Here is a 576,716-nt window from a genome sequence, read left to right on the forward strand (position 1 = left end):
GTTCCCAACCTTTTTGGGACCAGGGACCACTAGGACTTTTTTGTTGGGTGCAAGGTTCAAAATAAAAATTCCGAGGATTTGAAAATAAACTTTAATCATAACTGTTAGCTAAACGCTAAACTTAGAATAATATTTGAATATATATTTTTATGATAGAGAACGTTTAATTGAAAATATTAATTAATTATGGGTTTATAACTTTGTTTCGCGGACCTTAATTTAGTTCTCGCGGACCCCTGGGGGTCCACAGACCCCCGGTTGGGAACCAGTGGTTTAAAGGATTCTCTTTGAGCTAATCCCTTATTTATACTTTATACCTTGTGTTAATTTTATATTAGGTTTTGATTTAATAACGCTGGATAGGATCAGAACAGGTTAATTAAAATAATATTGGGATTCGCTTCGTTAGCAAAAGTTTGTGCAATTCATTTTTAGATGGAAGAGGGAGAGGGGGAAGTCATCTTATTGTTAAATTAGTGATACTACTTGTTTTTCTTTTTATTATTACTATTGTTTTTAGTATTGGATACCGTTTCTGTTGATATGTTAAATGAAGAAAATAAAAAATTATTATAAAAAAAAAAAGGGCAACTGGGGTCTCCTCGCGAACCGGATTTTTTTTTGGGGGGGGAGAAGGGGGATAGAGGGAGGGGAGCCCCAGACGGTGAAGACAGAGTTCTAACAGCGGTTCCTCGGTGAAATAGGCGTCCTCGGGAGGTGGTGAGCTCTCCTTCCCTGGAGATTTTTAAGAAGAGGCTAGATGGCCATCTGTCAGCAATGCTGATTCGATGACCTTAGGCAGATCATGAGAGGCAGGGCATCTTGGCCATCTTCTGGGCATGGAGTAGGGGTCACTGGGGGTGTGGGGGGAGGTAGTTGTGAATTTCCTGCATTTTGCAGGGGGTTGGACTAGATAACCCTGGTGGTCCCTTCCCACTCTATGATTCTGTGACAGCCCGTTCACTCTGCTTCCGCCCATGAAGAGCTGCACTCACCAGTGAGCTATTTGCAAAGCCCACCTCAGCATCTGTACTAGTTCCATTGGCATTCCATACGCAGACCAAACAGGTGAACTGGGAATATGTACCACTGAGGCAGGCCCTTCCACAATGTAAATCACATTCAACGCAGTAGGATTTGCTTCTGAGCTCAGGACTGGGTTGGACAGAAAATCGCGCCATGGTATTAAGACGCCCTACCCCTGCCATGGTGGCCCACCCTAATTGGGAAGAAGGGCAGGGTGTGGACAGAATTGAGCAAGTGCAGAGGAGAGTGAGGAGGAGGATCAGGGGCCTGGAGACCAAGCCCTACCAGGAAAGGCTGAGGGATTTGGGAATGTTCAGTCTGGAAAAGAGGAGGTTGAGGGGGGACATGATAGCGCTCTTTGAGTATTTGAAGGGCCATCACTTAGAAGAGGGCAAGGAGCTGTTCCTGTTGGCAGCAAAGGATAGGGCTCGCAATAATAGGTTTAAATTGCAGGCAGAAAGGTTCCAGATGGATATTAGGGGGACGGTTTTACAGTAAGAGTTGTTCGACAGTGGAATCGGCTGCCTAGGGAGGTGGTGAGCTCCCTCTCACTGGCAGTCTTCAAGCAGCAGCTGGACAAACACTTGTCAGGGATGCTCTAGGCTGATGTTGCATTGAGCCGGGGGTGGACTAGATGGCCTGTATGACCCCTTCCAACTCTATGATTCTGTTATATAAATTTTATAAATATATAACCTGAGGATAGTCTCAGTTAGGCCTTCTTAGTATATATGCACAGGACTGGATTTTTAAAAAAAATATCAAAGCCTTTGTAGCGGGAAGGGTCAAAAGAACCAGCAGCTGCAGTTTGAATTTGGAGAGAGAGATAAGGCTTTTAGCAGGACTGGAAGCAGACTCAGGGGTGGCAGCTAATATCTGGGATCCTATGGTTAGACTGCAGTCTTCCTCCTTTAGTTAGGTTTCCTGCTTGCTTCCAGTATGCTCTCTATTTATTTTTGTAAATATATTTCTTGGTAACAGCTTCACTCATCAGACCAAATCCTACTTGGGGTTCATCGTGTAGGCAGAATAAACCAGCATCTGCCTGCTCTAAGCCTTTTTCAGCAGTGGCTCGTAGTTGGTGCGTTAGCCTTTCTGTGCAGTTCAGGAAGCACCACAAAGATTTAAATGGGAAATGCTGGATATGTCAGAACGCAGATGCAACACTCTATCATATGAGGTGGTCATGCAGGAAGGCAAGAAAATATCGGGTGATGATATATGATAAATGCAAAAAAAAAAATTGAAAATTACGTTTGCATTGAACCCTGTGCACGTGTTAAGTGCCATCAAGTCGCTTCCCACTCATGGCGACCCTATGAATCAATGTCCTCCAAAATGTCCTATCTTTGACAGCCTTGCTCAGGTCTTGCAAATTGAGGGCTGTGGCTTCCTTTATTGAGTCAATCCATCTGTTGTTGGGTCTTCTTCTTTTCCTGATGCCCTCAACTTTTCCTAGCATAGCTCTTTTCTAGTGATTCTTGGACCCTAGAAATAGGTTATTAAATATCTTGCCAAGCAACATTTTGCTATGCCAAAGCTGATCAGAGGGAATCAAACCTCAGTTGGTATTTGCAAGCAAAAGTTTGGCTTTTTTAAAGAGCAGTGCTCGCATCCCCTCATGAGGTAAGATAAGATTTCATTCTTCATATTTTTAAAGGCAGAACATTGTAAGAAACAGCATAGATTATCCTCAAATACCTCTTCACCACAAATACAGTGGAAAGATTAAAATGGAGCATTTCCATAAAACCCAGATAGAATTGCTGAAGGCACTTGCGAAGCTCTTGGAAGGGTGAATGCTCTACTCAATGGAAATTTGCTCAGATTGATGGAATAACTTCCAACAATGTTAATCCTTGCATACCAAGGAGCCGCTTTTAAATTTGCCAAAACAGACCTAAAATTATTGGTTCTTGTAGGCTATCAGGGCTGTGTGACTGTTGTCTTGGTGTTTTCTTTCCTGACGTTTCGCCAGCAGCTGTGGCAGGCATCTTCAGAGGAGTAACACTGAAGGACAGTGTCTCTTAGTGTCAAGTGTGTAGGAAGAGTAATATATAGTCAAAAGGGGGTTGGGTTTGAGCTGAGTCATTGTCCTGCGAAGTATTAAAGGTAACATGCTAATCATTGTCCTGTAAGTATCAAGATAATGTGCTAATGAGGGTGTGGTATGTTAATGTGGAACCATTGTATCCTGAAGTGATCTGTTGACATGTGGAATCCAAAGCTAATCTGCATGGCTATTGTGGACTGTAGTCTTTGTTAGTCTGGAGGTTTTCAGGACAGGAAGCCAAGCCTTATTCATTCTTAAACTCTCTTCTTTTCTGTTAAAGTTGTGCTGATGTTTATGAATTTCAATGGCTTCTCTGTGCAATCTGACAAAATAGTTGGTAGACTTGTCCAGTCTTTCAGTGTCTTGGAATAAGACCCTGTGTCCTGTTTGGATCAGTCCATGTTCAGCCACTGCTGATTTCTCAGGTTGGCCAAGTCTGCAGTATCATACATACCTTGTTTGTATGCTGCGTTGTGTGGTCCCGATGAAAACTTGTCCACAACTGCAAGGTATACGATATACTTCTGCAGAGGTGAGGGGGTCTCTTTTGTCTTTTGCTGATCGTAGCATCTGTTGTATTTTCTTGGTGGGTTTAAACACTGTTTGTAGGTTATGTTTTTTCAAAAGTTTCTCCATCCTATCAGTGACTCCTTTAATAAATGGCAAGAATACCTTTCCTATGGGAGACTGTTTTTCCTGAGTTTTCTGATTTTTGTTTGGTTTAATGGCCCTTCTGATTTCATTTCTGGAATAGCCGTTTGCTAGCAGTGCGTGATTTAGATGATTAATTTCTTCCTTGAGAAACTGTGGTTCACAGATCCGTCTTGCACGGTCCATTAATGTTTTGATTATTCCTCTTTTCTGTCAGGGCTGGTGGTTGGAGTTTTTGTGTAAGTAGCGATCTGTGTGAGTTGGTTTCCAGTAGACCTTGTGACATAACTGAAAATTCGTTTTATGGATGACAAGGGTATCAAGAAATGGGAGTTTACCCTCAATTTCTTTTTCCATGGTAAACAATGTTTGGATGGATATTATTGAGATGGTTTACAAAGTCCATTAATTTTTCTTCACCATGGCTCCAAATAGTAAATGTATCATCCACGAACCAGACTGTAGGTTTGAAAGGTGCCGATTCTAATGCTGTCTTTTCAAAATATTCCATGTAAAAGTTTGTTATTACTGGACTGAGGACTTCCCATAGCTACTCCATCAATCTGTTCATAAAATTCTCTATCCCACAGAAAATAACTTGTTGTCAAGTAATGGTGAAATAAGGCTGTTATATCTTCCGGAAAAATCTGGTTAATCAATGAGATTGTGTCTTTTACTGGAACCTTGGTAAAGAGGGATACAACATCAAAACTGACTAATATATCCTGTGGATTGAGTCTCAACGGACTGATTTTGTTGATGAAATGAGTTGAATCTTTGATGTAAGAAGTGGTTTTTCCGATGTGGGTGGTCAAATATCTAGCTAGTTCATATGTTGGGGAATCAATGGCACTCATGATGGGTCGGAGTGGGACAGAATCCTTATGAATTTTAGGTAGTCCATATAATCGTGGTGGTTGTGCTTCTGTCTTGCATAGTTTTCTGTGAGTGTCTGGATGAAGAGTGGAATTCTTGTTCAGTATGCTAGTTTTCCTGGTAATTTTGCAGGTTGGATCTCGTTTTAGTTTTTTGTATGTGGTAGGGTCCAGAAGTTCCTCAATCTTCTTTTTGTATTCTTCTGTTTTCATGATCACCGTGGCATTGCCTTTGTCAGCTGGTAGAATAATGATTTCTGGATCTGCATTGAGGGTCTTGATGGTGTTTCTCTCCTTGTGTGCTATATTGCTAGCAGGGGGCTTCGCTTTTCGTAGAATTCTTGCTGTCTCTCCTGTTATTTCCTCAGCATCTTCTTCAGGTAGATTACAAATGGCAGCTTCTACATTTGCAATGATGTCTTCCACTGGAATTTGGGTGGGAGTGACTGCAAAGTTTCCTCCCTTGGCTAGGATGGAAGTTTCTTCAGGTGAGAGTTGTCGGTCTGTCAGATTGAAGATAATCCTAAAATTAATCTCCTGCTTTGTTTCTGTAAGGACTGCCATGTTTTTCTTTTGTTCTTTGCTTTGTAAGGGACCTGTGTGTCCCAGTTAGAGCTGGGGTGTTCTCAAAGGGAGAGTCACCATTTTTTGGTGTTCCAATATCCTTCAGTACATCTTGAAACCTGCTTTGCATCCAACACCCCCTAATCCAGCTAAGTTTGTAATACATCCTTCTATTCCATTCTGTGTGTGTGTAAAGTGCCGTCAAGTCGCAGCCAACTTATGGTGACCACTTTTTGAGGTTTTCATGGCAAGAGACTAATAGAGGTGGTTTGCCAGTGCCTTCCTCTGCACAGCAACCCTGGTATTCCTTGGTGGTCTTCCATCCAAATGCTAACCAGGGCTGACCCTGCTTAGCTTCTGAAATCTGACGAGATCAGGCTAGCCTGGGCCATCCAGGTCAGAGCCTATTCCATTTTAAGACTCTATAAATTGTAGGCTAGGGGCTTTTCCATCATGCTCTGAAATCCTTTTCTCTTATGTTGTCCTCTCTTTGTTTTTGTTTGTTTTTATGCTGAACATCCAGCTTCAGGGCCAGTTTATGGCTGAGGCAAGGTAAAACAGTAACCTTGGCTAGCATATTTTGGAAAGTGGCACTTCCTTTCTCATCTTCCCTGCCCTGACCTGGGAGCTAAAGGAATTAACCCTTCTTTTCGCCTCTTCCTCAAGCCCTTCTTAAAACCAGCCAAACAAGCCCCAATGTCCTACAGGGATGCCCAGTCTTTCCTGAGATTCGTCCCCAGGGCAACCAGAATGATGGCCAAACTCTCACGAGAGGAGGGGATCTCATGAGAAAGTGGGAACCCCTTTGGGTCAGTGCAGCTTGCCACACTGGTTTTAGAAAGGCTTGCATGAGTGACAGCACATGGGGTGAAGGAGGGGCAAATGAGGCAGAAGACAGGGCAGTTATGTCCTTTGGTGGCAAATTTCTTACACTGCCACTATCCAAAGCAGGCACATTTGGGCTGAGGGATACATCTAGAGCCATCTGCTTTTGAGGACTTGAGTTGGACACCGTCTCTTCCTGTTTGCAGTGCTGGAGAGTAAACAAAAAAAGGCAGCTCTCAAAAACGGGTGGAGGCCCAGATGCGGCCCTTTCTCCCACTCTGGTGCTCTTAACAGCTCTGAGACCTTGAGCTGTTTAATAATTTTTAGGAGCATTGGCCTGTTAACCAATGCTACATTCTGGCAGGCTGCTGCTCCCAACAAACTTATGGGTAGCTAGATAGCCAGATGAAGTTAGTTCCATGAAATCACGTGGCTTCAGAGACATAATTAAACCACCTCTGATATATACAAAAGATAGTTTTAGGAGGGATTGCAATAGATTCCTGTGGTGGCTAGCATTCTCTGTTTGGTCATCTGCATATCAGGCAAAATACTACTTTATGTTTAAGTATAAGACTAGACCGTTTTCATGTATAATCAAGAGTAGGGAAAGTCACACTAAGATCAGTTATAATCATTTGTATAACTATTTAAGCCCCACCCCTCCAAAATGGGCATACGCCCCTCCTTTGGGCCTGCAGCCAAAGGTTTGACTGATAAAGTCAAACAATACGTGGAATTCAGTCTTCTCCAACTACAGCCCACTCTTGGGCTACTTAACACTAAGTACCCCTGTCTACAAAAATCTCCCTAAAACATTTGTTATCTCACAGTCACAACAGATAACTCTTCCTGTTCATAGACTGAGAGAGTTTCACATTTCATCGCTTTCTCATTTGCCCTCATTAGCATTTTGTTTTGCCAGTGCTTTGCTTCAAAGATTTTTGTGTTTTGTTCAGAACTCCACCAGCCTTCTCCTACACACCCTCCTACCATAGCACTTTATGTCATTTCACATCAAGAGAGTGCCTGGGTGTAATGTGGCTGCCATGTTCCTTGGAAATATTCCCTTACTGCCCACAGACAATAAGAAATAAGGAATATATATATCAGGTGCCTCTCCCACCTGGCCCAGTTTTAAAGGTGTAGGGTTCCCCTCTTCTCTGATCTGTACTCCCCTCCCCATTTATCTCTTGCAAGAGAAACCCTGAGTCTCATTAATACTATTATCCCAACACTACCTCCTGAGGAGGACCCTACACTTCGAAATAAGCTTCTCTGAAATCAGTGGGTGGAAAATGCATAGAAGATGGATGCAAGCGGTACGTGTGGAGGAGCTCTAACTGCTTCTTCTGGAGTGGGGGAATTGAGCAAAGAGGGAGAGGAAGAAAAAGAAGAAGAGTTGTTTTTTATATGCCGACTTTTTCTACTTCTTAAGGGAGAATCAAACCGGCCTTCCCTTCCTCTCCCCACAACAGACACCCTGTGAGGTAGGTGAGGCTGAGAGAGCTCTAACAGAGCTGTGACTAGCCCAAGGTCACCCAGCTGGCTTCGTGTGTAGGAGCAGGGAAACAAATCCAGTTCACCAGATTAGCCTCCGCCGCTCATGCGGAGGAGCGGGGAATCAAACCCGGTTTTCCAGATCAGACTCCACCGCTCCAAACCACCACTTGTAACCACTACACCATGCTGAAAAATTGCTGTTTCATATGCACACAGCATGCATTCCCAACTGTCTCATCCCCTCTGCAAAATACACAGCAGCTCAGAAAAGATGAGAGATTGAGGTAAGCAAACCAGCTACATTTGTATGCCAAACTACCCAGTTAAATTCTGCCACCTCTGGAGTGAGGTGCCTCCTGCTTCTCTTTTTATTTTTATAGCTCTGTTAAAGAGTGTGGCATTTTACAAAGTGGAAAGGTGCCTGCTCTGAAGAGTGTATAATCCGAAATTTAACATAAGAGAGATAATAAATGTGTTCATTTCACACATGCAAGAGAGTGAGATAGGAAGAAGGTGGCAGAACAAAGCGCACCACTGCAGACTGCAGGTATAGAATCATTACCACATTTTGGGATGCTTCCTTATATTCAAAACTCCCTGCAAATAGAAAACCAATACAGCCAGCATATGAGGGGGGGATAGAACAATTGCCCCTGTGGTGGTAGTTTTCTGTTTGCATGGAGTTTTTATATGGAACACTATTCAAATTCATTGCTTGAGGTCTGAAACAGAACAGTCCATTCCTCATCCTCCTCCCCAGTACTCTGCCACATCATTACCAACTCAATCTTTTGCATGTGTGAACCAGGAATTAGTTTCAGTAGAAGGCGGAGTTGTGCCAAAGGAATCACAGAAAAGGTGGGGATAGAGGATGTTATGTATGCATGTTGACAGTAGGCAGGAGAAACCCTGCCGAGCTTGGGGTTCTCCGAGGCTCCTAACAATGTACGCGCCATTGGTCACTAGGGGTCGTTCCCCCCCAATCACGGACCGGGGGGGAGTGGCCGCAGGCAGCCAGAGGAGCATATAAGCGGGGGCCAGTCCACTGTATTGCAGTTCTGTTCTCGTTCACAATAAAGCGGTTGTTGTTGGAACTCCGTCTCCGACCTCGTGTGTCCTCCCCCATGCGGACTTAACAGTGGTGACCAAGGCTGGTAGGCAGTCCGGCTGTCCTGCTGACTCCTTGCTAAAATCACTCTTGCCTCTGCTGCTTTCTCGGTGCCGGTAGGCAGCCCGGCTCACCTTGCGAAATCAGTTTGACACAAGTGGGAGACTCAACACACCGCACCATGGCCGTCAAGGGCACCATGAAAGCTTTCAATACAGCCCACCCCAGCGAGTGGGAAAGCTACACCGACCGCCTCGCGTTTTTTCTGGACGTGAACAATGTTACCAACGTTGGCAAGAAACGCTTCCTGTTCTTCAGCGTGTGCGGCCCTCGGACGTTCCAGCTGGCCCAAACATATTTTAAATGTTGCATTTTGCAGGAGGCATCCAGGCATAAGAGACAGCAAGGGGGAAAGGGTGAAGTCATTTGGGGAAGGAGACATTTAAATAGCTGAGGGTGGTGGAGTGGAAGTAGTGAAGATCACAGGCAAGGACATATCAGGACAGGAAAGTGAAGACATGGGGGGGGGGGCAAGGCCATGGAGGTAAGAGTGAGGCTTGTCTGCTGGATCTGGACAGGGACAGGAAGCCAACAGAGATTTAAGGAGGGGTGCCACATGGTAGATAATGATGCAATTTTAAAAACAGCCTTGCAAGGTGGCCCAATGTTGTTGTTATCCCCAGAGAGATAATATATCCAGTTCATATCCCCACATTATCTCCAGAGAGGCTTGCCTAAAGCCATATTGTGAGTTCATGGATGAAAACTGGGGACCAACCAGATCACAGCTCATTTGCTTAGCCACTACGTTATACCAACGCCATCTTAACAGGGCAAGAGCAGCATATGAAGCCACCCTCTAGCTACCATCCACAGTGAGTTACTGATGGCAAGCATCCACCACTATAAGCATCATATGTCACAGATTACAAAAACACCATAAGTCCAGTGGTCTCTCATTGACATTGACCCTAAATGGATGCCATCTGGTGATGCTTGATGAGCATCACTTTTGTAAAAAAAAATTTTTTACTATTGTAGCCTGTGCCCCAGTACAAGCCTAATATGTTACATTTTCCCCACATACGTCCCCAGGTTGAATCAACGACATGTTCTAGCACTTCCATGCTTCCCAGGCACATTGGGGCCCAATTAACATCATGATCATGGCAATGGAGGGAGAAGGCTTAGACCTACCCCTTGTGCCATTTCCCTGACCTAAAACAGCTGCATTTTTCTGACCTGTTCCATTTTCCTGACCTGACCTGCCCCATTGGAGGCCGCATGTGTACCAATATGGCTATATGTCGGTGGAGCAACTCTCCAGGGCCTGTTCCAGGTAGGGAAAATGATTCAGAGGTAACGTCTAAGGCCCTTCCCTTCACATCCTGTGTTCTTCATCTACATGAGCCCCATGTGCCTAGGCTGCACAGGGGCTCCTAAAACGCATCTGTGATGCAACCAAGGGACATACTGAGGAAAAACAAGATGTATTGTTAGACCCTTCAGTTTACCCCTGGTGCTTACTGAAAAACAAATGCATGTCTACCCAGATGTCCTACTGAGGCCTATAGGGCTTACTTCCAGGCAATTGTTCTCATGTTTGGTCTGCTGCTACTACTTTTGGCTTGAACTAGGGGTCATGCTCTCCCACCCATCCTTTTACAGTCCTGCACCGGCACCCCCATGTCTGCATTACTGAGCTCTATAGGGTTTGTGATACAAATTTCTGTAGGGTTTTTTTTCCCCATGTTTGGGACAGTGGCCTGAAATTTATAGCTGCTGAAACCATCCGACTCGTTGGCACCAAGATGAAACTGAAATTTTGCACACCACTGCAGATCTCTTCCATACAGGCAACAGTACTGAAAGTGAACAGGTAATTTAAGATAGTATCACTGTTTGCTGACATGCCAATGGACTGAACGGTGTTGGCATTCAAAATCTTAATTATTATCATTTACTACTCCTGAGCTCCTGTCCTAGAAACTTCTTTATTCTATTAATTTAAGGTTCACTTGGGTTTTATGTTTAAAGCAATGTTTTCTGCGGCGCGCAGTTTCTCGTGTCATTTCATTTAAAGGCTTGACTTGTAAACAAATTAAAAAAACTTGATTTTTAAAAGGAGGATGATTAAAGCTTCAGTTTAGTTTGTTGATAGGGTTGCCAGGTCCCTCTTCATCACCAGCGGGAGGTTTTCAGGGCGGAGCCTGAGGAGGGCGGGGCTTGGGGAGGGGAGGGACTTCAATGCCATAGAGTCCAATTGCCAAAGCTGACGTTTTCTCCAGATGAACTGATCTCTATCGGCTGGAGATCAGTTGTAATAGCAGGAGATCTCCAGCTAGTACCTGGAGGTTGGCAACCCTATTTGTTGGAGGGACCAATCTCGTCAGATCTCAGAAGGTAAGCAGGGTCAGTACTTCGATGGGAAGTACACCATGGAAGACTCTGCATAGAAAGGCAATGACAAAGCACCTCTGCTTCTCGCACTGCTGTCTTTCATGTGCCTGTACAATCTGGGGGGCTGATTATGTTGGGGTTTGTTAAGAGGCCCAATGAATCGTGACTGCGGTTAGAAAGTATTCAGGTCAAGCACACAATAAAACAGAGTCAAAGACTTGTTTCTTAATCAAACAAAAAATCCTTTACTGTACTAAAATTCAGGAAGGGTAACATGGAGTAAAACAAATAACATCTTCCTATCTAGTTCCCTACAAATCTTGCTAAAGTATTAGCAGGTTCTAAGGCTTAAAATCCCTTTGTCTGTGTCTCAGCCCAAGAGAGCTGAGACCAGGCATCTTGCTTCTGTGAGATTCAAAAGTAACTGACTGTCCTGCCCCAAAGTTTTACACCTTTAACAAAAGAACAGGGTAATAAAACAATTCTGACTCCGTGCCTTCCTGCACGTTTGCAATGGCGATTCTCTAGCCAATAGAATGGTTACATCTGTGTTTTGCATCACCTTGAGACTATCTAAACTATTGATGTAAACAAGTTAACCCTTTAACTGCCCTGACAGAAATGGAACTCGCACTGAATCTCTAACAGATTACTCTTGCACTGCACTTGTGTGCTACAAGGATGAGATCATCACTCTTTATAAGTTGCCACCATGTGGGATGCTGCTTATGTGGATCTATTACACTCCTCAGTCAAGCATGGTCTGAGGACTAGGTAACAGCCTGGGACACCTGCAAGATCCTCACTCTCTTTAATGAGTATTGTTTATTTATAACAGCTAAGGTGCTTCAAAACGGGCATGAAAACACATCCTGCCTCAGCAGCAAGTGGGGAAGGATCCGGTGAGGATGGCGTTCCCACAGTGCCGGCTGCTACTGCCACCTCCACCCCTTCTCCATCCCCTTTTCTCTGCCATGCCTACACAAGAGAACAGGCATGATGAAGATTAAAGCTGCAATCCTAAAGCGGGGGCCGAAGCAGCCAGTAAGCCACCGTAGAGGCTGCATGGCTGTGCCACTCCCAGCCACTGCCTAACTGCCCCCTTCAGGAATGGCCTGCCCAGAGCCCTCCCATGGCCAGAAACCCCCCTTTTTTTTCTCCCCTTTCTTCTCACTGCTGAGCAGCACCATAATGCCTCCCCGAATACAGATCCAATGGACATATGGTTGCCACCCTCCAGGTAATGAACTAAGTACAGGAAAGGCTGATGATATTCAATCAATCAATCACAAGTTTACAAAAACAAGGTGTATTAAGTGCAGTGAATGACATACAACACACAAATCTATATACAATCCTATGTTAACAGTCCGAAAGGGTACAAGTCTCAAAAGTTCCACAGTGAGGTATTTTTCACGGTGGATTTTGCTTCGGTTTTGAATCAGAGCAAACAATAAACCGATTTAAATAGTTTTTTCATGGCAGCGCAGCTTCCCCCCACCCCCCATCCCGAGGCATTTTCAATTTTTCACAGGAGAAACAGCGCACTTCTCTGCGCTGCTTACGTCTGCTCCCGCTCATGACTCACCGCTCCAAATCTGCCTAATCCCGCCCACTCTTCCCATGATCCTGCCTCGCTCCATTTGCCCCCCCTCCAGACTTTCGCACACGCCTCCATCTCGGCCAGGCTGCCCGGCTCCAAGAAGCCGTTATGGCTCTCTTGGGGCTTTTCCATGCCGCCGGCTGGGAAGGAAGTAGGGAAGAGGGCAGGGAGGAAGGAGAATGGCAGCAGCGGCTCCTCTTCCCTCAAGCCAGATTAAGACCCGGGGAGGGAGCCGCGCACCGAACGGGCCAGCCAAGTTGCCGGCTGTTTATGCCTGGGAGGTCTCGCCTTGGATTTGCCGCTCTCTAGATGCACATTTCCCCCATCCGAATTCTCAAAACCCTGCATGGGGCGCTTACTGTTGAGTTCTGAGATTTTGGATGGGGAAAATGTGCATCTGGGAAGGACGAGGGCTGCCCAGGGCCACCGACTGGTTAGCTGCCTCTCCTCTCCAGACAACCCCCCACTCAACAGTCCCTGCCTGAAACCCGGAGGCTCCCTTCCTCCCAATGTGTGTTATCCCTAGGAGGTCTCGCCTTGGATTTGCCGCTCTCTAGATGCACATTTCCCCCATCCGAATTCTCAAAACCCTGCATGGGGTGCTTACTGTTGAGTTCTGAGAATTTGGATGGGGAAAATGCATCTGGAAATGTGCAAACCCAAGGCAAAACCTCCCGTGCATCAATGGCCAAGGAGCACCAGACCTCCTCCTCCGACCCCCACCTGGGAATGGGGGAAACCCCCACCCAGCCTTCCTCTGCGATCCCCCCACTCTTCCTCAACTCGGCGCCCCCCGGCCTGCCTTTCCAGCCCGCCCCCAGGGTTCCCGAGCAGCTGGGCTCCCGGCTGTGGGTAGGGCCTGGCTGGCCAGTGAACTGCAGCGGCTCCCTCGCTCGACTCGCTCCCGACGGCCGGGCGGAGAAGCCGCCACCAGAGAGACCTCTGGCCCTTTTCCGTGCCAGCCCAACTGGGAAGCGGATCCGCTCCGAAAGGACGAGGGCTGCCGCTTTTTTGGGGGGGGGATTAAGCCTTCTGCCTCTCCTCTCCATACAATCTCTTGTAATCTCGACGCAGCGCTTTGGTTTTAGTATGGCACTCAAGCGCAGAGCGATGATGGCCCTTCCGCGCCATCTCTGCAGCTATTTTCTCAAACACATCAATGTTGCGATGCAATTTGAGCAGAGCCCGCTGCATCTTGTGCTCGCCCCATATGGAGAGTAAATTGAGCATTTTTCTTCCCTCCACGAAACACCACGGACACCAGTTGGTTTTTTGCTTCCAGCCATCGAAAAAAAATGCAGCTTCTTCAGGTGAGTTAGGATGAGCGTGCTGGCCCAAGAGGGAATACAAGAAATGGGTCAGCCTCTACCAACACAAAGCACATTCATGGCAGCGAGCGAGGAGCAAACCCTGTTCGCCGTTGGGCAAGGGGGGGGGCAAGTGACCTGGACATGTGATGTGATTGGCTTGAGCACCACAGCAATACAGCGGGACTTTTGAAACAAAGGAAATAACTTGAAATAGGCACACAATGCTGACCACTCCCGTAGCAAGCTACATCTGCTGGCCGCCGCACAAACTGAAAAAAAAGGGGCGGTGTCTTCAACCAAGCATGAAACTCCCCCAGCCAATCGCCGTTTTGGGGGAGGGGTCATTGCCAATCATGGGCGGTGGCAAATGAACCGAAGCAAAACTTCTTCATGGAATTCCGAGCCAAAAAATGCGCTGTAACAAAAAAGTACAGCGCAAAAGAGGTTTCAGTTGATATGGGCATAATGCAGGTTTTGTTGCTCGGTTCAGGAAAACTCGGCGCTCCAATGAACAATCAAAAATTTGGAGCGCCTCAAATCAGATTTTAAACCGCAGCAAAGCTCCGTGAAAAATTCCCCTGAGAGTAATCTTCATAGAAGAATGGCGAGGGAATTTGGTATAAACAGTCCCATACAGGTACAAGTATCCAACAATGAACTGCAACAAATCTTCATAGAAGAGTAGCAAGGGGGACGATCGTTTCTGTTCTTCCTCAGCCCCGTTTAGTCAAAGCCAATTTGTATGCATTCAAAATTCTCATATTATTTCCTTTCTAAACAGCTATGCCAAATAAATCTTGTAGTGTTCCCCTAAGGGATACTCCGTTTCCTTTTTTTTTTTAATATTTTTTTTATTTTCTTCCTATAACATATCAGCATATAAAACAATATCAGTACTAAAAAATAACAACAACAATAATAATAAATTCTAATAATATTGCTAATTTAACAATAAGATGACTTCCCCCTCCCCCCCTTCCATCTAAAAATAAATTGTATAAACTTTTGCTAACGGAACTAATCCCAACATTATGTTAAGTATTATAGTCTTATCCTATCCAACATTTTTAAAACTATACCTAAATATAGCATTAATATAAAATATAGATAAGGGATTAGATCAAAGAGTATCCTTTAAATGAACCCATTGAAAATTGATTTTCACAATACATTCTCCAAGGCTCCCATTCCCCCCAAAACTGAACATTATCATTCTGGTTTATCAGAGCTGTAAGCTTCGCCATTTCAGTCAATTCCAGCATCTTTTTTATCCAGTCTTTTTTGTCTGGTATCTCCAAAGACTTCCATTTAGCTGCATATATCACTCGTGCAGCTGTGGTGGCATATATCAAAAAAGTTTGGTGAGTAAAAATGGTATCTGGTATCATACTTAATAGCATCATTTCAGGTGTTTTAGAAATATTTCGTTGTAAAATCAGCCTTATTTCATTGTATGTCATCTTCCAAAATTTCTTAGCTTTTTCACAAGTCCACCACATATGATGAAAAGATCCTATTTCTTTATTACATTTTCAACAATTTGGCAACATTGAGGGAGATGGTTTTGCTAATTTCTTGGGTGTTAAATACCATTTATACATCATTTTGTATACATTTTCTCTTAGTAATTGCGAAGATACAAGTTTCAAATCTCTCGACCAAAGCCTTTCCCATTTTTGTAACATTATATCATGACCTAACATTTGTGCCCAGCTAATCATGGTAGGTTTTATTCGTTCTTGTTCACAATATAGTTCTAACAGGGATACTCCATTTCCGATGCATAGTTACACAGATGCTTAAAGCCGTTCCCAAAGGGATACAAAGAGTAGTACAGAGGTGTTTATTTTGGTTGCTTAACCTCCAGGTAATAGCTGGAGATCTCCTGCTGTTACAACTGATCTCCAGCCGATAGAGATCAATTCACCTGGAGAAAAATGGCCGCTTTGGCAATTGGACTCTATGGCATTGAGGTCCTTCCCCTCCCCAAATTCCACCCTCCTCAGGCTCCACCCCAAAAACATCCCACTGGTGACAAAGAGGGACCTAGCAACCACAAATGGATAGGGGACCCCCAGGAACAACATGAGGGGAACATGTAAGTCTGAAGTAGGAGGGGAAAGGGCAAAAATTGCTCCCATCTGCAGAAATCCTCCACTGGATGCCACCCATTAATTGTCTTCCTGTCTGAAAGCCACCCCAAATGATGCACACAATTAGAGCACGTCTCACTTTCTGTGAAAATATGTTGACTGAAAAAAAGCACATAAAAGGCATAATACTGATTAAACAGTTGAAGGTGTTTTGTATTTTAACCACAACAAACTTTGTAATAATCCCATTTTATGAAGACTATTTCCATTCTTGTAAACTATGGACCTTGTCTATGATGCAATCCTAAATAGAGTTTATACAGTTCTAACTTCATTGAAGTAAATGGGGTCAGAAGGGTGCAACTCTGCTTAGGACAGCACTTCCAACTTGTGTATTGCTTGGGTCAACATCATCTACAATATTTTAAAAGTACACCACAAACTAAACGTACACCACAAGATTACATAATGCAGAGCAGGTTTAAACTAGTTTATCACAGACTATAATATAGGATATGATTTTGCACTACTAAAGTAGTTTCCTAGTGTGAGAGAAGCAGCTATAATTATTAGTATTCACCCTGTGAGCCGCACAGTGAATACCACAAGTCTAAATGCTACATTAGCGAAAATCCTATTACTCTGGCAGAAAGCATAAGGTAGTCCTGTTTAAATCATTTCCCAATTTTCCAAGTCAGTGAAGCAATGGAGATATGTGTAGTTTGAAGATTAAATTGCCTGCTATGTTTCCATTTGTGATAATACAGAAATTAAGTAATTGTTGGTTGAGTGGTATTTGCATACTACCTATTGTAATGTTTCATTTTCTCTTCAAAAACAATCCATTGCTAGGAGGCTCCCAATATTTCTAGCATTTGTGGGGTTAAAAAAAAGTATGACACGCTGTTAAGGCCTAGAGTATGTTAGCGCTCATATATATATGATCAGCTAACATTGCCCATGCACATGACAAACTGATTTTTATGAGGAACTCAAATGAATTCAGACAAGGGATTCTCAAGCAAATCTTCCCAAGCAAATTTGCTTGCAAAAGTTGTCACTTGATTCTCTCGCATGTCAGGTTCCAAAGCAAATGTAGTTTTGTTTGAAAATTTTAATTCAAATTTAGAAATGTTACATTTTGAGTTTGTCTTCCATTTCATTCCGGCTCTCAGTCTAGGCAATTCCCCCGACAAATCCTCACAGGCAGCCCTGTAGTTTATATGCGTGGTGAGCAATTGCACATGACCAGGTTGCCATGCACACATCAAATTCCTGTGTAAGTAAAACCCCACATCTTCTAAGCTAAGCCAAAGGAAAGGTAGATGTTGGAATCAGCTCTCTCGCATGGGACAGCACAAGGTAGGGGCACCGGCAGAACTTCACTGGCAGTGTATTTCTGGCGCAGGGTTCCCACCGGTGCGAAAGGGGGCATTCCAAAGGGCAGGGATGACTTTAATCAGCTCCCAAAGACCTTTCACCCTGGGAGCACCCCCTTTTGCAGGTGTGAACTTGTGCCTGCTAAAATCATGGCACAGCCCCATGAAACCCTATGGCAGGGGTAGGGAACCTTTTTTTCCGCCAAGGGCCATTTGGATATTTATAACATCATTTGTGGGCCATACAAAATGATCAACTTAAAAAATAGCTGAACAAGCCCCAAGCAGGCAGCTGTCCCAGATGACCCCCCCACCTGCGCGGGCAAACAGGCAGGTATCCAACCAGTGGTGCACTCGCCCACCTGGTGGCACAGGATGGTCTGTTGAACCAGCTGGGCGAAGCCGTCCAGCCACACGCCGGAGTTGCTCCTGCTCCGCATGGTCGGGGCTGGATTCTACAGCCGGCTCCTGCTACCTCCGCCTGCAGGGGTGACATCAGGACACACTGACTAAGAACTCACCCCCCTTCGCACATTCTGGCCCTGCCCCCTTTAACCCCTCCATTGTCGCCACTTCCGCCCCCAGCCCTCTTGTAGTACAGAGGGAATACATTTCTCCATGGCCCATGTGGGTAAGGGTTAACACAGTTTCTTGGGCGGTCCTAGCAGCTCCATAGCTAACAACTCTTCTGCAAGGGGGGGGAAAGGTTCCTTTTCTCGGCAAAAACAAACTCACATCTGCCTTGAATAGAGGCTATTCCTGTCCGTGGGAGGGAGCGGATCACCAGTCTTAGATCCTTCTGAGCTAGAGATCTGCCAGGACCCACGAAGGGCCAGACCAAATGATTTCGCAGGCCTTAAATGGCCCCCGGGCCTGACATTCCCTGCCCCTGCCATATGGAGTGGTTTCATAGGGTTTTCTTTAAAATAGCATTTTTTGCTTCTACGCCTGGCAGCAAGGACATTCCCTAACTCCCACCCTTAGGACTGTGCTGTTAGTCTTCCAGTCTAAGCCCATTCAGTGGACTAACTCTGCATAGGATTGTACTGTAGATAATTGTAGATAATTTGTAAATTGAAGCGCATTTTTATCATGTCTTGGCCACACAGAATTGCAGAGCTGGCAGAGATCCAACCAGGCCATCTAGCCAAAAGTCTTCTAAGAGAGAAGAACATTCATCCACCAACCCTCCAAGAACATCCTACGCACTTTTAGACCATTGCATGCTTTGAGCAGAAAGCAAGTATATACACTACTTGTTTGGCATATGGCTTAAGATGAGTCACACAAGCAAGGCAAGTTGGGTTCTGAAGGCAAATACAATACTTTCAACTTACATCAAGACTTTTCTGAAGAAAGCAACCAGAATTTTTTTTCCATCTAGGTGGAAAGAATATTTTTCTTTTCATTTTTTTTCCTATCAATAGTTCAGCCCCTGGGCATTGCACTAGCTCTGAATGCTGCATAATATATGATGAGATTAACGTTTCTGCAAGGGTTTGACAAAGAAAACAAAGGTAAAAAAGAGAAAAGCATGTAGAACAAAGCCTGGCTGATTGTTTGGTTCTGCATTGCAGAGCCTGAATTGTTCTCCAGTAATTAGCTTGCTTTATATAAAATAAATCCTTGTTACATGCTTACATTTAGAGAGATAAATATTTGTTGTGTCAAGATGGTCAGCTTATTAATGCCTAGTGTAGCATGATGTCCTCATTTTCTAATGAGCTGATTTCTCTTCCAGGCATTAATTTCAGTGTCTCCTTGGAGCCATTTATCAGAACTGTAATTCCCCCCCCCCTTTAAAAATGCCATAGGCATCATTCTATGGCATCCATTTAGCTGGAAAGTCGTATTTTAACACATACCCAATAAAATCAAGAGGTAACTTGCATATGAATCAATCCAAGTATCGGTCCAAGTCTCCATTACACCGATTGGTCATTGCAAGTATCCAGCTTGCTACACCTTCATGAGACATGATGACTGTAATAAACGTACCTAAAGAGACGAAAGAAACTATTTGGTTCCGGATCACAACGCTTACTTTGAACTTCTCTTCCCCCATGTAAAACAAAGTATCTGCATCTGACACCCTGAGATCTTAATATAACAATCTGTCCCTCAATCAGCAGCAAGCTTGTAAAAAGCCAGTTGGCTGTCACCTAAGCAGTTATTTTCTCCGAGCAAACAAGTAAGGAAGGTTTACAGAAGAAGGTGTTTTAAGCCGCAAATATTTATCAGGCAGGTTAGTATTCTTTTTCCATTGGTATGAGCTCTAGTCCTGCAGCCCCCTTAAACAGACTTCAGCAGACAACCAATCCACAAAAGCAGTTTTATTGGGTAGAATCGACAGGTTTCAGAAGCCATATTCAAAAGGACACTAGTAAGGGTCAAAGGCAAGGAACATAGCCTATATGGAAGAGCAAAAGGAGATAACCGGTTACCCAGGCAAACCCCCCCCCCAAGAGGCAGGAAGGAGTACTTGGCGATTCCCACAGTATGGGAATCTATGAAGACTAAACACGGGGCATAGACTGGCCTTGGACAGAATAGCACAACAGCACCTGGAAGCAGCACAATCGCACTACCGCATATCATCCTCATGGCCTGCTCCTGACAATTGGACACAAGCTTTTTGATGACTTATCTGAAAGGGTGGTTTACAGTTACCTATAATGTGTGTGGCCTCTTGTAAATTAAATCTTATCAGACTTCAAGTCTCATTCATGTCCAGGGCAAGTACTGGAAATACATAGATCCATAGGTAGAGAAGTAAATTGCAAAAAGCAGTCATGGAGAAGCAACATGGCAATGAATATGTGTGTGTGTGTGTGTGTGTGTGTGTGTGTATGTGTGTGTGTGTAAAGTGCCATCAAGTCACAGCTGACTTATGGCGACCCCTTATGGGGTTTTCAAGGCAAGAGACGAACAGAGGTGGTTTGCCATTGCCTTCCTCTGCATATCAGCCCTGGTATTCTTTGGTGGTCCCTCATCCAAATACTAACCAGAGCTGACCCTGCTTAGCTTCCAAGATATGATAAGTTCGGGCTATACCAATGGAAGGGGGTAATTGAATTCTTCCACCCATGCTATTTCCACAATTAAAAATCCTCCTGTCTGGTTTTCCCTCCCCATCTGGGAGGGGGGGAAACATGCACTCCTGTTTTGCATGTCTTTTCCCCTCCATTAGATCAAGGCACCTTGGGAGGGGGCATTTCTGATCGAGGAAACTCTATGTGGGGAGAGTTAAATCCCAGTACCACAATCCCATTTTATACAGGGCTTTCCCATTGCTGGTTTTTTTTTTTTTTTTTTTGGTAGCTAAATTACATGTCTGGGGATTTAATCATGGAGCCAGCTACAGATTTCCAGTATCATATATAGTCTGGCCACAATTGTTTAAAAGTTGTAATTATTACTTGGGAAATATATGGGGCAGCTCTGACATGTATGCACAGCGTAACTTACTTTTTGATAGTATAATGTTATGGGGGGGGGGTCCCCTGATTTTCATCTGTTTTATAAATCTGATACAATTGAGACAATCTCTGTAGGCTGGAATTTTTTCAACCAATGTTGAAGCCAACAAAAATGTCCCTCCAATATTCTTTCACAAATTGAAAGATTTGGGTGTTTTTTTTTCATTGTTTGGTTTTTGTATGGGTCAGAGTGGTTCCATTATTAAACTATATGTATTTCCCATCAGCAGCCTTGGCTTCTGGGAAATTCTTTATTAGTAACCTTTGGAGTAAGGACCACGAAGCATTTACCATTGTCCAAAAAAGATTAGTCCTGCCAACTAATGTTAATCTAATCCAAGTGATGATAATTCTCTGTTGTGGATTCCTGCAGCAGCAACAGAATCCTCATGGAAGTTCCCTCTTCATTGTCCTTAGTAATCTCCTCACAACTATCACCACCACCACCCCATTAGTTACTATATTAAAGGTAAAGGTCCCCCGTGCAAGCACCGGGTCATTCCTGACCCATGGGGTGACGTCACATCCCGACATTTCCTAGGCAGACTTTGTTTACGGGGTGGTTTGCCAGTGCCTTCCCCAGTCATCTTCCCTTTACCACCAGCAAGCTGGGCCCTCATTTTACCGACCTTGGAAGGATGGAAGGCTGAGTCAACCTTGAGCTGGCTACCTGAAACCGACTTCCGTTGGGACCGAACTCAGGTCGTGAGCAGAGCTTTTGACTGCAGTACTGCAGCTTACCACTCTGCGCCATGGGGCTCCTAGTTACTATGTTATGGCAGAGGAAATCGCAGGTGCAAGGGGATAACAGCAGTTTCCAGTTTGAAAACCAAGGAGAAAAACATCCTGGTGGATGAGACCTTAGAATCTCTCTGTGCAGCCCAACCTACCTGCTAACAGAAGTGCACTGGAATAGGAAGGTTCAGTTATGCTCTGGCTTTAGCGTAGCTTTCCTGACCCTCGGTTTGATCTTGGCGATGGTAGTCACATCTAGCATGGTGGTCTGAACTGCACCCAAGCTTCTGAGGAGCCCTTCCTTTGGTTGCCCAAGAGATATCTGTGGCATGAGCACCACAGTTGTCCTCAGGAATAAGCATGATAGGACCCTGCTCATGACCCAGCAGAGAGCCCACTGTTGACCAGAGACACTTGGCTAGTAAATGGAATATTACCCCAGAGGCCCATGCAATTCGCAATGGCCTCAGGTGTAAACTCCCAATTTTAGGTAAGAGGCACACTGGAGGGAGTTGAATAGCAACTGCCTGGCTCTCTGGTGGCCTGCCTCTCCAATCCTGAAGAGGTAATGGGGTGGTGAATGTGTGCGTCTGTGTTAAAAGAAGGACAATGATGCAAGGTAGTGCTTAGTAGAAGGCCACTGGAAGGCATCTTGCCCAGGGCATCAAGTTCTGGATCCACCTCTGCAAAATACCTTATACCAGTTTAGCTTGGTGTGCAAGATATGGTCCCTCTTGGCCACAACTACCCAGACTCTTAACCTCCAAGTTAGGCTTCTACAAGGAGCTGCCTTTGAAGAATAGTTGAAGAATATTTCAGCTGATTTAAAATCCAACAATCAGATTGTTAAGCAGAACTCACTTCTCTGAACATTTCTGTCAGTCTTCCAACCTGTCACTGGACACCACTCAGAATACAGCTTTTGACCTATAAAACACTAAAATAGCTTGGAATGTGGCTATCTGATGGCCTGTTTCCTCTCATATAAAACTGACCATTTTTAAGACCTTGTGAAAAGCTGGGTGGTGGTGGAAAGTGCCGTTAAGTCACAGCCGACTCCTGGCGACCCCGTAGGATTTTCAAGGCAAGAGGTGGGTTGCCATTGCCTGCCTCCACATGGGCTGAGAGAGTTCTGCGAGAACTGTGACTGGCCCAAGGTCACTCAGCAGGCTTCATGTGGAGGAGTGGGGAATTGCACCTGGTTGTCCATATTTGAGTCCACCACTCTTAACCACTATACCATGCTGGCTCTCATTGAAGAGCTGTGCTGTCCCTAAATCACATAGACATATGAAATTAGCCCATGGTTAGGGTCTTTTTTGTGGTGGTACCTTGTTAATGGAATATCCTGTAATGGATAACTAGTTACTTAATTATATTTTAAACACCATCTTAAGGTGGTATTATTCTCCAAGACATTTGATGGATAATCAGCTTCCAGTTGCTGATGTTCAGATACAGCAGAATTTTTGTGTTCTATTGTTTTGAGGGATTTTTGTTGTTTTCAATTAAAAAGTGATGTGCTCACTTTAGAAAAAGAAAGTACAATGGCTATAATCCTTTCAGTTTTTTATGTAATCCCACTGAAATCAATAGGATTTCTTGAACAGTTTTGAGGATCATGGCTTGGCTAACAGTTGAGGACTTTCAGCTAAGGAACTGGACATTTTGCTCATAGCCTGTTGGTAATCCTAGCTGTGGCCATTTATGCTCAGGTACTTGCCTAGGGATCCCTGCGGGATGATTTTTCCTACCTTCAAAAGTCACTTCGCCCCCACTATGCACTTGACGCGTATTTTAAGCAACCTGTTTTAGCACAAATTTTAAGTCTGCCTTGATCCTAAAGCGAGGCAAATCGTCACCATTTCCATGCATAGGTTTTAGCTTTGGGTTTCTCTCCCCATGCCTACTATTCTGCTTTTCCTTCCTTCATGCAATCCCTTCCCCTGGAAGCCACTTTGTTTAGTGAGTGGAGTGCGAGAAGGAGAGAATGCTGGAGTTGTATAGGTAAATGTGCTTGCCCAGCTTAAGCAGCATTTGCATATGTCTGGGCACAGAGCTGCTTCCCCCCACCCCCCCAAATGCTGATCTGTCCACTTTAAGAAGTGTTTGCATATCTCTGGGCATGAGCAGCTTCCCCCACACACACCCTCAAACACCAATCTCCACTTTAAGAAGAGTTTACATATCTCTGGGCACAAGCAGCTTCCTCCCACACCCACTCCCAAATGCAGATCTATCTACTTTAAGAAGAGTTTGCATATCTCTGGGCACGAGCAGCTTCCCCTCCCACTCCCAAAAGCTGATCCTCTAAGAAGAGTTTGCATATCTCTGGGCACGGAGCAGCTTTCTCCTCCTCTCCCTCCCAAGAGTCCCAAACACCCCGAAACGCTGATCAGGCCAGGGTTTTTTTTAATGCCCAGCACCATGGCAGGGTTTAGCAGGGCTGCTGACATGATTTTCCATTGGGGTAAAAACAGCCAATAAAAGAGAGTCTGGGGGGAGGGGCTCTGACGAGCCGCATTTTGCCATGAGTTCTTCATTGCAGCAAATTACTCCCGAATGCCAGGAAGTTTTGCGGGGCAAATTGTCCCCATGCATAGGGATTTGAAACCTAGCAGTAGAAAACTGTGCACCGAGAGAGTGGCAAACCAAGCGAAAATTTCCCCTGCATAAATGGCCCGTGAGTAGTCTTCACTAATGCACACATACCGCAGCAATACATATCACAATCACATAGGCTGGAAACATAGAATAAACAAGGCAAGAGAAACATTTAAAAGGTATATGAAACATTGCCAGGGGAAGAATCAATAAAATAGCATCAGACAGACATTTTGAAGATAATGCATATAGAGAGAAGAGACAGATTCCTCAGGAATATTTCTCTTCCCATCTTGAGTCACTCTGGCTTACTCTGACTGTAAAAAATAGTCCTAAGCAATCTCCTTGAAGTATGTAAATCGTTACATTTTAGTACATTTTGTGCATATATATGTATTAGGGTTCAAATGTTGTTTTTACTGTAGGCAACTCTCCAGTCTACATGTCTAGTCCATGCCTATTTTCTTGTACAAAGCAATTCCTCTTAATGATTTTTTTTGGGGGGGAGAGGGGGGGAGAAGCACTTGGATATAACTATCCCCTTCAAGGACTGTCACTGCGATCCACGGTTCATTCAACAAGAATCACATCTACTTTACTTCACTTTACAGAATTTGTATTTAAAGTCAGCCTAGACAATTTCTGCTTCTGCTTCTTTTTTACTATGTTGTACCTGATTCAGTCTAAGGATCTTCAGTCAAGGAAAGTGAGTGAAGGGTGTCAAGAGAGCCACTGTGGTGCTCTAGCTGTGTTAAAGTACAACTGAGGAAACCTAGGTTGAAATTCCCACTCTGCCATAGCTCACTGGGTAGGGTTGCCAACCTCCAGGTACTAGCTGGAGATCTCCTGCTATTACAACTCATCTCCAGTCGATAGATATCAGTTCACCTGGAGAAAATGGCAGCTTTGGCAATTGGACTCTACAGCATCGAAGTCCCTCCCCTCCCCAAACCCCGACCTCCTCAGGCTCTGCCCCAACAACTTCCTACCGGTGGCAAAGAGGGACCTGGGAACCCTATCACTGGGTGATCTTGGGCCACTCACTCTCTCTCAGCCTCACCTACTCCACAGGGTTGTGAGGATAAAGTGAAGAAGGGGAGAACCATCTGTGCTACCCAGAGGAAGGGTGGGATTAAAAAAATTTTTTTAAAAAGGAATATCAAAGCAGAAGCAAGAGAAGCAAAACATGGTTGTTCAAAGGGACATCCACGGCACATGATCAAAAGGCCAGGAAAGCGATAACAAGTGTAAGAAGACTGTGCCACCACAGTATGTATTTTGTGTATTTCAAAATGGAAAATGCATTGTTAAGTTTGCTCTCTCTATTTCAGAAATCCAGTTGTCACTTTGCTGAAGAAATAAAACATTTTACTGACATCAGAAAGCCCTACAATTTTACTTTATCTTCTGCATGATAACCTTATCACTCTGGGAACAAGGAAATTAGTTGTATTCTCCCTAGTCTATGGTTCTTTACCGAACAGGATAACTCAGCTACAGGCATAGTTATCAAGCTTCTCAAGTCTTGCCTGCCTTGAGAATTTAGTGCAAGTCACTGCTCATTTGAGGAACATTTTTTAAAGAATCTTACCTTTACTGTGTGCACTAAAAACATCTGAATATACACATACACACAGTGCGACATGACTCTATCATGCTAAGTATTAATGATTTGAAGATGGGCACATTTCCCTGCTGCAGCTTACCCAACTACATAAAAATGAATAGAAAGGAAATCCTCTGAACATAGTGTCGAGTTGATGGCTGTTATTTTTTCCTCTTGATTATATTTTGGGCCATTGCAGAGATTTGTTAGGGTGATTGTTACAAATGCACAAGTGAAAGGAAGGACCTAGAATATAGATTGTGATCCATAAACCAAATGTGTCTTGAAGATTACCTGCCAGCTCACCAACTGCTCAAGAACTGCCATCTACCTTCTACACATGATCTGACTAGTACCCCAGCTATAGTATAACGGCAAACTCACTTGCGTGAGGACAATTCTAGGAAAGGACAGGGATAGGGGAATGGTTTGTGTGTAGTTGCTAGAATGTACCTTAAGGCAGCCTGGAGCAGCCTTATGAGTTTGTGGAGTATGTTGTCCTTTTTGACATAGTGGGGGGGGGGATCTTGAAGACATATGCACATTGTATGTAAGTAATTGTTTAACTCACTGCATTAACATTGTAGAAGGGGGAGAGGAGGGTTAATCTTTACTTGCAAAATTCCAGATGTGTATTTCCCTATATTTTCTCCTTTCCCAATTGTAGATATTATCTGGCTTAGGATCTTACAGAAATATCTACGTGTACTTGATCTGGCAATTTATTGCTTAAAATTATACAGTTTAAATTGATTGAAGGATACTTTAAAAAAAACCTTAAATCTAAAGTAATGCCAAAGTCATATTTCAGAAGTGAAATTTAAGAAATGTTGAATATTCACGTTATGAAATACTGCTAAAACTTGCATTTGTGTACATCCTTTTCCATTTCTGCAGAAGACCAATGATTTGCAGGGAGATTTTCTTCTTGCACAGAGACAAGATGGAAAACTTTGATGGGAAGAACAGATAATTACAACAGTGGAAATGGCAATGTGAATGGCAATATGAAGATCCAGTGCCCCAACCTTGGCTTTAGGTTGACTCAGTTAACATGTGGACTAGTGTTGCCAACCTCCAGGTGGTGGCTGGAGATCTCCCGGAATTACAACTGATCTCCCGACTACATCAGTCATTTGTTTGTTTAAAATATTTATTCCACTTCTGGAGAAAAGGGCTGCTTTGGAAGGTGGACTGCATGGCATTATACCCTACCCAGGACCCTCCCCTCCCTAAATGCCACCCTCCTAGGCTCCACCCTCAAATCTCCAGGTATTTATAAACCCCGGGGTTGGCAACCCTGCCAGGAACCTAGGAGAAGAGTGGAAACCAAATAATGCCCACATGTTTCTGGGAACATCCCTCGTGTGCAGCCATATCATTTAATATTTTAGGACGGCAGCCACAGGGTAAAACATAGCAAGAATTCGGATACACAGTTGGGTGGTCAGGACTTTGATATCCTGTCGAAGCAGGAGCAGCGTACAGAAAGGACTACAGAATCCACATGGGCAGCATACAGGAAGGACCTGAGACAGCTTTCTCGAGCTGGGTACAGATCATCTGGTGATCAAGGAGCTCAGCAAAGGGCTAAAGATGGCTGAGGCCTTAAGTTGTCCTGATAAAGAAATGGGACCTTCCAGGCCTTGCCTGCCAGGAGACAGCTGCTAAGAATTAAAGGGGGAAAGCTGACTTCTGGAGGCATGCGCTTCAGCAGAGTTTGGGGTTTAATGGCAAAGCATCCCCTTGGGCTTCTGGAGTTCCTCAAAATCTGAATCTGTGGACAGAACTACCTTCATAGAAGCAGCAGATTGAGGCATTTCTGTCCTTTGGGGGTCCTCCTCTATGTAAGTCTCACACTAGGAAACCCATTCCTGAGATAATTCCTGATACCAGGAATGTATCATAAATGTATCATAAATCATAAATCACATTAGCGAATACCATACTAAATAAGCCCTGTAATGTAGCTTCAATAGCTCAATATCCTCTTATATTGACTGGGGGCAACCTTGATTTACAGAGCTTTATTCTCAGTTGAGGTGGCCAGATTTATAATTCCTCCTCTTATAGGTTCTGAGTATATCCCAGGATTCAAGTTATTCTCAGAAATCAAACCAAGTAAAATGATTCAAATACTTCACTATTTAGTTCAAAGTTTGACAAGCTTAGTTAAAATTAAGCAGTCTACAGAATAATGATGAACCAAATCTTATGACTAAATCTTACCCAAAAAAGGAAACAACTATGACTAGATAAATCAAGAATTGTTGATTTCACCGCAAAAGTTCTTTGCAAACTAGCAAAGTAACTCTAGTAAGCTCATAGCTCAGTTAAGGGTATCAATTTGTTAATCCTTAGTGACTAGGTTGCCAGGTCCCTGTTTGCCACCGGTGGGAAGTTTTTAGGCTGGAGCCTGAGGAGGGCGGGGTTTGGGGAGGGGAGGGACTTCAATGCCATAGAGTCCAATTGCCAAAGCAGCCATTTTCTCCGGCTGAACTGATCTCTATTGGCTGGAAATCAGTTGTAATAGCAGGAGATCTCTAGCTAGTACCTGGAGGTTGGCAACCCTATTAGTGACCCATTTATTCCATTGCTAATTTCTGTCCATTAACAGTGTGCAGCTGAAGTTGATGGAGCAAAAAGATGCTATCAACTTTTTGGTTGATGGTATCAAACAAAACGTTTTTACATTTGTAGTCACTTTTGTCATGTGACTACATGACTGTTTGTTTGTTTGTTTAGGGGAGGGAAGTGTGCCGCCTCTCTAAGTAACATTAAAAAGGCAGAGGTTATTCATTAAAAACTCAGCGAGAACATAAAGACATAAAACACTGAGCAGCTTAAAGGTTCTTTGTTAAAAGTTACTATAAAACAGCGTTAAAAGATCAATCCCTTAATTAAAAACCTTGGTAAAAATGGATTGTTCTTTTAAGGAATAAAGCCACAAATTAAGAATACAAGTATTTGAATAGTGTTCTTCTGCTTTTGAATGTGGAGTTCCCATAACTGGCCTTAACTAGCTTTGCAATCTTTATCCAACATTTACCTCCCATGCCTGGTTTTTTCCCATCATTGTGCTAGGCAGTGATATCTTCCGCATGAGCCACCTATCCTGTCTCGTATCTGATGGTTCATATGTGTGAAGATAGTATGATAAAGGTAACACTAGCTGAGCCCCAAGTTCAAGCAATATGTGGGCAAATCAGCTGTGGACCTATATGGTGACTGACTGATGACATCTGAAATCGGTCCTCCATTTGATGGGAGCTGGTTTAACGGTCATTCTGTTTCAGCATCCATTCAAAACATACACCTCACTCTCGCAACAACAGAAAAATAGTAGCATAGTTAGAAGCAAAATAGCTCCTACCAGATTCCAGAGTAGCCCTAGAATACAACTGGGACACAACCAACTAATGGCCATAGTCAACCTGTTATTTTATAAGCTAACAAAGCAGTGGTCAAAGTCAGCGGATAAATTACTAGAGTTGCCAACCTGCAAGTGCAGGCTGGATATCTCCTGGAATTACAACAGATCTTCAGGCTACATAAATCACTTATTAATTAATTAATTAATTAAAACATTCATTCCACCTCTCCTGTAAAAAAATAATAATGGCTGCTTTGGAAAGTGGACTGCATAGCTTTATACCATACTGAGGTCCCTCCCCTCCTTGAATCCCACTTTCCCAGGCTTTACCCTCAAATCTCCTGATATTTCCAAACCTGGAGCTGGGAACCCTATAAATTACCCTGAGAATTCTGTTATCAAGATCCATGAGTCATCAAAGTAGACCAGCCTAACATAGGGTTGCCCACCTCCAGGTACTAGCCGGAGATCTCCTGCTATTACAACTGACCTCCAGCCAATAGAGATCAGTTCACCTGGAGAAAATGGCCACTTTGGCAATTGGACTCTATGGCATTGAAGCCCCTCCCCTCCCCAAACCCCGCCCTCCTCAGGTCCCGCCCCAAAAACCTTCTGCTGGTTGCAAAGAGGGACCTGGCAACCCTATCACAGACAGATATAAAATGTATATAGATGTATTCTGACCCAGCCTAGGAAGCTGAAGAACTGAAAAGCCCTTTGTTAGTATTTGTCTGAATATGCCACACAAAAGGCTGATAAGAATTCCCAACACATAAACTGTTTTATTTCACTCTTACAGTGAAATGGTCAAAGCAGACTGTCAGGGAGGTTTCAGGTTTAAACTTGGCAAGTGAAAAGGCAACAGGAATGAGGGAAATTTTGTATAACTGTATATAATAGATAGTCTGTCACAAAAATGTAGTTGTTTTGTTCTACCAACAGGTGTTTGTAATTGTTGAGAGAGATAAATTGGCTGTCATTCCTTAAATAAATAGGCAAAAGCCTATTTGACACAAAATTTCTAAAGTCAGTGGAGGCAGGAACACATTCACAGACTCCAATTTTCCTTCTTTAACACTTGATAGGGAGCGCCCCCTTTTCCTTGGAGCTGTTTCCCTCAGGGAAGGACAGACTACTGGTTTCACTTCCCTCTCTTATGATCCTCCTCGATCCTACCCTCCTTTTCTACTTTCCCCCATTCTCTGCTGCCAGTCAACAGGCCTGAGGGAAGGGAATGGTGGGGAAATGAGTGGTCCCCCCCCAGGTGATGTAACATCACTTTCAGCGTGAACTGGGTATCAACTCATTGGCCCAATGTTCAACACAGAGTTTCTACATCAAACCATACAGTTTCAGTTGCATGCTGGAGCATCCCACCAGTGCATTAGCGTCACTTCCAATTTGTGCCGGAAGTGATGTTGCAACGCTGGAACAGATAGGTCCCTCCCCCCTCTCCCAGTTTCCCACCGGGTTCCTCTACCTATGCCACCAGAAGTCTTTTTGAAGTCTTTTTTTATTATTGATAATTGCTGCAGTATTACAGCACTAGAGCAAATACTGCCCCTGGTGCTGCGGCAGGGAAAATGGATCATAGAAACATAGAGTTGAAAGGGACTTCCAACCCCCTTCCAACCATCTATTCCAACCCCCTGCACAATGCAGGCAATTCACAACCACCTCCCCGTCCCATATACCCAGTGACCCCCTACTCCATGCACAGAAGATCGGGGGGGGGGAAGTCATCCAGGATCTCTGGCCAATCTGGCTTGGAGGGAAATTGCTTCCTGACCCCCAAAGTGGTGATCAGCTTTTTCCTGAGCACATAAGAGCTAAGCACTGATGCAACCCTTCTTGCCCTCCCTCTCATGATGTGCCTAAGTTCACAGAATCAGCATTAGAATCCTAGAATCATAGAGTTGGAAGGGGCCATACAGGCCACCTAGTCCAACCCCCTGCTTTAATGCAGGATCAGCCTAGAGCAGCAGTAAGGGGAGGCTGGTGCAAGGAAAATGGCGCCAACATGGGTGAAACCTCAGCAAAGTGCACCTTTCCATCCAGAGTCAGTGATAACTTGCTTAGAGTGCACTCTTCCCAAAAAAGTGGTAGCAAAGCAGGTTAAAGGCCAGGGAATGGACAAATGGAGCTGGATCAGAACACAGCATTTTGTGGATGCTCGAAAAGAAGCACTCCAGTTTGGAGTGAAAGCGACACGATTTACACTCATGGGCCCCCAGTCCTTACTTAAGGCTGCTTAGGAGCACAAACTGCTGGACTGGGAACATTACTGTGGGCTGAAGATGAGTCATAGAACAGAATCACTTATTGCGCACTTGAAATAAGGGGAAAAGAGCCAAAAATGCCCTACAGACGTTGGAGAGAAATTCCTCTAGCTTATGTAGTACCACACTCAACGGTTTCAGCAACCAAAATTCAGGCAGGATTGTATGTGTGTGTGTTGTTTTAAAATTATAAATAATGTCTCTGAAAAGCTAAAGAACTTTCCCTGAGGAATGCCAAAAAAAGACACACACATGCATATATGCAAATGAAAGTGTTGAAATAAGACTGACTTTGTCTTGCTAACCTGGCACACAAGCCCGGTGATCAGTAGCTGGCATTTATGAGAACCTGCTGGGAAGGAACTCTAAACTCCACAAATGAGTGTCTCTATGGAAACTAATCAAATGAACAAAAGTATGAAAGAGCAGACTCAGTGGAAACATCTGAGAGGGAGGAACAGTGCAGTAAACACATTTTGTGTGTGTGTTAAAAATGCATGGTTTGAGCTGGAGCGAACGAACCAGAGGTCTGGAAGGTTCAGGAGTAAATTCATGATAATTTCTCACTAGGTCATTACAATCTGAGAGCACCGTGTATTTTTCATGGGGTGGGGGAGAGAATCACAAACTGTGCCTCTTTCTTAGGCAAATCAGAGTACATTGGCACAGAGTACTAATAGCTAGACGTTGGATTTTTGGCAGGATGTTGCGTTCCTGGTGCAACATGGAAATAAAAGGCTTCAAACAAGCAACCTGTTTTGAAAAACATGACAAAATTCTGGGTTTCCCAAATTAAATAATAGTTGCCTTTCCATTTACGGTAAGTCTTTTAGACCTGTTCCTTGAAGCAGTCATAAGGTAAGCTGCCCAGCAGTTCCTGGAGGAATGGTTGCCATATCAAGTATTCCTCAGCAGATCAGCTGAGCACTAATTTGGGTCACAGAGAGGATATCACCGTAACTAAGCCTAAGAACACTTTCCTGGGAGTAAGCCCCATTGAATAGACATGGAAGGGGCTGTGGCTCAGTGGCAAAGCATCTGTTTGGCATGCAGAAGGTCCCAGGTTCAATCCCCGGCATCTCCAGTTAAAGGGACTAGGCAAGAAGGTGATGAGAAAGACCTCTGCCTGAGATCCTGGAGAACTGCTGCCGGTCTTGAGTAAACATTACTGACTTTGATGGACCGAGAGTCTGATTCAGTATAAGGCAGCTTCATGTGTTCATGTGATCTCTGTCTTCTGGAGATCAGTTGTAATTCCCAGAGATCGCTAGGCCTACCTGGAGGTTGGCAAATCTAGATTACATGCAGGTAGGGTTGCCTGGGCCCTGAACTGGATAACTCAAGCTAGGCTAATTTTGTCAGATTCAGATGGGAGACCTCCAAGGAATACCAGAGTTGAGATGCGGAACCACACAATGGTAAACCACCTCTGAATGTCTCTTGCCTTGAAAACCTCATTAGGGGTCACCTTAAGACAGATGTAACTTGACAGCCAAAAAAAAAATAGTTGCCTGGGGGAGAAATGTTCTGTCCTTGTAATAGAGATTTAATATGCAGAAACAGGCAGATAGAGCTTTTTATGGTATGCAGTTAAATAATCCATTGACCCTCTACTAAAAGGACAGGATTTTTTTTCCTCCAGGTAATTGGCACCCCTTGCAGGTACATGTACTGAGACAAAAAAAAAAAAAACACATACATTGCCCTATTTGCACCAAATAGTGACCATGCATGTTAGGAGAATATCAGGTATCACAGTGTCCCATTTCATGAAGTTGGAGTACCAAACTATAATGACTGAAAAGAGTTTACAGTGTAAATCTAACCCCTCATGCAGGTAGGGTTACCAGGTCCCTCCTCCCTACTGGCAAGAGGTTTTGGGGGCAGAGCCTGGGGAGGGCGGGGTTCAGGGAGGGGACAGACTTCAATGCCATAGAGTCCAATTGCCAAAACGGCCATTTTCTTCAGGTGAACTGATCTTGATAGGATGGAGATCAGCTGTAATAGCAGAAGATCTCCAGCTAGTACCTGGAGGTTGGCAACTCTAGTTGCAGGTCCTTCATAGCTAATCCTCGCTCCTCCCACTACTAGTAAAAATGGTAATTAGGGTTGCCAACCTCCAGGTACTAGCTGGAGATCTCCTGCTATTACAACTGATCTCCAGCTGATAGAGATCAGTTCACCCGGACAACATGGCCACTTTGGCAATTGGACTCTATGGCATTGAACTCCCTCCCCTCCCCAAACCGCACCCTCCTCAGGTTCCACCCCAAAAATCTCCAGGTATTTCCCAGCCCAGAGCTGGCAACTCTAATGGTAATAGAGCCAGGTCAGTAGTACTATTCACAGGCCAGTATTACCAGTAACGTTTGTTTCTCCCTTGCTAAACTGATGCTGGTCAAGTCTAACATTTCCAAAATACCCTTTCAGTTTAGCCGGATAAACCTTCTGAACTTCAGTGCAATTAAGCATATGACAAGGCCAAGCGCCCAACTAGACGTTACTCTTTTTAATGAGTCATGTCCTGGTTCCCCCTCTCCCCCCAATCTTTCTCACATTCCCCACAACCAGGTCACAGCTAAGAGGAACTAATTTTTCAAGCACCACAAACTCCTGAATTGGATTGGGACCATGAGGGGAAGGGCTGCAGCCTCTTCTTCCTCCACCACCACCACCCCCCGAACTATTTTCCCATCCAACATGGCCCTGGGGTGTTATTTGCCCTGTTGGGGAGCTGCAGGTAATTGAAAGCATACACAGAATGCCTTTGATTTAGCACAAATGGTACAATCCTATGTATCCCCTCCTCACTCACTTCTAGGGTTGCCAGGTCCCTCGTTGCTATCAATGGGAGGTTTTAGGAGTGGAGCCTGAGGAGGGTGGAGTTTGGGAAGAGGAGGGACTTCAATGCCATAGAGTCCAATTGCTAAAGCGACCATTTTCTCCAGCTGAACTGATCTCTATTGGCTGGAGATCAGATGTACCGGTAATACCAGGAGATCTCCAGCTAGTACCTGGAGGTTGGCAACCCTACTCACTTCTGCTATACTCTCACAAGTCCGTATGTATAGTAGACTGCTTGCTGCTATTGTTGATGGCACCTGGTTTTTATGGGGTTGAAGTGAGGCCCGGAAAAAATGTCCTATAGCTTTAATAAAGATTTAATGTGTGGAAATGGGCAGCTGAAGCTTAAAATGGCATGTAGGTAAATAACATAACCTGGTACATAACATCCTATTAGTAAAGGGGCAGAACATTTTTTTTCTAGGCAGCTGACAACCCTACTGAAAGCCAGCAATTTCCCACTCACGCTAACAGAGAAGCTGCTGCTGCAAGAAAAGTTAACTGTGTGACACATGACTTTGAATTTATTCTCCTGGCTTTTACCTTTTACTAACATAAAATGGCTGCTTCCTCCTGACTTTAAACTAGGAGGGTGAAATGTCCTCAAGTTTTTAAAAAGCTGGATTTTAAAAACCTGTGGTACAAGCTTGGTTATGAATAGGGGATGAGGCTTTAAAATTCATTGAGGCTTTGGAAGCTATAACATTTCTTCAACTGAGAGATTCCCTGACTGGAGCCAGCGTGGTGTAGTGGTTATGAGTAGTGTTTTGGAGCAGTGGACTCTGATCTGGAGAAATGGGTTTGATTCCCCACTCCACCACATGAATGGCGGGGGCTATTCTGGTGAACAGGATTTGTTTCCCCACTCCTACTCACGAAGCCAGCTGAGTGACCTTGGGCTAGTCCCTTTCTCTCAGCCTCACCTACCTCACAGGGTGTCTGTTGTGGGGAGTGGGAGGGGTTGTGATTGTAAGCCGGTTTGAGTCTCCGTTAAGTGGTTGAGAAAGTTGGCATATAAAAACCAACTCTTCTTCTTCTGGTCAGAGTTTTTCTCCCCTCTCTCTCTTACATGGGAAAGAAGAAAGATGGACAAACTTATTAGGGGTGTCACACCAGTAGCTGGAGTCCCCGGCAGCTTTCTGGACAGAATAATGGGTGGAGATGATGTCTGGCAACATTGGATATCACATCTACCCCAAAACCCAGATGTAACTTAAGCTTGTCAGGCGATGCTCTGGCCATCCCCCAAAACTCCATGCTGCTTACCATGTCTGGGCCTTTTCTGCTGCCACTCAGAGGAGCAAGGGCAGGGGAGAGGGACCATCCACTGGGAAGCCTTCCACTATAAGCATGAGAATGGCCTCCCTCGGCTTGGTCCTTCGTTTCTTATGGATAGGGTTCGCGTTTGCCCATTTATGGTGGGTAGGGTTGCCAATCTCCAGGTACTCAGCACAGGAGCGAATAAGTATTACAAAGTGCAAATATTTATATACATTGCTACAATTTATAACATGGAGTCCCCTCTGTATTCTTCGGCATTCTCTCATGACGTCTGAAACATAATCCTAAAGCCTGAAGAGGATACAAGAATTTCCCTTTAAGAATTGAAAGTGATAATCATAGACTTACTCAGTTACTGAATCTGTTGTCTGGTTTGTTCCAGCCAAGTTGTTGTAACATTGTATATAGTAGGATAGTTTGTTGTAATTGTTATATTTATTATATGGTTAGTTGTGACTCCATGTTATAAATTGTAGCAATGTATATAAATATTTGCACTTTGTAATACTAATTCGCTCCTGTGCTGATTTCCAAACCCTTACGGTACACGCACAGTGGTGTCTTTGTTCTTTCCAACCTCCAGGTACTAGCTGGAGATCTCCTGCTATTACAACTGATCTCCAGCCAATAGAGATCCGTTCCCCTGGAGAAAATGGCTGCTTTGGCAATTGGACTCTATGGCATTGAAGTCCCTCCCCTCTCCAAACCCCGCCCTCCTCAGGCTCCGCCCCAAAATCTCCCGCCGGTGGCAAAGAGGGACCTGGCAACACTAATGGCAGGAGTAGCTCTTGCCTGCCATTGCCTAGCTGATCAGCAGGCAAAAACTGGAGCTAAAGGAAGGGACGTGATCTTCCTAGGGAGAAAAAGAAAAATAAGGGCTGGTATACTTACAAGAAGTCTTGACCACAGAGTTACCGATGATTCCTAGAGCTAACCAGAAATGATAAGAATAGCTCTAGCAATCACCAGAAACTCTATGGTCAGAACTGCCTGTAAGTATATGAGGCCTTTTAATTTTTCTCCCAGGACTCTGACCTCCCACAATCCTCCCACTAGTTGCCAGGTACTACCTGACTACCCTAGTTATGGATCCACTGACTCAGAGGGTAAAAACATAAGAGTTTCTGGCAATTCCTAGAACTACTCATTGTCCTTTTTGGTTGTACCTGGAAGTGTCATAGTGACTTTAGTGATGTGACATTATACAAACCCTATGTCCCTCCCACCCTCCTGCTGATTGCCAGGCTGGGCATGGAAACCTTACCAATGATCCAGAGTACTGGTAGGGATGGTGCTGGTTTAAGGGAAGGGGTCATTTGACTCTGTTAAGTAGGGTTGCTAACTCCAGTGTGGGAAATTCCTAGAGATTTGGGAGCTATGCCTGGGGAGGGTGGAGTTTGAAGAGCGCAGGGAGCTTAATGGGGATGTGATGCTATAGAATCCACCCTCTGAAGTTGCCCTTTACTCCAAGGGAACTGATCTCTGTCATCTGCAGATCAGTAGCAATTCTAGGAGAACTCCAGGCCTCACCTGGAGGTAGCAACCCTAGTAGGGAAAGGCTTGCTTGCTTGCAGAGCTAAATTAAACAAAGCAAAGACAAACTGACTCCATAGGTAGGTGGGGAGCTATCCCATACTGTCTCCTAAGGATGGTAAGGGGATAGGCAGGAGGGGACCAGAGGCAGCCTGAATTGGTGGGGCATTGCCTTATTCTCCAGAATGGACCAACCTCCATTACATATGATGCACATGTTCTACAGTCATGGTGAGATACCATAGAGGGAAAATATCACTAGTTCAATGACAGAGCACATGCTTTGTGTGCATGCAGTCTCTAGTTCAATCGCCAGCATCTACCATTGAGGGGCACTGCAAAAGACCACAGCATAGGACCCTAGAGAGCAAATGTTCTCTTCAGGTAGGATACACTGGTCTATGGGCTCATCAGTGTTCACAATGGCCACACAATACTCGTAGCCTGAATATACTGGTCTCACTATACCTTCATTCCAATAAAGTGGTGTGGGGGGAGAATCCAATTATTATTTAAATTCGTAGATAAAGCTATATGGGCCCCACTTATCTGAGTTCCAGGAGCTCATACTTATGGGGATTGGTTCCCTTTGGAAGAGACAGAACACTAGAGACTTATGGTATATTTGTAGTATTTGCTTTATTTATAAATGCAGGTATAGCACAAAGGCATTCTTAAGGGGATCTGCTATTAGGCTTGCCAGGCCTTATAGCTCCACCAGTGGGAGCTTTCTGGGTCCGTGGCTATAGAGCGTGGTGCGTGCACGCACCTGGTGCGATGCGTGCGCGCACCCCGCGCAACGCGCCCATGTCACTTCTGGGTTTTCATAGAGTTTTCTCCAAGATTCCCAGAGTGTCTGCATCACTTTCAGGTTTACTCAAAAGTGACGCATGCACGTGCCCACAGTGCCCACCAGCCATTAGCTGGCCGGTGGGCAGCCCGGTGGATTGGTGGGATTTTACCCACCACCACTGGGCAGTTGGCAACCCTATCTGCTACCCTGCATAGAGAGAGATCCTGCCTCTACCAGGGTGCTTCAGCCAGCTGGATCTGCCTGTTTTTCTCTCTGTCTTGTCTACCATCAAAACTGCATTTACTGTTTCATGGACACACACACTCTTGCCCACTTCCTTCAGCCAACAGGGGAGTCACCTCCTCTGACCCTAATGGGCTGCCAGTGTGGTGGAGTGGTCTAACACTCCAACCTGGGAGACCCAAGTTTGACTCTCCAGTCTGCCATGGAAGCTTGCTGGGTGACCTTGAGCCAGTCACATACTCTCAGCCTAACCTACTTCACAGGGTTGTTGTGAAGAGAAAAGAGGAGAATGATGTGAAGTCTCCATTGGGGAGAAAGGCAGGGTATAAAAGAAGTAAATAAATAATGTGTTTTATAATCTCCATTTAAAACACTGCTTAACATGGGTGGAAGGTATAATAATTTAGCTTCTGCCTAGTGGAGGTTGGTTATGTAACAGAGGTTCCTTTGTGATGGTTTTCATCCAGAATAAATGAGAAGAAACTGTTAACTTGCCTAACAAGGAAAAAACACAACAAACATAAGTCTTTATTGCCATGTCACAGTTAGTCTGTGTGTTACATATCAAAGGAAGCCTAAAATCTGTAATACTTCCTGGATTCAGAGAGCTTTCAAACACATCCTTACAGGAAATGCCGCTTTTGAACTATAAGGCTTCCTCCTTTTTTTCTTTTTTTTTAGGAATTTGGCTGATTAGTGGCACCATCTGGTGGATATAAAGAATAAGCATGCAACCCAACAAAAAAACACCCACACTTGTAAAAAAAAAAAGTTGCATTTTGTTTTGAAGAGGCAATGCATTTCAGAATTATTACTAGATCTCAAATCATGTTCTGGTCATTTCTGTCATTGCAGTGGAAGAGGTATGTCTGTCTAGAAAGCAGTTCCCAACAATCTTTCCCAGTGCTGCAGCACTAAGAAACAGAACCTTAAACTGTAGTGTAGTGGTTGGATGGGGGGGGGGACCGGAAGGGAAGAAGTGAGGAACGTTGGCGTGGCCATGAGGTGACTGAGAGTAGGAAACCAGTTCGGTCAGAAGCCATTAATATCCCCAAGTACTCCCTTTTCTCCTGTATTAGGGAGAAGATCTGAAGTCTTGGGGAGAAGCAATTAAGGAGCTTCCAGCCAGGCAATGGATCCATCTAACTGGTATCGCTCAGAAGGACCTCAGCAGAGGCAAACCTGATGCACCTCATCTCTCCTCCTCTGCCCTAGGCAGCCAGTGAGAACGGCTGCAGTCCTTCTCTGAAGGGAGTAATGTGTCTGCAGCTTGCCAACCAGCCACTCAGTTGACAGCAGTCAGAAGAATGCAGATCTTTTGCTGCCTGAGCAACGGCAGCCATAGCTGCCTCCTGCTTTACTGCTGCCGCTGCCCCCAGAACAGATGGACTCCTTCCCTCCTCACTGCCCCAACAAGCCACACAGGCCCATGAACTCTCGAGAGATGACTTAATCTCATGCGTAGGGCTGCCATCCTCCAGGTGGTAATCATCAATCCAAAAACAGGTTAGTCTGCTGTAACAGATATTGAGAAATCAAAGAAACAGCAATAAAAAAAACAATTGCTTTGCAAACGTGTCAATTTCATTCACCATACAGCATCACTTAGCTGTCAATGATTTGAAACAAAATAGCAGTTGTATAAATATAACAATAATTCATAGAATGACAATACAAAACAGAATATTATTATAACTGATGTAAAGTGCACTAGTTTCAATTGAAATGTCTCGTTTTTAGTCCCTTTTTAAGGAGACCTTTGAGCTTGTGGCTGTTTAACATCTGCTTTCAGCTTGGAAAAGACTTTTTAGCTTGTAGCTTTGTATCTTCTTGTATTGCAAATATTATGCCGTAGTTCCTGTGGTATCCAGAATATTTTCTCGTCAGGGATCTGGTAATTTCACCTGTTTTGATATTAATAATCTTCCTCAGGAACGCTAATACAATAAATTATATTACAAACATTCAAACTAGTCTCTGTGTGTTTTTATGTCCACCAATCAGTATTATTACTATTACACCTTAAGTGTAAATTTACTATATATTAAGTGCTACTTCAATCTAAGAATTTTAAACATTGTCTCATAGCAGTGTTAATATGAAATCCATTCTTATAAAATTATTTTTAAATATTTCATCATGTAAATAATGCTTCAAAACATTTTAATATTTTAACATTTTAACTTCCTTGCATATATCACTTAAATGCCTATTAATACATTTTACTTTTTACTTTCTACTTACACATGGATAGCTCAGTGGTTTGTTCTCATGTCGTACTTTCTATTAACCAATTTGGCCAGAGGTGGAGGATATGTATGTACTAGCCCTCAGATGTGGATCACCTGTTAGGGCGGATTGGTTGTATCACCAAGAGGATCCAGGAATACATTAAAGGGGACTGTCTTTTAAATATAACTGGACAAGTCCCAAGAAGTATTCATGCCATGTGGATGTAAAGATTTAAAAATATGTATGAACTTAGCCTCTTGGCGGAGGAATATTCTGTCAATATCAACTTTTTAAAATCTCTGTCCTTCAAAACGCCAAATGACAAAAAAGGCTATGTCAATGTCACAGTGTCCTTTTTCAATATCTCCAGGTGGTGCTGGAGATCTCCCACTGTTACAACTGATCTCCAGCTGATAGAGATCAGTTCACCTGGATGAAATGGCAGCTTTGGCAGTTGGACTATGGCATTGAACTTCCTCCCCTCTCCAAACCCCGCCCTCCTCAGGCTCCACCCCTAAAATCTCCACGTATTTCCCAACCCAGAGCTGGCAACCCTATAAAGCGTACAATGCTTTGAACATGTGCAGACAGGGTCACTGGGCTGGGGCCGTAGCCGGGGGAGATGGAACCTACTTGCCTTTCTCCATGAGTATTTCCAGGACTGCCACAGCCCCTGACAGCCAGATTCTTTCTTTTTACCCCATACGAATATAGTTGCCAACCTCCAGGTGGCAGTAGGAGATCCACTATTACAACTAATCTCCAGGCTACAGAAATCAGTTAACTTGGTAAAAATGGCCCCCTTGCAAGGTCAGTTCTATGACATTATACCCTAATCAAGTCCCTCCCCTAGCCAAACCCTGCCCTTCTCAGACTTCGCCCCAAAAATATCCAGGTATTTCCCAACCCGGAGCTGGCAACCCTATGCAGGTTAAGCCAGTTTAGTTGCCATGGAAACAGGCAACTTAAAACAGGCAATTTAAGAAAGTTTGGGTAGCCAAACTCTCGCAAGGAGGAGGAATCTCATGTAAGTTCAGGAACGGGCAGACATAGTTTGCACTCCAGCACGGTTTTTACAGAGATATTATGGCCTTGCATAGAATACTGCCACAAAGAATCATTTCAAACAGTCTCTCATGGAGGGGATGTAGCATGTAAATTAGCTAAATTAGCTAAATTTATTTGGCACCTTATATGTAATCCCCCACTTTTTGTCCAGAAACATTTCTCCCTCCATTTTATCCTCACAAAAATGCTGAAAGAAAGGTTAGATAGAAAGTGATTGGTCAAAGGTTACATGGTGAATTACATGACTGAGTAGGGTTGCTAGGTCCCCCTTCTCTACCGGCAGGAGGTTTTTGGGCGGAGCCTGAGGAGGGCGGGGTTTGGGGAGGGGAGGGACTTCAATGCCATAGAGTCCAATTGCCAAAGCGGCCATTTTCTCCAGGGGAACTGATCTCTATCAGCTGGAGCTCAGTTGTAATAGCAGATCTCCAGTAGTACCTGGAGGTTGGCAACCCTATGACTGAGTGAGGAGTTGACCCAAGGTCTCCCCGGTCATACTCCCACATACTAACTGTTGCACCTTAGTGGCATCCTGCAATGAAATAACAACTTGTAGTAGCATAATGGTTTTTCAAACAAATTGCCATGTACATGTCATGGAAGAGCAATGGGCGCGTCTAGCAGGCCAGCACCTGATAGAATTTTGACAGCGAGTTCTATTGCAGCTTGTGGTGTGGTTTCTGGGTCTTGGGACCTTATTGTTTGTAAGCCTTTTCTGCTATCATTAGAAATTGGTTTTATAGCAAATCATATCATATCAAATTCAACCTTTGATAAGTGTTTTGCCTCATCTTTCCCTCTTGTTTATTCAGCCCTGACACCTGGCTTTTCATGTGAGCCTCTCTTTTTTCCCTGTCTGTTCAGAATCCGGAACATTTTTTTCAGAAATCCTAACTGATCCTTTAATGATCACATCAGAGACATCAGTCAATAAGAGAATGCTGACTGATCCCACAATTGTCCCATGCTGAAAATCTCCCTTTGATTTCAAAGGAAGTACTAACATTGAACAACTTCAGGATTATCATCAGGGGCCTATTTCCTCTCAGGCTGAAGGTAGTGTTTTTAATTGAACCTGGTTGTTGAAAACACTTCTGAAGAAACATGTATGCTCTGGTATTCTTTAAAGTTAATTGACAAACAATGTTGAGAAGAACGGTACCACACACTAAAGGTATAATGACACGCGCTACTTTGCTGCCAACGGGTGCTACAACCCCTTTGCCAACCAACTTGCCAGATAGGTTTGCCAACCTCCAGGTACTAGCTGGAGATCTCCTGCTATTACAACCGATCTCCAACCAATAGAGATCAGATCACCTGGAGAAAATGCCCGCTTTGGCAATTGGGCTCTATGGCATCAATGTCCCTCCCCTCTCCAAACCACGCCCTCCTCAGGCTCCACCCCAAAAACCTCCCGCCAGTGGCAAGGCAAAGAGGGACCTGGCAACCCTATGGCCAGAGATGGTGTTAGCATACCCTGAGGTGGGGCAGCTACAAGGGCCCAGCACTTTTGGTGGGGCCCTCTGCCAGTGATTCTCCCCCCTCCATCCACACACATCCCCAGTGCTTGTCTGTATCCATGCTCCCAACTGCCCAGAGTCATTGAGGAAAGAGATGTGGGTGGTGCATAATGGTGGCACTCCCGGTGGCAATGGCAGCAGCACTCCCAGCCACTTACACTGGCCAGTGCTGTCGAGGAAAGGGTGGTGCAGGCAGCTGAGCATGGGCAACAGGAGGGCTTGCAAGTGGGAGACAGATGTGCAGGTTGGGTGGTGGGCATGCAGGTGAAAGTGGGGAAAGGAGGGCATGTGGGGAGCACTGGTGGACTGGTGGTGACCCCTGGGTACTGCCTTCTCAGGTACTGTCTTCCCTTAAACCAGAAACCAGCCCTGCTACCAGCTCTCCTGCATTGGTTAATACATTATCCTCCTGGGATCTTGGTACGATGGTGTACTGATAAAATCAAGGGACAATGTCACCAGGGGCAGGATGAATACAAGCCAGTGACAGATTCACATGTATTCTTAAGGGCTGGTTTTTTTCTCTCTCAACAGTTCTACAGATGTCAGTCCTAGACATCTGCAAATAAATTAGGCTATGAGAAAGTGTCTGGTCCAAGGTCACCCACTAGGGTTGCCAACCTCCAGGTGGCACCGGAGATCTCCCGCTATTACTATTGAACTCCAGATGACCGAGATCAGTTCCCCTAGAGAAAATGGCTGCATTGGAAGGTGGATTCTATGGCATTATACCCTGCTGAGGTCCCTCCCGTCCCCAAACCCCACCCTCCCCAAAATCTCCAGGTATTTCCAAACCCAGAGCTGGCTGCCCTATGACCCACAAAGCTTTGTGGAAATTTGAACCTGGGTCTCCCCGGTCTAAATCCAACACTTTAGGCAGTATACCACACTAAGAGCCCTGACCTGGATTGCCCAGGCTAGCCTGATCTCGTCAGATCTCAGAAGCTAAGCAGGGTCGGCCCTGGTTAGTATTTGGATGGGAGACCACCAAGGAATACCAAGGTTGCTGTGCAGAGGAAGGCACTGGCAAACCACCTCTGTTGGTCTCTTGCCATGAAAACCCCAAAAAGGGGTCGCCATAAGTCGGCTGCGACTTGAAGGCACTTTACACATACACACCACACTAAGATGGTTGCTTAAATACTGAGTACCTGGTGAACACCTAAGCACACAAGACCTGGAGTACGAGCTTCGGCAGAACTAGGGAGACCCAAAGTCAGAGTTAAGGCAGTCAAAGTCAGGAGCCAGTCTATCCAAGGAACAGGAAATGAAAACTGTGGAGACGGAAATGCTGAATGGAACACACTTGGGTTGCCAACCTCCCGGTACTAGCTGGAGATCTCCTGCTATTACAAGCTTTGGCAATTGAACTCTATGGCATTGAAAGCCCTCCCCAAATCCCACCCTCCTCAGGCTCTGCCCCAAAAACCTCCCACCGGTGGCAAAGACAGACCTGGCAAACCTAGAAAGCACCAAGCAGAGATGGAGTTCCCATGCATTCTTGCTCCAATTAAAAAAACAACAACAACCTAGGCCTTACCTGGAAGTATCTATTGTCAGGCCAGACTAGAAGGAACCCTGAAGCCTCATCCTTCAGAGCTACAGTCATGTGTTCATTGCTTCTTGGCAACCGTAGTACAAAACAGTGAAAGCCTTACAATGTTAAACCCAGACAATCCTAGCTGGATTCCAAAATGAAACATTTGCATGTCTGCAGCTGTTTTGTGGCTAGACAGGGTTGGACATATTTTCCCCCTCTTTAATTATATATCTGTGCAACTGCATTGAAAAATCAAGGAAAGGTACAGATCAAGTCGACTGCAGGAACCTAAAGATGTAACTCTAGGATTTTCCAAAAGGGAAGCATCTTTGAGATGATCACAGAGGACAAAGTAATTGTCTCATCAACTGATGCCTGGGTTTCAGGACCACTGTTAAGTACAGGCAGAAAAGTCTGAAAGAGATTTGGCCTGGTATCTTTTAATTGGCCAGTGCCGATGGCACTTTGACAGTAATGAGGGCGGCATTCTTGCTTCCTGTAATGTTCCTTAAGCTATTTTGGTGGGTTACAGACTCTGGTTGACACTGTCAAGAGCTGTGGGAAAGCTCTTATTAAAAACTTTGACAGAAGTATTTGGAATGAAGAGTTTATTTTGACTGTGGAGAAGTAATTGGGTATGTCCGGGTAGTTTGCATTCAGATTTGGCAGGGGGGAGAGGGGATTAAGTGGATTAGCCTCAATCATCTGGGGTATGACATGTCTTGCAGCGTTTGAAGTGTTTTGTTAATGGGAGGACAGGGCTGGTTTTGAAGTTCATATTAATCTAATCTGTTTGATGCAGCAGCTGCAGCGACACACCCAAGTTCTTTGAACGGCCAGGCAATGGAATACGCCACAAAAGAGTCATCTCTGGCCTCCGTGGGGAAGGGGAGCTCTTCTCCAGTCCTGCCATTAGCCCCCCCCCCTTCAATAAAACTGCATACAAGAGCCATCATTTACATACTGTGGAAATATGTCAGGCCAACCCACAAATCTGTTGAGCAGAGTTTGACATGCCTTGGGGTCCAAACCCAGGAAGGAAAAAGAAAAAGGAAATAATATCTTTGAACATGCATGCAGAATGCCAGTGCAACACATCAACAGACATTGCAAACGTCACGTGAGCCCCAGCACCTATTATTTCAAAGAGAATGATAGCTATTCTTAATGAGCTGTTAGTAAATGAAACTTTTTAAAATCCACAACCCCATCAGGGATGTAGTCATAGAATCATAGAGTTGGAAGGGATCACCAGGGTCATCTAGTCCAACCCCCTGCACAATGCAAAAAATGCCAAACTACCTTCCCCCTCACCCCCCCAGTGACCCATACTTCATGCCCAGAAGATGGCCAAGGTGCCCTCCCTCTCATCATCTGCCTAAGATCATTGAATCATCATTGCTAACAGATGGCCATTTAGCCTCTTCTTAAAAACCTCCAGGGAAAGAGAGCTTACCACCTCCCGAGGAAGCCTGTTCCACTGGGGAACCACTCTAACTGTTAGAAAATTCTTCCTAATGTCTAGACGGAAACTCTTTTGATTTAATTTCAACCTGTTGGTTCTGGTCCAACCTTCTGGGGCAACAGAAAACCACTCGGCACCATCCTCTATATGACAGCCCTTCAAGTCTGTGGGCTAAGCAGTAAATGAAAAAGGAATAGAAGGCTGAATGTAATGTGTGTGTTTCTTTTTACCCTACCATAGCAGGTCTGGGGAGAAATTTTTAGCAGGAGCATGCCACATAGAAGGGGGAAAAAATCATCCTCCAGTGTCCTATCCTCTCCATTCCTGGGGTTCTGGGGACAGGGTTGCCAAACCAACCTCCAGGTGGTGGCTATAGATCTCCCGCTATTACAACTGATCTCCAGCCGATAGAGATCAGTTCACCTGGAGAAAATAGCCATTTTGGCAATTGGACTCTATGGCATTGAAGTCCCTCCCCTCTCCAAACCCTGCCTTCCTTAGGCTCCGCCCGGTAATTCCCAACCCGGTGCTGGCAACCCTATCTGGTGGTGACCACGGGTCCCCAGCAATAGGCAAGCCTCCTCAGTGCTCTGAGCTTGGCTTCTGCTCATGGGCCACCTGGGTTTCTGGCCCAGCAGCCATAGCTGGCTACATATCCCCTGGTAGCCCAAGAGTCAGAGACTAAAAGAATGTTGGGGTTTGCCAGGGTTTCAGTCTCCATGGGGATCAACCATCACAACAGCATCCTCCAAGGAGGAATCCTCAGGCCCAACCCCAACACATCTGCACTTGTGCATAAAGGCTGGGAGGCCCTCCTCCCACAAGCCTTGCTGGTGCCCACCTGTTGCAGTTCTCATTCTGAGCTAAAGGTAAAGGTGCCCTGTGTAAGCACCGGGTCATTCCTGACCCTTGGAGTGACATCACATCCCAATGTTTACTAGGCAGACTTTGTTTATGGGGTGGTTTGCCAGTGCCTTCCCCAGTCATCTTCCCTTTACCCCCAGCAAGTTGGGTACTCGTTTTACCGACCTCGGAAGGATGGAAGGCTGAGTCAACCTTGAGCTGGTTACCTGAAACCGACTTCCGAAGGGATCGAACTCAGGTTGTGAGCAGAGCTTTAGACTGCAGTACTGCAGCTTACCACCCTGCGCCACGGGGCTCATTCTGAGCTGGCAGACTCTTAAAGGCTCCTCGCACATGGTGGAATCGCTTCAGCTCTCATCCAGTGACAGCATAAACAGATCTGCTCTCTCTTTAAAGGCAGTGACCTACTGTCAGAGATAACGGAAATGCTTTCGTCAGTGGCACAGTGCTGCCAAGCATGGTACTGCTGTTGTTCTAACAGTTAATTGTAAGTTCTTTGTTTTTTCTGCTGGATCCTTCCAGCTGTCTTTACTCCATTTCTTCTCCCCCAGACTTCCAAATATATTTTTGCAAGTGAGCAATTCAGCTGTGTAATGTTGCCGACTTCTCCTGCAGTCAACTGGATTGTGTACAACAATGCTTCTAACACACATTATCCAGAAACATAACAATGTGAACTGTAAGAACAAAATTTCATTCCACCCTGATACTAATTCAGACTGTCCCCCTTTGACATAAAGGAAGAAGAAAGGATATACCGTTTATAATATGCATGGGGATTACACACCTGTGACTAATCTAAAAAACTGCTAAAGATGTGATTCCCCCCCCCCCTTCTTCATCATCATAAAACTGCAGCTGAAACAACAGTTCTTTGGCAGGAAAATAAACGTAGCCCCAGTGTGGTGCCCCCAGACATTCAAGACAATTACAGCAAAGTACATTCATCAAGGGACTATGACACCCCTACAACATCATTTAAACAGACAGGCTCATGATAACTGATCCAACCAGGGGAGTGCCAGAAAAGTGTGTGGTGCTTAAAAGATGGGAGAGTTTTGCCATCTTCACCGTAACTGAATGAGACGTCTATCAACCTTCAATGGCCATTTAGGATACTAGAAGAAAGTAAATTCTCATGTCCTGCAAAAGTCAGCCAGAGTTTGACCTTTTTTTCCAAGTAGACATACTTCTGGTTTTTTATTAAAGATTTCCATTTAGAAGTGTACATATTCAGAGGTACTAGCATTGAAAAGACTGTTAGTGATCTCATCATACTCCCTCCATATATTTCCCGTCACTCTTTCCATTCGAATTGTAAATCTCTCCAATAAAAATTTATGCATACATTTTGATGACCTAGCACCATTTTTTCCTCTAAACAGTGGGTGCATTAATTTAATGTGATCCTTCATACAAATCCTCAAGTGTCTCTGATTTGAAGTAATGGGAATTAACGCTATATCCATGAATTTACAATCAGCAAGATGGAATCATTTACAAACAGCCTACATAATTCATCTGCTCAAAGAATTCTTCGACATTGCTTTCTGGAAGTTCTTAGACAGATTTGAATGTTACAGATGAATTCACTGTTGAGCAAAATGTCCTATTCAATAATGGAGAGGATTCTTGAGTCCTCTGTTGCACAAGGCATGCACTACAGATTGTGAAGATAATTGAGCGGAACAAAAACCCAATTGTTACAATGCTTTGCTAGGTGTGTTAAATTTGTTGTGGCAGCAAAAAGAACAGAATCTTGTGGCACCTTAAAAGACTAACACATTTGTTGTGGCAGAAGCTTTCATGAGACAGAGTCCATTTTAACAGATTATATATATTCTCCTGGCATACATTTCTCATCACTCTTTCCATTCAAATTTAAATCTACATAGATTGTTTTTTGTTGTCTGACTTATGGTGACTCCATAGAGGTTTCAAGGCATGTCTGGCTTACGGTGACCCCGTAGAGTTTTCAAGGCAGGAGGTGTTCAGAGGTGGTTTGCCATTGCCTGTCTTTGTGTTGTGCCCCTGGTCTTCCTTGGTGGTCTCCCATCCAAATACTTACCAGTGGTGACCCTGCTTAGCTTCCAAGATCTGATGAGATAGGGCTCATCAGGGCTATCCAGGTCAGGGCAGATAACTAGAGAAAAATCTCACAACATACGCACACACACACACACATACATATACCTCAAAATATACATGCATGCGCACAGAAGAATGGTGGGGGAAAGGACAGAAGTCATTACTAATCAAGTGAAAAGGGTACAGTAATCCAACTGATATATAACATTACTACATGGAGAGCATCTGAAAACAAGATCCAGTCCCACAACAGCTTCACTCATCAGAGCAGGGTATTCTGCAGGTGCCAACCAACTGTCTGTATGTGTGCCTTCTCCGTCATGGCCCTCATCCTGTGATGAGGTCAGGAAAGCTCCCACTCTCCTGCCTTTCCCACTCTCATGACAAACTATGCAAAACTGAATTATTCAAGAGGGCTTTTCTATGCCAGCAATAGACTTGCACTGTCCTAAAAGATTCACAAAGTTATTTGGAAAAATTATTAGGGACTTTGGTCTATACTACTGTGTAATGCTTGCTGGCAGAAAATAGTGAAGACTTGAAACAACTACTGCTGAAAGTTAAAAGAGAAAGTGCCAAAGCAGGACTACAGCTGAACATCAAGACGACAAAAGTAATGACTACAGGAGAATTACACAACTTTAAGGTTGACAATGAAGACATTGAAATTGTTCAAGACTTTCTATTCCTTGGCTCCACCATCAACCAAATCATGAGACAACATCATGAGACGACAAGAGTCACTGGAAAAGATAGTCATGCTAGGAAAAGTTGAGGGCAGCCGGAAAAGAGGAAGACCCAACAAGAGATGGATGGACTCAATAAAGGAAGCCACAGCCCTCAATTTGCAAGAGCAAGGCTGTCAAAGATAGGACATTTTGGAGGACTTTCACTCACAGGGTCGCCATGAGTCGGAGGCGACTTGATGGCACTTAACATACACACACACACATAGTTGCTGAAATTAGGATCCTACTATGGAATTTTGTATCGTTGAATGTGTCATGTTAATACTTATGCTTCACTTCAGTTCTGTTTTTTAGACTTCTGGTCAGTTCTACAACCCTAATCCTATTGCATTGTTTATTGAATGTCCCAGCTGTCAATTGTATTGACTCACTCTGTGTAATCCACCTTGAGTCCAAGTGAGAAAGGCGGACTATAAATAATGTAAAATTTAAAAAGTACATATAGACTACAGCCAACTGGTGATGAATGATCAAAGCAAGATAAATAGTGTCTGTAAAACCTGCAAAGAGCGCAATTTCTTTACTCCCAGCTAACTGAGGCCAAGGTCTTCCAAAGTTACATACTTAACTGTTCCGCCCTAAGCATAGTTATACCCTTTTCAAGGCCACTGACTTCAGTGGTCCTAGAAGAATGTAACCCTGCTTAGGATAGCACAGTAGCTGAGGTAAATAAAATATCACAGCAGCTGGGAATTTTCCATGCTGTTGCTTCTTTCTTATGCTCAGATTGTCTGACATTTACCTTTTTAAAGATAGACAGACAAGCAGGGTGTAGAAAGGCAGTGAAGAGACCAGCCTAAACCTTTCTTGCAGTAGAACTGGAGCAACACTTTTTGTGCTGGACAAGAGCCAGAAAGAAGCAGATAGAACACAGCCAAGAATTTTGACCATATTAAAAAGTGATACATATATCCTACCTACTTACAGACATACACCATCAAACTCAATATTTTTCCTGGTAATAACCTTAGCAAAATTCTTCTTTTAAAGAAATTGCTTCATAAATGACTATGATCAATGTTATCAAAGGAAAGTCATACAGAAGTTTGAATTATAGTAAATGGGTGATAAAAGATGAACCCTGACAGTAGGCTTCAAAGGACATCTACATCTACAATTACAAAGCTGAGAATAGATCATTGGATTGACTATGTGGGAAATGTTTACTGCGGCATTTAAAATGATATTGAAAATCCAACTATAACATCAAATTGTGACTAAGATCTTGGAGCAATTGGAAAATGTGATGGCATGTATTCACAATCACTCTTCCAAACACACACAGATCATTGATAAACTTAGTGCAGCAAAGTTTCCGTGCTGTTACTTTAAGGTCCATTTATAAGACTAAAAATTATTTATTGTGTGAGCCACACAGTGGCACTTGGAAAATTCAGTATTAATGCCATTCAAAAAATAAGGCTGCCAACAGGCCCAAACAAAAATGTCCTGTCCCTTTAAAAGAGGCTTAATGTACAGAAATGGGCTGGAAAATAATGTCACCTGATAAATAGCACCCGTTTAAGCTTCCATTAAGCAGAAAGGGAATTTTTTCTCCAGACAGGTTAGCGATGCTATCAAGAAACACCAGAGTATAGTTCTTTTAAAAAAAAATAGTTTAGCGTATGGTGGCTGCATCACCTCAAGTAAAATAGTACCATTCTAATTTTGAGCGGGAAATGCTTACTGTTAAAGACACTTCGAACATGTTGTATTAATTTCATGCTGTTTAGAATCACACTGGAAATTCTGCTCACCCCATGACAGTATAAATGGAAAATGGTAAATCTGCTGTCTCTTTAAAGACAATTACATTCTGATTAAGAATCCCTTCCCACACAGATATACTGCTGGTTCCCCACCTCCCAGGTCCCCCCTTCTTAAGTGATAAAGGCCGAGGATGCAAACTACACATTTGCCTATATCGTGTGCTCAACACTGTGTATAAAAGTAACAGGCAGCAACAGAGTACAGAATCAGATTTTGTTGTGGGGAATAGTATTAAAAGGCATAAAGTATTTCAAGCTGTGGCCAGCTCTTCCACAGGGAAGTGAATGCAAAAGCCAACAGTTCCAAGCACCCTGAAGGGAACTCTGAAATACACAGAACTGAACTATATCAGACTTGCTTAAATCTGGGTCCAGATTTTTCTCCCTTAAGGAAGAGCTGGATGCAGCTTGAAACCTTGGGGCCTGGCCCTGTCACCCTCTGCAATAAATCTGCTGTCGCATTCCATGACTGAGGGCCAAACTGGATGATCCGTGTGACAAATCAGATCAAGGATGCCCCACACCAGCTTGCAAACACACTTGACAACAGGGAAACTAGTGTTCCCAAACATGCCGGGGGACCAATTTAGCTTGGGAGCATGAAGTGGGCGGGGGAAGGAGAGGTTTCAACTTTCCCTCCTGTCCTGTTTTTCCAAGGCAAAACAGCTGGGGTGTCCTTGTTTGCTCCACTATAGGGATCTATATGCTGCAGTCAGTTCACATGCAGACCCACAATAGAGCAAACAGGTCTCCCTCCAGCCATTTTGGCTTGGAAAAACAGCATGGGAGGGAAGGCCGAACTCCCTCCTCCCCCACCCATGCTACGCTCCCAAGCTGAACTAGGCCCTAGCATCCTCGGTGACATTAGTTGCCTATTGTCATACATGTCTGCAAGTCAGACTCATGTTGCACATCTCAGCTAGTTTGGCCCTTACAATTTATTTTCTGCTTCACCTTACTCTAGTGCAGATGTTTTGTTGGACAACATAATGTGTATAGTGCATTGTATTGCCTGTGCTGAAAGAAGCGTATTAAGCAGCTCTGGGTGCCTTGGCAAGGTATCACACCTGTCCTCAGAATCAATGCACAGGGGCCCACTGGAATAGCAGAGGAAGTGAATTTTCACCAAAGTGACGGCAAAAGCTTGCTTAGCTATTTACAGTTTGCCGTTGTGATTGCAAAAGATACTCAGAAGGAACAATTTGGTTTTATTTTTCCATCCAGATCAAATATGTAACATTTTGTTACGTTAGGGTCAAGGTTGGCGTTGGGCAGCCCCTGGGCCAAATCCCACCCCAGAGAGTTGGCTTTTGCCTTTCCTGCATTTGTCAACCCTAGAGAGGAAATAGAGCCATGGATTAGCTGTGAAAAGAAGACTTGACTGGGGAGGTGAAACAAGGGAATTTTGGCCCATCAACCCTGCCCTCATACCAAAGTGGTCCTCCAGTTATTTATTTCGATATTTATAGCACACATTTCTCTCCATGAGAACCCAACATGGCTTACAACACAATTCTTCCCTCCTCCATTTTACTCTAACTATCACAAGCCTATGAGGTAGATTAAACTGAAAGACAGTGGCTGGTCCAAGATTACCTAGCAAGATTCCATGGCAGAGTGGGGATTTGAACTCAGATCCTAGTCCAACACTCTAATCACTACATCACAACTGGTCCAAAGTAGTTGCTTACCATAGCGTTAGGGTACTGTCTTCCTCGGTTTTAACCAGTTTGTTCTGCGTAAACCTTATATGTTGGTAATATTAATTTATAAAGAGGTAACAGAGGAAGGCACTGGCAAACCACCTCTGTTAGTCTCTTGCCATGAAAACCCCAAAAAGGGGTCGCCATAAGTCGGCTGCGACTTGAGGGCACTTTACACACACACGCAACAGAATCATAGGAGTTTTATTTATTTCTGAGCTGTGTTATAGACAGAATCTCACAAAAAGGAAAACCAAAACATATTTTTTAAAAAATATCAAAATTTTCAAGCCACTAACCTCTTTTTCTGAAGAGCCAGAGCAAAAACCCTTATGATGGATGCTTCAGATAAAAGCCAGAATAATAGGTAATTTTATAGCAGTCCCCTTTTGGAGTTAATATAGTTAGATGTTCATCAAGAAGATTATGAATTGAAGAGAGGAGATGTTTTTACAGGGCAAAAATGGTTTCTGGAGAGCAGCATAAAAGCTGTGTGGAGTAAAACCATAAGAGCTCATAATTTTGTCATAAGTGCTCAGTCAAAGGTAGATCAACACGTTTCATTCTGCTAAAAATGGACAGTATGCATCAGCTGCACAGAGCTGGCTTTAAGAGCTTTGTGCACTGCTAACATAATAATAGCATTTTAGCGGGTGGGGGAGGTCACATGGTATGGGCAGGTCCTTGCAGCTGCCTAACAAACAAGAGTTCAGAATGCTCAAAGTCTGAAGTTTGAACCATTAATGCAATTTTGCCTTTCTTTTCAAACGTAAAGAACTGTGAAGATCACCTGCCATTTAAACTTACTTGCATACCAAAAAATGGGCTTATTCTTAAATTAATGGGGCTGATGTTGTTTAAGGCCAACTAGTGTAAAAAAAAGGAATGGAAACCACAAAGGGTACAAGAATATTTATTCCATAAGCCACACAAGAGAATCTCAATGTATTTTGAGTATCAAGGACTTTTCATCAAGAGAAAGGTATCCTTTGCTGACAGTTCAAAGGCTTATTTTTCATGTTTTCATCCTGCCGTTCCTGAAAGGAGCTTAGGACAGCATACATCCTTCTCTCTGTTCCATTTAACCACCACAATAACCCTGCAAGGTGGGCTAGGGGAGGGAGAATGAATAGACCAAGGTTATCCAGTGCACATTCTGATCAAGTGGGGATTTGGATGGGTTATCCCCAGGCCTAGTTCAACGACTCCATGCTGGCTGTCATGATGTGTACCGCTCTCACATAGGGACATCTTTATTTCATGGTGCCGGTCTGAGTAGACAATACTGACTTTGATGGACCAAGGGTCTGATTTAGTATAAGGCAGCTTCGTGTGTTCATGTATTCATGTGCAAATTTTGCATTTGCACAAAATGTGCAGTTAGGCCCTCAGGAATCCTACACAGAGTTACTCATGGTTTACACTGCATTAAATCGACATAGGACTACACTGCAGCCAGGTTAAAGCTCATGTGTATCATTTTAATCAACTGACAAATTGAACAAGATAGTGTTTCAAAGGCCCAATGGTTTAAAAGACTCCAAGCATTTACTGTGGAGCTATTTGCAGATACATGCAAATGAACACAGCATGCATATGAACCAGTGCATATAAAAGACTTGGGCCTTTTAAAACTTTCAGCCAGCTTTATACAGTACCTTACACAAGTAATTAAGAGCCCCGGGGCGCAGAGTGGTAAGCTGCAGTACTGCAGTCCAAGCTCTGCTCACAGCCTGAGTTCGATCCCAACAGAAGTTGGTTTCAGGTAGCCGGCTCAAGGTTGACTCAGCCTTCCATCCTTCTGAGGTCGGTAAAATGAGTACCTAGCTTGATAGGGGTAAAGGGAAGATGACTGGGGAAAGCACTGGCAAACCACCCCATAAACAAAGTCTGCCTAGTAAATGTCGGGATGTGACGTCACCCCATGGGTCAGGAATGACCCGATGTTTGCACAGGGGACCTTTACCTTTTTACACAAGTAGTTGCTTTTCAGCAAGGTCCCCATGGCCGCTACTTTTATTCACGGGGCTGATACTCAGATTACAACTCCTATGTTCTAAGCAGAAAAATAACATACTGTTAAATGTAATGTTCTTTTTCACACACACACACACACACACAACTGCAAATCAGCCAAAGAAATAGCTATCCTTTAGAGTTACTGAACTCTTCATCTGCCTGACTGAAGTTCTTCTTCAATAATAGATGCTGGTGCAATAAACAGAACAATCCTAAGAACATTTCCCTGGCAGTACGTCCCACTGAAGTAGGATTTTGTGTAGGCTGCTTAGGATTGCTCTCTATATCACCTTATCTACTGTGCATGTCTTGCCTTCGAGAACAAGAGCTATTTTTAAAAAAAAAATCCTTTTCTGTTAAAGAACAGGAAAGGTAACAACTGGCTAGAAACTAAACTCCTACTAGTCTAACTTGCTGGCCATCTGTTGCCTGTCTCCTTCTACTGCTTGAGTGCTGCCAGCCCGGCATTATCCGGATTGCAAAGCAGATCCAGCCAATAGAAGGCTCGTGATGCCTGGACTTAGAGGCTCTACCTGAAGGCAAATTATATCAGAGCACGTCCCTCCGGACCATCCTTGCTTTCTCCAACAAACAGTCAAAGTGAAAAAGGTTGGATTTCCCCCTAGATTTGGGACTGCTATTGTTCTCAGCCTAGAATGATATCTGTGTAAACTTAATTCCACACAGACCAAACTATCTTTACAGGCTTGATTTCCTGCCATGGTCATAATTTGTACCAAATACAGTAGATGATCCTCAGAAAGTATCTCTCTGGCTAGTAAAACACTGACTGTCTTGATTCGATAGCCAATCTCACACAGATTTTAGAGCTCGTGGACTCTATTTCTGTGGGGAAAATACATCCAGGTTGCTAACTAACGTAATGTTAAATGCGAAAGAACTGTGTTGTCTCAGTGACAGTAAAAATATTTTAAGCTTTCTAACCATCTTGAATGAAATGTGCAGTCAAGCTGTTTGTTCTTTATCCTGGTATGATAAACCTTAACAATCTGAATTCAGTTCTCTTCAAAGCCTCCCACCCTATACCTCCCCCCCAGGACAGCATCCCCATCTGAGGCACGCCCCTCCCATGCCAGGCCGAGGGAAATCCCTGGAGAGGTGCAAGGGGTTATCAAGTAGCGATGGTGTGTCAATAGCTCCCATTGTTCCTGTTTTCGATTCATTCCATCTGTCATTCAAAGGAAACCCTACCTCTCATTCTTACTTTATTAAAAGGCATTCTCAAAAGATCTCTTTACAGCCCTCAGAATTATCTTTTCAATGGCCCCAAAGTGATCCCACAGCATTATCTTGCAAGCATCTGAGCTGCCAAGCCTGTCCTTAGATGCTTTGCAAAGAATTACCTGTGTCTAGTCAATGGCCATGAAGGGAAACGGGGTGTTTAACGCGCTGTTTTGGCAGCCTGTTGGGGAAAGAGGCCAGGTGTGTCCTGATCTTGGCACAAGCTTCATTTCCTTCTCCTCCTAACACAACTGCTTTTTTCTTGGCCAAGATTCAGGTGGCAAATCCAGGTAAGCATCCTTTGGCACCTAATGGCTAACATCCAAGGCATCACTTTACCGACATCTTTTATTTCCGTTAAATTTCAGATGGTGGCAAAGAAGCATAGGCCTTTGTAATAACGTTGCTGACTTCAGTTACAGAACTTTAGATACAGAAACAGCTTGGAACTTGGAAACCACATGGTTTGTGTCTCTTTACAATCTGTGGGTGCAAACCACAAGCAATTTACTGGGCAACCAGCCTATTGATTTTCATTTAACTGTTTTGGGATAAATGTGTCTTGCAGCCAGCCGGCTTGTGCAAGACAGATGATGCATTTACTTCAAAGGTTTTTGAGCATTCTTTGGGAATGAATTTCATCCTGATCCTTTCCCCGCATACTCGGAATCATCTTTTAAAGCAGAGTTGTCGAACTCATTGTTACAAGGGCCGGATATGACATAAATGTCACTTGGTTGGGCTGGGCCATGCCTCGCCAGCCCAGATAGGGAATGGGTTGTTGTTTTTTTGCCCCAGATGGCTCATGGGCCAGATAAGAGTTCTCAAGGGGCCAGATCTGACCCACGGGCAGTATGTTTGACACCCCTGTTTTAGAGCTTCAGGTGAAAGAAGTAGTGGTGCTGGCAGGACATTTTTTTTGGCACCTTCACATTCAGTTGAGAGAGAAATTAGAAGCCCAGAAATAACTTTTACATTTATTTACTTGCCATGTGAAATAGCCAATGTCAACATTTTAAAAATAACATTTTAATTTTCATCAAATTCTCTTCTGTCCATTCTGGTACCCCTTAAAGCCTGGCACCCCTAGGTGACTGCCTATTTCAGCATATAGTTAGGCCAGCCCTGAGGGCATGCATAAATAACTCCACTTCTAGACCCTCCTCTCCTATTTGATGAACCATCACCCCATATCCCACTGCAGATTCCTTCCTTTCTTTAAGGGTTTCTCCAATGTTCCACGCTATAAGCTGCACACATGTATTTAAGGCCCTTGCTGCAAAGCCTATATGACAACGTATATCTTCTGTTTTGTAACAATACAGTTCAGCAGCTTACGTTTCAGTATCTGGATGTAATATTAGTTTTGCAAATCACCCTTTGGATATTTGTGCAATATATTCTCAGCATGCCCTGTGCATATGAACCTGGAAATCTATCTCATATCAAGTGGGACCAGTCTTGTCTTTTCTGATTGGCTGCAGCTTGCCAAAGGCTTGGGGGGGGATATCAGAAACACTCTGGATACAATTATAAACATGTGAGCTTGGAAATAAGTTGCATAAAATCATTAGAGACCTACTCCCAAGCAAGCTTGTGATACACTCTCATATAAAATAGAACGTGATCTTACTCACTTTTAAAACAGAGTATGGCTGCCAACTAGCCTGGAGAAAAATGTCCTGGTCCTTTAATAAAGGCTTAATGGGATGTTATGTAACAGGTTATGCTATTTATCTCCATCCCTGTGGGGGGGAAAACTTCCACACATTAAGCCTCTATCAAAGGGATGGGACATTTTTCTTTAGGTGTGTTGGCAATCCTAAATCAGAGACATAGAGAAAAATGGAATCACAGACAAACATTTGTCAAGGAAGATGGTTGTTATAGTCATCATCCTCAGTTTAACTGTTTGAAGTTATAAAAGTCAGCAACTTTAAAAAGATTTAGATCTCTTGCAGACCCAATGATGTTACATTTACTAGCCACTCTTAGATGCTCTACAACAGGGGTGGGGAACGTCCGGCCCATGCCCTGGAAACGGCCCATGATGTCATTGGCTGCAGCCCGCTGACTCTCCCATGGAAGCCGCCGTCATTGCCATCGCAGGGCCGCACACATACATGCAGATGGGAAGATGAGAAGTCCGCCTGATTGCTCCCAGCCACTTGTGTGGCTGGGAGCCTGCGTGTGTGTTCCCGGCTTCCCCTCCTGCATCGCTCCCCACCCGGCTGGGAGCATGCGTGTGCATGAGTAAAAAAGACGTTGCATACAGACGTACCAGATCCATTAAGGACATGATAGTTAATAAAATTCCACGTCCCATACAAGTTACCAACTTCCCGATTGGAAATCATACATGTGGAAAATGCTCTTTTTGCAAATATTTACTACCAGTAAAAGAAATTAAAAATCCAGCATCGGGCTACACATTCCACATTAACAGTTTTAATAATTATGATTCGAAAAATCTTATTATAAAAAGTGCATGCCAATTGTGGTATATCGGGAAAACTAATAGACCGATTAAATATCGAATTGGCGACATCGGTCTCGGATTAGAAACCGCGTTTTAGACGCGCCTTTAACGCAACACTTCTTAGAGAAAAATTATGGGGACCAAGACTTGACTTTCTTTGTGCTGTGGCACTATACTAGGCAAAATCAAGACAGAACCGATATAGATTTATTACTCAGGCAACAAGAAAGTAAATATATACATTTATTTTGAACTCTCCACCCATTTGGCCATAACATCGCAATGGCTCTAACTTGTTACTTATGATTCTCACACTTGCACTTTAACTGCAGTCTCATGAGAGCTCACAGGTGCTTCTGATTAATGCATAGAATATATTTTGTTGGCTACCTAACACTCAATACCGAAAAGGACTTGATTGCCCGGTCAACACAGGAGCTTATCACTGAATAGCCAGTGTGTAAGTAAAAAATGATTTAGTATAAAAAAGATTTATTATATGTTTGTATAATTTGACATACTTTAACTTCATTTGCTGTAGGAATAGAATTTTCAGACATTTTTACTAAGCCTTTCTCAATAGTTGCAATGTTGTTCTCCATATATGTAACTATGTCTATGCCATTCATATAGATACATTGTACTAGTGTGATCTATATTTAATATTATAGTGCTTTCTGAAGAAGACCTTGGTGAGGGGTCGAAACAGGGCAATAACCGGACCCCTATAAGCCATGATACCCCACATCTTGACGGCTCGCAGCTACTTACGCTGACGGCTTCCATACACCCCGCATTTCGTTCTTGAGTGTGAAGAACAATGGGGAAATGCCACTTCAAAGGATCGCTAATTTGCTGTTATATGGAACGCCTATCCTGGTGGTGTAACAAAGTTTCTATTGGACTATTGAACTATGTAACAAGCAATCCTAACGGTAAGGTTGCTTTGTAAAATAGAAAAAAAAATGGCTATGCTATGTCATAATTTTGGTTTTTATGCACAGTTGTAAAATACACTTTGATAATATAATTGTTTTTGGCATTACTGCTGGTTTAAGTATGCTAACACACGATACAGCAGACTAACTAGTGTTCTCCACAAACCTCCAGGTGGTGGCTGGAGACCTGGCAACCCTAGTTCCTTCCTCGACTTTCTTTCCTTTCTTCCTTCCCTCCTCTGCATAGCCTCTCCTAGGGTTGCCAACTTCCAGGTGGTGGCTGGAGACCTGGCAACCCTAACCTCTCCCCCCCCCGCCGCCGGGAGATCTATGCCTGGTACTGCCCCCAAATGATGTTAAAAATATGCAAATAGCCCTTGGCAGGAAAAAGGTTCCCCACCTTTGCTCTACAAGGACCGCACTGACATTTTGCTAACACAATTTAGTCCCAATCTGTGTACCCCCAATATGAAACTAGAAAGTAAAACCAGACCAGCAGAAACAGGAAATAATGCAACAATGCTAGCAACCACTCCTAACAACAATGCTGATTCTATGACCTCAGGCAGATCATGAGAGGGAGGGCACCTTGGCCATCTTCTGGGCATGAAGTATGGGTCACTGGGGGTGTGGGGGGAGATAGTTTGGAAGTTCCTGCATTGTGCAGGGGGTTGGCCTAGATGACCCTGGTGGTCACTGTATGGAAGTTCCAGCCTCTGCAGACAAAACAGAGGGGCCTGGACTCAGGCTTTACTACTCTAGCTTTGAGGTTCGTTTCTGGGAGGGTCAGAGCCACGCACAAACTCGCCTCACACCTTTGCTCAAATAAATCAACAGCATTTATTGATTACAGAGAGCATAAGAAAAAAGCAAACTCTCATTCCAACACAGGCAACAGAAAAGAAATTTAAAACAATTAAGTAGCCATGCTAACTACTCACAAGCCAAACTGATCGCATATGGTCCTACTGCCAGTTCCCGTCCTCAAAACAATAACCTGAAAGAAGCCTTTCTCCGTGGGAAAAACCTTCCCTCTTTCACATCATGGGCCTCATTAGTTTCAGGTGTTCCCAATACCCTCCCAGCTGAGATTCCCTGGGGCGTGAATCTCTCAAGGCCACAGTGCCCTTTGAGCCAGCCCAGCTGTTACGATAGCTTCTTTCTTACAGTCACTTCCAATTCTATGATTCTATGTTCTCTGACAACAGCAACTAATCACAGCATTGTGCACCGGCAATGCCCTCTACATACCCATGCAGGAAAGGGGCCAATTTCCACGTCGGTAGAGCAGAAGCACTGTAGTGGCTCTGAGGAACACATCCCACCCTGCCCCCGTTCCCCACAATCACAATAAAGCAAGAGTTCACTCACATCTCTTTGCACAGACTTCCATGGTCCTATAAAAGTACAACAACTGGTGAGAGTTACTCCAAGGCTTGGACATGGCTTGAACCTCCTGCTGGTAATCCAAATACACCCAGCAGCAGCTTGCCAGCACCTGAGCTGATATCATGAAGGCAAGTAAGTTGAGTTACAGTGGCAGGTGGGGAGAAGTTCCTTAGCTGCTAACCATAAGGAGAGTAAAGGCACAGGTGACCTGGTAAACATTAGGCTGGGAAATAGGCTGGGAAACTGGAGTAGGACATAGGGAGGATGTTCCAGTATTATACTTTGAGGAATGGGCTTCCCCTGCCTACCAGGGTGGCCAGCTCCATGGAGGAATGTCCCTTGAATAGAGGCTTAGTGTGTGGGAATGGGCAGGTGAAGCTTTCCATGGTGTGGAGATAAATAACCACCTGGTAAATAACATCCCATTAAGCTTCTGTTAGAGGGAGAGGACATTTTCTTCCTCCAGGAGGTTGGCCACCCTACACGCTATGGAGGCACTTGGTGGCTGCAACCCCTGTCACTGCAGGAGTTCTTTAACACCAGTCCAAAACATATGTTGATTCAGAGGTGAATATCCCATGGGCTTCAGTGAACTTGCTTCCAGGGAAGTGTCTTTAGCATTTCAACTGCAGCCTCTTTAAGTTATAACAAGCCCTGCATGCAAAATCGTTTCAAACCCAAGTCCTGAATTGTGGATCAGGCTGTGTATGTTATTACAGATTTTGCAAAATGCCAGGGAGGGAGGGAGGGAACTCGTCCTAGTGGTGGCAACCAGAACCCCCCCCCCCCGTGCAGTTCCGAAAGATCAGCGCAGAATCAATAAGGTTGTAACTAAGACTGCAATCCTAGGAACTCTTTCTGGGGAATGAACACCGATTTAATTTGGATTTAATTAACTTGGATGTAATGCCAAGTATATGTGTTTAGGATTGCTCCCTAGATTCCTTAAATTCATGAGTCACCAGCTTCCGCAGCAATTTCTACACAATGGATTGATCAAACCAGACTGGCATTGATTTCTTTCCTCCTTTTTGTCACAAACTAACTTCACAAAGAGGGTTTCCTTGCCCCACCCCCCACCCCAAAATTAAGCCTACCAGGTGGAAACCTGGACAGGCTTTTGTTTCAAATTACACTTCTGCTGACGGGAAACAAGTCTCAAGGGCAGCGGTTTAAATCGCCCTGTTTATTTATGCCGCTAATAAATAAACCGTTCTCTTTGCACCGGGCGGTCGTTCTCCACCGTGCCTGTAAAAAACAAGCACGTGGCGCCTGGCTCCAAAACCCAACAAAGTCCAAGAGGTGCGCCAATTTAATTGTGCACGGAGTCCCTGGTTTTAAAAGATACGCGCCACCAGTCCAGTGAGTAACTCTATACGTGGTCGCGAGTCCGGTCCGACGCTGGACCGTCCAGGAAAGCTGCGCTTCCCATTCCGCTTTAGTCGAAAGGGACCTACCACGGGCAGATCGCTACTGCGTCGGCCTCGCTTCTATGTTCTGTAAAATGGGGTTCCTGCTAACCACCCTCAGGCCATTTATGCACGAGAGGTTTTCCCTTGGATCTGCCGCGCTCTCTTCCCCCCCCCCTCTCTCTCTCTGTGTGTGTGTAGTGCCGTCAAGCCGCTTCCCACTCATGGTGACCCTATGAAACAATGTCCTCCAAAATGTCCTATCTTTGACAGCCTTGCTCAGATCTTGCAAATTGAGGGCTGTGGCTTCCTTTATTGAGTCAGTCCATCTCTTGTTGGGTCTTCCTCTTTTCCTGCTGCCCTCAACTTTTCCTAGCATGACTGTCTTTTCCAATGACTCTTGTCGTCTCATGATGTGACCAAAATACGATAGCCTCAGTTTTGTCATTTTAGTTTCTAGGGTCAGTTCAGGCTTGATTTGATGTATAACCCACACATTTTCCCCATCCGAATTCTTAAAACTCAACAATAAGACCCCCATGCAGAGTTTGGAGAATTCGGATGGGGAAAGTGTGCATCTAGAGAGCGGCAGATCCAAGGCAAAACCTCCGGTGCATAAATGGCCTCACAGTGTTGCTGCGCGATAGAAATCTGCGTCGCGAGAACGCTGTAAGAGCGAAAATCACGCGATCGTACCGAACTGGGCACGGTCTGAAAGCGGCTATCCGAGCGCCGGCTTCTGCCAAGCTAAATGCCTCTTAAATGCCATTGATTTCAGATGACTAAGCATGTCCTTAAAACTCCCCTTTTGAATCAAGGGGACTTCAAGGCGCTTCACCTTGGACGGATCACGCGTTCATGTTTTTCCTTTCCAGCTTCTCATATTTGGCTACAATGGCACCCATCCGATTGGAATCTGGTCTGTAATTCTTCGATTTAGATCGGAAGCCCCCCTCCCCTCCCCCGTGTCTACACCATTTACCCTTCTTTACTAAGACACAAAGAAAGATTTGTAAATCCAAGGAGCCGAAAGTTATGCAGTTTGACATGGGGAGGTTCTCACTCTACTACAACTTCAAACGTTCGGAGATCCATACAAACATCAGTACAGACAGGTTGCTAGGAGGGATCCTGGAAGAACCCAGTGGCTCCCAGCGCAGCCCTGAACAGAGTTACACTCTTCCAAGCCTATTGCATTCCATAGACTTAGAAGCGTGCAACTTTGCTTAGGATTGCGCTTTGTAGAAGGGAGACAGTTTAAGAGGAGGGGTTGCCCCCGTTTGCCAAAGAGGAGTTTACCCAAACGATTACAAAAGTTCCTTCTCTTTTGGCGGGCTGGTCCCTTCACCGAGAAACCCCCTCCTGGACAGAGGACCAAAACGGCCCCGCCCTACGCCTAGGCGAGCCAGCAATCAGGTTCGTCCTCTGGGCGCTTCGGGACTTTCCAGGACCCTCCGCGGATCCAAGTGGTCTCAAGATCGCAGCTGGACTGGTGTCGCCCGCAGCTGGGGGGAGCGTCCCCAACACCCCTCCCGCTCTGCGCCGCGGCGGGTTGCAGCGCGGTCCTGGGGGGAAAGCTCGTCCGAAATCCTGGCCTGGCTCGTGGAGGGCCCGGGAAGCTGGCATCTTGCCAGCTCTCAGGACTGGCCGAAGGCGGCGGCAGGCTGCCTTCTCCCTGGAGACCTCTCTGGCTTTCGCTCCCCACCCCGGGAACGGGCAGCGAGCCAAGCAAGGGGCTTGTGCTCTGCCTCCGACACTGTCCTGCTCCTCCAAGACCAGGAAGTGTTTTGCAGGAGACCAGACCGCCGCCCTCGTTCTCTTCTTCGCACACCCTCCCACCCCATCCGTTTAACAGTTCCAGGAAAGCGGACAAGCAACCGCGGAAGTTTCGGGGGCAATGCAGCTGCATCTATCCAGCGGGTACCGGGAGGGGAGAGACCCGCAGTTCTATCTAGAGAACAACCCAGTTGAACCGACGTTTAGTGGTGGTGGAAATGGAAGCTTCCTTATACTGAATCAGACCCTTGGTCCATCAAAGTCAGTATTGTCTAGGCAGACCAGCAGCAGCTCTCCAGGGTCTCAGGCAGAGGTCATTCCCATCACCTACTTGCCTAGTCCCTTTAACTGGAAATGCCTGGGATTGAACCTGGGACCTTCTGCATGCCAAGCAGATACTCTACCACTGAGCTACGGCCCTTCCCCTCAAGTCACAGCAGACTGATGGTGACCCCAGTAGGGGTTTTCAAGGCAAGGGATGTTCGGAGGAGGTTTCCCCCGTTGCCTGCCTCTGCCTAACGACCCTGGCATTCCTTGGTGGTCTTCCATCCAAGTACTAACCAGGGCCCACCCGCTTAGCTTCCAAGATCTGATCAGATTGGGCCAGCCTAGACTCTCCAGGTTAGGGTGGGAACTGCTAAAGTGCTGCAGATTTCATTTGGACAACAAGTTTTAAAAGGCAACACTGTGATCCAGGTTGCCCCTCTCAGTTTAAAGTCAGTGCCCCATCCCTATCCCAAACAAGATGACTTTGGAATATTTAGCCAAAATCTCTGGGATCTCTTGCCTTGTTCTTTAATTTTTCAGCTAAACTTTAGGTCTGATTAGCTCCAACCATCTCCAAACCACTTAGAAAGGCCTTCCACACCTTAATTAATTCAGCTTCTCCTGGAAATGCAACTGCCTGAAAGCGGACTTCTGATACTGCAAGCCAGGCCAAGTTGACTGCAAAGGAAGATTCTCTTATTTCAGTGGGGTTTGACTCCCTAATAAGTGTGTTCAGAAATTCAGCCTGAGCTAAGATTCTGATGCTGAAAGCATTTTCCTAATAAGATATGCAGCTCAACTCTATGCATGCTTACTCAGAAGGAAGACCCACAGAGCTGAATATAAGAATAAATATAATTGCAGTCAATAAAAATCCCTCCCATCTCATTTTCAACACCAATGTGATTCCTTTGTCCTGAGCTCCTAGTCAAATCATAGACATAACTAGTGGAGCAACACAATTTGACCTTGGGGCCAAATAACTACAAGCATGCTAAGAAGTCTGCCTGCAAACAGGAATCCCCATCAAATTTGACTCAGCAAAAAGGAGATATAGAAGTTCATGAAGTGCATTATCTCTTGTTGGCGCCCAAGTGGCTGCAAAGTAGAGCCAGGAAATCCTCTGCAAAAGGCAACACAACAATCCGTGGTCAATCAGTCAACAATCCCCCCCCCACACACACACACACGCAAGAACTTCTTATAAGTCATGGAGGAATAAAACTTGTTTGATTACAAATTGTCACACCATCAGAAAAGAAGCACAAGAAAAGACTAACTAGGCCTGCAACTGTCTTATTGTTTGAACATTTTTTAAAGGTCAGCATGGACTGGGAATTCATTTAAATCAGATCATGAATTCCCTACTAAAATTCTGTTCCCTACAATTTGGACCTAAAAATTCCCCCCAGGAACACAGCCCTGTGAAGCAGTGGGCACCTAATCAGTGCACATATGGTTAAAAAAAAAAGGTAAAGGTCCCCTGTGCAAGCACCAGGTCATTCCTGACCCATGGGGTGACGTCACCTCCCAATGTTTACTAGGCAGACTTTGTTTACAGGTTTGCCATTGCCTTCCCCAGTCATCCTCCCTTTATCCCCAGCAAGCTGGGTCCTCATTTTACCAACCTTGGAAGGATGGAAGGCTGAGTCAACCTTGAGCCGGCTACCTGAAACCAACTTCCCTTGGGATCAAACTCAGGTAGAGCAGAGCTTTGACTGCAGTACTGCAGCTCACCACTCTGTGCCACGGGGCTCATTTGCACATCCGGTACCTACTGGTTTTCCTTCCCCACTGAGTATTCTGTGTGGCAAAGGAGAAGAGGAGCAGTCCCCTATCAGCTTGCTGCACTCAGAATTCAACTCCCCTGGATCTAGTTTGGCATTAAGCCTGGCCTCTGGCCTTCCCATCCCTATCGATCCAGTCAAGGCAGAGGTAGGAAGGAGAGAGGAGCTCTTGAAGGGGTTCTTCCCACATCTCCTCCCCTCTCATAGGGGCTGGGGGGGTGAGATTCTTGAGAAATGTTCACCTAAGTAAACACTTTTTTCAGTTCTTGGTAAGTGGCACTGTAGACAACCCTGACTCAAGTGAGCTGAGCAACACTTCAACCAGCGTCCTGCCAGCTAGCTCCTGGATGAAAGATCTCCTGAGGACTTTGATCTCCATCACATTTGAAGAGGGGTGAGATACAAAGGGTCTTGCCAGCTTTGGATCCAGCCAGTTTTTTCTCACTTAATTCCCCACAAGGCTTTTGGGGAGGGACCCTGGCTCAGTGGTAGAGCATCTGCTAGGCATGCAGAAGGTCCCAGGTTCAATCTCTGGCATCTACAGTTAAAGGGACTAGGCAAGTAAATGATGTGAAAGACCTCTACCTGAGACCCTGGAGAGCCGCTGCTGGTCTCAGTAGACAATACTGACTTTGATGGACTAAGGCAGTATAAGGCAGCTTCATGTGTTAGTGTGTCCATGCTGGTCCCATGATCTCCAGAATAGCCTTTTTTTGGGAATTAGAGGAGACCCAAGGAGGAAAGGTGGTATGGTTTCAACAGACCTTGAAAGCTAAGCAGGGTTAGTATTTGAATGGGAGACCACCAAGGAAGACTCTGCAGAGGAAGGCAATGGCAAACTACCTCTGCTTAATCACTTGCCTTGAAAGCCCACTGCTGGGGTCACCGTAAGTCAGCTGCTACTTGACACACACCAAGGAGACCTCTGGTACTTTTTACCAGCAGAAAAGCTGGTTGGATCCAACCTAAACTGTAAGAATAAATCTATGGCCTTCTTTAATTTCCAAAGGACAGACAAAATCTCAACTCAACCACATTCTATTTCCTGGCATGGTGATGAAATGTTACCTTAAATAACATTCCTTCTCATTCATGTGCTGCAGCTGAAATCCTAAATCTACTTATGTGGAAGTCAGTGTCACTAAAGGTGATTTACTTCTGGCATCACTTCAGTCAAAACAAGTTATGCTCCCTCCTTCACAAAGAGGAAAATGCTTGAGTAAAACCAGGTAGACTGATCAAAACTATCATCACTATGATCACTGATCTTCTGGTTGCCAACAACGGGTGGGGGGGTCCTGTTCCTTTAATACAATCCTACTGAGCAAAAATGGGCAGCTGAACCTTAAAATAGCTGCCGGTATATAATATTGTGTGTGTTAAGTGCCCTTAAGTCACTTCCAATTTATGGTGACCCCTCCAAAACGTCCTATCCTTAACAGCCTTGCTCAGATCTTGCAAACTGAGGGCCTTGGCTTCCTTTATAAAGTCAATCCATCTCGTGTCCCTGCTGCCTTCAACTTTTTCTGGCATTATTGTCTTTTCCAGTGACTCTTGTCTTCTCATAATGTGACCAAAGTACGATAGCCTCATTTGGTTATTTTCACTTCCAGGGAGAGTTCAGCCTTGATTAAGTCTACAACCCACTTCTTTGGTGGTCCATAGTATCCATAATTCTTAAAAAATATATATAATAACATTACTGGGCGGGGTACAAATAAAATCAAATAATTTTACAGAAGCAAGTCAAAGGTGAATTCCCCAAGGAGATTACAAAATAAATGCTGTTATGGGTAGAGGGAAAGAAATTGCAAGGAAATTTCTAAATGGCCCAGACACAAGGCTGCTGTTGCCACTTCCTGTTTGGTGTACTAGTTAGAGTGCTGAACAAGGAGCAGGGAGACGCAGGTTCAAATCCCCACTCCGGCCTGAAGCTTATTGAGTGATCTTAGGTCAGGCACTCTCTCTCTCAGGCTGAGCTACCTCATAAGAACATTAGAAAGGCCCTACTGGATCAGACCAAGGTCCATCAAGTTCAGCAGTCTGTTCCCACAGTGGCCAACCAGGTGCCTCTAGGAAGCCACAAACAAGACGACTGCAGCAGCACCATCCTGCCTGTGTTCCACAGCACCTAAGATAATAGGCATGCTCCTCTGATACTAGAGAGAATAGGTATGCAGCATGAGTAGTATCCATTTTAACTAATAGCCATGAATACCCCTTTCCTCCATGAATATGTCCACTCCACTCCCCTCTTAAAGCCTTCCAAGTTGGCAGCCATCACCACATCCTGGGGCAAGGAGTTCCACAATTTAACTATGCGTTGTGTGAAAAAATACTTCCTTTTATCTGTTTTGAATCTCTCACCCTCCAGCTTCAGCAGATGACCCCACGTTCTAGTATTATGGGAGAGGGGGAAAACTTCTCCCTGTCCACTCTCTCCAAACCATGCATCATTTTATACTCTATCATGTCACCCCTTAGCCGCCTTCTTTCCAAGCTAAACAGCCCTAGGCATCTTAACCGCTCCCCATAGGACAGTTGCTCTGGTCCCCTAATCATTTTGGTTGCTCTTTTCTGCACCTTCTCAAGCTCTGTAATATCCTTTTTTAGGTGCGATAACCAGAACTGTACACAGTATTCCAAGTGTGGTCTCACCATAGATTTGTACATAGATTTGTACCTCCCAGGGCTGTGGTGAGGATAAAATTCAGAAGACGGTAATGGAGTCTGCCACCCCGAACTCCTTAAAGAAAGGGCAAGTACTAAATACATATTTGTGATGATAGTCATAATAGTAGTCAATTGATATGGTGCCCAGGCTGAGAGAAGAAGGTGTTAATGTTTCACTGTCTTACTAGGTGGTCTCCAACCATTCATTCTGATCACCCCCATCCGCAACTTGGAGATAACACTGGCCTACCTTACAAGACTGCCTTGAGCTGTACAATAATATAATGTACGTGAAGCACTCTGAACACCGCAAAGGCTGTATAGCTACCAAGTATTGCGTACTAATAACCGCAGATCGCAGGAGCCAGGACCTCAAATAGAGACGTTTAACAAGCCGCGGATTGTTTCTCTCCGGGCTCCTCCGTTTTTCTGCCGGTGTGATCGGAGCCTTCTTAAGACAACCGCCGGCATTCACGTCCTACCCGGGAGGCTCCCGGTCCTCTCCTCCTGGCCGTTGCGGTAAGGAGGGAAGGGCCCTTTGCACGGCGTCAGAGACACCGTCGGCGTCCGGGCGACTCGGCCCGTAGGCTGTCCCGAGACGCTCCGGCGGGGCTGGGTCCGTGCCCAGCCCCTGCGCGGAGCCGCCGGGGCGAGAAGGCTGGAGCGGGGCGCCGCCGCCAACCCCCGCCACGCCGCCCGGCTCCCGAGGCCGCCGCCGCCGCTTGCGGGGGCTGGCAGGAATCCAGCCGGCTGGGGCGAGAGCGGGGCGGCGTGTGGGCAGGGCCATGCCCCGCTCCCGGAGCAGCAGCCTTCCACCCAGGCCAGGGGAAACCCTCGGGAGCCGGCCGCGGGACTATGTGCGGAGCCCAGCGAGGGGTCGCTGGGGCAGAGCCCTGGGGAGGGCCGGGGGCTGGATGCCCGGGAGGGGGGGGCAGCCGGGCCAGGGCGAAGCGCCTCCAGGAGCGCAGGCGAAGGCAGGGCCAGGCGGGCGAGGGGCCGGGATCCCCGGCAGGCTGCGCTCCGCCCAGGGACGAGGCTCCGGAGGCAGGTGGAGCGGCGGCAGGGGGCTCCTCCCGGCTCCTCCGGGAAGGACCGCGGGGGGCCGCTGCTTGGCGCGGCGACCCTCGGCAGGGAAGCCGGCGGCCGGGGTCGGAAGTGCCCGGCTGGCTCCGGAGGCCACGGTAAGTCCTTACCCGAGACTCCTGCCTTGGCAAGCGGTCCCGGAGCAGCCGCCTGGAAGCCAGGCGCGCTCGGCCCCGGCCCCGCTCCCCGGGGAAGCCTCCGGAGCCGGCCAAGGGTCTATGCACGAAGCCCGGCGAAGGGACCCTCGATGGGAGAAGCGGGTGATGGAAGAGAGAACCGGCCGCGCGCCCCTGCTCGGGCATCGGCAGCAAACCCGGAATGGTTCGCTCTTGGCCATGTTATGCCCCAAGGCGCCTTACCACGAGGCGCTTCATTCCCTCATTCGTTTGCGTTACTTATAGTCCGCCTTTCTCCCTGGGACTCAAGGCGGATTACAGTGGCCATTTATTCGCGGAAGGTTTTGCTTTGGATTTGCCGCTCTCTACGTGCACATTTTCCCCATCCGAATTTTCAAAACTCTGCATGGGGGTTTGTGGTCTAGTTTTGAGAATATGGATGGGAGGGGGGGAGTGCATCTAAAGAGTGGCAAATCCAAGGCAAAACTTCCCGTGCATAAATGGCGACAGAGTTCGTATGATCAATAAACAAAGCAATGGGGTTAGGGTTTTCGAACCAGCCAGGGACCTAGACACAGAACTGAAGCAAAGCATAAACGCATTCAGTGATGCAAAATCCCATAGTAGGATCCTAGTTTCAGCAAGCTGTACACAGTACTATAGGCCACAGCCCCTAATAATTTTCTAAGTAACTTCCTGAATCCTTTAGTACAGCGCAAGCCTATTGCCTGCGAAGAAAAGCCCTCTTGAATCATTCAGTTTTGCATAGTTTGCAGTAAACCAGGAGTGTGGGAGCCTTCCTGACTTCTTTAGGCAGTCTGTTCCACAAGGCGGGGGCCACAGCAGAGAAGGCACCTGTGCCGGCAGTTGTTGATTTTGCCCATTTGCAGGCGGGCACCTGCAGAAGCCCCTGCTGATATGAGCAAAGCTGTCCTTTGGTAGCATGGGGGAGAGGCGGTCTCATAGACATGAGGGTCCAAGGCCATGAAGTCCATGAAATTAAATCAAAAGAGTTTTGGTCTAGACATTAGGAAGAATTTTCTAACAGTTAGAGCGGTTCCTCAGTGGAACAGGCTTCCTTGGGAGGTGGTGAGCTCTCCTTCCCTGGAGGTTTTTAAGCAGAGGCTAGATGGCCATCTGTCAGCAATGCTGATTCTGTGACCTTAGGCAGATGATGAGAGGGAGGGCTCCTTGGCCATCTTCTGGTCACTGGGGGTGTGGAGGGGAGGTAGTTGTGAATTCCCTGCATTGTGCAGGGGGTTGGACTAGATGACCCTGGTGGTCCCTTCCAACTCTTCTAAGGGCTTTGCATGTGGTAGCTAATACCTTAAATTGAGCCGGGTAACTAATGGGCAGCCAGTGAAGTGCCTGCAGGATGGGAGTAATACGCAGGCTCCATCTGTATGTGTGTAAAGTGCCCTCAAGGTGCAGCCAACTTACAGCGACCCCTGGTGGGGCTTTTGAGGCTGGTGATTAAGCAGAGGTGGTTTGCCATGGCCTTCCTCTGCAGAGTCTTCCTTGGTGGTATCCCGTCCAACTACCCGCCCTGCTTCGCTTCCGAGATCTGACCAGACCGGGCCATTCCATGCCGTCTTCCTTCCTGTGCTCCCGATCATAGCCCAGCTCCCCGTTCTTCACCAGCTGCAGTTTCCGAATTGATGTAGAGGGGAGACATCGCTCTCCTGTTCACTGATTTTCCAAGCACAACGACCCTGTGGGGTTGGTTAGGATGAGGGTGAGTGACTGGCCCAAGGTCATCCAGCCTGCTTCCATGGCAGAGGGGGGGATTCGAACTTCGCTCTCCCAGATCCTAATTGAACACCCATGCTGGCTCAAATCCCGCTTCTGCCAGAGGCCCATCAAATGGCCCTGGGAAAACCATGATACCCGCCCCCCAACCCGGTAGATCGAGATGATTAGTTCTGGACTACCTTACAGGGGCGTCGCAGAGATTGCTGCCATGAAGTGTGAGGAAAGCTGTGAATGGTCTAAAACGCCATATAAACAGGAAGTATTATGCATTATCTCCTTTAAAGCTCAAGCTCCTTTTCTTCCAGGGATGAGTCTCTGCCTGTGGGTCTCTTCGCCCCGCCTTCCTCCCAAAGCAGCCCTGCGCTATTATATAGCCTCTTATTGATTCACATCAGACTGAAGGAGAGAGCGGGAGGTAAGCAACTGGCTGAGCCAGTTAATAAAACCGGCAGCAAAAAAACCACAAAAAAACCGTACGTACTATATCAAAGCAATAAAAAGTGAAGGGAAAGCAAACAGTGCACATATTTAGGGGTTGGGGGGGGGGGAATCCGTTCCTGTAAAAAAAGACGCAGGTAGATTCCCGCAGGGGGATTAATACTGCGGCCGAGTTATAATGAAAACGATCTGCTGGGAGAGAAGGGAATTCCTAAAAGAAGACAGGAAAGAAACGTAAAGGTGGAGCTCAGCTTCTGCGACCGGTCCACCTTAAGAGCCGCTTCCCCTTTAAGAGGGAGCCTTTTGTCCCGATGAGCCCGACCGCCTGCAGGGGGCGCTGTAGGTCCGCGTTTCTCCTCCGCGGCGTCTTGGAGGCCAGAGCGCGTTAATTGCACGCGCCGCCGAGCCTGTTGAGCCGAGCTCCGCGGTGACTGTCGGGGGCTGCCTCTTCCAACGCCGGTGGGATCTTGCAGCGCTGCAGAGGAAACGTGGCGCCCAGAAAACGATCGCCGGCGAGGAGTCGCTTGGATTGTGCTCTGCTTTGGCTGCTTTGGCAGGTGGACTGTACGGCATTGTACCCATGAACACATGAAGTTGCCTTCGACTGAATCAGGCCCTGGGTCCATCCAAGTCGGTGTTGTCTACTCAGACCGGCAGCGGCTCTCCAGGGTCTCAGGCAGGGGTCTTTCACATCACCTGCTTGCCCAGTCCCTTTAACTGGAGATGCCGGGGATTGAACCTGGGACCTTCTGCGTGCCAAGCAGACGCTCTGCCGCTGAGCCTCAGCCTCTCCCAGAATCCGTGGTCCTAAACCCGCTTTCGTGGGAGTATTGAAACCAAGTGGCAGTAAATTCTAACGAAGGGTGTGCGTTTGATGTCGGGGTGGGGGTCTGTGGGGTGGCACTGAATCGCAGTCCACGGCTGTGTCTCCTTGTTTCAAAAAGACCTGTTGTAAGAACTACCTCCGTCGGTTCCAGGACATGTAATTCCGTTAAAGCTCTCTGGGTGCCTGGTTTCTCTGCTATCGTCTTTCCAGAGGGTTATCAAAGATACACGCTCAGAAATACCTCATTATTTTAAACAGAGGGGCAGGATACTGCCGAATTTATGCTCCACTTAAGCCCTTGCTTAGGGCAGCGATCTTATCAACACAGATCGAGGGCGATCCTAAAGCGTGCGGTTCTAAGAAGAGCCACACCCTTTGACTTCAATGGATTTAGGATTGTTTAGCATCGCACTGCGAGGCAGCGCTCTTATGCACATCTGGGAGCGAGCGCCGCTTTAACACAATGGCGCTTACTTCCGAGTAGACTTGCACGGGATCTTGCCGTTGTCTTCCGCCTAAATGTGGTCGGGATCTAGCTAGAAACCTCTCCCGTCGAACTCCCGTTCAAATTTGGCTGGAGATTGGTCTCGCAGATCTTGCCTCCTGCGAGTCTATCCAAACCACGCAGCTCGAAAATAAGTTCCGTTGGGACTGATTTCTTGCTTGGGGAGGGGGTTAAAGATACTGGAGTATAAGGGAGGATGGACAGGGGTATTCCTGACGGCAGGCATTCTCCCTCGCTCCACAATATCCAGCTGGAACTGTCCCACCAGCTGGAACTGTCTCTGAAGCGGTTCTGTGGAATGGGCAGAAGAACTCAGCCTTCCTCGGCAGCACATCTGGCCGCTTCTTGTGGGGCTTTACTTCCAAGAAAGGAGTTTTGCACCTGGAGTCTGCGCATCCGAAGCACTCGCATTTAGGTCAATGGCACTTGCTCCCAAGGGCGTTAGCGCCTGAGGGGATCGGGGCCGCTTCCTTGAAAGACCTCTTCCTCTGGAAAGATCGCGCGCGATCCAGAGGTTCAGGTCGCGCTTAGCGACCGTCCACGAGGGATCATCCTTCGACTTCCTGCTCCCGGACTCGTCGGGCTACAGCGGCGCGATGAGTTGTAATGCTCGAGTGCCAACCGCTGGGGGTGGGGTGGGGTGGAGGGAGGTTTCTCCGGGATGTAAGAAAGACGGTTCTTCCAAGACCGGAGAGCAAATTCCCATCTTGGAAGAGTCCCCTTCTCTTTGATTTGGCTCCAGCCCCAAACCTACCTTGAAGGGACTGGCATGAATTCTAAGAAGGGGGCTGCCGACCCGCGCTGTGTTATCGGATACCTTAATGTACTTGGAACATTGCGGGTAAAAGAGCCCGTGGGCTCCAAGAGAAAATCGGGTGGACAACCTTCTCCTCTATTTAAAAGGGGCCGGGGTGGGAGCCTGTTTGTGAAACTGGGGGAGGGGGGATTTCAGGAACGCCCTGAACCCAGAAAGAACAGCAGGGGAGCCTCCTCCCACAGCAATTCATGGCATTTTCACTAATCGTTTTGGAAGGATGAGATGGGGAGAGGATTCGTATGGGACAGTTCTTGGGGGGGGGAGGGGTACTGAAAGTGTTTACTTGGTAAATGGGGGTGGGGAATGGACAAGGCCATTTCCAGCATGGAAAGAAGGCGGCACTGGGAGTGACTGGTGAGAGCAAGCCCCTCTAGACCCGGAGGAAAGAAAACTTTTAAAAGTATATTGGGGGGGGGGGAGGGGGAAGGTAGCAGTTAAAGCATTCTAGAATGCCTACAGGCTAAGTTGCTCCAGGCACCTAAGTCCGAAGAGACCTTCCCAGCCTCTTTTTCAGGTTAAATTCCTGCTTGGATTCATTTCAGTTTCAATCAGTCTGTTAAACCACAGCAAGTGGATCGCCTCTACAGAAAGTTAACCAAAAAGAATTTCCTTCCTTCCCTTCCTTCCTTCCGAGCCAGGTATCGTGTTTTCTAATTTACATAAGATGTTTAGCTTTTCCTAATTCTGACCACCTCTTTTCCTATCCTCAAATAGCTCCTAACAAAAAAAGGGGGTGTGTGGATCCTCGTGGCACCCACAGAATCCCCTTGGACATTCTAAAGAGGGCGGGTGTTCGCTTTGTTCCAGCACTTTAATGCTGAGTTAAATAGCCCTTCTTCGTTTAATTCAGAAAATAATTAGACTACACGATTGTCTGTGTGGGCGGGTAAGAGAAAGAGCTCAGATAGATTCCAATAATCTTAATTTTCTAATGACACGACCCCTATAGATACATATTTTTGGTGAATAATGAGAAGAAAGCAGATTAATTAACAAGAAGGTTCTCCAAATGAAGATGATCTCCGAGGCGCCTTAGAAATATCCGTCAGGTTCGTAATTGCCATTGTACGGCTGAACAGGGGCAAGGAGGCAGCTGGTTTGGAAAATCCCGGATGTGTTTGTTTCCTCTCCTTCAACTCCTTGGAAATGAACAGGTTCCAAATGGAATCCGTTTACAAATATGGTTCCAACACTGGCCACGAATCCCCCCCCCCTGAAGATATGATGTTGACTTGAATCCAAGTTCTGCAGTAAGTTAACAAGAGTCTCAGGATGCACTCCACATTTGGAGAGGGGTGAACTTCCCTGCTCAGAGTAGCACGTTGTTGTTGTTTTGTTGTTTTTTGCACCTCACCTTCCCACTCTTGCAATCCCCAATTTTGTTGAATGCCACCAATTCAGAAGAAATGCTGTACCCCGATTTTAAAAAACGCAGTATCGGCTCTGTCCCTATTTCTTTCTTTGACAGTTCCTTCCTTGGCCCCTCAAAACAAATCGTCTTCTCTTGCCAGAAAGAAGTGAGCTTTGCAAATTACAAAATGTCAGTCAGGCTGAATGGATTTGTCCTTCCAAGCTGCCTAGAAATCACCCTCTAATTACAGTACAGACCAGTTCTGAAAATGTGAGATTCCTGCATTCACTCCAAAATCTGCTCATCCAGAGGGTTTGCTCACGTGGTCAATCAATGTTTTTAAAAAAAATTATTGTCAGCAGTAGGACTTTTACCTCCACCATCTTTTGCACGCAGCAAATCCCCTTTTCAGCTGGTCTTACTTCCATGTAATCTATTTAGGATGTGGATGTGAAAGGGTATGAAGTCCCTGAATTTCAGTATCTTAAACAGTATTTCGGGATCTGGGTGAAAATTTTGGCAGCGGTTTGCAAAGAAAGAAAGGGGGGGAGGACACACTTTTATTTCCATTGTTGCTTTTGGTGCAATTCAACCCAGAATGTTTGCAAAGGAATTTTTTTTTCCCCTGAAGGTCGCTGCTCTCTAAAGAATCATTCCGAGTGAAATGGGATTTTGGAGCGATCCAAGGTTCTAATCTGGCTTGATGTTTTGGTGTATTCACGGTAATGAGTCTTATTCCCTAGAGTCACGAAGCCCCCCAAACGTCAATCACCCAAACCGATTCAGAAATGCCATTGTTCGCCTCCCACGTCATTCTCCTTCCTCTCATTTTCCTTAACAATACCGGAGTCCTCTGATCGCTCATTCGGAATATGGGCATTATCTCGAGAAATGCGCCCAGCGCTTTCGGCTCTAGCTGGGCAGATAATATTCAGGCGGAGGGTTTTCCGCCTCGCGAGGCCGTCGCGGTGTTTCCTACCCTCCCCCTCCCTTACTTCGTCTTCTCGTCTCTGGACTTTATTACAGCCCGGGAGAGCCCCGTGCATATCTCGAAAGGCGAGCGTGTCATAAATCCGTCGGAAAATTAATTTGTCCAGATAGAAGTTACATGCCTGTTTCCGCGATGAAAGCAGATTCCTGCAAAAAGACCTTTCTCGGATTTGTCGCCGGAAAGCTGGCCCGGGAAGCCAGCCTCCCCTTCCCCTGACGCGCTCTCCGGAGAGGATTAGGACGCCAGGGCTTTTCTAAATAACACATGATGTAACCCATGCGTTTGGCAAATATTTAAAGCCTTGGGGAAAGCTGCCCAAAAGCTTCTCTCTCCCCCACCCCTTCGTCAAATGTGAAAAGGGCAACATTCTGGTCAATTTCGGGGAGCTTCGCCCCTGCGATTCTTCCCTTCCTCCATGTCCTTATGTCACCCCTTCACCTCCTCGCGGTTTGCCTCCCCGTTCTCTTCTCCCTTTGCTAGGGCCATTTAAGCCTGGGAAGATTTGCCTTGATTTACCCCTCTTTAGATGCACATTTCCCCCATCTCAATTCTCAAAACTAAAAAATAAGCCCCCCTCCTCAGAGTTCTGAGAATTCTGATGGAGGAAAGTGTGCATCTAGAGAGCAGCAAATCCAAGGCAAAACCTCCCATGCGCAAATGGCCTAGGTGAAAATACCCAAACATCAAAAGCTGTGCGATGCCTTCATTAGAACCAAGTACCAAGTCGCCAAGAAGTGAATTTTCCAATCCCCTACTCTGTGGTCTTTTTAAAAAGTTGGTCCTAATGCTAATAGTAGCATAACAGTGTTCCTAAACAATAGTATACAAATGCTAATGGTAACTCAATCGTATTGCAATCGTAGCAAAATAGTAACATCAACAGTAAGTAAGAGTAGCGTAATCTTAGGGCAGCAAAGAGTCTTTGTAAAATTTAAAGATTAGTACTTGAATTGTGGTAGAGGATTTCTGTACCAAGGCCCATTTCTTCAGATATCTGAAGCAGCATATTCAGTTGACAGAATGCATACACAAGGATACAAACAAAATAAAAGGGAGTAACATAGTAGTAGCACAGTTCTGATGCTTAGAGTGGCATAATTGTAATGGCAGTAGCAGTATAAAAGCAATGCTAATAGCGCATTAATCTAATTAACTGCTGCATTATATTATTTTCCTCTAACACTGTCTTTGATGGGGGGGATTTTCAGCCCTGGATGGCTTTTTCCAAAAGGCCCCCCGGAAGATATTAAGCTTCGTTCTATTGCAACAGAAGTTCCAAATCAGAAATAACTGGGACCTGTTTAAAGTAAACCGTCTATGATCTGGTCTAACAGGGGGCAAGGTTCCACACGTCATCTGCTCTACAGTCGGATTAGAGAATCTACATTGATTTCAATGGGGGTTATTGAAAAGTAATCAGTACAACTCTTTCAGCCTCAGTAAATTTTGAAGAAGAAAAAAACCTTTTGATACAAAAAAGGTAGGAAACTTTTTCAGGCACAAATTACAAAGAGAGAACTTCTGGAATATATCTCCAGATGGCAGGATCCACTCCAGTATGAGACCTTTCTTTAAAGGAAAACCCAGTGTGTGGCTTCTCTCCCTGACTCTAGAATTCTTAATCACACCTAATTATGCTACCATAACTTCAGTTTCACCATAGCAGTTCACAGCAGACCAGAAATTCAACTGACCACGATTAAACCTGGTGGATTCTGGTGCTCCTAAATTCAAAAATAAATGTGACCAGTATCATAATATACCGGAGTAAATAAAAAGCCATAGAGTTTATTTGTTGGGGAATCTACATCCAAACTGGGTCAGTTTCTGGCCACTCTATAGGCACACCACCTGAAATAAATCCTGTAGGCCTGTAGTTATGATCTGAGATGGTCTTTTGTGTATCAGATGCTCATGTTGATTGTGAATGAGAACAGCCAAAGGAAGGAAGGAAGGACGTGAGAAATATTTAACTGGATTCCCCCACTCCCTTTAAAGTCTGAAAATTGGGGTGGAACTATACATGTAAACTTTCATGGGATCTGGAGAGGAGAATTCCTGAAAATGGGAATTAACATCTTGTTGATTTCTCTCCCCCCCCCCCAAATTACAAACAGTTTTTGTCTCTTAATTTCACTAATGCCCTAGATTTTTTTCTAGTTGCCAAGTTCTATTAATGGAAAGTGTGGGTGAGTGGGGGGGGGGGAAGAGATCGGGAAACTGTTTTTCCCTTTTCTTTTCCTAAAGTGAACACCAGGATGCTGAGGCCTAGATTAGCATGAAGTCGATCTCTGCATTTAGTGGCTCTTGTTTTTCCCCTCCCCCCATCTCCCCTTTAAAAAGGTGGGGGCACGATCCATCAAAAGTTAACACACACACACACCCAAGGTACGTTGATGTCAGCATGTCAGTGAAGCGGCAGTTCTAGGCTTAAATCCTGCTGAACGTCCGTGAGATTTACTTTAGAGTAAATATGCAGAGGCTCGGATTGCATGCATCTGCATTTCGGTCGGCCGACCCCGCGCGCTCTCCTTTTGCCTCCATCAGAAGGGGCGAAACCGCCGAAGGGGTGGGGTTTTCCTTCTCCGATTTCCCTCCCGGCTTTGGCGACTGAATCCCGGGCGAGCTCTGCCCGGGCCTCGGCTGGCCCCCTTGCTCGCCAGCCAGCCCCGCAGCGATCGTAGGGACTGACTCGCGAGGAAGCGCGCCTCCGGGCTTCCCCTAAGGCAACGCGACCCTCTCGAGTCGGCGCCTGCCGCTATGCAGCGTCCGAGGAGGGTCTCTGTCCCTCCCGGGGGCTCCTGGAGGCCCGGTTCCCTCCCGGGGGGCTTCCTGCGGCCCCCTTCCTCCCTCCCCTCTGCCCTCCTTGTGCAGGGGGGGGGGAGATTAGCCGGCCGGGGCTCGCCAAGCGGGCGCGGGAGGAAGTGGCCTGGTGCTGGCCATTCCGCGGGGGGACGTGAGCCTGGCGGAGGGAGGCCGGCCTTGTCTCGCCCCGGGCGTCTTCGCGCTTGTTTGCTGCTTCCCGCCGGCCTGCAGCAGCCGAGGCAGTGAACCTGAAGCGCCCCTCGCGGAGCCTCCAGCGCCGCGCTTTGTCCCGCCGGCCCGCCTCGGATCGCCCTGGCAGGTGGATCCAGGGGCCCAAGATCCGCGCGGGGGGGAGCCTTGGCCCCCGATGGGCTCCCCCGGGCGGGGCCGCACCCCTCCTTCCTTCCCCGCCTCCCTTTGGCCAGGATCCTGCGAAGGATGGGCCAGTGGAGGCCGCGCGGGGCCGAGGCTGGTCCTGCTGCTAAGGAGACCGTTGATCGGGCTCGAACCAGCGAGGAAAGGAAGGCGAAATGGAGGAGGAGGAGAAGAGCGGGCCACACACACACACAGGGAGGAGGGAGAAGACCAGGCGCGGCTGGCCCGGGTCTGGTCTCCCTAGAGGCGTTTGCCCCTTTCGGTAGGGGCGACCCTTTCCTCCATCGAGGGGAGGTGGTTGTGAATGTCCTGCATTGTGCAGGGGGATGGACTAGATGACCCTTGTGGTCCCTTCCAGTTCTGTGATTGTATGATTCTCCTCCAATACTCCCTGCCTCCTTCTCCTGGCCGCCCCTTTAGCAAGCCGGGCTCTCTGGCCTTTGGCCTCTCTCGCGCAGGGATGGTAGTCCAGGCACGGGGTACAGCGCCTGGCGCGCTGTGGGGCTGGGCTGGGAGTCACGCGGCCTCCGGGCTGGCAGAGCGGGGCAGACCCGCCAGCTTCCCATTGCAAGAGAGGTTGGGATTCTCCTCGCTCTGCGGCAACCCCAGAGGGGAGGCCCTCCTAGATACGATGTATGGGGAGGGGGGCTGAGGAATTGGGGCTTCCCACGCGGCTACAGTCCGTTGGGATCCCGGCGCACAGGTTCCTGCTCATTGCAATATTATTGCTCGTAAAGCGCTTTCCGAGCGAGGCCCTGCACGATCGTTGCTTCGTTTGAAAACAGCGGATTTTGTTATCGTTGCTCTAAAAACACGACATTTGTAGAGAGGTCTGATCTTCTCGCTTACTGCGGGGAATGAAACGAGGTAGAGGCAGCACTTGGGGGGGGGGTTGTCCGGAGTCGGGATAGGAATATGGCCCTGGGATGTCAGGCTCTTCCAGCTCGGCCTGTTAGGTGTTGGTGGGGTCTCTGTGAGTGTGTGTGTTTTATAACCTAATCACTCAACTTGCTCTTTTATGGCCACCACGAAACAAACGGCAATAATGCTGCAAATTCCAGAGGCATCCCGTGTTAATCTCCTCGCCAGAAAAAGAAAACGGGGGAGGGGAGAGTCGTGACACTTTAAAGACGGGCAGATTAATTGCGGCATAAACTTTTGAGGACTAGACCCCACATCATCAAATACCCGATGTGTCTTAGGTAGGCGGGCACCTTGGTAGAGTAAATAAAAACCTTCACAGCGGGATCAAAAATTCCAGTGGTCCAAATCTGGTGTGTGTGTGTGTGTGTGTGTGTGTGTGTGTGTGTGTGTGTAAAGTGCCGGCAAGACAGCCAATTTATAGCAGCCCGCTATGGTTTTCAAGGCAAGAGACCAACAGAGGTGCTTTGCCATTGCCGACCTCTACATAACGACCCTCGTATATGCTTGGTGGTCTCCCATCCAAGTACTAGCCAGGGCCGACTGGGTGTGTGTTATACTTTACTAGCGTCCGGCTTCGAGACAGGGCCTTCCTCAGTTGTAAACCTGTCCCATGATATGTTTTATCTATGTTGTTTCACAAATAACAACCTTTTTCTTGCATGACCAATTTTATGAGCTGGGGTGAGCCAGTTACAAGTTTGTTCCAGGCCTGAGTTTGGCCCTGTGTACAGTTTGTGAAGAAGAGTTTGTTTTTAAATGCCGACTTTCTCTACCGCTTACACTCTCCTTCCCTCCCTCTCCCCACAACAGACACCTTGTGAGATAGGAGAGGCTGAGAGAGTTCAGAGAGAACTGTGACTAGCCCAGAGTCACCCAGCAGGCTGCACGTGTAGGAGTGGGGAATCAAACCCGGTTCTCCAGATTGGAGTCCCCCACTCCTAATCACTACACCATGCAATAGTATTGCACATTTTTGGGTGTTGTTCATATTGCGGACATTTCTTTGTGGACCCATCGGTTGGTGGAGTGAGTAAGTGAGTGAGTGAGTGAGAGAGAGACAGAGACAGAGACAGAGAGAGCTTCTTGTCTTCAGCCGGTCTCAGTCATCATGTCATCTTGACCAGCACGGAAGGGCCGGTTTCACCCCTTGCCTCTACTCCGGAAAAGAGCAGGCGAAGCGGCAGTGCTTACGCCGAGGCAACTCGGCCGCTCAGTGACCGGGGAAGAAAAACTCTGGCGAGGCCCGCCGGCTCCCCCCACCCCGCTTTGCCCCGGAGGTCAGCAGCTGGTTCGGCTGCCAGGCCTGGCATTCTGATGCTGTCCAGAGCGACTCGAAATCACTTAATGCGGATTAGGGAACACGTTTCTGGACGAGCCGTGGAGCAGGTTGGATTAAGCCCTCCTCTCGCTCCTTCGGGCTGAGGCCGGGGGGTGGGGTGGGGGTCCAGTGGAGCGCAGGCTGGCTGGTAGACCAGCGAGAGACAGCGAGGCGGAGGGAGGGAGCGATGGAGAGGTAGGCAGTCCGCAGGGCCAGCCCGCCCGCCCGCCCTCTGCCATCGCTCCTTCCTTCCTTTCTCTCTCCCTCGTTCTCTCACCCGCGCTGACACCCCCCCCCGCCGCCCTCCGACGGCCGGTTGCAAGCAACGCCGGTCTGCAGCTGAGGTTAGGACGGTGTCAGGCGCTGGGAGCTCCGGGTGGCTTCGTTTTAAATTGGCCTCGCTTAGCTCCTGCGGGGAAAGGTCCCCTCGATCCGCTCTTTTCGCCTGCTGCTTCCCCTGCCCGGGCCAAACAGGATCCCAGGGAAGGGCCCCACGGATCTGGGGTGATGTGGGGAGGGTGGGTTGCAAGGAAGGAGATCAGGAAAGCAGCCACGGTCGGCCCCGTGCCTGGCTGGCCTCAGCTTCCCGCTCCGCAGTCTTCACCCTTAGATAAGTTATCAGGAAAACTCAACCCAAGAGACTACAGTCAGTAGGTTGGGGGGGGGGGGGTTTAGAGGCACAAAAAACCCGAGGCTCACCACGAGAACTTTTTTGTGTGTGAGAGAGGCCTGAGCTGAGTCCTTTCAAAGTATAAAATACCTCTGAGCATGTGCAGAGAGCGTTTCTCTCACCATTGAACGATGGCGTTCCTTCTCCATGCTTCCAGCATATGGAATGGGGGAACAGCCCGCAGGCAAAGGCTGAGAAGGGCACGCAGACTTTAGTCCGGGCATGCTGCATTTTAGAAAGCATTAGAACATCAGAACATAAGAAAAGCCCTGCTGGATCAGACCAAGGCCCATCGAGTCCAGCAGTCTGTTCACACATTGGCCGACCATTCAAATTACCGACTTGGAGCACCAGAAGAATGTCAGGCATAAACCAAGAAAGACCCTTGCTCGGAAGCCCTCTGAAGCTTTAGGGTTTTGTATTCAACCCGGGGCAGAGACTCAGCCGTGAAAAGTAGTCTGAGGGTGTGTGTTAGAGGGCATTGTCTAGGTGGAAAGAATACTGTCTGGTCCTGGACCAAGAAGATCCCTGTGAGCAACTGCGCCCAGGAAGAGGAAAGAGAAGGGACCTTATGGCCTGGCGGGATCTCTTCTAAAGAGAGGGGTGGAGCTTGAACCCAATTAGAAGCCGTCTGCCCTGCTTGGCCGACGGTTCCCTTAACCCCAGATGTGAGGGGGGGGTGCTGACTGTGATATCCTGACTACCAGCCAAGGAACCTGCACTCTGCACTTGCTCAGGGACATATTGGAGGAGTCTGAGCCCTCAGGCCAGTTCCGGGTCGGGGGGAGCTCCCCTGCTTACATATAGTTGACACTTTTCTCCCGCCAGGGTCAGATCAGCTGCCAGGGAACCTTTGGCCAAGTATAGTCAAGCCACACGCCCAGCAGCAGCCAGGAGGAGGCTGCGAAACCATCTGTTTGGCTCCGTCCCAAACAAAGAGCGAGGGGGGGGGGACGGGCAGGCCTCGACCCCCTCCCTCCTCCCGGGGTTTAATCCTCCTTTCTCCCCGGAAAACAGCTCCCAGCAGAGGCCACGAACCGGCGGGGCTGCAGCCTCAAACTGGAACCTTGAAGCTTCCGAGATGCTCGCCCGCCTCTCTCCGCAGAGGTTCCCCGTCCGCAAAGCAACAGCCCTGCGCGTTTCATGGGTGGGGGTGGGGGGCTAGCATGTGGAAGGGGGGCTGGAATCCCCGCCCCCACGGAGGAGACTGCCTCCGATCGCGGCAATTTTTTTTCCCCCTCCAGAGAGATGTCTTCCCCGGGGTTGGATCCGCTGCTGGCCCGGCGGGGCTTGGCTCCGACCGGGGCTGTGCACGCCTCCTCGGCTTCTCCTTTTCCCGATCCGCTGCGGAGGAAGATGAGCCGGGAAGGCTGGGGAAAGCACGCAGGAGCCGGAAGAGGAGCGGCGAGTCTCCGGCAGCCTACCTGGGAGCCAGCGCCGTTGCAATCAATGGGGACTTGCCGCTGAGCGAATGGGATTAGGAGGGAAATGCGGCTCAGGCACACGAGCGCTCCCGCTCTCCTCCCGGGGAGCGGCCGCTCGGGCGGCGGGGCTCCGGCGCTGAAGTGCGGACGCCGGCCACGTTTCAGGGCTTCCTTCCCAGTAAAACGTGTTCGGCACCGGCCTCTCTCTTCGCCGATCCTGAGCCCCTTTTCCGGAAGGCAAAGCTCCGCTGCCCGCAATGGGATTCCCTTTCCGAGCAAATTTGCTTGGCCTTTGGCCAAGGAAGACAGATCCCCCCCCCAACCCCAGCCAGCCTGCTCCCCCCCCTCCGGCCTTTCCCCCCTACAGTGACCTGTCTCATAACCTTCTAATCCAGTGGGGTATTTTCGGGTTGACCTCTTGCTTTTTGGGATTACACCCCCTCCCCCTCCCAAAAAATGTTTTCAGCCTATAAACACTCCTCCAGCTTTTGGAACTGCCTTATATTGAACATGATATCGAGCCTTGCTCTGTAGCAACAAGAGAAAATGTGTGTAAGATAGGTTTCACGTTAAAAGACGCAAACGTTTCCAAGCTATGGAGAGGTGACCCGGGCAAAGCAATGCCTATTCACGTTTGGGTTGCTTTCAAGAAGGGAATGGGGCTGTTTATTGGACACGGCTTGATCTCTTTCCGTGAGATTCATGGAAATATGGATGTTGCATTCTACTTTTTGCTTTTAATTTTTAAGCATATGCCCTCACAGAAAACCAGGGGTTTTAATTTGCTGAAATCCTGGTCCCCACTGCTCCTTGGATGTTTCTATGAATCTAAGCTTTTAATTTTACTAAATGTAATTAATTCTAGATAATGAAAGGAAATTGCACCGAAAAGGCCGGTCTTTAAACCAGGAAGGTGAGCAGAATTTAAAGCTGTAGTGTGGGATCCACCTTCTCAACCACCACTTGTCTAAAAGTGAGCGAGGAAACTGTTCTGGATCCATCCTGGCCTCCCTAAATTCTCTCCGGTTCCTCCTGGCTCGCCACCCTGACCCCAAACGCATGTATTGCAGTTAAACTTTGTTGACCTCAGACGGTGAGATTCGTAAATGAGACTTTAACACACACACACACACACACCAGTTGAGATTTTTTAAACTACCTATGTTAAAATATTGCAGCAACAAGCATTGGTTTCAGAGTCCTGTTGGTTTCAGAGAAGCTTGCTTCGGTGTGATGCGTTTAGTACTCAGATCAAGATATCCTAGATCATCCCATCTGTTACTACTAGTATTAATATCACTACTTCTGCTATTAGGCGTACTACAGGTAAACAGACACTGAATTAAAGGTTAAAGAAAGGATCCCGAGAAAAGATCGGGAAGACAGTACGTCTACACCGGTCTTTTAAAATGTTCACAAAATTCTCCTGACTAAAGGGATCTTCTGTATAAATGTGGCAAGGACTGGAAAGGTTGCAGAGGATCTGCCACTGGAAAAGGACCCTCTCGGGTTTCACTAAGGGGGGGGGCGGAGATCGCAACCTTCCTTGTGTACTCCAAGGCCTGCACATGACGGCGCCCCCCAAACACTGCGGGTGAAAGCGAAAAGCAGCGCTGGCCGCACTCGGCTCGCCCGGAGGCCAGGGGGTTGGTCTCCAGCCGCTCCCTGCTCTCGGAGCCAGGTGGGGCTTCTGAACCACTCCGAGAGAGCATAAATACCTGGACCGGTTATGAACCCCGACTGGGGAAGGGACGGTCTGTGAAAGTCACTCAGAACATCTCGTGAGGATACCCCACTAACAGTGCAATCCTAAAGAGAATTCCTCCAGTCTAAGCCCATTCATTTCAACGGGTTTAGCCTGGAGGAACTCTCTTTAGGATTGCACTGTTAGACGCCCAGACTCCTTTGCGAATCTCTTTTGCAGTGGAAAACCTCTTTTTCATTCCAAGTATGCGCCTGTGTCCTAAGAAAGGTCCCTTCATACAGACTAGGGTGCACCATGCTCTCGGAATATTGTTTTGATATGGCAACAAATTGCAAAGCCCTCCTTTATCTATTGCAACCAAAGAATCTAAGACGTTTGTGGCACTCTAAGGGCTACGTAACTGATGCTGGCATAAGTTTGGGTCAGCCAGAGCCCATTTCCTCAAATGCATGAAGCTTTGCTCTCAGTAGGCAAAGAGGCACAGAGCTATAAACAGCAGAGGGGTGTGTATGAGAGAGAAGAGCTAGTTTTATTACAAAGAGAGGCCGGAAGGCCCAGTTTCCCAAGACATAAGTGGGTCACCTTATATTGCAGCAGAAAGCCGAAAAACAAGATCTAATATTACATGCATACGGTTATAATTTTGAATCCAGAAAGAGAGAAAATTTAAATGTTTATTTTAATGAAAATCCTACCAAGTGTAGGAGGAAGGCTTAGTGCAGGCACGGACTTAAAAGGAAGCCCCCTTGATTTGCCACAAAAGGTTTATCGTCTATATGTTTTTTAAGACATTTCCTCCTAACCAAACCAAGGCCTTTAGGATCACATTCTTTGTTTATTGCGTACATAACTTGATCCAGAGAAACAGCCTTCCACAAGTCACCCAGCTAAACAACTACAAAATACAAGGCAGCAGAAGAAAGTGGAAGAAAGGCAGCAGTCGATGCCATGCCGGGACTCAGATACAAAGGTTTTTCGTTACCTTCAACAACTTGTATCCTAAGACTATTTGTTCTGAGTGGGGCTGCCAATGTCCTATTCTTCTCGGAAGCCCCTGGGATAAGTACTTGTGTATTGTATTTACAACCTGCGGGTTCACACCGTTAATGAGGAAGGTTATTGGTTTGTCTCTGAATATATTTCATATGGCTGGGCTAGCTAATTCTATGCTGTCAGTAAATATACAATTATAGAAGGCCGTTAGGGAACATTCACGCTGGTCTCTTCGAGGCAAAAGGTGGAAAAGCCTGGGCTTTAGAGGCAAGGTCCGATTGGGGAAGGAAGCTCTTACCCTTCCTCCTCTCCTACCTTCTGTCTGGGAGAGCTAAGGCTGATGCCTGAGAAAGCAACAACCCGGTAAATTAAGCAAGAAGCCCCCACACTTTCTATCACTTTCTGGATGCATCTTCCTTCTTTAGAACTGAAGAAAGCAGATCTTCGAGGGTGCAGCAAAACTGGACTCGAAATGGGTTCAATCAACCCATTCATTTCTCAAGGGGAGAATGGAAAGTCTGTGCTTTACATTGTACATGTGATTCTCTTATCTGATTAAAATAGTCTTATCGTCCCCGGCGACCCCAGTGAGTCAAATGTAGTGAGTCGAATATCGTGAGCTGCTTTTCAATTTTGCTCCGAGGGTTTGTGGCGCCAACATGTGCTCCTTTTCGGTACACAAAGAAAAGTTTGGATTTCCCCCATTAGCAATCAATAATGTTAATGTCTCGCTATCTCAATCGGAGACAACTTAAAAGCCATTCTTGTGGGAAACGGACAGTTTCAAACCATCCCAAACAAACCTGGCTAAGTTTGTCAAAGAACTCTGAGACACTAAACTGTAGGTTGTCACGATGCATCTTTGCCTAGTGCTGTATAAGGGAATTAGTTGTTGTTGTTTAAATAACATTTATCTCAAACAGGAGTAGATTTGGCCTCAATAAAACTGAGTAAGGTTGGTCACTAGATCGGAACAGGAAGCCAGTCTATGCTGGGAAGGTTGTGATTTTGCAGTTTCCTAAGGAAGAATTCTGTGCAACTAGAAGGCTGGCCTTAAAAAGAAAAAACAACAACATATATGTACTGGGCACATTTTTAAATTATTCCTTGTCTCTTCTGCCATTTCTCTAAGTTGATTTTCTTGGAACCAAGGCCCACTGTTTACAATGTAGTTTACCTCCAAACCACTGAACAGAGGGTCATGATTTTAGATTCCCAGAGCCCGCAGAACTCAGAAAGATAACGTGCATGAGTTCTTTGAATTTCAGAGCGATATGAACAATGGCTCACTGCCACCAAATTATTCTCAATTGTTTGTAGGGATTTAAAAAAAAAAGATCTCTGGCTGAATTGCTGATCTATAGTAATTAAATAGGTGGTTTTTTTTGTTTTGATTTTTTAAACAGACTCTAGGAGGTAGCCACGGCCAGTGGTGATGCAGAAAAGTTTGCAGCCCAGCTTCCCAGCGATGCTCCAGCTTGGAAGAGATCTTTCTTTGGGCTGGACAGAATTCTAAATAGGGGGCTTTCCCTGCCTGTTTGCTTGAGCATAAAAAGAAAAGAAAAAGGGGGTGGCTGTTTGAAACGCGGGTGCGGGGGGATGTGAACTGACCCCAGCGACAGTTTAAATGGAATAGTTTATCTCTCAGTGTTTCTGAGACGTGCTTTCCAAGAGAAGTTTCTGCCGAATTGTGGGGGGGGGGGGGACACCCAATACAGCTTGATGGAAGCATCCTGTGTTGTGGCAAATGGGGAAATGGTTCTGCACTGCCCCCAGGACCTCCTTGGGGGTGCTATGGGGGAGGGAAATAAAAAGTGGATTTCGTGAATGATTGTTTCCCCGTGACCCCCTAGGGACGGAATTTGCTCGGGAAACCCCGACCCTAAAGCGGTTTCCTGGGAAGGCACGCCTGCTGGTTTCCAAGCACCTTCGAGTGCTCCTCGCTGCCTTGAGAATCGCAGCCGACCGGGGGAACCCATCGGCGAGTAAATAAGCTTAACGCGGCTTGCAGTATTTTCTCTCTCTCCCCCACCCCCAAAGCTGGGGACTCGCAGGCCTGACGCTCGGCCCGGAAGAGCGGAAGCAGCAGCCCCGCGAAGGGGCTTCAAGTCGTCGACGGTCGTCCGGGACCGCGGCAGAAACCGCGAGGAAAGCGAGCGCGTCTCGGCGGCCAGGTGGAAGGGCCCGGCCGAAGCGGTGGGTGGAATTAACATTTCATCGCAGCGAGTGTTTTATAATAGCCAGACGCACGTGCGCCGGGAGAGCTGCTGCTGCTGCTGCACGGCCGGCGGAGTTCAGCAGCTGCTGGGAGCTGGCTGGCTTTCCCTTTTCCTTTGAAAGGCAGCGCGAGCGAAAAGGTCTCGCTTTAGCAGCCTCGCCGAGATCTCGCCCGGGGCCCGTCCTCGCTGGAGTTTTCAGACAACAATCCCCCCCACACACACACAAACACACCTCAATTTCTGACATTATTTCCCCCGTTTTGTTTTTTTAATACTCGATTTTTATAAAACAGCAACCCAAATTTACGAGTGGCAAAGAGCAGGAGGGATTGAATTCTGATTCGAGAGCGTCGCCTTCTCCTAATCACTCTTCACATTATCTCCTGCTTTTTTTCTTTTCCACCGGGTTTTGCTCTCCCCCAAAGGCGTTTTCTGCGAGCCTCCCACCTCTTCTTGAAGGAGCGTTTGTTGCTCGTCGTAACAAAGAAGAGAAATCAAAGACACACGCGGGTTTTCCTCCTTCCCCATTTCATAGTTCTTCGGGTTTCTCTCCCTGAAATCTGAGGTTTCCTTCCTTTGAAATGCAGGAGCCCTGCGCCTTCTGGGGCCTTGGAAAAGACTGGCGGGGACTGAGATATTATTGGTTTAAATCCCCTGGTTTTAGAACTCAGGAAGAGCCTATGCTGAGTTTCGCTCTTAGCCAACCTCTATTTCCCGTGGACGATTGCCAGATTTGGCCAGAATTACTTTCTCCACCATTTGCACATCAATTCTAAACACATTAATGTAAATCTTCTTGATTTCCAGACAACTTAGTCGTAGAGGAAATAAACAGGGTTTACTCCCAGGCAAAACAATTTTTGTTGATTTGTTTTTTTGGCCTGGAGGTGTGGTTTCATCCAACGTCTAAGACTAAATAGTTGCTTCTTTCCCCCACCCCACCCCAAACTTCCAGTCTCAGTGTTTGCTGCCGAAGCGAGCCACCCACCCCAAACAGAATCCACAGACATCCACATGGCACTGTAGAAACATTCCCTGAAAATAACAGACGCCCCTTCAGATCAGTAACTCGAGTCTGCGTGTAATCGGAAGGAAATCGCACCTCTAAGAGAGTAGGCGGAAAAAATGAGCGCATTAATCCGGTTTCTGCTGCGGCTCGGCCATGGCCGACCCCAGCCTTGGCGGTTGCAGGCTGCTTTTCCACAAGGCGGCCATTTACTGCCCTCTGATTGCACCGCTGACCAGGTTAGCCCATAAAGCCATTCACACGCCACAATGGGGATTTTCTCAACAATTAACAAGAAACAACATAATAAAGCCATTGACAAAGGCCCCGCTATTTACTAGAAATTAGGCACTCTTTAAGAGACTGGTGCGTAATTTCACACACTTTACAGCCGCCCAGCGCATTCTCCAACACCAAAGCAAACAACCTGGGTGCACTTTTCGGCTGAAGCTGTCGCCACAACCGGCCAGGCTCCTTCCCCCGCCCCCTCCTCTCTCTTTCTCTCCCCCTCCCCCACATACGTACAAATAAATCTCTGTTTTCTCTGCACCAATTTTAAATGGTAGAGTGGGGACCCGAACGAATATCACCTCCTTCCTATATGGATATATATTTGGCCTCCTAAATGTTCTTTTTTGGGGAGTGGGGGCGCGCAGACTCTGAATTCCCAAACTTGCAAAGTCTAATTTCTCATGTCCTAAAGCCTGCCCGAGAGCCCTGTCCTTTGACCTGGGAACCCTGGCCCAAATCCGAGCTCAGCCAGGGCTGGTCGTGGGTATTCTCTGGGGGAAGGGTAACATGCTCTGAGCCTGGGTGAACCTTGGCACTGGGTAGTAGAAAAGGGCAAGAGTCCAGTAGCACCTTAAAGACTAACAAAAATATTTTCTGGTAGGGTATGAGCTTTCGTGAGCCACAGCTCACTTCTTCAGATACTTCTTCGGGTATCTGAAGAAGTGAGCTGTGGCTCACGAAAGCTCATCCCCTGCCAGAAAATATTTTTGTTAGTCTTTAAGGTGCTACAGGACTCTTGCCCTTTTCTACTACTGCAGGCAGACTAACACAGGGCTACCCACTGTGAATTATCTTCTTGGCACTGGGAATATCGTCCCGGAACTCAAACCAACAGCGGGACCCTATACAGCTTCGTCCTGAAATCGATAGGATCGGCGCAGGAAACCCTGCCTGGAAGGGCTCCTGGCTTCCGTGGGAGCTGACTGCCCGCTTGCTCGCAGGGCTGGAAAAGAAACAGGAGCTTCGCCCTTCAGAGCGGGAGGTTTATTTACCCGGGAGCGTTTCGGTTCAGCAAAGAGTAGAGCTATCGAGAGCCGGCCGGAGGGTGTATTTGGGGGAGAGCTTCGACTTGTGGCAAGATGGGAAAGGGGGGTGGGTGGGATGGGACCGAGGAAGACACAGAAACGCACGGTCGCTTGAGCCTCCTTTCTTCCCTGTTCCAGCCAGGATTCAGCCAGGATCGAACGCACGGTCGTGCGTTCGATCCTGGCTGAATTCTGGCTGGAACAGGGAAGAAAGGAGGCTCAAGCGACCGTGCGTTTTCGCCCAAAGAGGGGGAGAGAAAAAACACACACACACCCCAGAGGGGTCATGCCCTTCCCTTACGGGCGACCCGGAAAACAAAACTGCCGGAGTGGAGCCTAGCCAGGAGGAAGGCGCCGCGGTTTGGGAGCAGCCCGAGAGGGAGGAAGGGAGACAAAAGGGCCGGCTTGGAGAGGCCAGGCCCAAGTAGGCCCGGGGCCTCCGCTCGGTGGCGGGGGGAAGGGGGGGTCCTTCGTCCCCCGGGCTCCCAGCCGCAGAAAGGCCGCCTCCGAGTGGGTCTCCTGCCTTCGGCTAATGAGTCGGCGACGCGTTCGAGGCAAGGGAGAAAGGGAAGAGGAAGAGGAAGGCCGGAGACGCAAGACACATTTACGCACGGGGAGGTTTGCAGCTCTCCAGATGCACATTTTCCCCATCCGAATGCTCAAAACTCTGCACGGGGGGCTTTTTTTTTTTTTGAGTTTGGAGAAATCGGGTGGGGGAAATGTGCATCTGGAGAGCGGCAAACCCAAGGCGAAACCTCCCGTGCGTAAAGGAGAGGCCGAGCAGGGCGGGAAACCACCAGGAGTTTGTTTTCAAGCACGCAAGATGGCGACGGGGGGGGGGAAACAGGTTTTCGGCCACTGCTGCGGACCAAAAGGGGGGGACACCGACCCAAGCCCCCTCCCCAAGGCCTGCTTGCGGCCTCGCACAGATCCACTTCCGGTTTCGTCCTCGCTGGGAAATGCTCGGGCCGAAGGACTGCTCTTTCCCCAACCAGGCACACTTTTGCAAAGGTCGGGGTGTGGGGTGGGGGGAATCCTGCGTTGCTGGCTCCCAGCAAACTCCCCCTACCCCTGTTTACAAACACAGCTGTTGCCGTATATTTGCAACGCACCCTAAAGCCACCAGCAGCGAGGGAAGGTGCAGAAAAGGGAAGGGGGGAGGAGGAGGGGGAGGAGGGAGGTGGTCACGGCATCTGGAAAGGACAGGGCGCCTTGTTTTTGAAACTGTCAATTCTCTCAACCCCTATTGTGAGAGCTTCATGCAAAACATCTCGGGCCTTTTAACGCTGGGGCTTGTGAGGCCGCCTCAGATTGAAAAGGAGAGGGAGAGGGGAGGGGGAAAGCCAGGGCAACGCAAATAATTATATCGGAATAGGCGCACACAAACACACGCACGCACGCACAAATTGCAACATACAGGGTTGTCAATAATTTATATTTTGCATCGTTTTGCCTGCATACAAATCTTTTGAAAGTACTCTAGTTAACAAACAGGACAAAGAGAAATCCTTAACCAACAAAGCCCGTGATCACCGTCAGATGCCCCTTCAATCGTATTTTCTTTAAACACGCTTTTTGCTGGAATCCTTCAGAGGAGATTTGGCCGAGCCTGATGTTTGCAAGGGCGATTTAGCAAGGTAGATTCCCTCCCTTTGTCCTCCCGCTATTGGAAGGGGAAATGGTTCTACGAGCTTCTACTCTTTTAAGGAAAGTTTTTGCCACCCCAACAGATTTGCAGCTGAATCATGAACTCCCCCCTCCCCCACGAGCCATCTTAACCGTAAAAAACCACAGCGAGCAGAGGCGCTTCCTGTGCGCTCTCTGACTTTCCAAAAGGCCATTTTCGAACAACTCTTCTAACACACTCACACGTGTAAAGTGAAACCAAAACATGATCGCATAGCTCTTCTTTCTGCAGGAAGGTAAAATTTATTGGCACCCAAATCCATGTGTGTGTGTGTGTGGGGGGGAGGGGTTCAGAGTTCATTTCAAAAGTCACCAGGAGAATGACTGAACAGCACTTTTCATGGATCAGGCATCACCAGCTTGCCAACCACCAACACACACACACAGTACCTAATGTTTATAATGTACACACACACACATAGCGCTGACATAACGCTGTGGTCAAGTAATGACTGGAAGAAAACAACAATCGCTTTTCAAAGAAAGGGTTGTAAACTGAGTGTTACATCGTTTAAGCCAATAGGCCTGGTTTTACTGAAAGGCATCTACACATGTTCCCTTTTGAATGCTAGATATCTAGTCTAACATTCCCTTTGTCTTCAAGAGACATTTCTCCTCCATATATTTCTTAGTAACCTGGAATTGCAGAGAAACCTCTGGCATACACTTGAAACGCCAGTCACCATTGTCTTGGGTGTTTATTTGGGTTTTGTGGAATGGCAGATTTTTGCTTGTTTGTTTGTTTTGGCCCCAAGCTGTGGTGGTTTATACAATGAGATCTGGAATACTTGGAATACGCAAGTATTGGGGGTGGAATTGGGTATGTCCTCTGCTGGGTACTAAGACGTGTATTATTAGGAAGAGATGGATTGCGAACAAAGACACATATCTAAACTAAACAGCTCCGTAATGGGGACTGCAAACCCCAAACCATGTAATCTTGAGGGTGGCAGTGAATGGGATTGCTCTGAAGAAAGGCAAGCTGTGAAACCACTGTTTCAAAAGTGGATCTAGCCTAGTGGCCTTAGTACACTAAGATTCAATTGGACTGGTAAGAATTGTTAATCGGTACCCCGGGAAACACCTCGCAGGATCTGACACATTCCTCTTTCTCTCTGCATTTTCTTTACAATACAGCAACACTGAATATCTCCTCCCACCAGCAAAATCAAATGCATTTTTTCACTGCTTGCGCTAAAGTGAAGATGGTCTCTTGTGAAAATTATTGGGTTGTTTAGGTTTTTTTTTAAAGGGGAGCCATTTTCACGATGCAGGTTTTGGAGGTGGGGGTAGAAGTAGGCCAAAAAGCTGTTTCGTGGTTGTTTTTTTAAGCCTGAATACTTTTCACGCAGATCTTGTGAACTGCAATGGGTGAATCCCTCTGATCTACAGAAGCCGAGGTTAGAACAAGGCGCCATATTTCTTACTTCTTAAAAGCCACTGAATTTTAAAAGGGGTGTGTGTGTGTGCGTGTGCTTCTAGCTGCCTGAACACACACACACACTATAACAGCTCTCTGAAACACATTGCAAATCTTTCATGCCATTTGCGATTCAAGGGCCAACTGAATCGCCCTGGCCTTGTGAGCCCTGTGGTCAAAGCCAATTGGAAATGGGCAGAGAGAGTCCACTAAGCATGGGGAGGGGAGGAGCGACCTGCCTTGGCAACTTTGCCTCTTCTTCCACGGCTGTTTTAGCAACGAGCTTTTGCAACCAAGCCATGGCTTAGGAAGGAAGAGGGGGAAGGGTGGCTACTCCTGAGGCTGGGAGAGCCTATTTGGATGACACGAGCTTGTAACTGGTGCCTCTCCACACACACACCCAAGTCTCTGGCCAACGGATCTCCCCTCCTTTGGAGAACCATGGCAAGCAGGGCATGCCAGCACCCAATCGATAAGGGCAACCTGTGTTAGACCAAGGGGGGGGGGTTCCGTTAAAACTATAGTCTCTCTAAACATATTTGGCTGCAGGTATTCCTGCAGCAGAATCTTCTACAAAAAGAAGAAAATGCTGTGTGCGTGTGTGTATGACATTAACTAATGTCTATTTGGACCCCACTGACAGACAAAGAGGAGTGAGTGGGGAAGGGTAGGAATAAGGCAGAAATTACAAGAGTTTAAACACACACACAATAGCAAGCAAATTCCGCTAAGGCATGTTGATTCTGAGGTCCAGAGTAAACATTTCATTTTTAAAAAATTTGTTTGTGTCAAAGAGAACCAATATATCCTCCTGGAATCACTCTATGGATGGAATCCATGAAAATGTTTAAATCAGGAGGAGGAATTGGGCTCAAATCAGAACTTTGTGGCAAAGGAAAAGGCAGGAGTTAAATGCTGATTCAGCATTTCCACTAACTCGTTTTTCTCAAACCTTCAGTTTCAAGGTGTATCTAGGGCAATTTTGCCAAGCTTCCTGCCTTCGGCCTCTCTCCTTCTCTCCCAATCAATATTGACCACTATATTGTTTGTTTGTTTTCATCACAGTTGCATAAGAAACACTAATCAACCTCTGGAAGCCTATTCCTTCCACTCGGCCCTCCCCCTCTCTCACGCACACACCCCCAAACCAGGAAACAATGGTTAACCCTGCAATAAGTGTATGAAATCGTTCATTTTTTTTAAACAGTGTTTTAATTGAAAATAAAGCTAAAGCATGCTTTTTCCAACAGTGCAAATTTCCATCATTTTGATTTACTGCTTCCATTATCACAACATATTACACCGGCATGTCTTACCAAAGGCTAGACTCTAGAAGTCGGCCTGTTTCAACTATCTCGAGATTAAGTGCAAATATAGACAATTGCCTCTGATTGTCACGTGCAGTAAAAAAAATGCTCCTGCTACAAAGATGGGGGGGAGTCAAGTTTCCAGAGATAGAGAGAAAAACAGTGACATCTCCTGGGGTTTAAACGCCTGAGTTTGGGTGCTAAAACAGCCACCAAGAGTATGGGGTTGGCCTTAGGGAATATTCCTTCTGCTGAGGCCTCTGTTGTTATTCATCCTGTTGGATTTTTCTTACTGCATTTTATTTTGATTCCCTCCAACGGGACAAGAGAAGTAAGAGTCCTTCCCCCACCCCCACCCCCATCTTTCCAAATCTGGAAGGTTCAAGTTTTGTGGACCTTCCATGACCCTTTCCATATGAGCATGGCTACACCTAATTCCACCACAATTCCAGCGATTTTCAGGCTGCAGTCCCTATGCTCGTTTACTTGGGAGCAGGCCCCAATTGAATTCAGAGGGCTTCCCAAGCCAAGGTGCAGAGGGCTGAGCTGCAAGACAAGCTGGATCGCCTACTGTAGCCAAGACAGGACACCAGTGACCCAACCTGAGGACTTCTGTTGCAAAGGGTGGCTCGTTCCCAGGCTGGCGGGGGTGTTGCTGAGGTTACAGTTTTTGTATCATACCTTTCTTTCTACCTTCCAATATACTTCCACATCTATTGAGTAGGCCCATGAGGCAACTTTCCCAGTGCTGGAAAGACACACCCCGCTACCAGCATTCGATAAATGCGGGAGTGGAATTGCTTTTGTGGGGGGGAAGACAGGGAAATAGAACAGAGGAAAAGACCTTAGACCTGACCACAGACTGCTTCCCCCACCCCAATTATAGTGAATCCTCACTGTGCAAACCTCCTCACTGACCAAACTTGAACGGAATTGAACGTTTAGATTTCCAGGTTCGAAATCTAGTGCATACATATTAATGGCTCATTCGAATTGTTATCATTCAACCTTTTCCAAACATTTATTCGTAGCAGTTGAACTGAGGTACCGGGTGCATTATTAGCATTTTGAGACAGTAAAGTGTTCCAGCTTTAGCAGATTTCACTGAGCTTCTTAAAAAAAAATATTTTCTTAATAAACTCGAGTCTTTCTCCTGAAGTAGTCTGTGGAATGTTAGATCTCCCCTTCCCCTCCCCCCAGTCGTTTTCATGGCAAAGAAAATAGTAATCCGGTTTCTTGTCTTCTTAAAAATAGGATAAATCAGGATTCCCAGCCAGAAAGAAAGAAAAAAATCTTGTGAAATATAGGATCTTGGTGGGAGAAGCCATCCAGGGTAAATTCTCAAAAACGTAAGGAAAAGAAGTACTGGGGCGGGTGCGGTGTAAATAACAAAGTAGTGTTCCCATTTAATCTCACTCATGAATGAAATTTCCTGAATTTGTGGCTGGGTGGAAGAGGTATTGCTGCCCCGCCCAGCTGCCATTTCCAGACAGGATGGGCCTTGGGAGGCGTTTGGGCATCCTTGGCTGTGTTCAAGGTGTAGGCTGGCAACAAATCCCCATCCAGGCCAACCACCAAGGAGGGCGGGCAGGGAAAATTGCCCATGAAGTTAAAGGGCCTCTTCACGGCCGAGGCGACGGCGCTGGCCACCCTTTTGCGCCGGTTGAGAACGGCCAAGTCATCCAGTGCTCCTTCAGGGGCCTCGAGGAGCTTCCCCGGGGGCGGCCGGGGGCTCCGGGCTGTTTTCAGATTTGGTTTCAGCGGGCCTGGGCTGGGGAGGACGGCTCTCTTGCCCAGCACCAAAGTCCGGTAGTTTTTCCTCACCCTGGCTCCAAATTTGTATTCCCCATCCTCGGGTTTGGCAGCGGCTGCGGTGCCTAAAGTGCATGCGGCGAGGGCCTGGCTTGGGGGGGCCGGCGGCAGGGGGCTGGAAGAGGGGCTGGGGGGCTCGTCAGTGCAGGCAGGGTCTTCCTTGGTGGGCAGTCGCGGGTCCTCCCGGGGCGGCTGGCCGGGGCTGGCCGGGGGCGAGGGCCCGCCGTCGGCCTCCAGCTTGGGCTCCTGGGGGGCTTCCCACTTGAGCGGGGCCTGGCCGGGGCTGGGCAGCGGGAGGGCTCCATACTCGGCGTTGGAGCTGCTGTCCTCGACTTTGATCTGGGCAATGGGCACAAGAGGCAAGAGCTGGGCAGGGGGGCCGGGGCATTCGGCAGCCACAGAGGCCGCCACCTCGGGCGGGCTTTGGGAGAAGGAGCAGTCCGAGCAGGGGGACCATCGGCAGTCCGGGCGGGCGGGGGCTTCGGGGGACTCCCTGGGCAAGCCCCCCAGGGCGGCCGCGGGGACCTCCGCTGGCAGCGGAGGAGGAGGGAGGAGAGGCGGGGGGCTGGCGGGGCCGCCTCTCCTGGCCTCCGGCAGGAACCTGGGCTGGGGCGAAGCCTGGCTGAGCTTTGGGCCGGGCGAAGGGAAGGCGGCGGGGTCCAGCGAGGGGGAAGGAGAGCCGCCGGCCGGGAGGGGTTCCTCGCAGCCCCCCCGGGCCAGCCCCGCGAAGCACGCGCCCGGCTTGAGGCAGGCCAGGCCCGGCTCGGGTTTGGGGGCCCAGCGGCTCCAGTCCTCCTCCTCGGGCGCTTCGGCTTTGATGACCCTCGCCGGCTCCTCGCGGCCGGCCCAGTGCGGGTGGTACAGGAGGGCGGCCGGCGCCAGGCCGGGCGGCTTGCAGAAGCTGGTGCGCCTGAAGCGGATGCTCTGCACCGAGACCTGGCTGGAGCCCGAGCTGGAGTCCGACTCGGAGCTGCTCCCCTCGTCGTCTTCTTCTTCTTCGTCGTCGTCGTCCTCATCGGAGCTCAGCTCGCTGGAATCCGAGGCGCAGCTCTCTTCCTCCTCCTCCGAAGAAGCCGAATTGCTGGTGCTGGACAAACTGGAGCAGAAATCGGAGTCGTTGGCCGCGGGGTCCGAGTAGGAGCTGGATTCGGAGTCGCTGCTGTAGCTCTCCGGGAAGGGCGGGTGGGGGTGCGTCGGCAGCCCCGGCGCTAGGAAGCCGCTCAAGCCGGGCAGCCGCGGGGTCGGGGCGCCCTTCAGCTTGCAGGCGCGGGGCAGGAGCAGCAGGCGCCTCCCGCAGCCGCCCGGCGAGCCACCCTCGACGGCCTTCTTCCGCTTGGCCCGGCACCCCAGGGCCAGCGGGCCACCTCTCGCGGCGGCGGCGGAGGCTGCAGCGGCGGCGAGCTTGGGCTGGCTGGCAATGGCGGCCGATGAGTGGTAGTAGTAGTGGGGGTGCTTGGAGCAGAGCAGGCTCCGAAAGTAAGCCGGTTGCGAAGCCAGGGAGACGTAGCGGGGCCCCAGCGGGCCAGTTTCATAGTTTGCCACCCCTTTGCGATGCGACCGGGCCAGTCCCGGCGAGCTCTGCCCGGGGGATTTGCTCCAAATGTGAGGTAGATCCGAGGCCGGTAGGAAAGCGCCCGAGTCCGCCGCCGCCCGCCACGCTTTCCTCTTGGGCGCCGCGGCTCCATTCAAGCCCAGCCAAAGTTTGCCGCCGTCTTTCCAGAAAGCCGCGTAGGGGTCGGGCCCGGGGGAAGCGGGGGCCGGCCCCTGGCTCCGGCGCTTGGTCCTGAGCACCCGCTCGGTCTTGCACGAGGTGTAGAGCGCCTCCACGTCCTCGCGGGAGATGAGGGTGCATTTGGCGGCGTGGAAGGCGATCGAGTTGATGGCTTTGAGCTTCCGCAGCTCCTCCAGGTCGCAGTGGTGCTTCTTGACTTTCAGGTGGTCCATGCGCTTGTGCACCGTCGTGCGCGGGATGTTCTTCAGCAGATCCGTGAAGACCTGCGAGAGGGCGAACATCTGCTTGCCCTGGATCACCAGGTAGCCCAGCCGCACGCCGTCCACCTCCTCGAAGCCCGACTTCAAGTCTCCCATGGCGCGTCTTAAATTATTCCCAGCATTGGGGCCGGGGGAGCATAAAAAGGGAGGCTGGCGGGGCTCCCCAGCCCCACAGGACGGCTAGCAGCAGCAGCAGCAGGGAGGGAGGGGGCGAAAATCTACACCACCCTCCCAATGAGGAGGAGGGAGAGAGGAGAAAAGAAAGCTATAAAAATCCTCAGCCAGGTGCTGGATTGGTCTCAAGGCATTCTGCTGAATGAAAAAAAAAGAACAAAGCCTGTTATTCCTGATCAAACTTTGGGTGGGGGGGAGGAAGAATCAGCAGAGAGAGAAAGAGAGAGAGATGGAGAGCTTGAGATGGAGGAGGGAGGAAACATGCCCTGGAAAACTGCCTGGAGGGGAAATCAGCTCGCTTGGCCCCGATGTTTCAGGACGGGACTGAGGGCTGGCTGGCTGGCTACCTGTGCCCTTTGGCTGGCTGACTGCCTCCCCCCCCCTCGCCCAGCTAGGATGAAGGAATGTGGAGGAAAGGGGGCGACTGGAAGACGAGGAGGAGAGGCGAAGGGCCGCTCTTCCCGCCGCTGCTTTTGCTCCAAATCAAATGACAGAGTGAAGTGAGCTCGTCCGGAGACACCTTCATCAATTAATTCCCCTAAAGCCAACGCTGATTGGACACTCCTGACAGGTGATGCAATAAAAATTGATATTCCACCCCCTTTTCCACCCACCTCCCGTCTCTCCCCCCTCAAAAAAAAATCTCCAGCTAATTAGCATACCCTCCGACTGCCACCTCCCCTCCCAAAGTAAATAATACTGTTAGTATATAAATCTTTCTATTAAACAATCCGGAGCTCGGAGCCAACCGAGAGCTCGCTCTGCAGCGCTGGCGACTGAAGGAAAGGATTTGGAAGCCCTGCGGATGGGGATTTTTTTCCCTTTTTTTAAAAGGAAGGAGGGGAGGGACCCTAAGAAATAAATAGAATTTGGAAACCCGTTCGGGCTGTTTAAGGAGAATAAATGGGGCTAATTTTTCCCACTATGGGAATTCTCGAGACCTAAAGATGATTGTGGTGGGTGGGTTTCGTGGACAGGACCGAGTAACCATTTTAAAAGGGCGGTTTTTCCCCTTGCATTGTGTGCTAAGGGGAATCTTCCTCGTCTGATATTTTCCTTCCCGAGGGTTTAAAGTTTGTTGTTGCTTTTAAAAACTAGTGCTTATTTGTTGCTATTTTGCTGCTAACGACTCGGACAATGAGAGTACTCACGTTCTTTTGATTGGATTCTTCTTTCCTCCTCGCTTATTCGTCTCTCTCTCTCTCTCTCTCTCTTTCTCCCTCTCCAGCCAATAGTTAAGTTGTTGCTACTAAGGTTTCTTTGGGGCTTGTGTGGTTATCCTGAGTTCCAGCCCCGTAATACTGTAACACTTTTAACTGAAATTCTGCCTGAAATATTAGGGGGAGGGGGAGGGGGAAGGGGTTGGAAGGGGGGGGAGAGAGAGATCGGGACGTGGTCTCACGTCAGACCCATAACAAAGCATAGATAAGCCCGAAATGTATCCACTTTTCACTGTTCTCCGTGCAGGCGCACAAGGTGGAGGGTCCCTTCTTTTCCCAGAGTCCACGCCAGGATTGCCCTGCGTGTAGATGACTGCTGGGGGGGGGGGAAGGCGGGGGGAGAGGAGGCAACAGAGTCACGGAAAGGAAGAAAAGGAGGAGGGCAAGAGGGAAGGTTGCCGTGGGTCAGAAGGATGCTTTGCAGAGCCTGGCTTGTTCTGGGGAAGAATTTCTTGTAGCCTGGGCAAGTTCAGCTTCTCGCTGGCTATCTCTCCCTCAAAACACCCCCCATAAGGAGACTTCGAGAGGGGGAAGCATTAGTTACGTGTGTGAGGGGGAGGGTTACCATTCAGACGTTTGGTGTATGGAACCGGTGCGTAAGCAAGGTCTCAGACTACAGATTGCCCGCTCTCTCTGAGCCAAGCAAATGACTCCTCCGCCTCCAACTTTAACCCCTCCCTAGCGGCCTCCGGTTTGGCCCCGCGGCAGAAGGGGAGAATATTCCCCTCCCCACCCCTTCGCAAGGTTTAGCCAAGCAAGGTAACCTTTCCAAAGACATTTTAGGTCTGTTCGGTGAAAAGCTGCCACCAACCCCAGATAATAAAATGGCAAGCCACCCCCCTCCCAGACGCAGAACTAGGAAGGAAGCCCAGTCGAATCCCTCTGCTGTGTGTATGTGAGTTGGGGGGGGGGGGGTCCCAAATTCTTTTATTCAACTGGAGTGTGTGGATGGAAGTGTTAATCGATTTGCAGCTAAAACCCGATCTGAAGCACAAGCCTCGCTGTCTTTCAGTAGCTCCTGCCAAGTATCAAGGATGTAAAGCATCCCTGTGCTCCAGGAAAACCACCGGGAATCCTCAGAGTAAGAAACTGAGGGTGGGCAGCGCGCCTGGGAAGAAAGGAACCTCTTCTCATTCAAGAGCTCCGCGCCTCTCTGCCCCACTGATGCAGACTGGCAGTATAGGGAAAGGCGTTAGTGAGAAAGAAAGTAAGACTGTCTCACTCTTAAGAAAATTAATTTCCAGGGCCGTTTTGCATGACGAGGTAAAATCTGAGCCTCCCCCACCCCAACACACACAGTTTCCCAGGAATTCTGCAGAGAAAGGGGTTGGGGAGGCGAGGTGGAGGAGGAAGGCACCCGGAAATTAAGAAAACCCACTGAATCGACTCTAACTGCAAAGGTTAGGGTTTGAACAGCAAGATATGCTGTTGCTTGTAGCGCCGAGCTATAAACGCGCCCTCTCCAACTTTAAGAAGGCTCCCCCCCCCTCCGCATTTGTGCGTGGGGATCTATATATCTTCTCTCTATCTGTATCCATTGGGATGAGACAGGAGGAAAAGGGAGAGCCTGGACAGGAGTCTCGAGATGTTACAGCCATCCGAAAGGCAGCGGCGAACAATGAATGCCTCCTCACAGCCGTAGCTGAGCTTCGCATCTGGATGGCCTCGTGCGTCTTTCCCTCTTCTCCCCCCCCCCCCCACCAGCGCACAGGAGACATCGCCTCTGATTCTGAAGCTGCGGCAAGCAAAGTTTCGAGGGGAAACAGCTGCTTGGCTTAAGGGGGGGAAGGAGAGAAAGAAAGGAAGGCTTTGGAAATCTTCCCCACCCCCCACTCCTGTTTCCAGGATAGCAGTGGAACCCTATCCCTTTCCTTACTACCTATCATCTATCAATGGAGACGATGGAGCTCCTGTCAGCCCGATCCACAAAGCTGTTAAGCCTAAAGTCTTGGATTCATCCCTCTCTATCTTCTTTATGGAGGCTAAAATCGGGTTAGTTCCTTTAGTTCCTTAGGTTTTCCAAGGTGGCCTAAGAACCCACCGAAGCTGTTGCTCTCCCCCCACCCCAAGCTTTGACCAGGTACAGAGAGCCTAATTTCTCTCTTTGGGGGTTCTTCTGTAACACACACTGCAGAAACCAACAGTCCTCTTGCTCTATGGAGCAGCAGTGCCTCTAACCCTGTCGGTACAGGGCTGACTCTCAAGTAAAATGGGTTGTGGGGATCTCAGCCGTCTCTTTCCCTTTCGCACCTGCACAATGACTGCAGTTGTCAGGCCTTGCCTCTTCGGCAATGGGCTTGAGCAAGCCTCGAGTTCCACCCAGGTCCCAAAGAGAAGCCTTCGCTTTCTTGATCTCAGTCTTCACGGTGATAGTACGGGGGAAGTGAAGGGAGAGGGAGGGACGATGAATGAATGAATGTAAACGCGCTACACCCAAGTGAAACACACGTTCGGAGAGTTACGAATCTTCTACCAAACGCCCCGGCAGTCTTTGGTTTCTTGAAACTTCCTCATCTGGATTGGGAGGGGGGAATGAGGGAGAGAAGGAACCTGCTAGTTTTCTTGTGATTATCCGCCCTCTTTGAGTATCCGGGATCTTCCTTAAGCGCGTTGGTGAGCCGGTGCTCATATTAAAAGGAAAATAAAAGCCAGGGAGGCCCGCGGTTCCAGCATATCCAGATCGGAGACTTGCCAAAAGATTTCCATGCATTCTATAACTTCAGTTATGAATGGGAAAGCTGCCCCCCCCCAGAAAAAAAGAATTGGGGGGGGTCGGAATTAGGGTGTCCAAGTTTTGCCAGTATTTACCGTCTCATAAAGGAAGAGCACAAGGCATTTCTTTGCAGCATTACGGTCATAGAGCCAAACAGCCCGATCCACAAAGCAGTTGATGTAGCCTGATTAGAATTCACGCCAATTTACAGCGCAATCCCAAGAGCACTTTACTGAGAACAAACCCCACTGAAGATTTGAGCGCACTTTCTTAGGACTGCACTGCTAGGCTGACAGCCTAACAAACCCCTTTTGTGGGCATGAGCCTCACTGAGAATTACTTCCAAGATCCTTGGGTTTTCAGGCTACGATGTAAGCAGTTTACGTAGAGGGATTCCTTCGAGGTAGGCCTGGGTGTGTAAATCAACGGGAATAACAAGCTGCCCCTCGCAGACTTGGAGGCTCACGGCCTTGTGCGTCGTGCTGAAAGCCAGGGCCCTCGCAAAGCCGTGAGAGAGTTTGCCTGCCGTCTTCCTTTCCAGGAGAACATATCAGCTGCCCATGGATTCCTAAACCAATAAAACCAGAGCGGAGGACCCTCGCCCTGGCCTGAAATCCTTTCACAGCCGATTCCTCCTAACACTAAAGGACTAGAATGCAAACTGTTTTGGTAGGTGCTGATTTCAAGTGAGCTTCCCTTCCAGTCCATTCATATTCACACCTTTCTTAGTGCTGGTGAAATGGAGCTCATTTTGGAATGGGTGCACAGTCTTCGAACACTGGCTTAACTCAGATGCTGATGTGTGCCCTTCCGCATCCTCTCCCTCACCTACCAAGCCAAACACAGAATATCAGTCAAATGTGCTTTTCCCCCATGAAGTATCCTCAGTCTGTAAATCTACCTGCCTACCTTAGGTAGGATTTCTTTACCTTAGATAATATTTCAGTCTGAAGCAGTCTTGGCCCACGACAAAACCTCATTAGAAAATAACAAAGAAAAATAATATTCCTCACCCACTGCTGTAAAACTATTCCCGTTGATCTCACATTGTATGAGGGCTGCTGCTGCTTTTTTTTCTTTTACCATATGGTATCAAAAAAAACATGTACAGAAAATCCTGGAAATAACTTGCTGTTTTGTGGGAGGGAAAAGGTGTGGGCCTGCGTGTGTTGAAGAGAGGGGCGGTGGTGGTCTGTATTGGAAAACGCCCTCTTACGTTTTGCTTTGATATATTTTCATTGTATTATCATGATGATGTTTAAACAGCTCTGCAATCTAGGCTGACCTCTTCTTTCTGGGGCAAGTCACTCAGAGCACCATTTGCAGCCTTTTAAAGGTTTACTTGTGAAATGCAGCTGCACTTGGAGGCTCTGTTTCACTAACTCCTCCAATTCTCTCCTTCCTGGTGCATTTCCACACTGCCGTGGCTACCTTCTGATTATCTTCTTCTTTATTATTACCTGTTTCCGCTTGGCCTGCCTTAATCTTCCAAGGTTAGCCTGATTATAAACAATGATCTTTATTTCCCCTTCCAGAAGTAGAAACATATCATTTTCCAATCTAAAGTAGATGTTCACTGTTTGCATGCTGGCTGAAGATATCTTACTGTATAACATATCCAAAGTGGTCACGAAGAGGGGGAGGGGACTTGGGGAATAGGACAAAGGGGCCAGAAACCTGTCAAAAAGGGTCACAAAGCCCCCTCGCCCGTTATTTAAATTCAACCAAATGGGACAATAGACCTTAAAAACGCACCGATTTTTAAAAAAATGACAAACATGGCTACCTTTTCAAAATCAGAACAGTACCAGAGACACTTTTCTGACACCCAAAAACCTATAACTGAGCAGCCAGAACACATAGTACTAGACTTCTGAGTGATTTCTTTGTAAACAAAGCAACAATTTATAGTGCTTTCCCCCATTCCAAAGCTCTGTTTTCTCACATGGATCTATCTTCTTCCTATAGTTAAGAAGATGTTTTCCTGAATTATTTCCTCCCCTCCCCCAAAAACCTTACTCAACCTTGTTGTTTTTAAACCTCACTTTTTAAAGAGGAGCTTTTTTGGGGACACAAACTGCATGCCATGTTGCCTACTGACCCATAATCAAAATGCAGTGACCTTCTACCCTTTTTCTGCCCCTTGACCCATCCAGAATTCAATGCAGCCTTTATAAATTTGCAAATCCTTGGACGAAAAGGGGATTTGGGGAGCCTTTGTTCTGCGAGGGTCCTCAAAGTGTGCATTTTTAATTAGACACAAAGGTGCAGCAAACAAAGGCGGAGGAACACGTTTGTGCTGCTTAGGTACAGGTGGGCAAATGCCTTGACCGGACTGCAAAAGATATAGTGCCAAACAAACAAACAAACAAACCCATCCTAACTTTTTTCGGAAAATAGTGCACACACACCCTTCCCATGGACGCAAGCAGCAAAAAGGCAATTGCAAACATAGGAGATCCGAAGGTTATGGGTTGCACCAAATTAGCAATGTGGTACAAATCACTTTCATGACGTAAGGAATGGCCAGGCCACAGTCTTCCAATGTTCCTCATCTCCAAGGACTGTGGGGATCCTGATGACCCGGGAAGGGGGGAGGGGAGAGAGGGGGGAGAGAGGGGGAGAGAGGGGGGAGAGAGGGGGGAGAGAGAGAGAGAGAGAGAGATTTGATCTGAATCTACAGGCACTTTCCCTTATCTCTTTTACTATCAGCCAGTTTAAAGGACACCATAATTACGATTGCGATAAAAGCAAGACAATGCCCGCCTATTTGGCCTGAATAAATAAGGAATGTTTACAACTCTAGAATGTTTCAATGGCAATTAAAGGCTGGCAAAGAAAACCCTCTCCTTCTCTCCTCTTACTTATTTACCCGGTGGGTTTTTTTTTTTGTTTGTTTCTTTTTACAAAATTAGAATCTTTGGTAAAGAGCAGAACAGCCTTTTGGAATGTTGGCAAGAGGAAGTGGAGAACATTACGGGGGAAGGGGCTACAGGAAAGACACCGACTTCAAAGGTCAACAGTATTCCTTCATTTTTTGGTGTGTGCATTTGTTTTATTTCTCCCGCAGCACATGTGCACAGATTTAGCTTTGGGGGGGGGGGAGGAGAGAAAGCGATTCATGGTTACAGTCACCGAACAGACCTAAAGAATCAGACCCACTCCTTGAGGCACCCGGGGGATATTAAAATATGGCAGTGAGGGGCCAGTCCTGCTCTGGTTTCGACCCACGACCGGAATCCAGGGATGCCTAGGAGCTCCCAGAGGGTGTTGGTTGGCAATCAGCGCCTTCCTTCCGAGTATCTGGGAGCCCTGGAAACCGAAGGAGCCTGAAAATCTATCCCATTTGCTAAAACACGAGGATCAATTCAAATATCCATTGTATCAGCAAACCCCATCGTAATCAGATTAAAGCAAGGTTTTGAGCACCAGCGCCTGCAAGGCTGAGCATTAACGAACCAGTGGAATAAAAGAAAGCAGAAAATGGGCTTGTTTCAACATTGCATTCTGAGACCAAAACCAAGCCAACACCGATAATTCGCAACGACAACAGAATCCTTCCCCCTTGCAAACTCTGCTTCTTTCCCCCCAGGCCGATACATGTTTTTCAAGCTACCATAACGTCAACTTTTCAGCGTCTTTTTTTTTTTTTTTACAAGCAGCTCATTTGTTTTTATTTCATGAATCAAAACTCCCCCCCACGTGGGTTAAAATACAACGGTGGCGATTTTTAAACTGCACAGCGGTTTCTCTTTTAACACATTGCTCTTGAGGAAATACCGTAGAGAAAACTTCTCTTTCTTTCCCTATTCCAAAATTAAATTACTAAGAAAGAGTTCCCTATTTCCTTAAGGCGATAGGGGCAAACGGAGTGTCAAAAAAAGAGGGGGGGGGGAATCCGAGAGTACGTGCAGCTCGCTGGTTATTTGCAGGCCCCCTTCCCTTTTGAAAGTTTAGACCTTCAATACCCTCGATTCTACTGGCAGAATTAGGATGGCCTCGGAGGGTCCTAAACGTGACCATTCACTTAGGCGGGGGGGCTACAGCTTGCAACAACGTGCTCGGCAACTTAATCTCGCATCCAAAAGGGCAGGGAGAGCAAAAGAATGGAGCAGAAACTCTCCCGACATTTCTAGTCCCTTTCCGCGGTGGATTGTGTATTTTGCAGTCGATGGGAACGTCTGGATTTTGCAGCAACGAGGAGAGAAGGTAAGTGTTTATCCTCCCAGCCGCTAGTTCACGGGAAACAATGAAAGAACAAAGGGGACCACTTCTCCCTGGCTCTGCGTTTTCTTCCTCCATGTCTCCGCGAGAAGGCACCGGAGGGGGGTGGGGAAGGGAGGAGGAGAATTCGAGTTAACTTTCTGCTTTTAGAAACCGGCTAGCGAGCGGCGGATTTGAGAAAGAAGGGAAGCGCGCGCCGGTTGAAACCCAACAAACCCCTCCGCTCGCCATTCCCAGCAGCCGCCGCAGCTCAGCCCAAAGTTGTTAATTTCACGGTGCTGAAGCGAAAGCGTCTCCGACGCCTTGGTCACCTCGCCTCCCTATCCGAGGGAGCCGTGCTAAGCGGGAGAGAGCAGGGCACGAAGAGGCTGCCGCGGGTCTGGGCCCGGGGAAGAAACTTCCCCGCAATGCTTCGCGGCTCAAGCCCCTGGTGGAGCAGAGAGAGGGCCGGGGGGTGCTGGGCGCGCTCGTGTGCTGGGGAGGCGCGGGGCTCCGGGACGTTCGCACAGTTCGGCTTCTTTTTAGAGCTCGGGGCCCTAAACCTCGCGGGCAAGAAGCTGACCCGACCCCACCCCCCATCCACTCGGGGGAAGCCTGAGTTGGATGGGAGAGCCCCGAAGCCGGGCCCAGGAGCCGGCTCGCTCCCTGCCCCCGCCGAAGCAGCCTCGGGAGAGGAAGGGAAGAGAGGAGCGCGGCCCCATGTTTATAGCCCTCCTGCTCGGCCGCATTGTCCGGGAGCAGCGGGGGTGGGGGGGAGATTGAGACTGCTCGGCGGCCCCCAATTTCGGATTGCGCAAATACGCTGCGTTACATGGCTGCCTGGCAGCGGCCGCTCTTCTCCCCCCACCCCCAAGGAAGGAGGAAGAGAGGGAGGCACTGAAAAGGAGCCGCGCGGAAAGCGCCGCTGCAAACCACCAACAGCACCGCGGCTGAGCCTGGGGCTCCTGTCTGGAATTTCTTCCATTCATTCACCAGGGCGCGGAGGGCGGGGCCTCCAGGCCGCTGACCTTTCACCTCCTGCCTCCTTTCCTTCTCTCCCTCCTTTCTCTCTCCCCCCCGCCGCCTGCGTTTCCTTTTACCGCTCGGCCACTTGCTTACCCACAATCCACTGCGTCGGGCACGCTCGTGCCGAGCTCGAGCCTCTCGTAATCGCCCCTCTCGACCCCGCCCACTTCGCCTCTTCCCCCTGCGCGGCTCCCGGGCTGAAAGCAAGGCCAGTACCTGTCGGAGGATGCAATTCTCTGCACCGACACTGGGGGCAGCCGCTCACAAGGGAGGTTCTGTTCAGCAGCCCGGGTAGCTTCCCTAGGAAGAAATAATAATAATAATAATAATATCATCGCGCTCCAAGCACAACAATTCCGAGCCTAACTTTATTGTCCCGTTTATCTTGGTGGGGCTAATTTTCAAATCAAGTATTCAAGATGGGGGGGGGTTTGGCTGTCTACATTAATTATAGGTAATTATTAATGATAATTTCCGACAGCAATAATTTGAGCACAACTAAAGCTTGTCATAAATCAGGATTATTAACCAACAACAATGGTTAATACGGTCGAAGAAGAAAGGAGACTCCTAAAAGGATAAGCGATTGGAGTTGGGGGTGGGATTGTGGCTCCTTCGTCCAAATTCCGCTACCGATATCAGGAAAAATGTAACTGGAAGGGAATTGTCGTTGGGAATTATTTCTATTATGATGAGTCATGGTACTTCCTACTCAGCATTTCACAGACTTCAGTCATCCCGCCCTCCCTAGTTCCCCCAAAGCCAAGCTTTGAAGCAAAAGGTTCAGAACTCTTTGTTTCTGCTTTTCTTCCTGACTGTGGTGTGTGTGTGGGGGGGAGGGGGTGGCAACCGGCAAAAGCAGGTCAGTGGGTTACTTGCTTCCTCATCCTTCAGCTTTTAGCAATTGTCTGTCCTCGTCCCAAGAAAATGACACCCCTTCACTGCCCCCTCTTGTAAAAAAAGAATATTTTAATTGGGCAGAGAGCGAGAGACCCGTGATTGAGGACGATTTTTATTGTGTACGTTCATCTAAAGGCATGTGGAGACCCCAGGATCTGGCGTGGCCTTTTGCTTCTCAGTCAGATTTTTCCTGCTGGGGAGGCTGGGAACTTGCAACTTTTTCTCTGGATATTTCAGAGCTAAGGCTGATATTTTATAACTTTAGTTAATGCTGCAGCCGCCAAGGCGTCGCTATGTCTTTCCACCCGGTTCTCCAGAGCTTAGGGCATAGCACAGAGCTCTCAGATACACATGCAGAGGGAACAGTATCTGGAATACCTTCAGGTCACTGCCTGATTGGTTTTTTTAAAAAAGTTTTTCTAGCCTAGGAGACCAAAGGACAAAGTGCAGCGTAAGAGCAGCGCTGGGTTGAGTTCTCAGAGGTCCATGGTTGGGGAGGGGGGAGAGAGAGGAGCGGGAGGAAGAGGCACTTCGGGACAGCCTTCCATATCGTAGCTTTCAGAAAAGCGGTGAGAAGTATAAAAGAGACCAGCAAAACAGAGACCCAGTGCATACTGATAAACCCTCCTTGGTAGCGAGGAGATATTACCTTGCAATTTACAGATCTGCTGGATTTTAATGGAAAGCAATTGCAGTATTGTCGCCAATGGCATCACCACACAGCTGGCTTGGGAAATTTTTGCTGGCGACATAATCGATATAAACAAATCCAGGAGATGGGAGGGAGGACAATTCTTTATCACCCTTAATAAAATGGAGCAAAAGCCCGACATTCAGTGGATGGTCAAATCCAGATCAAGGTTTTTGTGTCGGGATGCTCACGTCCACTTCCGCAGGGCGGCAGGAAAATTTGGTGCTGGTTGTTGCCTGTTGAATGTGACTGACAAGTGTTTTTAAAGCAAGGGAAGCCATTCAAATACTCCATTTTAGCTGGTTAGTAGATCTGATTGCTACAAGAGACTTTAAACCAGGGAGTTTTCCCAGAAACAGAATCCAATTCTGACATTGTTAACCAATTTCTCCAAATGTTAAAAATTAAGTTGGCATTTTATTTATTGGAGAGTGTTTGGGCCTATTGGAGAGTGTTTAGGTGGTTTCACCCCTCCCCCAGCATCCTACTTTTGCACCCCAGAGTGTCTATCAGGATACTAATTAAAGCAAAAGATTTTGGTAAAATTGATTAACATTCTGTTCCAAATTGCATCACTTGGAAGTAAATTCCATTAACCTATTTCCACGTGGAAGACTTTACAATTTGAAATGTAGGATTTCCCCCCCCCCCCATTGTTCTGAATGGACCCTGTTGGAGTACTCAGAACAAAAATGGGTTACTAACATTGCAGTACTAAACACAAGAAAACCTGCGCTCTGTTTAGAATGGCACTGTGACTTTAATTCTTTATAGAGTTACTCTAGGGTTACTCTAGTTTGCCCACAGAAATCAATGCAGCTTTAGACTGCGGTCTTTTGGGCCTCAATTTCAAAGTGAACACCAAGCCAGCCAGAGAGCTATTGCTAGTTAAATGATTCTAGGACTGAGTAGCCAGACTGTCCAGCTTAAATCCATCTGTTTAAGACTGAAGTTTTATGCATACTTTCTTGAGCGTTCCAGAAATGCAGTAGGCCTTCCTTCCATGCAGGGCAAAACTTCCTCATAACCGTGTTGTGCATCAGGTTTCCGTTTAAGTGTTTCCAGTTTCCCTTAATTCACATCTCTCCATTTCCACATTCCACGTTTTGGCCCTGCCAATATAGATTACAAACCAACATTTTAGCTGTCAGAAATTTAAGATGGTTAAGAAAAAGAAGATGCAAATGCGTTTTGAGTATTTGTAACAGGTACAAGGTAATTAAAAATGCGTTGAAAAGTAACACTTCCTGATATTTCAATAATAAACAAAACTGTTGTGTGTGTGTAGGGGTGAGAGAGGTAGTTGTAATTTTATCTGACAGTGTTAAAACAAAAGGATTGCTTGCAATGCAATAATGCCAAAAGCATCCTTGCTCACCTTCTCCAAAACATAGTAACAGAATAAAGAGAACCAAAGTGTAGTATCTTTATGTTTAAGTGATAAGTAGTATTGAACCGAATTTGTTTGAGTGTAAAGAGTATGACCATTTATGCATGGGAGGTTTTGCCTTGGATTTGCTGTTCTCTAGATGCGCATTTTCCCCATCCAAATTCTCAAAACTCAAAAATAAGCCCCCATGCAGAGTTTTGAAAAAATGGGGGAAATGTGCATCTAGGGAGCCAAATTCAGGGCAAAACCTCCCGTGCATAAATGGCCTGTGGTAGGTTGGTCCTCTTGGCTTTGTCTACCTCAACATCTAAAAAAAACCCTTTGCGTTTAAAAAAAAAATTGGTTTCTTTGGAATCTACAAGTCTTGTGGGAAAATCCATTTAGTTTTCAGGCAGAGCTAAAAGGGGAGTAAAACACACCGCAACACACACTGAAAACTGAAATGCTTGGATCTCACCCAGTTCAGGAATGAAAAAACAAATGGGTTTTAAACCCTATTTCATCCGCTTTGTTTGAGAGCAAACGTGCCTAGGTCGGGGCCGTAGGTGGTTTGCTGGTTGGGCAGATTGTGCTCCTTGGGGTTAGATGAAACGGAGGAGACTCCACAGCCAGGACTCGCTTTGATCGATGGCCTGTCCCTTCCGCCAGCGATGCAGCTCTGCGTCCAGTGGCCGGTGTGGCTTGGGTGGCAGCGCTCAGTGGAAATGCGGCCTCGTCGTTAACAGCCGAAAGGGGATAATTCACAATGGGTAGCCGTGTTAGTCTGTCTGCAGCAGTAGAAAAGAGCAAGAGTCCAGTAGCACCTTCAGGACTAACAAAAATATTTTCTGGCAGGGTATGAGCTTTCGTGAGCCACAGCTCACACTGTGGCTCACGAAAGCTCATACCCTGCCAGAAAATATTTTTGTTAGTCTTGAAGGTGCTACTGGACTCTTGCTCTTTTCTACTGCAGCCAGAAAATATTTTTGTTAGTCTTGAAGGTGCTACTGGACTCTTGCTCTTTTCTACTACAGCCACAAAATATTTTAGTTAGTCTTGAAGGTGCTACGGGACTCTTGCTCTTTTCTACTACAGCCGAAAGGGGAGAATGGCAGAGGGGCGGCTTTTCCTCTAGTCTAGGCAGTGCTAGAGCGAGAGGAGGACACGCTAATAACGAGCAGGACTGGGGCCAGCTGGCAGGGCAGTGGCAGCAAAGGGGTTTTGCACGGGAGCCCCTCTCAGGTCGGCCTAATTGGAACCCCGGACCTGGGACGGGAGGCGAGGAGCGGCGCTGGCGGGCAGCCAAGCCCATAATCCTCCGCCTCCTTCCTTCCCTCCCTCGCCGGCTCCGAGCCCTTTGCATTGTGCCCGATGAGAGAGGTTGAGGGCGAGCAGGTGAAAGGATGAATTTGTGGGTGTCGCTTACAAAACGAGAGTCAATTGAGAGGCCTGCTTGTGGAGGACTAAGCCGGGCGGCGGGAGGGCTCAGAAGAAGCGGCCCCTCGGAGGGGAGAGAGCTCCGCGGCGGCGAGAGCGGGCCGGGCCGGGCCTAGGCGGGCCGGCTCGGCCCGAGAAGGGAGCCACGAGGGGACGCCGAGAGCGCAAAGGGAGATGGGAGGGCGCCTGACGAGAGCGGAGGAAGGCCGAGATGGGGGGGGGGGAGGAAGGCCGGGAGACGCCGCCGGGGAGCGGAGGGCTCATTCGGGCCGGAAGTGCCGTTGCGAGGAAGGTGGCGGGAAGGCTCGCGCGCGGGCGGCCGCGGCGAGTGAGGGGGGGAGGAAGCGGAGCCGCGGCGCCCGGGCCTCCTCCATTGTCCGCGGGGGGGAAGCCGCCGCGGGTTGATACACCGCCGCCTTGGAGGCGAAGAGGCTCTCTCGCCTTGTCGTGGCGCGCTACGGGGGGAGGGGAGCTTTTGAGTCAGACGCTTCCCCCCCCGCCAGAAAAAAAAAATAACACAACACCACAGCTGTGGAAACGGGGCGCGTTCGTGTTCCCTTTCCCCTCCCCCTCCCCTCCAACGGCTCGCGGGTTCCCGCCAAACAAACTGGGAAGGGAGCGTAGAAGGGAGCTCATTTGTTTCTATTCACTCGAGGGAAGAGGCCGCAGTCGGCTGCGGCTCACGTGGGCCGCGGAAAGCAGAAGACCCCACCGGGGAGAGCGTTGGATGGAGATGAAGGGAAACATCTGTTTGGTGGCGGGTTTTTAGAACAGGGTTTTCAAGAGAGGGGAGGGAAATACCGGCAGGAAACAATTTGGAGGGAGGGAGGGTGGGGGGAACTAAATGCTGAAATAATCAAATTGACTAAATAGGGGAGGGTGGTGGTAAAGAACGCGAGCGTTATTTCTCAAAATGGTGAAAGTTTGTCTTTGCTTCAAATGTTCTCGGGGTGGGGGTGGGGGTGGGGAAATAAAGGCAGCGACTTCTTAACAGACGAAATCGTCTGTTTGGCTTAAAAGGTGGGGTTCCCCTCCAAAAACAACAACAAAGAGTGCTGCTTTGTCCTCTACAAAAATGAAAAGTAAAAAACTATTTTTCTACCATGCGTTTGAATTTTTTTTTTTTGAGGATTTAAATAACAGAATAAAATATATTCATTTGAACTGAGAAAGTGTTAATTGTTTAAAAAGAAAGTGGGGGGAGGGAAGTGTGAGGGACCAGCTTAATCAGAAGGGGGACAGAAGAGGAACAGCATCTACATTTCTAGAAGGGAAAAGCTTGAATATTTTGAAACTGCTTAAATATTTTTGCATAAATGTTTTCTAGGGAAGAAGTATTCTTGGTTCGTTTCACAGTGCTTGAGAGTATTTTAAAATACAGATTGATCTCTACGTATTGTAGTTCCATGTTCTCAGGGGGAAAAGCATTTTACTTGGGTTCTGAACTGCAGTAAAGAAATCGGCATCCAGTATTACTAAACACCAGGTCGCAGAAAATATTTGGTAGCTAGGCCGGACGCTGTGTTTATATCGACATCTTTGTTTTTCCTTTTGTCAGCTTGCTATGCTTAGAGCCTTCTGACAATAATGATGCATCTGAGCAACATTCCTCAAAAGTAATTCAACTGTTTACAATGCGAATAGTTCAAAGAATTAGGGTTTAACATATTTTAGGATTTCTACTTACTTTCCCCCTTGAGGAGCATGCATCCTTATTTATCACCCACTTCAGCAATTTTCAGCATTTTCCTCCAAAGAAAGAAATTCAAACACACTGTTTTGCAAAAGTAGACCTACATAGCAGTGCTTAAAAATTACATTTTGGAAGAAAAATGTTTGAAACAATGCAAACACCATGGCTGTTTTTTTCTTTCATGTCCACATGGTACTCTTATGGGCAATAATGGTAACAGTTCTCCAATATTCCTCCTCCTCTAATGCGTCAGTATTTTTTTTTTTTACATGAGAAGAGTAGCGCCATGTTAAAAACAAATCACATTCCGACTCTGAAGTGCCACCGTGAGACTGACAAAAAGTGATCCGAGGCTTGTGCCCTTAATTCGCTCGGAATGTTAAGCTTCCCAAGATACTCCCCGCCTATGCTGCCGTGTTAGTTTTTCTGTACGTTTGTAGGTGGTTTTTAATAGTAAAAAATCAGTACGCGGTAGCAACAGCGACTGTGTCTTCACGATTGTAACACTTAGATTAAAATAAGGGTCCTGTAGTGGGAATAACACTTTGCTGGAGAAAGTTTTTTTTTTTTTTAAAGGTTGCATTTGGTTGCTTTTATGGATACAATACAACTAGTTAACATATTCTGGGGCGTGATTTTGAAATTGGGAGGTAGTGGCCCCTGCTTGGAGAGAAAACTTTACATACAACAAATAACACGAATCTGTCAGAGTAAAGCTAATCTAAGTTAATATAATCGATATCGGCTGCAACTACACCTTCTGCATTGCGAGTTACTTTCACCTCCAAGCAAAAGTGATATTTTTTCCTAAGCACATTTTAACTGATTATAAATGAGTTCTTAGGACACATGAGTTCTTAGGACACAATCAGATTGAAATAGTTTGTATTTCAGATTCTTGATTGCGAAGGAAACACTTTTCTCATCAGAAAAAAAAACCCACAGCTCTAACTGAAAAAGAGGAAATACAACTTGGGCCTGTGGACAAAAATATGCAGCAATGCAAACTTTGGCTTTTGTGCACAAAATGTATGCAGACATTTCAAGTTTTGTTTTGGGGGGAGGAGAAGGGATGAGTGGAATGACTTGATGCAGAACAAAGTAACAATCCATAGCATTTAAAATCTTTATTGGCTTTTCCCAAAAAAGTGAATATTTAAACAACATTTAACCTGAATCCTAGAATTAACTAACCTAGTTTTTCTCTCTCCCAAGGATTAGTACAGCACTGGTATTAAATATGACTTGTCACGGTTTCACATTTTTGTAATACATAGTCTTTTTCATATAAATGTGAAGTAGCATGTTTTAATAGATAAAAGCTAATTTATAATGTTAAGTGTAAACCTTCACTCTGTTGCTAAAGAAATGTTAACTCACTGCTGAAAAATAAATCCTCACAACAAATTCTTTATTTAGAATAATTTAATTTGAGGTTTGGTATACAAGAAAACCCTTATTTCATGTTTACAGTAAATCTCAGACTAGCATTAACAATTAAATACCAGCATTACCGTAACAGAAGCAGTACTTGAAAAACAACTATTTCATCCATTGGTGTTGCTAGTTAAATGGCATTTGCCTCCTGAGGTGTTTTAAATAACAGATGCTTTAAAAACAACTTCCCAATGAAATTAATGCTTTTAAAACGTAGAATTTAAGGGTGCTTGAAATAATACCAGTTTTTTAAACAGTCAAACCTACATTAATAGGTAATTTTGAGAGCACACAGCTGACACAACCTACATACAAATTGCAAGATGTGTAAATATACTTAAAATCTATAAGTTCTCTGTATATCTTCTGTTGCTGAAATATTTTAACTGCTGATACTTTAGTTTGGAATCCTAAAACACATTTATTTAGGAAACTAAGTTCCATTGAAATAAATTGGAAAGGTGACTTGTTTGGGACTGAGGTGCTGAACACACAACAGGAACTACATGGTTTGTGCATATGCGTGTGCACACAAACACATTTAGTATGGGTTAACAAGCTATATATCTCATAACTGGGCATGGATAGAAATAGTCTGTTGAATCTAAGCCAATATAGCATTTAAAACACATTAATGTGCATGGGTCAAAACACAAGTGTCCCACACACTCCACATTGTGTGGACTGACCATTATGCTTTAATTTCCCAGGATTAAGCAAACAGCATCATTAACATTTATTTTGATTAATACTAGTTTCAAGTTCAGCAGCCAGATGAAGAAGGCATAGAAAATGTAATTGTTTTAAATAAACGCAAATATGAGTTTCCATACTTAATGTCAACAAATAGTATTTTTCAACATTTCTTTCACAGCACATACTTTTTTGCACGTTATAGCTCTTTGTACCCAGGTAAGGACTAAATAAGCAACACAGATTCAATTATAAAAAATCATGACAAAAGTTGCTAAGAATGGCCTTCAGGCAAACATTTATTCCTACCCCAGCTCCTCCAAAACAAACAGCCCTGACACGACTCTTCTATTCCTCTTCACCCCTGCTAATTATTTTCAACGTAGCAGGGGAAAGGGATGTTTATTCAAAGAGTTTATTTTTGATTTACCTCAAATATATATATGTTCCCTTTACCTCAGATGTTTATATCTTGTGAATATTAAGAAAATTGCACCTGATTTAATTGAGAGTATGTATGTGACAAAGATGTGATTAAGCAATACTGAATGTGTTCCTGATTCTGGTTTTAAGAATAATTAGCAAAATATAAAGGAAGGAAAGAGCTGTTTAGGTAATTACAATTTTAAGGTGACACTTTGCTGTTTAAATTGTAACATTCCAGAGACGCAGTAAATCAAAAGTCCCGAAGACATTTTTTTTGCTAGGCATATTTCTTTCTGGTATTAAAAATGGTAAAATCTTTTCAGCAACATTTTAAATAGTTGCTCTATTTTGCCATAATTGTTCCCATTAAGAATAAAGGTACATAAAATAGACAAAACTACAATTATACACATTGCAAAAACCATGTATGTATTGTCTTAGGAACTGACTGAATTTTTACGTATTCTATAGATTAAAGAACACAAATACTTAACTATTTTGAAGTGCAAGATATTTCCCAACCACAGCTTAATTTCCTGTTTTAGTGACTATATTCCTAAACATGCATTTGCATGAACACTGCTATAAACTGCGGTTCTTTAAAAAAAATAATCCCCATATCTTGTCAGCCTTAACAATGACTATATTCATGAAGCACATCCCAACCCTAAACATGAAACTTGAAAGTAATTTCCATTGATTTCAGTCAAACTTGCTTCCAAGTAGTGCGCTTTAGGAATGGGGTGTAAAAGGTTTGCAGCACTTCCATATCATGTGGATGTTAATGGCATACCATGTGTAGTACATTGTAGTAAAGCCATTCTCTTCCTATTTTGCATTTCAATGGTTCCTTCCAAATGCATTGTTTTACAAAACCACCAAGAGGCTATCTACATTTTGCCATCATGTTTTCTGCAATGCTCTAAAGTAGAGATCATGGACTGTTTTTGAGTTCATGTATTTTAATTCCATCAACTGAACTACAACTAAAAATAGGACATTAAAAATAAAGCCAACAGTATAGTGGATTGCAGCTTAATGGAATGTTTGTAACATTAAGTTTATATACAGTGCAGAACTAGTTAATAAGTAGCTTTGTTTCACCCACACGTAGGTGTTTTACAACATTATCATCTTTAGTTTTTGACAGCTCTTGTAGTATTAGCTACAGTTAGCATTGTTTTACACTTAAAGAAAGTCCAAAATTTAATCTAATTGATATAAAATGTAGAAATGTGTGAAAAAATAAAATTACAGAAAACTTGCTAGCAGCAAACTGAAGTACCTTCAGAATTGTTTGCGAGTTGGAAGGAAACATAGACTGCAACTGTATTGCGATACAAATTTTTCGAGGGTATCACTTTGTTCCCTTGGTCATCTTTAATAAAACAGTGGAACCTTTACCATGCTTACTGCCCAGGGACTTAGGATGCTTGCAGGTCTATAATATTAGTGCTGAAAGTACCCACTCCCAATGTCCCTAACATTTACCATCCCATTTCTACGTAAAATCCAAATTCATCAAGGTCTCTGCATAGCTATCTATACTGTGCGTGTGTAAAGCACCATCAAGTCTCAGCCAATGTATGGCAACCCCAGTAGGGTTTTCTATACTAGCCTCCCATAATGCCACCTATTAGAGCCATAACTGGAAAATGTTGCCTCCGTTTACAATGGGGCTAATATGCAGTAGGCTGGTTAGTATCTATTTAGTTTTTCTGTCATGTACTTTTTTGATTTCATTAAAAGGAAAAAATAATATGAATGTCTAAAGAAGAAAATATCAACAACTTAATCCATTAGTCTCTAAGTACCATGGCTCTTGTGTATAAACACGTGTTTAATTTAGGCCACAATTTTATAGTTGCAGTTAACAGAATTTCTATTAATACTTTTTAAAAAATCATAAGCACCAACAATTGGAACGTTTCCACCCAGATCCACAGCTCAAGAGGGCAATCCTATGTACACTTACTGTGGAGTAATCCCATGAATACAGTAGGGCTTTCTTCTGAGTACATATACAAAGAATATGCTGCATATTGAAACACCGATATGTAATTGCATTTAATCCCACTGAAGTCAATAGAACCAAATCAATTGAAATGCAAGTACTGGTTTTACAGGATCTCTACAACTTTAAATGCAATAAAATCTTTTTCAATAATCTGTTAAAATGTGGTTTCCCAAACATCAGCACATTAATAGTTATTTAATATAGCTACAGTTTTCAGACGTTCCTTGTAGGGCTAAAAGACAATAAAGAATGTTATGTATATTGTGTATGGTGGAAATACCACTGTCCTTTCAACATTAGTTTACTTATGCATTCTCTTTTTCTTCCTAAGGCATTAATGTGTAATTTTGTATGACTGCTGTTTTTTGCCATGATAGTTAGATGTTTGTATTTTTGCAAACACTAAGACTTTCAGGGATACTATGTGTGTATGCTTTAGGCATGTTGAGCAGATCACAAACACTCAAACGACCCTGTTATGTTCATCTTAATATGTGGCTAAACCTTCTATAGGAAATGCCACTTACCGCTCCCTTTCCTCGTCCTTCCTCCTCTATCTACAACATTTCACTCCAAACTTTCAAGGACAGAAAAGCCTGACCCAAGATATCCTGCACAGAAACTACAGCCTCTGATATCTCAAAGGGATGATAATTCTGCATCTCCCTCCTCCCCCTTCTATGTAACAGCTTTTCAAACCCATGCCAATCTACAGAAGTGTTACTATTCATTACTTACCGACATCTTAAAACACATCTAACCCATATATGAGCATATTTAGGACAATGCAGATAATTTTATAAAGCAGATTTGAATAACTATCAGCCAAGGTGGCAGCCTTGCAACCAACCTATGCTGCCCAGTCAGTTTGTCATTTAGCATGAGAGCGAAAATACATCAGCTGTATTAGTTTTGATCCCTTCCCTTCACCTCCCCAAAGTACTAGCTGTGGAGGAAGCACAGAAGCAGGAATTTTGCAAAGCTGCACTAAAGCGCAGTCCTAAATCCTTCTAAACCCATTGCTTTAAAGAGATTTAGGAGGGTGTCATTCTGTTTAGGATCGCACTGTCCCTCTACTAACAGTAGCCACAATTAGTTCCTTCTATTAGTCATACCTGTTTACGATCAATATCTGGAAAACTGGGGATTTTCCTTCGTGCTGATGATCTCAGCCATCTCCTTATCCTACTGCTTTTTGAAATATACAAAAGCAAATCAACCATTGATCAAAATCTGGAAAATATGTCCTTATAACCAAATCTAGATTACAGAATATTCAAGACGGGGTATGTTTGCATACGGAGGGGATGAGGCATCTGGTTTGGTTTCCTGATTTGTGCCTACAGCCAATTAAGCCCATTAACATTTGGTAGTTGGTAATATGGATTAAGGTAATGAGTATTAATATATTTAATTATACGTCACATTTATTTCAATAGGATTTGCCCACAATGGTCTCTAGGTTTAAGGAGCAAGAATGCCCTAAATGGAAAGTAAGAAGACTTACAGCAAAAGTGGAAATTTATCAGTTCTGCAGATGTAGGCAATCAGAGAAAAGATGTGTGGTTGTGAAAACCAAGAGGGCCTAAGGTTTAAGAAATGTTATACTTTCTCAGACTAAGGAGATATATGTTGTAAAAGAGAAGGACTTCTAGAGAGAACTTTGGAAAGCTTACGCCACAATACATGGAAATCTATGCCATGGAAGCTTACTGGGTGACCTTGGCTCAGTTGCAGACACTCAGCCTAACCTACCTCACAGAGGTTCTTGTAGGTTATCCGGGCTGTGTAACCGTGGTCTTGGTATTTTCTTTCCTGACGTTTCGCCAGATGGCAGGCATCTTCAGAGGAGTACCACTGAAGGACAGTGTCTCTCAGTATCAAGTGTGTAGGAAGAGTAATATATAGTCAGAAAGGGGTTGGCTTGAGCTACATCACAGAATTGTTGTGAAGATAAAACGGAAGGAGAGGAGAATTATGTAAACCGCTTTTGAGTCACCTTTGGGGAGAAAGGTGGCATATAAACAAATTACAATAAAACATGACCCATGGGAAACTTGAAAATAAAATAATGGCATTTTCACATAAGGAACATCTAGCAACCTCAACTAGAGATTGGGATCCTTAAAAGTGTGTGTATTTTGAAACATGCCATTGAAAACAGCAAATCCCAGAAGATGCGTTTTGGATAGTGGTATAGGAGGGAAAACATCCAGGCCAGTAAAGTGACGAGCAACACAGTGAACAAACAAACCAACGCCCTCAATAAAGACACAGGAATCTGCACTTGCACAGCAGTGCTATAATAATGATTTAGAAATGCAGAGGTAGGGAAGGCACCGCTGGCTGAATTTCTAGGGCTGGGCTAGGCGCTGGTCTTGTTCTCCCAGGCGCCGACTCTGCCCAGCTGTCTCCACTGCCAGGAAGAAAACGTGTGTTCCTCCGTGACCGAGCAAGGCGCGGGAAACGACAGCAGCCCGGCTGCTCTTCAGATTCTCGACAGCCCGAGGGAAAGAAATAAAGAGGGGTTCAAAAGAGAGAGGCAAGGCAGCGCGGTCGCTGTCGGGAGCGGCCCGACCAGCGCCGTCTTTTGACTTAAAACGCCGGTTACAAGTGTTAAGAAGGACCGCGGCTCGGCCGGGCCTAGCTGCGGTACGACAGCCACCGCCAGCCCCCCGAGGCGAAAAGCCCAGCAGCGAGGCCGCGTCTCTTTCCTCCCTTTCCCCCCCGTCTCTGCGCACGCTCCGTGCGTGCATCCGTTAAATACGTTGGGGGAGCGAGTGAGCAGCGCGCGGCGTGGAACTTCGCGGCGGCCCGCGTTCCACTGTCCGCCCATGAGCCACCGCGAGGAAAAAGGAGGCGGCCGCATCGGGGCCTTCTCTGAGGAAAGAGGAGGGGGGGGTGGAGAAGTACAGTGCGCCTGCGTGCAGGCCCTGCTGTGTGGCTGCTGGGCCGCCGCCGCCGCCAATAATCACCATTCCCCCCCTAGTGCTTGAGGCCGAAGGACTCGAGGGGGACGCTTAGGAGCAACTCGGAAGGGACCCCCCCCCTCCGCCGCCTCCGCTTCCAGCCTCCCCAACCAGCGGCCATGGGTCCCACGTCCCTGCTGTGGAGACGGTACTGGCGGCGGCGGTGGCTGAGCGACTGAAGGCGGCGGAGGAGGCGGCGGCGGCGGGGCTCTCGGTGGCGGTTGCCGCGCGTGTGGCGGTCGCTGACGGTGCTTTTAACCCTTAGATGGTCTCTAGCGAGCCGCTGCTGCTGCCTGTGTCACTGGAGGGCGAGTTCTCCAATAGCATGAAGGAGATGATCGGCGGCTGCTGCGTGTGCTCCGACGAGAGGGGCTGGACCGAGAACCCGCTGGTCTACTGCGACGGGCATGGCTGCAGTGTCGCAGTGCATCAAGGTGAGTGCGGAGGGGCGGCCTCGGACAGGCGGGGGGGGGGCAAGGCTGCGACCCCCGCGTGCCCTCACATAACACATAAATGCCGGGGGGGGGGGGTAGGGAGAAGAGAGCCACAAGACGTCTGTTTCCTGCCTGCTCTGGGCTTGGGCTCTCCCCGGAGGGTTCCCGTCCACGTCTCTCCTCTCCCCGCCCTGTTGCAAGAGTACATTTTACTCCTCCCTCCCTTTAGCCTCGCAGCCAGCCCCGTAGGAAGGTTGCCAGTTTCAGGCGTGCCTCTTGGGCCCTTCGGGACTGATCCTCTTGCACTCTTGGGGTGCAGTAGGGGAAAAAAAGGGTGTTTTCGTTATACGCCCTTATCGGCCTCTCTGTGTGTCTGAACCAGCACATTGGCTGCCAGCTTGGAAGGCTTTAAGAGGGGAGTGGACACGTTCATGGAGGAAAGGGGTGTTCATGGCTACTAGTCAAAATGGATACTAGCCATGATGCATACCTATTCTCTCCAGGATCAGAGGAGCGTGCCAAATATATTAGGTGCTGTGGAACACAGGCAGGATGGTGCTGCTGCAGTCGACTTGTTTGGGGGCTTCCTAGAGGCACCTGGTTGGCCACTGTGTGAACAGACCTTGGTCTGATCCAGCATAGCTTTTCTTATGTTCTGAAGTTAACCCAAATCCTCTCTCTCCTAACGTTTTCTCCTTATCCAGCATGTCCCCCAGCCTTAATAGTGAAGGAAAGCAGGGCAGGTAGGGAGTGCTGGGGAAGGACGAATATTTTGCTCAGGCCTGGAGCGCCAGCTGCACGTGCAGTATTCCACTTTGACTTGTCGCCTCTTTACTAAATTTGAGCCACCTTCCGTTTTCACAGCCTTACGTTTCCCTTCTCAGATTTCTGTTCCTTGAATCGAGACTAGGTGCCTGGAAACGTGTTTGTTCAAGGGAGGAGTAGCTGTCATGTGACTGTTCCCTTCCCTCTCCCCAGACGGCTCTTTTCCCAGAATGTCATCTGGCTGGATGTTGCCTGCTAGATGAAGAGACTTCCTGTTTGTGGTAGTGTAGCGGGTGGGGGAGGGGAGGAAAGGGGCACTGTAGAATTACTTAGCCTTTGATGATAGATTTGTTTGGATTAGTGGAGGGGAACAGTTGGCTGGTGCCCAGCTGAGTGGCTGTGTTATTGCTTTGCTGACTGTAATGAGCACAGTGCATATCAGCTTGTCTTGGAGTTCTGTGGGAACAGTGTCTGAGGATATGCATTATGGCATAAAAGCTCTGGGAGACTTACTGGCCGGGCTCCCCTCCCCCTTTAAATGCCATTAGTGGGAGAAATGTCCTGGGTTCCCTTGTGGAGTACATAGTTTATGAATCGTTGGAGAGAACGGTGGTGGTTGGAATGAAGTGTTATTACTCCGTGTGAAATCATACATCTCTTTATCTGTAAAACTTGCTAACCTGGAACTAAGCTGTGCATATTTCCAGATCATGTGCTCATCTTCCTGGAGTTGCAGGCCAGGGTTTGTTTTTGAAGTGCTGATTTTGCAGTTGACTGTATGGGCATTTATAATCAGGTTGATATCTTTAATACAGTATGATGGGGAGGGAAGAAGAAAACGGTGCGTCAAGGTTTCTATGGGTGTGGATGCAATAAACAGAGTGAATAAATGCTGGGGAAATTGTGCAAATTAACCAGTATAAGTCAGATAGTAAAAAAAGAGCTAAGTTGGTGACGAAGAAAAAAGGAAGTGTAAAGTCAGCATAAGGTTTCCATCCATACCAGTTGTATAAATGTTTCTCTGTGTTACTGTATTGGTAGAAGACTTCATCTGAGACAACCAGGGAGTGGAGTCCAAAAGGTATAAGATATGATGCCAACTGTGTCTCTTCTCTTCCCTGTGTGTCTGTCAGATCACTTACTCACACACAAAACACAAACTCCTGCTGTTGTAAATGTACCCCAAATGTCTTGCTGTTTGAGGATTTTTCAGTAGTGAGTAAGCTGAGACGGGTGTCCTATATTTATCTTAAGTTTCAGTGTTGGGTGGAAGTGAGAGACTATGGCATCTGTGCTTTTATTAAATTTCCCACACATGTATCTAACACTACTCATTCTCCTGTTGAGTTGATTATGATAATGAAGTTGGTGTTTATAAAACGTTTGGGATGTAGACTGAGTATTGGAGTTAGGCAATTCTTAGGATACTACTAATGGAGAGAGGAGAATAATGGGGACTACGGAAGGGTGCAAGTACTCTTGAGACTAAAATTGGTTAAGTTGAGCTGGGGGAGTAGAATAAAATACTATATTATGTTTCTAAAAGCTCCTCCCCACACATCATCTATTACAAATTCTGTGTACCAGCAGTCCTGTTTGAAGGTTCTAAGGACTCGAAGAGGCCTTCTAATTCTTCTCTTCTGGGATGGAGGGTAGGCAGCAGTGACAGCAACAGAGATTCATTCCTGTAGTGACCCAGTCTTCCATGACAGCAGTTGAAATAAAGGATTTGAGATAAGGCTCATGTGATGCTGTAAAAGCAGTATGGAATGGCACCTTAACGTCCAAAGAAACCCCCCCACACACACACACACAAACGGTTCTCTTGAACACAGCTTATACCAAAGACCATTGGTCTATCTAGCTCAGTATTTATTACCCTGGCTGACCATGGTGCTCAAAAGAACAGAAAGGTCTTTCTCAATACCTTCTCAGTGGAGATGTCAGGGACTGAACTTTGGACCTTCTCTGCAACTGAGCTGTGGTGTTTTATTAAGTAACTAGAATAATTCAATTGAATATGGTTTTCCTTTTGGGAAATGTATACATGTGAACATGACATGGAAAAAACCCCTTCCATTCCTGAATATCTCCTGCTGAGGTATATCTGCTTCTCTTTGTTCCTGTGAATGCAGGTCAGGATGGGATCTTAGTGTGTCATATTGGTGTGTATAAGGTCTATATGTAAGCAAGGATGAAAGAGGAATGGGTAGAATAGATACTTGGTTTATGAAGACCAGTCACAGGTTATGCCTGTGCATTGAATTTCTCTTACCCTAAACCTTACATAGCTAGTTTCTATCCTGTTTCTGTAGTGTTAGTACGAGAGATTTTGAATTATATCTTGTAAGCTGCCAGCAGTTTTAGAAGCATGCAGACAGCCCTTGTTCTCAAAATTTCTAGAATCTGGGGTGGGTGGGTGATAGCAATATTAGGATATATTTTGGAAATTTTCCTGTTGCACACAGGTTTACCATAACTGCAATTCTGTATTCTTATCAAAAGTGCAACTTTAAGAACATACCTGAGTAAATGCTGCACATAGGAAACCTAATCCCTATTAAAACACATTGAAAAAATTGAAAAGTTCTAGGGAAAAAAGTCATTGTTCCCCAAATCCTCTCTCCACCCCCCATCCTTCACATCTCCAATCATAGTTTGAGTCCTTGTCTATAACACTCTATATATCTACAGCTTTGGTTCTGTGGACACTTGCCTAAAAGTAGGTACAATGGATTCATTGCAGCTTAACTTATAATTAAGAACATAAGAAAAGCCCTGCTGGATCAGACCAAGGCCCATCAAGTCCAGCAGTTTGTTCACACAGTGGCCAACTAGGTGCCTCTTGGAAGCCCCCAAACAAGACAACTGCAGCAGCACCATCCAGCCTGTGTTCCACAGCACCTAAGATAAAAGGCATGCTCCTCTGATCCTGGAGAGAATAGGTATGCATCATGACTAGTAGCCATTTTGACTAGTAGCCATGAATACCCCTTTCCTCCATGAACATGTCCCCTCCCCTCTTAAAGCCTTCCAAGTTGGCAGCCATCACCACATTTTGGGGCAGGGAGTTCCACAATTTAACTATGCGTTGTGTGAAAAAATACTTCCTTTTATCTGTTTTGAATCTCTCACCCTCCAGCTTCAGCAGATGACCCCGTGTTCTAGTATTATGGGAGAGGGAGAAAAACTTCTTGTCCACTCTCTCCAAACCATGCATAATTTTGTAGACCTCTATCATGTCTCCCTTCAGTCGCCTTCTTACCAAGCTAAACAGCCCTAAGTGTTTTAACCGCTCCTCACAGGGCAGTTGCGCTAGTCCCCTAATCATTTTGGTTGCTCTTTTAGGCACCTTCTCAAGCTCTGTAATATCCTTTTTTAGGTGTGATGACCAGAACTGTACACAATATTCAAATTGTGGTCTCACCATAGATTTGTACAATTGGTTACTGAGGTTCGCTGCTGATCTGTTTGCTGATTTGTTATTGAGTGCCAAATTGGACTTCCAGAGATTGCCGCTTCAGTAACTAGTTTCATATTAGAGTGGTTCATAATGTGGTTGAAATCTGGTTTGTGAAACTCTGGGACAGAAGCTTTGTATGCCTATAGTTTCATAGCTCAAAGTTTCATAGCATTCGTTTTAGGATGGTTTGGTTGCATTACTGAATTCTGTTATGCCTGTGACCCGTGGTTTTCAAAGAGACTTATACGCGTGCAACATTTCAGGCTAAATCATGTGAGATCAAATCTTTGAGGTATAAGGTAAACATCAACAGCAAACCTTTGTGTAAGTCTGTTTGAATGGATTGTGCATGTGTCCAAGCACATTATTTCAACCTCCAGGCTACCTAAAGTAAATAATAAGGTTTAAAGTTTCTTCCCCAGCCCAATTTTCTGCTGCCATTGCAATGTTCTTTCTTGGAGTCTGAAATAGCACTTTGGGATTAGCATCTATCTTTTGCCCTTTAAAGACCTAAAAGAGGCTGTCTATGGTACTCTTTCCAATTTGGGCCAAAAGATGTATGTGACTCACTGCCTGGTAGCCTAAAGTAGAATGTTTGTGGGAGATGTAGTGTTTGTGACAGGCAGGTGAGTCCTTGCAGCCTTAGAGTTCTGTATGGATCAGAACACAAATACGGGTGTTCTGAGAAGCACGAGACCCTATAGGAATAGACATGAGTGGATTCAGCAGGGACAAAACCTGAAAACAATCCATTAAAATAGAACCACAGTTGTACTTAGAAGCCAGTTTCATTTAACAAAAAAGTTCTTAGAGCTAGGATAGAGCGTAGCCAAGGTCACGGCTGGGTAGACCAGGATTCCCCAGCGATGGTACCATGGCACCCACCGGTACTGACTTTTGTGCTTGCTGAGCTTTTCAGAAAGTGCGTGGGGCCATTGTAAGTCAAGATTTGTTATTGGCTGCCTTCTTTTAAATGAAAGGGTTTTCCACTGGAGGATTAGGAAGACTAGTAAGCACCTGGGCTTTCCTTAGTGTGTGGTTTCATTCCCCCTTCAGGATTTCCTTCTTTGCAGGTGGTGTGAGGAGGTATTCTATTTGGTTCCCTCTCCTGAGGCAGCTATTTTGGGATGGTGCTCACCATTCTCTTTCAAAATTCCAAAGGTGCCTGCAGGCTCCAAAAGGTTGGGGACCCCTGGCGTAGCCTATCTGAGAGAGCTGAGGAATAACTGGGGGGTTAAGAAGAGAGCTTCTTGTAGGCAAGTGAAGAGGAAAACAGGCTGAGAACTTGTCAGTATCTGGAACATGTAAAGGGACTACTGTTTATTTGAAAGCTTGTGTCTGACTTTATCCATAAGGAAATGTCAAATCAGGAAAGAGCTATGGGTAACTGTGTTCAGGATGGCTTGTAAAGGAGAACAAGCCCTCTGCTGTGCTGGCTGAGTCCTTCAAGCCCCAGTGACTTGGTCATGTTACCCTAGATTTGAGGATGTCTGTTCAGTACCCCACCTCTGGCTGCCCTGTAGTAATGATGAACACATGAATGCCATGTTGCATTACATATAACGAGAACTGAACAGAATTTAAGAGGCTTTCAGTGCAAAACTATTTCCTTTTATTTCTCGCATCAATGCCCAAGTAAGATGCCACAGAAAATTCTATATGATTGTTTAAAATTGTTAGCCTATCTTTAAAAGCTGTTTTATAGATTTTTTGTAATAAAAACAACTTGTCATTAAAATCAAGAGTAATCTTGCCATTGCTTTCAATAAGCTGTAGATTTGTGACGACAATTATTTAGGTGTCAGTTGTGAATACACTTAGACTTAAGTGCCTTTTAAAATCAATAGAACCTTTTATGTAATTACTCAACTGGCTCCCAATTCTAATTTGCATATATGTAAAGTATGCCATAGATTATTTAACCTTCACCCTGTGAGATGCTTTTGTTAATAAACCATAACTTACTTTTGAGTATACTATGTGCTTGTAATGTGATTATTTTGTACTTTTTCTCCCATAATAGCATGCTATGGAATTGTTCAAGTACCCACTGGACCTTGGTTTTGCAGAAAATGCGAATCTCAGGAAAGAGCAGCTAGAGTGGTAAGTTTGAACTAGTGTATAATATGTGTGTGTGTTAATGTTCTAGTAATGTGCAGAACTAAATAGCATGCCTTGAAGTGTCTGATACTAAGTTAGCGTTGGGTGAAATTGTTTGTCTCCTTCACTAGCTAACGATCAACATAAACCTGCCAGAAATCTTTAGCAACTCCCCCCCTTCTTTGTGTCTTCTAGTTTTTAACCTGAAAGTATAGAGAGAGCCAGATGGGGCTATCACTGCTTAGAGGCTGCCCAAGCATCCTGCTGTGTATTCTACAACTCTCCTCTCTACCAAAGAGAGGAAAAGGTTGATTTTGGGACTTATAGGGAAGGGCTAGCCTCTCATCCTCCATCTCTTTTTGCCAGAGGGAGAAGAGTAGTCAGGCACTGGAGAAATGTTGCCATGTTGGAAAACAATGGAATGAAGCTGATTCTTCAGTGCCTTTTGTGGCTGATATGGGTTTTGGCTCAAAAACCTCCTTTTGCCATGAATGTATACTGGATGCTGAAGAGGAAGACCTGGTTTGGACTCCTCTGACTTTGCATACTGTTTGGAGCTCCCTGGTTTTGACATATCTGAACTATTAATTTAAAACTATATTTTGTGAGTAGTGATACTAAATGCTAATTCGTCACTGAAAGTACAGTAAAGAAGAGGACGCTCATGGGAAATTCAGAAATGAAGCTGCTGAAATGCTGAAAATTTTTTTACAAGTTCAAGTGGGAAGTTTGCTGAAAGCCTAAGCTGTTGTTTTGCTTCTATCCGAACATCAGTGGCAGATCAGGCATTAGAATATAATTGCTTGGAGTAACTGATTAAATATTCACCATTTCACTCATTACAACAAGATCTGCCTTTTGTCTTGTACATTTAAGCTTCCCTCATGCTTTCATTCCAAGTTAGAACTTCCTCTATGACTTCTTGTTGTACCAATACCTTCCTGCCGGTATAAGGGTTCTAGTTGAGTCCCTAATTACAGTTTATGGAAGGAGTACAGGTAATGGTTTTTCCTTTAGGCACTTACCTTGGGTCTTGCATACATCCCAACTTTCAACAGGTAGCATATATGGAAATAAGTTAGCTTACCTAGTTGGTTTAATAAATAACAAGCTTGATTTCTTCATTTCTTGTTGAAGTAAGAACCATTGGGCCATTGGAGTAGCTAGACCAGTGGTTTAAACCTTTCGGGCCACCACCCTCTTGGTTCCACAAACTCAACCCCAGTGCCCCCTACCCTATCCAACAACACAGTTGAAGGGGCCCACCTCTAGCACTCCCCTGCTGCCCCCTTGCCTCTTACTGCCCCCCTAGGTAATGCCCCCCCAGGGGGTGGTATTGCCCACTTTGGGAACCACTGAGCCAGAACATTGCTGACTGGTGATTGCTTACACCATCTGACTTGCCACCATGTGGGAATATCTTTCTTTTAGGTGGTAGCGTAACTATGTCATATTTCTAGGGTGCCATCAAATTATAGGTTAGGCTATGTGTTTTAGCTATATCATATTTATGATTTTAAATTCTGTATTATATTTTAAATTTTTATTCATGCTGTATTCATATGTTGTTAGCCGCCCTGAGCCCAGTTTCACTGGGAAAGGGCAGGATATAAGTCAAATAAAATAAATAAATGTAGAATTGCATGACTTTTGCAGGCAATAGCTGTGTTTGGTGATGGTGGCTTAGTGTATGTTCTTAAGGCTGCCTTAACTACCTGGCTTTTTGCTGGCTTCAGGATCTTATTCATGTGATGGCTGGAAATTTCAGTCCTTCTGTATCTGTCTAGCACATTATTCTCTACTGAATCAGAAGTTGCTACAGCATGGACCACCTATTTTTCCGAGCAGTATTCCCTCTTGCTGCTGTTATGACCTTACACAAATGGAACTTTAGCACTTCCTTTCACCAGTGGCTTTTGTGGGTGAATTGTAGTAGTACTCTGTTGGTATCAGCTTTTTTTTTTATGCAGTGTGATTAGATAATGTATAGTGGGTCACTTTTAAGCCATCTTTACAGTGAATTCAAAAACATGTTGAAGTGTATCATACAATAGACAGGAAGTTCTTAAAGGGGCAAATAGCCATTCTCTGGCAAGAGTGATGAATCACTAGGAAGCTGAAGTGTGGCTTGATGGAGCTGAAGGGTAGCGTGCTGCACTCCCATCCCCTCTTCCAGTTAGTGGTGTACAGAACTATATATTCCTGTCCTCAACAAGGGCCAGGGCCTTTTTGGCCCTGGCCCCAGTCTGGTGGAACTCCAGTCTAGTGGGAAATCCCTTCCTACTGGCATCAGGGCTCTACTGACATGCTGGCCTCCTTATCTCCCCCACTTTCTATTATTCTATTAAATATGTGGGGGCACTGGCTGTTCTATTGGGCCTTTCAGCTGTGATTATAGTTAAACAGATGCCATCTGGTCATATTAATTAATAATTACTGTGTGGTTTTAATTCATTTTAATCATAGACGTATTAAGGTTTTATTGTTACTGTTTTGTTATCTGCCCTGAACCCAGCTTGGCTGTGAATGAAGGTGGTCTAGAAGTTTAAATAATACATAAATAAAATACACATTTATACTTTGTGTTTATTAATTATTAGTCCTTGCAAGGAAGTTTTCACTACAGTCACCCCTATTTTATGGGTCACTTAGGTTGTCCTGCCTCTTAGCCTTTGGCAGGAAGTGCTCTGCCAGGTGTGGTCTTGACAGTCGTCTTATGTTACTTTTAGGGAAGCTTTGACAGGTTTCATTTTGAGCTGGAGAGGTTCATTGTGACACACTCTTTAACACTGTGTTTGAGTGTTGCTTTTCTCTCAGACTCTCTGTGGAGAGATGGAAGTTGGCCTTTTGGCTTCCTTGCTTAAGACTCTGCAAGAACAGTTGAATGGGTGATTCCCACAGCTATTTGACCTTGAGAATTAGATGTTAAGAGTGTTACTTTTTTCCAGGGTCAGGGAAGATACCGGGTTCAAATAACTTTGCAGGATATTCCGGTTTAAATTCAATCTTGTGGGGAGAGGATAGGTTTGAGCCTGAGTCTTGCTCCCAAGTTCTCACTGGGGAGAAAAATATTCCAGCGTGCCTGAAGTCTGAAATTTGTGCTACCTAACAGCCTTTTTCCAAAGGGAGGGGGAAAAGCTCTATTTTGAAAATGTAGACTGTTGTTGAGTTGAGCCACTTCATGCTTGGGAGTCCACCCCTGTATTTATGTGCAAAGAAATTTTAACCATGTATTCCTTTTTATTTTTTTTAACATATACCTAGATATTTGTGGCTGAAATGGGATTTTAGCATCATTATGTCCAGTGCACTTTTGCCAGCTGTTATGATTCTTGAAAATGTCTAGGAGTGTGTCCAAGTCTAAGTCCATGTTTAGATAAAATGGGACTGCCTATATGCTGCTTACCTGTCATTTAATCCTCATTGCTCTTAGAGAGTAACTAGCATCGTCTGAATATCTGGCAAATAAATAGGAAGAGCTACCAGCAATCAATGCGCCAAGTAGTTCCTTCTTTTATAATATTTCCCCATTCCATTTCTTCTTCCTTTGCATTCTCAAATCTCTGTGGACATTCTGAATGTTTTCAAATCCTGCATCTTGCTGTAGCTTTGCATTATAGAAGGTTGGGCCTTAGATCCCAAGGCTTTCCTGCCCCCTTGTTGACCACTGCGGAGGCGGTGCTGTGCTACAGAGGGTCACTCTAGTTCTAAGCACTTTTTTTGTCTCATTAGTCATGTGGAAGTCTTTAACCATCAGAGGGATAAGTTCCTTGTCAGATGGCTGCCTCCACAACGGAAAGGGGTGCTGCACTAGTGAAAACAAGGCTTCGGATCCAAGCCACTGTGTAGAGTTTGATGTCTTAGACTAGAATCTGTTCAAGTTTTTTTCTCTTCACAGTGATGCTTCTTTTGAATCAGAAATAATTAACATTTCTTGGGGCAGCATAGTAGTTCAGCTTTCTTGGATAACCAGTTACCAAATGTCCCTAAATGTGATGCATCACTAGGGTCATTAAAGCTTGTCTTGCATGGGAGTACCTGTGATTGCCTGGCTGGTCTGCACTGGAGTGCATATAAATATTGAACTAAAAGACTTTGAAGGTGTGCTCATCTCTTACTTGGGGAATGAGTTTAGAAATAACAATTTTTGCAAAGAACTAGAGAGAAGCAGGACTATGAAAAATGTTTGTGTTGTGATTTAAGGAATAGATACTTGTTGGAGGCTTTCCCTGATGTAAGGTGAGGCACTTCTTTTTACCCCTTCATATAAAAATTGTAAATAATTCTAAAAATTTTAGAATGGCGCATTTTGACTTCTTTCTGAGGTTTGTTTATAACTGTTTTTTTGGCTTCTTGTAGAGATGTGAGTTATGCCCTCACAAGGATGGTGCTTTAAAGAGGACAGACAATGGGGGTAAGTTTGTTTCATTTTTAAAACTTTTCTTTAAACTGAGCTATAACTGGAAGATAATTACTTCTTAAATACAAAATTGTGTCCTTCTACAGTTCAATTTAATTGATTGGTTTTATTTGGGGATGGATGTAACATGGGCGGCAGTTAATAAGAATTTGGGGCCCATATTTCAATCTTCTGATATACTGAAGATTTGAGCCTCCTTTTAGAGCTTATATTTAATCATTTAGGTGTTCATTACTGTAAAATGTATTTATTTTTGCATCATGTATAAGAGTTTGAGAAATCTTATCTTTTTCTTACACATGGAGAATGTGGGCGCTGTATCTATCATGCTAGAAGGCTGCATGTAAATTGTACACTTTAATTTATGCAGAAATCATTCAGTGTTTGTGAACAGTGAAGGTTATTTAATTCCATCTGTAGCTGTGGTTCACTGTTCTCAAGTGGCACACTTAAAATGATGAGCCAAGTACTTGATGTACTACCTATTTCAAAATGGGGTAATTTTTTTGTTAAACTCCAGCTGCAAATTGTACATACCTTATTTTTAGATAACAAATCCTGTTATCTAACCCATACCCACAAATAAAAGCAAATCCCACTTTGTACAGAAATCATACATTAAAAACATAACATCGCATGCAAAATTTAGAGCATTTATGGAAAATATATAATATTTCTCTGTTCATTTACATAACTTATTGTAAATGCAGGATTTTGGTTTTCTCTGATGCAGAATTCCCATAGTTCCAGTGCAGAAGTGTACATCTGCCATGGGGTTTCTACAAAATGTTTTTTGCTGAGTGTTATTTGTGATTTATACCTTCTTAATTTTGGCGGTTTGGGGGAGCTGAAAATGTGCTGTATTAGAAGAAAACAAAAACTGCATAATTTAATGTTCATTTGCATAATCATTTATTAGCATCCTTTTTCTTGGGAGAGAATATGGGCTCTTCTTGAGGCAGAACAGAACCAGCTTTGCATGCATAACTAGTGTAATGGAGGATACATATCAGGGAATGAGTTACTTTTGCCTTAGTGCTGCTTAGTTGATATGGGCTGCTGTTCTAAAACAGACACCTTTTCAAGAGTCATTTCAGCCTCATAATCGGTTGCAGCTGGATTAGTATTTTAAACAATTATGATTAACATTGTGGCTTACTGGCACTGGATTTGTGAATCTACAGGCGGGAAAGTTTCAGGGTAGTGCCTGACCAGGCTGATTGCACTCTTTGGATGGGGGATTTAGCAAGTACTCCATTGTTCTAGATAGATGACTACCTGGTGAACATAAGAACGTAAGAAAGGCCATGCTGGAGCAGACCAAGGTCCATCAAGTCCAGCAATCTGTTCACACAGTGGCCAACCAGGTGCCTCTGCGAAGCCCACAAGCAAGATGACTGCAGCAGCATTATCCTGCCTGTTTTCCACAGCATCGAATATAATAGGCATGCTTTTCTGTTGCTGTAGAGAATAGGTATGCATCATGTCTAGTATTCATTTTGACTAGTAGCCATGGATAGCCCAGTCCTCCATGAACGTGTCCACTCCCCTCTTAAAGTTGGCAGCCGTCTTGGGGCAGGGAGTACAACAGTTAAACTGCATTGTGTGAAGAAATACTTTTATCTGTTTTGAATCTCTCACCCTTCAGCTTCAGCAGACTACCCTGCATTCTAGTATTATGAGAGAGGGAGAAAAGCTTCTCCCTGTCCACTCTCTCCATACCATGCATAATTTTATAGGCCTCTATCATATCCCTCCTTAACCACCTTCTTTCTAAGCTAAACAGCCCAAGGGTTTTAACCGCTCCTCATAGGCCAGTTGCTCTTGCCCCCTGATCTTTTTGGTTGCTCTTTTCTGCACCTTCTCAAGCTCTGCAATATCATTTTTTAGGTGTAGTGACCAGAATTGTATGCAGTATTCCAAGTGTTGTCTCACCACAGATTTGTGCAAGGGCAGTATGACAGCAGCAGTTTTATTCTCTATACCTTGTCTAATTATGGCCAGCATGGAATTTGCCTTTTTCACAGCAGCTGCACACTGGGTTGACATCTTCATTGAGCTACCCACTACCTCCCCCAAATCCCTCTCTTAATCTGTCGTTGCCAGCTCAGATTCCCATCAGTGTATATGTAAAGTTGGGATTTTTTGCCCTAATAGGCATCACTTTACACATTGCTCACATTGAATCACATTTGCCATTTTAATGCCCACTCCATCAGTTTGGAGAGATCCTTTTGGAGCTCTTCACAATGAGTTTTTGATTCAACTACCCTAAATAATTTGGTATCATCTGCAAACTTGGTCATCTTGCTGTTCACCCTCAGCTCCAGGTCATTGATAAACAGGTTGAAAAGCACTGGTCCCAACACACATCCCTGAGGGACCCCACTGCTCACATCCCTCCATTGTGAGAACTGACCATTCATTCCTGATCTCTGCTTCTCATTTTTCAGCCAGCTCTCAATCCATAAGAGGGCTTGTCCTCTGATCACATGACTATGAATTTTGCTTAGCAGTCTTTGGTGAGGGACTTTGTGTATTTTGATTTCTAAAAGGCTTTTGACAATGTCCACAGGCTCATTCCTGTCCACAAGCTTATTGACTCTTTCAAAAAACTAAAAGGTTAGTGAGACAGTACCTACCTTTACAGAAGCCATGTTGGATTTTTCTCAGCAGGGCTTGCCCTTCTATAGGCTTGGCAATTCTATCTTTAATAATGCTTTCCATCAGTTTACCTGGAGCAGACGTTAAGCTAACTTGGCCATTCTCGAGTCCTCTGGTACAAAGGCTGATCTAAGGAACATGTTACATATTATCATTAGAAGTTCAGCAATTTCTCATTTGAGTTCTTTAAGAACTCTAGGATGAATACCATCTGGTCTCGGTGACTTGTTAGTTTGCAGTTTTTCTAGATGTTCAAGAACTTCCTGCTTTGTTACTACTATTTGCCCCAGCTCTCCATTCTCCCCTCCCCAAAACATTTGTTCAGGAAAAGGTATCTGCCCTATAAGGTATCTGCCCAGTGAAGACAGATGAGAAAAATTCATTTAATTTCTCAGCAATTGCTTTATCCTCCCTTAGTGTTCTTTTTCTCCCATTGTCATGCAATGGTCCCACTGCTTCTCTAGCTGGTTTCCTGCTCCTAATGTACTTAAAAGAATTTCTTATTGTTGGTCTTGATGTGTTTAGCAAGATGTCCCTGAAAATCTTTTTTTTGTTTTTTGCATCCCTAATTGTTTACTTGCATTTTCTTTGTGCTTGCCTCATTTGGGCAAGCCTTCTAGTTGCTGAAGGAAGCCTTTTTTCTTTAATAGCTTCCTTCACCTTACCCATTAGCCATGGCAGTGACCTCTTGGACTTGGTGGGAGCAGATGCAACTGTGGGGAGAATCTGTGTGGTAATGGGCCAGTTAAGATAATGTGTCCCCAAAGACTGAGGGAACAAATTCCAAAGTGCTCGGGGTGTTTCCAGGCAACTTTGCTGGCTATCCCATTTTACCTTATTACTTCATTTCTGGACCAGGGAATTGACTTGGATGGACATTATAGTTCCGGGATGCCTTTTCCTGCAGTTGAGAATTTGTGCTTCGTTCTGGTATTTTAGGGGTTGTGAAGCTGCAGAGATTAGTGGAAACTCATGATAATTGAACACAACTCAGAACTCATTTGAAAGTCCTTTCTTTGACACCAGCATCACTATTAATCTTGTTTCTCAGCTTCCATCATCTGCTTTCTGTCACTTAGAAAAGCTCCATTGGACAAGAGCCCTCTTAAAAACCTAGAGTTGAATCAAGCAGTCTTGTCAGCAAACAGTGCTGCCATGTGCGGATCAAGCCCTTGTTCCCCTCTCCTTAGTAGTCCTTTCCAACCCTGGGAAAGTTGATTCCTGGGACCTGTGAGAATTAATAGATGCACAAGGAGAAGGGGGTGAAATCATTCTCTCCTGGTAGCGCAGCTCAAGTTACCCAGGGTCGGAAAGGACTACTGTAGGGAGAGGAACATGTAATCATTCTTCAGTGAGGTGATCAAACAGATGTTGTGACCATTCCAGAGACGTCTGGATGATGCATTACCTCAATCCATATTAGTCTATCCTTCCATTTAATTTTGGGACTAAAACCACCTTAATCGCCCAATTAGATGATCTGGGTCAGTTGTTTGTGTGTGTGATCCTGTTGACTGTCTGGAGCTTTCGGTTGCTTTGTACACTGTTGAACATGGCGTCATTCTGAGTTGTATGATGATAGAGCTGCTGGTACTGTTTTGCGGTGGTTCTGATCCTACCTCTTGGATGAATCCTGGAAGTTGGTGCGAGGGGGAGGGAGCAGCTGCCCTGCCTTGTGGGACTTATTCTTTGGGGTGATACAGAGTTCTATCATCCTCTGTACTTTCTGACATCAGCATGAAGCTTCTGGGAGCTGTTTGGACGTTTTGAGGAGATGTATACTGGCAGTCTTTAAGCAGAGGCTGGACAAACACTTGTCAGGGATGCTCTAAGGCTGATCCTGCATTAAGCAGAGGGTTGGACTGGATGGCCTGTATGGCCCCTTCCAACTCTACGATTCTGTGTAATTGGAATGTTGATCATACTTAGCTTTATGTTCCTTTTTTTCAGCAATAACAGTTAAAGTGGTAGCATGAAGCTGCATGAGGGTTAGTAAATAATGGCCAGACACAGTGGAGATAGTGGAAGGTCTGACCAGGAAGCTGCTGAATTCTCTCTTCTGTAGGGGGTTGCACTCCCCTGAAGGATGAAGTACGTAATTGGGAATGCTTCTAGACCTGCTGCTCCTTGGGGGGCAATTGGGACCAGAAGCACATTTTTACCAGTGGAGGTTTTTTTTGCCACTTGTAACCACTCCTAGAAAAGCTAAACTAGCTACTGTGATATAGGATGGATTACTGTAACGCTGTGCATAGGCTCTCTTTGACGACTGTTTGGAAAGAAGTCTCCCACTTGCTAGTGATGTTAGGAGCACTTGTATCACCTGCACTAACTGAGCTGTATTTTCTTCCGGTTTGTTTTAAAGTACAGTTCAGAGTGTAGGTTGAAACTCTTTAAAGCTCTGCATGGGCTTGGTCCCATTTCGTAGAAAATGGCAACTCACCCTGTCCACTGAGGATTTTGGGGTTGGGATGGGTTCTGCTTAGCGTTCCCAGAGGCCAGATTGATGACATCAAGAACCAACAGTGTGCAACTCCTGCTAGGCTAGCTTGGTGTTTACTTTCTGAAAGATGGTAAAAGCCTTTCTTCATCTGCAGGTTTTTATGGGATGGTGTTTTGTTGATTAATGAGCAGTAATATGCTCTAATGTTTCTGAAATCTGCTGGATATTTATTTTTTTTGTTGTTCCCTGCTGCTTTGTGGTATATATTATTCTGTATTTTAAATTAACGCTGTTTAAGCGTTGTTTTCATTGTTGTGTATTGCACAAGGGTTGGCTTCCCTGAAGCTACATGTTTAGCAGGGTACAAACTTCAAAATCAATGTATCTGTGAACGGTCAAACATCATATTTCTATCATTCAAAACTGTTATCATTGTATCTCTGAGCTAGAGGAGATGTAGATATATTAAAGCCTTTACAACTATTTTCAGAATTTGCTTCTTGATAATGCCTGCTTAACATGAAAATGGCTCTCAGCTTAATGGTAGGGTTTGCATGGTATTTATTAGAGGTGAGTTTTGCCAAGAAAAATCATGTTTTCTCTTGCCCTAGCAGAAGTTGTTTTCCACTGTTTAAGACATTATAAAAATCATTTCATTGCTATCACATTTTTCAAGCTGTGGTTATGACATGCAGTTAATTTGGTGTTGAACAAGTAAAAATGCAAGTTGCTTAATATTTTAGTTTTGCATTCTATCCAGGGAATTTATACTATATTTAAAATAGAATGTAAAAGTAAGCACAAAATATTGTATTATAAAACATTAAATTGTATGGAACAATATGGACAGAAGAGTTAAGGAAACACTAAACAAAGATAAAAGGAGGCTTGTGGATTGGTAGATGGAGACAAGTGTGAGCTGCATATAAGGTTGTACCTTGGTGGCTTTTGTTGTATTCTGTGTACATTGTGACATGGCAGAGGCTACTGATATAACCATGTTGCTGCTCTGCTCTCTTTCAATAAGTTACCTCAGTAGCATTGTGGAATTATGCAGTTGATCTTCCCTTGGCACCAACTTGTACGCTCCCAGAAAAATCTTGTAATTAAGATGCAGGGCATTCCCCCCTCCCCCCCTTCATTCTATTGCATAATTCCTTCACTAATTTCAGTTTCTTTTGCCTTCCTTAATAGTTTGCTAGATTTGTGCAAATGGCTTTCCCCGCATTAGCAAGTGATTTGATGCTTCACCTGCAGTACTGCTCCCTTCAACTTGCATATCTCTGATCTCCTTTTCTGTTTTACATGAATATAGCTGGGAGGATACACGGAAGCTAGCAATACCATTTATTTAGTTATGTACCACTAGCAGATTTCTTGGGTGTTCCACTTCCAGTTGAAACTTGACTTTCTGAATTGATAAGACAGACGTACAAAGGCTTTTAAATTGTTTACAACACTGTAAATATTGGGTGTTTTATGCTAATGTTCCTTGGTTTCAGTTTTGTTTGGGAGCCTATAATGTACACAACAAAGCCTTTTATTTCAGCGTATTTAAAGGCTGTTCTTGGGCTGAAATCTGTTCCAACTGGATGGTGATCAGGAATGCTGTGCAACAGCATTCTTTGTCAGCTTTAGAACAGGATTTCTGGAAGGCAACTGCTTGGTTGAAAGCCAACGAACAATACAATAGTTTTGTCATCATTTTTAAAGGGTTAGAGTGGGGAATCTCCTAAACTTGTGAGGAATGTCACATGCTAGCTTTTTTTTTTTTTTTTGAGTCAGCTGCTTTCTCTCTGTTTCCTTAAGGTTATGGTGTGTGCAAAAGTAGGGTACTAAACTGTTTCTGACCACTGCTGGATTTTTATATAAACAGATGTAAATTTCCCAACTTTCAAAAGTGTGGTTTAACATAGGCTGTGTTATCTTAACCCTAACGCTGGGAGATATCCATAACTCATAGTAGTTGGTACTATATTTCCCAACATGTAGGATTGATTCTTTGAGTCAGACTATGATATTGTTAATGGGCTGCAGAAATAACTAGTAGGTAGTTGGTGGTACACTGTTCATGCAGCATGTAGGAGGAGCTTGAGAAGTATGACAGGGCTGGCAGTATAACTGTGAGAACAATTATTTTCTGGTGGGGGGAAATACCAGCTAAACCCATTTTATATAAATCTACTGGTATTTCTGGAAATGCTAAAAGATCTACTCAGTATATAAAAATAGCCTGGTTCATGTACTTGAATATACATGTCTGATATTTTTTTATAATTTATTTTTGAAGGTTTGTATCCTGCTTTGTCATTAAAAACATATAAGGTGGCTTACAGTAAAATGATAACGTTAAAACAGCAACGAATGATTAAATCATAGCCAAACTAAAGTGTAAACCAAGTCAGATTAAAGCATTAGATCAGAACATAGCTCAGCCAATACTGAAGGCCTTCCAGAAAATATAGTTCTTCGCATTTTTCTGGAAGGAAGGAGATAAATATACCACTTTGGGGACAAATTCCACAATCTGAGGGTGGCTGACAAGAAAGCCCTTTTGTGGGTTCCTGCTAGCCTTATGTCTAAAAGAATGTGTTCCTCCAGTTAGCCTCCTTCCCCTCAGATTATCTTGGAAGTGCTGAGACTATTGAATCTGTGGCTAAATTTTTTAATGAAATTGTTGAGAAGGCGGAGGCTAAATAATGTTTAGAGGGTTGGTTTTATTTGATCGACTGCTTGATGGTATGCCAATAAAGGTATTGAAATTTGATTTGATTATCTTGGAAGTGTGATTCATACTGGTGGAGGAATTCCTTGAAGTACTTCAGGCTCAAGCTGTTTAGAACTCTATAAAGGTCAAAACCAGCATTTTGAATTAGGCTCAGAATCAAATTGGAATTGAGTGTAATTGGCATAATATAGAGAGGTAATCTGTTCATTGTGATGACTTCCCACTAACTGTCTATTTGCTGCATTTTGTACCAGTTATAAAATATATTATAAGGGGTGGGGCTGTGGCCTATTGGAAGAGCATGTGCTTTGCATTCTGAAGGTCTCAGATTTAGCCCTCAGCATTTTGAGTTAAAAGGATCAAGTAGTGGGTGATGTGAAAAACTTGCCTTGAGACCTTGGAGAGGTGCGTACTGTCTGACTGAACAGTTACTGATCTTGATAAACAAATGGAAAGGCAGTTGCGAGGCAGCTACATGTAATCTAGCCCCACGTTACAGTAATCTAACCTAGATGTTGTCAGTGCAATGTGTTCAAGTGGCCAGGTCAACTTTCTCTACATTGGTACACCAACTTAAATTTGTAAAAACTACTCTTGGTTACCCCCATTACCTGCTTATTGAAGGATAGACTAGAGTCCAGGAATATCCCCCATCTACAAACCTGCTTGATCAGGAAAGTACTACTCCATTCAGAGTAGAACACCTATTCCTGGATCAGCATTACTCTGATCCACAGAACGTGTGTCTTATCTGGATCCAGTCCTTCACAGGATCATGGCATGGGGTTTAACATTTCCACCATATGCCTGGAAATCATATGGAAAGAAGAGTGACCTGGATATCATTAGTATGTTGGAAACACTTCATAAAATCATAGAGTTGGAAGGGACCACCAGGGTAATCTAGTCCAACCCCCTGCACAATGCAGGAAATTCACAACTACTTAATCTCTGGATGATCTTTCCCAGCACTTTAATGTAGGTGTGAAATGGCATGGGGGAAATATAGAACTTTGTGGAACCCCATAAACCCATGGATAACAGGCAACACAGAAGTCGCCCAATACCACTATCTGTAGCCTGCCTTCCAGGAATTGGCAGAGCCATCACAATATAGCAACATGGTTGTAGATAATGTACTGGACTATGGGCTAATCTTCTGCAAAATAGGGATGATTTGTGGCTGGCTTTGGAAGAATACAGGTGTTTATTTACCAAATAGTAACTTTAACTGCTTAGTAAGCTTGTGTCCTGCAGTGCCTTATTAATTTTGCTGCACTTCTTGTCAATGCGTTTGAACAGGTAAAAATAATTGACTTAAAAAGACTTCACTGCTTGGTAGGATGATCTGCTTACCTTGTTGTGAATGTAAGCATTGGCTGGTAACTGTATTGATGGGGGTTGCAAATTCAATCTTATTCCTGTTTGCTTGTACTCAGTAGGATTTATTCCCATTTAAATATACATAGGTTAGCAGCCTTATCATGTGGGTTGATTACTTAGTTCAACTTTACATGATTGGTGACAGCAAATGTTAATTGGTGAACCTCACACACGCTTGCCTTTTGCTCTCAGCCTAGTTTGATTCTCCCAGAAGAGGCTCTAGGGACCACAGCTCTTGCCATGCAAAGTCTTCGACATAGTCACATGAGTTTTTCTAGAAGTAGAGTCCTAAAACTTAAGACAGTGGAGTTTTTTTTACCTATTCGTTGCAAGGTAGAACTAGCTTCTCAGGGCCATCAGTTCTTCAAAGGAAAAAGCTGAGGCATTCCCTAATGGGTGAGGCTGCATCTGACCTTTATGTGCCATTAATTGCAGAAGGATTTAAGTGGTATACCAAGAGCCGTACAGGGTTTCCTTGATTGAGCTGAAAGGTGCTGGTGTTTTTTACCTGTTCAAAGAGTAGACATGATCCTGGTTGCCCCCAGATGGTGAAGGCACTCTTGGTTCTCTGGCCTAGTGGCTCTCTGAGCAGCTGTGACACACACACAGAATTCTTCACCAGGACATTCTTCAGCCCCAACCATTCCATTTGATTGCCGTGAGGTTAAAAGGCATACTGATGGGGCTTTAAACCTGCGCAGAGCAACAATTCAGAATCTTCAAGAGGTATCATTAAGTAATGAAAAGTGCAGCTTCCGTCTGTGCATGCCCTAAGAGAAGGAGTCAGGCTTCCTCCTTTGTCTACTGCAGTGGTAACAGTGGTTGGGGACCTCTTTGGAAAATTTCTTGTGCAGAGCTAGTTCTTATCCTCACCTTAAAAAATTATTGCTGTTAATTGCTTAAGGATAGTTTTCATAATATATACAGTTAGAAATATTGTGAATAGTTTCAGAGGTGCTGTGGTACCTGTGGCTCCATACGGTTGCCATCAGTATGGAGGCAAGCTTTTTTTAACGCATATGCATGGCTGTTGTTTCCTGTGCTTGAGAGTGCGACACAAGGTAAAATCCTGTGAGTACTGCCTAAGGTTTGCGAAGCAGGTTTGCTGCAACCGAGCTATGCATCTCTGGTTGGTGCTTTGAGAGAAAGCGCTCATGGTTTTGGAAGAGATGTCTCACTTTTCAGCTGTACAGATGCCCAACCTTTGTCCTTCTGATTCCCAGTAAGTTTTTTTTAAAAAATGCTTCATTTATACCCCAGCTTTCTCCCCAGTGGAAACCCAAATTGGCTTACATCATTTTCCTCTGTTGCAAGAGCGCTGTGAGGTAGGTTAGCCTGAGTGTGTGAGACTGGTTCAAGGCCACCTAGCAAGCTGCCATAGTGGAGTGGGGATTCAGACCTGGGGGTCTCCCAGGTGTAGTCAAACCACTCTACTGCACTACACTGGTTTCAGGGTTGTGTTTCTCTTACTCAGAAGTTGTAAAAAGACAGTTGAATCAAAAGAAAAAGGTACAAAATAAGGTATAATCCAAATGGGCAAAGAAATGGGACTGATCTTGGTCACCAGTCAAGGCCTCTCAGAAGAACAACCATTGACCACAGCCAACTGTCTCAAAACTGTCTGCTGTGGTTCTGATATTGGCACTATTGTGCCTATGTTCTTGCTGGAAATATTGCTAATCATCATGCAGCCATGGGAACCAGGAGCTCTCCTGGTGCAGATTTCTCTACAAATTGTTCCAGACGTTTTGCTGATCCCTTTTCTTTCCATCTCTGAGGGTCAGAAAGGAGACCCTCATTTTTCTATCCTGATCTTTGGCTCTGGTGAGATGAGTCCTTCAGGAAGACTTGCAGGGCAATATAAGAACACATTGTGAATCCCGGTCCACATCTAGAGGGTCTTGTTCTCAAACCTAAAGATCCATATGTTGTTCAGATTCCTGGCACAGATACTCTCAGGACCAAAGATCCCAAGCCCATTCTGATTCTCGGATAAGACATTCTTCTCAAGTGGACCTACCTAGGGGTTATGGTTCTGACCCATTACTCAAGACCACCCCATGTATTGTTGGGAATTTGGTCAGACACTTAATACTGCATGAACCTGGTACCCTTCACAAATCCCTTCTGCTGTGGGTCCCACCTGGGCTATCTGTTTCGCAGTCTCAGTAACCCTCTTTTGTCAGGCTTAATGGGCACTGAAATCTGCCCTATCTGCAACAGTCTTGAAATCTCCCGAGGAAACTTCGTTGCTTCTCTAAATACCACCAGCTCACTTTCCTCTTCTGGTGGTTCAGCCCCAAGTTCTTCTGCACTCTGACATATCCCCACTACCACAGTCTTCTGTGCCAGTACTGGCAAGGGGTCACAGTTCTGCAGTATGCACCAATGGCGTTGCCACAATCCTTGTCAGAGTCTACTTCATGTAAAGCATGGTTGTATTCTGAAGAGTCTGAGAAAGCTTTGGACTCCTCTTTATCTAATTTTTTTTGGATCCGTATGCCCTCTCCCCCACATTTGGCTTGTCTCAAAGCAGCTTACTAAAATGGCGACAGTTCTGGGGCTTGCCATTACATACCAGTCTCCACAGGAGGATGGTCTGGTCTCCAGTACTGTACATCTGGATTCTGTACATCTGGATTCCATCCTTCTCACTATATTACCTGTAGAGATCCGAAGATCTGGAAATTTTTTGGGGAAACCCCATAAACCTTTCCCTACTGTTATCTCTCCCCGAGACCTTTTCCATTTTTCCAGTGAGAAACTTTCAGTGTTCCCCTGTGAAATATGTTTTTTCCCCCTTTTGGAGTGAGATACAGGCTTGTTAAGATTAGGTTTTACTCATAAGATTAATAAAGTTATGTAAGACAACCTCCAGTGCTAGATAATTCCTGTATGACACATTTTTAAGAATATGTTGTTTCTATGAGGCAACGATTTGTGGTGTTTAGTTCTGGCAACAAATTATCATGTTTAACATCAAACTATTAGAGTTCAGTGTTGTCAAGTTAAACTTCATAACATTGATATCCAAATATGCTGGTTAATACTGCCTTTTGTGACTATATGAGACTCTTGCTGTCCATATATTACACTTTCTTTTCTTTGCTAAAAAGTTTTGTCTAATTTCATTTTATATTTCTACCTCTCAAGTGGCAAAAATTAATATACATGTGAGAAGGTAGCATTGGATTCAGCACAGTTTGGAGCTCTCTGTCAAGTATCTATATATCTAATGGTGATATGTGACCCCCATCTGCGGATACCTAAATCTGCAGATTGGGATAGCACAGACGCTATACAGATTTGTCTGCAAACTTGTGGTATTTCCCTGGTTTGCAGAAAAATCTGAAAAGTTTACAAAAATATATGGGAGGTTTAAATTCCCCCTGACTTAAAAAAAACAGTGCATTTGCAGACAATGCTCTTACTCATTGAAATGGTGACACTGCCGCAGGGATCCATGCTGGGCTTGGCAGCAGTGGTGGATGGCAGGAGCTGCTCATGATTTTTTGACTAGTTCTTTCCCCAAACTTTCAGTGATTGGGTCTGTGCTTCGTTTTTGTTTCAAGTTCCCTTTGTCTGTTGTGGAGATGTTCCTTTGCTGTGAAGGCTGCTCCTCTCATGCTGAGCCCTTTTGCAGCTCACTGAGAGATACTGGTGTTGTGCCATTGGAAATGCCTTGTACCTGAGAAACATGCATTCTTCAGCAGAGGACCGCCTATGCAATGAAGGAAGTTCTAGTATAAACAAGGTATAGAATCCAAGCCACTAGATACTGTAGCAGAAGAAACAGCCCCAATATTTTCCACTTATGAGAATGAGCCTTGTTTATTCTGAGAATTGTCTTTTTTTCATGTGGAACTGAGACTGAAGACTTCCTGGTTTGGCAAGTCTTATCTAACTACATGGATTGTAACATCCAAATTACAGTGCTTTAACAAATTATGGCTTATTTCTTATCTACAAAGTTGGGTTCTATAGGGTTAAAACCTGTCGATTAGCTCACTTAAAAGACTATTATTAGCAGGAATGGGGGGTGCATTAGGATTAGGACTAATGTCTGTTATAAAAGGTTATGAGATCCTGGGGAAATGAGAACTGAAATAAACAGTGTGGCTTTTGGGGACTAGAAAAGTGAACTTTAGGCTAAAAACTTCTACTGTATGTACATAAAACAGAGGCTTAAATCATATTTGCTACCTTCTAGTTGGCTGATTGATCTGTTTTTTATTGTAGGTGCTAGGCCGCTGTATTTGCAAACCTGATTTGAATTCCCTAACATTTCTTGGGCTATTAAAAATATACCGCAAACTGAAAGAGGTGGGAGGAATCATTAAGTTCTATTGAAAGACCATTCTGTCTGTAATGTATCCCACTTGGGCTGAAGAAAAACAGTTTCATGTTCCATTTTTTGACTGCATGTCAACCATGATGTGGATTTAACCAAACATTTCTGTTGGTAGAAGGATTTCTGCCCGTGGAATGCAACGTTTTTGCCTTTTCACCTTTCTAAAGTGCCCCTTGAAAGACTGCTTAGGGACATTTGAGGCTTCAGGGGGAAGAGGCAAGAAAGTCACATTCTGTGGGCAGAAGTTATCTGGCTGCAGAAACGTTGGGCTGGATCCAAGCCTTAAGTCACACTTTCTCATAAGACTTACCTGCTTGACATAAACTCAACAAAAAGAGCTGAGAAATTGATATTTTAAAGAAATATTAATTTAAATAAAGTATTGTAAAGCATTACAATGGAATGAAGAGAAACAGTGCAAGTAATGAAAAACATTACATAATTTTAATCTTCACTTTTAAAATTTATGAATAGACTATGTTGTGGAATTTTGGTTGGCTACATTTCTCTTAAGCTCCTTCTAGGGTTGCCACTTTTTAAATAACAGGGCTTCAGTTCTTTTAACAGCTGTCTAACAGACAGATATTTAGCAGGTAGAGCCTTTCCCAAAACTACATCAACCAGGAATCTGTTTATACTCTTACAAGTGGGGGACCCACATGTATTTGTGGGAGTATCTTATTTTCCCCTTTCAGGTAGGTTAGACTGAGAGAATGTGATTGACCCAAGGTCACCCAATCAGCTTCCATGGGAGAGTAGGGATTTAAACCTGGGGTCTCCCAAATCCTAGTCTGAACTGTAACCACTACACCATCTCTGGCTTTCTTGGGGTAGTAAGCGGCGGGGCTTGGGTGAGTCATGGAACTTGGGTTGACAGCAAGTTTTCTGTGATTGCTGCTAGGCCTGGCCAAAGAATCCTCCCTCAAAGGCCAGAAAGGAAAGGACCCTGCCCCTTCCTCCTGCCTTTTTACTGGTAGAAACCTAGGCTTGAAGACTAGCAATACTGTCATGGGTGCCTAGCAATGGTCACTGAGGTCTTAGAGTGCATTTGTTTTTAAAACCTACTGGCACTGCTTCTTTTATTTTGTATGTACTGTAAAAATTGTGTTTTCTGATTATGGTGGCCCCAATAAAGCTAACTCAAGTCATTACTAAGTCTCATTGAAACCAATGGAATAAGATGGACAGGGCCAATATCAACTCTTGTTATTTTCATTGAGTCTCAATATTGAATCAGCGCCATTGCAAATAACTTAGCAATTACACAAACTTGTTATTAAGCACTTATTAGGTCACCTGGAGTGTTTAAAGAGTCACCTCCAGGTGTTCCTGGCCAACATGCTTCCAGGAAGCAACATGAGAATTGACTCCATATCATGATTCCATAGGTAACGCTAAGGGACTGCACATTTTTGCAGTGTAGCAGGTGGAGAGAACTGATCTGCAGGCAAGGTAGATTGAGTTACATTGTGATTAAATTAAAAATTAAAGTGCTGATTAAATGTAAACAAAATCTTCTGTTTATTATTCAGATATTTCTTAAACAAAACTGTATTAATTGTACTACTGTAGTATAGTATAAAACTTGGTGGAGCCATTGTACAGCCTCACATGGTTTATTATAAGTTTCTTAAATGTTCAGTGTTTTTACTATTTCAGGAAAAAAATCTGATACATTGCTTATTTTTGCTAGCATTGCTCATGACATCAGATAGGGTCTCTCACTATGTCAGACTTCAGTAGATAGGTGCTGGCTATAATGACAGTGCTCCCTCTTTTTTCCACTGTTCATTTTTGCTGTAGTAGTTCTGCCCTTTCCATTCTCATTTGTAACTTTTTAAATAACTTTCCCATCCCACCTCCCCAGTAACTTTAGCAAAAGGATGGACTTGTGGTTGTGTTGAGCAAACCATTGTTTTCTGTACGATGGAAGATAAATGTCCATGCTGTTTGATTGGTAGGTGGAATCATAGATACTTATTATTGTTGTACTGAGTCACTTGCAGAGATCAGTTGTTAGGTATGAAAATAGGAGTAAAAAGTCAAGATGACACTTAGGGTGACTTGTCAATCCCTGGCCTCAAATATCAAGCCATATATAACTCCATGAATTGCTGTGTGTTATAATAATTGGATATTTTTCCTTTAGTCCAGTAGGCTTTTTTACACTATCTCCAAATATTTTGGTGTTTTAAAGATTTGTAGACTGTTAGTTAGATCCAGGCTAAATTCTTATTCATTCTATAGTTACTTTTTGTCACTACCAAATTGTTTTTATGCTATTTTAATTTCAGCTTTCATTTTCATATTTGAAAGTTTATTGTTGGTGCTGTGGATTTTAAATTGTTTTAGTGCTATTTTTAGCTGTTATGTGTATTGTAGGATGCCTTGGGAGCCTATTTGTTAGAGTTATAGGTCAAAGTTAATGTAAATAATTAATAATGGCAAGGCTAGAAGACCTGTGTACCATCTTTTTTGCCTTTATAGTATAGTGTCACTTTCCTGTATTTTTGTGTTTGCAATAAGAATTTGCATATTGGAGGAGGCCAGTTCAGACTTTATGCCACAGTGGTTGTTATGTATACAATAGGAGTCTAAAGCACAAAATATCGTGAAGTATGAAATGGAGATCGTTTAAAAATAATATTGAGAACGCTGCCTGCAGATCTCTGCCACTGCAAGGCTCCATGGCACATTTCCCTACATACTTTAGGACACATTTCTACTATGCATGGTGTTTGCTGTTCATAATAATGCATCATGTAATGTATGATGTTTAAAGACATTGGTGGTGGTAATTCTACCAACTTTATTGTAGCTACAGCTATAATGTTATTGCTGTAGACATGCTTTCAAGAAAAAAATTGCAATAGATTCTGCTTAGATTATCTCAGATTGTTAGGCTCCAGAACATTATTCTATTTAGAACTATGTTTACTAATATCACATATTGGGCTCTGTAGAGGATGGCAAAGGAAGGGGGGAATCAGCTAGGGTGGCAGAAGATAATTCCAGATGCAGAAGGCAGAAAGGTATGAAAACATGAAACTTGCCATTGAAGAAATCCTAGAAGTGTCTAGAGTGGACAGGATGAGGGCCTAATTTTTTGTGGAAAGCTGTAATTCTCCTTTGAACGTTCCTGGTATTCTGCTGCTTTTCATATTGGGAAATTGGTGTATCAAACTGCCTGGGAATTCTCTGTAAAAAGCAATCTAGGACACAATATGGCTAGCGCTTGAATAGCAAAGTAATTTTCAAGCTGAGCTATTTATGCAATGAAACAGTAGCAGTCATGGTTAAATTGTTTTCTTCAGCAAACACAAATTGGTGACTCCCTTGGGAACCACAGAGAACCTGAAATTAGGCAGTCTCTTTTCTGGGTCAAGAATCCCTGGAAATAGAAAGGAAAAAACAGACCAAGTATATCGTACCTGTCTGTGAAATACTGTCAAAAACTACTTTCAAGGGGTGAAAACAAAAAACTGTTTCATGATCTGAAATACCATTCTGTGATATTACATAGGAAGATACAAGATACTGTATTATGTCTCGGATCGAATCAACAACAGAAGAAAAATTTATTATTACCTACAGAGTGACTTGTAAGAAGAAAGCTGTAGTAGTAGAATAGCATATATGTTTAATTCTCGAATTCAAATTCTGTTCTCAGTTACACATCTGTAAGCCTATTGATCGCAGCAAAAAAGATCTGGTTAAAGGATTAGATTAAAAAATAACATTATTTGTATAAGTTCTTTATAGATTTGGATTGTAGCTCTTTGAAAATGTTTTATCATCGTAACCTGTTTTTGCATGCTATCATGTGATAAGGAATGTATGGTTACTTGTGTTGTACTGAATAACTGAAAATACATGCAAACTGTGAGGAAGCTTCTCTTTGTTACATCTGAAATTATTCTATTTGCGGTTTCAAAAAACATTAAAAATAAAATTCAATTAACTTTTTATAGGTTGGGCTCATGTGGTTTGTGCTCTGTACATTCCCGAGGTGCAGTTTGCTAATGTTTCTACAATGGAACCTATCGTGTTGCAGTCTGTCCCTCATGATCGTTATAATAAGGTATAATTATGTATTATGACTTATTTTCCTGATATAACTTCATTATTTGATAAATGATTTTAAATATTTCAGAGCTGCTTTTTTAAAACTGCGCATAGTTTGCTTTGTAAATTTCTTGCACTATTGCTTAAACATTCGACATGACAGTAAATTTGTAACATTCTCTTTTAATAATGTCTTAAATTGATAGTATGAATTAATATCTGCTTGGTTAGGTACCTTACTTTTCCATCATGGACCTAAATATTTTTAATGTCATCAAATAACTTTCAAAGATAACTGTTATAAATACTGTAGTTTTATGAGTTATCTCAATGGCTGAACACAATGTTTATAGAAAAGTTGGTGAGTAAAGTTTTATATTAAAAATTACAAGTAGATTTGGATCTTCCAACTTATTTTTGAGTCTTCCATTTTCTATGTTTCTTTCAATATGCTAGCATTCTTAGGCTTTGTTCCTTACTAAAACATAGTTAGTTCTCTGGGCAAAATGTTCTATCCTTGAGACAGTCAATGTGATATCAGCAGGAACAAACTGTCTAATTCTTGGCTTCTACAAGCCCCCCTGGGGCATATAATAACACTATGTAGATGTTCCATTATCCTTGTATTGGGTGACTGGGATCACATTTCCCCAGGCCCCTACAAAGTTTGCATGTTGGACATCATATTGTATAGGTGCCATTGCATGTAGAATATTTAACTGAAATAAAATTAACTTTTAAAAGTTTCACTCATGTGATTTGTGCTCTGTCCCAAGGTGTTGTTAAATGTCTCTATAGTCGTTAGGGCGCAGGCCGAGCATTCTAGTATGATCCTGCTCCCTTGCCTTGCATTTAACTGGATGGCTGTTAGAGCTAAGGTAACATTCGTTGAGAGCTGTACCATGTTTATAGGTATGATCTATTATTAATTTTAATTCAGGAGACCTGTTTGAGGGATTAGAGATCAAGTAAACCTTTACCAGACTGATAAAAACATTGTTAGATGCGTATCACGGCAAGGATAAGCACAAACCTGAGATTCATTCCCTCTGTTATCACATTAAATTTCTCACTGGCAAAGTAACATCTGACAAGGCTTTCTGTCTACTGTTTTTAACCTCTCTTATAGGTATATTTAACTTTATCAAATGCCAGGTGTATTGACAAATGTTAACATTAAGGCCATAAAAATGACCTCTTCCATAGGTCAGGATTTGAAGAGACATGAAATGAGTTCTGTGAGCATAAGAGGACATTAGATGTGATTTCCCCCCCAAAAAATTCAGCCCCATATGTTACTGAGAAGAGTTTCAAAAAGAGTTGTGTAAAAAAAATCCATAGGGCTGATAGAAATCACTTGCTTGAACCTGCCATAGTTTCTTGAGGTTCCTCACAGATTCACTCACACTTCATTGTGTTTTAGCTGTTCTGTTATATACTGGTTTTGGTGACTTCCACTTCACATTTTCTTACTGTCTGTAAAAAAAATGATATTTTTTAACCTTATACCACCCCCACCCCCACCCCGCACATCTTCTTGTATCCAGGTTTATTTATATGCTTTAAAAGATGTGTAAATTCACAAAAATCCATGCGTTTAGCGTTGTCACTTTTTTTTACACATCCCAACATAAGCCTGCTTTTAAATTTACACAATATTTTAATTGACTATTTCTATCAAATATTGGTATGTGTGTATGTATATACATATATAGCTGCTTATTTTCCTCCTAGATATCAGGGTCAGTTACAACATTCTTCATGCAGTGGTTTACATAGGGGAAGAGTCATGTTAACAAGACCATTCCTGGTCTTGCTACACACAAACGTTCAAGGGGTGGGAGAGAAGAGTACACTGAAAAAAAGTTTCTATCTTCAGGTAGTCTTCAAAACAGTTTCACTATTTGTTCAAAAATCTTTTACATAGTTCAGGGAAAGAGCAGAGGGAAGTTTGATTTAGCTGGCAGTGTGACACTGTACTGTACATTCAGTGCCTATTAACATGGTGATTAGAAATCGGCCACTTTGACCTCTATGTGGTATGCACATTAATATATGAAGCATATTGTTATGTAGTAGTTCTCCTTTACTTATATTTATATCCACGATACTTAGCGTTAAGACATCTTTGTTAACTAGCTTTGAAATAACATTAGCTGACGATATTGCCCAGTCCCATGTATATTCACTGTAGGAATTATCAGTTTACAAGCATCTGGATTTGGGCTGTTGTGGATGATCCAGAGATCCCAGTGTGTGGCATCCTTGTGGTTTTACAAAACTTGTTAGTAAATGGAAGCTGGTGTCTGAAGAAAATGTTTACCTGCATGTGATTTCTCAAGAATATTTAAAACAAGTGGGGACCCACAAGGACTTGTGGGGGACATCTCATTTTCCTCTCTCTCCACTATTTCCTCTGTTTCTTCCCTGAAAATCCCCATAGCCTCTCCCTTTTTTCTGCTTCTTTCTCTCCTTCTCACCTACCAGTCACCCTACCTTTAGCTGCCTCCGTCTTCAGCTTTCCCTCCTTCCCTCCCCTTGACAGCCTCTACTTAACGGCTCAGTGGTGCAGTGAGGAACCTGCATGGACTTGCAGGGGACATCACACTTTCCTCTGTATTCCCTTCCACACACTATTTCCTCTTTCCCTGCTTCTGGCAACCTGCTGCAGTCTCTCCTTTTCACCCATCTACCAGCCTACCTTTTGCATGCCCCCCATCTTCAGCTTAGTTTATTTACTTAATTTATACCTTTCTCCACAATGGTGACCCAAAACACCTTCCATCATTCTCCTCTCCTCTGTTTTATCCTCACAACAGTCCTGTGAGGTAAGTTAGTTTGAGTATGCATGACTGGCTCCTCAAGGTCACCCAGTCAGCTTCCATGGCAGAATAGGGATTCAAACCTGGGTCTCCCAAATCTTAGACTGAAACTCTAACAACTACACCGTACTGACTCTTGTGGGATGGCTCCTATTGAACAGTAGCAAGCAGCCACACCTGGATGAATCATACGGGATAGGTGGTATAAACTTGCCCTATGGTTGCTGTTGGGCCTGATCCCAATGAGTCCAATGAATCCTTCCTCAAAGGCTAAAACAACTCTAGAAAGGGCCCTGCCCCCCTCCTGCCTTTTATTGACAGAATCTAAGGCTGTAAGACTGGAAATATTGTTGTGGTTGCCTAGCAACAGCCACTAAGGGCATTCATTTCTTAATGCTACTGGTACTGCTCTACCGACCTCGGAAGGATGGAAGGCTGAGTCAACCTTGAGCCGGCTACCTGAAACCGACATCCGTCGGGATCGAACTCAGGTCGTGAGCAGAGCTTTTGACTGCAGTACTGCAGCTTAACACTCTGCGCCAAGGGGCTCCTGTACAAACTTGTAGTCCCTCACTTTTCAACCATTCCAGTGGAGTGCACAGAGTAATAATAATATGTGATTAAAAACAATAAAAGAGAGCAATAATTAAGTGATACTGTAGTAGCAGCAGTTCTTTAAAGATTTTATGGTAGTTGTAGTAGTGATAAAGCTTTTGGCTACTCCTGGCTAATTTTGGAACTGGCAACTGATTAAGGAACAGGAAGTCCCATTGACCAGGTGGAAAAAACCCCAGATATAAATATTTTTTATATCTTCAAGTACTTGAAGGGCTGTCATATAGTATGAGAGCTTACCACCTCCCGAGGAAACCTGTTCTGCTGAGGAACTGCTCTAACTGTTAGAAAATTCTTCCTAATGTCTAGATGGAAACTCTTTTGATTTAATTTCAACCTGTTGGTTCTGGTCCGACCTTCTGGGGCAACAGAAAACAACTAGGCACCCTCCTCTATATGACAGCCCTTCAAGTACTTGAAGCAAACAGTACGAGTAAATGGAGAATTTTCATAGTGGAGGGAAGCAAGCTCTGTGGTTTTTGAAGGGTCTGTATAGAACTGGTGGTATTTAACTTGTTTGTAAATGATTGTATATCAAATGTGAGTAATCAGGGTATCACAACTCAATGGGAAATTTCTTGTAAATGTTGGACCATTGAATAAAGTATATTTAGCTGTAAGGTGAGGTAATTTTTTTGGGGGGGGGGATCCTAACTTTAAATATGTGCTGTTATGTTTGGAACTGGCAGAGACTGAGAGGGAAAGATCTTGGGGTTGTGGATAGCTCAATGAAAATGTCAACTCAGTTTGCAGCAGCAGTGGAAAAGGTGAAATCTATGCTGGTAATGATTAGGGAAGAGATTGAAAACAGCCGATATTGCAATGGCACTGTATAGATCTATTGTGCAGCCTCATTTGGAATACTGCATGCAGTTATGGTAACTGTATCTCAAATAGCTAGAGGGAGTCAAGACAAGGACATCCAAGATGATTAAGGGTTGAAGTATGTGGCAGGTTGGGATGGCATGGAGTGGGTACATTTTTGGCGGGAAAAGCCCTCACTGATAGAGATCAGTTCACCTGGAGAAAATGGCTGCTTTGGCAATTGGAGTCTGTGGCATTGAAGCCCTTCCCCAAACCCTGCCCTCCTCAGGCTTCCCCCCCCCCCCGAATCTCCCGTCGGGAGCTGGCAACCCTAGTTATAGGTTTTCTCCTCCAGGGAGAAAATAATATGATAAACCTCAGGATATACACACAAAGATCCCAAGGCTTGTGAAAAATTCTGCTCAAAAGGTTTCACCTTCATCTTTACTGCTTGCCGCTCCTTCCTCAGACTTAGTTCCTTGCGCAGACCTGTTCCATTCCAGACAATTTTCTATTCATTGAACTTCTTGAAATTTAGCAGTTAAGAGGTAAGGGGTTGGTTCTGTTGCAGAGGAACTATGGGATTAAGGTCTTTTCTCAACTCTTTGTTTATTTTATAACATTTTTGCTGTGAAGAAGAGGAATGTTGTCTCTACAGACACAAATTCACAGTTTTGTGAAGTGCAAAACCGAGCATCTGTGATAATATCTTCTAGATAGAAAAATAGCCCAAAATAATCTTACAGAAACCTCTGGAAGAGCATGACTGGATTAATGGAATTAATTTACCCAAAAAATTAAACATTGAATGAATATACAGCCTCATGCCACATAATTAAAAACTAATCCTTATTTCATGATTAATAACAGTTGGACTGTAATGTATCTTAAATAGAAGACAATTTAAACTGCCTTTAGATTCCTTGAGCAAGGCTGTCAAAGATAGGACATTTTGGAGGACTTTCATTCATAGGGTCACCATGAGTCGGAAGCGACTTGATGGCACTTAACACACACACACACACACACACACACACACAGATTCCCCCCAAAGCATTTTATTTTTTAAATAAAAAATTAATTTTAAAAATGTTTTTTAAAATATAATTGATTTTTATTCACCCTGCTTTCAAAATTGTAATGGCAAGGGTTGTAACAGGAAGTCACTGAGTGTCCATATTATTCCAGTGCTTTATCAGCTGTACTGATTGCAGGTTTATTTCTGGGCCCAGTTCAGTGTGTACGTACTGATCTTTACAGCCCTGTAGGGCTTAGGTTCAGCATACCTGAACAGCTGTCCATGAGTTGAAGATTAGGAAGCTGTTTATGTCTGATAAAGCAAAATGAACACATGAAGCTGCCTTACACTAAATCAGACCCTCGGTCCATCAAAGTCAGTATTGTCTACTCAGACTGGCAGGGCTCTCCAGGGTCTCAGGCAGAGGTCTTTCACATAACCTATTTGCCTAGTCTCTTTAGCTGGAGATGCTGGGGACTGAACCTGGGACCTTCTGCATGCCAAGGAAATGATCTACCACTGAGCTGCAACCACTCCCCATCATGGATCACTGTGGGCCAATAAGTCAGGCAGGCAGTGACAGGCTTGCCAGATCCAGTGCTTAGAACCTTCTTGTACTGTTACAGGTTGCTGAGAAATTCTGCCAGGAGAGGCTTTTTCTACCAATAAGGCTGGGTCCTGGTGAAATCATTTTTTCTGCGTAACTGCTAGAGAATAAGATTTCTTCCCTAAGCCAACCCCTAAACCCTAACTAAAAACCAAATAAAAGCCAGGCCAAGCTGACGCTCCTTTCCAGAGCCACAAAATCCCTATCCAAAGGAAAAAAAGTTTTTCTTCACCCTTCTTAAGATGAAATTGGCTCACCCCCTCCCATCCAGTGGAGTTCCATGAGCTCAGATTGGCTGAAAATCACTTGGATTTGCTTGAAGCCAAAATCACAAGGACAGCTTCAGAGCTCTGGAGGAGAGGTGGGAATTTAAGGATGGTTGCCATAGAATCCTGTTTGGAGCAAATCAACCCAAAGTCAGTCTCCCACATTTTGCAATGGCTAGTTAGTGCAAGTCAGCTTGTAAAACCCTACCACTTTGTGCCCATTACGAGTCCAAAGTCCAACTCCCTCATGAGGCCCTTACTTTTTGTGTGACAAATAAACATCCTTTTAAGGTCCTGTCATTCCTAACTGGTGTGTGTAGGGCCTGTAGTAAGGTGCTCTGTGTGTGGGAAAAGAGCAGCCTTGAACCTGCTGAGGTACTCTGTCCAGAGAAAGTGGAATCAAATCTCCCTTCAGGATTTATTTACTTTACTGAAGAGTCAGTTTTACTTTATATACTGAAGAGTCAGTTTTACTTTATATATTTATATATATATTACTTTATATATTGAATATTAAATACTTTATTTTCCATTAAGCAAATCTTTGTTGTTCATCTTCATGTCTTGTCTGTCAAGTCAAATGTTCAAGAAAAGATTTTCTCTATTTAAAAAAGGTAAAGGTAGTCCCCTGTGCAAGCACCGGGTCATTCCTGACCCATGGGGTTACGTCACATCCCAGTGTTTACTAGGCAGACTATGTTAATAGGGTGGTTTGCCATTGCCTTCCCCAGTCATCTTCCCTTTACCCCCAGCAAGCTGGGGTACTCAACCTCGGAAGGCTGGAAGGCTGAGTCAACCTTGAGCCGGCTACCTGAAACCAACTTCTGTCGGGATTGAACTCAGGTTGTGAGCAAAGCTTTTGACTGCAGCTTACCACTCTGTGCCATGGGGCTCTTGCCTCTATTTACCTCATGTGTAAGTACAGCCTTGGTCTAGCAGATTTCCAAATAAGAGACCTTCAGGGAGCACATAGCTTACATGCTACCTACCAATCCTTTACTCAAAGCTTGTGACCCCCTTTTTATTTGATTGTGGATGGTTGGGGTTTAAAGAACGTGTAGGAGAGGCCAGAGTATGTGAGGGGACTGGGCATTCTTGAGACCAGAAGGCAGTTGCCTCAAAGCGCCCCCCCCCCCATATATAACTGCCACAGACTCCACGATGGAAAATATGAATAGTATTGGCATGCAGTAGTACTATATCCTCTTGCACTAGAGCATATAGCCCACAGTTGGGGTCCGATTTCTACTTTAGGCCTCTAGTGTAGTTGTAATGTGCATCTTCAGAAATGCTTATTGTGTGCCCACCCAAGGACAATCCTAGCAATGGGACTGTTGTCCCATCCATAATTGCCCTGTATCCTTTGGAAAACATTCAAGACCTGTGTGATGTAGTGGTTAGAGTGTCAAACTACAATCTGGGAGGCCAAGCCAGTTTGAATCCCCACTCTGCCAGGGAAGCTTGCTGGGTGACCTTGGGCCAGTCACACATACTTAGCCTAACCTACCTTATGGAATTGCTGTGAGGTTAAAATGGAGGAGAATTATATAGGCCACTTTGAGTTCTCAGTGGAGAGGAAGGTGGGGTATAAATGAAGTAAATAAATAAAGTGTAGTGCTTGAAATATGGAAGGGTTTTGTACGTATTATGATCATGTACAATCAGCGGGCATGGAAAAGTCAGTAGAATTTCTGAAAAGGCAAGCTGTCATTTATATTTGCATAAGTTTCCCCCCCCAAAATGTTATGCTGATAGGGGAATGGGCTAGCCTGTGCAATCCCAGAGACCTTTATGTGATGGAATTTGTTGATGGAAAGTTCTTACCTGGATTTATTGGAAAGGGATGGCTATAAAGGCTTGGAAAACATAAGGAGGCATATGGAGTAGCGAGGGTGTCTTATTAGAAAGGAACAACCCATATATGGTTAGAGTAGGATTGCTTTGGGGGGAGTTGGATATGCTGCACTAAGCCAAGATCAGTGTGCGTTGGTTAATGGAAAAATGATTATTGAACATCTCATGCCATGAAGTGGTACAAGATGAAAAATGACATAACTAATTATTGCTTAGGGCTTTGCAAAGTGCTAATGTTCTCAAGCAGCCTGTATTTTCCTAAACTTGTAAGTGTCACAAGTAAGACTCAGCTGGTAGCTCTTCCTCTCTCCAGATATGTCCCCTGCTTTTTAAATTAAAGAGCTGCCTGTAGGTGTTGCAAAGTGTGTCCAAGCAGAAGCTTCCAACAGTGAATTTTGTTAAGAGTCATCTTACTTCAGGAATATATCAACTTGCTCCATACTTCTGAGATCCTGTTTTTTAAATTATGGCAGTGGTTTAATCAGCATCTTGGATTTTATCAATCTGAGGCAATAGAGATTTGGTTAAAACGCTTTATTTTCATTTCCTGTGTGGTAGCTCCTTTGATTGCTGACCTACTTCTGGGGTCTGCAGATTTGGCTATGGTAATAAAATAGCACTTGTATAATACCGTAGAGCATGCTAAAGGATAATTGGAGGGAACGTCTCGCTACATTATTATGTAGTCTTAGTAGCATGTTGTGAGACTTGCAAAAAATAAAATAAAAAGGAAAAATAGTTTCTTTTGCCTGTTAGACATGTCTGTGCTTGTACATTTGGATGTTGTATGCCACTGTTGTCTTTTGGAGTTCTTCCATAGTACCATAGTGAGCTACAACAACCAGCTACTCTTTAATTATGGGGGGGGGGAGGAATTACAGGAAGCTCTATCTTCAGCAAAGTTTTTCTGGTTCTCTTTGTTAATATCAATATTTACTGTTTCCAATTCCTAGTCCGAGGACTGTTTATCATGAAGAGAAGATGCATTTCCATATGATGGCTTGTTCTCAGCCATAATGTGTAGCATCAGTAAATGCCACCTCTTTCTTCACCTGAGAGCATTTTTTTTTGTCAGTACCAGTCCTGTTCCAAGAATTGAGGTGACGGTGTAGACAACTTGCCATATAACAAGAAAGGTGTTTAACAATGCTGTGTGTTATTGTGGCAACAGCAGCCAACTCTGCAGAGAAATTCTGTATAACAAATAGCCTGGGACTCTTTTGGGTTGGGGAATTGACATGAATTCACAGCTCTGAAATCTACAGAACAGTTCAGTCTTGGCTGTGCTTGCTTTCTGCTGTGGGTATTCATTTTATTTTTGTTACCAAGTTTCTGTTAACTTAAAATGATCAGACAGTGTATTGAACTATATGTCTTATTTCCCCCCATAGACATGTTATATATGCGATGAGCAAGGCAGAGAAAGTAAAGCAGCTACTGGCGCTTGCATGACTTGTAACAAGCATGGATGTCGCCAAGCTTTCCATGTAACATGGTAAGTAAATTCTAGTGCAAAGAACACATTTTATCCTTTTACGACATGGCTTTATTACCCTGGGAGATGTGTGTTTAATATGTTGTGGTATTTGTATGCTTAAAATCAGACTTTTCTTATGGCTGTATGTTAGTTGGGACATTTTACTATTCATTATCTCTATAGTACTGGTTATCCTGAAGCTGTTAGAGTTGACATCCTTCTTAAGGATGAATTTTCTCAGGTAACAAAGTTAGTGGCCAAGTTTTGTAGAATAGTAGTTAATCATAGGAAACCTAAATGTAAACAGGAGTGAAAAGTTGTAGAGTGGAGTGATTGCTTAAGTTGTATTGTTGACCAGTTGTTTTAACGAGGGTAACATTTTGTATAGTGTTTTAATTAAAATGTATTGTTTTATACTGCTGCTCTGGGTAGGGCAATGTTCCTGTAAATATTTTATGTTTGGTCAAAGGACTGTAATAAACAATTTATTATTATTATCTCTATAGTTCAGTATGACTGGTACAGTTTTGAAGTTTAAGGCCAATTATTGAACTATGCTAGAAAGAATTCCCCCTAAATACTGGACACTAAGTAACGTCTAGTTATATTAAGAGATTTATGGTTATATTTTCAACTGTATTAATAACATAATTTAGACATGATTAGGGGTGGCATGTTTTCTGTTTTGGATGTTTGACTCCTTTCTATATCCTGTACTTCTTTCTTAGTGCACAGTTTGCTGGACTTCTTTGTGAAGAAGAAGGTAATGGTGCAGATAATGTCCAGTATTGTGGTTACTGTAAATACCATTTCAGTAAGCTGGTAAGAATCTGTTGAATTCAGTATTTCAAATATAGTGCTGTGTTTATATCATGTGAAGCTAACAGTTGGCACACTAACAAAAAGTTGTGTTGCATATTCTTAAGTGGATAAAATTTAATCTTGGGGACAGATTGTGTCAGGTCCAAAGTTGTCTTCAGGTATGGAAGGACACTTGTATAAGCAGAAGAGATAACACCAGCAAAGAAATATTATTACTCTGCTACTGTAGCATCAGTAAACCTTACTATAGCATCAGTAAACCATCCTGATTATTCAAGGTAGCTCAGCGACCGCTGATGCCAAAAGTTGAGCCTTTATTGTCTCAGGAAGATACAATTAGCTGTGATACATTGGACAAGTTTTTTGGTGAGAAAATATTGAAAGTATGCTCTGACCTGGATGTCAGTTGTAACATAAGCACACCAGTAGACAGGACTGATACACCACCTAGTCTATTCATAGATCATTTTGTCCCAGTTTCCGTGATGGATGTTGACAAGATCCTGGGATCGGTGAAGGCCACTACATGCACTCTGGATCCTTGCCCATCCTGGCTGCTAAAATCATGTAAGGACCACATAAACTACCCCTTAGTATCTATTATAAATTAGTCACTAATCCAGTGCACCTTCCTTTGGCCACTCAAGGAAGTGGTTATCCATCCACTACTTTAAAAAAATTCCCAAATACCGCCCTGTCTGTAACCTTGGCAAAATGATGAGAGAGCAGTAGTAGACCTACTCCACATCTTTTGGATAACTCATCTGCTGTAGACCCTTTTCAGTCTGGATTCAGGCTGGGCTATGGGACAGAGACGTTTCTGCTAGAACACATGAAACTACCTTATATTCTGAATCAGATCCTTAGCCCATCAAAGTCAGTATTGTCTATTCAGGCTTACAGTGGCTCTCCAGGGTCTCAGATAGAGATTTTTCACATCACCTACTTGCTTAGTCCCTTTTAACTGGAGATGCCGGGGATTGAACCTGGGGCCTTCTGCATGCCAAGCGGATGCTCTACCACTGAGCCACAGCCCCTTCCTACAGCCCCTGCTGGCTTTAGTTGATGACCTCCTTGTGAATGGAGTCAAAAGCCATGCCTTCTTGTTGCTCTTGTTGGACTTATCGGCAGCCTTTGATACAGTAGATCATAACCATCTTGTTGAGGCTCTTGGAGGTACAAGTAGTTATGAGGATGCGTGATAAACTGGTTTAAATCATTCCTTATAAATCGGATTCAAAGGGTTGCTGTGGGAGACCAGTTGTCATTAGTGATGGACCTATCTTGTCGAGTTTCACAGGGCACAGTCCTGTCCCCCATGCTTTTCAATTTCTACAAAAAACCCTTAGGAGAAATCATTCGTAGCTTTTGGATTGGATATCATCAATGCGCAGATGATACTCAGCTCTATATATCCTCATCCAAATCCCCTGGTGATGTGGTAGAGATCCCGAATAACTCCCTGGCTGCTGTGGTAAATTGGTGAAGAGTGAACAAATTGAAACTAAACCCTAAAAAGACAGAGGTAATGCTGGTTGAGAAGGCGAAGATCATGAAGGATGTTGTACTCTACACTTTTGATGGAGTTTAGCTGACCATTGCTGACTTGGTTAAGAGCCTTAGGGTTATACGGGACTGTGAAGTGCGGAATGATGCGGAACGGGCCTGCTCAGATTCTCAGGCCCTATTCCACTCCTGCCCTCTCCCAGGGATTCTCAGCCTCTCCTGGAAGGGGTTGCCTTTTCCACTCTTGTCCACTCTCAGACAGGTTGGACAGGATTTACAATACTCCCTCACATCCTGTGCTAACTTGGGCCAGTAAAAGTCCAACAAAAGCCTTTGCCCAGTCTTGTTGATCTCATGATGCCCTGTACATGGAATAAGATGAGCCAACTCCATGAGTCTCTTTCTGTACTTTCCTGGAACCACCAGCTGCCTAACTGTGTCCCAGGATACCTGTCTGCCCTGTGGCAACCAGAGTCTATACAATCAGCCCTGCTTCCAGACTTGCTGAGAGAGAGTCTCAGAAAATTCCACCTCTTGATGCACAGCTACTTGGTGAAGAGGTTCCAAAGTAGGGTCCTCCTGAACCTCTTCCAGGAACCTTTCTGGCTCCCCCAAGCATTCAGCTATCTGCTCCTCTGAGCCAATACTAGCCTCACTGCCCTTCAAAGCTTCTGTGAAATCTTCAGCCTCTCCCTCTGTCTCCTCAGCCTGCACTGCACTGAAGCGGGACAGATCCTCTTCCTCACCAGGAAGATCCACAGACTCCGGCTGCCCCTGGGGAGAACTGTACCCTTCCCCCTCCTGGGAGGCGCCTCCGTCTGGGTCTGAGATGGGTTGGCCCTCCCCTTCCTGGGTCACCTGGGCTCCCTCTCCTGCTACAGTAACCTGAGCCACTTCTTTTCCACTGGATGGTAGGGCACTAGTCTCTGCAGAGACTATTTTTCTTCCCACCCTATTCTTAGGGCCTGGCTGCGTGTTACCACATTCACTGAGTAGGTTTTGCATTGCTGTGGGGATGAGCTCCTAAACTGCTTTCGAAAATGCTCAGCCCCCAGTTTGAACCTTTTAAAAACTGTGGCTTTGAAATCTTTAAAAGTTACTCCCCCCTCCACCCTGGGCATGCTATGGTAGATAGTAGCCAGCTCCCCAGTCAAGATGCTATAGAGGTATGCCATATAGTCTGCCTCTGCAACCCCCCGCTGGCTAGCTGCTTTCTCAAAATTGGCGAGATATAGTGATGGGTCTTCCCCCTCCCTGTATTGAGCAAAATCTGTGGGGGTAACTTTGATTTTCCTGCTTTGTTCAGCCTGCAGGCGCATCATCTTGAGGTCATGATTCCGCTGCTCCCCTCACATCTTCTCCCTTCTTTCTTGCAGCTTTCCCTCTCTCTCGAGCTCTCTCTAGCGGGCTTCTCTCTCTTCCCTCCTCTCCTGCAGTCGCAACCTTTCCAGCTCCAATTCCTTGAGGCAGATCTCTTCCTAAGGCCTTGGGTGCTCAGCTGCTGCTGCCCCAACTGACATGCCACTGCTTAGCAAGAGAGCCTTCATCTCATCTGAAGTCCTATTCTCACAGGTTATATGCTGCTTCTGGCATTCTTCCTGCAGCTGTTGCTTTGACATCTTTATTATTCTCACTTGTTCTGCTAGCTCCATCCTAGCTAGTCTGATCTGCCCCTACTCCAGTCGACCCGGAAACAAAACAAAACTTCCGTTGCTCTCTCTGTGCGTTTGAGGGCCAAATTTAAACTGCTGGTCAATCAGGTTCTCTGTTTGTTCAAATTCCACCGCTGCCACCAAATGTGGCGGAACGGGCCTGCTCAGGTTCTCAGGCCGTATTCCACTCCTGCCCTCTCCCAGGGATTCTCAACCTCTCCTGGAAGGGGTTGCCTTTTTCTCCTTTCGGGTAATTGCTGCCACCACCTGACCGTTGTAGGACTTGCCCACTGGGGTGGGCTTCAGGATCCCCTCCAGCGTCCCTCTCAAACCCTGAGGCCTTACCTCGGTGTCTCCCGCTTGCCTCACTTCTGGGCACCACGGAGACAAGATACTGCCTGGGGTTGCCACTGGAGAAATAGCTGCTTGCCAACTGCCAGCCTTCCTCCTTCCTAGGGCACCCCTGTTTTCCAATAGCGTGTTCCAAGCCAGTGGAGGACTATGTGGTACAGAGAACTATGGTCAGCATTCAAAGTTTAAAAGTATTTATTAGAAGTAAAACATTTCCAGGGATACTTCTAGCACAGCAACAGATTGAGCAAGGGATTCAAAAGAACTGGGAGAAACGCAATTCCTCTGTCCCTCTCTCTATACATGCCCTATCAGATGTTGGAATATAGAACAGGATCTTATACTTAGGGTACTGTACATTTCTATCTAGATTCCATTACCTGGAAGGTTTCATCAGCGCCTGGGGCCAGCACATTGTCAAAAATGGCTGCCTCCTCCTGGCCTCAGATGAGCTCTGTCTTCCCTGAGTGTCCCAGCCAAAAGAGCCCTCTCTGCTCCCTCTCAGCAGTTTTAATCCTTTTCTGTCTCCACCCACTGACTAGGTCAACCTGGGTCAAAGATGTTCTTCCTGGAACCTCCAGAAACTTTCTTCCTGGAGCCCCTTCTAGCATTTTAAAACCTCCAAGTCCCATTTCTTCACAGGGACCAAACTTTATTACTGGAGAAGCAAGTTCATGCAGTTGCTAAAAAGGCTTTCGTCCAACTCAGCCTAGCCGAAAAGATGGCCCGTTATCTTGATACAGCTGATCTGGCCACCTGGATCACCGCCACACTAACATCGAGACTAGACTACATTGGTCTCCCCTCAAAATCAATTTGGAAACTCCAGCTGGTGCAGAAATCTGCAGCTCGGCTATTATTGGGAGCTAGATGGAACATGCATATTACTCCCATCCTGCAGGCACTTCACTAGCTGCCCATCAGTTACCAGGCTCAATTTAAGGTACTAGCTGTTGCATACAAAGCCCTTCATGGCCTTGGACCCTCATGTCTGCGAGACTGCCTCTCCCTCTATGCTCCACCAGGCCAGCCTTGCTCATCGGAGCAGGGGCTTCTGCAGGTGCCCACCTGCAAATGGGCAAAATCAACAATGGCCTTGGACCCTCATGTCTGCGAGACTGCCTCTCCCTCTATGCTCCACCAGGCCAGCCTTGCTCATCGGAGCAGGGGCTTCTGCAGGTGCCCACCTGCAAATGGGCAAAATCAACAACTGCTCCTACTCTAATGCCTTTCCTCAAACCATGCAAAACTGAATTACTGAGGAGGGCTTTTCTACCCAGGCAGTCGACTTGCACAGTACTGTATGATTCACAAAGTTATTTAGAAAAAAATAGTAGGGACTGTGGTCTGTGCTATTGTAAGTAGCTTGTTGAAACTAGGATCCTACTGTGGAATTTTGCATCACTGAATGTGTCATGTTAATACTTATGCTTTGCTTCCGTTCTGTTTTTAGACTTCTGGTTGGTTCTGCAACTCTAATCCTATTGCACTGTTTATTGTATGTCCCATTCGTAGATTGTATTGAGTCACTCTGTGTAATCCGTCTTGAGTCCAAGTGAGAAAGGTGGACTATAAAGAATGTAGACAAACAAAGCATGTGGGGCATGATGGGAGGTTGAGGCAGGACATTCCTGTTCTGTGAGCTCCTCTTCATTCGTGGTTGTTGCTGGATGCGTTGAAAGTGATTGTGCTGTGGTCACATATTTCTAAGTGGATTGGCAATGTCTGGATCTTGTGTCAAGAGTCAGAACCTTGTTACTATTTAGCATTAAATCAAAAGATGACTCTGTGGGTTCCAGAAGTGATTGTTCCAAACTGTAATCATTTATTTTATTTAGAAATGACAACAGTTTATGTTTATCCTGCCAGCTGGCAAGTAATTCAAGTCTCCTGCTACATTTTCTACCTCAATTGTGCCTGATTATATCTAGCATCTCAAAGTTATTGTCTTTGGTCAGGGGCACAATAGTAATGCATTACTTTTTTTGACTTGGAATGATTCTCTTGGTGTTGTTTTGTTTAAAAATGTTTAAGTTACTGACTGACTTTTTAGAGAGCACTCCACCACATCCCATACATTTGACTCTTGTCCCTTCTATAGATTTATGCCTGAGGATAACCACTGTCATTGACTTGTCTGTGTTTTCCTAGGTTTCTGATAGGCTAATTACATCTATATTCTCTTTTAGTTACAGGCTTTCTAATTCATTCATTTTGTACTCTTTTATGAGCAACTTTGAATGAATTTTAAATGCCAGCATTCTCGTTCAAGTGGAGCAAGTCTCTTTGTTATTAGATGGGCTGCATAGGAATAGAATGAATCTGGATAACTTAATTTGTAATTGAAAGTAGCTTAACTTTTTACAAAAAACAATAATATTATAGTTCAGTTACTGTGCAGTCATGGTGGTTTAAGTCTGCCTAGCTGTAATGCAGTAGCACTGGAAATGTCTTCAAAAGTAGTATTTGGTTTTGTAAAGATGATCAGTTCCTTCCCGGGTGCATCTGTGTGTTTGTCTCGCAGTGTAATCAGGTCTATTCAAAGTGATCATTTCTTTAATAAATATAAGCCTAACTATACTTACTGGGTCTGAGATAAACAGTTTTGGGTGTGTTTCAGGAAATACAGGCAAACACTAGCTTGGTCTGAATCTCGCATGTAAGCTTTTCGGTTACCAAAATATGTTAAATTGTATCTGCCCACTGATTCTTACAGGTGAGAGTCATGTATTCCTTCAATTCTTGAAGCTCAGTTGTGATCTAGGCCCTTATATATCTCCATTTCCACTTCTCTTAATGCAAATATATCCCTCTTCATTCCCTTGCACATTGGGTTTATCTCTTAGCAGTGGCTCCATCGCTAGCACAAGAAGCAATAAGGATGGGAGCCATTCCTGACAAACGTGTATTTCCAGTGTAAAGTCTGGGGGCACTTTTCCTACTGCCTTCGGACCTAGGGCCTGATATATACAATCTCTATGGCTTGCATAAAGTCAACTGCATTTTGCTCAAAAGTCCTCTCAGGTAACTCCATTCTAACCAATCAGATGATTTATAACTACAGTATCCAAGGCAGGCAGAGATATTGATGTAGTACTGATTTTCTCACGTTGCAACCTTCCAAATATTATCTAATACCTGTCATGAAGCCTCTACCGTCTGATGTATAAACTCAGATATTTACTTCAGTGATACTGCTCATTTAGCCTACAGGGCTTGAGCAATATCAAACTAGATACAACAACAAAAAATAAGTAACTCAAATAACCAATCAGTTACTGCTCTTGAGGACCTTTGAATTTAATTGTGTGAACAAAAAAAATTGGCTACAGCCAATGTAACTCCTAAATCCATGCCTGCCAAGAGTTTCTTAACCTTATCTGATGTTGACAGCCCCTCATTATCACAGAAAAGAGGAGTAATCCATAAATCCCTAATGCTGCAAAAGGTACTGCATTCCAGTAAGCAGTGCCCTAAAGTTTCTGTTTGTCCAGAAGCACAGTTACAAAGTCTGTCAGAGTATGCAGTCCTTTGCATTTGACCTTGCATTTCTTGAGAAGGGATAGAGTTTAATCTTGCAAGCATAGACGCTTTCCTGTATTGAGGAACAGTTTGAAAAATCTAAATATGGTAAGGACACCTTTGTGTAAGACTATCCTAAGTATAAAGGGGAGCATACCCTGCAGGCTTTCTTCATAGTTCTGATAAAGTCCAAGTTATACAAGTGTTTATTTACTGCAGAGCATGCTGCTGATCTTCCCAATATCTTCAACTCACTACTGCTGAAACCCAGCAGTTGGAGTCTAATCTTCATTAATTTCCTCCACGGGGTAGCACAGGAATCAGATTTTAATAGATAGAGGCACCCATTAGCTTTTGTGACTAACATTTTCAGCCAAAGCCCAAAGGCCCTTACCCATGCCTGCATTTCCAGAGTTTGTAAGCCTAGTTCCATCCTTAAAGAGACATTAGCCACACAACTTGTCACCCCTGTGATCTTTCTCTAAAATAATGACAAAAGTGAATCTAGTGTTTCTCTACAGGCCTTGATCCATACTGGAGCTCCATAGAGAAGCTGACCTTCTTTTGTATTAAAAACTGAAATAACAGCAGGAACAAACTGGCCACCTTTGTTGTAAAAACAACAACAACCAACTCTATTACAGTCTTCGTTGCGACTAAGGCCCTGTTATGAACGTTCTTAAGACGGGCCCTCCAAGCCAAATTAGCTTGGAAGTGAAATCCTAAATAACAAAACTGGGTAACTTGCTCTATGGGTTTCCCATTAATTTGTCAATTATACTTCTTTGGGTGATTAGATTTAATAAACACCATCACCTTGGATTTCCCTTGGTTAATTAAGCCTTCTACATTACAATATTCCGAAAAGGCTCTCAACAGTTGTTGCTGGCCCACAGGAGCTAACAAAAGTGTATCATCTGCATATAACACTGACATCAGGGTGTTAGCTAACATAGGAGAATGGAATTTTGGGTTTCTCAAATAGGATGCCATATCATTTATATACAAATTAAACAATAATAGAGCTAACAGGCATCCTTGCCAAAATCCCTTCTGTTAAGGGAAAGAACTGGACAAATGGCCTTCCACACAACAGCGAACCCGATCCAAAGGAGAATCTTATAACTTCTTGATTAACCATTGGTCAGTTTAAGATTTCCCTAGTTTGTCCCACAAACAATCCCTCAAGACTGAATCAAAAGTTGCCCGGAGATCCATAAAAGCCATGCATAAATTTCTTCTCGGAGATGATGTATATTTCCTGGCTAAATGATATAAAACTAAGCAATGATCTGTTGTAGACCTTCCAGTAACAAAGCCTGCTTGCTCAGGATCTAGAATCTTTTCAGAAATCACCCAGTTCAATAATCTCTGTAATAACAAAGAGGCATATAGTTTTCCTAATGAAAGCAAGAGACTAATTGGATGATAATTACATGGATTTGTCATATCATCTTTTTTATAGATTGGCACTATAATCGCTTGGCTCCACACACTTGGGATTATACCACTTTAAAAATTTGGTGCCAGAATAGAGCTCCTCCAGTCTATGTTATGCTGGTACAACACAATGGGCCAGAAACTTCCCAGTTTTTATTTTGACATAAAGGTTTTTTTTAAATTTCCTCAGGTGAGATCTTTAGCCAAGGGGGTAATTTTACACGTCTTCCAATTTATTAGGGGCTACCCATGAAAAATAAAGTTTGGAAAAGTGGAGTTTCCATTCCCTAGCAGGAATACTGAAGGGAGTCATTATTTTAGTAACAAATGCTGATGTTACCAATGACCAAAATTCCTTGGGGTTATTACTCCTTGAGGCAGCAATCAAGGAATTCCACCTTTCTAGCACCACCTTATGCTTTTTAGTCCTAATCGTGGCCCTATAATCGTGTTTTAAATGAAGTAAGGTTACAAGGGCCTGCAGGTCATAATGCTCTCTGAATTTCCTGTGTTGATACTGAATGAGCTTTTTGAAATCCCTGGATTCATTATCAAACCAGTTATTATGAAAATCTAAGCTCTTGACTGGACATAATCTTCTAGAGAAAATAGGTTTTAAAGAATTCAGGCATTTAATCAATATTTCTATAGAGAGTTCTGTATCCTGCACTTTATACCGTTTTTTTTATGACACCCCTACTTCTAGAAGAGGATATAACCATCAATTTTGTTTCCACTGAGAAGGACCTCCGGATTGACTTAACCATCATATTATCTTGAGTAAATGGAATCTCATACTCAAGAGCCAAAGATTAAACAAGGCCCTCCTTAATAGTGAGGATGACATGCAAATAATAATTACCATAGAAGAAGAAGAGTTGGTTTTTTATGATGATTTTCTCTTCCTTTTTAAAAAGAAAATCAAACCGGTTTACAATCTCCTTCCCTACAACAGTCCCTACAACAGACATCTTGTGAGGTAGGTGAGGCTGAGAGAGCTCGAAGAGAACCGTGACTAGCCTGAGGTCACCCAGCTGGCTTCATGTGTAGGAGTGGGGAAACAAACCCGGTTCACCAGATTAGAGTCTGCCGCTCATGTGGAGGAGTGGGGAATCAAACCTGGTTCTCCAAATTATAGTCCACCGCTCTTAATTACTATACCACTCTGGCTCTCAACTAGAAAGTCTTGACTTGCAAACTGCTCACCCAAGGAACCAAATCTGGGGAAGCTAAGAAATAATCAATGAAACTAGCTCCTCTTGAAGAAACACACATGATGAATTCTCCTCTATCAAAACTCAGATATAATGTTTCGCCTCTTAATACAATGTTCTTCAACCTTTCTGGACCCACTGAGCTGCAAGCATGTAAAAGGAAGTCATTTGACAACATAATTGTGATAGGAAGAGAGAGGGCCTGAGTAGAACCATTGGTAATATTCCAAAACAGTAGGGGACAGGAAGTGCAAGCCAAGTACCAAGAGGGTTACTGTAGTGAGGAACAAGCCAAGGATCAAAGTCATGGAGCAGTTCACCACTGAATGATGTAGCCTCATCATCCTGCTTTTCTCACCATTCTTTCGAAGAGACACAACACGTGAATGTGAATCATGGGTTGAAGACCGTTGTCTTAATAAATATTGCAGTAAATATTCTTTGCATCTTCATTAATGGATGAGATTGGTTTGCATTAATCAACCTGGGTGCCTTCTTTATCAGACTTAGGTACTGTTATGGAGTATCTCCCTGTGCTGCGAACTTTGCTCCTTTTCAGCACATTGTTAAACAATTGCATCAGATGTGGACTAAGAATGAGAAATACGTAAAACCCTGATGAAAATCCTTCAATTTATGGAGTTTTGTTACCCTTGAGACCAATAAGTATCTTATGTGTATCAACTTTAGAAATTAGGGGTTTCGATATCACTTTAGTCTCAAAAGAAAGCTTTTCTACCTTGTCTAGATAAATTTTGATCTCTTCCTTTGCAGAGTGTATCAAAGACTACAATAGCATCCCTTTGAGAGATCTGAGAGTACAATTAAATTAACTTCATTTTCACCATATACAAATAAAACTGAATTTGAATACAGTTTATGCTTCAGCCTGCTTGCCAAAAGTCTACTAACTTTATTATCATGTTGATGTAAATAATAAAGCTGGTTTGAATATGCCAGTACTTTTTGTGATTTGATGGTTTTTAGTAGCTGGTGCTTTCTTTTGAGCTGCAAGAAGTTGACAAATGCTGAACATATCCTAGATACTTTATGAATTTGATTGTATCCCTAATATTGCCTCCAAAGTTCTTGTTCTCTAATTTAAGCTGAATTGTCTTATTTTATGCATTACGTCTCTAAGGACAGCTTTAAAAGTGTCATGGCTGCTAAGAGTTGAGTTGTTACGCCATATGTTAACTCAGGGAATTCTGAAATGGCTTGCTTGATTTGTTCCAGTTATTCAGTTGTGTAATATCAGCCTGTTAAACAAGTAATCTTGATTGAATGATCTATCCTATCTTGGATCAGTTTTTATTTTTATTTTTTATTTTTTTACTCAAGTAGTCTGACCAGACCATAAGCCCAATTTCAGCCCCATGAAACACTGGGCAATATGTGCAAAGGAAAATACATAATCACTTCAACTACAAAAACTGAGATGTAGGGAAGAAAATATATTGTTTACCCAAGCTATTATGCTTCCTCCATATGTCAAGCAGCCCCAGTCATTTGAAGAAAATCATTTAACAGAAAAATGTTTCTTGCACTAAACAATATTGTTCAGGAGGTTTAAACAGTTTGATTAACTGTTTATAGAATTGAAATATCCCTTAGCGATTAACTGTTCTTTTGAGAGAGATTTAATTACTCTGTACAGCTTCTCTAGAAAGGAGCCTTGACTAATATGAGGGGCATACATGGAATCAAATGTCACTTCTTCCTGACCTAAAAATCCTTTGACAAAGATAAACATAATCTCTTGTAAAGAAAAAATGTTTGACAAGCACAATGCCCAGTCCTTTGGATTTAGATGTACTGTGAGCTAGGAACTGTTTCCACATCTTGCTACAAGCAGATGATGACACTTGGTGATGAGTTTACTGCGGGAAAGTGATTATAGGGCTGAACTTACTTAGTGTCTGCACCTGTTTGTATGTACAGATTTCAGCTTTATTAATATTACATTCTAGACCTTTTGAGGACCCATTGATCTGTATACATTTGAAAAATAGTTTTAAATGGTCTCAAGACAGTCACTTCTATCCATCCCTCCATTATTCACTCCTAGTCTATCCCTAATTAAAATAACAGTCATAAATTAAAGACAGGAGGCAAATTTCTACCCCCCCCCCATAGAAAAGGAAATGCCATGATGCTACTTATTTATATGTGCCAGGGGTGGATGTATGAAGGTGGTAAATTCTATTAAACTTCCTGCAGGACAGTACAAAATAGCCACACAGTGGTGCAACTGAGATGAATGCCTAACCATGTGTGAATTCCTAAACTAAGGAGGCAGGAGGCAGTGTCTCTCCCCCCCCCCCCCGCCCCCCAGCATATGTCTACACAAACTTTCACAACAAACCTTGAAGATCAGAAGACATTATGTGGCTTTTCATCATCCTTTTCCCAGAGTGTTGTAAAGAAGCAGTCATTTTCTAAGCTATTAGATGTCCACTGATCTTTTTACTTTGCAGTAGCTGCTCAATTAAATGGTCTAAATGCATAGTAGTAGTCCATCTGTTTAACTGCTCCTTCTCTACAAGTTTTGAGAACTTTGCTCTTCATTCTTCATTTTTTGGCATTGGGCTGAAAAGGTCACCTACCCCTGATATAGCCGTTCTTAGCTATCAGCTTTAAGTGAGAAAATCTATAAAACTGATCCTTCCACATGTTAATTCGTTAAGCTAGAAAGTAATAACATGTAAGACAATCATTTCTCAGCATACACTTATGATGTAAAATTATGCTTTTGAATATACGATGCCATCTTTATAAATGGTGGTAGTACTGAAAAGTGTTAGATTCTTGTTTTTCTTCAGTACTTTTTTTTAGACTATGTGTTTTGGTTAGTTTTTAGATAAATTCACAATTTTTGTTATGAGTCACAAGGCAATTGTCAGGTCTAGTTTAGATGGCAGTTATCTATAGTCATTTACATAAGTATATATTTTCTCTTTTTAGAAAAAGAGCAAACGGGCATCTAATAGGTCATATGATCAAAGTTTAAGTGATTCTTCCTCTCACTCTCAGGATAAGCACCATGAGAAGGAGAAAAAAGTAAGTGGATATGTTATATGACACATCTACTTTTTAGTATTAGCACCCTCTAATTGTTTCATCAGTAATTATTAAATGTATGGGAATATTTGGTTTCTGAAATGTGGGAAACAGCTATATTAACATTGTATATTTGGAGGCAACCGGATGTAGTGGAGAAACTCCTTTTTTTCTTTATTTCATTTTGTCAGTCTCCTCTTTGTTTTGGCATATGAGAAAATAGAACTAAAGTAGTGCTTAAAGTAGGGTTTCTTGCATGCAATTGAGCTAATTATACTTGTTAAAATAACATAACAACAACAACATTGTGAACTTGTTTTTCACTTGATTGTATGAGTAGAATCCTAGTTCCTAAATATCACTCTTATTCTTACATCTTACCCTCTGTTACGATCTTTCATGTACCCATTTCACCTCATTGTTGAAGAAAGCCAGCTAGAGGTTGCTTGTTGGCTGATATTTTGGTGGTACTAGAACTTTTTTGTACTGTAATTACAGGGTGCCATCTCATTCATATGGAAATCTGTAATCTTTCAATAAACTGTAAAAGAAAAATCACTAAACTCTAAATGCATCCCTGTTGACTTATTCTTCTTATACTTTGATTTTAGATAGTTTAGGGAAGAAGGTTGATTCAGTGTTGGTAAGTGAATACTTGCAAATTTTTGGCTCAAAATACCAAATTTACAATTGCTTAAAGTTGTTTGTTTTCCACTGTGTAGAACTAAAACAGCAGATCTGCATAAATAACTGAAACCTCCAGGAAAGAAAAAGAAACTCTGTATGGATGGTTTAAATCTGTGTTGACCGCCATTTTCCTTTTGTGAAATAGCTATTTTCTTGAGGAACGGATTTGGCTTTTCAAATTAACGTACATTGACTTGGAGGAGGCGTTGGGGCATGTGCATCAAAGCTTTTCTACTTATTCCTCCCTCCCTAAGGCATACTTGAGATCTAGGGGGCCTCTGGAATAGCACAAGAATCTGTTTTCTGGAAGGGAAAGTAGACAACCTCTCTCTGCCCATATGCTTTAGATGTGTAGAAGGGGCTCTTTGGATCCCAGTCATGGAGAGTAAGCAAATGCTGAGTATACAAAAGAGGCATTCTAGCTATATCTTGATATTGCAGTTGACGAAGAGCAAAACAAAAACTGGTTAAAGAGTTAGCCTTTTTCCACGAGGGCTCAAATACAAAACCACACTGGAAATTTAACAGAAGTCATATATTATGCTGAACAGCATTACCTCATGCATAAACAGTACAGACAAGAAACAAATATAAACATGCTCAGCACAGACATTCAATATAAACATTCGATATAAACATGAACCAAAGAAGCAAAAACGCAAACGGGGCAGAATGCTCCCAATGTTAACAGTTACAGTCAAAAATGAACGGGATGTTCCCGTTATCAAAGTCTAAGTCTCAAGTTCTAAGAGTCCGTAGTAACAAATTAAATCCAAAGAAAAGAAACAAAGGAGAACGTGTGATAGTCGTTGGTGCACGTTTCAAAGGCTTTCTTCAGCTCCAAAAATTATTGGTAGTGCATTTCCATTTTGGCAAATGTATTTTTGTTTGCCTACCATATGAAGTTTTTTTCTTGAATTGCTCTTTCCTCCATGCCTCTTGTTTTTCTGAGTAGTGGCTACATTGGCGTGTTCTCGGACATGTGTCACTGCAAGGCGTCGATAAAGCTACTCAGAAAAATTGTGACCTTTTGAACTATTCAGATGGTTTTGATGTTCAGTGGCATTTTTAGTCAATTACTAAGATTAGTATAGAATGAAGAATATTGTTGAGGGCTTACATGTTAAGTAGATTTAGTGCAGTATTAAACTAATTGCAGCTTGAAAGTATAAACCAATTGATAATGCCCTTCTGAGAAATAATAATAAAGACACCTGTTTACTTAATTGTATTTCAATGTGTCAAAATCTGTTGATCGTTTTTTAGTTTTGATACTTTCTTCATGACTGAATAAAAATGCAGTATTGCCCTTTATTATCCAGTAACAAATACCTTAACTACCGTGTGTCCCCGAAAATAAGACATACCCATAAAATAAGCCGTAGCAGCATTTCTAAGCATTTGCTTAATATAAGCCATACCCCGAAAATAAGGCACCCCGGGGCTGGTGTGGAGAAGACCAGGAGGAGCCCAGCTGAGCAGATGCAGTCTCCCGCGGCTGCTTCAAAGGCCCGGCAACCAGCGCGCCCGGGGCTGGGGTGGAAAAGACCAGGAGGAGCCCAGCTCAGCAGAGGCGGTTTCCCGCAGCCGCTTCAAAGGCTCTGCAACCAGTGCGCCCGGGCCTCTGGGGGCGGGGAAGACAGGAGGAGCCCAGCTGGGCAGATGCAGTCTCCCGCGCCACTTCAAAGGCCCGTCAACCAGCGCGCCTGGGCCTCTGGGGGCGGGACTGGAAGGGGGTGGTAAGGGGAGAACGGGAGCCGAGAGGGAGGACAGTTCTGATTCCCTCGGAATAAGACATCCCCTGAAAATAAGCCATAGAGTGTCTTCTTGAGGAAAAATAAATATAAGACAGTGTCTTATTTTCGGGGAAACACGGTAGATGTGTTTGAAGAAAAGGCCTTTTGTGGGGTGTCCAGTAAGAATTTCAGTACCCTACTGTAGATGGTTGAACCACCTTCAGGTCCTAGAAGCTCTTACTGGTTAAAAGGGCTGACTCACCAATGGCTATTTAGGGTATTTTGCATATTGTCTGAGATGGTTTCCTAATCATTATTTCTGCATATTCAGTACAAGATATTTTATTTGGCCATATGCCTCTGAGGTATTTTTTTTATGTGCTATGTGTGTTGGAAGGAAAACTTGCTCTTTTGCTTCTGAGGACAAAAAAATAGCATTTGAGTTATCATTCCATATGGCATGATAAATAAGCTGACTTTATTGGGAAAATTTTTAAATTCCAGTCTGTTCTGTTATAATTATTGGTAGTACCTTGTTTATGAAGTACTTACATTTCTATTTTTGGTTACTGTTTTTGGTGGATGGATGCTTTCTTTAGGAAATTTTGGGGTAGAATGAATGTGTTGGTGTAGAGTCAGAAGCCAGTTGTTTAAAAAATTACAGCAACTGAAGATCTGCTAGGAGGAGAGTTTGTCATTCCAAATTATCTTACCTATTTATTCTGGTATTTATATCATAGCAGATTAGTTAATAGACTCAGGTGAAAAACCCCTACTCTTTGTACTTTGAGATAGAAGAGGATGTTGCTTGTCTTCCACTTTCCCCACAGTTCCCTATGAGTGTCAGAAAGGTGATGCTGGAAGCTGAGGCTCCCATGTGGACAGCAAGGCATGTGGCAGGGGTGGCTGCAGAGAGGATGGAAAAGCAGAATAACTGCCCTTCTCTGCCTCTTGTCAGCTAACTAAAGTTCCTGTACAGTGTATCACCTTTCAGATTTTTGGTCTGCTTTACAGTATTTTCATGTTCCAGTTAGCAGTTATTTAGCTTTTTATTATTGAGCCTTAAATTCAGAAAGGGGTGGTATGCACCCCTTCTTGAATCTCTTTTATCTGGTCACTTATCTCCCATTATTTTCTCAAGCCTAAATTTAGATACACCACCTTAGCCTTCTGGCAAGAATTCTGCATCTCCATAACTGCCTGTATTACTTAACTTTCACATGGTGTGCTAACATGCATAGTGGTTTATTCCTGTTGTACTTGATAAAAATAAATTTTATAAGAGGTGACTTGGGTAACGAGGTTTTTGGGGTTTTTTTGTCTTAATTGAAGCAAGTAAAGAAAATATGTACTAACTCTGAACTAACTCTGAGTTTAGCCTTGCTCAAGATAGAGCGGAATACAAATCCAAAAAACTATTAAAATTAATAAAATCCCAATAATTAATAAAATATTTAAGAATAATCCAGATAAAGATAAATTTAATTTGAACCTTGTGGTCGACTTGTCCTTGCAATGGGAAGAAAGCACATGGGACAATTAACTGTTGCTGTTAACCTTACTCACTAGTGACTAAGTGGTGTAGTTATGTGATATAGAGAGACGGAAGAGAAAAAAGAGGGGAGCTATATGGCCAATTCTGCCTATGATCGTGCAATGGTGAATGCTACATTGCCCTGTAGCTCAGCTGAGAGTGGTTTGCCTTCTTTGTCTTGTAGAGTTTAAGGCCAGACTAGAGGGAAAATGCACATTCAACCAGTATAGTGCTGCTTCGTTTGCCTCTTGACCTCATATAGAGATTATGGTAGTGATTGACTGCAGAGCATATCCATGCTTCATCTTGACTAATAAAAGCAGCTGGGCCTACTCTTAGGTGTGGAGAGGAGAGTTCTGGTTGAAGCAGACATGGTGTTGAAGATTAGTAAGGTGGGGCCGCTGCCATGGCTCAGGGGTCCCACTGCAATGCCCCACTTTTTGGTGGGAATTGTTCCAAGAGAAGTGGTGGAGCACAGCCACTTGTTGTTTCCTTCTGGTGTTTTCCCCATCATGGGGCAAGGTTTGTCATTGCTGCTTTTCCTGATGCTGCCATCTGATTAACGGGTGAGCAGCTCCAGCTGACTTGCCTGCCAGGCAGAAAACGACTCACTGGACGGACTTGCTTGTTGGGGGGAGGGGCAAAAGGTGAGGAAGGGAGAGACTGGGGGGAGAGAAAATGAAGAAAAGGTGCCTTGTCTTCAGAGGTGAGCCCTCTGGGGGAGTTGCCATGCTGTTTTGGGACCCCACTGTAAAAGCTGAGGGCTCATGGGTGCTTTCTGCCAAGGGCTCATCACGATCTACAGCTGACCCTGAGGTGAGGATTGTTGGGTCCATTATTGATTGTTTGGTATAGTCTTGAGATTCTTCTAGTTCTTTTGCTTACACCATGGGGTAAGGTAATGAGAGAGCATGTTTTCACCATGAGTGTCTGGAGCCAATCTTTCATGTTGGATTCTGGGACAGTTTTCTGGTTTCTGCAGACTTGATTGCTCATCTTTCTAATGGTCTGCATAAAGTGGATTTTGTTCATGAAAGGTTATGCCGCAGTAAATGGGCTAGTCTGTTTTAAGGTGCTACAAGGTTTTTTTGTTTCGGTTTTAACATGTTATCACGGCTGCCAAACTTTTGTTTCTGAATTCTAAGATCAAGTGATGGTTACTACAATTTTACTTGTTGAACAGTTGCAACTCAAATCATATTTTATTAGATGAGGCTAGACCTTGACTTAATTCAGACATTAAGTTCTGTTATTACCAGATCATGGTTTGGTAATTGGGAATGCCCATTCAACCACCAATTTCATGAAAATAATTAATGATAGCATCTGAACCAGCATAAATAATTCTAATCCTGGTTTTGGTCTCTGGAAGAGGAAGGAAGGAGTGATTTCACCCTTTCCCCTCTTCCACCTTCCAAACCATGTGGCTCCATGTGTGTCTTGCAGTCCTAGAAATAAACTTCCTGGGGTCAGAAATGGCTTCTGGAGGGGGTGGGGAGCCAGGAAGACCTATGGCTGTCAGTGCTTTCCACTGACTGACTGTGCATCCAGCCCTATGCCTAGCACATAAATGTGATTATGGAAGGTTAGATGACACTGAAAACTACAGTTATTGTTTACCAGAATAGGGAGTAGGAATATACGCTAGTGGTGGTTGTGGTGGAGAGATGAGCACACAGTGCTCTGAAATGTGTGTATTCCCAAATACCAAAGCGTGGTTTGGTGGCAGTTGCCTACAACAGTTATCTGTCCTGAAATATAACTGCTGTAAATTGATCTTAGAAGAAAAACTAGACTGTATTTATGAAGGATAATTTTCCACAGACGTTCTATAGCTGTCATCACTCCCACAGTATATATCTTTAAAAGGTACATTATAATATCATATGTCTGCATTCTTGTTTTTAGCTTTATGTCAATTAAATTTTGTTTAATGCATGTAAACTGTAGAGAAACGGTAACAAAATAATTATATTTTTGATATAAGTTAGTGCCGTTGCAAATAATGGACAGTCTCACATTGGTTGTATTTTCCTGTGCAAAGATTTTAGTCACCTTAAAATTGTCACTTCAACGCCTAGGATAGTCTTCCCCCACCAGCGTGCCTGCTCGCTCTTTTGCTCTCTCTCTCTTTCTCCCTCCCCCCCAAATTTCTTCCTACATCTCTTGTAGTTGTCTGTCTGATATTTTTTACTTTGTCTTCCTGCCTATTGCAGAGTTGAATATCATGAATACTGAACATTTGATTTTCCACCCACCCCAGCATTACTCTCCCTGTGCTCTCTCCATGTCAACTGACAATATCCCCATTCATCTTCTAGAGAAGGGACAAAGCCTTCTCTCCTTGTTGCTCTCCATATTAAGTCAGAGGCCAGAGGATGTTGCTTCCCATTTACAAAAATTCAGCTGTGCCTTTTTTGCTCCCTCAGCAAAATATTTCATTCCCACCCTAGTAATTTCTCACCTTCTGCAACCTTTTTTTCTTTTCCTGCTTTGACCCCCCCCCCATATCTCTGTTCAGAACCCTGTTTCAGAATCATTCATGTCTTTGGTCCTATGCAAGCACCTGGTCATCATAACATTTACTAGGCAGACTATGTTTATGGGGTGGTTTGCCATTGCCTTCCCCAATGTGATACTCATCCTTAAATATCTAAATTGGCTTCCTGTCCTTTTGTAGATCCAGCAAAGCCTCCATGGTCTCCCCTGCCCCCATTTTCCAGCCCTGTTATATCTCTATTTATATATTTGCTCCTTCAGCTCCACCCCCCTTGGTTATCTGAAGGCCTCCTGGCCTTTACCCTTTCTTTCTTGCTGCCCCTTGTGCCCAAACTGGCCCCACAGGCACTTTATCTTACCATGGAATTTAATGAAATGTCCTAGGTCCCGAGCTGCTAGACCCTAGTGAGAAGTTCACCTCTCCAGCTTGATTATACCACTCCCCAGCTGAAATAGGATTTTTTTGCTGCCTCTACTACAGTATGAATTAGAGACATGTCTGTCTAGTGTTTAAGATGCTAGACTATTTCTGTCTTTCAAAATACTTTTTTTCCAGTTAAGAACTGGTCACCTTCTCACCCTAAATCACTATTGATGTAGGAGAAGCCTTAAGAATCTTCCGTGTTAGAGTAATTACAATCCTGGTTGGTGTCTTCATGTATCCAGTTTTTCCAGTTAAAGCACTGGTCACCTTCTTACCCTAAATCACTATTGATGTAGGAGAAGCCTTAAGAATCTTCCTTGTTAGAGTAATTACAATCCTGGTTGGTGTCTTCACGTATCTGGAAAGCATGGGCCATGTTAGGCATTTGTGTGGGCGCAGATGGGTCACCATAACACTAACTTCAGAAAAGGAAAACATTAACTTTATGTGTATTTGATTACAGAAAGGGAAAGCATATGATTGAGCAAAACCATTTTCTAACTAATAGAATGAAATCAAAATGAGTAATAAATGCAATTCTCTGCACCTGTGTTGGTGAGTTAAAAGGTAGGAAGAATAATCTTAACGTTACCAGATTTCTCTTTCAGATCATATTTAGATCTTTCTCTTGCTCAGCCACTCCAGGGCATTTTCATTCAGGCCTCTCATTTTCCTAAAAATATTCCTTTCCAAAGATATCTTCCCAGTTGTCCGAAAAACAAACAAGCAAACAGACCTTCTCATCAAACAAAGAACAAGGCAGTCTTCCTAACAAAGGCTGGAGCGCTGTCTTTAATCTCCATCAGACCTCTTCCATCCTACCTGATGGAAAATTACTAGTCTCCAGCAGTCTCCCTAAGACTTCTTTAATTACATGCAGGTTCTGGTGCCACATGAAAAGTTGCTATGTTCTGTTGGCGACCTCATAGGAATTGGCATTCTGCAACCTGTCATTTACCTGTAAAGTTGGTTTTAGGTTTACAGCCTTGCAAAGCCATACCTTTTTGCAGATACTTGTAGGTAAAAATTCACCATACGTCTTATACCTAGAACTGCCCCTCAGAACACCAATGTGATGTTTCTCTTCAAATTCCTCCTCTTCAAGACCCAGCTTTTCTGGAAAGCCTTTGGCAGACTTCCCTTATTGAAACTAAGCCTAAATATATGTGACTGGAATAATTACATATTCTTTCCCTGTTTGTCTTCTCCTTCTCCCTCCCCTTACTTTGTTGTCTCCCTTTGTAGCAAATTTTAGGTTATAAGCTCCTTGAAATTGTAAACTCCTTGTTGTCTTATACACTGTGTAGTACTTATTGATAAAGGTAAAGGTAGTCCCCTGTGCAAGCACCAGGTCATTACTGACCCATGGGGTGATGTCATATCACAATGTTTACGAAGCAGTGTTTATGCAGTGGTTTGCCGATACCTTCTTCAGTTGTCTACACTTTACCCCCAGCAAGCTGGGTATTCATTTTATTGACCCCAGAAGGATAGAAGGCTGAGTCAACCTTGAGCCAGCTATAGGAAACCGACTTCTGTTGGAATTGAACTCAGGTCGTGAGCAGAGCTTGGACTGCAGTACTGCAGCTTACCACTCTGTACCACAGGGCTCCTGTTAAGTACTTATTGATGGCATTATGTAAATAAAAAGCTCCGAAGCAGTTGTTGCTAAACTTGACAAACAACTGAAGAAAAAGGGGGAAAAACTCAACCTGAAAGTTAGGGGAAACCAAAGGGGTTGAGCTAAACACTATCTAATAAAACAACAAATCTATTTTTATTATGTATTGTGTACAGTTGTATTTAAAAACACAGGGCCTAAAAAACAGGCTTCCTAAAAAGCTCAAACAGTACAAATATTACCAACACATAACACAGTTGATGTTAGTACATAAAATGACCAAAATCTGACCAGATACGTTTTGGCCTTTTAGAGGCCTTCCTCAGTGGTCATACATACACCATTTTACAATACCCATCCTGACATATACATAAACGTTGTACAAGGTAAAAAATGTACAAGCCTTTTATTCTGTGTGGCTTTATGTAAAAATGGTTAGTCCATGTGTCTTAAAACATGGCTCACAGCTCACATCTTGTATATGGTGTCCAGCATTTCAGGATATGAACTAAATAATGTTCATAGTCCCTGGAAATTTGTTTACCACTTTACATATTTAGTAGAGAGAGATTAGTAAATAGATAAACATAAGAATCCATTAATCTAGCTTTAAAGCCAATTCTCTTATTTCTATTTCTGGCATTGGGCATTTGTAATACTGGATTTTGTGATTCATTTCTTTTTAACATTGTCATGAAAGCATTCCTGCAATCACTATTTTATTAGTTTCTTGGCACTCTTCTAGGAATTTCTATTATTTTCTAGGAATGCTTTACAAGTACAGTTTTCTCATGGGGGAGAGGCTGTTGACTAAAAAAAACCTAGTTCTATATATACAGCTTTTATATAATTCTTACTGCATCAGATTCCATTCTGTCCTTTTCAATTTGCTGTTCTAATTATATTATAGTACATCCAGTTCATAATCTGGTCCAGCTATTGAATTCAGTTGATAAGCATGTTGACAGACAGCTCTTCTGAATATATCATGATATATTGGGGAGGGGCTGTGGCTCAGTGGAAGAGCATCTGCTTGGCATGCAGAAGATCTCAGGTTCAGTCCCCGGCATCTCTCGTTAAAGGGACCAGGCAAGTAGGTGATGTGAAAGACCCCTGCCTGCGACCCTGGAGAGCCACTGCCGGTCTGAGTAGACAATACTGACTTTGATGGACCAAGGGTCTGATTCAGTATATGGCAACTTCATGTGAAATATCACTTCCTATACAAATGAACTTGCAAAAGTAATATATTGTTGAATCAGTTAATTGAAACCTTTTCTGTCTTTAATATTTAAGTAGCTTGTTGTTGCATGGCAGTTTGGGGCAGAAATGGCAGATCAGTATCAAGTTGAATATTGGGGTTGGGCATTTGGTTAAATTGTTCATAATTTAATAACTCTTATTTCAACGCAGCTGACTTCTGAAACAAGTGCAATGTCTGGGCTTTGCAGATCACACCTTTCATGTTAGCTGGCGGTCATTTCTTAACCGTGGTTTCCTAAGTCAGCACTTTTCTATTTGCTTTTAAAATATGTATATTTGTATTTAAAAGAATGTTAAAGAGAGTTCAGTTACAGAAGAGAGTACATAGCGGCTGGAGGTCAGAGTAAAATGTGCTTTGGCAAACATGGTAACAGACTCCTCTTTGCAGTCCTTTTAAGTCCCACGTGTCTAACTGTAGGAAGGAGAAGACAGGAATCGGCCATGACTCATCAGACCTAAACAGTGCATGGGCTACACATATAAAAGGGTAGCATTTCTAATCTTGTTGTTAGGCTGCATTATTAATTCTTGCAGAGATTTGGTTCATTTTTTGCTTAAATCACTTGATGACTTTGGGAGTTTTTTGAGTATGTATAGCATTAACCACACTAATTCTGCTCAGTGAGAGAAACTAAATTGTCTTTTTTTTCAGCTTGCATACAAATATATTTGGAACAATATTTTGAGTTCACAGTATAATTTCTTTTATGGATGCAGAATTAATAAAAAACATTGAAGTTAAAAGTAATCCAAAATATTGCCGAAGGCTTTCATAGTCAGAGTTCATTGGTTCTTGTGGATTATCCGGGCTGTGTAACCGTGGTCTTGGTATTTTCTTTCCTGACGTTTCGCCAGCAGCTGTGGCAGGCATCTTCAGAGGAGAGTGTCCTTCAGTGTTACTCCTCTGAAGGTGCCTGCCACAGCTGCTGGCGAAACGTCAGGAAATAAAATACCAAGACCACGGTTACACAGCCCGGATAACCCACAAGAACCAAAAGTAATCCAATTTATTGAAAATAATTTCTAGACTGTCTCTCCTGACAAAGTGGGTCGGTACAGAAGATCTCTTCTAACATTTGGTGATGGCCAACTTGCCTAGCTCATTTTTGGCATAGAATATAATTTGAAATGAATAACCTGTCACTATGAACTACGTACTATATCATATATATATATAAAACTAAGAAAGAAATACTGAGATGTTGGAGAACTTGTTCAGTTCAAATGATTTAACTAAAGTAGTTTATCTCCGGTCTAATTATGATTATTTTGGTTTTATAGAGAGTTTCAGCTCAAACTGTGAATGCATTTTGTTGAAATAGCATAGTTTGTTTAAAAATGCATGAATGCGTTCTGCTCTGTCTTAATGTCTTTAGTTGTAACTGTGCTGACGTTTTGGGATAACCTGAGCGGTTGAAAGCCAGTTTTAATGGTGAAATTTAAATTTCACCAAAACTAAATCGTATAAACAGTTTTTGCCATCTCATCCACATTTTAAATAAAAAGGTTGAGTTCTAGTTATTTTATTACATTTCTGTTCCACATCTCTTCCATTGCGGAACTTAAGATAGCACACATAGGAGTTGAATGTTCTGTCTAGGAACTGACCAGACCTGCTTAGTTTTGGTAAGGTTGCTGTATCACATGCCTTTAGATTATAGCCTGAAAATTAACTGTATTGTTTTAGGAAAGATTTTCAGATATAATTAAAGTAGCAACTACATATAAGTATGAATTAGGTAACTGATGTAAATAACATTGAAATAACACTCCCTTTCTGACAGGCGATCCCTTTCTGACAGGGTACCCTCCCAAGAATTCTCCTTGAAGAGCAGATCATGTGGGGAAGAGAAGGGAGGTGGTCTGCTCCACTTCAGTCTTGCTTTGTAGAGAACAGAAGCAGTGTCATGAGTCTCTCTTATAGCTTTTCCCTTTCCCATCTTCTCCAGGAGGCACTTAGAAAGATAGCAAAAGCTGCTTTCTAAGGAGTAAAAGCATGTCTCTCCTCAAAGTGCTCTGTGCAAGCCAGATTAGTAAACCAAGCTAAGATCTGTGCATCCCTCATCCTATAATTACATAAACACATGCTTTTGGAATAAAGGTATGACATCAGATGTAATAATAATAATTTAATAATAATATGCTCTTTTAATAATATGCTCTTTTGAGTGGACGTTGCACCACAGAAAATGTTATGCATCATATAAAAGTTAATTAAGAAGAAAAAGAAGAAGAGAAGTTGGTTTTTATATGCCGACTTTCTCTACCACTTTAGGGAGACTCAAACCGGCTTACAATCACCTTCCCTTCCCCTCCCCACAACAGACACCCTGTGAGGTAGGTGGGGCTGAGAGAGCTCTAACAGAGCTGTAACTTGCACAAGGTCACCCAGCTGGCTTCATGTGTAGGAGAGGGGAAACAAATCCAGTTCACCAGATTAGCGTCCGCTGCTCATGTGGAGGAGTGGGGAATCAAACCTGGTTCTCAAGATCAGAGTCCACCGCTCCAAACCACCGCTCTTAACCACTACACCACGCTTAACATGAAGTAATAATTGTAACTTTAAATTGCAACCACTCTCCTCATTTTCCATAATCCTGATGTTTCATTTTATTTTGCTTTCGTGCTTTTTAGAAATATAAAGAAAAAGATAAGCATAAACAAAAACACAAGAAGCAGTCTGATTCATCACCATCTTTGGTTCCTTCTCTCACTGTAACTACAGAGAAAGTAAGTGAGTTTTTCTTAATCTTTTGTTGGAATTACATTTCTATTCTTGGTATACGTTTTATACAGTAAAGAGTTCTGCAATTGTCATACTGTGACTACTCAGAAGCCCTGTTCGGAGTGCTCCTGATCAAGCAGATGTGATTTTAGATTGCTTCACCATAATAGGCTTTACTTTTAAAATGTGCGCTGTGTCTTATGAAAAATAAAGCAGAATACTGAGGGAACATTTATTTATTTATTTTAGAATATATCAAACTATCCATGTTGCATTCAGCTAAAGGACATACCTACATATATCAGATTATCAAAGATGGTAATTAGGCAATAACTTGGAGTATATTGGTTGTTGATGAACACTTTGAGCATCAGAATAAATGCTCTTGGGGTTTAATTATTTAATTATTACTGGTGTGTGCTGTGCGCTGAGATACAAGGGAATACAGGGGAATATGAGATGCCATACACAAGTTGTACACCATGTCACTGGGCCTCCCTGGATAGAGGCTGCCAAGGGGAGGGAAGGAGGGAAAGCCAAGGACTGGAGAGGGAGGTAGGGTTGGCTGTTGGATGGAGAGAGAAAAAAGTGGGAAAAGGGGAGAGTCAGTGGGTTCTTTAGAAAAGGAACAGAGGAAATAGTGGAAGGAGAGAAAATGAGATGCCCCCACAAGTCATTGTGGGCCTGCCTCTTGTCATTATCTAATTCTGTAGCCTCTTAAATTTAAACATTTACAGTGTACTTTTTGAATAAAACCCTGGCTTTAAAAGCACTTCATTCATTCCATAAAGGTCAAGAAGAGTTTTCTCCCCACTTCCATAGCTATCCCAGTTGGTAGAACTGAAGGAAATCCTCAGACTTTTTCATTCTCTGTGTGTGGAAAGTGCCACCAAGTCACAGCTGACTCATGGGGTTTTCAAGGCAAGAGGCTTACAGAGGTGGCTTGCCATTTCCTGGCTCCGCGTCACAACCCTGGTATTTCTTGGTGGCCTCCCTTCCAAATACTAGCCATTTTTAACATTACCAATCTGATCGCTGAAAATATGCTGCCATTTTGTTCAAAACTTCCTTGGCATTGTTTAGAAAGTAAAGTAAGGTTTGTCATGATATCCATAGAATATCTGTCGTTTTCTGTTGCCCCAGAAGGTCGGACCAGAACCAAAGGGTTGAAATTAAATCAAAAGAGTTTCGGTCTAGACATTAGGAAGAATTTCTAACAGTTAGAGCGGTTCCTCAGTGGAACAGACTTCCTTGGGAGGTGGTAAGCTCTCCTTCCCTGGAGGCTTTTAAGAAGAGGTTAGATGGCCATCTGTCAGCAGTGCTGATTCTATTACCTTAAGCAAATCATGAGAGGGAGGGCATCTTGGCCGTCTTCTGGGCATGGAGTAGGGGTCACTGGGGTGTGCATTGTACAGGGGATTGGACTAGATGACCCTGGTGATCCTGTCCAACTCTATGATTCTATGATATTGATATGCTGTGCTTCCTACCGTAAACACAGCATACAAGTTCAAATAGGCCTACATAGAGTACTTACAGAACTGTATTTATTCAGAGGAAGTCAGGACATCTGGCCATTAAGGGAATGGGAAGCCTCTGCAAACATTTCATATCCCCATTTAGACAGAGCATATGTACCACTGGACAGTGGGTGGTGGCAGAATGGGGCTCTGTTATGCGTTGGGGTGGTTTCAGGAAACTGTCCATTGTAGACTAGGCTGAAAAATGTTATTTTTGTGCTATCTTCATAAAACTACTTTCAAGGATGATAGTTCAAATACCAGCAGAACATAAGGGAAATACTTATGTTAATACATTTAACTTCGGGGTGTAACAGTGCTGAGGTTAAGAACAAACCAAAGCAAATATTCAAATATTTAATAAGGTCCACACATTCAATGCTTTTCTGAATTATGGCTTTAACACTAGTAAGTAAATGCCCTTAATACACAGGGGGTGTATATAGCAGATTAATTTGTGAATTATTTGTTTAAACTAAAGAAGAGATTGCAGAGAAATCTCATAGTCTGTTTTAAGTATACATCTCAGTCACATTTTTAAAGTGTCATTTGATAATGCAGTGAGGACTTTGTGCATATATTCCTAGATGTAAATGCATAAAAGAGTGATGTAAAGTACCGTATATACTCGGTATAAGCCAACCCGAGTATAAGCCGAGGTGCCTAATTTCACCCCAAAAATGGGGGAAAATTAGGCACCCACGTATAAGCCGAGGGGGAATTGCACCCCCTCCCGCCTGCAGGCTTACCTGACCGGGCTCCAGGCGCGCAGGCGGCGGCGGCGGTGGCCCCCTCCCTGCGCGCAGGAGGCCCCGCAGGGTCAGCTGGCAAGCGGGAGGACCGGCCCTGGTGAGGTGGGGGGGTGGGTGAGGTGGGGGGGAAGAAACCGCCGCCGCCCAGCAGAAGGCGGGGTGGGGTGGGGGGTGAAGAAACCGCCGCCGCCCTGCGCAATCGTGCAAAAGGTGCGACGATCGCGCAAAAGGCACGATCACGCAAAAGGCACGGTGGGGTGGGGTGGGAAGAAGCCGCCGCCACGCAGAAGGCGCGATCGGGTGGGGTGGGGGGGAGAAGGCGGGGCAGCCCGCCCATGAGCTAGCCGGCGGGAGCGCGCTGGGAGAGGGCCCGGCATGTGAATTACCATATTGACCCGAGTATAAGCCGAGGTGAGTTTTTTAAGCCAAAAATCATGGCTAAAAAACTCGGCTTATACTCTAGTATATACGGTATGTTTAATCTTTACAGTTTTCTCATTGAAGTTATAGAGAATTAAAACATTTAAAATGGCATATCTGTTCAAGATATCCAGAATGTGTCTGACATGCACATATGTTTGCAGATTCAAAGCCATAGAAACTAATGTGATAAACTGAGCCATTATATTACATGTTGCAAAAATATGCTTTTCAGCAGGGCCTCCTGTTTGGAAAAGTAACTGACAGTAATACTGTTTACTAAATATAAGTATTTTGATTAAAATAGGAGTATGTCAGTATGTGCACTTCCACTAATTGCCGCAATCTCATGCTTGCAGAATTGACAGCTGGTATCTTGTTGATGTATTACTACATTAGTTCTATTCTTTGTACTTCTCTATTAGTGTAAATTAAAGAACTCCTTAAGTGTCTAATTCTTTTAAGTGGGAATTTTAACTGCTTATAAATATAGTATTGGGCTTGGCTTTTTGTTCACGGTTTTAAATGTTAGGACACTTCCATGTTTCTGAGTTGTGTCCTTTGGAGTACGGTTAATTTTTTGTGGTCTAACTGTTGTTGTTTTTTACTTCCTTTTTCTTTGGTTCAAAACTGATATAGACTTACACAAGCACTACCAACAATTCTATGACAGGCTCCTTGAAGAGACTGGAAGATACCGCAGCTCGCTTTACAAATGCAAATTTCCAGGAAGTTTCTGCACATACTTCAAGCGGCAAAGAGGTTTCTGAGGCCAGGGGTTCAGAGAGCAAAGGGAAGAAGTCAGCAGGTCATAATTCAGGTCAGAGGGGAAGAAAGCCTGGTGCTGGAAGGACTCCTGGAGCTCCGGTGTCAACAGCTTGTAGTTTTCAACAAGGTATTATTCAAGAATACTATATTGCTTCCATGTTTACCTACAGTCAAATAGGTTAAAACCCTTTAAAAATGCTCTTCATATTTCACACTTGAATAATGAGGTAGATGCATCTTTTAGTTAATTTATTTGAGAGAGAATGTTTTTGGGCTGCTGGTAAATCAACAGGGAAACAGTTTCCTCTAAAATAATTTTTCGGGAAGGAATTATTTGCAGGTATAGTTGTAATGACACAGTGGCGTCCAGAAGAAGGTTTCCAGCAATTTTCACATGATCTTGATTATTTGTTGATTCAGTTTGAAATCTGCCCCAACACATCTCTATTTCCTTATTTCTGCTTGTATTGTCTAATCATGAATAGTCTGTAGTCCAAAGGTATTGAAATGTTGCTTACTGATATTACACATCTAACATTTGTATTTCTTTTGTTGCATGAAAACCTGGTTCAGACATCACATTTCTGTTCTTCAAACCATAGTTTGAGAAATTGGTGCCTCCTTATACATTATGTCTCCCAACACCCTTGCCACCTACCAATTCTCTCCTTCATTTCCATATTTCTTAGAGCCATAGTTTGCCATGATGTCTGAATCTGCTAAATTGATTAGTACTACGACTACCTACATGATTAGATACAGTTTGGAGGTTAGCGCTAACTGTAGAAACTTTGAAATGGAGGAAGTAGTCTGTGTGCAAGAGGGTAAGATGGCATTCACAAGCCCACAGCACATTCCTAATGCTGCATATCATTGGGGACTCTGGTTTGAACTGACTAATGACACTTTCACATATGCCGAATAATGCACTTTCAATCCACTTTCAATGCACTTTGCAGCTGGATTTTACTGTGTGAAATGGCAAAATCCACTTGCGAAACTAATGTGGGCGTTTTCACTCATGCTAAATAATGTACTTTCAATCCACTGTCAATGCACTTTAAGGATAATTTGCAAGTGGATTTTGCAGTTCAAATCCAGCTGCAAAGTGGATTGAAAGTGCATTATTCGGCATGTGTGAAAGCGACTAAATGTCAGCTGTACAGGATCTGTGCAGCAGAATAAAATCAGTAGGCTTTTGGTAACTGATGTAGTCCTAGCCTAAATGTGTTATTTTCTTTCTTTGTTGGTTATTAAGTTTGTAATGTTTATGCATTCAGCAGCTTCATTAAATTTTTACAGGCCAATTATTGAATGGTGAAACTATCTGTGTATGTTACGCATGTACCTTTATGGCTTTAAAAGGAGACCAGACAAACTCAGGGATGGACAATAGGCTTATCATGGCTGTTTAACCAAGCCATGATGGCTAAATGAAATCTTTTCCAGGTAGAGACTACAGGCTGCTTCCTCCTAGAGATTGGTTTGTAGCAGATCACCACCTCTAAACATTTGTATGTGTTTGTGTGTGTATTTGGGGATCCTCAAGGAATCTTATCTGATTTTAATATATACAAAATAAAAACAAAAAGTCCAGCAACCAGCTGGAATACAGTGGAATTCATGTTTCCTGTTTCCCCTGAAGCCTCAACTGTAATGTCTCTATGATCACTTTCCTGCAGAGAAGGGCAAGATTTCAGAGTTTCAGGAGAATGGTATCTTTTTCTCATTGATGCTCCTTGGTCTCTGTTTCTCTTTCTACCACCTTCCTGGGAGAGTGGAATGTGCTGTTGAGATGAGGTTGCTTGAAGTCACTCATTCATTTATGTCAAGCTGTTACAAAAGGCTTGAAAAGGAGGGAAAGGTCTAGCAGAACATTTCACTTAAGAGACCTGATTCTGTCTATGTGCCGCTGGTTACCAACCGCTATTCCACCATCAAGAGGAAGGTCCATTTTCCCTCCCCCCACCCCCCGTGGCCAATATTCCTCTGTGCAGCTATTAAAATAAAAATTAAAAGTGCTTATTTGAATGTCTGATTTTATATACACCCCAGACTTCTCTTGTGATTTTGATGGTTTGTTTGATAAATGTTGGTATTATAATCATTTGAAAATATACAAGGTGTTTGAAAACTGGAATTGTATAATGTATTGTAGAAAGATCTCTATTCGATAAGCTGTTCAATTTTCAGTTCTTCTGCGAATACTACTTCCTTTAAGTAGTTTTACTGGGGCTGATGGTGCATGTATTGACAGCACTGATTAGAAAAGAACTATGGGAAATACTTAACTGAAAATATTTTATGAAAAAAGCATTGTTTGATTTTGTCTCCTTGTCTGAACTAACTGTCTAGAAGCCACTTACGTCTTCGTACCTGATAACTGTGTCATTTTGAAAGAGCTAGAGGATGAAGTGGGGACACAGTTCCTGTTCATACTTTCCCATAGTGTTTCTAACCAAAGTGTTTCATAACTCTACTGCACCAGGACAGTAGTGGTTGAGATTCTAATTTGGAGGTTTTTCATTGGCAGACTGGGTAGCATTCAAGAAGTAATAGAGTAAAATAGGTTTTCTAAGCACTCTGTCACGTAGTATTGGGGCCAGTTAAAATTGCTGTAAGATCGTGTAAACATTGTAATTAAAGCACTGTTCAAAATGCCATTTTATTGACATCAAAATTTGCAAATTTGCAGTATTCGTCTTGCAACTGTCCTAAAGCACTACAGCAATTTATTTTGAACAACCCATTTATTTTCTCTTCCTAGGCAGTTTTTTGGGAACTCCAAGCAGTATAAAGTCATCCTCTGGAAGTTCAGTTCAATCTCCCCAGGACTTCTTAAGTTTTACAGACTCGGATCTACGTAACGACAGCTATACTCATTCCCAGCAGACATTGTCAACCAAAGATATACATAAAGGAGAGACTGGAAGCCAGGAAGGGGGTGTGAATTGTTTTACTTCCTTAATTGGTCTCCCTTCAACCTCAGCTGTTGCCTCCCAGTCTAATATTTTTGACAGCTCACCTGGAGAGTTGGGTAATTCAAGCCTTACATCAACAGGATACAAGCGTGTTCAATCTTCTGGGATAGATGATGAGACTGTAAAGGAAAAGAAACGGAAAGGAAATAAGCAGTGTAAACATGGGCCTGGTAGGCCCAAAGGAAATAAAAGTCAGGAGAATATTTCCCATCTATCGGTTTGTTCTGCTTCCCCAACATCATCTGTGGCATCTGCTGCTGGAAGTGTAACAAGCTCAAATCTACAGAAATCTCCAACTTTGCTCAGGAATGGAAGTCTACAAAGTCTTAGTGTTGGTTCTTCTCCTGTTGGTTCTGGTAGGCATTTTAATTATTTTAGAAAATACAGTTTTTTGTACATAGCTTCAATGTATATGTTAATATTACTGCTCATTGAGCATCAACTAACTTCTAAAAACAGAAGAATTAGAATAATTTTGCAAATAGTTTTAAAACAAATGGATGATAATCAATTTGCTTTTCTGTCTTTGTGATTCAGTCAGTGCATTCTCTCCCTTTATATCGGGAGAGGGGGCAGAGCTTTTGTTTACTGCACCATGAAAGCAGACAGTTGTTACTTTCCATAAATGAGTGCAGAATTGTACCTTTGATTAAACCTACATTTCAAGTCAGTCAAATTATGCAATTTTATACAAATTATACACACTGTGCACATGTTTAAGCTGTCAACTGAGTCTGAGAATTACTTGACTATTTATCCCTATAAATGGTTGGCCTCTATACAGACAGGCAATCTGCACTACAGGGTCAGCCATAGCTACAATTTAGGATTGTACAAAACCCAAGGGAACCCCAAGGTTTCCAAAAAACTTTTTTTTAAAAAAAAAACAAGTGTAGGGTACATTCCCCCCAGAATGTTGACATTGGGGAAAAAAACATGGCTGCAGTAATCCCAGATGGTCCCAAGTGGTACATAATGTTAACTGCAGTAGCCACCACCAAGGAGGTGGGAGGGGAGGCAAATTGGTATTGTAAGGGCGGAGGCAAGCAGAACTAATGGGCAGGGGAGGAGCTTGAGCCTACAGTAAGAAGTGGGGAGTCACAACTGGAAGTGATTGGGGAGAAGATTTCCCTTCTCCTGTGGGGAGGTCCCCTTGTTTTTTATTTCCAAATAATATCGTGGAAGAACTTTTTTATTTATTGTGATTAATGCGATGTTTTCATGTTGCATGAAAAATCTTCTGTTGAAGAAAGGCATTCTAAATGAAAGCTGATCAAGAAAACAGCTTGTATTGTCCATGTCTGTTTAAGTACTTTGTGTGAATTGCAATAGAGGGGGACCCCAAAGGTGGTACTGAAATTGTCATGAACCTTATGGGTACACTGGGTTGTTGTATAGTTAACCACATTGACAGGAACTGTGATCACAGAATAAACTAGTGTCAATGTCTTATGTGCCATAAGGTTAGCCTGTTACCTGGAGGCCTCTAAAGTGAAAACATGTAAGCAATATAAATTACATTCTGTTTGAAATCACACTTTGCTCATACATCACACATTCAGATAGCTTGTTTTTTATATGGTAATAGGCCCTGTGGCGCAGAGTGGTAAGCTGCAGTACTGCAGTCAAAAGCTCTTCTCATGACCTGAGTTCGATCCCGATGGAGGTCGGGCTCAGGTAGCCGGCTCAAGGTTTACTCAGCCTTCCATCCGTCCTAGGTTGGCAAATGAGTACCCAGCTTGCTTGGGGTAAAGTGTAGATGACTGGGGAAGGCAATGGCAAACCACCCCGTAAACAAAGTCTGCCTAGTAAACGTCTGGATGTGACGTCACCCCATGGGTCAGGAATGACCCGGTGCTTGCACCTTTACCTAATGAGGCCAAACTTCTCAATTATTAAAACTGGGTACCCTCAGCTTCATGCAGTATTGTTTGTCATATCTTAAAGGTTCCTCTTTGTACAAAGGCATTAGCTCTTATATGCATATGCACATGTGTAGTCTCATGCTGCTTGGAGAGTGTGCGAGTTGTTGCAGGTGACCTTGTCCCTATTTCACTGCCAGTAGTAAAGGATCACAGTAGGAGAAGTAGCTCTCATGTCGCTAAGCCTAAGAGGGGCCACATTTTGGTCTTTATTTTTCATTTTTTGCCAATTGCCTGTACTCTTTATTTGTACTATATGATGATTTTTTTTCTGTCTGTAATTGGTTTTCTGAGTTGCCTCTGGCTATATAGATCACGATGGGTAGCCATGTTAGTCTATCTCTAGCAGTAGAAAAGAGCTCTTTGGATGTATTTTATTCTTGCTGATAAGGTTTAGTTGAACTTGCAGGTTTAGGTTAGATCAGGTGAGTCTTCTGTTCAATTTCTGGGTTTTTCAAGACTGTACTTATTTCCATTAAAATTGATTTTAAAAACTATTGGAATTCTAACAAATGTTCAAATTGCAAAAGGCTTATTTGAGACTAGATAGAATAAGAAAATTTTGGTCTGTAATCTGTGAAATATCTTTGCGGCTCTGGGTAGGACGTGTGTAATTTTCTTGAGTTACTCTCTGTCTGTTTTGATCTTTTATGGATGACATCTTGTCAGTCTATTATTTAATGTCTTTTTATAGCACCCAAAGTCCTCAAGGTGGTTTACAATGAAACATAACAACTATGAATGCAGTATAAAAAGGTGAACATCAATATAATCACTTTAGTAATTAAAATACCAATAGCCCTCCAGCACAATAAAACAAAGTGTCCAGCAGCATTCTCACACTTAATATAAGCAAGTAAAGAGAGTAGATATGGAACCCCACACACATACACACACCTTTACCTACTGCTGTAAATCCTGAAAAAACAGAACTGTCTTTTCTTTGCATCCAAAACACAAAAGAAGGTCAGGCAAATAGATGAAAGTAGGAATTCTAGAAATGAGGTACCACAACAGAAAACGTACTGTCTCAAACAGCCACCTCTGAGACAGAGTGACCACAGAGAAAAGTCTTTGAAGAGCTTGTAATAGCCGGAAAGGGTCACGTGACGCAGTACTTTAGATGCCTTGGTCCTGGATAGCACAGGCTAACCTGATCTCGTCAGATCTCAGAAGCTGAACGGGGTGGGCCCTGGCTAGTATTTGGACAGGAGACCTCCACTGAATATCAGGGTCGTGACGTGGAGGTAGGCAATGGCAAACCACCTCTGAATGTCTTTTGCCTTGAAAACCCTACAGGGTCACCATAAGTCAGCTGTGACTGGATGGCCCTGAATGTGACTGGATGCCCTGAACAGCTGTGACTGGATGCCCTGAACAAACTCTTCAGATTGTGTCCAGAAATGAACTACTTTCAACTTGTGAGATGCGTTCCCTCTAAAGTATTCCAGTTTGCACAGTTGCTGTCCCATTCTTAACCAACTGTAGTATCCCTCAAAGATAGCGTCATGCAAAGTAGTCTGGGAGGTAAACAGAGCACAGATAACCATGACTTTCCAGGAAGGGGCGTGGCTGATGAACTGAGGCTGAGAGCTGTGCCTCCATCTGCAGGGATGGTTCCAACCTGAAAATCTGCTCTTTTGTAGGGAATGCAGTCCCCGTCCAGAACAGGCTAACACTTAACATCCTTGGTTATCTCTGTCATCTTTTGACAGCGCCTCAGTTTCATCTGGACTGAGATTCAGCTTGACAGTCGTTTGGCCCAGTCCATTTATTGCTGCCAAGCACACGTTTACTCAAACAAGACCTTAAAGCCCCACTCCTTGTCAGATCAGACCGTGCTAGACTGGATGGAAGAGAGGTGTGGTGCGCATTTGAGATTCTCCAGCTTTTGTTTTTAGCTTGCTGAAAAGCAGGCTTGGCAGGCTGTGATTCCAAGTGGAAGAATAGGGAGCAGAGCCTTTCTCGCTGGGCCTTTTATTCACTCAGAATTGCCTATGTGTTACTTGTTTTGCGCGAAAAAGTTGCTAGAATCTTGTAAGGAAAAGATTTAAGCACCCCTGCTGCTGCTGCTCTTCTGTTCCTATTGCTGCTGCTTCAAACTGCCTTTTCAATTAAAAAGAGAATATTTCATATTATTTAATTTAAAACATTTGTTATATGCCTTTCTCCCTTGTGGAACTCAAGACAGCTTACAATATAAATACATTTACATTTGTGTGTTTGTTTGTGTGTATCTACCTGTCTACCTATTGCCCTGACCTGGATAGCCAAGGCTAGCCTGGCCTTGTCAGATCTCAGAGGCTAAGCAGGGTTGGCCTTGGTCAGTACTTGGATGCGAGACCACCAAGGAATACCAGGGTTGCTACTCAGAGGCAGGCAATGTTTGTCTCCTGCCTTGAAAACCCTGTGGGGTCACCATAAGTCGGCTGTGACTTGATGGCAAAAAAAATGTTATATACACTCACACACTATTATTATTTATTTGCATTATTTATACATTTGAAAATGATGTCTAGTCTGGTTCCCAATATGTTTGTGCACAGACGTTATAACCATATGTGGAGGACTTTTGTTTTTAGTATTTAGTTGTGTATGTATGAGTATGTATATACATATTTTGCTGGTTTTAGGCCCATCACTGATAGTTATAAATCCTTTGTGATCCTTGTGCTAGTTATTTGATGTGGGCCAGGTTAGAGAAAATAATATAATTCTACCATTGTCTGTAGATGATATCTTGATTTATGATTGAATATAGAAACAGTGAAAATGAAAGATGTGATAAACAGGAAACAGTCATGCAAAAGAGAAATTCTATACATTTTTGGCAACTGAAAATTTGAACAAAGGAGTTACCGTACGTTTCCAGAGATCTAGGGTATAATCTAGTGGGGAAAAGAGTAGTGGAAAGTAATGGCTGGGTGAACCCCTCTTCCAGACTTCTGAACCAGCACATATTCTGTAAATGGGAAACAACTATGTAATTACTATTTATTTTAAGAGTGCAGTTTCCTTTTCTCTGGGATGAAGGCAATATGTCAATAGCATTGTGCTGTGACTCTTAACAGACTTTGTTTCCTGGACGTGCTGTTTCTTCCTTAAAATCGCAACTGCTTCCCTGATAGTTAAAACCATAATTTTAAAATAATGATTTAAATATCCTGTGTCTTTGTGTTCTTCTGTACTTTATATCTCAAAGCTATTTTTGTTATCTTATTCTCACCTTTTAACTTCTACAGTATTTCTGCACAGAAGTGGTTTTAGAATGCCATTCTTGGCTGTTCTTGCTTAAGAGACTTTGAACACAGAAGTAATTCTTTTATGTGGGAAATGTTTAGGTGGGGAAATTGATTTAGATGTATGGACTTTTGGTGCATAAAGGAAATAGATTTTAGTGATGTGGAGAGTATGCAGAGAATATTTGATGTTACACTATTATGCTACTGGCATTGAATATGTTTGTGTTACCAAAATTGTCAGATACCAATATAACATCTGGTGCTTACATCAAAATATAGTGCATGTACAAAAGTTATGTCCTATCCCCACTATGTTAATTGAGAGGGTCTCTTCATGTGCTTAGGTATTCTTAGTGACCTTGTCAAAAATTGTTTTCATTGTAATGGATAAATAGTAGTGTATATATTTGTGTGATATAGGATGGTCATCACATTCAGGAAACTAAAAAGGGAAGCATTTGTAAAGTAAAAGACAGTCAATTCTTTAATTATTTCACAGCATTGATAGTGATCAACATAGATAAGTATGACTCATTCAAAATGTTATGTCTAATAATTTTAGTGGAATTACTTGTAGTTTTAGTTTTATGCAATATTGGGCTCACTTCATCCTGAGAATTGTTTGTTCAGGTTGTGAATCTGATAGTGAAGTAAATTAAGAACCGTTGGCAAAATAAGGAGCTCTTAGTTTTTCTCATTTTTATCCCAGGATAAATTATCATATAAATTATACTGGGGCTTTGTTTTCCCATGTCCCCTTTTAGACACAACAATCCAAGGTAATTAGGCAAGTTTTCTAATTCTTTGCTGGGCAGAGATTGTTGAGATGAGACTTCAATATCCTTGATTGTATAAACAAAGTCCAAGGTAGTAGAGGCAGAAATAGAACTAGTGGAATATTCTCCCATCATTCAATACAGCTGTTGAATATTCATAAACTTTAAAAATCTTAGCATTATAGTATTCCATTATAGCTCCTCAACAGGATACTGGTCCAATATTACAGGTAGAGTATCCCTTATCCGAAAATCCAATATCCGTAATGCTCCAAAATCCATTACTTTTTGAGCTGATAGAGCCATGCATTGCTTACTGTGTTTCCCGGTGGCCATGAGTCTTCCTGCCCATTAAATAAGCTGGCCAGAAGCCCCTTAAAGGTGAGGCACTTTGCTCTCTGCATCAAACCCCGCCCCTTCCAGGCCACAGGCCATAGCAGACCTCTATGGGACTTACTCACAAGGAAGCCTATTCAGGCTCGTAGCCTCAGTGGGCCCAGCAGTGCCCTCCTGCCTGCCCTTGGAAGCCTTGAACATGCTGTACATCCAAAATACCCCTTATCCGAAATACCTCTGGTCCCTGCATTACAAACCTCAAAAACAGAACTCATGTTCCAGTGGTTATAATGCAGAATGGTACAATTAGTTATTGCCTTGTATGGCTAAAACGTTAGCAGACTGAATTCATCTGTGTAAAAGCTAGAATCACTAATACTTAAACTAAAATACCCAGTGTGATGTGTAAAGTTATTTACTTAGAGTAGCCTAAGTATTTTAAAATGGGGGTCTAAAATATTTTCCAAAATTTTAACCAACAGATTACATTTAGTTTTACCATCCCTTATCTATCATGATTAGTTGAGTTTTTTTTGTGAAGCAAAAAAAATGTGAATCATAGAGGTTCCCTTAACTGCTGATGAATTTATCTAATCTCCTTTTAAAGCAATCTATGCTCGTGGCCGTCACTACATTTCAGATGGAAACAGACAAAATCAGGCTAGATTAACAGAACTAGATTTATGTTACATATAGCCATTTTGGAGGTGCAGCTACCTTAGACTTTGTAGTTTACGAACTGACTGTGTAAGAGCTAGCATGGTATACTGGTTAAGAGCAGTGGACTCTAATCTGGGGAACCAATGTTGATTCCCCGTGCTGCCACATGAGCAGCAGCAGACTCTAATCTGCAGAACCAGGTTTAGTGGCAGCTGCCTTTTAGGACTCTATCCCCAGGGCTATTTGCTATGCTTCCTCACTGTTCCCATTTAGGTGAACTTTGATGGGTTTTTTAGCAAGATGTTTGAAATTTTTTAAGCTGCGGAACTGCTGTGATTAATTTTTGATGATTGTTAGGTTTTAGTGTTAATATTTTACAATTTATTTTATTGCTTGATGTTTTCTGTTTATTGTAAGCTGCTTTCTGGTTTGTCATACTAAAAGATGAGGTATATATTTAATAAATTTATATGGCCACTGAATTAGGGTGTCCGTAAGCTTTTTGCTTTAAATGGAAGTTTTTTGTAAGAATTTCCTAGGAAAATAAAAATAGGATGCCTTCTTGCTCGGGAACAATTATCTTTCAGCATCTGGAATCAATTTACTACAGAGCACATTCCTAGTAGCTCATTTGCAAGATAGCCATCAGCCTTTAATTTCATCGTTTTAAAAATTGATATTAAAAACCCTTCTTTGAGATTTAGGGCCCTAAATAAATACTTTTAAGCATTGTAAAATATGCGTTCAGATGCAAGAGTGTGATAATAAATATTTTAAACTACTTTGTTTAAAATTTAATCCCTAACCATAAACAAGGTACAGAATGGATCTGAAGCAACGATATTGACAAGTGCTACTTTCCTACTATGTCCCTTACTTTAATGTTTGTATCTTTTCATAGGAGACTGTGCCAAAGCACAGGCCAATGTGTAACTTTGTATTTGAGATGACTGTGCAAGTCAAATAGTTATTTTAAAGTTAGTTAGGTTTTGAATCCAGCATTAGTGTGTCATACAGTAGAGAAGAGAATGTTTGTTAACCTAGATTTCACTTTCTTTTGTAAAACTTTTCCGATTATACAACTACGGGGAAAAATCCAATGTTACTATTGGATCAGATCTGAATAATTGGAAAAGAATTGTTGAGAACTAGAAATATTTGGGGTTAAAGGGTTTAACTGAGATATAGCTGTGGCAATTATATTTGAGAAGCAAGGGACCCCTACAAGGAGTTGCCAGAGGGGACTCATTTCCCCTTGTATCCCCATATCCTCTCCAGGCTCTCCCCCTTTCCTGCTTCCTTCTCTCTTTCCCACCCACCCATCAACCTACATTTATCTGTCCCTCTCTCTTCAAAGAGATTGTTGCACCGCTACGTTGTGGGTACAGGGTGAGTAAGGAAGCCATCATAACAGATCATACTCAGGGTCATACTCAAATTGTAATGTATATGATTCCCTACTGCAGCTGAGAGTTCCCAATTGGAACTCCATTTGAAAGCACTGTGGCAGCCCGCTTCAGTTCAAGGCCACAGTGCTGGGAAGGAGAGGCTCCTGCCTTTCCCCCCTTTGCTGTTATCCTGAGCCAAAATTGTGCCAGGGGAAATTAATTGTCCCATTGGGGCTGGGAGCTGTAGGAGCCCTTCTTCCCTCTTGTGCCACAGTCCCGATCTGAATTGTGCTCCCATGGCACTTTAGCTGCAGCATGGCTACGAATTCCTGTGGTGGATTTATGTCTGTTGTAAGCTGTAGTTTGGCCATCAGCTGCAGAGGAAGGAAAGACCAATCAGGCCCCAGTGATCTCCAAGAAGCAGGAAGGAAATGGCTGCTATCACAAGCCTAAGGAATAAAGGCCAATTCCAGAGTAAAGACTTGCTCAAGAGTAGGCTGAGGAAGTCATCAGAGAGGAGGTGATTAATAAGCAAAGCTAGGACAAATCGAAGGAAGGGCCAGTTTGTTGGTATTGACAAGAAGTCTGGGAAAAGGACCATGAGCAAGGCCTGAAGTCTCCACAGACTGAGGCGTCCAGATCCTCCCAGGGGCAAGGAGTAAGCATTCTTGGCTCAGAGGAAAGGTGAACTGTCAGCTTCTCTAGCAGACGCATAATTTCCTATGAGCCTAACCCTGCAGTAAGGATGCCGTGGCATGAGGATCCAACTAGAAGTTTTGGGTGTGAATCACATCCCAGGGAGGAGACCTTGAGAATGGGCCTGGGCCATGTAAGAGGACTAGTATTTGTCAAGCAGGCCTCCTTGCCTTAGTGGGGCTGTTAAGCCTACAGGAACTTCTGTTAAAGATTAGGGATACAAGAGAGACTAACCTATTTCCTAGTGTTGGGTGGTTGTTGGAGAAGCTGGCAGAATTGGGGAACGAGACCTTAATTCAGGGAGCTTCACAGATATTCATAAAACATGGAATTTCAGTAAAACAGACAACCAGCTTATCTCTTAACAGAAGACAAATCACAACTTTTAAATACTGCCTAAAGGTGTATGCTAATACTATCATTTCATTCATAAATAAGCAACATGACTGAATGCACTTAGGAGGCCCATCCCCCCAAAAACAAAACAATAATTGACAAAAGTGTGTAAAAGTAAACCCCTTTAACAAGTTCAGCTCCTGTAAGTGATCACAGCAATAGCTGCAGATGGATGCATTTTTGTTCTTTCTTTTCATTCTTTTGTGTGTATTAAAACACAACTTTAACATGGAGTTCTTTTTCTTCTAACTCAAAAGCTTACTTGTAGCTGATGAATACTATACATGATGGTAAGTTATATTAGAATGTTCTCCACAGGTTCATTTATCCCAAAAAGGTAGTCTTTTGTGCAAAATTCTGATTGAAGGCCTGCATGTTCTATTGATTGGATGAAATCCAAGGTTGTAGTGAGTCAATTGTTCAGTACCCCAGTGAAAACTTTGTAGATACCTGCAGGAGGCTGATAGGTCAATAGTTCCTCGGGTTTCTTTTATTACAGTTTTTGTGTGCAGCAAAATGATAATAGTGTTATTCTACTACTGGGGCTCTTTTCTCTTTAATTATTTTTGTGACTAGCTTTCCTTGGCTCCATTCATAGCCGTGCAGTATGAAGGACTACCTGAAGCCGCCATCCACTTTGGCCATGCATTATTTCCAAAACACGTGAAAGGATATTTGGTCTTATCCGTAATTACTTATTATTTGCACATGATGCAATCACCAGTGCTTGTGCAGACATTACTTCACCACTGCCAAGTTGTATTCAACCACCTCTCGCTGCCCGTGGGAGAGATGGGAAGAGGGAGAGCTGCGGCTGAGAGCGCAATCTGCTGCCTCCTCACGGCCACTTCTGCTCCCTGAAGAGCGGTGGGCCTGAGGACAGATAGGTGGCTAGAGGAGCTGGTGGGGGGAGGAGAAGGTAAAGTAGTGAGGCTGGCGAGAAGAGCAGCATGGAGGTGGGGGTGGGCAGAGTGCAGACGACTGAGCTGAATAGGTAGGCGAAGCAATGAAAATTTGGGTGGGTGAATAGGCAAAGCAACAAGCATGGGGATGGATGAGTAGAGCTCCGAGGATGGAGGTGGGTGGGTAGACAAAGCAGTGAGAATGGGGGTGGGTGAGCAGAGAACAGACTGATGAAAAAAGGTACAGCAGAGGATGAGGAGGAGATGGAGGGGTAAGGAGGGAGGAGTATGTTGTGGATGGGAAAAGATGGGGGGAGGAAAGGGTAGAGAATGGTGGCTGGGTGGTGTCAGAAGCCAGAGGACAAAGCAGGAACCAGTGAGGGAATTTTCCCTTGAGTTTCTCATGGATCCCCCTTTGTCTCATCTAAGAGAGCCAGCATGGTGTAGTAGTTTGGAGCAGTGGACTCTGATCTGGAGAACCGGGCTTGATTCCCCACTCTTCCACATGAGCGGTGGACGCTAATCTGGTGAACCAGCTTGGTTTCCCCCACTCCTACACATGAAACCAGCTGGGTGACCTTGGGCTAGTTACAGCTCTCTTTGAGCTCTCTTAGCCCCACCTACCTTACAGTGTGTCTGTTGTGGGGAGGGGAAGGGAAGGTGATTGTAAGCTGGTTTGATTCTTCCTTAAGTGGTAGAGAAAGTCGGCATATAAAAACCAACCCTCCTCCTTCTTCTAATTCTGGAGAAACCAGTGTTGTAAAGGACTGGAAGAGCGTGAGCAAATGTAAACTTAATCTAGACAAGATGGAAGCATATAAGACCAGTGCAGTATGACTTGTACTGCCTGGCAGGTTTTCTGAGCTGGGCTGTTTTGGACATTCGTGGATTGGGAAATTTTCTACAGTTCATAAAAATAGTGTCCTGAATTTAGGCTCAAATCAGAAATGTTAAGAGGATAGCTTGGTCATATTGGCAAAGCAAGAAGGTGGGAAAGGACAACAGGTAACTGAGCAGGAGTACAGCAAACATTGATGTCATTGTGTAGTCCATATTAAAAGGATTCTATTGGTGGCCTTTGCAGCCTGATCAAATTATTTTTTGTATTTTGTAATCTGCCTTGAGTCTCAGTGAGAGAGGCAGGTTATAAATGAAGTTGATGATGATTGAGTGTATGAAAAAGTCCACTGCACCTGTGATAGAAGTATGGTAGAATTGGCTGACGATAGTATGTGTCTTGAAGAGGAAAATGGCTACTCAGGGAAGATGACTCAGTAGAAAATTGTGACGAGGTCAATGAAGTTTAGAGATACATCACATATCTATGTTTCTTGTCATTCTTTATCCCATTAATATATTTGAGATCACAGTTTGTTTACTTAGTTTTTGCATATCTTTAAATTATATTACCTGGTCTAATGGGGTTTTTTAAAGGTAGATTTTAATATCTGCTGCAGTTTGGCTTGGAGACCTATAGTTAGAGATATTGAAGACTTGCAGTTGTAATCGTTGTGCTTACTTGTAATTTCGATCGCTATCAGTTTTAGTTATGACAATTCAAATTCTGAGGTGTAGTCACTATGTGGTGCATTTTTATGTACTTCGCGATGAATATCTATTATTGATAGAAACATTTTGCAAAAACACTTTAAACATAAAATCTGGGTGGCAGCAGTCTCAAAAATCCCAGTAATCACTCTTATTTAAACAAACAAAAAAAGATTTAACATAACTATCATGAGTAGGAGATTGTGTACATTTTGCCTCTTTGCTTGGGACTGGAAAAACCTCATACCAAAGTCAGGTTTAGCCCCCAGGCATGTTCTACTTCTTAATACATTACTTTTGAGTCTTCTAGTGGCTAGATTTCTGTGGTCTTCCATTATGACTGGCATTTTAGTTCTTATCACTGTTGCAAGTCATTGCTTCTCCACTAATGCTCAAGACCTGTTTAATCCTCCACTGGCTTCTCTAGTGCTTTTCTGCTTTTCAGGTGGTCACCACTCAGTTCAAGTTATTTCCTGGTGGGTGGGGTGCCTGTTGTCTGTACAAGCAGTCGTGGTTCTTGTTCTACACCTAAGATCAGCAGCAGTTTTAATGAGTCCTTGTCCTGATTGCGCATTGACATCTCCCCTTGCAGTTCAGGATGCAGTGCTAGAAGCCCCGGTTCTAGAACTGAGACAGCACAGGCTTCTTTTCAGTAGTTTCATGCCCTCCCCACACAAAATGAGGACACCCCAATGGTCTTTAAAATTACCTTTCTCTTCGTTTGGGGTGTCTGCCAGGTAAATGAAATGCTGCTTTTTACACGTTTGTGATTGCTCTCTAAGCAAGGTGCTGCCAAGGCAATATTAGAGGAGTTACTTCTGGCTTGGCTTCCCCAGAAGATGAGGTAGCAGTTGTCTGTCATTTAGCATGGGCAGCTTAATTGGGGGGGGGGGATAGGAGCCAGCGTGACCTCTATGCCGGCATTATTGCCACTTGCGCCAGCTAAAGTGGCACTAAAGCCAGTGCAGGGACACTTAAACTGGCTTTGGGGAGCCGCGTGGCAGCATGAGCCTCGGGCACTGGTGCAGCCTCACTGGTGGAGGGGGCATGCCTATGCCATCCCTGGGCGCTTCCTGACTACCCCCCCTCCGTTAGGATTGCGCTCTTAGAAAGGCTGTGCCCAATATTTTCTGCCTTTGACCTAGCTGGTGCTCCTCCTTCAGCAAAGAGTGTTGAAGGAGAACGCTGGTCAGCAGCACACTGGTCCTGTAGGTGTTCCTCCTAGTGCAAAATGGGCTCATACCCTGGAAATGGGAACGTACCCTGGAAATGTGTGTAGTGTGTGGGGAAGACACATGGTAGATAATTTGTGGGGGGGGGGCTGGATACTCCCTGAGTGAACTGAACAAGGGCAGCAGTGACAGCTGAGGCAGGAGTGGGTTTGCCGTTCATGTAGCTTGGATGTCCCCTTTTCTAAACTTTTTGTTCGATACTTATGAATGGGCAGAAACAGGCTTATACGCCTTTCGGAATGGTCACTATTTCCTTTTTTTTTTAATGGCTAACTTTTCAATGGCTCTTATTTTTGGTTTATATAAGGATTCTTTTAACTCACATTAACAAAATTGGGCTGTTTAAAGCAAATATTCTTTATCTTTAAAATATTTCTCTGGCTATACTTGTAACCCCCCAGGCCGAAAAACAAAACAAAAAAACACTCTTAATTAAGCAACACCCCCATACACTCTAAAACCGTTTGAGCTTTTTTTTTTTACAGTGATGTTATGCCTGTTGTTTTAATTTGCCTTTAATGAATTGATTAAAATAATTATGTAAAAGCACAATTTAGGACCTTACTGAGATCTACCTTGTGTGTATGTGTGTGCTTTTTTCCAGGCATTTATAGCAGTAATGATGTAGCAGTGTCATTTCCAAACGTAGTGTCTGGCTCAGGATCTAGCACTCCTGTTTCCAGTTCACATTTACCTCAGCAGTCTTCTGGTCACGTGCAGCAAATGTCTCCATCATCTACGCCTTCTGTAACTGCGGCTGTTGCTACAACTCAGGTAGGTGGTTGCAAGTTTTGACGAAGTGGGCTCTAGCTCACAAAAGTCACGCCGTTATGAAGCCTAACAAATCTGTTATGTCGCAAGGTTCCTAAGGGCCCGTGTAAATATTTCTCATATTTGAGGCATGTTTTTGATTATTTTCATTTCACTAGCTGCGCTGTGAGCTTCATTAGATAAAGAAGCATCTGTATTCAGTATTCAAAGTGTGTTTGATTCATATAGATACAAAATCTCTATAAATTCTATTGAAAAATATAAATGTTATAAATGGATTAAAAACTGCTTCCCCGTTTTTACTTGTACTGTTATTTGACTCCTGAGCTGGTACTTTCAGTTAGCGCCTACAAGATCTTCATTGAATAGTAGTCAATAATTTAGAACTCTACATTTGATTCTTTATGATTAAACATACACAGTAGATAATTCTCTATTAATACCAGTCGATTTAATTTTCCCCTGATTGCTTGATCTTGATATTTTGGCCCAATGTTTGAAGTGCAGTTGGGGCTTGTAGTATATTCTAATCCAATCATTCAGTTTTTGATATGCTTTTAGGCAGTAATTCCTGCACTATAGTTCAAGTAGTATATCAACCACTAGCTGTGACAATATAAAACCAAACTGGCTATAAAGTGAGCAAATTCTGAATGCCTATAAAATGTTGAGAAAATACTGCAAGTGCCACAAAAATAAAATTTGTTAATATATAATCAAGAAGCTTTAGAAATATGCTTTCTTATATCATTAAAGTAGTAATAGTGTACGATGTTCACCTTTTAAAGAAACATACCTTGACTACAAACTGTTCCTTTTGGATGTTGATTTAATCAGTGGACCAAAGTGTTTCATTTGAAATGGTCAAACTCTTAAAACACTAGATGTTGTTTCCTTTACCTTCTTAGTGGAGGGGTCTCAAATTTAATGGTTTGCACATCTACCTTTAATATGTGTTCTTTCCTTTTGACCCTTTTGGGTAGGGTTTTAAAAGCTTTTTCCTAAAATCTTCTGGGAGGAGAGGCCCAAATTGCCTTATGTAAGTTACTAGCCTACCTGTTCACACATGACTTATTTAGGGCACATAGATGGCTTGAAAGAAAAAGATTTGAGAGTCGCCAGATTTAGAAAAGTTTTTGTTTGCCTGCAACTAACGTAATATCTAGAGGTGACCAGGCAATTTACAAGCTTGTTTCCAAGTATTTAGATGCAGAAAACAAAAATAGGAGAAATTAACTATGCACTAGTACTTACCTGAAGCATTGACAATTTCCACTTGTTTTGTGAACATGTGCAAATGGAAACTGCGGAGAAGTGAATCATCTGTTCAATGTGTGTGCGTGTGTGTGTCCATGCATACTTTTTTAAAACTTCAGCATTGCTTGAAGGGATACCTTTCTTCATCATTTTCCTTAGGATAATCAGTTTGTTACTCTAAGGGCCAAATCACATTGGGGTTCTGTGATTAGATTATCTGGCTGTGTGGGAGGGGGGCACTGCACTATTTTCCCAGTTGAAGGTACTGTTCCCCTGGGGCTGCTTTTTACGGGGGGGGAAGACACCTGTATCCCCCCCCCACACACACACACGGGCTTAAAACAGTCCAGGAGCTGTAATTTGAGAATGGGTAAAACACTGCAGGAGGGAGAAGAGCTGAACCTTCCCTTTCCTCAGTTATCTCTGGAGAGCCAGCGTGGTGTAGTGGGTAAGAGCGGTGATTTGGAGCGGTGGACTCTAATCTGGAGAATCATGTTGGTTTCCCCACTCCTACACATGAAGCCAGCTGGGTGATCACATCTCTCTTAGAGCTCTATCATCATCATCAATATCTGGAATATCTGTGATTGCTTCTTGGGACCATCTGGCGCTCCAGTCATGGAGCTCCAAGGTCTTGTGTAGTTTGGCCCTAACTTTGAGAGAGACAATTATTCATTTGCGTTTTAGTTCCATGGCAGTCTCTACCAAAAACTGGAAGGAAGTGAAACATGGACTCTTCCATCACCATTTGTTTTACACTCTAATCTGTCAGCTTCATAGAGAATGTCACTGATGGCAGAGCCTGTTTCTTTTAATCCTTCCCATCAAAAGAATAACTTCTATGATGTTATATGGGGTTTAACTTGGGTCTATATTTGTTTTTTCCTTCTTAAAAAAAGTTTCTGGGAACCTTCTCTACTAAAACTGAACTCTTTTGTGAGGGTGTAGGGACCCCCCTACACACAAGCATATTTATCCAAAACTCTTAGAGGGTGCTAGATAGGCTTTAAACTCTTTAAGTAGGATGTTGATGCAACAATGCTCCATATTTCCCTGTCAACCCAAACAAAAACTCCTGTCCATAATTTCTTACAAATTGTAGTTTATTTATTAAAGGAAAGGTTAGTGTACCAGTCTCTCATTGTTTACCTTTCCGCTGTGATGTGTCTTTCTATTAGTACCTTATTTACCAGGTTAAAAAAACAAAACACCAATTCCCAATCCAGAAGAAGAGGCTACAGTTCACATGCTTCTAGCCGGGAACTCTATCAAAATCCAAGCACACATGGTATCATCTGTCTGTCTGTGAAAAATCTCTGTATGACTTGCCATTTCTGTTTTCCACCAGTTTCTGAAGTAGAAGCTTGGGTATAAGCCCTGTATTTTCCTCATCAGTTTACTTTGGCAGCCTGCCAGTTAGATGGTATGGAAGGTGACTTTGAATAAGTTAAGCATTTTTGTTAATAGTTGAGTGCTTTCTCATTTCCTTAAGAACACTCTAGAGAATGTCACTGAGTCCTGGTGACTCTTTGACTGCTCTGAATTACTTGAGAGAGAAATTATTTTGGTTCAGATACCTCTAGATCTTCTGCCAGGTGAAGAAGATGCAGTGAGTTCATTTATTTTCCCCTACAGTTTCTCCCTTTATAACTTTGTCACCCAATGATCATCTACACCCTGTTGTAGAATGGAATGAAGTACTAAAACATGCTTATTGGGAATCAGTTCAGATTTTTAGCCATTGACAGTACTTACATCCATTATGTTCTTTCTTTATTTACATCATTTTTGTCTGCCTTTCTCACTGGCACTCCAAGGAGGATTACATAATGTAAGTCAAAAACAGCTAGCAGCATGGGACGTCCAATAATACAGTGCAATAGAGTTTGGATTGCAGAAATCTGAAACTGAGCTGAAACAACCTGAAACAAAGCATCAGAATTTAAATATGACACATTAAACGATGCGGAAATTGATTCCAACAGGCAGAGCACAGTGTGTTCTTTAGACATAAACTTTAAATGGCTTTAACTGGTAACATGGATGATAATTAAACATGCCTGTAATACTTTTCCTGGTGGAAATGATAGAGCATCAAGTTTTTTCTATAGCATAAGATAACTGAAGATTCCAATTTAAAATTAACAGCTTCAGCTGCCCGCAGTAGTCCCACACTCAAGCATTTGGGAGAATCGAATGTCAGGCCCTGAACTTTGTCCTGTGTTTCTCTGTGCTTCTGGGAAATGATCATTCTATACCATTCTATAGTGACCCCCTCTGGCTGGCAGGAATAAAAGCAGTCCTGTTTGATATTTTCTCTCTCTCCCCCATCCCTCAATGCAAGAGTACCGAAAATAGCATATAATAATTCCTGATCTTTGAGTCACCAGAAATACTTTACTTACACAGTTGTGCTTATACTTCAGTGCATAGTATTAAGAAAATGATATTTCAATTACTATGTGTATGAGCAGTCGATGTTTTAAAAGGTGGTTTACATAATTATTGCTAAATAGTAGGGGAAACTGTGTAAAAACCCTCTTTCTTTCATTTCAACTAGGACTTTGGGGGTAGGGGAGAGGAATTTACAGCCAGAGGGAAAATTCCATACAACATGTGACTCTGCTGGAAGAACAAAGGAATCATAGTTGCTCTTAGTGTAGAATTCGATCCAATTAAAATCTTTACTTTTTAATGTGCTGATTTCAGTAATGCAAGCCTTCTGCATAAATAGACGGTTGCATGATTTTGCGCGCAGTGCTGCACGCTGAGACAACTGCATCAGCTTTTCGCAGTCTAGCAGCAAATGCTTTCTGCCTTCAAGCCGAAGCTTATTTAGTTGGGCTTATCTGGTGCTGCTGTAGCAACCATCAGTCTCCAGGCAACTGAGGCACATTGACCTCTTAGATGAACTGAGTGTAGCACTACTTCAGTTTAGCTGCCTGAGACAATAGTAATGGTGGTGAATGTGAAAAATGGGATTTAAAACAAAACAAAACAGTGTGCCGTGAAAGGGTGCCAAAATTCTTCAGTGAATTTAGGCACAACTTCGAGAGGTTTCACACAGTTTTTTCCCCCATAGTGGCAAAAGTTTGTTGGAAATGCAAAGGCCCTTGTAGGTCAGATGAAAAATTTAGTGTGATTTAAAGCATTTTGTGGCGAAGTTTTTGACTTTGATTGGAATGCATCTTTGGATAACGAATGCTTGATTTAGACTTTTCCTGAGTTATATATTAGTAATATAATAACCTTACTGCTTCGTTTCCTTCTTTCTAATTTAGCTGTAATTGTAAAGGAGGAGGGTTGGGGCAAGCATCTTTTTAAGATGACATTATCAGTAAGTAAACTGCTTAAAATGCAAAGGCAGCGGTGTGATAACAATATGAACAGTGTGGTACCAGGGTCACAAATAAACGTTTCGTACTTCAACTGTAAGAAATGAGTTTCTAGTTATGTTCTTAAATCATCTTTGAAAAACCAAATATGTTGAACTGTCAGGTTAGGTGGAAATTTTAATTCTAAAATCCAGAATGTTTTGACAGGTTAAAAGTTTGTGTTTCTTCAGAAAAAACAGCAGATTACTGTGCAAGTTTTACATTGATATGCCAATATATAAAGTTATGGAATATTCAGATTGATTACATCAATACAACTGTATGCCAGTTTTCACGTTGAGGTTATTGATGTGTCATGTATCGAATATTAGACCTTTTATCATTGCAACTTTTAATGATTGTTGTGCCATTGTTGTATTGTGACAGTGGTATAAATCAGTTTCTGGAGGTGTGCTAGTTCTTAATTTTGCCTTTTAAATTCCACGGCTTCCTGGTTGTGTTTACTTTTGCCTCTGTTTATAACTATATCTGTTTGAAAGTAATTGGATTTTATAGTGTAGATATGAAAACTATATAAATGAAGGTTTATTTAAAAATGATAATCCACATCATAGTTTTGTTTAGTAAACTGCATTGTTTGCCTACCCAGTATTGTACTTCTATTCTCTAATACCTTAAGGAACAGACATCATTTTTTGAAGACGTAGTCACTTTTCTATACATGCACTCCCCCAATTGGGGTTCACTTCTTATCAGAAATGTTTTCCTTTGATTTAATTACCTTGAAATAATCAGAAGAAATGCTTCTCCATAGTGAATGTTGTTCAAACAGTCGTTTTTCTGTTGAAGGAAACAAATGTCTGGTGTTTGATATCTGAATAGTTAGAAAATATTTTTGTTCAGGATATTTTCTGTCATCTTTCAAATAGTTCCCCACTAGTTCAGTTGTTTTAATATGTTCTATTCGGATATAAAAGGGATCAAATGATTGAAGATAATGTGGAATTTGCTGGGTGAAATACATACTGTGTTCCCCATCCTGAAAGGCCTTTTCCCTAATGAGCGCAGCTCAGGAAATAAAATTCTAAAGCATGTAACGTATCAGTAATAACACTGAAAAAGAACTGTCATCTTTCTGATTCTGTTGGAAATACGTTTTTGGAAATCCAGTTAGTACAGAATCTCTGGGAATCAGTATTCATCCTTTTCCTTGTGGGATATTGATTCTTTTGTGCCAAGTAAAAATGCTTTAAGTATTCAAATCTGTGGGGCTCCTCTTATCACTTTTTAAAAACCCAACTTGCATTTTTAAACTTTTGACACAAGAACAAAAGATGTACCATGCATCTTTAAAGTGTGATCCTTAGACATAATCAGAGTGAATCCAGAAAAGTGTTGTGGTTGGAGCACCAGAAGGTAAAGTTCCTTCCGGAGTTGGAGAGTGAACCAGTACTGCAGCAGCAACACCTTCACAATGGATGATTGTGGCTAAAGCTGTGAAATGTGTGTATAAAGTTGTATTTCCACTTGATCCCCACATGGCTCAGCCTGTATCCCACAAATACTAATCTTGTTATCAGAGAGAACAGTACTATATCTTTTCCCTTCTCTGCTAACAATAAATATTGCAGGCATGTCCATGCTGTAGGCATGTCCATATTGAAATAATCGTCTGAAAAAAAAGATAATGGCAAGTTAATTATTAGCTGTCTAATTTACTAATAGTGCCATTTAGATTGCATATCTAAGTCATTTTGATATGAGAAATGGTTACTTAATTGCAATGGCTGTTCTTTTCCTGGGTAAATAAGGAGTGTTTTTAGATAAAAATGTGCTTTTTCTATTTCAATTCTCCACATTTTATTTGAAGTTATAAATTATTTTATAAATAGTTGTTGTAGGTCTGATTACCTGATTATCATACTGACTTCATATAGAGGCACAGTATCCCCTGTGTAAGCATCCTTGAAATTGCTGCTGTTCAAAAATGTAAATACCACCAGCATTTTCTGTTAAGGCAACTTACACTGGAAGTCAGCAAAATTTGCATCTAAATACCTGTATTTCCTGAGCACACTCCTTTCAGTGGAAATAAGTTTCTGGGTTGAAGCAAGCCATTTAATAATTCTTGGTTTAATTTTAAAGCATAGAAATACTTGTGCCCCATAACTATTCTCAGAATTATTCCCAGCAGGGTTATTGATTAGATATAAACTGATCTTCTCTGGAATTGGTGGTTCAGCCCTTTCTTGTTGTCCTATCATGAATGAAGCAGAGTTCAGTAATGGTTTAAGTACAATTAAATCCCTCCCCCTTCTTTATGGAAACTCAGCTGTGGGCATTTCAGCATTAGCCTAAACAATGGTTTTGAATATGTTAAGCCCCTAACAATTAGGGAGAAGTTTGGGGCATTGAATAATGTGGAATGATGCAATTGAACCTGACAGCTTCAACAGTCAGCCTACTCATGGGACCCGAAAGTTGTTCACACTTGGTTTCATCTCTCATCACACGCTGAGTATTAAAACCTTACTGGTAGGGAGCTTAGGCAGAAATGGGGCCTCTTATCAGAAAAAAATTCATATCTTAAACTTGAGGTGAACAGGAGCTTATACTTGATATCTGAGATTTTAAGGATCTCTTAATACTCCTTAAAAAGCATAGTAAAATCTCTTTTCCTTCTGTCAGTTTCAGATTAATGATGCAGTGATTTTCTTGAAACATGACGTTCACTTCACCTAAGTTGCGTGCTACTTTTAAACATACATGGTCACAATTCAGTGGTCATAATAATCCAGACTACTGTGGCTGCAGACTCATGCGTTGAGGATTCTTGTAGCCTCAAAGAAGCCCTGTGCTTCTTCTCCACTGCTGCCTGTATACTGTCAAGAGGCATGACAGGCAGCTGGAGTATGAGTAACCTGCCCTGACTGGAGTGCCAGGGCGACATGGGAAGTATGCACATTGCACTGCCTGCGTAACCATGTGCAGGTGGGGGAGAGGGAGAACTGGGCTCCGAGTCTATGGGAATTCCTGGCATCTGAGTATTGTGTCCCGGGTATTAATAAACTTGTTTCTTGTAAAGAAATGTGAACTTTTGTTTAGAACCCTGTGGGTCATATAAACTGGTTGGTTTGCCTTGTTTCATCCAGTACAGGGATGAGGTGTACACAGATGTATTCAATTTGATGTGAACGTTAAAGGCTGATAACTTTATATTATGCACAATCTCCTTCTGTTACTGATGTATCAAATTTCCCATAAATAAAAGGCATTTTATTGTATGTATAAGCATCTTGAATATGTATGAATGAAACTCGGGTTTTTTAATACATCTTAAAAAAATTACCTGTAATTACGCATGGCTAAAAATATACTTAAATTGTGTGTTGATATTTCTGGTTACTCTGACTCAGCTGTAACAAGGTTCAGTTTTAGAACTGCTGTATTTTAGTGCTTGCTTAAATGCATGACCTTAATGTATATTGACAGGATGACTGCGCATTTTTAATAAATGCTTTCTTCAGCATGTTTCAGCTTGAATTGAAACATGATGCTTCTGTTTCACCTTTAAGTAATGCAGTAATCTAATACTTTGCTTACTTTTCCTGCCCAAATGAAGTTGTCACATACATAGTAATACTGCTTAATCTTAGTTTTAGCCGCAACTTTACTTGTTGCCCTCATAAAAAGCCAATTTCTTAATTTAGGCTATAGTTCCATCTTTGTGGGCAATGTTATATATAATTTCTTTCTGTTTAGAAATCACTTTGGACGTGTTTTGTAGTATATCCCAAGAAGCCTTTAAAATAGTTAAACTATTACATAGCAGCATCAAGAGTAAATAACTAGTTGTGAAAAGTCTCAGCATATTAAGTGTGATGTTAAATCATGCCAAGCCTGCAGAACAGACACGTTGTTTAATTTCTTTTAATGTCGTGTTCTGCCTCAGTAGATTTTTAATAGTGATATGTTATTTTATGCAGGAGAGTTTGCTCATTTAAAACAAGTATAATCAGATCTATCCAAGATGTCTTCCTCTTTCAACCAACAGAATGCATAATCTTCCATTGTTAAGGCTTAAACCAACCAGCTTTACTTTACCTGCAGTCCTGCACTCAATTAAGTATGTCTGTATCCTGTTAATTTCAGTGAAATGTAGTGAATGATAGGATCCTACTAGTGAAATAGTAGGACTAAATTAGATTTTTTTAAAAAGATCCAATTTTGAGAGTTTAAAGGATCTTTTTAATTCCAGAAAAAATGTCAAGCACAAGATGTTGCTGTATACTTGTTAACATTTAAAATTGTTATAAAGAGTACACTATTAAAGTTTCACCCATATAACTTAGGGCTCAGAGTTAATATAAATCTGTGGTTAGGTTTATTTGGCTTGCTTTTGTTCAGACTACTGACTTTTGTTCTTTAGAAGTATGTGGCTTGGGTAATAATTTGATGGATGCCAGCAATTTTTTTTTTGTTTTTTTGACAAAGCCATCATATGGCCTGATATAATTAAACACACCACTGCAAGTAAGTTTCAATGGGATCAGTGACTGATTACAAAAACAATACATCTAAGGCTGTATACGCAAAGGGGCTTTATACTTCTGTTTCCTGAACAGCTCTATGTGCTGCATGGCAGGCCACTTTTGAAAGGGGTGGTGTTCCAAAATCAGTTAGTGAAATGGCATGCAAGTTTGCTTTTCGAAGGGGGGGGAAAGGGGGGGAATCCCACTAGTTGAGTGCAGTTCCTTGAATTTGCCAAGAGTAGCTCTTTGGATGCTAGCCAGGGGGCCTGTTTTGTAAGTGGTATGTTCAGGATCAGTTTTTGAAGAAGATAATAGCAAAAATAATGTGTACAGGGAAGAGAACACAGAGGCCATCGATAATATTTTTTCAGCAGGCTTAGCGCTGTTCACATGCTTGGAGCAATAATGAACTAGATCCATCCCCCACCCAGATTTATTGTAATACATTATGCTAATATTCAAACACTATGTTGCACCTGCTTTTTATCCCATTTTATCCCCTTTGAGAATATTGAAGAAGATAGGGTTTTTGTTGTTGTTGTTCTTTTTTTTTTTTTTGCTTATTTGATATATTTTTATCCATCTCTTCTTTCAGGGAGCTCAAAGAGGCATACATGGTTCTCCCTCCTGCATTTTATCCTCATAACAACCCTGTGAGGTTGAAATAGAGCAACTGGCATAAGGTCAGCCAGTGAGCTTCATGGCAAAGTAGAAATTTGAGGCGGAGTGTCTCAGATCCTAAGCTAACACAGTAGCCACTAAACCACACTGCCTCTCCGTAACAATAAAATATTTAGCCATTACTAAAACCTGTAATTCCTTTTCTTCTGTGTAACTGATCCCCCCTGAAGAATATAGTTTATGTATGTAAACATGCACATTAACTAAAAATTCTTCCTGTAATCCATGGCTCATTTACCCAATTTATGCATATCCATGCTCATTGCTTGATGACTACAACACCAGGAGGCAACTTGTATGTGTAAATGAGCCATGACACATCACAGAGAGAACTTATTTCAAGTCACCTGTACGTTTTTCAGTAGATCCCTTTGCACATTCAGCTGCAAAATAATCAATGTTACCATCCGAAGCATGCTTGCCAGGAAGTAAGTGCCACTGAACACAATTTGTCCTGCTTCCAAATACATATGTCCAGTAAGATGTAAGTGTTGTGTCAAGTTGCAAGCATCCATATGTGAACTGGCCCTAAGTAATTCATAATCATATATCAGCTTCAGTTTATCTAATATGCTAAATGTTCCATGGATTCAGGACTTCCTATTCTCTTTAGTAAGTGATCAGGAAGCCCTGATCTCCAGAACTGGCCTGTTGGCATGTCACACATCACTCATACAAACATCCAAACCTCTGTCTATTGGATACAATTTGCCCTGTGTTAATGGAAAATGTACTATCATTTGGCATAACTGATGAATACGTACATTTGTAGAAGCTTACTGTGTTGGCTGAGGACCGATTTAATGATAAGGCATGATTCTCTAGAGATGCAGGTTATTATGTGATATTTGACTTATAACAGTCCGTATATTTCTTGTCTCTTGTATGCAGTTGCACATCTTTTCAATTAAAAAATAATGTGGGCACTATCCAGTCTACGACAAGTATTTGAAATCCAATTGGTTTCAGAAGGGAAAATCAGGGAGACTTAGCTGTTAAACTTTGGCTCAGTCGCACTTTAGGAGTGTAATTTCTTCTGGAAAGCATATTTGCATGTATTTCACATTTAAGCTAAAACTGTTTATATATTTTCAGATATTAATCTAATTTTAAGCCTGTGGGGCTTAAATTTGTTAATTTATTATTCTTAAAAGCAATTGTCTGCAAACTGTAGTAGCAAGTTGGTTCTTGTAGGTTATCCAGGCTGTGTGACCGTGGTCTTGGTATTTTCTTTCCTGACGTTTCGCCAGCAGCTGTGGCAGGCATCTTCAGAGGGGTAACACTGAAGGACAGTGTCTCTCAGTGTCAAGTGTGTAGGAATAATATTATGTATTTTCTTGGTGGGTTTAAACACCGTTTGTAGGTTACGTTTTTTCAAAAGTTTCTCCATCCTGTCAGTGACTCCTTTAATAAATGGCAAGAATACCTTTCCTATGGGAGACTGTTTTTCCTGAGTTTTCTGATTTTTGTTTGGTTTAATGGCCCTTCTGATTTTATTTCTGGAATAGCCGTTTGCTAGCAGTGCGTGATTTAGATGATTACTTTCTTCCTTGAGAAACTGTGGTTCACGGATCCGTCTTGCACGGTCCATTAATGTTTTGATTATTCCTCTTTTCTGTCGGGGCTGGTGGTTGGAGTTTTTGTGTAAGTAGCGATCTGTGTGAGTTGGTTTCCGGTAGACCTTGTGACCTAACTGAAAATTTGTTTTACGGATGACAAGGGTATCAAGAAATGGGAGTTTACCCTCAATTTCCTTTTCCATGGTAAACTGAATGTTTGGATTGATATCAGTTTACATTCAGTTTACCATGGAAAAGGAAATTGAGGGTAAACTCCCATTTCTTGATACCCTTGTCATCTGTAAAACAAACTTTCAGTTAGGTCACAAGGTCTACCGGAAACCAACTCACACAGATCGCTACTTACACAAAAACTCCAACCACCACCCCCGACAGAAAAGAGGAATAATCAAAACATTAATGGACCGTGCAAGACGGATCCGTGAACCACAGTTTTTCAAGGAAGAAAGTAATCATCTAAATCACGCACTGCTAGCAAACGGCTATTCCAGAAATGAAATCAGAAGGGCCATTAAACCAAACAAAAATCAGAAAACTCAGGAAAAACAGTCTCCCATAGGAAAGGTATTCTTGCCATTTATTAAAGGAGTCACTGACAGGATGGAGAAACTTTTGAAAAAACATAACCTACAAACGGTGTTTAAACCCACCAAGAAAATACAACAGATGCTACGATCAGCAAAAGGCAAAAGAGACCCCCTCACCTCTGCAGGAGTATATCGTATACTTTGCAGTTGTGGACAAGTTTTCATCGGGACCACAAAACGCAGCATACAAACAAGGATAAAAACATGAAAGATACTGCAGACTTGGCCAACCTGAGAAATCAGCAGTGGCTGAACATGGACTGACACAAACAGGACACAGGGTCTTATTCCAAGACACTGAAAGACTGGACAATTCTACCAACTATTTTGTCAGATTGCCCAGAGAAGCCATTGAAATTCATAAACATCAGCACAACTTTAACAGAAAAGAAGAGAGTTTAAGAATGAATAAGGCTTGGCTTCCTTTCCTGAAAACCTCCAGACTAACAATGACTACAGTCCACAATAGACATGCGGATTAGCTTTGGATTTCACACATTAATAGATCACTTCAGGATACAATGGTTCCATATTAACATACCACACCCTCATTAGCACATTATCTTGATACTTAGAGGACAATGATTAGCACATTACCTTTGATACTTTTTGCAGGACACTGATTCAGCTCAAACCCAACCCCTTTCTGACTATATATTACTCTTCCTACACACTTGACACTGAGAGATACTGTCCTTCAGTGTTACCCCTCTGAAGATGCCTGCCACAGCTGCTGGCGAAATGTCAGGAAAGAAAATACCAAGACCACGGTCACAAAGCCCGGATAACCTACAAGAACCAATGAACTCTGACCATGAAAGCCTTCGACAATATTTTGTAGTAGCAAGTGCTTCTGCAAGTCAGTGCAGTGTGCCAAGTATACAAATTAAGCATTTAAAGGAGATATATCTATCACAAGTAACATAGTCAGAGGAAGAAGGTATTTTTTTATTACAAAGGATTATGCAAGAGTTTTGCCAGCCTCCTTAGTTTTATCTCTTCAAGGGTTCATTTTCACTTGTTTGGCACAAGTCCCAGCAGAGACCTTCAGAATTGTGGTTAGCAACATGAATGAATGAATACAAGCTTTGGACGAGCTCTTCAGTAAGTAGAGCTGGCCAGCTGCCAAAAATGCATTTCCTTATAAGTGGGTCAGGGCAGAGCTGTGATTCGTTGAGCTCTATATTGTACAGAAAACATACTTGTATTGGCTGTTTGCTTTCTTTCATAAAATAAAAACAAAACCCCGTTTCCCTGGGCATCGAAATAGGAAGTAACCAAATGGTGTGCATGTTTTTACTAATGCCGGAGTACAGCAAAGCAAATATGGCTCTGTATGGTTAAACTGTAAAGCTGAAAGTTGGACCTTTTGACCTATACTGCCTTCTTGTGATGTAAAGAACCCAAGCATCTGTTGTCTACCTGCCCTTTATTTTGTAAATGGTTTGATAAGATTAAATAATTAGGATAGCCACATGGTTATCAGGCAGCTAAGTCCTGGTGTTGCCAGAGCTTTGAAGATGTGAACAACTCTACATGCCCAAAGTATTGTGTGAAAATGGTTTAAAATAGCAGTTCATGACTTTTCAGGCAAAACCTACACTAATATGTCATTGTACGAATTCCTAAATATGAACTATGTTGGGTATCAAAGCTAAAATTCATGCACATGTGCTCAGAAAGTGTCACAGATCAGTTGTCTGCTCCCCCAGCATAATTGAAAATTGTCCTTAATCACCATTTTTGAATTCAATGTAAAGCTATTTTAATTCTTGAAGACAATAATTCTGGATTTGTCTGTTTACAGGCAAACACCCTACCTGGATCTTCTCTCAGCCTGCCTCCATCCCACGTGTATGGCAATAGGCTTAATCCCAGCACCACAATGGCAGCCCTTCTAGCGCAGTCTGAAAACAGTCAAACAGGCAAGTTAGTTTTTCCAGGAATTTCTCTTTTTTTATCGGAACGGCTTAAGATTTCGAACTTTATGTGCTTGCCTTTTAATTAGTTGTGGGCTCAGTAGCTTGTTGTAGTTTGGCCAGTAATTCTGTTTTGCGGCAGAAATCATTGTGGTGTATCTTGCTGTCTGAAATGTAAATGTTTAAGCAGAGCCATGAGCAGGCAGGAATGCAACAATGTCTCCTGTGACTTTTGTGATTGATGCATTCAGTTCCTTTCCTTCTCTGCAGAGGGAGTAGCACAGCACTGGGGCTTGTTGTGAATAGCTTAAGCCTTTATTTGCATAATTCATAGAATTGCATGATATGCTGGTTTGAATGGCTGAGATCCTGTTGTACGATTTCCACAGTATTTGATAAATTCTGTGAATGTTTACCGGTCTTTTTTGCAGCAATGGTCTCTTATTGTTTTTTTGCCCCCTTTTCCTCCTCCTCCTCCTCCTCCTCCTCCTCCTCTTCTTTTTTGTGCAATTTTTAATGAGCTCCTGGATTTGCTTTGTTTCTTTCCATCCATAAGGATTTGTTGACATGTCGTAATAGTCATGCCTGTTTGGGGGAAGGGAATGAGTTTAGCAGTTTACCAAGAATGGATCAGTCATGTCTTGCCCTCTAAGAGGCCAGAGGTCACTTGCCGCAGAATAGAGGGAGGGCAACCTTGAAGGGGGCAGATAGGGTTATTTTATTGAGAGGCCATAGGGAAAAATAACCCTTTTGAGTCCTACCAAGCAAAGCGCTTCTGTGTATTTAATGAGGTTTTTTTTTAAAAAAAAATACTTTTCAGTGTTTAAGTTTTTCTTTCTCGCTTTAAAAAAAAAAACATTTGACAAATACGTGTGTTAACATTTCTTAGTAAAGCTCCTGGCAAAAATGTTACTGGCAGAGAAACCGAATACACAGCACATTTTATGAGTTGTCCTGGGATGTGAAGTGTTAAAAAAAAATACAAAGCCTGGGGATTTGCTGTGATAAGCATACAGATTAGCTGTCCACAGCTGTGATTCATTACTTTCGCTGCAGAAATTAAAAGTGGCTAAGGGGAGGGTACTAGAAATGCAAACCAGGCTTCTGTGCTGTAAAACTGAAAGCAATGAAAGGATTGAGCCTAATCCATGGCCTGCTACTCCCACAGAAATGTGTACGGACAACGCCTCGGCCATTGCATTTAGCAGTTTTAAACCCGTTTTAAACCCATAGCTGCCTTTAGTGCAGATAGTAACTCCCAGATACTGGATCGCCTGTTTTGAAATTATGTCCATATCTGCAGCATCTTAAAATCTTATCTCAGAAAGAGTCGTTTTTATCGGCTGTGAAATATTTACTCTGCAGATCAAGATCTTGGAGACAATAGCCGCAGCCTCGTTGGCAGGGGAGGTTCGCCTAGAGGAAGTCTTTCACCACGGTAAGCAATATTTACACTTCAGAGTTGAGGCAGAGGAAATGTTTTTTAAGGTGTGGAAACTTTTTATCTCTTATCAGACCTGCTTGCGTTTCAAGTTGAAAAGAATTATTTAGATAAATTATGTGTCCAGATAGTTAAAGGAAAAAAATGTTCTGGTAGCAACTTGGATAAATAGGATTATGTGCTTACACAATGAAAGAATGAATGCCTTTACCTCAGGCATGGAAATAGCTTCAGGGGACTCCACATCTTTTGGGTTTTTTTTAATGTGCTTTTGGCTCAATTATATGACTCCCATGGTTTGTACATAAAATTCTAAGCATTGGTAGTTATAAAATGCGTGCTGTATTTTTTTTTAGGATGTTGAATGTAAACATGTTTATATTTGAGTAGGAAAAGGACTGCTAAGAGGGTAGCGAAAAAAGTGACCTTCTAGAGGAAGTGCAGTGCACTGCCTTTCCCCACTCAAACATAAAAATATTTTCAACATCCTCCAAAAAACTCTGAGCGTTTTATGGCTTCTGATGCACAGGACTTAACATACAAAGTCAACTTGCTCCCATGACCAGAAGTGAATCATTACCAACTTTCTCCGTGTTTCTCTCTTTTCTACACGATCCTGATCAGCCATATTGTAAACGGAGTTGCATTACTGGGGTATCGAGTTCTTCAGTGACAGATTTCTTCTTAATTATTAGATGGCATTCTAAAGTGTTTCATCTACTGTACAATAGTACTACATGCTGTTGCTGCAATCATCTGTGTGATATTTAATAAGTCCATAATAAATTTAAAGGAAACATTGTTAGTGGAGACATGTCAATGTCCCATAACTAATCAGAAGTGCTGTGTCATGTACAAGAGTAAATGAACTGTAAAGTGAATGTTACTGATCTGTGGCCTGGTTTTCAAGCGAGAGCTCGCAGATCCCACAGAAGCAGCATAGGAATGCCTAATAAATAAAATAAAGACTGAACAAAAAACTCATTCACCTCTGCAAACGAGGCAAATGTGGAGTATTAAATGTTGCTGTACGGACAAATCCTTGAAAGTCTTATGATAAAGTACAGTGACTGACTCCAAATACTTTGAGAAGTTGAGTCTTGTATATCTTTATCTCTCTTTTTACAGCCTTTATCTCTGCTTGGGGCTATTTTAAGGTTGCAGTTTATTTTAAAAAAGCAAAGCATTTATTGTATTTGTTTATCTTTAATGTTGGTGAGTTCTAAGCCTTTAGAGCAACATTTGAGTTTGGTGAGCAGGTGAAATATTAAAATGAAGCAAAAGAATTTTTTAAAAAACAAGCGCCCTTATTTGTTTAGTCTTATGGTTCCACGCCACCTTTTCCAGAAATTTCTGGATCTGTTATCACTTTAATTATCAGTTACCGTATAGATTTATAGATAAAACAACGCAAGAACTGAACGTGCAATCATGTGCTCAAACCTCGTTGATTTAACTGGGATTTAGATGTGCCAAAAAGCTTCCCCCCCTTCATTGTACAGTGTTCGTTATGGACCGATGTTACATTAGATTGCACATAAACATAACATTTTGGGCAGTGTTGACATAAGACTGCCAATAAAACACATAACCCAGTCTCCTGTCCGCCTCTCTCTGTACATATGAAGCAAACAACTTTAGAAATGTATTCACGCAAGTTCAGTTTGCATTTTAATCTTGTATCTTAAACATCTTCATGTAAAACCTTTCATTCTTGTAATTAGTATATTTGGTAGTGTTCTAAAAACATGCTTCATAAAATGTACATAAAAGAAAGTAAAAAATACACCATTCTATGACAGTTTGTGTAGAACAATACAAAGAAGCATGCTCCACTGTTTTTAATATGTGTGTGTGTGTGTGTGTGTGTGTGTGTGTGTGTGTATCTGCCACATTACACCCAGCCAGTGACTTTAGCAATCCTAGTACCCTGACTCTTGCCATGGCTCAGTGCTGTGCATCAGAGATTTCCTCCCCCACCCCTCCAGAAATAAGTGAACGTAGACACATCCACCCTTGTTTTCATGTCCTGGCTTTCAGAGATTGAGGCGCTTAGTGCTGTCTACTAAAAAGTGCTGATAATAACCTTTATGCACTTCCACGGGACATAGGAGGGTAAGTGCACTGGTCATATTGATTCAAAAACACTGGTGGCCCTGTCTGTTAAATTTGCTTAATCCTGTGTTTTGTTAAATGTGGTATTTTTTCACTTGTGTATGTTTGCTGAGTATTGTACAAAGGAACAAATGTATTTGGAGTTCTGTGGTTTCTGCATTGTAGCAAAGAGTACAGCAGATTCATGTTCACTTCCTACACTATATGACAGTGATGGCGAACCTTTTAGAGACAGAGTGCCCAAACTGCAACTCAAAACCCACTTATTTATCACCGAGTGCCAATGCGCACGGCACAGCCCTAGGCCAGTGGTTGGCAAACTCATTAGTCAACAGAGCCAAATATCAACAGTACAATGATTGAGATTTCTTTTGAGAGGCAAATTTATTAAACTTAAACTATAGGTAGGTACACTGAATAAAACTTGATATCATAGTTAATAATGATCTTATTTATTGATAAAAATTAAATTGTAAGTCCCTGCCATTTCCCCCTCCCCGTCCGGAGTCCTCGCCTGGAGGCCTGGTCTACAGCCATAAAAGCCTATTGGTAGACCTGGCCTCCGGCTGAGTCCCATTGGGAGGTCAGGTCTACCCACTGGCTTTCTTGGCAGTAGCCCTGGCCTCTGGAGGCCCATAGAAGCCAATTGGTAGACCTGGCCTCTGAAGGGGGACTTTTTCCCCCTCCTCAGAGTCCAGGTCTACCGCCAAGAAAGCCAGTGGGTAGACATGGCCTCTGAGGAGGGAAAAAAGTAAGTAAGGTATCCATAAAATTAAATCATGACAATGACTGACAAAAACTGTACATTTTCCCCATCTGCATTCTCAAAACTCTGCAGGGAGCCTTATTGTTGAGTTGTGCATCTGAGTGGCAAATCCAAGGCAAAACCTCCCATTCATAAATGGCCAATAACCCCCATGCAGAGTTTTGAGAATCTGGATGGGGAAAATGTGCATCTGAGTGGCAAATCCAATGCAAAACCTCCCATTCACAAATGGCCAATAACCCCCATGCAGAGTTTTGAGAATCTGGATGGGGAAAATGTGCATCTGAGTGGCAAATCCAAAACCACCTCCTCCTCGCTGCCACCTGGGCTCCTTCCTACCTTCCCTCAAGACCCGACCCAGGACTGCCCCGGGCGGACACTGACGGGCCCCGTGCCCCACTTACCTCCAAGCCCGGGGAACAGGCGGCGCAGCACGGTGGGAGCGCGGCGTGGACGGAGCCAAGCCGCGGTGCCGGGCTGAGCAGGGAGGACCGAGTGACGGGCCCCCCGACAGCCATCCCCAACGTGAGGGCGGGCTGGAAAGGCATTCTCCCGGCCAGCATGCCGGGGCTGAGAGGCGAGGCCAGGAGCGACAGAGGCAGGCAATGGCAAATGCAGAGGCAGGCAATGGCAAAGAACCTCCGAACGTCTCTTGCCATGAAAACCCTACAAGGTCGCCATAAGTTAGCTGTGACTTGACGGTCTGTGCATGCACACACACAAGAGTTATCTATATGAGAGAATCGTGCGATTCTTTGTATTTTCTCTCATCTAATAATTCCCCTATAAAAAGTTAAAGGTCCCCTGTGCAAGCACCGGGTCATTCCTGACCCATGGGGTGACGTCACATCCCGACGTTTCCAAGGCAGACTTTGTTTGCGGGGTGGTTTGCCAGTGCCTTCCCCAGTCATCTTCCCTTTACCCCCAGCAAGCTGGGTACTCATTTCACCGACCTCGGAAGGCTGGAAGGCTGAGTCAACCTTGAGACGGCTACCTGAAACCAGCTTCCGTTGGGATCGAACTCAGGTCGTGAGCAGAGCTTTTGACTGCAGTACTGCAGCTTAACACTCTGCGTCACGGGGCTCCTAATAATTCCCCTACCCATCTGCAAATAATAATTCCTACCATGTTGTTTGTTGTGATTGCTGAAGCTTCCTCAGATAGTGTTTGTTGTTCGTTATCTCTAAAATCTGTTTCCTGAGTTGTACAGGTTGCGTATCCCTTAACCAGACATCCAAAACCCAGAATGACCTGAAAGCTGGATGTTTTGAGTCTACATGCAGGCATTACTCACAGGCCCTCAGCACTACCATTTATGGTACACAAAATAATTAACAATATTGTTTAAAATTACATTCAGGCTATGTGTATAAAGTGTATATAAAACACATATAAAACATAAATGAATTTCGTGTTTAGACTTCCCATCCTCAAGATAGCTCATTATGTATATGCAAACATTCCAAAATACGGAAAGATCCAAAATAGGAATACTTCTGGTCCCAAGCAGTCCGGACAAGGGATATTCAACCTGTAACTGCTTACAAAGAAATTGTTGCTTGGCTTGTTTTTCCCCTAATGTGTCCTCTTATGAAAATTGAATTTCCATCTGCCCTTTTATGTCCCTATCAGCTAGTTATTATCTCTTTGGGAGCTCTCTGCCAACATCTAACAAATATACAATACTTCTATGTTCTTATGTTGTTTATTTACATTATTTATAGTCTGTCTTTCTCATTGAGACTCAAGGCGGATTACACAGTGTAGGTCAATGCAGTCAACAGGATGGAACTTCCAGCAAGCAACGTAATAGGATTAGGATGCAGAAATTAAAAACGAGTTAAAAAAAACCCCTGGAACAAAGCTGAAACACAGCATAAGTATTAACATGGGCATATTAAACGATTCAGAAATTACCTAGTAGGATAAATGCATACAGCAATAGATAGTGAGCACTATATGCAGTAGCGTAGTCCACAGTCTCTTTCCCTTTATTAAAGCATTATCCCTGAATCAATTTGGTTGTAATAAAGCTCTAATAATAATAAAATAGTACCTTTGTAAAAATGCCCTCCTGAATAGTTCATAGTTTGTGGAAAGCCAGGCGAGTGGGAGCCCTCCTGACCTCACCAAGGCAAGCCATTCCATAAAGTTGGGGCCACAACAAAGAAGGCACATGTACAGGTTGATCTCAGCCATTTTTCGGGTGGCATCTGCAGAAGGTCCTGGTCAGATGAAAGAAGCTGTCATGATGGGAGCCCTGTGCTACTGATGGAGGTGGAATCCAGAACATCTGTTAGGCAGCAGATATACCTTGCAATCTGTGAATTGTCTGTCTGCTACGACTTTAAGAGCTGAATCAAATGCTAACTATGTTTCACTCTACACATTGCGCACATTAAAGTGCTTACATTTTTCTGAGCATCAGGTATGATAAGCAAAGCGGATGCTGACATAAAACCTTCCGGTATCACTAGAGATTTCCCCACATTATGAAAAGTGAGCATTCTGTTGTTTTAAAAAAACAAGGTTAGACTTTTTGTTGTCTTTAAATCTACTTTGCAAAATAAAGCAGGATATAACATCACACATCGGACCATGAAAAAAGACATTCTAGATTTTACTTGCTATCATGTAGAAATATGTTGCCTAACTCTCTTTAAGTTATTTAGGCTGCAATCCTAAGAACACTTTCCTGGGAGTCAGTCCCATTAAATAAAATGAGACTTACTCCTGAGGAGATCTGCTTAGATTGCTTCTTTAATTTCTCTGTGCTTAGTCTCCCTGAGATAAAACTGTTTCCTTGTCAGAAGGAAACTTGATGATAGTCATTAACTGTTATGAGGCATGTGCTCACTATTCAGGGCCTATTTAAAAAACTATGGAGATGCTGTTGCTTGTTTGTTGATGGATTTTCATGTCAGGTGATGGGGCAGGGATCCATAGCCTATTCATATCAGCAGGGAACCTGATCCTGCTACAAATGCTAATGCATTTTAATATAGAGTTTAACCAAATAAATTAAATACCGTTTAAATTGACTGAATAGTGTGTCTAGGCTTTGCATATACCTTTGTTTTGCTGTAAATAGAATTGTCTGTTCTCTATTCTAGTTCTTAAATCTTGAGAGTATTGAACATCAAAAAGCTATCACAGCATGCTTGTAACGGAATGGAGAAATTTGAAATCACAAGTGTTTTAGGTGTGTGTGTAACATGCCATCAAGTTGCAGCCGACTTATGGCGACCCCTTTTTGGGGTTTTCATGGCAAGAGACTAACAGAGGTGGTTTGCCAGTACCTTCCTCTGCACAGCAACCCTGGTATTCCTCGGTGGTCTCCCATCCAAATACTAACCAGGGCTGACCCTGCTTAGCTTCTGAGATCTGACGAGATCAGGCTAGCCTGGGCCATCCAGGTCAGGGTTAGAGTATAGAGTATGTATATACGTGTGTCCAGTGTAAAAGCTGCTAAAATTAATTTAAAAAATTATTTAAAAAGATTTTTATGATGTCTGCATATGAATGAAGGAGTGAGGTTTTGATAGGATGTTGTACTGATAACCATTTTCTGTTAGCACCAAAATGTTGTGCTCAAAGGCTCAGTAAGGTCACAGCCTTCTGTTCAAGTAACTGTAGTGTGTCTTCTTTCTGTTTAGTTTGTTTTTTTAAAGAAAATAAAGTTTCCACATTGTTAAAGTATCTGTCACATTACGTGCTGATTTCCTGTGTTGTGACCTAAATTAGCTATACTGTCTACATGTGTCTTTAATACTCTCTTCTGCAAGCTGTATTGATTGCTTGTTGTACTTCAGACGTTTTTTTTGTGTAGTATTTTAATCACTGATTGTACATGGAGCCTATACTATCTTTACTGAAATCTTTACTGAGGTTGCCGGGATTTCCTTTTTAGCTCTTCACAGGCCAGAATCTGCAGATCTTGGACATCAGCAACTCATGCATAAGTGACTAGATTCTGCACCATCAGGGTCCTCTAAAAAGTCATACTAGATTTATTTGTGCAAAATCATCCACACAACAAAAATTACACCAACTATGAAAGAGTAATAATCTTAATGTAATAATTTTGTACCGTCTGAGTGGGATTTTTATTTATAGTAGGAACATTTTCTGCAGGGCTCCTAATCTACTTTTGTCAGTAAAATGTTCCCTAATTAATGCACTGGTCTGTTCATTGCCTGCGCAAGAGAGCACTGGCTTTTTGTACAGAAATCCTCCTAGAAGAGTTATTATCATTCTCAGATTTCTTTATTTTAAAGTAATGTTGACGAAAGGCAGAGCTCTTAGGTGCCTCGAGGAATGCTTCTTGCAAGGGTTTAAGCCTGGCTAAGAATGCGGATGGTTCTTTTATGGCATGTGTATTCCCTTTCTTTTAAGTGTAATGTGTAATCTCTCTGCAGGTCCCCTGTAACTAGTTTACCGATTCGTTATGATCCACCAGGGAATAACAGTGTGGACCATTTGCCCCCAATACCCGCTACTATAGAACAGCTTCTGGAGAGGCAATGGAGTGAAGGGCAGCAGTTCTTATTGGAGCAGGGCACCCCTAGTGACAGTGAGTATCTGATATTATCCAGCCTGATCTATTGAATGTTGACTGTTGGTAACCGTTTATGTGAATAGCACTATATATGTAATTCAGTACCCCACAGGGGAACACTTTATGATGTATATAAATTTTGATGTTTGAAATCTGGGAATTCTTGTAATTCATGTATGTGTGTTTTGGGGGGGGGTGTCCGAATATCTGTTCCCTTCTTGATACTTTCCTGGTAATTATTAGATAGTGACTTTGTTTTCCACAACTGGAGAGCACAGTTAAACCATTTAAGGGGGGGTTGTAATAGAAAGAGGGGGTGTAAATTTTATTTTGGCGAGGTAAGGTTAAAAAGATTGAATCCAAATAAATAGTGTTGAGAAAAGCGATATTCTGGTTTTTAATGTATTCATAATCAAATCACAGGCATGTAAAGATCTGAACTGTTTAAGAATATTGTTTTGCCGTTTAACAAAAATCATTGAGCCTGCTTTCCTGGCTGTTGGGTGTCAGTGAAGTGCCATCTAGTTGGTATTTTTATGAATGGTACCCTGACAAAAATGCTAATTGTGAGGAAATTCATGCAGGGATAATCCTTTAAACATGATAGCTGGAGGACAGGTTTAGCAAAGTCTTATTGCATCTCATTTGGGCACACTGAGAGCTCCTTTGTATGTTCTTGAAGAGGAGGGATAAAAAGCTAAATCCTTGGGAAATGACCAGATGTGCCTGTATTGGTAGACTTGTGTCTGTATTAAGCCCAGAGGTCATGTTAAGCAAATACGATTTAGAATTTTGAAAGTGGGGTTCCTTGTGCTGTGGAAGCCCGCTTTCTTACATGTGTGCTGGTGCTAGTTCCAAAATTCACCCAAAATCCCAGTTGGAGAGATCTGACTATGGCAGAAACAGAAGGATGTGCTTTATCTTCAGGGAGAAGGCAAGACTGCAGGGCTCCTAATACTTCCTGCTGGTTGCTCTTTAGAGTGACATTGAAAGCAGCTGGAGTCTGATTTGAAAGCAATAAAAACAGAGGAAAAGTTTTCATTGATTACATAAATTTGCTGAGCTTCTGGCCAAGGAGTCAACCAAACGGTTTTCCCCTTTACAGCAAATTAAAACAAAAACTACTTTGCAAATATAGTGTCATATTAAACGTACAGTCTAAATAAGACAGATCCTTTTTAACAGTAGGCAACTTGACGATGTTGAAAGGAATCTTTTGGTTTCTTAAGCTTTCGAAAGCGAATATAACGGAGAGTGCATGCACAACAATTTGTTTGGCTTTGGTAGGACAAATGGTTCCATGCATGACAAGGACTCCATGTACTGTGCCAGGTGCAGTACGGAGCCCTTGGCTTTGAAGCAGCCACGTCTTAGGGATTGTTACTCAGAAGTAAGTATTGCTGAGTTCAGTGAAAGTTACTTCCAAGTAAGTGTGTATAAGTGCAATCTAAGTAGGAAAGCTTTATGGAGTATTGGAAAGCTTTACGGTCTTGGAGATTTCCAAAACAGTTGAATACATGGGAGACACAGCCCCTTTCATAGGGTTCATTGAACTACCTGCCATAATTCTAGATAAGGACTTCAGAACTGTAGAGAGGCGGATTTAAAATGTAGGGGTGAATGTGGGTGTAAACAGGGGCCTGTAATTTTGTAGCTTCAAAGAGAATTTACTATATCACTAAAAAGTAGAGAAGTGCCTTCTAGTACCTCATTTGACTAACTAGTGGTTGTGCATAGATTGAGCACAGAGTATTTGCACCATTTCTAACAGAATAGCACCTTCCAAGGGATTTTTCAAGGAACTAAATTGGTCAAATGCTGTTTAGTTTTAGGTATGCTGAAGTCGTTACACCAACTTCAAGTTGAAAATCGCCGCTTAGAAGAACAGATTAAAAACCTGACTGCTAAAAAGGAGCGCCTCCAGCTACTAAATGCCCAGCTTTCAGTTCCTTTCCCAACAATAACATCCAATCCGAGTCCATCTCATCAAATGCATGCATTTTCGTCCCAGGCTGGTGAGGAAAATTTCTTCTTTTCATGTTGAGCTTTGTCAACATTACCAGAAAGCTTTACATTTACAGCCTTTTTACCTGTATTACCATTGCTTGTATATTTATGTTAAAAATACAACAACACAGCTTTATTATTGCTCTCTCCTACAGTATGACCGGCTAGTTGTCCGTAATTTCTGATAACAACTTTGGCAGGGGAAAGGGAATGGGACATGCACTTTGGATAGGGGAAACTTTTCAAGCAAGATGGATGAAATTTATTTAAGGGCTTTGCCAAACCAATCCCTTATATTTTTGTAAAAATCAAATTGCAAAGAAAAATAACAAAATGCTTTTGAAAGCACAGTGAAAGCCTGCACTTTCTGCAACTTGTGGTTACATTCATATTCTATAGTAAAATTCATTGAGATAATTAGATAAGGGCTTCACTCTGATTCATGCATATATTGCTTTGGTTTAATGATTAAAAGAAATTAAATTAAATTTTATAGAAGTGTTCCATATAGAGTTAAGATTTTATGTATTTTGGATGCAGAAGTTAATTCCTTTTTTTTTTTTTTTAATGATCACTAGCTGCTAGCACTGATTCTTTGAACAGCAGCAAAAGCCCTCATCTGGGAACCAGCTTTCTACCAGACAATTCCCTTCCTGTACTAAATCAGGTACAGTTTGCATTTTTTTCACTTTGCATTCTAGACTTGTAGTAGGTTAATACTGTCCCTCTGTCCTTTTATTGTTGCATGAAGTTTGGTACAGCTGAGCCTTTGTTGTTTTCGCTAGGAGATAAACTCCAGTGGACAAAGCACCAGTGGTTCCTCTGTTCTTTCTACTCCACCACCTGCTGGGCAAAGTCCAGCTCAGCCAGGCCCCGGAGTTCAACAGGTCAACGGCGTTATGGTGGGGGCACTTGGCAGCGGAATGCAGGCTGTCACATCCACCATTCCTGCAGTGGGTGGAATAATTGGAACTCTGCCAGGTAACCAGCTGGCAATCAATGGAATTGTTGGGACATTAAATGGGGTAATTCAGACCCCTGCCACGATATCACAGAACCCGTCTGCTCTCTCTCACACAACTGTGACGCCGAATGCCACACATCCTTTGCCAACTACGTTAAGTAACAGGTAAGCTGTTGCTTGCTCTTAGTTTGTATTGTTGGGCCATAATTGAAGTTTCTCTTGGCGCCAATGGTTATCCAGAACAGACATGCCAAGGGAAGATCTGAGAGTGTGTGACAGACCCAAGGTTACTCAGCAAGCTTTCGTGACAGAGTGGGGATTCAACTCTGCATCTCCAGCATCCTGGTCAGACGCTCTAACCATTATGCGGCACTACACACACAACACTACAACACAAGTGGGAGAGCATTTGGTACAGGGAAGATGCTTCTTTTTTCTTATCAGTGCCTTTCCAGAAGGAGAGAGACCAGCCCTGTCTCTTGGATCACCTTTCTGCATGGGATAAGGAAGCCAGGCTTTCCCAGAGTCCCAGAAGGGACCCAGAAGGAAGAGAGAGGGATTTGGCAGCATAAGACTGTCTCGCTGGGTTGGTCACCTGTTCACCTGGGTTCAGCCCCATAGTTTCCATTCTATCATCACTCTCTGCTTTAGTGGTGGCTCCATAGCTTCACAGGTCCTGCACGGAGTGTGGCACAACGCAAAGTGGTTGTGGATACAGCCATTTATTTCTCTGTCCGCGGACAAGAATAGCTGAGAATAATATGAAGAGGCACTTGGGTGACTCCTAACCACTGAACAGCAGCGACAGTCTGTATGTAGTTTGGGTTTTGTGTACTTTTGCTGAAAAGGTGTCATAGAAGTGAACTAGTGTAGGTGCCAAGTCACACTTCTAATTAAATGTTTTGTCATTATATTGTAGTGCTTCTGGACTTGGATTTCTTCCTGACCAGCAGAGACAGCTTTTGCTCCATCAACAGCACCAGCAATTTCAGCAGCTACTGAATACTCAACAATTCACATCAGTAAGTTATGCTGTGTAGTAAGCTCAGTTTTTCTCCCTCTGTCAGCCCAGCAGCTTATATTGCTAGGGACCCCAACCCTGCCCAGAAGGCATGGCTTAGACCAGGGGTCCTCAAACTTTTTAAACAGAGGGCCAGTTCACTGTCCCTCAAACACTGTTGGGGGCCGGACTATACTTTTTGCAGGAGGGTGGTTGTGGCTAATGGGAGTCGGCGTGGCTCTCCTGTCCTCGCGGCTTGTCTCTCTTTCCTCTTCCCTCCCATGTGTAGGGAGCTGGGAGGAAGTGACCGGTCGTCACATGAACACATGAAGCTGCCTTATACTGAATCAGGCCCTCGGTCCATCAAAGTCAGTATTGTCTACTCAGACCGGCAGCGGCTCTCCAGGGCCTCAGGCAGGGGTCTTTCACATCACCTACTTGCCAGGTCCCTTTAACGGGAGATGCTGGGGATTGAACTGGGGACCTTCTGCACACCAAGCAGATGCTCTACCACTGAGCCACAGCCTCTCCCCTCTAAAACATGAACACATGAAGCTGCCTCATACTGAATTGGACCCTTGGTCCATCAAAGTCAGTATTGTCTACTCAGCCCGGCAGCGGCTCTCCAGGGTCTCAGGCAGAGAGGTCTTTCACATCACCTACTTGGGACCTGCTGCATGCCAAGCAGATGCTCGACCACTGAGCCATGATCTCAGGCTGAGGTCTTTCAATTCACCTACTTGCCTGGTCCCTTTAATTGGAGATGCTGGGAATTGAACCTCGGACCTTCCGCATGCTGAGCAGATGCTCCAGCACTGAGTCAGGGCCCCTCCCCTGATCTCTGTCGTCTGGACATCAGCTGTAATCCCAAGATATCTCAAGGCCGCACCTGGAGGGTGGCAACCCTATTTTAATCCCCCCATTGCACACAAAGAGCCCCACCTGATCCCCCCCCCCAGGGATCAGGGATCTCCCCCCTCCCTCCCCGTCTCACCGGAAGCGCCCCCCGCAGTGCTGGCACTGGTCGCCCACCCAGCCGAGCTGGCACTCGCACTGGCTGGTGCCGGGCTGGCAGTGCCCTCCGTTGGCGCAGAGCTTGTCGCACTCCTTCGCCTCCATCGAGGCGGCTGCCGGAGCCAGCAGGAGGGCGAGGGCGCCCAGCAGGAGCGGGAAGGCGGCGGCCATCATCGCCGCTGCGCTGCCCGCCGGTCACGGCTGCCTCTGGCAGCATCGCTCCATTGCCTCAGCTCAGGTGGCGGCTGCTGTGAGAGGCTCGGCGGTCAGTCCGCCACGGCTGGCACACGGATGGTGGCCGGAGAGGGCTCCCGCTGTGGCGCGGCTTCCAGGGAGCAACAGTGGCCGGGTGAGCTCATCCCCTCCCGCGCTAAGCGTCACTTTCTTTTTTCCCCCACAAAGGGGGGGAGAAAAGGTCGTCGCTCCGCCCCGGCGTGTCCCTTGGGGATCAACACACTTCCTCCCAGCATTACCTTGCGGCTGCAATTTTTAAAAGGGGCCAGGTTCAGGACCCTGACGGGCCGGATCCGGCCCGCGGGCCGTAGTTTGAGGACCCCTGGTTTAGACAATTGCAAGTGACTCCAAGGGAATTTGGGAGGACATTTTTAGTATCCAGTGAGCAGGAAGGGTTGGCAGCATGAGAACATGGAACATGCTCTGAAGAGCTTACAAACATTCCTGTTTCCCCTTCCGACTTATAATTGAATGATGAGCTGCTACCTGGATGTGGAGGGAAGTCTCACTGCTTCTGATGGCTCTGCTATTTGTGCCGTTTCCTCTGTTGCAAACTGCTGACTCCGTCTAGACATTAGGAAGAATCTTCTAACAGTTAGAGCGGTTCCTCAGTGGAACAGGCTTCCTGATGAGGTAGTAAGCTTCTTCCCTGGAGGTTTTTAAGAAGAGGTTAGATGGCCATCTGTCAGCAATGCTGATTCTATGACCTTAAGCAGATGATGAGATGGAGGGCATCTTAGTCATCTTCTGGGCATAGAGTGAGGGTCACTAGGGGTGTGGGGGGGAGGTAGTTGTGAATTTCCTGCATTGTGTAGGGGGTTGGACTAGATGACCCTGGTGATCCCTTCCAACTCTTCTGTGATTCTGTGACTGGGTAGCAGCCTGCTTTCCTCCATCATTGCAATCTCTTTGATCCGCAAACTGCAGCTTGAAGGGGTCCCTGTTCTTACCTTCTGTCCTCCTCTGCTTTTGGAGAGATTTGAACCCTTTCCAGTTGAAAAGCTGCAGAATGGCTGCTGCCGAAGCTAGAAATGGTCAGAACAGTACAGCTGTTGCCTTGAAGGTGGGAGCACTGCAGTTGCAGATGCTGTTTTGAACTGGGCAATCAGATCCTTAAGCCTGAAGGAGCCTTGTCACAGCGGAGAACAGTGCTGTGTTATGCACAAGGGAGTCAGTCAGCCACAGCCCGTTTTATCATGATGAATGAGTATTTAAACACCTTCCCCACCTTAAAGTGCAACAGAAGCATAGCCCAGATTTCTCCCTGGCGCACTGATCTTTGGACTTATCATGGCAAGTGCGGGGAGCAATACCCTTTGAATTCGCCAGGCTGGCTGGGTTTGTTTCCTGCTCTAAATTTTGATGCTAGAATTAGAAAGGCAGACAGATCCATCATAGGAGAAAGGCAACTGGAGGAGCCAAGGAAAGGCCCCAGAGCTGCTCGAGGAACTGCTCCAAATGAAAACAGAAAGGGTATTGGCACAGGTCCCCTCACTATTAGACCTACAACTGTTTAGGAGACTTATCGAAGTTTAACTACTGGCTTGTGTGTGTGTGTGTTAAGTGCCGTCAAGTCGCTTCTAACTCATGGCGACCCTATCAATCAATGTCCTCCAAAATGTTTTATCTTTGACAAGCTTGCTCAGGTCTTGCAAATTGAGGGCTGTGGCTTCCTACTGGCTTACCAAGGTTTAACTAGAGACTTGTTACAGCTCATCTAGTAAAGAACTCATTGTTGACCGTAAAGTTTGGCTTTCACCCATTTGACCTACATGCTTCATCTGAACTCGTAAAAGAATAGGTTCACTCATTAAATGACTGACCAGAATGTTCCTCCACTGTCGTGTTCAAGGAGCAGCACCAGGCTCTTCTGTATCAACTAGTGCAGCAGCAGCAGCAACAGCAACACCACCAACCTGAAGTACAGCAGTTGCAGATTTCGGGAGCAGCACAGATTCCCATCAACAACTTGCTGGCCGGCACTCAGGCATCTCCACTTCATACTGCTACAACAAATCCGTTCCTTACTATTCATGGGGATAATGCAACTCAAAAGGTAACGATGTTGTATGCATGTACAATTTACATCGGAGTGAATTCAAGGAACACTGAGGCAGTTTAGAGGCAGTTCTTGTCTTAGTTGGCTGCAGCTGCTCTGGAACCATGGCAGCCCAAGCTGCGTAACTGCAAAGAACCCCGACAACCTTCGGGGTGTGTGTATTTTTCTTTTTGTTGGTGCTGCCATAAAGTATGTGACATAATGCCCCTTAAAAGTTTCCACCTGCCTCAGTGTTGTTCTTGGTTTCTAAATCTTGCCGTTATGTTTGAATTCTCTGGTTTTCGAGCCATTCTTTAAATTTAGGGCTTAACTTTTTAAAGTTCTACGCGTGAGTAAAGATTACAGCTCCGAGTGCCTGAAGAGGGTGCTTTCCTTCAAGTAATCCAAGTGAGCACTTTTCATGCCACACATGAGGGAATTGATCAGGACCTTCTGGTCAGAAGTGTGGGCCCAGGAATCCCTGACACATTCCTTTCTTAGCATTTCGCCACTGCTTTTACTGAGACTGTCGACCAAGTCTTCTTAATCTTGATTAAATAACTTTGCGTCTTAAGTTGCAAAGAAAAGCAGTATATACAGATAAATCCATAAAAATGCATATATTAATCAGTGGTCTCATTTAAACATATCTTTATTACCCATATCTCAAATTGACCATTTTTTTCTGATATTGAAGGGCATGGTAAAATCAACAATACTATGACAGAAATGTACTACTGATTGTTTTTGAGGCTAGTTAAGTTCTGGGGTGGCATAAAAAAGACAACGCAAACAAGGTGCCTTCTTAACAAACACATGTAGACCCCTGTAAATTTTACCCCCATCAGTTAAAACTTGATGTCACTGATTGGTACGTGTCCCAGCTTGACATAATAGCTAAACATATCTAAGTCGAAATGCAAATTAGGCTTAGCTGATGAATCTGCCCTTTTCCATTTGTGGCTATTCAGTTTTGGGGAGAAATTGATGTCGCCCACCCCACTAAATATGCTTTAAAAATTTTCAAAATTCTTTGGAAAACTTATTTCTAAATTTTGCCTACTGTGCAAAAGCAGAAATTGGTTGACTCTAGGAGCAGGGGAAGAGGCTTTGAGACTGATCTCCCCCCTTCCCCCCCCCCTCAGTGTGGGGTGCTGAGGTTCATCTGGAATTCCCTCAGCAGGGAACAAAAAGCCAGCCAGGGGCCAGCTGCTGCTTCCACAGTGCTCAAGTTTGGCCTGAGCAGAGACACAGCTGGGAGGGAGAGGAGATAGCAGCACCGTCCTCAACGCCCCAAAGTTTGGTTTGTTGCTACGGAAGTGTTACTGAACGTATGAAAACTTGGAAAGTGTTTGTGAAGCATTAAAATGATATGGAATACAATGCAATTTTCTGTCATCCGAATATTAGCCAATGATTCAGAGTTTGCGTGATGCATTCCCTTTCTCCTGCAGAGGCTCAACGATAAAACTGGACCAGTTGCACCAGAAAAGAACTGACATTTGGGGAAACAGAGAGAGAATTTAAACTGCGTATCCTGCTGTGGTAGCACTTCATCAGGCTGCAATCTGCAGGGCCCCCCCCTCCCTGCAGGTATGATTAGCCACAACAAGGAGCTAACTGCACGCTAGACAAGCGGATCTTCCTGGAGATGTTATTGTAAGGCTTGGACCTTATTTTTTGTTGCACTGAAAATGAACTGTTTTCTTCAGATTACGTGGGACTCTGGAAAAAGTCTCTCACATACCAGAGGCGCCTTTTGAACAACTGTTTGAACTCTGTTCCTGAACGAGTCGCCCGATAAACGTATTGGAATTCTGATAAACAGCCAGCCGGTTCCATTTCTCTGTCTGAAGAAAGCAAACCAAATTTGCAATATCTGCCAACGACAGGTTGTAGTTCTTGTAGATCGCTAAATGTCAGCGTTTAGGAATACCATTTTTTTCTCCAGCCGAGGACTAAGTAGACCTAAATATTTTCTTGACTTTTAGTGGATATTTTGCTAGAGTGTGAACTTTTCTGGAGAAATGACAAAAGGTGGTTAATCTTGAGTTGGATTGTTAAGGTTGCTGAAAAAAATATATTTTTTTCAGAGACGATAAAGCTTACCAGATGAGAAAGCAGCTCAAGTTCTGGTAGCGTTTGACCTACCCCCAAGTGCCTGTTGCTTACCTCTGTTGGGTTGGAATGGCTTTAAACAGCTGGGCGTGCACTAAACAAGTCCTGGAAAGTCTTCAGAGTGGTCACCCTTGCACCAGCAGCCTCCCCCATTAATCTGCCTTTATTAGAAGTGTGTGTCACTGTAGCTAGCTCAGGCAAATTGCTACCTGGGTGGCTTTCCACTAATAAATTACCAAAAAAGATTTGGTTTCTAATGAAAAAGTCTGGACGGGTGAAGTGTTTGAATATATTCACTTTGAATAGTTCAATTCATGGTATTGACTATGCAGCATAGCAGAAGGTAGATTAAAGTTGGGGGGGGGGCTAATGACCACTAATTTGAAGTTTTGAAGTGTGAATTATTAGTGGAAAAGACCCAAGTATAGTTAGACCTTCACTGTGTACTTAAATTGAAGAACCCTATTGTTTCTGCAATATTGCTTGGTTAAACATTGCACAGTTCTTACCTCATTTCTGTAAATAAGGTTTTGTGACTGTTTTGTATTGTGGAAAATTCATGAAAATGTGGATATTTTGATTTGTAATATTTCTAATTGGTAGATTTAACTGAAAAGTAAAGAATAATTTATTTTTATATGTTCATGGGATTTTTTTAAAAAGTCAAAAAATCACTTTTGTAGATAATTTACTAAATAAATCAGTATGGTTTAATTTGCTTAAACCACTCATTAATATTCTGTAACAGTTTGTACAAAGAATTGCTGTTTTGCCTAGATGTAAAATTGCAAGTTTATAAAAAAAGTATGTACAAAGCTTTGGTTAATAAATTTTAATATTGTTTATGGCTATGAAAATAAGGAGATGGATTTCCTAACCATTCATTCTGTTTAATGCCTATTTTTCTCAGTTGTATTATTTAAAAACCTTAAATCCCCCCTCTGTACTGTTCATGGGACTGCTTTCAACAAGTATTAAAATGACAATATAGTTAAAACTCAAAGTGAAGCAGATAATACAGTAATAAGATTAAGTAGTTGATTTTTATGCTGATTTTTACTGTAGGCTATGTGAGAAAAAAAACAGGGACTGAACAAAAACCTGGGAGAAAATCTTCCCCTGGCTCCTAAAGCTCCTGTGGTTTGGTGTTGGAGACTGATATGGGGAAGGAAATCTCTCATCTAGATAACGCTACAGAAAAGGCCATGCTCCTAGTGACCAGATAGGGGTCTTCACTGTTGTGTAAGTTTTGGGGGCAGGTTGGAGGGCCATGTTGCAGGGACGGATCTAGGGGTGGGGGCAAGGGGACCCCTGCCCCAGCACACCGGGGTGGGGGGCAGTGGCAGCAGCAGATTATATCAAGAAAAAATGTGTATATAATATATGGGCAGATACCAATTTGTACTTTTGCCTCCCTTAAAAAAAAAGTAGTCCTGGCAGGTTGCTTTTAAATTGTTGTGTAAGTGGCCCAGACTGCTTGGGACTTTATAACCACCCCTCTGAATTATGCTTCGAAACACACTGGCAGCTGCTGTATAGATCTTTGAAAAGGAGCAAGGTATGTTCTCTAAGTCACACTAGCAAGTAACTTTGCCTGTGTCACTCTGCATCATTTGAAGCTTCAGAACAGTATTCAGAGACAGCATACTGCATTAATACAACCTGGATTAGATCAGAACATGAATAACTGATCCAAGTTGTGCCTCTGAAGGAAGAGCTTCTTCTGGCATACCAGTCAAAACTGGCTAAATATGTTTTGTGCCCCTGAGGACATCTGGGCCTTCATCTGTCTGCAGGGATCTAATAGCACCTCCAAGCAGCGGTCTAGCTCCTTCATGGAAGGAGCAGCCCAGTCTTAATTAAGGATATGGAGTCAACCTATTTATCAGCACCTTAGATTTATCTGGGCTAGATTTTAGCTTATTAGCCATTACTGATTCTAGACCCTACAGAAAAGACGTAGAATTGCATGTCATCTGTACTGTGATAACACTTCATTCCAAATCTCTGGATGATTTTTCCCAGTAGGTTCCTGAATTTTATAGCAACAATATAGGACTTTGTGGGGCACTGTAGAATATGTGCTGCGGAATTGATCAGTGCTCTTTCCACATCTTTACCACTTGGTACCAGTTGACCAGATAGGAATGGAAACACCAGCATGTGTGATGTGCTTGATACCTGTCTCAACCAGTATGTCAAGAAGTATACCATGGTTGACAGTACTGAAAGGTCCAAGAGATTATCATTGCTCAAGATAACCAGGGCAGTTTCATCCAATAAAGCTTGGAGTTGTCCAACAACAACGAAAATGAGAGATTGTTTTTTGACTGGTAATTGTTCTAGAAGTTAGGATCCAAGGAAAGAACCTGTAGGAGGAATCAACTGCCTCCTTAAGGAAGCATTCAGTATCTTCTTGGCCCAATGAGACAATTTCCGTTCAGTTTATAAACCAAGAAGAGCAAGATATTGTCCAAGGCTTTCACAGTCAGAGTTCATTGGTTCTTGTAGGTTATCCGGGCTGTGTGACCGTGGTCTTGGCATTTTCTTTCCTGACGTTTCGCCAGCAGCTGTGGCAGGCATCTTCAGAGGAGTAACATGGAAGGACAGTGTCTCTCAGTGTCAAGTGTGTAGGAAGAGTAATATATAGTCAGAAAGGGGTTGGGTTTGAGCTGAATCATTGTCCTGCAAAAAGTATCAAAGGTAATGTGCTAATCATTGTCCTGTAAGTATCAAGATAATGTGCTAATAAGGGTGTGGTATGTTAATATGGAACCATTGTATCCTGAAGTGATCTGTTAATGTGTGAATCCAAAGCTAATCTGCATGGCTATTGTGGACTGTAGTCTTTGTTAGTCTGGAGGTTTTCAGGAATAAGGCTTGGCTTCCTATCCTGAAAACCTCCAGACTAACAAAGACTACAGTCCACAATAGCCATGAAGATTAGCTTTGGATTCACACATTAACAGATCACTTCAGGATACAATGGTTCCATATTAACATACCACACCCTCATTAGCACATTATCTTGATACAGGACAATGATTAGCACATTACCTTTGATACTTTTTGCAGGACGATTCAGCTCAAACCCAACCCCTTTCTGACTATATATTACTCTTCCTACACACTTGACACTGAGAGACACTGTCCTTCCGTGTTACTCCTCTGAAGATGCCTGCCACAGCTGTTGGCGAAACGTCAGGAAAGAAAATACCAAGACCAGGGTCACACAGCCCGGATAACCTACAAGAACCAAGAAGAGAAAGGCCTATCCAATGATAGAGTGAATTCCAAACAACTTGTTCACTTCATCATGGTCCAGCTAATACTAGTAAAAGAGAATTTTCTTTCTGCTGCAAGTTGAAGTTTTTCCTGTAACTTCTTAGTCTCTTAAATTGTATTGTGCAAAATGGGTGGTACATGAGCAATGCTGTAAATTCTACATTTGGCTACCATGCCTTCTTTACTCACAATTTTGAGACCTGCTATCACAAACATTTAAAAATTCTAATTTGGGGGCAGAACACTAAGGGAATGGTCTAGCCCATGCCATATATTCCATCTGCACTGACCTTGGGGGGGGGGGGGCTACTGGTAAAATCTAGAACAAATCAGAAATAATTTGTTTGTGTGTACACATATTTTGGCAGACTGCTGAAATGTTAACTCTAGTTTCAAATTCTGATTAGCATGACTCCTGGTTAAACCGACATGCTGATGGTAATCTTTTACTAGGTTTAATGGTGATGAGGGAGGAAGATTTTGTTTAGTGAGGAGGGGTGGGTAGAGTACATGACACTCTAACCTATCCCTGCTCCCTTAAATCCAGGCCATTCAATAGTCGTAATTTAATCGAATACCAGATGGAAATTACTGCCATTTTTATGAAGCCCAGTTCATTACAACAGGAGGTCTAGATAAGGAGTATAATGAAGAGATAAATATGAATCCGCGTTAGTACTCATGGAGTTGACTTAAAGATAAATGATAAACATTTAACTCCTACTGATTTAAATTGGATTTACAACATGGTGGCCAGGTCAATCTGGATTATACCCAGAGGCTATACATACACCCTATCAACCACTGGTCCAGCTAAGCATGCTTAAAGCTATTTATGCTTAATGTGTTAAGATTAGAGTATGCCATAAAATATTTGAAGAGTTGGTTTTTCTATGCCAACTTCCTCTACCACTTAAGGCAGAATCAAACCAGCTTACAGTGACCTTCCCTTCCCACAACAGACACCCTGTGAGATAGGTGGGGCTGAGAGAGCTCTTAAGAGAACTGTGACTAGCCCAAGGTCACCCAGCTGGCTTCATGTGTAGGAGTGGGGAAACCAACCTAGTTCACCAGATTAGCGTCTGCCGCTCATGTGAAGGAGTGGGGAATCAAACCTGGTTCTCCATATCAGAGTCATAAGAACATAAGAAAGGCCCTGCTGGATCAGACCAAGGCCCATCAAGTCCAGCAGTCTATTCACACAGTGGCCAACCAGGTGCCTTTAGGAAGCCACAAACAAGATGAGTGCAGCAGCACCACCATCCACTACTCTTAACCACTACACCACACTGGCTCTCTGTACAAGGATTCAGGCTCTTATAGGCCTTGTCAATAGATGGAGAAGGTAGTTAAAGTAACTATATGGGTCAACATGTACTAAAGATAGCTGCCAGCATGTGCAGTTTTACTTTTTTTGGCTGCATAAAGTAGGCATGGGAAATATACCTGAACCACTTTCTGACTTGCAGGATTGCCTATGTTCACTAATTTAGGACATACTAGTAAGCCATGAAAAAGCTAAAGTTCTCCATCTGTGCACAATATCGTGTTCGGCCTCTGGTTGTTGCAGACAGCCTTATCTAGATTAAACCAGCCCTGTAACTCTGTAGGAGAGGGTATCACTTGATCACTTATGAAGCAGGCACCCTAGGAAGAGTGTTCTGTGGAGTCTCTCCATGAGCCCGGCTAATTTATTTAAAACATTTGTACTCTGCCTTTCCCCTAGGATTAAAGTCAGCTTACGTAAGCAACACTTAAGTTGCTTTGGGCTTACCAATTGCCAATAAAGATGGGCTCCTTTAGGGACTGATAATTCTTACTCTAGAATTTGATATTTGGGGTATGAATCTGCCTTCATTTTAATTCAGAAAAATATCCCTGCACGAGTTTACAGAATACTGGAGAAGATTCTTCCCCTGAAACAATGCTGAAGTCCAGGGTGTATTTAAAGTACCGATGTTTAGTTCCACATTCTAAATATGGATGCCAGCACCTAAGACTTCCCATTGCTATGTAGTGACAAACTATATGCCTACCTAAGTGGCTGTAGTGTTTATATGTAATTTTGAACAGGCACTTGAAAGTATGCCCCATTACACCATCTTCTTATCTGAAACACAGAAGTAGGTTTCAGAAGGGGGGGAAAGAGATTTCCAGCACCCTGCATCTCCAGAAATCTATTCAGTGATGGATTCTGCAAAAGCTTTGCTGCAGTAGACAAAGGTGTTGCACTTACAAAAAGCACAGTTCACCTGACTAAAATGAAGATTAATGTAGAAACACAAAATAATTAGTCTAACCCAAGGCAAAAAAAAAGATGCACATTTGTCATCCCTAGCAAGTACTCTTGCAATTTAAGTGTTTAACAATATTGTTATACAGTACTAGAGTGTATCAAACAGCAAAGGTTCCTAAAATATCAACTATGAAGATAAGCACTAGATCATGTCCATACTTTCCAGTACAAAAATACATTTTGATCTTATTAACACAATTTTAAAGGCATAAAAGTTATTTATTTGTATTACTAAGGCACATGACGTACTGAAATACTGACATACAAAAATACACATTACTGCATACGATGTTTAAAATATCTTAATCCGGTAAGCACAATTCTTCCAGGTATTCAGCTCTTGGCCATTTTTTTCTTTTGTATGAGTTCAACCAGCAACTTGTATCTAGCCATACATTCCTCCTGTAAAGAGAGAGAGAAAAAGCTGACCATTAAAATGACCTTAAAGAGCTTTTGTAAGACAATGACACTTGCAGTTAAAAATGGTCATTTGCATACACTTAACAGGTTATGCAAATAATTTATATTTTGGGAGTCTTCTGTAAGGGTCAGTTCACATTGCTGAAATTTCTCCATGTGTGTTCATGGCCAAAACTGTAGCCCTCTTTTACAAAAGTGTGTAAAGAAAAGTGGTACTAACACTCATTGCTGAGAATGCAACTCTACGTCCTGCTGCACTTTTGGAGCTGGGTGCTAATTTATTGCCCACACCAACTGGTTCACACTAACGCTACAAGCACGCACCACAGCCCACAGAAATTCAGTAATATGAATCCATCATTAATGGACCCTCAGTTGGAGAAAAGGGGAGGATTAACGCTTCTCCATGGTATCTAGAAGTACAAGGAAAGTTTTATAAGTTTTTCCCCTGATGCATTGAAATCCTGATTAAACACACTATGCAAGGAATCAACCCAAACCTAATAGCAGGTTTTCGGTCCAATATGCTGACTTCTCTATAACCTTGTTTTAGAATCAGTGCCGCACAAAACCAGTCCAAACCTCAGAAAAGTCCTGCCCTGGCAATAAAAGGAAGAAGGAACGATGTCTGAGACAGATTAGTCAAACTCCACTCCTGGTTCTCAAGTGACATTTTGTGAAAGCCCAAATGCATTCCCTCTTCCTTCCTGTTGAACTTTTGGCATATGCAAGGCAGAGACACCCTGCTGTTCAAGCACTTCAAGCTTCTTTAACAACATTGACCCCTTTTAGAACCCAGCCATGGGCAAATTACCGGACAGATCAGGAACACCGCCAGCGCTTCACTGCTTTATAATTTAGTGTCCTCTGGCTGCTTATTTCCTGTATCCCAAAGTATGCAAAATTCAGCTGGTAGGCAGTTTATACTAAGACACATTCCAAGGTTTAAGCTCTCCTTGTCCATTTATGTCCATGCCATAAGGCGTGGAGGTGGAAAATATGGGCAGGACAGGTGATAACCATCACAGCTGCAGACAGATGGTTCTGATTCAACATGCATACCTACTTTCCTCTAGGCTTCATTCTGGACTCCAAATACACTTTAACAGCTAGTTGTAGAGTGCAAAGTCACTTGCTGAAACTGGCTAGCCTTTAAAAGATTGGCTTTTGCTTCAGTGTTAGGCTGGGGGGGGGAGTGTATCAAAAGAACAACATGGTCTAATCGTGCACACATTTTTTTGACTCTACCTTACTTTTCCCTGGCACGTATTTTGCAATTTTATCCCAGCGCTCTGCTGTGCCCTTTGGATACTGCTGTAAGGCCAGCTCCAGAAGCTTCTGTTGATTTTGAGTCCACAAGTCTTCTGAACTGTGACATCTCTCCCTTTTCCTGGACTCATCATCACTACACTCCTCTTGTTCTGCAGTGTCAAAGTCCTTCTGGCGCCTCCCTCGACATTTATCCTCCTCTGTTTCTTTCACCATTGGGAACGCAGTGTCAGCTCTGGCAGTGGTTTTCCGCTTGCGGTGTCTGGCTTCACTCAGTGCTGTCTGCTGCGGATCTGTTACTGCCATTTCCAATGGCTCTGGCTCACGGCTGTATTTTGCGGCTTCTTCCTCTTCCTCCTCCTCTTCTCTCTGCGTGATTATATGATCTGACAAGTTAACACTGGCCTTGTTGGATTTCAAGTTTTGGGCCAGCATTTTCAGCTCTGAGAGCCTAATAATACCTGTTGAAAACAGCACTTTTAGTTTGATTTGTGATGAGTCAAATGAACACTGGCGAAGGGAACCCTGGTCTACTACTTTTATCCTTGAATATGATTCTACAATAGGTACCCTCAAACATGAAGACTCAAATCTACCCATGAAAATCTAGATATACCCTTTTTATTTCCATCGACTGACTATCCCCAAATATCAGACTGCTTTTCTCTTGGCTGAACTAAATGCTTTCCCCTCCCTTTTTTGGTCAGTAGATTCAAAAGAGTACCCTACTCAAATTTTATCTCACATTTTCTTTGCTTGTGAGTTGGTCGCCCCCTTTTGAGAGATCTCTGGATATAGCCAGTGATAAGTTCCCTTGCTCTATGTCTTCCATGCTAGCTGATACTGATTTTGATATTACTTTGGTTGTGGCTAATTTTTTGGCAACAGTGCCTTCTATGCAAGGATGGAAAAAGAAGGTGGTATTTGTGAGACTGGTCCTGTCCAAGCCCGCTGGGTCACAGGATATTAAACAAACCAACATGATATATGGATTCAGAAATCAAGAGAGCTGAAGTATATAAATAACAAGTGTGTGCCTTTTAAAAATTACTTTGTTAATGTAGTTAGGAGCCCCGTGGCGCAGAGTGGTAAGCTGCAGTACTGCAGTCAAAAGCTCTGCTCACGACCTGAGTTCTATCCCAACAGAAATCAGTTTCAGGTAGCCGGCTCAAGGTTGACTCAGCCTTCCATCCTTCCAAGGTCGGTAAAATGAGTACCCAGCTTGCTGAGGGTAAAGGCACTGGCAAACCACCCCGTAAACAAAGTCTGCTTAGTAGTTGTCGGGATGTGATGTCACCCGTGGGTCAGGAATGACCCGGTGCTTGCACAGGGGACCTTTACCTTTTTAATGTAGCTACACCTGGCTTAAGCAGTCCAGAAGTAGCATCAAGTGTGATCTTCCATTTGTACTCAGTACTGCTGCTCTGAAGTCAGAATTCATTTAAAATGAATGAACTGCAAGGAACTCTACACAACAAAAGAGTTTGGCCAACAGAAGCCTCAGTTCGTTTTCATGGCTTCTGTGCAGGCACACATGGGACTGCGCAGGCCAGCCACGGAAAAGATTAGCAGTACATTCAGAAGTGGCTCTAACACCCCCTTCCAGCATCCACTACCCTACTTTCCCCTTCCTCTACACACCCAGGAAGGAGAGATCACAAGGTACTAGTGACACATCCATCACATGCTTAGTTTCAGAACACTGAAGATGCATGATGTAGTAACCTTGGTGATTAAGCAGGGTTGGGTTTGGATAGTGCCTGGAAGGGAAATTAAACTGCCTTGGAAGTTGTAAGTACTAAAGTCTGGATAGAAGTATAAACAAACGAGGGGATCCATGAGAAACTAATAGGACAAGGGAAATGCTATAACCATGCTGGGCCCCAAGTCACTCCTTTCTTTTGTTGCCCCCTCAGCCTTTTCCTGCCTCCCCAATCCTCCTGCCAGCCAAACCCCAATCAGCTGGGAGGAAAGGCATGATTTCACCTCCCCTCCCCTGCAGCAGGCTGGTAACAGTGGTAAGAGGCTTGGAGCACAAAGGACTCAAGAAGTTGTTTCTGCTCTCCTTATCCACCACACAGGTAATTGGGGGTGGATGACTCCAAGCACTGGTGCCTCCTCCTTTCCTCTCTCGGCTTGCCCCGTTCCTGCTGCCATCTCTTCCTCCTCTGCCAATAACCCTGCTGCCATTATTATATCCTTGTTCTCCTGCTGCTGGTTTCTCCCCTCAATGGATCATTTAACAAAAAACTTTTAAAAAAAACTCTGGGTCAGCATTTTGTGGTTGAGTCATGAGCACAGCTACTACTTTTCTACTTTTGGGGTTTTTAACCTTTCCTCTCTTTTTTCCCCCTTCTTCCAAACCTGGGGCTTTTTTTGGGTTTGTAGAAAAAAACCCACCTATATCTACATGGCCCCATGGCCTACTGGTCTATACTCTGGGGCCATGTTCATAATTGGATAATTACATACATTTACAACAGCCTCCAGCCATTCTGGAGCCATCTGCTTTTCATAAAGCTTCCTAATACTGCAGAGGAAGCCCTAATTTCTACAACTTCACTTCTCTATCGCATTGATTTTAAGTTATTGCTGAGCAGCAGATGAACACCTGTTAGGATTCTCCACCCTGTGCAGACCACAATAAACCTGAGAAATTCAGGGACAGTATGATCCAGGAAGAGACGTCTTATATTCTTATGCACAAATCACTTAACAAGATTAGCTATGCCTCAACTGTTGAGGTCCTGACTTTGCAGTCATGTTTTAAACTGACAAGGCAAATCAGTGGCCCGCCAGAATTCTGGTATGCATAAAATAGATAAACCAAGTGTTGAAGTTAGTTCACCCCGTCCTTTTAAATTTGCTCCGTTAAACACTACACTTTTGTAAGACAACAATGCCATTTGAAAAAGACCTTAGCTGAGGGTTTGTCCCTCCTCTTTCTGCGTATATTCTGGGTGAGGCCAGAGGTGTGATCAAAGTGCAACAAAGAGCCACTGGCCATTGGCTCTTAGCCTGTGGCCCTATGTGTGCCTGGCCATCAGAACTATCACCAGTTTGGGAAGTCCATGTGGCTTACAGCCTGCTTTTTAAAACATTTTAATGTTGCCTCAAGGAGCCCCATGGCGCAGAGTGGTAAGCTACAGTACTGCGGTCAAAAGCTCTGCTCACGACCTGAGTTTGATCCCAACGAAAGTTGGTTTCAGGTAGCCAGCTCAAGGTTGACTCAGCCTTCCATCCTTCCGAGATCGGTAAAATGAGTGCCCAGCTTGCTGGGGGTAAAGGGAAGATGACTGGGGAAGGCACTGGCAAACCACCCTGCAAACAAAGTCTGCCTAGTAAATGTCGGGATGTGACCTCACCCCATGGGTCAGGAATGACCTGGTGCTTGCACAGGGGACCTTTACCTTTTTTTAATGTTGCCTTTCCACCCAACTTAGGGTCCCCAAGGCAGCGAGCCATCAAAACCATTAATACACGTTTTTAAAAGTAATATTATAAAACAATTAACACACACAAATGAAGAAATGCCCTTGAACATGACCACAGTGATAGGGCAGATTCATATGGGAGTAAAAATGACTTTTGTATTGGGGGTGGGTGCATTGTCTCTTTTGTAGTTTCATTATTTTGTTTTGTATGCTGTGTGAGTCCCCTGCATCAGAGAAAAGAAGGATAAAGATATTCCGAACACAGATATGCCTTGGAAACATACCTGGAGCACATGTAACAGAATCCTTAATCTGCTTGGCTTTCACAGTGACCTATTTAGGAGAAGGAAAAAAGCACAGAAGACATTTTTATGTCTATCAAAACTGCTCAAAGGTGTCTCAATACAACTGATCACAACATTAGGAATCCCATTTAAATTAAAGAGTACCAATAGCACACCTAACCCAGGGTGGTTAGCATCAGCTGGCAGTGAGTATCCAACCCAGCTCTCCAGATTACTGGGCTTTCTAATTTTGAGAACAGCCAAAACTTCACTGGAAATGCTAACCAAACCTTGGAACATTGCTAAATATGCCAGTGAACCACAACTCTTCAAAAGAAATGCTTTCTTCGGGCTGAAATGGTCATGCTGGAGATTTCAGCTATATATAAGCTATAAACTATATGGTCTGCTGCCTCTGGCAAGCTCATAAATATCGTGATAAACTTCTACAGTTATCTCCAGGATCTGACAGGGGTATACCACCTCAAAATGGAAGCTACCTTTCTGACTCTCATGGTCAAAATCCAACAGAGCCAAATAAATCCATTCATTTCAACGAGCATAAGAGGGCATAACTCCCTTAACTACAGCCCATCTTTTAAAATAGCCACACTACTGGCCATGACAGCATCTGTGGAAATTTCCACTTTATTTTGGCTCACATCTGTTGGCTATTGGTTTCAGTAGGTAACTCTAGATTTTAAAAGTACAGAATCATCTAATTGACCTTCTCCAACTCACTTATGGTTTTATAAACCTTTATCGTATCTCCTGCTCAGAGATCTGTTGGATCATTTTCCCCACCTCCAATACTGAAAAGAGCTCAAGCATTTCTTCATAAATGAGATGCCAACCCTATGATCATTTGGTATTAAGATCTTATTGAGTTTTTCACATACATTCTTTCACCAACCCTGAAAGGTAGCCTAGTATTCTTCTGGGCCATTGACCTCAACAGACTTAAAAGCGTGTAACTCTGCTTTGGACTGAACTGTCAGATCGCTTGCTAAGTTCACAGAAGAGGTAACATTCAAACTGGGAACTTAACTGGTTTATAGCTGATTCTCTAATCCACCTGGTTTAGTTGTTCTTTTAATACCTCGCAACTCTTAAGATATTCCTTTTTAAGACTGCTGGGACTGCATCCCAGGATTGAGGACATGGCTAGTTACCTTCTTTCATCCCAAATCAGCCTGTTGCTCAGTCATGAGGATGCATTTTAGACTAGGCAATGGAGATACAATCTCTCGAGCCCCATTTCAGTGATGGAAGAAGAAACAGCAACCACACAGAGCTGCCATAGCATGATGGGTCCATTTCTGGTACTTCTGAAACCTTCTCTACAAAAGATGGAGAAATTGTTTCTTTCCTTCACCACCTTCCTTCTGCCTTTGTTCTTCCTGGGCCTGTGGAGCTGAGGGCTTTAATTCCAAGAGAAGGAAGGGAGGTTTTCTTTTACATCTCCCCATTTCTCTTCCAACAATCCAGATGAGCCCTGAGTCTGTTTTTCAAGAACAGGACATACCACTTTCCAAGAGGTGTCTTGTGGGTCCCTGCCCACACATCTGTAGAGCCATATGTCCTGGTAAGAACCTGTGCACCAGCTCCAATCCTCTCAAACCCCCCCTCCTGACCACCCCCTCCCTCAGTTTATAAGATCTGACACAACCCAATCTCACCAATTTTCACCTGTGGCTCCAGCCCTCTGGAAAGGCCTTTCTGAGGTCAGGAAACCCACATTGGTCCAATTTTGGGCCAGGCTGCCCTATTTTAAAAGCGTTTTTTAATGTGGATAGTGTCTGTCCATGACCTATAATTGGTTTTATTTCATGGTCACTATGTGTGTTTTAATTGTGACAGTGCTAGTGCATACCGGCTTTTGTAAATCCACTGCTGATAGCGAGATAAAAGTATCTGAACAAACAAACAAATAAATGCATCCTGGAGACGCTTACAAATGTACACTCTGAGTAACCCCTTACAAATATTATCTGATAGCAGCAACTTGCACATTTTTCTTTGTGAATCTATGGTCTAGAGACCCTTCAGTCATAACATATATTTTACATAGATCCCGTGTTGTTTTGAAAGTTAACACCTTGTACTAGCAACATAATTTAAAAGCCTGTGTGTCTCTAGAAGCTTCATCTAGACACGGACGGCACAGTGACAGTTAATCATTTCGCCATCTTCTCATTGACATATGGGATGCTTTCATAACTGCACCTCTTTAACCTCACACTACCAGGCACCACGCTAATTAGAAAAGTGTGCTTATTTCTACCCACCTGTCGATTGTTTTGCTGCCTACCTGGGCCTTTTTCATGACGGCAACAAATCCCCCATCAGTCTACTATTGCAACCTGAATGCAAGAGATTAGTGACCGCAGGGGCAAGCAGAATCAGTTTACATCCTCTCAGGCAAGCAAATGATATTATTTCATGAGGATGAAATTGGAGAACTCTTTGCCGTCACAGTTCAGAAAAGCTGCAGTTAATAACTACGCTAAAGGCAGGGTTTTTCTCCCCCATGCCAGCCTACTACTTCCACAGCTTTCACTCCTTCTGTGGTTTTTTTAACTCTATAAAATAACGGTAACAATCCTGAAAGGCCCCTGTCTAGGTGAAAAACACTTCCATGTCTATGAGGGGTGTGTGTGTGTGTGTGGGTGATTGGCCAGTTGTTATGTCCGGTAGAATGCCTCATGATGTACAGCGCTACGACTTCCCCCACACACCTTCATGGATACTACCTAAAACAGGAAAGTAAAGAGCCTTCTTTTTAATGTGGTGTAATGGTTAAGTGCCCTGACCTGGATGGCCCAAGCTAGCCTGATCTCGTCAGATCTCAGAAGCTAAGCAGGGTCAGCCCTGGTTAGTATTTGGATGGGAGACCACCAAGGAATACCAGGGTTGCGGTGCAGAGGAAGGCACTGGCAAACCACCTCCATTAGTCTCTCGCCATGAAAACCCCAAAAGGGGTCGCCATAAGTTGGCTGCGACTTGAAGGCACTTTACACACACACATCATGTTTGATGATAATAAATTATTAATGAGTTCAGTCATACAATATCTGAATTGGGTGGCCAGTCCTACCTACTGTGACTGTATGAGACGTTCCCGTCCAGATAATATTCACTCTTTTGTTCATTACAACATTTGTTCTCTAATTTCAAGGCCCTCCCCACCCCCGCCACCTCTCAGATGGCAAAAATTAAGAGATGTATGCTAAGGTAGCATAGGGTGCAGCAGTTTGCCAGCTTTCTCTCAAGTACTGCGTACATTTGCCATTCTGCTTGCAAAGGACAAAGGGAGCAATCCTAAACAGGACTACTCAGAAGAAAGTCCCATATTATTCAATGGTGCTTACTCCCAGGGATGGTTCTGTAGGATTGCAGCCTAAGGCATTTGTACTCCAAAAATATGCAGACTAGTACAAATTTATATGTTAAGTTATAAGTGATGTATTTTATGTTGTTAAGGCAGCGGAATAAGTTTAGGAAAAATAAGTGTTGCATACATTTCAATTTCACCCCAAATGGCCATAGATAGGCTGCACAGAGACCGCCCCCACCCCCCAAACATAATGAGCGGAAAACCCACAGAAAATCTCCCCAACTGCTCAATTTAAAATACAAAAATGTGGTATGCCCAACTGTTGTGGGATGAGGCGTCTCCTGCTATGCTTCAAACCCGTATCCTTGTTTAGCACAATTCACAAATGGCAGCTTCCACACAGAATCCTAGAGTTGGAAGGGGCCTCCAGGGTCACCTAATTCAACCCCTGCACAATGCAGGAAATTCACAACTACCTTCCCCCACACCCCCAGTGACCTCTGCTCCATACCCAAAAGATGGCAAAAAAACCCTCCAGGATCCCTGGCCAAACTGGCCTGGAGGAAAATTGCTTCCTGACCCCAAGGTGGCAATAGGCATTACCCTGGGCATGTAAGAAAGGACCACGAGAGCCAAGCACTGACGAAACCCTTCCTGCCCTCCCTCTCATGATCTGCTTCACAGAATCAGCATTGCTGACAGATGGCCATCTAGCCTCTGCTTAAAACCTCCAAAGGAGGAGAGCCCACCACCTCCCGAGGAAGCCTGTTCCACTGAGGAACTGCTCTGTCAGGAAGTTCTTCCTAATGTTTAGCAGAAAACTCTTTTGATTTAATTTCAACCCGTTGGTTCTGCTCCGACCTTCTGGGGCAATAGAAAACAACTACGCACAACCCCCTATAATGACAGCACTTTAAGTACTTGATGGTTATCACATCATTTTTCATGGGCTACATGTTCAGCATACTGGCCACAAAAACGCAGAACAAATGCTATGGGGTAACAAAATAATGCACATGCACCAACCCAACATTATGAATCCGGGAAAAACATTCTCGGCAAGACCCAGGACCTCTTCATGCTCTCTAAAAGAAGCCCAAAATAAACTGAACTGGGGAGAGGGACTCACCCATCACTAGGAATAAGCACATGGTTTGGGGGAGAGAGGGAAAATGCTTAATTATTTCTCCAAGTAGCACGAGGGCAGGAATGAGACATTAAGTCTGAAACTAAACATCCAGCAAGGAAAAATGGGTCAAACAGCAGATGTTTGGAGGCAGACCTGGAGCGCTGGTACAGGTAACCAGGTCAACTGGCAGGAACTCGGATTAAAGAGAACGGAGGGCAGCTTTCCTTTCATAATCAAAACATTTGGCCAAAACAAATCTAATTAATACCACAAGCCAGAACCAGTAATTTAATAAATGCTGCAGTATCTTTTCACTTACAAATTAAAAATGGGATATACTATCAACTCTCTTTTTCACAGAGATCTGAAGTGGTTTATGTGTTAAATAGTTGCTTCAGCTGTTTAGATTCTTAGGACCCATTCGCTAGGAAAACAATGGACAAAGCCAACTGTGGATTGATCAATGCAGCCCCCCAATCACGCTGTGCGAGTTTGGTGGTGGGGTCTGTGCTCTGGGCTCACTCCTGTTCAGCAAAAGGGCTGTCCTGGCATCCTATGATGGTTTAGATGGGGCTGTCTTCATTTACCAAAGTGACAGGGATTGCTAGGGTAAATATTTCACACAAAGCATTCGGGGCAAAACCCTATAACTTGACAGTATACTCGTATTTAGAATACCGTGCCTCATACTATAAAAGAGACACATCAGAGATTGATAAAGTACAGAAAAGTGCACCATCAGTATAAGGAAAAGGGCTAAAGAAGTTGAAGCTTTTTAGTGTTGGGAAAAAATTACATCCAAGTGAGGACTACTGATAAGGTGTTCTAAAATTCACCCTGGAAGGTATGTTTTCACCATATTGCTTCTATGTCTCCCCGTGGCTAGCTGTTAGTGTTTTATTCTCTACAGGATCAGATGAGCATACCTATTATATTAGGTGTTTTGGCACACAGGCAGGACAATGCTGCTGCAGTTTGGCCACTGTATGAACAGACTGCTGGCCTTGATGGACCTTGGTCTGATCCAGCAGGGCTTTTCTTATGTTCTTTTGACTAAGCAATCTGAGCCACTTTCAGTGTTATAACAGCAAAGCTTTGGGATATTCCACCTACCCTTTAAAAAGCCTTGGGCCATGAGGATTGCTATTTACCAGTTCCACTTTCACTTGTTGGCATAAAAACTTCTTCAGTGTGTGAGGTTGAAGACAAGGAATACAAGCGCACACACTGATGATCATAATGCTATCTTGAACATTTCTCTCTCTCTCTCGCATACGGGTTTTAACCTCCTCTGCCTTGCAGAACTGAACTCAGCCGTATTACACACATTTCCTAGATCAGGGACATACAGATTCCTTCTACAGTAAGGCTGTTGCAGTTCTCCTTCCGCCATGTGCTGAAACCGCTCTCATTCTCACAAACAGCCAACGAGGAGGCAAGCCTGCAAGTGGACTGTAACACTTCAGAGTGAAGGCAAGGGCTCACAATGTTCCTCTTTATGAAAAGAGTCCCGGAACATAGAAAACCAGCACATCAGGGAGATCACTAGGCTAGAACCCTACCTTCTGAAATGCAAGTTTACTGTATATTATTCACTCGTGGCAACGCTCGAAGTGACTGACTTGAGAAACAGGGTGGTTTTCTCAACAGCTCGAGAAATAAGCTGTATCTCAAGTGTTTTCATTTATCTAGATATTTTTACCTCACTTTTCTACCCAATGAGCACCCAAAGCAGCATTCAACACTGTCCCCACTCTTCCATTTTGTCTCCACAATAACCACCCTGTGAGGTAGAGGTCAGGCTGAGAGAATAACTGGCCCAGGTTTGCTAAAAGATATTCCATGGCAGAGTGGGGATTTGAACCCAGGTCTCCCAGTGCCTAGTCTGACACTAACTACTATACCAGGCTGGATCTCAGTAGAGCACAGGGCCACTGCAAAATATGCATGGGAACAAGCCTCGCCATCAGCAGTGACCCTAGCTGCCTGCTGCCCTACAGCCGGAGCTCCTAACCTTTTTTGAGCCTTTGGGTACCTTTGGAATTCTGACACCGGTGGGTGGGAGCAGGCCAGAAAACGGCTGCTGCAGGGGGCACAGCCAACCACAAAATGACGGGGGTTGAAGAGCAGAGAGAGCTCCTCACACAGGTGTACAGCAAGAGCGAGATTCTGGCCGGATTCTGACAGGAACATTTTAAAAAAGAGAACAAAATTCTCATGAACACATGAAGCTGCCTTCTACTGAATCAGACCCTTGATCCATCAAAGTCAGTAGCGTCTGCTCCGACCAGCAGTGGCTCTCCAAGGTCTCAGGCAGGGGTCTTTCACATCACCTACTTGCCTAGTTCCTTTAACTGGAGATGCCGGGGATTGAACCTGGGACCTTCTGCATGTCAAGCAGATGCTCTACCACTGAGTCACAGCCCCTCCCCAATGTAGTGATGGTAACAATGTAGTAATGGTATCAACTTCTACCTGAATTATAAAAATACATTCAAATTGGGAAGATCTGATGACTCCAGGCGAAGTTCCAGCTAGATGCATAAAGCACTATAGCTATGCAGTCAGAATTGAGTTCCTTTACATAAACCAACCGTCAGCATTATACTGTGTGTGTAAAGTGCCGTCAAGTCGCAGCCAACTTATGGCGACCCCTTATGGGGTTTTCATGGCAAGAGACTAACAGAGGTGGTTTGCCAGTGCCTTCCTCTGTATAGCAACCCTGGACTTCCTTGGTGGTCTCCCATCCAAATACTAACCAGGGCTGACCCTGCTTAGCTTCTGAGATCTGATGAGACCAGGCTAGCCTGGGCCATCCAGGTCAGGGTCAGCATTATACTACACACAGCAAAAACTCAAAAATCCCCACCTTGCCCCACCCTCTAAAAACACTTGGTGAGTGCCAGGAAAGATGTTGGTAGGCACCACGGCACCCACGGGCACCGCACTGGGGACCCGTGCCCTTCGCTATCCTAGCTCTATATTCCCCTATGCCTACCCTACTGTTCTTTGCTCCCTCCCTCTCCAGTCCTCTTATAACCTTTATGAAGTCCTCTTATTACCAGTCCTCTTATTACCTCCAGTCCTCTATTACCTTTTACTGCACTAATGATGAAGGCAGAATCAGTAGCGGCACTTCCCTCAGGGCTGGCAGCTGGGACAAATGTCCCATTGGAAAGGCCTGTCATCAAGAAACACCCCTGATCCTGGGACAACAGAAGATGTAGCAAAGAGATCTATCTGCAAAGCCACTGGAAGGAAAGAAGTATGACAGAAGGATTATACTAAAGTTATCCATAGGCGCAAGAGCCACAAGGATTAGAGATCTAAGGGAGAGGAACAGGAGGAGAGATATGGTTAGCAACAGGCTTAGGTGTTTATTACATCTTCTCAGACTGACAGGGAACTCTTACAGACGCAGAAGGAACAGTCACTGTATGTTCAGGCTACAGATAGCTGAGGGAAATTTCGTTCTTTCTACATGTTAAGCAACTTTTATGATGAGTTTGCCTGCATGAAACCCCATGGCAAGTGTTACTGGAGCCCTTTACCCCAAGTTTAAATGCTTAAGTTATAAATGTTATGGTGTTCTATAAAATAAACCATGTGTGTGCGTGTGTGATCAGCTCACCCTATGCTTAGCGAAGAATTTGGTACTCTATTCTATCCCCATTAACATCCTGCTGGCTACCCTGGGTTTAACCAGGAAGGTAACCCAGGGATGGTGTCAAAGTAAAATATAGGGCTTGGATCCAGAGTTTCCATGGGTGTAAAGATTTTCACCCATAACTTTCTCCCCTCTCCCCTCCCATGGAAGTCTGAAATGTCCCAAAATCATTTTCCTAGGGTAAACCCTTGCACCTGCAGAGACACTAGTCTGGATACAAGCCAAGGTTTAGGGGATGCTTCCTGGTGCCTCATGGAGTACCACATTTCCCTATTACTTAAAAAAGGAGGATTCTTTTAAACCTGCATCGTTATTACCAGAGCAAAAAAGAGTGCTCCGGTAATAATGATGCAAGGTATAATCCTTTCTAATTAAAAGATCTCGAGTAGCAGATACTGGGGAAGACCTTCCTGACACTCTGGAGAGCTGCTGCCAGTCAGTGCAGGCAATATTGAACTAGATGGACCAGTTGTCTCTCTCAGAGTAAGGCAACTTCATCAATATATCTGTTGTGTATGTATTTAGTAGGGTAGTAAGCAAGGGGAGACTTAGGAGCTTGAGTTCCGCGCGAAGGATCCTAAACCCTGCTCGCCCTATTGGCTAAGCAAACGGATCCTATTGGCCCTAAGCCAGCATGTCCCATTGGTCACCGAGAGGGTATTCCCCCATCATGGATCGGGGGGGGGGAGTTGCCGCAGGCGGCCAGGGGGCCATATAAGCAGGGCACGTTCAGTGTGTAAGTTAGTTCTGTGCTGAAATCAAATAAAGCTGTGTTGTTGAACTCCGTCTCTGATCTCGTGAATCCTTCCCACGTGGGCTTAACAGTGGTGACGAAGACTGGGGAGCGGCCCGACTGACCTGCTGACTCACTCTCGTTCCGTCGTTCACAGTGACCGGTAGGCAGCCCGGTCTGCAACGCTGAATCACACGCCGGCTGACCCGCAGCTTCTGCCTTGCTTCGTGACCTCCCTGTGTCCAGGCAGCCGGCCCGATTGCTGATTCGCTGGATTCTCAGGAGAGACAACACACGCCGCACGATGGCCACCATCGGCTCCGTAGAAGCCTTCGACATCTCCCACCCCTGCAAGTGGGAGAGTTATGCCGACCGCATTACTTTCTTCCTGTCTGCCAACACCGTGACGGACGCCGAGAAGAAGCGTGACGCCTTCCTCAGTGTTTGCGGTCCCCGAATGTTCCAGTTGGCCAAGACCCTGCTGGCTCCGGTGAAGCTGAGCGCCTCGTCCTTCGACATCATGAAGACTCTGGGCGAACACTTTGCTCCACAGCTCACTCAGATGGCCCAAAGCCTGGAATTCCACTTGCGTGACCAGGATCCCGGAGAGTCCGTCGCCGAGTACCTCGCAGCGCTGCACCAGATCGCGAGGTTCTGCGCTTTCAAGTACCTCGATAGGACCCTGTGGGACCGCCTCACCTTCGGCCTCCGCGACGAGAAGGTCCGCCGCCGCATCGTGGCCAAGAAGGAAGTGACTCTGGCCACTGCTGTCGAGGAGGCCACCGCAGCCAGGGGCGACCACTGCTGCGACTGTGCCGATGAAGCCCCGCCCCGCGAAGCGGCCCCCGTCCATTTTGGGGACGCCAGCGACGGCGACTCCGCAGACGAGGCCCACGGGACCTGACTTCGAGGGCCTGTGCCAGCCGCGGCAACCCCCATGACCGCCACACTTGCCGGTTCCACATCGCCAAGGTCTGCCACTCGTCAAGGAGGCCACCTCGCCAGGAGAAGGATGGCGCCGCCCAACCGGTTCACGCACTCTCCGAGGATGATGACTACGAGTCCCCATGCTGGGGCCGCCACAACCGCCGCCGCGTTCACACCCTCGCCCTGCACAAGGTCCACAGCCCCGACAAGCTCTCTACCACCGTTTACATAGAGGGGACCCCCTGCGTGATGGAAGTGGATTCCGGGTCCGCCCTCTCCATCATTTCCGAGGACACTTTCTGGGACCTTGCCAAGCGCGCCCTGCTGCCCAAGCTGGACCCTCCAGTCTCATCATCACGATTTCCAATGCCACTGTGTTCGGGTTTTGGGTGTCGCTCACATGTCCGTGCGATATGGGTCCCTCACCAGCCGCCTGTGCCTCGTCGTGGTCCGCCGCACCAGCCTACTGGGGTTTGAGTGGTTCAAAGCCCTCGGACTGAATATCACGGGCCTCCACCACCTCAGTCAGGCGTCGCTCGAATCTGTCTGGTCCGAGTTCAAGTATGTTTGGCGTGGCCCCCTGGGTTGCTACAAGGGGCCACCTGTCCACCTCCTCATCGACCCTGCCGCCGCCCCCATCCGCCCGAAGCCCCACCACGTTCCCTTTGCGCTCAAGGACCGGATCGACGCGGAGCTCGATCGGCTCATCGCCCAGGGCGTCCTGGTTCCGGTGCCCAACACGAGGTGGGAGACTCCGATTGTAACTCCGTTGAAGCCGAACGGGGACGTCTGCATCTGCGCGGACTACAAGTGCACCCTGAATCGGGCCCTTCAGAGTCACGCGTACCCAGTGCCTGTCGTCAGCCACCTTCTGGCATCCCTCGCTGGGGGCCAGGTCTTCGCCAAACTTGACCTGGCCCAAGCGTACCAGCAGCTGCCGGTTGACGAGTCTTCGGAAGAGGCACAGACCATCGTCACACACCGGGGCGCTTTCCGGGTGACCCGCCTGCAGTTCGGAGTCAGCACTGCCCCGGGGATATTCCAAAACATCATGGAGGACCTCCTGAAAGGCCTGCCTGGCATTGTCCCGTATTTCGATGACGTCCTGATTGCCGCTGCCTCCGAGGGGGAACTCCTAGACTGCGTCCGCCTGGTGCTCAGCCGCTTCAGGACCGCGGGGCTCACCGTCAAACGTGACAAGTGCCAGCTGGGCTTGTCGCAAGTGGAGTTCCTGGGCTACCTCATCGATGCTGCTGGCATCCACCCGACCCCATCAAAAGTAAAGGCGATCCACAGCGCTCCCCTGCCCAAGTGCAAACAGGAGCTTCAGGCGTTCTTGGGACTTTTAAATTTCTACCACACCTTCCTGCCCAATAAGGCGTCGGTTGACGAACCCCTCCACCGCCTCCTGGACAAATTGACCCAGTGGGTGTGGGGCATGCCGCAGCAGCAGACCTTAAAGGCTGCGAAGGGCCTCCTCTCCTCATCCAGTCTGCTCGTCCACTTCAACGAAAGACTGCCGGTGGTGCTGACCTGCGACGCCTCGCCCTACAGCATTGGCGCGGTCTTGCAGCACCGGTTGCAGGACGGCCGGGAGGCCCCAATCGCGTTCTATTCCAGGACCCTCACCCCGGCCGAGCGGAACTACGCTAAATTGAACTATCCCTGAACAAGGGGTGCCTGCTGTGGGGGAACTGCATCATGATTCCGGCCAAACTATGCACGAAAGTTCTGGAGGCTCTACACGTTAGCCACCCAGGGGTCGTGCGCATGAAGGCCCTGGCAAGAAGCTATGTGTGGTGGCTGGGCATCGACACTGCTGTCGAGGAGTGGGTGAGCCGTTGCCAACCCTGACAGGAGTCATGCCCAGAGATGCCACGGGACCCGACCCAGCGCTGGAAGTCTACCCACACACCCTGGTCCCGCATCCACATAGACTTTGCGGGGCCGTTCCAGGGTAAGACATTCTTGATTATCATGGACTCCTACTCCAAGTGGCTGGAGGTGGTCGACGTGGGTTCCATGACCTTGAGTGTGGTCATCCGTGAGCTGCGCAAGGTCTTCGCAACCCACGGCTTGCCTGACACAGTGGTCTCCGACAACGGGGCCCAATTTATGTCCTCCGAATTCAAAGACTTCATGGCCCAGAACTTGATCCGCCACGCAACCTCGGCCCCGTTCCACCCCGCCACCAACGGGCAGGCGGAACGGATGGTCCGAACGACAAAGGACGCGTTACGGCGCATCGGCCGCCGTGACTGGGACAGGGGGCTGGTGGACTTCCTCTTAGCTCAGCACACCACACCCAACTTCGCGACCGGCAAGAGCCCTGCAGAACTCCTCATGGGTCGACGGTCGAAAACGCTGCTCGACCGGCTGCACCCTCTCCTGGCGCATGAGTACCCGGGCCACAAGGACTCGACCGCCACACCGAGGGTCATTGAGCAGGACGATCCTGTGTTCGCCCAGAACTACGGAGCGGGCCCCGCCTGGATCCCAGCCACGGTCCAGGACACCACCGGCCCGATATCCTATCGGGTAGCCACCACGGAGGGGCGCATTCTGCGGCGCCACATCGATCAGCTACGCCGCCGCCCCGCCGACTTGCCGGAAGCAGTCACGGTTACCGCGCCACTGCCGACCCCTGTCACCAGAGAGCCGGAACAGTCGGAGCGCCCAGAGCCACCGTTGCCGCTGCCTGCGACGGGTAACACCGACGACCCAGCAACCGAGGATTAGATTGATCCGGCGCCAACGGACCGTCCAACGGCCCCCGTCCCTGTGCCGCGCCATTCCCAGTCGAACCGCTCGCCGCCGAGCTACCTCCAAGACTTTGTGTGCTCCTAGTGCACCGCTAGGATTGCTCGGACTTAGGGGGGAGGGGCGTTGTGTATGTATTTAATAGGGTAGTAAGCAAGGGGAGACTTAGGAGCTTGAGTTCCGTGCGAAGGATCCTAAACCCTGCTCGCCCTATTGGCTAAGCAAACAGATCCTATTGGCCCTAAGCCAGCATGTCCCATTGGTCACCGAGAGGGTATTCCCCCCCATCATGGATCGGGGGGGGGGAGTTGCCGCAGGCGGCCAGGGGGGCATATAAGCAGGGCACGTTCAGTGTGTAAGTTAGTTCTGTGCTGAAATCAATGCTGTGTTGTTGAACTCCGTCTCTGATCTCGTGAATCCTTCCCACGCGGACTTAACATATCACATTCTGAACATGGCTAAAAATGTGGATCAATAAATCTGCATACTGGGGTCGCATATTGGGGTGGGGGGGAGATTTCCTACAAACTTGTGGAAACCCTCAAGGCTGCAGAAAAATAAGGAGAAGGAAGAAGGTGGGAGCTAACATGGAAGGTTAGGATTTCCCTCCCCTGTGAGTCTCAAAGGTCCCCAGCTTGAATGTTCACAATGCACTTGTATGTTAAAAACAATGAGATAACCCCAACTTTCTTATTTTGTAATATCTCACACATTAAATGCTCCAAAGAGTGCACAACATAGTGTGTTCAGGACAAGATTTTTTAAATTGTTCAGCAGTGTGTGAAAATTAACAAGTGCAATGTCAAAAAGATGGATACAAGATCTTGGGGTATGGGTGGACTGTAAGCTAAATATGAGCAGCCAGTGTGATGCAGTGGCAAAAAAGGCTAATGCGATCTTGGGGGTGTATCAACAGAGGCATAACATCCAAATCATAAGATGTCATAGTCCCACTGTAAACTGCATTGGTAACGCCGCACCTGGAATCCTCTGGGCAGTTCTGGAGGCCCCACTTCAAAAAGAATGTGGACAGAATGGAGCGGGTGCAGAGGAGAGCAACGAGGAAGATCACAGGCCTGGAGACCAAGCCCTACAAGGAAAGGCTGAGGGACTGGGGAATGTTCAGTCTGGAGAAGAGGAGGTTAAGTAGGACATGATTGCTCTCTTTAAGTATTTGAAAGGCTTGACACTTACAGAGGGCAGAGAGCTGTTCCTGCTGGCAGCAGAGTATAGGCTGAACCTACATTGAACAGGGGGTTGGACTAGATGGCCTGTATGGGCCCTTCCAACTCTATGATTCTATGAAATACCAAAATCTTACCACAAAACTGTTCTACCACCCCAAGCCCTGTTCTAATCCACATAAATTTAAGCTGCTGATGCACTTGAAAAGTGAGGCTGCAGCCCCAAGCTGCCAAAAGCCAGTAACAGTCCTTCTAAATAATTTGTTCTAAGTACTGTGGCTGAAAAGGAAAAACAACCCAAATCAAAAGGACAACAGAAGGCATGCAACTGTTGAGAAGCAATGAAAGCCCTTCATGCTCTTCTCATGAAGAGGAACAGAAATTCATCTTGGGTTTAAGAACTGTATATGTCTACAGGATGCCCACCATGTCTTTAAAAGCACTTCACTCATTCTAAAACAGAAAAATATTTCATATGAGTTTTTTTCAGTAGTCCCCAATTTCCAATTTTTCCATTGGAAAAACTTTAAAAACTCCTCAGAAAAAAACAGGGGGGGAAGGCCTTCACATCTCTACTCATCTCTACTCATGGAATATCACTCTTCAATGGCTCTCCATCTGTGGTGGCATTTCAGATAGTGCTGAAAGAAACAGGGGATGGAAGAGTGCCAACAAGAATGTAGCAGATTGTGCTCATGGGATTTTAAAAAGTTTGAATTCTCCCCCGCCCCCAAAGATATAGGGTTGGATCGAAAGTCAGCCTTCAATTGAGCAAGCCTGTTCACCTAGTACAAATCATGGGATCCACCACTTGAAACATGCATTGCCCTAATAAACCTTTAAAGATGAATATCCTTGTGTGCTAAATACAAGCCAAAGAGCTCTCTGCTCTGAATCCGGAAACATCAGGTACATCTTTTTGTTAAACTGGGGGTCACATACATTTGTTCTTTTAAAAAAGACATGAACAGGATAACTTATAAAGTGAGGGTATGGGGGAAATGAGTCACTAATCATGAAGCAACCAAGCAGGTGGACATTTTACCAACCTGGTTTAAATTAACAAACTCCTGGTAATGTGTTCTCCATGCCCTCAGATGGCACATCAATTGTTTTGTTCAAAAGTGTTACAGAACTACAGTACCGTTAAAGTTTGTGACCACACAGACATATAGTGATCCCAAACAACACTGTTTCTGCTTAAAGATCAAAAGTTCCACTCTTCCCTTTCCCATTACTATTCCATCCGTCCTCAGCATCTACATAGCCCCATCCCTTCCAGAATTTCTTGCCTGAGGGACAGTGATCAATGCAAGACAAAATGGGTGTGTGATCAGAATCTTTCACAGGAATGAGGTTTCACACGATGCAATTTTCTTAATGCTCAACTACCACGAAACACCAAATATCCACTGGCAACCACTCAACACTACACTCAATGCCTCTGGAATCAGGGCCAACTGAGTAGAACTTTATTTCCGCTTACAAGAACTGCAACTCCTTAAGTCCAGGGTTTGTTGCTGTTGTTTTTTAAAAGGTCATCTGTGTTTTCCCTCCCACAGGAAGGGCAAATTAGTTATTTTCTACACCACTATATTCCAAATTTTGCTGAAAGTATTGCCATTTCATGGATTGAAGTCCAGTGTAATTCATAGATGCCACCTGTCTAAATAATATTAGCTGATCGGCATTTAGTTGTGTGTGTTTTTTTAAAACCAACCCCTTCCAGACTTAACCAGAAATATTATCTTTACTTAAATCTCACAAATGTTCTCTTTGAGATAAAAAGGGTTTACTACAAAACCTAAAACTGGGATTGTTCTTCTCTTATCATGTTACCGTAGCTCAAGTCTCTAAGCACCAGAATCTCCATATATAGCTGATCAGTTACAGCTGTTAATTGTGGAGCGGGGTACCAGCTGACATCTGCTTCTTGCTTGCTTAGTTAATGGTTCACTTCCAGGTCCTAAAAGGATTGTAGCCTCTCAAAAGACAATGTCGGACCCCATCTATGTCTGGCTTCTACACTGCCTGTCTTGTTCTGGTTTGTCCATACAATGCAAATTTGAGTGAACTCACATCTGCCACTGATCGACCCAATTCGTGAGCAATCTTTTCCCATCGACCAGGCGTCCCCCCTGGGAACTTAACCATACTTCTTGTCAGTTGGCTAAGGTCCTCTTCCGTCCACTGAGGTGCCTGTAAAACATTTGTAGAACATTAATTACGCTAAGGAACTAGGAGGATTTCTGTGGGCTGAAAACATAGGAGCAGAACGCATAAGTAATCAAATAACACAATGTTGTTGTTTTTAACAGGTAGAGATGCATAATCCCTACTATTCTTCTGTTCTGTAAAATAATGCAAGGTGTTGTAAACGGATACATTTTATCTGATGTTACATTAGCCATACACATATATGTCTGACAGATAATATTTATTCATTTACAATAAACTGTATGGAGATTTTTTTGTGTGTGTCAAGCTGAGGGGGGAAAGCAACAGCATACGGTACCAATGTTTCAAAATAACATACAGAATTCATTTCTCCTGGAAGTCATTTTTAAGATAGTGTAGTAGATTTGTTGAGTTTTTAAGTCACTGAAATCAGAACGAACGCACATAGACAGTACTGACAATGTGAAAAGTATCCAGACTGAATAGCATGCCGCGCACCGGGTGAAAAACACACAGAAAGAAACTCAGTGTTCTTTACAGAGGCCAAGACATGACAGCCATTGCAAAGGATTCCAGCTTCTCCTTTCATGACAAATCAAACCAAACCTCCCAACGCAAGAGACCAGCAGGCCCGCACTGAGAAACCTTAACATTCACACATGCACAGCTGTTTCCAAACCTTCCCTTTTTTTCAAAGCCATCTGCATCAGGCTTCCTCCACACGAGTAGCAAGCAACAGCTTCCCATTTCTATTTCTTTCTAAAAAAGAGCCCTTTATGACAAAATAACCTCCCCTAATCACCATTTCCGATAATGAACAGCCATGCATCAGGCAGTTTGCATTACAGAGCCATCAGCTCAGAACAACAGTCAGAGGTGAATGACCCCAGAGACCATCTCCACAGCTACGGCAAAGCTTCTCCCTGACACTAATCCTGCCTGTCATTCTCCCACTGTGCTCTAACCACACTGATGTCCGTCCGCCCGCTGCACTGCAAGCTTAACGGGGGCCCTTCCTGACTTTTCACTGTCTCCCCCAATCAATGGCTCGAGCGTGCTCTTTTCACCATGTCCAAATGGCAGCTTCACTCATAATCAGAGTGCCTTAGCCCTGTTTAAAGGGCTCCCCGAAGGAACGGCCATTTGCATTCATTTGCAAAGCAAACTACTTTTATTCACTTTGTCCTGCTATCAAGAACGGCTCCCCAAAGCAGATAAATTGGCATAAATGTACAGCTTGCCGCTTACGAGACAGTAAATAATAGCCAATAGCGGGGAGGATTTGATCAATCATCCTGTTTTGTGTTGATCTTTTGTGTTCATCTTCATGTATGTCTTTTGTTCATCAAAATGCTGAAAATCATATTGCTGTGGCTTTTTGTACAAGCAGTCATTAGTGGATGCAGTGGTGTGCATATGGGGGGGAGAATACACTCACACATGCAAGTGCGCATGCACACACACTCACACATTTTAGTGGAGAAAGTGGTTCTCTGGGGAGGGAGGGGGGAGGCGGAAAGTAAAAGGAAACCAGCTCCCAAGAGCTTCCACTTGAGAAATGGGGAGGGAGCCGATTTCCACGGGGAGCGATGAAGGCTGCCGTGAGAAATGAGAAACTTGTATTCCAGAAGATCAGCATTTGTCAAAGGTAGGTAGGTAGGTAGGTGTACAGTTATACTCAAGTGCCACACAGTCAGACACAGACTCCATTGGTCAGGATCCAAAGAGCACTTTTTGCATGTGCACAAGAGCTACACGGAGCCTAGAGAGATACTTAAATGCAGCAGTGTCCAACATAAAAACAGAAGGAAAAGAAAAAAAAACGGGGAGTGACAAAGGACACAAAAAAGAAGCTGATACAGCAATGCAGCTGGCAGCACAGCATTGGCATTGCTGGGAACCTGCCACTGAAATTCTGTTGAGTTTGACACGCAGTACTAAGGGATCCACTAGAGAGATTACACAGAAACAAAGCCCCTTAATACTAGTCGGAAATTTCATCTGAGATTTGTATTTTTAAAGTTAGTGCAAAGTTAACAGAAGGAGAAGCACTGTTTTCTATTAAAAGCTTCTAAAATGATCTTCATCTGCTGATCACAGATACAAAATTAAAGCCTGCCAAGGGAGTGCCTAAGAACTGCTCTTCCAATCTTTTCAAGGATTTCAAATTGCACGAGGGGAGAGAAAAGGGGAATGTGAGGAGAAACTATTCCATAAGTCATTGTTGTGGAACCGACGACAACTGCCTTTCAGCCCCTGTTTTTTTCTAATAGGTTTGAACAATGTAATGGCCATCCCCATTGAAAACTTACTAATATTCAAAAACAGAGCAGTGAACAAAGATCCTGAACTTTAGAACTTAAAAGGCATATTGCTTAGACAAGAAAAGTTTCAGTTCAGGTCAGGACTACAGTAGTACTGTGTGTGTGGGCCATCAAGTCACGGCTGACCCCATAGAAGTAAAGAGACGTCCAAAGATTTCTGGGAGGCCAGGATCCAAAGATGTCTGAAAGAGTACCTAGAATATTTGTGCAGATACAAAGACTTTGGGCCGATTCTGTTTTCCAAATGTAGACTATCATATGGCGTTAGCTGTTCTGAAGCCCCCCCACACACACACACACACAATATGTAGGAGTTGCTTCTGAGGTAAAATAACGGACTACAATGGGAAATGCTAACAAATCCCTCACAATTAAGGAGAAGGAAACAGATTACTCCTGGACCTTTTGACAAGCATGGGACGCCATAAAAACACACACATACACAACACAAGACACATTAACTTCCTAGATGCTTCCCTAAAAATAGGAACTTCCTTAGGATATGAAAATAATGCAAGGCCGGGTTTAATCAATATACCTAATTATCAACATGGCTCCGTCTGTGGATACCTAAATCCAGAGACTGAAGCCATGGACAAAAAGACATATCTTTCCTCAAACTTGTAAAAAAAAAAAAAACCTAGGTTTGTAGAAAAATCTCAAAAAAAAACAAACCCTAAAATGGTAAAAGCTGTGCCTGTAGCTTTAAGAAACAATGTCCTCAATGGCCATTGTGAGGCAGCCACAACGGTATTGCCAGCCTTGAAACCTTGGTTTCTGTCAATGAGAGGCAGAGGGAAGGGGCTGAGCCCTTTCCAGGGCTATTTTGAAGGACAGCGCATTGGGGCCAGGCCTCGCAGAAACCACTGGGTGACCACACGACTTGCATGACTCACCAAGGACTGTCTGCTTACTACAGTTCAACAGTAGCCACCCTGCAAAAGCTAGTGAGGTATAGTGGTCAAGAGTTTCAGATTAGGATCTGGGAGACTCAGATTTGAATCCTCACTCTTCTGTGAAAGCTCACTGGGTGACTCAGGACCAGTCACACATACTCAGCCTAACCAGGGTTGTTGTGAGGATAAAATGGAGAAGAGCAAAATTATGTCAGCTGTTTTGGGTCCCCAATCAGGGAGAAAGGTGGAGTATAAATTAAGTAAATAACAACAATAGCAGGAGATGGGGGCACACATAAAAGGTAGGTTGGTTGCCAGGCAGGGAGGAGAAAAGTAAACAGGGAAAGTGTAAGATATGGGGGCTGCCAGCAGATGATAAATAGTGCGGGGGGAAGTCAGGTGCTCCCTGCAAATTCTTGTGCAACTGGGCCCAGCACGGCTGGTACCACACAACACTGCCCAACCAGACAGCCAGGCTGCCATCAGCAAGTGGGCCAGACTTTTCCTGAGGAGAGGCTGCCAGAGGGAGTGAAGGAGGAAAAGTTTAAGATTTTTTTCTCCTCTTCAGAATAATTTTTGCATGACTTATAAGGCCCTAGAAATAAACACAATGATGGTGCAAACACATCATGGGATACAAGACCTTGGAGCAGCAGCAAAGAAACACTCTCTTGGAAGAAATATTCACTTAGGAAGCTAACATGTCTTTTTGAAGGCCTCCTCTTCTGTAGGTCAAGTTCAAATTCCTCTTGTTAAACCCAACCCGCTTTAGAAGTCTTTTAGCATTTACCACCCTTTCATATAGGATACTGCTTTTTGGGAAAGAGGGGGAAAGATGCCGAGCCCCAGCAACAGCTGATATGGGGATCAATTCAAATAAGAAATCTGAACGTGTCAGATTATATGCACTGCTTGAATGACTGGGTTCCCTTTTCCTTTCCTTTATTTCATTTTTTATGCTTGTGGACCAACGGGTCATAAGCAAAACAAATTCAGCACATTCCATAATACATAAATAACCATACATACAAAAATATAATATCTAAACAGTACAGTTAAAAAGAAGTATCATAAAAAAAAAGATAATTTTTTTTTGCCACAGCAAGGGTTACATTTGGGTCAGTATCAGCCAATAACCCTGCAACTATATCTTGCTTTAGGGCAGGTCCCCACCTCTGAATGTATATTCTGATCCATTTGTCTCTGGCGAGATCATGTTTTTTTACAATCTACAAAAAAATGCTAAACAGTGTCCAAACTCTCCGATCCACAATCACAAAGTCGCTCGGAAAAGGGGACCCCTGAAAATCTGCCTGCTAACTCCCCCAATGGCAGTGCATTTAATCTGGCCTTGGAGAAAAGCACTCTGTACTTGGGGACAGTTAAAAATGTACAATAAGCAAGTAGAATCTCTGGAATGGGGAGGCCCAGATGGTAAGACTGGGTTCCCTTCCTACCAAAATTCTCTCTTTCTCTCTGCCTTATAACTGGGTCACTGTTTCTCAGGTGTCTTAGAAAAGCAAGAATGCAATGCAACCCTTAGACAGATTTTTAAATGCAAATAATTAGAGACAGAGAAAGATAAGAGACCAGCAAGAATTGTTTATTGGATGTATTATCTAGTTTTTATTTCACTGTTCTCAATTTACTGCTTTCTGTGTATATATTTCACTGGCCTTTTCAGCATTGTCTCCTAATTCTGTAATTCACCTTGAGTCTCAGTGAGAAAGGCAGGCTATAAACGAAGTAAATAAAATAAAGAAGCTGCCTCTCAGAATTGTAGCTTCTTTATTCTGATCATGCATTGAAAGGAAGAACCTTTCTCACTCTCTTCCTGGGAAAGCACCACAAAGATCTTTAAGTGTATACTTAAAACCCATCATGTTTTGAGATAAGGAAAGAGCAGAGCGCCCACTATCCACCTCACTGTGGTTTTCACTGAGGGGGCCACTCCTTACATCATTTGCCACTACAGGATTACCTTCTGGAGTTGCTCATTATCGTATAACCCATTGTTACCAGGTACATAGAGTGGTATTTAAAAATAGAAAAGCAGGATATGCATTTCCTAAATGAAGAAGCGTTTTTTAGACGACGTCTTTGTTAGAAGATTAAAACTTAACATGATTTTTTGCATATATAAATACCATTACAGATTTATAAATATCTATGTAAGAACAACATGACAAACCTTTACCTATAAAAGATTTAGACATTTCTTTATTAGGTACAGGGAAATTTTTCTATCAGCATATTGTCCCCATGAAGGAAGGACATTAACTGTAGTGAATCTAAAGAAAGACTTAGGCTGGCCAAAAACTGTAGCTTTTTCTTCCCGCCACAATCAATTTTAGTGAAGCTGTTGAATAGATATTCCCTAAAATTTGCAATGCCTCTGACCATGAGATTATCATGAAATTTGTTTTCCCAAAGAAATAGGGATACTTCGCCATTAAGATTCCCAAAGCAAAAGGCCTTCTCTAAAACATGGAAGGCAATCCATACAGTCAATTCTGGGTTTTATTTCCTCACAATATTTGTATTTGCAAATATCCCCTTCTCACAGATTAGACAAAAAATTGGTGGTTGTTTTTACCTTCCTGTAACTTCCCTTCTTGGCTAGGTATGGAATCTGCATGAAGATAAAGCCTAAACTTCAAGGAAATGAGATAAAAATGGAGGCTGAAGGAAGGGCATTAGTAAAAGCAAGTACAACTACAGGAAAGAAAGGGTAGAAAAATAGACAAGAGATCCACACATCATTGGGATCTGCTACCTGCCCTTCTGTCTGAACAGGAAAAAGCTAACTATTACAATAGGTCAATATCCAACAAAATGTGGATCCCCTGAGAGAGCGGAGGAAAGGAAAAGAGAAGAAAGCCCGAGTAAAGTGGCAAAGCACTCCGAGACATGGCAGAAAAGCCCTGAGGAGACTGGGGAAACTAATTCTGACGTTACCTTTCATGCAGGCACAGCCACAAACACACACCATACAGTCCCTGACTAACTGTGATGTAAAAAAATTTTTTCCTCAACATTCTTAGTTTTGAGAGGAATGCTAGAAATCAAGGAAGTTAAAGGCTTGTTTAGTGAAGGGCTCAAAAGCTTGCCTAGGCTGGAGGGGATATGTACCACCCTATATCAACAAAAGGAATAAAAATGAGGGAGCAGAGGGAACAACAAGTTTAGGGAATGTTGATAATGGAAGACAGATCAACAAAAAAGGCCTAATATATGGCTTTTTCATATGGAAAAAACAGGGTGCCAAAGTGTCTGAGGAGTACTACATTTTAAATAAAGCTGCAGGAATTGCACAAAAATTATTTCCACCTCATTAGCATCTAAGATTGTTGTACCAAGAAGACTATAGTTTATATAAATAAGCATATTAAATATTTCCAAGCTGTTACAGCTGGCTTTGCTACTGCTTTAAACCAAACAAACATGACTAAATGTCGTGCTCAGGTCACAGAAATTCATGGTATTAGACCTGGGGTGTCATTCGCACCCCCTTGAGAGCTCTTATCCAGTCCCTGAGGCAGCCACCCTTCCCACTCTCAATCTGGGCTGGCGAGGCATGGCCCGGCCCCGACCAAGTGACATTTATGTCATATCCGGCCCTCGTAACAAATGAGTTCGACACCCCTGTTATAGATAGTGGAATGGACACTAAAATGCAAAGTTAGGAAAGGATAGAAAAAGGAAGGAAGCAGAGACCTCTAATTTGAATCTTAGAAAGGATTGTTTCTGTGTGTTTGTGCACACTGAAAAAGTATAACAGAGTACCCACAGACAGACAATACGATCAAAGGCCTGCAGAATGATGCTGTAATTAACAGCATTACTCAAACAGCAGACGCCTGGATTCTGTCTCATCCTTGGAAGAGACAAACATCCTTGGGCCTCGATCTTCCCATTTAAACTGAGAGACTAAAGTCCACTTTTACAGTGACGTTACGAGAAGGGTGGTTTGACAGGATGGACGCCAGCAAACAATTCAACAGAGGCCTCCCGGGCAGGGGGTGGAACCAAACCGAGGCATAGCTTATGTCAGTTCTAAGCATGCCCTCAGGGGCAATTAGCCAGAAGGCCTGTGTTCAGATGAAACAGCAGCCCTGGAACAAGTTGCTTTGGGGCAGGCTTTCCCCAGACATGGAGAAAAGCTGCATTCTGGAGAGGAATGAGGTTGCCTCAATGCGGGCTGAACTGAGTTTTCAGGATGGAAGGGGTTCTGTTGTGTTCTGCGCAAGTAGCTAGAAGTATCCCCAAAGATCACAAAAAAGATATTTGCATGCCAAACAAAAGTCCATCTGCTATATTTGTATTTAATATTTTTTTTCTGATCAGGAACTGTAAAAGTATACATCTTTAAAGGGCTTTAAAAAAAAAGACACCTGAAACAACATTTTGACATTTTAATATTTTGACATTTCTGCCTCTACCCACTGCAGACTTAAGCGTTTTAGCTGTTTAAAAGTGCCAAAAAGCATATGTAGCAAGTACAGAATTAAAGTATTAGTTCTAAAACCCTACACAAAGCAGCATTCAGGATATTCAGTAGCTTGAAAACTGACGGTGTACTTCTGAAGGATAATTCCAGCAGTGCAGCGGTAGATTAACACACCCCCAACAGCCTGCTGGCAGATTACAGCCTCCAAATCATTAATTATGCCAACTTTCCAGTAATTGCTACAAAAACTTGCAGAAACAATATCTGGCCCAACATCACAGTACAAAATTGAAACAAACAATTCACTTTTCTGCTGCCTAGCACTCCCAAGAGAGTCCGAGGACATGAACACAGAGTCTGTCACGGGCACAACACCTACTAATTCAACATGCTGAGACTAAAGTTTACATTTAAAAAGTGGGGGAATTAGCTTCAGCCTCTTTTTATTTTGTTCTTTTATTTACCGGTTCAGAAAAAAACGATGCCACCTCGCCAAAGAACTTGCCCAAGCTGGCTGACAAAATAAAACATAAAAAAATAAGCTATTATAAATTGTCAATTAAAACCCAGCATTAAAAACCAAGCCAGGGCATAAAACCACTGAGCACCTTAAAATCAATAACAGTTTCCAGGCTAGAAACACTCAATAAGAATGGTGTGAAAGACCAATCCCTTAATTAAAAGTTTGGGTAAGGAGAAATTATTTGACCTAGTGCCTAAAAGAGAACAGTGTAGGCATCAGGGCGAGGGCATTCCCCAGATGAGGTGCCACTACTGAAAAAGCCCTGTCTCTGGTTGCCACCTACCTCACCTCTGTAGGCAGGGTCACCGAGAACAAGGTGAACATAAGACCATAAGAAAAGCCCTGCTGGATCAGACCAAGGCCCATCAAGTCCAGAAGTCATTCACACAATGGTTAACCAGGTGCCTCTGGGAAGCCCCCAAACAAGACGACTGCAGCAGCACCATCCTGCCTGTGTTCCACAGCACCTAGAATAATAGGCATGCTCCTCTGATCCTGGAGAGAATAGGTATGCATCATGACTAGTATCCATTTTAACTAGTAGGCATGAATACCCCTTTCCTCCATGAAAGGTGTGTGAGGAAGATCTTAACTGGTAGGCTGGACAACATGGTAGAAGGAAGTCCTTCAAGTACCCAGGCCTCAAGCCATTTAGAGCTTTAAAGGTAAGAAATAGCACTTTGAAGTGTGGCCAGAAACAAACAGGACACCAGTGCAGATCTTACCCTACAGGAATGATACAATCCCTGTATTCAGCCCCCCAACAACAGCCTAACAGCAGCGTTTTGGACCAGCTCAAGTTTCCTGGTCTCTTGCTTTGCCCTTCCTGACCACATTTGGGAGGAACTGCCAATTAGAGTGCCAGTCCTGTGTCTTCAAGTGTAAGCTGTGGAGCTACCTTTGAAGCAAAAGGAGGAGATAGTTTCAAGCATAAAAACACTGGGTGACGGAAGGCATCGCACCCTTCCCATCAAGCTCGCTGTCCTCATTCCAGCCAGACTAACTTTCTTTCATAATACACACTCCCATCTTTCTGTGCACTATTTTGCTGCTCAAAATTGCTTAGCTAGCTCTACTGGTCTTCAGCAACAATCCAGGTCTGCAACTACGGTGCGTAGCTCGGCCCACAGACTTGAACATTCAAAATCAGTGACTTAAGAGCCTTTTTACATCTCACACTTAACCAGGAGCTGCGGCCAAATGCTGTAGTGTACCAGAATGGCACGGTTTCAAGCCACTTTGCGTCCCATTCCCATAACTGTGCTTACGTTTTCAGTTCACATCTTTCAGGAGTACGCTAAAAAAATTCTCAGGTTTCTCCATTCTCTGAGCACATGCTAAGATAAATTGGCAGCCTTAGCCTAGTCTCAGACAATTTCCCTAAACATTACAGTACACGTCATGACCCTTTTTGGAGATCACCGGTCCAACTAAGTTGAGGGTTCCTGCCTTTTCGTACCTCTTGGGCTGCCCTGCAAGTCCAATGCCAGGTAGTATAAGTGTGTCTCAGACCAGAATGCTAAGTCCTACCAACACTCCAGATCCGCAGGCCGAAGGCTCCATCCGCTCAGCCCATGCTCTGTGGTAGTATCTTTTGCCAACACATGTTTAATCTTAGATAGCAACTGCTTCTATACATTGCTGCTCTGAAATAGGCAAGTATTAAGAAGAATATGGGCTAATGCAACAGTATCTACATGTAAATGAAGTTCATCAACCAATATCTTATCTTTTTATTTTCTTTTAGGGAAACGGGGAAGAGAACGACAGAATGCGAATCTCAAACAAGTAAAAAAATGACAGATTAGCACAGCGTAACAGAACTCAACCAGCTCTCGTCAGATAGAGATTTATTGCTTTCTCTGTCACTCAAACGAATTTCCAGCCATCCCTCACCCTATATCCTTATCCCCATCTAACCAGACAGCCTAAACCACCAGATACAAACAGGACATTTGTGGGTAAAAATTCTCTCTTTAATCATCTTTGATCTAGACTGGCACCACCAACTTGATTGATGTGAACATAGTTCCTATGAAGAAAATTCTGCTTCCTTTTACTCAATTAAAGCAGGCATTACAACCACAATTTCTTCACTTTTTTTCTTTGAGGCTATTATTAATTAGGCCAATTAAGTACATATCAGATCTGACATTCCCATCTCTTGAGTATCATCATCAGGTCTCAAGACAGAGTATAATTAAGATGCTTCTTTCAGAGCCATGCTGTTCCTGAATACTTTAAAACATTGGCAGGATTAATTTAGAGTAGGAGTCTTCAGTTAAGTAAAGCAAGCCTATCACAAGATTTTGTTAATGGCAACTGTTTGCAACATCGATGATCAATGCCCTAGAAATATCCCCCAGACTTCAACACTGTTCAAAGTTATATTTACATTAGCCCAGTTTTATAAGCATGGTTTATCTAACTCTGGCTCATTCTTAACGTTAGTGACAGACTCAAGAACAGACCGACTTCCTTTAAAAAGGTGGAGGGGGAAGAATACTAAAGGCAGAAGCAACAGACCGCTCATTTGTCTTGTGACTAAAACTTATCCAGATCAACAGCCATTTATGACCACAGAGCAATGACAAAAAGGCTGTCAATTGAAAGATAGCTGATTTATTATGATCACAACCGTGTACATAACTAAGTCAGCAACCCTGATTTGCTACCAATGTTAGCCCCTGAACTCCATCTTTATTCTCAAAGTGCAAACAGCTCTAAGTGCTCACTAGCAAGCCCCAGATTTACTTTTTATACTTACTGTCCCCATTATAAAGCTTATTACATCATTCCACAATTGCTTTAATAGGAAGACAATGCTAGAAAAATTAAGATTTCAGATTTTAAAAAGTTTAATTTTTCCTGTTTGTGTTATTACTTCAGATTGTCTTGTTATACCTTCAAATTGTTTTGCAATGATTATTAAAAGCAAACTAATAAAAACACAGCCACATAATATGGCTTGATGCAGACTTTTCCAAATGCCGCTTCATACTTTTTATCTCATCCCAAAACTGGAAACAACATATCTCAAGGTGACTCAGAAAATTCGAGCTATTTCACAAGTTTGTTGGTGCTTAAGTGAAATGTCTATGTAATTATTTTTTAAAAATCACAGCTACTTGTTTCAGGAGAATTTCAGATGGTATCATATCTGAATTGCAACAGTCACAGACATACACAGCAAATATTACCTATCCCTTTTCATCAAACAGCTCTACACTGAAAAGCCACCAGTGGAAATTCCATGGAGTCATGGCACATAATTTCGTTTATTAATACTGTACCATGGACCTGGGAAATCTTGGAAGTCACAATCCAAAATTCCCCCTCTCAGTATCTGTCTGGAGCTAGATTGCTCAGATCCTTATGCATCAGATAGTTATGAAAAAAGATATTTAGTTTTTGTTTCTTTGCAACAACCCGTCTTTTCCCCAAAGAGCTTCAAGGCAGCGAGAGGTGCCATGATCGCCTGCCAAAGAGGCTCATGGTCACATCAGGGACCAAGAAATATCAGCTGGGTGACTTTACTGGAACACAAAAATAAAAAATAAAGCCTGCCTTACTCTTTTTTAATCCCTACCTTCCTCCAGGGATTGTAGCAGCATATGTAGTCTGGTTGTCCCCTTTCTCCAGACAAGTAGATTACAGATTACAGAATAACCTTTCTTGATAACAACTGTTTTGGGGAAACACGGAACCCACAATAAAGGATGTCATGGAAGCCATACAGATTCCTGGCTTGGATTCTAGCTCCTCCCTGACTTTACAGGTGACCTTACATAGCTCTTTTTATGCTAGCAGCAATAGCGTAAAATAGAAGAAGAAAAAACAAAAGCACCCCCATCACCAAATCTGATGGGTTTCTTTGGGGGGGGGGATTGTTTTCAAACAGGTTTACTCTTTGCTTTCTACAAAAACCAAGGCATAATTTAGGACCAAAATCAACCATTTGCAGGGAAAACATATATGATAAACTTTTAGTAAATACCAAAATACCACATTCTTCTGTGCATACGGAAATAAGTGAAAAAGGTCTGATACAGAAATAAGGGCAATCCACATTTGCTATGTAAATGAACTTGAGAATCCTTAGGCTTCTACGCTCCCCCCTCCCCTCCTGTGTGAACAACTAGTTAGATATTTGTAATAAGTATAGAAATACTGTTCCACGTTTTACACTGTTATAACTGGCCTAATTAGTATTTTATCTGTATTTTATTTATTTTGTTAGCAATTCTCGAAATGCAAGGTATTAGGTTTTTGGAAATGTAGCCTAGAAATGCAGTATGACATTTTCTGGTCTATGATTGCAATAAATTATTATTATTAGTTACATATTTCCACTTTAATAGAAACCATAGTTTGCCATCGCATCTGGATCAACAAACTATGCTTTGCACTTGCCCTTGCACTTAGGGAGGGGCTGTGGCTCAATGGTAAAGCATCAGCTTAGCATGAAGAAGGTCCCAGGTTTAATCCCTGGCATCTCCACTTAAAGGGTCTAGGCAAGTAGGTGATGTGAAAGACCTCTGCCTGAGACTCTGGAGAGCCGCTGCCGGTCTGAGTAGGAAATACTGACTTTGATGGACCAAGGGTCAGATTCAGTATAAGGCGGCTTCATGTGTTCATGCCCTGTAAACCAGGACTCTTACGCTGATGTAGCTCGGTTTTCAACAAGAATACAAACATTAGACTATGGCTCTGTGGGATATTGGGAAGGATCTCTCTCTGCCTAACTCTAAATAATGAGATAAACTGTGCAGTGGAATGACTCGGCATAAGGCAGTTTCATATGTTTACAGTTGGAAGCAGTAGGAAACAACTGTTTGCCATGGAAGAGTAACTGGATTGCTCCACAGAGGGAAAGCAAGAGCATCCAAGGACCACCCAAGGATTGTTCACATAGTGGCAAACTACGGTTTGACATTACATCTCAACTTACGCCCATGTTATTTTCTTAGCTTTCCAAGCATTAAAGTAACATCTTAAAAATATTTGTTTGCACATAAACAGTAATGTTTCATCTGTGCTGCACACAATGAAAAATGCAGATAAAATGTGATGCAGATAAAATTTGTATTTTAGACTCGCATCAAGAACTAAGAAACAGGAATTAGAGCCATGTGGTTCATAAATACTGAAGTCCTTTTTATGGAAAAGAAATAAAGATGCAGTTCTTAACTGAGAGGCCAATCTGATTGTTAGCACTTAGCAGAAAGCATTAACTCATTTGTTTTCTGATTAGCTTCTAGGCAAATGTTTAATTCAGAAAATATGTGAATAGGTCTTTAGTAGATGTGATTGTAGAACATGGTGGCATGTAGATCAGATAAGTCAGAGTCTGAATTGTTTTTGGCCTGTGACACACACCTTTGTGTGAAGACAATACCAAGAGAGGCATTTTCAAAACAGAAATTTTGGCTTGCCATTAACTGGCTTCTCTAGCATTTTTGATGGTATCTCAGTGTTAGTCGGAATGTGGTCTGGTCCTTAGAAATAAAACCTTTTGGCTTGAAAGTCCTACGAGGTGATATGAACAATCAGGCAGCCCCATGAAATATACCTGTTGATGGATTGTGCATGGGAGGGGCTGAATGTCGGACTGTATCCCCAACTAAAATTTTACATCATGTATTTAAAAAACTTGTCTGTTAAATGGTTATGCCCAATGTTTATTCCTGTTGCGAACACTGGTGGCAGCGTTCAAAGATTCATCTTCCAACTATGATCTGAAGTACCACAATCTAGCAACAGAATCATGCAAAACTGTTGAATGTTTCACTTTTAATATTACCATTATGCACCATTATGAAGTAGAGTTGGCTGACGAAATCATAGCTATTATTTGCAGCAGTCCACTAAAAACAACTTGCCACTCCTTCACTGAATGTGTTAGACCAGTGGCACTCACTCCACAACTCAGTGATGATTTTTGTTTTGATGATGATTTCCCACATTTGGTGACAATTAATTCAATATTTGATGATGATTAATCCCACATATCCAAAATTTAAGACGACTGCAAGTACAGAAGAGAATTGCTAGTCCCTGGAGTGACAATGCTTGCCATCTAAACACTTGAAAAATAATCTGTATGCATACACACACTGCTGTGAACATTTAGACTTGCACTTAGCAGTATGTCCTCTCACAAGGAACAATGTGGCAATATTGGCAAAAGCACCCACTGACCTGTATTCTGTGAGGTGCAATAAATTGCTATTTAGAATATCAAAATCCATTTCAACTGAAGGAGGAGGAGAAGAAAGAGGAGGAGAGTTGGTTTTTATATGTGGACTTTCTCTACCACTTAAGGAAGAATCAAACTGGCTTACAATCACCTTCCCTTCCCCTCCCCACATCAGACACCCTGTAAGGTAGGTGTGGCTGAGAGAGTAAGAGAGCTGTGACTAGCCCAAGGTCACCCAGCTGGCTTCATGTGTAGGAGTGGGAGAAACCAACCTGGTTTCACCAGATCAGTGTCCGCTGCTCATATAGAGGAGTGGGGAATCAAACCTGGCTCTCCAGATTAGAGTACACCGCTCCAAACCACCATTCTTAACCCACTACACCACGCCTCCACCTTTAGTTCTGCATAGTAGGAGGGTTGGAAAAATTCCGATTACACTGGTAAAAAACAAGTCAATGGACAATTCTCCCACAGATTTGACACTTTTAAATAAGACCTAAATACTTACTATTTAAACCAATTCCAAAGGCTATCTGCAATGCACACTAGACAGTCTTGCAGGAACGTCTTGCCCATAGGTCTTGAGCTCTCAAAGCCCACCTCCACCCCAGCCCACAGGACACTGGAAAGCAGCATTCCACCAGTGAGACGTGCCCTCAACTATTTCACAGTAAGAGGTGACAATTGGGGGTTCTTGGCAAGATCCAACAAAATTGGTAGAAATGACAGGCAGAGACTCGCTGCCCATATGTGGTGAGGAAAGCTGAAGAACTCGTGGTTTCCCCCCATTCCTCTTGGAGCCATTCCCCCCTAATCATTACATTAGAAAGGAGAGAGCCACTACTGCAATCTGTAAGAGCAGCAGAGTTGCAGTATTTATATGCTGCCTCTTCAACGCGTTGCCCAAGGTGACGCACAAGCGGGCCATAAAATTTGCAATCAAAATGGTACCAATAAAAATCAAAATTTAACAACCGCAAAATAAAACCTAACAGACATAAACAGCAGAGAGCCAAGAGGGAAATCATCTGCTTAATTAACTAAAAAGCCTTTGTGAATGGAAAGGTCTTAGCTTAACAACAAAAGACAAAAGCAGCAAGGAAAAGCGGGTGGTTTTTCCAAAGATCTTTGATTTCTTCTTGAAATTCCCTTTCCAACTTCTCTCTCTTACACACACACACAAACACATACCACACCCCTTGCAAACCCAGCCTCAACATTCATGGCTACTACTGGCTGGTTGGAAAACTCCCAGTGACCATATTGAATCTTCAACAGCCTATTCCGTATTCCCTCCTTTCTTCAGTGACCTGGGAGGACCTTTAACTCAAATGATAACCACTTCTCTGTGAGTGACTCCTAAGCAGCTAGAATGAAGTTTAAATAACCTAACAGCTCAGGCCAATTGAGCCAGTCCTCACAACAGAATAAACCCCAACTCCGCAGTCAGGACATGCACAAATCGGACCCCGCTCCTGTTGCTATGGCATTTAAATATTATTATTTATTATTGGCAGTGATCACTATTATTTATTATTTACTTCTTTTTATACTCTGCCATTCTTCCTAATGGAGACCAAAAGTGGCTTACATCATTCACCACTTCTCTATTTTATCCTCCTAACAACCCTGTGAGGTAGGTTAGGCTGAGAGTTGTGTGACTGGCCCAAGTTTTCCCAGAAAGGTTCCATGGTAGAACAAGCATTTGGACTGGGGTCTCCCAGATCTTAGCCCAATGCTCTAACCATTACACCACACTGGCATTACCCCAATCATGCAGGAGGTGCTCACAGAAGAGAGACTCTCACAGACATGTGTAACATTCAAATGAACATTATCATTTGATAGATGTGGAAAGCGAATGTGAAATGCATTTGTAGCTTACTGGTTCCACCTGCACTGTGAGTATACGCTTCCCAGCCAAAAAAAATTTCAGGCACGTCCAGATGATAGCTTCTTTACTTCCTGGACTAGTGCTCCTGATGTTCTTGCCACATTCATGCTAACTATGAGAATCCAACTGTGAAGGAAACACAAATGTTCATGCAGACTGTGCAAGTCAGACATATACTACAGGGATCCTTATTATCCAACAGACTACCAGCATGGTGTAGTGGTTAAGAGCAGCGGACTCTATAATCTAGAGAACCAGGTTTGTTTCCTTACTCCTACACATGAAGCCTGCTGGGTGACCATGGGCCAGTAACAGTTCTCTCAAAAGTCTCTCAACCCACCTACCTCACAAGGTGTCTGTTGTGGGGAGGGGAAGGGAAGGCAATCATAAGCTGCTTTGAGACTCCTTAAAGATAGAGAAAAGCAGGGTATAAAAACCAACTCTTCTCTTCTACCAGTTCACATAATCCCTAATGTCTATACTGCTTTTCAAGATGTGCTTCAGGCAGATGCCAACCAAGCATAATTGAAAACACAAAGAAGGTTCCAGATATCAGCTTTTGTTTGTACACTTCATTGCAAGGTGTCCCTCTTAATATCTCAGCGCAGTTAGCCTTACAAAACACATTGTTCTCTGCAAGGAGACTAAGAAAAGGGTTAATTTAGTAAAGCATCCTGATTTAGACAGCCATGCAGTCCCTGTGAGATAGAACTGGCTTCTTCAGGGAACCGAGCAAAAGGAACCAATAAACCAGGCTGGGAAACTGTATTCAATTACTCTATGATGGGATGCTGCCTACAGCAAGTAACATGTTATTTGTTGCTTAAGAGGAGACATTCTGATTTCAAAGCAGCACAAATATGCTAAGCAACAAAGCCAAAGAGAACAGGTGACAGGCAAGGGCTACACACCAAATTTAATCAGTACCCTTCCTTACAAATGACACAGTAGTCAGACTAATACAGATTTTCAGAAAGTTGAATGAACCATAATTTTTTGCTCACACGAACCCAACTTCTCTCTCTCTCTCACTCAAACACACACATACACACACACAACCACAGAGCAGTTTTAATGGAAGATAAAAAAGGAAGTTTGCTTAATTAACCATATTCCAAACCAGGAAACCAAAAGCTAAAGCAATGAATGGCAAAAAGCAACATTACATAACATATAAAATTATTAGGGCTTTCACCAATTAAGAGCCCCATGGCGCAGAGTGGTAATCTGCACTACTGCAGTTAAAAGCTCTGCTCACGACCTGAGTTCAATCCCAACAGAAGTCGGTTTCAGGTAGCCGGCTCAAGGTTGACTCAGCCTTCCATCCTTCCGAGGTCGGTAAAATGAGTACCCAGCTTGCTGCGGGTAAAGGGAAGATGACTGGGGAAGGCAACGGCAAACTACCCCGTAAACAAGGTCTGCCTAGTAAACGTCAGGATGTGACGTTACCCCATGGGTCAGGAATGACCCAGTGCTTGCACAGGGGACCTTTACCTTTTTCACCAATTAAAATCTTTATTCAAATTAACTGATTTTAAATAAGTTTGAAAATTTCCCAAAGTTGGCACATTGTTAAGAATAAGCAGCTCAGACTGGGAAGTGTACACATGAACTCTACTCAGGCTGGGAAGAGTATATATGGATCAAGCTGGGAGACTGCAGTAAGTCTTTCTGGGTTCATTTTGGAGGTGATCCACCGCTTATGCAGCTCTGCCGCTCAAGCTGGAAAGTGCCAAAGCAATGCTGTTGTGACTGCATGGGCCCTAGAGCAGGCTCCGTGGAGCCAAGCTCACCTGCATCAACTCAAGCAGAGGAACAACAGTGGCTTCAGGTACATGTGAGTTTGCTTCCCCCTTTGCTTCCTCAGAGCCAATCAGGGGCTGCACTTGACCTCAACAGATGAACACATCAGGATGTTTTTTTTCCCATTTCCTTGCTCTGCTCCATCCTGAGCTGAAGGCATTCAAGCATTACAACAGAGACTCGCTGTTAAAAATTTGTTGAAAACACCAGCTTATAATTTACACCTCCACTGATTCTAGCATGAACATCTAGGGCAAAGAGATCTCATGAGAAAAGAGGAAAGAAAGTATCCTAACGATCATTAAGATTAAACCACTCAGTTGTCTTCACACAGCTTGCCACCAATATGACACAAATACATTACAATGAAGTCCACAGCTCTGTAGCCAGAAGCCTATTTCTAATAAATCACACAGTTCATTTAAAGGATTAGGTCATGCAGCCATATATTTTCTACAGTGGGTTACTTTTTATTGGCATGCGAGTAGACTTTACTTCACATGTTGATACAAGTAACACACTTCTAGGTAGCTAGACAGATGCAGGTTATTATTATTTTTGAGATTCAAATACTTCAATTGTGACATTCAGAAAATATTTCCAGGTTCTCATCCTAGTCATTTGCTTAAATATAAATCACCAACTACTTCCTCGAGAGTCCTCTCTCCAGTTTAAATTCTGGCTATATCAGCTCATCTAGGTTTGAAATACAACATTTTCAAAAAGGCATACAGGAAAAACCAATAGGAAAATAAGCTTTGAAGAACCATCATTTTGTTATTTCCTTTTAGCCACACGGAACAGTTGATCAAGACAGAAATGCAAACTTCACATTTCATTCAAGCTAGTTATCACCCAAAAGTTCCAATATATATTTTAATACCTCTAAAGCTTCCCTCTGTGTCTAACTACAACACAAGCAGCTATAAACTATACCATATGACACCTAAAGGCTATTCCCTAACATCCAAAAAATCTGCATTTAAATGCACATTTCATCATATGCTGGCTTTTCTTTAGCATTCTTTTAGTTGCATTTTAAAATAATTGTCAATAAATATAAAAGGACATTTGAAAATCACTTATTTGAGCTACAGTATACTCCCTCGAATATGTGCCATCAACTTGATCAACGTGAGGAAAACAGAAGCCAACTGCAAAGGCAGTGTTTGCCTACGAACTTCCGACATCAAATCTAATTACACCGAAATATTCAAGGAAGGAAAATGTGAAGCAGAACTTTATTTCTGGCCCAATTTTACATGATGAAGAATACTACAAGTTATATCACCAGGAGGATATTATGAACAACAGCCTGTACTTGAATCCTTAACGCCTTTTTGCCTTGTACATGAGCGACTGCACTTAATTTTGGAAGAGGAAGTTCAAAATATTAAACATTTCACTCCACCCACCCCCACTCTGGATCAGACCAGCGACCATCTAGTCCAGCACAGTAGCCAACCAGCTGCCCTAGAGAGCCAACAAATTCTGCAAACTTTCCAGGTGACACCTGCAACTGGTAGCTGACAGAAGCAGGGAGACCTTGATGTAGAGTCTAAGTTTTTAGGAAGGGGAAGAGGATGGCTGGGAGGGTGGAATATAGGAGATACGGAAGCTTCTTGTCCCAGACCCCAGTTTCTCCTGATGTCCATGAACACATGAAGCTGCCTTACACTGAATCAGACCCTTGGTCCATCAAAGTCAGTGTTGTCTACTCACACCGGCAGCAGCTCTCCAGGGTCTCAGGCAGAGGTGTAACTAACTGGAGATGCTGGAGATTGAACCTGAGATCTTCTGCATGCCAAGCAGATGCTCTACCACTGAGCCACAGCCCCTCCCTGGGATCACACTGGAGCTGGACCACTGATTATTATCGAACTCTTTCACAATCTTTATTAAAAACTATGTCCAGGCTTGAATTAAGGCTTTGCCTATTAAGCCCTTGGGCTAAAGAGTGTTAATAGCTTACGCTAGCCCAGAAATGCTCAAGGCTACGTATTCATTAACCATTGTTAGAGTTACCCAATTTCAGATATATTTTAGTTCTGTGTAAGGGGGACACCTTCCAGTTTATTACTTAAATGTTTTAGTTAGCTGAAGCACTTGAGACTGGAAGGAGATGCACTACTTGCAATGGGGATGGAGAGAGGCAAATCTCTTCTCTTTAGAAGACGCCCTTTTCTATAACCTGAAGCAAAGCGCTTGGAATCAAATTTAGTCTTAAAAGACTAATTTCACTAATAACATGCACCTTTTAAAAACATTCCTTTCCCCCACAAAACTAAAGACAATCAGAAATATTTTGGTAGGGTTTTCATTGTACCACTTTTTCCCCTCTGGAAGAAACAAACAAATTTCATCTGCTGATATCATCACAGAAACAGCAGTCAAACAGAGCAAACGTGTTTAGCTTAAATCCCACATCAAGTTTTCCAAAACACATTCCCTCTCTTCTCTGGGCTCCAGTTAATAATATGGCAGCTTGTCAGACTGATGGTAAAAAGGCATATGATTAAGAAGCAACAAAGTAATATGATAGGTGCCATAACAGTATATACAGAGCAACAAACCCATCGGACGAACTAAGGGAGACAATGATATTTCTATCTTCTAAGTATCCCTTAAATCCTTGCAACAGCATTTCCACAATACCGTTAAAAGTAAATACTGGGCACTGATAAATACTAACTAGAAGCTCAATCCAGACAAAGCAAACTACCTATCCTTCTCTGTTCGTGAACATGCTCTGCAGACAATCCTAAACTAAATGTACAGAGAACACACAGCACAGGAAATAGAACTGCCCATGATCAGAACCATTATCTTCACTTGCAATGTTATTTTATAGTATAGTACATTGCCAATTGGGACTGCCAGTCTGCAGTGTGTCATTTTACTCTGGCTTGCACCAAGAAGAGGAGCAGTTTTTCTGTTTTAAGTGCAGCTATTGCTGGGAGACAAATGGTTACTGAATCCAAAATGGGCAGCTCGGTAAGTTTCGTAAGTGTAAACCAGATCCACGGTGCTCACAAAATTTCAAAACAGATGTTGGTTATAAATATTTGTGCCACATTACGGTTTTCATCCTCTTGTGAGCTGCCTTAAGAACCAATGCTGGCTGAGGAATGCAAGGCATAATTCTTTAAAAACAGACATTGGCCCAAGAGAAAGAAAGCAAGGCAGAATTTGCCCAGCAATACCCTGTATTCAGCTATCACCATTATGAAAGTTCGACCTCTCAAGTTTATGTAACCCACACCTAAAGATGAGGGCTTGCGCAGATATTTCCTTGCTGTGTGTGCACTGTTGTTGTGAAAAGAACCCAAGTATACAATATGATCTCTTCCAGATGTTTACCAAAACTTGCACACCCTAAAAACATTAAGATGTTACTTTTTTTTTTTTTTGCCAACTGAGAAATCAGCACACCAAGTTGGCTTATTTTTAAATTCATACAAGCTTAGTAAGTACTGACAAAAAATTCTACAGATGATCACATTTAGGCAAAACTGAATTTCAATGTGCATTTTCACAGATTGGTAATACTGGTCCCCGGAAAGTAACAGACGAAACAGCTCTCGGGAAAAAAATCACATGATTATGAGTTTTTAAAATGAGCAAGATTTTTATTTCCTTCACGCATTTGCAATATATGTTCTGCAAATCCAAGATAATGGTCATTTTTGCTTTCCTGCAGTGCCCAAGACTCACTTCCTCAATGAGTGGTAAATGAATTGCTGTCAATCACAATTGCCTTATTAGGCTCACGTAGAGCCACACACCTACAAATCCATCCCATCTCTCGTGTCTTAGTAATGCCCACTTTGAAGAGCTTTTTGTTCCAATGCCAATACTTCCTGAGCAAACAACCCACTCATGCTTCCTCTAACCACCGCCAAGACCCACACATTTCAAAGGGGCAAATCAAAGATGATTTAGCATTGCATAATACAGCAAACCATATAATGCAGTAGTAAGCCATGAAAAACATTAAGCATTAAGTAGGCACTGATCAAATATGCCCCTTTCCAGAATGATTCAATCTACTTTCTGATGTACATGGGAGACTATGAGAGGAAGACGCAGCCGCTCTCAAAAATACCCAACAGATATCATCTTTAAAAGCAAAAATCAGAGAGAGACCCTGGCTGCATTCAGACAAGCTGTAATTAAACAGTGATGGGGCACGAACATAGCTTATTGTACACGTTCCTCACCCCTCCCTTCTTCCCTGCTCCTCTCATGCATGGCGCTTCATTGAACACTTCCCTGTTTGATCAACACTTGAATTTTATTATTTGTATTTAATTAATTTATACCCCGCCTTTCTCCCCAATGGGGACCCAAAGTGGCTTACTTCCTTCTCCTCTCCTCCACTTTATCCTCACAACAATCCTGTGAGGTAGGTTAGGCTGAAAAAGTGTGACTGGCACAAGGTCACCCAGTGAGCTTCCATGGCACAAGTGGGAATTCAAACCAGGGTCTTCCAGATACTAGTTCAACACTCTTAATCACTACATCACACTGGCTCTGCAGGTGCCTTGGTGAACTGGAGTGTGTTTACTGCACTCAAACCACCGAGATTCTAAGACTGCAAACCTGGGTTTAATCCCAGCTCTTTGTGTGGAGTAGACAAACTCCAATACCCCAAAACAGCTGCACCAGGACATCACATAGAATTGGAGCTTGATCTAAACAGGAAGCTTTGCATCAAGCTCAACTCACAAACCAAGGGGTGCGAAACAGCATGAAGCAGAAGCAGAAGAAGAGTTGTTTTTTGTATGCCAACTTTCTCTACCACTTAAGGAAGAATCAAACCGGCTTACAATCACTTTCTCTTCCCCTCCCACAACAGACACCCTGGGAGAGCTCTTATACCCTGCTTTTCTCTACCTTTAAGGAGTCTCAAAGCAGCTTACGATTGCCTTCCCTTCCCCTCTCCACAACAGACACGCTGTGAGGTAGGTGGAGCTGAGAGAGCTCTAAGAGAGCTGTGACTAGCCCAAGGTCACCCAGCTGGCTTTATGTGTAGGAGTGGGGAATCAAACCCAGTTCTCCGGATTAGAGTCCACCGCTCCTAACCATGCTCTTAACCACTACACCATGAACAGCTGCCCTCCACCCCCAAAGCAAAAGAAAATATATAGGACTAATTCAAGTGCAGTGCCAAACTATGGCTTAGCCTGACATGAACAAGATTTGAGTTTATACACTCCCTCCTCCCACTAATCCCATGCTCTACAATCCCCTCTCTCCTGTATTTTCTGATTTATGCCAGCCAACAAGCTATGATTTGTGCTTACCCTCCAAAATCAGAATGGCAAGCCATGGCTCAAGATCTGAGAGCAAAACCTTGTCCACATCAAGCCTCCGGCTCTCGGACTGGGAAACAGTAGGCTGAGAGACAGCAGCCAACGGACAAGCCTCTATGCACTCACAGAAGGCCTCACCAAAAAGAGGCCCCCTGCTCAAAGGAATTTGTAAAGGAATGGAGAGGAGAGGGAGAGAGGAGGGAGAGAGGAAGGGGGCGTTTGAAATAAATAGGGAAGGTGGGCGGAATGCACCAGGAATTGCTCTTGCACAAGCTGCAGTGAAACGAACAGGTAGAGTGAGAGTACATGGCAGTGCTTCTTCCATCGGACTTGCACAGAAGAACATCCAGGAACATTTTCAGCCAAGCCATTTATGCATATATTTAATATCGACACAAACAGGATTATTACAGGTGTTGGATAAAATAGGTCTACTACACCTGCCCAATTATACTAAAAAATGTTCCTTTCAACTCTAATGAGTGTAGAAGTGTAGTGTTTAAGAGTGGTGGTTTGGAGCGGTGGAGTCTGATCTGGAGAACCAGGTTTGATCCCCCACTCCTCCACGGAGGCTAATCCGGTGAACTGGATTTGTTTCCCCACTCCTACACACAATTATAAGGAGATTATAAGCCGGTTTGATTCTTCCTGAAGTGGTAGAGAGTCGGCATATGATACGTTCAAATGATACCTTCGATATATGGGACAGCTTTATACTGCTCTTCACCTTTGATATACACTGATTCAGTGTTCACTGCATATTTCACTTTTAATATAATATCTCATTAGTTGCCTGGACTTTACCCCCCCACTTTTTATGAAAGTATACTCGCCTTCTTTTTGAGTGACTTGTTTCTGTCTTCCAACCAGTCATCCATCTGTTCTTCAATCTCTTCAATAGAAGTAACATGGTCATATGACGGTACATATTCATTTGTTTCTGCTGGTGTGTATATAGGAAATTCAGGTTTCGGCTTCTTGACTTTAGGTTTCTTCTCCTCTGCAAAAAAGAAAAGAAAAGCTGATTTAATCACTATGTCTGCCCAGAATTTTGATTCAAAGAGCTATAACTTCCTATTTTTTAAAGCTATATTTAGAACCTTTTATACTTTTATAACCTCCAAGGAGCTCAGAGTGGTGTACATTACTCTCCCTCCCACATTTCATCCTCACAGCAACCCTATGAGGTAGGCTAGGCCTAGAGTGTGCCTTGCCCAAAGTCAACCAGCAACCTTCATGGCACAATGGAGATTTGAACCTGGATCTCCCAGATCCTAGTCCAGCACCATAACCACTACACCACGCTGGAACTTAACAGGCTTAGGAGTTACATCTGGAAGAAAAGTTACTTCAGACAATACATCTTAGGCACACATCTTAGACCCTGAGTGAGCAAGAGCTTTTTGCCTTAGGCTAGTCAAGTACTCATACCCTGGGATGTTCAGGCATATTCTTATAATAGGAAAGTCTGTTTTCTTTAAGTTATTGCAGCATTACATAGTCATAACCGAGACAGTGTACCATTTCTCTTCTGATCACTTTTATTTGTAACTGGATATTGGCAATTATCACTAATCTTTAAAATACTGTGCACAGACTGTCAAGCATGAAGCATCTATGGCGTTTACTAACTGCTCATAGAGTTGAGGTTAGAAAAGAACTGAAAGTTGACTATCCAGTTATCTCAGAGTCAGTTTTCCACAGTGATGAAGAGATGGAACTACAAGCCACGAAATCCCTGCCTCAAATCTCACAATCCTATGGTTAGATGACCCATTGAATACAGTGGAACTTACTTCTGAGTAGACATGCAATGCTTTGTACTGTAGATGGCCTTACACAAACTACTCTTCCTCCCACTCTCTCAGACCTTTATTTAAAGGTAATAATACCAATCCACCTTACAGGGTTGCCCAAAAGATTGCAAAAATTACATTCTAAATTAAAATGAGTTCATTTGTAAGCCATTTTCAATTTGGTGTATGGAACTGCTTCCCTCCATTGTGAAGTTCCACTGTGGGGGCTAGGGTAATCCATGTGACCAACCTCATGATCTGCTGATGGTTAGGCACCTTTTTGGGTTGATACAAATATTCAAAACGCTGCCTGAACATATTTTCTTCTTCTTTGGCAATGTCTGTGGACATCTCTTCTTAGTTTTCCAGTCCCCCCACCTACCCCTTTCAATTTTTTTCTGCACATCTGGGGGTTCCTCTGATTTTTAGAAATATCTAGCCCAGTTTCCAATTGGCCCATCGCTTTTCTTTAACTTACATACTGGGGCCAAGCTGGGAATTAGATATGACTTTGTGTGTGTTAAGTGCCATCAAGTCGCTTCCGACTCATGGCGACCCTATGAATGAAAGTCCTCCAAAATGTCCTATCTTTGACAGCCTTGCTCAGATCTTGCAAACTGAGGGCTGTGGCTTCCTTTATTAAGTCAGTCCATCTCTTGTTGGGTCTTCCTCTTTTCCTGCTGCCCTCAACTTTTCCAAGCATGACTGTCTTTTCCAGTGACTCTTGTCTTCTCATAATGTGGCCAAAATACCATAGCCTCAGTTTAGTCATTTTAGCTTCTAGGGTCAGTTCAGGCTTGATTTGATCTATAACCCACTGATTTGTTTTTTTTGGCAGTCCACGGTATCTATAACACTCTCCTCCAACACCACATTTCAAAGGAATCTATTTTCTTCCTATCAGCTTTCTTCACTGTCCAGCTTTCATATGACTTTATACTCTTAAAAACTAAGAAATGAAAATGCATATCAGGGAAACAGCCATTCATCTTTTATTAAGAAGACCAATGCAGAACATTATAACGGAGTTACCAACTACAAGTGTTAGGTATTTGTGATTTGAATAAGATACGGGTAGAGTCTACTTCCAATAGTCTTTTTCTCAAACATACAACAATATGGCAGCCAATTTGTCTTTCTGTCAATTAACAGAACTAATAAGCATCATTAACTCAATTAAGGCCATCTTAAATTCCAGTGCAAATCTCTCTAATCAGCTTCATAATATCCTTAATGCCCTACTTTCCATTACTCAGGACAAAAAATGTTAAACACATTTTTTAGGGGAGAAAAAGCCATACAGAGATAGAGCAGCTGCAATTTTCATTTCTTCACGCTGCAATTTAACCTACCACCATAACCTGACATTTTAAGAAGTCAATGGACTTAGAAGGGTATAACTCTGATTAGGACTGCACAATAAATACCCTAAACAGGTAGAAATGTTTGCATAATTAAAAACTATAGAGCTGAATAGTCTGTGACTAATAACTTCCAAAAAGACTGAATACTGATTCATATATACATGCCTCATCACTCAGTACTTTCTGACTTGCAGAAAACTAAGAGAATTTTCCTCACTGAGTAGAACTCAATAGATACTCTCATATATTTGAGCTTTGATAGAAATTTTACATATGTAAGTCATGGGGTAGGGCTGTGGCTCAGTTTGCAGAGCATCTGCTTGGCATGCTGAAGGTCCCAGGTTCAATCCCTGGCATCTCCAGTTAAAGGGACTAGAGCAGGGGTGAGGAACGTCAGGGCCGGGGGCCATTTAAGGCCCACGAAATCATTTGGTCTGGCCCTTCATGGGTCTTGGCAGATCTCTGGCTCAGAAGGATCTAAGACTGGTGATCCGCCGCCTCCCGTGGAAAGGAATAGCCTCTATTCAAGGCAGATGTGAGTTTGTTTTGCCAAGAAAAGGAACCTTTTTTCCCCCTTGCAGAAGCGTCATTAGCTATGGAGCTGCTAGGACAGCCCAAGAAACCCTTTCCCACCTGGGCCATGGAGAAACGTATTCCCTCTGTACTACAAGAGGGCCGGGGGCAGAAGTGGCGACAATAGAGGGGTTAAAGGGGGCAGGGCCAGAATGCGCGGGGAGGGGGAGTTCTTAGCCAGTGTGTCCTCATTTCATCCCTGCAGGCAGAGGTAGCAGGAGCTGGCTGTAGAATTCGGCCCCAACCATGCGGAGCAGGAGCAACTCCGGCGTGCAGGTGGTGCAACAGACCATCCTGTGCCACCAGGTGGGCGAGTGTGCCACTGGTTGGATGCCTGCCTGTTTGCCCGCGCCAGGGGGACGTCATCTGGGGCAGTTGCCTGCTTGGGGCTTGGTCAGCTAATTTTAAAGCTGATAATTTTGTATGGCCCGCGAATGATGTTATAAATATCCAAATGGCCCTTGGTGGAAAAAAGGTTCCCCACCCCTGGACTAGAGGCAGGTAGGTGATGTGAAAGACCGCTGCCTGAGACCCTGGAGAGCCGCTGTTGGTCTGAGTAGACAATACTGACTTTGATGGACCAAGGATCTGATCCAATATAAGGCAGCTTCATGTGTTCATTCTTTGATATTATATGAATTAATTTCCCCCCAAGTCTTTCCTTGTTTCACTTTCAGGGAAGGCAGGAAAAGGTAGTATTAAACCAGTTCAAGAGTGTTCTTCTTTTGCCATCAAGTCACAGCCAACATTTTTTGCTATCAAGTCGCAGCCCCATAGGGCAGGGTTCCCCCAAAACTTTTTGAGCCAGGGAGCATCTTTGGGGACCCCTGCCATAGGGTTTTCAAGGCAAGAGACCTCAGAGGTGGATTGCAATTGCCTGCCTCTGCACAGCAACCCTGGACTTCCTTCGTGGTCTCCCATCCAAGTACCAACCAGGTCAGACCCTACTTAGTTTCTGAGATCTGATGAGATGGGGCTAGCCTGGACTATCCAGGTCAGGGCCTGTTCTTCTCGCATTACAAGAAATAAGTCAATAAATATTTCAAAATCATTTGTAAGGTGCCTGGTTTTCAACCACAAAAAAATTAACCCCCATACACCAAAAACTGCAAACAAACACAATTAAGCATAGCTGCCTCTCTGGAATATGATTACAACAAACCAACAGTGCAGTGCCATCCTCTGCAGAGGTAGAATCATAGAGTTGGAAGGGACCACCAGGGTTATCTAGTCCAACCCCCTGCACAATGCAGGAAATTCACAACTACCTCCCACACACACACACACACACACGGTGACCCCTACTCCATGCCCAGAAGATGGCCAAGATGCCCTCCCTCTCATGATCTCAAAGAGGTCATAGAATCAGCATTGCTGACAGATGGCCATCTAACCTTAGAAGATACACCCTTCTAAGTGCACTGAACGGGCTTAGAGAGTACAACACTGATTAGGATGGCACCGTTAAGGGTCCTGTAATATCTTAAAGAGTAAAAATATACTCTGGCACAAGCTTTTGTGAGCCAGCGATTCTATGGAAAAGCATATGCCAAAGCCACCATATATATTTTTTAGGCTTTAAAAGTGCCACTGGACTCTTTGTAGCTTAAACTATTCACAGCTTCCCGAAGTATTACAGCAAGTTATTTACGGCACTTAAAGAGAGTTGAGCATTTTGACGAAGAGTCTCACCAAGTTCCAAGTCAAAAATATCAAAGGGGTCAAACATTAGCTCTTAATTTTTGCATCTAGCAGGTGCATATAATTTGGAGTGCATTTTATAATAACTTAGATGTCAAACTCACCTGGAACTGCTAGAAAACGCACCACAAATTATTTGAATTGCTTCCAGGCCCAAAACAAGGCCAGGCTCTCAATAGCGGCGACTTCTCAGAGAGCCTATCTAAAGCCTTGGAAACATTTCCACATTTCTCTTGTGCTTTCTCAATGATATCTGTTCATTTACTGACTCATTTGGATACAACATTAAAACTTATATATCACATGTCTTTCGACAACATTGTTCAGCAACTGCGGAGTACCCAACTGAACACGCCGGCAAACAGTTCCTCTAGAATGCACTTAGTACCCACAACTTTGCAAAAGATATATATATATATCCCATCCATTCCATCCACGATAATAGAAGAAGAGGAGGAGGAGGAGGAAGAGGAAAAGAGGAAGAAGAGGAAGAGGAAGAAGAGGAAGAAACAACAACAATAACAACAACTTACTTGGAAGCGTTTCCAGTTCAGCTCTCACCTGGGCTTCTTCCTTCTCCTTCATTTTTGTTTCTTTATATTCTGTATACAGTTTTCTGGCTTCCTTTAAGAAAATGTTGCAAAAATATTAGCATCTCAAAGCAGCTGCTGCAGTGGTGCCCCTTTACACTTTAATTTTTAACCCCAGATATTAATCACTTAAGGGGAAAGTGATTCCTGTGCTAATTAATCCAACATTTAAATAGTGAAATTTATTATACATAAAAAAAAAACAGCTATTGTTCTCTACAACATACGCAACAGGATACTACTACAGAATTGTTGTTTTAGAGACTAAGCAACGTGCTCTTAACTCTCGCAACTAAAACGTTAACAAAATGAAATATTTGCTCCCTACAGATTTGAGATGCAGGTTTACCATGCTGGCTTTCTGCAGTGTTCTGTTGTATTTTATTAGTGGCCCCCAAAGCACTGATTACTTAATTGCTTTGCTTTTGTGAAGCTAAATACAGATCTCTGAAGATAGCAGCAAAACCTGAGCTGACAACCTGCTGTTGTGAAGCACTCACCACATTTTGGACTAGGGTTGCCAACCTCCAGGTATTTGGATGAAGATCTCCTGGGATTACAACTGATCTCCAGGCAACAGAGATCAGTTCACCTGGAGAAAATGGGCACTTTGGAAGGTGGACTCTATGGCATTATACCCCATTGAAGCCTCTCCCCTCCCCAAACTCCACCCCCCCCCAGGCTTCACCTCCAAAATCTCCAGGCATTTCCCATCCCAGAGCTGGCAACCCTATTTTGGACGTACTGATCTTCCTCCCCTGATCAATCTCCGAGGAAACTGATTCTTCCTGCGTTGGAATAGAATGACATATGCTGTGGCTGGCCCTATGGACAATCAGGAAGCTTCTTCTCAAGTTTAAACAAAATGGTTTTGTTTGTTTTCTTGGGGGGTGGGGAAATATTGAATGAATGACCATAAAAAGAACTGGGGGGGGGTGTCTAAATTGAAGATGCGGCCTGAGGTATAGTGGGAGAAGTATTCAGTAATTATATGTGCACCATTAGAGGAGGAGGAGAGTGGGGGCAAACAGAAGCAGCATTTACCTCACAGGAAAAAAAGAGTACCTATTCTAGTCACAGGTACATCTGTACACATCCTTGCATTACAAGGCAACACGAAGGGCAAAGCAATGACCAAGTTAATTGAAACTAGCATGGCCACAAGATAACCCATGTGAAAATTGGCATTTTTGCAACAGAGTTTGAAATATGGGACCACCCTACAATAAAGATAGTGCAGGACAAAAGCTTCATGAAGTCTCCCACAACATTTACAACAGACTGGTCTAATGTCTTTGATCCTGCTGTATGTGAATGCACAGGGGAAGGCAGCAAGTTAGAGCTTTTCATTCGTTCCATGGTGCTACACCGCATACCATCTTTCCCCAACAAAAACTATCACCAGCACAAAAGCACTTAGAACCAACTCCAACATAACATTTTGCATCGCAGGAGTGAGAAAAAGTGTGCTGTTGGAATGGGGCATCTGGGACATTTATGAAAAGAAGTTCAATACAAACCTGAACTGTAAACCATGCTTATGTTTCCATGTAAAACTACTCTTAAAGCTACACCACCTGAATGCAAACTGCTATTGGACCCAGCTTATAATTATCATACCTGACAAACCTAATTAGCCAATCTGAAGGAGTGGTTAGAGTAGTGCTTCCCAAACTGTTTTGGGCCACCACTCCCTTGGTTCCGTAAAAACATTCCCCATTGCCCCCTAACCTACCCTATAAAAAGAGTTACTCAGACTAGCAGTTTGCATGACACGTTAAGGAAGGTAAGAACACTAATATTCAAAATAGTAACAATTAAGTGCATTTATTCAAAATGCAATTAAAACTTTTTAGTTAAATTTATTCAGCAAAATTTATGAACTTGACCCAGTGATACCAGCTTTTCGAAGTCTGATAGTTATTTACCAAGAATCTTAAGATACCAAATTTAGTAACCACATCACTTTTCAGTAAATTTTTAATGCAATGGATGAGCTTGATGAAGTGATAAAGAGTTTCCCAATGTCTGGTTTAAAGTCTCTTAGCAAGAGGTCTAAATCACCATTTTAGTAATCTGGAGTCAATTTCTTTGCTTGGAGAGAATTTGGATGACCACACTAAACCAAGCTCCACTAAAAAAACCAATAGTTTCAACAAGATTTCCGCAATCGTAAATAAGTGAACGTGGTCTAAGGGGCAGACCTCCAGTGCTCCCGCACCTTGCCTCTAGGTAATCCCCCCCACTCCCAGGGGGCGGTATCACCCACTTTGAGAAACACTGGGTTAGAGTGTCAGACTAGGATCTGGGAGATCTACCACAGAAGTTTGCTGACCTTGGGCCAGCTGCACACACTCAGCCTAACCTACCTTACCGGGTTGTTGTGAAGATAAAATGGAGGAGAGGAAAACAATGTAGCCGCTGTGGGTGTCCAGTGGGGAACTCAAATAAATTTTATGGCAATATGCAGAGTGAATGATGGGGTCACAAAGTAAGAAAGAAACTTTTCCACTGCAAATGGAGATTCCCCCTCCCCCGCTTGCTATGTTCTCAACTGGTACTTCCTACTGTACTTCTTGTCCACTATAGAATATTTTAATCATATAAAGTCAACACAATATACTCCTCCAGGAAGATGGTGTATATGCTCCAAGCTTGAGTGGATTAACAGTGCATTCCTAAGGAGAGTTATTCCAGTCTAGGCCCATTGAGATGAATGGGCTTTCACTGGAGTAACTCTCCTTAGGAACGCACTGTGTCTTGCAACATACAGCATGATTCAAAAAAAGCTTTAAATTAATACAGACACGTAACTATTTAAAATTAAGGTATTCTTGTTATGCCGTTCAAAACTTAAGTGGGTAAAAGCATGGGTTCTCTTTTTATATATATGCAGCTTTCCAACTTGAAATTATCAAATTATTTAATTCTTATGCATAACACAGCTTGACTGTTGCGGGCTGTATTTTGCTATTAGTAAATCTCCAAACATGATTGCTTACCATTTACACTGAATTTTGGAGATTACATCAAATGCACGGAACTGATAGGCCATGGATGCGTCTGCTGTGGTTTCAACCTGCATGCAGTCAATCAGCATTTAACTTTAACCCCTTTGACACTGAAAGCCAATATTTGATGCTAAATTCTGGAACAGAATTTATTATTGCTTATGCGACCTCCAGAGATCAAGCACCAAGGGGTACCTGTCAATCTCTCTAGTGTGTCATTCATGGAACAATTGGAACAGAGGCTCAGGCGAAAGACAACAGAAAAGAGGGGGAGAGCAAAGAAAATTATAAGCAGTAGTCAGGCAAAGGTAGACTAATAATTTATACACTAAGAATGGGAATGACCACTGCCCATAAATAAACAAAAAAAAACTCAACAGATCCCAGTGCTAATCACTGGACAATGGAATAGTTATAAAGAAAAAACTTCACATAAACAGATAAGCAGGAATTTGTGGTGGGAGGAAAGAACTGTATTTTTTGTAAAACTGTTAATTTAGTATCAAAACTCCCATCATGTGCTCTGCTTTCATTGCTTTATACTACTGAAGTCTTTCTCCCTTTGTGTCAATAAGGAAAAGATGGTTTTACATATATAGTTACTTCATTATTGTGTACAGGCACATATATACATGCACGCATGCACCCCCAAGGCAAGATTTGATTTTGTAAGCTGATATAACAGAGTGACTATGAGACTGAGCTGGGAGCCAGGAGGACAGACTCACTAAGATGGCTTTAGGCAATCAACTCTCTCTCTCTCTCAGCCTCCCTCCCATGTCTGCAATATGAGGATAACAATGATAATGGTCTACCTTACAAGGCTGTTAAGGATTATTGGGACAACCTGTGCAAAGTAATCTGCACAGAAAGTACTACATAAATGCTTCATCAGTATTTATTATTATCCTTTATATAATAAAAATAATTGTGTGCTGTCGTCACAACTGACTTATGACAACTCCAGGTCAATGGAGTTTCCAAGGCCAGAGATGAACAGAGGTGGCTTGCCTTCCTCTGAATAGCAACCCCAGTATTCTCTGGTGGACTCTCACCCAAGTACTAACTGTCGCTATCCCTGCTTAGGCTTCCAAACTCTGATGAGATTGGGTTAGTCTAGGCTATTAAGCAGCTAGCTTCCTATTATAATGGTCCCAAGCAATACCATATGCTATAGTTTTGGTCCTATATTTAAAAATCATTAGAACAATTTGACAGGAGAACACAGAAGTTACATATAGTTTAGCAAATATTCTCCCCGATTCTCCTGCTATCTCCTGTGTCTGTTTCATTCTACCACCAGTTCCCTAGGATGGCCAGTTTCTATACTGTTAGGGCCACTCTGTTCTCCAGCAAATTCTGAGGACTGTTAAGCATATTTTGTTGAACTATCTGAGCCATATTTAATCTATTGCAAAGAAAGGTGGGCAAAATTGCTGTAGATACATAGGTATACTATGGAGTCTGAACACCCATGAACATTGGCCTTACCTAATGGAATGGGCCTCCCAGTTACAGAGCTCATGGATTCAGTCAAGATATTACACATAAGACTGAAAGACAGAGATACAATCTGAGAAGTATGAAATAACTCCTCCCTATTTTTTTAAAAAAAAAAACTCTGTTCATTTACTTTTTGGGGGAAATGTTTTACCACACCTTGATTAATATTTGGTAGCTACCAGGAACCAAACAGAATTGTTTTGGGGGAGCTGAGTAGAGTCCACAGTTGTCTACTCTTCCCCTACAAACTATCCAAGCCTCAAACAATACTAGCCCCAAATAATACCAGCCTCCTCCCAAAGGAGTAACCCTTATCTCTTCTTCCTTGCCAATTCAGGGACAGACACTAGAATTCTAGTAGAGAGTTGCAATTCTTTAGCAATCCTCTCAGTTTAGATGGATGCAAAAAATTGTTTAACAGTAAACCTCAGAATGCCAAGTACTGCAGGGTAGCAATAAGTGAAGGATTTGGCTTCTTGGGCCAGCGTGGTGTAGTGGTTAAAAGCAGTGGTTTGGAGCGGAAGACTCTAACCTGGAGAACCAGATTTGATTCCCCACTCCTCCACATGAGCGGCGGACACTAATCTGGTGAACTGGGATGGTTTTCCCCCTTCTACACATGAAGCCTGCTGGGTGACATTGGGCTAGTCACAGTTCTCTCAGAGCTCTCTCAGCCTCACCTACCTCACAGGGTGTCTGTTGTGGGGAGGGGAAGGTGATTGTAAGATGGTCTGATTCTTCCTTAAGTGGTAGATAAAGTCAGCATATAAAAACCAACTCTTCTTATTTGCCCCCAGCGTTGGCCTTCCACCACAAATGGTTGGCTGCAATGGGACGCAGAATGCTGGACTACACGGACAATTGGTCTGATCTGGTAAGGCTCTTTTTATGCTCTTGCCTTGCTATTTAGTCAAAAAATCATTTTCCATTCATCTCACACCACAATGTGAGGAAATGTAGATATAAACAAACAAGCAAAAAAGATGGATTGTGTTGAGAAAGAAGCAGCAGAGTGTTTCTGTACAAAACTAGCCTTTTTGAGATTAACTCAAAATCTGTTCCAAATCTTTAACTGGACTGGGCTTTAAAAACTGTGCATGTGGAGACAAGTATCTCTTGAATTATGTTTTTCCCCCCAGGTAATCACAGCAGTGTGAAGAAATCAGAATACCTATACATCATTGACTTGAGTGGTATCCAAGCTAACAAGGCAGAAAGAATAATTAACACCTCATGATGTTTATGAAAATCTGACGGTGTTTAACAGAGAACTTTCATCAGTTAACACAATGTCTGTTTTAAAAAGTCCTCAATTCCAGGTGGAAACTACTCTAGGAGTCACAATATATGTCACAGTGCTAAATTACATACAGTTCAAAAAGAATGAACTGGCTTCTAGTATACTATCCACCAGAGAATTAATCTGCACTGGCCCCTGTTAAATGAATAAGAGTTATGCAAGAGCACAACAACTATGCTCCTCTGGTACCCTCACTCATTTGGGTGGTACACGTGCCAAAGTACCTTGTGGATATTTATTACAATTTTTCACTGGACCTCACTGCAGAAAGTCTACAGGTAATGGAAGAGCTTCATTTCTAAAGCGTATCATTTCTGTAGAAACCAAGCAGCAATCTTCCTGTTTCATTGCTGCAGAAACCTAATAAAAGATGCATAACCGAACGGCTCCTGAATCCAGAGATTTGATGGGAAATGAATACAAGTTTGCATTTTGCAAATAAGGGAGACAGGCAAGTGCAAAATTGTTATTTGGTAAATAAAGATCTCTTCTATACATTCAGGGGGAGAGATAGACTGCCCAACAAAAACTCAAATCCAAAAGCAATCATCTGAAAAACGATAATCCTTGCTTGTAAGTCAGACTCTATTGCTTGTTTTATACATAAGCAGTAGCAAAGAGCATCTCTTAACCAGATAGAGATAGTTTAAAAGCCATAAATAACTAGCAGTTAAATGCTTCTCAATTCATATTATTTTTATTTTCCTTTTCTTGGATAATTCCAATTTTGGCTCACCAAGCTTTCTAACAGGCTTTCAACTTGCTCTAAATCGGTTTTATTCAGAAATGTGCCCCACTGAAGTTAATGGGCTTTACTTAGAAGTAAGTGCAGCCTGAGACTGCTGTTTACTATGCAAAATATTCCAAAAATGAATTCATCATGAATTTGTAGAACAGTGCTATTGTTGAATCGTTTTCATACCAATTCTTGTACAGCGAGAGAGAGATAATTCATTTATTTATTTAGCCATAGGCAGTTACAAAATATCCTTGCATATGTACAAAAAGCTTAAAAATGGATAAATTGCATCAATATACATTGCCTGGATAAAAAACTATTTCATACAGAATCTCTACCAATTCTTGTAAAGAAGCTTACATCGACCATTACCCAACCCACCAATTTTCTAATTACATCAAAACAGATTTGTTTTTGCCGAATTTTCACTCTCCCTTCAACAAACAAGATGAAGGATGATCTGCAGATACTCAGAGCATGTATCTGTTTAAAAAATAAGCTAGCATTTTTTGATTCAATGCAAATCAATGCCAATCACTCACAAACAATTCTAATTTCATAAGACGAGCGGTGTTTTCCTCTCTCCTAGCCACCATACCACAGAACTATTCACTCCTATTTATGTTATGATTTTTGCCTATCGCGTCCACAGACCAGTTTACAACACTTGATAAAATATATATTAGTCCTCACTGCTGAGTGAATATTTCAGTCCCCCCTCCCAGCATGAGAGGGCCTGAAAATGTCCTGAGGGCCGTGCTGAGAGAAGCCAGGTGCTGTTCTGCCTTTGACGGTACAGTGGCAGTCTCTTGGATGGCAGGCTCTCTAGCCCCTTCTCCCCCACCCCCAGCATAAGAGATCCTGAGTGACCTGAGGGCCAAGATTAGCTTTTCTATTTTCAGGAAACATGTTTGACTAGTCCAAACTGTTTAGGACAGCTTGATATTTTATGACTGCACTGGTACTTTAAATGTGGATACGACGCACTCCCCCCCCCGCCCCGCCCTTTCAACCGCTTCTATATCCCACTCACTCAGCCCGGCCGAATATGCTGAGGGAAAAGCGTTGGCCTGAGTATATTTGTGAGGAGATTATTTTCCTTCTCCTCCAGTCCCACACCAGTATTTACCTCAGAGAGAAATAGGACACAAGAGGCTTTTTAACTTAAACAGACAAAACAGGGAAGTTTATTCAACAGAACTCACAGAGATTGGTTTTCAAGGAAAAGGCAGAAATTGGAGGGGAAACTCAAAGTCAGGTTTATCTACATAAGATTACGCCAGAGATAGCTTAGATGTTTTCTTCACTCAAGTTCCTTCAGTTCTTAGTTTCACGCTTACTCAGATTCAGACTCTCAGACTCTGTCCCCAGCCTCGCTCTCTCTGACTACCCCACCTCAGTGGCTGTAATCCTCCACACCTCCCTGCTACCGGAATAGCTCTACCGCAGAGACTAATTCCCCTTTGTGACCTGAGAATGGGCCCTCTCTAACCCAATTCTCACTTCTGTCACTACCACAGGTTGTGTGTCTCAATAGCTTTGGCTCTAACAGAACCCCTCAGGTTCACAGAGTACAGTCTGGCTTCCACTCAGTCTCGCTACCAAGCTTCCAATCTATCACAGCCCCCTCTGGCTGGTCCCAAGCTTCGACTACTTTCACAGCCTTCTACCCAGGCTGGGTCCCAAGCTTCGAATGCTTTCTGTCTCTCAGAGCTCAGGGTGTCAGCTCTCTGGCTCCGCGCACTCTTGGTCTGTCAGCTCTTGCTGCAGATTAACGCCTTATCCGTCACAGCGAAGCATTAAGGTCAAGGAGCCCCCCTTCCCAAAACAAATAAATCTCATTTGAAATGTGGTGTTGGAGGAGAGCAGTACAGATACCGTGGATAGCCAAAAAGACGAATAAGCGGGTTCCGGATCAAATCAAGCCTGAACTCTCCCTAGAAGCTAAAATGACTAAACTGAGGCTATAGTACTTTAGGCACATTATAAGACAAGAGTCAATAGAAAAGACAATAATTCTAGGGAAAGTTGAAGGCAGAAGTAAAAGAGGAAGACCCAACATGAGATGGGTTGACTCTATAAAGAAAGCCACAGCCCTTAGTTTGTAAGACCTTAGCAAGGCTGTTAACAACAGGGTGTTTGGGAAGACATTAATTCATAGGGTCACCATAAGTTGGAAGCAACTTGACAGCATTTAACACACTCACACACACACACAAATCTTTAGATTGCCTCCTTTTGCTTCCTCAGAGACTGTTGCAACAGCAGAACAAGTAGTGGAAGAACAATCAAGAAGATTCTTTTTTAGAAAAACTGGTAAGGGTACATTAAGTGACAGGGATCCCAAGGCTACACTGTCAGTGGCAAGATTTATTTCAGTCCTTATATCCCTCAAACATTAGATTTACGCTGCTCAAGATCAATGGATCAAGGAGCTTCTAAGGGATAAAGGAAAAGAAAGGGTACTTCTCATCATGCACCAGAACTCAGAACTGTATCAGTCTCTAAACATTAGATCCAGTCCATAATGTATAAACCAATGTTCTCCTTGGATGGGTTAGCTGTAACCTTCTCCCTACTGGCTTGGGTCACTTGCTTGAGTCACATGAAGCTGCCTTGTGCTAAGCCAGACCACAGGTCCATCTAGGCCAGTATTTTCTGAGGCCTCCACGGTTTCACATCACCTCATCCTTTCGACTAGAGCAGCGGTTTCCAACCTTTTTTTGACCAGGGACCACTAGGACTTTTTTGTTCGGTGCAGGGACCCCAAGGTTCAAAATAAAAATTCCGAGAATTTGAAAATAAACTTTAATCATAACTGTTAGTTAAACATTAAACTTAGAATAATATTTGAATATATATATATTTATAATAGAGAACTTTTAATTGAAAATATTAATTTATTATGGGTTTATAACTTTGTTTCACGGACCTTAATTTAGTTCTCGCGGACCCCTGGTTGGGAACCAGTGGACTAGAGATTCCAGGAACTGCACCTGGAACCTTCTGCACGCAAACCAACTCCTCTTCCACTAAGCCATGGCCCCCCACCCAAGCCATCTGGACTGTTTTACTAAACCTCTGAAACAGTGGGTGTTACCTACAAGGTTGTCTCCTACAGCACGCCATTCATATTATTGTTGATCAGTAATTTCACACACATGTGATACAGGTCAGTCAAACCATACATTACATAGCTTGGTGCTGCAGAAAGCCCATTCACATGCTGTATGCCTGCATCTGTACTTCCGGGGGGCACCGCTCAGTGGGACAGCTTTGGATACAGAGGCTTCCTTTAGTGCCATCCTCAGCATCTCAAGTTAAAATGCAATCTCAGGGCTAGGAAACAGCCCCGCCACAGTATCTGACGAAGGGAGCGTTGAGTCTCAAAAACGTGTACCTCAGAAATCTTGTTGGGACTCTAAGCTGCTACTGGACTTGAGTCACTTCTACCAGTCAGCTATTCACTCACCCTCAGGGATATCACTGTGCTCCAGAGCATTTGGCTCTTAGAATCATAGAATCAGACACTTGGAAGGGACCACCAGGGTCATCTAGTCCAACCCCCTGCACAATGCAGGAAATTCACAACTACCTCCCCACCACACACACACAGTGACCCCTATTCCATGCCCAGAAGATGGCCAAGAGGCCCTCCCTCTCATCATCTGCTTAAGGTCATAGAATCAGCATTGCTGACAGATGGCCATCTAACCTCTTCTTTAAAACCTCCAGGGAAGGAGAGCTTACCACCTCCCAAGGAAGCCTGTTCCACTGAGGAATCGCTCTAACTGTTAGAAAATTCTTTCTAATGTCTAGACGGAAACTCTTTTGATTTAATTTCCGCTGGTTCTGGACCGACCTTCTGGGACAACAGAAAACAACTCGGCACCCTCCTCTACATGACAGCCCTTCAAGTACTTGCCACAGGTAATCTCCAAACCTCTTCTCCCCCTTCAGAAAAGGGAGCAAGGATTCAAAAGAGTACACAAAATTGCCCTTTGACCACTTGGTAACACACACATTGGCTTCTCGATGCACCAGAAATCCATCTTACTCCGCTTCCTTGCGTCCTCTACAAAATGAATTACAAGTAAAGCTCTCAAAAAATTATGCCTTGAAACCTGCACACTTGCGCACCATTTTTCTTTTAGCTCTGGAGAGCTAACAGCAGATGGCACAGCAAAGAACAGCAAAATGACAATGGCTAACCTGTAGACGTGCATACAAAGCAGTTTTCTGAAGAACTACCTTAATTATTTTAAGTGCCTTCATGTATTTTTCCCCCTCCCGAGGTAGGGCAAAGAAAGGGGCAGGAGAGATGAAAAACATTCAGCTGGATAAATGACAATCAGATGCAGGTAAGCAGCTTTGCAACGTGATTCATGTAAAAGGATATTTCACCTCCCTTCCTCTCATATATCTTATGAGATATATTAAAAGGCACAGGCTTGGATTTAAATATCCTCCTGCACAGGTTGAACCTGTTTCCACTCTTGAGGCGGCAGGAGTGTGCGTGTGTGTGTGCTGGAAATTCCTACCCTCAGCTGCAGTCCTACATGTCCCCCACACCAATTTTGGAGGGTGGAGGGATCCTCCGCAGCAGCTTGTGATGCAGCAGGTGAGGATGCAGTTCAGGTGGGGGTGGAAAGTGCCATCAAGTCGCAGCCGACTTAAGGCAACCCTGTAGGGTTTTCAAGGCAAGAGACGTTCAGAGGTGGTTTGCCATTGCCTGCCTCCGTGTCAGGACTCTTGTATTCCCTGGAGGTCTCCCATCCATCCACTAACCACAGCTGACCCTGCTTAGCTTCCCAGATCTAATGAGACTGGGCTAGCCTGGGCCATCCAGGTCACGGCAGCACAGAGTAGGGGAGGAAATCACTGGGTGAAAGGCTTCTGCCCATATAGGTGACCAAACTATAATTGTGTTCTATATCTAATACATAATGGCAGACGGGCATTAAAGGAAGCTGTCAGTGCTCAATTTCAAGAATGTAATCTCATTCTTATTCTTAGACAAAGTCTACTTTACAGGGCAGTCCTAAGCAGAGTTACTCCAGTCTAAGCCCTGTTAGTTACCTATAAAGCTCAGGAGATAACCTAAACATACTCTTCATCCCTCCATCAAAGATTTTTTAATTAGGGATGGACTTTGTAAAATAATGCTGCTTCCCCCCCCACCCCCCATTCAAGATCTGATGCGGTTCAGAGCTTGGCTGAATTTCCAAGAGCCCATGGCTCTGCTGCTTTAGAAACAGGTAGCAGCCAGGGCAAGAAGTACTCCCCCCCACCCAACGTCACAGCTGATACACCAGCTGTGGCTCTTCTTGGAAAGACAGCGATCTTGCCACAAACATCACTGCTTTTGTAACCTCGAGGATAAGCTCCAATCGACTCTGCATGGGGTTGCACTCTTAAGAGCATTCAGCAGCTTTAACTGGTGCAAAATGCTGCAGCGTCGTCCACTGTATTTTGCTTCTGTTTGTTAGAAGGAGCAGCAACCAGATCCCTGACAAATGGAAAACCAGCTCGGATTTCTCACTCTGAAATGTTTTGTTCATTGTTTATTTAGAGCACTTATGTCACTTTCCCTATGCTCAAAGCAGTTTATATAGATTTTTTTTAAAAAAGGAACACAGTAAATTAGAAGTAACGCAGTTAATCAGAAGTAAATTACCGTGTACCTAAACAAAAGCCTACCTGTCCAGATTCACCAAGGCTTCACGAGCATTTTAAAAAGTTTTGCTACCTTTTCAAAGGTAGCATGCTGAGAAGAGCCAGCATGGTGAAGTGGTTAAGCGCAGCGGACTCTAAGCTGGAGAACCAGGTTGATTCCCCACTCCTCCACATGAAGGCTGCTGGGTGACCTTGGGCCAGTCACAGTTCTCTCAGAACTCTCTCAGCCCCAGTGGAGGCAGGCAATGTCAAACAGCCTCCAAAACATCTCTTGCCTTAAAAACACTATGGGGTCACCGTAAGTCAGCTATGACTTGACGGCACACGAGCACATCTTTTCAAAACATGGAAACAGAGTAAGACCCTCCAGTCTTAGTGCGGAGGTCATTCCATGACACTGAGTGTGACAAAGGACCCTGCTCCAGCACAAGGGTCTTCAAACTAATACAATAAGGGTACACAGAAGAGGGCCTGATCTGCCAAGCAATAATAGCATGAGGGCACTCTACAAGGGGACTGATAACACCTAATCCCAAACTTATGAATGACTGCATGTGGAGACTTTATATAAATGCCTGAACAGCACTGATGATCACACCAGACCCTGTGACAACATCCTATGCCAATCCTCATAGATCCAAGCTAACACTATTAGTCAGTGTCTACAAGGAATACCAAAACATTGGTCACAATGAACCATGGCCACTACAATTCCCCAACCACCACCGTAAGGTCAAAAGCAGACTGTATACTTCGACAAGATAAGCAGGGTCAGTATAGGACCTGCTTGTGTCCTCCAGCACCAAACAGTAGAGGAGTTACTTATCAACCTGGCATTTGACAGGGACCAAGAAAGAGGAAGAATTGGGAGATAGATTAGCCCTCAGCTAGGTCAGAGATCAGATCAAAATAGAATCCTTATGTGCATATACCTGTGGAAACTGCCTTAAACCGAATTAGATGCTTCATCTTGAAGGTCTCTGAGAGGCAGCAGAACTCCAGGGTCTCAGATAGAGGTCTTTCACATCAAATACTACCTGATCCCTTTAACTGGAGATGCTTTTCCGCATGCAAAGCAAATGCTGTACCGATGAGCCATGGCTCCCCTCCATGTGCCTCACCTAAGGTTTTCCAACCTTATTTTTCTGTCCAATCCAACTTCCATGTGGATTCCACGCAAGTGCTCTCCATCCTTCTGCAAAAAAATACATCATCCTTTCCCCTGTAATCCTTCCACCCTGCCCACTTATAACTACTACTGACCTCTATACTGGGAGGTCCATACCCAAGGGTCTATCTATGCCCTCTAATGTAGCTCATCTTCTTTGGTGACTGCACTGCAGCCCACCCAGAAGAAAAATCTGCAGGACAGTCCAAGGAGTTGTTTTCACCTCCTGCTTAAGTCAGAGGAGAGGACTCTGTCTAACTACATTTTCTTCCAAGCCCTCTGAAGCACCACTGAATAAGACATAGTCTAAAAATGCAGGCATTACAGGGACATTTGTCTTTTCATGTGAGATTTGCCACCATAGCAATTCCATGATGGTTTCCTCACAATCTGCTTAGACTGTGATAATTAGAACATTTGGTCACATTATGAGAAGACGAGAGTCACTGGAAAAGTCAATAATGCTAGGAAAAGTTGAAGGCAGCAGGAAAAGAGGAAGACCCAACCTAAGATGGACTGTAATTCCTAGGGTCACAAGAAGTCAGAAGCGACTTAACACACACACAACCAGGAAATGTGCATTATACTCCTGGGTATGGAGACTCTCAGGATCAGTTGGCCAATGAGATCTGAGTCCAAATATCCTGAAAGAATGGGAACTATCTGGCCATCTTTGTCTATGGTTCCCCTTTCAAAATATTGACTTCTGCAATTTTCTTTAGAAAGTTTCCAATGGCTCATGGGACAAGTCCTCCACAGTTCCCACACTATGCAACACAATTAACATTTACTTGCCACAAATGCTGATTAGTGTACTCTTGCCAGACATCACATCGCCTACCAGAAACATGGTGAGTGTCTTGTCTAGCTTTAGCCTAACTCATGAATCCATTGGCAAATGGATTTGTTTCTTGTTTCTGCTAGCTTGGCTTCTTCTTCCAGCCCACACCATTTCCAATCCAACAGCTAGAAACATGATGACCCCCCCACACACACACAAAAGTCTACAATTACCGCTTCAAATCTGCCAGTACTGGCAAAGTCAGTAGGACATGCAAAACTTATTTATTAGGTTATTAATGATGGGTGAAGCCAAACCTTAAACCATCTCTCCCCACCCCCACGGTTTGCATCAAAACAAAAAGCAGTTTGTACAAAATGAAACCAGCCTGTTGAGCTATTAAATCAGATATTTTCTTATACTGGCAACTAGAAGCAAAAAAATGTTCCTTTTCCCATCCCATCCCAACCTTTTCCTGGCCAGAAATACACCAGTTTTGTAATCTTGTATTCTTTCTATGTTTATAATACTAAGCTACAATTCTTACAAAAATATACAGCTTCAGCAAACTAGACATTAAATTAGTCCTGTGCTTACTGCAAACCTCTATATTTAATCTTGTGTTGCACATTTAAAATGCTTTTAAAGCTTTTGAAGCCATTAAAATAATTTATTAGCTCTGCAATCTGACAAAGGAGAGAAAAAAATACTGACAGCTGCTGAAGCTAGATTTATTCTATTCGAAAACATAATTTTATTTGTTTTCCTATCTTACTGAAACCTGAATTGGTCTTTATATATTTTTATTACTCATGCTGCAAACGTTTTAATGAACATAAAGGAAAGCACCTTCAATGTCTTCCTGTTAGACCTCAAATGTAATTTTAGAAGTGGGAGCTCTGCCCACATTTCCCATTTACTTAGCAGAACTTTCAGCATCTTCAGTGTTAATCAACGAAAAGATGGCAACTCTTGGAGTTACACAATGCTCTGCAACTACAAATAATTCCTTGGGCTTGAAATAGTTATTCTGCCAATAAATGAAATATTAAATGACATGCAATGTCAACATAACATACGTGAGAGTTTTAGGGAAAAAATTACAAGTTAAAAAGAAAACCTAATAAAAACAAGAGGACTCTCCACCGGCCCCCAAACCCTCCACACGCAGCCTTGTATTTTTACCTGAAATAGTTGAGGTAGTGCTTTCACTGTTAAACAGAACCATATACCCAGTTTGCATGGAAGCAAATCTCGCCACTGTGGTTTATCTAGCAACCTAGAGAGACAGGGAGAGAAAAGGTTTTCAGAATTTTTACAAAAATGTTGCATACATTGCCACAAAAGTCTATAGTACCAGGAATGTAAAGTGCCAAGTAAGTATCAATCTACCATGGGGATACGTAAATATTTTCACATCCAACAAATATTCACCAAGAGTATTTTACCCTCCCGAGGCAACCTAGAAACAGAGACAGACACAGAATACCTTCTTGTAATCTTTATAGATAGCTTTCCCTAAACACAGGCTTGTCTGCACCTCACAAAATAAATCCCTCAGCCTTCTTGACGGCTTTAGCTTTTTTTAAAAAGAGAGAGACTAACCACCACTGCCACAAAGCAGTCACAAGCGCTGACAACCAGATATGAAGACTGCAGCATAAACAAACCAATACATAAAAATTAATGTCATTTGCAGTTCACTGAAGCATTACTCACTGATGTCATCAGAACAGAAGACAGGCAGAATGGTCTCTGATCTCCATCCTGCATTGATCCAGTTCGTGCCCCTGCTGTGTGAACTATTTAAACCCTTTATTTCTTTCTATGAATCAATAGAAGAAACGGTGGTATCTTTTGGAGTACTCCGAATGTCACTATCATGCCCTCCCCCATGTTGTTTCTTAGCTTTTAAAAATGCCCACACAACTAGGAACCAAGGCTTTGGGGAGGGAATGCTTTTTGTTTCTATGCTTGGAAGAGACTTAACCAAAATTCAAGCTAAATATAGCTACAGATAAACTCTACTGTGAGCATCCCACATCCAGCAGAAACCTCTCTCTTTTTTTAGGAGGCGGAGTTAAAGTCTACACCTAAAATTGAAGAACTAACCACAGCTGTCATTTATATTAATTCTACGCAAGTTTCCTGGTTTGCCGCAACAAAGCACACCCACATTTTACACCATTCAATCCACACCAATGACTCAAACTATTAGAAGTAAGGATTGCTAAACACCTAGAAAACACAATACGCATCCCACCGTTACCACTGTACAACTTCTTTTCAAGGTGCTATTTTATGTTCTTTGTATGCCAAGAACTATTCACTTCCATACAAGACGTGACTCCTTTACAAAAACATTCTTCCTGCATTCCCACCTTTCATTCTTGTCTCCACCAAGTTTCACTTCATCTATATTCTTCCCTCCGGTCCTTTTCTTCTTCTCCCTTTTTTTCCTGCTCAGCAGTTCATCCTGAAAAAGAAAGAACCACTATTGTTAGAGGTTATCGTTAACATGTGCTCTGCAAAGGTTAGTGAGATTCTTCAATTAAGGATAACAGAACTGTTTTTATGCAAATGTTCTGGGGGGGCCTACATGATTAAGAAAAATCATCTATCTTTAACAATAACTGTTGCCATGGCATTCATTCCTTAAACATACATGAAGTCCAGTTCTGCCAGTTATGTGTATCGCCACAGCAATCAAAGTTTTCCTTAAAAGAGAGAAGAAGCATTCAACTCACTTCTTTTCACATTTAACAACTTTCATTAAGACACCTTTGAAAATAAATTTTAAAAGAACAAATTCTAAAGGCAGGAGTACGGCATTATAAGTTTCTTGGCATTCAAATAAAAACGCTCAACTGCTTTCTAGTAGACAAGGAAAAAAATAAAACATTTAACTATCTCTCTGCTTCTGTCATTTTCCCCCATTCGAACCCTGGAACATTTATCATGTTTGAAAGACACTTCAATTTGGGGGGTGGAGAAGGGAACCTCCATTATGACATTAAAAGCCGAAGTGAATATAATTTCAAAACATCATGACCAGGGATGGTATTTATGTGTGTGTGTGTGTGCGCGCGCGTAAGAATCCAAAACTCATATTATATGAGGACAAATCCCAAGGAAGAGTTCATTTAGATTCTAGTAGTGATTTTACAAAGTGATTTTATCAGCTTATATGATCATACCAGTTTTTTACAGTTTTCATTTTATTTTTAAAATCTTACAACCATCAAAAGGCAGCAATTTTAGTATCTTTTAAAAGAAAAAAACTGAGCTGTTTCTTTTGTATCCAACACATTTTTGAAACAATATACTTTTCCATTCAGGCAAATAAAGCAATTCTTTAGTAAATTAGATTTCCACACACCCCACATACCATTAAGAAAAAGAATGGGTTATCTTCAATTCCCTTGTAAGTTATAATTATGTACAGTAATAGAAACTTGTGTACAACTTCTTTTTTTAGCAGGACTGTCTTGCATTTAGGTTCATCTTCCATTTGGATAAATACAGTACTAGAAATCTAATCTGTAGTGGCAAGGATGTGTGTGCGCATTTACAGACACATACACAGGCAAAGGATGAACAGCGAAGAATGCAGAAACCTTCACATGTCTGTGGTGATTTTAGAGAAAGGTCATTACCAATGCTTACCAGTTGTTTTTCCAGGTAGATTGACCAAACTACACCATAATGACCCACTGTGAGGATAATGAACAACAGCAATGCCAATTCAGCATTGCTCATTTTCCTCACTCGCCTGTAATAGAATACAGGCTGCCGCCAATCTGGTAGCCCATTGATCAGAATATCATCATACCTACAGTGGCAAAAAAACAAACAAGCTTTCATGTAGCATTTAAAATGAATCTATTTACTTTAAAAAAGAGAGAGAGAATCGAAAATCATCATCTTTTAAAAAAATGAATGAAAGAAAAAAAAACCTTCCCTCATATTTTTGTCAACATTTCATCTAGGTTGCTGGGATAGACAAGTTTCAAAACGGCATGTTGTAGAAATGTTCTTCAATGACTGCATTAAAAATGGTAACTCTACTGTTCTTACAGCTCCCCCAATTGATTTACTTGAGAAATGTTTTTCCCCCCTCTACAATGAACCATATGTTCAACCTACCTGTCAATCACTGGTCAAGTTTCCAGAATAAAAGAATTACAAAGGGATGATTGAAAGTGGGATGGGAATGACAACCAAACCCACTTACTTCATACGATTCCTTAATTTATTAAACATTTACGAGCAACAAAAAACAAGTACAAAAAGAGGTTCTACATTTGCTGTTTCATTCAACTTTTTATCTTGGTACCAAGGGTAATTTTTTAAAGGCTAGGATTTATAGTGATCAGAATTCTGGAATTCAAGCTACCTTTTAAGAATATTACTTGAAATATTTTTTATCATTGCTTTTTCATTTTTAACGTGGTGGCTGGCCTTCTTTGTTGGCTGCATCTATGCTTTAATATAATAAAATGCTACTTATAGAAGTTAATTCTTTCTATATTTACTCCTCCTTACTGTCACTTTACTGATTCATTGAGGAGGAGGAAGTCAGCCATTTCTTACCTGCAAAAATATCTCGGTTCGAACACTTTTAGTAGAAAACCAAACAAGGGGCAAAAGTCTAATATTAAATTCACTTGGAATGGAGACACTCAAAAATATTGTATGCTCAAATTAATCCTAAATGGAGCAGAGCTCATTGAATATTCTAATCACGCTATTTCCAGAATTAAATCTGCACTGAAAGGCCTAATTTGGTGCAACACATTGACCAAAATATTTTAATTAAAAATATTCTGAGTTAGTCGCAGGCCTAATTACAGGAATAGAAATAGAGCCTATATTGTCATGCAGGTCAGCAGAACTCAGTAGTAGGTTTTTCTCAAGTAAATTGACCGATCCAGGAATAATAGCCCAGCTGCTAAACTGCCAGTCTTGACATGTAAATCAATTTAAATGCAACAACTGCAGTAGCTACTTTGATAGTTATTAAATTGATACCTTGGAGATGGAATAATGAGAAAAAATTTCAGTTATTTTTGCCAACATTTGTTTTTGCTTTTACAAATAATAAAACGTAAAGGCATTAAGTATAAAACAGACAGCATTCAAGAGAGCTGAGGAAGTTTAACCTCTGATTAGAAGCCCACTGTTCTAGTCAAGCAGTTAATTATTTGATGGTCGAGAAAAATATTCTACTAACTTCAACTGCTGGGAACCAAAAGGGTAAATATGAGGCAACTACAGCAGCCATGTCAATTACATTATTTTTTTTTAAAAAAGGTTGCATGCATCTCAAAAGCGTCAAGCTTTTCAGTGAAACCCACTGGTATAAAGCTGAGTGATATTTTTTTTCCAGAAGGAAAAATGATCAGTAGTCCAAGATGATGATGACGTTTCAATCTCCTCTATAAAGGGGGAAGGAAACAGTCAAATCACTTCTAAAACGTTTTCCATCTACGCTCATTTGAAGTGTGAAAACTTTCAAGAGGGGAAAAATGGAGAAATTAAACAGAAATGCACATGCACATTCTAGAAACAGAGTTTAAAAGTACACTTAATAGCCATATCTAGAAGATACTGTCACCAAATAGTTTTCTTAGAAAATTTTACTCCATATTACCATCAGTTATTAATCTCCCTAAGTCATCACAGGCTTTTATAATATACATTTAATATTAGCAACAACAACAACAAACCAAAAAAACTTTTTTATATAAATCCAAATCCAAGGCAGGAAAATTCCATGCAGTAAACACTCCTGACACCACTTTGCATTTACCAGGCTATGACTGCTATTCTGAACAAAAGTCTCCAAGGATTTAGTTCCAGAATCAATGCTCTATTGATTTTACTATCAATGAACATTATGGCTCACGCGACTGGCCATTTTAAGGGAAGATAGCTTCTATTATAACCCATTTTTTAGAATATATACTGTCAAAAGATAAATCACTCCTTTGTATGGTAATTAAGCACTGTATTGATAAATTAAGACATCTGCTTAATTTTTAGAAGTACATGTGAACAATGATCTTTAAGTTACACAGAAGCCTTTGATAATTTTTAATCTTGTTTTTCACATTTAGGAAATTAGTTAATTAGGAAGCATGCGGATGATTCATTAAAGCACTTATTTGCAGAAATCAATCTATCACCTATGCTAGATCATCAGAGCACAGGCAGCAGAATTAAGCACATCAGGAAATCACAAAGCATTCTGCCTTTATGTCCTCCTCCTATTTTATCTATCATTTCACCCTTTCCCTGGGCAATCCACTTCATGCATATGCTCTGAACATACCAAGAAATGAACTACATTTGGCAAAATAACAAAGGGCAAAAGATGTTAAAACACACATACACACAAAACCAACAACAGTTAAGGGGGTGGAATCATTTTCAAAGCATAAATTTCATATAAGAACAACAGACCAAAACTAATTTACTGCACTACAACAAATTAGTAATTTCAGGTAAACTCTGCAATTGGTGAGAAAGACAAAGGAATGTACTGTATTTTGTCCCTCCTCAACCACACTCAACTGAATGCAGCTTTTTTCAGCACTGCAATTGTCTAGCTAACTATATACAAATATTTAAAACTGTGTGCCTAATTTTTGCTTGCTTATTTGACACATTTTTTAAAAGGCTTAATTTAACTCAGACAGAATCTTAAAGCTGTGCTCCTAAGTGCAGGAAACAGAAAAGTCACTGAAATAAATGGGATTTATGTCAAGGTATTCTGAGGTTTCCTAATCTGAAGGTCTAAAAGGAAATAAAAAGAAAACTACTCCCCATTACATTGTCAAAAACATAATGCAAATGCACTCAAGAATGCTTCATATATTTTCCATATAGTACACACACAAAAACTCTTCATTACAAAAAAGGTGCTATAGCATACAAACTTGGTGTTAGAACAATTATTTTGATTCTGCCACTACTGGTTCCTGTAATCTCTCCACAAGCATTTAGAAAGATAACTGAGTTCACTTTGGCAATTATAAAAGCAGGATACTTTTAAAATTGAAGATCTAGCCTAGGTAAATCAAGCCATAAAGCCCCTAAGAAACAATCTACTCAGATTACATTTTGGGTGAGGGGAGGGGAAGAAAAGAGAGAGAATCTCTTGGAATTCAACCCACTTCCCCTCACCACATTGAAGACAAGAAATGAACTAGAGCAGATTTACTTTGTAATTCTGCAGTTAATGTAGCTGAATTAAAAAGAACTCCCAGGAACATCTCACATGTGCTAGAGAACCCTTGGATAAATTTAAATGCTGTTCTATCTGCTGCTCCCTTTGCCTGCTCTGCATAGAGAGAGGAGGATATGAAACACCAAAGCAGGGATCCAGCAGGGCTTGCTGCACCCACACTGCTCTGCAGCCCCCTCCCAAGTTCAAAAAGCAGGTTGAAGGTCTGACACAAGAACAGCTTAAAAGGAAAGCTGGACAAATATATTACCTTCACATCCTCAACAACTGCTTGTTATCCTGCTCTCACACCAAACTATTGACTTCTGGATTAAACCCAAAGGTTTTTTGGGGTTGGGTTGTACAGACAGTGTAGAACCAACCGGGGGGGGGGGGGGCACGCAAAACTGATGCATGCACAAAGGATGCTCAGATGTGGCTTTTGATTGCAGCATTGATGTTAAGATTGGGAAAAGATGGGGGAGAGGCAGCAGAATTTTAAATATTTCCTGTTTTTGAGTAGGTGAAAAAAGACTGCTAAATGCTGAGAATATTACTTTCTCAACCTGCTAATCGGAGAAGATGCTCCAGTAAGAACCTGCACAGTTAAATACAGTCGAGGACCATCCGACCGAAATATGTGGCTCCAGAGGGGGAAAATTAGAAGCCTAATTCTTTATATAATTGCACAGCTTTTAGGGAACACAAAGACTACTAGGACATATTTGTTACTGGCAGTCCAATTCTTCCAACCAAGTCTATGATCCAAGTCCTGAAGACAAAGGTTGGGAAGGGAAGAGAGATCTCCTAGCAAAAATCTGGAGACTTTTGCTTTTTTAAGAGAAAGATGTTAGCAGTGGATATTCTGACACCTTTTGGAAGAGAGTTAGCATAGCCATTTAGCTGAATAACCCATAAAACTTGGTGTTGTTTTTTTTGTTCACTGCTACTTATTCTACACGCAAAGACGAGAGTTGCAACAATTTAATGAAGTGTGTTTGTAAGATCATTTAGTTATAAAAAAAAAAACAACCACAATCAGCGCCTTAAGTGAAATGTCTCAATTTTATTTCTCAACAGTGGTCAATAGCTGCAAAAAAAGAGACAAGTTCTGACATAGCAGGTGGGGTGGGGGAAAAAATTCAAAAGGAAATTTTAAAACAGAGGCCAACACAAAAGCACAGTGTGTTTAATATTATACTGCAATAAACAGGGAACGTGCAAAATATTACTGAGTGATGGTGTGTGTTTGTGTGTGTGTAGGGGTGGTGCATTTAAACTAGCTCATACCTTCTGCAACCATTTGACATCAGACATTGACCCCCTATTGTTAAAACTTCCTAAACTTCCTTGATCTATGACTCCAAGCTGAAAGACTGCAGTGGGAGGCAGAGTAAAAACCATACACAGAATCTCCAAAACTCCTCTGAACACTGTTCCATGGCTCTTTCAACACAGAGGATTATCTGAAAGTAGATAATCTCTACTATGAGACCTGGACTCATGCCAAGGTTTCTACAAAGCCAAGAACCTCCTGGAGAACTTTCAGCATCCCTACTCAGAGAATTGAAAGCCTAGAGATATTTCATACAGAACTCCCTTTGCTAGCAGCAAGCCGTCCTTTTCTTCAGCCAAAATATCTGGATCACCAACAGCTAAAGTGAGCATCCTAATAAATCACAACAGGCACCTGAAATGCAGCCCATGGGACTGTTTACTAAAATCCCCTTTTTTCTGCAGGTGCTATGAGCATGGAGTGTACTGTGTGCCTCAATCAAGTCCATCAATCATACCATATGCAATAGCTGTATGCATTCTGAAAACTCCAGGTTTTTAGAAACATTTCTTGAATAAAATAACATGTTGTCAGCAACAAAGGCCATTTATGCTTGGGAGGTTTTGCCTTGGATTTGCCGCTCTCTAAATGCACATTTTCCCCATCTGAATTCTCAAAACTCTGCATGGGGGCTTATTTTTCAGGTATCTGAGAATTCAGATAGGGAAAATGTGCATTTACAGAGCGGCAAATCCAAGGCAAAACCTCCCAAGTATAAATGGCAAAAGTCTGCTAAAAGCGTCACAGAAAAATGCTTTCAATAAAACCACAGAGAAATAAACTGAATTAATAAGTCTGGGTTAAAAATATACCAGGAAAAGTAAGCTGGCATTCCGATTAGAAAGCATTTGTGCTTCTCCCCCTCCACCAACCCACACATATACACTCAAAAAAGAAAAGCATTGCCCTGCACTAACCACAGTGAACTTCTACTGGTCACACCAATGCCACGATCTGAGGATCAGATGAACAATGAGGAATAAATCAACAGCTGCTTTAAGCAGGTGTTAGTAGTCTAAAAGCACATGTTTATTTTATAACTGATAAAGTTATCCCCTGCTCCCTTATCAACATATGTTAGGACTCAGAGAGCCCATTTATGCACATGCAGGAGACCAAGGACGTTCATTAAAGCAGAGAAAAATCGTGCTTTGGAAGTTATTCAGTGCTTTTAAAGATACTCTGAACACTGAAGCTTAAGTTAGTAGCTACAGAAGCAGAAAGGTTTGCTCTAAAATTCACACGAAAACTCACCTAAGCCTTCGCTCTTCATCTTTTAAAACCTCGTAGATGGCCACCAGCTAGAATGAAAGTTTATTTTTATTTTTTTACAGAAAACTATAAGCTGAATAGTTAGTTTTGCTTCAACATTATAAAAATTCTTGACCAGGGTCCTCAAAGTGAGAGCGAAGAATATTTCAACCCATCCTATCACTGAAACTTCCAAAACCTCTATTTATTTTACAGCATCTCTTGTAAATTTTTCACCTCTTTTCTGTAACGGAACATCTGTACAAAGGCGATACAATTATTCACTGATGCAAACAAGAAAAGTTTCCACTTTTTAAAATACGCTTTAATATTTTCTTAGCAGCCATGAATATTCCTCTGCAAAAAGATTCTAAGTGAACAAATTCTGTTGAAGAACTATATCATGCCTTGTTTGAAAAATACACCAACACTGTAAAGCTCAATATTATATACATTAAATATTAACATATTTTCTTACTAAATATTTGATTTATAAATATTTGCTGATTCCTGTTAGATAACAAGATATGTGGCTCCCAGCACTGTTCTTTTTTAAAAAATCAGCCCACAATACTAAATTTCCTCAAGTCTAAGCATTCCATCCAAGAATCTTGGAGACGTTTATTTTAATTTTTTAAGGGGTTAGAATCTACCTTTTAACGAAGAGACACCTAAACTCAATTACCACAAAAGCTTCAGAATTCCCAAGTTAATCGTTTTTAATCTCCCTCCATGATCACAATTAAATTAATTCTCGATTAACAATCATGTACAGCAACCAGGTTTCGAGAAGACCTAAAGCTGATATTAAAATATGCGTCACTTACTTGTCTAAACTGAATTTCTGCATTTTCGTCTTTATTCTTGTCTGGGTGTAATATTAGCGAAAGCTTGCGATACGCTTTCCTAATGTCTGCTGACGACGCATCCTGCAAAAACACAAAGCAAACTTTGTCAGAAATGAATTCCCAGAACCTTGTTAAGATGTGAGAAGACAGCCAACCAAATGCAGGGACCCGAGGCGATGTAATTTGAGCAATCATTCTTAACAGCCGGGATATGCAGCATGGCTGGCCCACATGACCGAACAATCAGTCAATCCAATTCGCCTCTCCTCTTAAATTCTCTCAGTGCCATGTGCTCATTACAAGACAACAGTATTTGCCAGAAACTTTCAAACACTTGCTTCTTTAAAACTAGTCAATAAATCTTCAGTGGCCCATTAAGAGATCAAAAGAACAAATTAAAATTAATACATCTGTGTATCTTCAAGAATGTTCCCTTTTACTCCAGTTATTATTATTCTTTCTTATAAGTTTCAGGCCTTGTCTTACGCCATGCCCTTAATATTAAACCTGAATCATTGTTAATCCCTTACAGAATTTAAACACCCTTAAACACCTTTTGTCTCTGAGATGCTTATGTAACAGGGCTTTTAAAAACAATACTGGCTTGCATTCCACAAGAAACAAACTGCTGCAGACACGTGAGCAGACAATAGTCCTTTTTGCCATCTCGGTTCGGTTTCATTTTTGTTTTTTCAAGCTTGAGCCTGTCTATTAATTGCATAAACACCGCAAATTCTGTTACTAAAATGACACAGCATGAAAGAGGTTACAGTTAATCCCTGCCTCTTCCCTGGAGGAAAAGGCTGTATCTATTACCCACTGGAAATTACACAAAGTATCATTACATATATCTTGAAAACAACAGTTTAATGACCAGCATGTCAAAGACAATGTATCCTGAAAGCACTATATAACCGCCATAATAGTCTATAACTTAAACAAAATATACCCTAGGCAATGTACTACTGCTAGGCATACAGTGAAAGCCTTGCTAAGAAAATTAAGCATGCAGATTTTGGTATTTGACGTGTATTTTACTGCAGATTAAGTTAGAAAGAGAAATAAAAATGAATGAAACATTCTCTCTAGAACTATGTCCTCAAAATCTATGGCGGTGGCTTAAATCTGGAAGAGGTCCTGAAACTATGAAGCCAAAATAAAACAATTAAAGCAGCACTGTAATTAGTCTGTCAAGCTTCCCAGCACAAAGCACTGTTTTCATTACAGATTTATAGCACAAGCTGAACAGCATAAAACATTTCAGTCCAGAAAGGAATAATAGGGTGGAGTGTGTTGCATATATGTGTGCTTGCCTATGTATGTGAGGGAATGTCCATGGGCGTATGGTGTACATCCACTGGGAAGCCACACTCAGTAATAATATCCATATTGTAAAACGGAGACATGAAATCTGCATATGGGTTTCATACTTTTTCCTGTCTTGAATTGGAGGTTTTTGTGCAAGTGTAGCAAATACAAAATATTTGAAAAGGCCCTTTAACTGCTTTAATTAATTAGAAAATACATTCTTTTGATACTGCTATACAAGAATCAGAATCGCATCATCCACATTACTCTGCCGTGTAAGTCCAAGATCTACCCATTGAAAAGTTTTCCTAGAGGTACGTGCGTTTATAGACTTGAATTTTTACTACAAAGTATTCTGTAGAATATTGCAGATATTTGCAGCTAATACTCAGGAAGCTTCTTACAGTTTCTCCCAAAAACCATTTTAATCAACCGTGTTTGTACAAAATGGGAGTTATCTATTAATTCTAATATTGAAGCAATACCTAAGAAACCTATAGTTAGACACTGAACCTTTACACACCGCTACCACTCTCAAGACTCAACAAAAGAAGATAGTAGTACAAAATCAGTTCATTCTTGAGTTCCAATAACAAATGAAAATATAAAATCAAAGTGAATTTATACACAGCACATCAATATGCTACATATGTAAATTAAGTAATTTAGGGGACTAGAAATCTGCACCACTGCCTACTGCTTCAGCAAGATGCCTCACTAGCACAATTTCATTATGTTTGGACATGGGCTGAGGGGAGCCAGTGCAATATTGACCATGACTTTGCAGTCAATTAGACTAGGACAAATTGTGTTCGGCATCTGTCACTTAATTGTGATTAAACCCTAAAGTGGGGGGGGGGGAGTCTGGAGGAAGGAATACAGGTGAACTAAGAAAAATGCATGCGTGGTAGTGTGGCATGTTTACTGAACAATGGTACTATATGGCTTCCCCATTCTCATTGCGAGAACCAATGCTGCGATCGTTAATTGGTTTCTGCACAACGGACCTCAGGGTATTTTGCTATATTGGTGTATAAAGTAACCTCAGGCCTCTGAGAAGCTTCCAAGATGGAGCATCTCTTTCAGGATTTCTGCAAAGCCAAAATGGTAATGAGAACCACTCGATGCCGTTCGAGTCTGCACGCATTCCAGGCCTGGGCTCTGGAACTCACAGAGCTTCTTATTCACAGCCTTTAACTAAAGGGAAAAAAACCCACAAGCATCCTCTTTCCAAGAGGTTTTCTTTTAAAACTCCATGCATCGGATGGCAGCCTAAACCTTCCAACAGAAGTAGTCTTACTCTTCAGGTCAACTTCCAAGAGCTTCCAGATCTGGAAATGAACCCCGTTTTCTAAGTGGAAGAAGAGTCGAAGTTCAGCAAACTTAAGGGCACTATCTGCAAGGTTTATGGTGCCTGCTTGCTATAAAGCAAACAGAAGAGCAACATTCTAATCAAGTCTGATAGGGTCTGATGTTATGGCTAAGGCCGAGTTCTCATTGAAGTAACAAGGCTGTGGCTTTACCACTTCAGATACAGGTGGAGGGTCAAATGATCTGAATGCTCCTCCACAGGATTTTTTTTTTAAAAACCATCCAATAAGAAACCCGAGAGGGAGAAGAGTTCTAGATTAGCTGTCTCACAGCCATGGTAGTTTTCTATGGGGGAGGGGTTTTTGTTTGTTTGTTTGCATGAAAGAACATTCCATCCTGTGCTTTCCCTGCAGCAGTCTGAAATGGTACAGCCCAAACACAGTTATCAGCTCCCAGAGAACAAGGGCTTTACCACCACCACCTCCACTTATTTAAAAAGAGCCTGTTCCTATGCTATGGAGGCGACTGCTTTACGTTGCACACAGTTGACAACAGGATTTTCACAAGTGGCTTTGCTATTTACTGACAGGCTTGCAATCAAAATCCTTAACTTTGGATTCACCCTCCTCCCCACCCTCAGGAGCGGCATTCCTTCCGAGTGGCCAAGCATTCATCACACCGCTGATTAAAGTGCACGCTGCTACACAAAGTAACACTGTTGTAAAATAGGCTGATATTAGGTGTGGGCATTGATCACTCCGGCATTTCACGGTATTGACCCATTTTAATCACAGAGGACCGATTTCATTTACTAGTCCTAGTCGTGACACAGTACAAGGCAATTTTTTTTTTTTTGGTCAAAAAAGAATCTTGTGGTTCTTTTGCAGCTGAGTTGTTTTTGTGTGTACAGCGTTCACCGGCATACACATAATACTGTAAATAAGATGGGGGGGGGAGTCTTTTTTTCCCAGTTTTGTGACATGTACAGTTATTCCTGACCTGCTGTTCATTCCACCAGGAAGTCTGCACAAGGGTTCTTTCCCTTTTGCTTAATACTTTCCCTGACCAACCAGATGAGTTTCTGGCTAAGAAGCTCCTAATTGATGAAAAATCACAGTTTACACTCTTGACTGCTAAATTCTGCGCTGCAGCTATTAAAATACATCGTACCCTGACAGGATAAGAGTAACAGAAATATTTTATTACTCAAAATATTAAGGGGGTCACACCAAGTTATACGATGTTTATATAAATTTTATTCATACATGTAATATGTAATTTCTGGCCTAGATTATTTGTAGTAGCAGTAGTAGCTGTTGTGGCTGCTGTTTTTTTGCTGGTCAGTGACCATATTAATAAATTATATGGTTATGAAAGTTATTCCAGCCTAAACCCACCCATTTCTTCCCTGCAAATGCTGCCTAGCCAGGCTCTGAAGGGAGACTGATGGGGGGAAACAGCTGAATTTGACACCTACAAGGGAGAACCAGCAGTCGTGGAACCCCCTCCCTTTCACCAGCCATTCCTCCCCTGCAAATGCCCCAACCCCTGCATTCCGATTATTTCTGCAACAGTGGGGCTGGGAACACACTTGCCAAGGTAAGCGTCCAACTCTGCCCTTATTCAAAATCTTCACTCAGATACCACAGCAGAGGAGTTCAAACACACACGGGCCTCAAATTCTACAGAGAAATGTGGACCTACACATAAAGCCATGCAATGAATTTATTTTATTTAGTGTGGTGTAATGGTTAAGAGCAGTGGTTTGGAGCGGTGGACCCTGATCTGGAGAACCAGCTTTGATTCCCCACTCCTCATCGTGAGCAGCGGAGGCTAATCTGGTGAACCGGGTTGGTTTCCCCACTCCTACACACGAAGCCAACTGGGTGACCTTGGGCTAGTCATACTCTCTCAGCCCCACCTACCTCACAGGGTGTCTGTTGTGGGGAGGGGAAGGGAAGGTGATTGTGAGCTGGTTTGATTCTCCCTTAAGTGGCAGAGAAAGTCAGCATATAAAAACCAAATCTTCTTCTTCAATCCCACCCTCCCCAGCAAAGCCTGGTGTAGCCTCTCAGGGAATCATAGAATCATAGAGTTGGAAGGGACCACCAGGGTCATCAAGTCCAACCCCTGAACAATGCAGGAAATTCACAACTACCTCCCCCCCACACCTAGTGACCAGAAGATGGCCAAGATGCCCTCCCTCTCCTCATCTGCCTAAGGTCACAGAATCAGCATTGCTGACAGATGGCCATCTAACCTCTTCTTAAAAACCTCCAGGGAAGGAGAGCTTTCCTGAAGTTATATAGGACAAAAGGTTATATAGGACAAAAAGCAATCAAGAAGAAGCGAACATGGTCAGTCCATTGTAAAGCCCCAATTCAGGGTTTCACGCCGTTATATCTCAGACTGACACGAACACAAAGTGATACCATTTCTCCACTGGGGAATTCTTTCAAAGGAAGAAGAGAAAAGAAGGAATAACCAGAACCAGCCACAGCAACTGTCAGCACACCGTTCTTACTGCTGCAAAGATACATCCTCCATCCACCAAGCAGCGCAACAGGACAAATGCACTTGATCCCTGAGCAAGCATGGGCACGCACATGTGCAGCAGCAACCGCAGGGGCATTCTTTGGCAAGTGGAAAAGGTGGCCAATACTGCACCTTTAGCTGGCCCAGGCGTAGTGAATGGCGTGGCCAAAAGGCCAAGGCACATGGCAAGTGTAGCTTCACAGCAACCAGGCGAGTTCCCTTTTAAAAGAGGGGAGGGGGAGACTTCTCCCTCCAAGAAGCATTCCATGAGTAAACAACACAGTGGGAAGATTTCCAGAAGGCAAGGTCGTAGATACACTTTTCTCTTTTCTCCCAAACAGGCGCTGGAAGCTTCAGACATGTTTCTCTGACGACATCCAGGGGCACCCAACCAGAAGGGAAGCACAGAAGCCCCTCAATTCTCAAGCTAGCTTCCCAAGTTCATACATTCAGCCACAGAGAACACGGAAAGCATGCTGGTGGAGTACAGCGAGCCCCCTACCCTTCACGGGGCAGCAAGACCTGGCTGCCTCTGTGCAAATGTTCCATTAGAAAGGGGCCCCGTTCCTGCCATGATTAATCCTGCTAAAAATGGGGGGGGGGGAATAGAAGCTATGTGAACAGGACATTCATGCAAAGGATGGGAGGGGGCTCAAAACGCTCCTCCGCCTCTCATTTTACAGCCAGTCCCTGAGGGATATACAAACCAGAGCGCTGTCTTGATAGTCAAGGACGATCAGAGTTCAGAGCAGAGGGAGACGGCCTCAAACAGGACAGCCCTAAAACAATGCAAATTTTACCCCCCTCCCCTTAATAAAATCTCAAGGCATGGTACCGAAGCTCGCAACAATGCCTAGAAATCATGTGGGCAACTTTCTTTCAAACAACAGAATTATGAAGTTTCAAACACTGCACGACTGCAAAACAAACAAAAGAAACAAACAAAAAGCACCTTTTGGTCAAGACAGAGACAACTGCCCTATGGCATTAGCGGCCCAATTAACTCCAGCGCTGTTCCCCAGCACATAAACTCTGTTCACATGGGTTCGATGCTGCTGTATGTTCATGCCACCTAACGCATTTCCTAAAAGGGCAGCTGGTGCCGGCATAAGCACACATCAGTACATTTGCTAGACCAGCTTTTGTGGGTAAAGTCACTTCTTCCTTACCGGGTCTAAGCACCGCTTCCTAAAGAGAAGAAGATAAAAATACACTTGCCTACAACTGCTTTTCTCCCAGTGAATTATTGGCAAGATGTTAAAAAAAGAAAAGAAAAAAGCAGGCTCTAGTCATTGCTATTTGATGTTTTAAAGCCCTACTTATTTTTGCAATACAATTTTAATCTTTGTTGTCAGTTTGTATCCAGCTTTGGTTTGACGTAAGGAATTTTTTGGTTTGACGTAAGCAATTTTTAATAACAGTTAATTTCAGCTAACTTTAATACAACTTCAAATGTTTCCCTCTTTCCTTTACCTTCAGCACAGAAAACATCATGGCCATAAATATAAACCTCTGAACAGTTTTGATTTAGAGCGACAATTTATCCAGAAACTACTGAACAAGTAGTATTGTGATCTCTTCCCACAGTGTTACACATTTGCTGAAATAGCCTGCAGGCATCCAGGGAACAGCCGCAGACCACTATAAATTAAAATTAGTTATATGCTCATCTCCTCCAAGAATGCAACATTTCCAGAAAGAGTATTGGGGGGGCGGGCGGAGAAATACAAATGCAGAAAAGTGTAGAAAGCAGAGGGAGGACCCTCAACTTCATGACTGAATAGTTCTCATGTAAATTCACATTCTAACGTGGGCTTTCAATGTACAAAGTTAAAACGTTCAAAGGGCTATGCCTTTTGCCACTATCTACACTATCCTGAGGTCAGTTCCAACATAACATCTGCTCACAGAATGCCTTTTTCTATTCTTTTCTTATTTTTAAGAGCACATGCTAGCGAAAGAATCAAGTCTGAACAAATTAGCCATATAACTCTCCCCGAAAAAAAAACCCCGGAGCATGAGTCGGGAGGAAGGTGTCTTTCCCAGGGGAGAGTTAGGCAAGATTTACACATGATCCCTGCAGAGCAACTGTCATGCCAATCACGCTGATAACACGCAAAGGCAGAATTCTAACTCGGCAATAAACGAGGTCTGACAGATTATGAGGCCCCTGCTATCAATCCAGCTTAATCCAGACTAGAATCGATGAGCCACGAACGCCACACAGAAATACTTTGATCAAAAACACACTGAAATTTAATTCCCTAAATATTTCTATCGTTTTCGGTTCACCTCGTACAAGCCCCCCCAGGGCACACTGTGAACTTCAACCCTGGTGACATGTAAAAAGTTCTGCCTTGATCACAAATATGGATCATGCCAGCAACACAGATGAAAGCAAGGTGATATATCCAAGCCAGTCTAGACAAAGGATGTATCCCACATGTAGAACATTTGGTTTAAAATTGTATGTTTTAATCTAACATTTATATTGTAATACATTGTGAGTTGTTATTGTTATTAAGGAATTAAGAGAATTCCTCTTAACAGAGCTAATTAGAAGTTCGCACATTTTTCCACAGCCCATGTTCTATGTTTTTTATCTGTTCTTCATTGCTTTTAATGTTACTTTATTTGCTGTGCATTGTGTAGAATATTTAAATTTTCAAAATGATACAGGAGCCAATAGTGGGAAGCAGCAAAGGAAAATGGGCCTTGGGGAGTGTGGATAATACTGGCTCCAGAGGAACACCCTGTCACATGACAAACGGCAAGGTGGGAATGCAGAAATTTGGAGAATAGTCTCCCTTGGATTAAAGTCAAGGATAATATATGGAAAGGTCCTATGAGGCTCCAATATGCCGCCAATTTACTAAACTTCCTTGCCCTAGAAATTCTCCAAAGTCCAAACCTGAGTATCTTTTATAGCATTATAAGACTTGCCTGTGGAAGCTGGCTTTTGAGGTTGGGTCATGATTGTAAAAGGGTGAAGTCATAGATGTGTCTCAACTAAAAATAGCCATACAACCTGCCAAGGAATTGAAAGTATGCAGCCATCTGGAATCATAAGTATACGGTTAGAGATTGCCACATCGGTCCAAAGGAAGCTTCAGAAACAGAAAAGTGTGTGATGGATTGGATCCCGCCTAGATTTCCACAGGAGCAAGGGGGGGGGGTCCTTCGCCAATCCTCTTCCCACAGGAGACCTCAAAATCCCTACTACACTATTCCTCGGGGTGGGTGTTTCCTCTATTTCCCAGGAGCAGCATTTAGAGGCATTTTGGGCTGCGCAAGCTTTCTGAATTCTCCATAACTCTTCATCAAGAAGGGGGGGTTATAAAAGAGGGGGGAGGGGAGATGTTGCAGGCCCTGATCTTATGGCTTCTGCCCCACATCCTTTGTAGGAATGCCATGAAGATTTTGTATCTGGTATCAAGATGCACTTTTGGCCTTCAAGGAAAGAAGATCGAACAATGGAAGCTTTTTAATTGTGTTTTTTGCTCAACACCAGGCAGACCTGAGATAACCCTTTTCTTTTTTCTTTTTGGGTGGGGGGAGGAGGAGATAAAAGCCCACTTCTGATAAATCAATGGATTGAGGATCTTCTGTATTTGAATGCAGCGTATACAGATGGCAACTACGCATTCGTATCGTAGATATTCGGAAGCCACTTATAGAAACTTAAGTCTAGATCTGTCACCACTGTTGGTATATTTTTGTTTTTACTTTTTGTACATCGTCTTTAAGGTTTTCTCTCTTTTTTCCTGTTTTTTTTATTTCCTCCCCCCCCCAAAAAATGAGAAAAAAATATTAAAAATAAAGACCTGAGATAACCGTCTACTCTCTGAAGTTCTCTCTTTCTTTGAACACACGAATGTGAACACATGAAGCTGCCTTATACTGAATCAGACCCTCGGTCCATCAAAGTCAGTATTGTCTACTCCGACCAGCAGGCTCTCCAAGGTCTCAGGCAGGGGTCTTTCACATCACCTACTTGCCTAGTTCCTTTTAACTGGAGATGCCAGGGATTCAACCTGGGACCTTCTGCATGCCAAGCAGAGGCTCTACCACTGAGCCACAGCCCCTCCCCTTAGATTAAATCAGACCAATGGCCTATCAAGGCCCATACGGTCTATTCCAGGGTCTCAGGTTTAACAGTACCTAGTACCTGATTCTTTTAAGTGTAGATGAAAGGGATTTAACCTCTGACAAATTAAGGCCCCATCACTACCCTCATAAGCCCTTCCAGATACTTCAGTGTTTATCCTAAATTGGCAACCTAGTGCCTTCCATTCCATAGGCCACATCAACCAGTTCTATGCCACATTCTATAACCATGCCTATTGAACCATGCCACTCAATGCTCTAGAGGCAGTTCCTTAAAAACATTTGCATTTTACATTTTTTCCTATAACAACCTGTTGCTTTGAGCCACAAGTTTTATATAACCAGTATCTTTCTAGTACTGCATTTTGGGATGGTTTTTTCCCCATTGCAGAGGGGGAAATCTTCAGTGTGTGTATATTTATTTATTTATTTTTAAAAGACAACCCAATTTTGGAGGATGCCAATAGCCATATTGGTGCAAAGCAAGATCCAGAAACAAAAACCATTTCATGTTTGTGTGTTATTTTTGCCAGTCCTAATAAAAGGCATTACATGGTTGATAAATTTTGATTTGAATCGTGATAAAAACTTGTATACTTCAAGACATTTGATTTTAGAACAATCTTAAGATAGTTTATTGATTGGACTAGGTGTCCCCTATAACCATGAAGCTTGACAGAAGTTTTACCCAGGCTAGGTTCTCTCTCCCCACTTAGGAAGAGCTGAAGCTCCACCTAGAGGCTCACGCTCTCCTCCTGTCACTTGCAATATTGCCTAGAAATGGGAATAATATTGCAAGTGTCAGAAACTTCCTTTGTGCCTCCCATTTTGTTATTCATAACAGCATCTTGCCCTGAACCTTTCCTAGCAACATTAGCTCCTTCACTGCCATCAAGTGGTAAGAAGCCAAAACTGAAGTTACAGATGCGAAGCCTCCCTTCAAAGTGTCACGGCAGATCTAATCGGACTAATGAAAAATTATACGAACACTCTTAACTTCAAGAAAACCCATTTGCTAATTGTTCTAAATTACTAATTAGCTATCTTTAAAGGTAGATTTGGCGGCGTTCCATAAAATTCCACATGCCCACAAAACAATCAGCGTTCATGAGATAGCCGCTTCATTTGGCCATAAAGCAGTTAATTCAGATAACAAGAAAAGCAATAGCACAAATTGTGTTTCTCAGTTTGACCAGTGCTAGTCCAGGGATAAGCAAAATATGCATTCCCAGGGCCTAGTTTGTAAAAAAGCCTGTTTTGCTGAACATGGGTACATGCCAGCACATACCTCTTCTCTTCTCTGAGGGACAGTCTGTGATTCTGTTTAGTCTACAATTCATAGGCATTTAAGAATGTATTTGCTTCCTATTCTACTTCCACCACCCTCTAAAGACTACTATAGGTCTGATGAGTTTAGAATCAAAATCCTTCCCTGCCACCAGCCAGGTAAGTAAATTAGATATTGCCCAGCAGAACCTAGGATATCTAGCACACAACATTATATTATGTAGAACAGATGGAAATGAACCTTGACCTTCTTGGACACTACTGTTCTCTGTTATCTGATATTTTTTTAGTAACTCAGTCCTCTAGCTTCCGCAAAAGGTATTTTCCATACATTTTTGATGCTGTGTCTAAAAGGCTAATTGGGCGATAGTTATTGGGATCTGCTTTGTCTCCTTTTTTATGAATTGGGACTACTATACTGGTCTTCCATCCATCCGGGACTGTTCACCTTTATGCTTGTTGCTTTCCAGAGCCATGAAATTCAGCAACCCATTGTACAAAAAGAAGCAGAAGAGGCAATCTTCGTATCCAACATGGTCAGACTGGCTACCTACCAGGGCTGGGCCCCAATTTCCGATCAACTATACATTCACTGACGCCTGTAACCAACTATGCTCATTTCCCAGTCTGTAAAATGGAAACAGTGAACTACGTTACACTGAGTAGAGGAATGAAATAAGGAACAAACACAACACTTTGTGGTATGAGAGACCGCAATTAACTCGCCAGAATAGAAATCAAATCTCCATGCTGCTTTTTTCCACCTTCATTTGTCTACCCCTACTCTACAAGGAAAGGTTAGAGAAGGGGAAAATAAATGTACACCTCGTTGCAAGGCAGGCATTCAAGTATCTACCTCTTCAACTGCCAAAACCCAGTCAAATCATGAGATTTCAGAGAGAAGGTGTCCTAGAGTACATTAAACCAAATAAGGTTAATTTACCATCTGCAGCCATCTCTGGAGAAGGCTGGTCTAGTCACAATCCTACACGTCTGGGCAACATCCCAAATGGATTATTGTATTGGGCTCAGTGTGAGGCTACCTTTGAGACATGTCTAGAAATTAGTACAAAAACATACTCATGAGGGTTTCCACTAAGGAGGTCATATAGCAGCAGTGCAATGCTAACTCCATCGGTTGCCAATCTGCTTGTCCATGTCCAATTCAAGGTGCCAGGGTTGACCATTAAAGCTCTAAAAACGGGTGACACCCAAGCCAGCTCCCACCCCTACGAGCCTACCCTTGACTCAAGATGAGCCATTTGAGCCCTGGATCTGTATTTCTTCACTATCACAGTAGAGGTATGTCAGGCAGAACTCTCAGCTGTGACCACCCACCCACGGTCTCTGGAGTTCTTGTAACGCATCTTGAGTGCTACCTTTTATTAGAAAGGTGGGGTATAAATCTTGTAAGTAAATAAATAAATTTTCTAGGGGACTAGGGAATATTCCCATTTCCCAGAGAAAGGCTGGAATAAAGGGAAATTGCCATGCCTTTTGTGTATTTTTCACTGTTTTTACTTTTGTACGCTACCTCATGGGAAGGAAGGCAGCATGGTATAGCTCGATCTCGTCAGATCTTGGAAGCTAAGCAGGGTCACTCCTGGTTAGTATTTGGATGGGAGACCACCAAGGAATACCAGGGTTGCTGTGCAAAGGAAGGCACTGGCAAACCACCTCTGTTAGTCTCTTGCCTTGAAAACCCCATAAGGGGTCACCATAAGTCAGCTGCGACTTGACGGCACTTTACTTACACACACACACACACGCACACAAGCTACCTCATAATGGGGAAAGGAGAAGAAAACATATTTTAAATAAATAAACTATGGAGGTGACAGCCCAGTGGAGGCACAAAATTGAACACTGGCTACTATCTGGGTAGTTAGTAGAATTTGGAAATAACAAGTTTATATGCCTTGTGCATGTGATACTTAATATTTCTACTGCCCTGTTCTAGGCAAAAAGATAAGAATAGAGAGCCTTCTAGAAAGAAAGGACAAGGAGAGAAATTAGGGAACAACTCAGCACTGAGATACGGGAGATTCCTGATTATCTTTGAAGAAAAGTCACACTTGCTTCTTCAGCCTGGACTGCCTAAACCCAGGACTTAAGCACATTCTTTTTAGATGATAAATGATGACATCTTAATTGAGGTCAATACAACAGATGCAGCAGCAAGCTACCAATGAGTACGGTAATAAATGTCCAGGTCCATGTGGGACTCAGACAATAGTTTGAGATTCAAGACTATGGTACACCACAGCATTTTATATTTGTTTTAAAACACTATTTTTTATTACTACAACTATTCCTACCATTTGACAGAAGCAAAACCAATTTTAAAAAACAAAACCATTAAGTAATTCAGTTATCAACAAATGTTTTTTTGGTGTTTTTTTCTGATGTATCTGTAGCCTGCCCTGAACTCCATTTTTTGAAACAAAAGGCAGCAGAAACCTTTTTAAAACCTTTAAAAAATGTTTCTATAAGCATTTAATCAGTACAGAAAGCTACTGCAAACCATACACTGTGTCCTAAACAAATTTAGTTCACTTCATTGCTTAGATTGCATTTAGCTTTCCAGAAGGCCAAGTCACTATTGTGAAGTTAGACATTTCTCATTTATGTGTGTGTGGGGGGGGGGGGGGGGAGATTGACATATATACAATACTTATTTCCTATCACATCTAAACATCAAATACATCATTTATAACTATTTAGCACCTAAAACTGTACTATTTGACACATTTATGAAATTTAAAGGTATTAAAGTCTTAAGTTTTCTATAAGAAAAATGACAAGTGTACCCAATATTTGAGAAATTTGCTGACTGCTACATCCTATGCTATCTTAATACATGTATCTTAATTTTTGCCATCGGAGAGACAGAAAAAAAGTTAAAGGTACAAGACAAATTCTTGTAAACAAAACAAAAATTCTAGTAAACAAAACAGCGTGTATTATTTGCAAGGAAAACTCTAATAACAGGTAAAGCTTCCAACATATTTGGATATCACATTAAACTTTGTAACACTGGAAACAATGCATTCCTTAATAGTGTATTATTAACTACATTAAAGCATATTAATTGTTGACAGCATTATTTACATTTAAACCAAACCCCATTCTTGAAATTTTTTGCATATCTATACAGTATACATTGGAATTATTATCTAGTGCTATAGATAGTTTAAAAAATTTCATACTACGTATGAAATGAAATTTCATTTATTTTGAGTAAAATCTTGTCTTCAAGTCATTTATTTTGAGTAAAACCTTGTCTTCAAGCCTTCCCTCATTCCAAAAAGGAAAAGAAATTATAGACGTTTTTTCAGGGTTCTCCCAAATTTTCCATTGGAAAAGTTGAAAAAGCCCTCAGAGTGGGAAAAATCGCCTTAAAAAGCATTTCACTCATCCTAAAAGAGAAATGATTTCATAGGATTCTTTTCAGTGTTCCCTGAAATTTCCAAAAAATTCTGTCAAGAAAACTGGAAAAAGACTCTTAGGGGGAAAAAACAGGCAAAAATGTTTAAAAAAAAAAATTCCGTAAGCCAGCACATAAGGTTAGCAGGTAGAGCCATTTCCCAGCTTCTTGGTGTTATTTTTTAATACTAATTATTGCTACCATAAAACTAATCCTACACTCTTCACTATTTCTCACAATTTTATTAAAGCTATAACAAAAGTATAGAAATAAACCCTGGTTGTTATCACCACAACAAAAAGCTTACCTCTAACCCTAACCTGGCCTCTTCCTGGTTTTCTTATAATCTCATTATTGCTTTGAAAAGATCTGTTTAATTGAATATTGAAGCCAATATATAAAACAAGTGTTTAAGAAATGAATTCATCTTTTGGTACAAAATATAAAGAACCTCTGTAGTTCTACTGAGGATCACCAAAAGACGTTATGATAAAATCACTGCAGAAAATACTAAGCATCATGATGACTGCCATGGCGACCTGGTACCTTGGACTTGCTGAGCTCTATAATAAATGAATCTGGTCCATCCATCCCTTCAACCAAAGAGCTGACTGGGGCAGGCACTGGTTTCCTAAGAGGATTCTTTACATGCAGCCACAGCAGTAGAAGCGGAGCTCCATCACAAAACCCAGCACTTATTTCTACACAGGGTCTTCACACAGTTAGAGCCGCAAACACAGTACCTTGCTTGCGCACACAAGTTGCCTATCACTGAGTTGGGATGGGAGGGGCGGAATCTACTGGTTCAGAAAAGCGTTGACAGCAATTCTATGCAAATATAACAAAGTTATTGAAGACTTACGGCCATATCCTGTGCAAATTTATTCATGCAGCTGTCGTATAGAGTTCAAACAGCTTACATTCATGTTAAGCAGAAAGCCAGTATGGTGTAGTGCAGGGGTGGCGAACCTTTTTCCTGCCAAGGGCCATTTGCACATTTATAACATTATTCGGGGGCCATAACCAGGTGTAGATCTCCTGGGGGAGAGACTATGGTTTCCAGGTCTCCAGCCACCACCTGGAGGTTGGCAACCCCAGGGGAGACCACGCAGAGAAGGCCTGGAGGGCGCCCCCGCTCCCTTGTCCTCCCCCCTCCCAGGCGGGAGGGCAGCCAGCGGTAAGCCTGAGCAAACAAGGCGCCAGGAGGCAGCCGATCCACAGGCAAGGAAGGGAGGAAGGAAAGAAAACAGAGAAAGAGGAAAAGGGAGGGAGGGGAAAAGAGAGAGAAAGGGAGAAAGAAATGGAGGGAGGGGGAGAAAGAAAGAAAAGGATGGAGGGAGACAGACAAAGAGACAGAAAAAGAGGGAGAAGGGGAGAGAAAGGAGAGTGACAGACACACACCTGTGCAAGCCGGCCCCACGCGACCAGGCCCCAACCTCCACGCCTCCCCCCCCACACACCCGGCCCCGGAGCTCCCAAGGGCCGCAGAAAATGTCCTCGGGGTCCACATACGGCCCCCGGGCCTGAGGTTCCCCATCCCTGGTGTAGTGGATAAGAGCGGTGGTTTGGAGCAGTGGCCTCTAATCTGGAGAACCAGATCTGAATCCCCACTCCTCCACATCAGTGGGGGAGGCTAATCTGGTGACCTGGGTTGGTTTCCCCACTACTACACATGAAGCCAGCTAAGTGACCTTGAACTAGTCACAGCTCTCTTAGAGCTCTCTCAGCCCCACTTACCTCACAGGGTGTCTGTTGTGGGGAGGGGAAGGGAAGGTGATTGTAAGCCGGTTTGATTCTTCCTTGAGTGATAGGAGAAAGTTGGCATATAAAAACCAACTCTTCTTTTTCTTCTTCTTAAAATTGCCAGGGATCCACAAATACATTGACAGGAGTGGTTCCAACCCAGGGATTTCCCCCCGAGTGGAACAAAGCATACCATCACTGTTCTAAGGAGCTACCACATTATATCATGCTCTTTCTGAGCACAACTCTTGGGGCTTCAAGGGCTTTCCACTTTAAACCACAGCAAAAAAAACAAAACCCAAACTTATTTTGCTCTGACTTAAAGAAGAAATGGTGCAGTGGTGCCTCCATGGGAAATGTCTGTCCACAGCCAGTCCATGGACAGGGCAGAGCTTAGCGCTGCTTTCAAAATGATGGTGATGAGTTTCAGCATGAGTTTAGCCCTTCAACAGGGCTTACCTCCCTCTCAGTCATGCCTCAGCTTATGAGTTACGGCTCAGCAGCTGGGGGGAAGAGGAACTGTCGCACGGTGGGGAGGCCCAGCAAGGTGCTCATCCAGTAGGCACTTCAGCCTTGATGTGATAAGATGGTGAGGAAGGGTAGTGTCAGCAGTGAGTGTCTCTCAAACTCAGCACAAATGCAGAGATGAATCCCCACTCTTCTATCAAGTCTGGACCTCAGGAGTGGGGGAAGGCTTGTCCCCCAGTCTCAAAGGAGGTTCAAGGCTCCCTGCTGAAACTCACACAAAACTCATCAGCTATACCTAAATGCCTCCAAACCTCATCACAAGCATATCAGGGAGAGAAGCACAGTCAGTGGGGGTTACTGCATTATGTATTCCCAGCGATATATTAAGAGTTTGAAAATGTTATAAAAAACATCGCTTTAAAAGGGGTTTTGGATGCCACGGCTAAAAAATGGTTGGAAGACGTCTTCACAGCTAAAGGTTTCAAACTCTTAATGCATCAGTGGGAATACATAGAAAGTGCAAACAGTATTTTTAATAATATTTTCAAACTCTTAATACATCGCTGGGAATGCATAATGCGGTAACCCCAGTGACAACCACAAATTTTAGATAGCTACCAAAGCCTTCCAAAAAGGTGTAGAGCCCCAAGTACAGCTTTAAGCTTAATTCACATAGCCACAAACTCACCAAGGCCATTTGATTGTGAAAAGCTTTTCAAGGTGGAAAGGTCTTTTGGGAAAGGTTCAATGTACCTGGATGACAAGAAGATACTGAAAGATAGGATAACAGTGCATTCCTGAGCCTCGAGGGCAAAAGCCCTTAGGAGGCCAGAAAGGCGCCACGCCGGCACCTGGGCTACTTACACTGGCATTAGTGGCCCCAGCACTGGTGTGGAGGCCCGGCAGCGTCACCCTGGAACGCTGACGTCCCACCAGCATAAAGGCCCATGTCGGCATTCCAGGGGGCATCCCGGCATCCCAGGAGGCATTCCCGGGGCGTTCTGGGGGAGAAGCTGCTGTTAGGCAGCCTCCTGTCCCCGTTCGTCCTTGGTACGCCGGCGGCGAGAAGAGCGAGGCCACGCCTGCTTTTTAGCAGATGCGGCCTCGCTTTTCTCTATGGGGCAAAAAGCCCCGTTTAAAATTTTAAAAGCCTTTAAAAGGCATTTTTTCCCGTTTTCAACGCCGGGGAAACCGGTTAGGAGGCGCCGCAGCGGTGTCTCCTCCCTGCCATTCCCCCACGCCAAAAGTTCAGGAATGTGCTGTAAGCTGCCTCAAGCAGGACTTTGAAGAGACGGCGTAGAAATATTCTAAATAAATAAATAATGGTGGTGATGGAAATAAACATGCTTTCTCCATGCCTTTATTAAAATTCAGGAAACAAGTTTCAAACTGGTGAGAAATACCCAACCAGCATATGCTACAGCAAACAATAATCAGAGAAGAGGGTGACAAGGTGTAGATTAATGACTGAACATTATGCTAATAATTAGCAAAGTGTATCCCCTGTGCGATGCTGAACCATTCCAGATTTACACATGTGACAGTCGAACAGTGAATAAGAGTCTCGTAGGTCATCAGTTGGGACACAACGGAGCAACCAGAAAGACATGTAAAGCACAACTAATAGAGAGGTAAGACATTGCAGTGTCGTTAAAACCTTTATTTATGAAATGCCTGTAGGTAGCAAGCTAGCCTGCTAACTCAAGAAAGCCCTGCTCCCATGTTGCCACCATTGCTGTAGTTCAGACCTTTATGGTTTATGCCCATGAAACTCCATAAGCATAATCACACAAGGGTGAAATTAGAGGAACCATTTAGGCAGTTGCTAGGCAACCACCCCTGTGTCTACTATTGCTTTCTCTCATAACCCCAACTGGTGGGAATCACAGACATTAGATGTTATGAAGTTAAACCAGCAGCATAAACTGGAGTTAAACAATAATTTTAATGCAGGAAACATAGAACCACCAGCAGTGATTATCAAGTGCATATTTATTGTGTGTGCGTGTTAAGTGCCGTCAAGTCGCTTCCAACTCATGGCGACCCTATGAATCAATGTCCTCCAGAATGTCCTATCTTTGACAGCCTTGCTCAGATCTTGCAAATTGAGGGCTGTGGCTTTATTTATTGTATTTATTGTAGAAATCTGATATTTGCTACTAAGATATCAAAACATTTTGAGGGTTGATAATGTCTACTGAGAACACACACACACAAAAGCTTAGGGCCAAGATGAAGTAACAGCAGAGCAAAGCAACAGAATGGACATAGGGGAAAGGACAAACTAGGTCAGGAGATTACATCTAGGGTGTAAACCTGATCACAGGCCACAGTTCAAGACTACGCAGGAGAAAAGTTCAGGTTTTAGTCATGCTTCCTTTGAACTGACCATATCCCAGATTAAGTGCTCAAAGAGCAAGGGAAAATGGTCAGTCTCAACAGATGAAAACAAAGACGCTTAAAAGAGACAAACAATGTAGAACAATTTGGGGGGGAGGGTAGCCTTTCAGGATTTTCATTAGATTTACAGATGCACAGTGCCAAATCGGCAACAGAAAACACCACTGAGAACTGAGCAGCAAGTCATACTTGCTCACAGGAGAGGGGGAAAAGGGCAGGCCCCAATGTCTTTCTTCTTTTACACTATTATTACCACCTACCTAATAGGGCACGAAGCCAACTTCAGAGGGGTGAAGGCAGTACAACCTAGGTGAAAGGAAGGAAAGAAGGAAGGGAAGAATGTGACCAATTTACTAGCTCACACTGAAAGAAAATAGCTTGACACAAGATACGGTGTGACAACTGCTTAAGGAGAAATTACCTCCCGCCATTGTTTTAAATGAAAGACTCCCGCGTACTTGTTTTTAATCCCCGTTCAATATGCTTGATTTACATTTTCCACTTGACATTACATGTGGCTTGTGTTACTTTATTACAATATTCCATACTGACTTTGGTGTGTGTGTGTGTGTGTGTGTGTGTGTGTGTGTGTGTGTGTGTGTGTGTGTGTAAAGTGCCATTAAGTCGCAGCCAACTTATGGCAACCCAGCAGAGTTTTCAAGGCAAGAGACTTAACAGAGGTGGTTTGCCATTGCCTTCCTCAGCATGTGTGTGTGTAAAGTGCAGGCAAGTCACAGCCGACTTATGGCGACCCCTTTTGGGGTTTTCATGGCAAGAGACTAACAGAGGTGGTTTGCCAGTGCCTTCCTCTGCACAGCAACCCTGGTATTCCTTGGTGGTCTCCCATCCAAATACTAACCAGAACTGACCCTGCTTAGCTTCTGAGATCTGACGAGATCAGGCTAGCCTGGGCCATCCAGGTCAGGGCTTTTATACTGACTTTAGCCTACTTCATAAAATAGGAAAGGTTTGCTGGCAGGTGAGCAACTTACATGATTGGAATGCCCTTGAAGACTGTCCAGAAGCTACAGTTGATACAGAAGGTTGCAGCTAGAACACTGACTGGAATTGGTCACAGGGACCTTATCACACCAGTCTTGTTCCATTTACACTGGCTCCAATTTGCTTTCAGGCCCAACTTATGCTGCTGGTATCGACCTTTAAAGCCCTGTACAGCATCGGGCCGGCATACCTGATGGACCACTTACTCCCATATGAACCTATTCAACCACTCCGGTCATCTTTATCTTCAGAGGCCCTACTTCAGATGCCACCACCATATGAGGCTAGATGGGTGGCAACCTGAGAAAGGGCCTTCTTGGTTGTGGTGCCCAAACTCTGGAACTCCTTCACCCAGCAAATTTGTCTCCCTCTACTGTTGTCTTTAGCCAGCAGGTGAAGACTTATTTGTTTTGTTTGGCTTTCCCCCACTAATGCTCATTGGACCACCTCCCTGTTCGTGTATGTGTTCAGGTTTTATTTAATTGTTTTAAATATATATATATGTGTGTGTGTATGTGTGTTTGTGTATGTGTGTGTTTTGTGCGTTTTAATGTCTCAAATGTTTTGTTTTAATGTTCACTGCCTTGGGGATCCTGAGCTGGGTGGAAAGGGGGCATGAAAAAGGTTTAAATTAAATAAATGCTCCTCTACTTTGTAAAAAGATATTACCAGTTCTAGTCAGTTTGTTAGTTCTCTATGGGCAGAATTTTTCTCTCCATGGTTCAACTATCTAGTCATGCAATCGTTGAAACTCCCCACCCTGCATCTGCAGTGGTACAATCAAGGAATAGATTTACCACGTCAATCTGTGGTTTGTGTGATCAAGGCCTGAAGTCATTACAAAATTAGTATCTAAAGTTCCATTTAATAACTGGACAGTTGGCCTGAATCACACAGTTCACCAAGGAGAGCCAGAGTGGTGTGGTGGTTAAGAGCAGTGGTTTGGAGTGGTGGACTCTGATCTGGAGAACGGATTTGATTCCTCACTCCTCCACAGGAGCGGCGGAGGCTAATCTGGTGAACTGGATTTGTTTCTCCACTCCTACGCACGAAGCCAGCTGGGTGACCTTGGGCTAGTCACAGCTCTGTTAGAGCTCTCTCAGCCCCACCTACCTCACAGGGTATCTGTTGTGGGAAGGGGAAGATGATTGTAAGCCGGTTTGAGTCTCCCTTAAGTGGTAGAGAAAGTCGGCACATAAAAACCAACTCTTCTTCTTCTTTTATAGGGCACTCCACAAGGCTGTTGTCTACAACTAGGTGTCTGAACAACAGCTTGCCTTAAGGCTGATTTAGCCCTACAGAATTCAGCAAAAAGTGGAGGAGTTGGAAGGGGGACACAGGTACATCAGAAAGGTACTGATCACCAGTGCCAGCCCCCCTGATCCTGGGAGACCTCTGTCAGCAGATGAGGTTTGGACTAGCAGCGACTGGTAAGCGGATCCATGCAGAGCCCTGTGGCTTCCCAATATCAAATAGACTGAATCCACACACCAAACACTAGCATCCCTCCCTCTGGAAGCACCCCATATTCTACAGAAATAAGAGGAGGCACAAAGCCTACAAAAAATATAGGAAATGTATACCACATGTACTGTTTAATCAACATGTCCTCTTATTCTGACATCACATTACACATATGTACGTGCATATGGATAGCCCAGGCTGGCCCGATCTCATCAGATCTCAGACACAAAGCAGGGTCAGCCCTGGTTAGTACTTCTATGGGAGACCACCAACGAAGTCCAGGGTTGCTACGCAGAGGAAGGCAATGGCAAACCACCTCTGAATGTCTTTTGCCTTGAAAACCTTAGTGTTGACATAAGTCAGCTGCAACTTGATGGCACTTTCCACCATCACAATATGGATGAGCCGTTTCACACACAAGATTTTGTATAGCTCTCGCATCAACTGCTGTGGAACTGAGACACAAAACATCTCTTTAAAAATGTGCATTTGCATTACAATTGCCTCTGCACCATTAACAAGATAAGACATTCACAAAAATCACAAGAGAGGGGTTGCAAGCACACAACTTTGCCTTTACGTGTAAAAAGCATTCTGCGCACCTAAAATCCCAGACTAACAGAGACCACAGAAAAACTCACAGTATTTTCACAAACTAGGAATGTAGAAACAAAACATGGCTTTTTTTTCCTTCACACCTCAAGAAGGAGGGTTAAAATTTCATACAATGTAAACATCAGCTGGAGACTGAGGAAGTTTCAGCTAATTGGTACTTATGCCTCATTTTGCTTAAAGGTTATTCAGTATCCTCAAGAACTGCTTGACTCCTGCTGATTGAGCTCCAGTAAGGGGGGAAAAGGGGTACGATGTTTAGTATTTTTCCACTGCAAAAAATGAATATATATTCAAGGGGGGACTACTTTACAAATCACACCGTACTCTCTAGATTTCAAATCTATAGTGTTCTCTCTTTTCCCCCCCTCCCAAATGTAGGTCCCATATAGAGATTGTTCTTCAATCTTTTGGACATCTGTGTAGGGGCTGTTGTCACCAGGTTACTAAATACCCTAAAAGAGTTCTTAAAATGTCAATTACCTGCAATCAGAGAGGAAATAATTGAAGAACTGCAATAACTACCATCCCAGTATATGCCAGCAACATATTATATTCTGGTTTAAACAACAACATCCTTGCATTTTCCTTCAAAACTGATCAGTTTTATTGTTTGCAATTTCCACAGGGCAAAAAAGTTTACTTTAGCAAGCCCCCAAACTTGCATTTCAGACCAGACATTTTGTTCAATACCACTCCCATGTAGCTCTCAGATAACGGAAAAACTTCACATATGGCAATTCTAAAAGTTGCAAAGGAAATTCTATGTTTGTAGTCTAGAAGACTGGATAAAAATAAAACTTTTAAGAAACTAGACTTTATAAAGTGGGTTTAGATTAACCTGCCTTGGTACTCAAGCGAAACACTTGTGATTATAATAAATAACACACCTGTATACTGCAGAACCCTAGGAAGAAGGCGAAATTTGTGTGTGCAGTTTGCACACATTACTCCTCCACAGGGTTCCCATCTGTGGAGGCAAGACCACACACCATCACCATACTGTGCCAACACTTTATTTTATAATGGCTCCTATTCACTTCTATGGGGATGAATTCAACTATGTCCTCAATTATGACTGCTATGCTATCCACTACTTTGTCCCATAGAACTCAATGGGAGCCACTGGGAACTGAGTGAATCCCTATCTGTATAAATTAAAAAAAGGGAGTAACAGAAAGCCCAAGGCAAACAGATACCTTACTATAAAACAGACCACCACCTTGTGTCCAAGGAGGTAAAGCGGGATTGAAATGTTTAAATAGGTAATCAATCTATAGGTCCTGTAGATCAGCAAGGTCTCAAGACTTTCTCAGGGCAGGAGATGGGCAAGTCCTGGAAGGGTGATAGTCTTTTATTTGTTCATGTGTTTATATTCTGCCTTTCAACGGACAGTCTACAAGGCAGCTAACAAGCAGTAAATAAATGAATGGAATCTGACAGCAGCAACAAGATCACTTCTAACATAAAAATACGTGGGAGCAAGGGAACTCTGATGGAATCTGCACGCATAGTAGATGAGAGTGTGGGAGCAGAAGGAATCCAGGATCCTTGTCACACTGAACATCAATGTGCACACCCTCTATAGGAAAAAAGGACGCACTGCACCGGAAACCCAGCATGACCAGAAAACATGTCACTGAACTATCATTTATACAAGAGGTTTAAGCATCAGATCTGTCAAATCTCCTCTTCTGCAAAAGTAGACCCCGACTCATGAAGAATGTTAATGGCAGTGCCAGTTCCAGCATTTGGGGAGGAGGGGGGCTGAGCAGACAATTCCCAGAGACCCCTTTCTGCCCACCACCAGCCCCCCTTCATGCTTTCCTTTATACCTACCTGTCTGCATGCCCCCCACCTGACTGTGCATCCTTCCTCCTGCTCACAAGCCCTCCCACTACCTGCACCACATTCATGCCCTTTCCCCAAAAGCACTGGCTTGTGCATACAGCTGATAGAAAACTTTGCGTGGTGGCCTTGGCAGCAGCACTATCAGCAGAACAGAATCTTTCTGCCTTCTCCCCTTCCGCTGAAGCCTGCTGATCTCCACAAAATGCTGGGGGATGGGAAACTCTTAGAAACAATATATTACTAATTTATTTAAAATGTGTCTATTTCACCTTTCCATCCATTTCAGGGTTCCCAAGGCAGAGAATATTAAAACAAAACATGAAAACATTTCTGACATTAAAAAAGCATTTAAAAGACACACAAACACAATGTCTTTTAAATGCTTTTATAATGTCAGAAATGTTTTCTTGTTTTGTTTTAATGTTTTATGTTTTAAAGATACACACACATATATGACTTTTAAATGCATATTTAACTTGATAAATATTGTGTATACACACAATATTTATTTAATTCATTTATACCCTGCCTTTCTCCGCAATGGGGACCCAAGAGAGCTGACATCATTCTCCTCTCCTTCATTTTCCTCACAGCAACCCTGTGAGATAGGTTAGGCTGACAAAGTGCCATTGGCCCAAGGTCATCTAGAAAGCTTCCATGGCTTGAGTGGGGATTCGAACCTGGTTCTCCCAGCTACTAGTCTGGCCCTCTTAATCACTACACCGCACTGGCTCTCAAATAAACAATATAATATCAACACATATATCAAACACATAAACCGTGCATTCCCGTGATTCGGTGTACGGGAATGGCGGGGAGAAGGCGCAGGCGAGCCGCCTCCTAAAGCCGTTTGCCGAAAAACAAAAAAAATCCTTTTTGCAGCTTTTTTTGGTTAAATGGGGTTTTTAGCCCCATAGAGAATAGCGAGGCTGCGCCTGCTAAAAAGCAGGCGCAGCCTCGCTGTTCTTGGTGCCGGTGTAATGGGGTGAAAGGGGAGAGGAAGCTGCCTACCGGTGGCTCCTACCCCCAGCCCGCCCCAGGAACGCCCCCCCACACCGGCGTAGCTAGTCTCCGCCATGGTCTGCGCCATGGGGAAACTATGCCTGTGGAGGAGCGCCGCGCAGCTCCACGGCGCTCAGCCACCGACAGAACTGCCCTCGCCGCCAGTGTAAGTGTGTCGTGTGCCGCGATTAGACGCACTTACGCTGGCAGCGAGGTTACACCTCCTCCTAAGGGGATTCCCTCCCCCCTCATGAGTGCACAGAAAAACACACAGACAGGAACACCAAACAGAACCAAAAAAATCTTCACCCGGTGGCAGAAGACAATAATAGAGGGAGACAGACAAATCTCCCTGGGGAGGGAGTCCCAACGTGAGGTAAGTCTCCAGTGGGAAGGGGGAGATTCTCAATTTTGTCCGGGTCTGTCTCAATGGCCATATTGCATTCTCACAATCAAACCAGTGTTAATTTAAGAAATAAACATGCAGTTAGGGCTAAACCAGGAAATGTTTAATATCAACATGAAAAGGGAGGGAGAGAGGTGGAGCATGCAAGCCTCAAGACTTCCTGGAACCATTCTTAGACCAAATGTCACTGTCTGCATTCATCTGAATGCAGCCAATGCCTCAGTAGGCATCTGTTCTTGTGCCCTCTGACTTTTTGTTTTCCTTAAAACTCCATTAAAAGGTCATATTTTGTGATTTCGTCCTTTAATTGAATACGTTTTGTGCTGAAAAACACCCTTTAAAATCTTGCACGCAAGTACATTACAACATCCTCTTAAGAATATTAATGACTGATGGGAAAGATGGCAAGGTATGTTGACTTATTTCAATAGAGCTTTTATTACGCAAACGGAATAATGGCTTCTACAGCCAGTCCCATAAACCATAAACTGTACACCACATCTAAATTGTGCAGGTTATTAAATACAGTTTAAAACATTAGACACGACTTACTTACAAGTATATAAATTATTTTCAATTTTCTCCCATAAAACGTTAATTGTATAATTTTATCATCTCATGCCTCAGCTGAGATTCAAGGATAGCATGATGACCATTAGGGACAGGAACAGCTGGATTCTGCATTTCTTCAAATTTCAACAATTGCATAGTTTAATATCATACCATATTCTGCACTTAACAGAAATATTTACCCTTGAATTTATCTCCATTTTGGAAACATCCAGTGGTAATGATCCAAGCACTCACTATCACTGTTTCCAAATCGGGGGATGAAGAAAACAAGAAGGATGTGGGGATTTTGGCATCTACAAATATATATAACACAGAGAATTATAATTAAGTATTTCCAGGGGATGCATGCTACTAAATGGAAAATATAAAAATACAAGTGGGGACCCACAAGAAACTTGAGGGAGCAGGCCATCACATCCCATTCCTTTGCTTCCTCCCCTCTCCTCATACTTCTCTCATTCTCTCCATTTCTCCTTCCTTACTCTCTTCTCCATGCCTGTCACTTTCGCTCTTTTTCTGCCCCCTCACTGTCTCATTCTGCCCCTCCCATCACCGTCCCAGCCACCCACCTGCTTCCCCCATACATACAACAGCAGTGGTGGCAGCGGCTCTCCGGGAATTACAACTGAACTCCAGACAACAGAGATCTGTTCCCTTGGAGAAAACAGCTGCTTTGGAGGGTGGACTCTATGGCATTATACCGTGTTGAGGCCTCTTCCCTCTCCAAACCTTGCCCTCTTCAAGACTTCACCACAAAATCTCCATGAATTTCCCAAACCTTGGGCTGGCAACCCTAGCCAGGCCTGGCCCCAGTGAGTCCTCCCTCAAAGGCCAAAACAGGCCTGGAAAGGGCCCTGCCTTTTACTGGCAGAACTAAGACTGGAATCTATGACTGCCTAGCAACAGTCACTGAGGGACTCCAGCGCTTAAAGCTACAGGCGCTCCTATTATAATTTTTGGGCTTTTTAAAACTCCCCAGCATGCTTTTTGTTGGGGGGGGGGATTTCAGATTTTTCTGCAAACTTGCAGCCATTTTTAGGTTTGTAGAAAGATCTGTCTTGCACATTCGTGGTTCCAGACACCAAATTTAAGTATCCAAAGACTTCGCTATTAGAATACAAGATGTCTCAAGTGTAGCAATCAGTAGCTCATGGATAGGATCCAACTTGCAGAGAAACTGTAGCCACTTCACATGAGGTACTTCACTGTTGCAGTCATTTTTGCTATTTATAGTCCGCCTTACTCATTGAGACTCAAGGCAGATTATGAGCTTTCAATTAACACCCTGGCCATGCCCAAGTGTACACGTGCCACACTTTTGATGCTTGTACTAATAGACACTGTCAGCTTAATTAAAGCATACAATGGCACCCCAGGACAACATCTGGAGAAAAGCGCCCCCCAAGAACATAAAACCTAGCCTTCCCTCTTCTAGTACCTACACTAGCTTAGAACTAGTTAAGGCCTTATTTTCACTTCTCGCTTTCCTATCTCATAACATTTCTCACCAGGAAATAACATTTACTGGAGAAGAATGGGACGCCCCCAAGAAATCCCCCCCCATACATATACATTTTCAACTCATGGTGACCTCCCATACATTACTAGAACACTGCTGCACTCATAAATCCTATCCTTCTAAATGAAAGGCCAGCTCCATTTGGTCCAGGCAGCATTGAAGAGCTGAACAATACTGATTAGTTAAAAATGTATTTGTGCCTTCTTGCTAGTCAAAATAACATTTTGCATGCTGCAGTTGATGCTGGTATCTGAGAAGAAAAACTGAACAATCAGAATTCTTCTCAGAACTTGAGCAGGGCCAGGTTTTGCCCAGCAAATTTGTTATTGGCTGTGCAGATTTTTTTTAATGTTACTTTGGCAGCAGCTGCCACCACAGCACACCACGGTATTGTGTTACTGAAGTTAAGCTATGGCAATCATGTTGTGGCTGGCTCCACCTCCTATGCCAGCCATTCTGTTGCTGCGCCCACCATGCAGCGTCCGAATTTCAAATGCGGCCGCAGGCTCAAAATGGTCGGAGACCCCGGACATAGGAATCGAGGTATAAAAGCTTTCAGAAAACCCTGGAGAACGTACAGAAACTTCCTATGTAGTCCTCTGGATCCCAGCCAAAACATGTTTCTTCAGTGAAAGAGTTATTACTTTAAGGGAAGTTATAAGCTACATGATACATATTTGAAAATGGCCAAGCAATACTGAATTTTTCTTTTGAGTTAGCATCTGCAACTGAACTAAAGATCACAAAAATAAAAATCAGTGTAAGCCGGAACTGAACACAAAAGGCTCAATGTGAAACTGGTATAATTTCAAAAGAATTTCTTTAGCCTTAGGGACTCTGTCCAGACATAATGGTAAACTACGGTTTATTTCTGCTATGGTTCAATTGAAAACCAGATCAGAATTTGGTGGACAAATGCTAGTTTCATTGTCATGGTTCTTTCCCAGACCCTCTTGGATGTTCAGAGAAGACTGAGCCACTTTTGAGGCCCTTGGCCACAGTAAAAACTCAACATATAATATAAACCAAGTCACAAAACTTATCACACGGCAAAAAATTAATACATGCCTACATCTGAGGCCCCCTTTCAGCTTGAGGCCCAGGCCAAGCAAGGCCCTCCTACACATGAAGCCTGCTGGTTGACACTGGGCTAGTCACAATCTCTCAGCCCCATCTACCTCACAGGGTGTTGTGGGAAGGGAAAGAGTCTTCCTTAAGTGGTGGAGAAAGTCGGCATATAAAAACCAACTCTTCTCCTCCTGACTCCCCGTGCTTGGCCCTGCTCTTTCCCACACACACCCCTCCCACACAGATCCAGCTGGTATCCCAGCCTGCCCTGCAACACCAGGAAACAAGTCAGGGCGTCTACCATAGTCAACCCCAATTGTGATTAACAGCGTGAGTTCAAATCATGTTTTCACATCCTGGTTTGACAAATTTAGGCAACCAGTTAGCCTGACCAGCATTTGGACAATCACACTTATCATAGTTTGATTCTGTGTGAGATGTGAACCAACAGAGAGATCAATGCTGCTGAATGTCATTTGACAGCATCTCTTCTTCAAAATAAGCATTATTGTTGAATCAGTCCCAATCTGATATACTTTTAAAACAGTTACACACACACACACGCAAAAAAAACCCATAGCCTACCACACTGTTTAATCTAGCACCATACTTTAAAAATTTTAAGTTTAACTTTTAAGTTTTACAGGCTGCTGCTCCAAAACAAAAACAAACAATAGCAACGGCAGTTATAAATCCATCAACGTAAACAAAATCGGCGGCTTCACCTTAACTTCGCCACAAAAGAAAAGGCAGAAGTGTCAACTGTCACAGTAAATCACCCCGCAGGCAGCAAAACAGGCAACAGAGCAGAACAGTCCAATCGGAAGCGACCAAGAGCCACCACCGCAAGGAGAGACAGGATATCTGCAATTCTGGTGGGCTGGATTTGTAAGCAAAAGGGAAGTATCCTCCAGGAGCGGAGGGTGACACAAGAGGAAAACCATGGTATGTTAGCACATGCCTCTGGAAGGAAGAGAGAAAGTGGCACAGCATAAATGAATGCTGGGGACTGTATGGGGGAGGGGGGGAGAATCCAAGGAGACCGCAGCCCAGAGTAAGAAGCAGTGGCATGAAGCCCAGCACTCAGGATGCGACATGGTTGGAATGTAATTAAAGCAAAGGAGGAGAGGGGGAGGAAACAAGCAAAAGATCCATAAGAAATGGAGCCAACAGCAATGCTTATACAGAACCAGGGCCGGTGCTACCATTAGGCGAACTAGGCGGTCGCCTAGGGTGCAGACCTCATAGGGGTGCAGAACTGGCCTGAGGGGCACAGATTTAAACAGATTTAGGGCGAAAACGCATGGCCGCTTTATCCCCCTTTAATCCCTGTTTCAGCCAGGATTCAGCCAGGATCGAACACATGCGTTTCGCCTAATGTGCGTTCAATCCTGGCTAAAACAGGGATTAAAGGAGGATAAAGCGACCATGCGTTTTCGCCCTAAAGTTTCCTGAAAAAAATTCAACTGAAAATTTATATTTTCTACTTTAAGATAAGTACCACAGCAGTGCTATGGAATATAATTACTTATAACATCTTATAAAAAGTTTTGTGCTTCCCCCCCCCCAGACATCTGTTTTTGAAAACTGGTTAGCAATGGGGGGGGGGCACAAGTAGTTAGCCTTGCAAAAATGACTGGCACCGGCCCTGTCCAGAACACAACAACTATCCTCAGCCATGCCCTCTAGTCCCAGATACGTGGGCTCGAGTGCAGCCAATTAAGGCGAGGAAGTCAATTTGCACATGCTCAGGAACCCTCCAGTCTTTCACTAGTATAGTTAATGAATTATAGATTAATGTCTTTTTTTAATACATGGAGATAATAATAGTAATTTTAAACATTGTCAAAGCACTTCTCCGGCAGTCCAGAGGTGGTGGGAACACTGTTTGGGGGGGGGGGGGATGGAGCACTGTATTTTGCAATTTTATATTATATAATTGTAATTAGGATGGCTTTATAAGTGCTCTTTTTTGTATTTTTATATTTTGTATGTTTTTTTATTATTTATGTTTTGATTTAAGCATATAATTGTTTTCTCTTCTTCTTTTTCTTTATTATAAACAAATAATAAAAAATTATTTATTTATTTTTTAAAAAAGAGGAACCCTCCAGTCTTACAGTCACTGGTTCTCCAGGGGCAGAACTCCGGCCCTCGAAACCGGGGGGGGGGGTGGCGCTGGGCGCTCCTCACCTGCTCCACTCCCAGGAAGGCGTAGAAGTTTTGCGGGACCTCCTCCACCAGGTCGAAGAGCTCCAAGTCCCCGCTGTCCCAGGCGAGGGCGGACGGCGCCAGCAGCAGAAGCCAGAGCAGCGGCCACCTCCGCAGCCCGGGCACGAGCAGCGGGCACGCCATGGCTCCTGGCGAGCGGCTCAGCAGCAGCAGCAGCGCAGACCCGGCAGACGTGGCCGAAGCGGACGCGGTCCCCGCCACGCATGCGCCAGCCCTCGCGCCGGTTCCGCCCCGCCCCCGGAGAGCCCCGCCGCGAGGAGCGGGGCCCGCGGCTTGGCCAATCGCCGCTTCGCTCCCGACGCGCGTCACGACGCCTAGCAACTGCCAGAAGCTGAGGCCTGCGAAGGATCTCCAGCAGGCCGAGGGAAGGGGGGAGGCCCGGCTGCTCAATAGCCGCCTCCCGCGCATTCCAGGAGCTCGGGGGAAGCGAGGCCTCTGCGTTGCAAAATAACAACAATAATGCAACTCTTCCTACACACCTGACACTGAGAGACACTGTCCTTCAGTGTTACTCCTCTGAAGATGCCTGCCACAGCTGCTGGCGAAACGTCAGGAAAGAAAATACCAAGACCACGGTCACACAGCCTGGATAGCCTACAAGAACCAATAATGCAACAGTTTATTTTATTTTTTTATATATATTTTTAATTTAAAAATATGCAATTAAAAATAATAACCATGCTACAGTTTACACATCCCTCTGCTGCTGGGATGCCACCTTATGCCTTTCTTCCCACACACATACACAGTAAACACACACACAAATACCGGCTGCGTTTTCTTTCCTAGGAGCGTCATGTGTGTGTGTGTCTGTGCAAAGTGCCTTCAAGTCGCAGCTGACTTATGGCAACTCCTTTTTGGTGTTTTCATGGCAAGAGACTAACAGAGGTGGTTTGCCATTGCCTTCCTCGGCATGTGTGTGTGTAAAGTGCCATTAAGTCGCAGCCAACTTATGGCAACCCAGCAGAGTTTTCAAGGCAAGAGACTAACAGAGGTGGTTTGCCATTGCCTTCCTCAGCATGTGTGTGTGTAAAGTGCCGTCAAGTCACAGCCGACTTATGGCGACCCCTTTTGGGGTTTTCATGGCAAGAGACTAACCAGAGGTGGTTTGCCAGTGCCTTCCTCTGCACAGCAACCCTGGTATTCCTTGGTGGTCTCCCATCCAAATACTAAGCAGGGCCGACCCTGCTTAGCTTCTGAGATCTGATGAGATCAGGCTAGCTGGGCCATCCAGGTCAGGGCAGGAGTGTCGTAGTCCGTGCTAAAGAACAAGGCAGCCGTGTGACCTTCCTTCGGATCGGCTGTTGCCAAAATACTGTGACCCAATGGCCATTTATGCGCGGGAGGTTTTGCCTTGGATTTGCACATTTCCCCCACCTGAATTTTCAAAACTCTGCATGGGGGGCTCATTGTTGAGTTTTGAGAATTCGGATGGGGAAAATGTGCATCTAGAGAGCGGCAAATCAAAACCTCCCATGCATAAATGGCCGATGTGTTGTTGGAGGGTGGGGGGTGTTGCACCAAGAACACACGGAGATAAAGGCCCTCAAATGACCTTGGGCCCGAAGACTTGCTCCCTCTCTTATTTGTGTGTGTAAAGTGCCTTCAAGTCACAGCTGACTTATGGTGACCCCTTTTGGGGTTTTCATGGCAAAAGACTAACAGAGGTGGTTTGCCAGTGCCTTCCTCTGCACAGCAACCCTGGTATTCCTTGGTGGTCTCCCATCCAAATACTAACCAGGGCTGACCCTGCTTAGCTTCTGAGATCTGACAAGATCAGGCTAGCCTGGGCCATCCAGGTCAGGGCTACCTCTTATTCAGTGAGGGCTGAATAATGGGCTAAAGCCCGAGTATGCCATTCTAGGTTTGGAGAGAAGGGGCAGATTCAAACATAACACATTAACACAACATTCAAGATCCTACGGTCTTTCTGAGAACTGCAGCCAGTACCAGTGAAAAAACAGTAGGAGTTTTTATCAAGAGTGACAGCAGTGAGAAACCAACTCAGTTCCCAAACAGTCATTCTAGTCTTTCAGCCCATAACTTGGTCAAGGGTGAAGAGAATAACAGTGCATTCCTAAGGAGAGTTACTCCAGTCCAAGTCCATTGAAAGGAATGGGCTTAGACTGGAGTAACTCCCCTTAGGAATGCACTGTACGTTAAGGCTGTACCTTGCTTGCACTAGCTGACAGTGGTGAAGGTCTTTGAGTTATAACTAGGGTTGCCAACCTCCATGTAGGCCCTGGAGATCTCCTGGAATTACAGCTTATATCTGGACAACAGGGATCAGTACCACTGGAGAAAATGAATGCTTTGGAGAGTGGGCTCTATGGCATGATGGTCCCTCTGCTCCCCAAACCCTGTCCTCCTCAGGCCCTACTTTCAAATCTCCAGGTATTTCCAAGACAACAGCTGGTAACCCAACATGGCAGCACTATATTTTTAGAGAGTAGCATTAGAATCCAGTTTTATTTTCAGTCCTTTTCCTAATAATTCCAACTGTATATCTGCTTTTTTATCTACTGCGGTTCCTGAGTTGATACTTCTTCTGAACTTTCCACTGTGACCCCAAGATCTCCTTCACAGAAAATTTGAAACTCATCCAGTGTTTGAACTTCTCACATAGAGTTGCATGCCCACTCCAGGTTAGGAAATTCCTCATTGGAGAACTTTAAAAAAACTATATTATGAGTTCTAGGACCTTACTTATTTACTTATTATATCTTGGCCATTTTGGAGGGCATCTTGGCCATCTTCTGGGCATGGAGTTGGGGTCACTGTGTGTGTGTGTGGGGAGAAAGTAGTTGTGAAATTCCTGCATTGGGCAGGGGGTTGGATTAGATGACCCTGGTGGTCCCTTCCAACTCTATGATCCTATGATTCTATGATATCCCACCTTGCCTTTGGCAAGTTCAAAGTGGCTAACAAAATTATTGTTTCACAAAATAGTTACAACAGTTCTGTTACAAAAGACAATCTGATATTAGCAAAAAAGTATTTTTTTAGTCAATTAAATGTATGCCTACCAGTGTGGCAGGTTTGAATGGAAGCTTGCTGGGCCAGTCAGACTCTCTCAGCCTTACCTACCTCCAAAGGTTGTTGTGAGGATAAAATGAAGATGAGAACAATGTAAGCCGCTTCTGGGCCCCACTGGGTAAATAAACATTAGCACCCAAGGAAACTTTCAAAGTTTTATAAAGCAGTTTAAAGAGATGGGGAAGTGGAATTGTTACAAATTCAACAAAATCAAAGACAAAACAAATACAAGGAAATTAAGGCTGTGGCAAACCCAAACTGCTATTCTTCTTCAAAGCACTGCTGGGGGGCTAGGAACATCAGAACTGATAGAAATCTGCATCCCAGTATTTCATTTGTCCTTCTGGGAATATAAAGGTGTGGCGGAGTTTCCTGGGAGCAGGGGGAATCCTAACACACCCTAATTTAGGGTTGTCAGCTCTGGGTTGGGAAATACCTGGAGATTTTTGGGGCAGAGCCTGGGGAGAGTGGGGCTTGGGAAGGGGAGGGATTTCAATGTCATAGAGTCCAATTGCCAAAGTGGCCATTTTCTCCAGGTGAACTGATCTCTGTTGGCTGGAGATCAGTTGTAATAGCGGGAGATCTCCAGCTACTACCTGGAGGTTGGCAACCCTACCCTAATTAGATATTAAATACTAGGGACATGCTAAATGAATTATAGAAAAATGAATGACCTCTAAATGCAATAGTCACATCTGAAATGATCATTGAGAGGGATGAAAATGAATGGCAATACACAAATCATAATTTAACACTCGAAACTTTCAGGGAAATGATGAAGTTGTGATGGTGCATGAAATGACAGAAACTTGAGCTCACAGATGCTCTCTCAAGGCCAAAGTAAACACGATAAGGCAGATGAGAGTAACATTTTCCAGACAGCTTCTTTTTTTTTTAAGCTGGAAAACTGCCTCAACAGGCTGTACATTTGAATGGAGCAAAGGAAGAGATCCTTAACCTTTTCCCTTTTGGCAGCTTTTTCTAATCAAGATCAGTATTAACACGGGAAAAGATAGCCGGTGTCGTGTAGTCGCTGCAGTAAGACCTGGATTTAAATTGCCACAAACCTCACTGGGTAACCTTGGCCAGTCATTCTCTGTCAGACTAGTACCTCACGGAGAGCATAAAAAAGAGAAGAGAAGATCAATGCATGCCTCCTTGAGCTCCTTAGAAGTAAAGTGGGGTTACAGTGTTATAAATATGTAGATGTTCTGACCTGGATGGCCCAGGCTAACCTGATCTCATCAGATCTCTGAAACTAAGTAGGGTCAGCCCTGGTTAGTTCTTGGATGGGAGACCACTAAGAAAATCCAGGGTTGCTCCATCGAGGCAGGCAATAGCAAACCACCTCTGTTTGCCTCTTGCCATTGAAATATTATGGGGTTGCCTTAAGTCAAGCTGCGACCTGACAGCATTTTCCACTACCAGATACATAGATACAGGCTGTTTCTCCATGAACATATGCAGTCTCCCGATGCTGCATTTCATTGAAAAGAACCCTGTTGGGTAGGATTGCCAGGTCCCTCTTTGCCACCGGCGGGAGGTTTTTGGGGTGGAGCCTGAGGAGGGTGGGGTTTGGGGAGGGGAGGGACTTCAATGCCATAGAGTCCAATTGCCAAAGCAGCCATTTTCTCCAGGGGAACCTGATCTCTATCGGCTGGAGATCATTTGTAATTGCAGGAGATGAAAACTGAAGCTTTCACCAAAATTAAAAAGCGCATTAAAGGGCTCGATTATAACAGCACTACTTTTTGTGCTCGCCGCGTTTGTTCATCCCAGTTCTTTGGAATACCGCCACCACGTGGTTTGCCTGCTTATACATGTTATTTGACAACTCCTCGTCTTTCTAGAGCCTTCTGTTTAGCTAGATTGAATGCTAACCCCTCTATGGTTATGCAGGGCAGAAATTTGAATATACCATATCCAGACAGGACCTGTCCTTGCTCTTCTGGCTCTATCGATCCAATAGCTCATGCCCTTTTGGAATGCCACTTTTACGAGGAACTTCGATCACATTATACCCCCCCTTTTAACATACAAATCTAATGCCTCTGTGTCTGACATAATGCCTTTTCTACTAAGCGATCGGGATCCCAAGGCTACATTGTCAGTGGTAAGGTTTGTTTCAGTCCTTATATCCCTCAAGCACTAGATATATGCTGTTCAAGATCAATGGATCAAGGAGTTTCTAAGGGATAAAAGGAAAGGAATTGCGGGAGATCTCCAGCTAGTACCTGGAGGTTAGCAGCCCTCCTGTTGCGAGACTGCTGCACATGTCTGTCATGTACAGTGCAATCCTAAACAGAGTTTATCCCTTGACTTCAGTGGATTTAGAAGGGTGTAACTTTTCTTAGGAGTGCACTGGTAATGGCTACTTTGGCTGCAAGACTACTTCCTATTTTGGCTTTTGCACAGGAACAGCACATCTTTTAAACCTCACTATAAAATAAATATAAAATTTCTAAAAGAGTCCTGTGGATAATCCCAGATGGGCCGTATACTGTAACTTTCTAAAGCCATTTTTGTTCTATTACTGTAATAGGATATTCCCATTATAAAATGTTATAGAAAAAAGATATTAAATATGATATTTCATACTAGCAATGAGTACTCACTGCTGTTCGTTTAACTGAATGTGTCCTCACACTTAATAGGAATGTCAGAAGATCTGTCAACCTATGGAACACTGAAAAGATGTGTTTTTATGTATAGGTGTTTGTGTGTATTACATATGTTTGTTTGATTCATGATGAACCACTGAATTTTGAAGAACATTCTCAGTTATGTTCTGAGGCTCATCCATGCTCTAGCCACATCTGTTAGGTCATAATTAGTCTAAGACATTGCTGGCTTCAATACAACCAACAACTTTGTCTTGTGAGAGTACCGTGCAGTTCAACAGTGAAACAATGGCAGGCAAGCTGTCTCAGGAAAGCTTGTCGAGGATCCACCATGACTGAACCTCTCTACAACATAATTTGAAAGATGCTGGTCTAGAGCATAGTCCACAGACTCAGAAGTATTTCAGAGTAAATGCTATGGCCTGAATGATAAAACACAATTAAGATGATACTTGAGCCCATCATTTTGGCATTGACAGGCTTTGATTGCTATGTTATTTTTATTTTCTCTAAAGAGCAGGTAAAACACATTTGCAACTAAGACAAATGAGTGCCCAGGAATAACCCAGTTGTCTTCTAACAAAATGGCCACTAGGATTCCTTCATACTGTATTACCATCACCAAAGACTGTTGCTTATATTCATTTTCACATATTTTCAGCTTTTTTATGCCAGTCACCAGGTTTTACATTTCACAAATGTTTTCATGTAGACTTTGCAGATATTTGCAGTATTTTTCAAATCCATCTGACCACAAGGGGGCAAGGAGAAATTTCTCCTGACAAATAATACTTATATCTCAGCATAGTAGAGTTATTCTCTTTAAGTAACTATTTTACTTATTTCTCACCAGTAAATTAGCCTCTCATCAAAGGTATCAGAAGAACTTTACTTATGGTGAAAGGGATTCTACTAGGATAAGTTATGTTAAGGATCAGAAAATTAAACTTTGGTTCTCAAGCCATTTACTCTAGAGTTATCCTAATGAAGCTAAAAGAGTGTTATTTCAGAAGGGTTCTATGCCCTAAAAGGCAATCAAGAAAACCATACATAAAAGTAAACAGAAAGCTTTTAGTACATTAAAAAAAACCCAGAAAGTTTTTATTCTAGCACAAGCTTTTGTGGACTAGAGTTAGGGTTGCCAGGTTCCTCTTCGCCACTGGCGGGAGGTTTTTGGGGCGAAGCCTGAGGGGGGCAGGATTTGGGGAGGGGAGGGACTTCAATGCCATAGAGTCCAATGGCCAAAGCGGCCATTTTCTCCAGGTGAACTGATCTCTATCGGCTGGAGATCAGTTGTAATAGCAGGAGATCTCTAGCTATTACCTGGGGGTTGGCAGCCCTGACTAGAGCCTACTTCATCAAATGGATTTGGTGGGTTCTTGCTCTGTGTTTGGGTATAGTTGTAGGCAGCCATGAAAAATTCTTGCATTGCCAATCATTTCCGGCCAACGTTGCAGGAACTTTCCCCCGCCACCTCCTTCCCACAAGCCAAAGCCAGGCAAAAGCCAGGCTATAAATAATATCACCACATATTGTTAACATTTACACTTGTCACCAAGCACGTGTTTGTTGCCAGTGGATGTTGCACTATGACGAACATATGGTGTGACAGAAGGATCAATGGCTGAGTGTCAAGGATTGAGTGAAAGAATTTGGTTTCAGTATCATGTCTGTAACAGACCTTTTAGATTCAAATTAGGTTACCCTCTTGTGAGGTACAGGGTCAATATCCAAATCCAGACCAGCTAGTCAAATAATTTGTCTTTCATGTTTGATTCTTCTAAAAATTTGGGAGCATTTGTGACTATTACAATGCTATGAATACATACCCTTTTTTATATCAATAATCTAAAGCTACAGACTCCGAATGCTAAATACTAATTTTAGATTCTACCTCTATACCCGCAAGAAAGCAAAAGAACTTGAAACACATGAGTATTTATCATATAGTGGTTGCCATTTCAACTTAAAATCGTCTACTGGATTCTTTTTCATCACGTGTGTTAGTTTTGACATCAAAGCAAGCTCAAATAATTTGTTAACCCATTCGGCCATGTCTGGAGACGTAGAGGTTTTCCAATAAGTTCCATATAAGATTGTGGCAGCAGTAATTGCATATTGAAAAAGTTATCTGAGTATTGTGTTGACTTGGGAGGGTATTATGCAAAGCAGCCGTTTTGTGGAAGTGCCTCTCACCTTCTTTCAAAATTCCCAAAATGACATAGGTTCAACAAGGTTGGTAATGGCTGCCTTAGATCATTGCAAGCTATTTTCCCATGAGTTTTATCTCTCAAGAAAGCAGGAAATTAAGGGTGGGAGTTGAATCTTCTACAATTTCTCTTTTCCCCCATTCAAAACTACTTATAAACAGTATGGAGACTAGAAGCGAGAAACAGTGCCATGGCTGGACTAGAGAGAAGGCTAACCCAGCTGGTCACCAAAACTAATTGACAACCAGCTGATCAGAAGAAGAAGAAGAGTTTGATTTTATATGCCGACTTTCTCTACCACTTAAGGGAGACTCAAACCGGCTTACAATCACCTTCCCTTTCCCTCCCCTCAACAGACACCCTGTATGGTGGGTGGGGCTGAGAGAGCTGTCACTAGCCCAAGGTCACCCAGGTGGCTTCGTGTGTAGGAGTGGGGAAACCAACCCAATTCACCAGATTAGCCTCCGCCGCTCATGTGGAGGAGTGGGGAATCAAACCCAGTTCAAACCGGTTCTCCAGATCAGAATCCTCCACTCCAAACCACCGCTCTTAACCACTAGACCACACTGGCTGAATAGGTGAATGAAACAATTGTGTCTAATGGTGGTTCAGTTGCAAAAAGGCTGTAAAACTGGATCTATGGAAACGACTACATTGGGAAAATCTGGTCTCTGAGGAACTTTTTGTCACTCAGAATGGTAATGGCGTCTATAATCTGCTCCTTACTTTCCACTCCATCTTCTTTTGAGCTCTTCTGCTTTTCGTGATGCTCAGGCTCCATGTTGTTTCCTGATAATGTTCATCAAATGCATTAGAGAAGAGGCTTTCCTGTGTCCCCCTCCCCTAACTCCTAAGGGGCTACTCAGTCTGTCTGACTCCTCAGTTGGTCCTGTGCTATATTTTACATGAATGCTTCAAATTAACTTCTGCAACAAGATAATCTAAATGGACTCATTTTTCTTCTTTCATACAATGAAGTCTTCAGTGCACTGATTAGACCTAATTTGTATCGTAATGCTGTCTTAATGGCAGCCAAATTTTGGAGACAGCAATGCTCACACATGTTTGTTTTCCTATCCTTTAGAAAATAAATATTTGCTTCAGCTGAAGACTGATGGTATATATCCTCTTTCCACCTAAAACTAGACTTTCAATGGTGCAGAGATTATTCCCATTGCTGGCCCATGACCTGTATGTCAAAATTGTCTGTGGCCTCATCTAGAACCATTCAATTGTATCAACTTCTCTAAGTATATTGATGGGTTCTGTTCTACAGGAACTTACAGTACCTTACAAGGAACCAGCAAATTAATCTCCCTGCAGAGGGAATTCCTCAGTTTGGGTACCATGACTGAGATGGCCCTTTCTCAGGTTGCCAAGTGTCTAGCCAGATGGCAGAAGACACCCAAACCAGTGCCCACAAAGAGGATAGTCAGGTGGGTTCATATGGGAGTAGGAGGTTCTTAAGGTATGCTGGTCCCATATATGTCTTTGAAGGTGAGTACACTAGTACCCTGAATTGGTTCTGGAAACAAATTGAGAGCCAGTGTATATGGAATAGAGCTGGATTGACAGAACAAGACCCATTCCTGTCAGCATTCTTGCTGCAGCATTCTGTACCAATTGTCATTCCTGGACATTCTTCAAGGGCAGCTCCAAGTACAGCACATTGTACCACCCCTTTCAAGGTAGGGGAGACCACCCCTCTTTCCGTTTCCCAGTCAACCAGCTCCGTCCCAGCAGATTTTAAGCAGGCAGGAGGGGCAGGGATCCTACAAGCAGGTGGTAGGTTTCACGTCTTTAGCCCAAATAACCTGAAAAGTACCCCATACAGCTGGAAAAGCTGGTACCCTGGTACCATCTGACACTATCACTGCTAATATACAGTCCAAAACGGTACCAGTGTGAGAGATTTTATCCACGAAGCACTGGGCAAACTGGTCACAGCGAGCCACTGAGCAGTCTACCTCCTCCCACATGCCAGATCCCAATGGGCCGCTGACCACCCGGAAGAGTTCCACAGGCCTACACTGTGTGGATGCAATGGTGGCAGTGAAGAATTATGTGTTCACCACCGCTTTAAAATGAGCTCTAGCCCATGTTTTGTTGGATTAGTTGACTTTTCCTCTACGATCACTCTAGCCCTCTCCCTTGTCTTTTCATAGCTCTCAACCCCTCAGTAAACCAAAGGGTACTTAGGAATAATCATTTCAGCCACCCAGGTCATTTAATTAATCCAGAAGTTAACCAGGGCATCCGTGTGTGTGTGTGTGTGTGTGTGTGTGTGTAAAGTGCCGTCAAGTCGCAGCCGACTTATGGCGACCCCTTTGTGGGGTTTTCATGGCAAGAGACTAACAGAGGTGGTTTGCAAGTGCCTTCCTCTGCACAGCAACCCTGGACTTCCTTGGTGGTCTCTTAGCTTCTGAGATCTGACGAGATCAGGCTAGCCTGGGCCATCCAGGGCAGGGCATCCATAGGCAGATAATAATTTATCCTCCCCACCCCCCAGGATGCTTGGGGATTACTAAACTGTCAAATGAGATATCAAAGAAGGCCTAATTTTAGACTTTTTGTACATTGCAGCAGGAGACATTGCTAGAGACAGATAGTTTGATTTAGCAAAACTGACATTTTCTGCTCTCTTAAGATGGTCATCTTAAATATACATATTTGGATCACTGCATTTGTGAGGAAAGCATGTGGCATTTGTGAGAAGAGATGCTCCAGTGTTTAATTAACTTTGTGGAAGATTCAAAACAAAAGTTAAACTGGTGTAATCATATAACAAAGTATGTTCTCTTGTTCCAGCCAGCTTGTCTTTTAGACTTAGTTCCTCCTGCATCCTCTGCATTATAACAGCAACCGCTGCCTCCTGAAAGCAGTGTGCATATTGCTAAATCACAGTACTGCAACACTGTATTAAGGGTACTTGAAGTCAATAGTGCCGCCAAGAAGCATTCTCCTGTAAAGCACACTGCTGAAAAATGCCATAGGGCAAATAATCAACAGGACGTTTTTCTGAGTCAGTGGTTCCCAAAGTTGGGCAGTACCACCCCCTGGGGGGCGGTGGGATTACCTAGGGGGACACTAAGAGGCAAGGGGGCAGCAGGGGGGCGCTAGAGGTGGGGCCCTTCAACTGTGTTGTTCACTAATTTACAATAGATCAAGCTATGTGATAGCATACGGGCCTGCCTAAATCTCCAGGACTGGACCTGGCAACCCGGTATGCAAGCGCACTGACTGCTTTCCAGCTGCGCGCCTGCCCCAAACGCTACTGGGCAGTCGCGGCGCGGCTCTTTTGAAACTGACACAGCCGCTCTCGCCAGCCCGGGCAACCAGTCACTAGGAACCAGATGCAAAGGGCTGTCTCTTGTGAGCCTGAGAGGAGCCATGTTCCTGTAAAACCTCTGTTCTAGCAGCAGCCATTTCGCAGAGAGCTGACAGCCACGTACTCAATGCGAGCTGCTCCCCCTCCCAACTTCCTCCGTTGCTCAATGGGTCGTTAGCAGTAATCCTGATATCCAGATGAGTCATCTCTCCTGTCCAGCTGCAGAGACCCCAGGACATTTGCACAGATCGCACCTATTGTTCCTGAATGTAAATCACATCAGCAGAGAGATTCCTGACCATCTTGGGTTGCGAAAGCCATTGGAATTATAATAGATTTCCAAATTCTCACTACCCTGTCCCGGTAGACACAGCTTAATCCTTCTGTCACCTTTTGTCACCTGGGAACCTGGGAGGGGTAAAATCCATCTTCCCGCCCCCAGAAAATAGTATAACTGGGATGCCCCTGGCCCATTCAAGACACCTTAGGTCTTTCCTGGCACCTTTGCCGTTACTCTGTTGGTTTGGTTTTGCGCAGCCTTACCACGCTCCCTCCCACCTTGCTGGTCAAGTCTACGGGAACCCCTACCCCCATCTCGGTCTTCCTTTTCAATCTGTTATTAGTCTACGTGAAATTTGGACAACACCTCGTCTAGATAAGGTAAATATTTGGTCAATGATCCTGCCACATTGGCAAATGTCTCTGAACTCCTCTTTTTAATTTACTAGTCTCTTGTATGTCTGTACTGCACCATTTGAATGCGTGAATACATAAACACTGTTTAATTTGGAACTCCTACTCTCTGTCTTTATTCAAACGTCTCATTAAACGGATTCTGGTATAGTTGAGTGCGAGATCGCTATAAAAATACATAGTTACCGATTGCTCAGCTAATTTCCCCATATAAAGGAGCAATTCGGCTAACATATGGTACCATGCTGGCAAATTTGGTGGAAACTATCAGAATTTTTTTCCAGACTTTGGAGAGCTGGTACCACTGGGCCAAGTTCATCAGTTTTGTTGAATAAATTTTGACTAAAAAGTTTTAATTTGATTTTGAATAGATGTGCAATTAATTGTTACTGTTTTGAAATGTTATTGTTATTATCTTCTTTAGTGAGTCATGCAAACCCCTGTTTTGAATAATGCTTTTTATAGGATAGGGTAGGGGGCGCTGGGGTTTAGTTTGTGGAACCAAGGGGGCTGTGGCCTGAAAAGTTTGGGAACCACACTTCGAAGTGAACATGGATAAGATCAGGCCGCTAGTTCTCGTAGTGTCTCCTGTTCTTGCTGAAGTCGGAGGTTCTTGATTCACCCATAAACAGAGGGAACTTGCTACACTGCACGATCCCCAAGCTGCAGATTGAAGCAGACCCCAAGTTCATGAGAGGTCACCCTCTAAATTCCTGAACTGGTTTATTTAGTAGTGGGACGGTGCCCGAGTCTCTCCTGCCATGCCCTGGCAACATTTCAACACCATAAAGAACTCTTCAAAGTGAGCATTGAAACTCAGCGTTTCAGAAATACTGTCCAAGGAGCAGAATTTTGTTTCCTTCTCTCCTTCAGGCCAAACTCAAATTGAGGCCTGTTTGGCTGTGACATAAACAGTGGCTGCGCGCCAATGGAAAGCAGCATGCACTCAAGATGCAATGCGAGCTGTGTTCCTGGGGGACTGGACAAGACTTGAGTAACAGCTGTCTCCTTTTAATTGCTTACTATTTCCAGAGTTTTTATAACAACCCCAGATACTTTCAGTTTCTATCCAAGGCGCCAATAAATAATGTAAATCCTTCCCCCCCCCCTTCCCCAAAATACCGTGAGAGTGTTTTTAAATGCTGTCGTTGTTTTTTAAATCACGGGGCGTGTCAGCAGAATGAAAGCACCTTTCACTCCCCCTGCTGTTTGTGCGCCTTCTTTCTCTTCCCTGTGTCTGCCCTTCCCCCATTTTTCTTCGATGCCAAAAACCAACTGCTGTAAACAGTGAAATGCTGGACTCCGCTGCACTCCAAATAAAGTTACCCGGGTACTGGCGGCCCCTCCTTTCTCCATGTCAGCAAAATGGATTCTCTCCAGTGTTTTAACTGTAAAATCAGAGGGGCCAAGACTAACAGAGCAATCCTGGCCCTCCCAAGCCTTTTGACTTCAATGCACTTAAAGAGGGTTATAATTCTGTTTAGGGCTGCACTTTAAAAGCCATGCCCAGCCACTGTCCCTATTTGCCTATGACAGCCCCTACTTTCTGTCCCATGTTCCTGATAAAATCACTGCCCCTGTTTTTGCATTTGTGGGTATGTCTTGTTAAATTATGAGTTGTTGCCATTTTTTGGTCCCCACCCTACTGCAGGTTCATAGAAGTTAAATCTCTACATTGGGTGGCTGTGTCAAATGAGTCTTTTCTCTAGTGTACATGCATACACATGAACATGAAAGCACCATGAAATGCTCGGCCTGCCATTTCCCATGCAGGTAGGGTTGCCAACCTCCAGGTGGTGGCTGGAGATCTCACACTATTACAACTGATCTCCAGGTGATAGAAATCAGTTCCCCTGGAGAAAATGGCCACTATGGCAATTGGACTCTATGGCATTGAAGTCCTTCCCCTCCCCAAACCCCGTCCTCGTCAGACTCTACCCCCAAAATCTCCAGGTATTTCCCACCCTGGAGCTGGCAACCCTACATGCCGGGGAACTCCATTTTGAACTAACTGCTGGTAGCAGATTGTAAGTCCATTATGTTTTCTAGTGTACCTTGAACCAAAAGGACTACTGCCATTTTGGTTTTTACCACAGTACAGGAGAGGCTATTTGAAGAATTGTTCTGTGTGCTTTTCTTTTATAAAGCAAATTTGACTCTTTGGCCTCTTCTGCTGACACGTTTGGTGGTCCTGCCATCCTCTTTCTATGCAATAGTTTGCTTCCACAACTATTCTGGGATATTCATGTACAATCATAAGCTTCAGGAAATGGAAATTATCCAGTGCAAATGCAAGCTATGATACATTGGAACAAAAACGTATAACAAAATGGGGGTGGGGGGCTGGCTCTGCTCTGCTGGTGATGAATAGACTTGAGAGTGTTTGTAATATGATCACAAGGTGGGGGGGTGACATTTCGAGTTGCTTTAACAGAAGCACTGTATGCAAGACAAGGGGAGATCAGGCAGCACTCTGCTCACAAGAACAAGTTCGATTTCTAACAGAGTGCTGCCTCTGGTTCTGGTCATCATATTTTAATGAGGATATGAACAGGACAGGCAGATTCCGTTCCAAGGGGAATAAGAACCAGGGATTGTTGGGAACGACCACCTCCTGTTGTTTGTGTCCCAGGTATCTAGCAGTCTGCTTTCAAATATGGAGGTTTCAGCTATTATGGATAATAAAGACCGAGAGAGTGCCTGCTCACACAGGCACTGCGTATGTTCAGAGGTGTAATTTCCCTATTACTTCAGATGCTGCGAAATAGATACCATGAGGCTAGAGATACTAAGATACTAGAATAGGCAGAGATTGCCTAAAATCATGCCTTTGTAACCACAATATTATATTATATTATATTATATTATATTATATTATGTTATGTTATGTTATGTTATGTTATGTTATGTTATGTTATGTTATGTTATGTTATGTTATATTATATTATATTGCAAATGAAAGGCACCCCTTTCAGCTGATATGAATAAAGTACGATCCAAGCCAGATCGAGCTCTGTTCAGAGGAGGAGCAGCAGAAAGAAAGAAACGCAAGAAAGGAAGTGAGGGAGGGAGGGGAAGGAAAACTAGAGACAGTCAGTGAGGAAGTGTGCTTGGGAACGCAGTGAGGGTCTGGGGCAGACTGGCCATTTAACTTACAGGGGAAATTCCTGGCAGGCCAGTCCCTTGGCACCCAGGAGGCAAGCATAGCTGAGCCCCAGCAGATCCACCTGCGCTGTAGGAATCCCTTGGCTCAGACGTGGCAAGGGGCACCAGTGATGGTGTAGGAGGAGGCGATGCATTAGCTGACACCCGTTGTGGGCACCACTGACCTACCCGAGCCAAGTGGCCCCTGCAGCCTCTATGTACTGTTTGTTGGCCCTCCAGGGCAACCAGATGGCCACTGTGTGAAACAGGACGCTGGACCAGATGGCCCACGGGACTGATCCAGCAGGGCACCTCTTATGACCTGCAGTATGCAGAACATATTATAATGACCAGGGACAAATAGTTGTGGGACAAAGGGACACGTTGCACTAGTTCTATACATTTTGTCTTCTTAAGAGGATTTGGTGGGGGGAGTGATGAGCATCTCTGAGGGATGGGCTTAGATCCGGGGTTTGGATCTCAGTCTCAGTCAGGATGGATCTTGGATGGAGCCAACAGTCATAGGGAAGCCTTTTCCTCAGGTGATGCCAGATCTACTTTACAACTTGCTTCACAAAGGACAGGGCAGGGTGCTGACCTGTTGGTTCCTAGGTAACGTGGGCATAAGACTGCACCCAGATCTTCTCCCCTGCCTGTCTTCTCTTAGTGACGAGTTCTGCTGCAAATGTTCCTGTGCCACACAAGTCCAAACTTAGTGAAAGAAGAAAAAATCCCAGCTCCTGACCTCTGGGTTTGCAAAACAACTGCTGGACAACCCAGGAGTCTCTTTTCCTCTAAGAAGCAGGAAAGTGTATGAAGATTTATGTCTCGGGCAAACTTTGTTCACATTCACACCCTCTTTCACTTTAATGAGAAATGACAAAGTGTACGGCAAATTATTGTAAAATGTACAGCTCCATATCTGCAAACCATTTCTGCTGGGCTGTCCTTGTAATGGTTTAAAAGGTGAAGTGTGAAAAAATGTATCATCTGACACTAATATACATTTTGTCTGATCTGATGTCTGCAGTCAGGAATGGTTAAATATTTTATCCTGACTTTTAAGTCTCCCTTCCCTTCTCCCTCCTTGCCAGTGATCCTTTCTCATCCCTTGCCTCTGTGATAAATCCTTACAGGCTTTTCCTTAAGTCCTTGCTGTCAATTCATCCCAGTGCTTCTGGGTTGGGTACCAGGCCGGCCGGCTGGTCTGCCCTGCATATGTGCAAGTTTTAACAGTGTAAATAAACTGAAGCAGCCCCCTTCACCATTTGATCCTAAGCTGAAACAGAGCTTTTGATTTGTGTTCCTGGATTATAACAAGGCATGGAAAAGACAGTGTTTGCTTGCTGTCATTCCACAACCCAGCCTTTCTGCTGTGGATACAAGCCAGAAAGGATAAGCAGGGCTAGGCCTGGTCTACACATGCAGCAGAACAAGAATCCAGAAATGGCAGGGTGGACTATACCACTTCAGGGGCGTGTGTGAGATAGGGCTGCCAACCTCCAGGTGGTGGCAGGAGATCTCCTGCTGTTACAACTGATCTCCAGCCAATAGAGAACAGTTCACCTGGAGAAAATGGCTGCTTTGGCAATTGGGCTCTATGGCATTGAAGTCTCTCCCCTCTCCAAACCCCACCCTTCTTAGCCTCTGCCCCAAAAACCTCCCGCTGGTGGCAAAGAGAGACCTGGCAACCCTAGTGTGTGTGAGAGAGGTTACATTTCTGAATGCTCCTTATATAGAAGACTCCTCATTAGGGTTGCCAACCGCCAGGTAGTAGCTGGAGATCTCCTGCTATTACAACTGATCTCCAGCCAATAGAGATCAGTTCCCCTGGAGAAAATGGTGGCTTTGGCAATTGGGCTCTATAGTATTGAAGTCCCTCCCCTCCCCAAACTCCGCCCTCCTCAGGCTCCGCCCCCAAAACCTCCCGCCGATGGCGAAGAGGGACCTGGCAACCCTACTCCTCATAAATAGATGAAGTAAAGCTTAGCATTGTAGGAAGAAATGTGTGATCTCATTCCTCTTCTTGCTATGTGGGCTGACTACTGGCAGAGAGTTTTTTTTTATATATAAGAGGGGAAATTGAAAACTCTGACCCCTCTCCAGGAGTCTGAAGTAGTGCAATCTATTCTCCATTTCCTCAGAATTCTATAAAGTCCTTGTGTTTAGGTTTGCCAGCTCCAGGTTGCCTATATTGCCAGCAGACGTTTTCAACACACACATCACAGACAATGTTCAGGCCTCAGGTGAAACCCATTCGTGATACATGGAGCGATGTTACAGTCCACAATGGCTTCCCTGCATCCCACTTGTGAAAGACATGGGCTTGTGGCATCACACGGGGCTCATCAATCTCATTGTGATTGGGGAGACATTTAGAAGCTCAAAGCATTCCACTTCTGGAAACTGACAAATTAAAGTAATGTAAGAATTGGCTGGGATGTGGGGAGAAAAGGCAGGAGAGACAAAATGAGGAAGGGAAATGTGTCTATTTTTATATTTATTTGTTTTTGCTCCATGTAGCCAACAGGCCATTTTAACATTGAACAGTGTGGATAAACGAAAAAGGATGCCAAACTGCTCCATAGTTATCAATTGTCTAAGTGACCTCAAGAAGACAAAAAATGTACAGTTCTTTGGAGTAAACAGAGACCCTCTTTACTGAGACTCCCAGCGAAATGGGGTCTCTATGAAAGGAAACATATCGTGAACTCCTGACAGTGAAGTGACTGAAACAACCAAGGTTCAAATAAAGAAGTTCTTTTCAGATTGTCATTTGTACCGTGTGCCCATGTGTTGTTGTTTTTTGTTAAAATAACTTAGCAGTCTTATCTTTGGAAGCATCTCCCCCATAATGTTTTGCTCTGTGAATCAAGGACATCTTTTTCCTTATCCCTCCTCTTCAAGAACTCTGTTTTCATCACACTTCATACAATATTTCTCTTTGCCTTCAGGGCTTCTCTTTTTTGGTCTCTTTTCCAAGGTCTTCAATCATTGTTCTTTAGGGAACGTGGCCTTTTTCTTTAAATCCCCAGGCATCAGAGATCTCTGGATCCTTTCTCTTTTCCCTAAAAGGTTTGTGTGTGTGTGTGTGTGTGTGTGTGTGTGTGTGTGTGTGTGTGTGTGAGTCCCCTGGCTCAGTGGTTCTCTCTCCATTTAGTGGCTGTCTCTTTCCCATATTTTATATTCTGTAGAAAGGATAGCCAATCCCAATGTACATAATTTCCCAAATAGAATTTGGCATGCTAGAAGTGCTTGAGCCAAAATGCTCTGGAAACTAAAATGATTAACGAAACATAAATAAGGCTGCAAAGCATGTGTCCTCTGTCTTTAAATCAGGGCTATTTGTTAAAAATGTCATCAAATATAGGACTGAAACCCCAAACTAGCTAGGAACTAACATTGCAGTCCTAAGTAGATTTAGACCCTTCTAAGCCCATTGAGTTTAGTGGACTTAGAAGGGTATAACTCTGCTTAGGAAGGCACTGTGTGTCTGTGCAAAAAACCTGTATAACTGTGTGTAAGAAGCTCTAGTCTGGGAGTAAGAGCATTTGTGAGATGCTGAATGTTTTGTAAGACTTTACTTGGTTTATTATCAACACATGGATTTTTTACTTCTACGTAAAACCTGGTGCTTAGATGGTACAGACCTGCTACACTTATACACACTAATCCTGTTCACACATTACGTTGTGTTCACACAAGTCCTGTTTACACATATATTGGCAGGTCTGGGTTGGAAAATTCCTGGAGGTTTGGGGGTAGAATCCACAAATGGCAGGGTTTGGGCAGGGGAGGGGTCTCAGAAGGGTACAGTGCTATAGAATCCACCTATAAAGCAGCCATTTTCTCCAGGGGAACTGATCTCTGTCATCTGGAGATCAGTTGTAATAGCAGGAAATCTCCAGGCCTCACCTGGAGGTTGGTAACTCTACCTACCTGCAAGTATGTACATCTGTTTATTTTTCTCCCACCACCACTTCAAAATGAAGAAGAAGTTGGTTTTTATATGCCGACTTTCTCTACCACTTAAGGCAGAATCAAACTGGCTTACAATCACCTTCCCTTCCCCTCCCCACAACAGAGACACCCTGTGAGGTAGGTGGGGCTGAGAGAGCGTGACTAGCCCAAGGTCACCCAGCTGGCTTTGTGTGTAGGAGTGGGGAAACAGATCCAGTTCACCAGATTAGCCTCCGCCGCTCAAGGGGAGGAGTGGGGGAATCAAACCCGGTTCTCCAGATCAGACTCCACCTCTCCAAACCACCGCTCTTAACCACTACACCACGCTGGCTCTCACTGATGAGAGGCAGGAGTAGGGGGATCCCCTGTGGGCTGACAACCTTAGTTTACACTAAGTAAATATTTTTTTAAAAGAGAAAAGAGGTTGAAGATCAATCTTATCCAATAATCGGCCCCTTCAAAACAGTAAATCTGGCTCTCAAGCTGTTTGCCGGCAAACTTTTCCCACCACGTCCACTGACCATCTCGCAATGGCTACCGGATGCTGCTTGCAATGATTGCTGATAGATAGGGTTGCCAACTCCAGGTTGGCAACCCTACTGACAGACCAGCTTTGCTACTTCCTGAAACAAGCAGGAACCAGCCCAACAGCGAAGGCCCACGGAGTAGGGTCAGAAAGACGGGCTGAGACTGAGGATCACGGAAGTGGCATTTTGTTTACTGTATGGAGTCTTCACAGTCTACATTTATGGGTTGGCTTTGATTATCACATAGAATCGTAGAGTTGGCAGGGACCTGCAGGGTCATCTAGTACAACCCCCTGCACAATGCAGGAAATTCAAAACTACCTCCCCACCCACCCCCGGTGGCCTCCCTCCTACTCCAAGCCCGGAAGATGATCACAACTATCTTAGCAGGGCTGGAGTACTTAGCTATATGTGCATGGGAACTGGAGCAGAGACATCCCAGTTAGAGAGACCACGAACATGTTCAGCAGGCCAGCATACCAATTTTACAGCTGTAATTGCTTGAGAGCCAACACTTGGATGCCCTTGAACACATGAAGCTGACGTATACTGAATCAGACCCTCAGTCCATCAAAGTCAGTATTGTCTGCTCAGACCGGCAGTGGCTCTCCAGAGTCTCAGTCAAAGGTCTTTAACATCACCGACTTGCCTAGTCCCTTTAACTGGAGATGCCGGGGATTGAACCTGGGACCTTCTGCATGCCAAGCAGAGGCTCTACCACTGAGCCACGGCCCTTCCCTTACTTCATAGCCATCAAACTAGCAGCTGCCAAATGGCTTTGTGGCTGTCAACCTGCTGTGGTGGTGGAGTTTCTTTTCCTTCTGTTATGTTTTCATTCTTGCATCTGCCCAGCAGGTAAAATTGGTTCTCCCCCAGGGTAGTGTGAGGTTGGGTCAGATAACTCAGTGATATGGAGGGAGGGCTACCACAAGGCTGTGTGAAAATGCTCATGTGTGAAATGTGATAGGGTTTTCAAGGCAAAGAGATTAGCAGAGATGAGTACTATCTGTGGCCGACCCTGCTTCGCTTCCGCAGTCTGACAAGATTAGTCTGGACTAGGATATCAAGCTGCTATGAACAGCCAAACTGCTTGACAAAAAATTGGCTCCCTGCCTGTAACCAGTGAGCAGAACATGAGCCAAAGTGGCAGATGTTCAAGCATCCCTAACCCTAAAACACCCTACTTGCTGTACTCCATAGACATGATGTCTACTAGGCAGACTATGTTTACGGGGAGATTTGGCATTAAGAACATAAGAAAAGCTATGCTGGATCAGACCAAGGTCCATCAAGTCCAACAGTCTGTTCACACAGTGGCCAACCAGGTGCCTCAAGGAAGCCCACAAACAAGACGACTGCAATAGCACTATCCTGCTTGGGTTCCACAGCACCTAATATAATAGGCATGCTCCTCTGATCCTGGAGAGAATTGCCTTCCCCAGTCATCTACACTTTACCCCCAGCAAGCTGGGTACTCATTTTACCAACCACGGAAGAATGAAAGGCTGAGTCATCCTTGAGCCAGTTACCTGAAACCGACCCTTGGGATCGAACTCAGGTCGTGAGCAGAGCTTTTGACTGCAGTACTGCAGTTTACCACTCTGTGCCACAGGGCTCCTCCTTATTCAAACTCCCTTTTACAGCCCAGTATCTAAATATACCTTTTGGTTGATAGACTACCCAGAGTTGTGTTGAGTTTTTTTAAAAAATTCTTAATGTCAGATCTAACAACTACATGAATACACAGCAAGTTCTGAAATCTTGAAAATTATAATAGTTCAATTTGATAACTCACTGATAGATAGGCTTTTTGTAATCTAAATGTTAACAATGCAGGTGTTCCAGATGGTAGAGAAACTAAAGCCTTCAAAGTTGTATTAAGGAGCATCATAACTTTATTTTTCAGGACCAGTCAGATTGCCACAAAACAGTAAGCAAGCTTCAGGGTTCCCAAAACGCTTCATCAGCCTGGATTTTCAGTATGTAAAAGGGAGTGTTGTGGGGGGGGATGTTTCAGGACAGAATAGAAAAGGCCAACTCAGCTGTTTGCAGCCCTCTTGAACTGGAGACCAGAAGATGATGCACACTTAATGAGATTTGATGGCATTAAGCACACAACTGTTTTCAAACTGCACCAAAAGCTAATGGGTTAAAAAAAGTGGCAATTTTCTCTTTAAAATATAAAAGATGGCAATTTATTATGCCCCCCAAAATGTTGCAAACTACTTAAGAAACTCTGAAAACAAGAACCAAGTGAAAGACATTTCTCCTTAAAGTCAGTTCCATTCCACCTCACCAGTCCTTTAATCTCTCTTTTTATTCACTCTTTAAGATAATTAGCAGAGGCGTTCCAACCAGTTACACTCAGCAAAGTAAATGCATCTAATTCCGAGGGAGGAGGCAGGTTCGCCCGTGATGAATGAAGCTCAACGTAGCAGCAAATTCTATTCCGAAATCATTTTCAATTCAAAGGTTCCATTCCCGGAGATAATGATGGAGGCTCAGGATTAATCACTGGCTGGGGGAGGTGATAGCCCAAGGCAAACCCACAGGCCATTAACCCTTGCAGGTCACATTATGCCCATAGGAAATGCACCGGGTCAAGTTCATTGTTCCTATTATAAACTCTCCTAGGAGGGAAAAAAAAGGTTAGACCTAAATGTTTATATACGTTTTCCATCCTCATGTTAATAGTAGCTGTGGATGGCTTTTTGGCATGGCCTGTGTATTTCACCTGGGGGGTGGGTGATGGGATGGACATACTCTCCTGTTAGACTTGATGCCCCCCCCCCATTTGTTTAATGGGAAATATTTGAAATTCTCAGTAATTGAGGAAACAAGGCAACAGAGAACAAACTAAGGAAATAGCTGTGCGCGAGATCTGAGAAAGCAGACCCACATGCGGATAAGCTGACACAGCTTCGCTAAAGTGAGCACACTTTTCGTCATCCCTGTCCCTCCCTCTCCCTCAAAGCTGGCGGTAGCTGAACAATCATTTCAATTGCAATCATACTGGCATAAAATAAAACCTTACCAGCCATCGTATTGAACTAACCATGTATGGTTTCCTTTTGCAAGCCTGGACGTTTTAGAGCACAAAGCAAAAATGTTACATTAATTGCCCTTTTTAAATTCTCTTTTTCTTATTTATAGTGCAGTCCTAACCAGACTCACACTTTTTAAGGCCGCTGAAGTCAATGTTACACTAGGGTGTAACTCTGATTAAGAAACCCTGTATACTTACTTGGGAGTTGACCCTATTGAACACACTGAGATTTATTTCTGAGTAAACAAGCACAGGGTTAGACTGTACATGCCTTCATTACTCTGTGTATTTTAGGGGAAAACATGCATGATAGGATTTGTAAGAATGAAAACTACCTATAAATTCAGTGGATTGCTGGGATATGTGTGAGGGTGTGTGCTGTGTATATGTGTGTATAATATGATGATGGGAGGAAGAATATGATGATGAAGCTTTCCTTCAGCTGCAAAGTGGAGTTATGTATCCAGTTACAGAGGCCCCAAAGGTTTAGAAGCAATATATAAGAGGTCACCCCTTTAAGGGAGAAAAGAGGCATCTATGAAGCTCAGATCAGAAGCTGGCCTTATGGCTCTTCCAACCTGTTGGGCCCCTGATTAGAAATGAAAAGCAGATTCTTGGCTTTCAAGCTGACAAAAAAAAAAATGCATTTAAACTCTCTTTTGAGGAAACCCTTGGAGATGTAAAGCAATCGCTTGGGATAAGAAGAACAAACAGCAGGTCCTCTCTTTCCAGATATAGGGATTGGGGGTTGGGGGGCATTGCCTAAACAGGATGATTGCCTTAGGCATCATCCTGAAATTCAAAAGCCCCAAGTTCCATTTCCAAATTGGCCATGGAAATCATGTGTGAGCCTACCAAAGTAATTGTGCTTGTTGTTACGTCATTCTACTACCATGAAATGGGCCATTATGAACAATCTCAGAGGAACTAGAAACAAACATTTGAGAGATGCACCTACATGGCATCAGTGACTATGCTGGAAAATCTACACGCAAGGACTACAAAATCTGTTCAAGTAAGTTTTGTTAAAACAAGAGAGGAAGTTCAGAGCTCCTCAATTTCATGTGAAATTATTCTTGTGCTCAAGCCAGTACAGAGGAAGCTGAACAATAACCCCCACCCTATCCATCTATCCATCTATCCATCCATCCATCCATCGTATTTGGCCAAAAGAAATTAGGACCATAAATGGAAACCAATATGCCCCTAAAAATGGTTATACCCATTTTATTGTATATAACAGTAACCTGTATGTGAATTTAAGAATTATGTAGGACAATTAAAGACAAACAATATTTACATGTCTATAGAATACTGTCTAGAGCCTTAGCTGGTTCAGCTGTCGCAGTTTACTTTTTTTGTTATGCATAAGTCTATTTTTTATATTTTTGGAAGCTGCCATGTAGTTCTGAAGGAGAGTGGAAGATAAATATTTAAAATTAATAAACAAAGGCCAACAGAATGGCTGCTAATTTTTTCCTTAACTGCTTCCATCCTCCCTCTGTAGTAAGTCTGTAGTAAGTCCCTTTAACTTCTCTTCAAACCCAGAATCAACAGCAATGTGTAATTAGAGTTGCCATAAATTTCACAGTGAACACATTAAATAGACACCTTGTTCGATGGCCACGCCCCTCATTTGACAGCCACAATCACCTGTGAGCCAAACATCCAGTCTGTTTGCCCATTGGAGACCTCAAATGGCTTCCAAACAGCTTGATAGTTATACAGTTGCTATGATGGTAGAGTTTGCATCTGCACAATAGGTAAGATTGATTCTACCCAGGGTCAGGGATGGTATGGACAGGTCAGGTCAATCAACAACATGAGGCAGGATTGAAATCACCCATAAGGCTGTGAGAAACAAGAGTTGGTTTTTATATGCTGACTTTCTCTACCACTTAAGGAAGAATCAAACCAGCTTACAATAATCTTCCCTTCCCCTCCCCACAACAGACACCCTGTGAGGTAGGTGGGACTGAGAGAGTTCTAAGAGAGCTGTGACTAGCCCAAGGTCACCCAGGTGGCTTCATGTGTAGGAGTGGGGAAACCAACCCAGTTCACCAGATTAGTGTCTGCCACTCATGTGGAGGAGTGGAAAATCAAACCCAGTTCTCCAGATCAGAGTCCACCGCTCCAAACCACTGCTCTTAACCACTACACCATGCTGTGAGAAAATGCTTGCATATGAAGTAAGTCAATAACATGGACTTAAATGAATACCAAATAATAAAACAACTGAATGCTTACAGGCTGGCTGATTTTCTCATTGTTTCTCATTGTTTTCTCATTGTTCAACATTGGTTGTCAAGCAGCAAGCCATGACCACAGGTCTGTGGGGAAGGGGAGATGAAGTGCCATGGGGCTCTATGAGAAGAAAGAACATGTGGGAAACATGCTGATCCCTCTGTATACCCACTGTGCTGTACTTCTGGAATACTTGAAAAATAACCCAACAAACAGGTTTGAGGTGCTTGCAAACTGTGAACTGATCGACAGACAAATCACCTCTATGTTCACAGCTGGCAAGCAGATGGTGAGCTGAGCAGGTGTTTGAGCATTTCTATTTGAGAAACCACATAGCTGGCTTCTGCTAGAATGATGGGAAAGATCTGGATTTTTGCTCGTCACTCTTAAGGGAGTTCTTTGCTTTTTGACCTGTGCTCTTTGGAAACCCCAGGCTTGTCAGCAAACATGAATCTGAACACAAAAAGCTGCTTTACCCTGAATTAGAACATTGGTCTTTCTAGCTCAGTGCTGCCAACGCTGCCACATTTTAGATCTCAGGCAGAGAAAGTTATGAGAAATCCTTTAATTGGAAATGCCAGGGATAGAACCTGGGATGTTATGTATGTTATGTATCGGATGTTATGTATGGCTCTATATCCTTGAGCCATGGATTTCCTATAGTTCATGCACAGTTCTGTCTTAAAGCTATGTACTGTAGTTGGTCCTTTCCCTGGAGTCAGTCAAACTGTGCTTCATTTTCAGAAGAAGAGATGCTGGTGCTCTTGTCTGCCTGTAAATGGGACGTTAATCTGGCAATCCTTCCTCCTGATCCTTGGAAAGAGGGGCCCTTCTTTAGTTACTCAGTGGTAATAGAAACACACTCTGTGCCTGGGCAGGGGCTCTTTCATCTATTCACATATCCCACCATTGAGCTCTGGCATTGAAAACAGATGCTGTTGTGCTGTTAAGGGAGGGAACAGTAATAATTTCCCAGAGGTAAAAAGTCAAATGACAAAGGCTGTCGTGTTTAGTGGATTGATTTATTAGATTATCGGGGTAAAAACCTTTCACCCAACTAATATGAAGCCCCGACTCATTGGGCAGAATTCTTTTTTAAAAATTAATATGAAAATGTACAAAACCTGTAGATGGTGTGGTGCCATTTTAGAACACTTTACCCTCCCATATGAAGGGGAAGGAGGAATGCCTCTCCTGGGATCACACTTTAATACAAGTATGTATTCTCTTTAAAAAGTATACATTCTTCTTTGTAAATATTTATTTTTATATGCAAATGTATTGAATAGTCTAAAAAACAGAATGAATTGCCTAAGATATCTTTAATCAAAAGACATCCCTCAAAATAATCCTTATCCATTCTCAAGGGATCTCAGAGAAAAAGCTGAGAATGTTGTCCGGATTTTCCCAGCGCTGGTACCCTGATGCAAGGAACCCATGGGAGCAGCCAGGAAAAACCTGCAATTGTTGTGGCCGTGCACACTAAGAAAGAAACATATGACAGATAAATAAAGCCAAACAAAATGCATTTCCATTACTAAGAGGAATTAAACAATTACCAGTACTATTAATTTGCCTCTCTATCTCAAGCATAGTTGCTCCCATCAAAGGAAATGGGAAAAAATATTTTTAGCCATTTACAGAAAGCTTTTCAGTGATAGTTAACAAAAATCCCAATGAATGAGATGCTTTGATCTCCTAAAAAACCTAGGCTGCATCTAACCAGATAGCAATTATTATGCTACTGATTTCTAGCTATTTCTGTCTTTCTGGACTGATGTTGAAAATCTTTCTTCTGTCTGTCTGTCTATTCATATATGTATATTCATGCCCTGATATACACAAACATATGCATACATATTTTAAACACACCATACTAACGTGCAGAATAAACATAATTACAGTATCTCTCTTGCGTAATGGAATGCATTTTGTTCCACTGTTAATTGACTAAAAGGATTTGCAAATGCAGAATGGAAAAACCTTCGGCATCAATATTTAATAAAGAACTGTAATAAGATGCTAATCATCTTATAAGATTAAGTAGCTAGATGGTGATAAGATGATTTAGCATACAGCTGCTGATGCCCAGTGCTCTCTAATTAAATCCTGAACCAACATTAAGCTAACATTAAGGACTTGGTTTGAACCAAATGCAAAAACAGCACATAAGACTAGGCTGACCTTTCATGGTAGCACAAAGGCAGAACAAGAGAAAGTTGAAGGACAGTTCTACATTAATCAATTATGCTAAACAGCATCTCTAGCATTCGACCTCTGCAAAGGGATGAGCGGGTCATCTACTGTAGTTTGTTGTCATAGGATCAGTGAGTAACTATAACAGTTACATGTTGTAACTTTCACGGGACAAGCCAATGTGTGACTTGGGAAAATGGCAAAGGGAGGTCTTACTCTGTAGGAGAACCTGTCATGTCTCCATACTAGGTCCATTTGGGTAATCTCCCTTCAGGCTGCTCTTCTACTAGAGCACTGGTTCCCAACCAGGGGTCCGTGGACCACCAGGGGTCCGCGAGAACTAAATTAAGGTCCGCGAAACAAAGTTATAAACCCATAATAAATTAATATTTTCAATTAAAAGTTCTCTATTATAAAAATATATATTCAAATATTATTCTAAGCTTAATGTTTAACTAACAGTTATGATTAAAGTTTATTTTCAAATTCTTGGAATTTTTATTTTGAACCTTGGGGTCCCTGCACTGAACAAAAAAGTCCTAGTGGTCCCTGGTCAAAAAAAGGTTGGGAACCACTGTACTAGAGAGTCATCTTATCTGAACAGATGAGAAACATCTCCCACATCCAAGATAGAAGTGTAGCCATATCATAGTTGTGTGATATGGGATATATTAAACTGAAAATCAAGTCTGTTTCAATAAAGATGGTGTGAGTTTTGGGGAAGGGGGTGAACTGTGGAGTCCCTGATCTTTCATCCCAATGTCAGAATGTAGTCTTGCAGCTCCTGGAGCACTATTGTAGAAGACTGTGCCTCTAAGCACATGAAGAGCAGTTTCCCTTATCATTAGAGGACTGACTTTGTGGGTTTATAGTGTAACAAATGTGCTGTTGATTTTTGTTGACTTATTCCAGATGTCTTCCCCCACAGAAGCACTTGTATTTGGGGGATAATGTGTTTTCTCAGTGCGCAACCGACAATAAATTGTTCCTGGGAAGATGAGAACCTTTTGGCAGCTTACACGGCTGTCATAATTCAGAACTTCTTTAACGTGGTTGTACAAGCATCACAAGCCTTATCCCATGACATATCTTCCTTTCCTCATGTCTGCAGTATTTAGCCTGCAAAAAGGGTGTTGGCCAAGAGGTGAAACTGACTAGGACAAGGTAAAGCGATTAGATAACCCCTTGTGAGTTTCTCACTTTCACAACTTTAGGAGTTCTGGAGCACATTTCATCCAGCCTTTTAATAAGGAGAGAACAGCAACGAGATTGTCTCCTCCTCCTGACTCCCAACCTCCATCCAGTTATGCCCGGTCTCAGTATTATACTGTTGCTTTTAGGAAGAGGACTAATTTACAAAGTTTAAAATGCATTAGGAATGTATTTTTGCACTAAGCTTCAGATAAGTGGTTTGGATCAGAAGATGGGAATTCCAGGCAGCCATGCATAACTGTCTCTCTTATCTTCTAAAAAAAACCAACCACTGTGCTAAAGACTTCAGGATCTGTGGATGAATTTTCCTAAAGGCCATATTGAAGTCTATAATCCAAAGACCTGTAGGCTGGTAACACAAGGAGCAGAGAACAGTGTGCTCTGTAACAGGAAGGACTTTACTGGGTGGGCACCTATCAGCTTTTCCACTCCATCTCTTCTCACATGAACACATGAAGTTGCCTTATACTGAATCAGAACCCCATCAAAGTCAGTATTGTCTACTAAGACCGGCAGCGGCTCTCCAGGGTCTCAGTCGGAGGTCTTTCACATCACCTACTTTCACATCACCTTTAATTGGAGATGCCGGGGATTGAACCTGGGACCTTCTGCATGCCAAGCAGATGCTCTACCACTGAGTCACAGCCCCTCCCCATTCTCATCTCCCTTGTTACTGTAGCCACTGTCCCATGTGGCTTGTGTCTACATGGATCCCACGATCCTCAGTATAGGCTTTTTAGCAGCCTCTTCCCTCTTTCATCATGGTAAAAGGTGATAGAATACCACCCACTGATGGGAAGTAGCAGTTCAGAATTAGCAAATAATGATCCAGAAAAGTCTTAACTGGACATCTGTATACTGTCAGAGCCCTGGCACTGAAGTAAAGAAGTGGGAAATTTCAAGGGCAGCAGTCGGGCTTGTGTGTATGTGTGTGTAAAGTGCCATGAAGTCACAGCTGACTTATGGCATCATAAGCATACATAGTTCTCCCTCCTTAATTTTATCCCCGCAATAACCCTGTGAAGTACGTAAGGCTGAGAGAGAGAATAACTGCCCAAGGTCTCCCAGTGAGTGGGGAATTTGAACCTGGTTCTCCTCAGTCCTAGGGAGTATTTCACTCTAACCCCATTGGTCCACACATCCTCTGCCTTCTCCAACAGAAACTTCTTGGAAAGTGGACACCCTTATACGGTAGATGGGTGGATTTAGAGGGCTGATTCACTCATTACTTAAGTCTGTGTGCCCACCACATGGCTGCCCCAAGGGTTTTCAATCTGACATGTACTGGGAGTTCCCCATGGTGAACTTAATTACATGGTGCAGATGGGCCTGATTCAGATGGGGACTGTAGTGTGTGGGGAGAAAGGGCTTATGCCCACATGCCGTTTTCCTAACCTGAATTGCCTCTGAGAAACACTATTTGCCTTTTGGGAAAAACATTTGTATAACCCGCAGTATGCATAAATTTTCACAGTGGGCTCATAGAAGCATTCTGGAGCCCTTTCATGTCAGAAAAATGCCTTCTCCTTATGCACCACAATCTGGATCCATGTTGGACCCATGAACACTTGGAAATTAAGTCTCCAGTGGGGAATTCCCAGATCACATCTGTCAAAAGTCCATGTGGGGGACACATGAATTGGCCCTTAGACTCCCGTGTTCAGAATCTGGTAACTGGTCGTTGTTGTTTTAGAAAGATCACTGGGAAATTCCCCCTCGGACTCCACATCCGGCAGGTTCAGGGATTGTGAGATATCCTGTGCAGATGGTCCTTGTGCAAAGTCATTACTGGAGAAGTCACTGAAAGGGCTCCGAGCTTAAGGTCACATCAGGTACTGCCCTGCTGTCTTTGGAAGCCAGCCATTTCCATTGTGGAGCATGCATAAGGCCACAGTCTGTCTTGTGGTGCCAGCATGTTCTGCTGTACCTTGCAGGGATCAAAAGCACTGGAAAAAATACACATAGTTAACACCATCTCAAAGTACCTGTAGATTAAAGACGCTACAGAATTTCACAGCCCTGCTATTCAAAAAAGCGGTGTTGCATTTTCACTTCTCCTGTGAGCAAATTGAATCCACAAATCTTTATTTACATGAGATTTTCTGTTTCCTCACATCCAGTTTCCCCATTAAATTCGCACATTTTTAATACTATTTTTGCATCTGCGCGTGGTGCAGAAACGGTATAAAATAGCATTAAAATGTGTTAAAATGCCATAAAAGAAACAAACGTGGAACACCAGCAATGAAAATATGTGAAATGAAAAATGCTCATAACCACCAACGCGCAAAACAAAAAGAAACCAAAAAGGGTATATGCACAGCTTTGCAGACCAGGTTGAAACAGGTTTCTCCTAAACCCACAAGAGAAATGGCAAGGTTGAGATTAGTTCTGCAAGTACTTAAACCATCCCCTACCCCCCCCCCCCCATCCATTACCATCTCACACAGACCAGGCCTGGATCAAGAGTGGTATGACATTTTCTGTTATTTACTTTCAAGGCCACATTGTTCTGGAGCATCACTGAATCTAAAGAGACCAGGCATTCAGCTGCACTAAACAGACTTAAATCACGGTATTCTGACTTAGCATGATTTGTAGATTGCTGACAGGAACCTCGAACCAGCCTGTAAGCGAATCCCATTGGTTACAATGGGATTTTCAATTAGTGCATTTAAGATCTAAGCACCCGTGTCTTAAAAAGGTTACTGAATGTCCAGCGTGACCTCAATACACACTGTACTTACAAGCGGAGCATAAAATCATTACAGATAATTTAGCAACACGTGATAGTGTCGGGACATTAATTTTAAACAGCTATTTGTAATACTGTGCTTACAGCATACTTTGCTTGAGGCAATATGCTGCTATGCTTTGTGAAATTATTAATTCTCATTAAACTATAATGTTCCTCCTTGAAAGAAGAGAGCTAATTAACCACTCTTCACCTAAATTAAATGTTAGCTGCTCGTGGATGGTCCAGTTACTATTCCTACTTTGTTGTGCCAAATAAAATTAGACTTCTGAGTATATCTTTTCGAATACAAAATGTATTCTTCTTCACTAGTAGTTAAATACAAGCAGGGGACCTGCAAGAACTTTTAGGGGGCATCTCAACTCCCCTTTCCCACCAGGGTTGCCAACCTCCAGGTACTAGCTGGAGATCTCCTGCTATTACAACAGATCTCTAGCCAATAGAGATCAGTTCACCCGGAGAAAATGGCTGCTTTGGCAATCGGACTCTATGGCAGGGATGGGGAACGTCCGGCCCGGGGGCCACATACGGCCCCCGAGGACATTTTCAATGGCCCTCAGGAGCTCCAGGGCCCAGCCGTGGAGGCGCAGCACAGCACTGTCCTCCCCGAGGGTGTTCCTGGGGCCGCGGTGCCCTTTGGACCTCCTCTCGTCGACTGTTGATCAGCAAGAGGAGGGGGGTGGAGGAGGGACTCTTCCCCCAAGGCTGCCCCCTACAGTCGCGGCATGCAGGAACGCTGCGGCACACTGTAAGCCCCTCTCGCTGCCTGTCAAGCAGCGGGGTGGGGGAGAGGCCGGTGGCGAAACATGAGCGCGGGAGCCGATTGGGCTTGGAGGGCCTTTTGTGGACTCGGGATGAGAGGGCGTGGAGGCTGTGGCCCGGTCGCGCGGGACTGCGTGTGCTACCATGTGTGTGTGTGTGTTGGGGGAGGCGGGAAGCCTGGGGCCCGGTTGCGTGGGGCCGGCGTGTGTGTGGGAGGGGAAGGCTTTTCTCTCTTCCTCTTTTTCTGTCACTCTTTCTCCTTTCTCCCCCTCTCTCCCTGGTCTCTTTCTTTGCCTGTCTCCTTCCGTTTTTTCTCCCTCTCCATTTCTGTTTTCCTTCCTTCCTCCCTTCCTTCCCTGAGAATTGGCTGCGGGCTGCGACCCCTGGCTCATTTGCTCGGGACCCACCGCTGGCTGCCCTCCCGCCTGAGAGGGGGTCGGAGCGGGGTGCCCTCCAGGCCTTCTCTGCATGGCCTCCCCTGTGGTTGCCAACCTCCAGATGGGACTTGTTGCTTTGTATATATATTTGTTGACTTGGAATGAGTTGTAATTCTAAACGGGACTTGTTGCTTTGTGTATATTATTGTTGATTTATTATTGTGAATGAAAATTGTGGAATTACTTTTGTGCATTTGATTCTTTGCCATATTGAGCCCATGTGCTGTTATTTGTTGCTAACCTCCAGATGGTGAAGGAAAATAGCATGAGGTTTAATCTTTGAACCTCCAGGTGGTGGCTGGAGACCTGGCAACCCTAGCCTCTCCCCCCCACCCCATGCCGGGAGATCTACACCTGGTTATGGCCCCCAAATGATGTTATAAATGAGCAAATGGCCCTTGGCAGGAAAAAGGTTCCCCACCCCTGCTCTATGGCATTGAAGCCCCTCCCCAAACCCTGCCCTCCTCAGGTTCTGCCCCAAAAACCTCCTGCAGTGGCTTCTTTTATAGAAGAACAATAGGTCCAGAATAGGGGCGGGTTGCATCCTACCCTTGGCCCATGCAACACAATCTACATGCCTCTACTGTAGTTCATGTTTTCTAGGTTTAAGTAAGAATGGGGGGGGGTAATAAAAGGGAGCTTTAATAGTTCTTAGACTGCCCAGATGTGGCCTGCAGACCAGAATGTTTCTAGCTGTGCTCTTCACTGAGACTCTCCAATTTTATCTGATGCTGACACGATTTCAGCACCTGTGGGGTCCATGGTTCTCACCAGTGGGTTTCCAGGAGCCAATTTGCTTCTTCCCCAACATCTATATTCCCTAAAACAAATAGCCCGAATCTTAGTAACATGGGTACTCAGGAAGCGATGAAGTTACTTAGCACAAGGGTGGCAGACCTTGACCGAGTGAGTACATTGAGTAGGGCAAGGCAAGTGTGCTCCACTGCCGCTCTAGGAATTTCCCCACCTACCATCCTCCCTTCATATTTAAAATTTCTCACAACTCCCAGCCATAGAGTTTTTATGCTAGCCAGACTGAATGTCTTTCCGACAGCTGAACTGAGTGGTCGGTTTGATAAAATCCCATTTTCAGATAGGCTATGTGTCTGTGCATCAGGAGCAACTGAGACCATAGATCGCCTTCTGTTATTTTGTGATCTATGTGCGACACCCAGGGCCACCTGGATTGCGCCCATTTTATCAAGATATCATCTTCCTGCTGACTCTTGGGTGGTCCCATTTCTGTGGGGTGATGCGGACCCAGAATTAACCAAATTTGTCGCGAAATATCTAGTAATAATAGTTTCCTTAAAGGCACAACAAGGTTAAACTATTGTTAACTAGTGATATTATTATTATTGTAGTTTCTGTTATGCCTGTAAAGTAACCCATTACTTGGTTATTGTGATTTTGATTTTAAAGTGTTTCAAGTATTTTAAGAATTTAAAGTTACTTCTGTTGTACATTTTAATAATCTATAATGTTAAAATTATTTTCTCCTATGCACGTTGTGCTCAAGACCTTTGGTCAGATGAGCCTGAAATAAAAGGAAAGGAAAACAAATAGCCAGTGTTCTTGTTGTCAGCTACTGCACTGGAGCAAGAGGTGCTTCAGAAGAACCCAAGAGGCATCATTTTTGTATCTGCAGGGAACACCCATTCAGAAACAGCTGCCTCTGGTACAGGAGAAGAAGAAGAGTTGGTTTTTATATGCCGACTTTCTCTACCACTTAAGGGAGTGGCTTACAATCACCTTCCCTTCCCCTCCCCACAACAGACACCCTGTGAGGTAGGCGGGGCCGAGAGAGCTCTAACAGAGCTGTAACTTGCCCAAGGTCACCCAGCTGGCTTTGTGTGTAGGAGTGGGGAAACCAACCTGGTTCACCAGATTAGCCTCCGCTGCTCATGTGGAGGAGTAGGGAATCAAACCCGGTTCTCCAGATCAGTGTTCACCGCTCCAAACCACCGCTCTTAACCACCACACCATGCTACAGGAGGATGCTGGGCTTGGAACTTCCCAGCTTTCTGCCGTTGGCCCCAGTATCCCACATCAGCCATTTTTTGTTCGGCCCTGGCCCTAACGACAGCCATATTGTGACACTGCGCCCTCTTTACATTCTCAAAATTCTAAACATGCCCACAGAGTCTATGACCCTGAGGACCCCGGCCCTGAACTTTATCATCTCATCTCCAGTAAATGGTACGTAAGACTTGGCCATAAAGCGGTTATGATTTCCCCTCAGCTCAACTATCAGTTAACCTTTTCGGCTCGAGGTATGCTTAAGGGTTCCATACCATCTGGCAATTTTACAAAAGAGACGTGATCCCTTTAGCAGCCAAACACAGTAACTGCTTGGAAATCATCAAGGATACAAGTATTGAATTCCCTGACATGCTCTAACAATAGGTAAAATTGCTTCGGCAGCTCTTGGTACCAAGGGGTTTTCAAACAAGCAAGACCAGCTGTGACATCAATTTGTCACCAGTGGAAACAAACAAGAAAAACTGCTCATCAAGTCTGCAGAGATCAAGTCATTGATTTAAATACCCAGTGAAACAGCTACTTTTATTCTCAGCAGTCCAAGGTAGTGAGGAGAGAGAGGAAAGGAAATGTAAAAACATTTCTTCAGAGAGAGAGTATTTTAAATTTTCCCATCCGCCACCCTCCATCCCCCAAAATGCATCTGGATTGCCATCAAGAATCAGGGAGAGTGTCAATTGACAAACCTGTCCCATAAAAATGGACCGTCCAATTCACAACACAATTAAACCAAAGAACTTGGATTTTGGCCAGTTTAGCTCTCATTGACTTGGAACAAACTGTAAATCACAGCACATATGTTTGAAATATTTACAAACCTAAACTCCAATAAATTTAAAGACAACAGAGGTTGTGTGCGTGAATAAATCTCTGGAAAACTGTGGTGTAATGACAAATATTGTACACGCAAAGAAACAGGCTATTGACATAAATGGTTTCCAGATTACTCACTCCCCACCATTATCAATGAGATCAAGGAGACTGGGATTTGGCAGACTGAACGGCTGCTCCGCCTCCATTCAAGAGCATTCGTATAAAAAGCACCCAATAAAAAAAAAATCACCAAATGTTCCAGGCCCTTTTCAAGTGCTATGAAATTCTCACAAAGACTGTAATCGCACGTAGGAGAATGCAAACCACACACAAACTGCCTTTTGTGATGGGCCACATACAATTCATTTGCATGCGCTGGGAAACTGCAATTCCAGTATGCATTCCAGAACATGCACATGCAATGAAAGACACAGATGTGCCATTATCGCCACCATTATAGGTCCATACAATGGTCACAGATTCATTCATTCAAGCGGGGCCCTCTGGGAGTGTCACCCTACCAATGGGCGAGATCGACAACTGCCGGTACATGTGCATTCTCTGTTGTGGCCCCCACCTTGTGGAAAGGCCTGCCTGAGGAGCTCTGGAAGCCCCCCCCCCATGCTCCTGGTATTTTACAAACTATATAAAATAGAGCCTCTCGTCCCCCCCACCACCACCCAGTTGTCCCAGTCAGAACAGGGCCCCATGGAACTGTTGTAAGGAGTTCCCAGGTGGGAGCTCACTCTATAAATATTGGGGGACATCTCCAGGGGGTGCCGCCCATTTGACTCTGAGTCAGGAACTGAACCTGGGTCTCTTCAGCCATAGTCCAGCACTCTAAACCACAGTGTGTTTCAAAGGTTTCCCTGAATTCTCATGAAATAAAGTAGGAGGAAAGTTTATTTACTTTTTTTCAGTTCTAAAATTTTATTTCCAGCCGTTCAATCAATTGGTCTCCAAAGCGGTTTACGACAGATTGATATCACAGTGCCCTCTTCTTACACATGTAATTTCAAAGCAACAAGCAGTTAGAGCACAGTTCCTTCTGGTAGGGAGGGGGGATTGCAGGGCTGGTTCTTTCTTTCTTTCTTTCTTTCTTTCTTTCTTTCTTTCTTTCTTTCTTTCTTTCTTTCTTTCTTTCTTTCTTTCTTTCATCATTAATGCATGGATGGCAGTACCTAGGGCAGTTTGTTGCTGGTCCATCACATGCCTTTCAGTTCTGCGTTCAAAAAATTAAATGCATGAACTGAACGCATGACGCTAGGAGGCACTGCTGTGGTCCTCCTTCCTGCCCCCCCCACTTGGAAGGGATCTTCTGATGGGTGGAGGCAGGTGGAGGCGGCGGTGGGGATTCTCCCGGTGCACCTTTCTCTTCGTCCCCTCGCAGGTTCTCCGGCTGTCAGAGGAGCCCTTCCTAGCGGGTGGAGGGTGGAGGAGCGCAGCGGCTCCTACACTCCTACAAGCTTTCTCTTTGCCCCCTTGGTAGGCTGACTGCCCATCGGAGGAGCACTTCCAAGCTGAGAGGGGGTGGTGGAAGCAAACGCTCCGGCAGGAACTCGCAACTGATGTGAGTCTTGCCTTAGAATCGGGACAATCCAGGACCTGGAAAACCCAGGGAAGTTTCGGAGGGAGGTGGGATGATCTCACAGATGGGGATGTAAGCATATGGGCCCCCTAAACTCCTGGACTGGACCTGACAACCCGATATGCAGGCACACGACTACTGTTCCAGCTGCGCGCACGCCCCAAATGCTACTGGGATGGCCGCTGCGCGCTCCGTTGAAACTGACACGGCTGCTCCTGTGTGCTCCGTGCAGCCGGCAGCTAGGAAGCAGAGGCAAGGGCAACATCCAGAGAACCTGAGAGACTCCATGTTCCTGCTCGTCCCTGTTCCAGCAGCAGCCATTTCGTGAAAAACAGACAGTCACGTAGTCAGTGCCAACACCCCCCTCCCATTGCAACATCAGCAGTTTAATGGGCAATCAGCAGCGATCCTGATATCAGCGATGAGTCGTTCCTCCAGCTATGCAGCAGCATTCCCCAGACATTTGCAGAGATCGCGCCTATTGTTCCAGGACATTAATCACTTCAGCAGAGATCTCCCGGTTCCTCCCGGGTTGCAAAAGCCATTGGAATCAGAATAGATTTCCAAATTCTCACTATCCCACCCCGGCAGCCACAGATTAATCCTTTTGTCACCTTTTGTCACCTAGGAACCTAGGAGGGGTAAATCCCCTCACCCCACCCCCAGAAAAACAATATAACTGGGGCCACCCACAGCACATACCTTACTTAGGGCTTCCCATTTCATACAGCCTGCCACTCTGCCGGATTGAGCAGCCATGCTAGAGTATGCAGGGGGCTACCCCTGCCCTCTATTTATTCCCCATGCCCCCCCCCCATTTATTCATCTTGATCTTATGGAACTCTGGACTACAGGAAGGTATTGTATATCCCCGTAAAAATATTCCTACCTGCTTTCCAGCAAATGTCTCTGTACTCCTCTCTCTTATTTCTTAGATTTCTCTGTATGTGTGTATGCATCACTGATTTGAAAGAAAACAACATAAACTCTCTTAATTCGGAATTCTCTGCTTCTGTCTTTATTTAAAGGTCACAGTTACCGGCTCTGGTATACAAAGGTTGCTCTCGCTATATAAATATTGTAGTTTGCCATCTTGCTTGCTAATTCCCCAAGTTAAAGAGCAATTTGGCTAAGGGGGGGGGACCATGCATTCCGTCTGCAGAGATTCGCTACATTTGCGGGAGAAGAGCAGACCAAAGCAGTCATACATTTTCAATCCTTCCTTCCTTCCTTCCTTCCTTCCTTCCTTCCTTCCTTCCTTCCTTCCTTCCTTCCTTCCTTCCTTCCTTCCTTCCTTCCTTCCTTCCTTCCTTCCTTCCTCCTAAGCAGGTGCACTGTCTCTCAGGACAAGCAGAGCCCCAGTGATGTTAGCAGTATGGCAAGAGTTCATCTTGGACCTGGCTGGTCCTGGACCTGGCAACATGGGACCATCCAGAAAGCAATTACACCCTCAGGCAATGTCTCTGGCCTCCTCTAATAGTGCCACCAGGTGGGAGCAAGCCAAGCTCCAACACTGAGCTGAGAACGAGACACAAAGGCACAATGTTCCAAAGGAGCAATAAACAGCAACGACGCTCAAGCACTCTGCGCATTATGTGAATGATACATTTGAACAAGTGGCACCCCTAGATTCTTTTCCACTGGCTGTTTATACTTGGTAATTAGCAGTGCATTCCAGGCTAAATTGCCCTGCATTTTTTTATTTTATTTCTTCATGCTGAACCGTCATTTCAGTCGCCACTGTGAAGCTGGCGCAAATCTGCTTCACATTTCTTAAGAGGCCCTTTAACATGACCTTTTGTATTTGCTCTACCCCTGCATCAAAGCTTTTACTGAAGGAACTATGAAAAATCACAGCCGTGGCTTAGCTATGCAAACGACCATTGCTAATGGCTATGTAAATGAAGGAACGAAGGAGCAGGCAAGTGGGGGGGGTTGAAATTTGTTTGACTTTCTCTTCTTGCATTGGGACCGTGAATAGTCATTTTAAAGGGCGGATTTAAAAAAGGAGTTTGGGCAAGCATCAGAATAGACCCTGCATAAATGGCCACGGTCTCCATATGGCCTGTGTGGGAGACACAGCTAGCAACCTTTGAGAAAGGAAGAGCAATTGAATCAAAACACAGCAGGTATACTTTGCAGGATGGAAGACATTTGCAGCAGTCAAGGTTTGAGGCAGGACATCCTCTCCCTTAGCTTATCTGCATGGAATGTTTTGTCCTTACATCCCTATCTGGAAGAGCAAAGGATTCATGTCAGTGTTTGTGTCCGGAGGTGGAATACCTGTAAGGGCCCTGAGCAGAGTAATTAATAATATCCTATTTCATCCTGGTTGGTTGTGCAATGTGCTCTCTTTTTGTATCAAGCGCCATGTCCTTAGAGTATTTATATTCTATGGCATTATACCCCATTGAAGTCCCTCCCCTCTCCAAACCCTGCCCTCCTCAGGCTCCACCCCCAAAACCTCTGAATGTTTCCCAACCTGGAGCTGGCAACCCTACCTCTCAGTCCACTCCTGGTGATTTCAATAGAACTTCTTTCATTTCTGTACATTACTTTATGAGCAATTTAATGACATGTCTGTCTAAATGAGTTGAGGAGTAAAAGCAAAGGATTAAAACACTTTTCCTGAAATCTGAGGCACAACTGTAAATCCCATTGCACCAAGTGGAGTGTGTTTCTACATAGACATGCATAGTATCAGGCAGCCTGCCAGTTATATGACCTAATGATGTGTTTGTCTTGTGTGTAATATTAGAGATAATGTGTGAATATGTCAGACTTGCGGGAGGGATCATTAAAGAAAAGGTGGTTGGGGAAAAGTAAACAGAACATTTTAAGCACAGTTTTCAAAAACTTCCAATTTTAAGTCCATCTCTTGATTTTTATTTCTGTTTGCAGTGGCTGATTCATGAGTTTTTAGTTCCTGCAAACCTTGAAAGAAATAAACATTTAACATTTGCAATGGAGGACACACAGGTCCATTATTAGAGGCTAATTCCTAGACCAGAATTACTCGGTGGATAAGAAATTTCCCCCTAGAGAATAACTCCATCGAAGTGCATAAAACACCACAGAAAAGTTAAAGTACGTTGCCACGTTGAAATCACACTAGACTTTTGTGTGAAACCAGACAGGCCGCAGACACAGCTCTCTCACTCACAGCCACTTCCTGGAGACGGCCATCTTGCCTGTAATGTGACTGGCATTATCCACAAAAGCAGCTGTATGACTCCTGTCAGTCATCTGTTCCCCAGAGTATCATGCCACTTTCTACAATGTTCCAAAAATGGCAACTTCATACCTTCTGAAACCATTTTATGGTTAATTGAAGACAGATTTATGCTACGCAAATGCCGATTGGATGCAAAACAAGCACCGTATTTCATTCAAGAGTGATGAAAAGAACTTGCCTATATGCCATCCAGTGGGTTGTGTGTGTGTTTTATGTAGGGTTGCCAACCTCCAGGTAGTACCCAAATGACCCAAATGTCTGGTCCATTCATCTTGATTTAAGCTGGCTGTGCTCACCCCCTTCCTTTTTTTTTTTTTTTTTGCTTTGTGTTACTGTCAGCTAGGCTCCCTGTCGACCCCAGGTAAAAACAAAATGGTTCCCCACACAGACAAAATGGAGCTTTTGTGCACTTTGTCCCCCCCGTTTTGCACTCAGTCTCCCGCCCGACTTCTGCACCTCAATGAAGACCCACCCAAGTAATCGCTGATCTGATACCAGGTCCCGCGGAGCAATGTCAGGAGCTCGGGAAGATCAGACAGTTAATGCACATGTTAATTTCCTGTATGCGTTGTCTTAAGTCGTTACCGGCAGTTAACTTCTTAATGTTTCTTTGTATCCCAAACCTAATCAACCCCATTGTATTTACCCTATATATGTACCGAGTTTTCTCCATGCCTGTATTCTAGCCTTAAGTTTCTATGACCTGCTGAACTCGCTGACTTTCTGAATAAAACTTTAACTCGCTGCTAACGTCTGGAGTGAAGTCCCTTTACAAGAAACTCAACGACTTGCTGAGGCCTGACAGTTACGAGAAATCGGACTTTGAACACTGATGCGCTCGCATTGACACATGTTCTATTGCATTTCTGTGCATCGTTGTTGTTGTTTTTTGCTCTACTTGATTTATGAAAAGCAACGCATTATTTAGAAGCATTGATTCCTACATATTTCATTTCCATTTTTGTTGTAATTTACCTCCAGGAGTGATGGAGGTCGGAGTTGTTTGAAATTGGCACAAATGTAATGCCAAATAGAAATGTTTGCATTTTTCTGTTGGGAATTTGTTTGTATTTCATCAATAGCTTAGAAATAGTATTGTTAGTATTAGTAATTGTTATAAATATGTTGAAATTTAATTATTAATTTGTTAAATAGATTTGATTATTGAATATAGAAACGGAGCCGACGTGCTGACTATTTACTTCAGCTCAACCTCCAGGTAGTAGCAGGAGATCTCCTGCTATTACGACTGATCTCCAGCCGACAGAGATCAGTTCACCTGGAGAAAATGGCTGCTTTGGCAATTGGCATTGAAGTCCCTCCCCTACCCAAACTCTGCCGTCCTCAGGTTCCGCCCCCAAAACCTCCCGCCGGTGGGGAAGAGGGACCTGGCAACCCTAGTTTTATGCTCAGTTCTAATATAACATGCAATATATTTTGACCTTCACATGGAAATGTATATGCCTGTATATGCATTTCTGTTTCCCCACCCCTCTTCCCAAGTAATCCTGAAGGGGGTGGGGCAAAGTGCTATAGGAGCCAGTGTAACCCTGTGTCAGTGTCCATGCCAAGTTTGCGCCATGATAAAGTGACATGGCTCAGGCTCCGCCCAAAAATCTCCCGCCGATGGCGAAGAGGGACCTGGCAACCCTACCTGCTACCCTCAGGGGGATGGCAACCATAGCTAGCCCAGATAGTTCTATAGCAATTACTGATTTTAAATAAAACTCTAAAAGGCCTCCAGTGCCACAGAAGGGTGGGGAAATGGCATCTGCAAAGGGCTGGAAACTGAAAAATAGTGGCAACATGGTTAAGACCTTTCCTGGGCAGGAAAATGAATACCATTCTTTCTAAGTGACAAATTAATGCTCTCCAACTAGGTACTTTCCAAAAAGACCAGGGGAAAGAAGTTTTGGGAAAGAGCATAACGTATTTTTCCGTGTAAAGAATATCTCCTCTGTGGATTAATTTAAAAAGAGCAGATTAATTGTTTTGAGAAACCGGAACAATCCATTGCAAAAAGCATACAAACACCAATGGTTTTCTGTGTTATTGTCAGTCCCTTTCCTAACTATGAGGGTTACCGCACTTTGTATTCCCAGCAATGTATTAAGAGTTTGAAAATGTTATAAAAAATACTGTTCACACTTTCTATGTATTCCCACCAATGTATTAAGAGTTTGAAAACGTTATAAAAAATACTGTTTGCACTTTGTTTGGCCCCTTTAGCTGTGAAGACGTCTTCCAACCATTTATTAGCCATGGTATCCAAAAAACCTTTAAAAGCGATGTTTTTGGGGCAGAGCCTGAGGGCGGGGTTTGGGGAGGGGAGGGACTTCAACGCCATAGAGTCCAATCACCAAAGCGGCCATTTTCTCCAGGTGAACTGATCTCTATCAACAGGAGATAAGTTGTAATAGCAGGAGATCTCACCTGGAGGCTGGCAACCCTAATTTTCCTGCTTTTCTATTTGTAATTCATTTTATTTTATTTTTAGAGGCTGGGAAGCCTGTGTGGAGGCAACGGTAGCTGTGGCGCCTCCCAGCCACTAACTGCCCCCCTTCAGGAATGGGCTGTATGTGCATATTTTGTGTATGTTTATTATTGTGAGGTGCCATGAGCATAGATTCTTTCTGTGGAAAGATGACCAAATGTGATATCTGTTAATATTATTAATAATAATATATTGCCATCAGATTTATGTAAATCTACTGACTAGGAACTGTATCTGTATTAACACAGTGACGGGTAAATAAATAATTATTCTAGAATTGCTACCAGTTCTTGGTTTAGGATTTTACAGATAGATTGTCATCCCCCACCCCCCCGGGTATACTGAAAGCAGCAATACACTACCCTACTCACGAGAAAGTGTATTTAGGAATACAGCCAGAAAGCCATTGATTGCCCTCATTTTCTAACCAAAAATCATTACAAAGCAAATTAAGCATAATCCACACTACTGTTTATACATAAGTACTGGTTGTAAAAGCTTTTACTCTTTCATGGCACAAATCCAGGGTTAAATATAGCAGATCAAGCCTTGTGAATCAGTCAAAGTCCAATTGCACGTGCTGATTCTTAACACAATTTGATCAAGCAGTCTTTGCACAAAATGGAGAATGTATGTTCTTATATTGTGCCCTGGCCCCGGATGGCCCAGACTAGCCTGATCTCATCCAGTCTCAGAAGCTAAGCAGGGTCAACCCTGGTTAGTACTTGGTGGGAGACCGTCAAGGAATACCAGGGTCATTATGCAGAGGAAGGTAATGGCAAACTACCTCCAAACATGTGTTGCCTTGAAAACCCTACTGGGTTGTCATAAATTGGCTGTGGCTCACATACACATGTTCTTATATACATTTCTCTCTGATTTGCAGTGATCAGATACAGTGAAGGACCAGGATCTTGTACCTATGCAGAAGCTCATGTAGAAGGAAGAATTTGAGCCAGTGCAACGTTTGAAGAAGAAGAGTTGGTTTCTATATGCCGACTTTCTCTACCACTTAAAGAAGAATCAAACTGGCTTACAATCACATTTCCTTCCCCTCCCCACAACAGACACCCTGTGAGGTAGGTGGGGCTGAGAGTGTGTGATTAGCCCAAGATCACCCAGCTGGCTTCATGTGGAGGAGTGGGGAATCAAACCTGGTTCTCCAGATTAGAGTCCACCACTCCAAACCGCCGCTCTTAACCACCACACCACGCTGGCCCTCTTGAAGTCCTATTTATTTATTTACTTTATTTATACCCTCCTGACTTGTGTACTGAAAATATATCATGAAATAATACTTGGTGATACAGGTAGGGTTGCCTGCTCCAGGTTGGGAAATACCTGGAGATTTTGGGGGTGGAGCCTGAGGAGGGTGGGGTTTGGGGAGGGACTTCAATGGGGTATAATGCCATCGAGTCCACCTTCCAACGTGACCATTTTCTCCAGGTGAACTGATTCTGTCACCTGGAGATCATTTGTAATCCCAGGAGATCTCCAGCCACCACTTGGAGGGTGGCAACCCTAGATGCAGGTGATAGTTAAAACTTCCCTTAGATCCCCCCCCCCCCAATCCATTAGTTGATTTAGAAAAATGTTACACCGTCTTTCCAGGGAACCTGTCCAAGGCAGCTGCAGAATAAAAGGAAAAAAATAAAACCTGATTTTTTACCTCCTTCGCATCCTTCTCAGGAAAAAAATAGAACTCATTATTCAATGTTGGACAAGCTTCTGATAACAGACAGCTTTTTTCTGCATTAAAATTGATGGCAAACATTTAGGGCTAGAGAAGTTTATTTAGAACATGCAAGGCCCTCCTTTCCCACCACATCAGTTCCCGCCACATCAGTTCCTCTCCTTTTGTTTCTGTGTGAATCACACATGATTGGAAAGAAATATTCCCAGAGCTGTTACTCATGCAGAGATGTGACATGCATCCTCTTCTGAGGACAGGTCATTCTGCTGTATTTCTGCTTCAAGAGTGCACAAATGATCTATGGGAACATGCTGCAGAGATGGGTCAGAATTACCTGTCTCCAGCAGAAGCTCATTGGCAGTGGGCCAGAACTCAACAATGAATCATGCAGAGATGCGACCGGCAGTGGGCGGGGACTTTGGGCACACAGGGACCTTTAATTTATTGATTTATCATGGCACATTAGCTGTCCTAGCACATAGTTACAGATCTAAGGACAAGCAAAACCCAAGAATGATCATTTTCCTTCAGATTTTTGAGGTTTTTTTAATTCTAAGATGACACTTTTAGCTCTTCTAGTTAAAAAACTGTCTCTCACACACATACAATACAAAGCTATACACTATTGTGCAGTATAGTCTGTAAACAGGGAGAGAAAAACAATAGCAGGGCAAAGTGAGAACTTCCCCTATTCATGTTAATAGACTGTTAATTATGACCACTTAAATGCCAACAAGGTTAACCCTTTCACTGCTGACTCTCCTGCCGGAGGTACACCATGAATGAGGACAATGCAGCTAGTGAAGCATTCCTGTTATTGAAGAATTGTTTCAGTTTTACTGGTGTTTATTAACATCCTTAATTAAAGAGCAGGATAAAACCACAACATGCTGAATGCCATGTGGTTTGTGGTATTTGACAGGGCAGTGAAAGATTTTGTGGATTTGCTAATAGATTTTTTTCCCCTTCGGTGGTGGAGGCCATAAAATTTTATTGCCTAATAAATATTATGTTTCTTACAGTGATATCTGGTATTAATGTGTAAGAGCCAACCTGGGATGAATAAAGCAAACATACCAAAGAAAGATACTGTAGAACTTCTCCCTAGTTAATATATAAAATATTTGACTAAAATGTCTAACCAATGTTACACAGAATGGCCATGATCCACCTACTTAGATTGACTCCGACATTACTAGGCAGCTTCTGATATCTGTTTTTCCCCTCCATTTTTTGGAGGTAAAGGAAATTTGCTTCAAGAAATTTGGCCATTTAGACCAATTTTAAATAAATAAATTTGAAGCAAAGCAGAACTCCAGCAGTTTTCATTGTGTCACACTGGGCTAATTTCAGTCTGAACATTTGACAACTGATGCTTGGATAAAATCTGATACTCTCTCAAGGTTGCCACCTCATTCTCTGCACTAATGAATGAGGAATAATTTTATTAGATTTTTTTCTTTCAAGCAGTACACAGCAGCATACAAGCCCCCCTCCCCCATTTAATTCTCAGAACAGCTCTGTGAGATAGATTAGCGGTACAACCCTAAACACAATTACACCCTTCTAAACCCATTGGCTTGAATGAACTTAGAAAGGTGTAACTCTGCTTAGACTAGCACTATAGGCCAAAGGATTGGAAACAGAGCAACATCACCCACTGAGCTTCATGGCAGAATGAGGGGTTCATCTGGGCTCTTGTTTAAGGTTGCCAGCTTCCGTGTGATGGCTGCAGTTCTCCTGCTATTACAACTGATCTCCAGGCAATAGAGATCAGTTCCTCTAGAGGAAATGGCCACATTGGCAATTGGACTCTATGGCATTGAAGTCCCCCCCTCCAAACCCTATCATCCTCAGGCAACACCTCAGGCGGACATTTTCTCCAGGGGAATTGATCTCTGTCACCTGGAGATCAGTTGTAATAGCGGGAGATCTCCAGCCATCACCTGGAGGTTGGCAACCCTAGCTTGCAGCCTATGCTGGGCCCCAATAAATTTTCTTCCCCATGCTTGTCCCCTGCGTTCTACATCATTCTGCTGTATCCTTGTGGAGTATCTTCACTCATACAGTTGTGTGTTGTTGCAGGAGGTTGGCAACCCTACCTTAATCCCTACTAATGGTTTTGAATCCCAGTTGCTACTTATTGCCAAAATATGGACATTGTTTTTCTCGCATAGCCGTTATCGCCAGAGTGTCAATAGATGGACAGCACCATTTGATGTAGTGATTTTTATAAGTACTGTCCTGGGAAGCATATTTCTGAAGGGAACACTCCTTCTATCAGATATTTGAGGAAACCCTTCACCCACTTCGATTCGTCCCCAAACACTTGGGTGCTTAAGTCTTGGGGTTTTACCTTTAGAGCTGACGCTATTTTACATGAATAGCAAAAAAAAAAAAAAAAAAAACAGTTGTTTTTAAAGAGCAGTCAGGTGACCCTTCCATATGGACACTCGGCACTGTTTGCAAGAACAACAATATGTGGGCCTAAGTGCTAGATCTACTGCCACTCTTGAAACACCCCCCCACCCACCCCCTGACAGTTACCATAGAGATTGCAGGAGCCACAAAGAGCTCTGGTCACATTACTGGCTGGGAGGGGGTCAATTTGTATGCATGAGCCCTGCTGGGAATGAAAGAATACAAAGGAGGACAGGAGAGATAATAGAACTGAGGGGGGAAAATAGAAATGAAGGGAGATTATAAGGAGAAAAGAAGGAGAGAGAGAGAGAGAGAGAGAGAGAGAGAGAGAGAGAGAACCACAGCAATTAAAAACAAAAGAGAGGTAGAGAGAGGCAGGCAGAGAAAGAAAGAGAAGAAAGGAGGGAGGGATTGGGAAAGGGAGAATGAATCCATCTTGTCAGATACGGCACCTCTTGTCAGTCACTGAGAGGAAACGCTGCCTCTACAAGAGCTAATTCACAGGCAGAGAAAACGGGCAGGAACAGCAGGGGATGCCTCAATCACCTGACCTCGCCAGCAAAACTGGAGGGGGTGCGTGGAGGGAAAGAATGAAAGAGAAGGCCAGGGCAACTAATAAGAAAACCGGAAATGAAAGGTGTCACTGGTTTGCGACCAAGGTGGCTTAGAAATAATTGGAACGCACGCGGGAAGACAAGAAGGGAATCCAAGGCCTGTCTGACTGGCTACTGCACAAGCTCTCACCATCCGTTGTAAAGATACGCGAGCTTGGTGTAAGGATCCATGTCATGACATTTTTTTGTCTCGGCAGCTAAGAAGTGGGGTTAGTGTCCTACATGGCTTGGCGACTGCCCCAAATTCAGCGGGGTGTGAAACCGATCCGGGCTTCGTTTTCATATTTAACTCTCCAGTTACTTATTCATGGCATATAAATGGAATAAATCATCTGATTTCCAAGACAGAGTTTATTACCGTTTACTAATTATGATATTAACCCTTAGCATTTATATGGCTTCTTTCAAAGGGCCTTGTGCACCTTGTCCGAGCCGTTTCACAAACAACTGCAATTTGTGATATTACATACTTCCTATTAAGCCAATTACTATCTTATTTCAGTTTTGATTTCAGGCAGATTGGGCACAACAATTTCTACTTTATTGTTTTGGCGAGTGTACATATTTGAATTTTTTTTTTAAAAAAAAAACAATACTCACTACTACTATATTAAAAAGGTAAAGGTCCCCGGTGCAAGCACCGGGTCATTCCTGACCCATGGGGTGACGTCACATCCCGACGTTTCCTAGGCAGACTTTGTTTACGGGGTGGTTTGCCAGTGCATTCCCCAGTCATCTTCCCTTTACCCTCAGCAAGCTGGGTCCTCATTTCACCGACCTCGGAAGGATGGCAGGCTGAGTCAACCTTGAGCCGGCTACCCGAAACCAACTTCCGTTAGGATCGAACTCAGGTCGTGAGCAGAGCTTTTGACTGCAGTACTGCAGTTTACCACTATGCGCCACGGGGCATCCATTTAAACAGTAACCTTTATTCTAACAGATTCTTGTAGCTAAAAGTTTTCCCCAGTACCCTGCACTATCCCTGACTCCCCTCCTCCTCATGCTCAGCACCTACAGTACGCTTGCTATGTCAGCTCCGTTTACTTTTCATGTTTTTGACATTGCATTCCCAGAAATCATAAGTACCTGTTCTGGATCAAATTTGTCTAGTCCATCAGTCCCTCTAGCCCAGTTATTGTCTGCTCTGAAGGGAAGAGGGAAAGTTCTGGATAAAGAAAAGTCTTTTCCGGCAGCTGCTTGCTGAGATCTTCTGAGAGGAGATTCTGGGGCATAAATCTTCTGCGTGCAAAAGGTTCCTGGTTTAAATTTCAGGGCCTAACTCGACAATATACTTTTCCTGTGAACATCCCCAAGTCCCACTGGCAGACATGAGCTGGGAATTCTGTGTCTCGGGCAGATCATTTTCAGATCAGGGCCACAGTGTACAGAGAGATTATATGTAAACCTTCCCCCTACACACTGTTTTCCCAGCCTGAAATGACCTTGGGGAGTTATTTGTTCCACTGGGGAAACTTAATGTGTACTGATGGGCTACATGTTAAGTTCCCACACTGGAAAAACAGTACAGGAGGAGGCTTTAACCCATCTCTTTGTATGCCACAATCCTAATCCTAATCTAGTCTGCAGACACCTGTAAAGCATGGAACTCCTGGCCCATGTTCGTCAACTGGACCTGAGACATACCTGGGAAAAGTGTTTCATCTAGCTAGGCCCGCAGTTCAGTCATTAACTTACTACTTGGCCTTAACCAAACCCCGTCTCTCAGCTTTAGCACTCTTCCACTTTTCTTTAACAAGGGAAAATAAAAATGGCCTATCTTATAAAGTAGAAAATAAATGATTAAAAATTGGTATTTTTCTTTGGTGAGTTTAATTGCCATGATTTAAATCAATCCACCTTGCTTATGAAGGAGCTCCTTGCAGTGGACACAGGATCTAGAAGGCTGTATGCTAGGGAGGCCAGATTGACCTCTGTGGTAGGCAACCTCCCACCCCTGGTGCCTGGCCTCTCATGGCTGCTCGATGGAGCAGTGAGAGCAAAAATAGGAGGGAAAACCAGCATCGTGCGACACTCTAGAAATGTCCCAAATCTCTATGGTTTTTACCATTGAGATTTGGGGAAATTCACAGAACATTGCCTGATGCCATGCCATCATGCCATCACATGATGCCTATTTTTGAAGTCCCCACCCCCCATTACTCGCTACTCTTTGTCCATGTGCTGGACCATATGTGCCACAATTGCCTGTGAACTATGCATAGGCAAAAAGCTTTGTGTAGAAAGGCATTACACTACATTGAAAACAAGTGCTGAGTTGTAGTTTGGGTGTGAGAGTGGAGTTAAAGAGAATAAGATACAACACCAACAAGAACAAAAGATAACCTACTTAAAAGGGAAGTGATATTGTAATTCTCAGAGGGCTTGCATGAAAATCATAGAAGTTGGCTCACTTTACAGTTTCCCAGGGTTTTGCCACATTTGAAGAAGTGTGCTCTGTGCAAGTTGATGCAAGAATTGTGTGTGTGTTTAAGGCAGGGGTGGGGAACCTTTTTTCCTCCAAAAGACATTTGGATATTTATAACATCATTCGCAGGCCATACAAAATTATCAACTTAAAAATTAGCTGACCAAGCCCCAAGCAGGCAGCTGCCCCAGATGACCCCCCCTCCTGCACAGGCAAGAGGGGGGCATCCAACCAGTGTTGCACTCGCTCACCTGGTGGCACAGGATAGTCTGTTGCACCAGCCGGGTGTAGCCGTCCAGCAGCACGCCGGAGTTGTTCCTGCTCTGCATGGTTGGGGCCAGATTCTACAGCCAGCTCCTGCTACCTCTGCCTGCAGGGGTGAAATGAGGACACACTGGCTAAGAACTCCCCCCACCCGCATTCTGGCCCTGCCCCCTTTAACCCCGCCACTTCCACCCCCAGCCCTCTTGTAGTACAGAGGGAATACGTTTCTCCATGGCCCAGGTGGGAAAGGGCTAACACAGTTTCTTGGGCGGTCCTAGCAGCTCCATAGCGAATGACTCTTCTGCAAGGGGAAAAAAGGTTCCCTTTCTCGGCAAAACAAACTCACATCCGTCGAATAGAGGCTATTCCTGTCTGCGGGAGGGGGCGGATCACCAGTCTTAGATCCTTCTGAGCTAGAGATCTGCCAGGACCCACAAAGGGCCAGACCAAATGATTTTGTGGGCCTTAAATGCCCCTGGGCCTGATGTTCCCCACCCCTGGTTTAAGGTGTCACAAGGTTCCTATTTTTTATGTTTGCTACAGAACACTAATGGGAGCACAACATAGAGGAACAGATGTACTATACTAAAAAGCTGTAAATATTTTAATGCTTCATTGTAGAGCAGATGCACCAAACACTTGGTCATTTTAATTGCTTTCCTCCACTTGTTCAAATGCTGTGATCTCACTCATGAATGGCCAGAATTACTGGTTTCAAATGTGGCTGTACCATAATGCATTATGATACCGGCAGTTTTATTTTCAATACATTTTCTAACAATTTCCAACACAGAATTTGTCTTTTTCCGTTCTTCTGCTCACTGAATTGGCTTTTTAGCTGCTGTTTATTAAGGTCCCAGTCTGTTTCTTGGAAAATCACAGGCAATTCAGCATATATGTGAACTCAGAATTTTTTGTTCCAAGAGTATAATTTAATTTTATTCCATTTTATTCCTCCACTTTTCTCCCTTCCCAAAGTGGCTTACATTGTTCTTGTCTCCATTTTACCTGTGATGTAGGTTTGGTTGAGAATATATAACCGGCCCAAGATCCCCCAGCAAGCTTCCATGTCACAGGTCCTAGTCTAACCACTTTACCATGCTGGCACTTACATTGGCACATTTTGCACTTATATTGAATCTATTTTACCACTTTGTTGCCCGTCATCCAGTTTGAACAGATTGTTTTGGGAATTTTCATTCTGCTGTGGATTTTACCATCCTGAATGATGGATTGGTACCATCCACAAACTTCTATACCTCACCAATCACATGTGGCTCCATTTCATTTATGAAAATTAATAGTACCACTCCTGATTCATATCCCTGAGAGACCCCATTGCTTATTTCCAGCAATTGTGAAAATTGTACTATAATTCCTGATCTATGCTTTGAGTTAATGGGATGACCTGTCATTTTAGCCTCTTGTGTAGTTTATTTAATCAGAAGATGGATTTTGTAAAAAAAAAAAAAAAAACTGTTTTGGAAGCCCAAGTATATGATATTGTCGAAGGCTTTCACGGTCAGAGTTCATTGGTTCTTGTAGGTTATCTGGGCTGTGTAACCGTGGTCTTGGAATTTTCTTTCCTGACGTTTCGCCAGCAACTGTGGCAGGCATCTTCAGAGTAGTAACACTGAAGGACAGTGTCTCTCAGTGTCAAGTGTGTAGGAAGATATAGTCAGAAAGGGGTTGGGTTTGAGCTGACCCAACCCCTTTCTGACTATATCTTCCTACACACTTGACACTGAGAGACACTGTCCTTCAGTGTTACTACTCTGAAGATGCCTGCCACAGTTGCTGGCGAAACGTCAGGAAAGAAAATTCCAAGACCACGGTTACACAGCCCGGATAACCTACAAGAACCAAGTATATGATGTTTGTTGATACTCCTTGTTATTAAAGGTAGGGTTTCCCTTTCAGAAATCATACCGTTTCGTCTGTAGGAGGCTTGTCTTTCTAGTCTTAAACAATTTTACTTTTAACAATTTTAAATTGATGTATTTGGAACAGAAGTTAGTTTCACAGGTCTGTAATGTTTTGACTATTCCCCTCTTCAGACCATTTGAAAAACAGACGCAACATTGACTACCTTCCAGTCCTTAGGTAAGGAATTATTTCATATTTTTGCTTAACAGTCCACTCATTTCACATTTGGGTTCTTTAAGAACTCTGAAAGCCATCTAGCTTTGAGGATCTCCTAATTTCTAACTTACACCAGAATTTGTAATTTAAATTTAAAGACTGAATCGAGTGAGGTGGGTGGAAAAAAAACAGACAGATAGGAGGAGGCAAAGAATGAATGCAAGCAAATACATTTTCACAGCCTTAGAATTGGAGAGGAGCACTAAAGAGTTAAGCCAAAGGCTTCAGAGAAGATGCAAATTTTGAGCAAGTGTTTTGAGGAAGAGTCATAGCACCATATTGGTGATCTAGGAGGGAGATCCAGGCATAAAGGAGAGGAAAGAAGAATGGAAAGAGTGGTTTAAGACAGCAGGGGACCTTCTAGCACTAGAGAATGTAGAGCTGGAGAAAACATTTCTTTATATGAAAGAACAGGGGATCCACTCTAGAACGTGTAAGTGAAAGCCACTAAAATATTTCTAAAATAATATACCATGCTCTTCCCATCCGTTTGAAGTTAAGAACAGCCTGAAATTCAGGATGCTAACTGACCAAACACTCCTTAATTTCCACAGCTCTCTATTGAGATTGAATCCTCAAAAGATATGTGATTTATTGAGTAAGCAGAGAAGCTGGGTTTAGTGGTTGAGGCAGAAATCAACCTCTGATGCTACTACCAGCTTGTTAAAATGGCTGCCATCTTCCTTAGAGCCCCTAACTACTGGTTTGTTTGGTTTGCTTCATTTTATAGGCTGCCTTTCTTGCTGAAACTCAAGGCAGATCACAAAATATTTTTTTAAACTTGCAACAAGTAATACAAAATTGAATCTGGGGCACAATGAATGTGTGTGTGCACATACAAATATTTATTTATAAGCAGAGTTTGTGCATAAGTGTGTGTCAGTGTAGGCAGCACAGGGGATAACCTGGATCAGCACCAAGGAAGTCTTCATGGATTTCCTTGAAAACAACTTTAAAGCTACTTTAAAACAACCTTGAGTTAATTTCTTCAAAGGCTTGAATTTTCTTTTGAATATCCAGTTCTTGCTTAGAATAGCTCTTACCTTAGAAAAGATGTGAAGGGACAGAGAGACAATCAATTTAAGCTTTTTCACACATGCGAAAAAAGAAGATTGTATTTCAGCTTCTACTGCTACTTGAAGGCACATTTTCAGTGCAATTCTAAGAATGCTTTCCTGGGAGTAAGCCCACTGAATAGATCTAAGTAGGATCCTGAGTAGACCTGCTTAGGATTTTTCTCTCTGTATATAAGTCACATACAAGTCGTAGAAGTTGCCCTCTTACTATGATAGCTCCTATTTGTAGTCATTTTAAAAAATGATGAAAATATACCAACTTTTTCAACTTGCAGTTCCAAGCCACAAATTCTACCAATAAAATTTTCCAAATACAGCCCAACAGGCCCCAATAGCTTTCTAAAGGCTGCCGTTAAATGTCCAGCTGGTATGTAGCTTCCACAGATTCCTTTGTTTTTGGAAACTGACCGGTTAATTGCCTTATTAATAAAACTTTACTGCAGAAGAACTTATCTCCTTCTCAAATTACCTTCTTAATTATCATCTTTTCTGCAAGATCACAGGCAATATTATTGACTTAACAACCTTGCCTCTTTTCATTTTAGCAACCGAAATGAGAAAAACACTCTGTCCCAAATTCCTAGTGCATGATGGTTTTGAAGAATACAACCGGAGGATAAAATAGTATAATTTCGATCAGACATGTGAGATGGATAGGATAAAGACGTATATGTTTTGCATTTGCAAGCCAGTTATATCAGTCTTCGAACTTCGTCTCTGTAGGGAGATTCCAGATATAAAGTCTTGCATGGAAAGCCTAAAAGACACTGAAGGAAATGAATCTCTAGGCTAGGTATTCTTTTAGCCTAGAGTTTGGCTCAAATCAGAATCCACAAATGCATGTGAAATGCCATATACCAGGTGAAAAGACCACTTCTGCAAATATATGGAAATGATTTATTTCGTTAGTTAGTTTTTGCTGGGTGGGGTTGTTAGTTAACAACAAGCTTATTTGCAGCCATGACAGAAAGCTAGCCACCATATTTTAAATGAGTTATCAGAATTTATTTACTTCAATTTACTCGGTTGGATAAAAGCCATTTGCATTTACCACTTAGGGTTGATGTTCTGCGGACTGTGCTATACAGGTATTTAACTATTACTGAGTAAAGACTTTTTTTTAATTTGCTAGCTTTTGTTTTTCATGGGAGGGAAATCTATCAGCAGCTGTCAGGTATGACAGTAAAAATGAAACCTCTGGAGAACAGTCCTCAGTAAATAAAATAAATGCCCACATAAACATTAATAGGCTGCATACCTATGACCAGCTCTTTTTAATTATTTTGATGATGTGTTGTTGTTTTGTTTGGTTGCTTTTAATGGTTTTAAAATGTGATTTTATTGTGTGTGTTTTTGTACATTAGCCACCTTGGTGCCCTCATGAAGACAGAAAAGCAGGATATCAATTTTGTAAAATAAATACATAAAATATGCACAAGGAATGGCTGTTTCACTCAATGCCTTGTTTGTGAACATCAGCACCCTACTGGCCACTATAGAATGGAGAGGATTGGACAAGTCAGACTGATCTAGCAATAGGGCTGCCAACCTCCAGGTAGTGGTAAAAGGTAGACACTTCTGTGTACTCAGTGGTTCAACCAACATTCACAGAGAAACCATATGCTCAAGCAATCTCAATTATATTCCAATAATTCTATCCCCAACAAAACATTAGGTACAAAAAGCATAATCCAATATCAAATAGAATCATATCAAAACCATAGTCACATATTACAAGTTCACAAGCTGTAGATTCACAGGTAAGTGTATAAATACAGGTAAGTATATAAATATCTACTTCTCGTGTCTATCTAATAATATTTCTTCCATTCACAGCAAGATAATAATTCATCAGATGTCAGTCTATGTGAGTTTGAGATTGCTTGAGCATATGGTTTCTGTGTGAATTTTGGTTGAACCTCCAGGTAGTGGCTTGAGATCTCCTGCTATTACAACTGATCTCCAGCCAATAGAGATCAGTTTACCTAGAGAAAATGCCCGCTTTGGCAATTGGACTCTGGCATTGAAGTCCCAGCCCTCCCCAAACCCCGCCCTCCTCAGGCTCCACCCTGAAAATCTCCAGGTATTTCCCAACATGGAGATGGCAATCCTACTAGCAAAAGCATTTCTTACATTCCAACTGGACCAAAAACGACATAGAAAGAAACCAACAAAGTGTAATCCTAAAAACATTTTCCCATGAGTAAGCCCCCAAATGAATAGACCTCAGTAGGATTTTGAGTAGACCTGCTTAAGATGCCACTGTAAATATCTTGGAGGGGTGTGTGTGAGAGAGAGAATGCAAAAGGCCTCTTCTTATTTGAAGCTAACCTCGTAGACCCTGCCTGGACACCTATGTTATTTTTTTCCATATGTGCCCAGCCATCTGAAGTACGATGAATTCATGCACCAGACAGAGCATCAGCGTTGACTCCTTCCCCCAAGAACGTCTGCCCTGCTCACTCCCTGCTGATTTTACGGCCTCATCTTAACCATCTTCTCTTCCAGAGAGCTTTCCCCCCCCCCCCCAATATAAAATGGTGCTGGTTAATTTCTGTGGGGTGCTTTATATTCGCTAGCTGTTTTCTGTGTCCATTCCTGGTTTTTTGGAGTGCTTTGATATTATTGTGTATGGTGTTTTTAAAATTTATTGTAAACTGCTGTGCAAGGCTGCAATGGATGAGAGGGTAGGGCAACAAGAGAACAATAACATTTTAATAAATCCTGTTCCGTATAGCTTCATACATTTGGCAAGCTGCTCAAGCATGTATAAAATGGATAGAAAGAAACTGAACGCACATATGGGGAAAGACACAATTTCTTTTTAAAAAATCAATCTTTATAAAGACAAAGGGGGGCTATATTATGCTTCAAAGCTTGTTGTCCAAATGACACTAGAAATCTTGAAGTAATGCAGTTTGGGCTCAACACCCTGCCTCTGATTATAACTAACAAAAAATCTACCATATTCTAGCTCAGTTTCTTTACAACAGCTTGTGTTCCGCAAACCATTTACCCCATTGATTTCACTGAAATTAATTCTTGAAGAATGGGCTGTGGCTAATAGGGAATTTTTCCCCTAATGGAGGTTAAGTTGCAAATATGAAAACTTCAATATTGGGGGAGGATATTTTGTAAAATTACTTTCCTTTATTCTGATCCACACCTGTGACAGAAGGCTAGCTTGGGTCAGTAGTTTCTGCATTTTGCCTGTATGTCAAGCAAGTTCAATTTGCCCCAAACACATTTTTAATAAAACATTATGATTTTCTTAGCTGTTAATCTCTCTTCTTTGCTTACAAATAACATTAGCAGATGAGTCCTTCACCATTTCTTTCTCCCCTTAGCTTGTTTTCTTGGATTCAGCAACAATTGCATCCTAGAAAACGTGGAACATTTTAAAAGGCAGGAGTTTGTGTGTGTTTACAGATTTCAGGCAGGCCTTCCCTAGCGAAGCTTCCAGCATTCCTCCTGCTAAGCCAAACTCTCTCCCGTCAAGCTCGTATTCTCTAAATGACATCATAAATTTATTCTCCATGTACAAAGCACTGTTTGTGGCTTGAGCATGAAATCTCAGATTGCCCTATAAGACAAAGGAGTCATTAGTTCCTTAATGTATTCTTGCTCATGTTTATAGTTCATACATTTTCTACGTGGGAAATGTGCTCATTACAAGCTGGGATGATGAGTCCTAATGTTAGGTGTCAACAGAATAGGCAAACTTGCAGGTTACACAGAACTCTTTATCAGGCGGGACTGAATGGAAAGGTATAATGGAACGGGAAGAACAAAATAGAAAGGTAAAAATAAATTCTAAGTAACCAGAAGGCTTGCATACAGTTTCACCACCAGGAATGATTCTATGAATGAATCTTTGTATTTCTTAAGGCACCAATAACTGAAGGAATTACAGAGGTCCTGGCTCACCAATCTGCTTTCTTACCTGCCTAGTATAGCCTCTAGACACACAGTTCTGTCTCCTGCAGGTCTCCTTTGTATCCCCCACCCCCTAAGTCATTCTGCCAAGTTTATTCAGAGAAGGCATGGATCCAAGGAAAGTGAAACAGTAACTAGCAAAAAGAAAAAAGAATTTGTACTGAGCAAGGCTGTCTGAGCAATGGAATTTTTGGGCTTGTTATCTCTCCCCCTACTGAGTACCCCTGCACGGTCTCTTTCTATTTAAACAAACATTTTTTTCCCTGGAATACTTAAGTGGCCTGTCCTCACAGCTATCTAAATTCTTTAAATTACACTTTTAAAACTTTGATTTCTCCTATTTAATCGCACTCAGAGAAATAGCTACTTTTGTCACTGAGAAACAGAGAGGTAAAACAAAAAGTATGCTTCATTTCAACCACAAGTTATTTCTAATGTCTCTGGGACAGGAGAGGGGAATTGGAAGAGACTCTTTTGACCAGCGCCTGATCCACCTTGTGCCGAAATGCTGGCTAGGCCACTACTGTCAACTGAAGTTGGTGGATCAGGTCTTATACTTAAGAAATTGTGCTCTTAATAGACGAAACAACGTTGTTCGTGCTAATTCCATTCCAGAATTTTATATGTATGGTTCTAATGAGGAGGCAAACAGAGAAGTATGAATTGCTGAGTAATTAAAACAGCCAAAATTTACAAGACCTCCAGAATTCTCAGGTTGTTTTGCTGATGTGACTGTTACAACCGTTGCATCTAGAATTAAAAGCGGTGGGGTCCCTTTCTGCTGTTCACCTTAGCCAGCAGGATTCTTCCCAGGGATGGAGGGAATGGAGTTATGTGGACCGGGCTGTTTCCTTCCAGAACTCATGTTGTGCCAAAGAAACACTTGCCAAAAATTTAAAAAGATCCAGGCTGGCTGTTGCCTACACCACCCTTTTAAGGCAGCTGTCCGTTGTATTCCCGAATTTGAGGCCCTCCTCTTAGGAAACCATCTATTTTTCACATGAATATGATGACCCCATGTGCTCTCTGGGTAGCCTGAACTCTCATCCCCCCACCCACTCCCCTTGACTTTTCTATCTGCCTCACCTGGAAATATTAATTGTGGGCTCTTTAGGACTGGCTGCTTCTCTGCAGGATATCCAGGGAAACTGGCAAGGCTGCCCATAATATTGCCACCCTTCTCTGTCATTCTTGCCACTGAACAAACCCCATGGGAGCCCTCTTTCCCACCCATACCTGTACATTTCAAGACGTGGGTGCTCAAGGCGTGGGTGCATACCTGTGTGTGTTGATGGAGGTGGCAACCACCCTTTCCCCCTACCTCTTGGCACTGTGGCTGGGGGATCCTAAGCAGACTAGTCACTTACATCAAAGGATTGCACCCTAAATCCGGAGCAGGCCGACCCATCATAATACCTAGGCCCTTGAGCAAGCAGCACCCCTGCAATGGTGGCGAAGCCAGTCTCGCATTCTCTTTGCCCTCGGTCCAAACACGCGTGTCTTTCGAAGATGCGCGACAGCCCTTTCAAACGAGGAGCAGGGACGGGCTCTTTTTGGGGGGTTCAGCCGCCCTTGAATTCGGCGCCAATTCAAGCTTCCCCCCCCCCCCTTCAAGTCCCATAGCTCCGGAAGAGAAGAGCCTCCTTCCAGGCGGGTGGGAGGCGAGCCGCCTCGACGGCTTCGGCTGGCCCCGCAAAACTGACCCCCTTCCGGGGCTGATGTGGGCGGCAACCTCCGCGCGGGGGGCCAGGCTCGCCCAAGCGCCGCTCCGGACCCCCATGACCCCCAGTAGACCCTGGCTGCCTCTCCCCCCTGACCCCCCCCTTGGGTCCCTATGGGGGCTTTCTCTCGGCAGCTTCGAGCAGCCCCGGCCAAGGGGAGCGCCCTCCAGCATCGGAACCCAGGCAGGATGCTGCGGCAGCCGTCTGGTCTGGGGGCTTCCTAGAGGCACCTGGTTGGCCGCCGTGTGAACAGACTGCTGGACCTGATGGGCTGGGTCTGATCCAGCATGTATGAGGCCAAGATGTGGAACTGTGGAACTCCCTGCCCCAGGATGTGGTGATGGCTGCCAGCTTGGAAGCCTTTAGGAGGGGAGTGAACACGTTCATGGAGGAGAGGGCTATTCATGGCTACTAGTAAAAATGTGTACTAGTCATGATACATCTGTTCTCTCCAGGATCAGAGGAGCATGTTATGTGCTTCGGAACTCAGGCAGGCTGGTGCTGCTGCTGCTGCTGCCGCCGTCTTGTTTGGGGGCTTCCTAGAGGCACCTGGTTGGCCTCTGTGGGAACAGACTGCTGGACCTGATGGGCCTGGGTCGGATCCAGCGTGGCCTCTCTCGTGGGCCTGGGTCGGATCCAGCGTGGCCTCTCTCCTGTCCTCCTGGAGGGCCCGCGGCAGGCGAGAGAGCCCTGCGGGGCTGGGCTGATCGGTGCAAAGGGAGACGGCGGGGCAGGCGATCCAGAGCGCGGGGGCCGTGCGGGCCCCGCTCCCCGCCCAGGACGAAGCTCTCCCGGGATGCCGACCTCGGGCTGCAGCCTGGCGGGCATCCCTCTCCCCGCGCCGAAGGGGGATCGGCTGAACTGCCTGGCTGATTTCTCCCACCGGTGCAGGGGCGGTGGAAGGGACGGGACGGGGGTCCCGCCGCCGCTCTCCGGCGTTGCGGGCAGCGGGGCCGCGCTCCGGGGCTTGGCTGCGCCTCGGCGGCCGCGCCTCCAACCGGGGGGACCAGCGGCGACCGGGGATGCCGGGGTGGTTCAGTTAGAAACCGCGGGGCGTCTGGCCCCCCAGGATGAAAGGGGACGGGGTGGGGGGGGGAGAGCTGCACAGAGTCGCCGGGGGGAGCCCTGCAGTTGGGCCGGGGTGGCCAGGCGCCGGGCGCCTCCTCTTCGCCCCTGCGGTCCGCCTGACCCCTGCCGTCCAGCGCCCGGACCGTCGGCTCGCCCGGACGAAGGAGCGCTGCCGGGGAGCCGGCCGGGGACAGCCTGGCCGTGGCCGTTCGTCTCTCTGGAAGTCGAGCTCGGTTGCTGCGGGGGACCTCGCCAACACGGGGGGGGGGCAGATTATTGGCGTGGGCAGAGATGAAGGCAATGGGGAGGGGCTGTGGCTGAGCGGTAGAGCCTCTGCGTGGCATGCGGAGGGTGCCCGGCCCCTCCAGTTAAAGGGACTAAGCAAGCAGGTGATGGGAAAGACCTCTGCCTGAGACCCTGGAGAGCCCCTGCTGGTCTGCCTAGCCACTTATGCACGGAAGGTTTTGCCTTGGATTGGCCGCTGTCTAGTGCACATTTTCCCTATCTGGATTCTCCAAACTCTGCATGGGGGTTACTGTTGAGTTTTGAGAATTCGGATGGGGAAAATGTGCATCTAGAGAGGGGCAAAACCTCCCATGCATAAATGGCCAATATTGACTTTGATGGACCAAGGGTCTGATTCAGTAGAAGGCAGCTTCATGTGTTCGTGGGTCCCCCTCGTCGGATTTCAGAACCCATTAACATCCCACATTACACCCCGCTCGCTCAGGAGCCGGGACTGCCTCTTCTTCTGCTTGACCTGCAAAGTCCTTTTTGTGGGTGCCAAACCGAAAGTAAACCTATCTGCTCTCGAACCTACCTAGATTTGCCCTCTGAGGCCGAGGGGAAACAAATTGTGTCTGCCGGGATGGAGCCACATCAAGAAAGGGCTTCTTCTCTCTTTAAAAGAAAAAAAGGAAAGAAAGGAACTAGAGGAACCTGGTCGCAGTAGGCAAAGGCTTTATACGTTTGGCTTTTTAGATGGCTTTAGCCCGCGTTAAACACCTGTGAGGAAAAGATATCCACCCCAGGACGTTAGGCAGGTCTGCCATCGAACTGAATTAAACAGAGCAAGGTCAGCTGTTTTTAAAGTCTGATTGAAATCGACGGGATTTAACTTGCTCCAAGGTAAATATTACACTGATAGCCAGTGTCTTTGGTGATTTGCATGGAAGAAGAAGAAGAAGAAGAAGAAGAAGAAGAAGAAGAAGAAGAAGAAGAAGAAGAAGAAGAAGAAGAAGAGCAGGAGGAAGAGGAGTTTTGAGTAATTTTTTTCCTTTTTGGAAAATATAGGACTGAAATGCATTTCCATCAACACCAATGCCATTTGTTTCTTTGTTGGTTAAGCATCGACCCAGTGGGGTAAGACTGTTTATAGATCCACACTACTTTATCTATCATGCATGCATTACAGGAGTCGGTATAGGAATTCGTGGTAAATAATGCAACTCTACTAACCGCCCCACAGATCGACAAATCGGAGGGCACGAGCCAACCCGAACTGAGCTCTTGATCTCATCGAGAAAGGATCAGGGCAACCCCCGCGCAGAGGGTCTCCCAGCCTACGCCGGCAACAATCCAGGAGGGAGCAGCTCTGCTTCGGATTGCAGCGTAGACCAGGCGTGCATCCTATGCAGAACCCCTCCAGTCTAACCCCACTGATTTTAGGGGGCTGAGAGAATGCAGTCACTCTGCTTAGGGTTGCCCAGTGAATTTTTTTTTTTTCCAATTGAACCAAAAGGACCTTAAAATGCTTAAACCTGGCCGGATGGCGCCCTGAGCTTTTTACAGCTCTAGATTATGTTTTACACGAGGGTTCTTTCATCCGCAGGCGTTTGTTTCAGTCCTCCTGCAAAACACCCCGATATTAAAAACAAAAAAAACAAAAAACACCCCACTCATGACTCTTAAAACCAAATGTCTCTGTTTGCCCCACATCCTGATTTGCCCCACATCCTAGGCAAAATCTTGGGAGCGTATCTAGTTCATTTTGTGGGCAGAGGGCAGCCGCCAGTTGACTTTCTTTTCCAAGCCAGCTACATGAATTGGTGAAAAGAAAAAAAACCCAGAAAGGAAGAAAGCGCAGGACAGGTTTGTCGAGGCAACATGTTAACCCCGGTAGGTTCTAGCACAAAATATACAGGAAGGTTCGGTAACAAGCCAACCTTTTAAAAACGGTCGTGTTTTCGTGGAGGAAACTCAAGCAGGAAGAAAGAGTAAGCGAAGGTTCATAAATGGAAAGCAGGAGGTTTGTTTTTTTTAATTGTGGATTCGGATCAGACCGTCCAAAGGGTTGCATCATTCTGCGCGCAGCAAAAAGAGCTGGAGCTGACGCCGGCGGAACCGTTTTGTTTCCATCCGCTCCTCCCCTTGGTCCTGAAGCGAAGGGGGACCCTTCCCCTCCCGTTTAAGGACCACCCAAGGGTGGGTGGGTGGTGGACGATCCTTTCCTCGTCACCTTGGGCACAGTGAACCGATCTGGGGGTGGGGGGAAGAGGCGAGGGGGAGTCCATCCTCTTTGTAGGAGCAGACAGCAACTTCTGGCTACAGGAGAAAAGAACGAAAGGGAGCAAGCAAGAAAAGACAGGCCTGGGAAAGGGACTGCGTCTTTATTATGATTCTGTGCACGGGAGGTTTTTGCCTTGGATCTGCTGCTCTCCAGAAGCACATTTCCCCCCATCCGAATGATTTAAACTCAACCACAAGCCCCCATGCAGAATCCTGAAAATTTGGATCGGAACAAACGTGCCTCTGGAGAGCGGCAGACCCAAGGCGACCCCTCCCAGGCACCCATGGCCATTTGTGAAGCCGAGCTCTGGAAGCCAACCTGGATGTAGTTTGCAGACACCCGGAATTGGTGCGCGCGCGTGAAAACGAAGCCGAAACCGAAGCGGGCTCCGCTTGCCTCTTCCAGAAGAGCTCCCCTCTTCCTGGCGCCTCTCCTGGCACCCCCTCCCTTTGGCCCGGGTCCTTTGAAAACCTCCCCCCCCCAGGGGGCATCAATGGGCCGCGCTGGGGGGGAGGCGGAGGAGCCTTCGGGGGCCGGAGAGCGACGCTGCCCCGTTGGAGATCGATGTGCCGAGAATCATTCATGCCGCTGTGCATTTAAGGGGGGGGGGGTTCTTCCCCTCCTCCCCTCCCCTCGCCCTGCTGTGTAGACACACGCTGCAAAGCCGTTGATGCACGGGAGGTTTCGCCTGGGATTTGCCCCGCTCTAGGCGCACGTTTTTCTCCCCCGAATGCCCCCAAAGCCAACAATAACCCCCCCCCTGCAGAGTTTGGAGCCTTCGGATGGGGGAAATCTGCATCCAGAGAGGGGCAAAAGCTCCCCTGCGTCAAAAGGGTCAAGTGAAACACCGGACAATAATACCCCCCACCCCCCACCCCACCCCAGTTCTCCCACACCGCTGGCCGTCAACCTGGCGGGGCCCCCACTTGCAAGGCAGGGAAAGGCCATTGATGCACGGGAGGTTTCGCCTGGGATTTGCCGCTCTCTAGATGCAGATTTTCCCCATCCGCAGGCTCAAACAACTCTGCATATGGGGGCTTATTGTTGAGTTTTGAGAATGTGCATGTGGGGAAATTGTGCATCTAGAGAGCGGCAGATCCCAGGCAGAACCTCCCGTGCACAAATGGAGACTGGGTCCCTTCTGCTGCTGGCGGTATTGCAGTGCAGAGAGCGCGCTGCATTGCAACATGGAAATGTGGGGGGGGGGTGCAAAAGGGGGGAGCGAGAGCAGAAAGAGGCGGGGCGGGGGCGACGACGCCTTCTGGAGCAAGCAGGACCGGGAAGCGAAGGTCCCCTTCGCGGGGCCCCCCTCCTCCAAGCTCTGCCTTGGCAAAAACACAGAGCCCTGGCGGCTCGCCGCGCCGAGAGCTCCTCCTCGGCTCCGCTCTGGGGTGCAATCGGGGGTCCCTTCTGCATGCTGTCGCTTTGGGTGGGGGGGGGGTGCGAGGGGGTTGCTGGGAAGCCCTCCCGGCCTGCTGCAGCCCCCGCGCCCGGGTCTCCTGCACGGTCCCTCCAGAAGGCGGCTGCGCCCATCCCCCTCTCCCAGCCCCAGCCCGGATATAATGGGAGAAGGCTGCAACGGAGAACGGGAGGAGTAAATAAAATAAAACGTCGCCTTCGTCCCTGGGTGGGCTCGAACCACCAACCTTTCGGTTAACAGCCGAACGCGCTAACCGATTGCGCCACAGAGACACCTACAAAAGGAGCCCTGAGAAAATAGATTGATTAGCAATGCCAGCCTGAGCCCGGCAACAGCCTTTTAAAAATTCATCTGGATTTAAATGGAAGGGTGGACGTTACTGCAAGTGTCTCTTAACATTCATGTGAGGTGTAAGGCACAGGCCCGGTCTTTAAAATAGTTTTATGTGAACCTGCAGGGCACCTTTGTCTTCCGCAACGTTGTCTTGTTTTAAAAGGGTGATTTATATAGCAAGCTTCAAAACCAAGCTATCTCTTCCCTGGGGAGCTCAAAATTGCACTCTGCAAAATCGCACTTTGCAAAATCGCATTGACTCTGGAGGAGTCGGTGGAATCCCATCAGGAGCGCCTCGTGTAGATTGCAGTTCAGGGGCACGTTCATCCTTTTTTGTTACCTGCTCCTTCCAAGGCTCCTGCACCCAGTAGGCTCATTCTCATTGGCTCTGTGTTTGAATGCTGCTGAGCGGCGTTGGAGGGGCTGGGCTGTCCTTTGGAATGCATCACTGGCATCTGGTCGCTCTTCACTTTCTTAAAAGGGAAATTCAAGGTTGGTTTAACAGGCGCCCAGCTGGCAACGCTCCTCTGCCAGGTGCATGCGTTCTCCTTTGGACATTACAAAGGGGATCAAAAAGCACCTGCTTTCCGCTGTAAAAAAAAGGGGGAGACCCAGGACTTTCTCCTGAAGGTGCTCCACACACATCAAAGTCTGCAGCCCCCCCCCCCCACTCCCTCTTTTAAAACATTACCATCAGCAGCTTATGCATTCACTAAAATATCCCCAATGCATGTATTCACTAAAATATTCTATGCTACTCATCCAACTCTGCCCTGGATCCTTTGTAGAACTTATATAGAAATCGCAGCCGCTATGGCCAAAAATCCTTATGCAACTCATGTACAAAATCTTATACAATTAATACAAAAAATACTAAATCAGGCCCCAAATTGATTTCAACAACATATATTCAGACATTTTTTCTGACTTATATATTCAAACATACATTACTCACAAAGGTGTCAGTTTCACCATCCAATGGAAGAATCCAACTACTCCAATAAGGGTCTGTAATGCCATATTAAGAGTCCTCAGCTTGCAAACTGACATGTTATGATTATTGTGTAAACTACTTTAGCATTATGAGATGCCAGGACAACTTTGTGCATAATGTATGTTTGAATGTATGTTTGAATATATAAGTCAGAAAAAATGCCTGAATATATATTGTTGAAATTAATTTGGAGCCTGATTTAATATTTTTTTTGTATAAATTGTATAAGATTTTGTATATGAGTTGCTTAAGGATTTTTGGCCATAGTGGCTGCGATTTGTATATAAGTTCTACAGGTGCAGCTCAAATTTTTGTTTTGGTTTGCTGGATCCTTTGTATGCATGGCTTTTTGCAAATGGCCCACTTTTGGGCTTCCATCTGCTAGGTAGTTGTGTGGGCATAGTCTGGCCAGGAGGTACCACAGCAAACATGTTAGCAGTAGATTTTGGGGTGGTGCCACTCTGAGATCCATGCCTGATTCATGGGGTGCCTTTTCTGCCATCCCCCTCTCTCCAGTTCCTGCACCTTTAAAATCACTCCAGCTTCTGCAAGAAGAACTTCCATAGATTAAATTTTAATTTTTTTTAAAAAAAAACCTTCCATAGAGAGAAGGAGATTGTCAGTAGCTGGGTTGGTCCATTAAAAATTACCAAAATGGCAGTCATGTACAATTAATGCCTTTGTTGTGAGGACTAACCATAACTCCACAGAATAATAACTCTGAATGCAGCTGAACTGATAAAAGGATCAGCCCAATAATTACTTTTGTGCAACTCAAAGGCTTGCTATCTTTCAGTTCATCCTCATAGAAAGGTATTGGTTTTGGAACTGGAGGATTGCAGCCGATTATATTGCAATATCTGCCGCAAGGGAGGGGGGAGCAAGCCAGAGAGAAACAGGTGCCTCCTTTAAGGACTGAGACCAGTAATTTCAACCCTTGCTCCAGTAGCTGGTAGGTGAGAATGGGGAACACAGAGTCAGAATGCCAGTTTCCTTTCTAAAATATAAGGCAGGGCCCAGTGGAGTGGAGCTAAAATTCGATTCATGTATCCTACAGAAATAGGTTGCATTGGAAAAACCTGGTGTGGGCATTTGTATGCATGGACAATCTTGTGTGCAAGGATAACCTGTTATACCAGTGACAGACAGACAGACAGACAGACAGACAGACAGAAAGAAAGAAAGAAAGAAAGAAGACTATGGCTCACTGAGCATCTGCTTGGCATTCAGAAGGCCCCAGGTTCAATCTCCAGCATCTCCATTTAAAGGATCTAGCAATAAGTGATGTGAAAAGAGCTCAGCCTGAGACCCTGGAGAGCTGCTGTCAATATGAGTAGATGTTACTGACCATGATAGACCAATGGTCTGATTCAGGATAAGGCAGCTCAGTGTGTTCGAGAAAAGGTTTATTTACTTCATTTATATGGTGCAATTGCTCAAAGCAGCTTACGTGATCTGGGGCAGCCAGGCACAAATCTCCACCCAGATCTTACGCTACCGCTTTAACCACTACACCACAATGGCAGACATTTCAGGGAAAAATACAAATCAGTTATGTCGAAGTCTGGAAATGTCTAGTGGTGAATTCTGAGTTTGTCTCTGTGGATCTGGGGCAGAGAACTGTGATTGGAATCAGTGGTATCTGCCTCAGATCCAGAAGGACTCCTGTAACCACTTGCTTTCCCCCCACCCCAAATGTGCTGAGACTTAGCATGCTGAGGATTGTATCACTGAGCCATGTTAACATACTAAGACTGGGCTGTGTCAGCTGCCTCACAAAGCAGAAATTCAACAGGTGAAGCTTTTCTCATAATTACACCTGGGATCTTGGAAAGCATCGTGTATGGACTTACTGGTTGCCACAGAGCTGTTCAAGGGCGTCTTGCCCGAAGGGGGAAAGTTGGCAACCTACCTGAGGAACCTGGACATGCGCTCTAAAACTCTATGCCACAATCCTACCTCTACATACTGCAAGACATTCATACCCAACCAAGCTACATTAAAGGCAAAAGCACCTCCAGCTTTTTAAAGAGGCCTTTGAATTTCATCAGAGCTCACTGTGTGTGTGCCAAAATCTTGTGTCAGATTACACAATAATAGTCTGATCCATAGTTACTGTAAAAGACATGTAGGCGTGAAGTCATACATTTCTGCTTTTATTTTTCAGCAATGTATAAAGAGATAATCATTTTAAGGCCTTAAAAATAAGCTGGAACAACACAGAGACACTTCAAGAGGTTCAAAATCTGGTTTCCTGGTCCAGATCTGCAGAAAATGGGTGTAGAAGGGAAAATTCCACTACCCATGGCTTCTCAACTCTTTAAAGCACTAATGGTAGGAAAAAATATACTCCTGGCAAAACCCTACTCTTAAGGGTACAAGCACCATGGTTTTAAACCAGGCCTAGTAATTTACTTTAAAAAAAGGAAAAGAAATCTACTGAGCCTGCAAACAGTAATTCAAAAACCAGAGGGGGGTTGGGGGAGGACCTCCAGGGTAAGGTGATGGTGGGGGAGAAGAAAGTGAGTGGAAGGACTTAATCGGGTTGTTGGAAAAGGAGCCCATTGCCATGTCTTTAAGCCTTGTTTCTCCAGCAGCTTTTCTTTCAGTGGAAAGGAGCCAACATTTTTTTCTGCAGCCCCAGCAGTCTCTGGTGAGGCTGATGGTCAAACAGAAAAGAGGGATCCTTGCTGAGCCAACAGCTTCCTTCTGGATGATCCACCGAGGAGAAGAACTGATACCCCCCCTTCTCGCAAAAGCTTTCGATCCAACATTTTGGGGTCTGCTTCCTCGCTTCCCCCCAGGTGTCCCGGGCGATGCAGGAGCAGAACTCTCCAGGAGCTCAATTTCGCGTCCACAAGGTGACACCCAGTACATGTGTTACCCAGTACACAGGTTAATGGTTGCAGCTGAATTGTTGGGCAGAGGCTTGACTGTAAATTGACCATGCAGAAAACCACCTGCCTGGATTCGGGCCTGGATTGTAGGGAAAGGAGGATGAGAGGGTTGGTGTGTTGTTGTTGTTTTGCTTTTCCCTCTTCATCCACATTTACTGCACTTAAGGTTGCCAACTGCCAGGTAGTAGCAGGAGATCTCCTGCTAATTCAGCTGATCTCCAGCAGATAGAGATCAGATCACCTGGAGAAAAATGGCTGCTTTGGCAATTGAACTCTATGGCATTGAAGTCCCTCCCCTCCCCAAACCCCACCCTCTTCAGGCTTCGCCCCCAAAATCTCCCGCCGGTTGCGAAGAGGGACCTGGCAACCCTAACTGCACTCCTGGAGTGTCCAAGCAGATCAGGATGCTGTTCCCCTGTGACCAAGTTCTTTCCTTAGTAGGGTTGCCAGGTCCCTCTTTGCCACTGGTGGGAGGTTTTGGGGGCGGAGCCTGAGGAGGGCGTGGTTTGGGGAGGAGAGGGACTTCAATGCCATAGAGTCCAATTGCCAAAGCAGCCATTTTCTCCAGGTGAACTGATCTATATCGGCTGAAAATCAGTTGTAATAGTAGGAGATCTCCAGCTAGTACTTGGAGGTTGGCAACCCTATTCCTTAGGCTGGCTCAGGAATGATCTTATCGGGAAGACCTCCTGGAAATGGGAACACCGTGGACAGTAATTAGGAACAAATCCTGAATTGTAATGAAGGCAATCCCAACTGAATACGAAGAAGCCGGAGATAACAAACCAGAAGCTACATAAAACATAGGGGATCTTTAAAAAAAACCAACCAACCTGGGATGTGCTACATTGTGCTTCATTCTGCTGTGAAGTTCACTGACCTTTTTCTCCACCTAACCTACCTTATACAGAGTTGTTGTGGGAGGGGGACTGGAGAAACATTGAAAAGTGCTATAAAGTTCAGGGGTAATGCTGTAGAATTTCTTAAAAAATAATAAATCATAAGAACAAAATATTCTATTGCTTTCTAGTACTGTACGATAAAGTATGGTAACTTGAAAGTAACTCTAAAGTGTCTTGAATTTTAACATTGATAAGAATTTTAAATGTCTGTATAGTGTATTTTATTTAACTGTATTTTATTGGTTGTCAGCTGCCTGACTTTGGTTGGGAAAGAGCAGGGTAAAAATCAAATAAACTAAACCAACTAGCCAACTAAAGAAATAGTTCCAGAAAAGATTAATTTTTATTCTGATCCATTTCTATTTTCACCTCTTATCTTTGAACTTCCATGCTCCAAATGAGCTGAGAAGCCCAAGGATAGATGGCAAAGAATACAGCTCTCTGACCAGATGATTCAGAATAATTCAACATTTTGCATGGGCAGAACATTACTGTCCAAATCTCAAAATAGTGCATTCAACAAAAGGGATTTTTGCAAAAAAGAAAGAACTTTTTTTCATCCTTGTTGGCATATGCTCTAAGTCATGTTGTGCTGTTAAGCAAGGTAGAGATGGCTTGGTTGTGCATATGGAGGAGGATCTGGCTTGAACAGTGACAGTTTCAGGCTTTTTGGGGGGAAACTGTTGTCTTAGAGGTGGGTTACAATCTGGACAGGGGCCATGGCTCAGTGGCAGAGCATCGGTTTGGCACTCAGAAAGTCCCAAGTTCAATCCCCAACATTTCCAGTTAAAGGATTTAGTTGTAGGCGATGTGAAAACCTCCACCTGATAATTAAGTACCCAAAGGTCAAGAAAAAATCAAATCCAAGCCCAAAAGTTATACCATATAAAGGTTATGTCAATACAAAATATGTATATATTTATTACAGGCTAAAAAGATATATCAGGCCCTGCAATAGCCTACCAAACCAACATGCTCATGTAAACCTAAAACACAAATAGACATAAAATCACAAAATTAGTCTAATTTTGTGATTTTATGTCTATTTGTGTTATAGGTTTGCATGAGCATGTTGGCTTGGTAGGGTATTGCAGGGCCTTATACATGTTATTGATTTGAGCCTGTAATAAATATATACATATTTTGTATTGATATAACCTTTATATTGTATAACTTTTGGGCTTGGATTTGATTTTTTCTTGACCTTTGGGTACTTAATTCTGTTGTTTTTAGGGTTAAGTCTTTCCCCCCTTTGTTGTTGGTGTGACCTCCACCAGAGACCATGGAGAGCCAGTTGTCAGTCTGAGTAGACAACACTGACCTTGATGGACTGAAGGTTTGGTTCGGTATAAGGCAGCTTCATGTGTTGCAAAATAAATAAATCAGGGTAGTCAGAGGAACACAGAAAACAGGTTAAACTACCAGTGGGAGAAGAGATTTTTAAACCACATTGTGCATGAGTGGTATTTATTTATTCTACTACACTCTTCCTCTGAGGAGCTTATAGCAGTTAGTATGTGTTTCCCATCTAGGTAGCACACAGAGTCAAACCTACTTTGCTTTAGCAGAAGACACTGTGGCGTGGGTCTTCAGACAGCAATTGAACACAGACTCATGTTACAGTTCTCAATTGACAAAATCTTAGCTCTTACATAGCACGTTAGTGTTGACCTTTGCATATAGTCATTATGCCCATAATCCTTACAACAGCCCTGCAAGCAAGGTCAGTGTTACATGTGAAGCTGCCTTATACTGAGTCAGACCTCTGACATAGCAAAATCAGTATTGTCTGCTCTGACTGGCAGCACTTGTCTCACACAGAGAGACTTTCACACACTGCCTAATCCTTTAACTGGTGATGCCAGGGATTTAACTGGAGAACTTCAGCATGCAAAGCATATGCTTTGCCACTACAGCCATGCTTTCTCCCCACAGTGTCCCCTCTATTGCAGATGCTGAAAGGTGAGAGAATGGTGTCTGCAGCTAATTTGCACTAGTGGTTTTCCAATTCACAGCAAATGCACTTTGGCCACAATCCTATGCAACATGCTTTCTTGAGAGCAAGCCATACTGAAATCATCGGCTCAGGCTTCACATCACCGGACTGCATTGAACCAGCTCACAGATATACAATCAGAGGTAATACATGCTGTGGTAGGTCAACTTTCACCATGAGCAGGCCTTCCTGAGCACTGAGAAGGAAGGTGAAGTTAGAAGGAAAGGGATCTTTACAGGGAGGAATCCTATTTGTTGCTCAGGGGTAGAGCATCAGCTTGGCATGCAAAAGGTCCCAGGTTCAATCTCCGGCATCTCCAGTTAAAGGGATTAGGCAGGTAGGTGATGTGAAACACTCCTGCCTGAGACCCTGGAGAGCTGCTGCCAATCCAAGTAGACAATACCTACTTTGATGGACCAAGGGTCTGATTCAGGATAAGGCAGCTTCATGTGTTCATGTGTGTCTGCTGGAGGATCTCCAGAGTACTAGGTTCTCAAGACGATAACTTCCAACCTGCCTAAACCTGCCCTTTCTTGCCATTTCCACAGGGCTCTCACAGATCTGCCTCAGGAATGTGGTGTAACAATGCCCTTGTATGAACTAAAGAATTGGCACCCAACAACACCCAGTATGTGACTCCATCCGTTTAACCTATTTTCTTGCAATCACTGAACATAAATGAAGCAAGATTTCTGAGCCTCTTACCATTATTTTTGGGAATTCTTGGAGAACAGGAGAGGTGCCAGAAGACTGGAGGCTGGCAAATGTTGTCCCCATCTTCAAGAAGGGGAAAAAGGAGGATCCAGGTAACTACCGATCCATCAGCTTGACTTCTATATCGGGAAAGGTTTTTGAACAAATCATCCAACAGTCAGTTCTTGAGCATTTAGAAAGGATAGATCTGATCACTAAGAGTCAGCACGGGTTTCTCAAGAACAAGTCATGTCTGACTAATCTTATTTCCTTTTTTGAGAAAGTTACTACCTTGCTGGATCAGGGGAGTGCTGTAGACATAGTTTATCTAGATTTCAGTAAGGCTTTTGATAAGGTTCCCCATAATATTCTTGTTGACAAATTGGAAAAATGTGGTTTAGATCCAGTTACTGTTAGGTGGATCTGTAATTGGTTGACAGATCGCACCCAAAGAGTGCTTATTAATGGTTCCTCATCCACTTGGAGAAGAGTGACTAGTGGAGTGCCTCAGGGATCTGTCCTGGGCCCTGTGTTGTTTAATATCTTTATAAATGATTTGGATGAAGGAATAGAGGGGATGCTTGTTAAATTTGCAGATGATACTACATTGGGAGGGGTAGCAAATACAGTAGAAGACAGAGCCAGGATACAGGATGATCTTGATAGGCTGGAGAATTGAGCTAAAACCAATAAAATGCATTTCAACAGAGATACCGTAAATGTAAAGTTCTGCATTTAGGTAGGAAAAATCAAATGCATCATTATAGGATGGGGGAGACTTGTCTGAGCAGTAGTGTGTGTGAAAAGGATCTTGGGGTCTTAGTAGACCAAACACTGAACATGAGTCAGCAGTGTGATGCTAAAAGGCAAATGCGATCTTGGGCAGCATTAACAGAAGTAGTGTCCAGATCACGTGACGTGATGGTATCACTTTACTCTGCTCTGGTTAGACCTCACCTAGAGTATTGTGTTCAGTTTTGGGCACCACAATTTAAGAAAGATGTAGATAAGCTCCAGAGGAGGGCAACAAAGATGGTGAGGGGTCTGGAGACCAAGTCCTATGAGGAAAGGTTGAAGGAGCTGGGTATGTTTAGCCTGAAAAGGAGAAGACTGAGAGGTGATATGATAACCATCTTCAAGTACTTGAAGGGCTGTCATATAGAGGATGGTGCTGAGTAGTTTTCTGTTGCTCCAGAAGGTCGGACCAGAACCAATGGGTTAAAATTAAATCAGAAGAGTTTCCATAGACATTAGGAAGAATTTTCTAACAGAGCCGTTCCTCAGTGGAACAAGCTTCCTTGGGAGGTGGTAAGCTCTTCTTTCCTGGAGGTTTTTAAGCAGAGGCTAGTTGGCCATCTGTCAGCAATGCTGATTCTATTAACTTGGGCAGTTCATGGGAGGGGGGCATCTTGGCCATCTTCTGGGCACTGGGTGTGTGTGTGGGAGGTAATTGTGAGTTTCCTGCATTGTGCAAGGGGTTGGACTAGATGACCCTGGTGATCCCAACTCTATGATTCTAAGAGGACAATGGGGAAAAAACACTGCTTGTTTGGAAATAGTAAGAGTATGGGCTCCTTAAACCAAGTTATTAGGAATTAAATACACTCATGAAAGATTATTTGGGGGGAGTTGCTATGCAGGGTTGCCAGCTTCCAGGTGGGGCGTAGAGATCTCTTGGAATTACAACTGATCTCCAGACTACAGAGATCAGTCCCCATGAAGAAAATGGCTGCTTTGGAGGCTGCTGCACTCTATGTCATCACATCTCTGTGGAGCATCCTTCCCTGCCCAAACTCCATCTTCCCCAGACACAAGCTCTAATCTTCAGGAATTTCCTAAGTAGGAGTTGGCAACCCTAGCTGCTGTGGAAGAATACATAACGCAGGTGCCAAATGCTCTAGGCTCAAGCCCTGGCATCTTCAGGCAACAGGCCCTGGGCAGACACCTCCCCTAAAAGTCTGGGTCCTAATTTGCCCCAGGGGGCTGACTTTTACCACCCTAAGAAACCCCAGAGAGCCACCTTTGCCAGCCAGAATAGACTACAGTGAGCTAGGTAAACTAATGGCTTGAGCCAGTAGAAAGCTTTATTGCATTTTATTACATTTTATGAGGCTTTGTTAGGTTGGGAGAAGAATTTAGGGGTTTATTGGGGTTTGATGTTTTCATTATGCATTCTAAGCTGCCTTGAACCACGGAGAAAGGCGGAACATAAATGTGCTAATGAGTAAAATAAATAATGCAAGGCTCACTGAAATTGGTGGGTTTTAACTTCCAAGAAAATGTGTGCAGGAATTAAGATACTGATGGTTTCCCCATGCTGTGTTTTTGTTGATTTGCATAACACTCTGAAGTGCACAAATTCAAAACGTGTGTGATAAGAAGTTGCATTCCTATTTGTATGGGAGAAGTGAGGCTGAGGACCATTCTATAAACTGCATCACAACCAACCTAGGTTTGCTACTCAATATGTATCGAACAGGAAGCTACAACTAATCCCAGCTCTTTGGTGAGTATAACTGTATAACAACACATTCTTGTATTTATATACAATAAAAATCTGTTATGATGTTCTTTTTTTAAAAATTGACTGTTGCATCTAGACATTTTTAGAATTATATTTCAAAATTAAAATGTACACTTAAAAAACGTAATGTGTGAAAAGGTTATGCAAGACAATTATTTCCTTAGTTCACCCAACCATTGCTATCTGTAATGTTTCATAATGTTTGAAAAAGTAGTCTTGAAAACCATTGTAGCCTAGAATTGGGTGAAGTGGAGCACAATCCTGAAGGGGAGGTAGATCCACAACGTCCAGGAGTGGCAGAGCCTCCTCAAGGGCTTCCCAGTAGGCTTGCCAGGCCCTGTAGCTCCACCGGCAAGAGCTTTGCAGTGCCATGCCTGAGGTTCACGATGCGCTCGCACCCCGCGCAATGCGCCTACATCACTTCCAGGCTTACCCGGAAGTGATGCAGACGCTCTAGCGATCTCTGCCGAAACTCTTTTAACGGAGATTGCCAGAGCGTCCACATAGCTTCCGGGTAAAATAGCTGGAGATCTCCTGCTATTACAACTGATCTCCAGCCAATAGAGATCGGTTCACCTGGAGAAAATGGCCACTTTGGCAATTGGACTGTATGGCATTGGTCCCTCCCCAAACCCCACCCTCTTCAGGCTCCGCCCCAAAAACCTCCTGCCGGTGGTGAAGAGGGACCTGGCAACCCTAGTCGAGATCCACCGCTAATAATTAGTGATCCTGACCTGGATAGCCCAGGCTAGCCTGATCTCGTCAGATCTCAGAAGCTAAGCAGGGTTAATTCCGTTGTTAATAAGTCGTTAATTCAGGTCTCATAGTTTTATATCAGCTTTGTATGTTCTGTGTTATTTATCTAGTTAGAGCCCAGCTTTGTTGGGAAAGAGCGGGATAAAAGTTTGCCTGATTAATGATTTCAGCATTAATCCATAAGCTATTACCCTCCCTCAAAGAATACCATTCTTAATTTTTTGATTTTGTCACTTTCCCTACTGCAAATTATGGCAATCCAGGCTTTTGTTTATTTCTCTTTCCACTGTAGCTTGTTAATAAGCTAGACTTTCTTCACAAATGCTACTGGAAACTTTTGTTTACTGAAACTTCAAAACCTTTTAAAGAACCCTACACCATATGACCACATATGGCTTATTTTTAAAATGTTATAGGTCTCTTTTCTTGCCAGCCCACCCTTAACTAGCCTTTAAAATGCTGTAACAGCATTGCAAAACTTAAAACAATTGTTTTCTTTATGCATTTAGTACTTCCAGGTTTTTCTGAGATTTTATGTGCACATTTTTGGTTCATATTTAAGATCATTTTGAAAGTTGCGGCTGCAGAAGATCACTGCATGTGCTTCTGTAACATTTCAAGCCTGTTTTGTTTATTTTTCAAGATATCCGTTCAAGTATACAATTATCAACAATGGCCAAATCTAGAGAAAGCGGTAGAATGTCAGCCCTCCACTGACTTTTATGGAACCTTGACGATGAAAACATTTGCTTGAAAGGCAGCCCACCTAATTGTAGTGGAAGTGTTTTCTAACTAAGAGAGCAAACTAAGCAGGCCTACTTGGAATTAACTCCAATTTTATAAAGTGGCCCCATGGCGCAGAGTAGTAAACTGCAGTACTGCTGTCAAAAGCTCTGCTCACGACCTGAGTTCAAGCCAAACGGAAGTCGGTTTCAGATAGCCAGCTCAAGGTGGACTTAGCCTTAGCCTAAAATGAGTACCCAGATAAAATGAGTACCCTAAAATGAGTACTCTAAAATGAGTACCCAGCTTGCTGGGGCAAAGTGTAGACGACTCGGGAAGGCAATGGTAAACCACCTCGTAAACATAGTCTTCCTAGTAAATGTTGGGATGTCATCCCATGGGTCAGTAATGACCCGGTGCTTGCACAGGGGACTACCTTTACCTTTTTAGAAAGTGAGGTTTCCTCCTTAGAAAGTGTTCTTATAATTGCTGTTTGCTTACAATCCATGGTCATATGACCCAAACAACTCAAGTTGTTTGCATGTGGGTGAAGGAACCAACATTAATCTAATTTAAAAAAAATGCTTGATTTTGTCAACTCTATTGAATTCTATTAACAGAGAGCCAGCGTGGTATAGTGGTTAAAGGACTAGGATCTGGAAAACCCAGGTTCGAATCCCTATTCTGCCATGGAAACTTGCTGGGTGACCTTGAGCCAGTCGCATACTCTCAGCCTTGACCCTGGCAAGTATTTGGATGGGAGACCTCCAAGGAATACCAGGGGCATGACACAAAGTCAGGCAATTGGAAACCACCTCTGAACGCCTTTTGCCTACAGGGTCGCCGTAAGTCAGCTGTGACTGGACGGCAAAAGTTTAAAAAATTCTATCAGATACAAATATATCAAGACACCTTATAGAAGAAACACACAGTATAGTATTTATGGTCTTCAAAACAGAGAAGCCAAATCCAACACCAGTGGCAAATTAACAAAATTAATATTTGAGGATTTCAATGGGGGCTTTTCTGCCTGGATGAGAGAGACATCTTTTATTACGTGCATGCACTAGTCATCCAGTGGGACTTTATACTTCTTTTAAATTATACAAATTGGAAATTTCTCCTTTGTTCCATGTCTGCAGTGTGACTTGGAGTGCTATGAATATTATTCAACATTTTACAGTAAATGAGGGAGATTGTGTTACATGGAGTTATTCTCGTAAATATATCTGACCCAGCAGAGGAAAATATCTACCTACCAACCAGCTTATCTTTATTTAAAAAAATAATAAACGTGTCCCATTTTGAAGTCATGGATTATATGGATAGTATTTGCCCTGAGTAAGAAGCAGAAGCAGCTCATAATTATTTATAGATTACATTATAAACTGAGTTTCATTCAAGCTGTTAAATCCATTTACTTCACTGGGGCATTATGGATATTAGGTTGCTTGTGCCTGAAGAGATAGTATCAAAGCAAGACTTTACAAAACCAAGCAGGATTTTGGCCTTTAGTAATTAATCTTGCATACTAGACTGTGAACTGACATTCTTTAAAGCATTTTTAAATATTCAATTTACATGAGTCTCACTCCCTCATGTGTGTGTGTGCTGTCAAGAGATGTTCAGAGGTGGTTTTCCATTGCCTGCCTCTGTGTGGGCTGAAAAAGTTCTGAGAGAATTGTAACTGGCCCAAGGTCACCCAGCAGGCTTCATGTGGGGTGGGGGCATGGGGAATCGAGGTTCTCCAGATTAGAGTCTGCCGCTCTTAACCACTACACTACGTTGGCTCACTCCCTACCTCCTTCCAACCTAGTTTTTTCTGTGTCTCTTCCCATCCTTTGCCCTCCTTCCTCCCTCACCCATCTTGACCTCTTTACCTTTTCTGCTCACTTCCTGTAGAGGTTTACCTCCCCTCTCCTCTTTATTTTACCTTTTTATCACTCTCCCTCTTCCCCCATACAGATACTAATGTATGGGGCAATGTTGATTGATCCCAAAATGGCTAGCAGGATCTCACAATAGTCATTTATTCATTTAAAACATTTCTATGCCACCTTTCACCCCAAATAGGGTCCACAAGGCGGTGAACACCAAAACACTAAAACAGCATTTAAAATAAGGTCTATAAAAATATTGAAACAATTCAACAGAAATGTATAGACATACAAACTCACGTAATTCAACCAGGAAGGAGGGCCAATAAGAGTTACTGGGGGTATGCCAAACTAAACAAGAAAGAGAGACACTGTCCTTCAGTGTTACTCCTCTGAAGATGCCGGCCACAGCTGCTGGCGAAACGTCAGGAAAGAAAATACCAAGACCACGGTCACACAGCCCGGATAACCTACAAGAACCAATAAACGAGAAAGTCTTTACCCACTGGTGGAAGACAATCCTAGAAGGAGGCAGAAGGTGGTACAAAATTGATTAGAGTAGAAATAAAAGAATTCAAGATGGGTACAGGGCACAGTGTGGATGGATACAGCCTCTGTATCCTATCAAGTTCTGAGATCAGAAGCCACCAGTACACAGGAATATGGCTATTTCACCATGTCTTTGGCCTGACTGAAATCTGGCAGATTTTTCTGCTAATCCGGCAGGTTTTACTGCTGTGTTTACATCAATTTGTTCCACACAGGTTGCCATTTTATAAATAAATGAGAACTGGAAATATAATCAGTGGTCAGTATCTTGCCTTGGCAGCTTTCAAACTTGGGATATCGCCTTCATTCTGTCCATCACTCTATGTACAAGTGCAGCTGCTCATGATGTTTACAGCTCAAGAGCATGAAGTTGTACTTAGGACCCTCCAGATTCTGCCCCATTTAAACTATCTAAAATGGCACTTTAGCTTTCTTTGACAGGGTCTATAGACAGATTTCCTTGTTAAACTATATGGTATGTACCAAATAAATGCATTTAAGTGTCTTTAAACAAGAGAGAGAGTGAATGCTACGCCTGGAATTAAATGATTTTTTGGATATTACTTAGATTTCATTGTACTTACTTTCAAATTATTGCATTTCATATTTACTCCAATTTAAAGGTGTCAGTTTCTGTGCAGAGATTGCCTTACATTCCCCTCTAGCACCAGTAATAAGAACCAAGCCACAGGAATTCCACAAAAGCAAGAGATTTTAAAGCTTTCTACCACTGAGGTATTTCACAACATGGCACTGTGATCTTAGTTTTCCGTTTATAAGGCTTGCCTCAGGTAAAATCTTGAGCGATTGTTCTTAACATAATTACCTCAAAAAAACACCCTGTATAAACCGAAAGGCCCATTAAAAGCTCTGAATTTCACAGACTTTTTTATTTTACTAATAAAAAATCACAAATGACCCAAATGTACTGTTTTCAATGCTACCGGGTTTCTTTTAAACTTTAGAAGGGCCACTCGTTGCCAATGAAGCCAATAGCAAAGAGTGTTACTGATTTCCAGAATGGCAGAAAGTCATAACCTCACATGTCATAGTTCTCTCAGATTTTATTTGAATTTTGCACTCACACAATGTCTCAACAGTATGAGGAAACCCACACAATTGGTCTCTCCCCCATATTTAGAAATTTGTTTTTCTTCTCAGTGGCCATTTTCCGAAAAGCAATTTATTTCTTTGCAATCTCTAATTCAAAAGGGTGGGTCAGCCTATGCCAGTTTGTCATAGAGGAGCCAGTGATTTGGTTGAATGGCCCATCTGAAAGAGCAGTGAATCGTGCACAGGAATAGCTAAAGGGAATGGCTTCCAGGCTGGGTTGCCAACCTCCAGGTGGTAGCTGGAGATCTCCTGCTGTTACAACCAATCGCCAGCTGATAGAGATCAGTTCACCTGAATAAAATGGATGCTTTGGCAATTGGACTCTATGGCATTGAAGTCCCTCCCCTCTTCAAACCCCACCCTCCTCAGGCTCCACCACAGAAACCTCCTGCCTGTGTTAAGAGAAACCTGGCAACCCTACTTCCAGGTTGGTGGATGGAATCAAGGCAAAATAACTATTTTGAATGACGATGAAACAGCATTTGCCCAGTCCTCTTGTTGAAAGCTAGGGGACTGCCAACATAACCTCTTAGTCTCATTCCTTATATCTACCTCAGTGTACCTTCCTCTTCTAGAAGCAGCAGGAACCTGCAGCCACAATAAAGCTTTATGTGTATGATATTGAACCAGGCCAGTATGACCTGAACCAACAGCTTTGGAACTTTGAATGCCCCTTTGTGTGTGTATAGGGTTGCCAGGTCCCTCTTCTCCACCAGCAGGTTTTTGGGGTGAAGCCTGAGGAGGGTGGGGTTTGGGGAGGGGAGGGGCTTCAATGCCAATTGCCAAAGTGGCCATTTTTCCTGGTGAACTGATCTCTATCGGCTGGAGATCAGTTGTAATAGCAGGGGATCTCCAGCTAGTACCTGGAAGTTGGCAGCCTTATGCGAGTATAATGCCTCAATGGAAATGGAAACTAACAAAGCAAAGGGAAAGATTTTCTCTGCTCTTAAAATCTTTGAACATCCTCAGCATTTAACAATTTAACAACTCCTCGTCCTACAGTCCGTTGCATTCCACTGTAGGAGCTCAGGTCCTGCCACCTTCTTGTCAACGTATTCTGCAGGTCTAAGATGAGGTCATCATGTTCTGCTTGAAGAAATTTCATGATGCTTTCCCACAAACTGGTATAGGAGTCTTAACTACAGCACAGAATATTTCAGAGTTCAAGCTTGTATATTCATGCCTTAGTGTTGTTTTATCCACACATCCACTATAAAAAATAAATGGTTTTCTTTTGATCATCTGCTTTACTTTCACGAGTTTTACATTCACCTTTTGTTACCTTCTAGTTTCATTCATTTATTTCACATAAATTAACACACACACACAAACGTAGCGCTGCCGTGCTGTCAGCCTGTCAAATCCAGCCATTAATCTGTTGTTGCGTAAAACTATGAAACATGTTGTACTATAGATAAAATATTTTGTACGTTGGGTTTGCCTTTCTCTTGGCCGAAAAAAAGCACAAAATGGATGCCATGCAACTGAAAACACAAAGACCAGCAGTTAATCAAATATCACTCATGCCATGAAACACACAGGTCCTTAAAAAGGCAGAGAACATTGGAAAACTCTGGTGGTCCTCGAATTAGCGACACTAGAGGTTAATTTTAGCAGATGAACTAACGAAGGAGTCAGTGCAAGGCAAATTGGGGAAGAATTATCTAAGGATGTCTTCCCAGGTTCTTTTTCTTCCAGTTGAAGAATCCTCTTCTTTGTGGGCTAAAATTAGGTATCTCCAATGTAGGCAAAAGATGTAGGCAGCTGCATTGGTCCGTGGTGGTGGTGGTAGAAAGTGTTGTCAAGTGACAGATGACTTATGGTGATTCCATAGGGTTTTCAAGGCAAGAGGCATTCAGAGGTTCTTACCCTTTACAGGCAATCTCTTTTTAAGATGGGGGGGGGGGATTAGCCTTAGAGACTACGCTTAGCAAGAGGGAGGGGTACGGAATATTTTCTCCAATTTTTACGAGGATGAGCACACCATCGAAAATACCCTTTAAATAAGCGTTTTATCATTTTTAAGAAGTTTTATTGAAAGAGTAATTGTTAAGCATACACACACACAACACCCAAATCACACGGCCGATACAAACAGGAGCCTAAGGAATAAAAGAGAGGAGGGGGTGGACACAAGGATATGAGGTCGTGGAAAGGCAATATTCATCTGTCCAGTAGAATGGCAATGATAGAAGTGCTGAAGTAGAGAAATGACCAGCATTTCTCAGAAGTAAAGTTATAAAGGCCGCACACGCAAGTACAGGGTGTCACGTTTGAATCCAAGAAAACACACACACTTTGAATTATGACAGGGGCGGGAGTCTAACCCTCTCACAAGGGTATGTAGAAAAGCAGGGAGAAAGGACTTGTAATTATGTTGCTTTTTATTTTGATCCTTTCTCAGTTTGCTGTGTAAATAGACCATGTGTGAGATTTGATTAATTAACTTGAACACATTAAGCTGCCTTATACTGAATCAGACCCTTGGTCCATCAAAGTCAGTATTGTCTATGCAGACTGGCAGCAGCTCTCCAGGGTCTCAGGCAGAGGTCTTTCACATCACCTACTTGCCTTGTCACTTTAACTGGAGATGCCGGGGATTGAATCTGGGACCTTCTGCATGCCAAGCAGAGGTTCTACCACTGAGCCACGGCCCCTCCCCTAAAATGTTGGTTTTCATCCCCCCTTTTATCTACCAAGAGGAGTCTCAAAGCAGCTTACAATCACCTTCCCTCCCGCCCCCCCACAGGCACCTTGCTAGGTAGGTGGGGTTGAGTGAGTTCTGAGAGAACTGTGACTAGCCCAAAGTCACCCAGCAGGCTTCATGTGGAGAAGTGGGGAATCGAACCCAGTTCTCCAGATAAGAGTCCACCACTCTTAACCACTACACCATGCTGGCTCTCTTTATGACTTCTTTATAGTTGCCTGACCTCTGGCCCCACACCACACCTAATTCAGTCATGCTCATCTAGGAGGAGTCAGGGGAGGTGGCAGATGTATAGCCCTTCATCCTTAGAGTGTGCAACTGAGCACGATAGTCCCCCACAGTACCTAATGAGTCCAAACTGGGAAATGAGGCCAAGAGTTGAAGTCTTTAAGCAACACTGAGGCAGAGTGCTGAAGCGCTAGTCCTTCTACAGGAGATACCCTTTAATAGTAGAAAGGTGGCAGTGGAAATACCCAGAGAGCAATCAGTCACTTGGAAGTAACGGGAAGCAGATCTTTCCAAACTCCCTCGGAGAAAGAAACCTAGTTTGCAAGCAGTTCATAGCCACACAGCTCATAGCCACTACGCTACACCATCTCCCCAAATGAGTAAGCTTATTCAGGGTTAATAACAATTAAACAGTTTTTTATTTTATTTTAAAAGCAGCAAATAGAAATGACTTCAAGGGCTCTGAACAAAGGATTCATGCTTCAAGAGTAAAAATTTAGGACTGTGGGGGATACAATTTTATGCTCTTGCCTCAGGCACAAAATTAGCTAGTTATGGCTCTGGGTTCGTGTCTTCCAGTAAGTGTGCAAACAAAATATAGCTGTTGGGGAGGGGGCATTCAGCTTCCGGGTGCACCCAAGCATCAAGCTCAACAGCTCACCAAGACTTTGCAGAGAATCAGGTGATGGAAAATACTGTCAAGTCACAACTGACCTATGGCAACCCTGGAGGGCCGTGAAGGTGAAAGACAAACACTGATGTTTTGCCATTGCCTGCCTCTGCATAGCAATCTTGGGCTTCCTTGGTGATCTCCCATCAAAGTACTAACCAGGGCTGACCCTGCTTAGCTTCCTAGATCAGGCTAGCTTGGAACTTCCAAAACTGCAATTGTCTGATATTATACAGGTTTGTATCCTACCAATTCACTCAGACCTTCCTCTAACACAAGGAGCCTTTGGATCAGAAGAGCCTCTTGTGTTGGAAGAAGGCATCACAGTTAGGTGAGCCGAGTGGTATGGGATACAACTCCATTTTACTCACAGAGATAAATAATGCTGGTTGTATGTACGGTAATTATATACATTGGTTCTCTTTTAGTTACCTCCCCCCTCACTGTTCCCAGTCTCCTTCAGGTGTACAGCTAGGAAAGCTGACACAGTGGAAACAACTAGACCAATGTTTGGTCTTTATTATTTGATGGAGATTCATTGACTTCAATGGCAAGGGTATGGGACTGTTGAGAAGAGTGGGACTAGAGGGGACAGAATCCCAGGGAACTGGCTGAAGGTGTTACCGATGGCCAATAGAAATGTCCCAGCTTTTTGAATGAAGGGAAGAAAAGGAAGAATGTGTCCTCAAACCAGTCCTACTCTCTCAGTCCAACTTATGTCACAGGATACAATAGGGAGTAGGGGGGTACACTGCCCTGAGTGTCTTGAAAGAATGGAATGAGCAAAAATTATAAATCACAAGAGAACAACCAGTTATTAATATTATTCATGCTAACAGAAAATCATGTGATTTATTTTGGGGTGATAGTTAGATTTGGTCATGGTAGTATGGATGAGTGCAGAGGGAATCCTTGTCTAGAGCTCATGGTGGCTTTAACTGGCTCCACAAAGGTAGGATGTCTTATTTAATTTATTATACCGCATTTATAGTCTGCCTTTCTCAAGACTCAAGACAGATGTTCCTTATCTTCAAAGATTTAGACCTAAGCAGAAAGATATGCTTGAAGTAAGACTTTGGGTGAAATTACTGAAATGGGAAAAATATATATTAGCGGTTTCAAACAAAGACTTTCTTCAGGCATTCTGAAGTACTTTGAATCACTGGGTTCAGGTATGGTTTGTTTGCTTATTTATTTTTGACTGAGAAACAACTGGCAACCTAAAGCCCCAACCCCCCCAAAAAAGATTAGAAAACAAAGCACACTATTAAAACCTATTCAATAACACAATTATCATATGTAATCATAGGTAATTTAACAATTATCTGTGCATGCACCTCTCTGCGTGGAAGATGTTGTTATGCCAGATCTCCACATGGGAAAACAAAAAGTCCAATTTTTTTTTATCCCTCTTAGTAGAGTAGGAGAAAGGAGGGGATCAGGCCTGCAGATACTGTAATCTTTGCATTCATTCCCCAAGGTGTTGGGCACAACTGGGAACTTGGACATAGTTACTTGGTCTTAAATGTTTAGATTAAATGTATGTTAGAAAAACATATTCTTAGTTTGAGACATGAAAGTACAATTAAAAAGTGACAAAACAGAACAAAAAAAATCTAGTTGTGGCTAAAAACAAGCTGTGGACTATGTGCTCCCCCCCACACACCAGTTTCCTGTCAGACTAATAGCGTTCATTTAGTGCTCCCAATGTTCAAAGCACTAACAGCAAACTCAGTAAGGTAGGCCAGTAGTATTATCATTGTCCCCGTGATGGAGATGGAGGATTGAGGGAGAGAGAAAGAACATTTTTTCCTAAGACCACTCAGCAAATTTATGGCAGATTAAAACCAGGCATTTCTGGATTTATAGCTCAGCTGTCACACTACATGTTGAATACACTGATATGAATTCAGTAATCTCCAGTTAGCCTCTTCCTAACACCTTGTATTCCATGAAAAATGTGTTACTGGAGAAACACGGAATCAGGAGCAAGTCTTGACTCTACGCAGTGTGATCATTCTGTGAGGATCAAGCTTCTCAGAGCTACTCTGAGAGACAACACACATTCTCAGCCTCCTGCCAAAGTCCCACCATCCCTTGAGATCAGCTATAATTTACCCATAGAGCACAAGGCAGAGAGGACTCCTTGTGGCTTCAATCAGGAGCTTTAGGAGATCTATAGTAGATCATGATTGATCTTCTACCCACCCCTAAGCTATGATAACTCACTAATACACAAAATTCTGTTAGTAGGGTTGCTGACCTCTAGGTGGTGGCTTGGGATCTCCTGGGATTACAACTGACCTCCAGGTGGCAGAAATCAGTTCACCTGGAGAAAATGGACACTTTGGAAGGTGGACTCTATGGCATTATACCCCACTGAATCCCCTCCCCTCCACAAACCCCATCCTTCTCAGGCTCCACTCCCAAAATCTCCAGGTATTTCCCAACCTGGAGCTGGCAACCCTATCTGTTAGGTGTATATCACTGTCTATTGAAAGAACATAAGAATGCACTAAGGGTTTTCCTGAGACTATATAGGGCGAAAACGCATGGTCGCTTTAGCCTCCTTTATTCCGTTTCAGCCAGGATTCAGCCAGGATCGAATGCACGTTTGGTGAAATGCATGCATTCGATCCTGGCTGAATCCTGGCTGAAACAGGGAATAAAGGAGGCTAAAGCGACCGTGCGTTTTCGCCCCATGACTGTATTTTTACACTTCTGGCATGCTTATGCCTAAAACAACAATTCTAAGTTAAGTCTGCAGCTTTCATAGCAGGCGTATTACAAAATAAATTAGCTGTCAGTCAAACGCTGAAGATATCCAGAGCAATAATGGGAGGCAACAGGCTGACATATATGGATTTATTTCCTTAGCCTGTGCATCATCAGCACCATATTTATATTACCATGATAATGTCAGGAGCAACTTCAGTGCCTTAAACAGATCCTGTTTGGATAGAAAATGCAGGCATTTTGTTTGAAATATGAAAAAAATAACACTGAAGTGTTAGTGTGACTGAATAGTACAATAACTCATGAAAATTAATACCATGAACCAATTACTTTTTTTACTCTCTTTTTCCCTCACTCATATGAGTGGCTTAGAAAACACCACAAAGCCCAAAAGGGAATTAATGTCTAAAGAGGAATTGCCATTTTTAAGCTATTCTTTTTGCATCTGGTGTCTAATGCTGTGACAGTAGACACTAAATAAATGCAAAACATCTTTGGCATTGCCTTTTTATTTTTAAAGATGAAATAATGCATCAGCTAGGAATGTTTATTTGAACCAGCTGTAAGGTATTATGATACAGAGTCAGGAAGTTAATATAGTCTTTGGAAGTGCAGTGTCATAATAAGTTATGTTAGCATGCCTGCAGGATGACCAGGTATACATTCAGCAAGCCAAAGGCAGATACAGCATGAAGACTCAGACGGACAATGGAGTCTATCGGGGCGGCTGTCAACCCACAGTTTTGTCCCCCGCAGGGTTTTCAAGGCAAGAGACTAACAGAGGTGGTTTGCTATTGCCTGCCTCTGCACAGCAACCCTGGTATTCTTTGGTGGTCTCCCATCCTGCTTAGCTTCCGAGATCTGGTATTGGTTTCATCCAAAACTACTTGTACGTAAAGATTTGACCACAATGCTCACTAACACAATGCAAAACGTCCCTTTTCTTCTATGTTTATTAAGTTCTGCTTTCAATATTTGCTCAGCGAGGCCTCTTCTGAAAAAAATTAGCAAAACACGCGCATACACATTTGCCAAAAATTGTAACGCTGAGTCAGAGGAATTTGGAAATGGAGACGAGCAAGGTCCATTTGTCAACCAGTGTTACTGAAGCAAATTATACGTAAGGGGAGGGGGGAGCGCTGAGTATGGCAGAAGGATAAACAGCGACAAGCCTGCTGCCTGCTGCAGAAACAAAGAGATGGGAAATAAGCAACAATGGTGTCTGTCCAAGACAAGGGCTTCCCCCCAGCTTTGTGATTCCTAGCTGGAATAAGCCCTACAGATATTTAATGTGCATCGCTTTCTTCCAGCTAGTAAGCGTGAGTGTATCCTTAATCACAAATGTGTTTACACATACACACACAGAGAGAGAGAGAGACACACACACACACACACAAATACACACACCTTTTTTCTAATGCAAATTGTTTGTGTCTCTCCCGCTTTCTTCTGCTTGTCTCTCTTTTATGTTTTGTGTCTCCTTGCCTGTCTATCACCTTCTCCCCCCCTCCCAGCCTTCCGCATCCCTTGCGCACATATTTCCTGTTTCTTTGTCTCTCACTTCAGCATTTCTCATTTCTTTGTTCTTTGCTCCTGCTCACTCTTTTCTTCAGCCTGCCTACCTATTCCTTTCCTATTCCAGGGGTCTCTCTCTTTATTCTGCTTCTATCCTCGTGCAGTGTGTGCTGCATTCACTGATTACGCTGGGAGGAAACCTGTCAGCGTTTTTTGGTTTTTTTTAGTTTTAATCTAACATGCCTTTCTCTCCTCTAGGGAGCTTTAAAACGTAACCGGTTTGTTCGGCTTTAAATTTTGCGCTGGTTGGTTCCTAATGGCACAGTGCAGTTAAAGATATCAGCAGGTGAGGAGGCTATTCTGAGAAGAGCTGTTTGTGGTATTTTTTGCTCACAACTCAATCAGTCAATCAAACGACCTTTATTGGCATATTCTCAGAAATATAGCATAGACGGTACATAAGAATCCTCATTCCATACATTTCCCATATAAATAGAATTTAAACTTTGATCCTAGTCTTGACAACTTGCGTCAAAAATCCCGCCACCTTTAATGTGACTTCAGGGATAGAGTCATTCATTAAAAACCGGCATATGGAAGTTTCATGGCAAGATTTCATTTTATCAATCAAGGGTAAAATTGTTTTCTTACGAGGGCCATCATGCAAGAGACAATTTATGATTATATGCTGAAGTGTATCATGTTGACTCAAACCTCATAAACATATTCTTTTCTCAAAGGGGATATTTTTAAACCTACCCTTTAATACCTCCGAGGGCATTAAGTCTGGCAAGCATAAAAGCCCTCCGTTGGAGGGGATCTTCAAGTGTGTCAAAGTACTGCTGTAGTTTCCCGCATTTAACCTGTAGACCTAATTTAAGAGGGGAGTCTGTTGGTGGGATAGATGGACATATTATTTGTTATTCTTGGTCTAAAATTCTTTGTTTGATAGTACTGAATGCTGGTTTTTCGTCTAACATTGACAGATCCTCTAAGGCAATACTGATCTGGCCAAGTTTAACTAGAATAGTGGAGAACCAACTAGCTTTGTAGGAGTCTTTTAGCAAATGGAACATAAGAGTTCCTTGATTTGCCCTAAAGTGAATTTTAAGCCAGTATTTAAAGATATCAGCAGGTGAGGAGGCTGTTCTGAGAAGAGCTGTTTGTGGTATTTTTCGCTCACTACTCCATTGCAGTCTGGTTTTTGCAGATATGTGCCCATTCTGGAGTTCTGAGAGAAATAGTTCAGGACACTCCTTATTAGCACATTTTTGTTTTCTACTCTTTCAGGTGTTCATAAACGGTTTGCTCATTTATTTTGGCCCTTCTAAGGTATCTGCTCCATCACTGGGCCCCAGATCAGAGGGCTGTGGGCAAAAGGAGAAATAACAATCATTGGCATGGTTCTGCATTCAGATACATTAGTTTTTTGCACAAGCTATGCGTAGACTTCTGCATGTAAAACAGATACAGCTGGATTTCTTTTAGCAAACTTGTGGAATTTGACATTGATCTTAGGATTCAGCATTCTAATTATTTCAGCTTTCACTTTAAGAAAAATAATAAGTTTCTAATAACTGTAATGGCCAACTTGAAAATGTGCGCCAGTTTCAGCCTGCCATTAGGCCAGGTTAGGTCGCTCCTGTCAGGTGACAGATCATGAGCATCATGAAAGGAAGCAAAATGGCCACTGTTTCCTTTTTAAAATAATATTTTACCCCCACATAGGGATTTTCTGCCTCAAGTACCAAAACATTGTTGGTCCATCTCTGAGTAATGGGGACAATGACTTGTGAAATCTCAGAGATCAGAGAGTTGTCTGAAAAAGAGGCCCACTGCTTGGGAAATGGGGCTTTCAGGCCTGGTAATTCTGTTCACTCTTCATGACTAGTGGACATGCAGTTCTATACGAATAGACTTTAAAAAAAAGTATGATTCATATGCAGAATTCAGAACTATACATTTCATTATGCAAATTATTGATTTTTAAAAGATAAATATACATACACCATCTGGCTATACACACAGCCCTGTTCCCTATTTAAAGTTCTTGTTCAGGGTATACATATGAGAAAAATAGCAGCTCCACATGTGGAAAGAGGTTTCTGCAGTTCTTGGCAATAATCTGTTTGTTACAAGATTTCCTCGCCCTCTAAATCCACTATGGATAGTCTATTTTTGAAGCGTTCCAAAGAGTTCCCTGGGACCCATATGCTCTGAAATTCAGACACACGTGTAGCTCCTGGACTAAATCTCTGATTGGATGAAATGTATTTATAAACATTATATAATATCTTCTTACGGTAATTATTATGATACCACTAACCTCACTCCAAATCAGTAATCTGCCTTTAGAAAAATGGTGATGCTATTGCTAAAATTCTGTCTTAATTCTTGGCTACATAACTGAGCTTCTCCAGGGAGCGTTAAGGAAGGAGGAATCCAGTATATCTTTTGGACAGCAGAAGTAATAAAACATGTGACCTGTAGGAATGTAAGAACATAAGAAGTGCCTTGCTAGAGACATCTACACCAGACTTTTTTCTCCAGCAGAAATTTGCCAGATGCCTCTGGGAAACTCAAAGGCAGAACATAAACACTGTAGACTTTTCACTGTAGAACTTTCATGCCCTTCCTTAGTATCTGATGCCCAGATATATTCTGCATCTGAACATGGAAGTTCATTTAGATATTCTGATAACTAGCAGCCATTAATGGACTTAACTTCTATAAACTGTCTAGTCCTTTTTCAAGCCATCTAAACTGGTGGCCATCACCACATAGTGGGGTGAATCCAACTATCCTTTAAATAGCCTTCCTCCAACTTAAGTGGCTCTTCCTCCAACAACGGAGCTATTTAAGTTGGAGAAAGACTCCTTAGTCAGTACAGAGACCTCAAACATGAGTCAAAATGAAAGGTGGGGTACAAATACTTTAATGAATGTATAAATGAATAAACTTAGCTCAGTGGAGGTGTTAGGGTTGGGGCAAGATCCAACCCCATCATCCCTCTCTCGTTTTCTTCCATATCTGTTCCAAGCAATATTACCATTATGAAGCTATGGAAGGTAAAGAGTGGCCATATCTGCCCAAAGTATATTTAGATTTTCTACAGTAGCAGTGCTGTAGAATGCTCCATTTCACACTAACAATGGAAAAACTAAGATGTTAGGGCCCACCTGATTTTGTAATCTGCTGAGGCTCCTCAGCGAGAAAGGAGAACTATAAATAAGGCAAATAAATAAATAAATATAACATTATCTAATGACATCCAGTAGTCTAAAATACCTACAGTATTTGCTCCATTGCAAGACTAGGGTCCCCCACCCAGTAAACCAGGCTAGCCTGATCTCATCAGATCTCAGAAGCTAAGCAGGGTCAGACTTGGGATGGGAGACCACCAAGGAATACCAGGGTCACGACACAGAGGCAGGCAATGGCAAACTGTCTGGGAACATCTCTTGCCTTGAAAACCCCACCAGGGGTTGCCATAAATCAGCTGTGACTTGATGGCAAAAAACCAAACACCTCCCCCCCACCAAAAAAGAGAGGAGGTCGTCTTACATTTGCATACAAGTTACAGTTATGTCCAGTAAAAAAAAAGGGTGTATATCATTTTTAGGAGGGTCATCTTACATTCAGGATTGCCTTCCTTTTGAGTAAAGATGGTATCCCAATTATGTTAGCACTCCCTCCTACACCTCCCTCCTATGCCTTAAATTATCTTGCCATCCCAATTTATTGGGTGTGACTTATGTCTTGTTTATGGCTCTATCATGTATGATTGCCTACTATTTATTTTTAACAAGCTTAAGGTATGAGCAATTATGAGTGGACAATCTGCTTTATAATCAGGCCATCAGGAATGCAATGAGACGGGACATGCGGAGCCACATCCAAAATGATGTGCTTTCAGTTTTTCCCTGGGATAAGTGATTATTTAAATTTTGTTGGTACCCATCTGATTCAAAACTGAGATGTTCTAAGTTTAGGATAACATTCCATGGCTGGGTATATATGACAGAAGCCAGGCAGGCCTCTCCCTCTTGTGCACAAATAATACTGACAGAAGAATAAAAGCCACATGTGCAACAAACGGCTTATTTTTTTAAAAAAACACCATCATGCCCTGTACATGAAGAGCTCTTTATCTGATTAGAAAAATATATCGAATAAAACATTGACAGTAAATGAAAATTTTCACATAATTCTTTATATGTTTTCAAAAAACATAAAAAGGAAATATACCTCCTTAAAATTATTTGTATACCTGCCACACAACTAGGGTTGCCAGGTCCCTCTTCGCCACCGGTGGGAGGTTTTTGGGGTGGAGCTGAGGAGGGCAGGGTTTGGGGAAGGGAGGGACTTCAATGCCATAGAGTCCAATGGCCAAAGCGGCCATTTTCTCCAGGGGAACTGATCTCTATCGGCTGGAGATTAGTTGTAATAGCAGGAGATCTCCAGCTATTACCTGGAGGTTGGCAACCCTACACACAACAGTGGACGTATGAGAGAATATTTCATAGGAACTGCAATTGAACGCCAAGGAGAAAATGATTGTAACAGGGAAAATGATCTAGAAATATTTTTGATAAAAGAAACATGCCATTTATTTGCACAGAAATCCAACAGTTAATAAAATTGTTTAACTGAGGCACTGCCCACATTTTAACTATGTTTAAATAAATTTGCATATTGTCAGTGTCTCAAAATGTTTGAGGATACTGAAAAAGTGAAAGAACTTTTAATTGAATATCAATTACCACTCATGGTTAAAAGAAAGGTCATTTGCAATATTTCTTTTTCATCCCTTAGTCTAGTAACATCCTACAGTGAAAATTACCTAAAAAATGTGAACTCAGCCCATCACTTGATCAACAAACACATTCACTCATTAATCTATACACTGAAAGCATACAGGCCTAGTGATTTTCTTCGTTTCCAAAATTGGGAAAGACAAAGATCTAGAAGAAATAAACTACAGGAGGATCAAAATGAACGACTGAAATCAGATGAAAGGGTATGTAGTCTGCTTTAGTTGTAAATAATTTTTTTATAAACATGCAACAACAAAAAAGGCCTCAAATTCTAAAATAACAAATATTTTAATTAAATCACTACAGATACCTATATATTTCATGAGAAAATATTCTATTTCAGTCCAGTTATTATATTGGCCCTCAAACCAGAAAACAAACCAGAGACCTTTTTCTTTAAAGCCACTTGCTTCAATCTCCCTGCACAGAATAATTAATCTTAATTTAATCAAACAAGTTTCATGTAACTATTCCCTTATAGTTGGAGGAAACATTGTCTTCTAATTTTGTGCTACCAAATTCTTCACAAATTATAGATTCCTTCTTTTCGTATCGCCTAACTTTTACTTTCAAGAGAATATTAAGGACATTCTCATGCATACTGAAAATGAATAGTAAGGCCAATGGATTCCAAATGTTACCAGAAGCTGTATTCCCCAAAGAGAGATTTCCCTAGTGGTTGAGGCATGGCATATGCTGCAAACAGACTAAAAGGATGGTTTCCTTTTGTAATCAACAGACAGTACACTCTATATCAGTTTAAACAATTTGCGTGTAGTAGTCACAACACATGTTGTTTATACTCGTCATGCCCCGTGTGACAAAATATAGATAAGGAAAACTACTAGGAATTATGTAGCCCAGTTCTCTGTATGTTTACTTAGAAATAAGTCCCACAGAGCTCCCAAATAAACGTGCACAGGATTGCAGCATGAAGAGTGCAGTGATATTTAATGAAAACAAATTATATTTTTCTCCAGGGAAACAAAGGACCTAGAGTTTTGTTTACAGCAACGGAATATTTCCATGTGAAGCATTGGGAAGTGGACCTATGGCAGTTATTAATTTTTTTAAAGGAGACATTCTAAAATTTAAACCTATATGCATTAACACTTGAAGGTAGGGTTGCCAGCTCTGGGTTGGGAAATACCTGGAGATTTTTGGGGCGGAGCCTGAGGAGGGCGGGGTTCGGGGAGGGGAGGGACTTCAATGCCATAGAGTGCTATTGCCAAAGCGGCCATTTTCTCCATGTGAACTAATCTCTATTGGCTGGAGATCAGTTATAATAGCAGGAGATGTTCAGCTAATATCTGGAGGTTGGCAGCTACTCTCTGGCGGTTGGCAACCCTACTTGAAGGAATTCAGGTGTAAGAGAAGGGGAAGGAGCCAAGTATATGTTATGCTTGGAACACATTTCTTCAAGACCTGCCATTGATTATCTCTTTAGTTTGTTTGCCAAATATATATAAATCCTGTTTTTCCTGTTCAGCCCAAGGTGGCTCAAAGAGATGACCACAAGGCCAAGCAACACAGTTAAACAGAATATGAAATTCCAATTTAAAAGTTCACAAGGCCCCAAAAGAAAGCAACACAGTAACAGATTGATCAACAATAGTTTAGTTCACATCTAGCTTAACAAAAAAAACCCTCAAGAGAAAGCCTGCTGATAAAGAACTTTCCTACAGGCCCAAAGAAAGGCCATCAAAGTTGTTACTTTTGAAGCTCCCTTTGATAGCTGGTTCCATGATACCAAGGCCATAACAGGAAAGCCTTGGAATTGATATGTTACACTAGGAGGAGAAACTGAGAGGTGAAACTGCTACAAAGAGTACAGTTGGGCATGGATTGTGGTTCAAGAAGTGATAATGTATGGGAATATTATAGGAAATTTTCTATAGACTTGTCCCTTTTGGAAAGAACTTGAAGTACAATAGAATAGGTTATGTCCCTTTCATTAGAATAGCTCCTGATCACTGGTCAGAGACTGGCATTTTCTTTATTGGGATTCAGCTATGGAACCACTGGGATTGCGCTTCCTGGTATTTACCATGTGTGTAAAGTGCCAACAAGACGCAGCAGACTTATGGCAACCCCTTATGGGGTGTCCAAGGCATGAGAATAACAGATAGGGTTGCCAGGTCCCTCTTCGCTACCAGCAGGAGCTTTTTTGGGCGGATCCTGAGGAGGGCAGGGTTTGGGGAGGGGAGGGATTTCAATGCTTAGAGTCCACTTGCCAAAGCAGCCATTTTCTGCCAGTGAACTGGTCTCTATTGGCTGAAGCTCAGTTGTAATAGCAGGAGATCTCCAGCTATTACCTGGAGGTTGGCAACCCTACTAACAGTGGTGGTTTGCCATTACCTTCCTCTGCTTAGCATGCCATGTAACAAACAACTTCAAGCAGAAAGAACATCCCAAAATCTATGTACTATGGCATGGAGGCCTGCTATTGAAAACAGAAACAAAAATCCTAACCAAGCCCAGGTCTTTGCTGTTTGGTAATTAGCCTTCTACTGGGATGGTAGCCATTCCATTATGCAGTCCAGTATTTCTTCTGTTCAGAATGTGTATATGGGTTAATATTGTTTCAAGAATAACCTTTACAGTCGGAAATAAGAACGTTGAGAAAAGATGCATTTTTTTCTCATTATGTTTAAATGTTGCCATTGTTGATGAAAAATTGTGGCCATTACCTGTTTTGTCTCTTTAGACATACATCTAAAGCCTTTTATTCGGGAATCTGTCTCTAAACTGGATAATCTGAGGGTTCTTTTAGCAGGGGTGGATTTTAATATTACATTAGCAGTTGCCAAATTTCTTTCCCACTCAATTAAGATTAAAAAAGGAATTATCTAAATAGCCCATAAGGAAAATAGTATTAATTTCCTTATGGGCTATTTAGATAATTTCTTTTTTATTCCTTTTTATTTTGATCTCAGTTTGACATTATTCAGGGCCGAATTGGCCATATGAACAATATCATTAAAGTAAAGTAGACATACATCCACCGTAAGCTTAGGACCTGACGCAACTAAAGTAGACCAAGATCCTATGCACTCATAGTTGGGAATAAGCCCAACTGAGCACCATATAATTTACTTGCAAATAAACATGCATTCAGGATATGGCTGCACATGCCATTGGAGCCAATTAAGCAAAATTTTCACAATGAACTTTGGTCTCTTCGCTTCTTTCAGTGTGACATGCAGTGCAATCCTAAATCCCACTGAAGTTCAATGGAATGGACTCCACAGTAAGATTGTTTAAAATTGTAGCCACAGGTATAAGAAACTTTAACTGGATCAGGGCTTCTGCTTTTGTTTTGCATAGTAATTACATTAAGCAGGGTGGGTTGTTTTTTTTTACAAACAATGTTGATATGTTCTGTGTAGTATCATGATACTTTGATACATGAAACTTTTAGAAGATTAGACTCATTTTTTTTCATTATGGAAAGTATGTTTTCCTTATGGTACTAAGTTTTGGCATAATAGGCCAGGTCTATTTGCACAAGAAATCCTTGTCATGTTGTGTTTAAAATAATTTTTAAAAAATAAACCACATCCCAGTGTAAAATACAATGTTAAAGATGCTTTTATTTGTTGATGATCATATACCATGAGTGAATATAATGTACATGTAAAAAAAAAATTTCCCCAAATATTCAGAGCTTTCTGCTTGAAATGCATTAGACACTTTACGGAACAGCAATAACTATCATACAAAAATTGCTTTTTAAAGTATTTTAAAAGTGGTTTATGGAGTGATCAATATAAATACAAAAACCCTTGGAGTCCAGGAACTATTTCTGGTTTTTTGGATCCTGGTGCTGATACTATATGACATTTTGGAATAAAAATAGCAGTTTGCTTGGCTAAGATGACAGATAAATTATGCTTTCAAAAATTATTTTAAACACATTGTACAAATCCAAAGAGCTAGAGCTGCATACATGATCTACAATAATGTTATTAGCTCTGAACAACCTATTGCAAAGCTCAAGTTAAACTGTTTTGTAAATGCCCAAAGATTTAATCAGTGGGGAATTAATTTATTGTACAGAACAACCACCTCTTTGAAAGAAACACAAACAAAACCTGAAACAGAATACAAACTACAAGCCTAGGTAAAATATAATGGACCAAAATTAATTTATATGATCAATGTTGGTACTTATCTTATTAGTAGTTACAGCAAACCATGCAACTGAATGATATTCTTGGATTTGTTTCTCACTGTTCATGTCCAGGTGACTGAGGGAGAAGAAATACTACAAAAGCAGAAGTAGTTGTTTAATCTCTGTAATTTATTTAATACTTTGGAGGTTAATGACCAAGAGCCTTAGAAATTCATCTGTCAAAGTATGTAGCTTTGGGGTCTCCCAAAGACAATGTATAAACAGAGTCATGGAAAATTTCACTACAATAAAGGCAGTCCTCTAAGGCAGTTCCTGTGTGTGAGGAATTGTTGATGTGTTTCGCCTGCTGTTCATTTGTTGTTCAGCACTGATCTGGCACACACAAAAATAAGTTTTGTTAAAATCTGAAGAAAATGAAATTGATTTTGGTGAGTTCAACAAGATGCTTCAATCAACAGCTATGGCGAATCAAACAGAAATACTCAGATATTCCAGAACAACAGATCACAAGAGCTGCTTCCTTTTTGTCAGTTTCCCCCATGCACTAACAAAAATTAAACGGGAATAAAAGAATACACTGCTAAGTATATACCACCATTGTGAGAAACTCAAGTCACACCATGGAGGATTGTTCAGTTTGCTTCCTGAAGCCTTAGGAAATCCCCCCCCCACCCAAATAGCCAGACGTGTAAAATAATCATTATGATCCTGTTTGATGGACATATTTTTGATGGTGATATTTTTCCTCATACGTTGTATTTCTGAAAATGCATGACCACATCAGGATGGTAGGGATTTTTATTTCTGCAAATCTGTCCGATAGTTATCCATTTGTGAAACATTGTTAATAAACACTGTGGCACAAATAGTTTTTTGTGAACAGCTAAATGACATCATCTGCAGTGACATTATCATTCATTTCGATGTTCTTGCCTTCTCGACAATATCTGCAATATGAGTGTAGGATTGCTGTTCAGTCACTGATCAGGAAACCTCGTTTTAATGGTGGATTTGTGTAACTTATATCTTCCATATGAGATATGTTTTTTTAAAAAATCTTCATAAATAATGTAATCATTTTTTAGAAGGGAGGGGAATAATAATGTCCAGAAGATACAACCACCAGAACATTTGGCACAAATGGTGTTCTTGTGCAGCTCCCATTAATTTCTGGAATCCTCTTCTAAAGGAAGTCTTCCTCACTCCATCTTGGCTATTCAGCCACCATCTGCTGAAGATATTCTCTCTTACTTTTTAGAACATCCTTTGCTAGTTTTGTTACTGAACAATAGTTACAAGTGTGCTGTTTATGATGCTGATTTTATTGAGGCTGCTTGTAGAAGAAATTGAAGGCTTTTTAAAATTGTAATGTGTGGGATTTTTGTGGTAATTCGGTGTTTGCTTTTAACTCTGCTACCTGCCTGGAGAGTTTCTTTCTGGATGGAAGGTTGGAGCAAAAACATTAATAATTTAAATGGAGCTTGAACAGAAGAATGTTCTGATATATTGAACCCAGACTCTTTCCTCATTTTGTACTCAGGTGGCATGCAAATTTTTCCTTACCCTTCTAAAACGTTTGGCATTTCTGCTGCTTCAAAGAGATGCTTGAATTTTGAGAACAGCAATGTTCTCAACCCATCATCCAACTCTCCATCAGCAAGTATGTAGGAACTCAGTTTGCTAGCCAATTATTGCAGGCTTAATTCACAAGCATGGCATAAAATACAGCATAACAATATTCTGAAGGGTGCAGGTAATTTGTTCATTTTCTGCATGGGGTAAGTTTTATAATCACCATTTAATACAAGGCTGAATTGCAAACTGTGATTAATATTACATTGGTAGGTTAAATGGCTTCTGCCATATGGAAAAGCAGGTCCAGAACCAGAACTATGTGAGACTACTCATCAAGCTATTGTTATCGTGCAGTGTGCAGGAGGGCATAAGGGACACTGTTCATGTTCTCTGCAATTACTTCACAGCTTCTCATAATTCACATTTCTACTATATGAACTGAACCAAACAATTTAAGAATGAGGTAGAGTTCTGAAGGCAAATGTATTTATTGACATAGAACACACAACAGTTCTTCTAAAACAGATCTAAGCTTATGTATGTTCATCAGGAAGCCTGTAAATCGCAAGCCGAACCCAACATAATTGCCTCAAGAATTCAAAAAGATTCATTTGTAGAGAAAGAGGTCTCTGCTCCTTGGACTTCTTGCATTGTCTTGATGTGCTGTGAATGACTTTGGGGTATAGTTCCAAAGAGCCAAGCAAGGTTTTCCCTCTTCTTTTGACAATAATGTTAATCATTCTTTTGCTAGTAACATGAGTGTCAAGGTATCCCTAACTGTTGAATCCGTACTTACACTATGAAAAATACAAGGAGGGGGATATCATTATGCAGCAAAAACCATGATGCTTTCTGTCCGGCAAGTACACACACACACACACAAAAAAAAATCCCTTCAAGGAATGCATAGGATTTGGATCCTGGCTCAACTTCTGGGCATTTTTACAGGAATGTTAAAGCTTGATCACAGTCCTTGCATGGAGGCTGCCTTGAATTAAAAAAAAAAAGTTTGACGTGCCTAATTTAACCAAGGATAATTGGTTTACATTATTGTTAGAGAGCGGTGGAACAGCCTGCATAGTTCAGTCATTCATTCCTTTTAAAAACACCTTTGTTATCTGTGTATTCCCGCATATTGATCAAGCATCACTGCATTTACTCAAAAGAGATCACTCATTTCTGTGCCTTGATTTAAAAAAAAAAATACTAACTCAAAGCAGAGTTTAGGAAAACACGTTTCTGTTTGTTATATAAACACAAGCTATTTTACCAGCTTGGCCTCATCCTAAATCACATTTTAGTACCATGACAAACACCCAGATCTTAAACATCCTTTTGTTTCCTTTTCAGTTGGTCTGTTTTTTCCCTTGTAGTCCTTTAATGTTATCTTCCAAAATGACGTCCTCTCTCCCCTTTTCATATGGGCATCCTTGGCTCTGCAGCAGGAGCTTTGGAGAGCAGAATGACTTTGCATAAGATTTTCAACTGAGAAGACATGACTTGAGCACTGAAGAAATCTCAATGCATAATAACATCCTCTTAAAACACTGGCAACTTCCAACAATCATCCTTCAGTGCTTCCTTATGTCAAATAAAGTTGTATGGAGACCTAAATATAGAGGACAACCTTAAATGTCATCACCATTTCAGCTCTCCCTCAATAACAATAGTATTTTGTGCATCTCTTCTGAATAAGGTTTATTTTTATTTCAAAGTGGTATTAGGATATGCGAGCAACCATGATCATACAACAATGTGCAGCATTATTTATTAAATAGAGGTTGCATCAAGACAGTTTATATTAATAACTGAGCATATACACTGTATTGTTGTGAAAAGATATGTAGGAAAAAACTTACATTAGCTGTATCTGTTTTTTTGCAATAAATTGGCATAAAACTGAAACCATTGTGTTCATTTTATTTGTTGTATCCCTGGCAGCTCAAGCCAGGTGCCATTTCTCGTACTAAAAGTCTGTACATTCAGACATGCTCAGCATTTCACCTTCAAGAAGTGCTCATTCTTGATTGCCCCTTAAAATCCACAGTAGGCCAAATTCAAGATCATGAAAGGCTCAAAGTGTTGCATTCTCTCAGAAGTGTGGCCTGTCTTGTTCTGGCTGCTCTTGTGTCTTGGCCACAGCGTCATACTGTGGCCTGTTTGAAACTTTTCAAGGGGTCTTGGAATACACATGTGCCCAGTTTCAGCTTTGTTACACACCTCTACCCCTGAATAGGAGCCAAACATCTTTGTAACTGAATTTGAATGGAAACCAATAGCACATCTCACCACTGTATTTTAATTAATAACCTTTTTCAAAGTTTAATTATACTTTCTCTTTGTGTGCTCTTGTTTTTAAATACAAACCAGTTGTCTGGAATCAATTTCTAAGCATCCCCGTTTAGAATTGATCTGACACTTAAATGAAGGAAAGATAGAACTTCCAATATTTTGAACACTTGAATACATGGTTGTGCTTTGAAAATGCCTTTGATGTTTTTAAAGTGTGTCATTTCCAGGGAACGCTGGCTCTAAGTGTTTTGTCAAAAAGTATTAAAATGAAATAGATGCATGGAAGGATCTGAAAAATACCTTCATTCCAATATGCATTTTAACTATTTGTTTCTGTTACTTAAAGTATCTAGGTCTTTTTCAAAGAAGAAAATGTAGGACACGCAAATCTAGATTCTGTGTATAACAAAGAGGAATAAAATACAAAGTTATGAAGAGGGGAATCTATTATAAATAAATGCAATGCACTCCCTTTCCACATTTACATCCAACAATTCCAATTATAGAACAGCAAACTGGATTCACATAGTGGAGGAATAAACTATCACAAGAAATTATGGAATATATAATTCACCAATCTTAATCAGCAGTTGAGACATATTACTAAGATATACAAGAATTTATGAGGAATTTGGTAGATTTAACTTGTTGCTAAATAATTATGCATGGATAACTTTCAAATACTGTCACTGGATTGGCCAGTTTTTTTCAATTGAACAAAGTCAAAAGAGCTATATGATTATTTTTGGAATATGCATTTTGTACTCTATACTTGAGAAATGTTTCTCAGTGCCATTCAATTGGCACTGCAATAAATATTTTGCTCCCTATAACATGTACATGTCATAAAGGGAAAGTTAATGCAGATCATTTCTGAACCTTTTTTATTTCTATGCAAGTAGATAATTTGTGAACATGGGGGTTTGGTTTTGTAATGCTGTATTTGCAGTGATTAAGAGAATGACACACGTTTTTCTTGTTTCCCCTTTGCAATTAGAAAATAAATGCCTACAAAAAAAGGGTCTTTAAAACAGTATGTCAGTAAAATTAAACCTCTTATAATCATCAATAATAAATTTGGCATGAAATACTGTCAAAATGTTTCCCTCGTTTCCCCTGCATTATATTATATCCCAACTCCTTTGTCCACTATCTCCTCTGGAAAGTTTAAAATTCTATTTGGAATTTTATTTGGATTTAAAGCAACCTGTCCATCTGCATTTAGTTATTAGGCTAAAAACCTCCTATTGACTTTGTAGCATTTAGCAAAATTGACTCACGTTGCATTAAATGGTACAGTATTGCCTTTATGGTCTCCACCACCAAGAACTAGCAGGCTTCTCTTGGAAACATTAGCTAATAACTGGGTTTTTAAAAAAATGTATCTATCAAGAATGTTACCTTTTATTTTACGAGAGAAAGTATCCAACTGAAATACTGGGTCTCACAAAAGTTAAAATGCATCTTGCAGTGGAAAATGTACGCGAATTATATAACAATGTATATTGCCATTACAGCGCTCTGTGTTCCTCTCTCTACAGCTATACATTTATTCTCATTTTATTTCTGTATCCCCCCAACCCTGAATTTTTAACTTTTCCCCTGAACATAATAGATACAGTACTCCGAGAGAGATGCAGATTCAGTGATATTTTGACTTCCTCTCTGATGTTCTCTTCTGTTCTTCTGCTACTCTTTTCTGTCAGAGAGAAAAATAAAACTGGCCATGATATGTGGGTTGGGTCTTCCGGGGTCACTACCCTTCTGACTTCCACTTTGATGACAAGGTATCAAAACAAAAATACTGCTTCAAGACCGCATGGCGGATTTTTTTTTGTTTTGGCTCCTTGAAATCATTGTTAACAAAGCATAGCATTGTGTGCTTTGTACACACGGCCCTGATCCTGCAGTTGAGGAATGTCTCCCCCCACCCATCATACCATGGTGAGTAAGACTTAGGAAGCCCTCTGCTACAGCCCTCCCTTTAACAGAACTAATTATTAGCAGTGCCAAATTGGGAATTAGAGGGTCCAGTAGATAAACATTTGTGAACAGGTCTTTCATGGGTGATTGGCATGACAATCAAAGATTCCGTTATATGTTCAGATTCAGGACAATGAAGATGAAAGCAAGCCATCTGCATCATCCATTAGGGATTTGGGGGGCCTGGTCCAGAAGAAAAATGCTGGAGGTGGTGGGCAGTTTCCCATAAACTTTCCCCTCAATGAAAATCTAGCAAAGGAAACACTTTAATCTCACTGTTATTGCAGTATGGGCTATCTACGCTCAAAACAGTTCATCATACTGTTCTTTCCCCTTGTGTCCTGAATTGGTGTATTCCCAGGGGCACAATGGCATTGGCACAATTTAACCCAAGGTCAGAAAAGTGCGCCTGAGTGGCATGCATGATGCTACGCACACTTATGGAAGACAGAGAGATATTCAGGAATGCCATTTCCAGTATATCCGAGACAATGGTATTAGCTAATCACCTTGAGACTTATGAATGGCTCTGTCAAGAATGTTGCTGAAAACGTTTCTTTTGCGGCTGCCCCTCAGCAAGGCGACCAATCTGTTGGAAAACCACAACCTGTCATCATCAGCCAAGTGAAAAACGGGAGCAGCATATGTCAGCTGACACGCAAAATGGCACTTGTCACTTATTTACCAGTTGTTGGTTTTTAATTATTATATTTTAGAGAAAACGTGATGTGTGTGGACATATGCAATTGTTGATTTTTAATTATTATATCTTAGTGAAAACATATGTCCACACACATCAGGTTTTAACTATTTTCAGTACCAAGGGAAACAAAGACCAAGGGTTACAAACATAATCTTAACAAGATATAATATATCTCCAGTTCTTTCCTTGTCTGTATTTGTTCTCTTTCTGACAGTCTGTGCATAGAAATTCCCACCGCTTCGACAATTAAAGCTGCAACCAGGGCAATACAAACATACTTTACTACTAGGAGTATATGTCCATTGGGGTAATAAAGGTTTGTGCATACCTTTGTACCTTGTCCTATTGGGGTGTGTCTTTTTTTCTACAAAGCATCACAAGAGAGAAGAAAGTCACAAAATGACAAAAAAGAATGAAGGATTGATTTATTTTTAAAACATTGTTTTAAAATGTACACCACATTTCAAACTGACACTGTTTCTTTATGCAAACTCAGTTTTGCCAGAATACATAATGCTGAATTGTATCCATAACAACCCACAACTTTTAGAAATAAAGGATTTCAGTCATGGTAGATAAAACAGATTTAATGTATTAATTTGTATTATTTTGAAATAGGGAACAATCTCCAAAATAGGAACAATTTCCAAGAAGACATTTCTTACTCAGATAAATATATAAATATATAAGGAAAAGCCGTAGACTAGATTACTTAGAAAACTGATTTCAAATATACTTGCAGTGCAATCCTATGCAGAGTTACCCTGGTCTAAGCCCATTGAAATGAATGGACTTAGACTGGACTAACTTTCTTTAGGATTGCATTGTTGTTCGTGTTTAATTTAAGATTACAATATACTAAAACTGTATTTAAAGAATATAATATACCAGAGAATACGATCTTGCTAACTAGCATGTTAATGCTATCTGCATAATTATTTTCAATTTATTTATTTGTTTACTTATTTATAGTTAGCCTTTCTCACTAAGACTCATGCCGCTAGTGATATTCAGTATAATTAAGTATTTAATTTAAAGCCTTATGTCATCTGCTTGTAAGAGGACAAGGAAAGTATACTTGGTTCAATACCGTACACTTACTTGGCAGTGAGATCCACTGAACAGAGTGATTCTTACTTCTAAGACTGCACTGTAAGTTTTGTAAAAACACAGAAACATTATATTTAACAGCTTGGAATAGTTTATTACTTTGATTGCTCCCTTCCTCCAAGAAGCTCAGAGTAGTGTCTCAGCCTCAAAACAAGTCCATGTATGTGGTAAGCAAGGCTGATGCTATGCTCAAGGCCACCCACTGAGAACCGACTGGCACCCATGTTTTCCCCATATAAATATAACCCTAGCCATTGTGCTTTACTGTTTAGTTTCATATGCTCTGGAAATACCCACATGTCACATTTTCACTCTTGTTTAGTCAACAGTTTCACTTTAAAGCTAAAGCTTCTTATTGCTTGGTAAGGCACCCTTTCAGATTAAAGGGGGGGCCCCTACAAATCTAATTTTAAATTCAGTTTAAAAGGCCACATTCTCCTCCCAGAGCCCACATTAGGATTGCTAGTGAAGATGGTGGGGCTACTTTGGAGCAAATATTAATTGTGACACTCTACAACAAAACAGAAGGTGTAAGACCTTCTAATGCATAAGACAATGTCTCTGGCCAGGCATTTCAACAGAATCCCCCCAGTAACCACAGAAAACTGCTTTTGAAACTGAGAGGAGCTTAAAAATGAGCCCATAATTATAAATACAAGCACTATTTACTTGTATGTTTTTAAGGTGTTTACTATTAAATAAATTCTTAATTCTCACAAACATTAAAAAGGCAGATTTGGACTGAGTAAAAGCCTGGGAGTTTGGTCCAAAAACGGAAATACTACTTCTGTGAGCAGAAGGGTATCTATGGTTCAAAACCTATGATTTGCATCCAACTCAACAGATCCATATGTCATTTAACGGGCCCAGTATTTATCCACTGATCCTTTCATTTATCCAAAGGAACAAAGTTATTTAACTTTAAAAACTCAAAGAGAAGCAAAATAAAGGGAAGGGTCCTAAATAGAGAAAGAGCAAAATTCCAATTTCTGAGGGGGAAAAAACAAACCACTTAAAAATTTTGATTGATTGGTTGGTTAAAAAACAGGTGATCAATCAAGTTATCACATTTAAATCAAGCTGTTTTACCAAAACCTCAATGGGTGCCTTTTTGAGATAGTGTGTAATATTATATAGGTCACTGTTAAAATGAAAACCCATCTCTTTTTTATTCCCTAATTACAATAACACACTGGAACCAATATACCTCTAACAGCAAATAAATGCATGCCCTTTTTCAGTAGGTCCCACTAATCAATCAGCTAACATGTGTTATTTCTAGTAGCAAATCTTAAAAATACAACTGAAAAGAAGGCGTCAAATAGCCAATTATGAACTAAGACCATATATGGAGATTGACAATATTTTCTTCTTAGCAAGCATTTGGAACAGCATGCACATTGGATACCTCTGATTTCATCAGGGTTCTTGGACCAATACTACCTGACCTCTTCAGAAAGCTTGGTAAATGTGAACTAGAATAAACTACCAGAAGATAAACAATACTGAAGAAAAACATCATGAAATGGCATAAAGGCACTTAAGGAATATTAAACCGATACTCTTCAACAGCTTCAACTAATTTACTGAAGGGCTTCACAAGATATTCATGAAATTGTTCAAGTTTCAACACAAGGAGATACCAATAAGAAGCAACCAACTGTTGAACAATAATAAAGCCATTAACTAGATTTCATTCTTAATGAGGTTTGAGTGATAGTTTGTGTAGCAATGTTGACTCAAATTCTACATGAAAATAATATTGCATTTGGTGGATTTCTACATTATATGCAGAGCCTGTGGAAGCTATCAAATTCTTCCTCTGAAATTTTCAAGGGGAAAAATAGGTAGGCCTTTTCTAGAAAAGGTTAAGGTATGATTCGAGGATCAACATTATCTGCACTGAGCCAACTTCTATTCTTAATGGAAATATTCAAAGGAGCTATATTTCAGGTAAGTTTTCTTTCAGCAGCATGCTAAAGGCATATTTGGGTTTTTAAGCATTAATGCAACCGAGATTGCATTCATGCAATAACTGGCATTTATGGCTCATGTTTCTGCAACAATAGTGAAAATCGCATGTATGTATTATCAGCAGCAACACCATCAGGGGGCTTGGCTCTAAGCAAAAGTATTCTAGCTTGTATAAGACTAGACTAAAAAGCATAAATGCAGCTAGCTACAGTATCACACCAGTTATGGTACAATCCATGATCACTTTAAAAATTAATGGGAGGCTTTTCAGAGCGTTGGGGGGGGGAGAAGAGAAACGGATGCATAAACTGGCTTTGTGTAGCAAAACTACACAAATAATGTCAATCATATTCACAAAAGATCTCTGATCTCTTACCAATATGAATTATCTATTCAAAACACTCATCCCACTTCTCTATTTTAAATACTTGCAGGGTGGTTAGCAAAGCCAAAATCTTGCTAAACAAAGATCAAAAGATTAATAGCTAACAGTAAGAGCTCTGTGTTGGCAAGTAGAAGGTAACAAGGAAACCCACAGGTCTTGAAGTAGCCACATGAGTAATCCTATTCTAATTCGTGAGGAAATGAAGAATAAATTTAGCAGAAATTAAGGCTGTTGACACAACTCCTCACCCACTGAATTAACCTCCCACACAAGAACAGATCTAATCTTTCCAAATCCAGTCCACAACGTCTTTGCTATACACTGCAACATCTTAACTCTATCAGCCTAGCTGAATATTTCCAAAAGTATATGATAAAAATATCCAAAATTAGTGCTGTGTTTCTTAATCATCTCTCATAATTGTAGATCTTATTCAGTTCTTTCTTAAAAGAGAAACTTGAGCCCCAGATTTCCTCTTCCAGGAATTACAATTACTTTTATTTATAGATAGAGAAATATAAACGCAGTAGCACATCTAACCTGTCAAATTCCAGAGGGGCAACTTTGTTAAGTCAGTCACAGAAAAAAACAACCAATTATTAAAACAGTGTAAAGGATAACAAACGTATCTGGCATAAGCTTTTGTGGGCCGGAGCCTACTTAAGCAGATGCACAAAAGCTTAAGTTACTTAAAGGTCACCCTGAGATACCAGCAGCATAATACTTTAGGCTTTGTGCAAAAGGAGGTTGCTTGTAAAGCAGGGACTAACTCATTGGAAAGGGAGACAGAAAAATCAGTAAGAACAAGCTTCAAATTAATAACTTCCTGTGGCCTAGTTCAGTAACCATATTCCTGAATTCATATGTAAAGGTTCTCCTTTGTTTTTAAGATCTATTTTGCAGAAATAAGTGGCATGGAAAATGCTGTAACTCCTTTGAAAACCATAAATAGTCCTTCTGCTATTCATACCGTAAACATTTTAAAAGGAACATTTGAGTGGTTATGACGAGGTGCTTTTGCTGACTGCGAAAATGTAGCAGCATAACAAAAGAGAAAGGAAGAGACGTTCGTCAAAAAGAAAGGAAAAAAAGAAAGAAAGACTGCTTTTCAAGTTAAAATGCTGGGGGCTCATCTAACAGCTTCGCCAAAGGACAAATGCGTGCCGTTTGCGTGCAACTTCCAGACCCGGCAACTTGTTTCACGGTTCCTTAATATCTGAACCCATTTGCCTGGCGGAAAATTACAGCAGGACTCCTAACGACAGCTGATCCCCTCCTAATAAAAACATTACAAGTTGAAAGGGGGGGGGAGAGAGAGAGGGGGGGGGAAAGAGAGGGCATTTTCATCTGCCTGGGAACTCACTGGGCTCGCGGAAGAAGCCAAAAAACCCACCCCGCGTCCTCCCATGCAATAAATCAAAGATGGCATTTCGGTTCCCGAGGAAGGTCAACAACAGTCCTAACTGCGGGAGGGAGCAGGAGGGAAACGCCCCGGCCTGTGCGTGTTGCAAAAAGAGGGCCGCCTTCATGGAAGCGGCCGAAAGGGAAGCGTCTCGGTTGCACGGAGAGGGGTTTCTGCAGGGAGAGCCCGAGTCGAGCTCCCTTGCCGCCGCGGCGCCTGCCCTGCCTCGCCTGCCACTCACTCGGCTCGCCTGCAGCGGCCAGGAGGGATCAGCTGAGCGCGCGCCAGCGAGGGAGGGAGAACGCGCGCGCGCAGGAGGAGGAGGAGGGGGGAGGATCACGTGGGCGGCGTGTCGAAGGTCACGGCGCGCGGCTCACAATGGAGCTGTCGGAGGCGGCGCAGAGCGGCTTGCGGCGCCTGGCCGAGCCCGGCCGCTTCTCGCCGCCGGCCTACGCCGCCCTGCTGCAGGCCGCCTTCCGGAGCCTGCTGAGCGGCCGGGCCGAGCAGGCCGCGCTGGGTAAGTAAGGGCTCGGCCCCAGGCCCTGCGGGAAGCGCCAGCCGCGGGGAGGCGGAGAAGCCGGGCAGAGCGGGGGGGGGGAGGTCGTGTGTGTGTGTGTGTGTCTCTCTCCCCCCCCCCTCCTCCCGGGTCCAGGCGCCTGGGCCGGGCCCCGCTTGCCTCCCTGGCAGCGCGGGAAGGAAGCTCGCTGGTGGAGCCGCCGGCTTGCACACGCTGGCTGGCTCTTTGTTTTCGCCTCTGCTCCTCTCCCTCCTCCTCCTCCTCCATTTCCCCCCGCGGTTGCTGCTGTTGCTGCTGTTTCCTTGCAGCCCTGGAGCGGCGGCGGCGGCGCCTCCCTCGCCCCTTCTCGGCCTGGCTCTCAGGAGCTGCCTCGGCTCCTTCCCAGGCTGCTCGGCCGGCCTCTCTTTTGTGCTCCCTCCGGCGCCGCAGAGCGGAACCGTCCAGGAGCGGCGGAGGCGTGTGCAGCTTGCATTTTGCGTCCAGCTTGCATTTTGTGTGCATTTTGTGTGCAGCTTGCGTTTTGCGTGCAGCTTGCAATTTGTGGGCAGCTTGCATTTTGCGTGCAGCTTGCATTTTGTGTGCATTTTGCGTGCAGCTTGCATTTTGCGTGCAGCTTGCAATTTGCGTGCATTTTGCGTTCAGCTTGCATTTTGTTTTGCGTGCAGCGGCGGCCTTTTCTCCCCGGCGGCTGCTGGTTGCAGCCCGGCCGGCCCGTTTGGCAGATCGTGGTCTCTCTCGGTTTTGTCGCTTCGATCCGGCGAAGGGGACCCCCACCCACCCACCCGCGCTTGTCTGGCTTCGATCCTCGGCCGGCGGTATTGCACGCCGGAGGAAGCGACCCTGGTCTCGAGGCCGGGCCGGCCGCTTTCCGCCCCCGTCGGCGGGGCAAGAGCTTGCTTGGCAAATGGGGGTATGGGTGGGTGGGTGGGTGGCTGGAGCGGCGATTGCCGAGCAAAAAAAAGTTCTGTTTGCTGAAGGGAGTCTCGGCACAAAGTTCGCACCGTTGAGCCTGGAAGGGTTTGCAGCCAGTTCTGAAGCGAGGAGGAATAGAGCGAGCCTGTGCGGATCCCTGCAGGGCGCTCCAAGGAAACACTTCGCAATGTTAGCTCCAATACGGGTGTCTTTGCCAGCAAAAAGGAGGACAGACTCGAAATATTTCCCCCTTTAGGGTGTTTCTTTCTCCCATTTCTAAAAAAATAAATAAAAATCATTAAATCTTGCAATGACGCTTGACCTGTAACTTGTTCCATAAATTGATGCTTGCCAGTTATTTCCAGGAATTAAATGTAAAAACGAAGTGCAAAGGGGAAAACCAGGACGCCGTATGTAGAAAACACACTAGATCGTTTTCTCTACTTCTGCCTTACGTTGCCAAAAATTCTTAGCAGGGCAAATTTGGAACCAGGAACGCTGAAAATAACGCAGGTCATATTATGGATTTTGGAGAAATGTGTCCATAGATAATTTGTGGGGACTCATCCCCCACCCCCCAATCTTAATATTGGCTCTGTATGTAAAGAAAACAAATTCTGCAGTCAATGTGCTATAGCTATAACTATAAATCTCATTGATATGCATTCTATAATTGTTTGCCAAGTGTCCCTGAATCCACTGGAAAAGTTTTGAGCAAGCAATATAGTGTATACAAGCAACGTATATGTTAAAACCTGCCCCTAAGTACGTCAACAACCACTCATTTATTTTTAGACCATCCAGACTTGGAACACATTGACCCAGCAGTGTTAAAATATTGCCATGCAGCAGCGGCAACTTGTATAGTGGAAGCTGGAAAGCACAGAGCTGAGAGAGCTACTATAAGGTATTCCAGTCCTCTGATTATCTATAGAAATTCTTGCTTGAAATCCTCAGTTTTCAGTTGTTCTAGCCTTAAACTAACTAATTTGTTTGGTTTGTTTTTCTTCCCCTCCCTGATAGTACTTACCTGGAAGACTGTAAGTTTGACAGAGAAAGAATTGAACAGTTTTGCACCGAATATCAGGTTTTCAAGCTAACTTGATCCTATTTCACTCCCCTATTCATATTATTATTTGTTGAATCTATAGCAGATAGCAAACTTTCCTTTTTTTTTTTTTTTTTTGCAGAAAAATAAAGATTCCTTGGAAATCTTATTGGGAAGGTAGGTCAAGGGAATAAATATTAGTATTTACCCTTAATTTCAAATGCACCTTTGAAGTATTGCTATCTTAAAATGGCTACAATTCTGCACTTTTATGAACTGAAACAATAGCAGTCTGACTTGAAGAGTACTTTCCTGGGAGTAAGCCCCATTGAATAGACCTGAATAGAGTTCTGAGGAGACCTGCTTAGGATTGCTGACTTGATGTCTTGCCTTTCTTAGCCCAGGTTTGAACTCGTCTTATATAAGTACAGTAAGCTATTTTAGGATCTGAAGGACATATGCAATAGTTAGGCTGTCCTGCACAGCATAAAAATGATCCTTGTGTTCTTCAGTGTAGGCAGATGTCCACTGCATATAACGGATGTTTCTTGGCGTTTGGAATATCAAATAAAGGTAATTTAGACTTTATGGGTGTTGCTTCTTTCTGCTTCTTTTTTCTCTGGTAAATGCTGATTGTTTTTTTTGTCCTGCATTGTTATCACTTCAGACTAACCAGCTTCATAAAAATTATCATCCTGCCTATCTGATGACCTTAAACGTAGAGGTAATGTATCTGACTTTTTGCTTTGTTCACTATGACTAGAATAAAGATTTATGAAGGTTCATCAGCTGTTCAGATGTTCAACATCTAACTTTGGGGTTTTTTGTTTCTTTAGAGCAGTGACTCAAGATCTCAACCGGACCTTAATTTTAGTTGTTCTATGGAACAATTACAGGTATTTCTTCATATCTTTTTGGGAGTCCAGCCCTCCATTGTCATCAAAAAGAACTATCCTACCAAAAGTAAACTTTGCAAAGATAGCTAGAAAAATGTGTTGGAGCGCCTGTATTTTTTAAATGATTGAAGTATTTTGCTTTTCTGTCTTTTATAACATGGTATTTTAAAGTTAAGTTTCATGATGCCGCTATGTTGTAGGTAAATGCTTTTGAGAGGGGGGGCGGAATGGCAAATGAAATGCCATGTTGGAAAGGACATTGATTTTTGGCAGCTGGCTCCTGTGATACTCAGGCATCCAAGCAACCTGGAATTGGGCTTCTCTATACTAATGATTGGTTTTAGTTTTTAAAAACGGAAGAATTTTAAACTGAACATTTTATCCAAAGAAGTTTGCAGTTTGTCAAAAATGAACTTAAGGTCAGACTTGAGTGTAAAAGATTGAAACAAGTTTGAGAAGAGGAAGTAGCAGAAGTTTCACTGTAATGTTAAAGTTGTGTTGAGTCACTTTAGTTTCAGACACTGCATTTATTTTAAAATTCTGTTGGTTTCAAAGGAACATACTTTCATAGAAGTGTATTTAGGACTGCAACCTTAGAAAATTGCTGGATCCATTTAATTGTTTTTGGTCCATTCAGTAGTAAGGAAATGTGTGTTTAGTTTGGGGCCAGTATCTGGATTTGACAGTATTACTGGCACAACATTCCTATTAAAACAGCATGTATTCTCTGTTAAAATATGACAGAACAGTTATGTGTGTCTTAATGATGTAGAACATATTAATTGTCAAATTAGGGGCAGAATGGTAAATTCTTTTTAATGCATTTGACACTTAAGATTTTCACATGTAAATTTGATCTGCGTTGAGGACAACAGATTTTCATGGCACTTCTCATTTATGTGGACAACTTGACGTACTTCATAATATTTTGTTTCTAAAGTTGTGACTCCTTGTTTTTAGGATTTAATTGGGAAACTAAAAGATGCAGCTAAAAGCCTAGAGAGAACAACCCAGCTGTAACTACAGTCTCCAGCAGCCTTGTGAATACAAGAAGAATTGCCTATTATCTAATAGTTTCTTCTTTGAGTATAAGAAAATACCTTGTTCTTCATTTATTTGATGGCATTTTGGGCATTCTAAACTAGAGTGGTTGAAATGGAATTCCTACTTTCTGGACAGTATTATAAGTTTAATATGCAGAAGAGATTGCAGCATTTTGTCAGAGAAATGTCTTCTGGAGATGTGCAATTGTTTCATGTTCAGATAACTTTTCCCCCCATTCTAAAGAACCATCTTGCTCTCTTTTGGAACAAACCTTTGATCTATTTCCAATCTCTAATAAAAAAAATGTCAGTCTACTCTGTGTGTGATATTTATCTGTGATATAGTGGTTTGTTGGAAGGAAGAAATGTGGATTCGCAAGAGGTCTCCCCAGTCAACATGGAAAGATTAACCTCTCCAGTAATTTAATAAAAAGGCTTTAAAGGAGTATGAAGCGGGGAACCTCTAAAACCCACTTGGTCCCAGCCTGCTTGTGGCACAGACTTCACAAAAATAAGCTACATCTTGACAAGATGTAAGAGCTTCACCTGCAAAAGCAGAGATGGAGCTGCCATTCAGTGCAACCATTTTTGCTGGGATTTATTCACTAAATATCCAGCAGTTTATGTAGGCAGTACAATAGCCAGATTGCCCTTCATTATATCAGACCATCTCTTTTCTCTTGAATGCAGCTGTTGAATACCTAGAACTGGGATGGGACCAACATTCTCCCTGCAACTGAAAAATCTTTTTTTAAAAACCCTCAACCCTATCTTGCATGGGGGAGGAGGGAGGCTGCTTTCCTAGTTGCTAATTAACATCCCCCCAAGGACTGGGAAATTAGTAGTGATGCTGCTTGAGTTGAGAAGGACCTGTGCTTTTTGCATTTTCCCCCCTGACGTCTTGAGTTCCTAGAGAAGAAGGAAATGTGTACCTACAAATGAGGACATAATTCCCCTTTGGGTTGGGAAGAGGCTGGATGCGGAGGAATGATGCTAGTGATGGAGGGGGGCGGTGGAGCCATGAGGACCAGTCCTTTATTTCAGAGGAGTCACTAATGGTTGCTGGTAGCGGCAACATATCATTGCAGATTCCCCAACCACATGCATGGAGGGGTGGAACTAAAACCCCCAGTTGACCCCAATTGCTGTTCCAAAAATCTGGTCTTGAGTCTACAACCTTCCATTCTCCCCCTCCCCTATCATAACCAGGGAAGGGTCTGTCCTAATTGCTTTGGGGCTATCTTAACTACTGAAGCTCTAATGAAAAAGACTGACGCCTTCTGCCATATAAACTCTTAGCGATTATTGGTGTGTGTGTGTTTGTGGGAGGGAAGTAGGATAGCATGGTCACCTTGCCTAGTCTGTTGGGTGGGTTGGGGGGAACATGTGGGGGAGGATTAGTCTCTTATCCACCTTCCTTTTAAGTGAGGGGATCTCGATTGGCCACACCAGCATCTCTTTTGGTTCACATAGCTGGGGGAGAGGGGGTTGCCGTGTTTTTTGGAAGGGGGGCAACCCTGCAACCCTGACTGAGGGAAGCCCTCCCCATGCACGCACATTTCCCACTGATTTGAAATGCTAAACGAGGTGGCAGTCTGATCACCTGCCTGCCATGGGGCTGGCCTGGCAGTGCTGCCGACACCATGGAAGTCAGTCGGGGTGGTGGAGGATTTTGGCTTCACCGGGGAAGCCTGAACGCACTCGCCTAGCTTCGTGGCGGGCTTGAGAGCTGTCTCTTCCATGAAAGGGTGGAGGGCTTTGTCCTTCAACGATCCTCAGGGTCTTACTCTGTGTTTCCAGTTTTGCAGTCCCCGAAGGAGTTGGGGGTATGCCAGGAACCCCCAACCACGAAGCACCGACTCACTCAAACTGAGGGAGACGGAATAACAGGGATCTCTTCCGTCTGGGTCGTTTCTATTTATTTTTTAAAAATCAACGAATAAACAGTCTGTCTACAAAAGGGTTTTTAGCGTTTGCTCCATCGCTGGAGACCGCCCGACCCATTCACGCCTATGGAGTTTAGCCATCGATTCCAGGGGTGTGTGGATCGCGCCCCGTGCCCGTCTGCCTTCGATGCCCCTTTCCCACGGAGAACTTTCTCTTCCCGGCCACTCCTCGATTGATTCACCCGGTAGGATCAAAAGATGCTTAGGCTATAAAGCGCACCAAGACTCTGTGCTGGCAGAGACCGCCTAATCCGGATTGCACGTTTGTCTTCTGGAGGGAGGTAATTCGAGTCGTCTTCGCCCTGAACCGAAAAACGTGCCCCAAACGGAGGGGAGAAGCTGGCCCCGCGGCTCTTTGGGGAGGCAGTGCCAGGCACTCGGCTGGCTCTCAATACACGAGCAATATTTATTCTTGGGAATGGGTTGGGGGCATCGGACGGGCACCTCGGGATTGTTCGAGGCGCTTGAAAAGTCCCTGGTGGGAAACCCCCCCCCGGGTGGGGAGGGTCTGTATCCCGGACCACGACCGGGTGGGACTCTCCCCTTGCGAGCTGTCGAAACGGAGAGCGTGTCAGGCAGCCGAGACAGGAGAAAAGAATAGCGTGACAAAAGAACACGTGTGTTTGTGAGCGTTGGAGGGGAGTGAAACCGGGGTGTCGTTTTGGAAGGTCTTCCCAGGCATTCCCTGCAGAGGATTCCCCTCCTGGTCTGGCAGCCGCCAACGTCGAAGGGCAGAACCCGCGTGTCCAACGGGCTCGTGCGCCGCCGGTCGTGAGAAGGCGCGTATCCACCGGGGAGACCCGGGGCAAAGAGGGGAAAGGGCCGGGCGGCCGTCTCGGGGGGAACGAATTCGTTTCGGGTGAGGGCAGGAGGGGCGGGAGACCGGGAGAGAGCGCAGACCCGGGCCGGGGCCGGGCGGGCAGGCTTCCGACGTCCCTGAAGGCCCTCCCGGGAGAGGCCGAGCCCGAGAAGCGGCAGGGGAAGGAGGCGAGGGCGACGGGCGGAGAGGCGGGGGGTGCTCGGGGCGGGGGGTGCTGGCCTCGGCCACGGGGGCAGAAGAGGGCGTCTGGGCAAGAGAGCAGGGGAGGCGCCCGCGGAGGGGCCAGCTCGGGGCGGGAGGGCTGGGGCGGGGGGGCTTTCTCCCCCTTCTCCGGGGCTGGGCCAGGTGCAGGTGGAGCGAGAGAAGAGCGAGCGGGGGCCCGCCGCCTCCCGCCCGCCCGCCCGCCCTCCGCCCGCCGGGACGCCCCCGCGCTGGCCGCCCGGGCTGCAGTCCCGCCAGGAGCCCGATGCCACCAGGGGCGCGGGGTTGTGCTTGGCTGGCTGGGGGGCTGGGGGGCTGGGTGGGGGGGGTTGTCCGCCGGCGCGGGCAGGAGGTGCGAGGGTGCAGGGCGGGCTGGCTGGCTGGCTGGCAGAGGGCGGGCGGGCGGGAGGCGGAGCCCGGCGTCGGAGGGCCGGTCCCTGCCGCCAGTGTGCGGAGCGCGGGGTGGGTGTGTACCTCGGGGGGAGGAGGAGGAGGAGGAGGCGGCGGAGGGCGGCCGTGCATTGTGCGGGCGGGTGTGTGTGTGTGTGCAGCGAGAGGAAGAGCGGCGGAGGCAGCGGCGTGGAGAGGAGGAGGAGGAGGAGGAAGAGGAGGACGCGGCCAAGTGCGGGTGCGCGCCGGGGAGGCGGCGGGGGGGGGGGTTCTGGGGGGCTGGGCGGGGGGTCGGTCGGGCTGGGGCCCCGCCGCCAATTCCCAGGCCGCCCTTAAGGAATGAGCGGCCCCACGTGACGCTGGGGGGGGGGGGCGGGCGAACTCCGAGCCATTTTGGGGACGGTGTCAGTTTCCAGCGGGCGCCTCCGGCTCCCCCCCGCCCCCTCCTCCTCCCCCCTCCCCCTCCCCTCGAGCCGGACCCCCCCCTCCGCGCGTCGCGCCCCCCCCCAGAGGCTGCCCGGAGAGCCAGACAATGGGGCGGCCGGCCGGCTGGGCCCGCTGCTGAGCGGCCGGGGGGCGGGCGGGCGCCGTCGGTGCGGCGGGGCGGGCGGGCGCCTGTCGGGGAAGGGCCCGGGCCCGGCGGCGGCGGGTTGCAGCCCCGCTCCTCGCAACTGACAGCGTCTGCAGCGCCTTCCAAGATGGCCGCTTGGCTGCCGTTCGCCTGCTGCTGAGCGACTTTTAACTTTCATTGTCTTTCCCGGCCGCCCCCGCCGGCCCCGCCGCCCCGGTACGTGTCCCGCGGGGGGGCCTCCCGGCGGGGCGGGCCGCGGGCGGGGGGCGGGCGCCCGGGCGGGGGGCCGGGGGAGCCCGCGGGGGGGAGCCGCGCTGTGCCCGGGCGGGGAGAGGAGCTGGGGGGGGGGGACTGACAGTCTGGGCGCCCCGGCCACCCACCCACCCGCCCGCCCGCCCGCCCGCCCCGGCCGCTTGGGCGCAGGCAGCCCGGCCGCCGGCTTCCCCTCCGCAGCCCCCCGGGCCCGGTGGCGCCCCTTCCTCCCTCCCTCCCCCCCCCCGGCGGCCTCCGGAGGCGGCTGTGGGCCCGCGGCCCGCCCGGAGGACGGCTCTCGCCCCGGCCCCTTCCGACGGCTCCGGCTCGGCTCGCTTTGTTCCGAGGCCGCTTTGGACGGCGAGGGGACGGGGAAGGAAACGCGGCGCCGCCTGGGTGGCGGGGCGGCCGGGGCGGCGGCAGAAGGGGGTCGGAGGGGCCCGAAAAGGGCAGCCAGCGCGCCCGTTTTATAGGGATGGGTCCGCCGGGGGGGCCCCGTCCCGCCGGCGGCCTCGGGGCCCCCGAAGAGGCCCCGCGGGGCTTTTTAGGAACTTAAGTTGGGGGCCGGCTGGCGTGGCGACGGCGGGGCTGGTAAGATGGCGGTGCTCGCTTCGCTTTCGGCGGGTCCCTCTTGCATTGGCGTTTCCGAATGGGGGTGGGTTTGCCTCTGGGGAGGAAAGGGCAGCGCGGAGTGGTTGTTGTTGGGGGGGGGCCGCTGGGCGGGGGGGGGGTCGAAGTTGCTGGGCGTGAGAGATCCCGGAAGAATTTGCCATGTGCAGATTGGCCAGAGAGGGTTTTTGGGAAGTTGATGGAAGTCGCAGGACCTTCTTACAGTGCTTGGAGGAGTTTGGTTTTTTTAACGCGAGGGCCTCCCCCCTGACCCCTCCAAAGTGGGTACATGCAAGGGGTCTGAACCTCTGCTACGATCTGAGCTGCAGGGCGCTGTTTCCGAGCACCTGGCACTGGGAAACGGGGGGGGGGGTGCCGATTTCCGGCAGACCCTTGGCCTTGACCGGCGAATCCTTGCAAGGGGTCGGATTTTTACCCAGTGGTTGGAAGGGAATAGGTCTGTCGAAGGAGAGCTGGGCCATTTATGCCTGGGAGGTTTTGCCTTGGATTTGCCACTCTCTAGATCTATATTTCCAGAATTTATCTTGTCCTGGAACAGGAGGGAGGCTTTTAGACAGAAGAGACTTGTGTGACCCCCCCCCAAAAAAAACATACCCCACGGAGCACAGAAAAACCAAGTTTTTGCAAACTCCACCGAGAGGCTGAACGTCGTAGTCTCCAGGTCGTGGGGGAAAGGCGATTCAGTTTGCAGAGCGAGAGTTGGGCCATTTATGCACGGGAGGTTTTGCCCTGGAATTGCCGCTCTCTAGATGCACATTTCCCCCATCTGAATTCTCAAAACTCTGCACGGGGGGTTATTGTTGAGTTTTGAGAATTTGGATGGGGAAAATGTGCTTCTGCTGGCGCGGGAGAGGGACTTCTTTGTTTTGACAACCTTTACTTCCATGAGACGGTTGTTGTTGCTGTGGTTGTTGGAGTTTCACTGGCGATGGGGCGGGGTCCTCTGACCTCGCCAAGGACCTGTGTCCTTCCACGAAACCAGCTCAGAGGATTCCCTTGGCTGCTGGCAGGAGCTGGGTAATAAAGGCCATTTATGCCTGGGAGGTTTTGCCGTGGATTTGCCCTCTCTAGATGCACATTTCCCCCAGCCACCTTCTCAAAACTCAGCAATAAGCCCCCATAGAGTTGTTTGAGTATTCGGATGGGGAAAATGTGCGTCTAGGGAGGGGCAAATCCAAGGCAAAACCTCCCGTGCATAAGTGGCCTCTAGAGACCATGGGCTTCTGTACTTCGGAGTTTCTCTCTTTGGCACAATGTGTTTGCCCGGAGGTTTCCACCGGGTCGGTGTTGCGAGCCTGCAGGAGAAGTGGGAAAGCTTCTTCCCCACCGATGGGGGACGCTGATTCCAAGTGGGGCTGTTTCCTCTCCACCAACCAAAGGATGGGTCCCAACCTTCAAATCCACTGTTGTCGATTGTTTCCCCTTTCCTTTTTTTTGGGATGGCTGTAGGTGATACCTTTACCTTTGGGTGTAATAGATTGCCCTCCTCCATCTTCTCCTGGTCTTCGTGTGGTCTCGAACACGTGTCCAGGTCTGCCCGGACAGCTGTTTCGTGTTGTTTTCCTAGAGCCGACTGGGGCCACCGAGCGATTCATAGGAGGGCTGGCCTCTGTTTTCCTTCCTTTGGAGGTAACCGGCAGCCAAGGCCTCCTCTCGGCTTTCCCCGGGCTGCCTTGACAAGTTTTACCACCCCTCCTTTTCACGCTTGGATACGTGCGTGGGGAGAAGGGGGCCTGAACAAAAATATAATATATTGTCTCGTGTTAAAGGTCAGCGCGTCTTGGCTGTGTGTGCACGCACGTTGTCAGCCCAAAGGGGGGAACCTGGAGGCGGGGGAATCCCTGCTCGCAGGCCGGCGGGGCTCCGGGTAGCTGGTAGAGATGCTCTTCATTTTATACCTGTGCTGGATATGAATGGAGACACGTGTGCGTTTGGAGGTCTTTCGGGGAACAGGGGGGCGTTGCTTGGATGCCGCTGGCTTGCTTGAGATGCAGGATTTCAGAGGTGGCTCCGAACAGGCTCACTAGGGTCATAAATTATGGGCTGTTTAGGTCCAGCAAGGTTCAGGGACGGTGAATCGCAGCCGGTTCCAGCCTTCTTCCTCCTAGAGGGAGGCGGCATTCTCCTGAAACGAAGCGTCTGTCTGTCGGTATCTCTCTCCGGGGCCGGTGGTGCCGCCGCCGCCTCCGGCTCTCGGTGCAGGAACGGGCGTTGGGAGGCAACCCCATTCACACGACCTCTGCCGCCGCTCATTTCCCAGTTCGGGGCTCCTTCGGATCGGGCTGCGGGCTGGTCATTTACAAGTCAAGGATGGGAGTGAAAGGCGATAGTTCGCGGCAGACGAATTTAAGCCGGCTCTTTCCTGGTCGATCTTCCGCACAATGCTGGATAATGCACTTTCAATCTACTTTCAATGGACTTTAACGACAGTTTGCAAGTTGATTTTGCCGTTCCGCACAGTAAAATCCAGCTTCAAAGTGAATTGAAACCGATTGAAAGTGCATTATTCGGCATGTGCGGAAGTGGGAACGCGTTGATATTACTTGCTTGATGATATTACTGGGGAAATGTCTGGACCCAGCGCACTAGGAATTGTTGTTGGGTTTTTTGTCCCCTTTAGATCTAGGGCCAAGGCTGCCTGCCTCTCCCCCTCTTCTCCCCAGAGCTCCTTTTCCCTGCCTTTCTCAGCCCCCCCCAACCCCCAACCCCCACCCTACCAGCAACAGTTTTCGGGCTATGCAGAGTTTGTCAGGGGTTGCAAAGAAAGCAGGCGCAAGGGAGAAGGGGGCGGGCCGGGCCTGAGCCTCGCATGCCCAGCAACGCCCGCCCCGGCCCCGTTTGGTGGGGCAATTCCAGCTGGCCTTCGGGGCTTTGGCAGAAGCCGTGCCGCGTTTTTCCTGGAGTGGAAACTTGGGGGGAACTGCGGAGATGAGAGATCAGGACATCTAAGCTGCGCCCTGGGCTGGAGAGAAGAGACGCGTTGCTCGCCCCCCACCCCCAAATAGGCCTGTTGAGCCGATCCCTGGCCGGGGCTGCTGCCCACCTCGGGTGGGAGTCGGTTGCTGGAGCCGCCTTGGCGTTTGCCGCTCAGCCAGCCGCGGAAGGGGCGCAAGGCGGGCGCGGGGTTTGTGGGCAGCCCCGGCTCGGCAGGACCTCGGCGTCCATCTCCCGCGGCCGAGCTGGTGCCCCACCAGGTGTCGAGGGAGCCGCGGGACCGGGCCGTTCACCTGGGCCGGGGCGACCCTTCAGGGACTGGCGGCCCGGTCCGATCGCCCCCTGTTCCCGGCCCCGCCGGCCCTTCCCGGCCTCCAGCTCGACGGTCCCACCCGGAGAGCCCTCTCTCCCCCACCCCAGCCCCAGCCTGGCGGGCGAAGGCAGCTCCGGGGACCCCGAGAGCGGCTGGGAGGGGAAGCCGGCGGGGCGGGCGCGGGCGCGGCGGCTCTTCGCCCCGAGTCGACGTGGAGGAGGCCCCCGAGAGGATCCGACATGGCCGAGAGGAGGTTCGGGAGGAGCCTCCGGCTGCTCGGCTGGCGCGGACCCCGGCGCTGGCTCGCCTGCCCTCCCCTCCCTCCGCATTGGGAGGGAGGGAGGGAGGGAGGGGGATCTGCCTCCCCCCAGCAGCCAAGGAGAGCCCCTCTTCCCCGGCCACGCCTCCTGCCACGCCCCCGCGGCTGCACGCCCCCCCCCCCCGACGAGACGCCCCCCCCCCCGCGCCTCCTGCCTCCCCGGCCCGCCAACTTCCCCCCCATCTCCCCCTCGGGCAGCCCCCTCGGCAGCCTCCCAGCCCCCGATCCGGGCCCCGCCCTCCCCCCCCGGCGCGCTCCGGGAGGTGGCAGGATGCCAAGGGTAAGTGGAAGTTGCTATAGCAACCCCCGGGATCGCGCGGTCCCGAGCCGGCTGGGCTGCCGCCGGCCCGAGCTGATCCGCTCCCCTCCTCCGCCCGACGGTCCTTGTTCCGAGGCGCGGGCCCCGAAGCCTGGCTGGCAGGCAGGCAAGGCAAGGCAGGCAGGCAGGCAGCCCTCCCCCCGCTCCCCCTCCCTCTCTCTTGCTCGCTCCTCCCTCCCTCCCTCCACCGCCGTCACCGCTAGAGCCACCGCCGCCGCCCCCCCACCGTCTCCCCTCGCCGGAAATGCCCAGGGCAGCCTCCGCGGCCGCCCCGGGATCCCGCGCCCTCGCGCCCCGCTCTCCGCCGGCCCGTCCGTCGGGGCCCCGCAGGAGCCTGGGGTCCCTTTTGTCCGCCCCCCGCGCGAAGACCCCCTGCGCCAGGGGCGGGCGGGCGGCGGGACCACTGCCACCCCCCCTCCCGGGACTGGGCTGGCTGGCGGGGAGCCCTCTGGCGAAGCTGGGCTCCGGGCGGCGCCCCTTCGCTTGGCGGCAGGGCCCCCCTTCGGCTGGGGGGGCGGCGGGGAGGGGGCCGTCGAGCGGCGCGGGGCGGGCGCCACGGAGCCGCCCCCTGGCCTCTCAACGCTCCCGCCGCGGGTCTCTTGCAGGGCCGCCCGGACCGGCGCAGACATGCATCGCACCACCCGCATCAAGATCACCGAGCTCAACCCCCACCTCATGTGCGTGATCTGCGGGGGCTACTTCATCGACGCCACCACCATCATCGAGTGCCTCCACTCCTGTGAGTAACCCGGGGGGGGGGGTGGCGCTGGGCTCCGGCGCCGGGAAGCCGCCGGGCCGCTCCTGCGAGCCTGGGGCCGCGGCTGGGGCCGGACGGGGGGCCTGGGGCTCGCGGCTCCGGCCTCGGCTCAGACCTGGTCCGCCGCTTGGAGCAGACAAAAGCCTGGCCTCGACCCTGGCGGCGAGGGTTTTCTCTCGAAAAACCCTGCCGATCTTTTATTCCTGTGTTTCTCCTAGTCTGTAAGACGTGTATCGTGCATTACCTGGAGACCAGCAAGTACTGTCCGATTTGTGACGCCCAAGTTCACAAAACCAGGCCGCTTTTGAACATCAGGTAGGCCAGAGACATTGTCAATTCGCCTTTCAGTGTATGTGTGTTGTGCGGTGGTGGTGAGGATATTTGCCCCCCTCGGGTTTCCTTCAAGAACTGGAATCTGCTAGTTCACAAACGGAGGCTAATAAGAGAGCAAGAGTTTTCCTTATGTGCCTCGAAGATATGTGTCTTTGCTCATTCTGGTGAAGTTTATTTCCTTTTTATTTCTTTCCTGCTTCACTTTCCTAAGGTTAATGGTTCCAAAGGGGTAGCCACTGTGGCTCTTTTAAAGGCAGGCAAAATTGACTCAGAGTGGCATCTGTCGAAAAGGTCTCTGACTCAGGAAAGTTTCTGTTGGAATATTTGTTGTTAGTCTTTTAAAGCCCCTGGACTTCTGTTTCATTCATTGGACAGAAGCAGCCGGTTTATCCCTTTTATTCCCTCATTTGTTACAAGCCACTATGCTATTTAATATCTAAATGTAACTTAGTGAAAACTGCAGTAGTTTACCAACACAGCATGTTAAGGAAAACAGTCAAAATGCAAACTCTCTCCAGTGCTCCTCCTTTATTCCCCTCCATTCTTCTTTTGTGTTGAACTTTCATTATTAGATATATGGATTAAGAGAAACTGGGTCTGATTAGATCACTGGTCGATAGGAAAATAATCGTTGCAGTCAGATCCATAGCTGGTGGAAAAACTTGTATCAGAACCTCCCTTATTGGTGTGGAGTTGAAAGAGTTGGCCGGTGGTTTTACTCCTTGCAGAAGAGGGTCTTGGCAACTTTGAGGCCCAGCTTCGGGGCTGAATACGGAGGCTTCTTTAAATCCAATTAAATCCTGGTGTTCTGTATTTCAGGTCAGATAAAACTCTCCAGGACATTGTGTACAAGTTAGTGCCAGGCCTTTTCAAAAGTAAGTAAGCCATTCAGGGATACCAGTAATCACAAGTTGTGAATGTATGTATGCCTAGGGTAATCTAAGTGGCAAACTCTGTGTTCTCACTCAGATGAAATGAAAAGAAGAAGAGATTTCTACGCTGCTCACCCAACTGCTGCTGATGGTAACCATCTTCCAGTTTATCCTTTTCGTAGAGATAAAACTGTCCTGTTATTCAAAAGCTACGATTGCTAATGCGTTTCCCCCTCTCCCAAATATCTAAACCAGTTGAACAATTCATTGCCCATATAGAGAACAATTTATTTACATGTTTGATACAAACTCAGATGGTCTTTTCATAGATAGTCCCCATCATTTCCTGAGGTCTGTTCCTCCTTCTGAATTTTCCCATGTAAATTACTTTCTGTGCAGCTGCCAACGGCTCCAATGAAGACAGGGGAGAAGTCGCAGACGAAGACAAACGCATCATAACAGATGACGAGATAATAAGTTTATCCATTGAGTTCATCGACCACAATAGGCGAGTTTCAGAAATGATTTTTTAAAATGAGTTTTACCTTTCTGACCTGTCGATTCTTAGCTAGCTTTTTAACACGGCTGTAATTCTATCATTCCTTTTCCCAGAGTGGAGCGGAAAGGCACAAAAGAGAAAGAAAAATCCAAAGAGGAGGTAAACAAATCTCACTATGCTTCATACCAACATCTCTGCCCAAGAAAACAATATGTTATTTAGGTGGGCTTAGTTATATTAATTAGGTTTTTGTTTAAATCCCCTTGAAGAGTAACAATGCCCCAGACAGCCACTCCGTAAGTATTTATCCTACCTTCTTGGCAACTAATATTAAAAGTACTTTGAGGAACGATCTTTGGGCATTAGGGTTTATTTCTTTCTATTTCCCCTTAATTAAAAGCATAATTGTAAAGAAGGAATTTGGACATATCTTATAGAATTAACACTGAGTAGCAGCTAATATTTGGCATCTAATAGCTAAATCTCTGCACCACCGTTTGGCTCTTTTTGGTCCAGCAGTTAGCATCTTGTTAAAAAGCAGCTTTCGATTGTCTTTGTGCTGTATTCATTAGACTGCGGCATCCTTGCCAAGTTTTCATAGGTATGAATTGTTTCCCCCCCCCTCCTCATTCAATGCTTTCCTAGGTGAACGACAAGCGGTATCTTCGCTGCCCAGCCGCTATGACTGTGATGCATCTGAGAAAGTTTCTCCGGAGTAAGATGGACATACCCAACACTTTCCAGGTACTTTGCCTCACAAGGGGGAAAACAGCCACAACCAAGTTCTAATGAGTTTTCCATACACTGTACATTTCAAATGGAAAGACTAGTATAGGATCTTATCTATGTCAGGGCTATGCTTCAGTTTGTAAGATGTTGTACATTTTAGATGTATGCTTGTCTATTTCAGCAATATGTTTTAAGTTTTTCTTTAAACATTCCTGTGTCAAAGCAGACATTTATTTTCAGAAGCAAGCAGGGTCAGATAGCATCGGATTGTTCAGCTCTGTCTCATCAGATCTTTTCCCCTACTGTTGAAGATCAGAACCAAGATAGCTTTAGACTCTTTGGGGGGAAATGTTGGAAGCCTTTCTCATGCTAAGGTCTGTGCTAACTGCCTTTGGCTTGAGGGTTTGTAGAAAACAAGAGCAGCCCTGAAATTTTCAAAAAGGAAAAGAGTACAGCATTGACTTAGGAATAGCCGGCCCACAACCTATTCAAGGCCCCATCTCGGAATATACCTGTTCCCCACCCCCCCAGATCTGCTTCCAGTTAGTTACTTTTGCATATGCCTGGTTGCTACTCTCTTTCCTAGATCGACGTGATGTACGAAGAGGAGCCACTGAAGGACTACTACACGCTCATGGACATCGCCTACATTTACACATGGAGAAGGGTAAATAGTGGAGGCGCTGGGCCTGAGCATCCCAGGGGAGGGGGGCGGGAGGGGGTGCTGGCAGGGCGCATGCTCAGGGGCCTGTCCTTTGTCTCTCTCCGGCAGAACGGGCCCCTCCCTTTGAAGTACCGGGTCCGGCCGACCTGCAAGCGGATGAAGCTGGGGGGCCACCCCCGCGAGGGCTTGAATCACAGTGGCGAGCTGGAAAGTGACTCTGGGAGCGACAAGGCCTGCAGCCCCGCCGGGGCCGCCCCGTCCACCTCCTCGTGCCTTCTCAGCCCGCCCGCCTCGGTCCAGTCGCTGCACCCGCAGTTCCCGCACATCTCCAGCACCCTGAACGGCGGCGGGGGCAGCCCCGGCAGCAACCACCACCCGCCCTTCACCAACCGAGCGCGGAAGGCCTCCCTCAATGGCTCTTCAGCCACCTCCTCCGGCTGAGCCACCGGCCGGGCTCGGACTCAAGAAAGGCCCTGGGAGCGGTGGAGCACTCCTCCGGTTCTCCTCCGAGGGTCTCTCTTTCCTCCCCTCCGCACCGTGAAGCTTTATAGACGCTGACTCCACGCCTGACTCTCTGCCTCTCTCCTCTCCGAGTGGCTTTAAGGAAAAGAAAGGATGAGCTGCCGCTTCCCACGCACACTCCGGTTTTACTTGGATCTTAAGACAGTGGAGGACGGACCTTTTCTCCTTTTTGTGCAGCCAAGAGCTGTTTCTTAAGGACTAGCGACATGGAACAAGGTATAAAGGCAGACAGGCCAGGCAGGAAGGGGTCTTCTGGCCTTTCTGCCCCCTGCCTCATCCTTGGACTCGGAAGGATACCGAAATGGATGCATATCGAGATCTGGAATATAGTTTTGCTAATCCGGATTCACATTGACACTCTTTTTGGATTGCTAACTGTGGCTGCGCTGGTTCGGAAAGCGAGTGGTTTTGTGTGTGTATTTTTTTGCAGAAAGCGAGTGGATTATCTATACTTTCCCCATCGTGGGATTCATCAACACAACCGGAAAGAATATGCATAGAACTACGCATATATGTAGCCATGTCACTGTGAATAACTATTTCTTGCTTATTAGCCATTTCGTCGTTGTCGTCCCCCTTCTGCATCCTTAGCTTTTTGTGTCGCTGGGCAGAACCAGTTTAAGGAGGAGAAACGGGGAGGGAGGACTCGAACAAGTAAACAGCTTCCCATTTTACAATCTGTTTGCCTAAAAAGCGGGTATTGGCGTTTATACACAGGACTTTTCTTTTTTTTTTAAGAGAGAAAAGAACGCGTCCACTTTTTGTAAGAATCTGATGACTTTAGGGTCATTCGAGCGATGCCATATTGGTACAGGAGGAGACAAAACAGGAAGCAGTATTGTACAATATATTTATAAGTACGAAAGAAACACACGGGGTTTCAGGCACTGCCATCTGGGGGTTCGATCCCCACCCTGGCTTGACCTTTGCTGGCTGATGCCCCCCCCCTCCCAGCAGAGAACCCCTTCCCCTCCTGGCAGGCAGGAAGGCTGCCCGGGTTGGAGGGCAAGCCAGGCTCGCCCTTAACTCGGTAGCAATCGGCAATCTCCAAAGGTTTTTACCAGCTTTGTCTGTTCCACGTGGTATAGTCTTCTTCTTTTTGTTACTTTTACACAAGTTGATTAATGGTTTTAATGATGCAGCAAGGGAGGGGGAGGGCGAGCGGGAAGAAGACAAGTTGGAGGATGGGGGGGCGAGTTCAGTTTCATTCGCTTTATGATTTGGTGTGATGGGTTTGTGCGCGTGGGGTGTTTTTTTAAATTAAAAAAAAGCACAGGAAAATCATACCAAAAGCCATAAAAAACATGCGGGCATCTCGTCCACCCACTCTTTTCTTTCTTAAGAAATCGGTGAAGTCGCTGGATGAAGGCTTTTAATCTAAATTTGTTTTAATATATATATATATATGTATGTATGTATATGGTACAGGACTAACTTGGTGAAAGATTAACCGGTACTTGGAGAGCTCCAATCAGCCACCACAGCGAGGCTTGTGAAGACATTGTGTGGGAAGAAGGAACATTTTTGAAATTAACAAACACCCCCCCCCCCCAAAAAAACTTTTCACTTTGTGCTTTGCTTTGGTCAAACCTGGTGTGTGTGTGTGTGTGTTCTTCGCCCATCCGTTCAACGTTTTGTGAGGATCTGCTTCTCCGATTTGACTCTTGTTTCATGTTTGTACAGGGGAACTTGTAGCTGAACATTTTCATTGTCTCCAGTCTGCAAAAGAAGCACAAATTCTACTGCTTTGTCTTCCTTATGGTCATTAAATCATTACTTTTGCATACGCCTGGTTGCTACTCATTGTGGTTCTACGAAACCTTCTGGTGTCTCCGCAGATGGGCCCTTTCTGGGCAAAAACGCACCAGAGGTTTGGCCTTGGATTTGCCGCTCTCTAGATGCACATTTTCCCCATCTGAATTCTCAAAACTCTGCATGGGGGGCTTATTTTTGAGTTTTGAGAATTTGGCTGGAGGAAATGTGCATTTAGAGAGTGGCAAAACCTCCCGTGCGCTTCTACCATTTTTATACTCAGATAACACGCTGAACTCACCTGCCTGGAGCCGGTTCCCAAACAAGGCCGCAGTTCTACCCATCCTTCTTTGAAAAGCACAGAAAGCGATGGGACTACTTCCGGGGGAAAATAAGTTATGATCTGTCTGCAAGCAATGACTGCTCCGTGCTGGGTTGACGTTCATGAGATTTATTTGCAAGTGAATCTCTTAGGTTCAGAGCTCTAGTATCCGTGGCTCCACGTGGCACACAGAGACATATCTGTTTTTACAGAGCCGTTGTAGTTCCCCCACTAATTTTTTTATTTATAGTTTGCAAAGGAAGAAACAAAAGGGACTTCTTGCTTTCTTTGAAAACCAGCGAATCTCAGTGCCTGATCCTAATTAAAGCTTCAGGGAAGGGAGTTTCTCCAATCTATCAGAAGCAACTTCTGTGCTTCTCATTGTACGGCTTTGTAAGGATGTTATATAATTAATTTTTACCTAAGAATGGAGTGTATCTTTTGCGGTGTGTCTATTTCTTTTTCTTGCCTGTCCCAAGCTCCATCTCACTATCTGTGAAAGGACTTGATCTCGCTGCGTGTAATAAATAAGGCCCTTTCTCCTGGTTTGGATGACTTCTGGGTGGGGGAGGGGAATCCTCAACGGGCTGTAATTAAAGGAGAGAAAAACGGTAAAGATAACTTCTATATGGGACTGAGCTGTTTATCTTGGCAGTTTTCCTTCTCCTCTACAAATATGAAATAATTCACACAAAGGCCTACATTGAACCCCGAACTCAGGAGCGCAGATAAATCAAACTCGAACGTATTTATTTTGGATCTAGTTCAATGCTGTCAAACGTCGCCATTTTAAACTGACCTAATATTGGTGTTTATAATCCATCCGTGAAAATCCGATGAACTGGCGGTAGCTGCTTGGAAGCAGATCTCATTCATCCGAGTGGAATTTGCTTCCCTTTGACAGCAGGATCACAGCTTCCGAGGGTCTTCTGGCTGGCTTTGTAAGCCACTGCTGACGATTTCCTCATCTCCCCATCCTCTGAGCCCACCCCTAAAACGAGACAAGCCCTTTAGAGAACTAGAAATACTCCAGAAAATGGCCTGATACGAAACACCTGAGCTGTCTTTGAAGATTTCTTTGATGTTAGGTTTAGTTGTGAGCCACCCCCAGCATCTTTGTTACGGAAAGGCGGCAAATAAATAGTTTAGCTAGAGAGACAGGTAACAGATATATCCGTCACCTCTCACCGCTTAGTACCCTAGAGAATTACAGCACGATCCTAAGAAAAATTGTGTGTGTGTTAAATGCTGTCAGACTCATGGCGACCCTATGAATCAATGTCCTCTAAAATGTCCTATCTTTGGCAGCCTTGCTCAGGTCTTGCAAGTTGAGGGTTGTGGCTTCCTTTATTGAGTCCATCCATCTCTTGGTGGGTCTTCCTCTTTACCTGCTGCCCTCAACTTTTCCTAGCATGACTGTCTTTTCTAGTGACTCTTGTCTTCTCACAATGTGACCAAAATACGATAGCCTCAGTTTACCCATTGACATAAATGGATTTAGAAGCATACAACTCTGTTTAGGCTTGCGCTGTGGGCTGCTTTGTGGACAAGTGAACTCGATGCTTCCTGTGAAATCCTTTAATTCTTCTAGTCCCCCCCCCCCAATAAGTTATCGGAGAGATGTTATTTACATCCGATGAAACGGCGGCAGGGAGGAAGTACTATGCTCGCGCCCACTTAACCTAATGGCAAACCCCTTAAAGCGTTGGGATTTTTTTAAAAAAAAAAACAACCCACAGTTTTAAAGCAAAATAACGACCATAATCTGAAAGGAAGACAAAAAGTTAAATGCAACTGCCTGCTGCGGGCTCTCCCGTGGAAATCTGACTTGTGCATACAGAAAGTCTCCGGAGGCAGAGGCGCTTAAGTGGGGGGGGGGGGGAGCCGCGCCGTTCATTGTTTCCCGGTACAAAGGGAGGGCCGGTTCTGCTCTCTGCAAACCTTTTTACTGAAGGGCGTAATGCACGTCAATCCAATCTCTGCAGTGGGCAGAAAGCTGGGAGGGCTGGGCCGGAGAAGACGCCGGCGTTCAGGGCCCGGGCCCACCCCAGAATCACGTGCATTTGAACGTGTGCACAGCGCGCTTTTGTTTTTCCCCACAACTGGTCCCCCCGCGCGTTTGTTCGGCGGGAGGCGGGGCGGAGTCTGATCCAAAGACCACACCGCAGGGTCCTTTTGAAATGAAGCGCTTGGGGGTCCAGCCCAAGTTCCCCCGCAACTGCTCCATCTGTAAAATGGGAGCATTGTCGAGACTGGCCCCCGAGGAATCGCCCTGAGAATCCAGAAGGCCTTGGGCCATTGAGAGCAACAACTGGAAAGACTATTCCAGCCTATTTAAAACAGGCTGGACAGAAGAAAAGGGACTTGCTGCCTCACATCTCAAGGTGAAATGAAAGCATCATTTTGTGGCTCAGTGGTAGAGCATCTGCTTGGAACGCAGAAGGTCTCAGGTTCAATCCTTGGCATCTCCAGTTAAAGAGACCAGGCAGGTAGGTGATGTGAAAGACCCCTACCTGAGACCATGGAGAGCCGCTGCCGGTCTGATGGTTCAGTAGAAGGCAGCTTCATGTGTTCCTCCCCCGGTTTGGGTTTCAGTCGCTAACGACCAACGAGGGTCGAAGGGCGGTTTTGGTCTCTTTCAAAGCCAAGAGACTGCTGGTTCTTGGGATCAGACAACAGAGGAAAGGCATTGAAAGGGACGCCAGAGGCTAGCGGCCTCTGTCCCTCCCGTCCAGTACAGAGACGGGCTTGTAGATTTCTCTAGGCTTTGATTTGTCCATTGGTGGTGGTGGTCTGGTGGGGTTCCGCCTGTCCTTTCCCGAAGGAGATCGCCAAGCCCCTGAGTTACCCACTGCAGGTCTGGAGGGCGACTCTCTTTCTCGTTTCAATTGTCCCGCGCCGGCGGGTTCCCCGTCTCACCGGTTTTCCCTTCCCTCCCACCGGTCTTCTGGACGCGCTCTCGCGTCTTTCCCTCGCGGTTCCTTCTCTGCGCCGGCGGAATCAGCCTCCTTGCAGTTCCCGTCTCGGCCACCAAAGCCAGGCACCGGAGCCAGGCGCCCCGTTCGCACGAGTCTCTAGCCCCGGGAGAGCCCAGCCACCCGCCCACCGGGTTCAAGAGCGGGGCGGGTTTCTTCCGGATGGGCAGCGCCTCCAGGGTTGGCCCTGCTGCAGTTTTAAGAGTGGCGCTCCCCTCCCAAGATGCCTCTTTCCCCCTTTTGCACCCTGCTAATTTTCAACCTTCTTGCTCGTAGTCGAGACAAAGTTGCTTAAGAAGAATTTCCTTCTTTTAAAATACTAAAAAATAATTGCAATATTCTGGCGATTTTTTTGTTTGATTAAACAGTTTTAAATCTCCAAATCATACCAGGTCCTCGAGCCAGCGAGGCCTTCTCTATTTTTCCTGGGCATTTCAAGATGTTTTGGTACCCAGTCGCCTTGACTGAGGGCCCACCTACCCGTCCGATAGACTGAGGGGGGTGGCGGCATTAGGAGAGAGAGAAACAGACACCGATTCATCAGGGAACCGCCTGGCCTGCGCGGCTGAAAAGGCACCGCAGACAAGGGGTGGGTGCGGAGATCACGTGCGATTAAAAGGTGGGAAAGGGAGGAGGAGACAGAACGAGGAAGGATCAGAAGGACGAGGCCCTGAGCGGGTTATTTGCTTGTTTATTACTTATAGGCTGCCTTTCTTGAAAAAAAAATTAGTAATTTCTTAAAGTGGTAAAGCAAAGGAGGAGGGGAAGGAGAAAGAGAGAAAAGGAAGACAGAGAGATGAAAGAAAGAAAGAAAGAAAGAAAGAAAGAAAGAAAGAAAGAAAGAAAGAAAGAAAGAAAGAAAGAAAGAAAGAAAGAAAGAGGCAGAGATAAGAAGATAGGAAAGAAGACAGAAAGAAAGAAAGAAAGAAAGAAAGAAAGAAAGAAAGAAAGAAAGAAAGAAAGAAAGAAAGAAAGAAAGAAAGAAAGAAAGAGGCAGAGATAAGAAGATAGGAAAGAAGACAGAAAGAAAGAAAGAAAGAAAGAAAGAAAGAAAGAAAGAAAGAAAGAAAGAAAGAAAGAAAGAGGCAGAGATAAGAAGATAGGAAAGAAGACAGAATGAAAGACAGAAATACAGGAAGGAAGGATAGAAAGAAGGAAGGAAGGTAGATAGAAATAAATAAATGAAGAAAAGAAGATAGGAAGGAAGGAAGGGATAGAGATAGGAAGGAAGACAGAAAGGAAGAGATTGAGATAAGATAGGAAGGAAGACAGAAAGGAATGATAGCTGGAAGGTAGATAGAAAGGAAGGAAGGAAGATAGGAAGGGATAGAGATAGGAAGGGATAGAGATAGGAAGGAAGGAAGGAAGGAAGGAAGGAAGGAAGGAAGGAAGGAAGGAAGGAAGGAAGGAAGGAAGGAAGGAAGGAAGGAAGGAAGGAAGGAAGGAAGGGACTGAGATAAGAAAAAAGGAAGCAAGGAAGACAGACAGACAGAAAGAAAGAAAAGAAAGAAAAAGAAAGAAAGAGAAAGAAAGAAAGAAAAAGAAAGAAAGAAAGAATCTGCTGGTGCAGAAACGGGAAGCAGCCGCCCAGCTCTCTGCTCCCAAAGGGACCGCGCGCAGCCTCTTGTCGCCCCTTTCTCCCTCCGGCTCCGCACTGCAGCCCGGGCGGGGGGGACGGGGGGGGACTGGTGGGCCTCCGTGGCGGGGCCAGCAGCGACCGAGGGCGGCCTCGGGGCGCGGGAGTGGCGGCCGGCCGGCCGGGCGGCCCCTCTGGCTTGGGCTGCCCGCAGCGCCCCCTGCGCCACCAGCGCGGGCGGCCCCCCCCCCCCTCCGGCCGGGCTGCTGCTCGGGCTCTGGGCGAAGGAGAAGCCATCTTGCGCCTGCGCACTCCCTCTGCACCGCCGGGCTGGGCCGGCCGCCAAATTCGAAAGGGGGCGGGCGGGGTGCGGCGAGGCGTCCGGGCGGGCGGGGGGCGAAGGCTCGGGCTCTGGGCATGGCCGGCAGGTCTCCACCGGGCGTCGCAAAAATCCGGGAAGGTGCCTGGTTTTGCAGCGAGGGTAAGGATGCGGTGCTAGGGACCCGTTTCGGGAGAGAGGGGCGTGCAGGGTCCCTCCCAATGGGAGACTGGGGGACCATTACGCCTCGCTTGGGAAAACGGCGGCAGGGCCTGGGACATGAACCGGTCCCGAAGATCAGCGTCATTTAAACCCAAGTGGAAAGGGACCCTTGTGGCCTGGAAGGGTGGCCCCGTCCCTCACCATCTTGATGGATCGCATGCAACACCCGGTTCCAACAACCGTGACTGAGAACTGTCTCTCCGCCCCCTCCCATCTTCAAACATGTGAGCCCATATTCCCATTATTGCAAAGAGCCCCTGCCCCCGGAACGTTAATCGGAAGGTGTCTCATTTTATTCTCCAATATTTAGCTAAAGAGACATTTATGTCTAAGGCCGCTTACACCATTTATGCTTGGGGGGCTTTGCCGCTCTCTTGATGCACATTTCCCCCCATCCAGATTCTCAAATCTCAACAATAAGCCCCCATGTAGAGTTTGGAGAATTCAGATGGGAATTGCATCTGGAGAGCAGCAAATCCAAGGCAAAGCCTCCCGCGCGTAAATGGCCTTATTGAGATTGATGGCCGAGTCAGGATTTGGACCTCGGCAACACAATTCTATGCTTTCGGCAAATTTCGCTCGATTCGTTGCGGATCAGACAGCCGCCCTTGCGCAAAGGGCGGCGCACAGGATTCAAGCCTGAGATTCCAGCAACGCCGCTGTTGCAAGGCGAAGCCACCGCACAGAGGGACTTCCGTCGCTTCAGCGGGCGATGGCGAAACACAACTGTAAGTCTCTTGCCTTGAAGACCCTATAGAGTCACCATAAGTCAGCTGTGACCTGACAGCACACACCCACTGCCCTATACCGTCTCTCAAGACACAGAGATTGTCAGCACTGGTGTGCAATAAAATAAAAGAATGGGTGTTTTGTTTTTTGTTTTTAATTCTCCCCGCCCAGATACTGTAGATACACCCGAATTCTGAATGCCTTCCACGCCGGTTCCCCTAGCAAAGGTAAAAAATGGGGAAATAGACAGATTCGACCTTTAGAAAGTCAAGGATGCAGTAAATGCACTCCTTACAATCTGGTCAACGAAGGGGTGTAAAATGCTGGACGCTTCGCAAAAGCTGCAGCGATCTGCCAGGAAGGCACGCAGCACATGCCCAGAGGCTCCTTTTCAATTAATGTACATCCCATCCCTATTCATGAGACCACTCTAGTTGGATTTCATACTAGTCGCACCCGCTTCTAGACATATTGCCCAACGACCGAGGATCATACCGGTAGGATTTGTAGTCCTTTCTTGTCTTTGAACAGCTGACCTTCCCGAATGGGAAAGGGGCTGTGGCTCAGTGGTGGAGCATCTGCTTGGCATGCAGAAGAACCCAGGTTCAATCCCCGGCATCTCCACTTAAAGGGACTAGGCAGGTAGGTGATGGGAAAGACCTCTGCCTGAGACCCTGGAGAGCCACTGCCAGTCTGAGTAGACTTTTGCTTTGGATCTGATTCAGTAGAAGGCAGCTTCATGTGTTCAATGCCAGAACTCCAACTGCTTTGGCAACTCTATTCCGTTTCAGAGGCGTTTTGCCTGGGAGCTGATGGGAGGGAGATTTGCAGGGTTCTTGCGCAAACTGGGCTGGTGTCCTCTTGGAATCCTGGACCCTTACCCCGCTGAACTTTCTCGTTTAGGATAGGGGAGTGCAGCACGCAAGAAGAGCTTTCTCCCATTGTATGGAGGCTGACGGTGGGAGAGGGTTCGCTCGGACGACCCTTCCTGACGGCGCAGGTTCTTCTTTGCCCTCTTCTGCCTCTCGCCTTGGTTTCCAAAGGAGGGGAAAGGCACATCTCCTGCCACGGGACATAAGAACATAAGAATAGCCATGCTGGATCAGACCAAGGCCCATCAAGTCCAGCAGTCTGTTCACACAGTGACCAACCAGGTGCCTGTAGGAAGCCACAAACAAGACAACTGCTGCAACAGCATCCTGCCTGTGTTCCACAGCACTTAATATATTCGGCATGCTCCTCTGATCCTGGAGAGAATAGGTATGCATCATGACTAGTATCCATTTTAGCTGGTAGCCATGAATAGCCCATGAACATGTCCGCTTCCCTCTTAAAGCCTTCCAGGTTGGCAGCCATCATCACATCCTGGGGCAGGGAGTTCCACAATTTAACTATGTGGTGTGTGAAGAAATACTTCCTTTTATCTGTTTTGAATGTCTCACCCTCCAGCTTCAGCAGATGACCCTGCGTTCTAGTATTATGGGAGAGGGAGAAAAACGTCTCCCTGTCCACTCTCCCCAAATCATGCATAATTTTATAGACCTCTATCATGTCTCCCCTCAGCCGCCTTCTTTCCAAGCTAAACAGCCCCAAGCGTTTCAACCCGCTCTTCATAGGGCAGTTGCTCTAGTCCCCTGATCATTTTGGGTCCCGGCGCTTTTGCGAAATGCGGCTCTCTCCCCGGAACTGCGCGGATCGTGTGAACAGCGGAGGAGGCGGGCGCTTTCTTTCCTGGGCAAGGACTTCCTCCCGCCCCGGAGCTGTAACAAGATCCACTGGAGCCGCTTCGGCCAAGGAACGGGCTGCTGCGTGCTGGGGGGGGGGTGAGCCCCAGAGCGGCCGGCGGGGCTGCAGCGCTGCACCCTGGCAAATCCTGCCCGAGCAGAGAAGAGCTCGTTCCCTTCCTCGCCCGGCGATCCCCAGGCAGCCCCACCCGCCCTCGCCGGCGCTCGGATCCAGGCTCCGCAGGCAGGCTAGCAGACCAGCCGGGGGAGACGCTGAACACAAAACCCAACACCGCTTTTTGACACCATCCCTGTGCTGCGCGCAAGGCAGACATTCAACGGGATGAGCGCTGGAGATGCAGAGACGGGGAAGCTTCACCTGTTCCATTTCTGAGAAATGAAACTCTAAAGGGGGGGGGGGAACTGTGCCAAGCCTGCAGTTAGCAGATCTAGAGAAGAGCGGTAGGCTAAAACTGCACGGAAAGGGAGCTCGAGTCGCCGCCTCTCCATAAAACACGGAACACAGGATCGATCGGTTTCAGTGCGAGGGAACCAATCTCTGGAGAGCCTTCGTGGTGTAGTGGTTAAGAGCGGTGGTTTGGAGTGGCGGACTGATCTGGTGAACTGGATTTGTTTCCCCGCTCCTCCACGTGAAACCAGCTGGGTGACCTTGGGCTAGTCACACTTTCTCAGCCCCACCTACCTCACAGGTTATCTGTTGTGGGGAGGGGGAGGGAAGGTGATTCTAAGCCGGTTTTATTCTTCGGCATATAAAAACCAACTCTTCCCTGTCGGGCCCGGCAAGAGTGATCTGCGGGACCGGGGATCGAGAAGGGAGGCAGGCAGGGACCTCGGGGCTGCCGGCGACCTCCAGAACCCGCTTTGCAGGGCCGGGCTGCTCGGGAAATGCAAACCAGGGCAGGGCTTCGCCAGCTAGACAAACCTTCGTGTTCTGGAGAGAGCAGCTGCCTGCCAGAGACGCCTGGAGCAGCGTCTCCTGTCGGACTGTCAGCTGGAAGACCTGATCTAAAAGTCTTGGCGGTTCTCCGCAAAAATGTCATCCAATTGTTCCGGAGGGGAAAGGCACACCCTTCATTCCTTCCCCCCCCCTCCGAAAGTGCGGCCTACCTTCCGTGGCGTCACTGATCCCTCTTTCCAAACCTTCAGCCACTCCAAGGAAAGCCGGTCGGATGTGTTGTGCTGGCCATTTATATAGCGCTTGGGGATTGTTCAGAGCGCTGAATTAGGCTATTTCAGGTAAGGGGGGTCAGTAGCAAGATCCCAATACTGTGATGAGGAGTTGGGGGAGGGAGAGCCTAAAACCCCTCATAGGTGGAATAAGCCCGGGTGGTGGTGGTCTTCTCTTGAGAGATCCAGAGAATCTGCTCTGACCAGTTAGCAAACCAGTGAAATCACCGTCAGAACTGGCAGCAGTGTCAAAACGAACAGGACTAGACCTCTTCCTATCCCCCACAATTTATGTGTACGTGTGTGTGTGGGTGTGAGGGGGGGCTGTTATGCTTGACTGAAAAACCAAGGATGGCCCAGAAATGCAATGAGAAAAAGTCTGTCGCTGGGCAAAGTAGCTTCAGCAGCTACGACAGTTAAATGGAACTATATCTCAGAGTACCATGGATGCCTTCGTGTCTTACTTGTGGGCTTCCCAGAAAATCTGCCTGTCCCTTGTTAGAAACAGGATTCTGGCCTAAATGATGGATGTTTTCCATGATCTGGCAAGGACATTTCTAGACTCTGGATTCGAACCACTGTGTGGAATGACTTGATGGGCGTCCTTTCAGAGGACCGCTCTTCATTCCCACCTTCCCCTCTGCCATCAGTTCTTCCCCCACCCTCCCATAAAACACAGGCTGCTTAAGTTTTCCCGGGGGCATCATTAATTATAGGGTAATTTCCCTCACTCCTGTAGGCTCTCAGTTATGCGGTTAAGGAATAACAATAATCCAGTCCGCGATAGGGGCTGCAAATACAGCTAGTGGGTAACAGTTAATCCGGATTAATTATTCCGGGGCGGGTTGCCCATGTGGGTTGTCAGGGGACTCCTAGGCCAATTATGCCTGGGAGGTTTTGACTTGGATTTGCCACTCTTCAGATGCCCATTTTCCCCATCCAGATTCTCAAAACTCAACAATAAGCCCCACGCAGAGTTTTGAGAATTCAGGTGGGGGAAATGTGCATCTGGAGAGCGGCAAATCCAAAGCAAAACCTCCCACGCATAAATGGCCCTAGGTAGATATCTGCGGCCTGGGCCGTCTTTTGCGCGGCGTGTGCTCTCCGAGGGATGTGCAGAGTCCAGAATGCGTCTCCCCCGCCCGGTGCGCGCAGCCGGGGAGCGGCCGCCCTCCGATCCAGCGCGCCTCGTCCGTTTCTGCCATCTTGAGTCTCATTGTCTCGGCCGCAGAGGCGGGATCTGGGCTCTCCGAGCGACCCTCTGCGATCGCAGCCCCCTTGGGCAGGGTCGATCCCCCGCCCGCCGGCGCTGGGGGCCGCTTTGTTGCTAGGAGCAACGACACCCGCCGCTTGCAGCCCGAGCGGCGGCGGCTGGCCGCCTCCCTCGCCTTCCCCAGCCCAGCGCCGGGGCCGCCGCAGCTCCCCGCCGCCGGGCTTCCCCTCCCCCACGCACGCCATCCTCCGCTCCAAACGGGAGCTGGGCCAGGGGGGGGGGCGTGTGTGTCTTTTGTCAGGGCCCGGAGATCTCATTCTCCAGGTCTGCGATCCAGCGAGGGAGCGAGAGAGAGCGGGGTGGCTAGGGTGGGGCTGGACAATCGGGGGATCTTCCGCTGTCTGCTGGTTTCCATCGATTGCTGCTCTGGTGTAGGTGGCCGAGGGGGCGGGCAGGCAGGCAGGCAGGCAGGCGGAATCCCTTTCTCTCCTCGCTTCGTATTGCTGTCTTGGGATGTAAAAAGGGGAAGAAGAAAAAACCCAATACACCTTCCTCCGCAGAAACAGGGCACGTTCCTCAGAAACCCATGGCTTCTTCATACCGATTTGCTGATTTACTAATGCAGCCAGCAGCCATAGAGACCTTTCGTTGGCACCCGCTAGTCTGTAGGGTTTAAATTTCCTAAACCCAATCAGGCTTCAAATCGGTGGAATGTCTGCTCCCCCTCCCCCCATAATCTCAGAGGTGGCCACCCCAATTCACAGTCCCAGCAAAGTGAAGTATTTGGATATATTAGTCAAGCCCATGTACTCAGGTTGGTTTCAATGGAACTTGCTTCCAAGTTAAAATTGGACACCTCTTAGGGAAGGAACAGCGCCATGCAGAGGACTGCCGTTTAGAACTATTGAAATCAGTGGGCTTAGACTGGTGTAAATTTACATAGGGGAAAACATGCTTAGGATCCTGCTTGTTTTCAAATGGAGGCACCCAACACTCGACATGGCTTGACCTGGCCTGGGGATCACTTTATCGTCTGCGCTTAGGAAGGCAATTTGTTTCTGTGTTCTCCCAAGGCACCTTAGCGCCAAGGTCTCTGTCAAAAGCAGTGGTTTGCAAACTAGGCTTTCCACGATCTGTAGTAAGACATCCCATGAAAAGCAACAGGGTTGTTTCCAATGGAGGTTGGTTCTGTACCTTAAACGTAGGGTTAAAGGACAGTAATAAAGTGAAAAGGTTGCATTGCCGCATCTTCAGTAGACAACAGTTGTTTGCAGCCTTGCTGATCCAAAAGAGACCACAGCTCAGAACATCTTTTATGAGGACCAGCTACAATGACACTGAGGCTATCGTACTTTGGTCACATTATGAGCAGACAAGAGACTCACCGGAAAAGACAATCATGCCAGGAAAACTTGAAGACAGCAGGAAAAGAGGAAGACCTATAATGAGATGGATTGACTCTATAAAGGAAGCCACAGCCCTCAATTTGCAAGACCTGAATAAGGCTGTTAAAGATAGGAAGTCTTGGAGGATGTTGATTCATTGTGCCAATGACACAAAATTGTGCACAAGCTTTCGGGTTCACAGGAGCTCTTCCTCAGACTAGATGCTACTCTGTGTGTGTGTGTGTGAGAGAGAGAGAGAGAGAGAGAGAGAAGGGGGGAGGGAGAAAAAGATATGATGATTTTAAAGGCCTCCTCTCTCTGTGCTGAATCGTTGCCTGCCAGAAAAACTGCATAGGAAACACTGAATTAGGACTGGCCTTTGCAGGCCAGGCAAGCCTCCCTAAACATGTAGAAAGGAAGCCCAGTTTTTTTTCCGGGGTTTTGAAAACCTGTAGGAGGTGCTTCCGATGCATTGGGTGTTTAGGAGCCCCATATCAATGGCCTAAACAAAACAGGAGTGACATTTAAATGCGTGAAGAATAAAGGCCTGCATTTGGAAGGCTGTTCCAAAGCCCTGGAGAAGAGCTCTTCCCGATGGATCCCGAGGATCCCTCTGGATTCCATAATTCCCCCACAGTAAAGCCTTTCAAGCGGCCGGCCACAAGCCTCTTCTTGGAGTCACTGCAAGTCCCCCCCCCATATTATGATAATAATAATAATATGATGATGATGATATATAACCTTACCTGAAATTGATCCTGCAACCTCAGTGTTCTTGCTTCTTGAAAGAGTAGCCGGACCAGTAGGTCTGGGGCTGGGAGAAAGGGGGTGGCAATCGTACCTTGAAATCAGTATCCCCATCCTAGGCCTAAACCGACAGGAAGAAAGTAGATTCCTTTGAAATGTGGTGTTGGAGGAGAGTGTTACCGATACCGTGGACTGCCCCCCCAAAAAAACCCAAATCAGTGGGTTCTAGATCAAATCAAGCCTGAACTGACCCTAGAAGCTAAAATGACTAAACTGAGGCTGTCATACTTTGGTCACATTACGAGAAGACAAGAGTCACCAGAAAAGACAATCATGCTAGGAAAAGTGGAAGGCAGCAGGAGAAGAGGAAGATCCAGCATGAGATGGATTGACTTTATAAAGGAAGCCACCATCCTCCATCTGCAAGACCTGAGCAAGGCTGTTAAGGATAGGACATTTGGAGGACACTGATTCATAGGGTCACCACGAGTCGGAAGCACCTTGACGGCCATTAACACACACACATCCTAGGCCCCATTTCCTCCCGAGTAAATCTCGTGCATTTCAGTGGGATCCACGTCTATGTAGGCTCCGATCCTAGACACGCGCACTCGGAAGTCAGTCTCATTGAAGTCTGTGAGACTGACTTCCGAGTAAACAAAGGTGGGAACGAACAGTAGGGCTAATCTCTTATGCGTGCTCATTCGGAAATAAAGTCTTGCGGAGGATGATGGGGGGGGGGAGCGTGTTCCTAAATTCTTTCTCACCCCCCTTCTTGATTTTGGGTGTTAAAAGTCTCTGCAAAAAGAAAAGAAAAAGATTTTCCACGCCATTTTCTTCTGATGGAGTGACCTCTGATTAAGGAAAGCGGGCGCTAGAATAAATTTGGCTAGTTTCTAAGGTGCCACTGGGCTTCTAAAGGGGTTACCTTAGGTGGCCTGTTGCGTTGGTGACCACGATGAAGGGCTTTGAAGTGCTCCTACACGTCCAGGTCCCCAGTCCCCCTTAGCAAAGATCTTCTCCTCTTCACCCCCTCCTCCGGAAAGTCACCAATACTTCAGTCCGGTGTGTCTCTATGCACGCCAGTGTCACCAGCTGCCGGTGATGCTTGAAGTGACACATCATCTGTATGACGGGATAGGAAGTGACCTGCCCAGAAGGTCAACCAAACTGCTATTTTCCCTTCGCTGCTGCACTTTCCTTTCCTATCACTCTGCTGCACCAGACCGAGGAACGTCCTGCCGCCCAGAAGTGTTGATCAGTTGCAAATAGCTTAGCAACAGCTGGAACCTCCGGTCAGGGTGATTTATTTAGCACCTTTCTATCCCTTCCTTCCGGATTGGGATCCAGGAGACTTCGATTCAGCTCCCCACCACTCTGCAGAGCTGGCTGGACTATCTGAGGGGAGTCGTTCTGGGGGGGAGCCATTCTTCAGTCTAGCCTATCTCACAGGATTGTTGTGAGGATAAAACGCAGGAGCGGAAACAGTGGCCCGGAGCTCCTTGGACACTGGCGGGATATAATGCACGTAACTATTTGATGCGTTGGTTTCGGCTAGGTCATGCCCAGTACTTTTTAGCTGCAGAGCCGTCCTTCTCAAACTGGCCCTCCGTAGCCCATTTTGGGCGAACTATGTGGAGTAAAGGACTCTTAACTTCAGTGGAAGCGGAAACAGCTTCTGACAAGTAATGCTGCTTAAGTGGGTTGTGAATCGAGCAGTGTCCCACCTTACCTGCTGAGGCTGCAGCGCAGGTCCTCTGGCGACCCTGCGTTGACAACCCGCAGCAGATGGACCGGGAAATCTGGCTGAAACCAGAAGAGCCTCCGTCCCGGCGTTTATCGCGCTCAGCAAATGCGCTTTCGACGCAGTTGGTGGGCGAGGATGTGGACGGGGCCAACGCGGCTTTTCCTGGAATGGTGTCCTTGGCGGAGGAAGCCGACGGCCATTCAGTCAAAACCATCCCGCTCTCCCACCCGCCCAGCTCACCGAATTATAAATAAAGCTCGAAGTCTCGGTTTCCAAACGGGATCCCAGCGAGCGACAGCTGACAGTTCGAGTGCAGCGAGGCAGCCTCACCGCCAAGGTAGGAGATGCGACGGGATCTCCACGTTCCTTCTTCCCAATACTTGGTGTGCATCTCAACGAAAACAAAGACGCCTCGAAGGCCATCTTCTGGGCGTGAAGTAGGGGGTCACTGGGGTGTGTGTGTGTGGGGGCGGGGAGGTAGTTGTTAATTTCCTGCATTATGCAGGGGGTTGGACTAGATGACCCTGGTGGTCCCTTCCAACTCTGTGGCCATTTTTGGATGGGAGGTTTTGCCTTGGATTTGTCCCTCTCTAGATGCCCATTTTCCCCATGTGAATTCTCCAAACTCAAAAATAAACCCCATGCAGAGTTTTGAGAATTCAGATGAGAAAAATGTACATCAAGAGAGGAGCAAATTCAAGGCAAAACCTCCCATGCATAAATGACCTATGATTTTATTATTTTATTATTCTAAGGCATCTGGGAGGACGCTTTCGCTTTGGCTGTCTCCACCCCCCCCCCAACTTCCAGGGGGCTAGCCTGTCGCATCCCAAATCAAGGCTTGGGGAAGAGCCTCACCCATTTATGGTGGCAGAAGCCCCCTTCCCCGGACATCACATCTGAAGGCTCCTAACTCTGTCACAGAGAGCCAGACAGCCTGCTTTCGACGCTGAGGGTCACAGTTTGGGAACCCCTTGGCGAGCGCCCCGATCTTAAATACGTCTACTCGGGAGCCAGGCCCGTGGGTTTCTGCGGCCTTCACTTGATGATCAAGTGTGTTTGAATTTCTGGGCAACCTGGCTGAAGTTCCAATAACTTTGGCTCAATCCGGCTGCCAGTTTCCGTGTATGAGGCAATGTCTACAAGGAATGCAGCCCTGGAGAGTGGCCCTGGCTCAGTGGCAGGGCAGCTGCTTGGCGGGCAGGAGGTCCCAGGTTCGATTCCGGGCATCCCCAGTTAAAAGGATCTGGTAGATAGGTAATGTGAGAGGACCTCTACCTGTAACCCTGGAGAGCCACTGCCAAGTCTGAGTAGAAAATACTAATTTGGGGGGACCCATGGTCTGATTCAGTATAAGGCCGTTTCATGTGTTCCTATGCACATGGAGCAGGTTGGTTTAGAAATTTAGAATTTCCTGGCTGTGCACTCACACAACTTCTTCCACCAAGACATCGTTCTTAGGCTGTTAGCACACAGGAATTTTGCTATTAATATGGGATCATGTATTGAAACAGACCGTTGGGGCTGTGGCACAGCGGTAGAGCATCTGTTTGGCATGCAGAAGGTCCCAGGTTCAATCCCCGGCATCCCTGAGACCCTGGAGAGCCGCTGCCGGTCTGAGTAGACAATACTGACTCTGATGGACCAAGGGTCTGATTTGGAATAAGGCAGCTTCATATGTTCATGTGTAGATGGCAGTCTACTCTCCGGAGTCTCAGGCAGAGGATCTTCAGCGTGGTGTAGTGGTTAAGAGCCAGCGTGGTGCAGTGGTTTGGAACGGTGGAGTCTGATCTGGAGAACCGGGTTTGATCCCCCACTCCTCCACATGAGTGGCTGAGGCTAATCTGGTGAAATGGATTTGTTTCCCCACTCCTCCACACGAAGCCAGCTGGGTGACCTTGGGCTAGTCACAGCTCTCTTAGAGCTCTCTCAGCCCCACCTACCTCACAGGGTGTCTGTTGTGGGTAGGGGAGGGGAAGGGAAGGTGATTGTAAGCCGGTTTGGTTCTGCTTTAAGTGGTAGAGAAAGTCGGCATATAAAAACCAACTCTTCTTCACGTGGCTCGCTGCATTAGCCCCTTTTTAACTGGAGATGCCGGGGACTGAACTTGGGACCTTCTGCGTACAAAGCCCGACGCTCTGCCACTGAGCCCGGAACTCTCACTAGGTCAGCATTCCTTTGATGTCAGCTGGGAAATTAACAATACAGCAAAACAGTCCGAGCTGTGGGCGGAGCAGAAGCCTGCGTGACAGCCTCTACCAACTGCTGTAGCTCTGGTTTTTGAAGGATCGAGGCAGGAGATCACCACCGAGGATCCGACTTCCCGGGAGACTGACGTTTACTCCGGACAACTTTTGAGAGCTGGTCAACCCCTGATGCGGAGGGCTGAGGAGGGAGTTCCCGATTCAAATCTAAACTCGGCAAGGAGCTCACGCCCGTGTTTTTATGCATCGCAGCCTCAGCAATACGAGGACAACACTGGTTGAATTAGCAGAGATTCTGGGAAGGACGGCTCAGGCCCTGGAGAGCCGCTGCTGGTCTGAGTAGACCATACCGATTTTGATGGACCAAGGGATAAGGCAGCTTCATGTGTTCATGGGCACTTTCACACATGCCGAATAATGCACTTTCAATCCACTTTCAGTGCACTTTGAAGCTGGGTTTTACTGTGTGAAATGGCAAAATCCGCTCGCAAATGATCGTTAAAATGCATCAAAAGTGGATTGAAAGTGCATTATTCAGCATGTGTGAAATTGCCCTATGTGTTCAAAGTGTGGCGTTTTGGAACGCCCGGAAGCCCATATAAACGCTGCCTCGCATTGCATTCCCTCACGCCAGCGCGCGGCAGAGACGCATGGAGGCAAACTGGACTGGATGTTCCGTTTGGATGTGGGAACAAGACCAAAAGAAAAAAAAAATCACCATCGCCCCAATTGTTTTTTTCTTCTTTAAGGATTCTGTCCTCTTTACAAGCAGGGTAGTTAAATGCGGATACCCCCACCCCCACCCCGCGAGCAGTTTCCAGTGCATAGTTATGGGCGGACTGTCATATTTATCAATGGCTGTCTGGAAGGAAGGGGGTGGCGTGCACACCGAAATCACTCAACGGAGCGCCTCTTCTTGTGTACGAGGAACCGGTCTTGCTTGGTTCGGAACTGAAACCAGCATTCAAGGGGACACTAAGACCATTTATGCGCGGGAGGTTTTGCCTTGGATTCGCCGCTCTCTAGATGCGCATTTTTCACATGCGAATTCTCAAAACTCAACAATAAGCCCCCACGCAGAGTTTTGAGAATTCGGATGGGGCAAATGTGCTTCTAGAGAGCGGCAAAACCTCCCATGCATAAACGGCTTAACTCGGCAACCGAGGGCTCATTTCTCTAATGACCAAACAGAAATTCTAGAACTTGCAACGCAATCCTGAGCACACCCTTCTAAACCCGTTGACGTCAGTAGGTTTAGAGGATGTGGCTCACGTGAGGATTGCACTGTGAAACCTTAATTGCACAACTAAAAGCGGTTTAATGTAATCGGTGGGATGAGAAGACCTATCTAGAAACAGCCGTCCACGTCAAGAGGCTGGAAGCAGCTGTTGAACAGTTCTGGGGCTCATCTGTGCCTCTGTTGTAGGCGGGGGTCTCTACAACGAAGCAGTCAGATATTGTTCAGCTGCTGATTGAAACCCCTTCACGTGGACGGCAGGTTGGTCAGGGGTCTCTTAGTCCTACCCATGACGGCGTTAGCGGATATGGCTTTACTGATTCTGTCTAACTACAAAGTAGAGTTTTTAGGCCACATGAGGGAACGGCAGCCAGATTGTTTGGGGAATGTTTACCAGATATTTTCTTAACCTCTTGACTTCCAAACAGGCCAAGAATTCGGATATGGAATTAATGAGGCTTCCTTCTGGATCCGGGTGAATTAAATGAGATCACATTCGTGTGTTTGGTGGTTGGGCTTTAGGCTTAAAGGCGGCTTGCTAAACCCCAGAATCTACTCTGAATACGACATCGACTCTGAAATAGGGAGGCTGCAATCCTAAACACAGCCCTTCCTAAGCAAGGCTCGCCCTCAGAATCTGACCTGGATGCCCCAGTCTAGCCTGATCCGGGTAGGGAAAGAGAGAATAACCCCTAACTAGACTGGGGTGAAATAGGTGTGACTTGATTACTTTGCAGTGGTAGGAAAGTATTCCTTCTTTGAGGGATCTGTTGTTGAATTTTGCCAGCCTGTTCTCATCAGATCTCGGAAGCTCAGAAGGGTTGGCCCTGGTTAGTTCTTGGATGGGAGACCACCAAGAAAGTCCAGGGTCCCTACGCCCCCTCTGAAAGTCTCTTGCTTTGAAAACCCTAGGGGGTCACCCTAAATTGGCTGCGACTTCATGGGGGGGGATCTCATTGAGACCAATGGGATTTATTCCCAGGTAAGCATGTGGAGAAGTGAGGAGGAGGAGGAGAAGAGATGGTTTTTATATGCCTACTTTTTCTGCCACTTAAGGGAGACTCAACCTGGCTTACAATCATCTTCCCTTCCCCTCCCCACATCAGACATCCTGTGAGGTAGGTGGGGCTGAGAGAGCTCTAAGAGAGCTGTGTCTAGCCCAAGGTCACCCAGCTGGCTTCATGCGTAGGAGTGGGGAAACTGACCTGGTTCTCCAGAGTCCATCGCTCCAAACCACCGCTCTTAAGCACTACACCATGCTGGTGCGAGGCAGTGAAGAATATTCAGGACAGTGGTCTGAGTATATTTTGAGAGTGCATTTCACTTCTTATCCAAGAATCATCCCCTCCCACTCATCTGGTCCGATGGGGATGACCAAGGGCAGAAGGCGTGGTCAAGAGGGCCCAGAACCGCTGCTTTTGTAAACTAAGTACTGGTTGGCCTACTGAGTGGCAAAGGGGACAGAGCCACTGTGAGCAGTCTACAAAATATTAACAACTTGAAGTAAGCATGACAACCATGGGAGGAGATTATGGCACCAGATTCTGAGGGTCAGCCTGGTCATCAGAACCAAGTGGTGAAGCTTTTCCTGGACTCTTGGGATTGTAGGGGGTGCGCTTTGAATGTTTGAACAATCTCCCCCCAACCCCTCCAAAAAATAATTCCTGCAAGTAGGGAAAAAATACAAGTTCGCGATAAAGTTAGAATAAACCTCGCTGACAGGTTGTCCTTGAAGGTGCTGGGATTTGACGCAACACACAGCGAAGATGTGAAACAGTGTTATGCACATTTTCTCGGGAGTAGGCTCCACCGAACACTCAGGAGTTTATTTCCCAGGAAACCTGCCCAGGATCGAGCTGCATCTTCCTTGGAAACGGGTGGGTGTGGCACAGGGGCCCTGCGGGATGGCTGCAGGGAAGTAACTATTGAACTGAGCAAGGGTGGGTTTTGGTCTGTACACGGTTGAGCGTCCCCCCCCAAAAAAAATACTCATGCACCCCACATTGGGGTCCAGCGAACCCCACCGGGCCAATGAGGTTCGCTCCCAAGGAAGCGCAGACAGGAATGCAAGCCCTGACGTCACCTTTTCAAAGCTTAAGTGCCTTAGGGAGGCCATTTCTCACACCGGTTTCTGCGCCCACCGCCCGCCTCTTTCTTTCTGAGACTCTTTTGAAAGTCCCCACTTGTTTGGAAAAAGAACTCTGCACCAGCTCTGCAACCGGCTCTTCATCCTCGTAGAGATCGGCGCCGATCTGGGACCCTGAACCCTCTGCAACGCCCGGATCCCCTTTAGAAATCTCGCTGAAAGGAAAGGCACATTATTTGCACACCACTTGTATATGGTCAGCGGAACAATGTCGCTTCCGCCACTTTATATGACGATGGGGGGGGGGGTGGAGAGAGTTACACTCACCTTCTAAGCACACCCCAGAAAACACAGAGCAAGTTCATATTTTAAGGTGTTTTTTTTTAATTAGCTATACTTCTGATAATTACACATTTGATACCAAAGAGGGGTCCTTGACATGCCATGACAATTAAATGTAAATGATGACGTTGTTCTGTGTTTAGCGTGGACTCAGATGTAGGACTATCTACAGTAAACGGAGTAGTTATTTGCATTTGTAAGTTATTGGCAAATATTGAACCTATGGAATCGCCATCAAAGCAGAGTGCAAATTTTTCAGGAATCTGTAGGGGTAGGAAAACTTTTGATTCCAGCTTGCTTCTGATTATGGGATGCTCCCTGATAAAGACCCGGATTATCTGCCAGGGCAGAAGAGCACTTGTCTCTTTCGCTTGTATCCCCATTCTGAACACACAGGAGGGCACCCAGGCAAAGTCAAACTCTCGAAGTCTCTTTCTTGCCCACTGGAGAGTTTCTTCTCCAGTGGAATAAACGGGGCTTTAAAATGCTTCACTTTGGTAACTGCTGCCTACGATGTAGAAACGGCTCGCTGATTTTAATGATTTTATTTCTAGCTGTTGTGCTGAGGAGGGTTATGATCTCGCGTGATGGATTGTAAAAAAACTATCTTCCGTGGAAGGATGGCCTAAAGGGACATCACCAATGTTACTGGGTGGTGTGAAGGATATATTATAACGGGGCTACACGGATCTCCCGCTTTCCACTAAGATCCCAACCTCACTTCTCTGGAAGAGTCTCGCTAATATCTGTGATACCCTCCAACGGAGGACTGGATCATCAGCTCGGTTTTTCCCCTATTTATTTGACAGTTGACTTTGGACATTCTTGAAAGCAATGGCTTTCTTTTTTGAAAAAAGGTCATGGATCCCAATACACTAATTGCCCTCCCAACGCAGCTGAACGAGAGAGCTGGCATTTAAACCGATGGAAACCTCAGTCTGACATACATTTCCTTAGGAGTGAGTGAGTGCGTGCAAACCGAGGCCGGGAAACCCAAGGATATCCCGGCACTTGTTCGGCTACCTGCTCACTTCCGCCTATCTGCCTTGTGGATGCAGAAGAGTTTCAGCGCAATCCTGAAGAGAGTGACTCCAGTCCAAGCCCACTCGTTTCAATGGCCTTAGACTGGAGTAAGGCCATTTATGCCTGGAGGTTTTGCCGTGTATTTGCCACTCTCTAAACGCACATTTCCCCCATCCACATTCTCAAAACACAACAATAAGCCCCCCCCCTCCCCATGCAGCGTTTGCAGAATTCGGATGGGGAAAACGCGCATCTAGAGAGCGGCAAATCCAAGGCAAAACCTCCCGCGCATAAACGGCCACAGGATCGCGCTGTCAATCTACGAGCCTCCCGGGACTGTTTCCGGGCGGTCTTGGCCTCACCCACCGGGGCGCTCAGAGGAAGCTTTGGGCAAACGGGGCTTTGGGAAGGAGGCGCCTAAGCCAACGCTGCAGGGCTTGCCGCTGGATCGCCGCCTCTGCACTACTCGCGAGGAAGAGCGAGTGCCGGATCGCGGCCTTTACTCCTGCAGCGGACGGCAGCCGGGCGTCCAGCTGGCCGGGGCTGGGCGGCATCGGGTCGGCGTCGGACTGGCCGCCTCGTCCGGGACGGAAGCGCCACTGGCGAAAACGAAAGGCAGCCTTCCGAACCGCACATGCGCACTGCGGGCCGGAGGCAACCGGGGATTTTTGCAGAGGGACAGGATTTCCTAGCCCTGACCTGGATGGCCCAGGCTAGCCTGATCTCGTCAGATCTCAGAAACTAAGCAGGGTCGGCCCTGGTTAGTATTTGGATGGGAGACCACCAAGGAAGTCCAGGGTTGCTGTGCAGAGGAAGGCACTGGCAAACCACCTCTGTTAGTCTCTTGCGGTGAAAACCCCAAAATGGGGTCGCCATAAGTCGGCTGCGACTTGCAGGCACTTTACACACACGCACACACAGGATTTCCTACCCCACCCCCACCGGCTGCGGGAGCAGGAACGCCTGGGCGCAGGTTGCAGGGTTTGGCAAATCCCACTGGCCTGATTGAGGATTGCTGCGGATGGGGCCGCGGTCCTTGCTCCAAAGCCGCCCTGCCGCCTTGCCCGGGCCAACTTTCGGGGCACGAATTGGCTGCCCCGTAACCCGTCCCGGGGTTCGGGCTGCCAACCACCAGGTCCTAACTGGAGATCTCCCCCCCTCCTCCAGCCGACAGAGATCAGTTCCCCTGGAGAAAATGGCCGCTTTGGCAATGGGACTCTATGGCATTGAAGCCCCTCCCCAAACCCCGCCCTCCTCAGGCTCCACCCCCAAAACCTCCCGCCGGTTGCAAAGCGGGACCTGGCAACGCTACCCGGGGTGCTTCGGAGGTTAGTGGCTAAAGCCCAGCTGGATCCACGGTGGCTGGAGTAGACTTGCCCGGGCTCTGGTTGCCTGACCTCCACGCGGAACTCCGAACTCCCGACCCCTCCCAAGGGTGGTGCGGCGGATCGGGGCCTCCTTCGCCGGGCTTCTCCGCCTAGATCCTCCCCCCGCCGGACACCGGGGGCCTCTGCTTGGCTGGCTGGGCTTTGCCAGGAAGAGGCTGATCTGAGCCCGCCGCCCCCTCGGGCCGGAGGCCAGGGAGTTTTACGCCGGGCTTTTCCCTGCTGCAAAAGCCCCACGGAAGAGGGGGAATCCCTTGGCTGGCGGGAGGAGAGAGGCTGATGCCCCCCACCCACTTTCTGGGCAGGGATCTGTGGCTCCCGGCCGGTGGCAAAAGTTACCCTGTTAGTCCGATTTTACGTAGAGTCGGTCTAGTCTGGGGCTGGAGATTAGACGCCTAGGAACTCTGCATAGGATTGCGCTGCGCATTCCATTGGCGCAGCTGCGGTCTTCGAGGGCTGTTCTGGCGCGGAGGAAACCTCCAGAGGAGGCACTCGCTGGGAGGCAGAAATCCAAAACCTCCAAAGCAGATGCTTCCTTACACGGATCTCCCCCGCCAGCTTCCATGAAATGTTCAGAGAATCTTATCGAGAAGTTTCTCCTCCTCCCCAGTCCCCTGTCTTCAGCCCAAGGAGCAGCAGCCGCTTCTTCGAGTACAGCGCAGGACTCCCGAGCCAACAGGGGGAGGAGGGAAACGCCTTTATTTTTCCACTGTGCTTTTCCAGGCAACCCCTGACCAACTGGGGATCAATGACGAGTAAAAACGGCCGCAGTGTCCGCTCTGCAGGGATCCCGCGGAGGGGCCATGGCTCAGCGGCAGAAAATCTTATCGGCTGTGCAGAAGGTCCTGGGTTCAGTCCTCGCATCTCCAGTTAACAGGGGTGTTAGGTGATGTGAAAGACCTGGGCCTGAGTCCCCGGAGAGCCGTTGCCGGTTAGAGCAGACAATATTTATTGACGTTATTTACAGTCCGCCTTTCTCACTGGGGCTCAAGGCGGATTACACAGAGTGAATCAATACAATCAACAGGATGGGACATTCATAGAATCATAGGTCACTTTCACACATGCCGAATAATGCACTTTCCATTCACTTTCAATGCGCTTTGAAGCTGGGTTGTACTGTGTGAAATGGCAACATCCACTTGCAAACGACCGTTAAAGTGCATTGAAAGCGCATTACTCAGCATGTGTGAAAGTGCCATAGAATCATAGAGTTGGAAGGGGCCATCTAGTCCAGCCCCCTGCTTAATGCAGGATCAGCCTATAGAGCATCCCTGACAAGTGTTTGTCCAGCCTCTGCTTAAAGACTGCCAGTGAGGGGGAGCTCACCGCCTCCAGAGGTGAAATAAACAGTGAAATGGATTTGGGTTGTAGAACCACCCAGAAGTCTAAAAAACAGGACTGAAGCAAAGCATAAGTATTGACATGACACATTAAATGATGCAAGAGGAAAAGACAATTCGGTTCATCTGACTGGGGGAACTCTTAAGCAACCCCATTCCCTACCTGTGCAGTGTACAACAATCACGCTCTACACGTGTTCCTACAGGAGGAATTCTGAACGTGTGAAGCAGAAGGGACCTTTAAGGGCTGGTTGACGACAACAGAGCTTGCAAAGCTCTCATCTGAGGGGTTTGGGTCATTGGCTAAACTCTGCCGTGTCAAGATTGGGGGTCAAAATGGCGAGTTAAAAAGGCAGCCGACCCGTGAAACTTCATTTCTTGGGACGGATGGAAAGCCATTAATTTAGTATAATTTCTTTAAAAAGTTATTAGCTGAAGATGCGAAGGGCACGAGGACGAGAATCTCGAGAACATTTCACGGCTCTCCGATGGTGGGAACCCTTCCCTTCACTAGACTGACCCGGGACCAGGCTAAGCCTGGTTAATTCACCGCCGCTGGATTTGCGTCCAGCCCAGACTGTAGATCGAATCCAGCCCAGACCTGTCCAGAGGGCCCATTAGGGTCTCTATCAAGACGGGTGCAAAATGAGCCGGCTTAGAAGCAAAGCCAGAAATGAGCTTCAGAGGGTAGATTCGAAGCTTATACCCTGAAAACCTTGTTGTTCTCTAAGGCCATTTATGCATGGGAGGTTTTGCCTTGGTTTTGCCACTCTCTAGATGCACATTTTCCCCATCCAGATTCTCAAAACTCTGCACGGGGGCTTATTGTTGAGTTTTGAGAATTTGGATAGGAAAATGTGCATCTAAAGAGTGGCAGATCCAAGGCAAAACTTCCCAATGCATAAATGGCCTAAGGGATTACTGGACTCGAATCAGACAGGAAGACTTGAGGATGGGTTTTTGGGGGTTGGAGGCGGGGTGGAGAAAATAAAGGAAGAGGGAACGCAAACTCGATGCTTGCTATTTATTTATAGTTTCCATAGCCATTTGCGTCTTTCTAATGGGTCGACGCCGCACTCGGCTGGAGCCAAGCCAACTGCTGCTTCGCTTCCGCCCGTCGGTGGTTCGCCCTGTTCATAAGCCCTGTCCAGCGGAGGGTCGGAAGCCCCTCAGGCGCCTCCCCTCAACTTGGTCGGCGCTTTCCGGAGTCCGGCGGCGCACCCAGAGTTGCAAAGTTTCAGACGTGCGCAAGGACGGGTTCTTCCGCCTCGGGCAGCCTCTCCTAGCCTCGCTGCGCCTCCCTTCCGAGGATCACCACAACGCTGCTTTCCGGAGCTGGTGACCAACCATATGGGCCATTTATGCCTGGCCTTGGATTTGCCGCTCTCTAGATGCGCATTTTCCCCACCCGAATTCTCAAAACTTTGCATGGGGGCTTACGGTTGAGTTCTGAGAATTTGCATGGGGGAAAATGTGCATCTAGAGCGCCGAAAATCCAATGCAAAAGCTTCCAGGCATAAATATCTCAGAGCGCGGCGCTGGGGTGCAATCCTAAGGGGAGAGCGTCCCATTGTGTCCAGCGGGATCTGCTTAGGATCCCTTCGCTCGCGCGCAGTCCGGGTTTGGGCACCGTCGAGGTCCCGCGTCTGTTGGCATGCAGAAGGTCCCAGGTTCAATCCCCGGCATCTCCAGTTAAAGGGACTATGCAAGTGGGTGATGTGAAAGACCTCAGCCTGAGACCCTGCAGAGCCGCTGCGGGGTCTGAGTAGACAATACTGACTTTGATGGACCCAGGGTCTGATTCAGTAGAAGGCAGCTTCATGTGTTCAAGTTAATTAATCAAATCACAATGCTAGTTTCCTTTCTAAAATATAAGGCAGGGTCCAGTGGAATGGAGCTAAAATTCTATTCATGTATCCTACAGAAATAGATTGCGTTGGAAAAACCTGGTGTGGGCATTTGTATGCATGGACAATCTTGTGTGCAAGGATAACCTGTTATAGCAGTGATCGCAAGCAAGCAAGCAAGAGAATCTTTCAGTGAGCATCTGCTTGGTATGCAGAAGGTCCCAGGTTCAATCCCCAGCATCTCCAGTTCAAAGGGACTAGGTAAGTAGGTGATGTGAAAGACCTCAATATAAGGCAGCTTCATGTGTTCATGTGACTGACTCGCCCCCCACCCCCCAGCTTTGGTTTGCAAGCTCCTTGCTGCATCTGGCCTGACTTCCGGGCCAATCCGCCCCCTCCTCCAAAAGCGAGCGGGGCCCGGTGGCTTTCGGGCTCGCTGCACATTTTCCCCATCCGGATTCTCCAACCTTAAAAATCAGCCCCCCATGTCGAGTTTGGAGAACTCGGATGGGAAAAACGCGCCTGTCGAGAGCGGCGACTCCCAGGCAAAAGCTCCCGTGCATAACGGCCAGACCCCTCCCGGGCCAGCTCCGCAGGCCGCCCCTCTGATGTCACAATGGGGCGGAGGGAGGCGGCCGCCTCTTCCGTTGGGTTGCCTTGGAGCTGGACGCACAGAGAGGGAGCCCGGGCCGCCCGGCAGCTGCAGCAGGCGCCGCCCAGGGGCCAGGTGGGGGGCAGGAGGAGGGGAGCCGCCGTAGGGGGAGCAGCCCTGTGCCCAGAGACCCCCGCCCGGACTCCCGCCGGCTGCCTGGAGGGCGACCATGAGCCAAAGGCAGGTCTTGCAAGGTACTGAGAAGGGGGCTCGTCGGGGGGTGGAGGAGTCCCCAAAGCCGAGCTTGGCAAGGCGACAGGTGTCGGGAGCTTTCGGTCAGAAACAGCCTCGGGCAGGGGTCTCAGGCGCCCCGAACTTGGGATGGTCTTTGCTGAGGATTGTCAGGGGGTCCTGCAAAAAAAAATACCCAAAAAACAGTTAGAAAGCCCCAGTGGGGGGAGACCAAACCCAGAAATTTTGGTTTTTTTGGCTCTCATTTTTAAGAACAATTGGAAGTCCTTTGGATAGGGCGGAGAAGCCACAGGGGAGTCCCCTGAGCGCCAAGATCCCCTCTCTGGACTCTTGGCCTTAATTTGTCAATAGCTCCGCTGGTTGGAGGGCACAATTCTGATCAGGAATGTGGCCTTGGGGTGGGGGTGGTTCGTCCCTCTCTCAAGCACCTCCCCCCCCTCACCTCCCTTTATACCACTGGGGATCAGACTCTGTTTAATCAACAACTGCTGGTAGGAAATCCAGGCCCTGATCTATCAATGACTGTAGTTCGGTGCTCTGAAAATGCTTCCCCAGGGTTTGCACTTCTAAACTGGGAAGAGAAGAAGAAGAGTTGGTTTTTATATGCCGACTTTGTCTACAGCTTAAGGAAGAATCAAGCTTACAATCACCTTCCCTTCCCCTCCCTGCAACAGACACCCTGTGAGGTAGGTGGGGCCGAGAGAGCTCTAAGAGAGCTGTGACTAGCCCAAGGTCACCCAGCTGGCTTCATGTGTAGGAGCGGGGAAACCAACCCGGTTCACCAGATTAGCCTCCGCCGCTCACGTGGAGGAGTGGGGAATCAAACCCGGTTCTCAAGATCAGACTCCACCACTCCAAACCACCGCTCTCAACCACTACACCATACCGGAGACTGGGGAGCCTCCCTTTAAAAACCACTCACGCCGCCTCTTTCCTTCCCTCTTTGCAGTCTTCGAGCAGTACCAGAGAGCCAGGACGCAGTTTGTACAGACGGTGGCTGAGCTTGCTACTAGGCCTCAAAACATTGAGACCCTCCAGAATGCAGGTACAATAGTAGTAGCAGTTAACAGTAGTAGTAGCAATTAGGCAACTGATGCTTCTGTCTTCGAGTTCTCTTGCCATGAAACTGAGCGGTTTGGTACTTTCAATTCCCTAGCCTTTTCCAATAGCAGCAAAAAGGGCCCAGGAAAATCATCAGCTAAGGCATACGGGTTAAGTATTAAATAATCTGGTATATTTACTTTATAGAGCCACTCATAGCACCGAGGGGAATCTCACCATGGCTGTTACCGCACTTGTGTTCCCAGCGATGTATTAAGAGTTTGAAAACGTTATAAAAAATACTGTTCGCACTTTGTTTGGCCCCTTTAGCTGTGAAGATGTCTTCCAACCATTTATAAGCCGTGGTATCCAAAAACCCTTTTAAAGCAATGTTTTTTTATAACATTTTCAAACTCTTAATACATACCTGGGAATACAAAGTGCGGTAACCCCACATGTGTGACTATTTACAGGCTATTTGAAAGAATTGAAGCCAGAACAAGGAGGGAAGGGAGTACAATTCGCTATGCTGTGTTTTCTCCTCCCTTCTCCAGGTACAGCTGTTGTAAGAGGAAAATGTGGTGCATGCATGAAGCAGAAACATACATTTGATGAGTTTTCTTCCCATTTTAATTAAGGCTGTTGTGGTACTGAAACTGTTAATGTGGGAAGTAAATGTGTCATGTTTTGGGAGATCCCACATTCAAAGAAGAAACTAACAATATTTGAATGTAAATGTTATCAGTGAAGCAGAGGGGAAAATGCTTAACATAGTTTGAATTTTTTACATCCAGAAAAGTTACCATTATACCAGTAGGAAAATATACTGATGAGCAATTGGTGCTGTCAGAGAGGCTTTTTGGATATTTTTAATCCTTAATTTTATAACAACATTAAACTTCTCCTATAATCCAATACTCAAGTATTAAAGGTTATGGAAGTGATTATTTATTTTGGTGGTGGTGGTTTATTTTTTATCTCAATTTTACTTTTTTTTTTTGTAAAAAGATTTTATCTTATTCAGGATATCTACAGTATCTTTTCCTTTGGTTGATCACTGGTGTCCTGATTTGTATCCAAGGGGTACGTGTATGCAAATAATTTGGGGGAAACTTAACAAACTTTTGATTCTTCTTCTTGATTAATTTTAAAATTGTTGGCAGGTCTTAAGCCTCATTCTTACCAAGAGCACTGAGGTTGCAAGAGTATTTTCAGGGCCCCACCACTTCAGATCATGACTGTTCCTCCCTATAAAAGTAATAATACTCCCTGTGATAGAAAACAAAGATTGAATCTGCATGATGATGTGCCACTTAAAGCACTTATCAGCTACTCCCCTGCTATTGCTATAAACATGTGAAAACCAGGCACTTAAAAATCATTGTATCGGGTATCTGAATTGACTTGAAGGCCATGCTGGAAGATGGATTTCCAATCACATTTCAGCCTTCATGCATTTTACCATGCATGTGTGAATTTTTTGTTTTTGATCTAAATGTTAGGGGGCAGCTTAGGATTCACGTGCTAATTTTCTACATGTGGGAATGTTTTTCCATGGGGGTGGGGGGAGCATCCCATGTGAACTTTAATGTGCTCTGAAGTGTAGCAGTCCAGGTACATGTTTAACCACCTCATCACCTTTTTCTGAGAATTTGTCCTTATTTGCTTCTAGTGTCTCTAGCTCTGAGTGATGCAATTTTAGAGATAACCGTGCTCATGGAGAATGGTCTAGCCCGAGTTAAATATTCCTGTTCCATTGCTTTTGATGGCAGGTATTTAATTATATGCTTAATTCTATAATTGAACCCACTGTTTTTTGTTGCTCGAGTGTTGCCCTTACCTTTTTCGCATGCTCCGCTCCCTGTGACTCTAAACATATTTGTTTTACTTTGATTAGTTATGGCATGTAAGATATATGATGGCTTTAAAATGTTTCACAACTGTTAAGAATCACCTATAAACAAATGTCAATCACAGACATTTTGCCTGTTAAATTCTGCAGCCATTATTGTTAAGGTTTCCGAATGAAAGTCCCCCCCCATAATGTTCTGTTTTTAAAAAGTTTCCTTGCAAAACAGAATCTATCCCGATTCCTTGTCTTCTGCTTTATGTTTCTGAAGATGTAGGCTCTTGCCTATGAAAACTTGTACCACAGCAAATGTATAGGTCTCTAAAATGCCACAAGACTCTTGTTGTGTTTACTGATCTCAGTCGAATTTGCTTCCTAGTAAATTGTTTCAGAGGCTGGTTGATAGCATGCATCACCAAAGCTCTGGCCTTTAGCCAGTTGCTCCAGTGTAAACCTCAATGGAATGAATGGAAGCCATGCCAAAACCTCCTGCCCAACTTGCATGTATTTCATAGGTTGGGTTCCTAATGGGTTTAACTTTGGAGATTTAGAAGTATTTAAAGAACTCCACAAGTCTGATGAATTATTTTTTAATGGAAGAAACTGAATAACCTGTTATGATAGAGTGAGTTAATAAGGCACAATGAAGATGTTAATAAAGCACAATGAAACTGAAATTACATTTAGTAAAGACATCTTATTTTTGTCTCTGCTGTTTGGGGTTCTTTCATAATTTACTTAGAGATGCCTAAGGCATAAGAACAAGATGTAGGCATTTAGATTGAGAATAGAGACTATAGAAACGAGGCCTGGCCTTACTGAGCTTGTTTTTTTAGGGTGTTTTTTGTTTTGTTTTAAACAATGTGAGGAAATGTCTAAAACAGCATTGTTTCCTTTAAACACTTGTCAGGTTTATCTTTTTAAGCAAGTATGGGTTGCAAAGGACCCTGGGAATAAATAAATACTTTCCAAATCTTTGTCTTACATTTGTATCATTTTAGAAAGATGTGCTGTCAATTGGGGATGCATTGTGGATAACACCAAGGCTGTATTATATTTGTTCTTTGGAGGTTTTTTTTTAAAAAATACATAATGAGGCTATTCACCATTTATTGAAATATGAGGCTGTGGTTGTTTCTATTCAGCTAACCATTTTAAATTATAATTTATATTTTGACATTGTCAGGTTTTTTTGGCCTTAAATTGAGATTGGCTGTTTATTTGCTTCAGGAATAAGCAGAATTTGGTTTAATACTGCAATATAATTTAAACTCCTTAAACTTGGGGGGGGATGTTTCTTTTAAAATAGAAATCTGGTTATGGTCCAGTCTTATATTCACAGAACTCCTCCTTAGAAGCTGGAGGACCTGACAGTGGGAAAGTGGCAAAAACCTCTGCATTCTACAGCTCTAGTTATATCTCACTTCTGTGAGACTTCCACGTGTGACCAGCCAAGCCAAATGCAGGCCAGAAACCCTGCCTGTTGGTTTACTAGGTGCTTGAATAAATCTTGTTATCTGTTGCAGGCTGGAGCCTCAAATCTACGGGCCTGCTTAGATCCAGTAGGATACAGCGCATAGCAGTTTGGCTTAGTAGGTTGCAGGTTGCAGCATTTAAGAATAGGGCTGTCCCTTTAAGTGAGGCTCTATGGCAACTGTAACAAACAGAAGCTAATCAAAACAGGAAGTGGCTTTCACATACTTCAGAAGATCAACCAGATCTCAGGTTGTAGGTCTGAGCAGAAAGGCAACATCCACAAGTACTGCACTTGTCTGAGAAGCAAGGAGATAATCTTGTTGGTTTTATCAACAGCAGTAAAGCCAGATAATAAATAGCTGCTGCTGCTGCTGCTTCTTTTGTATTAGCATCCATCACAAAACCCTAAAATAATCTTTCAGCTTCTTCCCTTGAGTAGACCTTGGAACGGAATCGTTAAACATACCTGTTCAAACAAGATCTTCCTTCATCTAGACTGTGTTCAATCTAGATTTATTTGTCTACTCAATTTATATCTCACTTCCCCCCTCCCCCTCAACGGGGACCCAAAGTGGTTTACAACAGTCTCCCCCTTCACCATTTCATCCTTACCACAACCCTGTGAGGGTAAGTCAGGCTGGGAGAGCGTGACTAGCCCAAGGTCAACCAGCAAGCTTCCATGGGCAAGTGGGCATTCGAATCGGGGTCTGCGAGACTATAGTCTGACAGTCTAACCACTACACCACCGCTACTTCAAAAGATCCGTCTGGTGCCTTCCATCTGCTCGCCTAGCTGAAGTTTGTGTATTGTGATCCGTACGTTAGAGGCGCCTAGGTAATTTAGTATAATGTTTATATGATTTTATAGGGCTGTTTTAAAACGTTTTAATGCATTTATTGATTAATATGATTTTATATTCTGTAAGCTGCTCTGAGGCCATTTTTGCATGGTCAGTTTTGATGCTCACTCAAAGCTCAAAATGCCTATTCACAGTCCTGACGCAAAGAAATTCCACCCCCCACATGCCTGCTCCTTTGTTCCTGTTTGCATAGCCATTAGGATGTGCACAGCTAACACACCTCTGTTGTTTTGCATGGTTCCTTGAGGGGGATTCTTCGTGGCAAACACCAAAGGTCGCGTTAAATGGGCTGTTTAGTAATGCGAAGCAGGTATGCGCCGGCTTTGCAGTCACTTCTGGAATGACGGTTCAGCGTGCAAAATTCAAAAAAAAAATACGCAGGGCAATTCAGCCTGGAACGCGTTGCTAATTATCATGCAAAAATGGCCTGAGCCTGGCTTTGGCCAGGGAGAGTGGGGTAACAAATGGAAATAATAAATAAATAATAGATCTATTATTTATTTATTTACTTTGCCACACTGGCTACATCTATTTTTTGTTTATTGATTTACTTCATTTTTTTTTAACCCACCTTTCTCTCCAGTGGGGACATAAAGCAGGTGACATCATTCTCCTCTCCTCCATTTTATCCTCACAAAAACCCTCTGAGGTAGGCTAGGCTGCGAACGTGTGACTGTCCCAAAGTTACCCAGCAAATGACATATATTTCCCCTCTTCCTTTCGCGTCATTCAAAGCAGTGTACTGAGGGGTTCCCAGGCAATGTCCCGTCCAAGCAGTGACGGTACCCAGGCCTACTTAGCGCAACTAAGAGCGTTTCATCATGTGCCTTTAGACCATCTGCTGGCCAAGTGTGGTGTGGTGTTGCTGGCTGCAGAACACTCATCTCTTCCTCACAGGGGCTCGTTCCAGCGCCACTAATATGTTTCTTAAGCACCAAGTTGACCTACAAAGAAATGGGAAACAATGCAGTACATTCCTTCCATTGTGAAGTAAATCTTGGGATTTAAGTGCTGTCTGAATCCCACTTCTAATTTTTTGGCTATGATTAGTTGGTTTCAATAGTAATATTTTGTCTAGAAACTCCTAATTGAGAAACTGATGGCAGCTAATTATTTCCAAAAATAAAAAAATATAATACAGTTCGAAACACAGTTGTATAGCAGACTGCAGACAAATCTGTTCCTTTTCAGGCTTCTAGTTTTTTTTTAAAGGCTGAGGCTCAGCTAACTAGATAGCGCTAAAAGAAGAAGAAAAAGGAACAGTGATCAGCTCCTTCTGCCAAGAAATTGTATTGTTTTCTAAGTAAACAGTGATTTCAGTTTCTAAAAAGAGGCAAGCCACAATCCAGTGTACACATTATGTGCTGGATTGTGGCCATAGCTTTGTAGAGTCTAATCCTTTCCATGTTTGCTCAAAAATGTCTGGTATTTTGTTGAGGCTTACTTCCAAGAAAGTCTGCTCAAGAGTCCAGAACCTTACCCTGAAAGCTGTGGAGTACTTTAGGTTTCTGTTCACTTCAAAGGGAAATGGATGGTAGGTTTTTTACAGTTCACTAAATAGGGCCCTTACCATTGTTCCAATTACAGGTCTCTATTTAATTACAATTATATATGCCAACTGAGGATATACTGCATGCATCTGATGGTGGACTAGTTTGTGAAACCTTATGCCATAATTAAAAAAAATATCTTTAAGGTGCCATAAGATGCCGTTTTTTATTTTTATATTAATGCTGTGATCTTAAGCCATTTAGCATGGCCCTAAAGAAATCGGTGGGATTTTGAGCAAACTTGCAAAGGAGAAGGGCTGCAAGTATAAAGGGATATTCAGTTGTGCTCTCAGTAATAGTAAGCACCATTGTAATTGTGTGTGTGTAAAGTGCCATCAAGTAGCAGCCGACTCATGGCAACCCCTTTTGGGGTTTTCATGGCAAGAGACTAACAGAGGTGGTTTGCCAGTGCCTTCCTCTGCACAGCAACCCTGGTATTCCTTGGTGGTCTCCCATCCAAATACTAACCAGGGCTGACCCTGCTTAGCTTCTGAGATCTGACAAGATCAGGCTAGCCTGGGCCATCCAGGTCAGGGCACCATTGTAATTAATCCAAGACAATTGGGATGCAGGCCTCGCAGCTGTGTTTTCATGCCATGTGCCATTACTTTTTTGTTCTGTTCTTTTAGTGTACCTTTTTAGGTTCATTCTCCTATACTGATGCTACACAGTGCAACTGCATGTAGGATGTATAATTTATTAAAGCCTACTTTCCAACCAAAACTCTACGACAAAACCCAACACAAACATCTGGCACATTTTTGTCCTGCTGCTCTTCCAGGGAACCTAGCCTGATTTACATTATTCTCCCTTCCCCACATCACCTTACTGCGACCCTGTGAGGTAGGTTGACTGAGAGAGAAGTACTGGCCCAAAGTCAACCAGTAAAATATGGATTTCAGGTTCCCCAGATCTGAATCCAACCCTCTACCACATTGGCTCTAAAACAATTGCAATATTTATTTGTTTGTTTGTTTCAATTTGTATCTTGGCCAAGGCCGGGCTCAGGGCAGCTAACAACACGATATATAATGATATACCAACACTAAAATCACAGTATAGAGTATAGAAACAATTAAACAGCCCCATAGGCATTACAATTATAAAACATCGGAATAATAAAACATCAATTCAAGTAAACAGCCATTTAAAACAAACCAGTGGCACTCGTTATTGGATCACAGAGACTGCTAAAGGACCTAATAAGCATTAGCTGGGAGCAAACAGAAGAAAAAGAGGGTGGGGTGGGGGGTAGGGAGACCGGCACTGAGGTAAAACCGTAGCTGCCCTCAATTATAGGCCTTGTACAAATCTATGATGAGACCACACTTGGAATACTGTGTACAGTTCTGGTCACCACACCTAAAAAAGGATAATTCAGAGCTTGAGAAGGTGCAGAAAAGAGCAACCAAAATGATTAGGGGACCAGAGCAACTGTCCTATGGGGAGCGGTTAAGACGCTTAGGGCTGTTTAGCTTGGAAGGAAGGCGGCTGAGGGGAGACATGATAGAGGTCTATAAAATTATGCATGGTTTGGAGAGAGTGGACAGGGAGAGGTTTTTCTCCCTCTCCCATAACACTAGAACACGGGGTCATCTGCTAAAGCTGGAGGATGAGAGATTCAAAACAGATAAAAGGAAGTATTTTTTCACACAACGCATAGTTAAATTGTGGAACTCCCTGCCCCAGGATGTGGTGATGGCTGCCAGCTTGGAGGGCTTTAAGAGGGGAGTAGACATATTCATGGAGGAGAGGGGTATTCATGGCTGTTAGTTAGAATGGATACTAGTCATGCTGCATACCTATTCTCTCTAGTATCAGAGGAGCATGCCTATTATTTTGGGTGTGGTGGAACACAGGCAGGATGGTGCTGCTGCAGTCGTCTTGTTAGTGGCTTCCTAGAGGCACCTGGTTGGCCACTGTGTGAACAGACTGCTGGATTTGATGGGCCTTGGTCTGTTCCAGCAGGGCCTTTCTTATGTTCTTATGGAATAGCTCTGTTTTACAGGCCCTGCAGAATTCTTTAAGGTCCTGTAGGGCCCTGACCAAATTAGGAAAGCAGTTCCACTAGGCCAGGGCTGAAAAAGCCCTGGCCCTTGTTGAGGGCAGCTGGACACTCTTCGGGCCGGGGACCACTAGGTGATTATTATTTGCAGATTGGAACACTGTGAGGGGCATACCAGGAGAGGTAGTCCTGTTGATATGAAGGTCCCAGACTGTGTAAGGCTTCAAAGGAACACCTTGAACCTGATCCAGTGTTCCAGCTGGAGCCAGTGCAGTTGACGTAGCACTTGCTGAATATGGGCCCTCAGCGGGGTCCCCGTAAGGACCCTTGCTGCGGCGTTTTGTACCAGCTGGAGTTTCTGGATCAGTCTCGAGAGCAGCCCTATGTAGAGCGAGTTACAGTCGTCCAGCCTGGAAGTAATCGTCGCATGGATCACCGTGGCTAGGTTGGGGTGGGAGAGGTAAGGTACCAGCTGCCGGGCCCGGCGGAGATGGAAAAAGGCCGCCTAGGCCACAGCTGTGACCTGAGCCTCTGTTGTTAAGGAGGCCTCAAGGATCATATCTAGACTCCTTAAAAAGTATTCAGGAAAAGGGTTCTCAGGGATGTCTTGGTCTAGGCTACTTGCTGCTCCTATTCCCCCTGGCGGGCCTCAGTAGCCATAGGCAGCTGGCTGTAGGGGTTCTCTGCTGGAGCAGCTTCCTGATGATTTGCTTACACTCTATTCCAAGCGGCGCCGAGTGTTCAGTTGCACTTTCTGCTACATTTCTTGGGATGCTAATGCTGGATCTTGCCGTGGGTTTGTTTGCCCTCCTCCTAACAGTTGGCAGTTGTGATAACAGATATATGGTACGAAGAGCATTACTGAGTTTAAAAATAGAACAGCTGTACTTGCCTCCTCTTGCTGTGCACAGGCAGATCTTGGCACTTTTCCAGTAAATGGGGGGGACGGACGACAACTCCCTGGGTCTCTTTACGGGATTTTGGATTCCGTGCTAAAGCAGGAAGAGGAAGGGTGAAGCCTGGTAGAAGGATTGTTTCTCTCTGTCTCTCTCTCTCTCTGGCTCACACATCTTTAGAAGCTTGGGTGGGCAGCAATATTAAATCCAAAATTCCAGTTAGTAAATGAAATCGCATGCTGACATCAAATACCAGATTTCAAATTCATTCTGTGCCTTCTTTGCCCTAGCAGTTAAGAGAGAGCCCAAATGAAAATAAATAAATCTTGCAGCATTTTTGAAACAGAAGATATCCAGGCCTGGGCTCTGGCATCTCTCCAAGGGAAAGAAGGCAGCCACGACATACGTCTGTTGTTGAAATAATAGTAATAAGCCTTTGCGTTGTGCCTCTCAGATGTTCAAAGCACTTCACATATATTATTTCAGTGTAGCCTTTGTAGTACAGGCTTCAGATATTATGGTCACAATAGCATCGTTGGCTGTTCGTAAAGATTGCAACGGAATATTGCATTTTCTCTGCTTGAACAGGAGAGGACCCTCCTCCTTCTCTCCATCTTTTCCTTCGTTCTTTTGTAGGACTTTCATAAGCGAGGATATAACATGAGTCCGAAGGAGGAGGGACTGGATTCCTTGGCCACCAAAACCCTTCCTTTGAATCTTACAAACCTCTGCACCAGTTCCCATTCACAGGTATTTAGGAAGTCCCATTGGCTTGGTCCAAAGTTTTTCAGTCTCTTCTAGTCAGCCCAAAGATTCTGATCCACCACTTGTGGTCCCATCCTCTAGGTGTGTGCTGAGAAGCTGGGGCGCTTTCTGAATCCTGCGCCGAGTTTCCACCCTCCAGGTGGGGGCTGGAGATCACCCGGAATTACAGCTGATCTCCAGATGACAGGATTCAGTTCCCCTGGAGAAAATGGATGCTGTGGAGGGTGGACTGTATGGTATTATGCCCCTTCTGAGGTCTCACCTCCCCAAACCCCACCCTCCACAGGCTCTACCCCCAAATCTCGTGGTATTTCCCAAGTAGCAGTTGGCAACGTTAGTCCTGCACCTTGAGATGTTAAAATTCTGACAAGCACTGTGATTTCTTCATTTTGGGGTGAATACTCAGTGAATACTGAGAATTAACTTTTCAATCTGCATGTTCTACAGGCCTCACATATTCAGAGGAAAAATAGAACTTACAAAGTTGTACATGCCTCCAGTGATCGCACTCTGGCTGGCTGGTAAGTGGGGAGTGTGGCGCTGAGATCCCATTTCTAGAATTGCAAATGGTTTGGCTTTGCTAACAGGCTGCTGGTTATGCAAGCCCTCCAGAGACAAAGCAGTGAAGGGAAATACATGCAGCGAGAGAGAACAGAAAAGCCAGGCACAATGTGAGCCAGAGATCAGAGGAAGGCATAAAATTTGTTGCTGAGCAGTTTTTCACTACTGTTATAGAGCATAATATACATCTTGGGTGATACTCATTCACACACATGTTTTCCCGCCTAGCCCGTCTATCCCTTTGTTGTGAATGGATTGTTGGTATACAATGCATAGGGAGCTATGCACCGTGCATGTTTCTTCATAGCATATAGCGTGTTCCCAAGATTCATGCCCATTCATTGCATATGGAACCTGCTGCTGGGGACCTGAATGAACCAGTCATTAGCCACATTGTCATTAGCAGCAGTATTTTAATATCTAAAAATCTGTGAGGTCAATTCAGGGTACTTGGATTGCCATAGGACAGCCAATGCTCAAAGGAAAGGGTACTCCAGTTCCTTTACTCTAGTTTCAGAGGGTATAAATGGACATAAATCTGATATTAAAAACCACACAATAGAAAATCTTTAGCAATTTCAGTTTCTTCATTGTCTTCCTTAAAGTGGTGCAATTCGCCAGTAGTCATTACTTTTGCCTTTTTGATGTTCAGCTGTAATCCTGCTTTGGTATGTTTTGCTTTAAGCTTCATCAGTAGTCATTTCAAGTCTTCACTGTTTTCTGCCAATAATGTGGTGTCATCTGCATATCTCAAATTTTTCTTTCTTTCTTTCTTTCTTTCTTTCTTTCTTTCTTTCTTTCTTTCTTTCTTTCTTTCTTTCTTTCTTTCTTTCTTTCTTTCTTTCTTTCTTTCTTTCTTTCTTTCTTTCTTTCTTTCTTTCTTTCTTTCCTCTTCTGAGTCATATTACTCAGGGCTGACTAAAGACTGGAGATGCTGGGCTCTTAACTCACTCCTGAAGTCCAGACATATGGGAGTGTGTGCCTGTATGTATTGTGGGTGGGGGGGAGAGACACTTCCTCAGATGAAAACGTAGCTAGGATATTGGCAAGCAATTTGCCTGTCAAATTTTATTCCCACTGTATTGTGATTTATGCACTGAGCCTGTTTCCATGTTTATATTTTCAGGCATTGCCTTTAAAGAATATCTGTATTCTTTTTTCGGCAGTTACGGCCCAGGATGTTAGACCTCAGTATGCCTTATGACAGGCAGCTGGTGCCACTCTTCATGCCAAAGGGGTGTTGGTATCTCTCACAACCCAGCCATTGCCACATATCAAGTAGCAGCGTTTTCACTTGCTTTCTGTCTTTCTCTGAACTTGGAACCATATGCTCCTGAAGACTTAAAAATGCCTAACATCCTCTAAACGTTTGACAGGACAGGAAGGAGGAGTTCCAGTCTCCTCTCACAGCCCCACTTTCTTATTCCTCCCCGCACACCAAGCCATCTATTGAAGTCCTCGGGTATGAGACAACCAAGGGGGAAAGGCTGGGGTTAGGTCTGCCTTTCACAAGCTGTTCCTGTCCCCATCTCATTCCCATCCAAACAAAATAATGTCCTCCAGGCACTGAGGAAATATTAACGGATACATACATTAGTGACGCCAATCTCCAGGTAGTAGCTGGAGATCTCCCACTATTATGACTGATTTGTTTCCCCACTCCTACACATGAAGCCAGGTGGTGACCTTGGGCTAGTCATAGCTCTCTTAGAGCTCTCTCGGCCCCACCTACCTCACAAGGTGTCTGTTGTGGGGAGGGGAAGGGAAGGTGATTGTAAGCCGGTTTGATTCTGCCTTAAGTGGTAGAGAAAGTCGGCATATAAAAAACAACTCTCCTTCTTCTCCTCCTCCTCCTCACCTGGAGAAAATGGCCACTTTGGCAATTGGACAGTATGGCACCGAAGTCCCTCCCCTCCCCAAACCCTGCCCTCCTCAGACTCTACACCCAAAATCTCCAGGTATTTCCCAACCTGGAGCTGGCAACTCTAGTGTACATATATACATATATACCACCTATAAAACATCTTATACATGTTCTCTCTTATACTACTTGCAATTGTAAATTTAAATTCTATTTTCCACAATCTTTCCCACTAGACAAACTAGACAATGGTACGGTCTTTTGTGAGAGGCTCACTCACCCAATCCTCCAGCTGGATAGCATGTCCTACATCTACTGCCCGCGCAATCATAACCTTTTTAACTCTTTCTTGTTCTAAATTATAAGCTAAGATTAATTGATACATTTTAGCTATCATACCTTTATTTTCTGATTCTAATATTACTTCCAAAGTTGACTTTTTATCTATAAACCCTAGTTTTTGATCTTTTTGAAATATATCATTTATCATATATCGTTCCAGGCTGAAGTGCCCCACATACTTTATTTTATTTTAGTTTTTCACGCTGAACCATCATTCAGGAAGTGACTGCGAAGCTGGCGCATACCTGCTTTGCATTTCTTAAGAGCCCCTTTAACGCGACCTTTTGTGTTTGCTCCGCCCCACCTCAAAGAATCCCCTCAAGGAAGCATGCAAAATCACAGCCATGCATTAGCTATGCAAACGGCGGCTGGCTAATGGAAGGAAAGAAGGAGCAGGCGAGTGGGGGTGATAGTGGAATTTCTCTTTTAGGGTCAGGACCATGAATAGGGATTTTAAAAGTCGCATTTTAAAAAAGAGCGTTGAGTGAGCATCAAAATTGACCCTGCATAAATGGCCAGTGTGTGTGTGTGTGTGTGTGTCTGTGTGTGTGTGTGTGTGTGTCTGTGTGTGTGAGAGAGAATGACAGAGAGAAAATCCTCTCTGCACTGTCCATAATTTCAAAACCTCTGCTCATGCTGCTCAGTTCTTCATGGGCTATTGCCTTTTATTTTTCTCTGATCAGTGGGGATTTTTTTTTTTTAATGTCGGAAATGCATGTTAGCAGAAACTGGCTGTAAACTGCTGCTGAGTAATTTGGGTAATCTCTCTGGATGGTTTTGCTTAACTACAGAACGTCCTGTCTCAAAGCCCGGCACTCCGGAGTGAGCCTCTCACAAAGGGACCGTACCATTGTCTAGTTTTGACTCAGCACAAATGCTGCAGGAGCTACTGTAATTAAGCATATAAATAAGTCTGAATCCCCAAGACTCGTTTCCTTGTAATTGCTACCCAAAGAACCATAAATTATAGAGTTTGCTCCCTAGATTAGTAGTTTCTAATATATGTAAGCATAATGTGATGTAATGCCATCCAAGAAGTTACGGTGGGTTGATAAATCAACATATGGCGCACATTAAAGTTTTGGAATAAATAATGGAATTTCTTTTCATTGTATTTATATTTCTTCATTATCATATCTGCATATGTTTCTATATGGGACGAAACTGCAGTTATTTGTTGTTAGAGCTTGTTTGTATGTTCAGAACAGCAACCCAGTAACAGCCTGGGAATGCTATTTCTTTTTGTAATGTTTACCATTTTTGAGAAATTGATCCATTGTCTGCCTTTTAATCATTCAATGAAGTTACTCAGTGTGATTAAAATGTATTTACAGGTCGTTGGCACGTTGCTGTGTATGCTTTGGGGATAATGAAAGAGTCTGATATAACTTATAATTTAACATTTTCAAAATATTGCTCTTAGAAAAGTCTTTGGAGGCTTGAGCTGCTGCTTTTTTAAAGAAAATGGTTGAGTGGAACATGGATATCTAGAATCTTCGCACTTTTCTTTAGAAAACTGACGTTATTATGATCTGGCATATCAGTGTGTTGGGAACATCCTGGGAAATTTTACAATGGCTGTTAAGGGTTTAGCACTCCCTGAATAAGACCACTTATGTGTTTGTTAGAGCAGAGTCCTTTTAAAACTTTCATTTATATTTTATTTTTTGTAATTTATAACAATTGCCAAATAGCTCATGATTCATCCTAGTTGGATAAATTAGTGCCTAGGTTATTAGGGAGTGACGGATCCAAGATGCAGCTAAGGTAAACTGGAGGGTGCGTACACAAGGCTGCTAACACAGATTAATTACCCTTTAATCACCCTGTCAAACTCACAATCAAAGGGCTGTTTTTCTCACCCTTTCAGGACATGTGTATGGGTGAAATGGTAAATTCGTATCCATGTTAATGTTTGTGAGTACACAGCTGGGAGGTTGTCGCTATTCAAATTAATTAACAAGGAATACAAGCCTTGATCTTCTGCCAATATGTCCCTAGAATTTTTTTTTGCTTTTCTTTATTTTATGGGGAAGGATTTGGTTTGTATGGGCCTTCCCCCCCAACTCCAGGTAAGCTCTCACTGAGATCAAAATGTCTGTTTGAATGTAAGGGCCCTTTCTTACATTGTCCTCCGTTGGCAAGGAGCTGGCAGAGGTGGTGTTTCAGGTGGTTTCAGTGCATCTGATAGAAAACCGATGCGGTGAGAGAGGGAGGCGGCAACGCAGGTTTCTTAAGCTCCTGTTCTCAGACAATTTACACCATTCACCGTGGGAGGCAGTGACAAGTACAAACGTGGGAAGTAATCTACATGTCTACCCAGTCCAACTGTTGCCCCCAGGCAGTATCTCAAGCTTTATTTGCCCGATATCCTGTTCTCGCCTTTGCACACAGTAAGAGTGTATCAGGCAGGGGTGAAAGTAATTTAGAATCATCGAGTTGGAAGGGTCCATTCAGGCCATCTAGTTCAACCCTCTGCTCAATGCAGGGGAGGGTCCGTGGCTCAGTGGTAGAGCATCTGCTTGGCATGCAAGAAGGTCCCAGGTTCAACCTTTGGCATCTCTAGTTAAAGGGACTAGGCGAGTAGGTGATGTGAAAGACCTCTGTCTGAGACCCTGGGGAGCCACTGCCAGTCAGAGTAGACAATACTCCCTTTGATGGACCAAGGGTCTGATTCAGTATAAGGCAGCTTCATGTGTTCATGATCAGCCTAGAACATCCCTGACAAGTGTTCATCCAGCCACTACTTGAAGACTGCCAGTGAGGGGGAGCTCACCACCTCCCTAGGCAGCTGATTCCACTGCTGAACTATTGTCACTGTAATTTTTTTCCTAATGTCCAGCCGGTACCTTTCTGCCCATAATTCATACCCATTATTGCATGTCCTATCCTCTGCTGCCAACAGGAACAGCTCCCTGCCCTCTAAGTGACAGCCTTTCAAATACTTAAAGAGTTCTACAATTTAACTATGCATTGTGTGAAGAAATACTTCCTTCATTCACCGACTGCAATCAGTATATAGTCAACCCCTGTTCTGCTTGGGTGCAGTTTTGCCTGGGGTCTGCTGAACCGGAGGACTTAGTCACAAAAATATAATACTTGGGCTGCAAAAGTCTGGAGGACTTGGCAAAAGGGCAGCACAGTGTCGAAGGAGACAGCCCTGGATTTCTACCCTAGCCAAACTCAGTGAACCTTTTGTCTAGTGGTACCACAAAACCCTGTGCCACTTGAGGCCTGTTTGGCTATCCATGGTTGAGTTTAGCAAACCCGCAATGCATTTTAATTTTTGCATTGTTCTTATTAAGAGCAGAATTAAAGGGAGGGCGGCATGTACAGTGAGTTCCTTGCACGGCAGAACTTCCGTCCTTCTGTGAGCAGCCCCAGCCACATCTGGGAACCAGGGACTTTGCGTCAGAGAATGCAACACAGGAAGAGATTCCACCATGTACTTTTTAAAGAAATGAATCACTGGCGATTGAATAAACTACAAGCAGCAGAATGTGAGGTGCGTCTGTGACGAAAAAGTGCTCTTATTGGCTGAAAAGGGATCTGGGACCCTTGCTGGATTTGAAGAACTTGGCATGGGTAGTGTTTATTTTAAACAGTTTGCTCAGGGCTCAGTGTACTCTGTTCTGCAAAAGAAATTATGTGCCTAGGTAATTCACATTTTTTGCTATGCAAAACTGAACCTTGGGACCTATATAAAGTATGCCAGGTAAGTATATTTGTGTAGATTTGCTTATATTAAATATTGGATTAGATGACGTACAAGCTGAGCCGTGAACTACTAGTCACTGGGAATCCTGGTAGCATCCCCCACTCTGGCTTCTAAGATTTCCCCATTACTCACAGACCTTTGGTCCATCAAAGTCAGTATTATCTACTCAGACTGGCAGCGGCTCTCCAGGGTTTCAGGCTGAGGTCTTTCACATCACCTACTTGTCTAGTCCCTTTAGCTGGAGATTCCGGGGATTGAGCCTGGGACCTTCTGCATGCCAAGCAGATGCTCTACCGCTGAGCCACATCCTGGGGCAGGGAGTTCCACAATTTAACTATGCGCTGTGTGAAGAAATACTTCCTTTTATCTGTTTTGAATCTCTCACCCTCCAGTACCAGATACCGCCTGTACCAGATACTTGGGAATGGCTTTAGAAAACAAGTGGAGAACTTTCTGTTCGGGAAAAGGTTTCGTTCTGTCCTCTCTTCTGCAGAAAAGTTGGTCTCTTGATCTTATTTGGCACATATTTGGTGGCTGGTGGAGTAGACACAGTTGAGGTTTATGTGCAAATTTCCCTGGACGTTCTTAGAGTTAGCATTTTATTGTTTTGGAGCAGTTTTTTTCTAATTACTATATGGGTTTTCCTCTCCTAACTCAGGTGTCATGGCTCTGCTGAGACCGCTTCTGTTGGACGTGGTTCCGAATATTCAACAGACAGCTGCCTTGGCTCTTGGGAGACTCGCCAATTACAATGATGATTTGGCAGAAGCGGTCGTGAAGGGGGATATTCTTCCACAACTTGTCTATTCGTTGGCTGAACAGAATGTAAGGAACTATGATTTCCTTAAACATGTCATTCGTAGCTGTCAAAGCTCCTGTCTTAATTAGATATTTAACAAGACTCTTTAGATTTGTCTCTGGTTATGGTTGGGCTGCATACGGTACGTGCATGGATCTCTCTGGCAGAAGGTCTCTCTGGATAGAAAGTATCCATAATTGTGACTTAATGAATCTTTTTTTTAAAAAAGATTTTATTCTTAATTCATTAGCTGATGTATATTACTCATAATTTTTATTTTCTGAACGGTTTAATGAAATGATGGTTTGGAAAAAGCTTCAAGGTAAAATGAAAGAATCAGAAATGCTCTGTAGGCAATTAGATGTTCGCGTTAAGAATATATGTAAAATGCACAGAAACTGCACTTCTATGATCCCATCAATCATACTGCAAGACACGAAAGTCTAGAAAATGATAGTGTTTAAATATAAAATATAATTATCAGTGCTTGCATCATGAAACATATTTTTAAAAAACGTTTTTTATATATGCTCACTAACTGGCAATGTTATATAGGACAAATGCTGAAAATTTACCATTTGCTTATTTACTATTTTATTTACTTCATTTATTTATTTCATTCATACTCCACCTTTCTCCCCAACGGAGACCAGAAGCGGCTTACATTGTTCTCCTCTCCTCCATTTTATCCTCACAACGCCCCTGTGAGGTAGGTTAGGCTGATACAGAATGACCAGACCATGGTCACCCAGCAAACTTCCATAGCAGAACGGGGATTCAAATCTGGGTCTCTCAGTTCCTGGTCGAACACGCTAACCACTATACCACATTGTGTCTCTGATATTACTGTGAGATATCATGTAACATGCATAACATACATGACATAGTTTGGAGTTAGTTGGTGTACTAGATTGGGGGTGGGGGGAACCCTCTGTCAGTCTCTGGTTGAAAAGGTGAACCCAAGGAAAATGAGCTGAAGGGAGAAAAGACCCCTACCCCACTTCCCTTTTGCCAGGCTAAATTCATGTTAAATCTTTAAAATCACCAGCAAAGCAAGAGATGAGGCTTCTCCTGTCTCTTCCTTAAGCAGACTTGTGGCTGACACCCTTAACTCTGACTGTTGTGCAACACACCTGAAATCCTTTGTTAAACCTATTTTCTCCTAAAAAAAGCAAGTGGTTCCCCCTGCCCTTTGCTGGACAGAAAAGATGCAATCTCATTTGCCAGACATTGTGGGAAAGAGGCTTGCTTTTAGGGTTGCCAGCTCTGGGTTGGGAAATACCTGGAGATTTTTGGGGGTGGAGCCTGAGAAGGGCGAGGTTTGGAGAGGGGAGGGACTTCAATGCCATAGAGTCCAATTGCCAAAGTGGCCATTTTCTCCCCTGTCTGTAGTATATTGACTGCCCAAAGTAGCCTTTATTGTTCATTCTGAGTTTGCTAGGAAGGACTGATTGTTTTATAACAAGACATGGACAGGAACCACTCATTTGTTCCACCCATGGGCAAAAGACATTGAGAACATCTGAGATGTTGCAGTTATGGTTTAACACAGTGGATCAGAGCTACTGTTCTGAGAAGGAGAAAGACTTATCTGATATGTAGGGTTGCCAGTTCCGGGTTGGGAAATACCTGGAGATTTTGGGAATGGAGCCTGAGGAGTGTGGGGTTCGGAGAGGGGAGGGACTTCAGTGCCACAGAGTCCAATTGCCAAAGCGGCCATTTTCTCCAGGGGAAGTGATCTCTGTTGCCTGAAGATCAGTTGTAATAGTGGGAGATCTCCAGCCACCACCTGGAGGCTGGCAATCCTGCTTGCTTTGTTTCTTCACTTAGAGAGTGAACACTTCCCTGCCGATGGAGAAATAACTTTCTTTGGAATTACAGATACTTTTCGAGACTTGCTCCACTCTTGTGTTTTCTATTTCTAGCTGAGTCAGTGTTTTAGCTGTTTTACAGTGCATTCCTGAGCGGAATGCCTGGGCCGGGCTTAGGAAGCAACGAGGCTGCCTCCAAAGGAGGTTTCGGCCCCACTGAAACCTCCGCCTCATAGGGTTGCATAGACGTATCTCATGGGAAAAAAGGGGGCATTCCTGGGCCGGAATGTCTTAGGAGGCTGCCTAACTGTGGCCCTGCCCCCAGGCCGGCGCCATGACGCCCCGGGAACGCCTCCCAGGACGCCGACACGGTTTTTGCCGGCGTCCAGAAGCCAGCGAAGGCTCCGTCGGCGTCCCAGCCTGGTGCTGCCGCGATAGCGGCCGGCAACCGGCGTCCAGGCCTTCACGCCAGCGTTGGGACCACAAATGCCGGCGTAAGTTGGCCAGACAAAGCGCAGGGGGCCCTTACACAGACGCAGGCCTTGGCCGGCCTCCACAAGGACTTTTGACCTGGCCACCGGCGCAAGTCAGGAATGCACCGTTAGTGTGCTGTTATTGTCTTTATTTCCTTAGAACATCTGGTTCTATCTTGTACTCTTTCCCCTACATAAACCTTTTCCTTTGTTTAGGATTGTTCAGTTTGCCCTATAATTCCAGAGGATCAGCCATGTTAGTGTGTTGCAGCACAATTAAGCAGGACCCCAGTGGCGCCTTAAAGGCTAACAAAATTTATTCCGCTATAAGCTTTTGAGAGTCAGAGCTCACTGCATCAGATGAATTGATTGAGCTCCCATGCACAGGGGCAGTCTTCCGCACAGGACAGCCATGCTGGGGCACCCCACCACCACCTTAAAGCCAACTGGCCCCACTGCACCACTGCCCAGAAGCCAGCTGCGGAGTCTTAGTGGTGGTGGCTTCACTCAGGCAACAGCTGACAAACCTCCGTGCTGTCTGAGACTCAGGAAGTAGGGGGGAGGCAATCGGGTACAGGCAAGTGGGGTGCCCAGCCAAGTCCCAAGCCATGCTGTGAGAAAGGCACCCTGTCCAGCCAAGCTCCACCTGGCTGGCTAGACAGGTAGGCTGGGGGGCTGGCTCTTTCTCTCTTCTTCGCTCCTTTGAAGGGGAGGGGGACAGTGCCAGGGGAACCCCCTCGCTGTGATTCTAGGCCCCATTCTTGAGTTCTGCCAGGGCTGCAGAAGACCGGGCACCTGAAGAAATAAGCTCTGCTCACAAAAGCTTACGTTGGAATAAAATTTGTTAGTTTCTGAAGTGCCACTGGACATCTGCTTCCTTTTGCCCTATGGTAGCCAAAAATTCTCATGTACCAATGCTACTTCGGATAAATTTCATCAAGAAAGCAGAAACCAAGATTGAAAGGACTGCTAAATTAATAAAGAGAAAGGGCTGTTATAGACTTCACTTCTGACACCATCTGCTCCTATTTGGAGCAGACCTTTCTATGTGCTTGCGTATAAAATGTGCCATAGTCCCAGCAGCTCTTTTGGACCGATCCCCCTGATAAATTTTGGTTGACTTATTTTCTGTGAAATGTTAAGTCACCGCAGAGCTGGCTCCGTACACGTGAATCACGTTGGCTCAACTGTATCAGCCTCTGTGTCTGTGACTGTTTGTAATGTGTATTATTTCAGAAGTCTCTCATTTTGAATAACAACAAAGGATACAGTCCACTGGGAATTTAGCTGTGCAGGCACCAGTGAAATGACTGGGAATCGCACAGAGGATCCTCCCTAAAGATTCTACCCACTGATATTAAAAATCCTTCTGAATATGGCCCCCTGCTTAAAGCCTAATTATCTGGAAGTAATAATATGCATGCTCTGATGCACACGCAACTACTTACTACTAATAGTGCCAATGATCTTAAATTGTTGTTCCTTGAGTAGGCAACAACAATTTTACATAATTGTATACTCAGTCTTTATAATGTTATTGGTGTTCTGCCACCAATGATTCTTTGCAGTTTTTCTGCTTCAAGACCAAGGCCTCTGTTTACACTGACTATTTCTGGGTATCTTTCTCCATCCTTTAGTACTGGCTTACAATATGAATAACCACTACATCATTTTCTGCATTAGAGCACAGACAGCACCTATAGAGACCATTTAGTGTCGCCTTCCTGAGATGTAATTGTGTCAGATGCCCCAAATCACACCTTGTGTGACCAGTTTTTAAATCCAGAATATCTACCACTCCCTGCTTCCACCTTCACCATTGTTGGATGGGCTTAGGGTTGCCAGCCTCCAGGTGGTGGCTGGAGACCTCTTGCTATTACAACTGATTTCCACCCAATGGAGATCAGTTCACCTGGAGAAAATGGCCGCTATGGCAATTGTTCTATGACATTGAAGTTCCTCTCCAAACCCCGCCCTCCTCAGGCTCCACCCCTCAAAATCTCCAGGTATTTCTGAACCCAGGGCTGGCAACCCTAGGTAAGTTCCATTTTAGGGTTGCCAACTGCCAGGTAGCAGCAGGAGATCTCCTGCTAATTCAACTGATCTCCAGACGATACAGATCAGATCACTTGGAGAAAAATGGCCGCTTTGGCCATTGAACTCTATGACATTGAAGTCCCTCCCCTTCCCAAACCCCGCCCTCCTCAGGCTCTGCCCCCAAAAGCTCCCACCGGTGGCGAAGAGGGATCTGGCAACCCTATTCCATCTTCACAACCATCCCGCCTCACCTGCATGCACGCACTGTGATGGCAGAAAAAATTCATGTGTTGTCACCATGGTTTTCAATGCTACAGAGTAATTGAAGAGTGTCAAGGGGAAGCCATCTTTGACTCTGTCAATTTTAGTCATTCCCCAGCTGCCTGATCCTGTTGAGTGATGGCACTGGACATACATCTCTGTCCTCCACCTAGTGACATAGCCTTCCATGTGGATTTTCCCCCTTTGCCCAAAAAATAAAATCGTGAGGGAAACATAGGAAACAGAGACAGTATACGTAGAGATTCTAGAAGTACGTCTGACTGCGGTTTCTGCATGAGAAAAATGTGCCGAAAAAAATGGACTAGGGTAATCCTCACAATAATCCAAGGTGGCTGTCATAATCCTGTAAATATCCTCTTAATAATTGAATGATAACATAAGAACATAAGAAAAGCCCTGCTGGATCAGACCAAGGCTCACCAAGTCCAGTAGTCTGTTCACACAGTGGCCAACCAGGTGCCTCTAGGAAGCCCTCAAACAAGACGACTGCAGCAGCACCATCCTGCCTGTGTTCCACAGCACCTAATTTATTTGGCATGCTCCTCTGATCCTGGAGAGAATAGGTATGCATCATGACTAGTATCCATTTTAACTGGTAGCCATGAATAGCCCTCTCCTCCATGAACATGTCCACTCCCCTCTTAAAGCCTTCCAAGTTGGCAGCCATCACCACATTTTGGAGCAGGGAGTTCCACAATTTAACTATGCATTGTGTAAAAAATGCTTCCTTTTATCTGTTTTGAATCTCTCACCCTCCAGCTTCAGCAGATGACCCTGCATTTTCGATATAACATGTGTTTTGTGACTGGGAGTAATAAATGCCGGGAAAATCAGATTTTATGTTATCATACTGCTTTAACAAAACAAAACAAATCATAATTGCAATAAAGCCTAAACAAAATTTATTCCAGCATGAGCTTTTGTGAGCCAGATGTCACTTCATCAGATGCACGAAGTGCACATCTACAGCAGATAGGTTTATACACAAATTTATAAACAAGCCTCAAATAACTGCAGTCCATTCTCTCTTTCTCCCCTCGGTATTCCTGTAGCGTTTCTACAAGAAGGCAGCTGCGTTTGTCTTGCGAGCAGTTGGGAAACATTCGCCTCAGCTGGCCCAAGCGATCGTTGACTGTGGAGCATTAGACACGCTGGTGATCTGCTTGGAGGATTTTGATCCTGGAGTAAAGGAAGCAGCATCCTGGGCTCTTGGCTATATAGCAAGACACAATGCAGGTGACGTTAATGCTGGCAACATTTGAGAATGTCTTTAGGAGCAGCCCTGGAAGAAGAGAAACTGTAACCCTGGCCATGTGTTTCAAACTCTCCTCTGTGTTATCAGAAGTAATCCGTTTTCCAGGTAGCTGGAGATTTTTGTGTGCATGTCAAAGCATCCAGATAGGGTAGGGGAAAAACATGGAATTACTAAAGCAAATGTGTTTTTTAAAAAACAACCCACCCCCCAAATTCAAGTATATCTGAACATAAAAAAGGGAATAGGTTTCTATCTTGCACACTAGACGATGAAGTCTAGAAGGCAGGGTGAAATACTTGCTAGAACGAGTTCATAAATTACCAGAACATGTTTCTAGAGAGCAGCGTCTCTTTTCTCCTCATGAAGCAGCAGTCGATTCAGACACGCAGGGAAGTTGTGTCCATGGAAACGGCCATACACAGCATGCAAAGCTGACCACATGGCCAACTGGGGAATCCTCCCTCTTGTAGGAATGGCAGCCTTTTGATTGGGTGACATCAGGTTTGCTGAAGGGCACAGCCAATTGCTAAACTCTCCTTTAACGCACCCCAGTTAACAACAGGATAATTCTCCATAGGGAGATGGTCAAAAATAACCAACCAGGGACGTTTCCAAAGGGGTTTGCCCTGTTATGGTGCACTCCCACGGAGAGTTATTCCAATCTAAAAACCATTGAAATTTAGGCACTCGGCAGCATAGAGTTAGCCAGAAGGTCTGCTGCTCCAGCAAAAACAAAAAGGAGTATCGCACCACCTTAAAGATGAATAGATTTATCTAGACGTACTTTTTTTGGTTTTGTTTTTTTCCTTCCCAGGGAAAGCTAACTGCAATATGATAAGCCCAGTCAGTGGTGCTGGCATCCCAGCAGGGAGGAAAGGGCACCTTAGAGTTCAAAGAAAGACCTTCACAATGGGTGTTAAGTGGTTTCAGTGTCCATGTAGACAAGCTTAGTCTGTAATTCCTCACCTCCTGACCTAATGCTGATTTAGCGGGCTAGATAGAAACTCAATTCAAGATGCTCAAAGTTTCCCTAACAGAAGCTGAACTCAGAATCTCCATAATAACAGCACACCACGGGAGTCTCGCATCTTCCCCTGTTATTTCACCTTGCCATTCTTGGCTGCTTCTCCTTGCGTCTAGAGTTGTTTCTCATAGTTCAATTGCCTCTGAGTTTGAAATTTTGCTTGTAAATCCTGGTGGTTATATTTGATAAAGAGTCACATTCTCCCCCTTCCCCCCTGCGTCAAGATGGTTTATAGCTAAAGGTATAATTAAGGCAAGGCCATCCTGTATCACAGAATTAAATTCTTAAGACGCAGGATTTAATTTTAAAGTCCCTGGTGCTTTTTGTTCACTTTCTCAAATCTGGGGGATTTTTCAAAACATACCAAGCTATGATTTACCAAGCTATGATACACCACGTTATGTGTGTATATATGAAACTCTTTCTCCTTTCTCTAAGAAGACATTGCTTTAAAAAAAATGTTCCTCACTGCCAGAAACAAAATCCCTTTCCCTTCTCTTTCCGCATATCCATGATCTGGATGGACAGCAAGAGAGTGAGAGGAAGTTCTGCTGTAAAGTGATCTGGTCTATCCACTCATGATCACTTTGTAAGATTTTCATTTGTATAGTTATTTTTTGGGGGGTCTTCTTCTTCTTCTTTTTAAAGGAATTTGGTGTACTGCTAATCCTAAAGACCGTACTCTGCTTCTTGTTATACGAGCAGTTTTCAAGTATTTTTAAAAGAAAACTTTTGCTAGAATTTCATACTATGTCACTGCCATTCCTTTGGCCGCCCTCAAGTCAAATTGAGCTCAGTGTTACAGAGGATTGCCAGGTCCCTCTTCACCACTGGTGGGAGGGTTTTTGGGTGGAGACTGAGGAGGGCAGGGTTTGGGAAGGGACTTCAATGCCATAGACTCCAATTGCCAAAGCAGCCATTTTTTCCAGGAGAACTGATCTCTGTTGGCTTGAGATCTGGCGGACCTCCAGTTATTACCTGGAAGTTGGCAACTATAGTGTTACCTGGCAAGAATTTATCTGCTATAGGCTGTTCTTCACATATCTCATTTTTATCCTTCCCCTTTTCCAAGGAGATTAAGACAACATACATCGTTCCCCCTCCCTCCATTTTTACCTTCTCAATACCCCTGGCGAGGTTGGCCCAAGATCACCCAATGCATTTCACAATGAGCAGAGATTTGAACCTTGGTCTCCAAGATATAGCCCAAATTCTCTAATCATTATCCCACACTTTTTAAAAAAAACTAAGATAATATTGCAAATATATAATGAGAGACAGTGTGGTATAGTGGTTAGAGTAGGAGCAGGGAGACCCAGGTTCGAATCTCCACTGCAATAGAAACTTGCTGGGTGATCTTGGCCCAGTCAAACACTCTAAGCCTAACCTACCTCACATGGTTGTGGTGAGGATACAATGGACAAAAGGAGGACAACGTAACCCATTTTGGTTCTCCACTGGGGGAGAGAAAGGCAGGGTATAAATGAAGTGAGGCAAATAAATAAATGTATCCATCTATTGTACTATCAGGCATATTTTGGAAATGGAAAAAAGTACTTTCCTGATACACATATTCAGTTTTACAAGAAATGCCTGGTTTTCACAGTACATACATTTGCTGTTATCATCACACTATTAGGAATAAAATGTAGGAACAGGGTGACATGGTAAAAAGCTGTGCATTCTAAGTACAGGAGGTAGATATTGGGAGATGTAGAGAGTGGAGTGTCATGCAAGGTGCACCGAAAGCAGATTTAGTTTAAACGGCTAGTTTGGCAACAGCGTGGGTACAAAACACTTAGTACGTTTTAGACTGTATAATCTATAATTGCTTCGTGAACACAGCTCATCAGCAGAGAAACTGTACAGAGTCGGTGGTTCTAACAACCTGATTAGGAAAGTTCTACTGCAGGCTTTGATTGATGGGCTGAAAATGCAAAATCAAAGTTGGGTCCTTGAATTACAACAGCCATTTGTTGCCATGGCAGTGCAGGGGCAGGTTAAATGTTAAAGATAAGAGGCTCCGTGCATAACAAGGAGACGTCGGAACAAAACCTTATTTAAGAACCTATAATGGCCTATTTGAAATTGATGGGGTTTGGGGTTCATTTTTCATCATCGCCCAAACAGCCCCTTGCCCGTAATCCTTTGCCTTTGCTATCCCATAATTTTCTACTTCACTACTGAAGCTAATGACAAAGATGCGGAGGGAGGGTAATGAATTTCCGCAATAACAGGGCACCGACTGTATCAGTTAATTGTGGGTTCTCAGGTTAAGATGCAAGCCATCGACTCCGGGGGGCTTTTAGTACAGCTGTCTGTGGCCCTGGTTTAGTGGAGGGGGAGAAGCCGAGGGGGGTGGCTTGGGCACTTTGAAAAAGGTGTTTTGATGGTCAAACAGGAGCATGTCCGGGGTTTGCACATGATATACCGGGTGTTGTGCAAAAGGGATGCCGAACTGTATTTTAGGCCTGCTCTTTTCTGCTTGTCATATAAAGTGCCATTGTGGAAGGTGGGGGGCCACATTTTAGCCTTTTGGCTTTTCTTTGTTAGCCATGCAACCCTTCCCCCCCCCCCAAAGAAAAACCTCTGCTTGCCTATTGATCACCGCACAACAGTCAGGCCTTAAGCAGCTGACATCTGCTTACTCTTTATAAACACACACTGGCTCGCACGCACACACAGGGTAACAAACCCTTTCAGCCTAATCTACCTCAAATGTGGACATGTAAATGGGGGTCCAGCTATTGACCTGTGTTCTTTTCAGCCGAGGATTGGTCCGCATTGGTGTGTTGTTGTTTTTTTTAAACCAGGAGAGCTGATTTGAAATGCAGATGTCCAGCCACTGAAGTCCACCCACATGCCCCCTCCCCTCTCCCCCCCTTCCCCTCTGGATCTGTCAGGGTGAAAAATGGCTCGCACCAGGGTCAGTCACCCATAGTCGCTTAATTACTTTCCTCCGACCCACAGAACTGTCACAGGCGGTGGTGGATGCGGGAGCCATCCCTCTTTTAGTGCTCTGTATCCAGGAGCCCGAGATCGCCCTGAGGAGGATTGCTGCTTCAGCGCTCAGTGATATTTCAAAGCATTCTCCGGAGCTGGCGCAGACGGTGGTGGACGTGGGGGCTATTGCTCACTTGGCTCAGATGATCCTCAACCCCGACGCCAAACTGAAGGTACTTTTCGAAACTCTTCCCCCCCCCCTCCAAGAAATGGGACTGGGCTTCGATTTGTGACTGGATATCAAAATGCCTCCCTGTCAGAGGAGTCTTCCCTGCCCCAAAGTACAAATTGCTAACTGATCTCTGCAACAAAAGGGAGAAGTGGATATTTTGAGTGTGACTTTGTACACCAGGCAAGAAAGGAAGGAGGGAAACAAAATCTGGGAAGTGTTGAGATTCTTTGGCTCCCAGACCAACGTTGCATGGGCAGGTTTCTGTAGCTGGGAGCAAGTCTGAGGTATAGTAGTCTTATTTTTGAATGCTACCTAAAATTGTTTTTGTACATTCAGTGTGCATCATCTAGGCACTGCTGAAAAATAGTAACAACGTTGTTTGGTATTCTGTAAGTGGCTACACTGCATTCCTAAAAGCATTTATTTGGAAGTTGGTCTGTTGATTTCAGTGGAAAGCACCATTTAGAAAGTCAGCTTTGGGTCTGGCTGCAAGTTTCTAAAATGTGCATGATATCTTTTCTTCTTTCATCGACTTTTCCCTACAGAAGGTCATAGTACAAGAAACAGGAGTATCTACAGTAGTCAACCCTTCTTTTCAATTGTGTGGCACTCTGTAAAATGATCAAAAATACTGTGCTCCGTGTACTATAGTTTTTACCATTTAATTAAAATAGCAGTGTGTTAAGATATATTTTCCAAATATTAAAATTGTAATGACAGCCACTGATCTGTGGGCTTTGTGCAAAGAGAAATAAACAATTGTTTCATAGCTAGCGATTTCTAAAAGGCAGCAGTACCTTCAGCTTTGGATTACAATTGCATATTTTTCTGCTTTTATTCAAAATTACATTTACTCAGAAGTAGTTCTAATTAATCTAATGATACTTCCTTCTACGTAAATGTATTTTCCTTTTTAACTGGGTTCCTGAGGCAAAACGAATATTGTTGATCAATAAAAAGGAGGGTTTTTGGGGGGTGCTTTGCTGTTAAATTTGAATGTGGCTAGACTCTGAATTTTGTAACCATTCTGGGTGGTTTGGGACCTTTCCAGTCAGAAGCAAAGTTTTTCATCTTGTCTTGATTGCTCTGAATGTGCTCGTGTGTGGGTGCATGTGCGTGTTAAGTGTTTTACCCAATAAGCCATTTATTAAACAATCGGTTCCTATGTACCACAGCGTCAGGTGCTTTCAGCTCTCAGCCAGATAGCGAAGCATTCTGTGGATTTGGCAGAAATGGTGGTGGAAGCAGAAATTTTCCCTGTTGTACTCACGTGCCTGAAGGATTCTGATGAATACGTCAAGAAAAACGCAGCCACTCTCATTAGAGAGATAGCGAGGCATACGCCTGAGGTAAAACCTTCAGAATGCAAATACAAGGTCTCGTTATTAGTGTTTATACTTTAAATATATGTATATATTTTAAATCCCCAGCATTATTTTTTCATTAAGCAAGGCAAAAACCTCTGTGGGATTTCCACTGGTGTGAAGGGGGGGGGGATGTTTGCTGCTGTTATTGGATGTGCTTGGAATACAAATAGGAAAGAAAGAAATGGGCGAAATCCACTTTTCCTGTTAGGGGGTGTCCATGCAGAGATTGCTCTTGATAGTTAGGAAGTAGAGGCTAGTGTCTGGAAAGCAGTTATGAAGTGCCAAAAATTTAAAGCTTCCATCAAATAACACATTTACGTACAATTAAGCCCAATGAAGTCAGAGTGCTTATTTGTGTTTAACAGTTTGCTGGATTGTGGCCTCATGGACTCCCCAGAATGTTAAATCAGCATGAAAGCCTTATTTGAACACGTTCCCCTTAGTAAGAGGGTGATAACAGTCTCTTTTTGAATGCTTAGTCTTGGTTCCATTGGGAACCGCTGGGAAGATCTCTCCAAACCCCATGGTACGAGTGATGCGCAGTACATGCAACATGGAGGCTGGGGTAGAACAAACAGAAACAAATACGTGATTGCACCCCTTTCCCTGAACGAACGAAAGTGTTAACCCACCTTTTTTTTTTTTTACATGCATGCACACCTCCGTGTGTCAAAGCTCGGGAGGTTTTGCCCACTGGTTCTTCCTCTTCTTTGGCAGATTTTGTGGGACCTCCCTTCCCTACAGCATCGCCTCCAAAATTTGACATAACCATTAGGGCTTTCAAAAAGTAGCCCAAAGAAAGCCAGAGATGTCACGATGTGTTAAAAGAAGTGGAGGGAAGCTTCTTTTCTCTTGAGGCTTGAACACCCTTAAGTGCACACAGGGGTCTCCTTACTGAGAGCGTTTATCAATTTAAGCCGCTGAACCCCACACTGAAATCTAACATTCTAGTTATTTCAGGTGCTCTTGGGTGTTTGGGAATCTCCCCCCTCCCCGTCATGAGGGGGATCTGAGGGGTGCCGTTTTGGGAGCTCCGATGCTGCTAGGCATGGGGGGAGGAAGAAGGATTTGGGGAATCCTTAACCATCGTCAACACTTCCTTTGTGCCGCTGGGCCTGGCCTCCACAGGGAGTCCTCGCTCTGTGTCTAAAAGCACCCGCATTTGAAGGAGAGGGGGGAGGGGAGGGTTGAATTGCAGGCTGCACCGTGGTGTGCGTAGAGGGGATCTGCTCTTGTGCTTCAGTCGAGGATTTCTTTCTTCCGGCGTAGGATTTGACCGTGAGGCGAATCCTGTCACTGCTCCCCTTTCCAACGGCAGATTCAATGCTGTGCCGAATGTCTGCTACTGGGGCTTCTGCTCCTTCCTGAGGCGTAGCTGGTCTACTCAAAAATGAAATTGGTCTACAGAATGTGGGACCCCAAATTGGTGCCGGAGGTGGAGCGATTTCAGTCAGAGTTAACGCTGCTAAATAGGCTGAGCCAGATCTGTCATTTATGGCAATTTACTTGAATGAACAGAAGTCCTCAGAACAAGAGGGGATGAGCGTCATGCCTGTCCAAGGCTCTTTCACAGTGACAGAGCAGAGGAGCGCTAGTGTAAACTGAGTCTTGGATCGGGAATATTTGCCAAATATATTATGAATGTGGTCCTGTGCACCATATCGTTTTAGCTCATCCCATGGGTTTCAAAGGATTTCGGCTTCTGAGTGAATATGTGCAGGTCCACAGAAACTCAGCTTTCATCTGGTTGGTGAACCATGATCACCAACCCAGAAACAACTGAAGTGTGCTGCTTTGGTAGACTCTGGGTGCAGATCTCCCTTGCCCACACCCACTAGAGATATAGATTGCTAGGTACACGTAATACCAGTGACCCAAATTCATCTGGTTTCCAGTTACTTTCCAAACATAATTCCAAGCACTGGTTTTGATGCGTAAACATTTGTAGGCATCTATGACCCTGGATGGCCCAGGCTAGCCCAATATTGGATGTGAGACCACCAAGGAAGTCCAGAGTCCCTACTCAGAGGCAGGCAATGGCAAACCACCTCTGAACGTCCCTTTCCTTGAAAACCCTACAGAGCCACCATAAGTCAGCTGTGTCTTGATGGTACTTTCCACCACATAAGATTATTCCTTGGATTCTAACCTCCATTTCTGTTTGTGGAAGGCATTTCCACTTGCAGGAAAGGGGGGGTGGAGATTTGCACCAGTTCTTGCTTCTCACTGCAGCTGTTCTCATCTTGGCTCCTGTGGTGTTTCTAGGGGGTCCTCTGACCCACGGGAGCACGATTTTAAAGAGTTGGAAGGAAGAGGAGGAAAATGTACAATATTTATAGCTCAGCTTTGCCTGTGGTACATAAAATCCAAACCTATTTTTCTTAGCCTTGTTGCAATATTTAAGTGAACTCATGGCCATGGATAGGATCTTGAACGCAGAAAAGCTAGGCTCAGGCCCAAAGTTAGCCATGAAGGTGACTTTCAGAGTGATGGAGCCTCGGCCTAATCTACTTCGCAAGGTTTATTTATTTTACAAAATTTATACTCTGCCTTTCTGGCTTCCTAAGGGGCCATCAAGGCAGCTGATGTTGAAAATTAATACTAATTAAACAAAACGCGGGATAAGTCCCAGCATGCCACATTGCACTCCTTGGAGGAAGAATAGGGTGTAAAGTGACAAATAAAAATTGGGTATTCTACTTGTGACGATGCTGTATTCTTCACAACTTTGCCACATCAAACGTTATTTTTGCGAAGCCCAACTTTGAATCCCTTTGATAAATTTACTCCTCCCCCTTTGATATTAGTACTTGGGTAGGGTTTTGGGGGGGGATTTGTATAAATATAGAGGAATTTATAGTTTGGCAGGAAGTTCAGAGTACCGTAGTTTAGAAAAAAACTTGTGGCAGTAAAGAGGAGGAGGAGCAAAGACCAAGGCACTGGAGAAGAACCAACAGGATTCCTGGGTAGGCTTAGTAAACTCTCAGTTCCATCCTAAGCAGAGTTACACCCTTCTAAGTCCATTTTGTAATTTCAAGGAAGACTTGATCAATATAATTTCCAAGCTTTGCTCAATGAGAATGAGAAATTTGATATCAAAAACATGAAGTCTGAGGTCGTCCAGAAGGCCAGTTCTTCTGCAGAGGCTGCAGCCGGCACTTCTCAGTGTGTCTATGGCCGCTCATTGCATGAACGGGCATATTCTGTGTGGGCACAGTCCAGCAGGTGGTTAGGTGGGCTTAAGCGCAATGGTATCATCTTAAGCATGCCTAGCTCTGTATCGAGATGTGTCTTCTGTGTTTAATATGGATGGCTGTGTGTCTTGCATGGAAGATGTTTTGATCCTGCTGATGGATTGTTCTGATTGATTTTATGCATTTGCATAACTGCTTGTTGCTTTTTTAAACACCTTGATCCCAAGGAGGTAAGGCGATATATATATATATTTTAAATAAACAGCGGTGCCTTACACCCCACTTCACAGCCTATGTATGTTCTGTATTTGTTGGCTTGCCCATTCCCTTCTGTAGAGAGGATGGATCAACACATGCCTCTGTGTGTGTATATATGTGTACACACAAGGTGTTGTTTGTGCATAGACCTTAATTCCCATTGCTTAGCAACCGTGGCTTTCAGATCAGCATGCAAAAGAGCACTCTGAGGTGTCCATGGGGCAAAATGAGTTCACACCAGCGCGTCCAGTAGAAGACATTGGGGTGGATCCATCCTTCCTCCAAGTAGCCTTCTTCCAAGTTAAGTGGCTTTTCCTCCAAGAGAAGAGCCACTTAATTCGGAGGAACGCTCTTCAGACTGGAGGAAGCCTTCAAACTTGAGCCAAATGGAAAGATGGGATATAAACACATAAACAAATACATGAATGAACTTTGCTCAGCGGAGGGGTAGGACAGAGGAAGCATCCAGCCTGATAGCACTGTATTTATGCTTTGCTAACTTGTGTGCCTCTGTAAGCATGAAATGGGGTGATGGACTGACCATTAGAGGCTTTGATCGTCTCTATATCAACAGATTGACTGTGCAGCCCTGTAGGCCTAAAGGCATCTGGTAAAAAAGTGACTTGACCATACAGTCTTGGACAGGTGCTCAAAATGGTGGCATCTCTAACCTCTCTGCTTTACCTGCTTTCAGCTTTCTCAACTGATAGTGAATGCAGGGGGAGTCGCTGCTGTGATTGATTGTATCGGCAGCTGCAGAGGGAACGTCCGGCTCCCTGGGATCATGATGCTGGGCTACGTGGCAGCCCATTCCGAGAACCTGGCCATGGCGGTGATCATCTCCAAGGTTAGTGCTCGGTTCGCTGTTCCAAGGGCAGTTTGGAGGATGGTGTCAGTGTGTGGGATTGTGTGAGCCAGAGACACTGGGACGATGTGTTCACTTGGCCAATGAGGCACACCAAAGACCAAGAAGGCCAGGTTGTTTTTTTTAAAAAAATGAGTATACAACAGATTCCCTCTGGTGTAGTGGTTAAGAGTGGTATAGCGGTGCGGCGTGATGTAGTGGTTAAGAACGGTTGATTAGCGGTGGTTCAGTGTGGTGTAGTGGTTTATTTATTATTTCCATTTGTTACCCCGCTCTTCCTGGCCAAAGCCAGGCTCAGAGCGGCTAAGAATGGTTGTTTGGAGTGGTGGACTCTAGTCTGGAGGACCGAGTTTGATTCCCCACTCCTCTGCATGAGTGGCAGAGGCTAATCTGGTGAAATGGATTTACTTCCCCACTCCTACACATGAAGCCAGCTGGGTGACCTTGGGCTAGTCACAGCTCTTAGAGCACTCTCAGCTCCACCTACCTCACAGGGTGTCTGTTGTGGGGAAGGTGATTGTAAGCCGGTTTGATTCTTCCTTAAATGGTAAGAGAAAATTGGCATATAAAAACCAACTCTCCTCCTCCTTCTTCTCCTTCTCCTATTGTTTAAATTCTCCATAACCACTTCGTGCACCCTCTTGTTACTGGAACCCCAGAGGGGAAAGCACCGGAGGTCATTTACTTGTCCAAACATTTTGGATGACCCATTCATTGAGATTAGCAGGAAAGCATTGCAGATATCTGCTTAAATATATATAATTCCTGCTGGCAGCAGAATTCTGCTGTTATTGTGACACCTAAACGTGTTTGCTTAGGTATCAGCCTTGTTTGTTTTAGTGGGTCTGACTTCCGAAGAAGTGAATTTGGAATCACAAACAAGCTGTGGGCAAGATGTTTGTTCTAGTGTGAATTTTGCTCATTAGTACTTTGTTGTCTTCGCTGCTGTTGGGAATCTTAATTCTTTCCAATTGGTTTCATTGGGAAATGCATTTCCATGTGCACCTGTTCCTGTTTCCCACCAAAGTGAGATAAAGTTTTGGGTATTGTTCTCTCCCTTATGGGACGGGATCCTTCATATCAAATTTCAGACAGATAAAACATCCCCATTTTGGAGGTGGATAAAGGCACTACAAACACATATCAGCTCTAATATTTTTCTTTCAACTAATTGGGATGAAAAAGTCTCATGATGGCAGCCCTCACCCCAAGGAATATCTCTGATGTGTTTCAGGCTGTTAGGTGAAAGCTCAAATGCAATGAAAATTATTATTTGCAGAGTGGGCACAGGGAGGCATTCGGCAACCTCCGAAATAAAGTGGAAGGACAGGCTCTTTATTTTATTTGCTTCATTTATACCCTGCCTTTCTCCTCAAATGGGGACACAAAAGGGCTTTCAGACTTCTCTCCTTTATTTTATCTTCACAGCAACCCTGTGAGGTAGGTTAGGCTAAGTGTGTGTGACTGGCCCAAGGTCACCCAGCTAACATCTGTGGTGGAGGGGGAATTTGAACCTGGTTCTCCCAGTCCCAGCACTCCAACCACACTGGCTAACAAAAGAAAGCAGGAACCCCCGAGTCTCAGAACAGGCAAATTTACATTGCAATCCTGAGCAGAACTACACTCATCTAAGTCAACTGAAGCCAGCTGACTAGGGTGTAAGTTTTCTTACAACTGTGCTGTAATTCTCTCTCTTATGCACACTATAGAAAATTAAGCTGGGCTTCCCTGAGTTTAGCAACTGAAGTGCAATAGCATGCAATAAATCAACAGAAAATTCATTAATGCACACTCTCTTGGGGAGAAAGGTACTCAGCGTAGGTGGGGGTTTGCCATGCTTCAGGGTTATATCAACTTCAGAAAGCACTCCCCAACAAAGCAATGATTGGTGGAAACACAGAAAGGAAATCTGTTAGTGCAAAGGTAAATGCTGGTTGGTCAATGTGCCTGTCTATCTCTTGTATTTTCTGCTGACTCTGGGCCTAACGACAGGTTTTTCTTGGGTGTGTCCCCGGGTTGGGTCACCAAAGTGTCCTGGGAGTTCTGTGCTTCTCAGGCATGTGGGGAATGATGGAAATGGGGCCTGTGCCAAGCAGGGACCAAGGACGTAGACCTTCCCTTTGCACCATTTTCCTGGCCTGAAGTGGTCCTGGAAGCCACTGTTTTCCCTGTCGGGGAAAATGATGGGGTGGATCCAACCATCTTCTTAGTAGCCTTCCTGCAACTTCAGTGGCTCTTCCGCCAGTGGAAGAGCCACCACTTACTAAAGTTGGAGGAAGGCTGTTTAGACTGGAGAAAGGTTTCAAACTTTAGCCAGATGGAAAGGTGGGATATAAATATTTTACTAAATGAATGAATAAACTTTGCTCAGTGGAGTGGCAGGACGGGATAGGATGCACTGATATCAGTACTCATCCAGCTCCTAACAGGGCACATAACAGTCCCTCCCCGGGGCTGTTTCAGGTCAAGGAAGTGGTGCAGAGGGGAAGGTCTCAGCCTCTTCTCCCCACACACCATGTCCCCAATCCAAATTGGTCCCCATGATCTCAGGAAGGCCGGAGCTCCCAGAACACATTGGTGATCCCTCCCAGGGGAAATGTAAGGTGCGGTTAGGCCCTCAGCTCTTCTTCCCTTCCTGATGCTTCTTACCTCGTGGAATAGATATCATGATGATAAATGGGATTAACAACCTCTCATGGTTATTACAGAATGTAGTTAAGTCTCATGTTCAGTTATCTAAATTTACTTTAATGATTCTGCTCGATTCTGCTCGAATGACCAATAGGTCTTAAGCAGGACCACACTAAAGCACAATGGCTTTATAATAACTATATTAATAATAACAATATTAACAAACAGGGTCTGTTCAGGTTGGATTTTACTTCGTTATTATTTGAATGTACACTCCTAATAAACTTCACATAATGCTCCTCTAAAAAAAATTCTCTCTGGATAAAAATGTATCTTGTTGAAGAAAATGGTTATTCCAATAATTTCTGTATTCTGCACCACAGGAAGGCTGTTTTAGGTGCAATCCAACCAAGGACAAGTGTTTCTCATCCCCCCTGATTTTCAAAGGCATAGCGAAACACACGTTCAAGTCTCTCCCATGGAAATCATGGCTGGATTGTACGATTTGTTTATTAAGTCACCACCCTTATTTCTGTCCTTTAAAATACCATGGAAATAATAGTGATCGGCTGCCCAGGATTGTTTAGAGACAAATGGAGATTCTGAAGGAAATTGTGCGTTGAAAATGTTTCTTTCCATGAACAACTCCCCCCCTCCCCAAATGATTATATTAAATTGCACTCTGCAACCTGAGTTATGCGCCTGTTCATTGTGTCTGGAGTGCAATGCGTAGTCTCGGAATTGTGTTGTTTTTTTTAAAGGTTATGGATTAGTTTGCTAGCACAGTTTTGCATTTTCATGAGATGCTAATTGAGTTGCCTTTTTACAAATAGCAGAAAGGAAACTGGCAAATGGCTTCTTAGAATAAATATTTGATGTCTAGCTTTAATTGTCTTTAAAACGAGAACTTATAAAATAGGCCATCTTTTGTTACGTCAGCATGGCTGTTTTTCTCCCGCTGTGCTACATTTTAAGGCAAAAAAGGATTATATATTTTTTTTAAAAAAGCACAGTGACAACAAAGAAAACCTTAACATTTATGTTGCAGTTAGTTTTCAAAAGCCTTGCCGTTATGGAGCCCTGTGAAATATGCTAGTACCCTAGGAACTGAACAATCTTTTCCTGAAAGACAAAACGTATTTTGGTTTTCCTACAATCAAAATGGGCAGACTGCTAAGCAAGCTTTTGTGTCTGAGGTTTTCAGCATGAAATGGGTTCAGCAAGATAGCCTGACGCTGCAGAGAGAAATCTAATATTTCAGTGCCACGTGTGTGAAATATACGTATTGATGGCATTCTCTTTCTCGCCTCCCCCTCTCTCTCCCTTTTTGAAAAAAAATGTATGAAATGGGTCCTGGGGAATACTAGAATGTATTGATCTCTCTCTCTCTCTCTCTCTCTCTCTCTCTCTCTCTCTCTCTCTCTCTCTCTCTCTCTCTCTCTCTCTCTCTCTCTCTCTCTTTGGCAAAGTATCCTAATTATAAAATTGTCAGGACTAAAAGCCAGTCTAACCGATGAAAGTTCCAATAAGCATCCGTTAGGGTCAGCGCCTGCATGAATAAATAACTTGTTAAGTCCTGTTTAAATTTATTGTGTGCAGTGAACGAGAGAGGGGGGAAAGACTAAATCTATAAAAGATGCCTGCTGGGAAAGAAACGAGAAAGGGGTAGTGGCGGTGGGAGACGAAGCCCTCCCCTGCCCCTAAGCCTCAAGGCTGCACCCAATCCATTCATTTTCAGTAGGGCGGGCTTGCATGGAAACCCTCCACAGCTCTGATAGAAATGTAGGGACAGAATACAGAGGCAGTGTTTGGTTGCTTTCCAAGAAACCCGGGAGAGAAACCTGAAACCTTGGCATTCCTGATAAAACTGCCAGCTTCATTTTCTTTTGTGGCCCAAGTTGTGGCACTTGCTCCCTGAATCTTTTGAAGCAGTCACTGTGCCGGCTCTGACTTCAGAGAAAGTCCTAGGTTTGATATTCTTCCTAGTCTTGAATTCACTGCATTCAGGAATAATCCTCGTTCTAGCAAGAGCCACCCCGGGCACTTTAAATCAAGAGAGAAGCTTTTAATTTGTCTCCTCCTTTTTGCCAACTCTCCCAAGTTTCTACAGCCCCCGATCTAGATTCCTCTTGCTTGACGTTTTTTTGATGGCTCCCGCAGGGGGTGCCGCAACTGGCCGTGTGCTTGTTGGAAGAACCAGAAGATCATATTAAGGCGGCGGCTGCTTGGTCCTTGGGACAGATCGGGAGACATACGCCGGAACATGCCCGGGCAGTGGCAGTAGCCAACGTCTTACCCGTCTTGCTGTCCCTGTATATGGCAAGTCAAAGTTCAGAAGATCTTCAAGTCAAGGTAAGCATATTTATTAGGTGTCCTTTCCTCTCCCTTTTTGTAGCAGCCTCTTGATTCAACCGTACGCGTGGGCAGAAACCAAGGCTGTCTGAGCATTGCCCTAATTAGAATTTTTTAATTGCACCCATTAGCTGTTCAGTAGGAGAGGGGAGCAGGGCACTGAGTAATCACCCCACTCAGCCTGCCCCAAACAGCCATCCAGTGGCATTCAAAATATGTAACCCATGAAGGCCTTGCTAGGGTTGCCCGCTGATGGGCCATTCCTGGAGACTCCTCCTGGGATGGAGATGCCTGGGGAGAGCAAACTTTGGGGAGGGGAGGGAGCTCAGTAGGTACATGATATCATAGAGTCCACCCTTAGAAGCCGCATTTTCTTTGTGGGAACTGGTCCCTGTAGTCTGAAGATCACTTGTAATCCTGGGAGAACTCTGGGAGTTATAATTCTAGGAGGTGTAACTCTGGGAGGACTCCAGGGCTCCAACTGGGGGTTGCCACCGTTAGCCCTGGCCCGTGCATTGGGCCGCATGGACTCGTGCGCAGCACCTGTTGGTTTGTATAATGTCTCCCTCCAAGTAGGCACAGGGGCCTGCCTGCATATGGCTGGATGGAGGAAGCAGTGGCCAGATCCACTAGCAGTGGTAAATTTTAAACAGAGTGCAGATATGAATTTTTCCTACACTAGCATAGTACCTGGACATGGCGGGATCCCTGTAGGTCTGTCTTGAGCTCTGTTTCTTCCCAGCCCCCCTTCTGTGCAGGTGGCACAGTGGGCTGTCGTGGCAAACTTCTCCATTTCTCCTGTATCCCTCTCAGCCTTCCTCTCTATCCTTCTTTCAATTTATGCATACCACGGAGAGGAAGGGCAGAGAAGACAGGGCTTTGTTTAAACTGATGGTGATCCTTCAGCACAAGCATTGGGGCTGCCATTATGGTGGGAGGCCTCCCACCAGAACCCTTAATTATATATGTACATGTGCTGTGTGTACCACAATATCATTTGGGAGGGGTGGGCATGAAAGTAATGTAGTGGTAGCTCTAGAATAGCTGAAAACTCCATGCTAAAACTCTTTGGTTTTTCACAGAAGTGACATCGCAATGCATACGATGCCATGCCCGCCATGTCCCCGCCCCAAAAGCTACTGCTGGCGCATGGCCTGGTAACCCAAACACACTCACTGAGTTTGCACGGAGAAAGAAGAAGAGTTGTTTTTTTTATGTGCCGACTTTCTCTACCACTTAAGGGAGAATCAAACAGGCTTACAATCACCTTCCCTTCCCCTCCCCACAACAGACACTCTGTGAGGTAGGTGGGGCTGAGAGAGCTGCTACTAGCCCAAGGTCACCCAGCTGGCCTTATGTGTAGGAGTGGGGAAACCAACCCTGTTCACCAGATTGGCGTCCGCTGCTCTTGTGGAGGAGTGGAGAATCTGAGCCCTCAGGCAGCGGGGATCAGAAGACGGGTTACATGCTCCATCCCAGCATGTAGATCGCCCTTCCCCACCGCCCCCGAAGCTGGGGGCTGCTGGGGAGTGCAATGTATGCGCTGGGCTCCAGCCAGCTCTTGGATTGCGCTTCCCCACCGCCCAGAAGTCAGGAGCTACTGGGGAGGGCGATGTATGTGCTGGGCTTGCTAGCCAAGGCTGGCACCCCCTCTCCTGATCTGGGCTGGTGAGCCCGTTGGTACACATGGCCGATCTGGGCTGGTACACATGGCCCAGCCTGACCAAATGACATTTATGTCATATCCGGCCCTTGTAACAAATGAGTTTGACACCCCTGAGCTGCATGTTTAATACTGACATTAGGGTTCTTCACTGTAGAGAGTGGAGGAAGGATAAGCAGCTTGTTCCGCTGCTTTGGAAACACAGAGTCAGTCGGGGGAGAGGGTTAGCTGAATGTAGTTAATACGATCCGTGTAACAGTTTTACAAAGCTGACAAATCCGCAAACCGCCTTTGCTCGAGGTGCTGCACTCATCAGTTCAGCAGTCCTCTCATTCAAAGCTCTTGTGGCCCCGCAGGCTGCGTTTCGACCAACTTGTGTGGAAGCTGTTCCCACCGAAACCTTTCAGAACGGCGGGCTGAGTGGCACGTTACTGAACAATCTTTTCCTGAAAATCAAAACATATTTTGGTTTTCCTACAATCAAAATGGGCAGACTGCTAAGCAAGCTTTTGTGTCGGGGTTTTCCAGCATGAAATGGGTCCAGCGTGATAGCCTGACGCTGCAGAGAGAAATCTAATATTTCAATGCCATGTGTGTGAAATATATGTATTGATGGCATTCTCTTTCTCGCCTCCCCCCTTTCTCCCTTTTTGAAAAACAAAAGTATGAAATGGGTCCTGTCGGCAAAGTATCCTAATTATAAAATTGTCAGGACTAAAAGCTAGTTACTGCAACCATGTGCACACAAAACACTTTAGCAGCTGCCCCCCTGTGGCTTCTTCCCATGGCACCCTGGTGTGGTGTAGCTGGAAGAGCAACGACCGACCGACCGCGGGCCTCTTCCCCCTGTGAACATTGCTCAGCCTGCAAGGAAGGCGATATTAACGCAGGGAGGAGCATGTTCTGCGGCTCACCCAATGTAATTCCTTCATCAGTTGCCTGGTGCAACTGATCAGGAGGTTGAGTCCTTAGATGGCGGAGTGGCCTGTGCCACTTCAGACTGCAGGCACAGCAGAACATTTTTTTAATGCTCCCCTGTATTTAAACAAATCCCTGCAAGAAGAAAACTGGTGTAGCAGGGGGAAAGATTTGGCTTGCCCCCTGCTGTGCTGATTGCCTACTCGCATGGGAGCGTTCAAGTATATCATCTCCCTGGGATCTGAAACAGCATAAGCCCTCCTACTGTATCATACTTCTACAGCCTCCTCCTGTTGCAAGTGTAGAGCAGGACGTTCAAAGAGGGGCATGGAAGAAGTCCTGTGGAAATTGCTCCCCCCGGTGGGTGTTGCAGTAAGTGCTGCTTGAGCCACACTTGACAAGGAAATGTAGTCAAGAGCAGGGTGTTTTGTATTTATGTACTTTTTAACTTTTTAAAATTTAGCATGTTTATTCCCCACTTTTCTCCCCAAAGGGACCCCAAGCAACTTATAATAGTACAGTAAAAAAAAGAAAAAAGAAAAACACACTACAAAAATACAGTAGAAAAAAAGTACAACTTTTAAAGAAACGAAACAATCATAGGGTAGTTCTGGGTCCAGGAGATCAGCTTGTCCAAGGCCACTACTCTTGGGGAGGCAAGAAAACCAAAGAAAAGTGCAGCTTCAGATGTCCCAGCTACCTGGAGCCATGTTTCCCCTGTCTGCCCTCCTTGCTCCTAGCTGTTACGATTTCTGCAGCATAAGATAACATAGCATCATCCGCAATGGCAAGTTTGCGGGGCAGGGCTCTCTGGAGTTTGCTTCCTTGTGAGGATAGTGTTTGGGGCAAGGAAGTGTAAATCAGCTTACTGAGAAAAGTACAGACTGGGGGAGCAGCACATGGAAAGTATCCAAGAGTGCGTTGCTTTTCCCATGAGAAACACATGAAGTCATACAAACACCAACTCCACAAATCTATTCTCTCTCCCCTCCCCCATCATACATCTCTTCCATTCCCTTTGCTTCTGTAGGATTGGGTGCACACATCTTTCCATATGGTTTGTCCATCCAAGAGGCCCCAGTTTATGCCTCTCCGCAACCAAGAGTCATACTTCAAGCCAAGCATAAGAGAACCACATGGGGAAAATCTCATTTTACAACCGGGGGCAGCCTGCAGGGCCGCTGACAGGATTCTCTGGGCCTGTTGCATAGCTGGGGCAAGCCCAGCATGTCCCAGGCAATGGCTGTGCAAAGAGGCAATTTTCTGGTCGCACTGGTCGCGCTTCCGAATTGGACACCTGTCCTTGGTGGCAACTGAGCGCTGCAGCCAGGGCTGCACCCAGAGCAGTAGCAGACCATGGGACCTCGATTCATGGTTGAGAGCGTGGCAACGTCATCAGGCCATGCAGAGTTTGGCGTAGGGGAGGAGCTGTGGCTTGCATGCAGAAGGTCTCAGGGTCAATCCCTGGCACCTCCAGTTTTAAAAGGATCAGGTAGTACGTGATGTGAAAGACCTCTACCCAAGACCCTGGAGAGCTACTGTCAGAGCAGACCATACCAACCTTGATAGATCAATTCTCTGACTCTGTATAAGACAGCTTCATGTGTTCATGCTTCTTCAATGCACAGGTCAGGGCCTTTTACTTTTCTGGAAATCCCTGGGGTGGGGGGGTGACTGAGAGCCTAACTAAACAGTCAGTTGTCTCCTGGCTTCTCTGCTAATCCACCTGCACTTGTCAGCTCCTTGCTGGGAATTTCCAGCAAGTTTCCCAGTGCCCTTGGACACTGCAGTGTGGAAGAGCGAAGGGCCCTTCAGCTTGTTACTGCACCATCTTCCCAACCTCAAATAGCTCTTGGGGGTGCTGTTCACCTTTTTGGGTTGCCACAGGTACTGATGGGGTGCACAAAGATTGCCCCAGTGGGACAAGGAGCACTCCACTGGGGCTGATTCGGGTCTGGGAAACTGTGTGGATGGGCACCCTCTCCCTGCATGCCACAATCCTGATCCGAAACAGATTCAGGAGACTGAGGACTGAGTTGCCAGCGGGGAACTTGCATGCACCCGTCTGATAGGCAGACCTCATGGAAGACCCACGGCCCTGAGCATCCCAGCATCTACCACAACACAGTAGGGATAACTAGACAACGCCAAGCTGCTTATGGATGCTTGGGAATTTAGTTTTTTGACCAGGAATCCAGGCTGAATTAAAATTTGTCACCCTAGTCCATAACCTAGTGCCGCTGGAGAATTTTGATTGAAGCAGATTTGCAGCCTGATCCTTGAGGGCCGTGTAGTGAAGCATCCAAGATGTGATGCTCATTTGTTGATACATGGCAAACCATGTTCCCCTGGCAGCACTGGAAACCGAGCCTTTTTACCTGACTGCTCTCAGCCATTGGCCCTCTTGTATTAGTCCCAGGGAAAACATTTATGTTACAAAAGAATGCACGCTGGTGGGGAAGAGATGGAAAGGGTGAGCCCATCCAGCCCGCGTTGGTGCCAGTTTGCACTGGCTAGTTAGGGTAGCAAGGCTGAAGGAACGGTGGAGGGTTTGTTAAAAGGCAAGTTCTTTACGTTGTGCTGCTTTAGGAGTTGTGGCACAGGCAATCTTGCAGCAAAACATATGTGAACACAGGAAGCTGCCTTGTGTGGAGTCAGACGGTTGACCCGTCTAGCGTAGTCTTGTTCATTCTGATCGGCAGAACTTCTCCAGGATGTCACGGGTCTCTTCCAGCCCTGTTTCCCGAGACCCTTTTTGCTGGGGTCCTTCAGCTTATAAAGTATAGGCTGCACCGCTGTGGTATAGTCCGTTTCCAAGCAGGTAAAGCCAGGGGTAGGATCGGCTGCTTTCAGCGGTTTTATAAAATGTAACTCTGCTCAGGACGCCACTGTTAGCCCATGTACAGTATTTTAGTTTAATTGAGTGATAAGTATTAGTTAACGGCACGAAGGACAAACTCCCTGCTGTGGCTGAACTCAGTGTCATCTGCCCCTTAAATTTCTTGAAAGGGAACCTGGATGCAAGCTGTTAGTCTCTGCTGCATTTTAATCCACTCACAATGTAAGTACAGAGGGATAGAATATCATGTCATTACCTAATTGAAGTCGGTAGAGGGACAGGTATCCCTACAGGATATAGAAGCCCCACTTGAGACTAATGAAATGCTTTGCAGAAACCCGTCTGCATATTTTCAGAATGCTTTGCAACCATGAGGACTAGAAACCTGGGGAGGAGGGGAGAAATGTTTGGAATATTTAAAAATAGACATGCAGTGCAACATACTAGAGTCCGACATAGCATACTGCCTGAAAATGGGCAAAAACGCCTGGTCGCTTTAGCCTCCTTTCATCCCTGTTTCAGCCAGGATTGAACGCACATTTGGCGAAACACATGTGTTCGATCCTGGCTGAATCCTGGCTGAAACAGGGATTAAAGGAGGAAACAAGCAGTATCTTTCAGGTCATATCTACACCGGCTGATGTTCACAATATTGGCATCCGCAAAAATGTTGGGTAGGTTGAGAAGTCTCTCCTAGTCCCACATCCTATCCTTATTAGTGTTCCATTCCCAGATGTTACTAGTGGTAAACATTGTATTGCATACCAGCTCTAATTTTATTGCAGTTTCTTTTATGTAATGACCGATCATCTGAACAAGCCCCATTTCGACTGCTGTCTGGCCTGCTTCCTCCATTTTCACTGGGCTTTTAAAACTTAAAAGCCACAGTTCAGCACAGAGCGATGCACGTTTCAATCCCAATGATTTTGATGGGGCATAATTGCATATTATCGTATACTGCGTCGAGACGAAATTTGTCTTAGACTGCTTGTGCGCACATCCACATACTCACAATTTTACGGCCTTCCATCATAAAACTTAATGGATATACATTTTGCTGCAAGGTTTTGTTGTTGTTGTTAGTGTTTTGTACAGGCTACAGAAAACATATCCTATCAGTTTAAGAAGAATAACATTGGCCAACAGTTTGTATCTAGGGACAATTCCAAGTGCTGGTTCTTACTGTTCAAGCACTAAACGGCCTACAGCCTGGGTATTTGAAGGACTGACTGGTGGTGGAAAGAGCCTTCAAGTTGCAGCCAACTTATGCCAACCCTCTAGGGTTTGCAAGACAAGAGATGTTCAGAGGTGGTTTGCCATTGCCTGCTCCTGCATAGTGACCCTGGACTTCCTTGGTGGCCTCCCATCCAAACACTACCAGGGCCAACCCTGCTTAGCTTCCAAGGACTGACTGCTCCCATATAAATCTGCCCCTCAGTTAAGATATTCTGTAAAAGCTGTTCTCTGTGCATCTTCTACCCCTGGCCAGTGAGGTGGGTGGCAACCAGAGATGAGGTCTTTTTTTTCCATGGTGCCCCTCAACTCTCCCATTGCTTCTCCTCAGCTGGTTGCTGAGCCATCAAGCTGACTACAGTTTAGGTGAGCCCCTAGGGGTGTGAAGCAAAAACAAAACAAAACCAGGTATTTTTTGGATCTGGATATATTGGAGCCAAAAAATATTGATATTCTTAGTTTCCTGGGTTCAAATACTGGTATGATATTTGGATCTGGATTTGGGGGGGGGCGTTCCTGATATTTTTTGGCTCCATTATTCCTTGAATATCCTTCTCAAGCTTTGCAATATCCTTTTTTAAGGTGTGGTGACCAGAACTGTTCACAGTATTCTAAGTGTGGTTTCACCATAGATTTGTATAAGGGCAGTATGATAGCAGCAGTTTCATTCTCTATTCCGTGTCTAATTATGGCCAGCACGGAATTTGCCTTTTTCATGGAATTTGCCGAGGAGGTGGCTTCTTTAACCTTCCCGGCCTGTGGATTTGTGCCCTGCCTCACCCTCCTCTGTCCGCCCCAAAGTGCAGCTAAGCACTGCTTTTAAGGCCTGCCCTAACATGAGGACATGCCCTTGTGCTTCCACCCCCAAGAGGAGCTCTCCAGGTTCCCCACAACCCAATGGTCTGCTCTCCTCCCCAATATAGGCAGCCGCCACCAACCAGCCTCACGCCTCACCCCACGTTATGGGTGTCTGGCCACACCCACCACACCCATGGATTTGCTGTGAAACCTTCCTTTGCCCGGTCCTTCAGCCACTGTCCTCAGCTGGCCACAGTATCTGAGTGGGGACTTGCCCCAAGGGGACATAAAAATCTGCTGCCGCTTAACCTTTTTATTCTGCTTTTTTATTTGCTTTACTGACGCATGGTTTTAGTGATTACAAGTGGGGGCCGCCGAAACTCCCAGGGGGGGAAATCCCATCTCTCCCCCCACATTGTGGCTCAAGGCCTTCTCCTCCTCCCCCAGCCCCACTTTCTTGCCAGCTTGCCCGGTGCAGCACAGGGCGAACGCAGCACAGCTAGGCCTCCTCCTCCCGTTTCAGCTCTGCTTTCTTGCAGGCTGGGCCTCCTATTCCTCCTGCCCCAGTCCTGCTTTCTTGCCAGCTCGCCTGGTGCGGTATGGCCAGGCCCCCTCCCCCCTACGCATGCGCAGATAGACTCTTTATTTTTATTTATTTTTTTACAAATTAAAGGGATTTAACCTCCCTTTTTTATTTAAGTAACTGCAGGAGCCCCGTGGCACAGAGTGTTAAGCTGCAGTATTGCAGTCAAAAGCTCTGCTCATGACCTGAGTTTGATCCCAACGGAAGTTAGTTTCAGGTAGCCGGCTCAAGGCTGACTCAGCCTTCCATCCTTCCAAGGTCGGTGAAATGAGTACCCAGCTTGCTGGGGGTAAAGGGAAGATGACTGGGGAAGGCAACGGCAAACCACCCCGCAAACAAAGTCTGCCTTGGAAACGTCGGGATGTGACGTCACCCCATGGGTCAGGAATGACCCGGTGCTTGCACAGGGGACCTTTACCTTTTGCCTTTTTATCTGCAGGCATGGGACACATGTGAGAATTAGATATTTAGATGTTGTGAGCCTCCTCCACCAACAAAGAGGATAGATTGCTTTTCAAATAAGTGTAAGCATCAAAGATCTTCGTTAAAGTATTCCAAAAATACCTGCAAGTTGTTGAAATAACTTAGGCCTGGTTCTTGTAGGTTATCCGGGCTGTGTGACCATGGTCTTGGTATTTTCTTTCCTGACGTTTCGCCAGCAGCTGTGGCAGGGATCTTCAGAGGAGTAACATTGAAGAGACACTCAAAAAGGGCCAGAGTCCAGTAGCACCTTAAAGCCTAACAAAAATATTTTCTGGTAGGGTATGAGCTTTCGTGAGCCACAGCTCACTTCTTCAGATACAGCTAGAATTCTAGCTGTATCTGAAGAAGTGAGCTGTGGCTCACGAAAGCTCACACCCTACCAGAAAATATTTTTGTTAGTCTTTAAGGTGCTACTGGACTCTTGCCCTTTTTGACTACTGCAAACAGACTAACACGGCTACCCACTGTGAAGAGACACTGTCCTTCAGTGTTACTCCTCTGAAGATGCCTGCCACAGCTGCTGGCGAAACGTCAGGAAAGAAAATAACAAGACCACGGTCACACAGCCCATATAACCTACAAGAACCAATGAACTCTGACCGTGAAAGCCTTCGACAATATTTTGAACTTAGGCCTGGCTTTTGCAAGTGGACTAGATGAATGCATGATGATGATTTTCAGCTGTCCTTCCTTCCTTCCTTCCTTCCTTCCTTCCTTCCTTCCTTCCTTCCTTCCTTCCTTCCTTCCTTCCTTCCTTCCTTCCTTCCTTCTCTTTCTCTCTTTCTCTCTTTCTCTCTTTCTCTCTTTCTCTCTTTCTCTCTCTCTCTCTCTCTCTCTCTCCCTCCCTCCCTCCCTCCTCTTTTTTTGTGCAGACTAAGAAAGCCTTAAAGAATATCCTCCAGAAGTGCACTTACCTGCCGGCGCTGGAGCCCCTTCTCCACGAGGCTCCTCCCAACATTCTGAAGCACATAGTTGGGCAGTTCAGTAAGGTAAATGGGTCTTTGTCCACCCCTCCTTCAGGGCTCCATGCTTGGATCCAGTCTCCTGGGTAGGTTTCCCAGCATCAGTATCAGGGCTGCCTTACCATGGGTTCTCCATCTCTGGGTCTCTGATATCAGTTGCTGTGAATCTAAGAAGACAGCAGGTTCTGTTTTCTGAATGGGGCAAGGATAGCCAGCCATGATTTTCAGTCCCTGCCCCCCCCCCCATACGGACCTGGCCAATCCAGAGCCACAGCCTCTCCCCTCTGTATTTGCCTAACAAACCCATTTAAGCAAAAAGAATAGTTTCCTGGGAGTAAGCCCCATTGAATAGACTGGGTATAATTCTGAGAAGGCTTGCTGAGGGTTTCTCTGTTAAGCCTGACACATGGAAAGGCCCTGAAGGATAGCCGTAATTTTTCTTTATCCTCCTTCTCTAGGCGTAGTCCCCTGGGAACTTGTCCTGCCCAAGCCCTATTGAAGTTGTGCCCCAATTTCATTTTGGCAAGGCTTGCAGAGGAGAACTTCTCACAGGGTGGCGCCTTCTGCGTGGTCCCTGTTTTGATTTCTTATTAACATGGGGGCAGAAAAGGGATTTTTGGTGCAGATAGACTGAACTTTGTTATTTTAACTTTTATAGGTTCTGCCGCACGATTCCAAAGCCCGGCGCCTTTTCGTAACAAGCGGCGGCCTTAAAAAGGTCCAGGAGATAAAAGCGGAGGCCGGCTCGCTTCTTCAAGAGTACATCCACACTATTAACAATTGTTATCCCGAGGAGATAGTCAGGTGAGGCCCGGAAAGAACCGCTGGAGTCCAGATTTGTGCTCTCTTCAAAGCCGTGCTCAAATGTGGGAGATTTATAGTATAATTTAAGTTCCTTGAGTGCTTTTCTTTTCAGTTTGACAACAATAGCATCTGGTTGGGAGTGCAAAACAGTAGGTGGACTGCTATTGTTTCACAAGAATTCTGCCGCTTTGTGTGTGTTTTATTTGTATCCAGTTATTTCTATGGGTTTATTTACTTTAAAAAAAGAAAGATCTGCCAAGATCCTCATGTTAAAAAGCGTAAGTAGCTCCAGGCAGAGCGTTAGGCTTGGGTTTCTTAAAGAGCGTTTCTCCTCACCTCAGTTTCAAATATACTCTGTGATAAGGGAGGGGGGGCATAGGGAATTTGTTCAAATGCGGGAAGAAGTAAAGAAATCCCCCTGGATGTACACAAGCACTTGAGTGTACCTCGAAAGCTTTTTAGACCTGGCCTTCATTTCCAAGGCAGAAGGGAGTGTGGAAGCCTTGTGATAAAGGCTGAATCTATACCTAGAATAGAATGAGGTGGTAGAACGGTGGAGTGGTAGCATGTGCTGTACCACTCTAGACAAAGCTTGGGAGATGCCACTTTGGAATGCTCCCCCAATAAGAAAACCCCCTGCAAACAGAAAGCTGTCACCACAAACAAATGGAAAAGCAGTAATCTTGCTCCCTGATAACGCTGAATTCCTATCTGAAGGATTAAAAAAACAAAAACAAAACAATAATACGGGGGCATTCCAAAATGGTATCTCACCCACAGTCTGAATGGTGCAGTCCATTCTTGGTGCAGTCCATTCTTGGTTGTGTAGACCAGGCCCAACTGCCAAAGGGGATGGAGGGCGCGGCCTGACCCTAAGCATTGACTTATTCTCTGAATCCTACAGTGCTCTCCTAAGCAGAGGGATATCCTTCAAAATCCATTGAAGTCAAGGTGTAACTCTGTTTAGGATTGCACTGCTTCTCTCCTAAACAGGAACAATCCCCAGCCTTCTTACTGCTTCCTCGCTTTTCCTTTCTGGTCCATAAAGATGAGTCGGCTCCCATGTAACTATACGCCAGTGGCAGCCTCCTCCCCCACTCATCAGAAGTTGGTCAGCATTCACCGTGTCCAGATCACAAAGATGTAATGCGATTGCGCTCCCTCTGCTGGCCACTGGTCTTCCCCTTTGAAGTCAGTGCGTATTTCACTCCAGCAAGAATAGAAAGAATTTGTTAAAGTGGTTTGGGTTTCTTCCGAGAGGAACCTGGCCAATATATAAAATAAGATGAGCTTAAACTTTTTCTGCTATCGGTGACAGACATACTGTTGGGCTGATGTCAGAGAGACTTTGGGCGAAAGCACATGGTCACTTTATCCTCCTTTTATTCCCTGTTTCAGCCAGCATCAAACGTATGTGTTTGACCGGACGTGCATTCGACCCTGGCTGAATCCTGGCTGAAGCAGGGAATAAAGGAGGCTAAAGCGACCATGCATTTTCGCCCTTTATTATACCAGCTTGGTAGGAAGATAGCCAGTGACCTTACTTAGGTCCAAGTTGCCAGTCCATCTTGTCTGGTGGAATTCTCGCTGCTTCAGCTACAAGCTGTTAGCTTATCCCATGTTTACTTTGAAATAAGCCCTAATGTTTGTAGTCATAGTGAGAATTCTCAGGTGGTAAAACTGCTAGCAGAGCAGGTAAACCCAGCAAGCTTTTTATCCGCCTGGCCCTCAAACAATGTTAGTGAAGTAGCATTCTGTTACTCAGGCATTTACATGTTGTCACATCAACAGAAGTTGGTTTGATGACAGAATACCTTGTTAGTTTTGTATTTCTAACTGCTTACAGTTTCCCTGGGAAGATAAAACAGTCTGTTGTTCACCTTTGCAGCCACAAACACTTTTATGTTTGCCTAGGAAAACAAAGAGGGTTCAGTGGTTAAGGTGTCGGAGTAGGACCTGGCAAACCCAGGTTCCGATCCCCGCTCGTGCTGTGGAAACTTGCAGGCTGACCTTGGGCACACACTCTCAGCCGTGATTCTGGCTAGTATTTGGATAGGAGACCTCCAAGGAATACCGGAGTTGTGACGTGGAGGCAGGCAATTGCAAACCACCTCTGAATGTCTCTTCCCTTGAAAGCCCCACCAGGGGTCGCCGTAAGTCAGCGGTGACTTAAAGGCACCAAGAAAAAAAGAAAAGGAAAACAAATGTCAGTGTGTGTGTATATCATAAGCAGGTCAACATAATAAATAAGTGATAGAAACCAAAGGCTGGCCACTGTGATAAAAGATGCTGGACTAGATAGACCACTGCCCTCATCCAGCAGGGCACCTCTTAAGAGCCAGCTAGGTGTAGTGGTTAAGAGCAGCAGACTTTAATCTGGAGAACCGGGTTCGATTCCCCACTCCTCCTGCTGGGTGACCTTGTGCCAGTCACAGTTCTCTCAGGACTCTCACAGGCCACGCAGAGGCAGGCGATGGCAAACCACCTCAGAACGTCTCTTGCCTTGAAAAGCCCACAGGGTCACCAAAAGTCTGCTGTGACTTGACGGCATTTTCCACCACCACCACAGTGACCAGGGCTGGAAAACAATGTAAAATCATGATACCCATGTAAATTGTTTTTAGGGGCCAAATTTGCTCTGTCCTGAGTCTATGGCACTAACACAGAGTTGCAACCAGTGGGAGGACTGTATCACACAGCAGGAAAGAAAATGCAGGAAGTAGGGGGAAACTAATATTTGACCAATATCTAATGCAATCCAATCCCCAAAGTTTTTCCTCCAGAGATATTAACAGCATGAAAACCACTTTCTGGATTGATTCTGTTCTCCTCCAAGTCAAGCATGATGATGGCGACTTCTTTATGAACATCAAACCTGATCAGGACACAGTTTTCATACCTATAAGTATTGGATTGAGAAACCAGGAAGAGAACAAATCATTCTAAGTTCTGTAATTGCTGAAGGAGGATCAAAATGCACCAAATACTAGCTTGGCATTATTTTTTCAACCAGACAAAAATTGAGGAGTGTCATATTTCTCCTGGTTTTCTTAAATGTACTGTGAAAGACTCCGGGAGAACATTAAAAAAAATCTGGGTAGGGAACTGCTGCAATTGCTGTGGTATTCTCAGTCGATGTTGTACTGCCCCGTATTGACTGTTAGGGGGTTGGTGAAGCTGCCTTGAGTTGGGAAGATGTAGGCCTTCAATAAATACTAGTGTACATAAAACCTGAACCCAAAAGGCTCCTTGTCATGTCCCACCTGCCACTTCAAGAACCCTGGTCCTGAATTCTTACTTTGTTCCAGTCTAAGGATACCAGTACAGAGGCATCTCAGGCACCTGGAAATCATGACATCAAGGATCAATCGGCGGATAATTACATCATTACTTCAGACAGTCTCTGAGCCTCTTTAATTTATTCCCCATAAATATGTCAGTACGTACTGCATGCAGTCGCTGGCCGCAATCCAGCAGCGCAGAGCTTAAGTGAACCTTGTTTTCTGCTAGATTGCAGCTTTGGTATTTTGCATGATGAGTTTTGTTTTTAATCAAGGCATGCTTGTTTCTCTTCCAGGTACTATTCCCCTGGATATTCTGAAGCACTTCTGGAAAGGATAGAAAATTACCAGCCTGTTCTATAAACCCTTCAGCTTTTGTGATAACAATATTTTTCACCCTATTTCCTATCTGTGTTTTTGAGTGGTAGGCTTATATAGTTTGGGAAACTCTTAACTCTACAGGATAGTTAGCCTTCTGTCCTGTTACCAATCAGTTATGATATCAGGCACACCCTTTGCTCCTGCAATCCACAGTTGGTTTTTCTGAAATCAAAGGTTGTCATGTTCAGAGTCCACATTTCTCAGAACTCCTTCAGACTGTAGGGTCCAAGATCTTTCCTGAATATGCTAGTGCTGCAGTCTTCAGAGAAGTTGTCAGATCCGATGCTTGAGATGAAAGAGATGTTCCAGCAGATAAGAATGTTAGTATGTAATTTTGGAACTGCATAGTTCTCATTCATCACAACGGAATTTGCACAAGAGGTACAATGTGCAGTTTACTCTGGGAAAGTAGGAACTGTCTCCAAACTTGCAAATGAGCAGTAGACTGTGTCTTTGTGTCTCCCATTTTTTGATTGGTTGCTGCCAAGGCTTCCACCGCAGAACTTTCTCAGGCACCTTGAAGAACTAACATGTGACTGGTAAAACCCTTTGAGTGAATAGCCAGCTGATCTTTTCGCATCCAGGCTTTTGATGGGATAACTTCAACTCTATAATTTTTAGGAGTGGATTTCAGGAAAGCTTTTACCTGGGTAACAAACCACTGGTAAGTAGTTAAAAGAAAATTTAAAATAAACATTGCAGTGAATTTGGCTTGAAATTTGCTGAACTCTTCTTCAGATTCCTCCTAATTTATGAGAAGAGAATGTAAGAAAAAAATTGCACCCTGGCAAGCTTAAAATTGCTCAAGGTGATGACACCTGATGAAACAAAATAAAACTCTGCATGTAGCACCAAGCAGAAACAATGTCCGTCTTTTTTCTTAAGCTGGCAGCTTATTGTGTTTATATATGTCTCAGTGTTTGTCTAAGCACCCATACCATATGAAATTCAAAGGCTGTTTGGAAGGGGTAATATTATTCCCATCAGGCTCTGCATAAAGATCACTCAATAAATCTTGACATCTCCAACGCCCACTGACTCTCTTCTGTCTTCTGGCTAATGTTAAGTTACTCCCAGCAGAATTAGCACCAAGGTGTTGCCTCTGAAAGATGCTTGAGCATTGATGAATGTCTAGCAGAAGGGAATCATGTAGATGCAGATTTCCCCTGCGGGGATGGCTCTTTCAAGGTATCAATGGGCTTTTCTGAATGTCAACGTACTCCTAATTCTCTTGAGAGCTGTTCCACAAGCATTGGAATTGGTTTGGCCCTGGTTGTTCCACACATCTGCCCTCCTTGTGGATTTTCACAGTTGTGGAGTCAGTTTATTTTCTTCCCCACTCGCCTTCAATAATGAGGATCTTCAAGGGAAGGTGTCGTCGTCATCGATAGTGACGTCAGTGGCATCACAAAAAACCCTTTTTAAAAAGCACTAAAATATTGATATATGGCTGGAACATTGTAACTATAGGCTCAGGAGGTTGTCTGAACTCCCAGATTTCATTTAAATAAAAACTTAGGTCTCTAGTTTCTTCTCTCATGGAGATATAAAGAAAAAGGCAAATCTCCACAAGGGAAGAGGCTAGAGACTTTTTCATTTAAAGGAAAGCTGGGAATTCAGAGAACCTCCCAAGCCTATTGTTACAATGCTCCGGCCATATATCGCTATTTTAGTACCATTTAAAAAAAAAAGAAAAATCACTCATCTTCAGGGTGTGGGGAGGAGGAGAGGGAGTTGTTGATCTTTGTCTGTGCATTCCCACATTGGGACTGCGCTTACGCAGGCTGGCTTAATTGCATATATTCTTTGCAGATCCGCCCCTCCCTTTATTTGTGCTCTATGCTTCCTTCGGGTAGGGTGGGTGGAGGGAAATCTTAAGCGTGATCCTGCCAAAATTATGTACTTTTAAATTTCATCACCTTCAGTTAGGAAGATTTAAGCAAACATGCATATCACCTATAAAATGCAAATGCTTAGAAGAGCTGAATGTTGACTGCATAGCTAAATATCTACTAGAAAGTTCTCCTGTGCAAGCAACCTTGAAATGGCTGTTTGAATTGGCACGGCTGGATTGTATATGATTTGTGTAGAGGAATTTTCCAGTAATTTGTATCCATGAAGAAGAAATAACAAAAAAATCCTACTGAAAAGCAAGGTAGCAACACCTTCATAGTTCTTAGGAACAACCAGGAGGCAAGGGACTCCAGCTGCGTGGAAATGAGCACATTCAAAATGCACATAAATTACCAGAGGCTTACCTATATTTTCACAGTCCAAAACCATGATATATGGAAGATTATATAATGGGAAAGCAACTGACAGGCTGCGTAATAGGATGGAATATCTCTTCCCACCAATCGGGCTGCTTCTGTAGTTACATCTGCACTGGCGGTTTGAGGAACCCCTGCAGTTGGAAATCTGTATGCCTGCAGTGCAATCCAAAGCAGGTCTACTCAGAAGTCTACTCAATGGTCCTTGCTCCCAGGAAAGTGTTTTTGGATTACACTCTAGCAGCCCATTCCTGAGGAGGAGGGCTGAGCCGGTGGCTCGAGGCAGAGCAGCACGCCGCCTCCAAATGAGGATTCGCACACACACACCCCGAAGCCGGCACTTTGCCCTTACCTGTGAGCCCAGAGGAACTGCTCCATAGGGTTCCACGGGGATACGCCACCTAAAAAGGTGGTGTAGCTCCAGGTAAGGGCAAAGGGGCATTCCCATCCTGAAGGGTTAGGAAGCCTCCTAAAGGTGGCTCCGCCCCTGGTACGCCCCCTGGGATGATGGCGCACAAAGGTGCGATGTCAGGAAGCCGGCAGGAAGCCGAGCCGGTAGCGCAGGGAAGCTGGCATGAGTGCCCCAATGCCAGCGTCTGTGCCACTCTTGGAGCAAGTAGCACAGGTGCCGGCGCAAGCAGCCCAGATGCCGGCATGGGCCCTGGCGTACCTCCTGTGGACTTACGCCCTTTCAGCTCAGGAATGGGCTGTTCATTGTCAGCATTTTGTTTGAGGAAGGGGATGGGCTATGTCTGCATGGTACAGCATGAGCTTGGCATGCAGAAGGTACCAGCTTCAATCCCTGGCATCACCAGTTAAAAAGATCAGGTAGTAGTGCCCTGAAAGACCTACACTTGAAATCCTGGAGAACCACTGCCAGTCTGAGTTGGCAATACTGAGTATAATGGACCAATGGTCTGATTCAGTATAAGGCAGCTCCATATTAAGCAACACAATCAGGGTGGTGGAAAGTGCTGTCAAATCATGGATGACTTATGGTGACCCTGTAGGGGTTTCAAGGCAAGAGACGTTCAGAGGTAGTTTTCCATTGCCTGCCTGTAGCCCACATATAAGTATCTCTGAAATTACACTCTTTCTTGGAACTTCCCTAGAACTGAAAATAATACACAGCTGTGGTAAGGTGTGGAAAATGAATCTTTCATATGACTGAAAATACACATAGCCAGTTTTGTTACCGGGTGACATAATGGAGGGTCAATACGAGGATGGCTTTCTTGGGGGCAATTCAAACAATCTTTATTTGTTACGATCATGCATCAGCCAAGATTGACACAGAATCGTCAGCACCTCTACATACAATACAATTTCGAAGCCACATAGTAGGCTGATTTCAGTAGTACAGACATGATTAATAAAAAGACTTCACCAGGTGCTTCCTTGTTGAACAGGCCAAGGTGCAAAATTTGGCCACCTTAGAGGAAATATAAAATTTATCAGGTCTGTCTGGAAAATTGGATAAGATTAGAGTTATGTATAGACAAGGTTCATATACAAAGGATAATACAATAACACATGGTCTACTGTTTCAACCATATCCAATTGGCAAGAGAAACACTATGTGAGTACTTAGTGGCAATTGAACAATCATATAGCTGTGTGAATAAGCCCACTTCTATGTAAATATTTTTTGATTCAGGATGTTTAATTGCTGTATGCAAACTAAATTGGGCACAAATTTAGCCCACTGGAACTTTTTTTCTCTCACCAGGAAACAAAGATATGAATTATAGTCCATAAATCTTTTTCAATACAAAGATTTGGAGTGTTGGTTATTGCTCCCCCCCCCACTTTTAGAGTTGGATGAAACACATGTGGAAGCTATACAATTTCTGTCTGGCATTCTCAAATGTATTTTAAAAAACAAGGCAATCCAATATGAATGTCAGAGTGACTACCAGTATTCACTCTATTGTACAAAAATCAATAGTTTCTTATTTTCTTTTAAACAGTGCATAAATAATATTGGTGCTGGCATAAGCAGCCACATGCTGCATTCAGACCTATAATTTGAGTTAGTGTGAATACCAATTAGACTATTACTATTGTGTAGAGTTAACAAAAGATCAAATTAGGGGATGTACTGTATATAAGGACCAGCAAAACATGTTGGGGAGAAGTGGGTAACCTTGATTCTCTGACTGGATAGTCAAGGATTTCTCCTGTGCTAGCTTCAGGTGTGTGTGCGCGAGAGAGAGAGAGAGAAGCTGGCATATATTAATAGTTTATCTTAGCTTTCTGACAGGTCAGTACAAGGGATCAGAAATGAATGTAGTAGAGTCTTAACTAAAGTCAGAATCCATCTTACTCCCTTCACAGCAGCACTGTGGCACAGCCAAGAAAGGGGGGAAAGCCACTAAATGGCCTGGGGGGCATGTGGAGCCTAGTTCTGCCATCTTGAAGGCCACACTTAGCTCTGCCCCCCGCCCCCAGGCTTGTTGCAAAATCAGCAACCAGAAAGTCGCTCTGCCCACTGCCATCCCACATTCCCCTTTGTGTGCAAAGAGGTTGGGGTTTTCTTTGCTCCAACTCAAAGGGGAGAATAGCCCCCCCTCCCCAAAGTCATGCTTAGAATAAGCATAATGTTGTGTGGAAGATCCTGCAAAATCATGGGCATCCAGTCAATTGCACAGGACGAAATCCCTGTGTGGAAGCAACGTGATGCCAGTCAAGAAGCATCAGAAGGTTGCTTATAGCATTTGTTTTTTTCTAAATATAGGTGAGCACTTCCACCTTCTTTCTGTTTGGATTGTTCTGTTTAGATTCAGGCAAAAAAAATTGTTAGCTGCAGGCCAGTCTTATATTCCTCTCCCCTCATGAAATCTCTCACATCTTGGTAAAGTTATTTCAAAAATAATAATGCAAGGAGACAGCATGCATTAACACAGTAGTATCAAGTGGAGCCCGAAAAGCTGAGAAACAATGAAGGATGTGACTGGTACATATATATACTAGAAGACATCTAGTGCATGAAACTGAAGACACCAGGAAAACTAGGGCTATCTTTTGAGTTATGATCTAGGAATTTCCCAGTCGGCAACCTTGTGGATTTTGGGATCTGAGATATTTTTACCATATTTTAATGTTTATTGCTATTTTAATTGTATGTTTAGATTACTGCTGACTGCTCATTTAAATAACTGCTTTTCTAGATTGCTGATTTTAGAGATATTTGCTTTCTTTATATTTCTATTCCTTTTTTTTCCTTTTTTTTTTTTTTGGTTATTGGAAGCCTCCCTGAGCAAGGCTATAAAAGGCAAAGTATACATTTATTAAATGAATAAAAATAACAAAATAAATGTAATGTGTTGAAGGCCCACTCAAATCTGATTTAGAAGAACTGCTATGGAGTTTCCAGCAAATATCTGAGTGGGACATATATTCTTGGTCCTACTGTCATGGCGGCAAATGTAAGGTGAACCAAAGACAAATATAAGAATTACATGAGTCTGACAGCTTGCTTGCTTTCGATCACCAAGAGGTGGGGGGGGAAGTGACCTCCCCCAGAAGAACAAACCGCTCAGCTATTTCTCCCACATGCTAGACTGAATTTCACATGGATTGCATTTCAAGATTGCATTGAGTGTATCCTAAGCAGAAGAATTAGGAAGTCATTTACAGAGATGAAGTTGCATCAGTTGTCTGCATCTCATAATTAGATTGTTGTACTTTTCCAAATGCCCTTGTCTTGGCAAGAGTTCCTTTCCTGATGGTTTCCACTTTGATACCTGACATTTGTTTATTTTTCAGTCTGCTGGAAAAGCATTTATTAAACAGCCCACTGTATGACTGGTTTGGCAATGGCTTAGGGCTGCCAAGCTCCAGGTAATAGCTGGAGTCTCCTGCTATTACAGCTGATCTCCAGCTGATAGCAATCGGTTCACCAGGAGAAAATGGCCGCTTTGGCAATTGGACTCCATGGCATTGAAGTCCCTCCATCCCCCAAACCCCCCCTCAGGCTCCACTCCAGAAATCTCCCAATGGTGGTGAAGAGGGACCTGGCAATGCTACTCAGAGTCCAAGGATGATAAGGCCAGGGTAGTTTAGGAAGAAATAGTCAACCCCCCAGGACTTGATAGTTCAGGAAGCCCCAGTCCAGACCAGAAAGTCATTTCTAAATATATGTTTATGTAATTTCAGAAATAATGTGTGTGTGTGTGTAAAGTGCCGTCAAGTCGCAGCTGACTTATGGCGACCCCTTTTTGGGGTTTTCATGGCAAGAGACTAACAGAGGTGGTTTGCCAGTGCCTTCCTCTGCACAGCAACCCTGGTCTTCCTTGGTGGTCTCCCATCCAAATACTAACCAGGGCTGACCCTGCTTAGCTTCTGAGGTCTGACGAGATCAGGCTAGCCTGGGCCATCCAGGTCAGGGCTTCAGAAATAATACACATGATTTATGCAAAGGATGTGATCATTTGTTTGTGGGCCTGGACAAGTCTTTATGGGATCTGGAGAACTGGTATTTGACTTGGTTTGTGGCACCTTGCATAGGAAGCTGGCCATTACTGCTGTGGAATCATTATTCCCATACCTGAGTGGATAAATAAATAATAACATTCTAAAGATGTTCATCAAATTTTATTTTCAGTAACTTTTAAAGCCAGTAAAAGTAATAGCTCCTAAGGGTGTTTTCTAGGAAGACCAGGTTGGGAGACTTTCTGGCATCCCTCTTTGTTGCCCACTGCCACAGCAGGGTGGGAAAGTCAGAGCTGGGCCAACGTCATGACTTCACTTCCAGAGAACAAATGGTTTTACCATAGAGTTTTGTCCAAATCCTAGAATGTCATGTTGGTATCTTGTGAGCCACGTGACAGCACTTCCTGATATTGACATTGTGTCATTGACATGATGTCATTTCCCCCCATCCTTGCCCCTCTCTTGCCCTCCCAGTGGCTGGCAACCATAGCACATGTCACATAAGACATGAAGGGTATCATTACAAGGTACAAACGACACAGGGCCAAAGGACACTTGACTGGATCTATGAAGGTTTTATTTAGCAGCAAAAGGGAGGGGCAATGTGGATTTTGGACATGGCTCTGGAGAGGGGAGACTTAACTGTCTGTATTATGTCTATCTTGGGTTTTTTTCCCTACTGGGACTAAAAGCAGTATGGGGGAACATACTTCATTAGGGAAATGGTACAAGTAGGGAAAGTAAAGCCACCTTCCCCAGTACTGTGGCCCTGATTTACATCACCTCTTTCCCTTGAAGCTGGTTTTTGGGGCTAAATTGCTCAGGGGCAAAACTGATTCTAAATATCCCCCAATGTAGCTTCCTCCACAGAGCAACTGTGAGTCCACTGTGAGCACTTTCACACATGCAAAACAACGCACTTTCAATCCACTTTCAATCCACTTTAATGATTGTTTGCAAGTGGATTTTGACATTTCACACAGTACAATCCAGCTTCAAAGTACATTGAAAGCAGATTGAAAGTGCATTATTCGGCATGTGTGAAAGTGTCTCCTTCCTTAGCTGAAAGGCCTTTTCACTTCAGCAGCCATAGGTTTTACATTCAGATGAAAGATCCAGGCCACCCAGGAAAACCAACCAAGACGTCAAAGCAGCTTCAAGCTTTTCTGAAGGGCTCACCCCACTGTGGTCAGTGATTGGCTAAGCAGGCAGCAGCAGCATTTCCAGCGTAGCAGGCCCATGATGGATGGCTTCCAGGTGTGACCTTCCAACTCAGACGGCAGCTTAATTCTTTTTGGGAAATGTACGCAATGGGCCACTGAATAATATTAAGAAAGCGGATCAGCTAAAAGGTGCTTTTCAGATGATTTTAAGCACAAAGCCGGACAACAATCCTAGTCACACCTAAGATTTCTCACGATATAGCCACAGATGGCTGAGTGCACTTAGATCAAAAGTTAGGATGTTTTGGTAGTAGGTGTCTGGTGTATACCTTCAGCAAGCTGAGTTGACCTATATGTGAAGTCAAGCATATCACTTGTCATCGCATACACAACTGTGTGTGTGTAAGCATATAAAGTCTTTACATTATCTCAGGAAGGGGGAGATAAGGAGAGAAAAAATAATGAGAAAGGTCAGTGAAAGTTGAAATAAAACCTATTAATCCAGACAACACAGTGTTGTTTCTTTGAATCAGACAAATTTGGGCCAATAGCTTTCTAATATCTTCTGGAGACTTGCATATTTGTGTGTTACAGTTGTTCAAGGTGCTCAGAGCAGTGTTTTAGCCTCACAACAACCCTGTGAGGTATGTTAAGCTGAGAATCCACCACTTGCTCAAGCCCATCTTGCAAGATGAATGCTTGCAGGTGAAACCAGACACCAGCTGTGTTACGGCTGAAAAGAAGCAATTTGACACCTGTGGCAGTGTGAAGGAGGAATATCACCATCTGCATGAAGCATAGCATTTCTGTGATACTTAAGTCTTCACCCTTCAGGATGGGCAAAAGGAAATACTTCTTTACACAGAGAGTGATTAAAATATGGAATTCACCGCCAGAGGATGTAGTGATGGCCGCAGGCATGTGTGTGTGTAAAGTGCCGTCAAGTCGCAGCCGACTTATGGTGACCCCCATAGACAGCTTTAAAAGGGGATTCGACAGATTCATGGAGGAGAGGTCTCTCAGTGGCTACTAGCCATGGTGACTAAAGGGAACCTCCCCATTCAGAGGCAGTGAACCTCTGAATCCCAGTGCCCGGAGGCAACATCAGGGTAAGGCCTCAGCCTCTATTCCCTGTTGTTGGACCTCCAGAGGAGCTGGTTGGCCACTGTTTGAGACAGGATGCTGGACTAGATGGACCCCTGGTCTGATCCAGCAGGGCTCTTCTTATGTTCTTATTTTCACCAACAAGTTGCAGGGGTTCACGGCCATTTGGGTGGAAGTCCAGGGTCCTGGCTCACAAGCTCCAGGGTGGAAGTGCTTAAAAGCAGTCTGTAGCTTGCAAATTTGTCCCACGATGTCTTGCTGCAAGGGGCAGCTCAGGGAAAGCTGCCACATTGAGGTTTCCTGCTGGCCATGGGCGAACAGCTGATTTAAGTGGGAGGCTGGTGAGGCAGAGACCTTCCCTTGTGACTTTGCGCAGGCCCATGTCTTACTTCAGCTGTGCTGCGATCCATGCAAAGCAGCTTGAAGTGCTCACTGGCACAGTGCCAGCAAGAGCTACGGATCTCGGAACGCAGAGCATGGGTAGCTGCTTCACCTGGATTGAAACGAGAAGCGGAGCCCGTGCCAACTCTCCTGCCTGATCAGCCTTACATTTAAATTGGGCCACAGCGTCTAGCAATGAGATACTTCTCCTCCAGAATGAGAGTGTAACCACATGAGGCACATGTGCCGTTTTATGCGCTCTTCCTTGAAACACAAGAGGCCCGCATGCTTCCTTGTTTGCTAAGGATCTGAGAACAAAAGATGGATGAGACGCGCGCTCTGCTCGGTCCACTGGAAACGCTGCAGTTAGAGTTTATTTTCCTTACAACCCTATTCCGGCTACTAGCCTTATGTTTTCTATACCCAATGCGCAGAACATGTGCTTCTCATCTTTATGACAATTCAGCGCAAGGCAGGGAAGAATTATAAACATAACTATCACAAGACTATCCTCCATGTTCTCACTTTTCAAAGCAAGAGAGCCAGCAGACAGCTTGCATTTCAAACTGTAGAACATAGAAAACAGACCAGGAGAAACAGAAACCCATCCTCAGAAATTTGTCCCTGCAGCAGAAGTGGAGGGAGAAAAATGAGAGCTGGCAAATGGAACGGGTTGAATTAACAGGCTGCAAGTTTATTAACAAGCCGCATCTGATAACTGTGTTTTACTTTTGTGAACCGCCTCGAAGAGCTTGTTTTTGGAAGGTAGGAATTTTAAATTTTCATAGACAAATTGACTAGGACCTGGGAGATGCAGATTTGAATCCCTGCTCCGTCATGGGGCGAAAACGCTTGGTCGTTTAGTCTCCCTTATTCCCTGTTTCAGCCAGGATTCAGCCAGGATCAAACGCACGTCCAGTGAAACGCATGCGTTCGATCCTGGCTGAATCCTGGCTCAAACAGGGAATAAAGAAGGCTAAAGCGACCGTGCGTTTTCGCCCTTGGAAGCTTGCTGGGTGACCTTGGGCCAGTCACCCACTCTTAGCCTAATCTGTGAGGATAAAATAGAGAGGATGGTGTCAGCCGCTTTGAGTCCCCATTGGGGAGAAAGACAAAGTATCAATAAAGTAAATGAAGGAATAAATAAATCATGATTATTCCTAGTACCTTGGCACGTAAGATTCGCTATTTTGGCATCAGACTGCCTGCAGTAATCACAAAATATAAGAACAAATTGAGTCCACTCAACTACTTTTAATATTATGTTAATGCATATTAACCCATGTTTGCACAACAGCCTCCCAGAAAAATCCAGTGGGGTATAGTACTTAAGAGTGGCTGAACTAGGACCTGAGAAACCTGGGTTCAAATCCCTACTCTGCCATGAAGCTCATTGGGTGATGTTGGGCAAGTCACTCTCTCAGACTAACCTACCTCACAGGGTTATATTGAAGATAAACGGGAGAAGAGGAAAATAAAGTACACCACTCTGAGCTCCTTGAAGGAAGGGTGGGATAAAAATGTACTTAAATAAATAAATGATGTGAGGATGTGGTTCAGAAGAGGTTTATGCAGACCAAGCACTTGAAACCAGATCTTTCTAATCCAAGGTACATACAACATCACAAGGCTCTTTGCCTGCAATGATTTCTGGGGAAGACAGTCACAATCCATGCCTCTTTAAGAAGACGAAGTCATCTATACATTCCAGAGTCTTGCTGAAAAGAAGTTGGCTGCAATGCAACTAACTGGTATTTGCAAGTTGACAATGTGTGTACGTGTGTGTGTAAAGTGTCGTCAAGTAGCAGCTGACATATGGCGACCCTATAGGGTTTTCAAGAATAGAGGGGTTCTGTGCCTTCCTGGAAATCCTTGATAGTCTCCTATCCAAATACTAACCAGGGCTGACCCAGCTTAGCTTCCAAGATCTGATGAGATTGGGCTAGCCTGGGCCATTCAGGACAGGACTGAGTTGATAGTAAGGGGAGGGGATTTCAAACTTTGCCAACCAGCTGCAGAATAAATCCCTCTGCAGAAATCAGTCATATGTCTGGGACCAGCAGAACAAAAATGGCAGCTTCCCAGGACTTTTGTTTCTCTCTCTCTGAGTATATGAAGAATAAACATAAATGTGGTAAATCCAGATTTCCATTTCCTATGGGTAAACAGTCAGTTTTGAGAAAATTCATTCTGGTTTATATGAGCAAAACCATTCACAGCCCACAGCTGTATCAAGCTGTTTATTAACTCTGAAGAAACTGTCTTGTATTTCCAAGCCAGGGAATCTACATACATGCCAGCACTATTTTAAAATGATAAGCTTTTAAATTCCGACCTGGGTGAAATATTTTAGATGTAGTTTTCTGTCTGAACTACTTTACCTCCCTCCTTTTACACAGGTGCAGAGTATTTTTAAGCTAGAGGCAGTAAAATGTGAAAAAGCAAACCGACTGGGCAGGAGAGACCACAGTTATGTTCCTCAGGAACAACCTGTATTTGGGATTTTACTTATTTAAATACTTATTGCTCACTTTTGTCCCCGATGAGGGTCTAAAGCAGCTTACAATATCATTCTCCCCTTTGCCATTTTATCCTCACAGCCTGTGAGGGAAGATAGGCTGGGAAAAAAGTGTGATTGGTCCTAGGTCACCCATTGAGTTTCTGTGGCAGAGAAGTGGTTCTAACCTGGGCGTCCCAGATCCTAGTCTGACATTCAAACCACTATAACCATGCTGGAGTGTGGCTGCTGTTTTAAACCATTAACTGTATCTCTGTATTTGGATATGCATGCTCAAGGCACAAAGCTCTTTTTTTCAATTTTTAAAATTGGTGATAGATCAATAACCTGCTATGGTTATTATGAGGTAGAAAACTAGAATATGCTCTTAAAATACAAGGATTTTTAAATAAAAAACCAGAATTAATCTATGTTCAAGAATGGGTCTTTGAGCCAAGAAGAGAATCTCTCTCCAACCCACTGAAATGTGAAATGTTGACCCTTCAAAACAGCCCTCAGGCTATAAAGCCTTTTTCCTTATCTCACAGATCACTGGTGGCGAACCTATGGCACATGTGCCAGAGGGGGCACTCAGAGCCCTCTCTGTGGGCACGCGTGCCATCGCCCCAGCACAGAGTTCACCTGAGTTCGTTACTAGAAATCCAGAGGGACGCGGGGCCGGGCTGCTCCCCTCCCCCTCTCCACGCGCGCCTGGGGGCATTTCTCACATCACCCACCCCTCTGCCCAGCAGCCCAATGGGAGCACTTCCTCCCTCCCCTGTCACATGCAGCAGGGCGGCTCACATGCCGGGCAGCTCACATGGGGATGAGGGTGCGGCGCGGACAGCAGCCTGTTGAGTCTGTGGCGAAGGTGATTCCCGTGGTGGGGTTGGAGAGGAGCTAGGTTGGAGGGGAGCATAGCTCACAGCGTGGCATAGCTGGAGGGGAGCAGAGCGTTCGGGCCACTGCGCGGGCTTTGCGGCGCCTCCCACCTTTCAGTGAAACCCCTTTCAGTGAAATCACCTTTCAGAGGAACACCCACTTACCCAGCATGTAATTAACCTGTGGAACTCCTTGACACGGGATGTGGTGATGGCATCTAGCCTAGATGCCTTTAAGAGGGGATTGGTATTCAGGTTAAATTGCAGTGTTGGCACTTTGCGATAAATAAGTGGGTTTTGGGTTGCAGTTTGGGTACTCGGTCTCTAAAAGGTTCGCCATCACTGTTCTATGTACTATCTGTACACTGTGTAGACAGCCAAGCGGGACATCTTTTTCCCCTACCAAGTGGGATAATGACCACATAGTCCATCCTGCAAAGGACGTTCGGTCAAATGCTAACCAAAACTCAACCCAGATACACATTGCTCATTGATGTACTGAATCCAGATTAAACAGTTAATAACCTATTATGTATGCGTAGGTTACACATGAGGCGGGAGACAGAGTTCCAACAGCAACCGCTTTATTCAGTTAACAGGGAAGAGAGAACTAACTTAACTGCAAAACACCCCGACTTATATACAGTTCCCAACCACTCGGAGCCACCACAACCCCCAGTCCGTGGTTGGATGGCCAAAGTCCACTGTCCAATAGGAGAAACAGACGACGGAGCCTGGAGCAGAGCCTCAAGCTCAACACAGTTAAGCACAGCTGAGTTCAACAGTTCAATAGTTCAGCATAGTTCTTGCATCAATTAAGTACATTACTGACCTTTGGAAATAAATTGGAAAGACTAAGAATACTCAACATTCTGGGAACTTGCTGATGTTTATTTCAGTTCTATGAGGGAAATGGGAGGGAAAAGAGAATGTCAGGAGATAATGTAAATTCCACCATAAGAGGATTGCACTGATAGATTTTTGAACTCAGTTTTTCCACCAGTCATGGCACTTTCTCAAATTCATATAAGGAGGAAGAGTGCTGCCATTTCATTGCCCACGTGAAGGACTCTATTTGAGCCTGCTGGGTGTCTTTATGGGTTCTTCTGTTGCTTGCTTTGCTGTCACTTTGCAACTGCTATCTTGTGTGTGTGTGTGATTGATTTTCTACAGTGTGAGTAAAGGAGAGAGTTGCTGTTAAGTGGGTTGTTGATCAAATCAAGCCTGAATTCTCCCTAGAAGCCCCAACGCCGGCGTTCCGGGGGGTGTTATGACATCCCAGGGGGCATTCCTGGGGTGTTCCTGGGAGCAGGGCTGCCTGTAGGCAGCCTCCTGTCCCCTTTCACCCCGTTACGCACAGCCTCGTTGTTTCCGAAAAGCCCCATTTAAAAAAGAAAAAGCCTTTTAAAGGCTTTTTTCGAGATTTTGGCGGCTGCGAAATGGGTAAGGAGGCACCGCAGCGGCGCCTCCTCCCCACCATCTCTGGCCGCTGACATCTCAGGAATGGGCTGTTAGTGTTTGTGAGTGTGTGATGTTCTTCCATACATGAGCTAGATTCTAGTCCAGTAGTACCTTAGAGACCAACAAGATTTTTGTGGTATAAGCTTTTGAGAAACAAAGTTTCCTTCATCGGATATCTGTGTAGACCAACATGGCCGCCCTCTGAAATTATCTTCCATACATGTGTTCTAGACCACATATGATTATTTCTCTCTCTGTGGTTATTGGGATGTATTTTAAAAGCCTTAATAGCACTTAGTACATAACTCTAAGAACAGGCTCAGATGGGTTTGTAATACGTGGTTTTTCACTCATTTTTTTAAGCCTCTGAGAGGAAAACAACAGCAAACGCGAACTTTTCCCAAGGCCTTTTCAAAGCCTCACTTTTATCCGCATAAAAGCTGAGCTACTATTGCTGAAAACGGGGTCTTTCTGAAAGCTCAAAGGTAACGCGAGCCGATAGCAAGGTAACCCATGACTACACCCTGAATGCTGAGCAATATTCTTATTAATCTTTCCATTCTTTGTCCTGGGGCCCCTTCTAAGGGTGTCTGGTTTCACAGTGTGGCAGAGCAGGAGAAGCGATAAGCCTTGTGCTTTTCCCAGAGTCATTGCAGAAAAGAAACAGGACAGACCCTGAATCATGTTACAGTGTGGCTTTGCAGAGTGGGGACTGTGGGGCATTGTTCCTCTTCTAACACAGAACCGTTTCCATTATCATTGCTGTGTCAAAGTAGATATTTGGAATGGCACATTCTTTACTTTAAAGGCAGGGACAATGGCTTCCAAACTGGTCTAGCTCATTGTTTACTTTTAAGAATTATTTTATCTCTCTTGATCTCCTATCATGTACAACAAAGAGCTGGAAGAATTGGTAGTTAGGGGATACCTTCACTACTGAATTGAACTGGTTCAACAGCTATTCCTTCTTCCTAGACAACCTTGGGAAATATCATTGGGCGATAGGGTTGCCAGGTCCCTCTTTGCCACTGGCGGGAGTTTTTTGGGGGAAAGATTTAGGAGGGCAGGGACTTCAATGCCATAGAGTCCAATCGCCAAAGCGGCCATTTTCTCCAGGTGAACTGACCTCTATCGGCTGGAGATCAGTTGTAATAGTGGGAGATCTCCAGCTACTACATGGAAGTTGGCAACCCTATTGGGCAAGAGGTTTAGGACTCTCTTGCAGAGATGTGTCAAACACTTAAACTACAATTCCTGGGATTCTTTGGGGCAAGCCATGAAATAGGGTTTCCAGTGCTGGGCAGGGAAATTCCTGGAGATTTGGGGGCAGAGCCTGAGGAGGACATAATTTGGTAAGAGAAGGGAGTTCAGTGTGGTGTAGTGGTTAAGAGCGGTGGTTTGGAGTGGTGGACTCTGATCTGGAGGACTGGGTTTGATTCCCCACTCCTACACATGAAGCCAGCTGGGTAACCTTGGGCTAGTCACATTCTCTCAGCCTCACCTACCTCACAGGGTGTCTGTTGTGGGGAGGGGAAGGGAAAGAAATGATAAGCCGGTCTGATTCTTCCTTAAGTGTTAGAGAAAGTCAGTATATAAAACCCAACTCTTCTTCTTCAAAGTGGTGAAGTGTGAAATGCCAAGTTAAGACACCCTTAACTTGGAGGAAGGTTCCGTTGCCAACAGGCCTAGAGAAAAATGTCCTATCCCTCAGTGTATAGAAATTGGAAGTTGAAGCTTTTAATGACATAAAGGTAAATAATATCACCCGGTAAATAACAGCCCATTAAGCCTCTATTAAATGAGGCAGCATGGTGTCTTGGTTAAGAGCGGCAGACTCTAATCTGGAAAACTGGGTTTGATTCCCCACTCCTCCACATGAAGCCTGCTGGGTGACCTTGGGGCAGTCACAGTTCTCTCAGAACTCTCTCAGCCTCACCTGCCTCACAAGGTGGGGAGAGGAAGGGGATGTTGTTTGTAAGCCACTTTGAGATTCCTGAAAGTAGAGAAAAGCAGGGTATAAAAACCCACTCTTCTACTTCATAGCACATTTTTCTCCAGGCCAGTTTGCAGCCCCGAGCTTAAAGATAGTACACGGGCCACTGCTCTCCACTGATTGAGAGTTATTGTTTAGCGAGCCAAGCATTTTTTTTTAACTTAAAAAAAGTGATAGTTCAGGATCAGGCCTGCTCTAGAAGCAGTGAACTGAAATGGGAGGAGAAAAAGCCCGCCTGCTTTGTGTTTTTAACCCTGGGTTGTAGTTTGCACCTGAGGAATCCATCAAGCAAGAATTCCACCATGGCCCAGTTGAATGCCCCATAGTATATTTTTGAAGGCTTGCAAAGGGACACCCAACTGTGCTGTGCAAACATAGCGAAGCCCTCCCACAACCCATTTGCCGTGCCTAACAGCCTCCAGGCTAAAGGAGAACACATCCAGCCGCACAACCCATTAGCCTTCAGTCCTTGTAACCCACATGGGCACCAGCATCAGAACCTCTCCCTGTTAACAACTATACATAAACCATGTTTGATTCCTGGATTTTGTCTCTGCTCTGCCTTTTGTTAACTTCTGTATCTAGGACTAATGTGTGTATGTGTGTGTGGGGGGAGCAACACAGACCTGTCAACTGTGAAATACAAGCAAGCCTGAAAATTAAAATATGCAAATCTAAAATGATATGCAAATCTACAGGCTTAGAAACATAAAGGGCAGAGTGGGCTGCGCGATGGCTGGAAAGCTACAGAAGGAGAGAGCCGCTCGCCAGCGGTTATTCCTGTCAGTGGAGAATCAAGTTACGTTGAATAGATTTCTGAATATATATTCCCACCATACGCTATTTGATTTTGCTAATGAATTCAGGGATTGAATCCTAATATGCTTCACCCTGGTATTCAGGAGAGGTTTATTACTTCTTAAAATGCTTTATGCCGTGACAGCACTTTGTCATTGGAACTGCCAAGCTTTTGTGATAACGCCTATATTGGAATCATAATGAAAACGCAGGCCTGCTTGCCTCTTCTGCTTCAGGAGGCTTTCTCCCCGCCACCACCCGCCCACCCCCGATCTCTGTTTGAATCCGGTACCTTTGGCCTGTGTGATCACACCATTTTTATGAGTGGCAGTGTGATTTATACAATTCCGCTGCTTTCCCACCCCCAAGCGCTGCGTGCGGGAAATGCATTCGAGCGGGGCCAGAAGGAATAAGGAAGGCAACTGTCAGGCCTGTACCTAAGCCCTGAACGAGGACATGCAATATTCTGTCTCTGAGCTCAGCCTCTTCATTTGTGATATCCCTGAAGGAATGTCAGCAGCAACCAATTAAACAAGCACCTGTCACCCAAGGCGCAGATCAAGCCGAAGGTTGTGAAAACAGTAATAGCGAAAGAGAGTCCCCGGTGTGGCAGAAGTAGCTTCTCACAGCTCTGGCAGTTCCCTTGGAGACTGGAGTGTCTTTCACTCGCCACACAGTCTGTCACAGAAGGATCTGGGCAAAGGATGGACTCCTGAGAAAAGAAGCCACCGAAAGCAATAATTAAAAGCCAGTCGGCTGGAGGCTCCTTTCTAAAATCTCGGCTGAGGGGGAGAGAGAGAGAAAGAGGAGGACTAAGCTTTCTCCCTGGAATTAGGGAATGCAATGTGTGAATGGTCCAGACCCATGTCTAGGGGTTGATGATTGCCTAACCTGCAATCTCCCAAACCTTGAAGCCTTCCAGGAGTTTGTTTGGATTATAACATCCTGACAGGAAAAATGGATTGCACAGGGGTTTGGTTAAAAGCTGCCCGGCGCTTCCTTTCTACGCTGCTGCTTTCAGTCTAGCCTTGACTTAAAGCAAGGTCACCTACACATGGCCATATTTTGGGAGGGTAATTATAACACTGTTGATGTCGTCCCCCCCCACCAGTGTTATTAGCTACTGTCAAAAAAGGTCAGCCGTGTTTACTTATGGCAGGAGTTATTAACAGGGGGAGCAGCAGCACATGGAGAATATCTGTTCCAGCCCCCCACCCCCATGGTAAAGGAATATCACCCTCTGTGCCTCCATCCACCACCAATGCCACTACTTCCTTGTGGAAACATTCTGACAGCCTGAGACACTCTCTGGGTTGGCAAAGCACTTGGATTTAACCTGATATGGTCGCAGCAAAGAGATTGAGGCACCTTGGGCCCTCCTCAATTCCCCAAACAGTAGAAAGCTTCAAAGCTTCAAGGGGCTCTCCTCTGTTCCATTTTATCCACACAACAACCTGGGCCCCGTGAGTGTGTGCTACTGGTCCAAGGGCACCCATTAGCTTCTATGGCAAAGAAGCTTGGTCTCCCAGATCCTAGTCCAACTACTAGAGCTCCCAGGTTCCCTTCTTCTGTTTTCTGCCACCATTTCTGCAGCCAGCGAGAGAAAAGTAATGTAAAACAAAATAGCCATCAGCAACGGGTTTCTAGGAAAACCCAGAAGTGATGTCAGTCTGCTCTACGAATTCCTAATTTTATCATAGAGTTTCTGGCAATTCATAGAGAGGCATGACATAATTTCTGGGTGTCCCCCAGAAGTGACATCATGCCAGCACCTGATGGTGCCTCCACCCATGTCCCTGCCCCCCTGGACACCCATTGGTTGCCCTACTAACCACTCTTACCCCTATACCACACTACACCACATATTACTATAAATGAGAGGTGATATAGTGTAGTGGTTAGAGTATCATAACTGGGAAGAAAGAGATCTGATCCAAACCTCGACTCTGCCATGGAGCTCATTGGATGACCATATGTTTTTGACCTAAACTTACCTCACAGGGTTGTTGTGAGGACAAAAGGAGGGGGGAACCAACCATCAACCACTCTTTGCTTCTTGGAGCCAGACTAGGATTTTTAAAATGGTTAATGACCAACATTGAGCATGAGGGAACAGGCTAGCATTAATGCAAGGCCAGCCCCCACCCCCAAGCAACAGCCTGCCTTGGGAGCCCTTTCAAGGTTCCTATGATCAGACAGGTGCAAAAGTTGTCTCCCTTGCTAGCAGCAATCTCTTGAATTTGCATACATATGCATATTGATAAAAACAGAAGTTCTGGAGGAAAATACCCAAACACATGCTGTTTAAAAACACCAAAAGTGTTCCAGAAAGCCCCATCTTACAAGACATTTCCTGCTTTGTGTCGGACAACAGGGGAGGCCTCTTTTAAGTTGATGTGGAAGTCTTTGCATTTTATTTGGTAAAAAAAATGCTTGTACCGAGGAATTTTTTTAAAAATACCTGCTGCCTGGTTAAATCAAGGGCACCTTATCAATCAATCAAAAAGATTTCAGTTGATTCACCTGGCCAATGATTTGAACTAACAGTGCCATCCAAAGCAGAGCTACACCCTCCTAGCTCCATTGAAGTGCATGGACTTAGAAAGCTATCGCTCTGTACATTTTGCAGACTTAAAAGACACCTTTAAAGGTCCGAGAGCAATGGCTTGCGCTGGCTTGTTCACAATGAATCGACGTCTCCTTCTCCGTACTGTCCAATATTCTAGAAGAGTGTGTTTAGAAAATATTTTCCTCTCTCTTCTCCTCCATTTGCATAAGAAAATATTTCCCTCTCTACTTACTCTGATGTTCATGCCGGAGACGGCATCTGTACCTCCCCATTTCAGAGCCTGAGATGAACAAATGCCCCGGCTGCTTCTGTTTCCACTGAATTTGGCAGGGATTTGCTGGGGATGTATTTATTTCTTCTAACTGAATAGCAATCTAGGCAGCAGCTTGCAAACTATTAACGGTTTTTACTAGTGATTGTTGTGAGATTCTGTGATTTGAGTGTTTTACAGTTGGATCTGATATTGTTATAGAATCCAACAATGGGGGGGGGGGACTGCCGCTCAACAATCATTAGTGGAAACCAGTAAACAAAAAACAGGAGATGATAAAACAGACAGCAGCAGAAAACCACAGTAAAGCAGCAATGAACAAAAACAGAGGGGGAAATTATCCACCTCCGCGA

The 576,716-nt window shown here is 44.3% G+C and overlaps 6 protein-coding genes and 1 non-coding gene across 8 annotated transcripts; 4 read left to right on the plus strand and 3 right to left on the minus strand.

Annotated features, from left to right (window-relative positions):
* Window positions 1-97,568: 97,568 nt before the first annotated feature.
* SKIDA1 (SKI/DACH domain containing 1) lies at window positions 97,569-100,164 on the minus strand. Its single transcript, XM_056857659.1, has one exon. The coding sequence runs from the start codon at window positions 100,082-100,084 to the stop codon at window positions 97,601-97,603; it is 2,484 nt and encodes an 827-aa protein (XP_056713637.1). The 5' UTR covers window positions 100,085-100,164; the 3' UTR covers window positions 97,569-97,600.
* Window positions 100,165-108,080: 7,916 nt separating this feature from the next.
* On the plus strand, window positions 108,081-239,128 carry MLLT10 (MLLT10 histone lysine methyltransferase DOT1L cofactor). Its single transcript, XM_056857577.1, has 21 exons — window positions 108,081-108,304; window positions 123,222-123,390; window positions 129,642-129,721; window positions 134,078-134,132; window positions 151,679-151,788; window positions 161,150-161,253; window positions 161,964-162,057; window positions 174,707-174,802; window positions 187,201-187,296; window positions 190,623-190,878; window positions 193,519-194,088; window positions 207,435-207,604; window positions 221,381-221,498; window positions 222,858-222,930; window positions 230,233-230,387; window positions 232,199-232,387; window positions 232,958-233,046; window positions 233,165-233,508; window positions 234,263-234,365; window positions 237,444-237,647; window positions 239,084-239,128. The coding sequence occupies exons 1-21, from the start codon at window positions 108,089-108,091 to the stop codon at window positions 239,126-239,128; spliced, it is 3,336 nt and encodes a 1,111-aa protein (XP_056713555.1). The 5' UTR covers window positions 108,081-108,088.
* A 6,396-nt stretch (window positions 239,129-245,524) lies between these two features.
* Window positions 245,525-351,357, minus strand: DNAJC1 (DnaJ heat shock protein family (Hsp40) member C1). Its single transcript, XM_056857351.1, has 12 exons — window positions 351,196-351,357; window positions 320,899-321,000; window positions 320,075-320,121; window positions 313,923-314,088; window positions 312,638-312,732; window positions 311,442-311,535; window positions 296,022-296,112; window positions 290,888-291,054; window positions 266,552-266,671; window positions 250,736-250,784; window positions 246,997-247,478; window positions 245,525-245,730 (listed from the first exon to the last, which is right to left on the minus strand). The coding sequence occupies exons 1-12, from the start codon at window positions 351,355-351,357 to the stop codon at window positions 245,662-245,664; spliced, it is 1,644 nt and encodes a 547-aa protein (XP_056713329.1). The 3' UTR covers window positions 245,525-245,661.
* A 63,705-nt stretch (window positions 351,358-415,062) lies between these two features.
* TRNAN-GUU (transfer RNA asparagine (anticodon GUU)) lies at window positions 415,063-415,136 on the minus strand. Its single transcript has one exon. It is a non-coding gene; the product is annotated as a tRNA-Asn (tRNA).
* Window positions 415,137-458,798: 43,662 nt separating this feature from the next.
* COMMD3 (COMM domain containing 3) lies at window positions 458,799-462,909 on the plus strand. Its single transcript, XM_056857005.1, has 8 exons — window positions 458,799-458,970; window positions 460,678-460,789; window positions 460,906-460,969; window positions 461,073-461,107; window positions 461,443-461,503; window positions 461,598-461,654; window positions 461,767-461,826; window positions 462,787-462,909. Exons 1-8 carry the CDS (start codon window positions 458,832-458,834, stop codon window positions 462,844-462,846), a joined length of 588 nt encoding a protein of 195 aa, XP_056712983.1. The 5' UTR covers window positions 458,799-458,831; the 3' UTR covers window positions 462,847-462,909.
* Window positions 462,910-467,645: 4,736 nt separating this feature from the next.
* On the plus strand, window positions 467,646-475,859 carry BMI1 (BMI1 proto-oncogene, polycomb ring finger). The gene is given in 13 exon segments (XM_056857105.1): window positions 467,646-467,704; window positions 470,874-471,238; window positions 471,241-471,480; window positions 471,483-471,525; window positions 472,170-472,303; window positions 472,540-472,636; window positions 473,474-473,529; window positions 473,624-473,677; window positions 473,926-474,034; window positions 474,139-474,184; window positions 474,671-474,769; window positions 475,341-475,421; window positions 475,527-475,859. Coding segments are annotated over 13 exon segments (1,716 nt in total).
* Window positions 475,860-504,127: 28,268 nt separating this feature from the next.
* SPAG6 (sperm associated antigen 6) lies at window positions 504,128-556,566 on the plus strand. Of its 2 annotated transcripts, XM_056857000.1 has the most exons (11): window positions 504,128-504,152; window positions 505,100-505,195; window positions 521,732-521,898; window positions 527,528-527,711; window positions 531,725-531,930; window positions 533,105-533,278; window positions 537,443-537,595; window positions 542,405-542,596; window positions 551,986-552,102; window positions 552,734-552,879; window positions 556,457-556,566. In XM_056857000.1, exons 1-11 carry the CDS (start codon window positions 504,128-504,130, stop codon window positions 556,521-556,523), a joined length of 1,527 nt encoding a protein of 508 aa, XP_056712978.1. In that variant the 3' UTR covers window positions 556,524-556,566. The 2 variants fall into 2 exon arrangements, with proteins under 2 accessions (XP_056712978.1, XP_056712979.1); XM_056857001.1 differs by lacking the exon at window positions 533,105-533,278.
* The last annotated feature ends 20,150 nt before the right edge of the window (window positions 556,567-576,716 follow it).

Source organism: Euleptes europaea, chromosome 11 (genome assembly GCF_029931775.1).
Source record: "Euleptes europaea isolate rEulEur1 chromosome 11, rEulEur1.hap1, whole genome shotgun sequence".
Taxonomy (NCBI): Eukaryota; Metazoa; Chordata; class Lepidosauria; order Squamata; family Sphaerodactylidae; genus Euleptes; species Euleptes europaea.

What these genes read in the sequence shown, in the direction of transcription:
- COMMD3 (XM_056857005.1), top strand. Translation starts at nt 458,832, where the DNA reads ATGGAGCTGTCGGAGGCGGCGCAGAGCGGCTTGCGGCGCCTGGCCGAG. An exon ending in GGCCGAGCAGGCCGCGCTGG is followed by an intron (nt 458,971 to 460,677) that starts GTAAGTAAGGGC and finishes ATTTATTTTTAG; the next exon opens with ACCATCCAGACTTGGAACAC. An exon ending in GTTCTATGGAACAATTACAG is followed by an intron (nt 461,827 to 462,786) that starts GTATTTCTTCAT and finishes CCTTGTTTTTAG; the next exon opens with GATTTAATTGGGAAACTAAA.
- SPAG6 (XM_056857000.1), top strand. Translation starts at nt 504,128, where the DNA reads ATGAGCCAAAGGCAGGTCTTGCAAG. An exon ending in TAGCGAGGCATACGCCTGAG is followed by an intron (nt 533,279 to 537,442) that starts GTAAAACCTTCA and finishes ACCTGCTTTCAG; the next exon opens with CTTTCTCAACTGATAGTGAA. An exon ending in TGGCGGTGATCATCTCCAAG is followed by an intron (nt 537,596 to 542,404) that starts GTTAGTGCTCGG and finishes TGGCTCCCGCAG; the next exon opens with GGGGTGCCGCAACTGGCCGT.
- MLLT10 (XM_056857577.1), top strand. Translation starts at nt 108,089, where the DNA reads ATGGCCTCGGAGGGTCCTAAACGTGACCATTCACTTAGGCGGGGGGGC. An exon ending in TGCATTTTCGTCCCAGGCTG is followed by an intron (nt 232,388 to 232,957) that starts GTGAGGAAAATT and finishes AATGATCACTAG; the next exon opens with CTGCTAGCACTGATTCTTTG. An exon ending in CCCTTCCTGTACTAAATCAG is followed by an intron (nt 233,047 to 233,164) that starts GTACAGTTTGCA and finishes TGTTTTCGCTAG; the next exon opens with GAGATAAACTCCAGTGGACA.
- DNAJC1 (XM_056857351.1), bottom strand. Translation starts at nt 351,357, where the DNA reads ATGGCGTGCCCGCTGCTCGTGCCCGGGCTGCGGAGGTGGCCGCTGCTC. An exon ending in GATGAAGAGCGAAGGCTTAG is followed by an intron (nt 314,089 to 320,074) that starts GTGAGTTTTCGT and finishes TTGCCACTGTAG; the next exon opens with GTATGATGATATTCTGATCA. An exon ending in TGAACTGGAAACGCTTCCAA is followed by an intron (nt 291,055 to 296,021) that starts GTAAGTTGTTGT and finishes TCTTTTTTGCAG; the next exon opens with AGGAGAAGAAACCTAAAGTC.
- SKIDA1 (XM_056857659.1), bottom strand. Translation starts at nt 100,084, where the DNA reads ATGGGAGACTTGAAGTCGGGCTTCGAGGAGGTGGACGGCGTGCGGCTG.